The following is a 576716-nucleotide window of genomic DNA, read 5'->3' as shown; positions in this document are numbered from 1 at the left end:
AGTTTGTGACAGGGTACAAGGAAGAGGCTATTCTCTAAGAGCCTATATGTAATCAGCCATCTATCTTGTGGTCAGCCAAGTTCCTGGTATCCAGGGTACACAGACACGCTAACTTGAACTCCCAGCTCAAATCCTATTCAATCTATCTTGTCTTGTGGATAGCTAGTTTCCTAGGACCCAGAGCACAGAACAAGCGATCTGCACTCTTGACCCCATCTGTGGAAGGTTTAAAAAATTTTAACTCTTTCAATCTCTGCTTGTGGCCCCACTGGGTTAACCCAGCAGCAGTGAGGATGAGTTTCCTTCTGTACCTCCTGCATTCCATTTCCAGGCCTCCATGCAACCGTGGGGGACTGCTAGTACCTGATCTAACAAGCTCTAAATGCAGTCCCAGTGGCATCCTGCCATCAGTTATTACCAGTTATGCCTTCAGTCTCAGAGGCCTGTTGCCATCAGACGGCAAGACATGCCAACACAAAGAAAAGTGAAATGACTAAAGGCCAGTTTAAGAACACAATCAACAAAAACCAGGGAAATATGGGACTACAGAAACAGAGATGTGCTACTACAGTAAGCCTGGAATATACTAACACCCCTTAAGTTCCAGAAAATGACCTTAAATCTAATCTTATAAAGATAATAGAGGCCTTTAAAGAAAAACAACTAAATCCCTTAAAGAAATACAGGAAATACAATTAAAGACAAAGAGGACTTTAAAAATAAAATAAATAACTATAAAGAAATAAAGGAAAAATGCATTCAAATAGGTAAAGAAATGGAATAAAACTATTCAGGACCTGAAAATTGAGACACAACAATTAAAGAAAAGACAAACTAAGGCAATTCTCAAGACAGAAAAGATAGGAAAGAAAACAGGAACTACAGACACAAACATCATGAATAGAATGTAAGAGATAGAAGACAGAATCCCAGACATAGAAAATGTAATAGAAATACATTGGTCAAAGAAAATACTAAGTCTAAAAGGTTTCTGACACAAAACATTCAGGAAATCTGGGATACTATGAAAAGATCTAGCTGAAAAATTATAGGAATAGAAGAAGTGAAGAGTCCCAGCTGCAAGGATCAGAAAATATCTTCAACAAAGTGTTAGAAGAAAATCTCTAACTTTTTGTTAAGAAAGTGATGCTTATAAATGTAAAAGAACCTTACAAAACGCTAAATAGTTCAGATCACAAAAACCCTCCTGAAACATACTAATCAAAACACTAAATGTTCAGAACAAAGAATACATATTAAAGGCTGGAAGGGAAAAATACAAAGTCAGACCTGTCATAATTACATCTAACTTCTCAACAGAGACTCTAAAATGCAGAAGGGCTGGGGCAGAGGTCTTACGTATCCTTAAAATCCACAGATGTCAGCCTAGATTATTATACCCAGGAAAAGTCAATCACTTTAGATGGAGAAAACTGAATATTCCATGACAAAACCAAATTTAAACCACAACTTTAGCCTAACCCAGCCCTACTGAGGATACTAGAAAGAAAATGACAATTCTAGAAAGAAAGCACCGACACAAAGAGAGTTAATTATATGTGGGGGAAAAAGGCTTGGGGATCCCATGGTTCCTCCTGCCATGCTGTGGGTACTCAGCTGGGAATGCTCTGGGTTCCTCTAGCTGGAAGTTGGGCCCAGCTGCTCATTAACTAAAAGCCTCTCCCTCAATCCTCACGGTTCCTCATAGTGGCACAGCCCCAACACACGAGGAAGGCCTTGGTTTTCCAAAACTGGTTTATTCACATCGGATCGTGGATGGGTCTGGATGCATATCCCCTCAAACCCAGGATTGACCTGAGTTAAAAGGGGAGGGGAGAAGGGGGGAGGGGCTGGGGAGGAATGTTTAATCAGCTACACCTCTGGCCTTCAGGTATCTCATTAGTATGTAAATCTCTCTAGGACCTGTTCAAGCCTTCCACCTGTGTACATGACTGAAGGGTAGAGGTGGAATGGAGATTAGACCTCGTGTTAGGCCCAACATCCCACCCTTTTTTCTTTCATAAAAGGAGGGTCAACTCTTTGTTAATGAGAGATGTGGACCACGTGGAAGTGGGCCTAGGAACAGGGCTAAACATCCTACCGTCCCTAAAAGGGTCTCCGGGGTTTAAAGCTCATTCAACCAGGCTATGTTCAAACCATCTCTTCACGGCCCAACATCTCACTGTTTTTTTTTTTTTTTTGTGAAAATTTTGGATGAGGTGGTCAAAAGAAAACACTATGTAGGCCAGAGGGTGTAGCATAACTAAATCAAGGGTAATGGGAATTGAGGGTAGGGTTTGGAAGGCAGGTAATCATTGAAACAATTAAATACAGGTTGTACAGTTTGAGGGTAATGACATCTGATTAATCTAAATAGACATTATGTTTTCCTCACTAACATGTAACTTTAGCTATGTGACTTTGGCAAAAGAGTTCATTTGTAGATGGAAGGTCTGGATCTGTCTTCTGTAGTGAGCATCTCTGGGTTCTGGCATGCATCTCTGGAGCCTGATGTGGGTCTCTGGATCTCAGCATGTTCTGGGATCTTCAGTCAGATGAGATGACTGGAAGAAGGCAGCTTGGCAGGTTCCAGGAGGTGGCGCTGTCACTGGATCTCAGCGTGTCTCTGGAGTCTGTAGTCAGATGAGGTGACTGGGAAAAAGCAGCTTGGCATCTCAGGAAGGTTCCAGAGGATGGCTGGACTCTGTTGGATCTGTGGGTAAACCTGTAGGATAATCACAGCAGGGAAGCAGCAGGGAGATGTCTGTAGGCTGGATATGGAGCATTAAATTGCTTGGGAACAAGCACCTTATGGCCTGTCATTAAGATCCTGGAAAGGCAAAGGTGTTTGAGGAAAGTTTAGTCCTGGAAGGTATTTTTGATAGCTGAGGGAGAAAAACAATGTTAATTTGTATCTGGGATTGGCAGCAACAGTTTGCCTGTAAAAGAAATTAGTTGTTAATTAAGACTCAAGAAATGGTGATCAGCACGTTCACTTAAACTGTGGAAGGAAATTAGATGGCTTTTAAACCTTGAAGAAATTATAAAGGTTGAAAAAATAATGTTGGACATCTATCACGAGTATTAGAGAGAAAAGGCAGCATTAAAATAGAAAAAATAACAAAATTTTAGTTGAAAAAACACAAGCATTGTTGTTCTAGGTGTTCCTGTTAGGAAGAAAAGGAAATGTTTAAAATTTTTGGTTGAAAAACAGGAACGTTTGTTGCAGGTCCTCCTGTAAGGGAGAAGCAGTAATGGCGGGTTTGGAAGCAGTGGGGAGGGGTCTTGCTCTGCGATGTGGCATCTGGGTGTTCTGGCAGAGAGGACCTGTATTCCACCTTTCTTTTTATTAGAAATTTTAATTGTAGAGAAGGATCAAAAGGCTAACTTGAAGAAAGTTTATAGGGAGAGACACATAGGCTTGATAGGAGAGCCAAGAGTCAGAGAGTGAAGGGCTATACGAATCTCTCACCTAAGGAAGGAGTCTTAGGAGGGTCACAGCAGGCACTGTGACTTGAAAGACAGCTGTTTTCTGTGAAGGAGCCCTCTCTGTGGAGCTGCGGGATGGGCAAAGTGGAGGTTAGTGGGTCACCGCCATCTTGTCCTTGAGCTGGAAAGCACATGGAGAGGGAGAGACAGACAGAGAAAAAGAGGAGGAGTTAAAGTAGAGAAGTTGACCAGGAACACATGGAGAAAGAGTGGGGCCTAGTCTTTTGAACTAGGCAGGAGCTAGTGGTAGCTAAAAATTAGAAGAAGCTAACAAGGAACAGGTGGAGAAAGAGAGGGGGGAGACAGAAAGAAGCCTGCCTAGTCTTGTGAACTAGGCTGGGGATTACTCACTGTCTTGGAGTTTTGAGGAGAGGTTTTCTGTGGGCAATAACTGGGGGGAACACTCTTGGAGCTGGCTCTACCACCTGTAGCTGGCTCTACCACCTGTAGGGAATGATATGGGCGGGTCCCCTGTGGAACCTTGGCGGTAGGTTGGATTCCGATGGACCAGGAGTTGTGTTCCCTCGGGGACTCCATCTTTCATCTGTCTAATCTCTCCAGCATTATGGGGAGGTCCATGGCACCGGCCATATTGGTGACAATCAGTAGCATAGTGGCTCCCTTCTACTGGAACTCCATCTGGGCCAGTCACATTTGTTGCTTTAGGACCCCCTTTTCCTGCAACCACATCAAACTCTACAATTTCTCCCTCCCCCACACTGCGCAGATACTTGCGTGGATTATTCTTCTTGATGGCAGTCTGGTGTACAAACACATCTTCTTTGGTGTCATTTCGGTTTATAAATCCATATCCATTTCTGACATTGAACCATTTGACAGTGCCAAGGACTTTGGTGGAGAGAACTTTCTTCTCCGAGTCCTCAATGCCCATGGGAGCTGAAGAGGCCAGGGCAGGTCCAGGGGCTGCATCTCCACCGGGGCTCCCCGAGCTGAGGCCTGGGGCACGCCGCTGGCTCTTAGGCGCGGGGGTCTGCGGCCTGCAGGAGCGTGTTGCCGCTGGTGGTGGCCTAGCCCGCCTCGGTCATGCCGCCTCTCCGCTCTCTCCGGGCACCTCGGTGGCGGTTGGCAGCGGTTAGCGCAGTGGTGGTCGCCGCCGGGGCCAGGTCTCTCTCTCTCTCTCTCTCTCTCTCTCTCTCTCTCTCTCTCTCTCTCTCTCTCTCTCGGAGGCCAGTGCGAATCGCACAGTGGCGGGCGGCGGCTCGGGGGCAGGGGACACGTGAGCTCAAGGTCTCGCTGGGTCTCCCGGCCCCAAAGATGGCAGGTTGTAGGGCATTCATCCTTCCAATGTCTTGTCTCCCCACATTTGAGGCAGATTTTTTTCTGTTTTTATTGTTGCCACAAATGCCTGAGCTATGAATGTGACCTGATTTAATGGGGTTCCTATTTCTCTGATTGCTACAATCCACCTATTGTGATGCTCCTCCCAGAGACCCTGGCAAGCTAGCCTAGACTCAGAAGTCATGCCTTCCCAAACAATGGTTTTAAGAAGAAGGTCCCTAGCTGTGGGGTTGGAGATTTTTCTTTCTAAGCTCATTTTAGTTCTGAGGATAAAATCAGATAGGGGTTCTCCAGGCTTCTGATGAAGGGAGAGCAGGGAGTGGGCAGGGTCTTGTGACCCTGAAGGTGGAGTAAGCCTATTCCAGGCTTGAATGGCACAGAGGCGGACCTGGTCATAGTAGCCTGTTGGCTGACTTGCCTGTTGTGCCCCAGCAGAGAAATCTTCCTAGCCAAAGAGTTCTTTAAAACCCCATAGAGTGTCATCTTCCCTTCCCTGGTTTTGTCTGACTTGCTGAAGACACTCATCACGATAGTAGGCCTCCCATTCTAGAAACATTGGATCAGGAAGGGCAGAACGGCAAATATCTCTCCAATCTTGGGGGGTGTTTAAATTGACAATATGGCTCTGTAGGAGGGATTTTGTCCACGGTGCGTGAATGCCATCTTCCTTCACTGCCTGCCTGAGTTCTTTTAGGTCGGGGGCTTGGACTGGGTACCAGTTAAGTGGTTTAGCTCGAGTGGGGTGGATATTAACTGGGAATGTTCGAGCAGTTTTGGTTTTATCTACGGATTTTGAAGGACTGCTACTTTTGTGGCTAAGAGGAGGGGGAGGGGACTTATCTCTCTTTGGTTGGGAGGTAAGAGGGAAGGCAGGGGAAAGCTCTTTTGGTATTTTAATGAAGCCTTGCCTTTGGATGGGGGAGGGAGGGACAGGAGGAGCACATGGTTTCATTTCTTCCAAGGCATAAGGGGGGAGGGGTGGGTATATGGATTTTATCTCTCTTATTAGTTGGGTAAGGGCCTCAAGGTCTGAAACAAGGCAATTTTTGGGACCTTGGTCTTTGGGTTCATTTAACTGAGGGGCCACAGAAGCTGTGTTGTTCTCAGTCTGTCCTATTTTCGATGATCCTATACATTGCCGAATTGCAACTAAGATCAGCAAAAACTCACAAGGGGGTTTTTTATCTCTGTTTTTGATAAGGGAAGCTACTTTGCTCCATAAGTCTGGACTGTAAATATTATCCTCTGCCATGCATGGTTCTATCTGAAGGACTTCCTCCCAAAACAAGTAGGCTTGCTTTTTGCCTATTCTTATCCCGTGGGTCTTTAGCAGGGAGTATATTTGCCTAGCTTGAGGTGAATATTTATGTGAGGTGGAGTTTCCCATGATAGAAAAAGAGGAGAAATGCCTTGTCTAATGGGAACGTTCCCTTGGCCTATTGGCTTTGGGGGATTCCACAATGGTCCAAGAGCGCCAAGCCTTCCCGCAGATTTAAGAACTGGCAGCTGCCCTTGTGGCTTTTAAATGGCTGCTGCGTTACCAGATTTCTTTTTGTTTTAGAGAGAGTCTAGATAGAGTCTTTGCCAACGCCCGTTGCGGGCTGTTGGGATTTAAGCAGAGGCCAGGGAAGCTTTGAACCAGCACCAGAGAGTGGCCCTGGCCAGGAGGTAGCAAAAGCTCCCTTGGCTTACTTAAATCCACGTGATGGCTTCCGGCTGAAACACAGGAGGAAAAAACAGATTGCTTGTTTCAAGAGTTCAGGGCTTACCCTTCCCGCGGTATCAGTAGCTGCGTGGTTGTGTGGCTTCCAAGGCCCCACGTTGGGTGCCAGATGGGTGGAGGTGGAATGGAGATTAGGCCTCGTGTTAGGCCCAACAATTATACACACACACACACACCACAAAAATTAATCATTTCACACCAACAAATCTAAAAGAAGAGAAACACACCCCTAAACACTCATACACATAACCATAACCACCATCAAAATAACAGGAGTTAACAATGATTGATCATTAATTAACAACCCTGAGATTCAACTTCACACCAGTCAGAATGGCCAAGATTGAAAACTCAGGTGACAGCAGATGCTGGCAATGATGTTCGGAAAGAGGAACACTCCTCCATTGTTGGTGGGATTGTAAGCTGGTACAACCACTCTGGAAATCAGTCTGGCAGTTCCTCAGAAAATTGGACATAATATTACCTGAGGACCCAGTTATACCACTCCTGGGAATATACCCAAAAGATGCTCCAATATATAACAAGGACACATGCTCCACTATGTTTGTAGCAGCCTTATTTATAATAGCCATAAGCTGGAAAAACCCCAGATGTCCTTCAACAGAGGAATGGATACAAAAAATTGGTACATTTACACAATGGAGTATTACTTAGCTGTTAAAAACAATGAATTCATGAAGTTTTTGGCAAATAGATGGAACTAGAAAATATCCCAAGTGAGGTAACTCAATCACAAAAGATCACACATAGTATGCACTCACTGGTAAGTGGATATCAGCTCCAAAGCTCAGAATATCCAAGATACTACTTGTTGGGCCTTGGACGAGGTAACTCCATTTAACCTGCCACCTTCAGTCATGTAGAACACAGGTAGAGGGTGTGATTAACAAGTCTCCACCTCCAGAGATTAAAATATTAATGAGTTATCTAAAGGCCTGGGGCATAGCTAATTAAGTTATCCCTTCCCATTTTTCCCCTCCCTATAAAAAGTCAGGGGAGCCTGGCTTTTGAGGGGAAATGCACACACCATCTACATCCATTCACTACGCCATGAATAATAAAAACTTTGGAAAACTGGACTCCACGTGTTGCCTGATCTGCCGCTGCCAGGTTCTCAGCCTTTGGAACCTTGAACAGCAGCCGCCAGCCACGGTGGCTGTGTGAATGTGGGACCCTCCTCAGGCAGTGTGAGAAGCCCTCCAGGACCCCACCGCTGGACTCCCTCCCTATCCCTGTGGGTTTTTTTTTCCCACACTACTCACAGACCACATGAAGCTCAAGAAGAAAGCCAAAGTATGGGTGCTGTGGTCCTTTTTAGGAATAACAAAATACTCACTGGAGCAAATACAGAGACAAAATGTGGAGCAGAGACTGGAGAAGATGCCGTCTGAAAATTGCCTTACCTGGGGATTCATTCCATGTGCAGTCAACAAACACAGACACTGTTGTGGATGCCAGGAAGTGCATGCTAACAGGAGCCTGATATACCTGTCTCCTGAGAGGCTCTGCCAGAATCTGACATATACAGATGTGGATGCTCACAGCTAACCATTGAATTGATCATGGGGTCTCCAATGTAGGAAGTAGAGAGAAGACTAAAGGAGCTGAGGGGGCTTGTGACCCCATGGGAAGAGCAACAATATCAACCAACCAGAGCTCTCAGGGTCTAAATGGCCAGCATGGGAACACACATGGAGGGACCCATGGCTCTAGCTGTATATGCAATAGAGGATGGCCTTGTTAGGCATTGGTGTAAATGGAGGTCCTTGGTCCTGTGAATGGGGATGTCCCAGTGTGGGGGAATTCAAGGGCTGAGTGAGTGGATGGGTGGGGGCATACCCTCATAGAAGCATTGGGAGGGGGAAAAGTTCCTGGGGGAGAATGATGGGGAAAGAAGATATAATCTGTAATGTAAATAAGTAGAATATCCAACAAAGAAATTAAGTTTACAAAACTTCTCTTGCAGTCATGAGCATCCTGTGTAATTCTCAAACTCTCATGCAGTCATGAGAATCCTGTGTAATCCTCCCTTTATTTATACTGCAATGCTTACTTGGACCTTTGCATATTGCTCCCCAGGGAGGACCCACCCTTGCTTGTCTCAGATAAAAGGTCAGTAGTTATCTTGTGACTGATCAGTCTCCTCAGGCTGCCTTCTTAAAATGAAGTTGCCTGCTCATCTCTTGCTGCATCTGTTGTTCTGGATTCCTGGTAAGGACAGAGGAAATTAAGAAAGAAGAATGGGCAGGGAGTTTGAGTCCTGGGTGACACTACTGATCACATGTGTTCTGCCCATATATGAGAAGACAGACTGGTCTTCTCAAAGATAGGGCCTATGTGGTTGAGAACTGTGAGAGGGAGGGTCCAGATGTGAGAAAACATGTGTTATAAAAACAAATTTTGACTCAGATGGATTTGGGTGATATAAATTATGTCTAGAATTTCATTAGGGCTTACAATTCACATATTTTAAGATAAAATTATAGTGTATAAAATATTGTATGTGAAAATACACATTTGTTGAATTAAATATCAAAAAAGCAAAATAGCAGAGTGTTCATGCGTTTGTTCATAACTCTGTACTTCTCTTTCATTATTTCAGCTTCCAGAGGTGATGTTGTAATGACACAAACTCCAGTCTCCCTGCCTGTCAGCCTTGGAGATCAAGCCTCTATCTCTTGTATGTCTAGTCAGAGCCTTGTACATAGTAATGGGAACACCTATTTGTCTTGGTACCTGCAGAAGCCGGACCAGGCTCCACAGCTCCTGATCTACATGGTTTCCAACCGATTGTCTGGGGTCCCAGACAGGTTCATTGGTAGTGGTTCAGGAACAGATTTCACACTCAAGATCAGCAGAATAGAACCTGATGATTTGGGAATTTATTACTGCTTCCAAGGTAATTCTCCTCCCACAGTGATTTATACCCCAACAAAAACATCCTTCCTTAGAGTCGCCCAGCTGCTAAATATGTTACTCATCTTTATGAAACAGATGCAATAGAACTCCAGATTATTGGTTGCAGCTGTGAGCCTTGAGCATGACAACCTTCATCACACCTCAAGAGTTATGCATTTCTGATCTCTTCAGATGCAATAACAATGGTATTATATCTTCCCCTGGAGAATGATAAACAATTGCCATCTCATCAACCAGCAATGATGAAGATTAAGCTGAGTGAAACCCATTCTGTTCCAACACCCCTTGTCTGTGGTTTCTCATTTAACATTAGCCAGTAAAACAGACTGGAGACTGAGATGTATTCTTTTGTTAAACTGTCTACTTTACTTCAATTGATACATTTTATGGCTTTGCCTTCAATTCCATTTTATTACTACAATTTTTTTATATTTTACTCCTATTTAGCTATTTTAATGAAGTATATTTACTAACTTTCTAGTTTTCACACACTGTATTGACTCATGAAATGTTTCTTTTTTGATAAACCATTTTTTCACCATCCAGTTTTACTACCTATTTGACTAGAGATTTTATTCCAATTGTATATGCAGTTATCAGTGAGAAAGAATGTATTTGTGCTAGTATTTTCTGCTTGTTTTAAGTGTTTTACTTCCTATGTCTATACTTGTTTGTGGTTTTGTGTTTTTAAGTTATGATAAAATTTCTTTTTCTTCTTCACTTTTAAGAATTTTTAAGAACTTGATATAAATATCTTTTCATATTAAATTACCTTTGGTTTTTTTTCTAGAGAAGGCTTATTGTTCCTTTATTTCTGAAATTTTCAGGTAATTGTATTTTTTGTTTCCAACAATTCCCTCCATCTGCAATTCCTTTTCCTTATTCTTTTTATCCATTCTTTTCCTTTGCTTTCTTTTTAACTTTTTAATTTGCCTTTGCTTGCATGATTATGAGTTGTACAGTATTTCCTGGAACATAGCAGCTTATCAATGTCTAAAAGATTATATAGAATGACATATTATTTCACAGCAACCATTTCCTGCTAATCCCTTGTCAGTGAGTAATAGGGACTCAGTCACCCTTCCCCAATGCATAAAGAAATACTGACATATCTAATTGTATACAGATCTTGCACAGATAGCCACAGTACTGTGATGATATATAGAATTCACTATTTCACAGAATACTTTGCTATCCTCTGGTTCTTTATTCTGAATCCTGTAGTAAGAAAATTCTTGGGCATGATAGAAGATAATAACCTCAATATGCAATTGCGGATAAGTATGAGTATTTTGGAGTTATTCTTAGCACTTTGAATTATGTGAGTCTTTACATTAAGTACCACCCACTTCAAAATGGAGATTCTTTTATTAAGACTGATATTATCACTAAACTGTAGATCCAAACATAACTATATAGAAGTAAATTTGACATCATGATTGAGGAAATCATAATTTATAAGTTTCCACATAGGACATATGAATTCCTAAGCCATGTACACTTGACTGTATTTATAATACCATTCACTAGTTCTATGGCAGAAAGTGGGTCTCAGATATAACCAGAAAACTCAGGGTAAGTCCTACAATAGGTATATTGTGCCAGCAAGCAACCTGTTCAAGCAGATGGCCATCATTGTAGGTTATGAAGTCCAGTACATGATTAAGCAAAACTTGATAATTCATTTGATCTACCAGAATTTTTCTAAGAACCATCCAGAATTGTGAGAGGTAGCCAGCCAGAAGACTCTTAGTTAAATTAGACAATCATTTTTCCATATTCTGCAGCCAAAATGTATGGCTTCTTTAACAGTACTGATTTAGTTCTGTTGACGATGCAAGAAAACTGACAATAGTCTGTATTGATTTGTAGCTTTGGGTCCTTCCTTACAAGAAGGATTTTATACACGGTGCTCGGTTCTTTGTTTAGTAATCTGTGGTTTTCAAGCAAACAGTATTCCCCAAGAAGTGTGCTTTATTGAGTCTGCCTTTATGTATAGATCCTATATATTCTGCAGAGTGGTTAATCTTGTCAATTTGACTCCATTTGGAATCACAGAAAAGACATACTTCTAGGTGCATTTTTGTTAGAATTTTTAAAGACTCACAAAGAACAAGTATCTCATCATTCTATGTGACAACATACAGGTTTAAATCAAATCAGAGAAAGGGAAAACATGAATCAAATAACAATAATTATCTCTCTGTTTTTCATTACACTCTTGTTGTCATACTTGCTCACTTATGATGGATTGTGTTGCTTCAAATCCTGAACCACAAAAAACTCTTTCTCCATTAAAATAAATAAAATAGAGTTAGAAAATACCGTGTTTCCATAAGAGTTTTGTCATACAGATTTACCTTGGATTATTCCTCAAAATTCTCTCCTCTTCCCTATTACTTGCCCTTTTCCTATTGAAAGTCTTTGGTCCCTATTATCCTTATTGTCTATCTTCAGATCACACAAATTTTAATGTCTTCTACCCTTTTTAAAAGCTCTTCTTAATCCTACTCTCATCAGACATTTCTACCTTCCAACCTTACAGACTCCAGGTTAGCCATTCAAAAATAACAGTTTAAAGATAAAATTCACTTATAAAAGTGAACATGTGACATTGTTTTTGTCCCTCAGTATACATTTTCCATTTCTAGACATTTTTTATATATAAGTTACACACTTCCAGTTTTCTTTGTTGGTGAGAAAACTACATTTATAAGTATATATGTATGTATTTTTTTGTATATTATTGGCTATATATGTTTTTAAAAGCATATGTGTATCTATAAAGTTTAGCCTTATGTATATACAACTGCATACATATGCAAAGTACAATGCCAAGCTTTACAGTGCTTTTATATATTCCCTACACTGAGAAATTGAGGAGGATATTTTTGAAACCAACATGGGATTTCTAGGAAGCTTTAGAGAACCCTAAGATAGAGATTAAAGTCTATATCTTAAAAAAAAAACCTGAGCCAAACCAAAAACATCTATTTTGTAAATCCTCTATGTTTTTTGTGTAGAAAAAATCATTTCACTCAGACAGACAAGAAGCCATTAAGATTTTGAGCCCACAATTAGTGCTACAAGAGCAAGTGTGCAACAGAAAACTAAAAGTCTGTTGCTATCCATCTCCCTTATTTTATTTACTCCTGAAACTATAAGTTGTATCTCATGTTCAGATTCCTGCTCTCATGTGAAATCCTGGTATTCTAATTATTTTTCTATTGCTGTGATGAGCAGAAGTTATAAAGTCTTTAATTAGGCTCATGATTTCAGATGTAGTGTGCTTGACATCTGAAAAATTATAACAACAGGAATATCTGAGAGTGTATATCTTAATCCATAAGCAAGAGGCAGAAAGAGCACAGAAAACAGCAGCAAGTTATATTTTTTCTTTTCATCTCAAATCTCATTGCATGATATACCTCTGCCAAAAAGCTAGACCTCTTAATCATTTCTAAACGATTTCACCAAAAAGGGTCAAACAGTCCAACATGTGAGTTTATGGGTGCCATCTCATTCAAACTACCACACCTAGATACCAGGAAAATATAGGTGATAAAGAATATCCTCAAGGTCTTTTTATTTCTAAAAGGCATATTCAAACTTCAGCATTGCAGATTGCAGCCTTTAGAATTCCCCAGTACATAAACCTGTAATAAGGAGGAGATATTCTGCACTTACTGCTTAAATTCTGGAAGTGGGTTGAGTCTGAGGGACATAAACAATGTAATATATTTCTTTGTGACAACAGAGTGTAATCTGAAGCAAAAAGAGGAAAATTCATTTCTGATGGGTGGCCTCATTTGAACCAGTGGGGACTACATCATTACTATCTAATTTCTCCAGGAAGCACAGACTGACAATGAATAAGAATAGGCATTAGTGACAGAAATAAATGTGAGAAAAATCATGCTTGACACTTGTGTATTTGGCTATATAGGAATGTCTTAGAAAGAGTGTTAAAAAATAGATGATGCAGCTAGAAGTTCAAAACTAGTATGGGAGGTAACTGGATTTGTTAAATCCATGCTTCAAATGTTTTATGTGATATGGGAGGGGTTCTTGAAGATCTAAATAATGAACCCTGGCATGAAAGCTGCAAAAGCAGCACCTTCTAGTGTTTGTCATATTCAGGAATTTGTCTACATAGGTTATTGAGTAGGGAGGAGCATGGGGCCATTGCCCTTTGCCCCAGGGACTGTACAAACAACACATGTCAAATCACCAAGCCTTGCAGTGCACTATGAGGGAAATGTATGCTGATATTAAAACAGCAGTGAAGAATAAAGAGTCTGGATGACTTAGGGGAAAAATCCTTAATAATATAGGCTATATAGTGGTCTGTCAGCTATCTATCCTCCATATACCAAAATTAATCTTTTTATTTCCTTCAATAAATTATTTTATTTAAAAAGTTATTGTAAACTAGTTTTCCCTCACAGGCACAGAGCAGCCAATGAGTCGCAGAATATATGAAACCACATACCAGAATTTTCCGATTATGTCTCTGATATAATCAGCAGAAAGTCATAGTTTTCATGACCTTTGACCTTAACATTGATGTTGAGGTCCTCTGTATATAGTATAATTGTTCAAAATAAAGTGATTTTAGAAAAAAATTACATTACTGCTATTAAGATTTTGTAGTTTCATTTTATAGAAGTTACTGGTTCTTTATTTTCAAATTAGTACATAAATTGTCAATGATAATACTGTAACAAGAAAAAATAATGTATATTATATAGAATTTTAGTATATAGAAGGCACTTTCACTAAAATGATAACCTTCCAATTTGACTGTGTATGCATGTGTTTGTGTTTGTTTATTTTTATGTATATATATGTATGTGTATGAGAGAGAAAGAGAGAGAAAGGGAGAGAGAGAGAGAGAGAGAGAGAGAGAGAGAGAGAGAGAGAGAGACTAGTGCCAAAGACAACATCACGTGTATGATAGACAAGCACCTACCACATAGCTAAGTATCTTGCCCTTTGCACTATTAAACTGAGAAAATAAAACAGCTTCAATTGTTTTTGGCAACAAATGTACGGCCCATAACCTTCACACTCAAAACTTCATGTATTAATTAACTATGTGTGTACATATGATACAGATTCTAGGGATGCTTCTCTCATGTCTCTATGAAAGTCATTGATGCTTTATTTTGCATTTCTTCTTATTTGTTTATATTTGATATATTAAATTTATAATTTCTGTCTTTCCCGTTCTCACTTCAAATCCTCAGATATAACTATCTTCTCCTTCAAATTCATGGCATTTATTCACCAATTGCTTTTATAAGAATACTTATATATTTGAATATATGTATATGAATATATATATATATATATATATATATATATATATATATTTCTAGATATAACATGTTGGGTCTATATAATGTTTCATATTTGTATATTTTTATGGCTGATCTTTTGTCATTAGACAACTAATCATTTTGTTCTACTCTTGGGAGGACCACCCCTTCTATTAATTGAATTATTCTGTTGCCTGCAGTTCTTTATGTAGTGTTGAGTCTCTTGGGATTCTGACATGCATTTTGTCATGTTCATTAATGTGCACTTCCTTTACATCTCATTTTGCCAGTCATGTTAGTGAGACTTTATGGTTAAAGTTACTAGGAAATACAATCTCAAAGCAAATTGTCTATCCTCTGGCTCTTACAATTATTCTGGCCTGCTTCAACAATGTTTCCTTTAGTGGTTACTTTTTACTATTCTTTATTTTTTTTTACAGTCCAGTAATTACTCCCCCTCCCAGTCTGCCCTTCAACAGTTCTTCATCCCATTCCTCCTTCCCCATCTCTAAGAAGATGTTCTACTACCCCCATCCCACCAGAACTCCCCTTTCCTTGGGGCCTCAAGTCTCTGGAGGATTAGGTGCTGCTTCTCTCACTGAGGCCAGACCAGACAGTCCTATGCTATATATGTGTTGGTGGCCTCATATCAGCTAGTGTACACTGCCTAGTTGATTGCTATGTCGGAGAGATGTCAGAGGTCCAGGTTAGGTGAGACTGCTGATCTTTCTATGTGGTAACCTTTCTCAGCTTCTTCCAGCCTTTTCCATATTCAGCCATAGTGGTCACCATCTTCTGTCCATTGGTTTGGTTTAAGTATCTGCTTCTTACTTGTTGATCTGCTTGTTGGGTCTCTCAGAGGGCACCCACACTAGGCTCCTGTCTCTAAGCACACCATACCATCTGTAATAATATCAGGCCTTGGAGCCTCCTCTTGAGCTAGATACCAATTTGAGCCTGACCTCCTTTCCCTCAGTTTCTTCTCCATTTTTGTCCCTGCAGTTGTTTTAGACAGGACAGTACTGGTTCAGAGTTTTTCACTCTGGGATGGCAATCCCTTGATGCCCTGTCTTTCTACTGGAGGTGGACTCTACAAGTTCACTCTCCTCACTGTTAGTAATTTCATCTAAGGTCCCTCCCTCTGAGTTCTGAATTTCTCTCACCTCCTAGGTCTCTGGTGCATTCTAGATAGTCCGCCCACCTTCTCACTCCCAGGGTTGCCTGTTGTCATTGTTTCTGCTTGTCCTCAGGGATTTACTCCTGTTCCTCCCAATACCTTATAAGATCCCCCTTTCACCTCCCTGTTTTCCTCCCACCCAGATCCCTCTATTCCTCTGGCCCCTGTGATTGCTTTCTTCTCCCTCCCAAGTGGTATTAAGACATTCTAACTTGGACCCTTCAGGTTGTTAACCTTCTTGAGTTTTGTGAATTCTATCTTAGGTTTTCTGTATTTTTGACTAATATCCACTTATTACTAGTACATACCATGCATGTTCTTTGGGGTCTGAGTTACTGCTTTCAGGATCATACTTTCTAGTTCCACATGCCTGCAAAACTTATTGTTGACAGATGAATACTATTCCATTATGTAAATAAACCATAGTTTTTGTATTTATTCTTCCATGTGGGACAACTGGGTTGCTTGCAGCTTCTGGGTATTAGAAATAAGGCTGCTATGAACATAATGGAACCTGTGTCCCATGGCATGGTGGATCATCTTTTGAGTATATGCCCAAGAGTGTTATAGCTGGGTCTTCAGGTAGATCTATTTCCAATTGTCTCAGGTACCTCCTGATTGATTTTCAGAGTGGTTGTACAAGTTTGCAATTCCACCAGCAATGGAGGAGTGTTGCTTTCACCATATTCTTGCAAACATGTGCTGTCACCTAAAGTTTTGATGTTACCCATTCTGATTAATATAAGAGAGTATCTCATTTCCCTGATCACTTAGGACTTTGAACATTTCTTTAAGTGCTTCTCAGCCACTCTTGATTCCTCTTTTGTGAATTCTCTAATTCTATACCCCATTTTTTGATTGGGTTATTTGGTTTATTGGAGATAAGCTTCTTGAGTTCTTTATATATTTTGCATATAAGCCCTCTATTGGATGTGGTGCTAGTGAAGATATTTTCTCAATCTGTAGGTTGCCAACTTGTCCTATTGATTATGTTCTTTATCTTGAAGAAGCTTTTCAGTTTCACGAGGTCCAATTTATCAATTCTTGATCTTAGTGTGTGAGCCACTGGAGTTCTGTTTAGAAAATTCCCCCTGGTGCCAATAAGTTCGAGGCTTTTTTCCACTTTTTCTTCTATTAGATTCAGTGTATCTTGATTTATGTTGAGGTCCTTGATCTGCTTGTACTTGAGTTTTGTGCTGAGTAACGTATATGGATCCATTTTCATTTTTCTACATTCAAACTGCCAGTTAGACCAGCACCATTTATTTTAAATACTTTCTCTTTTCCATTGTATATTTTTGGATTTCTTGTCAAAGATCAAGTGTCCATATGTAGAAGGAGCTAAGGTGGGAATAGTAAGGAGAAGATGAGGAGGAGTAAAGAGAGGAGGAGGAGAAGGAAGAGGAGGAGATAAGAGATAGAGATGAGATGAGAAGGAGGGCACAGAGGCTGATGTTCTCTTGTCTATAGTAGTCAAAGGTAGTTGGTATATCTAGATATCTAGGTTGGGTATTGGGTTACACCTCTGATTGTAAGGGTATCTTGTTATTAATCCTTACTAAATATATAAGCCTTTGGATAATCTAAGCATTAGAGTCTCATCTGTACCAAGCCCATGTAGTTGGCAAGATGGTCCAGGAACTGCCCAGCCTTGCAGAGACAGTGTGGAAGATTGGCAGAGCCATCTCCCATACTGGCGTCTTGTGGGTGGCAGGGCTGGTGTCTCTGGCTGGTCATTTCTATCTGTGGTGCCCATGTGGCCTCTGGCCACATAACATGGCGGCTGAGCCAGGGAGAGATGCTGCAGCTTAGATAGTCAGCTTTGTGAAAGGCCATTTTTAAAATAATTACTACAACATCCATAAGTGTGTGGTTTTATTTCTGCATCTTTAGTTCTATTCCATTGATCAACCTGTCTGACTCTGTACCAACATCATGAAATTTTTATCACTACTGCTCTGTAGTATAGCTTGAGATCAGGGATGTCAATTTCCCCAGAAGTTTTTTATTGTTAGAATAGCTTTTGCTATCCTGGGGGTGATAGAATATATATATATATATATATATATATATATATATATATATATATATATATATATAATGTTGGCAAGTTTTCTAGATGTATCCCTTGGCACTGTTCTCCAAAATTCTGCATTTTCATTGGTTATGTTTTTTTTTTTTTTTAGTAGTTTCTTTTTGTAGAAAAGACGTTTCCTTAGAGAAAGAAAATTTTGTGCATAAGTAAGAATACTTTTCTATTTGTGTTAATGATTATGATCATTTAGTGCTTGTAGTCTCTTCTACAGTAACCATAATTTCACAAGGACTGATTAGATAGAGAGGTTTCTAATACTAGGTATGGCATTCTTCTTATTGAGAAGGACATATGTCCCGTTAGAAAGTTAGTTTATACTGCAAAGGAATGTGTACCACTGCAGCACCCATAGGGTTGCTCTATTCTGTTTTTGCTTGATGTAGTTCATAGGTCTCATATCTGGGTAGGACTGTTATCTCCCTCCTTTTGAAGCTTACATAGAACCTACTAATACCAAAAATATCCTAAGTGAGGTAACTCAGACACAAAAGGACATACATCATGTGTATTCACTGATCAGTGAATATTAGCCCAAAAGCTTAGAATACCCACAATTCAACTCAGACCATATGAAACTTAACAAGAAGTAAGGCCGTAGTGTGGGTACTTCAATTCCCTGTTAGAAGGGGGAACAAAATAATCATAAGAGACAGAGGGAGAGAGGAAATTGGATTAGAGAGAAGGGGATTAAGAAAGTGGGGGGGGGACTTTTAGGAAGTCCATGGGAAGACATGGGAAAGAAGTCTAGATGGCCACAAGAACAAATAAAAATAAGAAGCAGTGGGGGGAGGTGAACAAAAAGAACTGCTAGAAAGTCTCAGATACCAGAGATGCGAGAGTCTCCCAGAACCCAATGGGAATGACATTAGCCAAAATACCCAAAAGTGGTGAGAAAGAGCCTGAGGAGTCCACTTCTAGTAGTTAGACATGCCACCCCAGTGGAGAATGGGGCCACCCACCCATCTCAAAACTTTTACAATTGTCTCTTTCTAAAGGAAATACAGGGGAAAAAAGGAGCAGAGGCTGAAGGAAAAGACATCCAGATACCTGTGACCCCCACCTTGGTGTCTATGTCATCCGCAGAAACAAAACCCCCAAACTATTGCTGTTGTTAACAAGTGCTTGCAGATAAGAGCCTGCCTGGAATGGCTGTCCTCAGAGTTTCTCCCAGTACCTGACTAAGATAGATGCACATACTCACAGCCAACCATTGGTCTGAGTCTGGGGACCCCAGTAGAAAAGTTAGGGTAAAGACTGAAGGAGATGAAGAGGAATGTAACCCTATAGGAAGTACACTATCAAGTAACTGGACCACCCAGAGTTTGCAGAGAATAAACCACCAACCAAAGAGTATAAATGGGTGGATCAGTGGCTCCATATATGTATATAGCAAAGGACTGTCTTATCTGACATCAATAGGAGGGGAGGTGCTTGGTCCTGTGGAGGCTTGTTTCCCCACCAAATGGGGATGCTAGAGGGGTGTGCCAGGTGTGAGTGAGTGGGTAGAAGAGCACCTTCTTAGAGGCAAAGGGAACAGGAGGATGTGGATGGGGCTCTTGAAGAGGGGAGACCCGGAATGGGGACAACACTTGAAATGTAAATAAATAAAATAATTAATTAAAAAAATCCATGCCGTTGGTTGTCTGAAGCACTTCACATTGGATTCTTCTGGCTTCTAGGGTCACTGATATGATTAAAAGAATCAAACAATATTAATCCACTCTCATATGACTTTCAATAATCCCACTGCATGAAGTAAAATAGAGGTTTGTCTATAATAAATCATAATGAGTAAAGTGTTGTCTTAAAGATACGTCCTTGGCCGGGCAGTGGTGGTGCACGCCTTTAATCCCAGCACTTGGGAGGCAGAGCCAGGCAGATTTCTGAGTTCGAGGCCAGCCTGGTCTACAGAGTGAGTTCCAGGACAGCCAGAAACCCTGTCTTGAAAAAAAAAAAAAAAACAAACAAAAACAAAACAAAACAAAACAAAACAAAACAAAAGATATGTCCTAAAGTATGGTAGTAGTGTAATGGTTCAGAATTATTTGATTCTCTCTCTCTCTCTCTCTCTCTCTCTCTCTCTCTCTCTCTCTCTCTCTCTCTCTCTCTCTCTCTCTCTCTCTCTCCCTCCCTGTATGTGTATGTGTATGTGTGTGTGTGTGTGTGTATATGTGTCTTAGAAATCTATTCTATTATACATGGATAAGTTCTATTTTATGTTTCTTCGTGATTTCCCATGCATCTACTTGTTTATTTGTGTACCTGTTTTTCACATACACTTAATTTGCATAGTTTTATACAAAAGTGAACAATCAAATTGGATGACCAATTTCTAAGATTTTCTTATTCTACTCATTTTCCTAAATTCTAGAATATGTTCATCAGCTATAGAAATTCCTTCAGGAATATTGATTATATTACATTGAGATCATGTGCCAATTTGAATATATATAATGGGTCATTGAATCGGAGTGAATGTCTCCTGATTAAGAGCAACTGTTGTACTTGTAGAAGACTTGAGTTTGATTTTCAGCACCCACATGATGACTTACCACAGCTTTCTATAACTTCAGTTCCAGAGGATCCAGAACCCTTCCCTGCCTTCTGAGAGCACCAGTCATACTCACTGTGTTCTACATATGAACAGGCATATTTATGTTGACAGATATTCATATATTGATCCATCCCTGGGAGCCTGGGATGAGGCTTTCTTGATTATGATGGGTGATATTTATAGTGTGTTCTGGATTTAGTTTGCAAGTATTTTATTTGCTATTTTTCTATGAATGTTCATGAGGGAAATTGGTCTCTAATTCTCTTTTTGTGAATCCCTGATTTGGGAATCAGAGGAGAAATAATTGGGGAGAATTAATATTAGGTCTTCACTGAAAGTCTGATAAAATTCTATGCTAAAATTGACTGATCCTGGGGCTTTTCTTAGTTGGGAGACTTTTATGACTGCTTCCATTTTATTAGGAATTATAAGTCAATTTATATTGTTTCCTGATCTTAATTTAAATTTGATGAGAGACATCTATCAAAAAAAACCTGTACATTTGTTTTAGATTCAAAAATTTTGCCATATAAAGTTTTTTGAAGTTTGATCTAATTATTGTTGTTATGTTCCTCTTATTGTTTCTGATTTTGTAATTTGAATATCCTCTGTCTGTTTAGTAGTTTGGCTAAAGGTTTGTCTGTCATCTTGATTTTCTCAAAGAACCAGCTCTTGGTTTTGATGCTTCTTTATAATCTTCTCTTTGTTACTATTTTATTGGTTTTAGCCCTGAGTTTGATGACTATTTGCATTCTACTCCTCCTGTGTGTATCTGTGTGTGCTTCTTTTATTTCTTGATCTTTCAGATGTACTCTTAAGTTACTAGTATGAAAATACCTCTGCTTTCACTGTGTCCCAGTAAGCTTTGTTTGTTGTGTACACATTTTCACTGAATTCTTGAAAGTCATTAAGCTTTTTAATTTTTTTGACTTTGTTGTTGATGGTAGTGGTGTTAGTACAATGTGTGTGTGTGTGTGTGTGTGTGTTTTGTGTGTGTGCATGCGTGCACACATGCACAAGTGTGCATCTGGTTCTCTTCTTTGGGTGCTGCTGATATGAGATTATTTTTAATGTTTTCACATTAACAAGGTCTTGTTAAACTTTTAGGGTTTGATTTTTTTCTATTCTTTCTGTATAGCTTGGTTTGTAGATACATATTGTTTAAACTTAACTTCATCATGAAATATCTCATTTCACCATCTATGGTGATTGGAAATTTTGCTGGGTATATTAATCTAAGCTTTATTGTCTTGGCTGTAGTTTATTTATTCTTTGATGAATTAATTGTCCTTTAAAAGTGTGCAAGATATTTTTAGTCACTTCTGGCATTGAGAGTCTTTCTCGAAATATCAGTTGTTATTCTAATAGGTTTATATGTTACTTGGACTTTTTTCCATTGGAGCTTTATTTATTTTGCATGTTTTGTGTTTTGATTATTATGTAATTAGGGAACTTTCTTTTCTGGTCCAATCTATTTGGATTTCTATAAGCTTCCTATACCTTTATAGGCATTTTCCAATTTGGGTGAGAAATTTTTGTTTTTGTTTTTCTGGAATTTTGCTAAATATATGTTTTTCTGTTTTGGGGGGCTGGTATTCTTCTCGTTTTCCTTTTATATTTAGGTTTGATCCTTTCATAGAACCCAACATTTCCTGGATATTCTCTGTTTGGAATTTTTAAGATGTAACAGTTTTTATTTTGATATATTAAAGTATTTCTTCTGTCTTTAAAACCTGATATTCTTTTTTTTCCATGTCTTATATTCTGTTCGTGGTTCACCATTCTGTAGTTCTTGTTTTTTTATCTCGAATTTTCACTTTGATGATTCCTTCTGTTTGTGTTTTTTTTTTTAATATTTCTATTTCAATTATCAGGTCTTGAACAGTGCCCTTCATCTCTTTGAATTTTCATGCCTTCCTTGGCATGGTTAAGAGTTTATTGATTTTCTCCACTTTTGGGGGTTTTTTTTGTAATTTTTTGAAAATTTTTAATTTCTCCTTTAAATACCTATATTGATTTTAATGTGATTTTCTTGTTTTTCAGCTGCATTGAAATATTAACATCCTCCTCTCTTAGGAAAGTTGTGTTTGGTGTTCCTATATTTTTCTGGCTGTGGTTTATTTTATTCTTATACTGGCGTAGAGTATCTGGGTTAGGGGTGATTATAATTTTCGGTCCTGGTTTTTGTTTTTGCCCTTGTGAGATGGGTGTTTTGTTTCTTGTTCTTTGTTTCTTTTTTGGTCATCTGGACTTTGTAACCTAGACTTCTGGTGACTGAGTGACATAGCCTGTGATTCAGAAGAGACTGTCTGATGAGGTTGGGGGCTGACCTTTTTGTGAATAGCATGGTCTTTGATGCAGCAGGGTGTCTGTGGTCTTCTGACTGGTATAACTTGGACTTGTTCTTCTTATTGCTGTGGCCTGTACCTGACCATCAGGAGTCTCCTGGAATTGGGGACAGGATCCCTACTGTAGAGTTGAAAGTGAAGGTGGAAATGGATAGGGGATGGCAGAATGTGTCCTGGTTATCTGAGTCGAGAAAATGCACAATTTCATGGACACTCACATCATTCACCTGTTTTTATGTGTCATGAACTGCATCTCTACATTCATTTTGTAAAATGACTTCATTCATCCTGTTCTTGTCTTTAGTGTCACAATTTTATTTTATTTTTAAATTTGTGTTTCTCTTTTTATTTTTATTAGTCATTTTATTTGTATACATTTTAAATGTTATTCCCTTTCCAGGTTACCCTTCCACAATCCTCCCATCTCATTCCACTACTCCACCTTCTTCTTGGACTTTATGAGGGTACTCCTATACCCACTCACTCACTGCCACCTCATCAGTGGTTCTAGAATCCCCCAAAGCTGGAGCATCAAGCCTCCAAAGGAGAAAGGGCTTCCCCTTCCATTAATGTCAGTTAAGGCCATCCTCTGCTACATATGTATCTAGAGCCATGGAAATCTCCATGTATACTCTTTTGTTGGTGGTTTAGTCTCTGGGAGCTCTGGTGGAACTATTAGTTGGTATTGTTTTTCTTATGGGGTTGGAATCCCCTTCAACTCCTTCATTCCTTCCCATTGGGGTCCTCAGGCTCAGTACAATGGTTGGCTGTGAGAATCTGCAAGTGTATTGGTCAGGTGCTGGTAGAACCTCTCAGGAAACAACCATACCAAGCTTCTGTTTCTTGGCACTTCTTGGCATCAGAAATAGTGTGGGGATTTGGTGTCTGCAGACAAGATGGATCTCTATGTGGGGCAGTCTCTGGATGGCCTCTCCTTCAGTCTTTGTTCAATTATTTTGTTCCTGTCTTTCCTTTGACCAGGAACATTTCTGAGTTAACAATTTTGAGATGGGTAGGTGGCCCCATCCCTAAACTGGGGGCCCTGCTTATTTACTGGAGGTGGTCTCTACAGTTTGTATTTCTCTTTTGTTGCCTATTTTAGCTAAAGTCATTCTTTTTGGGTCGTGGGAGCCTTTCACTTACCTAACATCTGTGACTTTCTAGTCGCTACCCCCAGTTCCCTATTCTCATATGCTATACATTTCTATTCATTTTCCTGACCTTCTGTACTTCTCCCCTGTCCCTTCCAATACCTGATCCTGCTTCCCTTTTTCCTTCCCCCTCCCCTCTCCATCCCATGTTTCTCTTTCCCTCTACTTCCTGTGAATATTTAGTTCTTGCTTCTATGTAGGATTAAAGCATCCATACCTTTGTCTTTCTTCTTTTTAATCTCCATATGAATTTTGGGTTGCACTGTGGATATTCTGAGCTTTTAGCTTAATGTCCACCTATCAGTAAGTACATACCATGTGTGTTCTTTTGTGACTGGGTTACCTCACTCAGGATGGTATTTTCTATTACCATCAATTTGCTAAGAATTTCATGATGTCATTGTTTTTAATAAGTCATTCTCCATTGTGTAAATGTACCACATTTTCTGTATTCATTCTTTTATTGAGGGACATCTGTGTTGTTTCCATCTTCTGGCTATTATAAATAAGGTTGCTGTTAACATAGTGGAACATGTGACCTTGTTATATGTTGGATCATCTTTTGGGTATATGCCCAGGAGTGGTATAGCTGGGCCTTCAGGTAGAAATATTTCCAGTTTTCTGAGGAACAACCAAACTGATTTACCAAGTATTTTTCAGCTTGCAGTCTCACAATGAAAGACTGTTCCTCTTTTTCCATATCCTCGCCAGCATCTGCTGTCACATGCATTTTTGATCTTAGCCATTCCGATTAGTGTGAGTGCATTTCCCAGATCACTAAAGATGTTGAACATTTTTTAAAGTGTTTCCCAGCCATTCGAGATTCCTCAGTTGAGAATATTTTTGTTTAGCTATGTATAGTGCTACATATTATAGAGGTTTAATATCTAGGTTTTAAATTTTTTATTGGATATTTTATTTACATTTCAGATGCCATCCCCTTTCCCCATCCCCCCCTAAAAACCCCTATTCCATGCCCCCTTCTCCTTTTTGCTTTTATACACTTTTTAAAAGTGTTAATCAAAGGTTTTATAAGTTTGGTAATGCTCAATCAGAAGTGTAAACCAATAACTAACCTAGATATATCTATCAACTGTCTTTGACTGGTGGAGACACGTGAACATCTGCCTTGATATGCCCCCCCTCTTTCTCTCTCTTTCTCTCTTTCATCACCTGGTTCTCCTTGCCTTCTTCTTCAACTCTTCTCACTCCTTCCCTTCCTCTCAGTACTCCTCCCACCTTAGCTCCTCCTACATATCACCCTTCCTGTTAAAATAAAATTTTTCTCTCAAAATACAATTAGAGCATAATTATGCCAATTTGTACCAGTGAGGTACAAGATAGTCCTAATACCCAGTCCATCATTTTGTTGACTAACCAGAACTTCTGTCATCTCTCCTAACTAAAACACTTAGTTCTGAACCTGGCTTTTTCCTTGGCTTTAGAATGAATGTCAGCTGAAAACCATCCACTCAAATCTTTTCTCTCAAGGTAAGTAGCTATGAGACTATAATTTTTCAACCCCATCAGAATTCCAGAATGGCTGAGTTAACTAAAATTATGGGAAGCACAAAGCATAGCTTCTAAAACTTAGCCAATTTATAGAGACCACTGAACACCTGGACACTCCCTATACTACAAAATGTTGGAGCATCTGATTTTCAGCATTCTGGCCCAGGATCATCTGACAGACCTTAATGATGCAGAATTATTAAGGGCTGATTACTCTGTCTAGGCAGATATAATCAGTCGACTATTCTGCAAGTGTGTTCTTTTCTGGACAGTAATTTGTCTGTAGAAGGAAAGAGGCAATTCTTGTCTAGTGGGTGTCTCACCACAACTGGAGTAACTCCAAAGATGCTCAATGTCTTCTTAGAATACAATACAGGAAGCTGTCAGGAGCAGACAGGTCTCTAATCAAAATGAACATTACTACATAAATGTTTGTCACATCAATTCTGTGGACTTCTGATGTTTTGAAAACCAACTATCCATGTAAGGTAATCTGGACTGTTGTCTGTTAACTCCACTCAACTATTTCTAAATAAAACATAGAAAACACCCTAACAATAAACTCCAAGCCATGAATTTGCTATAGTCACTTAACTCATAGGCTAACCATCCCAAATCTGTTAAAAAAGTTAAAGAAGGACTGGGTGTAAGCCTTGTATTCCTAAATGTGTTATATAGGTACAATGCCTATGAGAGTATCAATATTTAACATCTAAAATATACAAAGAATTCACAAAGTTAGACAATATTTTTACAGATTATGGCCATAAAAATGGCTTTTCATTTAAAAATAGGCATTATAGGACAGGCTTCACACTGCAGGTGGGCTGAGGATACCCAGAGGCCACCTACAGTAGGTGTTCAAGTATGTGGTGGATAGATGGGATAGAAACAGGAGTGGATGAGTTTGAAGTGCTACTGTAGATGGGTGGAGAGCAATGGTTTGTTCTGAGTAGCCAGATCTACAACTTGAGACCATGTTGAAGTCCCAGCCCCTGGAGTTGCTAGGTGACACACTTATGTCTATGGTCATGATGCAACATGCCCTTGGCTCACATTACTACTAATGTCTAGGCAGTCATCCCTCTTCTGGAATGCTTCCTGTGACCATGTAGATGCCCAAGGGCTGTACAGTGTTGCAGCCACATTTCACTGGGTTTAGCACTCTGAAGAACTGGATTCATCTCTCAGCAGCTCCAGCCCAAGAGATAGCAAGCCCTGTAATTCGCCTGTGAAGCACAGCTAAAATGGCCCTAATATTGAAGGTATTGGTAGGCCAGCCTCAAGAATGTGAGAACTGGAGAGCTGACTCTGGTCTCTGTGGTCTATAGCTGTGTGTAAGCTAGCTGGGGCAGTTATAGAGAGCTTGCTCTTATGGTTTGGGTGCAGAAGAGTTTGTGCTCTGCCCAACTCAGCTCCCATGCAGGCCCAGATCTAGCGTTCTGAATTGGCATACCTAAAAACTACCACTTGTATAAACTGCTAAAGGTTGTAAAAGGTCCAGTCCTGCAGCTCAAAAGTTGTAGGATCTCCACAGCCTAGAGCAACAAAAGGATAAGCTACAGGAGTCCTGGTGGGGATTCAATATTAGTAGTATAGCAAAAGCCAAAGACCATGAACCAGACAAAATATTCATTAAATAAATATTTGGAAGTAAAGGTATGTGGACTAAAGTGTATACTAGGGACTAGACTGTGACATACTATTGCTTCCTCAGCAGGGTATTTTATTTTGTTTAATTTTTGTTTTCACTTTAATTTTATTTTTAGATGAGTTTGCAAGGTCAGCGGGTAGAAAGATGAGTGGGACTGGAGTGTATGATATGAAACTCACATTGAATCACTAAAAAAAGGTTTTCAAAGGTGAGGACTCTATCTTCTCACTACTCTTTACATTGAAAGACTACTATCTTGAAACTAAATCAAGTCACTGAATAAGTTTTCACCAGATCATTATAGCCTAGAAAGTGACAAGAAGACATTAAAAAGGTGAATAAAAGAAAATAAAAGTTCTATGATAAGTTATATTTGATTTCCAAGCTTTAAGCAAAATGAGACAATTGCCATGAACTTAATTGAGAAGCAGTTATCATATATACACATTCCTTAAGAAACTCAAGAGAGAGTCTTTTGGCATTAAGTTATTGCTATAAACAATTACCAAAAACACAGATTTTAAACAAAAAAGCAAGCATGCAAACAAACAAACAAATCCTAGAAGATTGAAAATTTGTTTAGGAAAAGAAAACAGCAAAAACTGAAAAACAACCTATCATTTTATAAATTATAGGATATCCCAGTGAAAGAAATTTTACTCCTTTAGGCAGGTATACAAAAGTATATCTCTGAGGTAGGTTATAGGACCAGTAATATCCAGAGAGACAAGCATTTGGAAAGCTGTAACTCTGAGGTCAACTTAAATGAGATTGAGTTTCCAGGACTAGACTATAGATTAAAACCCTGTTTGAAGAAACAAGGAAAAAGTAAAACAGAAAATTAACTAATAATAGCAGACCTTTTGAAGTATGCAAGAATTTCAAACATAAAATATAATTTACCATGAAAATAGAATAATTGAGGGGATAAATGAACCAAACACTAGCTGGCGAAAGTATGAGAAGTAGTGATTGGTAGAACTAAGCACAGAAATATACAGGAATATACAAGTTTTAGAATTGATTTAATGGGCATTCCCAGAGCAGATCAGTAATAAAATATGAAAGCATTTCTTATTTATCATTGGAGGTCATTTTAGACCTAACAGAATTTTATAAAATACTATCATGAGAGATCAGAGTATGACTATTCTTCATGAGCATGTGGGACTTTGTCCAGACAAAAACCATAGAAAATTACAAAAGACAGCAAGCATTTATGTCATCTTAATTCATGTAGAATGCATGAACATACACTCTCACATATGGTGGGCAGAGGTTCATCTTAACTGGTAGTACTCACAGTCTACACAAATTTGGTTTTCCTTATTTAGTTATTTTGAGGCAAGTTCTCCCTATGGGCTATAGTATACTGAATAGGTTAGGTTGGCTAGGGAAACTACAGAATTCCACTACTTTCTGTCTTTCCATTACCGAGACAATAATCATCATTACTTTGTTGTTATTTTTAACACAAGTTTTGGAGACTAAATTCAGATATTAATGTGTGCACTGTGGTTAGTTTGGAATTCAAACCCTACTCTATCTTCTGTAATGAGACTGGAATTAAAAATCAATGGAATAAAGAGACATGAAAAGTGCAAAATATGAAGGGAAAAATGCAAAGATTTCTATTAAATTATATCAAGGAAAAAATCAAATGGTGCGTTATAAAATTATCCTAAGAAAAATAAAAATGCAAACACACCATTAATTCTATGAGATGGAGCCAAACTGTGGCAGTAGAAGACATGCTCCTGTGCAGTTTATATTGACACAATGTGGAGACCTTTCTATTAGGAATGTAATCCCCAGCTCAGTAAGAGCTGAGACTTTTTCTTGCTGCAATATTCTATCACCTGAAGAACCAGTATAATAGGCTAAAGTCATTGGCAGAATCAACCTATGGAGGTCTAATCAGGAACCTGAAAACCTGGTATGAAGTTTTATCAAATTCCCATCAGCTGAAACAGCACATCCTCACAATCAATTGACAGTGGATATATATGTGATGGAGCCTAAGGATCCCTGCAATTATAACTATTGCTGGCCACACTGTGCTACAATGCCTGGCTGTCCTGATTATTAGAGTTAAATGATGTAGCATTTCATAGTAAATATTAGCTACATCTGAGTGTATGAATTTGAACTGATATTAAATTATGAGTTAAGAACATCTGTTGCTAAATGACCATATATGACTTCGGTTTAGTGCTTGGAATATTATACACCTCTGATACAGAAATCATTCTTGAAGTAGATCTTATCAGGCAGTACCTGTTTATAAGCTTATGATTATCACTCACAGTTCAAAACATAAATCTGTCTGCTATTTGACTACTTAACTAAATGACATCAACTGTATCCCTACATAGAGAAGTTACTGTGCTTCTCAATGTTGTCTAATTAAAACATGTCTGGGATGGTACTTTTCATATGTGCAGTCTATTCATATAAGGCATATTATGATGACATAGTCTTGATCTACAATCACAACATTTTATATTGTGAGAAGTGATTACAGAATTTTACAAGTCCAGACCTAGTCAAAAAATTATCCTCATTTAACAAGTGTGTTAATGTCCTAAGTGAAATGTAACATACTATGTTCATAGTGTCTACTCAGAATTTTACGTAATCCTCAGTGACATAATAAACATGATTTTATATATATATATATATATATATATATATATATATATATATGCATATATATGTGTGTGTGTGTGAGTGAGTGTGTGTGGTATATGTATAGATAATTTATACATTATATAATTTATACATATATAATTTATATAGCACATATATGAATCTGGAAGTAGGTGAGACATTATTACATCCAGACCTCTAAAATTCTGCCTCAATGCAATAAACTCATGCTTTTTACATTTGTCTACCACCCTCTAGAGGATGTAAGTGTAAGGCATCTGAATCCGTATGCTCTTTAATTCATCATATTAAATTATATTATCTAATAGCCACATTATGTGTTAGGATGCCTACAGAATGCTCACATAATGAAAGAATTACCTGCACATATTTTGAGAAACAGGATGAAATTCCACAAACCCTGGCACTAAGAAAATAATATAATGTGCTGTGCTTTCAGACAACTATAACTTTATAAAAGATTACATTAGGCTATTCACATTGCTCTATCCTATATATGAGGGAGGAATCATGCAAAGATGTCCATTAACCATTGACATTGCATCAGATGCCCAGATAATGGAGACAAAGTAAACTCAAGGAAGGGATCATGCAGGTAGTTTTTTGAAACTCTCAGTATTTAAAACAAATGAGCCCTAGATTATATCATAAGTATTCTGTATTTTTGTGGCTAGTATTCAGTTATAATGAATATATACCATGCACGATGTTTTGGGTCTGAGATACCTCACTCAAGATGACATTTTCTAGTCCCATCCATCTGCCTGCACAACTCATGGTGTCCTCTTTCTTAATATCTGAATAGTATTCCATGGCATAATCAACCATATTCTCTGTATTCATTCACCATTTTGGGGCAACTGGGTTGTTTCTAGCTTCTGGCTATCACAGACAACGCTACTAAGAACATAGTGGAGAACATGACACATGTTATAGTGAGACATCTTTTGGGTATATGCCCAAGAGTAGTATAGCTGGGTCTACAGGCAGATCTATTTCAATTTTTGGAAGAGCATCCAAATTGATTCCCAGAGTGGTTTTACCAGATTGCAATTCCCTCAGTAATAGAGGAGTGTTCCTCTTTCTCCACATCCTCTCCAACATGTGCTGTCACCTGAGTTTTTGATCTTAGCCATTCTGATTTGTATAAGCTAGAAGCTCAGGGTTGTTTTGATTTCCATTTCCCTGCTCAATAAGGACTTTGAACACTACTTCTCTGTTTACCTCTATATCTCATTTTCTTTAATTGGGTGGTTTGGTTTTTTGGAGGGTAGATTTCTTAGTTCTTTATATATTTTGGATATTAGCCCTTTATCATATGTGGGATTAGTGAAGATTTTTCCCAATCTTCAATTTGTCCTATTGACTATACCATTTGCTTTAGAGAAGCTTCTTAGTTTCATGAAGTCCCATTTATCAATTCTTCATCTTAGAGCCTGAGACGTTTGAGTACTGGTTAGGAAATTTCCCCTGGTGCAATGAGTTCTACACTCTTTTCCACTTTCTCTTCTATTAGATCCAGTGTGTTTGGTTTTATGTTGAGGTCCTTGACCCACTTGGACTTCAGCTTTGTGCAAGGTAAAAATATGGATCTATTTTTATTTTTTACATATAGAATGCCAGTTAGAACAGACCCATTTATTAAAGATGTTTTCATTTTTCCATTGTATATTTTTCACTTTTTTTGTCAAAGATCAGAACTTAAAAAGGTTAACAAGCAGAAGGGCCCAATAAGGTTGCTTCAATCCATTTGAAATGGAGAAGAAAACAAACATAGGATGAAGAGGGAGGGAGGAAACTGAGAAAGATAAGGAAGGGTGACAAGAAAGGGGGAATATAATTGGTTATTGGTATCAATGGGGGAAGAGACAGGAGGGAAGCCCTGAGGGGCAGCAGATTGATTGAAAATAAACAATCTGGGGGTGTGGGATTTGAGGACCCTCTAAAAAGTACCAGAAAACTGGGAATTGAGAGACTCCCTTAGACTTCATCTAAGGGAGTGACCTTAGATGAAATGCCATATCTACAGTGAGGAGAGGTATTTTTAGAGTCCACCTCCAGTAGAAAGACTAGACATAAAGTATATCATGGGGTTGCCATCCAACATTAGAAAATGCTGTCCAAGAATAGTTCCAGTCTAAAAGAACTGCAGGGGCAAAATGGAGAATAAACTGAGAGAAAAGAAGTCCAGTGACTGGCCCAAGTTGGGACCCATCTCAAGAGGATGTTCCAATGCAAGACACTATTACTGATGCTATGGTGAGTTTACAGACAAGAGCCTAACATGGCTTTCTTCTGAGAGGCCCAACAAGCAGTTGACTGAGACAGATCCAGATACTTACACCCAATCATTGGACTGAAGTTGGAGAACACTGACTTGGCAGAATTGAATTAGGGAAAGGCTGGAAGAAGCTGAGGAGGAGGGTTACTGCTTAGGAAGAGACCAGCAGTCTCAACTATCCTGGACCCCTGAGATCTCTCAGACACTAAGACACCAACCAGGCAACATATTTGAGCTGGTCTGAAATCCCCTACACCTCTACAAGCAGAGGACTGTCTGATGTGGTATCAGTGGGAGGAGTGCCTAAACATGGAGACTTGAGGCTATAGGGGGTGGGGCTACCTGGCAGCAGTGGACATCCTCTTTGAGACAGAGGGGAAGATAAATAAGATGAGAAATTGTGGGAGAGAAGACTGGCAGGGTGGCAATGACTGGACTGTAAAAATTAAAATTAATAAAAATTGCCAAAATAAAAGAAAAAATGAACTCAGGAACATTGACATTAAGGGCTAATGGCACGGAAAAACTTGTAGATGGGAGAATAAACCAGAATATGCAAAGTTTCTCTTTCAGTTATAGAAAATATTTTATGTATATGAATATGTTCTACATCATAATTATATGTCCAGTTTAAATATTTGGATGTATTTTAATTGCTCTCATATATATATATATATATATATATATATATATATATATATATATATATGTGTGTGTGTGTGTGTGTGTGTGTGTGTGTGTGTGTGTGTAGAAATTATACTTTGACCCATTTTGAAAGGACTGAACCTTTTCCTAGTCTCTCAGTTAATGATCAATTCTTTCCTATTTTATTTTAAAACTTTTAGGAGTTGAGTCCGAATTTTTTAATAAATATTTCTCTTTTCCTGAAAACATAATACATTATAATACTTTCCTTCCTATTTGGGATATATACTTTAGAATTTTACCATATATTGCACCATATATCTCAGTATGACATTTTATAATTTTTATTGAATTAACAATGTAAATAATAAATTAACATATCCAAATATGATTTTACTTTGAAAAATTCATTATTTTTCAGAATTTCCATGAATATTTATTAAAATGCAATGCAATACCTGTAAATCAAACACTGTTATTAGAAGCACACTATTACATAGAAGTACATCATAATATTAGTGTATTATTCATTAGAAGTACATCATAATATAAGTGTATTATTCATTAATTAATAATGAAAATTTACAAAGAATATGAAATTAGTAGGTATCATCATGAGCCAAGGTGAGCAAGGACCACTAATGAAATTCTTCAAATATAAAAAGAAACCATTTCTATTAATTGGTAAGATTTATGATGTGGTAAGAGAGAATGAGTTCAATAAATTGCAATAATGGCTACCTAGTGTTTCATGTTTATGACATGATGACTTCCAATAGAATAATTTGTTGAGCATGAGATATTCCCACCACCAAACAAGATCTATCTGTCCATGACTTAAAGTTCATCACTAAAATTCAGTTTAGTTGTACTATCAGTTTTACTTATCAATTTCATGTCCTTGTGGTAAACAATATAAGACATTCTTTCCTAGCAATGTGTTTACTTTGTGCTACTTTGGAGACCAATTCATTCAGCTGTAACAACAGACAGCCCTGTATCAGCATTTGGCATGATTAATCTCCAGCTCTTGGTGAAGTTAACAATAATAGAAAAGAAGATTTTCAGCTCACAGAGAATGACATTTGTTTAAATCATCACTACTTCATGTGTATCAACAATGTAGTGCTTATTAAAATGATAAAGCCACTTGCAGTTTCTCCTCCTCCTCCTCTTCCTCCTCCTCCTCCTCTTCCTCCTCCTCCTCCTCCTCCTCCTCCTCCTCCTCCTCCTCCTCCTCCTCCTCCTCCTCCTCTTCTTCTTCTTCTTCTTCTTCTTCTTCTTCTTCTTCTTCTTCTTCTTCTTCTTCTTCTTCTTCTTTTCTTCCTCTTTTTGTTATTCTTCACTTCCTCCTCCATCTCCTCCTCTTCCTCCTTCTACTTCTTTGGGAAATTTGACTTAATTTTATTTTATTTTTAATCATTTATTTATTTATTTATTTATTTATTTACACTTTAGATTTTATTCCCCCCATCCACCCTCTGACTGTTCCACATCTCATATTGCCTCACCAAACCCCTCTCTCCACAAGGATGTCCCTACCCACTACCAGCCCCCATCAAACCAGATTGCTAAACTCCAAGGAGCATTCAGTCTCTTGAGGGTTAGGGGCATCTCTGACCGAACCCAGAACTGGCAGTCCTCTGTTGTATATGTGTTCAGGGCCTTATATCAGCTGGTGTATGCTTCCTGGTTGGTGGTCCAGTGTTTGAGAGATCTCAAGGGTCCAAGTTAACTGAGACTGCTGGTCCTCCAACAGGGTTGTTCTCCTCCTCAGCTTCTTCCAACCTTTCCCTAATTCAACCACAGGCATCAGAAGCTTCTGTCCAGTGGTTGGGTGCAAATATCTGCATCTGACTCTTTCAGGTGCTTGTTGGATCTTCCAGAGGGAAGTCATGACATGTCTCTTTATGAGTGCTCCATAGCCTCAGTAATATTTTCATGCATTAGAACCTCTCCTTGAGCTGGATCCCACTTTGGGCCTGTCACTGGACCTTCTTTTCCTCAGTCTTCTCTCCATTTTCATCCCTGCAGTTCTTCCAGACAGGAACAATTATGGACCAGAGTTTTGACTGTTGGATGGCAACCCACTCACTCACTTGAAGCCCAGTAATCCTGCTGGAGGTGAGTTCTATAAGTTTCCTCTCACTACTGTCAGTCATTTTATCTAAGGTCCCTCCCTTTGAGTCCTGAGAGTCTCTTATCTACCAGACCTCTAGTGTATTCTGGAGTGTCCCCCAATGTCCTACCTCCCTACATTGCCTGTTTACATTCTTTCTGCTGGTCCTCAGGACTTCAGTCTTTTTACCTCACCCAATAACAGATCAGGTTCCCCTCTCCCCCCTGCCCCTGTCCACTTTTGAGAGAGGGAGAAAGCAACTCAGTTCCTTTTCTTCTTTTTTTTTCAGCATACTCTAGTCTTTATTTAAGAGTTTAATATATCGTCTATCAAAGAGTCTTTCACTTAATCTTATAAAGAACACTTCCCCAGGTCAGGCATAATATCACACACATTTAATTCTGGTACCTAGGACATGAAGGCTGGCAGATCTCTGTGAATCCGTGGCCAACATTATGTATGCAGCATATTCCAGGCCAGCCAGAGTTATATAGTGAGACCCTGTCTTTAAAAGAAAAAATTTTATTGTATATTATATTTACATTTCAGATGTTATCCCCTTAATCCATTTCCCACCCACCCAGGAACCTACTATCCTAGGCCCCCTCCTCCTGCTTCTATGAGGATGTGCCATCCCAGGGACCCCCCACTCCAACCTCCCCACCCTCAAATTCCCCCACACTGTGCATTCAGCCTTCATGGGACCAAGGATGTCCTCTCTCACTTATGCCTGACAAGGTCAACCTCCCCTACCTATACAGCTGGGACCATAGGTCCTTCCCTATGTGCTCTGAGGCTGGTAGTTTAGACTCTGGGAGCTCTGGTTGGTTGATATTATTGCTTTCCCCATGGGGCTACAAACCCTTTCAGCTCCTTCAGTCTTCTCTTTAACTCTTCCATTGGTAACCCCATGATCAGTTCAATGGTTAGCTGTGAGCATCTGCCTCTGAATATGTCAGACTCTGGCAGACCTCTAAAGAGACAGTTATATCAGGCTCTTGTCGGCATGTACTTCCTGACATCCACATCAGTGTCTACCTTTGGTGACTGCACATGGAATGGATACCCAGGTGGAACAGTCTCTAGAAGGCCACTCCTTCAGTTTCTATCCCACACTTTGTCCCCGTATTTTTTCCCTTGAGTATTTTCTTACTCCTTCTAAGTAGGACCAAAGCACCCACAATTGGGTCTTCCTTCTTCAAGAGCTTCATGTGGTCTGTGAGTTGACTCTGGGATATTTTAAGTTTTGGGGCTAATAATATCCACTTATCAGTGAGTACATACCATGTGTGTTCTTTTGTGATTGGGTTACCCCACTCAGGATATTTTCTAGTTCCATCCATGTGCCTAAGAATTTCATGAATTCATTGTTTATAATAGCTGAGTAATATTCCATTGTGTAAATGTACCACATTTTTTTATCCATTCCTCTGTTGAGGGATATCTGGGTTCTTTCGAGCTTATATTCAGCTTCAGGGGCTGGTAATAATCTGTATTCCTGACAATTGTGTTCTGTTGATGTGTGTGTGTGGTGTGTGTGTGTGTGTGTGTGTGTGTGTGTGTGTTTGAGTGTATGAGTGTGGGTGGCTTCTTGTTTTGTGTTTGAGAGAGATAGCCAAAAAGAAACAAAGACAGGCAAATTCAGCCTAATCTAACATGGCTCATTTTCTCAATGTTATTCAGCATCGCAGCAAAGTAATTAAAAGATGTGTTCTGGCTAAATCTTCTCTTTTACTGTAAAGTATTGGCCTTATTGGTCTCTTTTTCAGTTTTCAATTGCATGTAAGCAAATGTAAATGTTTATATGTATCTCTCTTTTATTTTTTATTTATGCAAAATACATTTTTATTGCAGAAAAACATTCATATTGTTTTCCCTTTTAATTCATTCTTGGGCTGTAGACCCAACCTGAAGGCTGAAAACTCTGTGAAGTCTTGGAACACACAGATCAAAATTTTGTAATTATTTAATCTAAAATTTTCACTTGAAAATTTTTAAATTTTAATATTTGTTTCACCTTCTGAATTGTTTCAACATTACCAGATAATGATTTTCTCCAACATTCTATTTGTAATTCCAGCTAATATATATGTACAAAACTATTTGAAATGGGAAAATTTATTTAAACAATTTAGAGTAAAATGATAGTATTCCTTAGTTACTAAACATAAACTCTCTGTTGATGTTGACTATAAGAACAGGGAATCTTACCCAACAGAGGTAAAGTAATTGTTTATGTATCTCAGTGACCACAATACAAGAAAATAAATTAAAAGATTTATTCATTCCAAGACACATATTCCTTTATTATGCTTGTACTTTAAACTAATGAGGCTGAAAACTCACTGATAAAATCAGAGTACTAGAGCATAGAATCTGTCTAATTTGGAGGTCTTTAAATGTAGAAGAAATACATTCTACTCTTCAAAACTAAGTATGCAGTAAATTCCATCCAGTTACTAGGAGGTCATTAGCTCCAATTTTTACTGTGGGGTATATTCGCATAGAAGAGTTCAGAGTGCATTCGGTGTATGAGCATGTCACAAAGTAGAGTTCTAGGTCAATAAGCTAATCCTTCTGTTTGCATATGAAAAGTTACTACATAGTAGAAGCAGACATACCCTGGAGAGACTGAAAATGTGATGGGGGGAGGATGTGTAACAACTCAAAAAAGGGTTGCTGGCATAGAGAGGAATTGTGTGGTACCTCATGCATTGTGCTGTTTTTCTTGGAGCAGAATGAAAAGAACAGCTCTTTTCTTTGCAGGAGGCTACCAGCAAGGTCCTTTACAGCTCTTTTCAACTCTGCTAATTTTAAAATGGGTTGTTGGAGGTTTGCTTTGAATCTTAAAAGTATTATAAAACATAAGAGCAATTGAATGTCCTTGTGAATACTTATGCTCAGTGTATTGACATTGTAGCTGTCTCCTTAGAGGTATGCCAGATTCTGACATATTCAGAGGCAGATGCCCACAGCTAGCCACTGATCTGATCAAGAACTTCCCGATGGAGAAGTTAGAGAGAAGACTGAAGGAGCTGAAAGGGTTTGTGTCCCCATGAGGAGAGCAACAACACCAACCAATCAGAGCTCCCCAGGGTCTAAACCACCAGTCTGGGAGCATATAGGGAGGGACGCATGACTTCATCTGTACATGTAGGGGAGGATGGCCTTGTCAGGCTTAGGTGGGAGAGGAGATCCTTGGTCCTATGAGTGCTCAGCACTGAGTGGGGGGTGTAATTTGAGGATGGGGAGGTGGGAGTGAGTGGGTAGGTGGGGGCACATCCTTATGGAAGCAGGAGGAGGGGGGATGGAATAGGAGGTACCTGGGTGGGGGGGGAATCGGGTAAGGGGATAAAATCTGAAATGTAAATATAATATTTAATAAAAAAAACTTCATTGTAACTTCCTGTTGTCTATTGTTATATAATAGCATTCCAACTTTATATTACAATATTTAATTCCACTTGACTGACATTTTTTCTGACAGAATTTCTACTCCAATAGTTCTGTTTGTCTATGTTTTGTAATTAATCCTTTTATTTCTTTTGTTATGATTGTTCTTACAAAATTTAGTGTCCTAATTCTCATGAGACTATACTTATACTTGTGTTAATCCTTGATGTGGATAAATAAAATCTTGAACATTAATATTAGTAGAGAAGAAGTTAAGTTCTACTCTACATAGCTTGGAGGAAGCCAATCAGGCTGCCCATTCTTCTACAAAACTCAGAGGATAGTACATACATGCAGGCTACTTAGGTCTGCATTTCTACCTCAGAATAGCATGGTCTTGTAGATAATATATATATTCAGGAAAATCCAGCCTTTTCCATTTGAGTCCATCTATGTATGTTTCTACTATAGGAACCACAGACTGTATCTGCTTAATACCAACAGGAAGCACTTTATGTCACGTCACCTTTAAGAGAAGTCACATGGGACTCTCTACACACAGCTGTACTAACCACAGAATTTGCATATTGTTCCCTAGGGTGCTTCTCTCCTTGCAAGTCCAAGATAAAAGATACCTCCTCTTTCTAAAATTGACTACTCACCACTCTTCATACCAAGTTCTTAGAATGAGGTGCCTTGCTCAGTTCCTTGGGATGCTTGTGCTCTGGATCCCTGGTAAGGAGAGGAATGAATATGAAAAAGGAGGATGTGGAGAGATGGGAATTTCTGAGGTACTGTTGATGCAGATGCATGTTCTGACCATTTATGCCCAAGAATGTGCATGTGAGGGTTACAGTGTGAGGGGAGGTGATTCAGTATTTTTTTGGCATCTCTGACAAGTACTGAAGTGGACAAGAATTTTCATGTCCTCTCTACATTGATATTTCATGTGCATCATTTAGAGAAATAGAGAAAAAAGAAAAAGGCAATTTAAATTATCATTATGTTCATTCATAATCTTTCATTTGTTTTATTTCAGGAGCCCTTGGGGATATTGTGATGACCCAGGCTGCACACTCCATACCTGTCACTCCTGGAGAGTCAGTTTCCCTCTCCTGCAAGTCTAGTAAGAGTCTCCTGTATAGTGATGGCAAGACATATTTGAATTGGTACCTGCAGAGGCCAGGCCAGTCTCCTCAGCTTCTAATCTATCTCACATCTACTCATGCCTCTGGAGTCCCAGATAGACTCAGTGGCAGTGGGTCAACAACAGACTTCACACTGAGTTTCAGTAGAGTGAAAGCTAAGGATATGGGTATTTATTTTTGTCAGCAAGGTCTAGAATTTCCTCTCACGGTGATACATTCATGAACACAAACCTCTCTGCTTAGGCATCCCAGCTGCATCATGTCTTTCTTGGTAGATCATTATTGTAAATTCTCAAAGTTTGTATGAAGCAAAAAGCTGAAGAATGAGGACTAATTTAGAGCTAAGGTTTACAATTGGGTGAGTATGTGTGCTTTGCTTTACTTAAGGTATCAACTGTACTGACTGTTTTTACAAATTAAGTAACTGGAAAAGGAACAGATTCCTATCAAAATAGAAATAAAGGGAGGACTGTACTGTAAAATGAATGGTTGTAATCATGAATTATAACCACATAACATGGTTTGAGATTGACCTGTGCTAACTAAAGTTATTTTTTTTTTAATTCAGTAATTTTTTCTTGCTTTGTAGCTGGTATATTTGAGTATGCATACAGCACAAAAATATTTTATATTATCAAGATTGCTCTGTCTCTCACCCTTTCTTATTTTACTTATCACTGAACCTTCTCCACCATAAAAAGAAATACACAGGAGTGTCCTAGAGACAGTATTTATTTATTTTTTATGTTTCAGATAAGTTCTTGGTCCACTTACAACAAAAATACTTACCATATCTCAGAGGACTCTCAAAATTTCAGTCATGATGAAGATTGGGCATCTGCAGAATTTGAAAGATGAGTATTTGAAATAAAACAGAATTTTAGGATTGTGAGATAATAAAGGTCTTGATTAATAGAATATGAATGAATAAAATAAAAAACAATAACAAATGTTCACAATTCCTTGAGATGATCATCTCAGAGTGAGGATGAGAATAGGAGATAATGTAGAAAGAGACCAAATGTCCTGGTTTCCTCCCTGTGGCTTAAGAACAACACTGATTCCCTTTTAATTTGACTCTGGCTAGATTTATATTAAATTGATACAAGATAGTTGTCTGAAATGGAGAAATCTCAATTGAGAAAATACCTTAATAACATCGATATATAAAGCATTGAAATCAAGGTTTTCAAATTATTGATTGATGGGGAGGATCAAACCCATTGTGGGTGATACCTTCCCTTGCCTGTTCCTGGGTTCTATATGAAAATCAGTTAAAAATGCCATGAGAAGCAAGCCAGTAACAGCACACCTTTGCATCAGCACCTGCCACAAGGTTTCTGCCCTGTTAATCTTCCTTTGATGATGAACAGTGATATTGAGGTGTAAGACAAATAAACATTTTTTTCTCCAAGTTGATTTGGTTATGGGGTTTCATTGAAGCAGTAGTAACTGAAACTAAGACAAATGGCATCAAACTCCATTCAAGATTGTGTGTGTGTGTGTGTGTGTGTGTGTGTGTGTGTGTGTGAACAACATCTTGAGCTGGACAGAAAAGAGAGGAAAGAGTCAAGGTATCAGAAAAAAAAGTTAAATAGAACAACTGGAGTTGCAGTAGGCTAATGGAAAGTCGACATAGTTCCAAAATTAAAGGAAGAGACAGTGAGGTTAGAAGCTGTGAAATAGAAGTCTGAGTAACAATGGAAACTTGAATTGAGAAGTAATCTCCAGCAAGAACTTTGAAATTAAACAAACAAACAAACCAGAATTAACAGTTATTTTAATTTCCTTTAATTAATTTATTTTTTTACTTATTCACTTCATGTCCTGCTTACTGCCACTTCCAATCACTCCCTCCCACAATGCTTTATGAAAAACTAACAAAGTCATCTCTTGTTTTTAACAAAATCCTCATCATTTGATTTTATCAATTAAAACTCAGTAGCTACTGGCTGGATTGAAAGCCTGCTAACTTAGAGGCAGAGAAAGCACCCAGCTGGCCTTTCTACTCAAACCAAATATTAAAGCAGAAAACATACCTCTCTTCCACACAGTCTCAAAAAAATCTCCTTCAAACTCAGTGACTCAACCTTTTACTTCTTGTGTACCTCTTTATTAGTCCCCCTAACACCATTTTATGCTGTTTTTTTTTCTTAAAATTTTAAATTTACTTCATGTCACAGAATGCTTGCTTTGTCTCTTTTCCCATGGTTGACTTTATTTAATACTGTTTATAATATTCAAGCAGGAAACCCTTTGATTAAACATTAAACAACTAAAAACATATTTTTCCAGTATGTAACACAATCTTTAGGTTTACACTGTGATCAGATATCCTGGAACATGGGTTTCTGCTTGCCATGAGTCATTACTTTTTTATCTGCATCCCATATTCTACTACCTCAGGCAAAAAGGCTCAACAACAACCAACAGATCAAACAATATAATAACTTATAGGAATATCCAGGCTAATCTGGCCTGTATTCCACAAAGAGCTACTACCTTTTCACAATAAAAATGTCAAGGTTATTCTCTGAGGAAGGTTGTGTCCTATAAATATACTTTTCCTTATGTCCTGTAGAGTGATGTCATGAGCCTTGCTGATATTTACTTATGTCTTCCCAATGGCCACATTGGGGAAACAGACAAACAAAACACATTGTTTCTTCATTTTCTATTATTAAAAATCTTTCTTTATTTCTATATCTTTTAATATTGTTTTAAATGTATATATATTCTCTCATAATTATATTCTAAATACAGGTCCTCTTGAACTCCACTCCTCCAAGTTCTTCCTCCCCTCCCCTCTCTTCCTTAGATCCATTCCTTCTCTATTTTCTTTCAGAAAAAAAGAGGCCTCCTAGAGATATCAACCAAACATAGCTAAACAAATTACAATAAAGCTAGGCACATACTCTCATATTAAGGCTGAATGAGGAAATCTAGTATAAAAAAAAAGGGGGGGTTCCCAAAGCAGGAAAACAAGTCAGAGTCAACTCCCACTCACACTGTTAGGAGTCCCACAAGAACACCAAGCAACACAGCCATAAAATATATGTACATGAGCTGGCTCACTCTCATACAAGATTACTGTCCTGTCCCTTTAGTTCTAGGTCACCCTCTATAAGCCATGATTAGTAGATTCTGTGGGCCATTCTTATGGTGTCCTTGACCCCTCTGATTACCACCAATAATAAGGTGTCCTTATTCCCTCTCTAACTGGGGATCCAAAACTCTTCCTAATGTTCAGCTGTGTGTGTCTCCATCTGATCCCATTAGTTGTTAGACAAAGGCTCTCTGATGACAGTAATACTAGGCTTTATTCTATGAGTATACCATATTAGCATCAGGAAATATTTTATTGAATGTTATTTCTCTTATATTTTTAGACTGTTATTCTTGGTCTCTTGGCTATCCAGCCTCTAGTTCTTGGCCATTCAGGCAGTTTCAGGAATAGTTTCTAAGTGGCATGATTTAGCCACTCATTGGTTGAAACTCTTACAAGAACTGGGACAAAATTATCCCATTACTATGAATTTTCATTAGAGTCACACACATAATGTAATTTCCATTGTACTAGGTTTTCCCAACATACTCAAAATACCCTCAATTCTAACAATCTCTTGCTCCTTTTCTCCCTACTTTCAACCCTCCTGTTTCTATTTTCACCTTATTACATTTTATCTATGAAAATTACTCTCTTTCTCTTTCCTAGGAAGCTCCATGAATCCCTTCCAGAGCCATCCTGATTACTTAATGTCTTTGAATCTGTGGATGTAGCACGATTTCTTGCAAATGTGGATTAGCATTGTTTATTTAAATCTAATATCTATTTTTAAACCAGATACACTGAACATATTAAATAAAAATGAGAAATAGCTTTGAATGTATTGCCACAGGAGACAATATCCTGAACAGAACATCAGTAGAACAAGCACTAAGATTTTCAATTAACCCAATAACAAAAAGGCACACATGGTATGTTCTCACTGATAAGTGTATATTAGGCCCAAAGCTCAGAATACTCATGATTCAATTCACAGACCTTATGAAGCTCAAGAAGAAGTAAGACCAAAGTGAGGATGTTCCAATTCTACCTAGAAGAAGGAATAAAATAATTATGGGAGGTAGGAAGGAGGTAAGAACCTGAGAAAGGGGAGAGAAAAGGAAGGTAGAAAGGTGGCAGAATCCAGTGTGAGAGGAGACGGGGTTGTATAGAGGGGCAGGAAGTTGAATGGAGGTGAGTAACAGTGAGGGGTGGGGAACTAGTGATAGCCACTGGAAAGTCCCAGGAGCCAAGGAAATAAGAGATTCCTCGGACTTCACATGGATGATATTAGCAAAAGTACTCAACAAAGGTAAGATAAATTCTGTAGAGACCATATTCAGTGGATAGGCACAGCCCCACTCTCTGAGGGATGGCACCACCCACCCATATTAAAAATTTTAACCAGAATTGTTTCTGTCTAAAAGAAATGCAGTGGAGCAGAGTCTGAAGGTAAGGCCATAAATCGAGTGCTCCACCTAGGGATCTATCCCATCTGTAGACACCCAAACCCAGATTCCATTGCAGATGCCAAGAAGTACTTGCTGACAGGAGCCTTATATAGCTGGCTCCTGAAAGGCTCTGCCTCAATGTAATGAATAGAGATGCAGATGCTTTCAGCTAACCTGAGCACAGGAACTCAAATGGAAGAGTTAGGGGAAGGACTGAAGGAGCTGAAGGTGATTGCAACAACATAGGAAATACAACAAATTTAACTAACCAGAGACCCACCCACAAAGCTCCCAGAGACTAAATCACCAACCAAACACATGGAGGGCCTCATGGTATCAGCTGCATAGGATGGCCTTAACTTACATTAATGGAGGGAAGGTTCTTGATCCTGTGGATGCTTGATGCTCCACATAAGGGGATGCTAGGGCAGTGAGTCAGGAGTTGGTAGATAGGGGACCACCCTCATAGAAGCAGGAGGAGAAAGAGTGGGGCATGTCCATTTTACCTGTTCATTTTGATAACTCCCCTGTGTCCATCATCTTTTCTACAAATTTTCATAGGGGTATTCCTTGTCATAAATCAACTCTGTCTCATATTCTTTCACGTTTTGAAATATCCTCTTGCACCTTCTCATGGACAAGTCCATATTAATCTCATCACAGCTCTACTAACATGCATAAACACACTGTCATCTTAACTATCTGTCCCTCAAACTTACAAAGTTCCTATATTCCCTTCCTAACACATTTCTCTTTTCAACAACCTAATTCCAACTGCCATAAATCAGCTGTCAAGAACTATGTCCTTTTGAGTTTGGGAGAGTTTTGGTGCTGGTAATGTGTGAAGCTTTATGATACATAATAGATTTGAATATATTTAATGGGCCATATTTAGAGAGAAACATTTCTAAATCTCTACTACCTAAAGAAAATTGTGTATGTTAGGAAGAAACAGAAAGAAGGAACAATAATTGGAGACATAATAGGAATGTTAATCAATATGTATATAATACATACATTATATTCTCTGTATGATAGAGTGTTAATATGGCACAGATGGAAAAGCAGAATATTAAGACTGGGGAGTCCACTTAGCCGTTCAGAATACTTGCTTTTCTTGCAAAGGATCTGGTTTAGGTTCCCAGTAAACACATGCAGATCTCAATCATCTGTAACTTTAACATCTTTTTCCAGTCTCCCTAGCAATAAACACACATATAACATGCACATATACATAAAGAGGCAAGCCCCTATGCACATAAAATGAAAGCATTTGCTGTAGTTTTTCTGCTGTTTTTTGAGAAGAAAATCAGACAGAAGTTCCTCTTTGGTAGTCAAAGAATCCTAAATAGATTAAGATAAAGTTGACAGTGAAGAGAATGGAGTGGTGATGCATGATCTTGTCAATCATTAGAAAAGAAGCCTCTCAGTATTTGTCTATTCTACTTTTGATAAATACAGAAATAATTAGGAATAATCATAAACAAGAATGTATTTTGATGTCAGTAATATCTATTGATAACCATTAAAAGACATTGTTGAATTTTCTGTGAACATATAAAACCTAAAACTCCCTAGCATATACAAAAAATAGTAATAGACTGATGTAATTAACATGGGAGAAATGTTTAAAAAACATGAAATTAATGTTTTTAAAGACTATTCTTTGGGCCTCCAAAGTTGAGCACCTTCATTGGAGAAAAACCTTTCCTGTGGTAGTCTGATATAATGTACCAGTGGTCAGTATGCTTTGGTTGAGTTACTAAAATAAGCCTATTCTGCAGCTGTGCTCAGTCCTGTCCAGATGTGGCTGATTTGCATGTACTGAGATCATATCCTATTGCCTAGAGATTTAATAATTCAATGATACACAGTTAGACAGTTGTTCTTGGTCAGGAGACAGCATAGAAATGAGGCTTTCCATTCAGTTCCTGGGGCTCCTATTGTTCTGTCTTCATGGTAAGGAACATTGAATATTTGCTAAAAAACAGTATGTGATTAGGGTTCTGGTCCTTCAGAAAATCCTCTTTAAACATCGTTAATTTCATAGGGATTTATATATTTTTTTTTTAATTTTAGGTGCTCAGTGTGACATCCAGATGACACAATCTCCATCTTTACTATCTGCATCTCTGGGAGAAAGAGTCACCATCACTTGCCGGGCAAGTCAAGACATTGACAAGTATATAGCTTGGTATCAACAAAAGCCTGGGAAAGCTCCTAGGCTGCTCATACGTCACACATCTCAACTAGAGTCAGGCATCCCATCGAGGTTCAGTGGCAGTGGCTCTGGGAGAGATTATTCCTTCAGCATCAGCAATGTGGAGTCTGAAGATATTTCAACTTATTATTGTCTACAGCATTACAATCTTCCCACAGTGATACAAGTCATAACATAAACTACCCAGGGAAGCAGAAGTGAGAGTCTATGTTGCCCCAAATTCTCACACTATGTCTTACCCATTTTGCTAAAAGATTTTTTGTTTGCCAAGTTGCAAATCCATTGAAATCATTTAGTAAAAAGAGGACAGAAAAAAATGAAAAATTAAAATATTTAAACATTTATCCTTTAAAAAGCCCTGGATCATAAAAACATGGCCATGCTTCTAATGATCAAAAAATATGAAATCCTTTTTCTTAAGTAGTTTAAGAATTGCATCAATTGAGGGTCATATGATTATAGATAATCTGTGTGGGAACATGCGTAAACAGAGAGAGCAAGAGAGAAAGAGACAGAGAGAGTGAGAGAGCTCTAACTACTGTAGTACACTAAACTATATGAGTAAAGCAAAATAAATTTAGAAATAAAATCATACACTAAAAAGTAAGATGAATTGTTATGAAATGTGTAAAACAGAAATATCAATTGACTGGTTTGGATATACTGATACATGCCTGGGTTTTGCAAAGGAAGGTGGGCTGTAAATATAAAATTCAAGGTACTGAACTTCATGATTTTTGGTGTCTGTTTATAATTTTAATAACTCATAATGCATGCAAGCACACCAAATGAAAACAAAGTATATAATATGATATTTAAAAGAGAAGTTTTGGGTTAAATATAGAATAAAGCATATGTGTTCAAATTGAAGTAAGAAATAAAAGTGAGCAGAAGGAAACATCAGAGGAAGAAAATATTCTTCACAAATTGCCTGGGAAGAAGGACTTTGCCCAAAATAGGTGGAAAGAGTGGGTTCACACTGTAATAAAGACCACAGTAACAATATGACAGTTCTTCAACCTGAAGTTGCTGTGGAAAAGAATCATGTCTGTTTCATACTGGACCCCAGATGGAAGAAAGCATGCCCAGAAGGTGATAGTGATTGAAGAGGTTTCCTATTTTTGGCTTGTGCTAAATCAAGTGATTATTTCTGATTAGAGCTTCATGAGACATTCTCACTGAACTTATGGTGACCAACTCTCTTTCAGACACAGTCACTAGACTCAACATGACACCTTCACAACGACCTTTAATTAGAAGTAGATGCTATTAACATAATGCATTAATCATATTTAAAAATCTGAAATGAAGATTTTTCTAATTTATTTGATGTGGTACTGTTTTGTGTCAGTTTTCATTCTTTGTATTAAAACTGTATTGTCTTATACAAAATATTATTCTTTTATACTTGTAATCTAAGTCCAAAAAATATCACCACAGGAATTGGGTTGTTACATATTTATATCAAAGTTTCTCACCTGTAGATTATCTTAAGACCACCTCCTAGGAAAAATAAATAAAGAAGCTTTGAGCAGTCATCTTGGATGTGAGAATTCTATGCTGAGTATAACAGTATGGAAGGAAAAGGCTTCTTCATCCCTACTCACTTTCCCCCTATTTTAGCTCCAGAAGAATAAACAAAGCAAAGACTCTCTGGAATTAGAATTTAGACCATTACATATGACTATATGACATAATTGGAAGTCATACTCCTATTTAAGAAAAATGGGGACAGTTTAATCTGTCTTTATTAGAATTGTTTTAAATGGCTTAATGTAGTTAATTGATTTGTTAACTACCATTATTATCTTTGATACATGTTAGGAATGATGATAGTAATGTTGATAAAATGTTGACAGAAAATGGAGCTCATTGGTACATATACAGTTCATTGGCTACTTCTAACATGTTGGTCAACTTCTCTGTCCTTTTGATGTCTCCTTATATAAACTATTCAACATAGTTTTAACTAACACTGTCTGTAGTAGTTACAGTGCTTTCTGTATTTCCATATGAACTGAACCTAAAGATATAAACTAATCTACTAACATTTGTACATAATGAAATGACAATGTTGGTCAGAACCAAAAATCAGCTTTTTCAAGAACTCTATGTGAGATTTTTGACTTTTATTCTTGCACACAAAAAAATGCATTCAGCTTGGGAGTCTTTCATTCTGGCCTAATTTTGGTGATATTCTCACAACTATTCATTCTGGTATGCTATCTATGTTATCTAAGCAAATGCACTTAAAACTTTCTGTTTACTTCCTTGAATTTTGTTCCTGACCTAAACTGAAAAGGAGTGTCAATAATTCTGCTCTGTGAAGAAATCATTTGTTTTTTTAAATTAAAATTGTGTAAAACACATCTAATGACCAAAGAGAGTCACCATTTGTCAGCTTACATTTAAAGCATGTGACTATTCTCTCTAAAATCTTATATTCTTGTGTTTGGACATAGTTACCATATCTGCTCACTCAGAGAGTTTTAGGCAATCTTGCAGCTGAATTAGTCATTCTATTGTGTAAATGTGAAGTGCTTACACAGAGCAAAACAGATGTGACAAATAATTCTCATGAATCTAAAATAATTGCTTTTCCAAGGGTTTTGTTTGCCTGGCTTTTGTAAAGAACATTTATTTGTAGGACCATCTGCCTCCATGGGCTGACTATGGCATCAAATGTGGGAAACTCAAGGAAGTGTTCAAAGATTCCACAAAATGTTTAGATAAAAAGCATAAAAACTTATGACTACAACTCAAATATTACAGGAAAATATGCAAAACAACACTGTAGGAACTATTAATAATAAACAGTTAACAAAAAAGAAATAGAACAATGATGACAATGTTAGGTTAAAAGCCAAAAATCACAGAAGAATGAAAATTGTACTAAGAGGGGAAATGAGAAAGACAAGGGACAGAGAGGTTTCTGTAACAGATAAAGTATGGACTAATTAGAAAAGATACAAAGGAAACAAAAAATATAGAAAGGAGGAGAAAGTGTTTATTAAATATTAAAGGTTGGTATGTTAGTTTAGTTTTATTTTGCATCATTTTTTTTGTTTTGTTTTGTAGCTGTAAATCCTGAAAAATGGTAAGTGGGCAAGACTGCTAATGTAAGGTAAGGTTGGACCTGAATTTAAAGCTTGTTTTAAAATAGTTTTCTTTAGTTTGTCTTTCAAACATGTGTACAGCAAAATATTTTTATATCTACCCCATTCTTTCCATATTCCTGTAATACAACTACCCTCTCAACTCTCTTCTCACCTCTCTTTATATAACCCACTATGTACATGTAATGCTGTCTATATGTACATCGATGTGGGGCCATCTACTGGCTCTGGATCCTACCAATGGCCATATCCTCTAACAAGAAGAGCTCTGTATCTTCAGCAACCAAGAAAATAAATGTTCAGAATGGTGTATGTCCTGCAGATTATCTTCCCCATCTATTCCAGGATTTTGATTGCCATGATATTGTATAGGTCTTGTGTGGCTAACCACTAGTACCATTAGTTAAGTATTGCAATGGCCTTGTCATGTCGAAAGAGCATTTCACAAAATACTTCCTCAGTTTCTGACTTTTGCATTTACTCTGCTCCTCTTCCCTGAGAGTTCCTGATCACTAGGGGTGGACATTAAATCAGATGTCCCATTTGGACCTAAGTACTCAGTTTCTTACTCATCATTCTGATTTGTAATATATATTTTTCATTGACCTCTGTCCAACATAGGAAACAACTTCACTAAACAAATTTTATGAGATGTAGAAAATTCAGATAATTTTAGAGGTAAGTGTGTGTGTATGTGTGTGTGTGTGTGTGTGTGTGGTTGTGTGTTTGTGTAATTTGTATTGTATATAGAATTTGCTCTTATCATAGAAATCTTCCAATTAAATAAAATAGAATCACACTGTAGAAAATGTGTGTTCTCTAGCTGCAATCTGCCATTAGAATCTATTTGGTAGATTTCCACTTGATTTCTTCATTTTCTTTGTCCAAAGTATGTGTTGTCTTCATCAGTAAATCTTTCCATGAAATTTTTTTTCAGTGGGAATCCAAGATCAGTGTCAATATCCTGTATTGTTTTGGAGGTCTCCATGCTTATATCATTTTACTGGAAGAAAGATTCTGGCAAGCACATATAGAACAGTGTAAGAATCTCTGGCACCTCTCTAGAATCTTCCATGAGAGTAAAATTCAGGAAATCATTTTCCTTAATATTACACTTCTTTATGGTAAGGAACAACTGAAATAAAAGAGCTTGGAATATGATTCTGTGTTGATCATTTATTATTAGTAATCATTGGGGTTTCTACTCTGAGTATGACTATTTCTCCTTCTCTGAGCATTTCTAAGTTACCCACAGTTATTATTATTATTGTATTTATTTACATACATAATGTTATCTCTCCCAGCCCCCTCTCCCAGAGTTCCCCAATGCATCCTCCATCCCCTTCAACTCTAAGTGGGTGCCTCCTAGTCGTTCCCTTTCTGTAGATTATCAAATACCTTTGGAGTGCACTCTCCCACTGGGGCAAGACAAGACAGGCAGTCGTCTTGTACATGTGTTCTCCGGGGGAACTCAGACCAGTCTGTTATGCTCTTTGGTTGTTGGCTTAGTCTCTTAGAACACCCAGAGATTGATGTTAGCTGGCATTGTTGGTTTTTCTATGGAATTACCACACCCTTCACTTTCTTCAATCATTACCATAACTCTTCCATGGGGGTTCTGACCTCAGTCCAATGTTTGGGTCTAAGTATCTGCACTTGTCTCAGTCAGCTGCTGGTACACCCTCTCAGAGGACAGCCATGCTAGGCTCTAGTCTGCAAACACATCATAGCATCAGTAATAGTGCCAATGCTTGGTATACACCTATGAGTTGGATCCCAAGTTGTACCAGTCACTGGTCAGCCATTCCTTCACTATTTGCTCCATTTTTGTCTCTGTATTTCTTTTAGAAAGGAGCTATTCTGAGTCAAAATTTTGAAGATGGATTGGTGTCCCTATCTGTCTATTTGGAGCCCTGTCTAAGTACTGGAGGTGGACTGTTCAGGTTCCATCTCCCCACTCTTGGGCATTTTGAAAAGGTCACCCACATTGAGTCCAGGGAGGCTCTTACACCACAGTTCTATATTTATGACTGAATCCTGTTGTGGCCCGAGCTGCTCCATGTTGGGCATCAAAAATGTTGAGAGCCAATGTGCCCTACTCTTTGGGGGCCAAAATGTTGCAGACCACTCTGTCAGATGTTGGAATCCGCACTGCCAAAAGCCTTGGGGGCTAAACTGTTAGAGCCCGCACTGCCCCAGGCTGCTCCAGTACATGGGTCGGGATTCAGCAAGAGAGAGAGTGAGGATGTATTCCAGGAATGGAGACCAGATAGAGTGCGATTCAATCCTGTTTATTCTTCAGTCTCTCTTCCTAGTCCAATTCCCAAGTCTTGAGTTCCTAGTCTCTAGTTCCTAGTCCCTAATACCTCCAAGTTCCAAGTTCCAAGTTAAAGTCTCGAGTCTCATCCAAGTACAAGTGTCTAATTCTAGTTCCTGTCTTGAGTCTCAACTGCCTACTCCAAGTGCCTAATACTTAATAATAATTTCTTCTGTCTGCCTCTCACCTTTTTATGTCTCACTTCTAAGCCACACCTTTAAGTCATGCCCTTAGGTCTTGTCTCTAAATCTGATATCTAAGTCATGCCCTTAAGTCACACACCTTTAAGTCTCACACACCAAGGGAAAATCCTGAGTATCTAAAATGAGTGTGCTCAGCTGTTGTAGGCTATTGTAATCAAGTCTCTTGTCAGGGTATATGGCTCAAGATGGCTGCAAGAATGATAGCTGTCTTCTGTTGGCTCCCCACAGAATCCCCTTTAGTGTTCTAACTTTCATGTTACCCTGTCTATTGGTGTTCTTCTTTATGAGGTTTTGTTAGTCAGCCATATTGATGAGATCTCTATGATTTTTCTAGGAGACACAATCTCACAGAAAACTTACTGTTCCTCTCACACTTATTTTTACATCTGAAATACTGCAAGGATTCATGAGCTATAGGTCCAAAAATTGTGTTATAGATATATCAGTTGGTACTGGTTACCACATGATCTTCTGGTTCCTATATTTTGGTTAGTTGTGGTTTTCTAAGATGGTCTCTGTTTCAGTGAGACATTTTTATTATGTAGGGAACAGCACAGCACATGAATTGAACATGTTTAAGTATTTTGGAATATAACAATTAACAAAAGAGTCCATAAATCTCAGAAAAAACAAGGATGATAAAATAGAGTGTTTAGAGTGAGGGAAAGAAAGTATGAAACTGACATGATTACAATTTTAAAATTTAAGAAGAATAAAAACACAACCTAATTCTTATATTTTTGATCAAAGGGATGACATTTTACCAATGATATAATAAAAGCACTCCTGACTTCAACATGGAAAAAAATCCATGTTGCTTATAGACACATAATCATCTCTTCGCAATTTGTGTCTCCACTGATATACTAAAACTATAAACTCTTAGAATAGGAAATCTCAGGAATGATTGTCCAGACAGAATTTGGTTAGAGTTGAAATGATACAGACATTCTGCACAAACCTTTTGTTTCATGTTTCTTCAGGTGACAATATAATGTCCTGAAGGCTGTGAAAGCAAACAGTAAAGCTTATAAAATGAACATTTTCCTCATCTCTTCTGAGATACTTAGAACAAAAGCCACCAGGGTGTCATCTGTATTATACAGGTGATCCACAGCGATGCACATTTTAGAGAGACTATTCACTCATCTATTCATCTATCATTAAATATCTTATAATTTAGATGGTATGCAAGCTACTACAGTTCAAAAGTACTTTTCAATAAAAGTCATAAATATTAATCCCACAAAAAAGGTCTTTTTTATTTTTGTGGGGTTTTATAGCCCTCAACTTGTTATAATTGTACATTCAGTGGTTCAGCTGAGTAATATTTTGGCATTGTAAGTAACAAAATATGTTCTATTTTCAATGAAAACTTGACTTCATAATTCAAGTACTTATATTTTACTGTGCTGTCCTTCAGGGTAGCAGTACCACAAAGGTACATGAAGCAGATTAGCAAAGGCAATCTATGTCTCACAAGCAGCATTGTGATCACAAGAGAAATAACAACATGTTAAGTTTGCCCTTCCTTTAAAATTGCATAAGATATTAAACACTTTGTCATATTACAGCTTTATACTTTGGTACTTCTGTTACCATAAATAACTTGTTTATTTTCATAGTCAGTTGTAACCTCACTTTGACTATGTCATATCGCTGAATTTAAACTTAACATTCTCATAAGAATGCATACACTTTAGACACTTTTGCAACAGTATTTAACACTTTTTTCATTGATGATTTTTTAAAATTCATGATGTACTTGTGTGTGTGTCTGACTGTAGACATTACTCTTTCTTATGGCTCAGACCACTGGAAGCAAAGAAGAACTCCAGTCTGGAGTTTTCAACAGAAACAATTTTTTTCTGTGCATACTAGTATTTAACACTGATCACTGTGAGTGTAGCTTTTCCTCTAGATTTCAAAAATGACAATACCCAGCCCTGTGTTTATTTGGGTCATTTTGCCAGAAGAGGACACTGCTAACACATACCTATTGAACCAATATTTCTAACCTTAGAGCTACAATTATTTAACACTAGAGAATGGGTATTCCCCATCTTTTGATACACTTTTCTAAGAAGGTTTTCAAATTTCTGCTCATATCCCTGCAAGTTGACTTGGCATTGAACACATTCACAGTTATTTCATTTTATATTATGAATCAAAAGTTCACTGTTTTCAGAAGAGAAGAACAAGCTTCTCCTAGAACTCTGGCATCTAGAAAGTTTTCTCTGGTTCAGTGGAATTCATTTCCACTAGTAGTTTGTTGAAGTTGTAGTACCAGGTAGAGAGAGAGAGAGAGAGAGAGAGAGAGAGAGAGAGAGAGAGAGAGAGAGAGAGAGAGAGAGAGAGAGCGTGAGAGGGAGAGAGAGAAACAGAGACAGAGAGACAGAGACAGAGAGACAGAGAGAGAAAGAGAAAGAGGGAGAGGCAGAGAGGGAGGGGAAATGGAGAGGGAGAACAAAAAAAAAAAAAAAAACAAAGAAAAAGACCCTTAATTATTATGAAAGTTGAGGCTTAATGTCCCAGTAGAAGGAAAGATGGTTTAGCAGATGAAAGCCCTTCTTGCTCTCGTAGAAGATCAGGGTTTGATTCCCAGGACCCACATGGTATTTCACACATATATGTAACTTGATCTCCACAGAATCTGAACATGTCTTCTGACTTTCTCAAGAATTAAACATGCGTGTGTACTTCTACTATATGCATACAAATGCTTGTAACATAGAACATGTTTATATATGTAACATAGAATATATAAATATGCATAAACAATCACAAAGATATGATGGGATTCTCCTCATATTCAATAAGGCCAAGACAATTATAATCCTGCTTTCAGAGGTCTCAGACATTCTGTATTTACCCACAATACAGCTTATTAACCAATGCACTAATTTGTTTGTTTCTGGTTTAATACCACACCTGATTTATTGTCCTTATTGGTAAAGATTAAAATCTATAGTTACAATAATAAGGGAAGTTCTTTCATTCTGAAGGAACAGAGGAAGATTAGCAAGTAACTACTAAACATAAACAATGGAAGAAGAGACCACAGGTCATACTGAAGGAAGAGAAGCCATTTATTTAGAAATAAGTTTTCAGAAATCATACTTTAAGTTAACTTGGATTCAACAATTCCTAAGTCAGTATCTCTTAGTGTGTGTCTTTGATACACAAGAGAAGTATTTTATGAAAAGAGGAATGAGGCAGCTCTTCTTTGTCAACTTCTCCTTCTCCTTCCCCTTCCCCTTCCCCTTCCCCTTCCCCTTCCCCTTCCCCTTCCCCTTCCCCTTCCCCTTCCCCTTCCCCTTCCACTCCCCCTTCCCCTTCCCCTTCCCCTTCCACTCCCCCTTCCCCTCCCCCTCCCCATCCTCCTCCCCCTCCCCCTCCTCCTCCTCCTTCTTCTTCTCCTCTCCCCTTCCCCTCCTCTTTCTCCTCCTCTTTCTTCTCTTCCTCCTCCTCCTGCTCCTTCTAGATTTATTTATGATGTATACAGGGCTCTGCCTGCATGTATACTTTCAGGCCAGAAGAGGGCACCAGGACTTAACATGAGCCAACATGTATTTTCTGGGAATTGAACTCAGGATCTCTGGAAGAGCAGCAAGTGCTCTTAACCTAAGAGCCATCTCTCCAGCCCAAGGAAGTTATTCTTAAGAAAAATCAATCAAGATTTTATTGATTCCTCATGAGCTGTTTAGCTTTTCAACCTTTAAAGGAATGAAATTGAAGTTTGCTGTAAAAGAGAGTAAAAATTTAATAACACTTACATATTAATATACAAATTCAGTAACTATCACTCTTTAATAATTGAAGCATACTTTATTTGAAGAGTATGCTATGAAAGTCCCAAATAATAATATGACATAAACTAAAGAGCAACAGAGCTTGTTTCAGATTGAGAATGATGGTAACCCAGATGAGTGCATCTTTATGAACCTCCAAGCCCTGGGCTTTTTTTTAACACCAGCTTGTGGTAGAGTACTGGACAAATAAGAGTTGCAAAAAAAGTCAGTATCTGTGTTTTTATATATTTCAGTAGAATATCAGGAAGCAAATGGGGCTTTTTAAACATTCTTTGAGTCTGTTATAAAATAATCCTCAAAATAGTTTTATCATAATAGAAATATGACTCTAACTCTTTAATATAACTTGCCTTGAAAACAAGAGCAAATTAAGCCAGGCTTTTCAGAATACATTGGCAAATCTCTGGTCAAAACTATGCACCACAAAGGAGGTAAAGCAAAAACAAAAAATCCCTTCCTTATTAGCACAGTATCTATAAATATGTAGACACTGTCTTGGCTTGACAGGGTACACACTAAATAAAAGACCACATGAGTTGATAAGTAAAGAACTGCCTAGTTTGTCTGCATTTTGCAGAATTCATCTTTGGAAACCACAAATGGCTCAAAGTTGCTTTAAAAAAATGTATTTATGAGAATAATGAGTAAGTAACCTGAGATCAAGATTAGAAAACACAATGGATTTTTAAGTACAGATTTTCATCTTCCTGCTTATCAGTGTCTCAGGTAAGTTGGGGAGGAGAAATTGGTTCAGAATCCACAATCCTTTTCCCATGGTAAGTCTAAGATAAACTATTTTTTCATTCTGTTTCTTCTCAATAATGGGTGATGTCAAGTTATTTTTATATCTCTGTGTTTACTGTAGTAGTAACAAGTTAAATGCTTAAATTGATTCAGGCAGTGATGATGTTCCTCACTACCCATCCCAATGTTCTGGGTTTCTGCATGAAAGACAGATACACAGCCTTTTTATTTTGATATGCCTAAAATAACTCAATGGCTGTACCACTTCCTAACCTTCATGTGGCTAATACACCTCCCTCCAATATTCCCAAATTATTACTTACTAAATTTGTATTCCATCTTTGTTGCCTTGGATCCAGTCAGGGTGTCCTCTTGGGCTACAATCTCCCAGTTTTATATTGTGGCTCTGCTCTCTGTCCATCACCTTCTGAAGCATGGCATCTTTCCTCTCTTTGTATCTACATGACAGATCTTCTTCTTTCTCTATTCTCTTGTTCCTAGATCAGAACACCTGAAAGTCTCGCCTATGTCTGCCCTGTCAGCCATTGGCTGACAGCAACTTTATTTACCAATCAAAGCCAACTGTGGGCAGGGTCCCTCAGTGTCTTACATTTGAATGTGCAGATTCTTGTAGAAAGAATTTTAGGGATCCCAATTAACATAATACAAGCAGCCACAGTTTAAAGCTTTCTCTTTAAGCACATTCCAAAACATTGAAAACCAAATAACCAAAGGTCATAAAAAGGGAACTAATGATTTATTATAGGTTTAAGGACAGAAAATAACATATTGACTGGGTATATCTATAGAAAACCTCAATAATACCTTAGTCACAAAAAATTATGGCTTTAACTTTTAATGAGGCCGGGCAGTGGTGGCGCACGCCTTTAATCCCAGCACTTGGGAGGCAGAGGCAGGCGGATTTCTGAGCTCGAGGCCAGCCTGGTCTACAGAGTGAGTTCCAGGACAGTCAGGGCTAAACAGAGAAACCCTGTCTTGAAAAAAAAAGAAAGAAAGAAAAGAAAAAACTTTTAATGAACCTGTTGGGCTTGTGACAAATAGTGAATGTTTAGCCAGATAATTACTTTTAATAGATATGCATGTAAACATTCTTTGTTGTAAACTTCTTATTCAATTGATGATTTGAATTTATGTGCAAACTTGTGAGCTCTTTATCATGTGATCATGTATCCTGATAAATGTATAAATACTAAGGAGAGAGAGAGAGAGAGAAAGAGAGAGAGAGAGAGAGAGAGAGAGAGAGAGGAATATTTTTTAAACAGATCTCAAAAAGAACATTTCAGAGAGAAGAACCTTTTAGCGAGAAACTTTCTTAGAGAACATTTAGAGAACACTTTTTAGAGAGACCTTTTTAGAGAGAGTATAGAAATAAAGATTAAAATTACTTTCTAATGTGCCCTTTTTTCCCCTCTGACTTCAGCTAGTAAAATGTGAGGTAGAGCAATCAGTTCCTGCTGAAATAAAACAAAGGCAACTTTACTTAATCCCCCATTGTTGTATTATGAGTTGCTAAAAATACAGTTTTTGTCCCAAGAGGAACTCTGGAAGGTCAGATACTACCTACTGGAAAATGACATAAATTTAAGATAAGTAAATGTTTTATTATTATACAGTAACACTAAATATCTCACAAGATATTTATGCCCCTGGTTGTGCTCTTTCCCGTAGAGAAAACCAGAAGAAAGAACAGCAGGGGCTAGCCTCTGAGAATTGATAATCTCCCCTTTATAGGACTCCTGACCATCTATAAGTCTAATCTAACAATTAGAGTGTGCCTACCTGCACAGTACTGGCATTCTTGTTATATAACCAAATCCTTTCAATTGGATATGAAAATCGCTCCAGAGCAGGGAATCCATATGTAGTACTTTCAACAAGGATGAAAAACAACTGTAATGTAAATAAATCACATGTTCTAAGTGATAATAAGATTTTGCTATTAAGGTGGACTTGTTATGGGAATCTTTATGAAATAAGCCCTTTGACACCAATGACAGCAAATGAAGGGATATCACCTATGGATGAAAGCTGGAAAGGCTCCTTAAAGGTTTTGAGTCTCTGTCTAATTTGTATTTTCATGTTATATGCAAAACTACAAGGTGGATTGGACAAATAAGATTTTACAAAAACATAATAACTACAGTATCTCTAATTAGTGAGAAAGAGCCTTTATTCCAGTAAGTTGTTTGGAATAAAGCAGTCAGCTTCTGTTCTTTGTGCTCTTGAATTTAGGAATCTCCTCCTACTGGCCTATATCTGGAGAATATCTTGGGAATCAATTACAATTTAATTCCCATCCAAGGAAACCAGCTTCCTTAAGGACAACATCCACTCTAGGCTTGGTCATAAATGAAACCCAATGTGAATTTATTCTCACCCTCTTCAATATTGGCTTAGAAAGACTAAGTAGATAGACATACAACAAGTCTGCAGAATGTATGGTCCTATAATGTATGCTCTCAACTTCACTTTCAGTAACCTTTCTGTGATGACATAGATATCCAATCTATGTGTCCAAGTCATGTTAATTACAGCAGTTTGACACTTTGATATTCCTTACATAAATAGCACCTGAAAACACAGAGACATTGTAGTGTAGCTCACCTATCTAAATAGAGTACATGTTCACTCCTCTTGACATTGGTCAACATTAAGAACACATCATAGTAACTATTCTATTTCCAAACTTGAGACAAACTTGATTTATTCTCATAATTCTTTGTGAAATCTTATACTGTCCAGTATAATGTGAATACATGTAAATTGCAGTTTATTGTCTTGGCCACAGCACAGACTGTTATGACAAGAGCAAAAGAGAATTTTTCAGAATACTGACAAAGTGTTTTCTGTATAAAAAGATAAAGATGTCTCATTGGTTAGGAGCACTGGCTACTACTCTTCCAGAGGTCCTGAGTTCAATTCCCAACAAACACAGAGTGGTACGTTACAGATGGTAACAATCATCTCTAATGTGGTGTGATACCATCTTCTTACATGCTATTTATTGTACATGCATATAGAATACTCCTATATATAAAATAAATAAATCATCAAAATCTGTATATAATTATTTTAAAAAATTATTATTATTAACCATAGTAATTTTTAAAACACTGCAAATATATTTACATATTTCAGGGAAAAAGAATCAGAAACTTTCATAAATTGTATTAGAATTGGACACAAAATTGGTATTTTAAGTTTATACAAACATTATTAATGATTCTCATTTTACTGGTATAAAATATTAACTGAATGTTTAGTTAAAAATATTTTGCACAAATAGTTTGTCAGAATAAATATCCTATAAACATAATTATGAATATTATTGCTAATTTGTTTGGAATACAGATCTTTATGATGCCTTTAAGTATGTGAGATCCATAAGTTTCTCACAAGAAGTACCATTAGCTCCATGGTCAAACACTTCTGGAATAAGGCCCTCCACACTGTTATTACTTATTATTCTTGCTTTTAACACCTATTTTAATCAAGACAGAAAATACAAATCTTGGGCAAAAAGTATAGAGGTACATTAAAACAATAGACTGTTTTCTTGCTATTTAAATGCAAAGAAAACACTGTGAAATTGTGCTCACAAATTTCATCTCCTTCACAAACAAACCAAGTAAGCAAATGCAGGTCTACAAAGAGAAAGTTAAAGCCAACAATCGTCAGAGAACTCAACATCTTCTAAGGAGAAAAAAATAGACTTAGCTAATGCTCTCAAAATTACCCCCAAAAAACAATGTAGATGAATTATTTTTTTCTAGTGTATTAAATACCATTGTTCCTAGGCTATTCTTTAAAGAATATTTATGTGTGTGTGTGTGTGTGTGTGTGTGTGTGTGTGTATGCATGCACATGCATGCATTTGTGCATATGTGTACATGCCTGGCATGGTGCTCAAGTGCTCACAGGACAAATTAGGTTAGTTTATTTTATGTTTTCTGTGGTTTAAACTTTCGTAGTCAAGTTTGGTGGTAGATGCATTAGCCATCTGAACCATCATCATCATCATCATCAATTTTTTCAGTGCAGTCATTACCCAGTCCTGGTCTGCCCTCCCACAGTTCATCATCCCATCTCTTCTGCACCCATTTTTCAAGAGAATATCCCACACCTGTCACTGCACTCCCTACCAGGCCTTAACACTCTCTGGGGCCTCAAGACTCTCAAGGGTTAGATGTGTCTTCTCTTACTGAGGTCAGCCCAGGCACTTCTCTGCTGTATATGTGTTGGGGGCCTCAGACTGGCTAGTGTATGAGCCTGGTGGCTCAGTGTCTGAGAGATCTCAAGGGTCCAGGTTAGTTGAAACTGCTGGTCTTCCTATGGGGTCAACCTCCTCCTCAGCTTCTTCCAGCCTTTCCTTAATTCAATCACAGTTGTCCCCAAGTTCAGTTTATTGGTTGGTTATAAATATCTACCTATGTTTCACTCAGCTGTTTCTTGGACCGCTTGGAGAACAGTCATGCTAGGCTCCTGTCTGTAAGCAAACCATAGCATCAGTGTCAGGCCTTGGAGCATTCTCTTTAGATGGATCCCAAGTTGGGCCAGTAACTAGAACTCCTTTCACTCTATCTTGTTTCCATTTTTGTCCATGCAATTCTTTTAGACAGAACAATTCTGGATCATAGTTTTTGATTGTGGGATGGCAACCCCATCTTTCCACTTGATGCCTTGTCTTTCTGCTGGAGGTGAAAAGCTCTACAAGTTTCCTCTCTCTGCTGTTGGGCATTTCATTTAAGGTCACTCACTTTGAGTCCTGAGAGTCTCTCACATACCATGTCTCTGTTCTTTTTTTCTAGTTGGTCCCCCCATTCCCCACTCCCACTCCTCATTTCCACTCATTCTGCTGGCCCTCAGGGCTTCTCTCCTGCAACCCTCCAATATGTAATCATGTTCCCCTTTTCCCCTCTCTTACCCAGATCCCTACCTGCCTCTGCCTAATATATTTCTTCTCTCTCCCAAGTGTGATTAAAAAATCCTCACTTAGGTCCTTCTGCTTTAGAGGAGCCTTGAAAGGATAAGCAGGCTGCCCATTCTCCTCTCAAGAACTGACCAGATCATATAGCAACAGAAACCTAAAGTTTATGGTGCTATCTTGAGCCTTGCAGAGTATATATGTGTCTGTTCACTCATTTCTAACCTTTTACAACATAGTCCATCTTCCCCCTGTTATAGGCAAAGCAGACATCTTTTTTTATACAGACATAAGAGACACTTCATGTTGCTTCACTCTAAAGATCAGGCTTTTCTATCCCCTTGCTACTTTTCATACACCTGTATGAACTATCCAGTTGATTTGTTTATAGACCCCTAAGTAGGGCATCTACAGGTCCAAGATAAAACCTAGGCCCTCTTTCTGCTTTGAGTACTCAGGACTCTGCATATCAAGTTCTCAGAGTGACTTGCCTTTCTCAGGTACTGGGGATGCTTGTGCTCTGGAGACTTGGTAAGAAAAAGAAAAAACAAGAATGAAGATGGATGTGGAAGGATAGAGATTTCTGGCAAGCTATTGATGCAAATGCATGTTCTCTTTATTTGTGAGACTGTCATTCTTGCTTTCCAAGAATGGGTCTATAAGGTTTAGAGGGTGAATGGAGGAGAATCTGTGCACTTGTGGTAACTCTGACAAGTAACAAAGTAAACAGTCCTGATAATTTCTGAAGAGCACCCATGTTCTCTTTATATAGGTGTTCTATGTGGAACATTTTTGGAATACGAATGAAAGTCATGAAAAAATAAGTTGGAGATAAAGGAAGGAAAATCACCTGAAAATATCATTATGTTTTGTACAACAAAACCCTTCAATTTTGTTATGTCTGGAGACACTGGTGATGATCCATACTGTATTGTTTATACTTGTCACTTCTACAGTGTCAGCTTCTATCTCCTGCAGGTCTTATAAGGCTCTGCTACACAGTGATGACAATAGTTACTTGCAAAGGTCCTTTCAACACTAGGACAGTCTCAAGAACTCCTGATGTATTGAGTGCAGGTACAGGATATTTTGTGTTTGAACTTGATACAAACTAGAGTCATCATACATAAAGGATCATCAATGAGAAAATGGCCCCATGAGGTCCAGGTATAAGGCACTTTATCAGTTAGTAGTCAATGGGTGGGCATGGGAAGGTAGCCAATTGTGGGTAGTGCTATTCCTGTGCTGGTGGACATATGTTTCATTAAAATACTAGATGAACAAACAAGTATGAAGCAAGCTAATAAGTAACACTCACTAATGCACTCTGTCTTAGGTCCTGGGTCCATGTCCCTGCCCTGCTTGAATTTCTTTTCTGGTTTACTTTTGGTGATGAAAAGCAATTTAGAAGTACAAGCTAAATAAATCTTTCCTTACCCAAGATTCTCTTTGCCATGGTGGGTATTTTTTTCACAAACAGAATTTCTGAGACAGTGTCTAAATGATTTTCATGTGTCCCAGACAGGCTCAGTGGCAGTGGGGTCAGAAAGAGACTTCACACTGAAAATCCAAAGAATAGAGGCTGAGGATATGGGTGTTTATTACTGTCAACAAGATATAGGATATCTGTCCACTGTGATACAGTAACAAACAAAACCCACCTGCATGAAGTGACAAAACTGCCTTATATGTTCCTTGAGTGTAACATGATATACCTTTTATGGCAAAAATGAAGATAAGTCCAGAGGCAGACTGAGAGTCTTAGAGCAGCAGTGGTCAGTTGTCTGCCCTGCAATGGTGGTGCTGTTTCTGTAGTTGTAGAGGCAGGGTATAGCTACACCCTGGAGGAATTAACTATATAAATCTGTGGGTTTAGTACTATAAATGATCAAAATTAACATTATGTTAATTTGGAAATGGAAAAGACTTCTATTCACACAATGTCTTTTTTCTATCTGATAGACTGAAAGTAAATAATAAGCTATAGCTACTGTCTCTTAAAGGCCTTAAGAATCTCAAAATAATGGTATGCTTATTCAGCAGAGTAATATAAGAAAGTTTTCCTAAATAGAAAATAATTTATATAACCAGATATGGAAAGTAACAACTAAAAGAAACATTTACCTGGACCAAGTAAGTTCATCACAAGACTTCCTTTCATGAGGCTCTTATAAATAAAAGACACCAATCCTAGAAGCTGCAATGGGAGAGTCCCAACTCACCTGAATGTATATTTATCACCAAATATTATAAGCTATGAAAGAGAGATATAATATTTATTAAAGAAAAACTGCAGTAAACTTCTGGTACTGTATCTGAAAGCTTGAGATGAAAGAGAAAGAGCAATATTTGCAAACACTCCCTCAAATATGAGAAAGCACTTGTGCAACACATTTGTTTTTCAAGTAATGCTGACATCACAGTAACCCAAAGGCTTGTTGTCCTCAGGTCTTACAGATCACAAGAGGACAACACAAATATTGTGCCCCTGGAAGTTTTCTGCATGGAACTCATGTTATTAGAGAAAATGTTGTTCAGAATGTTTTCAGAATTTGGAGCACATCCTCATTTTATTGGGAAATATAACTTAATATTCCTGGGAACTACAATATACTATTAGAGAGTTGGCTTTTAGGATTTTACCTTATGTTTATATGATTGTGTTTAGAAACAGTATTCACTTTAACTGCAGATGAGAAGTTTCAAACTGTTTAGATTTTTGAGTAAAATACTTTGTCAGTGCACCATAAATTAAAATTAATCATGTTTATTAGCTATATTAATTAATATAATCAAAATTAATGTGAATTAGATTTGACATGGACATTGTATAAGACAACTTAATACAAAGCCCCACATAAGAAAGTACACTAATACAGCAAAACAAAATTGCTTTTTAGAAAGCAAGAGTAGTTATTATGTGTTTATATACTAGAGATTTCCTAACTATAAATTTCATGATACATAAAATTGTCATGGGGATGATCACTGCCAAGAGATTGTTTGGTGGTAACAATAGAAGAAGTCAGGCCCTGAGGATAAACAGTTAACACAAATTCTCATTATTTAAGAGGCAGTTCTGTCTACAGCAATAATGGAACCATGCATGGTCAGTATATGTAAATACAGCACAGCTGTTCAGACATGGATACAAATAGGAGACTTTTTAAGTACAGAAGGTTACAAGATGCTAAGGTTCAGGCTGTACTGCTTGATTGCTATTGAGCTATACAAGAAGGACCCTCTGTCTTGCACCATGCTGTAACATGTGTGAAAATGGAATAGGATACTACCTGTCAGGAAGTCCAAAAACTTAAGTCCTCAATACTAAGGCGTGTTAAACTAGGCCAGATTCTACAGCTATTGTGAGAATCTGAGAAATGAGTATCTCAAGGGTGTGTCTGGTGTTGTTGTGCCTGTTCTCTTCAGGGCCTTGGTTCTCACTGATTCTCAAGATACAAATCCAGAGAAAAATGATACAATGCCAAAAGGAAAACTATTTTTCATGAAAAGGATTCATTCCCTGGTGTATATGGATAAACCAGGGTGCTCATCGTAGCTGAGGAGTTTGCAAAAAGCTGTGTATTGCATTGAAACTGTCACCAAAGCTTCCTCCCAAATGTCTTCCCCTGCAAGGAATATATCCAGATTTTCTCTAGTTCTTTACTCTATCCTGAAAGGCTCCACTTGTATCAGGCTACATAAACAATAGAAACAACTTATAAACCTTAGAAATCCCATGATTATATCAAAGATTTATTCAAATATGTCAAGGAACAAACTCTGAAGCCAAAGAAGATAGGTTGACCTATCTGTTTTCTGTGTATGTACAAGAATGCTGCATCTCCTTTAGGTGAACTTTTAGAAAGAATCTCCTATTTATCATATTACAAACATTTTGGTACACAACTATTTAATATCAGGAGCCTTGTCAAAAGGGTCACGCACTATAACTTAATCTCTAAATTAAAACAGTGAAGCACACAATCAATAGCAATTCAACTCCTTTTTTTCCTTGAGCTTCATAAAAGAAAGCTTGAAACAATAGCTGAGTTTTTTAGTCCTATGCCTCAAACATTAAACTCTGACATTATTTACATTACTTCTATGTGATATGTACTATCATTCAAGTTTCCCTGTTTCTTTACAAATCAAGTCAGTATGAGCTTATATCAGACTCTTAAAATCCTGCAAACACTTAACCAGACATTGTTCTCCAATAACAAAATGTCTGTTGATCCTTTCAGCTGACTTGTGTAAACATTCCTCTTCTGTTAAGAGTATCCTGAAGAATGATCATTCCAGCTTATGTGGACTGTCATATGAGCAGGCAGAACCATGTTCTAAACTGAATAGATTTCAGAAAAGCATAGAAATGATGGAAGTATGTCACCAGCAATACAGGTAAAAGGGGAGACTGAGATATCGCAACACACATCTAATCCAGCTCAAATAATGTGTGTACCATTCTCAATCTATTCATGTGAGGAAGACAGACTGTTTGTTGGCAAATCATTGAATAAATGGATCCTAAAAATCCAGTCTCATAAAGTCCAGGCTACTGCACCACTCCTTAGCTTCCAGTTGACAAAAGATAGAAGACTGCCACAATTTCCAGGCCTTAAGACAAATGTTTAAAAGACCTGCCTGATTCAAATTCCTTTGATGATTAATGTGGCTGTCAAATGCAAGTCAAAGACATTTTATATGAAATATTTCATGACCACACATTTTTTCAAATATTATAAGCTTCCAATTTCCTTAAGAATATACACGCTGTCTGATATGGGGCAGAAACGTTTTTCTGGATTCGCAGTGAAAATGTTGGAATTGTCAGAATATGCTGTCAATCACAGAATTAAAAATAAAATGCTACGTTCATAGTGTAAAAGATGGTCATGTAATAAGAAACAGTACTGATAGTTAAACTAATTAGGTCTGGCAGCACTCAGTGACAATTCATGCTCTTATATTGTGGTAAATAGTAGCTCAAGTCTTTTAACAAACTAAATATATGGGATCCCAACATAGGGAATGATATAGCTCATATAGTCTCTGGTTATGAAAGGGATATTGTCAAATGACAGTGAAACTGTGAATGATATATTTTGAAAATTCATGTTATTACCTATGTTCCAGCAGGAGTGTTTTTCAATTTCTAGAAACACAGTTCTAGAGCTATGAAAACAGACTTATGAATTTGTTAAAATGGTTCAGATGAACTGGATTTTTGTTTTAGAAAAATAAATTATCTTAAATTCAGAAACACATTGCACTTAGAACACAAAGGTTTTTATTCTAATCCAATTTGTGGAAGCATGAGTAAAAGATTTTAGTAGCCCCATGGTCTTCTGTATTTTCATTGAATATGGTAGTCCTTATTACTTCCTCTTGTTAACAACTAAATAGTGTATTGACCAGTGTTATGTCTCCTATAAATTTAGTAATTAGTCTCAAAAATGCCCTTAGTGCAGGATCATTATAGAAAAAAAAATGCTAATCTGCAGACAAATATGTGTTTTCTTGGTCTGGTCTGGTATCTTGGATCACAGGTTTGTGATGAGTTACTAAGAAAAGTGATACTGCAGTTGTACCTAGAGCTATCTATTTTTGGCTGATTGACATCTGACCAAAACAAAATCCACTGTCCAAGGACTTATTAATTGGCTGGTCACACAGTGGGTAATAGTTGTCTTAGGCAGGACATTGGGTGATCATGAGGGCTTCCTATCAACAAATAAAGGTTACAATGAGAATATAACCGTGACACCGTGATCAGAGTTGCCTGGTACACTGAAGATGCCCTTGTTCACTGTACTTAATTTTTAATTGAGATTTATTATGTATCTAATCTCAGAAACCAAATATAACCTCCAGAGTACCCAGTAGCAGTGTTTTCTGTTATAGTGTCCAAGTCTAGCTTCACTAGTCATACCTGCATGCTGAAGAATTGTGGTAAACAATAGCAAATACTAGAAAGGTGTTTAAGTGGAGGTTATCAAACTAGCAAAAGGTGCATTGCATTTATCCCATGAGAATAAAATAACCTGTATTTTTATAGGAACTAAAATTTCCTAGTGAAACAGTTTGTTGGGATCAGGTCTTATATGTGCACGTTTTGTGCATTTACTCATTTACACTGTATTAAGCATGGCTAATTCTGTTAAATCTTACTTTTTAATTCACCAAATGAGTTCTGACACATTATAAGTTTAATTCAAAGAAATGACCACTCAAAACACACAAATAATTCACAATGATAATAAATAGTATTGTAAACAATTTGAATTATTAATCTAACTAATAATCTCTTCTTTGATGAATATTCCTAGAAAGTAAGATATTCTTCTATATTACATTCAATTTATTCTTGAGGCATAGAATTAAAATTAGAGATCATGTATAGTAGAAATTTTCAAATAACCTTCAAAATGATATCTGTAATTTTAAAACCTTAAAAGTGAAATGAAATCTCCAGAGACATATGTGTGGTCTGACATCGGGTGTCTGAGGCTACTATGTTTGTGCTAAGTGCTGAGATGAGTGAGCCTTGCAGCTGTGCTCAGCCTAACTGGCTCCCAATGATTTGCATGTACTCACTTCCTATCTATGGGGACTTCTTCATATAGCAGTCACATCCTTAGCCATTGTCATTGCAGTCAACTCATCATGGACATGAGGGCCACTGCTCAGTTCTTTGGGCTCCTGTTGCTTTTGTTTCAAGGTAAAAATGGACTAAAATGGAAATTTCACTGTTGCACAGGGACTCCTGTGGGCTGGCATTTGGGAGGGGTCCTCTCTTTTCATGCTTAACTCTTTGGGTATTTATTATGTCTCCACTCCTAGGTATCAGATATGACATCCAAATGACCCAGTCTTCATCCTCCCTATCTGCCTCTCTGGGAGACAGAGTCTCTATCAGTTGCAGGGCAAGTGAGGGCATTAACAATTATTTAAACTGGTATCAGCAGAAACCAGATGGAACTGTTAAACTCTTGATCTACGCCACATCAAACTTACTCTCAGGAATCCCATCAAGGTTCAGTGGCAGTGGGTCTGGGACAGATTATACTCTCACAATCAGCAGCCTGGAGTCTGATGATATTGCCACTTATTATTGTGAACAGTATAAACAGCATCCTCCCACAATGATACCAGTCATAACAAAAACCTCTGTGGAAATAGAAGTGTGTGGCTTGGCTGCCCCAGATGTTCCTCATGGTAAGTCACCCATTAACACTGTACTTCAAATGTCATAGAAGTTTTAGCTAAGCTCATAACGAGTCATTTGTTTTGTTAGGAGAGGCTAAACAGTCTTCTCTGTACCTATCTTCCTTCCGCTTCATGTTCAGCAATACAGAGAACCAATGTTTTTTCTGCATTAACAGAGGACACAGTTGCTTCCTTTGAGGAGTCTAAGTTGTATCATCAGTCAAGACTCATAGAGAAGAATGGATGCTACTGTGCACATTTCAGCACACATTATTTAAATGTAGAAAATTAGCTTCAATACACAAATATTTAAAAGGCAGAGAATTAATACTGAGAAAAAGACACTAGATAGCATTCTTGGTTTTCAATCACACTAATATGACTTGTAATCCCACTGTGTGATGTAGAATACAAATTTGTCTATATGTAATCCTAGAAAATAAATAGTTGCTTTTAAAATGCTTCCAGAAGAGGTGTTAATAAAAAATGATATTGCTCTTGGCCCAGATCCCGGTGGCTGGAGCAGTCACACAGCTGATCTGCTCTCCTGTGGAAACTGCATCTGGAGGTATCCTAGAGAGAGTCGCAAACCACAGAGCTACAGGTAGGAGCACCCGCACACAGCCCTAGGCCCCAGAAGCACAACTTGCAATAGAGAGCTCCCAGAATGCACCTGGCATCCAGAACCCGCCCCTGCAGAAAACCACTCCCTTTGCACCTCTCGGCCCAAATCCCAGTGGCTGGAGTAGTCACACAGCCAATCTGTTCTCCTGTGAAAACTGCATCCTGAGGCATCCTAGAGAGGTCACAGAATGCAGAGCAGCAAGTAGAAGCACCCACACACTACCCTAGGCCCCAGAAGCACAACTTGCATTATGGAGCCCCCAAGTGCAGCTGGCATCCAGATAACGCCCCTGCAGAAAACCACTCCTCTGCCGCCTCTTGGCCCAGAGGCTAGAGCAGTCACACAGCTGATCCTCTCTCCTGTGGAAACTGCATCTGGAGGCATCCTAGAGAGGTCACAGAATGCAGAACTGCAGGCATTTTAGAGAGGTGAGAGAACACAGAGCTGCAGGCATCCTAGAGAGGTCATAAACTGCAAAGCTATAGATCAGGAGACACCATATTCTGAAGCATCCTAGAGGAGCAACTACACTCAGAGCAGCAAACAACTAGCTGGTCTACTACCATGGAGACACCATGTCCTGAGATATCCTAGAAAAGCCACTATATCCAGAACAGCTGGAGCTCAGGATCATAAAGACATCTGGACCCCAAGGAGCTCTGACACAACCAAGGTAACTGGAAAGACAGACTCCAGTCAGAACCAGTGAGTGCGAGTTGCACTACAGCTAACCAAATGTTGAAAGGCAAGCATAAGAATGTAAACAACAGAAACCAAAGTTACTTGGCATCACCAGAACCAAGTTCCCCCACCATAGCAAGTCCTGAACACCACATCACACTGGAAAAGCAGGATTCAGAATTAAAATCACTTCTCAAGATGATGATAGAGGACTTTAAAAAGAACATAAACAAATTTTAGTATCAAGATAGTAATGATCAGCCTTGGTGTATCTACTCAACAAGCAAGCTGGGCAGACCTGCTCAAACCTCTGAGGTCCGTGAATTCCATCTGGAGGCAGCGAAGACACAGCATCAGAGGATTGTCAACTTGCTCTCCCCCCCAACTCCTCTTCTAATATCTCAACGCCCATAATCAGCTTGAAGAAGCTAATGATGAGTCAGCGCCCCTATTCCCTGGGCATGGGGACTAAGGTGGTAAATGTTGGGCTGTCTCCCTAGGGAAAAGTAGTGGTTTTGTCGGAATAGAGAGGATTAGCTAGGGTTTATTGCATAGCCATAACCTATTAGTAGAAATCTGTATAATTAATATCAAGATGAAGATATAAATTCTTAAATGGCACCAATTTACTTTGTTTACAAATTTTAAGGTTTTCATTGGCATGAGCTTCTTAGTGATATAAGAGTGAGATGAATATTGTTACTCTCATAGGCATTGTACCAGTATAACACACTTAGGAATACAAAGCTTAGACCCAGTCCTTCTTTAACTTTTTTAACCGATTTGAGATGGTCAGCCTGTGAGTTAAGGGACTATAGCAAATTCATGACTTGGAGTTTATTATAAGGGTGTTCTCTATGTTTTATTTAGAAATAGCTGAGTGGAGTTAACAGGCAACAGTCCAGATTACCTTACATGGATAGCTGGTTTTCAAAACATCAGAAATCCTTAGAATTGACATGACAAACATTTCAGTATTAATGTTCATTTTCATTATGATGTAATGTCTGCTCCGGACAGCTTCCTATGTTAAATTCTAAGAAGAAATTGAGCATCCTTGGAGTTACTCCAGTTGTGGTGAGACAGCCACTAGGCAAGAATTGCCACTTTCCTTCTACAGACAAATTACTGTCCAGAAAAGGACACACTTGCAGAATAGTCGACTGATTATATCTGCCTAGACAGAGTAATCAGCCCTTAATAATTCTGCAGCACTAAGGTCTGTCAGATGATCCTGGGCCAGAAGGCAGAAGAACAGATGCTTCAACGTTTTGAAGTAGAGCGAGTGTCCAGGTGTTCAGAGGTCTCTATAAATTGGCTAAGTTTTAGAAGCTATGCTTTGTGCTTCCCACAATTATAGTCAACTCAGTCATTCTGGATTTCTGACGGGGTTGAAAACTTATAGCTATTTACTTTGAGAGAAAAGATCTGAGTGTATAGTCATCAGCTGACATTCATCCTAAAGCCAAGGAAAAAGCCAGGTTCAGAACTAAGTGTTTTAGTTAGGATAGATGACAGAGGTGCTGGTTAGTCAACAAAAGGATGGACTGGGTATTAGGACTATCTTGTACCTCACTGTTACAAATAGGCATAATTATGCTCTAATTGTATTTTGAGAGAAAAGTTTCCTTTTAACAGGAAGGGTGATGTGTAGGAGGAGCTAAGGTGGGAGGAGTACTGAGAGGAAGAAAAGGAGTAAGAAGAGGAGAAGAAGAAGGAGAGGAGAAGCTAGGTGATGAAAGAGAGATAGAGGGGGGAGACAGGGAAGCAGATGTTCATGTATCTCCACCAGTCAAAGTTAGTTGATATATCTAGGTTGGGTAGTGGGTTACACCTCTGATTGAACAATACCAAACTTATAAAGCCTATGATTAACATTTCTTAAAAAATGTACAAATGCAAAAAGGAAAAGGGGGCATGGGATAGGGGTTTTCTAAGGGGAGGGAATGGGGAAACGGGATGGTATCTGAAGTGTAAATGAAAGATCTAATAAAAAAAAAAGAAAGAAAAAAAAAAGAACATAAACAACACTCTCAAAGAATTTGAGAACTCAGTAAACAGGTAGAAGTCCTTAAAGAAATGCAAGAAAACACAACCAAACAGGTGAAGGAATTACACAAAACTGTCCAGGATCTAAAAATGGAAGTAGAAAGAATAAAGAAATCTCAAAGGGAGACTACACTGGAGATAGAAAACCTAGGAAAAAGATCAGGAGTCATAGATGCAAGCATCACCAACAGAATGCAAGAGATAGGAGAGAGAATCCCATGCACAAACGATACCATGGAAAACATAGACACAACAGTCAAAGAAAATGCGAAATGCAAAAAGCTCCTAACACAAAACATTCAGGAAATCCAAGATACAATGAGAAGACCAAACCTAAGGATAATAGGTATAGATGAGGGTGAAGACTCCCAACTTAAAGGGCCAATAAATATCTTCAACAATATTATAGAGGAAAACATCCCTAACCTAAAGAAAGAGATGTCCTTAAATATACAAGAAGCCTACAGAACCCCAAATAGACTAGACCAAAAATGAAATACCTCCTGTCACATAATAATCAAAGCATTAAATATACAAAACAAAGAGAAGATACTAAAAGCAGTAAAGAAAAAGGTAAAGTAACATATAAAGGCAGACCTATAAGAATTACACCAGATTTCTCACCAGAGACAATAAAAGACAGAAGATCCTGGACTGATATTATACAGACCTTAAGAGATCACAAATGCCAGCCCAGACTACTATAGGCAGCAAAACTTTCAATCACTATTGATGGAGAAACCAACATAGCCCATGACAAAACCAAATTTACACAATATCTTGCCACAAATCCAGCATTTCAAAAATAATGGATGGAAAACTCCAAAACAAGGAGGGAAACAACAACCAAGAAAGAGCAAGAAGTAGTCTTCCAACAACTCCAAAAGAAGATATCTACACAAACATAATTCCACCTCTAATAACAAAAATAACAGGAAGCAACGATCATTTTCCTTAATATCTCTTAATATCAATGGACTCAATTCACCAATAAAAAGACACAGACTATCAGACTGGACACATAAACAGGACCCAACATTCTGCTGCATACAGGAAACACACCTCTGTGACAAACACAGACACTACCTCAGAGTAAAAGGTTGGAAAACAATCTTCCAAGCAAATGGTCACAAGAAACAAACTGGAGTAGTGATTCTAATATCAAATAAAATCATTTTTCAACCAAAAGTAATCAAAAAAGATAAAGAAGGACACTTCATATTCATCAAAGGAAAAATGTACCAAGAGGAACTCGCAATTCTGAACATCTATGTCCCAAATGCAATGGCACCCACATACATAAAAGACACTTTACTAAAACTTAAAGCATACATTGCACCTCACACAATAATAGTGGGTGATTTCAACACCCCACTCTCAGCTATGGACAGATCGTGGAAACAGAAACTAAACAGAGACACAATGAAACTAACAAAAGTTATGAACCAATTGGACTTAACCTACATTTATAGAACATTTCATCCTACAACAAAAGAATATACCTTTTTCTCAGTACCTCATGGTACCTTCTCCCAAATAGACCATATAATAGGTCACAAAACAGGCCTCAACAGATAAAAAAAATTGAAATAATCCCTTGTATGCTATCAGACCACTATTGACTAAGACTTGTCTTTGATATAGACAGAAACAATGGAAAACCCACATACATGTGAAAACTGAACAATGCTCTGCTCAATGACAACTTGGTCAAGGAAGAAATAAAGAAAGAAATTAAAGGCTTTTTAGAATTTAATGAAAATGAGGACAAAGCATATCAAAACCTGTGGGACACCATCAAAGCAGTACTAAGATGAAAATTCATATCTCTGAGTGCCCACAAAAAGAAAATGGAAAGAGCACACATTAACAACTTGACAGCACACCTGAAAGCATTAGAACAAAAAGAAGCTAATATATCCAAGAGGAGTAGATAGCCAGAAATAATAAAACTCAGGGCTGAAATCAACCAAGTTGAAACAGAAAGAACTATACAAAATATCAACAAAACTAGGAGCTGGTTCTTTGAGAAAATCAACAAGATAGAAAAACCCTTAGCCAGACTAACCAAAGGGCTCAGAGGCAGTACTCAAATTAATAAAATCAGAACTAAAAAGGGAGACATAACAACAGAAACAGAGGAAATTTAAAAAAAATTCTCAGATCTTACTACGAAGGCCTATACTCAACAAAATTAGAAAATCTGGATGAAATGGACAATTTTCTAGATAGATACCAGGTACCAAAGTTAAATGAGGAGCAGATAAATCATCTAAACAGTCGCATAACCCCTAAAGAAATAGAAGCAGTCCTTAAAAATCTCCCCACCAAAAAAAGTCTGGGGCCAGATGGTTTCAGGGCAAAATTATATCAGACCTTCCAGGAAGACCTAATAACAATTCTTTTCAAACTATTCCATAGAATAGAAACAAAAGAAACACTAGCCAATTTGATCTATGAAGTTACAATTAAGCTCATACGTGAACTGCAGAAAGACACAACAAACAAACAGAACTGTAGACCAATCTCTCTTATGAATATTGATGCAAAAATACTCAATAAAATTCTTGCAAACTGAATCCAACAACACATCAAAACAATTATCCATCATGATCAAGTAGGCTTTATCCCAGGAATGCAGGGATGGTTCAATATTCAGAAATCCATCAATGTAATCCACTACATAAACGAACTCAAAGAGAAAAACCACATGGTCATCTCACTAGATGTTGAGAAAGCATTTCACAAAATTCAACATCCCTTCACATTGAAAGTCTTGGAAAGATCAGTAATTCAAGGTCCATACCTGAACATAGTAAAAGCAATATACAGCAAGCCAGTAGCCAACATCAAACTAAATGGAGAGAAACTTGAAGCAATTCCATTAAGATCAGGGACTAGACAAGGCTGCCCACTCTCACCCTACATATTCAATATAGTACTGGAAGTCCTAGCTAGAGCGATTAGACACAAAAGGAAGTCAAAGGGATACAAATAGAAAAGGAAGAAGTCAAAATTTTACTATTTGCAGATAGTTTACTTAAGTGACCCTAAAATTTCAACCAGAGAACTCCTAAACCTGATAAACAACTTCAGTAAAGTGGCTGGATATAAAATCAACTCAAACAAATCAGTAGCCTTCCTATACTCAAAAGATAAACAGGCTGAGAAAGAAATTAGGGAAATGACAGCTTTCACAATAGTTACAAGCAATGTAAAATATCTAGGAGTGAATCTAACCAAGCAAATGAAAGATCTGTATGACAAGAACTTCAAGTCTCTGAAGAAATAAATCAAAGAAGATCTCAGAAGATGGAAAGTTCTCCCATGCTACTGGATTGGCAGGATTAATTTAGTAAAAATGGCCATCTTGCCAAAAGCAATCTATAGATTCAATGCAATCCCGATCAAAATCCCAAATAAATTCTTCATAGATATAAAAAAGCAATTTACAAATTTATTTGGAATAAAAAAAAAAAAACAGGATAGTCAGAACTATTCTCACCAATAAAAGAACTTCTAGGGAATCACCTTCCCTGACCTCAAACTGAACTACAGGGCAATAATAATAAAAACTGCATGGTATTGGTACAGAGACAGGCAAAAAGATGAATGGAATAGAATTGAAGATCCAGAAATGAGCCCACAAACCTATGATCACTTGATCTTTGAAAAAGGTGCTACAACTATCCAGTGGGAAAAGGACAGCATTTTCAGCAAATGGTGCTGGTTCAACTTGAGGCCAACATGTAGAAGGATGCAAATCGACCCATTATTATCTCCTTGTACAAAGCTCAAATCCAACTGGATAAAAGACCTTCACTTAAAACCAGATACACTGAAATTTATAGAAGAGAAGGTAGGAAAAACCCTCAAAAACCTAGGCACAGGAGAAAAGTTCCTGAACAAAACACCAATGGCTTAAGATCAAGAATTGACAAATGGGACCTCATTAAATTGCAAAGATTCTGTAAGGCAAAGGACACCATCAATAAGACAAATCGGCAACCAACAGATTGTGAAAAGATTATTACCAATCCTACATCTGATAGAGGGCTAATATCCAAGATATACAAAGAACTCAAGAAATTATACTCCAGACAAAAAAAAAAAACCCTATTCAAAATGGGGTATAGAGCTAAATAAAGAATTCTCAATAGAGGAAACTTGAATGCCTGAGAAGCACCTTAAGAAATGCTCAACATCCTTAGTCATCAGGGAAATGCAAATCAAAACAGCCCTGAGATACCACCTCAAACCAGTCAGAATGGCTAAGATCAAAAACACAGGTGATAGTAGATGCTGGTGAGGATGTGGAGAAAGAGGAACACTCCTCCATTGCTGGTGGGATTGCAAGCTGGTACAACCACTCTGGAAATCAGTCTGGTGGTTCCTCAAAAAAACTGTACATAGCATTACCTGAGAATCCAGCTATACCACTCCTGGGCATATACTCAGAAGATTCTACAACACATAACAAGGACATATGCTCCACTATGTTCATAGCAGCCTTATTTATAATAGCCAGAAGCTGGAAAGAATCAAGATGGCCTGCAACAGAGGAATGGATACAAAAATTCTGGTACATTTACACAATGGAGTATTACTCAACTATTAAAAATAATGAATTATAGAAATTTTTAGGTAAATGGATGGATCTAGAAATTATCATCCTGAGTGACTTAACCCAAACACAAAAGAACACAACACACATGGTATTTACTCATTGTTAAGCAGATGTTAGCCCAAAAGCTTGGAATAGGGAAGACTCAACCCACAGACCACATGAAGCTCATGAAGAATGAGGACCAAGAGGGGATACCTCAGTTCTACTTAGAATGAGTAACCAAAATACTCAAGGGAGCAAATATGGAAACAAAACATAGGACAGAAACTGAAGGAGGGGTCATCTGGAGACCATTCCACCTGGGTATCCATCCAATGTACTAAGCTAGACACTGATGTCAATGGCTGGAAGTGCATGCTGTCAAGAACACGATATAGCTGTCTCCTTAGAGCTCTGCCAGAGACTGACACATTCAGAGGAGGATGCTCACAGCTAACCACTGATATGATCAAGGGTTTCCCAATGGAGAAATTAGAGAGAGGACTGAAGGAGCAGAAAGGGTTTGTAACCCCAGGAGGAAAGCAACAATGCCAAACAACCAGAGTCCTCCCCTCAGGGTCTAAACTACCAGCCTGGGAGCACATAGGGAGGGACCCATGACTCCAGCATTATAAGTAGGAGAGGATGGCCTTGTCGGGCAGAGGTGTGAGAAAAGATACTTGGTCCCATGAAAAATGAACACAGAATGTGGGGCGGAATGTGATGGTGGGAAGGGGGTAGTGGGTTGGGGGTAGGTAGGGGCACTGCCTCATAGAAGCATGAGGAGGGGGATGGGATAGGATGTTTCTGGGTGGTGGGAGGAAATGGGGTAAGAGGATAAAATCTGAAATATTAATATAATCACCAATTTTTTAAAAAGACAAAAAAAGAGAAGAAAAAGAAAGAAAAAGAAAAGAAAGAAAGGAGATTTAATAACACAAATGGAAGGATTTAGAAATTTAGGAGGCAGTTTATGTTAATGGTAACAGCATCAGAAACAGGAAAATCACACCCCCATAGAAGCACAAGGAGGGGGGATGGTATAAAGAGTTCCTGGGTGGTAGGGGGAATGGGATAAGGGGATAAAATTTGAAATGTAAATATTATAACCAATTTTTAAATAAGGGGGAAAAAAGAAAACTTGTTAGAACCAACATCTTTAATAAAATATCAGCCCTCTTAAAAAATTATCTTGATACTAAAACTTGTTTTGAGAATTGCATACTGCAGAAACACAGCCTTGGTGTATGTACTCATCAAGCAAACTGAACAGACCTGCTCAAACATCTGAGGTCCTGGAATTCCATCTGGATGCAGTGAAGACACAGTGTCAGAAGCTCATCAATTTACTCTTTCCCCCACCTCTCTTCTAATATCTCAAAGCCTGTAATCAGCTTGAAGAAGTCAATGGAGTCAGTGCCTCTATTCCCTGGGCTTGGGGATTAAAGTGGTTAATATTGGGCTGTTTTTCTGGGTAAAAGTAGTGGGTTTTTCTGGAACAGGGAGGATTAGCTAGGATTTATTGCATAGCCATAACCTATTGGTAGAAATCTGTATAATTCATATCAAGATGTAGTTGTAACTTCTTAAACAGTATGAAATTTACTTTGATTTCAAAGTTAAGGTTTTCATTGGTACAAGCTTCTTACTGATATAAAAGTGAGACAAATATTGATACTCTCATGGGCATTGTGCCTGTATAACACATTTAGGAATACAAGGCTTAGACCCAGTCCTTCTTTAACTTTTTTAACTGATTTGAGATGGTTAGCCTGTGTGTTAAGGGAATATAGAAAATTCATGGCTCTGAGTTTATTGTTAGGGTGTTTTCTATATTTTATTTAGAAATAGCTGAGAGGAGTTAACAGACAACAGTCCAGATTACCTTACATGGAGAGTTGGCTTTCAAAACGTCACAAATCCATAGAATTGTCATTACAAACATTTTTATATTAATGTTCATTTTGATTAGAGGCCTGTCTGCTCCTGACAGCTTCCAGTCTTGGATTTTAAGAAGAAAATGAGCATCTTTGGAGTTACTCCAGTTGTGGAGAGACAGCCACTAGGCAAGAATTGCCTCTTTCCATCTACAGACAAATTATTGTCCAGAAAAGGACACATTTGCAGAATAGTCGACTAATTTTATCTGCATAGACAGAGTAATCAGCCCTAAATTATCCTGCATCACTAAGGTCTGTCAGATGATTCTGGGTCAGAAGGCTGAAGATTTGATGCTCCAACGTTCTGTAGTATAGGGACTGTCCAGGTGTTCAGCGGTCTCTATAAATTGGCTAAGTTTTAGAAGCTATGCTTAGTGCTTCCCATAATTTCAGTTAACTCAGTCATTCTGGATTTCTGACGGGGTTGAAAACCTATAGTCTCATAGTAAATCCTGACTATTTACTTTGAGAGAAAAGATCTGAGTGGATGGTCTTCAGCTGACATTCACTCTAAAGCCAAGAAAAAAAAGCCAGGTTCAAAACTAAGTGTTTTAGTTAGGAGAGATGACAGAGGTTCTGGTTAGTCAACAAAATGATGGACACGGTATTAGGACTATCTTGTACCTCACTGTTATAAATAGGCATAATTATGCTCTAATTGTATTTTGAAAGAAAAGTTTTATTTTAACAGGAATGGTGACATGTAGGAGGAGCTAGGGGGGAATGAGTACCAAGAAGAACAGAAGGAGTAAGGAGAGGAGAAGAAAAAGGAGAGGAGAAGCTAGGTGATGATAGAAAAAACGAGAGGATGGGGCATGGAGGCAGATGTTAATGTGTCTCCACCAGTCAAAGATAGTTGATGTATTTAGGTTCGGTATTGGGTTACACTTCTGATTGAGCATTACCAAACTTATAAAACCTTTGACTAACATTAAAAAAAAATTGTATAAAAGCAAAAAGGAAAAGGGGGCATGTGATAGGTGTTTTCTAGGGAGGGGAAATGGGGAAATGGGATTGTACCTGAAATGTAAATAAAATATCCAATAAAAAATGATATTTAAGAACATAATTTTAGAAACAAACAAAATATCCACAGAACAAATGTGATCTATACTGTATTCTCAGTCTCTCTCCTCTTCTCTTGCTCTGTCTCTGTCTCTCTCTCTCTGTCTCTCTGTCTCTCTCTCTCTCTCTCATACATTCTGTCTTAGAAATCTAGTCCATTATGTATGGATAGATTTATTTTTTTCTTCACGATGTCCCATTCACCTATCTGTTTATTTGTATACCTACAATTCATATGGACTTAATTATAATATATATTTAAAATTGGTTCATTGAGCTGGAGAGAATGACCCCTGGTTAAGAGCTATTGCTGAACTTGAAGAGGACCTGAGTTTGACTCTCAGCACCCAAATGATGAACCACATATAACTTTAACTTCGTTTCCAAAGTATCCAGAACCCTTCTGTGGCTTCTGAGAGTACCTGTCATGGACACTGTGTATTACATGCAAGTAGTCAAGACATATGCATTTAAAAAATTGTTATAGTGATTTACATAGTGAACACAAATATACTTTCTGTTCATGTGTATGTTTTAATGAATAAGACCTATTTGAATATCCTCAGTATATGTAAAAATATTTTCTTTCTTATTCTTTTCTCATACAATAAATCCCACCTGCTTCTTCCTCGCCTTCCACTCTGCCAACTCCCACAGCCCAAAACCTACGTCTCCTGAACAAAACCTCTCAGCTTAGGCAGACCCAGATTCATCATGTGATTCATCTCTGGAGAATATCATAGCAAATTCTATAAGTTTATATGAAAAAATATGTAGAATAATTTACAGCTGAGACTTAACAGTAGGGTAGGTATAAATACTTTGTTTCACGTCATGTACCAACTGACTGAACTGACAAAGTTAATATAAATAAGTAATTTGAGAAGGAACAAAATTTTTTCTAATAAAATTAAAGGGAGGACTGTATGGTAAAATGAATGATTCACATCACAAATTCTAGCTACATAATAGAATTTGAAACTAACTTGTCCTACAGAAAGTTTTCTTCAGTTTTTTGCTTTGTGGTTGGTACCTTTCAGTATACATACAGCATGAAAATATTTGATATTGTTAAGATAGATTTTCTTTTGCTTCCTTTCTACCATCTCTTAACTAAGAACCTTCTCCACTTTGGAGGGTGATATGTAGGAGGAGCTAAGGTGGGAGGAGTACTGAGACAAAGAGAAGGAGTAAGGAGAGGAGGAGAAGAAGGAGAGGAGAAGCTAGGTGATGAGAGAGAGGAAGAGGGGGGAGACAGGGAGGCAGATGCTCATGTATCTCCACCAGTCAAAGATAGTTGATATATCTAGGTTGGGTAGTGGGTCAAACCTCTGATTGAGCATTACCAAACTTATAAAGCCTTTGATTAACATTTTTTTAAAAATGTATAAGTGCAAAAAAGAAAAGGGGGGATGAGATAGGGGTTTTATAAGGGGGGGTGGGGAAAGGGGATGGCATCTGAAGTGTAAATAAAATATCCAAAAAAATGGAAAAAAAACTGATATTGGTGCTGAAAATTGTCCTAAATAGCACATGGCATCAGCACAAACAGAAGTCTCATTGCCAAAACAGAATGATTACAGAAACCTAAACAGTATTCCTCAAAAAACTGGTAAAGTGTTTGTTTGTTTGTTTGTTTGTTTGTTTTGTCAATCTTTTGATTTTACCAATAAAGATTCAGGAGCCAGATGATGAGGTGAACGAACGCTAACTCAGAGAAGCAGAGAAAGAACCTAGGTGACCTTCCTCTTCAGTAGTTGATATCCAGAAGAAATGCTCCTCTCTCACAGTCTCAGTCTCCTTTATACTCCATGTCCCTTCCTTCTGTTTCCTGTTCCTACATTTATAAGTCCTCCTGACTCCATTTTACTCTTTGTGGGGTTTTTGTTTTTTAATTCTATGTTCACTTTTTGTCAACTACTTCCTTGTTCTGCCTCCTGAGCCATGATTTAAGCCTGTCTATAATATGCAAGCAGAAAACTCTTGGATTAAAAGTTTGTGCTATTGCTAAGACACATCACACCTTAAGTGGAGTTTTTCCAGTTTAAACACACTCTCACCCCCCCCACACACACACACACATACACACAAACACAATCTTACAGTTCACAGTGTGGTCAGATACCCTGCAACATTGGTTTCCGTTTGTCATGAAAGTCATTTTTTCTTATCTGTTTCCAATATTCTATTACCACAGACAAAGCAAATTTAGTTTTTGATTAGGCCAAACAGTCAACAATACATCAAATCTCCCATGGTAGTACCCAGGCTATTCTGGTATGCACCCCCACAAAGAGCTACTAACTATCATAAATAAAAATGTCAAGTTTATTCTCAGAGGCAGTTTGTGTCTTACAAATTTCTTTTCTTCTATGCCCATAGAATGATCTATTTTGCATTTATTTATTTATTTATTTATTTATTTATTTTTCTCCATGAGCTACACTGGGGAAACCAACAGAAAACAAAACACCTTTCTTAGTTTTGTACTTTTACCAATCTCTCTCTATTTTTAAGTATTTTAAGACTTTCAAAACTTTTTTTCTCATATATTATCTTCTTTCCCTCCCCTCTCAAACTCAGATTCACTCCTCCTCTTTTTCCTTCATAAAAGAACAGGTCTCCCAGGGATATCAACCAAACACAGCATGAAAAATTACAATAAGAATAGGAAGATACCCAAATGTAAAAATTGAATAAGGCAACAGAGCAGAAATGAAATAATCCCAAAAGCAGGCAAATGAGTCCTAACTCAAAACATTCAGAAAATACAGAAATTGTTTTTTTCCAGCAAGTTTATATATGAGCTATCCAGAGAATTTTTAAAGTTTTGTAATATGTTTTCTGACTTTGGTTCAGAAAATCCAAAAGCTATGTCAAGCAGAGAGGACTATCTCAATAAGAGAGCTACTCAAGCTGTCTGATGCATTCTGAGGAGACTACAGAGACAGGAGCTATCTACAAAGCTCTCCAGCTAACTATCTTGAGCAGACTACAGAGCTCTCAACTTGCACCCCATCATTGACTTTGCGTCATTTCTTCTGATGCTATCCTTAGGCACCACACTCTTTTCAAGCTGGTGTATAGTTGTGCTTGCATCCCTGGAGGCAAGCTGAAACCCAGGACCACAAGGCGAGATCCCCACATCCCAATCCCTTTCCTGTTGGGTTCCTGGTAAGATTGGCAGCTCTAAATTGTGTCATGTACCCTCTAAACTCAATCTTTTTAGACAAAAGCTCTGCCTGAAATCCCAAATGCCTACAGCCATCAAAGAACAAGAGATGAGATGCTCACCCCGATTCTTGGCTTGCCTCTGAACACTCCAGGCAAACTCTGAAGCAATGAAGATGAGTTTAGTCTTTTCCCTTCTGCACTCAATTCCCAGGGCACAACTGTTCTTAAAATCCCAGAGCACTACTTCCACTTGGAACTACCAGAGGTCTGAAGCTATCAGAGACTACCAGCTCTGGCTGCATCTCTGGAGGCCTGCTGCCATCTGGTATAACTAGTTTTACCTGCAGTCCCAGAGGCTTGATGCCATCAGAAACTATCAGGTCTGCCTGCAGTCACAGAGACCTGCTGCCATCAGAGACTACCAGGACTGCCAACACCAGGGACAACCATAAAGGCCAGCTTAAGTGTACAATCTCCAAAATCATAGTAATATGGCACCACCAGAACCCATCTATTTTACTACAGCAAGCCTGGGATATTCTAAGACACCTGAAGTCCAAGAAAATGACCTTAAATCTGACTATATAAGGGTGATAGAGACCTTTAAAGAACAATAAATAAATCTTTTAAGGAAATACAGGAAAGTACAATTAAACAGGTAGGTAACTAATGAATAATTATAAATAAATATAGGAAAATACACCCAATAGGTGAAGAAATTAATTAAAACTATTTCTGACTTGAAAATGGAAATTGAACCAATAAAAACAAACAAAACAACAAACAAAACAACAACAAAAACACAAATTGAGGCAATTCTTGAGATGTAACATCTAGGAGATAGAACAAGAACTATAGATACAAGTATTGCCAACAGCATATAAGAGATGGAAACAGAATTTCAGACATAAAAATATATAATAAAATAAATTGACACATGGGTGAAAGAAAATGCAATATCTAAAAGTTATCTAACATAAACTATCAAGGATATCTGGGTTACCATAAAAAAAACTAAACACAAAAATAATAGGAATATAAGAGGTCAAGAATCCTACCTCCGAGTCTTAGAAAATATCTTAAACAAAATTTTCGAAGAAAATTTCTTTAACTTAAAGAAAGAGATGCCTATAAATGTCAAAGAAGTTTACAGACCAAATATATTGGACCAGAAAAAGAAATCCTCCTGCAACATAATAATCAAAACACTAAATGCACAAAACAAAGAAAGAATATTAAAAGCCATAAGGGAAAAATACCAAGTGACATATAAAGGCAGACCTATCAAAATTACACCTACCAGAATTCTCAACTGAGACTCTAAAAGCCAGAGAGCCTGTGCAGAAGTCTTGAAGTTAGGAAAAGACCACAGATGTCAGCCCAGACTAATATACCTAGGAAATTTTTCAGTCATCATAAATGGAGAGAACAAGATATTCCAAGACAAAACCAAATTTAAATAATACCTTTCAACTAAACCATCCTTACAGTAGATACTAGAAGGAAAATTCCAACACAAAGAGAGTTAACTATACCAAGAAAACACAAGAAATAAATAATTTCTCAACAGCAAATCTAAAAAAAGAAATATAACCCCCCAAATACACTCACTCATAAACACTACCAACATCAAAATAACAGGAATTAGAAATGATTGTCCATTAATATCTCAAAACATCATTGGAATCAATTAGTCAGTAAAAAGGTACAGGCTAACAGAGTACATATATAAACAGGATCAATAATTTTGCTGCATACAAGAAATATACCTCAGTAACAACTAAAGTGCTGTAAAAACTGTTTTCTAAATATATGGACCAAAAAAAGAGTTGGAATAGCTATTATAATATCTAATAAAATATACTCTCAAACAAAAGTAATCAAAAGAGATGGGGAAGGGTACACTCATCAAAGAAAAAATCCACCAAGATGACATCTCAATTCTGAAGTCTAGACCCAAATACCAGGGCACCTACATTTGTAAAAGAAATGTTATTAGAGCTTAATTCACATATGGAATCCAACATAATGGGAGACTTTAACACCCCATGCTCTCCAATAGACACATCATTAAATCAGAAAGTAAATCAAGAAATATTGTAGCTAAAAGATGTTATGGAACAAATGGACTTAACAGATATCTACAGAATATTTCACCCAAACACAAATCCCAAAAAATAAATCCAAAAACAAATTCTCATTCTTTAAGAAAATCAATATGAGAGATAGTCTTAGCCAAACTAACTATAAAAACAGAGAGACAATATCCAAATTAACAAAATCAGAAATGAAAAGTGATGGAATAGCAAGAAACACTGTTGAAATCCAAAGATTATTAGGTTTCACTTCAAAGGCCTGTACTCCAGAAAGTTGGAAATATAAATGAAATGGATGAGTTCTCTGGATAGATTTCCTTTATCATAGTTAAATCAAGATCAGGTAAACAATCTAAATAGTCCTTTAACCTCTGAGGAAATAGAAGCAGTCACTTAAAGTCTCCAAACCCATAAAAGTCTAGTGCCAGATGGTTATAGCACAGAATTCTAACAAACTTTGAAAAAAGAGTTATTACCAGGACTCCTTAAATATTCCATAATATAAAAACAGAATAAACATTTCAAAATTCATTCTATGAGGACACAGTCACCCTGAAACCTATAGCATACAAAGCCTCAGCAAAGAATTAAAATATCAGACCAATATCTGTTACAAAGATTGATGCAAAAATACTCTATAGAATATTTACAAATGAAATCCAAGAAGATATTAATAACATCCACTATGATCAAGGAGGTTTCATCCCAGGGATAAAGGTATGGTTCATTATGTGAAAGTCCATCAATGTAATTCAACATACAATAAACTTGCAAAAAAGAATAAGACATGATCATCTCATTAGATGCTGAAAAATCCTTTGACAGAGGCCACCAAACCTTCATATTGAAAGTCTTGGAGAGATCAGGGATATAAGGCGCAATAAAAGCAATATATGGCAAGCTGATAACTAATTTCAATTTAAATGTAAAAAAACTTAAAACAATTCCACTAAAATCAGGGACACGATGACACTATCCAGTCTCTCTTATCTCTTCAATACAGTTCTTGAACTTTTAGATAGAACAATTAGATAATTAAAGGAAATCAAGGAGACAAAAAGTAGAAAAAAAGTAGCCAAAGTATTGCTACTTGCAGATGATAAGATAGTATACATATGTTACCCAAAATTTTCCACCACAGAATTCATACACCTGATAAATACCTTCAGAAAATGGTCTGGATACAAAATTAATTTAAAAAAATCAGTAGCCCCATTTATATATGGATGAACAAGAAGTCAGGGAAACAATACCCTTCCCAATAACAACAATATATATTCCATATCTTGGTGTAACTCTAACCCAGCAAATGAAAGTCCTGTATGAGAAGTACTTCAAGTCTCTGAAGAAATAAATTAAAAAAATAAAGATTTCAAAAGATGGTAAGATCTCACGATCTAACGGATCTCATTAGTGTACAGATCTACCTTGGACCCATGAGAATGGCTCCCATCAAGAATGGATGAGATAGTTCCTGCTAGAAAGGGTGAAGAACAAAGGGAATACTCCTCCATTTGTGGTGCAAATTTGTACAACCACTGTGCAAAAGAATTTGGTGTTTTCTCAGAAAATTGGAAATAGTTCTACATAGTCCTGCCTCAAGAGCAAGCTATAGCACTTCTGGGCATATACCCCAAAGATGCTTTATCAAACTACAAGGACACTTGCTCAAGTATGTTCACAGCAGCTTTAGCTGTAATAGAACAAAATAGGGAACAATCAAGGATGGATAAATAAAACGTGACTCATTTATACAATGTTAACAGCTACCAAGCTATTAAAATCAAATACTTCAGGAAATATGCAGGCAAATGAATGGAACTACATCATTCTGAATGAGTTAACCCAGACCCAAAAGGATATGCATGGTTTATACTCACTTATAAGTGGAAATTAGCCACAAAATACAGGGCTGCCACTCTACAATCCACAGAGTCTAAGAACAAAAATAATAAGGGCTCAAGGAAGGATGCTTGAAACTCACACAGAAGGGGAAACAAAATAGATATCAAAGTTGGATGTAGTAATGAAACTTTGTGAGTGAAAGGACAAGGAGCGGAAGAGATGGGATCAGATGTACAGAGATCCAGAGAAAGATGGCCTAGAGAGTGAATGGAAGTCGACATCTTGCCAGGAATGTGGGGGCATTTCTAGGATGCACCAGAGATCTGCCATTGGAGAGGTTTGAGAGAGTCTATGAGGGTCACTCCTAGATTTGACTACTGGAAGTGAGGGGAAATGGATTCTGTAGTGGCCACCTTTTGTAACCTGGCAGGGCTTCCAGTAAAGGGATAAGACATAAACCTACAACATCTTCAACCCAAAATTTGTCCTGCCTACATGAAATGCAAGGAAGCAGATGGAGCACAGATAGAGGGAATGGCCAACCAATGAGTGATCCAACTTGAGACCCATCCCATGGGCAAGAAAAATTCTTAATACTATTAATTATACTCAATTGTGCTTGCAGACAGGAGCCTGGTATAACTATTGTCTGATAGGCTCCATCAAGCAGCTGACTTAAACAGATGCAGAGACCCATAGCCAAACATTAGATATAGCTCAGAGAGTCATGTGGAAGAGATGGGGTAAGGATTCAGGGACCCAAAGGGTAGAAACTCCACAGGAAGACCAACAGAGTAAACTAATGTGGACCCTTGGTGGACTGAACCACCAACCGAAGAGAAAGCATGAACTTGACCTATACCCTTCTCACATATGTAGCAGATATGCAGCTTGGTCTTTATGGAGGTCCCCCAACAACTGGAGCAGGGGTTGTCCCTGACTAGTTGCCTGTCTGTGAATCCTGTTCCCTTATCAGGGCTGCCTTGTCTGGCCTCAGTGGGAGAGGATGTATCTACTCCTGATGTGACTTGTTGAGCAGGGTGGGTTGGAATCCAGGGAGGCCTCCTCCTTATCAGCAGCAAAGGGGAGGGAACATGGGGAGATAGGCTATGTGAGGAGGGGGTAGAAGAAAGGTAAAACTGCAATTGGGATGTAAATTAAATAAATTATTTAATTCAAAAAGTTATCTATCTTCCTAGTGTTTATATTTAATTTTGTGCTCCCATGGAGAATAATTCAACAAATCATAGGAAAGGCAGCTCCCAAATTTATTTATTAATATTTTTAAAATAACACATTTTTCTGTGAAACTGATGACAAATAAAAAAAAGCATAGTTATTCAACACATAGAGAAGAGCTGCATATATATGCTTTTATTTTTCTTCCTCCCAGTGTTTCTGTAAGATAGTATTTATAGTCTATGATGTTCAGATTGACAGTTCCTATCATGTTTGTTCTCATCATGTATTCCTGTTTTTGGTAGGTTTTTTTTTTTTTTCTATCATCACTCCAGAGATGGGTGGTATTTTAATTTTTCCAGTCATGAGAATCCTATTTTTTTATTGGATATTTTCTTTATTTATATTTCAAATGTTGTGGGGCTGTAGCTCACATATGGGCATGGGTCCTGTTGGGCTGAGTTCTGGATCCTGTGTGTCTGCTGCCCCAGGCAGCTGGAGTAGCAGCTTAGGGGGGCAGAAGCATGGGAATTTGACTGAGTTCACTCTGTGGCACTGGGCAGATGCTGGGCAGACACTGGTCTAGGGAAAGCCACAGAGCTCTACTCTGGGCATGGGGAGATCCCAGTTTGAGGTCCAGTGGGGGTGGATCTCTTGGGTTGAAGACCCCTGGGCAAGAAGGCAGATGGGGCTAGGCTGGTCTCAAGCCTTGGGGCTCTAAGGTGCCTCTGGGAGGCCACAGAAGGACCAAGATGGGGGAGGGGGCATACTGGCTGGACCAACCAGCAGCCAATAGGGGCAAGGGGGAGAAACTCCAGTGGTGCACTTCGGGGTAGAGACTCTTGTTCATGGTGATACACTTGGCTAAGTCATGGCTGGTTCAGCTAGCTTGCTTGAGTTAGTGGGCTCCGTGGCTGGAACACAGAGAGGTTCTCTACAGGAGATTAGATGGTGGCTCAGGGGTTGAAGACCTTCTCCACGGGTCCCTACAGTGGGCCCCAAAGACAAGAGGAAGTGCATGATCTTAAAACGTTTATTGTCATGGCGGAAAGTGGATGAAAGTATAGCCTGTGTTCTCAGGGTGGGCCTGAGGTTAAATATCTTTTGCAAGTGGGAGGCAGGCCTGGGAAGGAATGCTTAATTGGCTATGCCCTCTGGCCTTTAGGTATCTCATTAATACGCCGTTTACCTGTGCTACATGACTGAAGGCCACGAACCTTTCTTTGGGAAGGGCTGTGGATGGCTGAACATAAGTGAAAGGAACCAGGGCCCAGGAGCAAGGCCAAATTCCTACTGTCCCTTTAGGGTCTCTGGGGTTTGAAGCAGATTCAACTGGGTACCCCACTGCATCTCACAGCCCACTGCCCCACAAAATGTTATTCCCTTTTCTCAGTTTCTCCCTGGAAACCTCTTATCCCACCCCCTCTCCCCTGCTTTTATGAGGGTGCTCCCCCACGCAACCACCGACTCCCACATCCCTGCTCTCAAATCCCCCTACACTGGTGTGAGCCTTCACAGGACCAAAGAACTCTCCTCCCATTGATGTCCATCAAGGACAAGGCCATCCTCCTTAATTATTCCCTTTATTTATAACATTTAATCTGGCCTTTGCATATTGCTCCCTAGAGAGGAACCACCTTTGCTAGTCTTAGATAAAAGTTCAATAGTGAGTTGTCTTGTGACTGATTAGACACCTCAGGCTGCCTCCTCAAAATGAAGTTTCATATTCATCTCTTGGTGTTGCTGCTATTCTGGGTTCCTGATGAGGACAGAGGGAAGTCAGAAAGGAGAATGGGTAGGGAGGATGAGCCATGGGTCACACTGCTGATCACACATGTTCTGCCTATGTGGGAGAAGACAGATAGGTCATATCCAAGAAATTGTGAATTATGTATTTGATAATTGTGAGAGGGTGGTTCCACATGTGAGAGAATGTATGTGCTATAAAAATATATGATGCAGATAGATGGACTGGGATGCTCTAAATTGAGTTTAGAAGCTCCTTCCAGTTTTCAATTCATTTATTTTTGTTATTAAAAGTGCTGTATGTAAAAATAAACATCTGTTGAACTAAATATCAAAAAATGATAGATTGTTCACTAGTTTGTTCATAACTTTGTACTTCTCTTTCATTATTTCAGCTTCCTGGGGTGATGCTCTGATGACCCAATGCCACTCTCTCTGTCTTGGTAATCAAGCCTCTGTCTCTTGTAGGTCTAGTCAAAGCCTTGCAGGTAGTGATGAAAATACCTATTTGTATTGGTCCCTGCAGAAGCCAGGCCAGTCTCCACAGCTGATCCACAAGGCTCCCACCCAAATTTTTGGGGTCCTGGACATGTTAAATGGCAGTAGGTCAGGCACAGTTTTCAGACTCAAGATCAGCAGAGTAGAGCCTTAGAATTTGGTTGTTTATTAATTCTCCCAAGTTTCAATTCTTCCACAGTGATGTAGACCCTAACAAAAATGCTGTTGCATGGAGTGGTCCAGCTGCTAACTATGTTATTCATCTTTGTGAAAGAAATGTTGAGGGACACCAGATTATTGGTTGCACCTGTGTGCCTTGAGCATGACTGCCTTGATCACACCTCGAGGGTTATGCATTTCTGACCTCCTCAGCTGCAATAACAATACTGTATCTTCCTCAGGAAAATATTTAATATATTTTTTTTCAGCAACCAGGAATGAAGAAGACCAAGCTTAATGTAAACCCACTTTGGTTCAATAGCCATTATCTACAGTTTCTTTTTTAACATTATCCAGTAAAACAGACAGAAAGCTGAGATGTATTCCACTGTTAAACTGTCTACCTTATTATGTATACTTACTTCATATGCTACATTTTATGCTTTGGACTTAAATTTTATTTTATTAATGTAAATATGTCATAACCTACTCCTTATTTGCTACATTCATGAAGTATGTTTACTGACTCCCCAGTTTTCAGACTGTGTCTTGTCTCCTGAAGTGTTTCTTTTCAGACAATCCAGTGGTTCTCTCCTATTTTTTCCAGCCACCCTTGCTACCTATTTTGATTCCAAGTTGTATCCTGATTGTGTGCACAATTATCAGTGGGTAATACATTTGCATGTTTCATGGATTTAATGTCCTATGTCTCTAATTGTGGGTGTTTCTGTTTGCTTTGAAATAACAATAAATTTGCTCTTTTTTCCTCCTTCACTTTTGTGAATTTTAAAGAATTTAATATATAAACCTTCTCAGATTAAATTACCTTTTTAGTTTGTTTCAAGAGAGCAGTTTTTTCCTTATTTCCTTATTTCTAAGTTTTATGGTAATTGTATTTTTTTGTTCCAGCAATGCCCATCCAGCTGTAATTGCTTTTCTCTTTATTTTTCTTTTTTCTTCCTTTCTTTTTTAAATTCAGTAAGTTAATTTATATTTGCTTGTCTTAACAAGAGCTGTAGATATTTTTCCTGAAACATAGCAGATTATCAATGTCTACAAGACTGTAGAGAATGAAAATTTATTTCCCAGCAACTACTAACTGCTTAGCCTGAGGGCCATAGGTACTCAGTAGACACCCCTATGGGCATAAAGAAATACTGGTATATCTAACCATATACAGATCTTTTGCAGATAGATGCAGCAATGAGTTTATGTGTACAATGATCCTGCCTAGAATTCACTATTTCACAGAATTCTTTGCTATCCTCTTGTTCTCACCTTCTTTCTAAAAATTATTATTATTTTATTGATTTACATTCTAGTCATTGCCCTCCAGGTTGCTTCTCCCACAGTTCCTCATCCCACTTTTCCTGTTGCTTAAAGGTGCTCCATTCTATCAGGCCTCCCCCTTCCTTGGGTTTTCAAGTCTCTCAAGGATTAAGCACATTTCCTCTCACTGTGGACTGATCAGGCAGACCACTACTATATTTGTGTCTCAGAACATCTTAGTCTTTGCGCTTCCTTAGGTCTGAGTAAGATGAGACTGCTGGTCTTCCTATGAGGTCACTCTCCCTTTCATCTTCTTCAATCCTTCACCTAATTCAACCATAGTGGGTCCTGACTTTGGTTTAATGGTTGTGTGTATCTGCTTCTGTCTCAGTCAACTGCTTGTAGGGCCTCTCAGGGGATAGCCATTTCAGCCTTATGTCTGTAAGTACATCATAGTATCAATAATAGTGTCAAGCCTTGGTGCCCTCCCATGAGATGAATCTCAAGTTGGGCAGGTCATTGGACCATCTTTCCTCCAGTCTTCTCTTCATTTGCAGTTCTTAATTTTCTTTAATGTGGGTTAGTAACCCTGTCCCTCCATTTGAGTCCCTGTCTATATACTCGGTGAGTTCCCTCTCTCCAATGTTGAGCATTTTTGTTAAGGTCACCCCCATTTAGTACTTAGAGTCTCTCACCTCCTGGGTCTCTGATAATTTCTAGAGGGCCCTCCAACCTCACATCCCCTGATGCTGCTTATCTAAATTTATTCTGATCTTCTCTCATGTCCTTCCCACCCCATACCATTTTTCCCTCCCCATTTCCTCTCTTACCAAGGTTCCTCCTTCCCTCTGCTTCTTGTGATTATTTTCTTCCCCCTTCTAAGTGGAACTAAAGCATCCCTGCTTGAGCCTTTCTGCTTGTTACAATTTTATGGGTCTATGGATTGTATCCTAGGTAGTCTGTTTTTTTTTTTTTTTTTTTTTTTTTTTTTTGGCTAATATCCACTAATCAGTGAGTACACACCATGAATGTTCTTTAGTGTCTGAGTAACCTCACTTGGGATAATGTTTTCTAGTTCCATCCATTTGTCTGCACAATTCATGATGTCCTCATTATTAATAGCTGAATAGTATTCCATTCTGTTAATTAACACATTTTCTGTATCCATTCTATGCTTGAAGGACATCTGGGTTGTTTCCAACTTCTGTTTATTACAAATAAGGCTGCTATGAACATGGTGGAGAATGTGTACTTGTGGTATGGTGGGGCATCTTTTGGTACAAGCCTAAGAGTGTTATAGCTGGGTCTTCAGGTATGTCTGTTTCCAATTTTCTGAGGAACCCCAAGATTGATTTTCAGAGTAGTTATACCAGTTTGCAATCCCACCAGCAATCTAGGATTAGCCCAGAAACATGAAGTAAGTCAGTAGTATGGGAGCTGGATTCAAGGAAACTCATTTGGCAAAACATAGATAAAAACATATGGTATATTAAATTATAATCTAATAGGGGAAGAGCCAAAGCTCATGGCCTTGGGGTTTGTATAAAAAATAATGAAAAGAAATGTGCTGTTTTTCCTTGGACTTATGAGGCATCCTAACCTGCACATAATTATGTCAATAAATCACACATTTTGCAATTTTTATCTAGATCTATTGTTTGTTCATTATCTGATATTTTAAGTATTAAGCTATTAGAAATCACAGATGAACAAAGGTAAGTGTTGGGGGCCGACTTTTTTCAGAAAGCAGCTATCAGCTTTGCAACCATCTTGAGCCTTATACCCTGACATGAGACTTGGATTACAATAGCCTACAACAGCTGAGCACACTCCGATAATCTTGGTTTAGATACCTTGGGTTTGTGAGATTAAAGGTGTGTGAGATTAAAGGTGTGTAACTTAAGAATGTGACTTAGAAGTGTAGAGATCAGATTTAGAGACAAGACCTAAGGACATGATTAAAGGTGTGACCAAGAGGCATGGCTTAGAAGTGAGACATATAAAGGCAAGAGGCAGACAGAAGAGGGAGAATCAGACATATGAGAGAGAGAACCAGACACAGATCAGTATGAATTAGGCATTAGGTAGCAGGCACTTGGAAGAGAACTTGGAAGAAGTAACTTGGAACTTGGAGGCACTAGGGACTAGGAACTAGGGACTGGGAACTTAGGACTTGGGACTTCGACTAAGAAGAGAGACTGAAGAATAAATGGGATTGAATCACACTCTGTCTGGTCTCCATTCTTCGAGTCCGTCCTCACTCTCTCGCTTGCTGAACCTCGACACACAGACTGGAGCAGCAGCTTGGGCCATGATACAGTGGCCGCCCCAAATGTGAGGCAGCCCGGGCCTCAACATTTTGCTCGGGCCGCGGCATTTTTTGGAGCCTGAAGGTGGGACAAGAACAAGAGATCCAGTGAGGGACATTACAGGAAGAAGGATCTGTTGATTGTCACAGGAGTCTGCCTTGTCGAGAAAGGTAAGGAAATGAAACAAAAAATTACTCAACCTAAATCCAACTCTCTGTTTTGGTTTGCTTCGAGAAATGTAATGAAAATGAGATAAGAAATTAGTCAGCCTGAATTCAACTCTCTGTTTTGGCTTTGTTTGCTGCTCACATGTGTTAATTTTCTGCTTTTGTTCTTGAATGCTGTCTTTTTTGTTCAAAATAAAAGGAAGTGTAAGTTAGAATCCAAAATACAACCAAAGGTTGATGACAATTTGTCAGAGCCAGATTGTGCTGACCAAGAGGAAGAGGAAGTCGAAAAGGAGTTACAGGACAAAATTTCTACCCTTAAACAACTGATAGAGTTTGAAAAAGAGTATCAGGACTTAAGTAATCAGTTACAGAAATTAAGGACAGGGAAGAGGTCTCAAGAGGCTAACTGTGAAAATCCCCTGGATTTTCATGTTCCTCAACCAGGAGTCCAAAGAAAGTCTCTATCACCTAGCTTAAGATTAGCCACAGATCATCCAGAGAAGGGTGACACTGAGGCTTTCCCTGTATCAGAGACCAGAGACAATCAAAGGGTTGCTTGGAGACATCACACAGGATTTAATTTTCAAATTATTAAAGAATTAAAAATGCAGTATCTCAATACAGTCCCACTGCTCCTTTAATTCTTGCAATTTTAGAGTCTATGGCAGAGGAGTGGCTGACTCCTAGTGATTGGAATACATTAGTGAGAGCAGTTCTTAGTGGTGGAGACTATCTTATTTGGAAATCAGAGTATCATGAGATGTGTAAAGAGACAGCTAGGAGAAACATTCAGGCAGGCAATGGTTGGTCCTTTGATGCCTTAGTAGGAGAAGGGCAATTTGCTTCTAGTGATAACCAGATGCAATATGACCCAGGTTTATATGCTTAAATTCAAGATGCAGCCATGAAGGCTTGGTGTAAACTTCTGGTAAAGGGAGACCCTGGTGCATCTTTAACAACAGTCAGGCAAGGGCCTGATGAGCGATTTTCTGACTTTGTTCATCGATTAATGACAACAGCAGGGAGAATTTTTGGTAATGCAGAGGCAGGTGTAGATTATATGAAACAACTTGCATATGAAAATGCTAATCCTGCCTGCCAAGCGGCCATTAGACCTTATAGAAAAAAGACAGACCTTACGGGGTATATCAGACTCTGTTCTGACATAGGTCACTCCTACCAACAGGGCTTAGCTATGGCAGCTGCCATGCAAGGACAATCAGTAAGAGATTTTTTTGGCAAGTAAAGACAGAAAGGCATGTTTTAAATGTGGCAAGCCTGGACACTTTGCAAGAGATTGTGAGGCAGAAAATGAGTTAAGCCAGAGACAGCCCAGAAAACAGCCTGCGCTCTGCCCACGTTGCAAACATGGAAGGCATTGGGCTAGTGATTGTAGGTATAAATAAGATGCACAAGGTAATACCCTTTCCAATAATCAGGGAAACGGGGCCAGATCCAGGCCCCGAACTGCTCCATAAGCCTGTTTTAGCTTCTGTCAGTTCGGGGCCTGGATCCCTTTCTGAACTTAGTCGAGCAACACCAGGAAGCGCAGGACTAGACCTCAGTTCTGCCACCCACATAGTATTAACCCCAGAAATGGGACCTCAGGTCTTACCCACTGGAGTGTTTGGACCACTCTATCCAAATGTGTTTGGCCTGATAGTGGGAAGAAGCAGTACTACTATGCAGGGACTACAAATTTTTCCTGGAGTTATAGATAATGATTATCAGGGTGAGATTAAGGTAATGCCACAGGCAATTCAGAATATAGTCACCATTCCTACAGGAAAGAGGATAGCTCAACTATTGTTACTTCCATTGTACCCTACTAATCACAAATATAAGAATCCTAAAAGAGGGGATCAAGGTTTTGGTTCCTCTGATGCATACTGAGTACAGCCTATAGTTAAACAAAAACCTATGATGACAATTTGGCTAGATGGAAAGGCATTTCAAGGCTTGGTTGACACAGGAGCTAATGTGACTATCCTAAAACAAACTGATTGGCCTGATACCTGGCCTCTTACCCCAACCTTAACCAATTTAAGGGGTATTGGCCAAAGTCAAAACCCACTACAAAGCTCTAAGGTGCTGATGTGGAAAAATAAAGAAGGAAATACAGGAAATATACAACCCTATGTCATCTCAGGCCTTCCCATTAATCTCTGGGGCAGAGATCTGTTATCCCAGTTGGGATTGATTATGTGCAGCCCTAATGCAGTAATCATGACTCATATGGTAAACTCTGAGCTTTCTCCAGGCAAAGGATTAGGAAAAGGTGAAGATGAAATTATTCATCCTACTGAAGTTTATGGTAACAATGAAAGAAAAGGCTTGGGATATTTTTGATGGGGGCTACTGATTCAGCTGTACCCCTAGGGTGTTGTTCGGATCCCACCACCTGGAAAGGGGACCAGCCCATCTGTGTGGATCAGTGGTCCCTAACCACTGAAAAATTACAAGCTGCCCAGTTGCTAGTGCAGGAGCAATTACAGGCAGGACATTTAGAAGAGAGTAACTCTTTCTGGAACAAACCAACATTTGTCATTAGGAAAAAGTCAGGAAAGTGGAGATTGTTAGAAGACTTGAGGGCTTTTAATGCAACCATGATTAAAATGGGAGCCTTACAACCTGGGCTGCCCACACCAGTGGCCATACCTTTAGGTTATTATAAAATAGTTATAGATTTAAAAGACTGTTTTTTTTTTAATATCCCCTTGCATCCTAATGATAGAAAACGTTTTGCTTTCAGTGTTCCCTCTATAAACTTTAGGGAACCCATGAAAAGATATCAATGGAAGGTCTTGCCTCAGGGTATGGCTAACAGTCCTATCTTGGGCCAAAAGTTTGTGGCTTCTGCCATAGAGGGTGTTAGAACTATGTGGAAGCAAATTTACATGATTCATTTCATGGATGATATTTTGATAGCTGGAAAAGATGGAAAACAGGTACTCCAGTGCTTTGATGATCTTAGAACAGCTTTACAGACTGCAGGGTTACAAATAGCACCAGAAAAGGTACAATTACAAGATCCATATACTTATTTAGGATTTCAGATTAATGGTCCAAGTATTATTAATAGTAAAGCCACACTGAGGACTGATTCCCTTAAGACACTTAATGATTTTCAAAAACTACTGGGAGACATTAATTGGCTAAGACCATATTTGAAACTCACAACCAGAGAATTGAAGCCTCTGTTTGATATTCTCAAGGGAGATCCTGACCCTAAGTCTGACAGGGCTCTAACAGAGGAGGGTAGAAAAGCCTTACAGAAGGTAGAGAGTGCTATTTCATCCCAATTTGTAACTCATATTAATTATTCTAAGCCTTTATATTTTCTTATTTTTAACACTAAACTGACTCCTACTGCAGTTTTTTGGCAAACTGCACTCATATTATGGGTTCATCTTCCATCATCCCCCAAGAAGGTTCTTAATTCATACTATGCAGCTGTAGCAGATATGATTATGTTAGGCAGAGATAACAGTCAAAAATATTTTGGAAAAGATCCTGATGTCATAGTACAACCTTATAAAAGGTATCAGGTTGATTGGCTTATGCAGAATTCTGAAGTCTGGCATATTGCATGTGCCTCATTTGCTGGTCAGATAGATAATCATTATCCACCAGATAAATTGGTTCAGTTTTGTAATCATCATGAATATGTTTTTCCATCTTGTACTGCACATGAACCTATCAAGGAAGCATTGCTAGTTTTCACTGATGGTTTCTCATCAGGAAAGGCTGCTTATGCCTTTAAGGATCAAGTAATCTTTTTTGCTACATCATCTGTATCAGCTCAATTGGTTGAATTACATGCTGTTATTGCGGTGTTTCAAGCATTTCCAAATCAAACTATTAATATTTATACAGATAGCTCATATATAGCTCAGTCTATCCCTCTGCTAGAAACTGCTGCACAAATAAAGCATTCCTCAGAAGCAGCTGATTTGTTTTTACAGTGCCAACAATTAATTTTGAGGAGAAAGTGTAAATTCTTTATAGGACACCTGAGAGCCCACACTGGGCTACCAGGTCCTCTCTCTGAAGGAAATACCAAGGCAGACCTAGCTACTCGGATAGCTTCAGTGACTTTATCAGATCAAAAATCTAATTTGGATCAGGCCATAAAGGCTCATGAGTTACATCACCTTAATTCTAAAACCTTAAGAGTTATGTTTAAAATTACGAGAGAACAAGCTAGACAAATTGTCAAACAATGTCAATCATGTGTTAAACTTTTACCAGTTCCTCATTTGGGTGTAAATCCAAAGGGACTGATACCAAGCAGTATCTGGCAAATGGATGTTACTCATTATACTGAATTTGGCAAGCAAAAATATATACATGTATGTGTAGACACATACAGTGGTTTCATTTATGCAACATTACATACTGGAGAAGCAAGCAAGCAAGCATGTGATCGCTCATATGCTTGCTACAATCTCTGTATTGGGTGTGCCTAAACAGATAAAAACTAACAATGGCCCAGGTTATACAAGTTCCAGTTTCCACCAATTTTGTGAGAAATTGGGAATACTACATAAAACGGGTATTCCATATAATCCACAGGGCCAAGGTATGGTAGAAAGGGCACATCAAACCATTAAATGTCAATTTGAAAAAATTAAAAAAGGGGAATGGTATCCTACCAAGGGATCCCCCAGAAATATACTTCATCATGCACTCTTTATTTTAAATTTTTAAACTTTGGATTCTGAAGGAAAATCTGCTGCAGATAGATTCTGGCATCCTGATACCAAAAAGAATTTTGCAAAAGTCCTCTGGAAAGACCCATTCACTGGAACCTGGACTGGGCCAGATCCAGTGCTTATCTGGGGAAGAGGTTCTGTTTGCATATATTCCCAAACTGCAGATGCTGCACGTTGGCTGCCAGAGAGACTGATTAAACAAATAGACAACAATAACAAATCCAGGGAGGTGAAACCCCCTGAGAAGCGTATTTTTTCTTTGCAGGAAATATGAAGGAAACATGAAGATGCTTCACAATTGGCTTCAAACTGGAACAGATCAATGAGTAAACCTGACTTGGGAAGTTCTCAGTGCTGAAAGAGACATCACCACCTGCATCTTCAGGGTGGCTCTATTGGACTCTTGATTCCCTGACTTATGATTTAGTGGAGTATATTGTTTAAACCCACTACCACAGTTATTATAGTTGTTTTGGGGTTTGATATTGATTGAGCAGGGACAGGGATTTCCTTACTTGTTTTATTAAGATCAAAGCTATGACTTGCTTTTAAGAGAATAAACTTAGAAAATACACATTTGTAGTCAGAGATAGATATCAAACAACAAGATAGGGTAGCTTGTGCAAGCTGTCAATTTGCTGCTGTTAAGTGTTGTGGGTGACAAAGAGGGGATGCTCCATGCTCACACCTAGCATCCCGTTCTTCAAAGATATACATTGAACCTGGCTTCTGTACTATCAGCTCTTCTCAGTGGCAGTGAATTGGACCTCATATGCTTTCATAGTCAGTAACATGGAGGCTGAAGATGTTTTTTACTATTGTCAGCAGAAGGACAGAATTGGACTCATATAGCTTAACAAAACCACCGTTGAGCTTCTTAGGACTCAGCTGCTTCTCCTTTATGAGGTGTGAGATAGTCAAGAAATTATCTCCCAATATTTTTGCAATGAAAGCAGGGCTGAATTTTACTCGAGGCCTTAAGGAGCCTACTTCTGCAAAAAAAAAAAAAAAAAAAAAAAAAAGGAAAGAGAGATAATTTTTGTAGATGGAAAGAATAGAATAAGACGAATAGATGCTCTGTCTTTGTGGCATCCTATACACAGGAATACTTGAGAGCTGTGACTTTGATTTCCTGACCCAGGCATTTGTTGCACATGCCTCTCGTGTCCCCTTCGCCCGCGAAAAAGGACATGGAGGCAGTGATCAGGTAGTTATTACACACGAGGCTTTACTCCTTGTAACAGCAGAAGCGGAAAATGCGGAAGGGGCAAAGACAGGAAGAGGCACAGCTTAAATACACCCTAGAGTGACGTGTTCACTTCTGATTGGCTGTTCACTCATCACCCAATATTACGCCTCGGGATTGGCCAGTGACTTTGGTGCGCTTTCTGCCTTTGCAGCTGCGCAGTTAATTGTTTACTAGTGGAGAGGACACGATGTCCGCGCCATCTTGGAATGGCGAATGTATAACCGCTGACCACGGCTTCCTACATCTCTCCCTGTTTAAATTATTAATATGAAACAGCCTTTTGCCTATTAAGCACAGCCCCAATCAAGATTCAAACTCAAGCCCAATCAAGCAAACTCCATCTTGGGGGAATAAGCGATCAAGAGCTTACAGCCCGAAGATTCTCCCTTACCCTACCAGGTGCAATGGAAACAAGTCCTCTGGGTGCAAGGGCTGTTGTGCACGCCTCTCGAGTCCCTTTTCACCCACGAATAAGGACACGTGAGGCAATAATCGGGTATTACTACAAATGAGACTTTACTCTGTATCAGCAAAAGCGGAAAGACGTGGAAGGGGTGAAGACAGGAAGAGGCCCCGCTTAAATACACCCTAGAGTGATGTATTCACTTCTGATTGGCTGTTTGCTCACCACCCAATATTACGCCTCGGGATTAGCCAGTGACTTTGGCGGGCTTTCTGCCTTTGCAGCTGCGCAGTTACTTGTTTACTACTGGGAAGACACGATGTCAGCGCCATCTTGGAAAGGTGAATGTATAACCACTGACCACGGCTTCCTACAAAGGGCTAAGGGGATGTAAAGAGGAAGTGACACCCGTCCCTGTGCAATGGAGTATAGCTCCCAGGAGTGCAAGGGCTGTCAACCTACTATTCAAGTACCACAGCTATTTAGGCAAGGGCTGGCTGGACTTAGACCTCTCATCGACCCAGTGCAATGGGCTGAACCCTTGGGGTGCATCGACTGAGGGTCTCAGTCATCAGCTACTTTCTTAGCCTAGATAGCCAAATTTCAGGGGGAGATCCTTGCTCCAAGACTGCGAATGCTTGGGCGCTAGCGAACTTGTCCCATTTTATTGGTCTCTGAGCTTACAGACCAACCATCATGAACACCAATCCAAAACATAGGGCTGCATCAAACAGGCCTATCCCCACCCTTTAAGAAAGAAGGAAAAGGCAGAAGAAATTCAAGAAGTAAAATCACCAAGGGAAACAGGGTCCATCTGCACTCCATCAAGGCTCAAGATCCGGATCTGCAATTGTCGGTGCACCTGGTCCAACTACCCAGTCCAACTCCCTTTTAAATAAGTAGAAAGATTATGGCTTTGAATAAATGTATCATTCACAAATCTCAGAGGTGTAATACCTGGATGTGGGGTTGCTGACACGCAGCTTATTTGAACCACATCCTTGAGCTGCTCCACATGGGCTTGGAGCAAATCAACTCTCTGATTGACCAACAGGATGTCTGATATGCATCCACTTTCTGTGGAAGGGTCAAAGCCTTAGAGGTCTTTTCTGAAATTTGATTAACAACAGTAGCTGCTGTAACTTGATTAACCATGGCTAGGTCTATTGATCCATTCCAGCATTGTGCTAAAAAGCACGTAACATTCTTACAATCCAAGATATCAGAATTATTCTGAAAGTTAGATAACATAAAGAAAAATGGAGGGTCCACACACACCAACACCGGTTGTGTAGATGCATTCCTAAATACCTTATTAATTTAATTTTAATGTTATCCAAATAGCTAGAGATATTAGATCATGTAGCTGAAACATTTTGTATTTCATGAAATACATCATTTAACAAGACAAAGGCAGATACACCTTTTTTAACATTCTAAACAGTGGCTACAACACATAATTTAATTGTGTTGAAGCAGGATAAACTCAAGAAGATACACATATGATTTAATTTAGGACTTGCATCCCTTTGAAAACAGCAAACAGAGGTTTAAATCCTCCTATCCAGCCTTTAACGGCTGAGCCATCTCTCTAGCCCCAACTGATTAGGATATAACTGAGGTCTCAAATATTGAAAGACACTGTCTTTGAATCCTTTTCTGGAGTAACAAGTACTCTAAAAATTTTTAAAGTTCGTTATATTGGAGCAATGGCTTGCAGAAAAAACTTCTTTAGAGAAATCCACTAATAAAGTATCACACAATGAATAATACACACCAAAAGATTTAACCTCTTAATTTTTTGTATTAAAGCAACAACAATATTTATATATATAAAATGTAATACAACTAACCATTTTCTGAAGCAATTATTTTTAACAAATATCACTTCATGGGCTCTTAAAAATTATGAATAAATTTACTAACTGTAAACCTTTCACCTTTACCAGAAATGTAAAGGGATGGTATAAAACATCTTTTATATAAGCATTTACTGAAATGGCAGCTGGAGTAGGCAAGTTAGGCTGTACAAATCTTAAATTTGAACTTTATTTTGGATTAATTTAATAACCAATCTTTTTTAGTCCCATGAGAATATCGGATAAAAACCAACCTTATTCTCTAATAATTGTTACATACATTAGAGGAATCTAAAGCATCTCATTTTTAACAACTTTGAATATAAAGGAATTAGAACAATTTGAACCATATTTTATCAGCAGGTACAGTTTACTGCCTCCAGCATAATCATAACTTGTAGCCCACAGACTGTTGTAAAGTCTTTGGGTCTTAGGTTTATCCTTCCTCTCACAAGAAACAATGAAGACAAGAGACGAATTATCTATATAGTTTTCTCCATCAACTCAAATGTGGTTTAAATGTGTTTGTTGGATGTAATAAATACTTTATACCATTAACATTTTTAACTATGTTTAATATATTGTTTTCAATATTTCCTAACTGGTTTTAAAACAGGGGGCTATTTTTTTCCTGAAAAACTATGGACTTCATGTAGTTCTTGCTGGTTACAAACTTGTAGTGGAAGATGATTTTGAATTTCTGACACCACTCCCAAGAGCTGGGACTACAGATTTTCCCAAAATACCTAGGTCATGCAATTCTTGTGGGCATAATCCAGGGATTTGTAGTCATGGTAGGAAACAAGTCCATACTTGAGCTGCACCCCAACACAGTATTTTATTGCTTCTTAGTAGTTAGAATTGAATTGCACATATGTGTGTTTATTGACATGATTATCTGTGATAGCCTATGCAGAATTTTTGTCAATGCTGCTGATCATTTTCAAGAAGAAACAGTATCGATCGTGACCCATTAGTTTTTGTTGAGCATGTTACCACTTGCTATTAATCACTGTCCACTTTTTTCTGAAGTCCATCTGAACAAAGATCCAACCCTACCTTCATTTTAATAATTTTTTCCAGCTGGTGGAGCCAATAATACTTGTCTATCATTTGACATTCGACTGCCAATCACTGTAACACTAAGGACTAGCTACAAGAGAAAATTCTAGAATCTGATTCACTTGGCATCTAATTCTTCTAGTCCCTTTAGGATGGGTCTGAAACTGGTTTGCTTTTCTATCCACCCATTGTTCTCCAGTTCAAAGCTGTTACGGTGCTGGATTGTATAACCTTACTGATATCCAAATTCTCCAGCCTGATCTCAAAGGATCAGTATATGCAGTGAAATAATCAGCAAAGTGTAACATTTCATTGGCTATTGAGAAGTCTCTTTTGCCCAGTTATTTTTTATCCTAAATATTGGTAATAGTATAAATTTATGCAAATGAACTATTAAGACACTATACCACATAACCTCTATATTCAAGACCATAAAAATTGGCTATGAAGCAAATTGAATCTGAATTTTATATATACTGTGACTCTGTTCTCCTTTGTGGGAATGATATGAAGACTTGTACTGTTTTCACACTAAATGAATACTGCCCTTTATCCTTCATGAGTAAATACATCTACCACAACCCACAATCAAAGCTCCTGTATTAGAATTAAACAAATCCTCTTATTGACAGTATATTTTTCTTTTGAGAAATCTCATCACTTCACACACTTATATATATTAGAGATGGAATGGAGGTTTAACCAGAAGTCCAATAATCAGATTGTAGATGGAATGTAGTGTTATTTGACTTAAGACAATGGAGAGTGCTGGAAGATGGGCTTCCACAATAGTTTAAAAGGGCCTGATTTAGGATGCCCAAAGACTGACACATTTCTCTCCATTGTATCATGTCTTGTGTCCAATAATAACTATAGAATGTTTTGAGAATAAAACTTCATAAAGGAGGTGAGGGGAGAGGTAACCAGTTGAAAAAAAAAACAGATACTGTCAATCTAAAAATGAAATACATAAGCAGCAAGGAAAGTCTTACTTACCAGAGATTAAGAAATAAGAAAAGATTCTCTGCTGACTCTTTCAGGTGTGGAGCAGGTTCACTGCACACAATCACTATCTTCCACCAGATACATTCCTGACCCTGAGACTTGGGTAACAATAAATTAATGTCTTCAGGTCTAGAGAGAATAAATACACTTCATACAATTGCTGTGCAAGTGAATGTTCTGTGCCATGCTTTTATAAAACACATTAGAGTAGGTGAAATCAGTATGTGGTTGGTGTGAGTTGTAAGAACATCTAATGGAAAGGTCAGAAATTTTAAATATAATTGTACATTTGTAAAAGGTCCACAACCTACATAAAAATATAATTTTCAGAGGCTGATTTTAGGATGTCTTAGAAATTAAGAGGACTTATTATTCTTGGAGAGGACCTAGGTTCATTACCAATATCCACATGGTGGCTTGAAACCACTCTAGTGTTCTAGGGGATCCAAATGATCAGCCCTGAAATGTACATGTGAGTAACAGTATATGGACTTATTAACATTTTATATTTTGGAATATTTATGTATGTGGAAATCCATATTTGATTTAAGTAAAAATGTAATGAAAAATAAAAATCCTGAATTTAAAAGAGAGTAAATAGGAAAATTTCTGAAGACCTGGTGGGAAAAATAAAGAAGAAAATATCATAATTAAAATACCACCTCACAAATAAAAAGGAGAAAAAACAGTAGCTGCATCATCTCAATAGCATCTACAGATACCTATGAAAGGAATATGCGATAATTTATTTACTTCCCAGAATTACTCCATATCTGAGAGCCTAGGCCATGTAGGGAAATACAATAAAGAAATTCTACATTTAACAAGGCAGAAATCAAAATAAGTGCAACTCATAGACTGGTGTTATTCTTTTTAAAATGAACAAATTCTCTACAAATATACCTATATTGTTTCTCTGATCTCAGCCATCAGAGTCTCACAGGCTCTTAAGTAGTCGCTGACCTGACTTAAGCTATTTCTAGTTTTGCTTATTTGTATGTCCAAAGAGCACAGCCCACTTATGTGAGGACTTCTTTATAGCTAGGTCAGACCCTGTGCTGTAGTCAGCTTCACACATGTCACATACAGACATGAGTGCTCCTATTCAGATCCTGGGGTTGCTGCTTCTCTGGCTTACAAGCAAGGAAGACTGAATAAATTGGAAAGTTATACTGATAGGTGTTTTTAGTGATCTATGGTCTCTATAAAAGCAGTCTACTCCTCTTGGGTATATTAGCTTCTTTTTGTTCCAATGCTTTCAAGTGTGCTGTCAATATATTAATGTATGTTCTTTCCATTTTCTTTTTGTGGGCACTTAGAGCTATGATTTTTCCTCTTAGTACTGCTTTCATGGAGTCCCACAAAATTTGATATGATGTGTCCTCTTTTTCATTTAAATCTAAAAAGTCTTTAATTTCTTTCTTTATTTCTTCCTTGACCAAGTTATCATTGAGTAGAGCATTGTTCAGTTTCCAGGTGTATGTGGGCTTTCTGTTGTTTTTGTCCATGTCAAAGACAAGTCTTAATCCATGGTGGTCTGATAGGGTACAAGGGATAATTTCAAACTTTTTGTATCTGTTGAGGCCTGTTTTGTGACCAATTATATGGTCTATTTTGGAGAAGGTACCATGAAGTGCTGAGACAAAGGTAGATTCTTTTGTTTTAGGATGGAATGTTCTATAAATGTAGGTTAAGTCCAATTGGTTCATAATTTTTGTTAGTTTCATTGTGTCTCAGTTTAGTTTCTGTTTCCATGATATGTCCATAGCTGAGAGTGGGGTGTTGAAATCTCCCACTATTATTGTGTGAGGTGCAATGTATGCTTTAAGCTTTAGTAAAGTTTCTTTTATGTATGTGGATGCCCCTGCATTTGGAGCATAGATGTTGAGAATTGCAAGTTCATCTTGGTACATTTTTCCTTTGATGAATATGAAGTGTCCTTTTTTATCTCTTTTGATTACTTTTGGTTGAAAAATTATTTTATTTGATATTAGAATGGCTACTCCAGCTTGTTTCTTAGGGCAATTTGCTTGGAAGATTGTTTTCCAACCTTTTACTCTGAGGTAGTGTCTCTCTTTTTCACAAAGGTGTTTCCTGTATGCAGCAAAATGTTGGGTTTTGTTTATTTATCCAGTCTGATAGTCTGCATCTTTTTATTGGTGAATTGAGTCCATTGATATTAAGAGATATTAAGGAAAAAAATGAATGTTGTTTCCTGTTATTTTTGTTATTGGCAGTGGAGTTATGTTTGTATAGCTACCTTCTTTTAGGGTTGTTGGAAGATTGCTTTCTTATTTTTTCTAGTTTGTAGTTTCCCTCCTTGTGTTGGAGTTTTTCACCAATTATCCTTTGAAGTGCTGGATTTGTGGCAAGATATTGTGTAAATTTGGATTTGTCATAGAATAATTTGTTTTCTCCATCAACATTGATTGAGAATTTTGCTGGTTATAGTAGGCTGGGCTGACATTTGTGTTCTCTTAGGGCCTGTATATCAGTCCAGGAACTTCTGGCTTTTATAGTCTCTGGTGAGAAATCTGGTGTAATTCTTATAGGTCTGCCTTTATATGTTACTTTGCCTTTTTCCCTTACTGCTTTTAGTATCTTCTCTTTGTTTTGTATATTTGGTGTTTTGATTATCATGTGACGGGGTGTATTTGCTTTTTGGTCTAGTCTATTTGGGGTTCTGTAGGCTTCTTGTATATTTAAGGTCATCTCTTTCTTTAGGTTAGGGAAGTTTTCCTCTATAATTTTGTTGAAGATATTTACTGGCCCTTTAATTTGGGAATATTCACCTTCATCTATACCTATTATCCTTAGGTTTGGTCTTCTCATTGTGTCCTGGATTTCCTAGATGTTTTGTCTTAGGATATTTTTTTACATTTCACATTTTCTGTGACCATTGTGTCTATGTTTTCCATGGTATCTTCTGCGCATGAGATTCTCTCTTCTATCTCTTGTATTCTGTTGGTCATGCTTGTGTCTATGACTCCTGATCTTTTTCCTAGGTTTTCTATGTCCAGGGTAGTCTCCCTTTGAGATTTCTTTATTGTTTCTACTTCCATTTTTAGATCCTGGATGGTTTTTTTGTAATTCCTTCACTTGTTTGACTGTATTTTCTTGCATTTCTTTAAGGGCTTCTACCTGTTTACCTGCATTCTCCTCAAATTCTTTGAGAGTATTGTTTTTGTCCTTTTTAAAGTCCTCCATCATCATCATGAGAAGTGATTTTAATTCTGAGTCCTGCTTTTCTGGTGTGATGTGGTGTTCAGGACTTGCTATGGTGGGGGAACTGGGTTCTGGTAATGCCAAGTAACTTTGATTTCTGTTGTTTACATTCCTGTGCTTGCCTTTTGCCATTTGGTTAACTGTAGTTCTACTCAAATTCACTGGTTCTGACTAGAGTCTGCCTTTCTAGTTATCTTGGTTGTGTCAGAACTCCTCAGGGTATGGATGACTATGATCCTGAGCTCCAGCTGCTCTGGGTTCAGTGGCTCCTCTAGGATATTTCAGAATATAGTGTCTCCACAGTAGTAGACCAGCTAGGTGTTTTCTGTTCTGAATGTAGTTGCTCCTCTAGGATGCTTCAGGATATGGTGTCCCCTGTTCTGCAGCTCTGTGGGTCGTGCTCTCTCTAGGATGCCTGCAGCTCTAAGGTCCTTGACCTCTCTTGGGTACCTGTGCAGCTCTGCAGTCTATGCCCTCCCTAGGGTGTGTCCAGACTCAGTTTCCAGAGGGGAGCAGATCAGCTAGGAGACTGATCCAGCCAACAGATCCAGGCTAGAGGAGGAAGGGGAGTGTTTCTCTGAAGGAGCAAGGTCTGGCTGCCATGTGCCCTCTGGGGGGGGCTCCCCACTGACAATTGTGCTTCTAATTGTGTGTGGTTCTCCTAACTTCTGCTCTGCAATTCCTGCCCTCCCTAGGGTGCCTCTGGACTCAGTTTCCAGAGGGAAGCAGATCTGCTAGGAGACTGCTTGAGCCACTGCTATCCGGGCCAGAGCCTTTCAAGAATATCTTAATGACTCTCAATATGCAGAAAGAGGATTTTTTGTTTTGTTTATTGTTTTTTTTTTTCAAATAAATCTTAACTGAGATGCTTAACAGTGAGAACATAGAACTTGAAGAGGCCACTTCCTGTTGTCAGGCAGGTACCCCAGTGGAGGGATAAGAACACTAAACCAGCCACAAAACTTTTGACCCAAAACTTATGCTTAACAATGGGGACATGAAACTTGAAAAGGCCACTTCCTGTAGTCAGGCAGGAGCAGCAGTGGAAGGATAAGGACACTAGATCAGTCACAAAACTTTTGACCCAAAACTTATTTTGTTAATAGAAAGGGAAGAATGGAGCAGAGACCAAAGAAAAGGACTATCAATAACCCACCCTACTGGAAACCCACCCTACGGATGAACACAAATCCCTGACACTGTTCGTGATACTCTGTTAAGCTTGCAGATAGGAGCTGAGCATAACTGTTCTTTGATAAGCTCTATCCAGCAGCAGACTGAAACAGATGCAGATACACATAGCCATATATTAGATGGAGGTTGGGACACTTAGGAAGAGATAGGGAAAGGATTGAAGGCCCCAAAGTAGAAGGGAGTGCTACAGGAAGACCAAAAGACAAATCTCAACCCTTGGGAGCTGTCAGAGTCTGAGCTACCAACCGAAAAGCATACGTGGGCTGGAATAAGGCCCTGGTAATATATGTAGCATACAGGCAGCTCAGTTTTCATGGTTGTTTTGTCTGACCTCAGTGGGACTTGATGTACAAGGATAAGGAGATACTGACAGGGATGGGGGTCCACCCTCTCAGAGGGGGAAGAGGATGTGGATGTGGATGTGGATGTGGATAGGGGAGAATCTGTTGTGAGGGTCTAACTGGAAGAAAGTGTGCTAGAAGCCTGAGAAGGTCATTAAAATAATTTTGCTATTATTATGTTAATAGCAAAAGTTTAGAGCAAGTATTCCTTATCACTTGGCAACAAACCAAGAAAAGCATATGGATAATTTTACTTGTTCTATGTATAGCCAAACTCACTTGCCTGCAGGAAGTAATCCTAAAAAGTATTCGAAGAAGTGAAATTTGACAAATGGCTGTTTCATTTTACATGACTTAATAAACTGAAATATGTGCACCATGTTATAGACACATATTCAGAATTTCAATGGGCAACTGCTTTGAGCTCTGAATGGGCTGATTCTATTATTATCCATTTATTAGACATTATAACAATTATGGTTATACCTAACAAATTAAGACTGACAATGTTCTAACATTTGTCTCTAATAAAATAAAAATATATGTATTATAATATAAGCATATTAGTTATGCCACACATTCCTATAGGACAAGCAGTCACTGATATAATAACCTCTGTATGGAGAGAATAAAATGTGTTATGCTGGGAAAAGGGCTTTGTATATGCTCATACAAAAGAAGAAAAATTATGGATTTCATTCAAAACTGATAAAAATAAGGTTTGATAGAGAAAGACTCAGAAGGGAAGAAAGAAATCAATAAGACCAAACAGGACAGGTAGCATGATTTCCTGGTCTCTCTACATTGGAACAGCCTTGAACCTGGCTTAGACATAAAATGTCTATAGCCAGAACTTCAGCTATACATAGCCAATAGATCTTGGTTGCAGAGTCCTCGCAATTTATCATGCCAACCTTTCATATGGCATGGATGAAGATATATATTACAGTTTGGTTATATGATAAAACTAACTCATAAAGACAGCTGTCTTTCACCTGTTCAAAGAACAAACAAAAATCCATTTTAAATGATATTTGCATATTGTATACTTCATACATTATGTTAATGTAGAAGCAGATATTACATCTTAAGCTGTATAATCACAGAAAAACAACCTAGAATGTAGCCTTAGCAAGATTCACCTTTGTTGATGCTGAGATTCTGAAACTTGCTGTTCTAGCTCCCTACCTTGATCCTACTTCTGCCCAAAGTTTTTTGCTAAAGACTTGCTTCCAGGACAACTTCAAAACAGCTAGGTTATTTGGTCTAGCCTTTCAGACTGTTCCAGACAAGACTTCATCTAAGCCAGCACTTTTACAGAATACAGAAACTGGGCAACAAATGCTATAGCTATAATTGAACAGAAGATAGAAATCCTTTATTTACATACATATTTAATTAAAAATAGTGGGTTACACTTATAACATCCATGGTACTTTTTTTATCAGGAAGCATGTTTTGCTTTGTCTTATAATATTAGAGAAATACTGGCCATTTGAAAAGCACTTCCTGTACTATAAATTTTATTTGGATAGAAATATCAGCTGTGGTCCCATCTGAATTCTTTATATGATTCAACAAAAATGTCTTTACAAATATAGAATTACCATTGAGTTTTCATGTACAACCAAGAATGGAAAAAATAATCTGTCTGATAAGGGCCATAAGGATCTCCTGGACAATTAATCAAAGCATGGTAACACCTACACTTAGTAATGGGATTTTCATTCAAAAATGTTTTAACAAATTTTCTCATTCTTGAGAAACTTAGAGCTGTTACTACCTCATTTTTCTAAAGACCTTGAGACTCTCTGAAATTAATGAGTAAGATTAGGCAGAGTCAATATTAAATCCTGAAAGGGAAAATGAAGAGTGATACCTTGGGGCACACTGGCGAGCTGGTGGTTAGAGAACATGCTTCCCAGAAACACTACTTTGGCCAGGCAGGCATTATGTACACCAGCTAAAGTGAATGAGACAATGCTTTCACTCCCCAAGCTGTCTTAGAGCACCCCTAATACTCTTACTAGCCGTACAAAGAATAATGGCTCTGATTCCTGGATAATAAAGAATGCCACTGGAGAGAGCATCTAAACCACAGGCAAAAAGGTAGTGTATGAGTGATCCCCACAAATATTTTATTTATTTATTTACACTCCAGATTTTATTTTCCTCCTGGTCCACGCTATACCTCCTCCCCTACCCCTGACTCCATAACAATGTACCCATCCTCCAGTTCTCACCCCTGACCCCCTACCCCACTAGACTTCTAAACTCCCTGGAGCCTCCAGTATCTTGAGCGTTGGGTGCATCTTCTCTGACTGAATCCAGACTCAGCAGTCCTCTGCTGTATATGTGTTAGGGGCCTCATATCAGCTGGTGTATACTGCCTGGTTGGTGGTCTAGTATGTGAGAAATCTCGGGGGTCCAGGTTAATTGAGACTGCTGGTCCTCCTACAGGATCACCCTTCTCAGCTTCTTCCAGCTTTTCCCCAGTTCAACCACAGGGGTCAGCAGCTTCTGTCCATTGGTTGAATGCAAATATTTGCATTTTACTCTTTCAGATTCTTGCTGACTCTTTCAGAGGGCAGTCCTGATAAGTCCCTTTTTCTGAGAGCTCCATAGCCTCAGTAATAGTGTCAGGCCTTGGAACATCCCCTTGGGCTGGATCCCACTTTGGGCCTGTCGCTGGACCTTGTTTTCCTCAGACTCCTCTTCACTTCCATTCTTTCAGTACTTTCAGGTAGGAACAGTTATGGGTCAGAGTTTTGACTGTGGGATGGTAATCCTCCTTCACTTGATGGCCTTTCTTTCTGCTGGAGGTGAGCTCTATAAGTTTCCTTTCTTTACTGTTCAGCACTTCGTCTAAGGTCTCTCCCTTTGTGTCCTGAGAGTGTCTCACCTCCAAGGTCTCTGGTACATTCTAGGGGGGTTCCCAAACCTCCTACCTCCTGAGGTTGTCTGTTTCCATTCATTCTGCTAGCCCTTATGTCTTCAGTCCTTTTCTCTCACCCAATACCAAATCAGATTCCTCTTTTCCCATCACCCCATCTATTTTCCCTCTCTCCACCCTTGTGTTTGCTTTCTTTTTATTCCCAAGTGGGATCTGCACTTGGGCCTTTCAGATTGAACATTCTGAGTTCTGTGGACCATAAATTGGGTATTCTGTAGTTTTTTTGGCTAATATCCACTTGTACTGTCTGGTTTTGTGTGGCAATTTGACACAAGCTGGAGTTATCACAGATAAAAGAGCTTCAATTGAAGAAATGCCTCCATGAGATCCAGCTGTAAGGTATTTATTCAATTAGTGATCAAGGGTGGGAGGGCCCTGTGTGGGTGGGATTATCCTGGGCTTGTAGTCTTGGGTTTCATAAGTGAACAAGCTAAGCAAGCCAAGGGAAGTAAGCCAGTAAGTAACATCCCTTTATGGCCTCTGCATCAGCTCCTGCTTCCTGACCTGCTTGAGTTCCAGTCCTGACTTTTTTTGGTGATGAATGGCAATGAAGAAGTGTAAGCTGAATAAACCCTTTCCTCCCAAACTTACATCTTGGTCATATTTGTGCAGAAATAGAAAGACTGACTAAGATACCGCTTATTAGTGAGTACATAACATGAATGTCCTTTTGGGTCTATGTTGCCTCACTCAAGATGGTATTTTCTAGTTCTGTCCATCTGCCTGAAAAACTCAGGATGTCCTCATTCTTAATAGCTGACTTGTATTCCATTGTGTAAATGAACTACATTTTCTGTATCCACTCTTCTGTCATGGGATATCTGGATTGTTTCCAGCTTCGTCACTTGATATTTTTAATCTTAGCCATTCTGTTTGATGTAAGGCAGAATGTCAGGGTCATTTTGATTGGCATTTCCATGATGACTAAGGATGTTGAACATTTATTTAAGAGTTTCTAGGACACTGGAGATTCCACTGTTGAAAATTCTCAGTTTAGTTTTATACTCCATTGGTGTATTTCATGTTGGGGGCCGACTTTTAGCAGAAAGCTGCTATCAGCTTTGCAGCCATCTTGAGCCATATACCCTGACATGAGACTTGGATTACAATAGCCTACAACAGCTGAGCACACTTTGATAATCTTGATTTAGTTACCTTGGGTGTAACTTAAGAATGTGACTTAGAAGTGTAGAGATCAGATTTAGAGACAAGACCTGAGGACATGATTAAAGGTGTGACCAAGAGGCATGGCTTAGAAGTGAGACATATAAAGGCGAGAGGCAGACAGAAGACAGAGATCTGAGAAACAGAGAGGAGAGAGAGAATCAGACAGGAATTAGGCATTAGGTAGCAGGCACTTGGAAGAGAACTTGGGAGAAGTAACTTGGAACTTGGATGCACTAGGGACTAGGAACTAGGGACTAGGAACTTGGGACTTGGACAAAGAAGACAGACTGAAGAATAAACGGGATTGAATCAGTCTGTCTGGTCTCCATTCTTCAAGTCCATCCTCACTCTCTCTCTTGCTGAGCCCTGACCGGCAGACTGGAGTGGCAGCTTGGTCTAGGATACAGTGGCCGCCCAAATGCAGGGCAACCCGGGCTTCAACATTTTGCTCAGGCCACGACAATTTCATTTTTTGGAGTCTAACTTTTTCAGTTCTTTATATATTTTGGATATTAGCTCTCTGTTGTATGAAGGGTTAGCAAAGATCACTTCCCAATCTGTAGGCTGCTGTTTTGTCCTATAAACAATTACCTTTGCCTTACAGAAGTTTATCTGTTTCATGAGGTCCCACTTACTAAGTTCTTGACCTTAGTGCCTGGTCACTAGAGTTCTCTTCAGTCAATTTTCCCCTTTGCCAGTGCATTTAAGGTTGTTTCCCACTTTCTGTTTTTTAGATTCAGTGTGTCTTATTTTATGTTCTGGTCTTTGATCCACTTTGGATTTGCATTTTGTTGGATTTGAACTCCAACAATCTCAATACTGAGCAATTCATTGATTGTGTTTATATGGTTTTGATTAAAAAGTTAAACAGAGAAACATCTCCTGCAAGGAAACTCTGGTGGCTAAGGCAAGCATCCCATAAGATGAAGCTTTGTTTCTCCTTCCTCACTAGAGTCAGAGAAAAAGAGAAAAGGAACAATGCTGCTCTTATACCCAAGATAGGCCTCTAAGTGCTGATCTGAACAGTGATGATACACTGACCTTAGATGGTACACTGGTCTTTACAAAGCAATACAGAGAACATAGAAGCAGAAATGACAGGAATTCATTTTCTTACTGTTTTGGAGGAAGCAAAGTCCAGGATCAAATACCAGCAATTATTCATTAAACACTCTGTTTATAATTTTCTAGCTGGCCACTTCCATGTCTGGATCACACACAACTTTTTTTGACATTTGTGATCAGTGACACAGAGCCTGCCATTGCCTCTTCTACTCAGGACACTAATATTATGGGTTTAGCTGACCCATGTAGCATCCAGAATAAACTTCTCTCATTGTTAAACTTATTATCCAAACATATTCACATTGAGGCCTAGAATTTACTTTAAAAATCAAGGGGCTTAGTTTTGTTGTTACAATATATGTTTAGGAATCCAGAGAAAACAGACAAAAAAATAGATTTGAAAATCAAGTCAAAGGTTACAACAGTAGAGAATAAATTATAGAATTTTTTTCTGACAATTAAGCATCCTAAATATCTTCAATATGGCTCTGGTAAGACTACATATCCTGTTCAATCTTGAAAGACTAACTGATGGCAATTTGACAAAGCCAGTTTAACTCTATCATGAATACTGTGCTCATTGTTGAGTTTTTGTGCCATCTGCAGGTCTTTCACTGGTATTGTCATAATATAATTACCTTATTTGCCCTTTGTCTTTCCTCCCTCTAAATCCTCTGATACAATCAATTTTCTTTTTAAAATTAATGTCCACTTTTTGTGATCATTATTTTCTTTTTTCAATTTATTTATTCATTGATTCATTTTACATCCTGATCACAAGCTCTCATCCTCCCAGTTCCCTGCAAACAAATAGCCCCTGCCTGCATTTCCACTCACCTTCTCAGAGAGCAGGGCCCCATCCCCTGGGTTTCAACCTACCTTAGCATGTCACATCACTGCAGAACTAGGCACATATTCTCCAACTGAGGCCAGATAAGTCTGGCCAGTTAGTAGAAACAAGATTCACAGGCAGGCAAAAGAGTAAGAGACAGAGCCAGCTTCACTTGTTAGAGGACCTGCCTAATCACCAAGCTGCACTTTTGACTCATATATACCTGAGTAATAGGTTCTGCCAATGCATGCTCTTTGGTTGCTGGTTCAATCTCTAGTAGCCACCAAATGTTAATGGTAGTTGACACTGTTGCTCTTCTTGTGGAGTCTCTATCCCCTCTGGGTCGCTTATTTCTTTCCCTAACTCTTCAACAAAAACTCCTAGAACTCTGCCTAATTTTGAATGTGGGTATCTGCAGCAGTTTTTGTCAGATGTTGGGTAGATCCTCTCAGAAAATAGTTATACTAAGGCTCCTATCTGCAAGCATAGCAGAGTATCATAAATAGTGTCAGGAATTGGTGCTTGAATATGGTATGGGTCTCAAGTAGGACCAGTTATATGTTGACCATTCTTTCAGTCTCTTCTTTATCCTGGTCCATGCATTTCTTTCAGAAAGAACAAATTTTTTATTTAAAGTTTTGCGGGTGGATTGGTGTGTTTATCCATCCATTGGGGGTCCTGCTTGGCTACAGGGAGGGTATCTTCATGTTCCATGTCATTACTTTTAGGCATATCAGCTAATGTCACCTATATTGACTATTGGGAGCCTCATGCATTCTAGGTCTCTGAAACTTCCTAGAAATTCCTCTCATGCACCTACCCTAGGCAGCTGCAGATTTGCATTCATTCTATTGGACTGCTGGGCATCACTTCTCGCTATCTCCATTTCTGATTCTGCCCCTCATTCTCTTCCACCTCTTCTCTTCCAACCAGGTCCTTCCTTTTCTCAACCTCTCATGACTATTTTGTTCCCTAATTAAAGGTGAGAACCAAGGTTTTTGCTTGAAACATTTTGTTTCACTTTATGGGGTCTGTCGGATATATTATGGCTATTCTGTACTTTATAGCTTATATCTACTTAACATTACATGCCATGCATGTCCTTTGGGGACTGGATTACTTCACTGAGGATAATATTGTTTAGTTCTATCTACTTACATGCAAAATTTATGGTGTCATTGTTTTTAACTGCTGAATAATATTTAATTGTGTAAATGAACCACATTTTTCTGTATCCATTCATTGGTTGAAGATCATCTAGGTTGTTTCCAGGATCTGACTATTATGACTAAAGCTGCTATTAACATAGTGGAGCATGCATCCTTGTTGTAGGATGGAACATCTTTTGGGTCTAGGCCCAGGAGTGGAATAAGTAGAACATAAGTTAGAACTATTTCCAATTTTCTGAGAAACCACCAAATTATTTTGTGAGTGGTTATACAAAGTTTGCAATCCCATCAGCAAAGGAGGAGTGTACTCTTTTCGCTCCATCCTACCCAGCATGTACAGCCACTTGAGTTTTTGAACTTAGCCATGATAATTGGTATAAGGTAGAATATGAGTAATTTTGATTTATATTTCCCTGATGACTAAGGATGTTGACCATTTTTAAGTGCTTCTCAGATATTTGAGATTCCTGTATTGAAAATTCTCTGTTTAGTCTGTACCACATATTAAAAATTGGGTTGTTTGGCTTGTTAGAGTCTAACTTCTTGAGCTCTTTACATATTTTGGATATTTACCCTCTGTCAGATGTTACATTAGTGAAGCTCATTTCTCAATCTGTAGACTGTCATTTTGTCCTATTAACAGTGTCATTTGTCTCACAGAAGACTTTCAGTTTTATTAGATCTCATATATCAAATGTTGATCTTAGACCCTGAGACATTGGTATTCTGTTCATGAAATTGTCTCCTGTACCAATGCATTCAAGGCTTTTCAAAGATTCTCTTCTATTATATTTAGTATATCTTGTTTTATGCTGAAGTCTTTGATCCACTTGGACAACATTTATTTGCAGGGTGATAAATGTGGATCTATGTGCATTTTTCAACATACAGACATATAGTTAGATAAGCACAATTTGTTTAAGGTCCTTTCTTTTTTCAGTTTATGTTTTTTGCTTCTTTGCCAAAATTCAAGTGTTTATAGGTATGTTAGTTTATTTCTGGATTTTTTTATTCTATTTTATTGATCAACTTGTCTGTTTCTATACCAAACTTCTGTATGCAACTTTGTCACTATTGCTCTGTAGTGTGTCTTGATGTGAGGTAATAGTGATTCCTCCACAAGTTCTTTTATTTTTCAGTTTTGTTTTGGCTAGCCTGCAGGTTTTTGTTTTTCCATATGCATTTGAGAATTGCTCTTTCAATTCTTGTGGTAATATGAACAATCTAAGCTTATTTTGAGACTAGGTTACAAGTAAAGGAGACTCAGACTATGTGTACTGGCTGATTTTGTATTTCAACTTTACACAAGCTGGAGTTATAACAGAAAGGAGCCACCCTTGAGAAAATGCTTCCATGAGATCAAGCTGTAAGACAATTTCTCCAAATTAGTGATCAAGGATGGGAGGGCCCATTGTGGGCCTATAGTCCTAGGTTTTATAAGAAAGTAAGCTGAGCAAACCAAGAGAAGCAATCCAGTAATCATCACCCACTCTATGGCCTCTGCTTCAGCTCCTGCCTCAAAGTGCCTGCCCTGTGTGAGTACCTGTTCTGACTTTCTTTAGCGATGAATAGCAATGTGGAAGTATAAGCTACATAAACCCTTTCCTCCCCAACTTGCTTCTTGGTCATGATGTTTTGTGCAAGAATACAAACCCTGACTAAGACACGATGGTTATTTTATTTGGCTTAAATAATTACCAAGAGTTAGTATCTAGAATATCTTCAATATAGAAGCCAAATTTCAGGAACAAACACCACTTATAATCAATTACATAGGACAATCTGTTCACAGAGTTTCAAAACTACACCTTTGTACTTTCATTGTACTTTCAAGAAGGTCAGCAGATGGTAGAGGTAGTAAAAGTTGAGCATAGAAAGTTCCAAGTTCTACGATCACCTGTTATAAAAGTATTTCAGTTTCTGAAGAAAACAGCTCTTATTAAAAGGGGATAGAGATTTTTGACTGTCTTAAGCTCATGATGAGGGTTGTGGACAAGTCTAGCTGTTATGGTTTTATAAGTGCAACCTCAACATATTGTCCAGAAGAAATCATTTCACAGTACTTCTTCCCATTATTACTTTAAATGATTTTTTACATACTATTCTGTGTTATATCCTGATCCTTCTGGAGAATTGGGTGAGGAAAGTCTTTCATATGGCTCCATGCAGAGAAAAGGAACTATTGCAGTTGTTGACTATTAGTGAAGTGACTCATTCTTAGAACTCTAGACACTCGTGGGTTGCATGCCTTCCACATATCACTAACTGTACATTGAAATCTATAAGTATTATAAAGAAAGACAATGTTATATAGAGGCCTGGGAAGAAGTCTTATTAGTTAAAATCACACACTATGCTTACAGAGGACTGATGCTTGATTCTAAGCACCCACACTTGGCAGCTCATATTTGACTGGGACATTAGCTTTCAGTGACATGGTTACTGGGACTCTTTTAGGTACCTCTACTTATAACCACACACAAACATACAAAAACTTGTAAATATTTTGGTTTATAAATTTTCTTGGCTATAAGATTTTATCACAGCAATAGAAGAGTATTTAAGAAACTTGCCTTCATAGTAAGGAGAGAATAGAATAGCTAATTGAGAAAAACCTCCTCACATTTACAAATATGATATAAGAGCTGACATCCTAGGTAAAAACCATGTCATCAAAAAGACTTACTTTCTGAAAACAATTGAATTCTAAGTTCTGAGAATAATCTATTTTTCCTTTCAGTTTGTCAAAATACTAGTACCTTAAGTTAGTCAAATATTTAAGATTTACTTACTTTTAATATACGCATATTAGTGGTCTGTCGCAGAATTTTCCCTATCCAATCTATTTTCAGTGGGAGGCCTATGATTGGATATGGAAAAGGGAGGCAGAGCTAAGAGGGCAGAGACAGGAACAGAGGGAGACAAGCAGGGGAAAGAGAGAGGGAAGCAGAAAATGGAATCTGATATTTACCATCATGGCTTTAACCAGCCGTAGGCAGAGAAGATATGAAAAGGTTAGAGTATTCAAGATATACTGTCTAATCTGTGTTGGCATCTTACCATTATCCATTGGCTTGGAAATTATTGTGTAGGCATGCTGATTGTGTACACATCGAGTATTTGATGATATATGAATCCGTTTGGTTAACTACAAGCATCTAGAGTTTTGATTTACCGAGTTAATAAGTATTGTGATATCTAACCTTGAGGATGACAGCAATTGCATGGAGCTACCCTGGCACTGAGGAGGTGGGTGGAGGATTCAGCCACACTAATGTTTCAGGAGCCCCAGACAGCACCACTGAGATTTCAGCCCACTCTTGCCTGCATTAGTGAGGGAACATGGAAGCTAAACTTGGAGCCAACAAGACAAATTACTTTCTAATATCTCCCTAAACTGTTTTGTCTATATATATGTTTGTGGTCCATATGAGTGCACGATCCTCAGCAACGAAAAGAGGATCACATATACACTGAAATGGAGTTATGGACAGTCATTAGCCATCATTTGTGTGCTGGAAATCAAACACAGGCCCTCTAGAAGAGTAAACAGTGCTCTTAACTACTAAGTCATCTCCTCAGCTAGATTACTTAAGATGTTAATGATACAACTCTCTCTCTCTCTCTCTCTCTCTCTCTCTCTCTCTCTCTCTCTCTCTCTCTCTCTCTCTCTCTCTCTCCCACTCGTGTGTGTGTGTGTGTGTGTGTGTGTGTGTGTGTGTGTGTGTGTGTGTGTGTGTAAAGTTATTTTTCCTTGGGAGCCATGAGAAGCATTCCCTGTTTTAATGCTGGTTTTGGGGAAAAGATTTAGGATAGAAAAATTACTCTGATCCTCATGCAAAAGCCACATTGACCTTTAAATTTGGCCTAAGCAAAACAGTTTCAGGAGCTAGAGACACCAGAGGGAGCCTATGTATCAGACTGGGCTCTCACTTCTGCTTCCCTGGGTGGTTTATGTCATGGCTTGAATCACTGTGAGAGTAGCACTATAATATTGTAGACAGTAATAACTTGCAACATCTTCAGCCTGTAGGCTACTGATCTTAAGAAAAAACTTTGTGCCAGATCCACTGCCACTGAACCTTGATGGTACCCCATTTGCCAAGCTGGTTGCAGCATAGATCAGGCACTGAGGAGATTTCCCTGGTTTCTGCTGATACCATGCCAACCAGTTACCAATGTTTGAACTTGCCAGGCATGTGATGGTGACACTTTCTTCCAGAGATGCAGACAGGGAGGCAGGAGACTGGGTCATCTGGATGTCACATTTACCACCTGAGACTGAAAATTTAAAGAGAATTCCCACACAATTTACCTTTTTGTAAGACAACATTTATGAAAACCATGGAGCTCTACCACACTCATCTGTATAAATTTTCACTTTATTCAGTCTTCCTTACCTGTAAGCCAGAACAGCAGCAACTTAAGGAGCTGAGTGGACATGTTCATGTCTCTGTGTAACATGTGTGACGCTGACTCCAGCACAAGGTGTGACCTGGCTATGAAGAAGCCATCTGAGCAGTGGGCTGTGCTCTGGGCATATGCAAATCAGCAAAGGTCCTCTTATGTTTTAGATCAGAGAGCCAGTACAGGTTTATTTGGGTTTATTTGTAGAGAATGTGCTTTTGATATCTGTCATATTCAGTATTGGATTTTCTGTTTTTTTTTATAGCAGGGAATGGGATATATGATACAGTTGCAAACAATATATAAATGGTTATAGGGCAATTTCATAATTATCTGTGAAGGTTATTGAAGTGGTGCAGCTTCATCTGTTTTTTTTTTCTGTTTATATGTGAGATTGAATTTTAATAATAAATTTTCTTTCTTATATTTCTTCTATCTAAAACCTCCCAATACCCCTTCTTCCTCTATTTCACCTCTTTTTTCATTAATTATTACTGCATAAGTACATGTACTAATACAGACACAAACACAGACAAACATGCATACATGTACATATTCTTATCTATTAACTGTTGGGTTAGTATAATGTTACACACACACAGATATATATATATATATTCAGATTGATTATTATTATACAGGCAACCAATTGGTTGTGCTCTATCCAGAGAGGAAGACATCTCCTGCTCTTAGTTTATTCAGTTCTGTGTACTTCTTTTTGTAGAACTGAGACCACATGCAGTTTATCTGATCTAGTGTGACAACTTCACTGGTGTCCTCCCTTTTCAGCTTAGATCTGGGCAGTCATTTAGGTGAGAATATTACAGGTATATCTTCTGATATCAGTAGGAGATACTATTTTAGAGCAAACTCCTAAACTTTTGGTTCTTACAGTGTTTCAACTTCAATTTCCCAACTGCTCCCTGAGACTTGTATATGGAAAAGGTTTGTACATGTATCCCTGTGATTGAGCTATATAACTCCCCATGGAACTCAGCAAAAATCATTTTTGATAACAATAATTCCCAAAAGAATAATAGAATAATACTGGAAGACATGGTTTGTAAAGAGGGGCAGGATCTCTCATATCTAATTTATTTTTTTTCAGGTAAACAATCATATTTCACTCTATTTTTGACAGAGAAGCTACCCAAAAACTACTTCCATCGAGACCAGAGAAGTTCTCCTTCTATTTCTGCATATGAGCTCTTTACCAAGATTAGGCTGAAATTATATATGTGTCCAATATTTCTGTGAGAGTTCACATTATTGCACCTGAATTGTCTCATCTTAGCACAATTTATTGTCTTTAAAGAATATGAGTTTTTTATCAGTAATATCATTCATATTTTTGAATGTACAATGGTTCCACTTGCATATGCTATGCATATTATGCCTTCTTCAGAAACTAAGATAAGATGAAATTTAGTTTAAATTCACAACAAAGGCATACAAGCTGATTGTTTATGGAAGCATGTAAGGAAGTGAAGATAGAAGCTAAACATGGGGAGTTAACATAATGGGGTACAAGGCAGATCCTAATTGTGAGTAATGATATGGTGGACTTAGTGTGATTTTTCAAAATCTGTTGAATGGAAAGAGTTTGCATGTGAATGTAACCATTATGTAGGATGTGAAAATCTTCCAGGGTGATAATGATACCCATGAGGTGCCTGAAAATGATACTGCAGACAGGATTATTGTCGAGGAAAATTGATAGAATATATTTTTAAAATAATTGACCTGAAAAATGATGAAAAGAGTGACTGAAGAATCTTTTTATAGAGCTTGCTGAACGGGATACATCAATGAGTCTTCAGTAGAGACAAAAATTATGACTCAGGCCCTGATTCTTCCCATTATTATGTATCTATTCTTGTCCTGATAACACACATGTAAGTTTTCATTAAGCAATTGCATCATGCTCACAAATATATAGAATTCATCAAAATGGTAACTTATTTCACTGTTGATAGTAAATGATTTGAAAAAAAAGTGGAGGGAAAGAGATCATTTCCATAGATTAATACCATTAGCTATAATCGAGACAGAAAAACCAATGGTCAAAAGAGACTTCTCAATAGCCTTGGCTGTTTTTTCACATCCTATAATGATCCTTTGTGGTCAGAGTGAAGGTCAAACTCCATGTCTATGGTTTAGGTAAAAAAAAAAATTTGTCATATTTGTTGATGTAATTTCATTCTATGGCCTTTATATTTTTAACATTGAAAATTATTTAAAATGTCAACAAGGAATCTCTCTCCTTGTTATAAGGATAAACAATTCAGCATCTTCAACAACTCTGTATTGCATTATGATAGATAAATGGAAAATTGAAGACTTGTGATGCTTACCCTTATTCATGGTCATTGTCCTAGGACAGGCTTTTTTACATCTACAATACAAACAATTGCCAGGATCTACTGTCTCCAGTGACTAAATGTAGGTATGTAATGTGCCCAAACCATTCTCACAGAAATGAGTAAAGACTAGGAGAAAATGCTGGATGACAAGTAAACAAGAAACTAAAAGCTTCTCTTGCTCCTAGTGTTACAGTGATTGGTACTAAATAATAGCCCACAGTCTGGAGATCTTTATTCAATAGACATGTACTATTTCTTCCCCCTGCTGGAGAGATTGTAAAAATGAAGACACAGTTGAGTGATTGTCTAGATGGGGACCAGAAAAAAACTGAACAATGGTTAATGGCAATAGTAATGTGCTCAGGAAACAATAATGAATTGACTATGTGTCTGTTTCTTCCTGTGAATGTAAAACACCATTATAAAGAACAATGTGTATGATATCACATACACACAAACACACACACACACACACACACACATATATGTATGTGTATGTATATGATATATATGTATAATATAACACACACACATATATGCAGTTCAATTCTTGCTACTGAGGTAGAAGAAAATATTGTACTAGAATTTGTCTTAATTGATGGACTTTTTGCCTAGTATTTAAAGAATAGTTAAAAACAACCAGTTTGGGGCCACATTTTGGCCCTGGTTTGAGCCTTGTGGACGAATGTGAGCCTGGCTCAAATTTCTGTGGCCTTATTTCTCACAGTGGGTATACATCAAGAGAATTACTGTAAGTCAAAGGTTCATTTGACACAAGTATTAGGATACTGAATCAAACAACTTACACTGAAATGTTCTCATTTTAGCACTTTATTTGGGATTGTTTCAAAATACTCTAGATCAAGTGTCAATGTCTACATTATCACAAGCTAACAGGAACAGTGAGCACAACAGCTTCTTGTATAACAACATATTTGAGTAATGGTGGGAGTGAAGAGAGAAATCTTTCAGTAGATACAGTAAGAAAAGTTTTTACTATTAAAATTTAGAGAGAGATGGCAAAAATTCTCCAGATGTACAGTGTCATAGAAACTCAAGAAATTAATTCACAATAAAAATAAGGATATTCCAAACTACACACACATAAGTGTGTGTGTGTATTTGTGTGTGCATGTGTGTATAAAAAGCAAAGATGCAAAAATAATAAAGGGGAAAATTTGACTTACTATATACAATAGCAGGGTCATTGTTCAACTTTTTTTCAGTTTAAAGTCAATGCTAGCTCGAAGTCCGTGGAATTACGTATTTAAAATTGAAAGAAAAATTAAGTCAGTAAAGGGTTCTGATTCTATAGTGATTGACAAATTTTTAAAGAATAAAAGTAATATTACAAGTAAGGAGAGTATCTCTGGAAGTAATTAATGAAACAATATTTCAAGCATAGTGATGAATACCATTAGTCCTAGCACAAAGACAGAGAAAGGTAGATTTCTGAGAGTTTAACTCTACCATGGTCTGTATAGCAAGTTCCACTTTAGATAGAGCTACATAGTCAAACTCTATGTCAAAAATCAAATAGAGAACCAAAAATAAATAAATAAATAAATAAATAAATAAATAGAAACATTTCAGAATCAAAGACAATGGTGAAGAAACAGAAAAACACAATACTTCAATTCATATAAAGTTCAAGATAATTCACACAATTGTAAAAGATTGTGGATTAACAGGCAAGTGGTTGATGACTGAGAGTTGGGTAGGGGACCATCAGTAGAGTCAGGTACATGCTGTTGTTCCACCTGTAATATGAACACATGAAAATGTACTTACATGCACACAGAGGGCTTTTGCCCCTTCTTATATGTGTTATGTCATTATTTAAAAGATGGCAAAAAAGTCCTCTAAAGAATTTTTAAAAACTGAACATTGAAATATTTACTGAATAATTTTGAAACTCAAGAGGTGTAAGTGCTAAGTAAGTACAACATTGCTGTTTTTAAAAATTGGTAAGAACTTACTTCTCTTAATGAGGTAGAATAAATTTTGCATCTAAAATTTATTCATTGTATTTTTTATTTCATACAGATAAATTATATCATTCCAAAGTCTTTTCTTTAAAGGAGAGAAATTCTTCACTACTCACACCAGCAGCACAAAACTGAGAATTTGTATATTTTTCTCTAGAGAGAATCTTTTTTGTAAGTTTAAGATCAAAGTTCAACTCCAGAATGGCTTGGCTAATAAGGACTCCATAGGTCAAATGCAAAAAAAAAAAAAAAAAAAAAAAAAAAAGAAAAGAAAAAAAGGATGTCTGTCTCAGCCCATAAGGATGATAATGCTCTGGATCCTAAGTAATAATGTGGATGAGGAAGTGCCACGGGTTTCTAGATCTTGTTGCTGATTCATTGGCCAGATCTCCAGTATCTGTTCAGTCTATGATGTGATATGACCACCTCTGGTTGTCTTTACTTATGTGACTTTTTATGTACTTTCCTGTATTGAGATGGAGCCACTCAATTCTCCTGATTTAGACATGTGCCCTCGAGATCCAGATCCAGACACTTTGGCTCTATCAGATCCCTCAAAGAAACAATACACATCACTTACTTCACCTGTGAGCTCTTGATTGTTTTATCCCTTAATTCCTGCTTATGATCACGAGTTGGTGCTGGTTCCTTTGTGGAGTAGGGAGGTGCTAACCCTCTTTTTTTCTTTTCTTTCTTTCTTTCTTTTTTCTTTTTTTTTTTTTTTTTTGGTTTTTCCCAACAAGGTTTCTCTGTGTCCTGGCTGTCCTGGAACTCACTCTGTAGACCAGGCTGGCCTCGAACTCAGAAAACTGCCTGTCTATGCCTCCCAAGTGCGCCATCACCGCCCGGCCTGTGCTAACCCTCTTATTCAGTGCTCTCTGAGTCTATACAGAATATCTTTGTTTGCTCTAAGCAGCCTCAGGGAGGAAAAAAAGAGAAAGATTTATTCTTTCTTCTTTGATAGTTTATGCTCACTTCTGAGCCAAGAATCTGTAAGATTATAAATTCCAAACCTACTTTTCTCTGAAAAACACTGAGCTGAGGAAACAGATTTCTGCTAGCCCATGTAGCCTGGATAGAATAGATTTTCCCTTCTGTCTTTTACTAATTAAGGCGATCATAATCAATTTTTGATAGGTTCTTTTTAAAAGGATTAAAGATATGTGATAAAAAAGTGTCCTTTTTTACCTAGTTAGTCTTAGACATTAAAAGATATTAAAGCTAGAATAATTTAAAATTATAAGTAGATCCTACTTTCTGGAGGTAGATTAAAAGGTATATAATAATAGAGATTGCAATGAGACCTTTCTCACAAATTGAAAACTACTATCAACTTCTCTGGTGTGAGATACACATATAGATACCAAAGAACTGTTTGATGTTTCACCCTCTGTCAGAAGAATATCTACATAGATGTACATTCTTTGCCAATCAAATGATGTAATTGCAATATCTCTCAGATTGACAACAAAGATTCCTGTGTGCAGAAACCACCCCCTCCCAGGACTGAGCTAACAACAAGCTCCTATAATTAATGAATATTAATAAATAAATTATAATAGGGCAACTGAGAGATGCTACATATGTTACAGACCTGGGACTGTTGAATGTCAGCAAACAAAGTCCAAGTTGATACAGCAAAGGCTACCTATTTTGATTACCAGGTAAGGGAAAGAATTGATGCCATACCAACTCCAGACATAAGAGAAATGTTTGAGAGTTTTATGTGCAGCTAGGTCTTTCTCACCTTGGCTGTTAGAATTTGGGGAAACAGAAAAGCCTCTCTATACACTAGCACAAAACCATCACAGAACTTGTAATCTGGAGTGATACTTTAAAAATGCATTTGAAACATTAAAAATAACTATCACTTGTGCTCTAGATGTCTCAGAACTTTTTATTCATCATTAATGAAACAAAATACATTAGAAAAAGTGTTCCAACACAAATATTAGGTCTATAGAAATGCTCCATGATGTATTTATCAAAATCATTCAACTCTGTAGTTATAGGATGGCTCACATTTATAAAAACTGTGTTGGCTACTAAAAGTCTTTGAAAACAAAACAGAATGAAAACAAAAACAAGCCAAACAAACAAGCCAGAAAGTTACTTTGAGTCAGGATCTTTTAATTTGCAGCATATCATGCCATTGTGATGCTCTCTTGATGAACATCAGAATGTTGGCAGTCAAAGTCTTGAGTGAGCTACCAGGTCCTTTATCTTTATCACCCATGTGTCCACTTTGAGAAAGCCACCACTATCATTTCTGCTCCCATGTTCCCTGTTGATCACTGTAAGTACATACTCATGACTGGCACAGGCTGAAAGATGAAACCACAGCTGAAGTAATTATATTATCTGAAATGACTTGGACCCAAACTACATACTTTGTTGCAGAAAGAAGAACAGAGGGATCTGACACAGGCTCTCAAATGGGGAAAATAAATTCTAACACCTTATACAAGCACAATAACTAGGGCTTTACTACCATGGATTTCCATAGTGTTATATATAAGGAAAAAAAATTCTCACCATTGGGTAAAGGAACAAAGAAAAAAAACAACAAAACAAATCAAAAAAAAGGAACAAAGAAAAAAAATGGTCCTTCTGGGGGCTACTGTCTTCTCCTATGAGTTATTGTTCTCCATTGCTGACCCAATGACTAAGCTGCCCCTCAGAATGGCTGTAAAATCAGTGGTACCTATTGGTATTCTGATGATGTTCTCTAATATATTGCTGCCTCATATTCAATGGTAGAGAAAAAAATGAACAAACACCTCAAACCCACAAGTTGATGGAAGACACCAGAGAAAGATGAATCTGTTAAAAACAACTGACAGGATCCTGATAACCTAGCTACTCATCTGTGGTACACAAAACTTTGAGTTTCTTGGACCAAGGTAGATTATATTTATACTGTACAGTTTGTAGTGGAATGCCTTAGCCTGTTGTCAGGTTTGTGTTCAAGTAAATCCAAAACAAAAAGCCATTTACCCTTGAAGAGGTCCCAATAAGAAACTAACTCTGGGAAATGTGAGAGAAAGAGGAACACTCCTTCACTGTTGTTGAGATAGCAAGCTGGTACAACCACTCTGGAAATTAGTCTGGTGGTTCCTCAGAAAATTGGACATAGCATTACCTGAGGACCCAGCTATACCACTCTTGGGCATATACCCAGAAGATATTCCAACATATAACAAGGACACATGCTACATTATGTTCATAGAAGCCTTATTTATAATAGCCAGAAGCAGAAAAAAAAAAACCCAGATGTCCTTCAACAGAGGAATGGATACAAAAAATGTCGTACATTTACACAATGGAATAATACTCAGCTATTAGAAACAATGAATTCATGAAATTCTTAGGCAAATGGATGGAACTAAAAAATAACGTCCTGAGTGAGGTAACTCAATCACAAAAGAACACACATGGTATTCACTCACTGATAATTGGATATTAGCCCAAAAGCTTGCAATACCCAAGATACAACTCACAGACCACATGAGGCTCATGAACAAGGAAGACCAAAGTGTAGGTGCTTTGACCCTTCTTAGAAGGAGTAAAAAAATACTCACAGGAGCAAATATGGAGACAAAGCATGGGACAGAAACTGAATGGGAGGCCATCTGGAGACTGTTCCACCTGAGTGTGCATCTCTTGTGCAGTCACCAAAGGTAGATGCTGATAGGAACCAGATATAGTTTTCTCCTTAGAGGTTTGCCAGAGCCTGAAATATACAGAGGCTGATGCTCACAGCTAACCATTGAACTGATCATGGGGTTCCCAATGGAGGAGTGGGAGAGAAGACTGAAGGAGCTGAAAGGGTTTGCGGCCCCATGAGGAGAGCAACAATACCAACCAACCAGAGCTCCCAGGGTCTAATCCACCAGCCTGGAAGCACAGAGGGAGGGACCCATGGCTCCAGCTGTATATGTAGGGAAGGATGACAGTGCCAAATATAGGTGAGTGAGGAAGTCCTTGATCCAGTGAAGGCTGGACACCCCAGTGCAGGGAAATCGTGGGTGGGGAGGTGGGAGTGGGAGGGTGGGTGGGGGCACATCCTCATAGAATCAGGAGGAAGGAGGACGGGGTAGGGGGTTCCTGGGTGGGGGGAAATGGAGAAGGGGATTACATCTGAAATGTAAATAAAATATCCATTTTTTAAAAAAAATAATTGCTTTCAATATTTGTAAATAATTTTACACTATTGTTTCCATATTAGGATCAATAGGCATATTGTTATGATCTAAATTCTTATCTCCCTATCCATCTCCCTTCAAGGTCAATTCCACATCTCCTGCAGATCAAGACACAGCACTTTACACAGTTATATAAACCATATGTGTATTGATTTCTAATAAGCCAGCCAACTCTCCAAATCACCTACTCATTATTTCCAACAATGACGCTGAAATCATAGACAGGTTCAATGATAATACATTAAAATCACTTTTCATTTGGATTAACTTTTCAGATGAGTTGTTTTTGTGTACTGAGAATCAGGAGAGTAGAAGTTACAGATGTTGGAGTTTATTATTGGTGCTCAAAGCACAAAACTTCCTCCCATGGTGACATAGTTCAGGCACAAATATCCCTGACAGGAATAGCCTAACTTCCCTGTATGTTTATTTTCTTGGTACTTGTACAGCCCCAAATCTATGTGCTTGTAGAAAAGGATAGAAATCTCAGAGAAAGCAACTCAGTTAAGATATCTTTCTTAGGGTGTATGAGCTAAAGCTGAGAAAATATTTGTATAAGCTACAGCAGTCTTGGCATATCAAATCAAACAAGAGAACACTGATCTTCATGTGAACTCTTAAGAAAGAAACTATAAAAAGTTCCTGTGCACCAAATTTATCCTATTTCTACCTACCTTGATTACAGTCTGCACTTGTTTGTTTCAACAGGTATGAATCTTAGGAGAATTAAGGTAGTATGTGTGGAGTAAGTGTTGGTATTCAGCAGGTTTGTTTGTTTGCTTTGGGTATCCTTCAAAATTACTATTCAATGAACTGAAATTGCTCTCTGCTTATTTGCCAATTAAAAAAATAAAAAACCCTATTCTATTATCCTGTAATATGCTGGGAAAGCTGACCACAGAGTTCACTGAGTACATGTTTAAACAGAGGTCTTTGGTTTCTATCATCTGTAGAGTTCTCCATTGCTTTAAAAAAAATCCTAAACAATTTATTTATCAAATGAAGACTCAGGATCCAGACACTGTGGTGAAAGCCTGCTTGCTCAGAGACATAAAGACAGCACCCAGCTAACCTTCCTACTCCTTCCTACTCTGCCAAATTCTAAGAAGTAAAAATGTCCTTCTCCTTCACCAAGCTGTCTTCAATACACTTCAACTAAATGATTCCTCTTTCTATTTCCTGTGTTTTCTCATGTTCACTCCCTTTCAACTGGTTGCCTGTTTCACATATTAATTTATGGTTGATTTTATTTAATTCTGTTTACAGAAAGCTCTTGGGCTAAATGTGTGTATGAGGGCTGAGCCATACCACATCAAGAAACGTTTTTTCAAGCTGTGGATTCACAGTGTGATCAAATATATTGCAACAGGTCTCTGTGAATACAATGATCAGCAGAGTAACAATTGGGGGCCAGAAGTCATTTTTATTCAACAGAACTATGTGCCAGTATTGGTTCACACGCAGGAGTCTGACTCCAAGTGGTTTATTTTAGGTATATTTAAGAAAAGCACAATTTGATGAAACCTATTATGGCCTATGTAAAATGTTAAGATTCCCTTTCTAGCCAGCCATTTTGTGCTCTTAATAATGTCATAAGGAACTTTTTCATCTCTTGTTACTAGTAAAATTTCTCAAACTCTAGTTGATTACATATTGTTATGTTCTGTGCTTTGATGATTTAGAAACCAATCACTATAGAGGTCAGTTAGAACTGCTTTGTATAGTTAGCCATAATAAACTTAGACCCAAACCAGCCATCAGGCAGCACTCCCTGCAGCTGTGTATAGGCTTTTAAAGTATTTGCCTTTATAAGCTGCCCCTGGAATGAATCCCAGCATACGAGAGACACCTGTACCAATATGGGATGTTCTTTGAAATAAGACCTCTATTTTGAATAGGGGTAGAGTAAAATTTAAGTTGCCAAGACCTGCCTGGGAACTGACATCCTGCTTGGCAGAAAGTATATTGGTAACTGACATCCCAGTTGGTATGTTAAGACATAATTATTAGGCAAGGCAAGTCCCCTGCCATAGTTGAATAACCTCCCCTCCCCCAATAGAAGCATGATAAGTATACAATAAAGACATGTTTTTAAGGAAACCTCATATCCCAATTCCCTTGAATGATGGAATAACTTGGCACAGATGTTTGTAGATTTCAGGCTTAAAAGCCCTATACGATCTGGACTCAAGGCTGCAACTAATCCCAAATCTGGTCTGTGACCCTGACAAATATTTTTTATATTGTTATCTTTTATGTACTACAATAAACTATCCTTGATTGAACTGAGACAGGTTTATGAATGTTTTGTGTGGTGATTCCCAGACTCCCCCTCCAAAAAATTTTGGGTGATAGTTAACATAATCTTATGTGCACAGTAAGACACAAAATAAGTTAAATAAAAATCAAATGTGATTACATCAAACATCTTTGTAAACTACATGTGATATCTTTCATAAAGATAGGTTGTACAGTTTTAGAGTAAAACAAGCTCACTATAAGGGTCTGGGAGAGAGGATCTTGTGTGGTCTTGGACACACAGATACTGCAAAACTTACCAAGATGTTAAACACAAATGCTCCAAGTCCACTGGGTAGAGAAAACTTTATGCTTCCAATTCTTTTAGGAAAAACTTTTATGTGTTTAAGATATCATTTTCCCTAGTGCTTGTCTGTGAGCACAATGAGTACAATGTCTCCCACTAACATCTAAACAGACTCTTTGTATATCCCTATAACATAAAAATGCCTTACAAAAATATTTGCTGTCATTTATATTTGGATAGGAAGAATGATCTGATTAAATTTTAAGAGTTGAATTTGAAAAAAAAAAGCAGTATCGATAAAATACAGTATACACATTTTACCACTTACCACTGAATGAATGCAGATTGTTGGGTGATATATTTTTTTTCAAGAAAGATATACTGTGGCCAGGGTATAAGACTGAAGACATGAAGATGATATAGGATATAGCAATAAAAACTATTATTTAGCCAGGCAGTGGTGGCACATGTGTTTAATTCCATCACTTGGGAGGCACAGGTAGGTGGATTTCTGAGTTCAAGTCCAGCTTGGTCTACTGAGTGAGTTCCAGGACAGGGCTACATAGAGAAACTCTGTCTTGAAAAAAACAAAAAACAAAACAAAACAAAACAAAAAACCCTATTATTTAGACTAACAATGGGGTTAAAGATAATTAAAATAATTTTTATTTGATCATATGAACTTAGAAATAAGCCATACATGGGTTTAGTGCAGAACTGAGGCTTCCGTCTAGGTAACATTCTATTATACTACATTTTTCACTTAAGGGTAGCACCTTAAGTAAAGATTTTGCTTCTGTTAAACTTCCAGTGACCTTTCTGAACCAGGAGAAATCAAATTGAATCTTTTGTTTTCCATGTACTTAGTACACTTTCAGGATTAGAGGGTTTTTGTTGTTGTTGTTTTGTTTATTTTTAATTTTCTACCACAAGGGGAAACATGACTTCCTGTGTCTGGTTTACTTTACTGATAATCATATCTTACTATCATTCATTTTTATCTCCTTGCCAGAGTTTCATTCTGTTTTATAGATTAAGTATATTTGATTATTTATTAGATTTGTTTCTGTTTAGTCCATTCCACTTTTTAAACGCCATCAAGTGACTCCTCTTCTTAACTATTGTGAAGAGTCACAATAAATGCATGCAACTGGATGTCACTGAGCCATCCCACTTTCTCTTTCTATAGATGTGTATCAGAAGATTTTGACTAAACTATATAAAAGGTCCATTTTCAGGTGTCCTTTATGAATATCCCTACTGCATTTTCTGTACTTCTCTGGGAACATTTATAATGCTGTGAAATATAACTGATTTTTTTTATCTTTACTGACCTATAAGTTTCCTCTTGGCTGGGTACCTTTCATCCTGCAGGAAGGTACAACACAACTGCAGAAAAATAAGTCATTGATGATCTTTCTCAGCTATAGACTCAATAATTACATTTATGATATCCTGGCAATACAAAATCACTAATGCAAAATAATGCTATGCCTGTTATGTGAATAACAAAATGATTTCTGGTTGGATTTGGGGCATATTTCACTCAATAGAACTCATGACTTTTATTGTAAACCTGATCAAGAGTCCATACCTGGGAAGGTCAAAGGCCCCAGTAAAGAACCCATTTTTTTATTAGTACTCATAGATTCACTGTAGCTACTGTTACCTGCATAAAATTTAACAAGGTTGGAACTGTAATCACAGAAGAGAATGAGACCCTAAGATTCACTTAAGGACTGTGTGCAGAAATTGGTGAGGGGGAAGGAAATCAATATTTTAGTCATGGGGTTATTGATAAGGTCCAGAACATAATCTCTCTCTCCCTTTCTTTCTCTCTCTCCCTCCCTCCCTCCCACCTCTCTCTTTCTCATGTTCATGCTAGAAACCTCAAACTCTGTTGGTAAGGAACAAAACAAGGGTTTTGTTGGCATAGAGAAAGGTTTGTGCAGTTGAGAGGAATCAGTGAAGTGTATGAATCCACAATTCACTATGTAAAAATATGAAAAGGTCAAAAATTTTTGAATAAAAAGTAAATATTGAAGTTATAAATGTATAGGGATAGCTAAATTTTCTTAGTTATCTGAAAAATTAAATATATAATAAGTATACACAGTCTTGACTATCCTCTCTCTCATATATATATATATATATATATATATATATATATACTTATCTTTACTGACCTATAAGTTTCCTATAAGATATGTATAACCTTCATCCTATTCCATTCAATTCTGTGGTAGCAAAACTAAATCTAAATGCGAGTATATTCTATATGATTCCACTGTAAAGGCAACTTCAATTGGCTGTGATTTTAAATTCATGATAATAGAAACATAATTCCAGGGGACCAATAGAACTTCAGTTGGCAGATATTCTTTGGTTATCTACATTTTTACTTTCATTTTTTATTAATTAAGAGTCTAACCACTTGAGAATTTTGTAATTTTACCAAGTTGAACTGACAGATCATAAAAACCCATGAACATGAAAAATGGTTTATATCAAAGAGTTTTTCACATACTCTAAAAACATATGTAGGGTAATTTGCAACTGAGACATGAAGCTGTGAATCTCAGCTTTTGTTCCTGTGGGAACAAAATTCTATTATGTGCTATAGTTTTAAACAATGCCTCATCTGGTCTTCCAACATTTACATAAGCCTGGTGTCAATCATTCTGTCAGTAGATCATGGCTGAGCTTTTCTTTGTGTTGTAGTACAATTTTTTTCCAGTGTACTGAAATGCAGTTACAGACATTTAGAGACAAGTGTCTTCCAGCCTTCTTTTTATTCCATATATTTCTGTAAACTTCAAGCCATCTGCATCTGTAAAACATGATAAAGAAGGTGGAGGCACTACTAGAAGAAGCAGATGTCACACAGTCTCACACTTCTGCTTTTCTGGTGGTTTTAGCTATGATCTCCATCACAGGCAGAAGAGAGCTGGTACTTTACTGACTGTAATAACTCCCAACATCTGCATTTCTAGACTGTTAATCATGAGGGTGAACATGTCTTTGACTCACTGTGAACATTACATTAAGTTCATAAACTTAACGTTAATGACCATTAAGAGGATACCAGAAACAGACTGAAGCATAATTGATAAAAGACTTGCTGTATTTTTTGTGTTTTGCTAATACCAAAGTAAGCTTGTACTAATATTCTGGCAGGCCCTACCTGTGATGGTAACTCTATATCTTAAAATTACAGACAGAATGGCTGGAGACTGGGTTAATACAAGGTCATCTCTTAAAGCTGTAACATCATAAGAAATATTAGTAGAATATGGATGCACAGAAAAAAGATAATTCTAATCCATTTTAGAACAAATAAAAGATACGTAACAGGAAGTTAAATTATATGATGTTTTGGCTTCCAAATGAAGCAAGAAAATTCCATATTTAAATAAAATCCCCAATATCTAAACAGTCATAACTGAAACCCAGAAAGGCAGATGCCAAATGAGCTGAGATAAGCACACCATCTTCCTGCTTTTCCAGAACTTATGTGAATCATGTCATAGCCTTTTATGTTCTAAGAGTGAGGGACATTAGAAGGAAGAAGTTCTTATGCAAATGATACTGACTTTATATTCTTTTCTGCCTAGGTCTAGCTTGGCATCTAGGTAGCAAGAAAGGCAGCAAGGGTGGTTTCACTGAAAACTAAAAGCTGATAGTGCCTGACAATTAACAAGAGATGATTTTAGCAGGTGACTAAGAAAAGAAACTCGGTTACTTGGACTCCTTTTTATTTTGACTTAGGGACTTCTAGCTGGCCAGGTGAGAATTTCAGAGTATATTAATTCTTCTTGAGCCAGAGAAAAATTAAAAAGAAAGGAAAGAAAAGAAAGAAAGAAAGAAAGAAACAAAGAAAGAAAGAAAGAAAGAAAGAAAGAGAAGGAACACATGCACACACATGCACACACACACACACACACACACACAGAGAGAGAGAGAGAGAGAGAGAGAGAGAGAGAGAGAGAGAGAGAGAGAGAATAAAACAGCAAGAGCTACAACATCACTTTATTGATATCCTTCGCTTTTATACCTCCTCGGTATAATTGGTCATGTTTTTATTTTATTTTATTTTTTCATATTTTTTCATAGTTTTTTTTAAATGAATTTGAGAAGTTCTTAGGTAAATGGATGGAACTAGAAAATATCATCCTGAGTGAGGTAATTCAATCACAAAAGAACACACATGGTATTTACTCACTGATAAGCGGATATTAGCCGAAAAGCTTGAAACAACCAAGATTCAACTAACAGACCACATGAAGCTCATGAAGAAGGAAGAACAAGTGTGGATGCCTAGGTCTTACTGTGAAGGAGTAACAAAATACCCAAGGGAGCAAATATGGAGACAAAGTGGGGGACAGAAACTGAAGGAGGGGTTGTCTGGAGACCATTCCACCTGGGTATTCATCCCATGTGCAGTCACCAAAGATAGACCCTGATATGGATGTCAAGAAGTGTATGCTGACAGGAGCCTGACATGGCTGTCTCCTTAGAGGTCTCCCAGAGTCTGACATATCCAGAGGCAGATGCTCACAGCTAACCATTGATCTTATCAAGGGTTCCCATTGGAGAAGATAGAGGGAAGACTGAAGGAGCTGAAAGGTTTGGTGGCCCCTTGAGGAGAGCAACAATACCAAACAACCAGAGCTCTCCAGGGTCTAAACCACCAGCCTAGGAGCACATATGACTCCAGCTGTATATGTAGGGGAGGATGGCCTTGTTGGGCATAGGTGGGAGAGGAGATCTTTGGTCCCATGAAGGCTGAACAATGAGTGGGGGGGGTTCGAGGGTGGGGAGGTAGGAGTGGGGGGTAGTTGGGGGCACACCCTCATAGAAGCAGGAGGAGGGGGATGGGATAAGGGGTTCCTGGATGGTGGGGGGAATAGGGTAAAGGGATATAATTTGAAATGTAAATATAATATCCAATAAAAAATGGAAAAAAGAAAACAAGTTGGAGTAGAATAATCCATATTTATATTCATAAAATAGAAATTAATTCAAATGCATAAACTGCTGCAAATGAAGTAATTATATAGTAAAAGACACAGTTTAGTGAAGGACTACATCTTGGTTTCCAACATGTCTGAAAATGTTGAGTGACAAAAGTAGACAAAGCCAGTTGGATGAGAATAGGATTTCTCTAAAATTTTCCCTCCTTATTCCTTATTGCTGGGATAGTACCTGTTTACCCATCTGAGGCAGATGCAATAGCACTGTTGCATCTGATGATGACAGAAATGAATGACCAGCGAGGTGCAGCCAAAGTACTCTTGCTTAGTGGCCCTCAGCTGCAATCAGTAATCTGGAGTTCCTCAGCTCTTCTCTCTCACAGATGAGCAACATATTATGCAGCTGGGCATTAAGAAAGGACATTTTTGCTAGAATCTGTGTCAATGTGTGAGAAAGATGGTTATGTTGGATGCAATAATACAATCCCAAATCCTCAGCCTCCACTCTGCTAATCTGTCCCTGACCCACTGATACTGAACCTGTCTGGAACTCCAGAAAATCAATTGGAAACCAAATATATTAGGAGTTGGGGAGACTGGCCTGGCTTCTGCAGGTACCACTCCAAATAAGTGTATCCATTACTATTCAAAAGGCTCTGAGTAGACCTGCAAGAGATAGAGGCTTGATCTCCAATATTGACAGGCAGAGACAGTGGAGTTTGGGTCAGAACAACATCACTGTTTGATGCTGAAAAAATGACAAAGAAGTACAAAGTTATGGACAATCTTCATCAATAATATTTGTGATTTCTGCTTTTGTAATAATTATTTCAACTGAGATTTTTATTTTATATAAAATTCTTTACACACTAAAATTTACCTTTTAACAAAACAAGTGAGTTGAAAGCCATCCCAAGCTTCTAGCCATAACTTATATCATCTAAGTCTATCTGTGTCTTAATCATTACTACAGCACATGTTCTCTTCCATAAAGAACTTCCCTCTCACAGATGTAAACTCCTCAGGCCCCATTATTTAGGATAAGATCTATATTATAAATAGATAGAAGAAATGTGATTATCACTTGGAATCAGTGCTCATCTGGCCTTCTTATTCTCCTTTCTCAGTTTCCCCTGTCCTTATCTGGAATCCTGAAGAATAATAGCACCACCAGCAGAACACGCAAATTCATTTTTTGATGAGGCACAATGAGCAGACTGATCAGGCAGTACAACATGGCAACTGAGCATTTATCTCAGACTAGCTAAGTTAAGTTCTCCCTAGGAAACAATATGCAAAGGATCAGTGGGTTATAGCTACAATATAAAAAAATAAAAGAGTCATTCAGGCTTCTTATGATTGCAAAAACTATATGAAATGGGTTTTTTGTTTATTTGTTTTAGGGCTGACAACAGAAAAAAAAGTGATGCTTGATGGAGAAATAATGTGCTAAACCTGTCAATAAGGACAAAACCAGACACTTAATAAGTGCTGTATTATAGAAACAGTGGAATACACAAGTGAAATGATGACATGTTCAATCATTCTCTACTAGCTAAATAACTAGGCTTTTATTCCACTTTCATTAATTTTACAGAAAAATATCTCTCAACAAGCTCTCTTTCCTGTGACGTTTTCTCTAATGGAGTACACAAATATTTAAATGATTAGGAACATATATCGTAAGTGTTTATCAGGAAAATGTAAAATGATGGCTATTAACAATGTTCTTTATAGGAAATATTGTTGGAAAAACTTTGCAAGTGAAGGACAAGTTTCTGGTATTTGAAACTAAAGATATTTTTGAAGTTCATTTAAGTTTATTACTTTCATATGCATTAAGTATGCACAACATTCCATGCAGAAATTATGCCCGAGTGAAGTGTTTTTTTTTTACACTTTACACTTACTTATTTGCTATTTATTTAGATTAGTGTGTTTGCATGTTCATTCCATGGCACACACATTGAAGGCAGAGAACAACTCTTAGGTGTCAGTTCTTCCTACAATGTTTATCCAAGAAAAGTGTTAAGTTACTTGGCTTGGTTGCAAGCATTTTTATTTGTTGAGACATCTCATCAGTTCACTCAGTTAAATGATTTTAAAACCATATTTAGAAAAATCTCCCAGGTGTGCAATAAGTGCCTCAACCATTAAGAGTGTTTGCTGTTCTTCCTGATAACCTGTGTTTAGTAACTAGCACATATGTTGGGCTGTTCTCTAGTGTTTATAATTCTAGCAACAGGGGACCTTATACGTATTTTCATTCTATGTGGTTACTCATATGTGTGCTTATAGACTTATAGAGACTGCAACACATATAATAAAAAGAATAATATCAGCTTCTTTCTCACATAGAAATCTAATAGCTATGAGCAAACACAAAAAAAGACAATATGTTATGCCTCACAAATAGTATAAGAAATTCAAGATAATCTGTTATTAAAATCTAATGAAAGCCCTTATTTTTGTGGTTGATTTGTAAACTGGATACATGCTAGGAGCATCTTGAAAGGGGAAATTCTAACATGAAATTGTCCATATGATTGATCCCTAGGCTTTCATGTCTGTGGATTACTGTTTTCATTGGTGATAGAGGAACCCTAAACTATGTGGATGTCAATAATTTGATCTCAAATACAAATTAATTGTGGAAAAGGGAGATAGTTAATGCATTTTAAACATCACAAGCGTGCTATCTACACATTTATCTTTAAAACCTTGATTTATAATTTTTAATGTAAATAGTGGGTATGTTTAGGATTCAGATAAAATGGTTAAACTTACTTTTATTTTTTATTTTATTTATTTACATTTCAAATATGGCCCCCCTTTCAGGACTCCCCTCTGCAACCTTCCTATCCCATTTACCCTTCCCTTTGCCTCTATGGCAGGGCTCGCCTATCCACCACTCCCATTCCTGCCTCACCACTCTAGCATAAAGCCTCCACAGAACTAACAGCCTCTCCTCTCATTAATGCCAGATAAGGCAATCTTCGGCTACATATATAGCCATGGGTCCCTCCATGTATACTCTTTGGTTGGTGGTTTAGCTTCTGGGAGCTCTGGGTGGTCAGGTTATTTGATATTGTTTGTCTTCCTATGGGGTTGCAATACCCTTCAGCTAATTTAGTCCTTCCACTAATTCTTCCACTGGGGTTCTTGGGCTCAGTTCAACGATTGGCTGTAAGTATCTGCATCTATCTTGGTTAGGTACTGGCAGAGCCTTTCAGTGGACAGCTATAGAAGTCTCCTCTCAGCAAGTACTTCTTAGCATCAGCAATAGTGTCAGAATTTGGTGTCTGCAGGTGGAATGGATCCCTAGGTTGGACAGTCTCTAGAAGGCCTTTTTTCTGTCTTTGCTCTATTTTATGTCCCTGCATTTCCTTTAGACAAGAAAATTCTGGGTTAAAATTTCTAAGATGGATGAGTGGCCCCATTCCTCAACTGAGGGCTGTGCCTATTGATTGGAGATAGTCTCTACAGGTTATACCTTACCTTTATTCGGTACTTTGGCCAATGTCATTTCCATTGGATCCTAGGAACCTCTTGCATACATGGTATCTGGGATTTTCTAATGTTTACCCTCAGTTCTACTACATGCTGACTGACACTTGAACCAACACCATTTGTTGAATATGCTGACTTTTTTTCCACTGAATGATTTTGCCCTCTTTGTCAAAGATCAGGTGACCATGTGTGTGGGTTTATTTCTGGGTCTTCAATTCTACTCCATTGATCTACCTGTCTATATCTGTGCCAATACCACCAAGTTTTTATCACTATTGCTCTGTAGTACAGCTTAATATTGGAGATGGTGATTCCCTCAGAAGTTCTCTTATTATTGAGAATTGGTTTGATATCCTGAAATTTTTCTTCTCCATATGAATTTGAAATTTGCTCTTTCTATCTCTGTGAAGAATTGTATTGGAATTTTCATGGGGATTGAATTGAATCTGTAGATTGCTTTTGGTTAGATGGCCATTTTTACTATGTTTTTCATTGCTGATCTATAAGCATGGGAGATCTTTCCATCTTCTGAGTTCTTCTTTGATTTCTTTCTTCAAAGACTTGAAGTTCTTTTCATACAAATCTTTCACTTGCTTGGTTATAGTTACACCAATATATACTACATTATTTATACTAGTGTGAAGGGCACTGTTTTCTCAGCCCATTTATCCTTTGAGTAGAGGAAGGCTACTGATTTTTTGAGTTAATTTTATATTATATCCAGCCATTTGCTGAAGTTGTTTTTTTAGATGTAGGTGTTTTCTGATAGAATTTTTGAAGTCACTTATATATACTGTCATATCAAATAACATGATAGTATACATAAGGTCCATCATAACCAAGCTTGCAGATGAGATATGCCACCCCCATGTAATCCAATATCTAGCCTAACTGGGATTCCCACCAGGTATTGCAGAGGGAAAAGCTATACACACTGCTGGAGACACTTCACTTTTCTGGTCCACATCTCTGCCTGAGGGAAGATCAGGTGCTCCAGTAACCACCCTCATGATTACTTCCACAGATCAACTGATATCCAAGTGGTCCATCACAACCAAGCCTTCAGATCAAGAGCTCCAGACACCCTCCCACACCCAGAGATAGCCTGACTCGAGGAGGTCCATCATAACCATGTGCACAGGAGGGACAGGGTCCAGTCAGAAACAACAAGGCCATTTAAGACCAGAGATAACCAGATCAGGTGCTCCAGCAACCACTCCCATGCCTATACCAGAGTCAGCTTTACCACAAAGAGTTCTACCATAAACAGCTTTGCAGGTGAGACACACCCCTAATACCTGGAGTAACTGGGACCCTCATGGGCACCAGCAGTGGCAGGACCTATCTGCCCAGCCAGAGAAACACTTTCTTTCTGGCCCACAACTCTGCCTGTGAACAAGCCAGGGCTTTTTACATAATCCAACAACCAGATACAGCTTGACTCCCAGAAGTTCTGTCATAACCACCCTTGAAAGTGAGAACAATCCAACCCTAATACCTGGTCTAACTGGAACCCCCATGGGGCCTATCAGAGACAGAACTTATCTGCGCTGCCAGAGACATTTCATCCTTCAGGTCCATATCTGCACCTTGGGAGCAAATCAGGTGCTCCTATAACTACCCCAACAGCCATCCCCACCACCCGACTGAATCCCAAGAGGTCCATCATAACCAGGCCTGAACATTTAGACCTCTATACCCCTTCCCACACCTATAGACAGCCTGACTCAAGGATGTCCATCATAACCAGGTACACAGAAGGGACTGTCTCCAGTTAGAGACAGCAATGCCAGTTAACACTAAAGATAATCAGATAGTGAGAGATAAGTGCAAGAAGAAAAGCAACAGAAATGAATGCCACTTGGCAACATCAAAACCCGTTTCTCTGACCACAGCAAGCACTAAAATACCTGAAAAACAAGATTCTAACCTAAAATCCTATCTCATGAAAATTATAGGTAACCATAAGGAGAACATAAATACCTCCTCAAAGAATTACAGGAAAACAGGTATAAGGTCTTAAAGAGGAAATATATAAATCCCTTAAAGAAATACAGGAAAACAACAATCAAATAGGTGAAAGAATTGAACAAAACTGTCCATGTCTAAAAAGGAAAATAGAGTCAATAAAGAAATCACAAAGGAAGGCAAACCTAGAGATGGATAACCTAGGAAAGACATCAGGAGTTACTTGTGCAAGCATCACCAACAGTATACAAGACATAGAAGAGGGAGTCTCCAGCATAGAAGATACCATATGAGAAATTGACACGAGTCAAACAAAATAAAAAGTGAACAAAGCTCCTAACCAAAACATCCAGTGAATTTGGGACACAATGAAAAGACCAAACCTAAGAATAAAAGAATAGAATAGAATGAAACTTCCCTATTCAACAGGTCATAAAACATCTGCAACGAAATCATAGAACACTTCCCCAATCTAAAGAAAGAGTTGGCCATAAATGTTCAAGAAGCCTACAGAAGACCAGACATTGGATAAGAAAAGAAATTCCTCCTGTCATATGATAATCAAAAAAACCTAAAAACACAGAACAAAGAAAGCATATTAAAAGTGGTTAGGGAAAAATGTCAAGCAACATAAAAAAGCAGACCTACCAGAACTATACCAGATTTATCAACAGAGACTCTAAAATCCAGAAGATCTTGGGTAGATGTCATACAGACACTAAGAGAACACAAATGACGTCCCAGGATAATATACCCAGCAATACTCTCAGCTGGTTTGTTAAACAGAGTAGCTCATTGTGACAAGAACTTAGGAAACTAGAAAGTCAAGGCAATGTTGCTGCTGAACTTTTATCTCTGACTACTTCCCCCTCCTCCCTCCATCATGGAAGAAACTTCATGTTTGCTGTGTACCTAGCTGGAATGGAAGAAGGGAAGCTTATCCAGTCTCAGGTGAAAGCAGTGCAGTATCTCAGTATGAGGTGGGTGATCTGCTAATCAGCAGTCTGGAATACTTTCAGAGAAGTGATTTGATTTACTGGGGGAAGGGGTATTTGTGGCCCTGGTGAAGTGGTCAGGGTCTCCAGGGCAAACTGTGTGGCCATGTAACATTGAAAATAGCAGGAGTGTTTGACAATGCTTCATCTACATACTCAGGGACTGCAGGGGGGGGGGCGAACCTCATGAGATCATACAGGGACTGAGGCCTTATAACTGTCAGGGTTTTAAATTCTTGCTGGGTGATGTAAACCTAGCTTTGTGATGCTAGTGTGGGAAGAGGAAGATGACCAACTTCTGCTGGACTCATGTTGAGATATCAGGGTTGAAGCTTTCTTAATGCTTTTTCCATTTCCCTAGGCCATATCCAGTCCTGCAATTTCCCTGTTTGTTTTGTAAATGAGCAGTATCATCATAGTCATCAGCCTCTGTTTTAGGAATGGTTTGGTATTGGACCACAACCTGAATAACAATGATTTCTGAAATCATAATTGTCTGCCATTTTAAAAATTGGATAAGACAGGAAACTAGGTATAGGAAGGTACTAAGGGCTAATGCAGGACCAAGGAAGTGGAGGACTGAAGACACTGGGGATTTTAGTACCATAGGTTAGGGTCACTGAGTACATAGTGTGACTAGCGATCTTTGAGCATTCATGTGTTTCATTTCACTAGTCCAGATTCATTGATACAGAAACAACTCTCAACTCCACCCACCACAAACACAATGCAAGTTCTGTCAGTAAGTCCAGAACTCTATGGCTTTGTAAAACAACTCCCTCTAAGGAGGTGATCTGTTATTGTAAGGGACTCAATAATGTTGTAGAATTCATGGCCTGGTCAATCTTATCCTAGAAGGTGCCAGGGAGATGGTGTGTTGGGATGATAGCTGCTACAAAGGGTCCTGTGGCATCCAGTGAAATAGTGATTTGGGTATTTATCAAAGAAACAGGAAAAGTAACAAAGATAAAAAAAGAGAGTAGGGTAAATAACTAGAAAGAGGTGTCTTTGATGCTTTTTATACTGAAGATGCTCCTTTCCTTGTGCCTCTATGAAGGAGAATCATGTCTTCATTTTGAATTTCCGGATGACCCATCTTAAACATTCAATATTATAATGCTTGTGTGGGCACATCTTAGTGATTCTGCTCTGGATGCAGCTTTCATTGTATACATCTTTCATGTTCATTCCTGTGTACTTAGCCCTTCTACTTCCTTGGTCTCCACAGACATAAATACAACCTTTGAAAATTATATTCTCCTCAGATCTGAGGCAGATTTGGAGGTAGTAGAAAATGACATAGAACATAGAACTCGAGGGTCAATTAAACAGTTCTTAGAAAGTGAATCTCCAGTTTGTAAAATGATGTATTATGTGACGAGAGGTCACAAAGATATCAATAGTATCTTGAAGCTTCTAGAAAATATTATGAAATACTTACAGTACACAGTTAGCAATAAAGGGAAATCAGAAAACACAGAAGATTCCTGATACTGTAATGTTTTGATTGAAGTACTTTTGTAGATCACAGATAAATGAAGGAACAAGATTATCTAGGTGAAGTAGAGAGACATCCATCCATATACACCAGACTCAACAATGATTTTAAGTGTTCTTCACAGTCACTTCAAGAGCATTTAAGGAACAGAGGAAGAATAAGTATTTTTATCATAAATATTATCAAAAGTCAAAAATTACATGAGTGTAATAAAGACAACTCATAAATGGAATATAAAGCTAATTGTTTTGTAACACAATAATGGACTTTTTGCACTTGGTAAAGGATATGTACACAAAATACATTTGGAATTATAAAATCTAATACAAAGATCTGTTTACTGTCTTTGTATCTGTATAGAAGTACATTAAGTTCTATAGATTTTGATTTTGGATAGCTTTGGTGTGTAATGTTATTTTTAAGATACAGTTTAGAATTTCCTTCTTCAAATATATATGAATGAATAATCCTTTAAGTTTCTGGAATTTTTTAAGAAGGCCAGTCACCATTCTTAACAGGGATATACTCCAGAAAGAGAACTAAAAAAAATAGGGAATGATAAAAAAATACCATAGCATTTTTATAATTTCACTGAATCTGTTCTCTGACCCATAAAAAGTAACATGTTTCTGAGGGCTGATGGTTCTGCTCTTCTCTCTCTTGGATACCTGACTGCTCTATGGCTTATGCTGAGTCCATTTGATGATCCAAAATAATACTGTACATGGCTCCAGCCTTGCATACCACTACTGATTTGCATGTAGCCAAAGCACAGCCCACATCTGTGAGGATTTCATGAGAGGATGTTTACACCATGTGCAGAAGTCATTCTCAGTGAGGATACAGCATGAACATGAGAGTCCTTCCTGAACTCCTAGCACTTCTGCTGCTGTGGATTTCAGGTAAGTGACACAGAAGTGCAGCACAATGTGGTGAATGTTGCCTGGCTTTTTAGGGAAATTATCTTACTATATGGTTAACACTGTATGTTTGTTGTGCCTATTCAACTTCAGGCATGAGATGTGATACCCAGATGAACCAGTCTCCATCCACTGTATCAGCATCTATTGGAGAACGAGTAATTATCAATTGTCATGCCAGTGAGAACATTAATAGTTGGTTATCCTGACACCAGCAGAAGCCAGGGAATGCTCCTCAACTACTGATTTATAAGTCATCCAACTTGCGCACAGGAGTCCCATCAAGGTTCAGTGGCAGTGGATCTGGGACAGATTTCAAACTCACCATCAGCAGCTTGCAGCCTGAAGACATTGCCACTTACTACTGTGTACAGGCTAACAGTCTTCCTCTCACAGTGATACAAATCATAGCAAAAACCTCGTGGTGTTTCAGCAGAGTAAGTTTGAGCTGTCTCAGCTGTTTCATGAAGTGCTTGCACATGTTAATATTTATAATACCATCCTGGGCTTTGAAAACCATTGTAGAGATTCTGGGAAACTGTCACTGTGGCCTGTATGCTTTTAAGTCTTCTTCTTTCAAGCCCAAGAACACAGGGATGACAAAATATCTCATAATTTACTTAAGAGCCCTTTATTTTGTATTTGGGTAACCCTATCTTTGCTGTTTTTGCAATTCATACAGTAAAAAAAAACTTCTAATTAGGTCAAGATGAACTATTTTTAATTCAGGAAACTGACATCTACATAACAGCATCTTCATGGTCTGTGGATTTGTATTTGATTCTGTGATATCTCTTGAAACTTGCATTTTATATATTTGACATTAACTTGGAATATTATTATGGAAGATTTAAGAAATCTCAGCTGTGTGTGTGTTTAAGGTGCAGGAGGTAGTTCAATGGGATCAGACCTTGGGTATATGCTATCTTTGGCTATTTCAAACCTAACTATTTCTTTCAAAACCACCATGGTGTAAATGGGGTTACTCAAAATACCTTCCTTCTCTATAAGGCCTTAAAACTGAAAAGATTGGCCAAATTAAATCTGTGCTTCTTATTTCTGTCAAGTATTTTCATCATGGCAATGCAAAGGTCTCTAATACTAGGTAATTAAGGTAATTATTATTTCTTATTATTTAAAGAAAGTTAGCTGGGCGGTGGTGGTGCATGCCTTTAATACCAGCCCTTGGGAGGCAGAGGCAGAGGCAGAGGCAGAGGCAGAGGCAGAGGCAGAGGCAGAGGCAGAGGCAGAGGCAGAGGCAGAGGCAGAGGCAGAGGCAGAGGCAGAGGCAGAGGCAGAGGCAGAGGCAGAGGCAGAGGCAGAGGCAGAGGCAGAGGCAGAGGCAGAGGCAGAGGCAGAGGCAGAGGCAGAGGCAGAGGCAGAGGCAGAGGCAGAGGCAGAGGCAGAGGCAGAGGCAGAGGCAGAGGCAGAGGCAGAGGCAGAGGCAGGCAGATTTCTGAGTTCGAGGCCAGCCTGGTCTACAGAGTGAGTTCCAGGACAGCCAGGGCTACACAGAGAAACCCTGTCTCGAAAAAACCAAAAAAAAAAAAATAAATAAAAATAAAAAATAAAAAAAAGAAAGTTAATATTATAAGTTTGGTACTCTTAGTGCTCATTCACAGTATATTTTTCCAAACCAAGCTTTCTGTCTAAAAATAAGTGGATGATTGAGTCTTAATACTCTTTGTTCGATAAACCACTACACTATGACTTTCCAACTCATAAATTACCACCCTATGGAACATTATACTAATGATTAAGGTTTCCATTACCTATAGCAGGGCTGAAAATGAGAATGTTATACAAAAACACAACGTGGAAAATACAATATTGAAAGTACTCGTGGTCAGAGAGTTGACAGTAGATAATCTTGTTATAAGTAAACATGTTTTCTGAATAGCACAGTGAGTAGAAAAGAAATAATGACATTGATTTCAAAGCAGTCCTACTCATATTTTTATTTCTTAATATTTAAATAAGTTGATACTGAATCAAGAAGATAGAGTACTAATTCTATTTCTAATTGCTGCGTGAATATAGAGATTAAAATCTGTTGATCTATTGACTATTTTAACCAAAATGTGTTTTCAAATATAATTTCTCATGGTATTGTTTAATCTGGGGCTTTTGATTGAGATTTGGGAATCAAATGAGGAGAGAATAGTATCAATCTGCAACTATCAGCAGATGTATGAATGAATGTAAAGAGTATAGAACCGCCGGGTAGTGGTGGCACACACCTTTAATCCCAGCACTTGGGAGGTAGAGTCAAGTGAATTTCTGAGTTCAAGGCCAGACTGGTCTATGAAGTGAGTTCCAGGACAGCCAGTGCTACACAGAGAAACTCTGTCTCAGTAAACACACAAACAAAAAAATATAGAATCCACTTTGTAATCATATTGCTCTAAGGGAACTAGTTACTGGAGCACATGCTCAGCTATTTTGTGTTTTATTGCCCAATGAGCCCTGGTCTCTAGAGAATATACACAATCTACCTTACACATAGCAGCAATTTTTATGACCATAAGATACCACCTTGTTAAAGCCCGTTAATGGAAATAATTCACTCTACATTTCTGTGTTAGAGTGTCTATTTATGTGTAAATTACTTTAATTTTTCTGTATAGACCAAGATGATGGTGCAATGCAGATGCCTAGTAAACAATGACGTATGTGCTGATGAGCACAATGTGAGTTTCTGTGCTATGGAAGCAGAAGAGAATGAAACTGTTAAGATGCTGCTTCTATTGAAAACTAATAGTACTGTAAAAACCTTATCTTGAGACCTGCCAAGTAGCTTACTTCGAATGACTCTGGTTCATGCTTTCCATGCTACTATTTCATTAGGACATAGTCAACTACAGCAGCACAGTCTCAAAAGTGCAAGGATGCTCATGGGTTCTTTTCATTGTTGAATAATTATCTTCTTTGATCCATTCCCTGTAATACAGAGAATTATTACAAGTACAATAAAAACAACCACAACCACAATAGAAATTTTTTTCCATATCAGTGAAAAATGGTCTGAGGTTTCTATATTTTCTTGTTCACTACTTTGCCTCCTTGTGATATACACACAGTCCTGCTATCACATCCTCTGATATAGATAACCTTTTTCCTTCTAATGTTCTTCTGCCCTATTTAGACAAAATGAAATGATGGATACTGTGCTTGCCTGGCATGGCTCAAATGTATATCCACCTGTTGATTCCTAACATCAGTTTTCTAGTCCCTCTGTTCACTGCCTCATATTAGTAATTATCCATTTTGTCCTTTTTGAAACATAACAAAAGAATCCAGTCTTGAGAATGAATATGCTGAGTCTTGGGAGGAGAATTCCAGGATCACACAAAGTATGTGTTCCTAGTGTGCCCTCAATCTGCATATGGTCTTCTGCCTTGTTTTCATGCTTTCCTAAGATATAATCTATACTACATGCCAGAGAATTGTTTTTAAATTAACTTACCCTGAACAAGTTTTCATAGACCTGCTATGTTAACATTTAGTATTTGCTCACAGACATTTATTCATGGATTTTCTGATCTTGAGTTTTTTAATCATGATTTTCTGAACTCAAACAGCCTGCTTTGGATCACTCCCTTCTTTATTTAATTTGTGCATAAAATGTATACAGAGACTAAAGTAAAGCTGTATACAGCGTTGTAGTTAGCTGATCTAATGCTACTTATATTTTAAATGTTACTTATATTTTAAATGTAAACTGAACCCTGAAGTGGTTTCCCCAATGAGGAAAGAGTTTGCAGGAAGACTCTAAGTGACCATGTCCCTAAATTATTTCTGATTGTTAAATAAAGATGTCAACAATTAGTACCTGGACAGAAGAGATGTAAGTGGGGTTGAAGTGTTCTGGGCTGGAGGTTGGAGTGTGGTACCAGGAGGAGGAGGAAGGAAGAGCTGCCATGGCTGAGGGATAAAGAGGATGTGGCCCTGTGAGCCCACAGGGGAGTGGAGCTAGTTGGAAGTAAGAGCAGCCCATAGGAAACTGGCTGGCTAGTTAGCCACTTGGAGCTAAGAGAAGCCCATAAGAAACACAGTAATAGCTCAGGTTTATCAAAAGGAAAGTAGATCAGTGGTGGTGCATGCCTTTAATTCCAGCACTTGGGAAGCACAGGCAGGCAGATTTTTGAGTTCGAGGCCAGCCTGGTGAGTTTGAGAGAAACCTTGTCTTAAAAAACAAAAAAACCAAAAACAAACAAAAGAGAGGCAAACAGTGGAACAACCAAGCCAGAAACTGTTTGCACATTCCTAAGCTTCCCAGATAATGCATACAATTAACAAATGGATTCTATGCAAAGATTAAATACAGAACATTCCCAGATGATAATTCTAATTATAAATATAATTATATTTATGATGATAATTCAAGAATGTGATTGTAAAGTCCTTTGTTTGGACCCCAGAAGCCCCCAAAGAGATGCCAAGAGAATGGTTCATTTACATGCTAGCCCTTTTGTGTTTAGGAAGGTCCTTCCTTTGTAAGCACAAGCCTCATCCTTCTGTGAACTTGATTACAGGGATCTGCTATACATTCACCCAAATAAACAGCTCTTCTAAGAGGCCTAAGGTGGCACACCCTTAATCCCAGCACTCAGAGGAAGGGGTCTCACACTGAGACACAGTCTAATAAAAACAAAATACTTTTAAAAAAGAAAAGTAGATTCTAAGAAGAGAGTGGGTAGGCAGCTAGGATGTTGTACTGTTCAAGCCTTATTGTAAATATAAAAGCTGTGTATACTTTTATTTCATAACAAAGGTTCAGAAGCTGGGTTGAAACCCCAGGTTGGGATTTAATAATTTCTATAATACAGCATTAGGCTGTGTTCTACCTCATTTCTTTTGGTTCCTTTCATTTCTAGCTCATCTCCTGCTTTTACAGGAAAAAATTTACAAGTGGAATATGAGAAGAGCCCTGAAGACCCTCAGATGAATGATTATAGAGACCCCTGCAGAAAGAGGTAAGCAGGAATAATGAGGCAATAATTAGATAAGACAATACTGTATGCTGAATAGTGCATCATTTTGAAAATAACATAGAACTCATGCATTTAAAGCACCACTGCTAAATTGTGGCAATACTGTCGGTGACTATAATCCTTGGTTTTCTGATGAGAGAACATTAAGTGTTGGTGTTTGGGAGATGATGAACCAGAATATCCAAACTCATCAGAAGCATGAAAAAAAATTCTAGTATAATTTGGGTCCCATGGGCATGGTATCAGTTATTATCAATATGATAGAGGGTGAGTGAGAAAGCCAGACCTCTGAGGACTAGAAGACAGCTTCTTTACATGAGTATGAATTAGACAATGAAACATTAAAACAAATAAAATTAGTAGAAAAATAGGGTTTGTAGAGTATGGAAAATATGTAAAATAGAAGCTGAAGTTCCATACATGGAGCCTAAGGTTCCTTCTCTTCCACAAAATTCAAGGTCTTATTCTTTTACAGTTGACAAAGATTGCAAAGATTTTGATCAGAAATTTAAAGATAATATTTCTGAACCTCATGGTGGTTTAATCTCCTGTTTAGATGAGAAAAACACACACTCGTGTGTGTGTGTGTGTGTGTGTGTGTGTGTGTGTGTGTGTGTTAAAAGCCTTTAAAGGCAAGAAATCATCTTTCTGTTGAAAACCCCAAACATTAATTGTTTTATTTATTTATTTATTTATTTATTTATTTATTTATTTATTTATTCACTTTACATCCAGATCACTGTACCGTGTCCTGGTCACTCATACACATAGCCCCCCTCTCATTCTCCTCTGAGAGGGCAAATTCTACCCCTTCCCCAACTTATCACCCTATGCTCTTACATTAAATATCTGCAGCAATAGGCATACCCTCTCCCACCGAGACCATACAAGGCAGCACAATTATGGAAATGGGATCCACAAGCAGGGGACCTAGGCTTCCCCCATGCAAGCTCTTTGCTTAGTGGTTCAGTCTCTGAGAGCCCCCAAGCATCCAGGTTATTTTACTGTGTTTGTCTTCTTGTGGAGTTCCTATGACTTCCATGCAAGTCACTCAATCCTTCCCCCAACTCTTCCAAAAGATTCCCTGTGCTCTGTCAAATGTTTGGCTGAGTGTCTCTGCATCTATTTTTATCTGCACTTAATGGAGCCTCTCAAAGGGCAGTTATGCTAGGTTCCTGTCATATGTCCTTTTGAGCCTAGTTTACCTCACTCAGGAAAATAGTTTCTGGTTCTACTCATTTGCCTCCCTAATTCATGATGTCCTTGTTTTTAATAGCTGATTAGTATTCCACTGTATAACTGAACCACAGTTTCTGTATCCATTCTTTGGTTGAGGGACATCTTGATTGTTTCCTGCTTCTGGCTATTACAAATAAAGCTGCTATGAACATCATGCAGCACGTGTCTCTGTAGTAATGTAGAGCATATATTGGATACATAACCAGGAATGATATAGCTAGAACTTCAAGAAGAACTATTCCCAATTTTCTGAGAAGAACCCATATTAGTTACCAGAGTGGTTGAACAAGTTTGCTAAAATGAAAACTCATTCAATTGAAAAACTTCTGTAAAGCAAAAGACACTGTCAACAGAACAAAACAGCAACCTACAGATTGGGAAAGGATCTTCACCAACCTGACATCCAACAGAATGATGATATCCAAAAAATATAAAGAATACAATAAGTTTGACACCAACAAACAATTCAATTTAAAAATGGAGTACAGAGCTAAACAGAGAATTCTCAACAAAGGAATCCTGAATAGCTAAGAATCACTTAAAATGTCCTTAGTCATCAGAGAAATGCTAATGAAAGATACCTTGATATTTCATCTTATACTCACCAGAGTGGCTAAGATAAAACACTTAAGGGACAGCTCATGCTGGTTGTGATATGAAGCAAGAGGAGTACTCCTCTAGTACATGTGTTTACTAAAAGCCTTAATCAAAGAATCACTGTTAAATAAAAAATTCTACAGTTAAAATTATTTCACTAAACACATAAATATTTCTGATAGAGCTACCCAAATGGAAGGGCAATTATTAATTTAAAATATGGAAACAATCTTATGACATAGAATACAAATAATGTTGTCAAATCCAATAGATCCTACAGGTAGGTGCAGCAATAGAGTAAAATTTACATAAAGCCAAGAATACATAAAGGCCACTGAGAGCATCAGTGAGCTTTGGAAACAGGCCTCAAGACCACAGACTTAGATGTCAAATCTTTGATTTGCAATTTGATTTGCAATTACGCAATTATGATCTCAAAATGAACACCAAAGTACAATGCTTCAGCATTGCATACTACTACTTTGCACCTACCAAAGCCATCCAGTAGCTCTTCTGTACTCCAAGTTTGTCTTTTAAGACCAGACAGTGTTTGGATATCTATAGTGACATTTGTTTTGCTATATGAAAATCCCAACTGAGAATGTCACTTAGATTCCACAAGTACAATGACCTCAATAGTTTAAAAATCTAGAGAGAATAAATCATGTCTGTAGTGCTGATACATGCATGGTACACAGCAATCCCATGGGCCACTGATGCCCAAACATTTCAAAGTTCTTCAAAGCCTGGCTGCATCTGATATATTACATCAGCAATAGGAGGAACCAAAAGAACAACTGTGAAAACCCAGCCTCACACATGTGAATATCTGGATGGTTTGTGTTATGACTTGAATCACTGTAAGACCAGCTGTAATACTGCTGGCAGAAATATGTGGCAACATCTTTAGGCTGAAGGCTGCTGATGGTGAGTGTGAAATTTTTGCCAGATCTACTGCCACTGAAACTTGATGGGATGCCTGACTGCAAACTGTTTGTATTATGTATGAGAAATTTGAGAGCTTCTCCAGGCTTTTGCTGATACAAGGCTAAGGAATTGCTAATACTCTGACTTGCTCTGCAGCCAACAGTGACTCTGTCTCCCACAGATGCAGACAGGGGTGAAGGAGACTGGTTCATCTGGATGTCGCATCTCATGCCTGATATTGGAAATACACAAGAAATATATATTGTTGACAATATTGAAAACATAACATTTCAAAGTACCAGACACCTTTGTGAATGTATTTTTTAGGTTGTCCATCTTATCTGGGAGACAGAGCATCAGCATTCCTAAGAGTTGAACCTGAGCCATCATGACTGTCCTGTGTCCTATCTGGGACTGAATACCAAAATGCATAGACTGTCTAATAAGAAGGCATACTTCCATGGGCTGTGTCCTTCAGTCATGCAAGTCATCTGGAGTTTGACACAGCAATGTGGATGATTAGGCTTACTAATTTAATAAGGACCTGATGTCTCTGCCAGTCTCAGGATGGACAGAATATTGGGATGTAGAGATTTTTGACAGGAAATGTATTTTTTCTCCTGAAGAACAGAAGAACAGTGTCAGGTCAGTCTCCTGTAAATAGAGTAAATGAAATATTATTTCATTATAATTTTCTGCCATGCTTTTCTCAAGAGATCTCCCACTAACACAGGAACTGTTCACTGTGACAGACACGTAGAACCTGAAAAGACCTGGAAAACAGTGTATAGGCCCCTTTTATAGTTGACTGGCAGTACTGTTGGAAACTGTCTTCCTTTTTGTTCCCTTTCCCTGATCCAATTAATAAAAACTAGAAGACATATAGGAAAAGCCAAAACAAAATACTTAATGAAAAAATACATCACAAAATTTGACTCTTAACTAGCAGGACCTGCATTTCCTAAATTTTCTTCTACATAAAAGTGATCTGACTGACTGCATTCATGACTGTTCTGAAGTTATGTATTCCTGCTTCCTATCTTGTGGCTGATCTTTCACTGATGTTGTCAAGGACACTCAAATTATTACTTCTGTTCTCTCTCCTACTTTTTGACCCTAAGTATTATCCACAAGCAGAAAACATTTCTCTACTATGTGGTCATTCATACCATTAAATATTTCATGATTCAAAAAAAAAAAAAAACCTTAAACATTCTTTTATTTCCTTCTTTTTTCATATCTTTAGTAAAAAAAAAACTTTTATTTCATTCATATCAATATAGTTTTCATAACACATAGGATGTAAAAGTGATTAGAAATAAGTTTTTTTAGAAAATTGGTATAATTTCTTGTTAGACAAATTATTCACCCTAACCCCTCCATATTTTTTAAGTGAGACAGTGAAGCAAATGTGATTTATCCAGTAACTGATGACGAATAATGCCTCAAAGGAGTAATAGATACCAAATGTCTAGAAAAGAGATGTATAGTAGTTGTTTCTTCAATACCCATACATTTGAATTTGTGTACCAACATATTGTATTCTAATTCCAAGCATAGTATGTAGTTATTTGTGAATCTTTCAAATGTGAAAGGATAAAGTAAGAGCTCTCCCCATACCAGCCCATATTTCCATGTGTGTTTCTGTAGACTTCATTTTGCTTGAGAATCCATGACCATAGAAGAAATGATAGAAGGATTGTTTTTAGCTTGAAAATCATAAAGATGATGAAAGCCCATATGTCCTATCCTATCCATTCCACACATAGATGAAGAGAAACAGATCCCCAAAAATATAAGTTTAGTGATCAAGAGAATACATTGACATGAAGGCTAGACTAATCCTCAGAGTATGCTTTCTTCACTATAAGTCACAGAAAAGCACATTCTTATTTCTGCATAAGCAAAGAAGCTGAACCACACAAGTACCTCCATAGAGAATGTGGCAACAAGCAACCAGAACACTGATCTTCTCATCTTGTTAATATTTCCATTTTCAATATGTAAAAATTAGATAATCATGGAGACAGAGTACTGATTCTATTTCCAATTATCTGCCGGTTTACATATATATGAAAGACTGTTGACTTAATGACTATTTTGGTCAGTAATTTGTTTTCTAGTATGATTTCTCAGAGTATTGTTTAATTAGAAAATTTAAAATGAGATTTGAAAGTCAAAATAGGAGAGAACAGTATTAACCAGCAACTACAAGCAGATGTGTAAATAGATGTAAAGAATGTTTAACCACAGTGATCATCATATTTGGCTATTGGAACAAGTTTTTGAACCATATGTTCAGATATTTCATGTTTTTATTGCCCAGTGAACCCTGGTTTCTAGAGAATATACAGTCTACCATACATACAGAAGCAAATTTAGTGATGCTCAGATACCACCTTAGAAAACCAGTTAATATATATAATACTGATTCCAAATTTCTGTGCTATATATAATGTCTAAAATACCTTCATGTTGCTTTATAGTCACAACTGATGATGCAGATGCTCAGTATGCAATGACCTATGTGCTGATGAGCAAATTATTTGTTTCTGTGCTACGGAAGCACAAGAGAATGACACAGAGTTAGGCTACTGCTTCTACTAAAACATGAGCATGTCCTGTTAAGCCAGGTTTCTTTTTGTTGTTGTTTTTTGTTTGTTTTATAAATTTAATGTGTATAACATGTGATTGGGGGAGGGGCATGCTCACACATGTGTGCACTATGAGTGAATATAAGTATTTTTTGTTTTTTATTAAATGTTAATCAAAGGCTTTATAAGTTTGGTAATGCTCAATCAGAAGTGTAACCCAATACCCAATCTAGATATATTAATTATCTTTGACTGATGGAGACACATGAACCTCTGCCTCCATGCCCCCCCCTCTTTCTCTCTCTTTCACTCTCTAATCACCTAGCTTCTCCTCTCATTCATCTTCTCCTCTCATTACTCCATCTCTTCCTCTCGGTACTCCTTCCCCCTTGGCTCCTCCTACATATCACCCTTCCTATTAAAATAAAATTATTCTATCAAAATTCAATTAGAGCATAATTATTCCTAATTTTAACAGTGAGGTACAAGATAGTCTTAATACCCAGTCCATCATTTTGTTGACTAACAAGAACCTCTGTCATCTCTCCTAACTAAAACACTTAGTTCTGAACCTGGCTTTTTTCTTGGCTTTAGAATGAATGTCAGCTGAAAAACATCCACTCAGTTCTTTTCTCTCAAAGTAAATAGCCAGGATTAGCTATGAGACTATAGGTCTTCAACCCCATCAGAAATCCAGAACGACTGAGTTAACTGAAATTATGGGAAGCACTAAGCATAGCTTCTAAAACTTAGCCAGTTTATAGAGACCGCTGAACACCTGGACAGTTCCTATACTACAAAACATTGGAGCATCAAATCTTCAGCCTTCTGGCCCAGAATCATCTGACAGACCTTAGTGATGCAGAATTATTAAGCGATGATTACTCTGTCTAGGCAGATATAGTCAGTTGACTATTCTGCAAGTGTGTCCTTTTCTGGACAGTAATATGTCTGTAGATGGAAAGAGGCAATTCTTGCCTAGTGGCTGTCATCGCACAACTGGAGTAACTCCAAAGATGCTCAATTTTTTCTTAGAATCCACGACAGGAAGCTGTCAGGTTAGACAGGACTCTAATCAAAATGAACATTAATACAGAAATGTTTGTAACATCAATTTTGTGGACTTCTGATGTTTTGAAAACCTAATATCCATGTAAGGTAATCTGGACTGTTGTCTGTTAACTCCTCTCAGCTATTTCTAAATAAAATATGGAAAACACCCTAACAATAAACTTAAAGCCATGAATTTGCTATAGTCCCTTAACTCACAGGCTCACTATCTCAAATCAGTTAAAAAAGTTAAAGAAGGACTGGGTCTAAGCCTTGTATTCCTAAATGTGTTATACTGGTACAATGCTTATGAAAGTAACAATATTTATCTCACTTTTGTATCAATAAGAAGCTCATACCAATGAAAATCCTAAATTTGAAATCAAAGTAAATTTTGTACCATTTAAGAAATTATAACTTCATCTTGATATTAATTATACAGATTTCTACCAATAGGTTATGGCTATGCAATAAGTCCAAGCTAATCCTCCATGTTCCAACAAAACCACTACTTTTCCCTAGAAAGACAGCCCAATACTAACAACCTTAGTCCCCAAGCGCTGGGAATAGGGGCGCTGACTCTTCATTAACTTCTTCAAGCTGATTACAAGCATTGAGATATTAGAAGAGGAGTGGGGGTAAGAGTAAATTGATAAGCCTCTGACACTGTGTCTTCAGTGTATCCAGATGGAATTCCAGGAAATCAGAGGTTTGAGCAGGTCTGGTCAGCTTGCTTGATGAGTAGATACACCAAGGCTGTGTATGCAATATACAATTCTCAGAACAAATTTTAGTATCATGAATTTTATTTTCCTAGAGGGCTGACTTTTTTTTTAAAAGATGGTGGTTTTTTAACAACTTTTCTTTCCTTTTTTCCTTTTTTATATTGGTTATAATATTTACATTTCAAATTTTATCCTATTTTCCCATTCCCCCTACAACCCACGACCCCCTTATCCCACTCCCCCCCCCCGTGTGCTTCTATGAGGGTGTGATTTTCTAGTTTCTTTGATGTTGTTTCCATTAACATAAACTGCCTCCTAAATTTCTAAATCTTTCCATTTGTGTTATTAAGTCTCCTATTTTTCTTTCTTTTTATTTTTTTCTCTTTTTTCTCCTTTTTTTCCCTTTTTTTCATCTCTTTTTTTTTTAATTGGGTATTATATTTACCTTTCAGATTTTATCCTCTTACCCCCGGCCCAGATACCAGTGGCTGGAGCAGTCTCCCAGCCGATCTGCTCCCCTCTGGAAACTGAGTCTGGAGGCACCCTAGGAGGTCACAGAACACAGAGCAGCAGGTAGGAGAACCTGCACATCACCCTAGGCCTTAGAAGCACAACTGGCAGTAGGGAGCCCCCAGAGCACACCTGGCATCCAGACCCTGCTCCTGTGGAGAACCACTCCCCTTCTGCCCCTGGCCCGGATACCAGTAGCTGGAGCTGTCTCTAAGCCAGGTTTCATCTGAAGATATTCTCAGGAAATATAGGGAACAGTTCAGGCTTAGTGATAGCCATTCATCTGCACACTCCTAATACTCTGAAATTATGTTCTAATCTTCCCTACTGTGGAAGAGATACTCCAATAGTGACAACAGAACTAAGGTGAAACACTTCCAGCCCCCTGGCTCCTTATGACGAATATGACATCTGTCCGCTGCATTTGAAGTTCAATGAGACTGAATCTTCCATATTGGATGCACTGTAGTTAAAGAATTTCATAAATTTTCCTGATGTATTGATGTCTGATGATACTATACTGACTAGTAAGCCAAGGTACCTTTCCCCCCATAGATGTAGATAAGAAAGATGGAGTCTAGAATATCTGGATGTGACATCTGAAAAACAGCCAATAAAGATACAAATCAATACACCCCTGTATAAGTTAAATTACCAGACACCTATTACAGTAATAGATAAGCAAATTAAAATTGTTGTTGTCATTCTTTAATAGATACAAAACAGCAGGAACTCAAGAAACTGAGTGTGGACCTCAAGTACATTCTGTGCTCTGACTACAACTGATGGCTCTCAGGGTGTTACCCATCTGTGAAGTCCACATGGCTTAGGACTTGCCTAGGACACATAGAAATCAGGAGCACTTTGTCAAGTCTTAGAACAGGTACACATTGGCTAACCTCAATAACTCAGTATGACCTAGCTTCTGCAGGTGTCCCAGAATAGACAGCTGATGCATAATTCATATAAAAGGGAAACGTTAATCTTGTGCCCTGCAAATAACCTGGTATTTTGAATAACTCCAGGTTCAGTGCATCCTTTCCACGCTATTGTTACATTACAACCAAGTCATCTACTACAGCATATTCTCAGAAGTAAAAATATTTTCACTGGCTCTTTTCTTTGTTGACTAACTCTCATATTTGCTCCATTTCCTGTAATACTTAGTATGGAGTTGAATTGCATTAAAAATAACCACAACCATGAGAGAATTTTTCTCCAGAGCAGTAAACACCCCCCCATACACACACACACAAATCAGGCAGAGGTCAGAGGTTTCTTAATTTTTATACCCCTGTTTTGCATTCCTTTGATTTAGACACTGTCCTCTGAGCATGCTGCCCAGTATAGATAACCTTCCCTCTGCTAGTGTTTTTTTTTTCTCCCCACTCGCCCAGAAGGAATGGCAGGATACTGGGCTTGCTAGGCTTGGATCAACAGTATATCTACCTACTCCTTTCTAGAATCAGTTTGCTATTTTTTCCATTTACTGTCTCATATTAGTTATTATTTCTTTTCTCCTTTGTTGGAACATAAGTAAAGAATCCAGTCTTGTGAAAGGATATGCTGAATCTTGGGGAGAAAATTTCCAAGAGAACAGAAAGTATCTCTCCTGAGTGTACCCTTAATCTGCATATGGCCTTCTGCCTTTTTGCATGTTTCCATAAGATATAATTTATAGTATGTGCCAGACAACCATCTTTATATTAATTGCCCTGAGTAAGTTTTCCTGGGGGACTGTTAATATTTAGTTTTTGCTCATAGATATATATTTACCTGTTTTCTGATCATTGGTTTATTATCATGTTTTTTTGAACTCAAACAGCCTGCCTTGAATCACCTTTTTCTTTATTGAATTGATATATACAATGTATATGGAAACTAAAGTAAAGCTGTCTGTAGCATTGTACTTAGTTGGCATGATGCTACTTATATTTTCATGCAATATTTGGGCCCCTAATCTGGTTGTCTCAGTGACCAAAAGTCTGCATGTAGATGATAAGTGACCTTGTCCCCAATTCATTTTTGATTGGTAAACAAAGATGAAAACACCCAATACCTAGGTAGAGGAGACATTGGTTGTGTTGAGGTTTCTAACACTGGCTAATTAGGTAAGAGCACCCGATATGAAAAATAGTAATAACTCTGAGTTGTTAATAGGAAAGTAGAGTCTAACAACATAGAGAGTAGGCAGCATCCCAGCTTTTGTACTGTTTAAGCCTTGTTGTAATGATAAAAGCTGGTGTGTGTGTGTGTGTGTGTGTGTGTGTGTGTGTGTGTGTTATTCCAGAACAAAGTGAATAAAGAAGAGTAGAAACCCAGATTGTGATTTAATAATTTTTATAATACAACATTAGTCTGTAGTCTACCTCACTCCTTTGGCTCCTTTCATTCCCACATCATCTCCTGCTTTCACAGGAGAAAATGCACAAGTGACACATGAAAAGAGCTCTAAAGACCCTTGGCTGAAACTTTTATAGAGCCCTGCAGAAAGAGGTAAGCAAGAACAATGAGGCAAAAATTAGGTAAGACAATACTGTACGCTGACTCGTACACCATTTTTAAAACAAAGCAGAATTCTGGTATCTAAAGCACAACTGCTAAATTGTTGTAATACTGTCTGTGACTATAACCCTTGATTTCCTGATGAACTGGTATTAATTGTTGGTGTTTGGGAGAAGATAAAACAGAATATCCAAGAAAATATGTGAAATTATCTTTCTTTAAAAAACAGTGCAAACATTTTCCATTAATCTATTTATGTATTCACTTTACATCCAGATCCCTGCCCCATGCTTCAGTCCCTCTGTTATACAGTACACTTTCTTTCTCTCCTTAAAAGGTGAATTTCACGCCTTCCTCAGGGATCTCCCTACCCTGGTTTATCAAATCTCTGTAGGCACAGGAACATCCTTTCCTGCTGAGAACAGACAAAACAGCACAGTTAGGGAAAAGGGTATCACAGGCAGGTAACCATTTAGGGATATGCCCTGCTCTAGTTGTTAGGGGACATTCATGAAGACCAAGTTGAACATCTGCTGCATCTAAGTAGGGATCTAGTTCTCACCTATGCATGCCTTTTGGTTAGTGGTTCAGATTCTGAGAGCCCCTACTGGTCTAGGTTAGTTTTGCGTTCATCTTTTTGGGGAGTTTCTATCACCTGTGGGTCACTCAGAGCCCTCAAATCCTTTAAAAGACTCCTTGTACCCTGTCCAATGTTTGGTTAAGTCTCTACATTTGTTTTAGTCTGCTGCTGGTTGAAGCCTTTCAGAGGGCAAATATACTTGGCTCCTGTCATATATGTGTTATTGAGCCTGGGTTACCTCACTCAGGATGCTATTTTTTATTTCCATTCATTTACATTCAATGTTTGTGATATACTTGTTTTTAATAACTGAGCCATATTCCACTGTCTAAATAAATCACATTTTCTGTATCTGTTCTTCAGTTGAGGGACATCTCAGTTGTTTCCAGTTTCTGGCTATTACAAATTAAGGTGTTATGAACATAGTGCAGCACATGTCCCTGTAGTATGCTGGAGCATATATTCGGTACATTCCCAGGAATGATATAGCTGGATTGTCAGATAGACATATTCCCAATTTTCTGGGAAATAGCTATATTGATTACCAGAGTAGTTGATCAAGTTTGTAATAAATGGAAATTCATTCAATTAAAAAACTTCTGTAAACCGAAGGACACTGTCAATAGGACAAAACAGCAGCCTACAGATTGGAAAAGGATCTTTAACAACATGACATCCAACAGTAGGTTGGTATCCAAAAAATATAAAAACTCAAGAATTTAGATATGAACAAACCAAATAACCCTATTAAAAATAAAATATATCTGGCTCCTGTCAGCAAACACTTCTTGGCATCTACAATACTGTCTGGGTTTGGGGGTCTGTATATGGGATGATCCCTAGGTGGCAGTCTTTGGATGACCTATCTCTGTTCCACACTTTGTCTGCATATTTCCTTTAGATGGGACCAATTCTGGGTTAAAAATTTGGAGATGAGTGGGTGGCCCTATCTCCCAACCCCAGGTCATTGCCTAACCTCTGCATATGGTCTCTACAGTTTCTCCCTCCCCTTTGTTGGGCATTTCCGATAATCACATCCCTATTGGATCCTGAAAGCCACTTGCTTTCTTGGCATCTGCAACTTGCTGGTGACTACATGTTGGGAGCCGACTTTAGCAGAAAGCGGCTAGATCAACTTTGCAGCCATCTGGAACCATATACCCTGACGAAAGATTTGGTTTTCAATAGCCTACAACAGCTGAAGCACACTCTGATATCCCACATATTTTGTGTTGCTGTTTACTGCCCCCAGCTTCAAGGTGCACGTGGTGGCCACGCCTGCAAGGCATGCAGTTCATGTGCTGTCCATGTGCTATCTACGCCATACATGCTTATAAGGCGCATGTGCTATCCACGCCTGCAAGGCATTGCGGTGCACGTGCTGTCCACGCTATAGACGCCTGTAAGGCTTATGTAATACCAACACCTGCAAGGCACGTGCTATCCACACGCCTACAAGGCACATGGCAAAAGCCTATAAATAGCTCAGGATTCCCTTCAATAAACGAGACTTGATCAGAATCTCTGTCTTGTCTCCATTCTTTGCGTCTCTTCCCCTTTATCCCCACTCTCTCTCTCGATAGACCCTGACCCTCGGACCAGAACGGCAGCTTGGGCCAAGACACAGTGGCCTCCAAGCGTGGAGCAGAGCAGGCCAAAACATTTTGGCCCACAAAGCCGGGCAGTACGGGCTGGGACAACTACCCTCAGTTGCCCATCCCCCATTGCTACATTCTTCTGTTCAAATTTGGGAAACTGTATATCATCCCAATCTCTTCTCAAATGCTCTGCCAGAGCCTGACAAATACAGAGGCAGATGCCTCTGTATTTGAAAATATTCCAGAGCCAACCATTGGATTGAGCCTGCAGTCCCTAATGGAGGAGTTAGAGAAAGGACTGAAGGAGCTGAAGGGGTTTGCAACATCATAGAAAGAACTACAATATCGACCAACCAGACCCCCCAGAGCTCCCCGAGGTTTAACCCCCAACTAAAGAGTACACATGGAGGGACCCATGACACCAGCTGCATATGTAGCAGAGGATAGCTTTGGGCATCAGTGGGAGGAGAGGCCCTCAGTCCTGTGCAAGCTCGATGTGCCAGTGTAGGAGAATGCCAGGGCTAGGAGGCTAGAGTGGGTGGGTTGGTGAGTGGGGAAGCATCCTCAAAGAAGCAAGGGTATAGGGGTAGAAGAGGAGATTTTCAGAAGGGAACATGAAAAAAACATTACATATGAAATGTAAATAAAAATATTCAAAAGTATGTTTTTTAAAAGGGGGTATAGAGCTGAACAGAGAATTCTTAACAAAGAAAATTTGAACATCTAAAAAGTACTTAAAGAAATGTTTAATGACCTTAATCATCTGAAAAATGCAAATGAAAAAAACAGAAGATTTCATAATACATCAAAGTGAATATTACTAAAATAAAATCCTCAAGTGAAAACTCCTGCAGGCAAGGATGTGAAACAAGGCAAGTATTCCTCTACTATGTGAGTCTATTAAAAGATCTAAATAAAGAATCAGCGTTAAAATAAAAAAATCTACATTTAAAAATTGTTTTCCAAATATATAAAAATGTCTATTGTTCTGCACAAATGGAAAAGCAATTATAAATAGTAAAATATGCAACCAGGTTTATAAGATAGTTATAAATAAGGTTGTAAAATCTACTAGCATCTACAGGAACATGCATGGATAAAGTCTACATAAATACAAGAATACATATAGGACAAGGAGACCATCAAAACTGTAAAACTGAGCTTTAAAAACAGGTCATGATATCACATGCTTAGAAAGCATGTCTTTGATGTTCAACTGAGTTCTGATCTTATAATTAACACCAGAGTACTCTCTATATTAAGCTTCAACATTGCACACCACAACTTTACACTTTCCCAACTCATTCAATATCTTTTCTGTAGACTCCAATTACCTTTTAAAGACAAAAGAGAGTTTGGATCATCTACAATGACATTTGATTTGTTATATGAAAATTCTTATTGAGAATATCTGTAATGGCTATTCTTGGTTGTCTACTTGACTGTATCTGGAAGTACAATCCAAAATTAGAAGGCTCACCTGTGATCCAGATCTTGAGGTTAGGAGATACAAGTTTCTGACCTGGATCTTTGCATGGAGATTTTGAGGCATAGTGGCTATGAATCACAGTAGACTAAGGCACGGGGGGATCTCTAAGTTCAAAGGTCATCTGGGACAAAGCAAGTACAAGATCCAGGCATGTTGATACACACCTTTAATCTGGGCCACACCTTCTGCTAGAGACTTACATAGGGACATTGGAAGAAGGAAGATTCACTCTTCTTCACCTGCTTGCTTTGTGGAAGGAGCAACTACTGGATCCTTTGATTTCCATTCACAGCTGAGCATTGTTGGAGAGTTGGACTACAGGCTGTAAGTCAACATAACAAATTCTCTTACTATATAGAGACCACCCATAAATTCTGTGACTCTAGAGAACATTGACTAATACAATGTCACTTACATTCTTCAAGTACAAAGATTTGTATAGTTCTTGAAATCTAAAGGAATTCAGACATGTCTGTACTGATACACTGATATATAGTGTATACACTGATACACTGATATACAGTGTATATAGCAGCCTCATGTGCCTCTGAAATATTTTAAATTTATGTAAAGCCTGGCTAAAACTGAGCTATTATGTCAGCAATAGGAGGAACCATGGAGAACAGCTGTGAAAACTCGCTTTTGCATCTCTGGGTGGTTTATGTTATGACTTATATCACAGTGGTACCCGCTGTAACCCTGCTGGCAAAAATAAGTGGCGACATCTTCAGACTGAAAACTGTTGATGGTGAGTGTGAAATCAGTGCCAGATCCACTTCCACTGAACCTTGATGGGATGCCCGATTGCAAACTGTTTGCCTTATATATCAGGAGTTTGGGAGCTTCTCCCATTTTTTGCTGGTACCAGTGTAAGTAATTGCTAACACCCTGACTTGCCCTGCAGTTGATGGCAACTCTGGTTCCCACAGATGCAGACAGTGTGGATGGAGACTGGGTCATCTGGATGTCACATCTCATGCCTGATATTGGAAATAGACATCAAATATATACTGTAAACCATATTAAGAATATAACTGTTTGAGGTGCCATGCACACTTTTAAATCTGTTTTTGATGATGTTCACCTTACCTGTGAACCAGAGCAACAGCAGCCCTAGGAGTTGAACTGTAGCCATCATGACTGTGCAGTGTCTTGTCTCAGACTGAATACCATAGTGTGTAGATGGTCTAATAAGAAGATATGGTTCAATGAGCTGTGTGCCTCAAACATGCAAATCATCTGAGGTCTGGCACAGCTGTGTGGTTGATTTAATAAGGACCTGATGTCTCTGCCAGTCTCAGGGCTAAGGTGGGATGCATAGATTTTCTGGCAGGCAATGTGTTTGTTTCTCTTAAAAAAACGGAACTATGTCAAGGTGGTTTCCTGTGAATAATGAATTAAATTGACTGCATTTTTGCCAAGCTTTCCAAAATACAGCTCCAACTAATACAGGAACTTTTCTCTATGACACAGCTCTGGACCTGAAAGACCTGAAAAAACTGTTCATAGGCTCATTTTATAAGTGCCTGGCAATACTTTTGGAAACATAGTGGGTTTCTTTTTGTTTTCTTTCTCTGAGCCTCTTAGTATGAAGTAGAAGACATACAGGAAAAGTAAAAACAAAATACATAATGAATAATGTAACACATAAACGTGACTCTTTAATTCTAGGACCTGCATTCACTAAATTGTCATTTATATAAAGCTGAAGTGACTTACTGCATTCACGACTGTTCAGAAGTTATGCATTTGTGCTCCTCATCATGTGCTTGATCTTTGCCAGATGTTTTCAAGGTCACTCAGATCATTACTCCTATTTTCTTTTGACCCTAAGCATTGTCCACAAAAGAGGCCCTTTCTCTACTATGTGGTTATTCACACATGTAAATGTTTCATGATCTTTAAAACATTTACACATTTTTAATTCCTTCTGTTTTTATATTTTTATTAAATCAAACTTTATTTTATTCATATCAATCTAGTTTACATCTTGAATATGATATAATAGTGATTAGAGATAGTTTTAAACAAGCAAAAAATTAGGACTGTTCCAGGTTAGAGATATTATCTACCCACTCCACATCCAACATGTTTTCTGAGAGAGTCAGTAAAACAAATTTGATGTATCCAGTGACTAATAATGTTTAATGTCTCAAATGAGTATTAGATATTGAATGTTTATGGAAAGTATGTATAGTTCTTGTTACTTCAATACACATTTGAATTCATATACACAAAAAATTGCATTCCAATTCCATGTCTAGCATACAGTTATTTGTGAATCTTTCAAATGTTAAAAGAGAAAGTAACAACTCTCCTCATACCAACCCATATTGCCTGTGTGTTTCTATAGACTGTATTTTGCTTCAGACTCCACAACCACAGAACAAATGACAGAGGGAAGACCTAGTGACTTGAAGATCGAAGCATTGCTGACAATTCCATGTCTTCTATCATATACAATCCACATACAGGGGAGAGGAAGCAGCTCCCTGTAAATATAAGTCTCTCAGAATTGTACTCATTATATACAACCCACTTAATGATAGTTTAGTTCCACATATCTAGGTTTGACATGTCTCATTTAAAATGCAAATACATCAAGCATGGAAGATGGCTCGGTGATTTAATGCATTTGACAGTCTAGCATATCAAGTGGCCTGAGATTATCATTTTGACCCATGGAACCCACTGAAAAATCTAGATACAACAGTGCTCATCTGGGTATTTCTAAGGTGAAATAGAAAACAGATAGAGAAGAATCACTAGAAAAAATTCAGAACAACTAAGTTAGAGTAAGAGTATCCAGCAAAGCAGTAAAAGTAATGGGCTTCTTGCCTTAACACAAAATAGAAAGTTGATATCTGAACTTTATGCATGCTTTGTGGTATGCACACGGTCACCTTCATAAAGATAGATTCCCCCAACCCATCATCTCTTTATCTCTCACTCAAACAGACACACACACACACACACACACACAAGCATTAATCATATACTCATCCATTAATATCCATTATTTCCTATTTTTCCTGTCCTCTCGGTGATACAACCTATTCTTTTTCAGATACTTCTCCTTATTATCATGATTTTTTATTTATTCAGAATCTAGTATCTTTAATTAAGATTGCATACAAAACATGTTAGTGTCATTTTTACTTAAGCAAAAGTACTTTACCAGCAGTAACACCAGAGAACTGTGAACTTTGTAACACTAAGCAATCAATAACCACCTATTGATTCTCAAAAGGGTGTAAATTTTTATGATCTCCTCCTCACTGTTAATTTAATATTGTTGGTAGATATAATCTGATGCATAAAATGAAGAATGGCACCTGTAAGTTAGGGGTTCACATATCTTTGCTATCTGAATTCGGAGTATAGACTTGTAACCTGTTCTGGCAAACGCATTCAGATGTGACTTTCTGGACCTGATAAAATTTATTCTTCTTTAAAAATTTTATTTTTGTGAACACGTGTGTGTGTGTGTGTGTGTGTGTGTGTGTGTGTGTGTGTGTACTACATATATGGCTAATGTATTCAGATTTGAGAAAAGGGCATATATTAGTGCAGCATCATAGAGTGTGCGGGCCTCTACATGAGTGCTAAAATTGAATGTATGTCCTTGCAAAAAAACAAAAAAACAAAAAAACAAAACAAAAAAAAAAATCAAAGAAGGGCAAGAGTCTTAGCTCCTGAGCTATTTTTTCTGCCTTTGAAATGGATTTTTGGACTGTGAACCAGAATAAACGTTTATCTTTCTTTGGTGAGGTTATTTTATCATAGCAAACAGGAAAAGTAAATAAGCTAAGGAGATAGTAGGATAAATAATTAGAAAGAGGGGTTTTAGATGTATCTTACACTAACGATGCTCCTTTCCTTGATTTTTATAAAAGAGAATGATGTTGTCATGTCGAATTTCTTGGTCACCCATATTGAATATCCAATATTATAATGACTGTGTGGGCATTATAATAAATTAAAATCTTAGTGATTTTATTCTGGCTGCAGATTCCATATGTGCATTTTTCATGTTCATTGATGTGTTCTTGTCATTTCTACTTACTTGATCTTCACTGATCTAAATACAACCATGGAAAATTGCATTGTCCTTGGAGCTGAGGGAGACTTGGTGATGGAAGTATAAAAATAGAACATAAAACTTGAGAGTCAATTTAGAATTTCATAGGGAATGAATCTCTAGTTTTGAAATTGATATGTTATGTGATGAGAAGGTATAAAGATAAGAATAGTATCTTGAAGCATTGAAAGAATATCATGAAATATGTACAATGTACTGTGAGAAACATAAGTAGCTCAGGGATTTCAGAAGATTCCTGATATTGGATTGCTTTGATGAAAGGAACTTGGTAGAACAAAGATATTTGACAGAAAATAAGATTACAAGAGAAAAAGATTAGATGAAAATCAAAGACTCATTCTTCCAGAAACTCATGACATAAAAATGAATTTAAGTGTTCTTCATGTTGACTTCAAGAATATAACAGGATCAGAGAAAGAGAAAGTATTCTGTGATGAAAGATATAAAAAGTCAAAATGAGATGAACATAATAGAGACAACCAATAAAAGAGGACATGAAGCTAGTCATTTTTGTAACACAGTAATCGACTTTTGGATTTGGGTGATATATAGGTAAACAGAATCCATTTAAAAGAATAAAATCCATTTCTTTTCATTCTATCTATATAGAACTTAATTGAGTTCTATAAACTTTGATTCTAGATAATTTGGCTGTGTAAAATTATCCACAATTTTTTATTACACTTAGAGTTTCCTTTTTCAAATATACATGAATACATATTTTTTCTTTAAAATTCTAGGATTCTTTAAAAAAGATCAGTCACCATTTGTAATAGGAATGTACTCCAGAGAGTACTAAAGGAAGTAGGGGGTGGTTAAAAACAACATTGCATTTTTATATTCACATTGAATCAGTTCTTTGACTTATAAAAAGTAACATGTTGTCTGAAGACTGATATGTTCTGTTCTTCTCTGTCTTGGATACCTAATAATGTACATGACTTCAGCATTGTGTTTCCCTTTTGATTTGCATGTGGCTAGAGCACAGTCCACCTCTTGGAAGGTTTCTTCAGTAGATGTTTATACCATGTTCAGAAGTCAGTCTCAGTGAGTATACAGGATCAACTTGAGTGTCCTTGCTGAACTCCTTGGGCTGCTGGTGGTTTTCAGGTGAGACAAAAGTGGTAAACGCTCCCTGGCTTTGTATGGAAATTATCTTACTGTATGGTTGACACTGTATGTCTGTTGTACCTATTCAACCTCAGGTATGAAATGTGATACCCAGATGAACCAGTCTCTAACCACTCTGTCTGGATCTCTTGATGACTGACTAATTATCAATTGCCATGCCAGTGAGAATATTAATACTTGGTTATTCTGGCACCAGCACAAACCAGGGAATACTCCTCTACTATTGATCTATAAGCCATTCAAGTTGCATACTTGAGTCCAATTGAGGTTCAGTAACAGTGGATCTGGGACAGATTATTCTCTCATACTCAGCAGCATTGATCATAAAGACATTGCCACTTACAACTGTAGCCAGGCTAACAGTCTTCCTCTCACAATGACACAAGTCATACACAAACCTCTCAGCAGTTCAGCCAAGTAAGTCTGAGCTGCCTCATCTACTCTGTGAAGTGCCTTCACTTGCTAAAATTTGTTGTATGTTCTTGGGCTTTGAAAACCATTGAGTATTGAATCAAACTAGCAGTGTGGACTGTCTCCTATACTATATGCTGACTAGTGCATCATTTTTAAACAAAGCAGAACTCTGGAATCTAAAGCACAACTGCTAAATAGTTGCTAGACTGTCAGTGACTATAATCCTTGGTTTTCTGATGAATGGACATTAAGTGTTGGTGTTTGGGAGATGATGAAACAGAATATCAAAATGTATAAGCAGAGGGAAAATATTCTACCATAATTTGGGTCACATGGGCATGCTACCATTGTTATCAGTATGATATAGGGTGAGTGTGAGATCCAGAACTCAAGACTAGAAGACAGTTTCTTTACATGAGTATTAACAAGACAATGAAACATTAAAACAGGTAAAAGTAGCAGAAAAGGTGATTTTTTTTTTTTTTAATATGAACAAAACCCAAAGTAGAAGCTGAATTTTCAGATATAGGTAAGATTGAGGTTCCTGGGATAGAACCTTTTTTTTCCTACTCTTCCATAGATTTCAGGGTCATATTATTCTCCACAGTTGACACAGACTGGGGAGACTTCAATCAGGAATTTAAAGATGAATTCCCTGTATATCCCCCCCCCAGAGGATTAATCTTAATTAAAGATATTTGGAAAACCTACAAATGCAAGTAATTATGTGGAATTATCTTTTTGTTGCAAAATCAGTACATGACATTTTTCCATTAATGTATTTATTTATTAAGTTTACATCCAGATCACTGGCCTTTGTTTCTGTGCCTCTGACACAGAGTCCCCCTCTCCTTCTCTTCTGAGGTGACTTCCACCCCTTCCTGCCAGGTATCCATTTACACTGGTATATCAAATCTCTCAAGTGCTAGGCACATCCTCTCCCACTGAGACCTGACAAGGCAGTGGTTAAGAGAGTGGGATCCACAGGCAACAATATATTAGTGATAGCCTCGGCTCTATTTATTGGGGGAACTTGCATGAAAACCAAACTGAACATCTGATTCATATGAGCAGGGGGCCTAGGTCCCACCCACGTGTAATCTTTAGTTAGTGTCTCAATCTCTATAAGCCCCCAAGTGTCCAAATCAGTTTACTGTGTTGGTTTTCTTGTTAAGTTCCTATCCCCTGTGGGTCATTCATTCTTCCCCCAAAGTCATTTAAGAGATTCCCTGTGCTCTGTTCAATCTTTGGCTATGAGTCTGCATTTTTGTTAATCTGCTGCTGAATGGAGGCTCCCAGATGGCAGTTATGCTGGGCTTCATTCATAAATGTGCTTTTGAGCCTGGGTTACACTTAGGATATTTTCCAGTTCCATTCATGTGCCTTTAAATATCATGATGTACTTTTAAAATAGCTAAGTAGCTTTCTATTGTATACATAAACCACACTTTCTGTATACATTCCTTGTTGAGGGGCATGTCAATTGTTTCAAGTTTCTAACTATTATAAATGAAGCTGCTATGGACATAGTCTAGCATGTGTCCTTTTGATATGGTGGAGCATCTTTTGGGCTTATACCCAGAACTGGCATATTTAATTTGTATCTTCAAAAAGAAATATTCCCAATTTTCTGGAAAATAGCCATATTGAATTCTATAGTGGTTGTCCAAACTTGCTCTAAATAAAAAGTCATGCAATTGAAAAAAAATCTGTAAAGCAAAGGACATCATCAATAGGACACAATGGCAGCCTATACATTTGAAAAGGATCTTTACCAAAACAATATACAAGAAATGAACATTTCTATTGGTTCTCAAATAGAAGGGCAATTATTAATTTTAAAATATGAAACCGGGCTTCCGACATAGAAGATAAATAAAATTGTAAAATCTTCTAGCTCCTAGAAACAGGCTTATGACTAGAATAATGTCTACATAAATGGAAGAATCCATAAAGGTCACCAGAATCAAAGACTGAGTTACTGAAACAGGTCTTTAAAACACATACTTAGAGAACAAATCTTTGATGTGCAACTAAGATATAGTTTCAAGATGAACTCCAGAGTACTCTCTATCTTAAGCTTCAACATTGCATACCACCACTTTTTACCTCCCAAAAGCCAGTCTATAGCTCTTCTGTGGACACTAGTTATCTTTTTAAGACCAATCAGTGTTTTCATCACTTTTAATGACATTTGTTTAGATGTATAAAAATCGCAACAGAGAATGTCACTTATATTTCTCAAGTACAGTAACCTCTATAGTTCATGAAATCTAGGGGACTTTGTTGTGTCTGTGCTGATGAGGGATATGCTGTACAGAACAGACTCATGGGATTTTTCTGCTAAGACCTTTCAAAGTTCTTCCAAGCCTGGCTGCATCTGATATATTACATCAGCAATAGGAGGAACCAAAAGAACAACTGTGAAAACCAGCCTAACACATGTGCATCTCTGGGTGGTTTATGTTATGACTTGAATCACTATGGATCCCACTGTAATACTGCTGGCAGAAATATGTGGCACCATCTTCAGACTGCAGATTGCTGATGGTGATTCTGAAATCTTTGTCAGATCCACTGCCTCTGAACCTTGATGGGATGCCTGACTGCAAACTCTTTGCATTATATATCAGGAGTTTTGGAGCTTCCCCAAATTTTTTCTGGTACCAAGCTAAGTAAGGGCTAATACTCTGACTTGCCTTGCAGCTGATGGTGACTCTATCTCCCACTGTTGCAGACAGGGTGGATGGAGACTGGGTCACCTGAATGTCACATCTCATTCCTGATATTGGAAATAGACATCAAATATACTATTAATCATATTAAAAATATAACCTTTTTTTTAGTACTAGGCACATTTCTGAATCTTTTTCTGTTGCAGTTCATCTTACCTTGGAGCCAGAGCATCAGAATCCCTAAGAGTTGAACTAGAGTCATCATGACTGTATCGTATCCTGACTAGGACCAAATACCGTAGTGTGTACACAGTCTAATAAGAAGGCACAGTTCAGTGGGCTGTGCTCCTCAAACATGCAAATCATCTAGGGTCTAGCACAGTTGCATGTCTGATTTTAATAAGACCCAATATCTCTGACAGTCTCAGGGCTAAGGTAGGATACATAGATTTTTCTGTCTGGCAATGTGTTTGTTTCTTATGAGAAACAGAAGAACTGTGTCAAGACAGTTTCCTATGAATGGTGTATTAAATTGACTAGCATTTTTCTGCCATGGTTTCTTCAATATAGCTCCAACTAATACAGGTACTGTTCACTATTACACAGACCTAGACTTGGGAAACAGTATACAGGTTCTTCTATAGGTGCCTGGCAATACTGTTGAAAATATAATGTCTTCCTTTTTGTTTCCTTTCCCTGATTCTCTTAATATAAAGTAGAAGACATATCACAAATCAATAACACAATACACAGTGAATAATAATATACACAAAGGTGACTCTTAAACAGCAGGACATACATTCACTAGATTGTCATCTACATAATGTTGATGTGACTTACTACTTTTATGACAGTTCTAAAGTTATGCATTCCTGCCTTCCATCTTTAGATAATCTTTGCTTGATGTTTGCATGGTCTCTCAGATTATTACTTCTATTCTCTCTTATACATTTTGGCCCTATGCATTATCACAAGCAGAGGCCCTTTCTATACTCTGTGGTCATTCATACCCTTAAATGTTTCATGATCTTTAGAAATTTTAAACATCTCCATTCTTGTTACTTCCTTCTGTTTTTATCTTTATTAAGACAATTATTTATTCATATAAAATAGTTTGTATATTTCATATATATAATAACAATTATAAATAATTTTAAAAAGAAAAAAATAGGAAAATTCCAGGTTGGAGATATTATACAGTAACTCCTTCCAGCCCCTCTTCCCCCCAAAAACTGAGTCAGTATAACAAATGTAATATATTTAGTGATTAATGAGATCTAATGTCTAATTAACAGGAGCAATCAACATACATACATTAGAATTCATTTCCCCCAGGACATTAAAATTCCAAGCATAATATATAATTATTTGTGGATCATTCAAATGAGAAAAGATAAAGTAACAGCTCTCCTCATACAAAACTATGTTGCCCTGTGTGTTTCTATACACTTCATTTTGCTTTAGATTATATGACCATAGAACAAATGACAGAGGGAAGACTCAATGGCTTGAAGATCAATTTGTGAAGTTCTCATGTTTTCTATCATATGCAGTCCACATACAGATGAGGTGAAACAGCTTGCTGAAAACATAAAAATAAAGGTCTGTGATAAAGTATGTTAACATAGAGGTTAGAGTAGGTTCCAGGAGTGTGCTTTCTTCACTGCAAGCCAAAGGAAGGCAAATTCATAGCTCTTGATAGGTGAGAAAGCTGGACCACACAAGTTCCTTCACTGAAGACAGGTAGAGAATGTGGCTATGAGTAAATAGAACTCTGATCTTGAAGTAGCACTTGAAGAATTTGTTCTTTCTCTGACCTGAAGGTGAAGATTGTTTCTCTTTTTTTCCCTTGCTGTGCTCAGTGACTTAGCTTCTATTATAGGTTTAATAGTAGCAAAACTGGCTAAGAAGAATCTGAAGTATCATTTTTTTTTTATCATCAGATATATGGTAAATACAAATAGTTTGTGCCTTACATATTTAAAATTAAAGTATATCTTTATGGAATGTGAAGAATAAACCATATAAACTTGTTGACTAGTAAAAACGTTTGGCAAAAGAGACGGCTTAGTGAGTAAAGGCACTTGTTGCTCTGGAGAGGACCTGCTTTTGTTTTCCAGTGCCCAAATGTGGTTAACAAACATTTTTAATTCTAGCTCCAGAGAATTTGATGCCCTTTTCTGACTAGCACTAGCACTGGAGATGTACTTTTTATACCAGGATAAATACATTCAAAACACTCATACATTTAAACTGAAAATAAAGTAAAGCAAACAATGGTAGATTACCAAAGGTAAGAGAGATAGGTCAGCCCCTCGCCCTGATCACAATGGCCAGACCAGACACCCAGCTGGTCTGTTCTGCCTGTGGAAAAAAATGCCTACCAAGACATCCTAGACAGGCCACTCCACTCAGAACTGCAGGTAAGATCAGTAGACCACCGCCCTATGCCCTAGAGGCACAACTGGCAGCAGGAAGCCCCCAGGGCACACCTGGCACCAAAGCCCTGCCCCTTCGGAAAACCACTCCCATTCTGCTCCTCACCCTGATCAAAATGGCCGGACCAGACACCCAGCTGGTCTGCTGTGCCTGTGGACTAATGCATCCTGAGACGTCCTAGACAGGCCACTCCCCTCAGAGTTGCAGCCTAGAGGAACCACTGAACTCAGAGCAGCAGACACCATATCCTGAGACATCCTATAGGAGCGACTACACTCAGAGCAGCAAGCACCTAGCTGGCCTACTACCATGGAGACACCATATCCTGAGATATCCTAAAGGAGCCATTGTACCCAGAACATCTGGAGCTAAGGATTACAGACACATCTGAACCCCAAGGAGTTCTGACACAACCAAGATAACTGGAAAGGCAGACTCCAGTCAGAACCAGTGAGTGCAGGTAGCAGTAGAGCTTACCAAATGGTGAAAGGCAAGCATAAGAATGTAAACAACAGAAACCAAAGTTAATTGGCATCACTAGAACCTAGTTCTCCCACCATAGAAAGTCCTGAACACCACATCACACTGGAAAAGTAGGATTCAGGATTAAAATCACTTCTCATGATGATAGAGGACTTTAAAAAGGAAATAAACAAAACTCTCAAAGAATTTGAGGAGAACACATATAAACAGGTAGAAGCCCTTAAAGAAATGCAAGAAAACACAACCAAACAGGTGAAAGAATTAATTAAAACCATCCAGGATCTAAAAATTGAAGTAGAAACGATAAAGAAATATCAAAGGGAGCCGACCCTGGAGGTAGAAAACCTAGGAAAAAGATCAGAAGTTATAGACACAAGAATCACCAACAGAATACAAGAGATAGAAGAGAAAATCTCATGCACAGAATATACCATAGAAAACATTGACACAACTGTCAAAGAAAATGTGAAATGCACAAAGCTCATAACACAAAACATCCAGAAAATCCAGGATACAATGAGAAGACCAAACCTAAGGATGATGGGTATAGATGAGGGTAAAGACTCCTAACTTAAAGGGCCAGTAAATTTCTTCAACAAAATTATAGAGGAAAACTTCCCTAACCTAAAGAAAGAGATGTCCTTAAATATACAAGAAGCCTACAAAACCCCAAATAGACTAGACCAAAAGAGAAATACCTCCCATCACATAATAATCAAAACATCAAATATACAAAACAAAGAAAGATACTAAAAGCAATAAGGGAAAAAAGGCAAAGTAACATATAAAGGCAGACCTATAAGAATTACACCAGACTTCTCACCAGAGACTATAAAAGCCTGAAGATCCTGGACTGATATTATATACACCCTAAGAGATCACAAATGCCAGCACAGACTACTATACCCAGCAAAACTCTCAATCACTACCAATGGAGAAACCAAGATATTCCATGACAAAACCAAATTTACACAATATCTTCCCACAAATCCAGCACTTCAAAAAATAATGGACGGGAAACTACAACACAAGGAGGGAAACTACAACCAAGAAAAAGCAACAAAGTAGTCTTCCAACAACTCCAAAAGAAGACACTTTCATGAACATAATTCCACCTCTAATAACAAAAATAACAGGAAGCAACATTCATTTCTCCTTAATATCTCTTAATATCAATGGACTCAATTCTCCAATAAAAAGACGTAGACTATCAGACTGGATACATAAACAGGACCCAGAATTTTGCTGCATACAGGAAATGCACCTCTGTGACAAAGACAGAGACTACCTAAGAGTAAAAGGATGGAAAACAATCTTCCAAGCAAATGGTCCCAAGAAACAATCAGGAGTAGCAAATCTAATATCAAATAAAATTGATTTTCAACCAGAAGTAATCAAAAAAGATAAAGAAGGCAACTACATCCTCATAAAAGGAAAAATGTATCAAGAAGAACTCTCAATTCTGAACATCTATGCCCCAAATGCAAGGGCACCCACATACATAAAAGAAACTTTACTAAAGCTCAAAGCATACATTGCACCTCAGACAATAATGGGGGGGGACTTTAACACCCCACTGTCAGCAATGGACAGATCATGGAAACAAAAACTAAACCAAGACACAATGAAACTAACAGAAATTAGGAACCAAAGGGATTTAACTGATATCTTTAGAACATTTCATCCTAAAACGAAAGAATATACCTTTGCCTTAGCACCTCATGGTACCTTCTCCAAAATAGACCATATAATTGGTCAAAAAACAGGACTCAACAGATACATAAGGATTGAAATAATCCTTTGCACCCTATCAGACCACCATGGACTGAGACTGGTCTTTAATAATGACAAAAACAACAGAAAGCCCACATACATGTGGAAACTGAACAACACTCTACTCAATGATGACTTGGTCAAAAAGAAGTAAAGAAAGAAATTAAAGACTTTTTAGAATTTAATAAAAAGGAGGACACATCATACCAAAACTTGTGGGACTCCATGAAGGCAGTACTAAGAAGAAAACTCATAGATCTAAGTGATTACAAAAAACTGGAGAGAGCATACACTAGCAACTTGACAGCACACCTGAATGCATTAGAATAAAAAGAAGCAAATATACCCAAGAGGAGAACACTGCAGGAAATAATCAAACTCAGAGCTGAAATCAACCAAGTAGAAATAGAAAGAACTATACAAATTATCAACAAAATCAAGGGCTGGTTCACTGAGAAAATCAACAAGATAGATAAACCCTTAGCCAGATTAATCAAAGGGCACAGAGACAGTATCCAAATTAATAAAATCAGAACTGAAAAGGGAGACATAACAACAGAAACGGAAGAAATTTTAAAAAATCATCAGAGCCTACTACAAAGACCTATACTCAACAAAATTAAATAATCTGGATGAGATAGACAATTTTCTAGACAGATACCAGGTACCAAAGTTAAATGAGGAGCAGATAAACCATCTAAACAGCCCTATAACCCCTAAAGAAGTAGAAGCAGTCATTAAAAGTCTCCCCACCAAAAAAAGTCTGGGACCAGATGGTTTTAGTGCAGAATTCTATCAGACCTTCAAGGAAGACCTAATACCCATTCTCTTCAAACTATACTACAGAATAGAAACAGAAGGAACACTAACCAATTCGTTTTATGAAGATACAATTATGCTCATACCTAAACATCACAAAGGCCTAACAAAGAAAGAGAACTACAGACCAATCTCACTTATGAATATTGATGCAAAAATACTCAATAAAAGTCTCACAAAGAGAATCTAAGAACACATCAAAAAAATCATCAATCATGATCAAGTAGCCTTTATCCCAGGAATGCAGGGATGGTTCAATATTCGGAAATGCATTGATGTAATCCACTACATAAATAAACTCAAAGAAAAAAAACACATGATCATCTCACTAGATGCTGAGAAAGCACTTGACAGAATTCAACATCCTTTCATGTTAAAAGACTTGGAAAGATTAGGAATTCAAGGCCCATACATAAACTTAGTAAAAGCAATATACAGCAAGCCAGTAGCCAACACCAAACTAAATGGAGAGAAACTTGAAGCAATCCCACTAAGATCAGGGACTAGACAAGGCTGCCAACTCTCACCCTACCTATTCAATATAGTACTGGAAGTTTTAGCTAGAGCAATTAGACAACAAAAGGAAGTCAAAGGGATACAGATAGGAAAGGAAGAAGTTAAAATTTCACTATTTGCAGATGATATGATAGTATACTTAAGTGAACCTAAAACTTCCACCAGAGAACTCCTAAACCTGATAAACAACTTTAGCAATGTGGCTGGATATAAAATCAACTCAAACAAATCAGTAGCCTTACTCTATTCAAAGGATAAACAGGCAGAGAAAGAAATTAGGGAAATGACACCCTTCACAATAGCCACAAATAAAATAAATTATCTTGGAGTGAATCTAACCAAGCAAGTGAAAGATCTGTATGACAACAACTTCAAGTCTCTGAAGAAAGAAATCGAAGATCACAGAAAATAGAAAGATCTCCCATGCTCCTGGATTGGCAGGATTAACTTAGTAAAAATGGTCATCTTGCCAAAAGCAATCTACAGGTTAAATGCAATTCCCATCAAAATTCCAAATCAATTCTTCATAGAGATAGAAAGAGCAATTTCCAAATTCATTTGGAATAACAAAAAAAAAAAAAAAAAACAGTATAGTAAGAACCATTCTCATTAATAAAAAACTTCTGGGGGAATCACTATCCCTGACCTCAAACTGTACTACAGAGCAGTAGTGATAACAACTGCATGGTATTGGTACAGAGACAGGCAGGAAGATCAATGGAATAGAATTGAAGATCCAGAAATGAATCCACACACTTTTGGTTACTTGATCTTTGACAAAGGAGCTAAAACCATCCAGTGGAAAGAGGATAGCATTTTCAACAAATGGTGCTGGATCAACTGGAGATCAGCATGTAGAAGAATGCAAATCAATCCATTCTTATCCCCTTGTAGAAAGCTCAAGTCCAAGTGGATAAAGGACCTTCACATAAAACCAGATACACTGAAACTAACAGAAGAGAAGGTAGGGAAGACCCTCGAATACTTAGGCACAGGGAAAAAGTTCCTGAACAGACCACCAATGACTTATGCTCTAAGATCAGGAATTGACAAATGGGACCTCATAAAATTGCAAAGCTCTGTAAGGCAAAAGACACTGTCAATAAGACAAAACAGCAACCAACAGATTGGGAAAAGATCATTACCAATCCTGAGATTTGATAGAGGGCTTATATCCAATATATACAAAGAACTCAAGAAATTAGACTCCAGACAACCAACTAACCCTATTAAAAATGGGGTACACGGGTAAACAAAGAATTCTCAACTGAGGAAACTCACATGGTAGAGAAGCACCTTAAGAAATGCTCAACATTTTTAGTCATCAGGGAAATGCAAATCAAAACAACCCTGAGATACCACCTCACATCAGTCAGAATGGCTAAGATAAAAAATTCAAGTGATGGTAGATGCTGGCGAGGATGAGGAGAACAAGGAACACTCCTCCATTGTTGGTGGGGTTGCAAGCTGGTACAACCACTCTGAAATAGGTCTGGCAATTCCTCAGAAAATTGGACAAGATACTACCTGAGGACCCAGCTATACCACTCCTCGGCATATACCCAGAAGATGCTCCAACATATAACAAGGACATATGCTCCACTATGTTCATAGCAGCCTTTTTTATAATAGCCAGAACATGGAAAGAACCCAGATGTCCTTCAACAGAAGAATGGATACATAAAATGTGGTACATTTGCACAATGGAGTACTACTCAGCTATTAAAAATAATGAATTCGAGAAATTCTTAGGTAAATTGATGGAACTAGAAAATATCTTCCTGAGTGAGGTAACACAATCACAAAAGAACACACATGGTATTTACTTACTGATATGCAGATATTAGCCCAAATGATTGAAGTAGCCAAGATTCAACTAACAGACCACATGAAGCTCATGGAGAAGAAAGACCTAGTGTGGATGCCTTGGTCCTACCTGGAAGGAGTGACAGAATGCTCAAAGGAGCTAATATGGTGACAAAGTGTGGGACAGAAAGTCAAAGAGGGGCCTTATGAAGACGACTCTACCTTGGTACCCGTCCCATGTGCAGTCACCAAAGTTAGAAGCGAATATGGATGTCAGGAAGTGCATGCAGACAGCAGCCTGATGTAGCTGTCTCCACGGAGGTTTGCCAGAGCCTGACATATCCAGAGGAGGATGCTTGCAGCTACCCATTGATCTGATCAAGGAGCACAATGGAGAAGTTAGAGGACTGAAGGAGCTGAAAGGGTTGGTGGCTCCAAGAGGAGAACAACAGTGCCAACCAAACAGAGCTCCCCAGGGTCTAAGCCACCAGCCTGGGAGCTCAAACGGAAGCACCCATGTCTTCAGCTGTATACTTAGAGGAAGATGTCCTTATCAGGCATGGGTGGGAGAGGAGATCCTTGATCCCATGAAGGCTGAACACAAAGTGGGGAGGAATTCGAGGGTGGGGAGGGGAGGGGGAAGTGGGGTGTAGGTAGGTGCACACCCTTGTGGAGGCAGGAGGGGGGATAAAATAGGGGGTTCCTGGGTGGTGGGGGGAATGGGGTGAGGGGATAAAATCTGAAATGTAAACATAATAACCAATTTTTTAAAAAGGGAAAAAAGAAAAGTTGTCAGAACCAACATCTTTAATAAAATGTCAGCCCTCTTAAGAAATTATCTTAATACTTAAACTTGTTTTGAGAATTGTACATTGCAGAATACACAGCCTTGCTGTATTTACTCATCAAGCATAACTGCTCAAACCTCTGATTTCCTGGAATTCCATCTGGATACACTGAAGACACAGTGTCAGAGGCTTATCAATTTACTCTTACCCCCACTCCTCTTCTAATATCTCAATGCTTGTAATCAGCTTGAAGAAGTTAATGAAGAGTCAGTGCCCCTATTCCCAGCGCTTGGGGACTAAGGTTGTTAGTATTGGGCTGTCTTTCTAGGGAAAAGTAGTGGTTTTGTTGGAACAGGGAGGATTAGATAGGATTTATTGCATAGCCATAACCTATTGGTAGAAATCTGTATAATTAATATCAAGATGAAGTTATAATTTCTTAAATGGTATAAAATTTACTTTGATTTCAAATTTAAGGTTTTCATTGGTACGAACTTCTTATTGATACAAAAGTGAGATAAATATTGTTACTTTCATAGGCATTGTACCAGTATAACACATTTAGGAATAAGGACTGGCTTAGACCCAGTCCTTCTTTAACTTTTTTAACTGATTTGGGATGGTTAGCCTATGAGTTAAGGGACTATAGCAAATTCATGGCTTTAAGTTTATTGTTAGGGTGTTTTCCATATTTTATTTAGAAATAGCTGAGAGGAGTTAACAGACAACAGTCCAGATTACCTTACATGGATATTTGGTTTTCAAAACTTCAGAAGTCCACAAAATTGATGTTACAAACATTTCTGTATTAATGTTCATTTTGATTAGAGTCCTGTCTAACCTGACAGCTTCCTGTCTTGGATTCTAAGAAGAAATTGAGCATCTTTGGAGTTACTCCAGTTGTGGTGAGACAGCCACTAGGCAAGAATTGCCTCTCTCTATCTACAGACAAATTATTGTCCAGAAAAGGACACACTTGCAGAATAGTCAACTGACTATATCTGCCTAGACAGAGTAATCAGCCCTTAATAATTCTGCATCACTAAGGTCTGTCAGATAATCCTGGCCCAGAAGGCAAAAGATTTGATGCTCCAACATTCTGTATATAGGGACTGACCGGGTGTTCAGAGGTCTCTATAAATTGGCTAAGTTTTAGAAGCTATGCCTTGTGCTTCCTATAATTTCAGTTAGCTCAGTCATTCTGGATTTCTAATGGGGTTGATAACTTATAGTCTCATAGTCAATTCTGGCTATTTACTTTGAGAGAAAAGATCTGAGTAGATGGTTTTCTACTGACATTCATTCTAAAGCCAAGAAAAAAGCCAGGTTCAGAACTACATGTTTCAGTTAGGAGAGATGACAGAGGTTCTTGTTAGTCAACAAAATGATGGACTGGGTATTAGGACTATCTTGTACCTCATTGGTACAAATAGACATAATTATGCTCTAATTGTATTTTGAGAGAAAAGTTTTATTTTAACAGGAAGGGTGAAATGTAGGAGGAGCTAAGGTGGGAGGAGTACAGAGAGGAAGAGACAGAGTAAGGAGAGGAGAAGAAGAAGGAGAGGAGAAGCTAGGTGATGAAAGAGAGAAAGAGAGAGAAGGGGGGGACATGGAGGCAGATGTTCACATGTCTCCACCAGTCAAAGATAGTTGATGTATCTAGGTTGGGTATTGGGTTACACTTCTGATTGAGCATCACCAAACGTATAAATCCTTTGATTAACACTTAAAAACTGTATAAAAACAGAAAAAAGGAAAAGGGGCATGGGATAGGGGTTTTTTAGGGAGGGGAAATGTGGAAAGGGGATAGCATCTGAAATGTAAATAAAATATCCAATAAAAGTTATGATTAAAGAAAAGAGAGATAGGTCAGAAGGAGGTATAGTGAGATCCCTTCTGTTTGGTGGCTATTACTTGTTAGAGAGCAGCTTTCTTTCACCAAAATTGTCTTTTACTATTAGAATCAAGGAGAGATTAAGTGAGAAATATTATGGACATAGACAAAAAGAACTATCAAAACAGCATTAACAAGAAAGACAACAATAAATTATCAGAGAAACTAATTCTCACCAGAGGACTAAAAAAATCAATTGTTGCAGTGAAGAATGAGAAAATAGCCCATTATATAATCAAGTTAGGGTTGCCTAAATATAGTCCCCCTATCTTCTCTATTTTGTATTTTTACTTATTATTGTTCTTTCAATAAAATTCAGTATTGTGGGTTTTAGAATCATGAATACCATGAGCAATATAGGTATAACTCTAATAAAGACTGATTTTAAGTTCTCCCAAAATTGAGGTGAGTGATCTGGATTTTAATTTTTGATGTATTCCTTTGCTGTCTGAAGTACTAATCAGCATAAGGCAAATGAATCCAAATGTTGTGTGTTAATATTTAAAACTGTACATGTTGTAAAAAATGTGTCCCATACTTGGTCAAATCACAACAAATATTATGGGCATGTGTTCAGTAGGAATGTGGTCACAGGAAACATGAGGATTAAATTATGAGTATGGAATTTAAACTTAAAAATGAGATTGACTATGGTAAATTAGGCATAGTAATCAGGAGTGTCTGGGAGAAAAGGCAAATAGTGTCGTGGGTTGCTCCTCTGCACATTTCCTATGTGGGCAGAAGTAGACTGTAAAAACAGTGTTTGGCCAGTGAAGAGTGGAAAATTAGAAAGAACATGAAAGTCCCAAGTGAAAACACAGAAAGCCAGAGTAGGAGATGGTGACCAGCAGAGAAAGTTTGGACAGTAGATGGGTTCGACAGAAAATTTGGGATCTATTGGAGAAGAGCTGGAAAGTAAAAGTCTGAGTAATGGATCTGGCACCTGTCAGAGTAATAAATACATAAGGTCAAGGTAAATTAACACAAAGAGAAGAGGCAGCTAACCTTCTTAGGAGAACAAAAGAGCCACAACCTCACCTGCTTCTCTGTAATATCTATTTGCTCAATACTGTACTATCAAAAACTCACTGATGCAAAGTCCTGTACAAGGTAAAGCAGGACCCACAACAGTGGGCCACCTACTCAATTTTACAATTATGCAGGATGATGAACTTCACAGAACTAAAGCAGAACATGGTTGAGCAGAAGGAAGCAGTTGCTAAGGCAAAGACCCCCTGACCCATCACATGAGAAATAGTATTTTTCTCCAATGGAGAGCACCTTCCAGTAGTTAGGAGGTGTGCTGTGTAATAATGCTGACAGTAGTAATTTGACAACTCCTAAGGCTTTTAACTGTGACAATAAAAGTCTATTCCATATTCACTACCTCTGAAGTAGTCATAGACCCAAGATATCAGGAGTATGCTTAGTATGTAAAAGGCTTAGAAATTAACCCTTGCTTCTGCTGTCACCAAGACAGGAAATTTTTCTCATTGGATCTCTATGAAACCTTTTTGCTCAACTGATGGGCCTCTCTATTCTCCAGACCCCATCAGAAAGCATAAAGACTAGTCAACATGAGAGCTCCACAGACACCATCAATTTGATGTGGACAAGGTTTACACACTGCAATATTCATTAAAAAATCTAAAATATACATTTTCAAATTCATTCAATGTGGCACTGATTGATGTGGCTTTATATTACATGTGTTAAAATTATGCCTTTAATAAAGATATTAATATTTAACCAGAAAATCTGCAATGTAGGTGTCAAATTTGAGAAAAAAAACACATAAAACAATTTGTTCACAAGGCTTCAAATATGGAACCTTCATTGGGATGGCATATTTCAGACGTAGTAAAAGCTGAGAATAGAGCAAAAAATGTTGTGTTGCAATGTTATTAAAGAACTTATATTTCCAAAGGCAATAGATTATATTAATATGAGTACAGATTTTTGAGTGTCTTGAGCTTGTGAGGAGGGGTAGGTTTAATTACAGCTGTTATACTTTCTTAAGTGCAACATTCATGTATTGTCCAGAAAAAAATTCACAGTATTTATTCCCACTGTAAATCAAATTTCTTTCTGCCAACTATTCTGGGATATATCTTGGCCCACATGAAAAGTTAAATGATAGAAGACTTTCATAGGGCCCCACTAATAGAAAATCAACTATTGCAGTGGATGGCTGTTAGGCAAATAATAGTCATTCATCTTTTGAGGTATAGACACTTGGGGGTTGAATATTCTCATATAGATCACAAACTGGACATTGTGGGCATTTCATATAAAATAGCAGGACACTTTATATGAGGGCCTGAGAAACTGTCTCATTAGATACAAGCACACACTGCTCTCCCAGAGGACTATGATTCTAAGAACCCACACTGGACCTCTCATAATTCCTTGAAACATTAGCTCTGGGGAAACTGTTTTCTCTTGTAGGGATCTCCATTTATATCTACATGCAAGCATGCTGACACTTCTACACATATACTTAATTATTATCAATGAAGGAAAAAACAGAAAGACATAAAATTGTGAAGGAGGATGTGGTTTGTGGCCTTCATTGTAAGGCGTTCAATAGAGAAAGAGGGTATATAAGATCGTAATATGCTGTATACATGTATAAAATTCCCAAAGAATGAACATGATTATCTTTTTAAAATAGGGACAGAGAGCACAAGTTGCAGACATATAAGGATCAAAAGGAATGGATATGTACTTTTGTAGAAATGCCAAGGAGATCTTATCCAATTCTGAAAGTAGTTAAAATTTCTTTGACTTCTGATTAGTTAATTGGGCAAAACATTGATGAATACAGAAATAAAGACAACTAATCTGGGGGTGATAAACCTGCTCCAACCATATAAATACATACTATCCTACTGTATTATGTATCCAATTCACTCTAGCCAAACCTGGAAAAAAAACAGCAAGTATTTATTTATTCAATATTATCTATGGGCAGCAACAGCTAAAAAATAAGTTACCTTCACATTCCACAAAATTATTTCATAAGAAGAGATATTTCATTTAAATATAGCAACAAGAAAGCACCTACAGAAACAGGGGATTATAAAAATATCACTGGCCACTGGATCCTATGCTGATGTTCATTGGCCACATACAGGAACATGTTCCCTGCAGGCAAACCTTTGCAAAACTGTTTTTTTCTTGGATGCATGGGCATCCATGGAGCAAGGACTGAATTGCAAAGACAAAGTCAGACAATTTTGGAGCCATGTCAAACCACGTAAAACACCACTACTTTATATATTTGAATATGTGCAGGGCACAACCTACTGTCACAAGCACTTCTAACTTCTTTACAGGTTCATCAAATTCTTTGCAGTAGTCAGTTCAAGTCAGGACACAGCATGGGTATGAGTGTCTCTGATCATCTGTAGCTGCCTGCAGCTATGGGAAACCAGGTTCTCCTGAGCAGAAGCCTGGGAATTAATGGGAATGGAGGGTGAGAGAAATGTGGGGCCAAGACAAAGTATTCTGATCAAGGCCAGAAGTTTAATAATTTGCTTTCACATATAAAGGGGAAGCCCCACCCCCCAGAGTCTCTTCTCCTTTCAGCCCAGGGGCTGGGCAAGGAGATAGCAGTCAAGGTATCAAGGCTAGCTCAGCAGACAGTCCATTCTTCTTAGCTCATGTAGCAGACTCCAAGGTGCCAAGGCTGGTAATGCAATGCATCTCAGGTCCTACTATTGCTTGGTCTATTGTGGCAAATGACTTTGCAGGCCTGCTCAGGCCTGGGGGAAGGGCATAATCATCCACTGGATATGTTTCTGTGACTCTAGTTTTCATGAAGCTGAAGTCCCTGCATTTACTTAGCTCATCCTGATCAAAGATGACATCTGAATGTATTTTTGAAAGAGCCATTTTGCAATAAGATTGTATAATGTTTATTTGTTGTAGGTTTCCAGTCTAATGTTAAGTGACTGTAGAGTTCTGTTAGAGCTCATGGCCACTGCTATAATTTTAAACTATATTATTTATGAAAAATAAATTTGGGGGATTCATATAATATTTATTGGTTATTTTATTTACAATTTTAATGTTATCCCCTTTCCAGATTTTTCCTCTGCAAATGTTATATCCCATTCTCCCTCCCCCTGCTTCTTTGAGGGTGATTGCCCACTCACTCACTCACTCACCCTAGCATTCCCTTACACTGGGGCACTGGCCTTCACAGGACGAAGGGCTTCCCATTCTACTTATGCTATATAAGGTCATCCTCTGCTACATATGCTGCAAACTGATTGGTTGATATTGTTGTACTTTGTGTAGGGTTGTAAATCCCTTCAGCTCCTTTAGTTTTTTCTCTAAGTACTCCATTGGATTCCCCATGCTCAATTCTATGGTTGGCTGTTAAAAGAAAATTTTATGGGTCCCATGAAAAACATATATAAAAGGGCCTTATAGATTCTTTCTCCCTAGCCTGAGTAGCTAAAGTCGCCCCTCTGGTTTGCCAACCAGAGGCCAGTTAATCTGTAAACATAGAATGCAGAGTTACAGGACAATGGGCTACTGAGTCATCCCAGGAATGAAGATAAGAGATAACATCCTCCTGCAGGAACTGCTCCCTGCCCCCATGGACCGGTTTGGCCAGATGTTCAAAAATTGGAAAACAACCAATCGTGTGCACCCGCGCAAAAGTTTCTCCTTTTCCCCACCCTGAGCTTATATTAACCCTAAAGCCCAGAGCCACGAGGTCGATGCCCCTGTCTCCTACATTGAGACATGTGTTGGCCCGGAGCGTTCCGCCATTAAACTACCTCGTGTTCTTGCAGCAAGTTGGTCTTTCGTGTATCTTTTGGGTGCGCGCCATCCTGTGACTCGAGTGGGGTCCCCTTTGGGGGCTTCCTGAGCCTTACACTGTGAGCATCTCTATCCGTATTTGTCAGGCTCTGGCAGAGCCTCCTAGGAGAGTATGGCTCTTTGAAACTAAAACAATCAGTCAGAAAAAAAAATCCCTGACAAACACATACTCTATTTTTACTGTCATCATTCACCTTTCAAATGCCTTACCTGAAATGCATTCTAGAAAATCTGTATAGGAAAAAAAAAAACAGAAAAGCACACTGTTTACTGTGAGGTAAAGGATCATTTGGAGTAGATCCCAAGGACTCTCCATGGAATATAACATCGGAAGCCTGTAAAATCCCTCAACAAGTAAAGCTGCCTGGTGTTGAAGCCTGATGGTTTTGAGTTTGATGCCCAGCCACACTGTACAGGTAGAGAGAAAGACTACTGAAAATAGCAGAGACTAGGGACATGTTCTTGCTGAACTTCGCTATCTGTAATAACAAAAGGTTTTTTTGTTTGTTTGTTTGACTAGTGCACTGATAGAATCAGGAGGTCTCTCTATCCTGGGACCTATTACCCATCTATATCTATTTGAACTAGCAAAGAAATGCAAAAAATAATTGGAGGAACAAAGTGCCATGTGACCTTTGACACAGAGTGCTTGTGCAGAGGTGGGAAACCTGTGTGTATGTTGAAAGGCAGTGGTTTTTATATCCTTCTCTATAGCAAGTGCTTGCCAAATAGAGATTCCTCATCCAGCAGTCAAAATGTATTCTCAGTTCTCTCTCAGTTCTCTAAAAAACAATCACCTTTAACTCTTGCTTCCTTCACCTACCTTCTCTTACTGTTCCTTGACTATTCTAAGATACTTTTGCTGGCACTAAATTCTTTATTTATAATGGCTTGGATGTGGAATCAAATAGTTGGTAGTCCTGAAAAAAGTTTTCTGCCCCACAGGTCATTGAAGATGCTGTGACTGTCACCTAGGTTCCCCAGTATCTCTCTGCTGGTGCCTGTTCTACCATTGACTGTGCAGTTGTACTCTGGGTACCATGCCTGTGCTTCTTTTTATTTCACTGAACAAGGTTGCTGTTTGGGATACAGCTCTTGGTATTCAGAGTTGCTAAGCTTGTTTGGTGATTTGACTCAGTTTTTCTTCAGTGGGACTCTGAATAAATAAATATAGAACATAATGGGTAGGAAATAGAAAATTGGGTCTTTAAATTTTGATTTTGATTCTGTTTTTTGACTGTTTCTTATGGTCTCAAAGCTGCAGTGTCAAAAATAATATACTTATTGCTTCCTCCATGGGTGCTCCAGCATTTCACAGGGACTTCTGCCTTTTCAGGTAGTTGTTTGTCTGCTTCAGTCAATTCCATGGCCTCCCTAGGGATGAGTTTCAGTTCTCACCATTTCTCATTCTTTCTGACTGTAGTCAATCCAGATGGCATAGATCTTCAGGACAATGCATTTGTACAATGAAGATACTTTGCCCAAGTCACTCCCAGACATGATACCTCAATTCCACATGCAGCACCTGAGACTTCCTCTCTTGCTGTGCAACTTCTTGTACCCTGGACATTTCCCTAGAATTGTGTGGTCACGAAGAGGGTCCAGTAGATAGTTGCTCTTGAGTGAGCTGACTGTGGATCTTTTAGGGAAAAAAACTAAATATAGCAGTTAGATAACATGGCAAGCATAACTCCTAAGAGCTAGGCAAAAAAAAAAACCCTCTGGGGAGACAACTCTGTGCCCTATGACATCTAGTACACCTGTCTAGATGTTTACCCTAGCTTCAGGAATGGGACAGCCATTTAAAACTGAGAAAATATTGAACAGAGAGCTAATTGAGTGGTCAGAGTACAGGAGAGTTTTCTAGAGAATGTGGTTTCAATTCAAAGCATTCAAATGTTGGATCATAATCCTCTGAAATTCCAGTTCTAAGGGCCCAAGGCCTTCTTCTGACCTTCCACGATAAGTAATGTACGCAAATGACTAATGTTCAGGCACAACAGACATATATGCACATAAATACTCAAACACATAGAATATAATAAAAAATAAACAAACAAATAAAAACAAGAGAAAAGTGTCAACATTTTGGGTGGGAGAAGCTTTGGCTATAATGGAGCAAATATTTTAAATACATGCCATCACAGTTTAAAAGAAAAATCATTTTTGTAATAATATACATCAAAGTGAACTTTTGGCTAAATTACAGAATACCCTTTGATATCTTTAGAACTTATTTTCATGGAAGAGAAAATAAACCATCAGAACATTAATGTGGAAGGCCAATGAATCATCCTAATGCTTAAACTTGAGTTCAGTTTTGTCTGATTTTAAATATGTTCCTTTTGTCACAGAGATGACTCATAGCACATAAAACCAAAAGAAGAAAAAAATTAGAATGATAGTATTACATTCACACATTCCTTCTGCTTCATTTTAATCAGTCCAACATATACAAGCTCTAATTGACCTCACTTGAGACAAGAGTCAGAGGAAAATATGCATTGCTACAAACACACCAATTTTTATTTTATTCGGGCTCATTACTCTGTCTTCCTCCTTTATTGACCAGTATGATACTATAAATTCAATATGTCTTTCTGAAATGGAAATCAATAAAAAATTGCTTTTCTACCACCCAGCTTCTATGTGAGCTGACCCAAGACACTCACTACACAGATTACAAGTTTTATTCAACAAACCTCTAAAGTCTCTAAAATCTCTGGTGCTAGCTACCCTTATAAAATGTTGCATGTGTCCTTAAAAACTTTATATATGATAATATTTAAGAGATGTGATTACAGACCTTCAAGAGACAGAATGCCTCCCCTCCCTGCCTTTGCATCAGGTTCTTATTCCTGCTCTATCAATTTAAGTGGTTCTTTTCCATCCAAACATACAGCTCTGGATGTCAACATTCTCACTAAAATGACATTGGGCCTCTTCAACTTATTCAGGTTGACAGAGATAATCCAAATCCATGACTTTCTAACTTCAGAAAGTGATAAAAATCTTGAGCTGATGTGTATATTCCAAGCAAACAGCAAGGCATTTGTGCAGTGGCTACATTATGGTGGCCTAGCTATTTTGTTTCTTGCCTCTATTTCAGTGCCTAGGTTTCAGTGATTTATTTCTATGATTGTTTCTAATGATTATCAACTTGATAGGATATACAGTATTTACAGAGATGGTAAATTTTTGAGCATGGTTGTGAAGGATTCTTTTGATTAGATTAACTGAAGTGGGAAGACTCACATTATATCTTTGAGGCACCCTTTTCTTTTTTTTAAATACAAAAAAAGTAAAATGACGTCTGCATGAAAAACTTTGCTTGATTATCTACTTGCTCTTGACCCTTTCTCCTGAGTTCATCATCTATCATATGCTCTTTATTCTTCATTTAAATTAATCTTCTACACTATTAGTAGCCTTCTGTTAAGTTTATTATCTATTTTGTCCTCATCGTGGTGTTGAGTCTATTATTTACCATATTTTTGTCTTGATGCTGAACTCAGGTTCATCTACATTGTTGATGTCTCTGCCATTGATACTGATACAATCTTTCCTCTCAAATGTCAGAATTCAGATTCTTTAGATTTCCAAAGTGAACTAAAGACTGGTTTTTCTCTAAGAAGCCTTAAAGTCTGCAATGTCAGATGGTGACTAATAAGACATACAACACAAAGAATTAGTTATATACTGTATTCTCTTGTTCCTTGCTATGAATATATCATAACCACTGATGAACTATGAGCCCACATTTTATACCACATGGAAGACATAGCTCTTTTCATTCAGGTAGAAAGGGCTCTTCTAGGAACCAATAGTGTAGATGTAGGAGACTCTGTTTGCTTGTCTCCGCACAGATTCTTGCTGGTATAATTATAAAGATCCAGTGTCTTGCCTATTTTTTTAACATACAGAAACACCTGCTACCAGGACTTGGCTACCTAAAAGGCTATAGTCCTTTAGCCAAGGAATTCACAGAAATAGATGTCCCTTCTGTGAAGACTTTGGATCAGGTCTTACTTGTTTATATTCTGCTTCTTATACATCTGTGTGTTTTGTGAATGTTGTGTACCTACTTCATAGTATATACGGGTGAATTTTGAGAGGTTCTTTTCTTCTCTCACTGTAATCTGTACATCAAAATCAGCTCATAAGTTTTGTGGGTGCTAAGCACTTTATACACTGAGCAATCTCATTGGAATTAAATCTCCAATCCATAAATTCTCATTCTTCAATTCTGTTTAATGAAAATACAAACTCATCTAAGTCAATTTAATAGAGGGCTAAGGAATTTTTCAATATGTAGAAAAAGTAGATATAGTCAGTGACTTAGGAAATTTTGATCTTTGAACTACTGTTTTTTTTCTTTTCTTCCTTTTTTTTGTTTTTGTTTTGTTTTGTTTTGTTTTGTTTTGTTTTTTGTCGGAGGCAAGGTCCATTGTAAGGACCTCCTTTAGGCTTTTACAGAGTTTAAATATCAGAATTCTATCTGAAAACAACTGACATATTACATTAAGGAAAATATGAGTTCTGGGTTTCTAAGAGGCTCTCAGAATTGTGCTCATTATGTACACAACATTCTCAATGGTAATTTATTACTAAATATCTAGAATTGCCAGGGCTCAGTAAAAATACATATATGCCAAGCCTGGAGGTTTGTCATACAATCAAACCTGTCAAGTGAAGTGAGATTGATTAATTGTATCTACAAAACCCACTTAAGCTGAATACAGCAATGCTCATCTGGGTATCTCTAAGGAGAAATAGGAAGGAAAGAGCAAAGAATCACTGGAAACTTTCAGAACAACTAATGTAGAATAACAATACCCAGCACAATGTTAGGAATTATGGTGTTCTTAACCTAATACAAGACAGAAAGTTTATTTCTATCACACACACACACACACACACACACACACACACAAACAAACATGCACATGCATGTGCACGCACACCACACACATACACACACACACACATACACACACACACACACACACACACGGAAAGCGAGAACTTTGATTGTATTCTCCTCCATTATTTTCTATTATTTTCCCCTTGCTCTTTGGAGTGACAATCTGTTTGTCTTCCAGACATTGTTCCCATATTTTTCCCATTTATATTTCTCATTTATTTCTCACTTCTTTACTTAGAAACCAGAACCTTTAGGTAGGGTTTCCTGTAAGCACATGTCAGAAACCTATTTACCTAAGCATGAGCACTTTACCAACAACAATAACACAAAAGATTGTGACTTCTGCCACACTTAGTAATCATTGTCTGCCTATAGATTCTCATGAAGGGGTAGGGCTTTATGATTCCCCTTCTCACTAGAGATTTATTTATGTATATGGATATTTCTTAGGCAGAGTTTTAAACAATGGAGCAAGGCAGCTAAGAGTTGTGTTTCCTCATTGCTTTGCTCTCTGTATCTTGAGTATAGAGAAGTTTCTGCAAGTTCCTATAAATGTGGCTTCCTTGCAATGATAAAATTTTCTTTTACAAATTGTGTGTACAGGTGTTTTCCCTGTATATACCACATATGTGGTTGATGCATTCAAGGTTGAGAATAGGACATCAGATTGATTACTCCTGAATTACACAGTGTGCGAGCCCCCATGTAAGAGCAGAGAATTAAATATAGGTCTTGTAGAATTCAGTCTTTGAACTGCAATCTTGGACTGTGAGCAAGAATAAACTTTTATGTTGCTTTTGTCACAGAAACAGGAAAGGTAAGTAAGCTAAGAAAATAGCTTGGTGAATACATACAAAGACAGGGGCTTTGACTGCTTATGACTCTGAAGAAGCTCCTTTTCTAGAACCCTGTACGAAAGAGAATCATGTCCTCATGCCAAATCTCTTGGAAACTCGTCTTGAACATTCACTTATATGGGTACACCTTAGTGACTCTACTCTGTCTGAAATGCCCAAGTGCGTATCTTTCACATCTTTTCCACTGACTTAAACTCATCCATGAAAAAAAAAAAAGCATATGGCAGTCAACATAAAACATTTGAGACTAAAATGAATATTTTTAGGGAGTGAATCTCTTGTTTTGAAAATGATAAATTATTTGAAAAGAAGACAGAAAGATAAGAATAGTATCCTGGAACATCCACAGAATATCATGAAATATGTACAATGAACACTGACCAAAGAAGAGAATTCAGGGATCTGTACAGATTCCTGATATTCAATGGCTTTGATTAATGTAACTTTGTAGAACACAGATAAATGAAGGAGCTCAAATTACTTAGGTGAAATAAAAGATTCACCCTTTCATAGAGTCATAACTCAACAATGATTTTAAGTGTTCTTCATGTTCACTTCAAAAGCATTATGTTATTAGAGCAAAGAGTATATTTTTAAAATATATATATATATTAACAGTCAAAAATAAAACAAATGAAATGGACATAATTGGTAAATTAGGGTGAAAAGCTAATTGTTTTAATAATTCTATACTGGACTTTTTCATTTAGGTAATAAATATGTATAAAATCTAATACAAAGCTCTGCTACCTTTCATTCTAACTCTATAGAAGTTCACTGAGTTCTGTAAACTTCAGCTCTGGTTAATTTTGGTGTGCAATGTTATTTAACTTCAAATTTTTGTGGTAAAGTTTAGAATTTTTTTTAAGGTACATGAATGTATAAGGCTTTTAGAGTTTCTGGCATTATTTCAGGAGATCACTTGTTATCCTTAATAGGACTGTACTCTCAGAAAAAACATAAAGAATAACACGGAGTGATAAAAACAACACAGAACTTTTATTTTCCCAATGAATCTGTTCTTTGACCTCTCCCCCCACCCGCCAAAAAAAAAATGTTATCTGAAAGCAGGCATGCTCTGCTCCTCCCTGCATTGGATTTGGATTTTTTAATGTTCTTGTGCTTATGTTGAGTCCATATGATGAGCCCAGATAATACTGCAGGTGGCTCAAGTCATGCATACTGCTTCTGATTTGCATGTGGCCAGAGCACAGCCTACATCTAAGATTTCTTCAGCAGGTGTTGATGATAATGGCAGAAGTCACTCTAGTGAGATACAGCATCAACATGAATGTCCTTGCTGAGCTCCTGGGGCTGCTGCTGCTCTGTTTTTCAGGCAAGTGAGGCAGTAGTGGAAAACAATATGTTAAATGCTGTCTGGACTTTTGTGAAAGTTATCTTATACTGTGTATTTGTTGTATGTTTCCAATTTTAGGTGTAAGTTGTGACATCCAGCTAAACCAGTCTCCATCCAGTCTGCCTGCATCTCTTGGAGACAGAGTTACCATCACTTGCCATGCCAGTCAGAACATTAATATTTGGTTAGGCTGGTACCAGCAGAAACCAGGGAATCTTCCTAAACTATTGATTTATAAGGCATCAACCTTGCACACAGGCGTCCCATCAAGGTTCAGTGGCAGTGGATCTGGAACAGATTTCACATTCACCATCAGCAACTTGCAGCCTGAAGACATTGCCACTTACTACTGTCAACAGGCTCAAAGTTATCCTCTCACAGTGATATGACTCATAACACAAACCTCCCAGTGGTTCAGCAGCATAATTCTGAGCTGCCACAGCTGTTCCTGCTCCTACTTATATTTTGTTATAATACTCTCATGGGCTTTGAAGATAATTGGGAGGATTGCAGAAAACTGTCAATGTGGCCTGTCTGATTTTAACTTGTGACAAAAATGTTTCATAATTTACTTAAGATATGTTGATCTTTTGTTTGGGTAATCCTAGCTGTGTTATCCTTGCAATGCATGCAGTAAAAAATCCCTTTAAATATACTTCCAGAACGACTGATTCATGCAACTGGTATCTGGATAATAGTACCTTAATGGTTTGTGGTGTGCTATATGACTGTGTAGCATCTCCTAAAACTTGTCTTTCATATAGTTTCTTTCTGCTTTGGATAGCATTACAATAGGTTTTCCAAACTTTAGTTGTGTGTATCCAAGCTGGAAGATGTCATTCTATGCAAACATACCCTTTGGTAAATATTTTTTCTGGCTATTGCAAACTTAACTTTTGTTTTCAGATCCACCAATGTGTACATAAAGTGATTCCAAATGCCTTCCCTCTCATTATTGCCTGAAAACTTTGCAAACCTGGGCCAAAATAAATCTGTGCCTTTTATGTTTTTGTCCCCAATTATTTCATTATGGCAATGCAGAGTGAACTAATGCTAGAAGTCCACTAGTCTACTATTTCAAGGAAGTTGATAACAGAAGTAGGGGGTTCTTAGTGCTCATTCACAGTACATCTGTCTACCCCATGCTCTTTATAAATATGTCCAAGAAACCCAAGGCTTGAGTCTTGAGAAACAAAAAACTTGTGACATTCTATCTTCTACCCTATCAGCCCATGGAGATTTATACAAATGATTAATAGTTCCATGTAATGTAGCAGGGGTGTAATTGAGAACATTAGAAAACAGGATGTGGGGAGATCTAATATCAGAAGTACTAGTAGTGAGAGAATTAACAGGATTTTTTTTTATTACCAAGTCAAGGATTCTTATTAAGTCATATAGTGAGAAGAAAAGAATGACATTGATTACATGGCAGTCTTCTAAATTTCAATATCTTTAATAGGAAAATGAGTTGCTACTCAAATAATATAGAAGATGGAGTGCTAATTTTGTTTCTAATTCACCACGTGGTTATATAGATTCAAAACTGTTGGTTTATAGACTATTTTGGTCAATAATTTCTTTTTGTTTCCTTATGGTATTGCTTAATACCATTTAATGTGGTATTTATAATAAAGCACCTTTTAATGAGATTTGAGAATCAAAGTAGGTGAATGCAGTATAATAAGTAACTACAAACAGATACATGGATAGATGTCAGGCCTATAGAACCACCTTTTAAAGTTCTACTGTGCTATGGGAACAAGTTACAAGAGAACATGTTCATCCCATTTGTGTTTTTATTGCCATATGAGCTTTGATGTCTAGGTTATGAAAAGAATCTGTCTTATATATAGCTTCAACTTTGCTGACCATTAGATACCATCTTATATAAGCCAATCAATAAGTATAATGCAGGAGGTTTAGTCTCTGAAAGTTCTGGGGGTCTGTTTTGTTGATGTTGTTCTTTCTATGGAGTTGTATACCTCTTCATCTTATTCAGTCCTTCCCCTAATACCATCATTGGAGTCTCTGTGCTTAGTCCGATGGTTGGCTACAAGCAACCACAATTGTATTGGTCAGACTCTGGCAGAGCTTCTCAGGAAAGTCCCAGATGCCAGAAAAGCAAGAGGCACCCAGGACCTAAAAGGGATGACATTACCTGAAATACCCAACAGAGGGCTAAGAGAACCTGTAGAGACCATATCCAGAGGTTAGGCATAGATCCTGGTTGAGGGATGGGCCTACGCACCCTTCTCAAAAATTTTAACCAAGAATGAAAATTTCTCTTGTCTAAAGAAAATACATGGACAAAGAGTGGAGCAGAGACTGAAGGAAAGACCATCCAGAGGCTATCCCACCTGGGGATTCATGCCATATGCAGCCACCAAACCCAGTCACTATTGCTGATGCCAAGAAGTGCTTGCTGACAGGAGCCTGATAGTTTCCTGAGAGGCTCTGCCACAGCCTTACTGATATAGATGTGGAAGCTTGCATCCAACCATCGGACTGAGAATGGGAACCTCAATGGAGGAGTTAGAAAGACTGAAGGAGCTGAAGAGGTTTGCAACACCATAGGAAGAACTACAATATCAACTAATGAGACCCAAAGAGCTCCCAGGGACTAAACCACTAACCAAAGAGTACACATGAAGGGATCCATGGCTCCAGCTGCATATGTAGCAGAAGATGGTCTTATCTGGCATAAATGAGAGGAGAGGTCTTTGGTCCAGTGAAGGCTAGATGTCCCAGCATAAGGGACTGTTAGAGCAGTGAGGCGGGAGTGGGAGGGAACACCCTCATAGAAGGAGTGGAGAGGGGATGGGCATAGGGGGATTGTGGAGGGGAAACCAGAAAGTCAGATAACATTTGAAATGTAAATAAACAAAATAATCTATACAAATTTAAAAAATGACTGAGGGAAGCATTTATCAATGTATATAATTTAAATATTTAGAATGAACATTTTCATTTGGAAGTAGATTAGTAGTAATGCAGAGAAGACTTTCTCTGACATTCAAGCCTACTTCTTCAGGATTTCAGTGCATATTGAAGATAAATGAAGCCACCAAGCCTTATGGAGTGAACAACTACTGAGTTTGGGGGACTTTCTGTGGGTAGACTTCAATAGTTGTACTAAATATACTGGGGCCTATTGGCCACTATAATTAATCCATACATGTGTATATGTGAATATATATGCATATGTAAATACTATATATATATATATATATATATATATATATATATATATATATGAGAGAGTCATTGTCTCTTCTGTTTCTCCAGAGAACTCTGATTAATACAAAAGAGTAAGGTATAGAAAAGCATACTTAATGGAGTGATATATAAATCTAAAATTTTATATTTACCAGTAGGTTCAGTGTAAGAGTACACTGTTCAAAATATATTATAGTCAAATGATCAAAACAAGAAATAAATTTATTTAAGAGAAAACTGTTGTCACATGTAATCTGGCTGAGACAAAATTTCTTAGGAGGACCTGTCCTGTCCAAAAGGATGAGCCAATATCTTCAAATTTCTATTGTGAGAAGAATGGAAATAAAAATTTAATTCATGGGGAAAATGCTTGTCAGAAGTAACAGAAAGTATTTTTCTTATTAAACAAATTTATAAGCAAAAACTTACTGAATTCTCTGTAACAAGATAAGCCTGTTTCTAGATGCTCTAGGGATCTTTTACTTGGTAATAATAGGAAACTTTTTTCATTCTAATATAAGATTGCATATTATTTACTAGAAACTTGTGAAAAGAAGATAAATTATCAGAAATGTGTAAAGACACCAGTTTCAAAGAGAAAAACCAAAGGAGGAAGAAAGAAACAAAAGATGTAATATGAAAGCATGCAAAATAATAAGGGTTATGAGTATAGGTTCAGATGGTGACTAGTTTAATGTTTTTCTGTTAGAATTCTTGAGTAAAAACAAACAGTGTTCTTATAAAAGGAAATAATTGGAATATATGTATATAAATACATATTAACAGTTGGATAGCAATATATTTTTACATAAATAACAAGACTGTAAGATGCAGTACTTAAGAGTATCTGAAATGGAATTAATGTCAAATATAAAAGGGCATGAAATCATTACATAAAAAATAAAAGAAACAGTTTAATAACAGGATATTTCTCAGTTAACTAGTTGCTAAACTAATTGTAAATGGTAGATGAGAACTGTTAAAAAACAGTTAAAAACAGTAGATTTTTACTCAGTTTTACTCAATTATTCTTTCCTGTTTAACAGGAAGTGGCACATCATTCTACTGAGGCAGATAAAATATCAAGGCTGATGAGGCTAAAGAGGCCAGGAACAGGTGGCACTGGAAGTCCAGGGTCCTGACCTATAACTAGTACTCAATCTCTCTCTCTTTCTCTCCCTCCCTCCCTCCCTCCCTCTCCCTCCCTCTTGCTCTCTCTTCCTCTCTGTCTCTCTCTTTCTGTGTGTGTCTGTGTGTCTGTGTGTTTATTAGACAGACACAGACAAACATACAGACAGAGGGGGGAAGAGGGTGTGTCAAGATTTTAGGTGAGAAGCATATTTGCTAGCTGGACCATCCAGATCAAAGTGGTTTTGTTAGTGTGTATGTCTCTGTGGGAGGAACATGGGTAGCTTGAGAACAGTTATAGTTTCCAAGATCCTCAGCTGATTTTCAGTATGATATCTGTCCCTGATGAACTGCAACTGCAAATGTTGGATACTGCATATTCGTGGTCATATACTGCATAGATGAAGAGCTGTGCAGACTACCCAGGAAAACAGCTCAAGTAGGCATCCCCTTCAATATCTAGGAGACTCTGACTAGACATGCAAGAGATAAAGCCTTCACCTCCAAAATAGAATCAAACCTAGGTCATCACAATATTATCACTGGAAACTTAAATACCAATAGAAAACAAAAAGTCATATGGAGTCTTCATAAACAATCTTTTATTTTTTATTTTATCTATTAGATGTGAGAATTTTATATTTTGTGGACAGTTTTTATTCATACATGAAATCAAATTTTAGAAAGAAAGTGATTATAAGGACCTAAAGGGACACTAAGAAGAATGTACAAACCCCCTCCCATCAACTTCATAATCATCCAATGAGGATTATGTCTAGAATTTTTCTGTCATAAACCTAAACTTCACACACATATCTTGAAACCTGAGAGCTGCCATCTCACACGTAGTCAGAAAATCCTTGGACAGCAGTGTGTCACAAAACATACCCTCCTACTCCATTTTCTTTTGACATTTCCCCATCTACTTATCAGGAACCTAGAGCATTAGCAGTCATAAAGGCTAAACAGGTAACCTCATAATAAGAAGATAAACTACAGCATGTATGTGTATTCAGTCAAGACAGCATTAAAGCGAGCTTTTATAACTCAGGCATCAAGAAAAATTCTACTATAAAGAGCAATATGCAAATAGCATGGTGTGTGTGTGTGTGTGTGTGTGTGTGTGTGTGTGTGTCTCCAGGGGAGAGGGCAGCAATATAGATACAGGAAAATGTTATGTGGGCCTCTTAAATTTGTAAAATACAACAAAAATTATATTTTACATTACTGGTGAAACTGGTAACATAAAATGTGTTTTTTAATAAACAGCAAAAATTTTAATATAGGAGTCACAGAGTCTGTGTTCCTGGCACTAATAATAAGTGCTGAAATAACAAGTACATAAGAGGAAATGAGGATGAAGACAAATGTACCCAGGTCATCCTCTGGGAGTTTAACAGCAATGTGGCTTGCTCTAAGCAATCTCACAGAGAAAGAGCTGACATTTATTCTAGTGCTGATCCAGGAGTCAGAGTAGACACCAGGTAGTTCAGGTGAGTTTGGATCTCAACACAGTACCAGGTTAATATTTTTAAAATATTAAACATAATTATTCAGAAATGCCTTTCTCCAAAGACAATGGAATTAGACAATATGAGCATAAAAGTGAACAAAAATGAGGAAGATGTGTTATTCATCACAACATCATAAAAATGAAAAAGAAATTTTAGATAATAGTAATACTAAATAGATTGGAAGAAATCAAGAAAATGATAGAAAAGTCTCTTTTGCAGGCAATTAATGATGTTATGTGTTTGTATCAAGCATGTGGTTTTGTATATATTATGCATGGCTAGTTTTTATGTGGCAATCACAGTTCCATAAAATAATTTTAATGCAAGACTTATATAGAGGGTAGAAAAATCTCTCCTTCATATTAATGAAGTAAATTCCTCTGTTTCCATATAAAAATGAAAAGATTTTATGGCTCAGGTGAGAGTACTACCTAATCAGTTTGGAAATTTGGAAAACACGCCCCAATAATTACCACAGGACAAATGTGTCTAATTAGTATGAAAGATCTCTTAAGGGAAAAAGTCCCTTAGCATCTTGGGAAATAATAAGTATGAACATCACAATGTTTCTTGCTTTTCTTATTAGCTTTTAGGGAAACTATTCCCATGGAGTCATTCATTAACATTGCAAACATAGAAATTGGCATCTGATTAATTTCACATTAGTTAAGAATGTGAATATTGAACCCCATCAGAAATCCAGAATGACTGAGTTAACTGAAGTTATGGGAAGCACAGGGCATCACCTCTAAATCTTAGCCAATTTATAGAGACCGCTGAACACCTGGACAGTCCCTATGCTACAGAACGTTGGAGCATCAAATCTTCAGCCTTCTGGCCCAGGATCATCTGACAGATCTTAGTGACACAGAATTATTAAGAGCTGATTACTCTGTCTAGGCAGATATAATCAGTCGACTATTCTGCAAGTGTGTTCTTTTCTGGACAGTAATTTGTCTGTAGATGGAAAGAGGCAATTCTTGCCTAGTGGCTGTCTCCCCACAACTGGAGTAACTCCAAAGTGCTCAATTTCTTCTTAGAATCCAAGACAGGAAACTGTCAGGAGCAGACAGGTCTCTAATCAAAATGAACATTAATACAGAAATGTTTGTAACGTCAATTCTGTGGACTTCTGACGTTTTGAAAACCAACTATCCATGTAAGGTAATCTGGAATGTTGTCTGTTAACTCCTCTCAGCTATTTCTAAATAAAATATAGAAAACACCTTAACAATAAACTCAGAGCCATGAATTTGCTATAGTCCCTTAACTCACAGGCTAACCATCTCAAATCAGTTAAAAAAGTTAAAGAAGGACTGGGTCTAAGCCTTGTTTTCCTAAATGTGTTATGAAAACTTATAGTCTCATAGCCAATCCTGGCTATTTACTTTGAGAGAAAAGATCTGATACAAACTATTTTCTTACAAATGAAATGAACATTCAGTAGCCATCCATATTTTTTCTGGGCCATCTTTCCTTGCTGTTGCACAAATAATGGCATTTTACTGTACATTGCATCTTAAATTACACTTAATTATAGATTTAAATACTGGGCACTAATTTTCTAAACATAAACATGCATGAAAACATGAATTTGGATCCACAGGACCACTAGAAGGTAGGTGCACTGAGACACACCTGTAACTCTGGCATTTAGGGGCACAGACAGGAAGCTCCAGGGGACTTACTAATCAGTCTTGCCTAGCCAAAACAGGTTCTCTCAGGTTCACTGAGAGATCATATGAGGAGCCTTGTGAAGCCCATTAAAGTCAACCCCTGGTCTCTAAATGGAATGTGTACATATACCTCCCTCATACCCCCACCCACCGACATACACTCTCACATTCTAACTAAAACCCAAGGTCTTGGAAACAAAGTTCACGGTAAGTGCAAGAATTTTTTTTCAGCTGAATACTGCATATTTACTGGGGAAAAAAGAAAACCACTTATTTAAAGGTAAGTCCCCGTTTCTATGCCATAGAGAAAGATCAATGTAAGTAAATGCATATTTTACTCACAGAGTTGTTCACTTACTTAAATAAAGTTAAAAGATGAATGTAAACACATTGGTATTTTAAACTTTATTCATATCTTATGTGCACATGTACTGACTACATGTTGATTTTATATATATATATATATATATATATATATATATATATATTAATTATATGTCTCTACATTAAAGCATGTACTTCTGTACTGTAAATAAATAAAATATCCAATTAAAAAAAGACTGAAATTGAATCAGAGAGAATGCTCAGTGGTAAATATGTACTTCTCTTGCAGACGACCCAGGTTTGATTCCCAGAACTCACAAACTACTTGTAACTTTGGTTCCAGGGATTGCAACATCCTTTGACCTCTAAACATAGGGATTATTAATTTCACCTATACCATTTATACTTTAAGATGAAAAAAACTGGTGAAAAAATGTAAATCTAGGTAGGACAGTACTCACTGCTTTAAAACTGTTAACTTTCTGTGCCTTTTTAGAAGCAGAAATATTCTTGTAAGCTTGCCCAAAACAACATCTCTGTTAAGCCTAGTCTTTATTTCAGTCAGCACCAAGCTCTTCCAAGGGCAAGTCAGACTTCATGGAGTACTCACTAAGCCCCAGGTGCAGGCAAGGGATGCAGCAGGGAGATGTGATGTGGGTCCTTGAAGCTTACTCTCCAGAGGGATAAACACACGCAGTAGTAGCATATTTCACAGAGGCTGTATGTGCTTGGGGAGAATTAGATACAGAGGTCTACCAAGAGAAGACTGAGCCCAGATGTGGCACATCAGAGGAGGATTTCTGAACCTGTGAATCAAGTCTGACATAGGCCACCAGCTGCAAGGTGAAGCCTTAGCAAAGGCACTGGGTCTCGGGGTTTGAAAGTACAATCTGCCCCACAGAAGGAGACAGACAGCTGCAGGAGTGCAGGGCCACCTTCACTCTTAGGTAGAGAACAAGATCTCTGGGTTAGCTTCCCCAGGGTCAATCATCAGGACCATTAGGAGGTTCCAGTCAGGGGGTCTGGGCCAGGACCAGACAATCTGTGTGCATGATCCTAGATCTTTATGAGCTGGATAGCTGGATAGCATGGTAGGAGGGCACAGGAAAACCCTAAGCAGCAGTCTGCTTGGTTCTGCTTCCTATTTTAGGTGGCAGAGCACATGGCAATAGCTCTGGACTCCTGTTTCCCCATGTGTCCACCATCTATGCTTCATACAAAGATAGGCCCTTTTCTCAGAAGACTTCAGGCCACATGAAAGGATGAGCTAAAAGCAAGCCCCTCATTTGTTCTTTCTGCTAGATGGTTTGAAAAGGATGCTTTTGAAGCTATATGGAACAAGTATGGTTGCCTCAAACTCAACATACTCATCCCCCAGGAAGCCAGACCTTTGCATTAGGCTTCCTTAGGCTTCCTTGGTTCCCCTGTTACTTAATGACTTGCCCATAAATCCATTTTGTACAAGTAAATTGGTCTTGACACCATAATTTTTTCCACCACTTGGCTCAAGTAATTTTAAGTTTTCATCTTTTAAATTGGATAAGGCAGAAGGAATAGTTCTGACAATTTCTGAAGGAAGAGATAAGACTCTTGAACCATAAACACAAGAAAAAAGACTTCCTTCTGCCAGGATCACCTTGGTAAAAGTTCTTCCTTTAAAATTAGATACATTCATGTCTACGACTGCAGTGGCACCCTCTCCTGCTTCCTATTCAGCCTAAGTGACCTATGTTCATGAGTGGACAGTCACAGCACCCTATTTCCTGTTGGAAGCCACCAAGGGGTCTAGTATGAGAGCATGTGCTCTACAGTAATCTTTTTCAAAAACAATGAGGTAAAGAAGGAAGGTGCGGTATGTGTGTCAAACTGTATTCACCCACTGAAACATTGGCCATCTTAGACCCAGTCTCCTACAGAGATTTTAAACTTTAAAGGGACAAGAAAAATCTTCCTTCTCTAGCAGTCCTGCTACCCGAACAGACTGTGTGGAAGAGGCCTTCAAAGATGGTGTCAAACAAAAGTCCAATCCCTTTCTCACCCATCTGCAAACGACAGGCATAGCTACTAAAGCATCATGTATGTACTTCAACAGCTACAAATCTGCTATTCCTTTATTAACAACCATAAAATAATACAAAAGAAAAAAGAAAACAGAAGCACTTGATGTTTAGACACCCAAGCCTAGGAAGATGCCTGTTCAAATGCAGTTCTGAAGCTTACTCAGTTTTTGTTTTGTACTGCATTTTCCCCATTTGTTTCATGTAGTGGAGCAGGGGCAAAAGCACTGGCTACAGCATGCACATGATGTCAGAGATCACTTTTGGAGTCAGTGAGTCCAGTAATTAGACTCAGGTTTCCAGGTTTGGCCGTAAGTGCCCTGATAATCAGGTTACTTAGGTTGACTCCTAAAAGCAAGCTGTTCTCATCCAGAGGTGATTTTTGTGCCCCACCCTAGGGACATTTGAAAATGTGTGTAGATACTCTGTATTGTCACAAGAGTAGAGTGGTAACTAAGACCTACTTTACAGAGGCCAGGGATGTCTCTCAATACTCTACAATGTAGAACAGTGCTTCTCAACCTTCCTAATGTGTGACCCTTTATTACAGTTCCTCATGATGTGGTGACTCCAACCATAAAGTTATTCTCATAGCTATTTCATAGCTATAATTTTACTACTGTTATGACTTGTAATGTAAATATCTGATATGCACGTCCAATTCCTGAGAGTTGTTAAATACCCCCAGGAACTGCTGGTGTAGAGGACAATATTGTACAACAAAGGAGTGTGTGGTTCAACCTGTCAGCTGACAGAAACACTGCCAGAGAGCCTAACCGCTACCTGGTTCCCTCCTCCTTATACTGTTTGCTGGCTAAGCAGCACAGGATTTTAGAAAACTCAAGACTTGCATGAGAACCAGATGGCACATATATAAACCAGTTACCTCTCTGTATCTGTGTGTTTTCATTTATGGGTTCAGCTGGTAAAATCAGCTCAGCAGGTAAAATGAAGCTGTAATTACATGTGCAATGGGTCTCTCTCTGCTACAGAGACACATAGACCTATGATGCAGAATTGTTTTCTGAGGCATAAAATGGGTTCCTCCTTTTTTAAGTGCCTTTGATTGATATCCCAGACAGAGAACAACTGGGTGAGATTTGGTAAAAAACAGAAACATCTTTCTGTCCATCTGCAAAATTCTAGTTGCTGTCAAGACCAAACAATTACAGACATTGATACAACAGCATTTTAGACTCTTGAAATATAAATATAAAATTAGCAACATGAGTATAGTCACATTTAAATCAAAGAAGAAACATGCTATGCCCTGACAAATAAACTGCTTTATAAGTGAAGTTTGGGGCTGAGGATTTAGCTCAGTTGATGGCATGTCTAGCGTACACGAACATCTCTGGCACAGCCGTGGCAGGCATAGTGACGCACACCTGTAGTCCAAGCACCCAGGCATGAGTGCAGGGAGATCAGAAATTCAAAATTATCCTCAGCTGCAAAATGAGTTTGAAACCAGCCTGGGCTATTTGAGACCTTGTCAAAAGGAAAAAAAATTGTAGTACATACTGCATTTCTCACCGACTGTAATTCTGTGTATTATATGTAGACTCAGATTCGTAGGTAGAGATGAATATATACATAGCTGCTTTCACTTTACCACAGAGCAGTAATGCAGCTACAGAGTAGCTGGTGAGCAGGCAGTGAGAAGAGTTTTGGGGGTCTGTTTCATCTACAGAACAGTTGCTACTGTCTTTGAGTCTAAAGTCCCAAGGCAACAAATGGTTGGGCCAACAAACTTATAACTCTGGTTATTCCAAGACCCCCCTCAGCAGCTTAGAACTGGCCTTTACCAAAATACTACACAGCTTTCCACATTCAGTGTGTGCACTTGCTAGCATCTCTTACTGTATTTACAAGAAAAACATATGCAATACTTCTTCCAGGTTCCTTTTCAAAAGCCAGTCTTCAAAATCCTGCACATAACGCTAATTTATTTGTTTATTTATTCATTTATTTGTTTGTTTTTTTCAAGACAGGGTTTCTCTCTGTAGCCCTGGCTTTGAACTCAGAAATCCGCCTGCCTTTGCCTCCCAAGTGCTGGGATTAAAGGCATGTGCCACCACTGCCCGGCCTTTTTGTGTGTGTGTGTGTGTAACGCTAATTTATTAGGGAGAATTTTTCACATCATAAAAATAATTCAGAAAAGCTCAGCTCAGTTTACTTAGCTCCGTGCTAGAATTCATACGCCTGTGTTATCATACAGAGGTTATGGTTGACATTAGAATGTACCCCCTGATATACACTGCATAAATTTTATGTGCATAATACATGTATCCACATTTATAGCATTATAGAGATACTCATTTATAACATTATAGGGATCACCCTCTGGGCTTTGGCTGTTTTGTCTCTGCCTTCCCTTCAGCCATGCCAGTCACACATTACTTTCCTTTCATGGTGACTCTGTCCTTTGTAGAGTGTCACAGACTTGTCACCCTGTACACAGCCTTTTCAGATTGGCTTGGATCCCTCCATGCCTTCATAACTCATGTCCTTTAAGTGCTGAGTAGTGATATTCCACATGGATCCAGCACAGTCGTTTTCATTTACTCACTAAGACTCGACCTTGTCGTGTTCATTTGGCAATCACCAATAAACATCCCCATGTCAGTGTTTGTGTGGAATCAAGTTTTGATTTTTTGAACTTTTTTATTTTTAATTTTTAAGAAAATGTTTTACTTTATGTGAATAACTGCTTTCCCTGCATGTATGTATATGTACTAGCTATGTGCCTGGTGCCTGTTCATGCCAGAAGAGGGAATCAGATCCCCTGCAACTGCAATTGCTGATGACTGTGAGCAACCATGTGGGTGCTAGGAGCTGAGTTCAGAACTCTGCATGAGCAACAGTGCTCTTAACTGCTGGACTACTTCTTCAGCCTCTGAATTTATTTTATTATTTTTTTAAATCATGTGTCTCTACAGGTCATCCATGGACACCTGCATGTGGGTGGCTATGCTAGAAGAAAGTGATGGGTCCCCTCAAGCTGGAGGTGTAGGTGATTGGGGGTGCCAGGAACAGACTTCTGGTTTTCTGGAAGAGCCATAAGCCTTGTGATTAAGTTTTAAGCCATTTGGGCAAACATCAAGGAACTGGTCCTAGGTTGTCGGGGACCACACTAGTCCCATGTTCTGGTGCCAAAAAATGTCGCCACCCGAGCAAAATGTTGAAGCCCGGGCTGCCCAATGTTTGGGCAGCCACTGTATCCCGGCCCAAGCTGCCGCTCAGTTCCGCGGGTCGGGGTTCAGCAAGACAGAGAGTGAGGAAGAACTCGAAGAATGGAGACCAGACAGAGTGCGATTCAATCCTGTTTATTCTTCAGTCTCTCTTCCTGTTCTAAGTCCCAAGTCTTGAGTTCCTAGTTCCTAGTTCCTAGTCCCTAGTCCCTAGTCCCTAGTGCCTCCAAGTTCCAAGTTACTTCTTCCAAGTTCTCTTCCAAGTGCCTGCTACCTAATGCCTAATTCCTACTCCAAGTTGTACTCCAAGTTGTACTCTCTGAAGTCTCTGATTCTCTCTCTGCGGTGTCTCCCTAATGTCTCTTCTCTCTGTCTGCCTCTGCCTTTTATATGTCTCAGTTCAAAGCCATGCCTTTTGGTCACACCTTTAATCATGCCCTTAGGTCTTGTCTCTAAATCTGATCTCTACAATTCTAAGTAACACTCTTAAGTTACACACCTTTAATCTCACACACCTTTAATCTCACAAACCCAAGGTATCTAAACCAAGATTATCGGAGTGTGCTCAGCTGTTGTAGGCTATTGTAATACAAGTCTCATGTCAGGATATATGGCCAGAATTTTCAGGCATACCAGACAATTCGGGCTTACCAATTCCTGGCATACCAGACAAACCAGACATTCCTGGAATACCAGGCATACCAGACATACAAGACATACCAGGCATGCCAGACATTACTGGAAATCCAGACTTTCCAGGCATACCATACAATCCATGCTTACCAGACATTCCTGGCATACCAGACAGTCTTGGCATACCAGGCATACCAGACATTCGTGACATACCAGACATTCCTGGAATACCAGAGATACCAGACATTCTTGGCATACCAGACATTCCAGACATTCCAGGCATACTAGGCATTCCTGGAATACCAGACATTTCTGGAATACCAGAGATACCAGACATTCCTGGCACACCAGGCATACTAGACATTCCAGGCATAGCAGGCATTACTGGCGTAGCAGACATTTCTGCCATTCCTGGCATCCTTGGCATGTCAGACATTCCTGACATACCAGAATTTTCCAGCATACCAGATAATCCAGGCTTACCAGACACTCCTGGCATACCAGACAAACCAGACATTCCTGGAATACCAGGGATACCAGACATAAAAGACACACCAGGCATACCAGACATTCCTGGCATACCAGACTTTCCAGGCATACCAGACAATCCATGCTTACCAGACATTCCTGGCATACCAGACATTCTTGGCATAGCAGACATACCAGACATTCTTGACATACCAGACATTCCTGGAATACCAGAGATACCAGACATTCCTGGCATACCAGACATTCCAGGCATACAAGACATTCCTGGAATACCAGACATTCCTGGAATACCAGAGATACCAGACATTCCTGGCATACCAGAGATACCAGACATTCCTGACATACCAGACATTCTTGGCATACCAGGCATTCCTGGCATACCAAGCATTCCTAAAATACCAGATATACCAGACACTCTTGGCATACCAGACATTCCTGGCACACCAGGCCTAGCAGATATTCCAGGCATAGCAGACATTACTGGCATACCAAAATTTTCAGGCATACCAGACAATCCAGGCTTACCAGACATTTCTGGCATACCAGAAAAACCAGACATTCCTGGAATAACAGGCATACCAGACATACAAGACACACCAGGCATACCAGACATTCCTGGCATACCAGACTTTCCAGGCATACCAGACAATCAATGCTTACCAGACGTTCCTGGCATACCAGACATCCTTGGCATAGCAGGCATACCAGACATTCTTGACATACCAGACATTCCTGGACTACCAGACATACCAGACATTCCTGGCATACGAGACATTCTTGGCATACCAGATGTTCCTGACACACTAGGCATACCAGATATTCCTTGCATGTCAGGCATACCAGACATTCCTGGCATAACAAACATACCAGGCATACCAGGCATACCAGGAATACCAGAGATACCTGGCATAAGAGACTTTCCAGGCATATCAGACATTCTTGGCATACCAGACATTCTTGGCATACCAGACTTTCCAGGCATACAAGACATTCCTGGCTCACAAGGCATACTAGACATTCCAGGCATAGCAGACATTCCTGGCATACCAGACATTTCTGGCATTCCTGGCATGCCAGACATTCATTGCATAGCAGGATTTCCAGGCATATCAGAAAATTTAGGCTTACCAGACATTCTTGACATTCCAGACATTCCAGACATTCCTGGAATACCAGACACTCCTGGAATACCAGAGATACCAGACATTCCTGGCATACCAGGCATACCAGACATTCTTGGAATACCAGACATTCCTGGAATACCAGAGATACCAGACATTCCTGACATGCCAGGCATTCCAGACATTCCAGGCATACCAGACATTCCTGGCATACCAGACATACCTGGAATACCAGACATTCCTGGCATACCAAGCATTCCTAAAATGCCAGATATACCAGACACTCTTGGCATACCAGACATTTCTGGCATACCAAACATTCCTGGAATACCAGAGATACCAGACAGTCTTGGCATACCAGACTTTCCTGGCACACCAGGCATAGAGACATCCCAGGCATAGCAGACATTACTGGCATACCAGACATTTCTGGCATTCCTGGCATTTCTGGCATGCCAGACATTCCTGACATACCAGAATTTTCAGGCATACCAGACAATCCAGGCTTACCAGACATTCCTGGCATACCAGACAAACCAGACATTCCTGGAATAACAGGCATACCAGACATACAAGACATACCAGACATTCCTGGCATACCAGGCATACCAGACATTCCTGACATACCTGACATTCCTGACATACCAGACATTCTTGGCATACCAGACATTCCAGACATTACAGGCATACCAGACATTCCTGACATGCCAGACATTCCCGACATACCAGACATTCTTGGCATACCAGACATTCCAGACATTCCTGACATACCAGACATTCCTGACATACCAGACATTCTTGGCATACCAGACATTCTTGGTATACCAGACATTCCAAACATTCCAGGCATACCAGACATTCCTGACATACCAGACATTCCTGGTATACCAGGCATACCAGACATTCCTGACATACCAGACATTCCTGACCTACCAGACATTCCTGGCATACCAAACATTCCTGGAATACCAGAGATACCAGACCCTCTTGGCATACCAGACTTTCCTGGCACATCAGGCATACCAGACATTCCAGGCATAGCAGACATTACAGGCATACCAGACATTTCTGGCATTCCTGGCATTTCTGGCATGCCAGACATTCCTGACATACCAGAATTTTCAGGCATACCAGACAATCCAGGCTTACCAGACATTCCTGGCATACCAGACAAACCAGACATTCCTGGAATAACAAGCATACCAGACATACAAGACATACCAGGCATACCAGACATTCCTGGCAAACCAGACTTTCCAGGCATACCATACAATCCATGCTTACCAGACAATACCAGACATTTCTGGCATTCCTGGCATTCCTGGCATGCCAGACATTCCTGACATACCAGAATTTTCAGGCATAGCAGATAATCCAGGCTTACCAGACATTCCTGGAATAACAGGCATAACAGACATACAAGACATACCAGGCATACCAGACATTCCTGGCAAACCTGAGTTTCCAGGCATACCATACAATTCATGCTTACCAGATATTCCTGGCATACCAGACAGTCTTGGCATACCAGGCATACCAGACATTCTTGACATACCAGACATTCCTGGCATACCAGACATTCCTGGCATACCAGGCATACCAGACATTCCTGAAATACCAAACATTCTTGGATTACCAGCTATACCCGAAATTCCTGACATGCCAGACATTCCTGGCATGCCAAACATTCCTGGAATACCAGAGATTCCAGACATTCCTGGCATACCAGGCATACCAGACATTCCTGTCATGTCAGGCATACCAGACATTCCTGGCATGTCAGGCATACCAGGCATTCCTGGCATAACAAGCATACCAGGCATACCAGACATACTAGGAATACCAGAGATTACTGGCACACCAGACATTCCAGGCATACCAGAGATACCAGGTATACCAGACATTCCTGACATACCAGACCTTCCAGGCATACCAGACAATCCATGCTTACCAGACATACCAGACATGTCTGGCATACCAAACATTCCTGGAATACCAAAGATACCAGACATTCTTGGCATACCAGACGTTACAGGCATACAAGACATTCCTGGCACACAGGCATACCAGACATTCCAGGCATACCAGGCATACTAGACATTCCAGGCATAGCAGACATTACTGGCATACCAGACATTCCTGGCATTCTTGGCATGCCAGACATTCCTTGCATATCAGAATTTCCAGGCACACCAGAAAATCCAGGCTTACCAGACATTGCTGGAATACCAGACATTCTTGGCCTTCCAGACATCCCAGACATTCCAGGAATACCAGACATTCCTGGAATACCAGAGATACCAGACATTCCTGGCATACCAGGCATTCCAGACATTCCAGGCATACCAGACATTCCTGGCGTACCAGACATTCCTGGCATACCAGGCCTAGCAGATATTCCAGGCATAGCAGACATTACTGGCATACCAGACATTTCTGGCATTCCTGGCATTCCTGGCATGCCAGACATTCCTGACATACCAGACACTCCTGACACATCAGACATTATTGCATATCAGAGATACCAGACATTCGTGGCATACCAGGCATACCAGACATTCTTGGAATACCAGACATTCCTGGAATACCAGAGATACCAAACATTCCTGGCATACAAGGTATTCCAGACATTCCCGGCATACCAGACAATCCTGGCATACCAGACATTCCTGGCATACGAGAGATACCAGACATTCCTGGCATACCTGACATACCAGACATTCCAGACATTCCTGGAATACCAGAGATACCAGACATTCCTGACATACCAGGCACACCAGACATTCTTGGAATACCAGACATTCCTGGAATACCAGAGATACCAGACATTCCTGGCATACCAGGCATTCCAGACATTCCAGGCATACCAGACATTCCTGGCATACCAGGCCTAGCAGATATTCCAGGCATAGCAGACATTACTGGCATACCAGGCATTTCTGGCTTTCCTGGCATTTTTGGCATGCCAGACATTCCTGACATACCAGAATTTTCAGGCATACCAGACAATCCAGGCTTACCAGACATTCCTGGCATACCAGACAAACCAGACATTCCTGGAATAACAGGCATACCAGACATACAAGACATACCAGGCATACCAGACATTCCTGGCAAACCAAAGTTTCCAGGCATACCATATAATCCATGCTTACCAGACATTCCTGGCATACCAGACAGTCTTGGCATACCAGGCATACCAGACGTTCTTGACATACCAGACATACCTGGAATACCAGAGATACCAGACATTCTTGGCATACCAGACATTCCTGGAATACCAGACATTCCTGGAATTCCAGACATTCCTGGAATACCAAACATTCTTGGCATACCAGACATACCTGGAATACCAGAGATACCAGACATTCTTGGCATACCAGACATTCCTGGAATACCAGACATTCCTGGAATACCAAACATTCTTGGCATACCAGAGATACCAGACATCCCTGACATACCAGACATTCCTTGCATGCCAGGCATTCCTGGAATAACAGGCATACCAGACATACAAGACATACCAGGCATACCAGATATATCTAGTTGATATATCTAGGTTGGGTAGTGGGTTACACCTCTGATTGAACAATACCACACTTATAAAGCCTATGATTAACATTTAAAAAATGTATAAATGCAAAAAGGAAAAGGGGGCATGAGATAGGAATTTTCTAAGGGGGGGAATGGGGAAAGGGGATGGCTTTGGAAGTATAAATAAAATATCTAATAAAAAATGGGAAAAAAAAGACTCTTAGGAATTAGATGCTAATAAAATAAACAAATACGTTTTTTAAATTTTTCAGGTAGTTTTCTAATAAGACTTTCCCTCACCTGGAAGACAGTTTTGTCTTTTTCAATATATTATTTTCTTATACTTTTAACCTATTTACCTGTTGCTCCAAGGGTATAGCATACATCAATACTTTACAAAAAATTAATCTTTTGGTCTTGTTTATATAACAGTTGCTTTATAACTCATGAATCTATAGACCATAGTAACATGGAGAGGAATATGTTCTTTTATTGTGATAGGCTAAAGCAAACTATTAGAAACACATTTTGTTCATGAACATTATATTTTAAATATGAAAATATATGAAAAAGTAAAAAAAAAAAAAAAAAAAAAGAATGTGAACATTGGCCAAGGACAAGACAATAGGCTTCAGGCAGGTATTGGAAATTAGGCTATAACAAAGAAGTAACTTCAGGTAGGAATGTAAACCTTAAGCTAGAACAAAGAAGTAATTTCGGACAGGAATTTAAATTTTAGGCTAGAACAAGGAAGTAGGCTTCAGACATGAAAAAGACTTTGGGCTATGACAGGGAAGTGGGCTCAGATACTTTGGTCATCCAGATAAGCCCTTAGAAACAGTGATCACAGGAATGTTCATGGAATTGTGTTTTATGCCTTACTTGTTCTTTGACTATTTGTGTTTATTGTCTTGCTTGTTTCTTGACTATTTGCATCTATTGTATTGCTAGTCCCAACCTAGAACTGACCTTAATACATGCATGTAATTAACATGGCATAAAAGCAAAAAGGAGAAGGGGGATAAGATAGGAGGTTTTAGGGAGGGGAGATGGGGGAAGGGGAATGACATCTGTATTTTAAATAAATAAATTATCCAAAAAAAGGAGTGTGAACTTAAGCCCTCAAAGACTACATGTGGTTCATCCACATCAAACGCCCTGAATTCCAAGGAGACTATGTGTGAGAAGAACTGATTTAATTTTTAATTTTTCTTTTATAATTTTCCAGGGTTAGTGTGTCTCTGACATTATACTAGGTATTTATTTAGAGCAGATCACTAAGGTCAAAAAGGATCAGAATGCATAGTATGCCACTTTGATATTGCTAAATATGGAGAAAATTAATAACTCATCCATGGTTAAACAGATGCAGTTTATGTGTTTCCTAAGCACTGTGCTCAGAGAGTGACTAGAAGGTAACTTAACTGATTTAACACTACTGTGCTTTGAGTATTCTTGATTGTATAGATGTCATGTACCTAAACTGCCCCAAATCAGTTCTCAAGGAAATTAGATAGAGAAATATGTTACCACCATATGGATCCACTGAGTGTTATCTTTGAAAATAGAAACTTTTTTAGTTTGTTTGTTTAATTAGAAAATCAGAAAGATAAGGCAGCAGCAGAAATCTCTGGAACTAATATCTGGATCCCAACATTGTCTGTAGTGATGCTTTCATGAAGAGGTACATTGGATGGGAACAGTTCCCTGAAGCCTGATTCTGTCATCAGTGGAAAGCACCAGATTTCCCTCTCTTAGAATTTATCAGTAGCAAACACTTCAGAAATAAGTGCTACATTACTAGATATCCACTTCTCTATCCATCATTTGTTGTTGTCAAGTAAATTCTTGTGCAGACTCAGTCAGTACACACATTCCCAGCTGCAGAGAGATTGGTGTTGTGAGAGTTGGGAACAATTTCCCCCATACTTTCCCCTCACAGGTTCCCCCATACTGCCCCAATTTCCATTTTGCCCTCTCCGTCTACTTAAAAAAGAGGAGGCCTCCCATGCAATCAGCCTTGCCATATCAAATTTCTGTAGGACTATGTGGGAGACCAGCTCCAGATACAAGGTTTATGTCCTAAGACAGGGAAGGGGCATTGAGGAAAGTCAAAGCACTGGCCACCTGTTGACTTTCAAGCCAGTGGCCTTGAATGGAGCCATCTTTATTTTATCAAAATAAACCATAACATCAACATTTAAATAGCTACGTTGTTACAAACAGCCCCCAAAGTTTCCCTTTGTCCTTCCCTGCTCTTGCTTGGTCAATCACCCTAAACTCATTTTGCACTAAAAGGCACAATTTCAGCAAGCCAAAAATAAATGTCTAGTCAGGCATATCCTATAGACATGAGCACACTTCCAGCTGGTAGCAAATGCGGTTATGTAGTTATCTAAGGTGCCAGAGAAGTTAAACATTTGTAGGTATAAATCTACTTATCACATAGCACCCCTCTGTCATACTTTTTAAGCTGCATACAGAGACATGTTCATTGAATGAAGCATTTTTTTCTGATGTATATACACCTGTTACCATCTCTGCATGAACCATTTCTAAATCTCTACTGATTAGACATAGCTTCCCTATTTTAAGTCACCATTGATTACACATAGCTTCCTCATTTTACATTTCTGTTGGTCAGATATAGCTTACTCAGAATAGTTATGCAAGCCGGACCCACCACTCTCCACAACTGCCACAGGCTTACTCAGTGTGACTGTAGCTATTTTTTAGGGATATAATTACATGTCCCAAAATACCTGGATTAATGGTCATATCTAGAGGCTCAAGAGAAGCAAATGGAGAAGAGGGTTTTACTTCTCAAATGAGTATTAACAAAAATAAAAATGATCCATGGGGCTTTAATGATCCTGGCTTTGTGCATAGCCAACAAAATGAACTTAAATTTGGCTAGCAGTGTAGACAGCATACTGAAAGCAAGGAGAGCGTGTAGCACACATGATCGAGGTAATTAGCATAGAGGCTACCACATTTACCACAGAATCTTGGCAAGTGGGAAGGGGCTTCCATGGCCCTGGCACAGAATCCCAAGAGTCTCCATGGGCTTGCACAGTATAGTCCCATATGATGCAAATGTGAATCACTCATATGTTGTTCTCTGCTGATGCTGCATGGCCATCTTCAGGACTAGGCTTATCTGTTGAGGCTAGACAAGACAGTCCATCACCTGCTAAATGGTGAAGCCTCTTGATGGCCTTTCCTTCTGTCTCTGCTCCACTCTGTCCCTGCATTTCCTTTAGACAAGAGCAATTATGGAATAATATTTTTGAGATGGGGGGTGGCCCCATCCTTCAACAGGGGGCCAGGCCTAAGCTCTAGACATGTTCTCTACAGCTTCTAACTCCTTTTATTGTGTATTTCAGCTGATGTCATCCCTGTTGGGTCCAAAGCTCACAGGAACTAAACCACCAACCAAAGTGTATACATGGAGGGACCTATAGCTCCAAGCTGCATTTGTAACAGAGGATTGACTTATTTGGCATCAATGGGAGGGGAGCCCCTTTGGCCTGTGGAGGCTCTGTGATGGAGCAGAGGGGATTGCTAGGGCTTGAGGCAGAAGTTGGAGGAGCACACTTATAGAGAAAGGGAAAGAGGATGGGGTTTGTGGTGGGAATACTGGGAAGGGGATAATATTTGAAATGTAAATAATTAAAATAACCAATATAAATAAATAAATAAATAAATACTGGTACTTAAAAGCTAATTTTCTGTATTTAGTTAAATATAGTTCTAGGAATGTGATAGTTGCTTTCCCTGTTCTGTATGCATCTCAACTAGTGTCACAACTCAGACTCCTCACAGGGAATGACTGTGTCCTCTGTTAAGGAAAAAAATATATCAGTACTCTGTATTTCTTGAAATAAAGCAGAAGGAAGATAAGGGACAGAGAGGACCACTTAGTCTTTTCTACAAAAACAAATGACTCTCTATGGGCTTTGAAACAATTCCCATGACATCTGAAAAACGGGTTCAGACTCATGAGAAGTAACAGCTGGAGCAGCTCAGCCTTTCACTCTGCTGCCATGGGGTTTATGTTATGACTTGTATCATTGTGGGAAGGTTATATCCTTGCTGACAATAGTATGTTGCAACATCTTCAGGCTCCACACCATTGATGGTAAATGAATAATCTGTCCTAGACCCACTGCCACTGAACCTTGATGGGACCCCAGATTGTAAACGGGATGTGTAGTAAATTAGGGGTTTAACAGTTCCATCTGGTTTCTCCTGATACCAGGCCAAATAATTGTTAATGTTCTCACTTGCTCTGCAACTGATGGTAACTTTGTCTCCCAGAAAGACAGACACGGAGGATGGAGACTGGGTCATCTGGATGTTACATCTGGAACCTAGGAATGGAGACATAGTTAATATCGACATAGTTAAGCATGGTAAGAGAGGATATCCTTCAAATATCAGTCAACAGTAGTCACAGTGTAACAGTGAAATTCTCATTTTAGTTCTTTCTTTTTTTTTTTACCTGGAAGCCAGAGAAGCAAGAACCCAAGGAACTGAATAGGGACGCTCATGTCCATGTTGAGGCCTGACTGCAATGATAATTTCATAGGGTGTAACCGGTATATGAAGAAGGCTTCAGAGCTGTGCAGTGAATGCATGCAAATCACTGAGAACCAGTTATTTTAATGCTGGGCCCAGGTGCAAGGCTTATTTATCTCAGCACCTAGCACAAACCCAGTGTCCCTAGATGCCCAATGTCAGGTGAGATCACACATATATCTTTAGAGGATGCATTTCTGTTTAATGTTTTAAAATTATAGAAGGCATTTTGGAGTTTTTTTGGAAATTTCTAAAATATATATGTGTATATATATATATATATATATATATATATATATATATATATCAATATATAACATAGTCATATTACATGCTCTGTTTTGAATAATATATTTAAAAATATAGGGAAGTAATGTAAAAGAATATCCTGCTGTCAGGAAAAATATAGAATATAAAAGAAAATATTGAACTTTTAACTCACTGAAATAACTCTTATGAGTTAATAAAACACTGTTTTCCTTGTGAAGTGCTTCTATGTTTAGAATAGTCATTTTTTAATTAGAAGGAAAAATTGATCAGGACTAATTTTAATAAATTGAAAAGTATGATTTAACAGGATTCATTCTGTTTACTAGAATACAAATATAGCTGTTGATCTCCATATTTGGCAATTTTTCTGCCATTTGCTTCTGTTTCCTAAATTTCATCATCATGATGGGTGATTATTGAAGATAGATTTGAACACAATAACAGAAAATACTACTATACAATATGCATATTTGTTGGCTATTGCAAACCATATTTTCACTGTTAATCTTTGAATAGTAACTGGAGACACTATCCTGATTCAGGAGACAGGCTTAGCATCTGCTTGCATGATTCAATCTCCTCACTATGATCTGTATTATAGTAGATCAGGAGTTTTACTATCTAACTTAGTTTGTGCTGATACCAGTTCTGATCATTGCTATTATTCTAACTTGCCTAGGAAGTGAAGGTAGCTGTATGTCAGAAATGAATATAAAGAGGAAGGAACTGGATTCTCTGTATGTTACATCTGTTGCCTGGCATTGAATACAAAATGAATTTCAACAAAGTTAAGCACAGTAAACAAGGACTTCCAAAGTGCAACATGCATCACTGATGACAGATTCACATTTAAATTCTTATTGTACTCTTTGAGAGTAAGAAGGAGACCTCATGACTATGCTTAGTCCTGCTTGGGGCAGATTCTTGCCCACTGTGTGACCAATTAGTAAGTCCTTGGGGCAATCACTTGTGCTTTGGAAACTTACCAATTAGCAGAAAATAAGCAGATCTAGTACAGACGAAGTATTGCTTATCTTAGTAGCTTACTACAGGCTTGTCTCAGGTATCCCAGGCCACAAAACAAAATACACACTTGTCTACAGAGGAGCATTTCTTCTCTAAAGATAAAATTGATTTGCATTTCCCTGATGACTAAGGATGTTGAATGTTTCTTTAAGTGCTCCTCAGCCATTTGAAATTCCTCAGTTGAGAATTCTCTATTCAGCTCTTTAACCCATTTTTATTAGGTTATTTGGTTCTCTGGAGTCTAACTTCTTGAGTTCTTTGTATATATTGGATATTAACCTTCTATTGGAAGTAGAGTTGGTAAAGATCTTTTCCCAATCTGTCAGTTGCCATTTTGCCCTATTGATAGCAGTGTCCTTCACCTTAAAGAAACTTTTCAATTTTATGAAGTCCCATTTGTCAATTCTTGATTTTACAGGATAAGCCATTGGTGTTCTGTTCAGGAAATTTTCTCCTGTGCCAATGTGTTTGCCATTGCTAGTGAGATTGCAAGCTGGTACAACCATTCTGAAAATTAGTCTGGAAATTCATCAAAACATTGGAAATTATTCTAATATTGGATCTGAAAGTCTCAACTCCAGGATATGCAGTGCACAGAGACACAGAGACTGAGATTGATGCAAAGAGCAAGAAGAATTCTTATTCTGATATGTCAGGGTCATTTCACTCTTGCAGGAGGAAGGACCCCAAATTTCTGAAGCACACTCCTTTTATACTTTAGCATATGTAGACTTTAGCAACAGCAAAACTTGTTTAGACCTAATTGGACACTTTGCCTAGCCTTTAAACTTATTGGCCACAATCATTCAGGTAATTATTTCTGGTAGACTATGTTTATCCAGGGCTGTGAAGGACACAGCTGGTTACTAATCAGTACATTCTGTGTTTTTTCTCTGAACTGTTTTTTGACTCTCTCCATGCTATCAGGAACAACCTGGCCAGTGGGGTGGTTGTGTCTCTAAATGCCCTTTCTGTTCCCTTGGTTGTTATGGCAAATTTGTCAGGGTGGTCTCACTTTCCCCTGTGGGACCGTGAAAGGATAGCATGGTTTCTTGTGAGCACTGGCTAGAGATGGCCATAGACCCTGCAATGGATGACATACATTCCTCTAACGTGCACCCCCCCCCCAGCCCTTTACCATCCGTGGGAGATAAAACACGAGACGCAGAGATCGGGTAGTTACTGCAGAACGAGGACTTTTACTCAGTATCACACACGTGGAAAATGCAGAAGGGCTGAGCTGTGAAAGGGGCCTGGCTTAAATACAGTCTAGAGTGACGTATTCACTTCTGATTGGCTGTTCACTCACCACCCAACATTCAGTGACTTTGGCGGGCTCTCTGCCTAGCATCTGCACAGATAATTGTTTACTTCTGGGAAAACACGAGGCTAGCGCCAACTTGGGGTGGCAGATTATATTGCGGCTCCTAACACATTCCCAGACTCCAGGCTCCTGACATGCCGCCAAAGACCTCCATTGATCCGTGACTTTCAGTCACGTAGGGCAATGCCCCTACAGCCTCTCCTGAAGAGAGGTTTGTGTCACCTAGCACAGGTAGAGGGCATGACTACAGGCCTCAGGGTCTGTAGAGATCTCCATATTAATGAGATACCTAAAGGCCAGAGGGCATAGCCAATTAAGCATTCCTTCCCAGACATTCCTCCCTCCTCCCTCCCTATTTAACTCAGGCCCTGAGAAAGGGGGTCATACCACCACATCCACTTTTTGCCATGACAATAAAACTTTTAAAACCATAGATATACATATATATTTGGTAGAGGATGCTATGAAGCCATGGATTGGACACACTTTACTGTTTTGTTTGGAGAGTGGTATAAATGCAGATGTATGAAGTTGCATTTCCCATTACATTTTTTCCTCTCTCTGCTTATTCTTACTGATAAACATAAAATTGCAATTAAAGACAGTGCCATATCTGCCTCTCTGCTGTCATGCTTCCCAACATGTTTCACTTCTACAAACCCTTTAAAACCATGAAACCTCAAATTAAATGCTTATTTTATATACTGCCTTGGTCATGATGTGTTGTTAAAGTAATAGAGAAACTACTAGAAGGTATTCACCTTCTCAGTAAGAAAACAAATAAAAAAACAAACAAAAGCAGTGGAGGAAAGTCTTTTCCTCTTCATAAATATGGTTTGATAGAGGAAAACGTATCTGAAGACTCCATGTTCAGGAATACTTACTATCAGCAGAAAACGGACTCTAGATTCTGAGAAAAATCTGTCCCCAGTATCAGTTTGTCTACTAGTCCCTTAGGATTTTCAAATATTGAAGACTAACTTTTTAAATTTTGTGTGTACTAGTGTTTACCAGCACATATGTTTGTGTACTATTTAAGTACAATGACCTCAGAAGCCAGAGAGTAGATCAAATGCCTTTGGATTGGAGTTACAGAAAGTTGTTACCAGTCACATGGGTACTGGGAATAAAATCCAAATACTCTAGCAAAACAGTCACTCTACATGATCACTAAGCCATTCTACCAGCCTGGCTCCTCAGGATATTAACACTGTAATTATATAATAAGTTTCTTCCTAAAATAACTCCAGGTTGGTATATATGTGGTATGTATGTGTATGTATGTGTGTTTGTGTGTGTGTGTGTGTGTGTGTGTGTGTGTGTGAAAACAAATTCCTATAAAATTAATTATGTTACAAGACAATTTTAAGGAGACCATGAAGCACTGACCAAACTCAGCTGTATAAATTTCCAATTCTGCCTTTCTTATCTATAAGGCAGAGCAGCAGCAACCACAGATCTGAGTGAATGCACTTGTGTCTTTGTTGTGACCTGTGTAGGGCTGATTCCAGGAAAGGGTATGACCTGAATGTTGAATACATACAGTATTACGTGCATACGTGTTTTCATGGCTGACCACTTGGCACTGAACACCAATTATGTGCTCTACCCTGGGGAGGAACATGTCCTCTCTTCCTAGTTCTACTCAGTTGTCTGTAATTTTTTGTATAAACTTAGATCTTATGGGCTTTTCTCCATCTAGTTTATTCTGCTCATTGGTGTCCTCCTTGTTCAGTTCACATCTGGATGATGATGTAGGTGAGATTTTAGAGGTGTTACTAAGGAACACAGTCTCTTAACAAACTCACTGATCTAATGGTTGTTGCCCCCTCTCTTTTGAAAACATTTTCAAAGCATAAGGTATGGGAGTGTTCATAGATGTAGTCATTGGAACTGAGTTCACAATTTGCTATAGGACTTCTTGCTCTCAATGATTTCAGAATATTCACATAACAATACTAAAGGTCATGATTTATAAAGAATGACAGGATCTTATGTAACTAGCACAGATTTTCTGGTAAACAATATTGTTTTACTTTATTTATGACAACTCAACTACTCAAGCATTACTTCCATCAGGGCCAAACACAGTAGTGGGTTTTATCTCCTTATCCTAACTCTGCATATGAGCTCATTTCCTAGATACAGCTGGAATTATATCTATGTTCAAAGTTCCTGTGAGGTTCAGATTATTGTATCTGATTTTTATCTCTTCTTAACACAAGTTATTGTTTTTAAGAACTTCTATTTAAGTGTCCATGGCCTCCATAGAAGTATGTGACATGATGCGATTACTCAGAGGAAAAACACAACACCAATAAAAAGGATTATCTAATTCTAGTACAGTTGAGCTAGTACTTTGAGTGTGGTCTATGTATTGACTACTGAAAGTCATTGGGAAACCACATATTAAGATACTACTCATCTAGTGCAGAGAAAGTCCAAGCCCACAGATCCTTATGGCACCAGTGCAAAGAATCTCTGAAGATATGAAGTTCACACTCATATTGGCTCACAGGCACATTTGTCATGACCACAAATATATAATTCTAAGAAACTATTTACACTCTCCCAAACAGAAATGGGATACTCACAAGGAAAAAATTCATTTACATAGATTTATACCATTAGCAGTATTCAAGATAAGAATGTGGAGAAAAGAGACTTCTCAATAACCAATGAATTGGCATGTCTTTCTATAATAATCCTTTAGAATCAGGCTATAGATATTGCATGTCAGCTGTATTATATCACATTTTCTTTTATACTTATTGATGTTGTTTCTTCCTATGGACTTTATGTTCTCAAGTTGGGAAATACTTTTGAAGACTAACCACTGTCCATCCAGGTTAAATAATATGCAATTTATGATGCTGCAACTACATCAGCTCTGTACTGCAATACAATGAGTTAAAGAAAAACAAACAACAAAAACCACAGAAATTATATGTGCTTCTTTTTTCTAATCAAGGGTGATCTTCTAACCTGTAAGATCATTGTTCAGTGCCATAGTCCTAGAACTGGCTTTTCTCAACCATTAAGACAAGGAATTGTCAAGAACTCCAGTTTTCACAGGATAAATGTTGCAACTAAATGTATCCAAACCATGTATGCAATTTTAAAAGTCACTCTTCCACATTCTTAGGAGCTCTTCCCAGGCACCTAACTAGGAGATCAGCCACCTCTGGTGTCACTCAGCCCTGCCAGCCTAAGCTCCCAACTTAGCTCCAACAACAGCTTGCTGGCTTTTTTTCCCAGGAGCAGAAATCACTCCTCAAACTTCACAGCTCACTTTACCAAGCCAAAGTGAGCTGGTACCTCAAGAATGCTAGAAATTGCTGTTCATGTTCTACCAGCTGCCTAGTTTCTCCTCCTGCCTACCTAGCACCTCAGAAGGAAAACACTAGACAGTTTCAGTATTTTAAAACTAGTCAGATGACTCAAAAACTTGGAGTGGAATTTTGAGTGCTTTTAAAAAATTTTTCCTAATCTTATCAACTAGCTATTCCAGCCATCCACCAGTGGCAGAGGCCACTGTGTTCAGTCTCCTCAATATCTTACATGACAGTTGTGTACTCCCATTCCAATGCCTGCTTCAAATGCCTCTTTCTCTCTCATCTCCTTCTCTTACTTCTGGGACCCAGAAGTCCTTTCTTTTTCCCTTTGCCCAAAAATTGGCTTCTTTCTCTCTTATTGACACAATCAAGAATCAATTAGGGAATCAACACCTCCTTCTACAAGACAACTCTCATGAGTAATTGGAGACTAGGAGAAAATACAGGATTTCAAGTGAATCAGACACTAGAAATATCTTCTTTTGTTCCTAGTGTTACAGTGGTTTGCAATAAAAAGGCTTGTGATCTTGATTGGCTAGACATATATTATGGCTCCCTACCCTGTAGAAATTGTTAAAATGAAGACTGGAATGGGTCTTTGTCCAAGCTCATCCCTGAAATATAAACTGAGAAATGACTGATGGCAAATTGTAATTTACTCATCAGAACACGATGAAACAAACATAAGCCTATTTCTTCCTGTGAATGTCAGCATAATTAGGAAAACTCCTGTGTATACTATCATACATAAATATGAATCAAAGCACATACATACATAAAAGCCAGATGGGTCAAAATACCAGAACACAGTGCATAAAATCAACTATGCAGTGTTCATAGAGGCCCAAAGAAACTTAATCAGCACTCATGGAACCTGCATGGGTTTTCTCTGTGGCATTTACATAAATGCTTTTGTTGTTTAGCTTGAGTGGTTTATTTATTTATTTATTTATTTATTTATTTATTTTACTTTAGGGCTCCCAACAAATTTCTCACTCTTGCCTACACTGGAACTATTTTTTCTTATGCAGGATTGACTTGTGAAGCCTTAAGGTTGGGACAAGCTAGGCTGACTTCATGATAGGTTTAAAATTAACAGTTCAGGTGATTAGGCCCAATCCTCTATTTCCAAGAACTGGATTAGTCTAGACAAACTCTAACAAATCTGGGTTACTAAAATAAATCCAGGCTCTGGCAGCTTTCATAAACTGCCCATCAGAGGCTGCCAAGCCACCTGGCCTGAGGCAAGGGCAATGGGTCAAGAACAGCTTCAAGACTTTGCCAGCAACAGTTATCAGCCCCACACACTCCAGCAATGGTTCTTAAATGCCCCTAGATATGGAGCCAACAGATTAAGATAACAGTCTCCTACCAGGAATTCTCTTCATGTGCTTTAAATCAGGCCTGTAAGCTCATTTGGTCATCTCCATCTTGGAATGAGACACTTGAATGCTGAACTTCTGCAGAATAAAACACTCTTGGTTTTTGCATACTATTTGAGTCTGGGGTATTATTCTTCAGTGAACCATGGACCTTTAGAATGTGAGGTGTTATGCCTAGTCTTCTAGAAAGTTTAGCATTGGATATGAAGGAGAGATTAGGAGGGAGGGAAAAAAAGAGCAGAAGCTTTGTTTAGGATGTATTGTTTGAGAAAAGAATGCTTTTTAATTTTTTGAGTTGTATAAATTTTATGCCACTTATACAAATGATATAAATTTTCTCTTTAATTTTATTCTTTTATTTATTTTTTATTTAATTGTTTATTCTATCTATTTGATTTACATACCACTCACTGTTCCTCTCCTGGTCACTCCTCTCACAATACTTCACCAATCACCCCAGTCCTTCTTCTCTGAGCAGGTGATGCTGAGAGCTCTTCCAGTTTTACACCCTCCTTATAGCTTCTCCTTCCAGGTCAAGGCTAGACCAAGTTCTATTCTCCATCCACAGGAATATCTTTAAGTAAAAAATTCTCAGAATGTACTGACTCATAGTCACCTGACCCTCTGAAATGTCCCAGGTAGAGTTCAAAGGCATGTCATGGTTGATAACCAATAGATTTAAAAATCAATATGCTTAGCCTATAAGTTTGAACTTTAACCTTGCTGATGTAACCTGTGCCCCTAAAAAGCATACAAACTGCTTATAATAGACATCCAGGGTCACCTTCTAGTCACGCATCTTGAGATACTAATTGAAGATTGACCCTGATGTGCCAGAAAATAAACTTCTTGCTTTTTCATTGATCTTCCTCTTGGTGTCTCATTCAGGGATGTCTCAAAGTAAGTACCACTGACTAAGGGTTGGCGGGGGTCTTACATGGCTATCCCTGGGTATGCCCCCACCCTGACACTTGATATCTCTTTGAGGCTAGAAGCATCCTCTCCCACTGATGTCAGACAATGCAGCCCAGCTAGAAGAATGTATCTCAGGAATAAGTGGGAGCTTTGGGATAGACTCTGCTCAAGTTTAGAAACACATGAAAAGAATGACTTGAAGTCAACCTATGGATCCAAGTTGATGACATGTGTTTTGCTTGATATTCTGTCTGTCTGTCTGTCTGTCTGTCTGTCTGTCTGTCTGTCAATTCTCCAACCAAGTCTTTCTTTTTAATCCTAAATTTTTCTCTGGATAACTCATCTCCTACAGAACATAGGTCCAGTCATTTACTTTACATATAAATTCAGTCCATTACTCCAAGTTTCCTTTTGATTATCTTATGAATCATTATCCTGTAAGTTCAGCCCTTTGATTCTTAAAAGAGAGCAAGCATGCATTTTTTTTCTTAATACTTCAAAAAAAATCAGAGATTCATCTGCCTTTAAGCACAGAAAATAAGATATTTGGGTGGGACCCTGCACTGAAATTCTCATTTCTACCATGCCTGGGCCTAAACTAGTTCTGAACCAGGATGAACTTGAACTCAGGAATCTGCATGCCTTTGTTTCTTTGTGACAAACTGGCTCATAGTGTACCTGCCTTTATTTCTTTAGATTCATGATGCATATTGGATCTTATATTTTTCATAGTTAAGAAATTATGTTTTTGAACCCAAGTATTTAGAGGACTTTCCTGTAGCCTTAAGTGCTGTCCATTTAAGCATTAAATATTAAGGGTCCTAATATTTATCATTTTTCTGAAATATTAGTCAAATGCACAACTCCTGATCTCCTGCTGTGCAGGAGTTTTATAGAGTCATTAACATTAACACAGAGTATATTCCTGGGAGGAATGTGAAAATATGTACATTATTTGCCCACAGCAGCCATCTAAACTCAAGGAGCTCACATCAGGGTCCTGTTCCATGTCACTCCATTCTCACCAGGGCCAAATTGTGCTTAGTGAAACCCTACCCCTAGCGATACAACTATTACCCCAAGATGAAAGCTACTCCAAAATGATTATATTTCTTAAACTTTCCCAAGAAGTGCCAATCTCTGATGACTAAACATTAAACATATGAGCCTCTGGCAGGGGTGGGAGCATTCTTATTCATAACACCACATATAGCTACATCTCTTTCCTATTCCCTTTCCTACTTCAACTTCTTCTATGACATACTTCCTTCTTCAATCTCAAATTGATAACCTCTGTTCTTCAGCTTATTACTGATATATATATATATATATATATATATATATATATATATATATATGCACAAATATAAGTTTCTAAATAAATTACTACAAAGGAAGGCAGAATCACACAATAAACAATTACAAAAACTATTCTGAAGTTAAGAAAGGGTTAAAACTTGCCTAAGATGTGTTGAATTTGAGAATATACAGTAAAAGGAGCAATAGAAATAAATTTCTTCTCCTGAATCAACAAGTCTGAACTCTCCTAACCAATGCTATTTTATAGTCACCAACAGCCACAAACGAACTGGTTTTACATGAAAGGAGAGGTGGAAATTAAAAAGAGATGGAGGGGCGAAAGAAGCATGGAACCAAGACAAAGTTCTCTGATCAAGGCTCAATGTTTAATTTTCAGCACTTGTATATATAGGCAAAGCCCATAGAACCTGTCCTTTGTTTGAACCGGATTATGTCTCAAGGCAAGTTCAGCAGGCAGTCTATTTTTCTAAGTTCCAGTAGAAAGTTGCACAAGTAGCCAGGGTGGATGACTGAGCAATGCTCTAATCAATGAAGACTTGGTCAAGGAAGAAATAAAGAAAGATATTAAAGACATTTTAGAATTTAATGAAAATGAGGACACATCATATCAAAACTTGTGGGACTCCATGAAAGCAGTACTAAGAGGAAAACTCATAGCTCTAAGTGCCTACAAAAAGGAACTGGAAAGACAATACACTAACAACTTGAGAGCACACCTGAAAGTGTTAGAACCAAAAGAAGCTAATATACCCAAGAGGAGTAGACAGCAGGAAATAATCAAACTCAGAGCTGAAATCAACCAAGTAGAGACAAAAAGAACTATACAAAATGTAAACAAAAACAGGAGCTGGTTCTTTGAGAAAATCAACAAGATAGACAAACCCTTAGCCAGACTAACCAAAGGGCACAGAGACAGTATTCAAATTAAAAAACATCAGAAACAAAAAGGGAGACATAACAACAGAAACTGAGGAAATTTTAAAATCATCAGATCCTACTACAAATGCCTATACTCAACAAATTTGGAAAATCTGGATGAAATGAACAATTTCCTAGACAGATACCAAGTATCAAAATTAAATCAGGAGCAGATAAACCATCTAAATAGTCCTATAACCCCTAAAGAAATAGAAGCATTCATTAAAACTCTCCCCCAACAAAAAAATTCCGGGACCAGATGGTTTTAGTGCAGAATTCTATCAGCACTTCCAAGAAGACCTAATACCCATTCTCTTCAAACTATTCCACAGAAATTAAACAGAAGGAACAATACCTAATTTGTTCTATGAAACTATAATTATGCTCATACCTAAACCCCAAAAAGACCCAAAAAAAGAAAGAGAACTACAGATCAATCTTTGTTATGAATATTGATGCAAAAATACTCAACGAAATTCCTGCAACGTGAATCCAAGAACACATCAAAACAATCATCCATCATAATCAAGTAGGCTTTAACCCAGGAATGCAGGGATGGTGCAATATTCAGACATCCATCAATATAATCCACTACATAAATAAACTCAAAGAAAAAAGCCACATGATCATCTCACTAGATGCTGAGAAAGCATTTGACAAAATTCAACATCCCTTCATGTTAAAAGTCTTGGAAAGATCAGGAATTCAAGGTCCATACCTAAACATAGTAAAAGCAATATACAGCAAGCCAGTAGCCAACATCAAACTAAATGGAGAGAAACTTGAAGCAATCCCACTAAGATCAGGGATTAGACAAAAATGCCCACTCTCACCCTACCTATTTAATATAGTACTGGAAGTCCTAGCCAGAGCAATTAGACAACAAAAGGAAATCAAAGGGATACAAATAGGAAAGGAAGAAGTCAAAATTTCACTGTTTGCAGATGACATGATAGTATACTTAAGTGACCCTAAAACTTCCATCAGAAAACACCTAAACCTGATAAACAACTTCAGTAAAGTGGCTGAATACAAAATAAACTCAAACAAATCAGTAGCCTTCCTCTACTCAAAAGATAAACAGGTTGAGTACGAAATTAGGGAAATGACACCCTTCACAATAGTCACAAATAATATAAAGTATCTTGGAGTGAATCTAACTAAGCAAGTGAAAGATCTGTATGACAAGAACTTCAAGTCTCCGAAGAAAGAAATTGAAGAAGATCTCAGAAAATGGAAAATGTTCCATGCTCTTGGATTGGCAGAATTAACTTAGTAAAAATGGCCATCTTGCCAAATGCAATCTACAGATTCAATGCAATCCCCATCAAAATTCCAAATCAATTCTTCATAGAGATAGAAAGAGCAATTTGCAAATTCATTTGGAATAACAAAAAACCCAGGATAGCGAGAACCATTCTCAACACTAAAAGAACTTCTGGGGGAATCACCATCCCGACCTCAAACTGTAGTACAAAGTAGTAGTGATAAAAAACTGCATGTTATTGGTATAGAGACAGGGAGAATGATCAATGGAATAGAATTGAAAATCCAGAAATGAATCTATGGTCACTTGATCTTTGACAAAGGAACTAAAACCATCCAGTGGTAAAAAGACAGCATTTTCAACAAATGGTGCTGGCTCAATTGGAGGCCAGCATGTAGAAGAATGCAAATTAATCCATTCTTATTTCTTTGTATAAAACTCAAGACCAAGTGAATAAAGAACCTTCACATAAAACCAGATACACTGAAATTAATAGAAGAGAAGGTGGGGAAGACCCTCGAACACCTAGGCAAAGGGGAAAAGTTCCTGAACAGAACACTAATGGCTTTGGCTCTAAGATCAAGAATTGACAAATGGGACCTCATAAAACTGCAAAGCTTCTATAAGGCAAAGGACATTGTCAATAATAATAACAAAATGGGAATCAACCATTTGGGAAAAGATCTTTACCAATCCTACATCCGATAGAGGGTTAATATCCAATATATACAAAGAACTCAAGAAATTAGACTCCAGACAGCCAAATAACCCTATTAAAAATGGGGTACATAGCTAAAGAAAGAATTATCAATGGAAGAAACTTGATTGGCCAAGAAAAACCTTAAGAAATGCTCAACATCCTTAGTCATCAGGGAAATGCAAATCAAAACAACCTCATACCAGTCAGAATGGCTAAGATCAAAAACTCAGGTGATAGTAGATGCTGGTGAGGATATGGAGAAAGAGGAACACTCCTCCATTGATGATTGCAAGCTGCTACAACCACTCTGGAAATCAGTCTGGCGGTTCCTCAGAAAATTGGACATAGCATTACCTGAGGATCCAGGTATACCACTCTTGGGCATATACCCAGAAGATGCTCCAGCATATAACAAGGACATATGTTCCACTATGTTCATAACAGCCTTATTTATAATAGCCAGAAGCTGAAAAGAACCCAGATGTACTTCAACAGAGGAATGGATACAAAAATTGTGGTACATTTACACAATGGAGTATTACTCAGCTATTAAAAATAATGAATTCGAGAAATTTTTATGTAAATGTATTGAACTAGAAATTATCATCCTGAGTGAGTTAACCCAATCCCAAAAGAACACACATGGTATTTACTCATTGATAATCAGATGTTAACTCAAAAGCTTGGAATAGCCAAGAATCAACATACAGACCACATGAAGCTTATGAAGAAGAAAGATCAAGTGTGGATGCCTCAGTCCTACTTAGAAGGAGTAAAAGAATACTCAAGGGAGCAAATATGGAAACAAAGTGTAGTACAGAAACTGAAGAAGAAGCCATCTGGAGACCATTCCACCAGGGTCTCCATTCCAGGTACAGTCACCAAAGGTAGACGCTGATGTGGATTGCAGGGAATGCATGCCTACAAGAGCCTGATATAGTTGTTTCCTTAGAGGTATGCCAAAGGCTGACACATTCAGAGGCCCATGCTCACAGCTAACCACTGATATGTTCAAGGGTTTCTCAATGGAGAAGTTAGAGAAAATACTGAAGGAACAGAAAGGGTTTGTGGCCCCGTGAGGAAAAAAACAATACCAACCAACCAGAGCTCCCCAAGGTCTAAACCACCAGCCTGGGAGCATATAGGGAGGGACCCATGACTCCATCTGTACATGAAGGGGATGATGGCCTTGTCTGGTATAGGTGGGAGAGGAGATTCTTGGACCCATGAAGGATGAACACCGAGTGTGGGGGGAAATTCAACAATGGGGAGCTCGGAGTGGGGGTTAGGTGGGGGCACATCCTCATAGAAGCATGAGGAGGGAGGATGGGATATGAAGTGGGGTTAAGGGGGGTTAGGGGATAACATCTGAAATGTTAATATAATATCCAATAAAATAAACAGAAACCTCCCTAAAACTATGAACATAGGAAGGAAATATTGAAAATGAACAGAAAATACTAAAATACATATAATTTTCTCATTGATAATTGTACATATAATTGGAATAAAACCTATAGTCAAAATAGGTAGCACAGTATTTTGGGGAAAAAAAGAACCATTTTTTCTTAGTAAAGAAACTAAAGACATCATCTGAAAATTAGGGAGTTAATGAATACACTGTACACAGATAGAAAACAAAAAGGAAGGGAGTTAATGAATACACTGTACACAGATAGAAAACAAAAAGGAAGTAGAATATGCAATACATATAAACTTATAAAATGGAATTTAAGTCAAAGGCATAAATTATGACAAATGAAGTAAGTATATAATAAAAGAAATAGTTTAACAAAAGAATATGTCTCACATTTCTAATTACTTTATTCAATAATTAAGGAAGCCAAAGGCTGTCCTATTAATGTGGAAATGTTTTCACTAAGCCTTATCCCCTTCAGTCTTGGTTGTGTAATAGGTACCTGGTAACCATTCTCCTGAGGCAGATGCAGTGTTATAGTTATTGCAGCTGTGAGGCTAGAAATGCATGGCCAGTGAGGTGTAGCCAAGGGACTAATGCTCCAAGGCCTTCAGCTGCAACCAATAATCTGAAGTTCCTTAGCATTTCTATGTGTCTCACACAGAGATGGAACTCATTTGACAGCTGGACCACCCCAAACACAATGTTTTTGATAAAGTCTGCATTACTGTGACAGGATGATATGAATGGTGGAAGCAGTAATAAACTCCTATATCCTCAGGATCCACTCAGTTAATCTTCAATGTGAAGTCTGTTACTGAACCACTGCCACTGAACCTGTCTGGGACCCCAGAAAATCTCTTGGGGACCAAGTAGATCAGGAACTGTGGAGACTGGCCTGGCTTCTTCACGTACCATTCCAAATAGGTATTTCCATTACTGTGTACAATGCTCTGACTAGACCTACAAGAGATTGAGGCTTGATCTCCAAGACTGACAGACAGGGAGAGTGGAGTTTGGGTCAGAACAGCATCACCACTGGAAGCTGTAATAACAATAGAGAAATTCAAAGATGTAGACAAACTTCATTAATAATATTTGTGATTTTGTTTTTGATATAGACTTCAACTGAGAGGTCTCTTTTTTATAAAATTCTTTACCCACTAAAATTACATTTAAATCAAAACAAGAGCAATGAAAGTCATCAAAGGTTTCTAGACATAACTTGTACCATCCTGTCCATCTCTGTCGTAATCATTATTACTGCAAATTTTCTCTCCCATTTGGACCCTCCCTTTTATAGAAGCAAAGATCTCAGGCCCCATGATATAGGATATGCTCCATCTTCTCATGACAAGATATAACAATTGTGATTGTCACTGGAACCAGCACTCATCTTCCCTTCCCATTTTCTTTTCTTGCTTCCTTCTGTTTTTGCCTGGAATCCTGAACAGCAACAGCACCAACAACCTAAGAGGCGTCTTCATTTTAAGGAGGAAGCCTGAGGAGGTTGATCAGTCACTGTAAGGTGACAACTGAGCTTTTATCCTAGACTAGTAAGGGTGTGTCCTCCCTAGGGAGCAGTATGCAAATACTTGAGTTAGTTCTGGAGTATAGATAGAGGAAAGAAATATGCAATTATCTCATAGAAAATTGGATAAAATATTTTCTATTTTCTGGATGACAATAATAAAACAAAATTTGGAGCTTAGAGGAAAAAAGTGCTAAACATTGTCCATCAGGATAACACCAGACATATATCAACAATTCTCAGTGAATTCCTTTTTCATTAATTTTACAGAAAAAAAGGTGTCATTTTAGCAATGTTAAATATAGAAATAAGAAGCTAACTTTCCAGTGGTCTATTGACTAGTTCTCCATGATAGTGTACAAATAAATAAAAAATACTAGGAATAGATATCTTTAGTGTTTTCCATGAGACCAAAAATGTCAAAATGATGACTAAAATCAACTGTCATAGAAAATATGGTTTCAGGAATCTTTGGAAGTGAGTGATAGATCTCTCATGTTTGCAGCTAATAATATTTCAAAGGGGAATTTCAAACCTGTATTTTTATGACTTAAATGTATATAACTTTGTATATATCAATTATACCTTGTTGGGCCTTGGACGAGGTAACTCCATTTAACCTGTTACCTTCAGTCACGTAGGACAGGTAGAGGGTGTGACTAACAAGTCTCTACCTCCAGAGATTTAAATATTAATGAATTATCAAAAGGCCAGGGGCGCAGCTAATTAAGTTATTCCCTCCCCTTTCTCCCTTCCCTATAAGACTGGTCTCCCCTGGCTTTTGGAGGGGGAAGCGCGGACCAGTGGCGCCCATTCACCATGTCATGAACAATAAAAGCTTTGGAAAACTGGACTCCACGTGTCCATGGTCTCTCCGCCTGATTCTCAGCTTTTGGAACCCTGGAACCTTGCCGATGCAGCCGCCGGCCCGCCCACTGACAGCTGCGTGAATGTGGGATCCTCCACTGGCGGCATGGGAAGCCCTGGTGCCGGACCGCCCTGAGACTCTGTTGCCGGACTCCCTTCCCCCCGCCCACGAGATTTCCTCCCCACAATACCTTACTGAAATAATATAGTTACATTAGTCCTTGTGTACCATGGTGGTCTTTGAATAACCTTAATTTTTTAGGCTTGGTGCCAGTGCTATTTGAAGCTCAGAAGAAGCTTCATTTGAACCTGTTCACAGGACAGTTGTTCAGTTTTTGGTATCTTATTCCCATTTGACCTTACAGTTTGATTTACTTCACTGCATCCACCAGAAGATTTGCATATTCTTCCCTCTGGAGGACCATTCAGGCAAATCTAAGATAAATGTCAAGCTGAAAAATTGCCTGGCCTGACCAGGACTCCTCAGTTTAATTCAGAATGAGGTATTCTGTTCTACTCTTATATTTTGGTTGTGAGCCTAGCCTTTAACTGCTGAGCCATCTCTCCAGCCCAGTTCTACTCTTAAGACTTGGGAATTTACCAATACATTCAGCTTACACACTTTCCCACAATTCTGAATGTAAACCATTTTACTTGTGGTAGCCCAACAGCCAAATGTGCTGTACATCTAAGGAAGAAGAAAAGAGAGTCCCTCTGTCAAAAAAAGTTCAAAGTACAGTAGCAAAATTATCTATTTGTCCTCTAATAACTATGAGTTTTTTTATGATTTGGATATAAACATTATTGCATATACATCTCTTAGTTTACCTTAATTTATGTTTCATTTTAATTTGTTTTTTACTTATTTTTATTGGATATTTTATTTATTACATTTCAAATGTTATCCCCCTTTTCAGGTCTCACTCAGGAAACCCCTTCTCCCATCCCACTGCCCCTGTTTCTATGAGGCTGCTCACACACACACACCCCATTCACATCTCCCTGCCCAGGCATTCCCATACACTGGGGTGGCAAGCCTTCCTAGAACCAAAGGCCTCTTCTCCCATTGATGCCCAATAAGGCCATCCTCTGCTATGTATGTGAATGGCACCATGGGTTGCTCCATGTGTACCCTTTGGTTAGTGGTTTAGTCCCTGGGAGCTCTGGGGGTCTGGTTGGTTGATGTTGTACCTATGGAGTTGCAAACCACTTCAGCTCTTTCAGTCCTTTCACTTATTCCCCATTTGGGGTCCCCATGCTCAGTCCTATGGTTGGCTATAAGCATCCTAATCTGTATTTGTCAGGCTCTGGCAGAGCCACTCAGGAGACATCTATATAAAGCTCCTTTCCTTTCGGTAAGCACATCTTGAAATCCACAGTAGTGTCTGGGTTTGATGACTGTATATGGAAGTCATCCAGAGATGGAGCAGTCTCTGGATGGCCTTTCCTTCAAATTTGCTTCACACTTTGTCTCTGTACTTGCGCCTGTGAGTATTATGTTTACCCTTCTAAGAAGAACTAAAGAAGGTCTTTTTTCTTCTTGAGCTACATGTGTCTGTGAGTTATATCTTGGGTATTCTGAGCTTTTGGGCTAATAATCCACTTATCAGTGAGTGCATACCATATGTGTTCTTTTGTGATTAGGTTATCGAACTCAGGATGCTATTTTTTAGTTCCATCCATTTGCCTAAGAATTTCATGAAGTCATTGTTTTTAATAGCTGAGTAGTATTCCATTGTGTAAATGTACCACATTTTTTGTATCTATTCCTCTGTTGAAGCACATCTGGGATCTTTCCTGCTTCTAGCTATTATAAATAAGGCTGCTATGAACATAGCAAAGCATGTGTCCTTTTTATATTATGGAGCATCTTTTGGGTCTATGCCAAGGAGTGGTATAGCTGGGTACTCAGGTAGTATTATGACAAATTTTCTCAGGAACAGCCAGATTTATTTCCAGAGTAGATGTACCAGTTTGCAATCCCACCAACAATAGAGGAATGCTCCTCTTTCTCCACATCCTTTCCAGCATCTTCAGTCACCTGAGTTTTTGATCTTAGTCATTCTGGCTAGACTGAGATGGAATCTCAGGGTTGTTTTGATTTGGATTTACCTAATGAACAAAGATTTTGAACATTTCTTTAGGTGCTTCTCCAGCATTCAAGTTTCCTCAGTTGAGAATTCTCTGTTTTGATCTGTTCCACATTTTAATAGGGTTATTTGGTTCTCTGGAGTCTAACTTCTTGAGTTCTTTGTATATGTTGGATATTAGCCCTCTGTAGGATGTGGGACTGGGAAAAATATTTTCCCAATCTGTTCATGGCCATTTTGGCCTATTGCCAGTATCCTTTTGCTTACAGAGGCTTTGCAATGTTATGAGGCACCATTTGTGTATTGTTGATCTCAGCTCTAGCATAAGCCATTGGTGTCCTGTTCATGAAGTTTTCCCCTGTGACAATGTTTTTGAGGTTCTTTGACACTTTGTCTTCTATTAGTTTCAGTGTATCTGGTGTAATGTGGATGTCTTTGATCTACTTGGACTTGAGCTGTGTACAAGGAGATAAGAATAGATCAATTTGCATTTTTCTATATATGCTGACTGGCAGTTGAACCAGCACCATCTGTTGAAAATGCTGTCTTTTTTCACTGGATGTTTAGCTCCTTTGTCAAAAATCAAGTCACCATAGGTGTGTTAGTTCATTTCTGGGCCTTCAGATCTATTCTGTTGATCAACCTGTCTGTCTCTGTACCAATATGATGCAATTTTTTTTTTATCAGTATTGCTTTGTAATACAGCTTGAGGTCATGAATGATGATTCCCTCCAGAAATTGTTGTTTTTGAGAATAAATTTTTCATCTTGTTTTTTTTTTTGTTATTCCAAATGTATTTGCAAATTGCTCTCTGTAACATAATAAATAATTGAGTTTGAATTTTGATGGGGATTGCATTGAATCTATAGATTGCTTTGTGCAAGATGGCCATTTTTACTGTATTAATTCTGCATGGGAGATCTTTCCATTTTCTGTTATCTTCTTTGATTTCTTTCTTCAGAGACTTGAAGTTCTGGTCATACCAATATTTCACCTGTTTGGATAGAGTCACATCACAGTATTTTATATTATTTGTGACTATTGTGAAGAGTGTCATTTTCCTAATTTATTTCTCAGACTGTTTATCATTTACATAAAGAAAGGCTACTGATTTGTTTGAGTTAATTTTACATTGAGCTACTTTGTTGAAGTAGTTTATCAGGTTTAGGGATTCTCGATTGGAATTTAAATGCAGTATCATACCATCTGCCAACCGTGATATTTTGACTTCTTCCTTTCCAATTTGTATCCCTTTGATCTCATTTTCTTATCTAATTGCCCTGGATAGATCTTCGAGTACTATACTGAATAGGTAGGGAGAGAGTAGGAAGCCTTGTTTAGTTCCTGGTTTTAGTGGGATTGCTCCAAATTTCACTCCATTTAGTATGACATTGGCTATTTGTTTTCTTTATATTGTTTTAACAATGTTTAAGTTTGGGCCTTGAATTTCTGATCTTTATAAGATGTTTACCATGAAGGAGTACTGAATTTTGTCAAATGCTTTCTGAGCATCTAATGAGATGATCATAGTTTTTTTTTGAGTTTGTTTATATAGTGGATTACATTGATGAATTTCTATATATTGAACTATCCCTTTCACACTTGAATGAAGCCTACTTGATCATGATGGATGATTGTTTTGATGTGTTCTTGGATTTGGTTTGTGAGAATTTTATTGATTAGTTTTACATCTATATTCATAAGGGAAATTGGTCCGTTGTTCTCTTTCTTTGGGTCTTTGTGTGGTTTAGGTATAAGAATAATTGTGGTTTCATAGAATGAATTGGGTAGTGTTATTTCTGTTTCTCTTGTGGAATAATTTAAAGAGTATTGCTGTTAGGTCTTCTTTGAAGGTCTGATAGAATTCTGCACTAAACCAATCTGGTCCTAGGATTTTTTGTTGGAAGACTTTTAATGACTGCTTCTATTTCTTAGGGGTTATAAGACTGTTTAAATGGTTTATCTGATCCTGATTTAACTTTGGTACCTGGTATCCATCTAGTAAATTGTCCATTTCATCCAGATTTTTCAGTTTTTTGAGTATAGGCTTTTACAGTAGGATCTGGTGGTTTTTTTTTTAATTTCCTGTTTCTCTGGCTATGTCTTCCTTTTCATTTCTGATTTTTCTGTGTGTCCTCTGGTTAGTCTGGCTAAGGGCTTATCTATCTTGTTGAATTTCTCAAAGAAAAGCAGCTCCTGGTTTTGTTGATTCTTTTTATAGTTCTTTTTCTTTCTACTTGGTTGATTTCAGCTCTGAGTTTGATTATTTCTTGCCCACTATTCCTCTTGGTAATGTTTGCTTCTTTTCTTCTAGAGCTTTTAGGTGTGCTTTCAAGCTGCTAGTGTATGCTCTTTCCAATTTCTTTATGGAGGCACTCAGAGCTATGAGTTTTCCTCTTAGTACTGCTTTCATTATGTCTCATAATTTTGGTATGTTTTACCTTTATTTTAAAAACAGCCTTATCCTATCTTGATCTGTTAGGATGCATAGGATTATTTCAATTTTGGAGAAGGTATGATGATCTGCTTATAATATGGGTACTTTTTTGTTTTATGGTGAAATGTTATATAGATATCTGTTAAATCCATTTGGTTCATAACTTCTGTTAGCTTCACTGAGTCTCTGTTTTGTTTCTGTTTCCATTGATGAGAATGGGGTACTGAAGTCTCCCACTATTGTTTTGTGAGGTGCAATGTGTGCTTTGAGCTTTATTAAAGTATCTTTGATCAGTGTAGTTACCCTTGCTTTTGGAGCATAGATATTCAGATGTAAGAGTTCATTTTGGTATATGTTTCTTCTGATGAGTGTGAAATATCCTTCTTTGTCTTTTTTATAACTTTCCTTTGAAAGTTGATTTTACTCAGTATTAGAATGGCGACTCCAGCTTGTTTCTTCGGAACATTTTTTTTGAAAAAAAAATTCCAGCCATTTACTCTGAGGTACTGTCTGTCTTTGTCACTGAAGTGTGTTTTCTGCATGTAGCAAAATGCTGGGTCCTGTTTACAAATCCAGTCTATGTCTTTTTATTAAGGAATTGAGTTCATTGATGTTGAGAGCTATTAAGGAAAAGTGATTGCTGTTTCCTGTTATTTTTGTTGTTAGAGGAGAAATTGTGTTTGTGTGGGTGTCTTCTTTAGGTTTTGTTGAAAGAATATTACATTCTTGCTTTTTCTAGGGTATAGTTTCCTTCCTTGTGTTGCTGTTTTCCATCTATTATCTTCTGTAGGGCTTGATTTGTAGAAAGATATTGTATAAATTTGGTTTTGTCATAGAATACCTTGGTTTCTCCATCTATCATAATTGAGAGTTTTGCTGGGTATTGTAGCCTGGGTTGGCATTTGTGTTCTCTTAGAGTCTGTATTACACCTGCCCAAGATCTTCTGGCTTTTAAAGTTTCTGGTGAGAAGTCTAGTGTAATTCTTATAGGCCTGCCTTAATATGTTACCTGACCTTTTTTGCCTTACTGCTTTTAATATTCTTTCATTGTTTTGTGAATTTGGCATTTTGGTTATTATGTGTCAGGAGGAATTTATTTTCTGGTCTAGTCTATTTGAAGTTCTGCAGGCTTCTTGTATGTACATGGGCATCTCTTTTTTTAGGTTAGGGGAGGTTTTTTTTTTCTATAATTTTGTTGAATATATCTACTTGCCCCACTAAGTTGGGGATCTTTGCTCTCTTCTATACCTATTGTCCTTAGGTTTAGTCTTCTCATTGGGTCCTGGATTTCCTGGATGTTTTAGATTAGGAGTTTTTGCATTTTGCATTTTCTTTGACTGTTGTGTCAATGTTTTCTAGCATATCTTTTGCACCTGAGATTCTCTTTTCTATCTCTTGTATTCTCTTTGTGTTGTTTACATCTATGACACCTGATCTCTTTCCTAGGTTTTCTATCTCCAGGGTTGTCTTCCTTTGTGATTTCATTTTTGTTTGTATTTCCATTTCTAGATGCTGGAGGTTTTGTTCAGTTCCTTTACCTGTTTGATTGGGTTTTCCCATAATTCTCTAAGGGATTTTTGCATTTCTTCTTTTATTTACCTGTGTTCTCCTGTATTTCTTTAAGGGATTTATTTATGTTCTTTTTAAAATCCTTTATCATCATCATGAGATGTGATTTTAAATCTGAATTTTGTTTTTCTAGTGTAATAGAGTATCCAGGATTTGCTGTAGTGGGAGAACTGGGTTATGATGATGCCAAGAACCTTTGGTTTCTGTTGCTTATGTTCTTGTGCTTGCCTCTTGTCCTCTTGATATCTCTATTGCTACCTGATCTTGCTCTCTCTGACTGGAGCCTGTCCCCACTGTGATCCTCATTGTGTCAGAACTCCTCAGAGTTCAAATGTCTCTATGATCCTGTGATTCTGGGATCCTGTGATTTTGATATCTTGGATGTGTTAGAGCTCCTGGGAGTCAAGTTGCTTCTGAAATCATGAAATCCTGGTGTGACCTAGCTCCTGAGATCCTATTATATCAGAGCTAATAGGAGTCAAGCTTTCTTGTGGGATAGCAGGTTTCAGTGAGGAGCCAGATCCCTGGGTTTGCTCCAGACAGGTGGAAACTAAAAGGAAATGGTGCCTCTGGCTGAGAGGGAGTGTGTTTCCCTAATTCCTGTGGGGGTCCCGGTTACACTGGGTGTTGGGAAAGATGGGTGCTCAATTGTGATCTTAAGTGTATCAGATATCCAGTGCTCCTGGGTGTGTCTGATCTCCTGGGAGTTGAGCTTCCCCTGGGATTCTGGGATTCTGTTATCCTGGATGTTTTGGAGCACCTGGGAGTTGGGCTTCCTCTGGGTGTTGTAAGAGTGGGTGCAGAGCCAACACCACAGGTCTGCTCCAGGTGCAGGTTCAGACTAGAAGGAACCAGTGCCACTGGCTGAGTGGAAGTTTCTGCCTCCCTGGATTCTGTGGAGTCCCATTTACTCTGGGTGTTGGTACAAATGTTGTGGCCTCTTCATCTGTGATTCTGGTAGTGTTAGAATACCTGGGAATCAAGCTTCCTCTGGGTGTTGTGGGACTGTGTGCAGAGCCAGCACCCAAAGTCTCGTTACGTTTTTATATATTTGTTTTCAATGCTCACACGCCATTGCTTATCTTCAGAATTACCTTGTTTATTAAATCATTTATTCACTAAAATTTTAATTAAAAGCTGGCTGAATTTTACTGTTTTCTTCTAATATTCAGACAAAAAAAATTACTCTTTGATACAGTTTGGATGTTGTACATCCTCCAAAGACCTATTTGTTAAAGAGCTACTCTCCAAGGTAATTAGTTTAGAAAAACTGGGATTTTTTAGAACAAATGATACTGAAGTTTATCTCAAAAAGAGACCATTTATGCATATTACATGCCTTTTAACTTGTGATTCAAATGACTCATGCAAATATGTTGCTCTGTCTATGATTTCAGGAACAGGTTTGACTATACAACTACTGTAGCCTGATTAAGTTTATCATATCCTAGGATTTTATTTGTTATCTCCACACTTCTCTTCATGAGGGCAAATATTTCCTGGAAAAGTGCCACTGAAATGTTTGAAAATTTGTTCCCTGTCACATAATAATTAAATCATTAAATGTACAGAACAAAGAAAGAATACTAAAAATGTAAGGGGAAAAGGCCAAGTAAAATATAAAGACAGCTTTATCAAAAATACACCTGACTCCTCAACAGAAGCTGTAAATACCAGAAGATCCTGCACAATTATTTTGCTGACTATGAAAGACCATAGATGCCTGCCCAGACTAATATACACAGCAGAACTCTCAATCGCCATAGATGGAAAATCCAAGGTATTGCATGACAAACCAAATTTAAACAATAGCTTTCTGACCATTCAGTCTTACAGAGAATACTAGAATGAACATTCCAACAAAAGAAGAGTAACTACACCCAAGAAAACACAAGAAATTAATCATCCCACAACAAATCCAAAAGAAGAGAATCACATACACATACTGCAACAACAAAATAACAGTAACTAACAGTCATTGGCCATTATTATCTCTCAACATCAGTAGACTCAGTTTCTCAGTAAAAATATCACAGGTTCACACAGATATGTAACCAAGATCTATAATTTTGCTGCATATAAAAAACACATTAGCAACAAAGATAGATACTACTTCAGAGTATAGAACTAGAAAAAAAAATTTCAAGCAAATGTCCCCCCCTCCCCCCCCAAAATGCTGGAATAACCATTCTAATATCCAAGAAAATAGACGTTCAACCAAAAGTAATCAAAAGAGATGGGGAAGGACACTTTATTTTCATTAAAGAAAAAAATTCACCAAGATGAAGTCTCAATTCAATGAAAATGAAGGATGGTGTCCTTGACCATACTTGCTCCTACATCCTTTATCCTCATATTCCATGCTTTTCCTTAAGTTCAGCCTAGTGCTTGGCTCTAATATCTGCATAAGTTCCCATAAGTTGCTTCCTCTGTACTAGTTCCTAATGTGTGAGTATAGCAGAATATCATTAAGATTCATTTCATTGATTTTGTTCATTTTTAATCCACCCATGTTTACTTTTCTATAGGTCTGTTATATCCTACCTCACAGGACAATAGGTTACTCACATGAAAACTATTTCTGGCAGAAGGCTATTACCCAAATCCTATATTCCCATTACAGGGCTGGAAGAATGTCTCAGCACTTAGGAAAAAGTACAGCTCTTGCAAAGAAAAAAAAAATCCATTCTCAAAACAAATGCCAAATATTCAAACATATGAGCCTACAGAATACATTTTCATTTAAACAAACACACCTTAAAAACAGAGAAATTTGTAGAAGACAGAGACATGGACAGAGCAACTGGCTAGCCCAACATCTGTTTTCTGCTTCCCTTGTGGTTTTTGTTATGACTTGTATCACTGTGGTATGGGAGTTCATTATGCTGTTGACAGTAATACGTTGCAAAATCGTCAGGCTCCAGGCTCCTGATGGTGAGAGTGAAATCTGTACCAGATCCACTGCCACTAAATCTTGATGGGATTCCAGATTGCAAAGTGGATCCAGAGTAGATAAGAAGCTTATTAGCTTTCCCGGGTTTCTGTTGATACCAGGCTAAATATTTGTTAATGCTCTTACTTGCCCTGCAAGTAATGGAAACACTTTCTCCAGGAGATGCAGCAAGATAAGATGGAGACTGGGTTATCTGGACATCACACTGGGCACCTGGAATTGTACAATTGAAAATTAATACAAACTGTTAATATTATTGTAACCTTCTTACCCTGAAAGATCTGGTGTTAGTAAACAACCTCTGCCAGGTAAATTCCCAATACTATCTTTTTTTTTTTTTTTTTTTTTTTTTTTTTTACCTACTATACAGAGCAAAAGGAGCCCCAGGACCTGAACCTGGACCCTCATATCTAAACTAGTTCTTGCAGAGACTGATCTCTGCACTGAATATGATCAGCCTATTAAATATTCCTCAGAGTGATGCAATGTATTTTGGGCACATGCAAATCAGCAGGATATGGGCAGAGATATGCATATCTACAGGGTTACTTCAGCCAAGTCATCCAGACTGGCATATTTCCCTAAGTAGAAAAGCTCTATCTGATGACAACTCATTCCTTTCTGGCAACAAAAATATATTTGTACAATATTGATGAATTCATGTAGTTTTGATTCCTCTCCTCTTTGATACATACTATTTTCTTACAAATGAAATGAACGTTTGGTAGTCATCCATACTTTTTCTGGGCCATCTTTCCTTGCCCTTGCACAAATAATGGCATTTTACTGTACATTCCATCTTAAAATACACTTAATTATAGATTTACATACTGGATACTAATTTTCTAAACATAAACATGCATGAAAAAAATATACATAAAAAAGAAGTAGTATTAAAAATGTCTAGGCCATTCAAATGCTAACCTTTAAGTATTCCTTTAATTTTAGAACTTAAATTTTTTGACAATTTCATATGCTACATTTCTATAATAAACTCTAATTATTTGTTTCCCAAATCTTCCATCCCCATAGTTATCCAAACACTCCCTGGAATGCACATTCATTCACCTTCCTTTCTAAGAATCAGGATGTCGTAGGATCTGATGATGTTTTTTATTTCCTCTGTTTCTGTTGTTATGTCTCCCTTTCCAGTTCTGATTTTATTAATTTGAGTACTGTCTCTGTGCCCTTTGGTTAGTCTGGCTAAGGGTTTGTCTATCTTGTTGATTTTCTCAAAGAACCAGCTCCTGGTTTGGTTGATATTTTGTATAGTTCTTTCTATTTCAACTTGGTTGATTTCAGCCCTGAGTTTGATTATTTCCTGCTGTCTACTCCTCTTGGGTACATTAGCTTCTTTTTTCTAGAGCTTTCAATTGTGCTGTCAAGTTGTTAATGTATGCTCTTTCCATTTTCTTTTTGTGGCACTTAGAGCTATGATTTTTTCCTCTTAGTACTGCTTTCAGTGAGTCCCACAAGTTTTGATATGATGTGTCCTCATTTTCATTTAATTCTAAAAAGTCTTTAATTTCTTTCTTTATTTCTTCCTTGACCAAGTTATCATTGAGTAGAGCATTGTTCAGTTTCCAAGTGTATGTGGGCTTTCCATTGTTTTTGTCCATATCAAAGACGAGTCTTAGTCCATGGTGGTCTGATAGGGTACAAGGGATTATTTCAATCTTTTTTATTTGTTGAGGCCTGTTTTGTGACCAATTATATGGTCTATTTTGGAGAAGGTACCATGAGGAGCTAAAAAAAAAGTTATATTCTTTTGTTTTAGGATGAAATGTTCTATAGATATCAGTTAAGTCCAATTGGTTCATAACTTCTATTAGTTTCATTGTGTCTCAGTTTAGTTTCTGTTTCCATGATCTGTCCATAGCTGAGAGTGGGGTGTTGAAATCTCCCACTATTATTGTGTGAGGTGCAATGTATGCTTTAAGCTTTAGTAAAGTTTCTTTTATGTATGTGGGTGCCCTTGCATTTGGAGCATAGATGTTCAGAATTGAGAGTTCATCTTGGTACATTTTTCCTTTGATGAATATGAAGTGTCCTTCTTTATCTTTTTTGATTACTTTTGGTTGAAAAACGATTTTATTTGATACTAGAATTGCTACTCCAGCTTGTTTCTTGGGGCCATTTGCTTGGAAGATTGTTTTTCAACCTTTTACTCTGAGGTAGTGTCTGTCTTTTTCACAAAGGTGTGTTTTTTGTATGCAGCAAAATGTTGGGACCTGCTTATGTATCCAGACTGATAGTCTATGTCTTTTTATTGGATAATTGAGTCCATTGATATTAAGAGATATTAAGGAAAAATGAATGTTGTTTCCTGTTATTTTTGTTATTGGCAGTGGTATTATGTTTGTATAGCTACCTTCTTTTAGGGTTGTTAGAGGATTACTTTCTTGCTTTTTCTAGGTTGTAGTTTCCCTCCTTGTGTTGGAGTTTTCCACCAATTATCCTTTGAAGGGCTGGATTTGTGGTAAGATATTGTGTAAATTTGGATTTGTCATGGAATATTTTGGTTTCTCCATCAATATTGATTGAGAGTTTTGCTGGGTAAAGTAGTCTGGGCTGGCATTTGTGTTCTCTTGGGGCCTGTATGATATCAGTCCAGGATATTCTGGCTTTTATGGTCTCTGGAGAGAAATCTGGTGTAATTCTTATAGGTCTGCCTTTATATGCCTTTTTCTCTTACTGATTTTAGTATCCTTTCTTTGTTTTGTATATTTGATGTTTTGATTATTATGTGACAGGAGGTGTTTCTTTTTTGGTCTAGTCTATTTGGGGTTCTGTAGGCTTCTTGTATATTTAAGGACATCTCTTTCCTTAGGTTAGGGAAGTTTTCCTCTATAATTTTGTTGAAGATATTTACTGGTCCTTTAAGTTGGGAATCTTCACCCTCATCTATACCTATTATCCTTAGGTTTGGTCTTCTCATTGTGTCCTGGATTTCCTGGATGTTTTGTGTTAGGAGCTCTTTACATTTCACAGTTTCTTTGACCGTTGTGTCTATGTTTTTCATGGTATCTTCTGCACATGATATTCTCTCATCTATCTCTTGTATTCTGTTGGTGATGCTTGTGTCTATGACTTCTGATCTTTTTCCTAGGTTTTCAATCTCCAGGGTAGTCTCTCTTTGAGATTTCTTTATTGTTTCTACTTCCATTTTTAGATCCTGGACTGCATTGTGTAATCCTTCACCTGTTTGGTTGTGTTTTCTTGCATTTCTTTAAGGGCTTCTACCTGTTTACCTGCGTTCTCCTCAAATTCTTTGAGAGTGTTGCTTATGTCCTTTTTAAAGTCCTCCATCACCATCATGAGAAGTGATTTTAATTCTGAGTCCTGCTTTTCTGGTGTGATGTGGTGTTCAGGACTTGCTATGGTGCGGGGATTGGGTTCTGGTGATGACAAGTAACTTTGGTTTCTGTTTACGTTCCTGTGCTTCCCTTTCACCATTTGGTTAGCTGTAGTGCTACTTTCACTCACTGGTTCTGACTGAGTCTGCCTTTCCAGTTATCTTTGTTGTGTCAGAACTCTTCGGGGTCCGGATGACTCTATGATCCTGAGCTCCAGCTGTTCTGTGTACAGTGGCTACTCTAGGATATTTCAGAATGTTGTATCTCCATGGTAGTAGACCAGCTAGGTGTTTGCTGCTCTGAATGTAGTTGTTCCTCTAAGATGCTTCAGGATATGGTGTCCCCTGCTCTACAGCACTGGGGACCGTGTCCTATCTAAGATGCGTGCAGCTCTGCAGTCCTTGACCCCTCTTGGGTACCTCTGCAGCTCTGTGGTCTGTGACTTCCCTAGGGTGCCTCCAGACTCAGTTTCCAGAGGGAAGCAGATCAGCTGGGAGACTGCTCCAGCCACCAGTATTTGGACCAGGGGCAGAAGGGGAGTGGTTCTACGCAGGGGCAGGGTCTGGATGCTAGGTGTGCTCTGGGGGCTCCCTACTGCCAGTTGTGCTTCTGAGGCCTAGGGCCGTGTGTGGGTTCTCCTACCTGCTGCTCTGTGGTCTGTGACCTCCCTAAGGTGCCTCCAGACTCAGTTTCCAGAGGGGAGCAAATTGGCTAGGAGACTGCTTCAGCCACCGGTATCCTGGCCAGCCTGTAGTACTGAATTTTAAGTACATCATTTCTCCCTTAAAGTTCCTCCATTCAAAGCCTCACAAATACCACTTCATGCTCTCTTTCAAATTGCGTCCATTCAAATTTATTTGTGTATTTATTCAAAATATTTCAGAGTTGACTGGCTTCTGTCCCCTCTTTTCTTTTTCTTTTCTTTCTTTCTTTCTTTTTCTTTTTTCTTTTTCTTTTTTTTTTTTTTTTTGGATATTTTCATCTACATTTCATCTACATTTCAGATGTTATTCCCATACCCCATGTTCCCCACCTTAGCTCAGGAACACCCTATCCCATCTGCACTCCTCTCACTTCTATGAGGATGTGCCCCCACCCACACTGGGGTGTTCAGCCTTCATGGGACAAAGGATCTCCTCTCCCACTTACACCCAACAAGGCCATCCTCTCCTACATAAACATGTGGTGCCATGAGTCCCTCCCTATGTGCTTACAGGTTGGTGGTTTAGACCCTGGAAGCTCTGGTTGTTTGGTATTGCTGCTCTCCACTCAGTCTTCTCTCTAATTCCTCCATGGAGAGCCCCATGATCAGTTCAATGGTTAGTTGTGAGCATCTATGTATATGTCAGGCTCTGGCAGATATCTAAGGAGACAGCTATATCAGGCTCCTGTCAACATGCACTTCCTGGCATCCACATCAGCATCTATATGGGATGGATACACAAGTGGAACAGTCTCCAGATGGGCCCTCCTTCAGTTTCTGTCCCACAATTTTTCTCCATATTTGCTCTCATGAGTATTTTGTTACTCCTTCTAAGAAGGAACAGAGCACCCATACTTTCGTATTCCTTCTTCGTGAGCTTCATGTAGTCAGTGAGTTGTGTCTTGGGATTGCAAACTTTTAGGCTAATATCCAATAATCAATGAGTGCATACCATGTGTGGTATTTTGTGACAGAGTTACCTCACTCGGGATGATATTTTCTAGTTTCAATTAATTGTTTTTCATAGGTGTGTAATACTCCATTGTGTAAATGTACCACTTTCTGTATCTATTCCTCTGTTGAAGAACATCTTGGTTCTTTCCAGTTTCTGGTTATTACAAACAAGGCTGCTATGAACACAGTGGAGCATATGTCCTTGATATATGTTGAAGCATCTTCTGGGTATATGCCCAGGACTGGTACAGCTGGGTCCTCAGGTAATGCTATGTCCAATTTTTCATCAGTCTTCTCTCAAACTCCTCCACTGTGAACCCCATGATCATTTCAATGGTTAGCTGTGAACATCTGTCTCCGTATATGTCAGACTCTGGCAGAGGAACTGCCAGATTGATTTCCAGAGTGGTTATACCAGCTTACAATTCCACCAATAATGGAGAAGTGTTCATCTTGCTCCACATCCTTGTCAGCATCAACTATCACCTGAGATTTTGATATAAGTCATGCTGACTAGTGTGAGGTGGAATCTCAGTGTTGCCTTGATTTGCATTTCCCTGATAACTAATGATGTTGAACATTTCTTTAGGTGTATCTCTGACACCTACAGGTGTATCTCTGACACTTAAGAGTTTTCTCAGTTGAGAATTCTATGCTTAGCTCTGTACCCCATTTTTAATAAGGTTATTTGGTTGTCTGGAGTCTAATTTCTTGAGTTCTTTGTATATATTTAATATTAGAACTCTATCAGAGGTAGGATTGGTAAAGGTCTTTTCCCAATCTGTTGGTTGCTGTTTTGTCCTATTGACAGTGTCCTTTGCCTTACATAAGCTTTGAAGGTTTATGAAGTCTTGTCAATTTTTGATGTTAGAGCATAAGCCATTAGTGTTCTGTTAATGAAATTTTCCCCTGTGCCAAAGTATTTGAGGTTCTTTCCCACCATCTTTTCTATTAATTTCAGTGTATGTGGTTTTGTGAAGGTCCTTATCCACTTTGACTTTAACTTTGTACAAAGAGATAAGAATGGATTGATTTGAATTCTTCTACATGCTGACCTCCAGTTGAACCATCACCATTTGCTGAAAATGTAGTCCTTTTCCAATGGGCAGTTTTAGTTCCTTTGTCAAAGATCAAGTGATCATAGGTCTGTGGGTTTATTTCTGGATCTTCAATTCTATTCCACTCATTTTCCTTCATGACTCTGTACCAATATCATGTAGTTTTTTTTTTGTTTGTTTGTTTGTTTGTTTTTTTTATCACTATTGCCCTGCAGTACAGCTTGAGGTTAGGGATGGTGATTCTCTCAGAAGTTCTTTTATTGTTGAGAATAATTCTCACTATCCTCAGTTTTTTGTTATTCTAAATGAATTTGAGAATTTTGTTTCTAAGTCTGTGAAGAACTGAGTTGGAAATTTAATGGGAATTGCATTGACATTTGGCAAGATGGCCATTTTTACTATATTAATCCTGCCAATCCATGAGCATGGGAGATGTTTCCATCTTCTGAGATCTTTAATTTTTTTCTTAAGAGACTTGAAGTTCTTGTCATACAAATCTTTCTCTTTCTTGTTTAGATTCACACCAATGTATTTTATATTATTTGTGACTATTGTGAAGGATGTCATTTTTCCAAATTTCTTTCTCAGAAATCCACCTGCCTCTGCCTCCCAAGTGCTGGGATTAAAGGCGTGTGCCACCACCGCCCGGCTTTTGTTTGCTTGTTAAGGGCTTCTACCTGCTTGCCTGTGTTCTTCTGTATTTCTTTAAAGGAGTTCTTTATGTCCTACTTAAAGACTTCTATCATCATCATAAGAAGTGATTTTAAATCTGAATCCTGCTTCTCCAGTGTGATGGGGTGTCCAGAACTTGCTATGATGGAAGAACTGTGTTCTGATGATGCCAGGTAACTTTGGTTTCTGTTGCTTATGTTCTTACACTAGCCTTTTGCCATCTGGTTATCTCTAGTGCTACCTGCACTCACTGTCTCTGACTGGAGATTGTCTTTCCAGTTATCTTGCTTGTGTCAGAAGTACTCAGAGTCCTGCTGTCTGTCATCTTGTGATCCTGAGCTCCTTGTTGGAAGAGTTCCTGGGAGTCAGGTTACCTCTGGGATCCTGAAATCCTGCTGCTCTGACTGCAGTGGTTTCTCTAGGATGGTTCAGGATATGATGTCTTCATGAAAGCAGAAAGAACCATAAATATAAATTTTGTATTATCAATCACAAATTAACATTGTACCTCATGCTTATATTTGGGGGGCCTTGGGCTTCTGATCCTCCTGAGCCAGAGTAGTTATAAATAGGAGTATCTGGGAGAAGCCTGTCTTCTCTCTCTGAAGATAGCAAATTTTCTGAGTCATCTGCTTTCAAAGTTTGTGTCAATGAAATGTGCTTAGGGCAGTCTCATAGGAGTAGCCAAATGCTTGAAAACATTTGTGGAGGCTAGGAAGATCAAAAGGTTGGGATTTATAGTGGTTGTCAGCACTAAGCATGAGTACCTTAACTGTGTGATCATACTACCCCCTGCTGGACAGATGGGTAATGTTTTACAGATACTATATTATAATGAGGATATATCAAGTAAAATACTGTAGTACAACAAAATTATAAGCCAAAAGTTCATTGGAAAAAATATCATACCAAACAAGCTAAACTGAAATGTTCTCAAAACTTACATTGAGATAAAGTGAGACAGGATCACCTAATATAAAGGTATTTAATAACATACTGTTGAACATCCCTTGAAGTTCATTATATTATATTATATTACAAATTACTATTGCATTGCAGTGTAGATTACTGCTGCTTCTCAGTAGCCAGGATGTATTTACAATTATAAAAAAAAATTCTATTGAGCATGCAAGAAATATATATATGTAATATTATCAGAAAATAATAAAGACAAATTCAGTTGAACCAATTTAAATCATATAATAGAAAATTGAGAACTGAGTATAAATGTTCGCAAACAGTTGTGGCTCCACAAAACACTAAATCAGAAAGGTTAAAATATTTTCCTATTTTATTCTATAAGAAATAGGATTAGTTTTGTATAAATGTATAGTTCTTAGAAAAATCATTATAAATAAATAATTCTTTTAATTCCTATATTTATTGGAAATGTCAGGTATTAGCTTCTTGACAAACTTCATTAAAAGGTAAAAATCAATGAACACAGGGAAAATATAACATTCAAGTAAAAAATTAAGACATAAGTTAATTAGCAGAAAATAAAACGACTTTATAAGTCTTTCTATAGACAGTTAGCAGGCTTCTGCAGACTCATTTTTTAACAATCCTGATCAGAAACAGGAAAGAACAATAAATGTACAGATTAAAGTTAATTAATCACCAAAAAGCAAAACAAACTCTTGGGCCTTTAACATCTCTATAGGGAATCAAGCATGAAAGGACTTTGAGCGATGTGCTACACACAGCTGATCTGTGCTTCATACCCATCACCCCACACAGTCCTGGCAGTCCAGGGCACGGCCTTAGAGCTTTACAGAGCAGTTATTCCTAATCACTTGTCCCAATGTGTCACACATGACAGACACCCTTACAGCCACCAGCACCTCAGCTCAGTTAATGATCACTTATTCTATGCTGACAACATGTTCCAACGCCAGAAGAAGGCATAACATTCCCATTTTACTGATGGGAACAGAATAGAAACATTAAATAACTTGTAGCAAATTGCGGTGAAGCAAAAATATGATAAAATATTTAAGTTAAATTCAACATCCAAACCAACATAATACAAAGCAGGCCCACTCATCAACAACTGACATCTAAACATTTCCCTGAAAAGTCCTAATTGAAACCTAAAAAGTGAATATAGACTATAGACATACAAGTATTTCTAAGTTCTTTACATGTATGGATTCCCTTAAACTTCACTCCAATGAGGCAGTTACTGGTGTGTGCAAAAATGAGTGTGGCAGCCAGAGGCTGATGTGGAACCTTCCTCAGTCTCTGTCCACCCAATTGTTTTGAGACAGGTTTTCTCACTGAACCTAAAGCTTACTGGTTTGGTTAGACTGGCTAGCCAAGAAGGCACTCCAGCCCTCATCTGTCTGTCTCTGATCTCCAGTGCTAGAATTACTGGGGCTCTATGATGGTTTGAATAGACTCACATGTGTGAATGCTTGGTCATAGGAAGTGGCATTATTAGGAGGTATGGCCTTGTTAGAGGAAGTGTGTCACTGTGGGGGAGGGCTTTGAGGTCTTAAATGCTTAAGCTCCACCCAGTGTGAAACATATCCAGTATTCTCCTGGCTATCTGCAGATCAAGATGAACTCTCTTCTCCAGCACCTTATCTGCCTTAATGCTGCCATGCTTCCTGCCATGATGATAATGGACTGAACCTCCAAGACTGTAAACCAGTTCCAATTAAATGTTTTCTTTTATAAGAGTCGCCTTGGTCATGGTGTCCCTTCATAGTGATGAAACCCTAATTAAGACAGGCATGATGTCACAGCAGGCTTTTTCCAAGGGTGCAAGGGATCTGAGGTCTTTGTGCTTGTTCAGCAAATCTTTTCCTGACAGCCACCTCCCTAGCCCTAGGAAGTACTGTTTTTATCCTCATTTTACAGGTTGCTAAACACCCACTCAAAGCCAGACAGTTAGGTTAGATTTTAAATTGTTCAGTTACAGTTATGGCAGGAGTGCTAAGAAACAAGGGGAAGTCTTGAGAATTCATGTCTAGGAGTCTGAAGCACAGAACAGCCTGCAGACCAAAATTTACTGACCAGGCATATCAAAGCTGGCTATCATCTTTCAAATTTTATCTTGTTGTGCAATAGCTACCTCTTAAAAATATAAATAAATAAATAAATAAATAGTCACTTAAGCAAAACTTAGAGAGACTAGAAACTGGTTTTTGTTTCAGTGAAGTCCAGCAACAACTCTCATGTAATGTCATGTATCATAGACTTAAAAGTTGGTATAAATATATATTTTAAAGACTTATCCTTCCCCTAATTCTACATTTTAGTTTTCAATAAAATTACACATTCTTCTATAATAGTATTGCTGATTTCACTCCAAGTATATCCACCCAACCCACTCAATGCTGTGAAGATGCTCTCCAGGTCCATGCATGCAGGGTTAGCCACTTGGTGAAGCTGGAATGCCACGTGGCAGATTTTTCATCAGCTCAATAGAAGTATAAATATATATACTTGTGCAAGGCAATTTAAAGATATATGCTAGAGTTTTACCTTAGGAACTTAGAATCCAGAAGTTAAACACTGTGTTAAGAGGCATGAATCAATCAAAGGGACAATAATCTAAGGAAACCAATTCTCTTTACCCAGGAGGCCAAGTACTCAGGTTACACTTGACCACACCCAGTTGCCACCCTCAAAGTCTCACCGATTAAAATAAGAAATTCATCAACTGATTATTTTGCTCAGCAAACTTCAATGTTTCCACTGAGCTGCCAGTTCATTTCTTAACTCCACACCTTAACTAACAGCTAAAATTACAACTGCTGTTATCCAAGATTCTGGCCACACAACCATTTTATATATATTGTTTTGAGCTTAAATAAAAAATTAGTAAATACTGTAACAGACTCAGTACTTTTTCATGAGTTTAGTAAAAACAAATCTTCCCACTCATCTACAAGCCACACACTTGTACTGTGCACACAGGCTGTTCTATAGCTAAACACTGCTAGAGACACTATTAACTTTGAAGGCCCAGACTCCTCTCTTGAGTCTTGGGGTCGCTTCCAACCAGAGGCTAAATCCCACAACTCCAGTTCCTTCATGTACAATCTGAAATATGAAAAGCATCTATTTTGCATTAAAATCAAACCCCAAAACAAAACCTAGAGTAAAAAGCTGACTCGGTGGGCAAAAGGCTTGCTCTTCAAGCATGAGGACCTGAATTTGGATCCACAGGACCACTAGAAGGTAGGTGCACTGAGACACACCTGTAACTCTGGCACTAGGGGCACAGACAGGAACCTCCAGGGGACTTGCTAACCAGTCTCGCCTAGCTAAAACAGTGAGTTCCAGGTTCACTGAGAGATCATGTGAGAGCCTTGTGAAGCCCATTAAAGTCAACCCCTGGTCTCCAAATGGAATGTGTACATACACTCCCTCATACCCCCACTCCCCGACACACTCTCACATTCTAACTAAGATCCAAGGTCTTGGAAACAAAGTTCACAGTAAGTGCAAGGATTTTTTTTTAGCTTAATACTGCATATTTACTGGGGAAAAAAGGAAACCACTTATTTAAAGGTAAGTCCCCGTTTCTATGCCATAGAGAAAGATCAATGTAAGTAGATGCATATTTTACTTACAGTTGTTCACTTACTTAAAAAGATGAATGTAAACACATTGGTATTTTGAACTATATTCATATCTTATGTACACACGTACTGACTACATGTGGATTAATTATATATTTCTCTACATTAAAGTATGCAAATTCTGTATTGTAAATAAATAAAATATCCAAAAAAAAAAGTCTGCAATTGAATATGAGAGAATGCTAAGTGGTAAATAATATGTACTTCTTTTGCAGAGGACCCAGGTTTGATTCCCAGAACTTACAAACTACTTGTAAATTTGGTTCCAGGGATTGCAACATCCTTTGACCGCTAAATATAGGGACTATTAATTTCACCTATACCATTTATACTTTAGGATGAAAAAACTGGTGAAAAAAATGTAAATCTAGGTATGACAGTACTCACTGCTTTAAAACTGTTAACTTTCTGTGCCTTTTTAGAAGCAGAAATATTCTTGTAAGCTTGCCCAAAACAACATCTCTGTTAAGCCTAGTCTTTACTTCAGTCAGCATCAAGCTCTTCCAAGGGCAAGTCAGACTTCATGGAGTACTCACTAAGCAGGCAAGGGACGCAGCAGGGAAATGTGGTGTGTGTCCTTGAAGCTTACTCTCCAGAGGGATAAACACACACAGTAGTAGCATATTTCACAGAGGCTGTATGTGCTTTGGGAGAATTAGATACAGAGGTCTACCAAGAGAAGACTGAGCCCAGACGTGGCACATCAGAGGAGGATTTCTGAACCTGTGAGTCAAGTCTGACATAGGCCACCAGCTGCAAGGTGAAGCCTTAGCAAAGGCACTGGGTCTCGGGGTTTGAAAGTACAATCTGCCCCACAGAAGGAGACAGACAGCTGCAGGAGTGCAAGGCCACCTTCACTCTTAGGTGAGAGAACAAGATCTCTGGGTTAGTTTCCTCAGGGTCAATCATCAGGACCATTAGGAGATTCCAGTCAGGGGGTCTGGGCCAAGACCAGACAATCTGTGTGTATGATCCTAGACCTTTATAAGCTGGCTAGCTGGCTAGCATGGTAGGAGGGCACAGGAAAACCCTAAGCAGCAATCTGCTTGGTTCTGCTTCCTATTTTAGGTGGCAGAGCACATGGCAATAGCTCTGGACTCCTGTTTCCCCATGGGTCTACCATCTATGCTTCATACAAAGATAGGCCCTTTTCTCAGAAGACTTCAGGCCACATGAAAGGATGAGCTAAAAGCAAGCCCCTCATTTGTTCTTTCTGCTAGATGGTTTGAAAAGGATGCTTTTGAAGCTATATGGAACAAGTATGGTTGCCTCAAACTCAATGTACTCATCCCCCAGGAAGCCAGACCTTTGCATTAGGCTTCCTTAGGCTTAATTGGTTCCCCTGTTACTTAATGACTTGCCCATAAATCCACTTTGTACAAGTAAGTTGGTCTTGACACCACAATTTTTTCCATCATTTGGCTCAAGTAATTTTAAGTTTCCATCTTTTAAATTGGATAAGGCAGAAGGACAATTTCTGAAGCAAGAGATAAGACTCTTGAACCATAAACACAAGAAAAAAAGACTTCCTTCTGCCAGGATCACCTTGGTAAAAGTGCTTCCTTTAAAATTAGATACATTCATGTCTACGACTGCAGTGGCACCCTCTCCTGCTTCTTATTCAGCCTAAGTGACCTATGTTCATGAGTGGACGGTCATGGCACCCTATTTCCTGTCGGAAGCCACCACGGGGTCTAGTATGAGAGCATGTGCTCTACAGCAACCTTTTTGAAAAACAATGAGGTAAAGAAGGGGAGGTGCGGTATGTGTGTCAAACTGTATTCACCCACTGAAACATTGGCCATCTTAGACCCAGTCTCCTACAGAGATTTTAAACTTTAAAGGGACAAGAAAAATCTTCCTTCTCTAGTAGTCCTGCCACCCGGACAGACTGTGTGGAAGAGGCCTTCAAAGATGGTGTCAAACAGAAGTCCAATCCCTTCCTCACCCATCTGCAAACGACAGGCATAGCTACTAAAGCATCATGTATGTACTTCAACAGCTACAAATCTGCTATTCCTTTATTAACAACCATAAAATAATACAAAAAAAAAAGAAAAAAAGAAAAAAAGAAAAAAAGAAAACAGAAGCACTTGCTGTTTAGACACCCAAGCCTAGGAAGATGCCTGTTCAAATGAAGTTCTGAAGCTTACTCAGTTTTTGTTTTTTACTGCATTTTTCTCGTCTGTTTCATGTAGTGGAGCGGGGGCAAAAGCACTGACTACAGCATGCACATGATGTCAGAGGTCAGTTTTGGAGTCAGTGAGTCCAGGAATTAAACTAAGGTTTCCAGGTTTGGAGGTTTAACTCCTAAAAGCAAGCTGTTCTCAAGCAGAGGTGACTTTTGTGCCTCACCCTAGGGACACTTGAAAATGTCTACAGATACTCTGTATTGTCATGACAGTAGAGTGCTAACTAGGATCTACTTTACAGAGCCCAGGGATGTCTCTCAACACTCTACAATGTAGAACAGTGCTTCTCAACCTTCCTAATGTGTGACCCTTTATTACAGTTCCTCGTGATGTGGTGACTCCAACCATAAAGTTATTCTCATTGCTACTCCGTAGCTATAATTTTACTACAGTTATGACTTGTAATGTAAATATCTGATATGCACATCCAATTCCTGAGGGTTGTTAAACTCCCCCAGGAACTGTTGGTGTACAGGACAGTATTCTACAACAAAGGAGTGTGTGGTTCAACACGTCAGCTGACAGAAACACCACCAGAGAGCCTAACCGCTACCTGGTTCCCTCCTCCTTACACTGTTGGCTGGCTAAGCAGCACAGGATTTTAGAAAACTCAACACTTGCATGTGAACCAGATGACACATATATAAACCAGTTACCTCTCTGTATCTGTGGGTTTGTATTTATGGGTTCAGCTGATAAAATCAGCTCAGCTGGTAAAATGAAGTTGTAGTTACATATGCAATGGGTCTCTCTGCTATAGAGACACACAGACTTCTACCTTCCCATTCACTCCCTAAACAATATTCTACTGCAACCATTTACATCGAATGGAACATTGTGAGTAATCTAGAGATGATGTGAAGAACACAGGATGACTGCACAGGTTATATGCAAACAGATGAAACTTGAACTTTTTCATACTGGAAGGGATAACTGTAGTACTTATCAGATGTATTTAATCCCAGCCTGGGGAAGCTGGAAGCAATCATCAAAATCTTGAAGGGGTTGACATTCCCAAAAAATAAATTTCTAGTGCTGGACACAAAACAGGACTTTTCTATTTTCCAGTTCTTCAATCCAAAAGGAAAAAACAAGTGAGGCGGGGGGGGGGGGGGGGGGGGGCGGGGGACGGGACGGGACGGGACGGGACTTTCTTTAAAGAAATTCTATTATCTGGTAGGCCACCCTTCTTCAGTGAGAGAAGAGCTGGTGCTGTAGTTAATACTCACTTGGGAGGCAGGAAACCTGAGTCCTAATCTCCTCTGCTACTTAATTAGCTGTGCAGTTTGGGTAACTCATCACCATCTCACCTGCCATGGCCCCAGGCTCATCTGCAAAATAAGGGTTAGGCTAGATGGTTACTGGCTGTCTCTCCTGTTCTAGCATTTGATTAACGTGTGCAGTAACACACACACACACACACACACACACACACACACACACACACACATGCAGATTGAGCCACATGCTGCAACTTGTAACTCCCAATAGTAATTCCAAAGTGAGGCTGACTGTGCTACTTTAGAAACACAGTAGGCACTTTGGCAGTTTTGAAGAGCTTACGTCATGCACGAACCAGATAAATTACTAACACTTTAACTCACACCCAAAGGTCAGTCAGGGAAACAGCTAAGTAATTTATGAGATCCACACAATAAAACGGGGCTCAAACAAGATCAATGAACTTTAAAAATCAAACTCGTGTCATTTTAATGTAAGCATAAAATTAAGTACTGGCAACTGGCTAAAAAAAAACTGGTGGTCTTAGCTGAAACAGAAACAGGGCCACACAAGAGAAAGGGAGATGGTGAGCGAAGCGGTCAGCAAGGACCATTTCCTCTGCTCGTCCGTATTTACGACTTCCTGTCGCGCAGAGTTCGCGGGTGGAGGAGGGCGCCTAAGTCTCGTGCCACCATAAGCCTGGGCGCCCACCCCAACCGGCGAGAAGCGCGGGCACCACGGGAGCGCGCCGGGCACCGCGAGGCCGCGTGGCCTGGACGAGCGAGCGTCTCCTCTAATTTATTTGTTTATTTATTCATTTATTTGTTTGTTTTTTTTTCGAGACAGGGTTTCTCTGTGTAGCCCTGGCCTCGAACTCAGAAATCTGCCTGCCTTTGCCTCCCAAGTGCTGGGATTAAAGGCATGTGCCACCACTGCCCGGCCTTCCTTTCTTTCTTTCTTTCTTTCTTTCTTTCTTTCTTTCTTTCTTTCTTTCTTTCTTTCTTTCTTTCTTTCTTTCTTCCTTCCTTCCTTCCTTCCTTCCTTCCTTCCTTCCTTCCTTTCTTTCTTTCTTTCTTTCTTTTGTGTGTGTGTGTGTGTGTGTGTGTGTGTAACGCTAATTTATTAGGGAGAATTTTTCACATCATAAAAATAATTCAGAAAAGCTCAGCTCAGTTTACTTAGCTCAGTGCTAGAATTCATACGCCTGTGTTATCATACAGAGGTTATGTTGACATTAGAATGTAACCCCTGATATACACTGCATAAATTTTATGTGTGTAATACATGTATCCACATTTATAGCATTATAGAGATACTCATTTATAACATTATAGGGATCACCCTCTGGGCTTTGGCTGTTTTGTCTCTGCCTTCCCTTCAGCCATGCCAGTCACACATTACTTTCCTTTCATGGTGACTCTGTCCTTTGTAGAGTGTCACAGACTTGTCACCCTGTACACAGCCTTTTCAGATTGGCTTGGATCCCTCCATGCCTTCATAACTCATGCCCTTTAAGTGCTGAGTAGTGATATTCCACGTGGATCCAGCACAGTCACTTTCATTCACTCACTAAGACTCGGCCTTGTCGTGTCCACTTGGCAATCACCAATAAAGGTGTTATAAACATCCCCATGTCAGTGTTTGTGTGGAATCAAGTTTTGACTTTTTGAACTTTTTTATTTTTAATTTTTAAGAAAATGTGGGGAAGAAATCTCACGGGCCAGGAGGGAGGGAGTCCGGTGGCGGGTCTCAGCGGTCCACCCGGAACCCACATTCACATGGCTGTCGGCGGGCGGGCCGGCAGCTGTATTGGCAAGGTTCCAGGGTTCCAAAAGCTGGGAATCAGGCGGAGAGACCATGCGACACGTGACACATGTCCAGTTTTCCAAAGCTTTTATTGTTCATGGCATGGTGAATGGACGAAAGTGGTACACGCTTCCCCCGCCAAAAGCCAGGGGAGACCAATCATATAGGGAAGGAAGAAAGGGGAGGGAATAACTTAATTATCTACGCCCCTGGCCTTTTGATAATTCATTAATATTTAAATCTCTGGAGGTGGAGACTTGTTAGTCACACCCTCTACCTGTCCTACGTGACTGAAGGTAACAGGTTAAATGGAGTTACCTCGTCCAAGGCCCAACAAGAAAATGTTTTACTTTATGTGAATAACTGCTTTCCCTGCATGTATGTATATGTACTAGCTATGTGCCTGGTGCCTGTTCATGCCAGAAGAGGGCATCAGATCCCCTGCAACTGCAGTTGCTGATGACTGTGAGCAACCATGTGGGTGCTAGGAGCTGAGTTCAGAACTCTGCATGAGCAACAGTGCTCTTAACTGCTGGACTACTTCTTCAGCCCCTGAATTTATTTTATTTTATTTTAAATCATGTGTCTCTATAGGTCATCCATGTACACCTGCATGTGGGTGGCTATGCTAGAAGAAAGTATTGGGTCCCCTCAAGCTGGAGGTGTAGGTGATTGGGGGTGCCAGGAACAGACTTCTGGTTTACTGGAAGAGCCATAAGCCTTGTGATTAAGTTTTAAGCCATTTGGACAACCATCAAGGAACTGGTCCTGGGTTGTCGGGGACCACACTAGTCCCATGTTCTGGTGCCAAAAAATGTCGCCACCCAAGCAAAATGTTGAGGCCCGGGCTGCCCCACGTTTGGGCAGCCACTGTATCCTGGCCCAAGCTGCCACTTCGGTCCACAGGTCAGGGTTCAGCAAGACAGAGAGTGAGGACGAACTCGAAGAATGGAGACCAGACAGAGTACGATTCAATCCTGTTTATTCTTCAGTCTCTCTTCCTGGTCTAAGTCCCAAGTCTTGAGTTCCTAGTTCCTAGTTCCTAGTTCCTAGTCCCTAGTGCCTCCAAGTTCCAAGTTACTTCTTCCAAGTTCTCTTCCAAGTGCCTGCTACCTAATGCCTAATTCCTACTCCAAGTTGTACTCCAAGTTGTACTCTCTGAAGTGTCTGATTCTCTCTCTGCGGTGTCTCCCTAATGTCTCTTCTCTCTGTCTGCCTCTGCCTTTTATATGTCTCACTTCTAAGCCATGCCTCTAAGTTACACCTTTAATCATGCCCTTAGGTCTTGTCTCTAACTCTGATCTCTATACTTCTAAGTTATACTCTTAAATTACACACCTTTAATCTCACGCACCTTTAATCTCAAAGTATCTAAACCAAGATTATCCGAGTGTGCTCAGCTGTTGTAGGCTATTGTAATCCAAGTCTCATGTCAGGGTATATGGCTCAAGATGGCTGCAAAGCTGATAGCCGCTTTCTGCTAAAAGTCAGCCCCCAACACTGGGTCATACAGTAAGTGTTTAGTTCCATAAGGACTGCTGCGATGTCTTGAATGTGTGTCTCCTTTTCACATGGTCTCCTCCAGCATGGAGCTGTGGCTTCTGCTTCTCCTCATCCTTACTAGCACATCACATCTCCAGTACTATAGATTTGGCCCACTCTGAGAAGCACAGTATAGAATCTTATTTTCATCCTAGTTTACAGTTTCATACTGACCTGTGATGGGGGAGCATGTTTTTTTATGTGTGGTTTCCATCTGTATGCCCTCTCTACTCACACATCTCCTTGGGTCTTTGGTCTAGTTTTTGAATTGTGGTCAAGTTATAGGTGCACATGTGCCAGAGGCCAATGTTGAGGGTCATTTCTTGGGATACACAAAGATTTATTTATTCTGTGTATGTGAGTACATTGTGGACCTCTTTAGACACACCAGAAAATGGCATAGGATCTTCTTATAGAGCCACCATGTGGTTGCTGGGAATTGAACTCAGGGCCTCTAGAAGAGCAGTCAGTGCTCTTAACCACTGAGCCATGTCTCTATTTTGAGACAGGGTCTCTCATTGTGATCTAGGGCTTGCTTACTCGGTTAAGATGGCTTACCCACAAGTCTATGAATCTACCTGCCACTGCCTCTCCAGAACTGGGATTACAAACATACCCCATCATGCCTAGCTTTTTACATGGGTCCTGAGGATAAAACTCAGGTCCTGTGTTTGCCCAGCAAGCACTTTACTGACTGAACCATCTCCTCAGTCTCAAAGCAATTCTTTGTAGCCTTTGAAAAGCTATGTTCTTCAGTGTCATGTTTTTAGAAGAGAAGGTCTCATGCCTGGCTTATCTCATAAAGCCCTATGAGTATACAACTGACTGGATGATAAAAACAGACATTAAATTGAATTGGCCAACATTTTCCAAAGCATATCTGAATATTGAACATCAGCATTACACTTCCAAGAACTTTGACTGATCTTGTTTGAACCCTGCATTAGCCAGTATGACACATTGGCAGGAACCCAGACCTTTCCTTGACCTTCAGTCTGGATAATAGAAGCATCTCAGCCACGAGACTCTAGGCCCACTCTTCTGCTATTTTCAAGGGATGTGAAAACTATTTGTTAAATGAGAAGACATTCTTGATTTGACTCCAGAGTTGAGTATCTTCTGGTTGATAGGCAAATGACTATGGAAAGGGGCATTAAGTAACTTTTAGTGCTGTGATAAAACATGATCAACAGCGGCTTATAGAAGAAAGAATTTAGTGACTTGATAGGCATGGCAGTAGGTGAGAGATCACATCTTTATCCATATGCATGAAGCTGAGGGGGGTAGACCATGGGAGAGGGGTACAGGGTGAGGAGAGAGGGGCAGGGAGAGAGGGGCTGGTGGAAAAGAGGAAGAGACCAAGACCCTCAAAATCCCAGACATAGAGACACACAGACACAGACAAGACACAGTCACAGTCACAGTCAGGCAGTCAGGCAGTCAGGCAGTCAGGCAGCCAGGCAGCCAGGCAGCCAGGCAGGCATACCTGGCACACCTGGCACACCTGGCGCCCAAGGAATACCAGGCTAACCACACATACCAGGCATACCAGGCATACCAGACATACTAGACATTCCTGGAATACCAGGCATTCCTGGCATACCAGGCATTCTTGGCATACCAGGCATTCCTGGTATAATAGGCATACCAGGCATTCCTGGCATTCCTGGCATTCCTGGCATACCAGGCATTCCTGGCATACTGGGTATTTCTGGCATTCTGTTTCTGTTATGGATGTGAGTACCCTTGCATTTGGAGCATAGATGTTCAAAATTGAGAGTACATCTCCATAGATTTTTACTTTGACAAGTATGAAGTGTCCTTCCTTATCTTTTTTTATAACTTTCGGTTGAAAGTTGGTTTTATTGAATATTAGAATGGCAACTCCAGGTTGTTTCTTGGGACCATTTGCTTGAAAATTGTTTTCCAGCCTTTTACTCTGAGGTAGTGTTTGTCTTTGTCACTGGTGTGTTTCCTTTTTGCAGAAAATTCTGGGACCTGTTTACATATCCAGTCTGTTTATCTATATCTTTTTATTGGGTTATTGAATCCATTAATGTTAAGAGATATTAAGAAAAAGTGATTGTTGCTTCCTGTTATTTTTGTTATTAGAGTGGAATTATGTTTATTCAGCTATCTTCTTTTGGATTTATTGGAAGATGACTTTCTTGCTTTTTCTAGGTTGTAGTTTTTCTTCCCATGTTGCAGTTTTCCATCTATTGTCCTTCGTAGGGCTGGATTTGTGGAAAGATAATATGTAAATATGGATTTGTCATGGAATATCTTAGTTTCCCCACCTATGGTAATTGAGAATTTTGCTGTGTGTAGTAGCCTGGACTAGCATTTGTGTTCCCTTTTGGTCTGCATAACATCTGTCCAGGATCTTCTGGCATTTAAAGTCTATGCTGAGGAGTCTGGTGAAATTCTTATAGGTCTGCCTTTATATGTTATTTGACCCTTTAAACTTACTGCTTTTAGTATTTGTTTTGTGCATTTAATGTTTTGATTATTATGTGATGGGAGGAATTTCTTTTCTGGTCTAGTCTATTTGGAATTCTGTAGGCTTCTTGTATGTTCATGGGCATCTCTTTCGTTAGGTTAGGAAAGTTTTCCTCTATAATTTTGGTGAAGATGTTTACTGGCCCTTTAAGTTGTGAATCCTTACTCTCATCTATACCTATTATCTTTAGGTTTTGTCTTTTCATTATATGCTGGATATCCTGATAGGTTTTGGTTTGGAGCTTTTTGCATTTTGCATTTTCTTTGACAGTTGTGACAATGTTTTCCATGGTATCTTCTGCACATGAGATTCTCTCTTCTATCTCTTGTAGCCTGTTGGTGATGCTTGCATCTATGACTCCTGATTTCTTTTCTAGGTTTTCTATCTCCAGGGTAGACTCCCTTTGCGATTTCTTTATTGTTTCTACTTCTATTTTTAGATCCTGGATGGTTTTCTTTAATTTCTTCACCTGTTTGGCTGTGTTTTCTTGCAATTCTTTAGGGGATTTTTTGTTTTCTTTTTAAGGGCTTCTACCTGCTTACCTGTGTTCTTCTGTATTTCTTTAAAGGAGTTCTTTGTGTCCTACTTAACGTCTTCTATCCTCATCATGAGAAGTTATTTTAAATCTGAATCCTGCCTTTCCAGTATGATGGGGTGTCCAGGACTTGCTATGATGGAAGAACTGTGTTCTGATCATGCCAGGTAACATTGGTTTCTGTTGCTTATGTTCTTACACTAGCCTTTTGCCATCTGGTTATCTCTAGTGCTACCTGCACTCACTGTCTCTGACTGGAGATTGTCTTTCCAGATATCTTGCTTGTGTCAGAACTACTCAGAGTCCTGCTGTCTGTCATCTTGTGATCCTGAGCTCCTTGTTGGAAGAGTTCCTGGGAGTCAGGCTACCTCTGGGACCCTGAAATCCTGCTGCTTTGAGTGCCGTGGTTCCTCTGTTGCTGTGACTGCAGTGGTTTCTCTAGGATTTTTCAGGATATGATGTCTTCATGAGAGCAGCCCAGATAGAAGTCTGTTCTCGATAAAAGAACCAAGCTCTCTGTCCCCTCTTAAAAATGTTTTTGAGTTTTATTAATATGAGTTTCTTCTGGAAATGGGTATTTATTTTCTTCAATGTACAATGGTTCCTAAGCTTTTATATATTATGGGCACCATATGCAGATATTAATAGACCATGTGTTTTAGTTTACATTTAGTGGATAGGGGCACAAATTTTGTAGTGAGTGAAATACATGAATATGAATGTAGCAGCAATGCATGGGGAGTTATTGCCATAGTGGTGTGCAAAGTATGTCCTCACTAGGAGTGAAGATATGATGAGCTTAGTGTGAGTTTCCATGAAGAATTGAATTGTGAAGAATTTTACATGTATAGGCAACCATTTGAAGAAGATAGAGATTAGGCAGGGTGAGAATGACATGGCGTCTAGGTTTTAAAATGATGATGGACATGGGAGAGTTGACAGAAAGAATTGGTAGTTAGATATGTAAAGAAATTGATTGATCTGAAAATCAATCAAAATAGTGACTTGGAAGTGTGTGGTCATAGTGGTCACATTTGGAAATATAACAATATTTCTACAATATAGTTAAATAAATATATATACTGCTGCAATTCTTTCCATTAATATTAATGTATATCATGTAATGACACCATATATGTAGGTTTTGATTAAGCAATAAAACCATGCTCAAAAATATATAGTCTATAACATGGTAATTTATTCCACAGCTGACAGCAACATTTACAAAAAATACTGTTAAAGGTATTTCAAATGTTTTGCATTTAGATAATATCATGAATGTTACTGAAAATATACAATTAAGTTTTTAATGCCTTGTTTATGTATATGAATGCTTTACCTGAATGTGCAAAACATGGGTGCCTCTAATATGCACAGAATTCAGAAGAGGTTGTAGGGTCTACTGGAACTGTCGTGGCTTCAATCCATCATATAAGTTTTATATTGAGTTGACTTACTCTGCCAGAACAAGAAGAAATGCTCTTCACTGCTATGGCATTTTTCTAAACATCCCATGACAATTGAAATTTCAGCTGGATTATGGATTATGATTATGTAAACATCTAATCACATCTATTATTTTTTTTTCTTTTTTTACCCATCCTTACAACTAACTCACTCTAACTAGATACTAACTTTTACATATAAAGAGGATAAATTTCATGGCACGGAAAATAACACACACACAATCACACACACACACATACACAACACAGAGAGAGAGAGACAGAGACAGAAAGAGACAGATAGAGAGGGGGAGAGAGAGAGAGTAATTTATGGAGTGTAATTATTCTCTACAAATAAAAAAAGAAGCAAAAAAGAAGAGAAGAGGGTTCATTTTTCCTTCGTCCTAGGTCAGGAAGTCAGCTGGTGGATGTTAGGAACCATCTGAAATAGACAAATACTAATAGGTGTCCTTCCTGGGGGTGCCCCACCTTTTTTGTATAGTCTGCCATGGTTGAGCTCTATGAGGCAAGGTTCAAGAAGACTTCATCTCAGGATTGCTTCTTGCAGCTGATATGCCTTTACTGTCATTATTATATTAATATAAAAATCTCTGGGCATTACCCTACCCTATCAATTAGATTTCCTACAGATTAACATAAAGATGAACTTTCATGAATTAATGCTGTTCAGATGAATTAATGATTTTATAGAATTCATGATTTGATTCAAATAATTTTGAGAAAAAGTTATAAGAGGTAGCCTTGGTTGCTTTGCTAGAAAGATGTAATAAAGTTAGACTAAAAAATAGAATGGGCTCACTCCTCAAAATATTAAGCAAGAGCTGCATTAACATACATGAGCTTTCATAATCACATTAAAAAAGAGAAATGGGATTGAGAATAATTTGTGTTCAAGGAAATTTAGGTACAAAAATAAACCACAGGTGTGTAAGGTGGATAAGGCAAGGCCATGCAAAAATTGTTTGAATTTATAATGAATATGTGAAAAGGGAACATTGCTTTGAACTTCATATCAATAACCTCTGTAATTCCCATTTTATGTAACATTTTATTTCTTATGTAACTTTCTAATGAACTTTTGTCTAATAAGGTATAAAAAGGCCAGAGGAAAAAAGTTATTGGATGGTTTGTCTTGGAGGAATCTGTCCCATCTATCTGTCTATCCATCTGTCTATCCATTTATCCACCTATCCATCGAAATGTATATGTCTGTTTGTCTATATGTATGTGTGTAGGTATACACACATATGTAAGAGTGCGTGCATGAATACTTGTGGAGTTTATAAGATAGATGATTTGGCTCAACAAAAATGTGAATGTATTAATGTATAAATGAGAATGTGAATGAAAACAGAAATGTATTTATGAGTGTTTATGTATCTGCACATATTTGCCTGTATAAAGTATCATAATTCTTTTTCTTTCCTTTCTCTCTGTTTCACAAAGAGTTAACCATCCCTAACCAAACAGGCTTCTGGCAGCCTGGCCAGAGAAGGTAGCAGTAGTAATAAATCCTTTACCCAATTTCCCTATTGTTAGCAACAAGTGTCAATAGGTCTGCAGCTTCTGACCTCAGAGTAACTTAAATTCATTATTATAGAAAACAACCCTAATTCTCACAAGACCAAGTCTCTTCCCCCTTGGCTGCTTCAGAAAGGGCCCCGCCTGGATCTAGGCTCATAGCATGTGGCATAAAATCTCTCTGAGCTACACCTACCATAGACCTGAGATAATCTATAGACGTCTATCATCTGTGTTAGTAACTGTGAAGTAAAACATTTGTAACACACCTGTTTTATACTCCGAATATCACAGATTCTGTGTTCTTTCATCTGACAGTCTATCCATTTACATCCCTCATGAAGTTTCAGTCTCATCACATTCTACAATTGTTTTCAGATGCAAAATATGATACAACAGACAGAATTGGCTCCGTCTCTGTCCATGCTAAATTGGAAGCCCGTTTTCTAGCACATTTCAATGTCTCAGAACAAATAGCCCTACATTCCATCTACTATCCAATTGTTGAACTGATGTTTAAACATCCAAGACATGCATATTGTACTATCCAGAGAAGTGTGTAAAATGATGGGATTATTCAGAGGGAAACATATTATCAATAAGAAGGCTTGTCTAATTCTAATGTACTGGCCTAGATCTCTGAAATGTGGTCTATGCATTCACTATTGAAGAAAGCTGGAAAATCACACATTAAGATTATACTTGTTTAGTGTGAATACAGTACAAGCCTCCAGAACTTTTACATAACAGTGACAAGAACCATGGAGATAAGAAGTTCTCAATGACATTGGTCCACAAGTAGTTTATTTATAGTCCCAAATATAGAAGTGATGTGTACTGGTGTCTCAACTTGAAACTGTAAAGACTCACATAAAGGGGTGAAAGATACAGGAACATATTTGTGCATGCATGCACACACAAAAAATTTATTTTTACAAATGTCATTAGCAATATTCTAGTTTGAAAAGATGGACAAAAGAACCTTCTAAATAACATTTAGAATGCATACGAGGCATTCCTGGCATAGTAGACATACCAGACATTCCTGGCACACCAGACATACCAGACATTCGTAACATACCAGGTAACCAGACATTCTGGCATTCCTGGCATAGTAGACATATCATACATTGTGGCTTACCAGCCATTCCTGGCATGCCAGGCATACCAGACATACCAGGCATACCAGACATTCCTGGCATACCAGGCATACCAGACATTCCTCGCATACCAGGCATACCAGACATTCCTGACATACTAGACATACCTGGCATACCAGACATACCAGGAATAACAGACATTCCTGGCATACCAGACTTTTCAGGCATACCAGACAATCCATGCTTACCAGACATTCCTGACATACCAGACATTTTTGGCATATCAGGTATTCCTAGCATACCAGGCATACCAGATATTCCAGGCATACCAGACATACCAGACATTCCTGGCATACTAGACATACCAGGTATACCAGACATTCCTGGCATACCAGACATTCCTGGCATACCAGACATTCTTGGCATACCAGACATTCCTGTCACACCAGGCATACCAGACATTCCAGGCATACCAGGCATACCAGACATTATTGGCATACCAGACATTCCTGGCATTCCTGGCATGACAGACACTCCTGGCATACCATAATTTCCAGGCTTACCAGACATTCTGGCATACCAGACATTCTTGGCATTCCAGACATTCCAGGCATACCAGACATTCCTGGCATACCAGGCATACCAGACATTCCTGAAATACCAAACATTCCTGGAGTACCAGGCATACCAGAAATTCCTGACATACCAGATATTCCCGGCATACCAAATATTCCTGGCATACAAGGCATACCAGACATTCCTGGCATACCAGATATTCCTGAGACACCAGCCATACCAGACATTCTTGGCATACCAGATATTCCTGGCATACCAGGCATACCAGACAATACTGGAATACCAAATATTCCTGGCATACCAGACATTCTTGACATACCATACATACCAGACATATCAGGCATACCGGACATCCCTGGCATACCAGGCATACCAGACATTCCTCGCATACCAGGCACACCAGACATTCCAGGCATACCAGGCATACCACACATACCTGACATACCAGGCATACCAGACATTCCAGGCATGCCAGACATTCCAGGCATACCAGACATTTATGGCATACCAGACATTTCTGGCATACCAGGCATACCAGACATTCCAGACATACCAGACATTCCTGGCATACCAGGCATACCACACATACCAGACATTCCAGGCATACCAGACATTACTGGCATACCAAACATTCCTGGCATTCCTGGCATTCCTGGCATGACAGACATTCCTGTCATACCAGAATTTCCAGGCTTACCAGACATTCTGGCATACCAGACATTCTTGGCATTCCAGATATTCCAGGCATACCAGACATTCCTGGAATACCAGAGATACCAGACATTCCTGGCATACCAGACACACCAGACATTCCTGAAATACCAAACATTCCTGGAGTACCAGGTGTACCAGAAATTCCTGACATACCAGACATTCCTGGCATACCAAACATTCCTGGCATCCCAGGCATTCCAGACATTCCAGGCATATCAGATATTCCTGGACACGAAGCATAAGAAACATTCCAGGCATACGAGACATTCCAGGTGTACCAGGCATACGACACATTCCTGGCATACCAGGCATACCAGACATTCCAGGCATACCAGAAATTCCAGGCATACCAGACATTTCAGGCATACCAGACATGCCAGGCATACCAGACATTCCTGGCACACCAGATATTCCAGGCATACCAGACATTCCAGGCATACCAGACATTCCTGGCACACCAGACATACCAGACATTCCTAGCATGCCATGCATACCAGACATTCCTGGCATACAAGGCATACCAGACATTCCTGGCATACCAGACTTTCCAGGCACACCAGACAATACAGGCTTACCTGACATTCCTGGCATACCAGACATTCTTGTTATACCAGGCATTCCAGGCATACAAGACATTCTTGGCATACCAGGCAAACCAGACATTCCAGGTATATCAGACATTCCTGGCATACCAGACATTCCTGGAATATCAGAGATACCAGACATTCCTGGCATACCAGGCATACCAGACATTCCTGGCATACCAGGCATACCAGACATTCCAGGCATACCAGACATTCCAGGCTTACCAGACATTCCAGGCTTACCAGACATTCCTGGCATAAAAGACATTCTTGTCATACCAGGCATTCCAGGCATACAAGACATTCTTGGCACACCAGGCAAACCAGACATTCCAGGTATATCAGACATTCCTGGCATACCAGACATTCCTGGAATACCAGAGATACCAGACATTCCTGGCATACCAGACATTCCTGTCACACCAGGCATACCAGACATTCCAGGCATACCAGGCATACCAGACATTCCTGGCATACCTGATATTCCTGGGACACCAGACATACCAGACATTCTTTGCATTCCAGATATTCCTGGCATACCAGGCATACCAGACAATACTGAAATACCAGATATTCCTGGCATACTAGACATTCTTGACATACCATACATACCAGACATTCCTGACATACCGGACATTCCTGGGACACCAGGCATAACAGACATTCCAGGCATACCAGGTATACCAGACATTCCAGGCATACCAAGCATACCACACATACCTGGCCTACCAGGCATACCAGACTTTCCAGGTATACCAGACATACCAGACATTCCTGGCATACCAGGCATACCAGACATTCCAGGCATACCAGACATTCCAGGCATACCAGATATTCCTGGCATACCAGGCATACCTGATATTCTTGACATACCAGACATTCCTGTCACACCAGGCATACCAGACATTCCAGGCATACCAGACATTCCTGGCATACCAGGCATACCACACATTCCTGGCATGCCATGCATACTGGATATTCCTCTCCTAACAGACATTCCTGGCACACCAGATGTTCCTAGCATACCAGGCATACCAGACATTCCTGGCATGCCAGCAATACCAGATGTTCCTGGCACACCAGGCATACCAGACATAACAGACATTCCAGGCATACCAGACATAACAGACATTCCTGGCATACCAGACATTCCTGGCATACCAGACATTCTTGGCATACCAGACATTCTTGGCATACCAGGCATACCAGACATTCCTGAAATACCAGACATTCCTGTCACACCAGGCATACCAGACATTCCAGGCATACCAGACATTATTGGCATACCAGACATTCCTGGCATTCCTGGCTTGACAGACATTCCTGACATACCAGAATTTCCAGGCTTACCAGGCATTCTGGCATACCAGACATTCTTGGCATTCCAGACATTCCATACATTCCAGGCATACCAGACATTCCTGGAATACCAGAAATACCAGACACTCCTGGCATACCAGGCATACCAGACATTTCAGACATCCCAGGCCTACCAGACATTCCGGACATGCCAGGCATACCAGACATTCCTGGCATACCAGACAAACAGACATTCCTGGCATACTAGACATACCAGGCATACCAGACATATCAGGTATACCAGACATTCCAGGCATACCAGGCAATCCAGGCTTACCAGACATTCCTGGCATATAAGACATTCTTGTCATACCAGGCATTCCAGGCATACAAGACATTCTTGGCATACCAGGCAAACCAGACATTCCAGGTATATCAGACATTCCTGGCATACCAGACATTCCTAAAATACCAGAGATACCAGACATTCCTCGCATACCAGGCATTCCAGACATTCCAGACATTCCAGGCATACCAGACATTCCTGGCATGCCAGGCATACCAGACATTCCTGGCATATCAGACTTTCCAGGCATACCAGACAATCCATGCTTACCAGACATTCCTGGCATACCAGACATTCCTAGCATACCAAGCATACCAGACTTTCCTGCCATACCAGATATTCCTGGGACACCAGACATACCAGACATTCTTGGCATACCAGATATTCCTGGCATTTCAGGCATATGAGACATTTCTGGCATACCAGGCATACCAGACATTCCTGGCATACTAGACACACCAGGCATACCAGACATACCAGGCATAACAGACATTCCTGGCATACCAGACTTTCCAGGCATACCAGACAATCTAGGCTTACCAGACATTCCTGGCATACCAGACATTCTTGTCATACCAGGCATTCCAGGCATACAAGACATTATTGGCATACCAGGCAAACCAGACATTCCAGGTATATCAGACATTCCTGGCATACCTGACATTCCTGGAATACCAGGGATACCAGAAATTCCTGGCATACCGGGCATACCAGACATTCCTGGCATACCTGATATTTTGACATACCAGGCATACCAGACATTCCTGGCATACCAGACTTTCCAGGCATACCAGACAATCCCTGCTTACCAGACATTCTTGGCATACCAGACATTCCTAGCATACCAGGCATGCCAGATATTCTTGACATGCCAGACATTCCTGGAATACCAGAGATACCAGAAATTCTTGGAATACCAGGCACACCTGGCCTTCCAGGAATACCAGGCATACCAGGCATACCAGACATACAAGACATACCAGGCATACCAGACATACCAGGCATTCCTGGCATGCTTGGCATACCTGGCATACCAGATATACCAGAAATACCAGGCATACCAGAAATACCAGACATACCAGGCATGCCAGACATACCAGGTGTATCAGCCATACCAGACATACCAGGCATTCCTGGCATACTTAGCATACCTGGCATACCAGACATGCCAGGCATTCCTGGCATACCAGACATACCAGACATACCAGGCATTCCTGGCATACCAGACATACCATACATACCAGGCATGCCAAGCATACCAGACATACCAGGCGTGCCAGACATACCAGGCATTCGTGACATACTTGGCATACCTGGCATACCTGGCATACCAGACATGCCAGACATACCAGTCATACCAGCCATACCAGGCATACCAGGCATATCAGACAAACCAGCCATGCTAGGCATACCAGTCATACCAGACATAGCAGACATACCAGGCATTCCTGGCATACTTTGCATACCTGGCATACCAGACATGCCAGACATACTGGGACTTAAAATTCACAAAGAAAGTAATTCTTTTGAAAATAATAAAGTGAAGTCTCCGAAGAAAATACTTTCTGTGTTAAAAACACAATTACAGAGAACATTTGAATCCCATATTATTTTGTTTCAATTATCAGCATAAAAATGATTATATTTTTTGGAAATCATTGAAATCTTATATATCCTTTTTAAGGGGATGTGAATAAAGCAGACTTAGATAAGACAAGAGCTGAAAAGAACTATGCTAAGGTACAAACAATAGAACAAAAATTAGACATTACTTTAAATCATAAACAATTTTCAATTCTATCTAATGCCTATCCTGCCACCTAGTGATGAGACTGCAAAATGGCAGTTTAAATAAAAAAACAAAAGCAAAAAACCCCAAAAAACAAACAAACTAACTAACTAACTAAGTAAAATGTTTTTTCCAACTATATTAAGGGATTTGGTCCCAGATGAAGAATATCTAAAACTTATCAAAAATTTGCATGGAGTCCCACAGAGGCACTAGACTTAATGAGATATAAAGAAGCAGCAACAATCTATGGGTTACATTCACCCTATGTGGAGCAAATACCTAATTACTGGAGAGCAAAAAACCACACAAAATTATATAATTCTGAAAGATTGGGATATTTGATGACAACCAACTTAGAACCTGGCCTTCAACTATGATGGCTAAATGGTAGACAGATGAGCAATGAAAAAGGACTACCAGCATTGATATTGTCAAGAATCCTTACTAGGTGAAGGTCAGTATTCTAAATTAAGAGAACAGATTATATACTAGAAGCTTTGCCGTGGGCTGGGTCCTCCTGGAAAGGCAGCCAATTGGTGAATGGAGTTTTGGTAGAGGCAAGTCTTGGTCTTTCAAGAGTATAGGTTACATATTACTAAATAATATCTATTCTCTTTGATTCTTCTTTATTTTGGTTTCATAAGTTAATGTCTCCAGAAGATTAACACCCTATTATTAAACAGCATGGGAGTAAGTAAAGAAGGTTCCCTATGGGTCCTTGGTGCCTCAGACCTGCTGGGAGCTGGGGATTTCACTAACAACTCCTTGTCAGGTGTTAAATTTACTCTTGCAGAATGAAGCACTTTTACACAAGCAAATGAGCACAAAAATGCACATACATTAATATGTATATCCCTATATTCTTGCCGGGCACAACTACTTTTCTCAAACTTACATACTTACTAATATATACCTTAAATATGCATATAGAGTGAAAGCCCAAACACCAACACCATTTTTGACTCTTGTTATCATTCATCACAAAATACTTACTTTCTTTCTGGTAATGTTCTTGAAGTGAACATGAAGAACACTTAAATTCATGATTGAGTCGAGTCTTTGGAAGGAAGAGTCTTTCATCTTTACTAGGTAATCTTTTTTTCTGTCATTTATCTTTGTTTTTACTAAGTTCCTTTTATCAAAGCTACCCAATATCAGGCATCTTTTGTAATTCCTATGCTCCTTTTATTACTCACAGTGTATTGTACATATTTTATTATATTCTTTCAGTATTTCAAGATGTTATTCTTATCTTTGTGCCCTCTAATCACATGAAACATCATCCTCTAAACTGGAGGTTCACTTCCTGTGAAATGCTTAATTGACTCTCAAGTTCTATATTCTCTGCCACCAAGTCTACCTCAGCTTCAAGAGCAACACAATTTTCCACAGTTGTATTTAGGTCAGTGGAGATCAAGTAAGTAGAAAGGACAAAAGCACAGCACTGAGCATGAAAGATATACATATCGGAGCTCCAGCCAGAGTAGAACCACTAAGATGTGCTTACACAGGCATTATAATATTTAATATTCAATATGAGTGACTAAAATTCAAAAAAATTCAACATGAGGACAGGATTATCCTTTACAAAGGTCCAAGGAAAGGAGCATCTTTAATGTAAAACACAACAAAATGCCCTCTTTTTGGATATTTTCCCTACTATCGGCTGTGATAAAATACCCTTACCAAAGTAACATAAAAGCTTATTCTTGCTCACAGTCCAAAAATCCAGTTCAAAGGCAGAAGAAATAGCTCATAAGATGAGAGCTCTGACTTCTTTTTTCGAGGCCATTCATTCAATTTTGAGCACTCATACTGAGGCCTGCACACTTTCTAATACTGCACTAATGTATCTGGTGACATTTTTTCAACTCTGAATACATCAGCAATACCTGTAGTACACAAACATGCACACATGCACACGTATGTGTGTAAAACACATCTGTACACATAAATAATTTTTTAAATGAACAAATTTTATCATAACTAGAAAGCCACATCTATATGTTTTTTCCAGAACTGGTTACAAGTCTATATTCAGGAGTCAGATAGCAAAGAAATGAGAAACCACAACTTACAGCTGTCCTTCTCTATTTTATAAAACAGAAACTATCCACCCACACTATAAAATTACTATGGAGAAGATAATCAAAAAGAAATCATCCCTTGCTGAGAATCTAAAGGCAGTTAATGATTTCTTAGGGTAAGAAAATTTATAGTCCTCTATGGTGTTGCTGCTGATAAAATAGCCTTGCCTAAGTAAAATTGACACTGACATGACTTATAGGCAAACTTATTTAAAAATACTGGACTAAAAATAAATAGAAACCATGGAAACAGGGAGAAGAGTTTGAACAAGAATAGGCAATATTCCTGAGAGGAGGAAAAATAGAGAATAATGAATATTAATGTGCAAATGTATGATTAACACCTGTATGTGTTTGTATGTGTGCACTTGTTCATGTGCTTGTGTGTATGCATGTGTTTGTGTGTGTGTTTGAGAGAAAAGAGAGATAGAGGGAGAGAAGAGAGGAGGAACAAGAGAGGGAGAGAGAGAGAGAGAAAGAAAGAGAGAGAGAGAGAGAGAGAGAGAGAGAGAGAGAGAGAGAGAGGAGGGGGGAATCAATCTTCATGAACGTGGGCATGTGAAAACCTGCCTACAAATTCAGCTATAATCTTTCATGGTGACCAAACCAGAACTTCCTCTCTTGGTGCCAGCAGATGCATGGATTAGTCTGTAAGTCTTTTACCTACTTAGCATGCTCCCTGATATCTTGGGTTCTTGACTACTTCAAAGGTAGAGAATATAGGATAAATTTTTATTTTCACATTTAATAGTCTAAAGAGTTGTCAAACTATTACTGTCAGTACTATTATTTAGCACATTTCCCAACCTGTGCATGGTGCTTTCCATTGAATGAAAAAGCTCTTTTTATTGTGATGGCTCAGGGAGTCTTTGCCTCAGGAACTCTTTCTGGCCAACCATGGTTCTCCCTTAGTTGTGTGAAGTTTATGGTCATGCACAATTTAAAATTGTGTAAGGGTGAGTTTCACAATTAAATAGAAGAGCTTGTCCTAAGAATCCTGTACAAAGGAATCATGGCCAGGAGGTGGCATTCTTTTGTGTGTCTGGCCTTACCTTTTACAGGACTTTATGCATCACTGAAAGAGTTTTTGATAACAATGGTTGCACATTATTGGGTATATAGATGTATCAGTGAAGCAGGTGAGGGTGTGGCTCTTGTGTTCTCCTGAAGAGTTTAACAGTCTCTTCCCTATGCGTTGATTTACCTTGCTCCTATATATCTATGACTTTGGCAGGAGTCAGGTTCATTACTCAGACACTTACTTTCCAGCTTTTCTCCATTAGATTCTGAAATGTTTCTCTGTTCAAAGGGTCTAAACTTCTTCAGTAAGGCAACAGTGTACTACTCAGGCTTTCTGCATATTCACTGTTACACTTTCTTTTAAAGATATATTATTTCCCATTTATATTCTTTACCTGCCAGACACTGTCTTACATTCTTCTTCTTCCCACATAGGCAATGTGTGGAGTATCAACCCATGGCACTATTTGCCTCTTCCTTCAGCCACTACTGTTTACTATGCCTACTCTCTTTCATGATAATTGTAAAGGATAATTTTGGTGAAGGAACAACCTGCTTCCCAACCAGTAATAATCTGAAAATAGCAGTGATCTTACCATGCCACATTCTGACCTATATCTCTCTGACTTCTGGTAATCTACCATGATTTGCTTTACTTTATTTTCAGTTTATGTGTATGAGTGTTCTGGATGCATGCATCCTGGTGCACTAAGTGCATGTCTAGTGCTATTGGTAGGCAGAAGAGTGGAACAAATCCTTTGAAACTAGAATTATAATTGGGTGTTAACCCCATTGGGCACTGGAAAACAAATGCAGATCCTCTCCAGAGCAACAAGTGCCTTTATTCACTGAACCATTTCTTTTGACACAAAGTTTTGCTATTCAACAATTTTATATAGTTTATTCTTTACATTACATAAAGATGTATTTAATTTTACATATGTAAAGCACAAAGAAGTTGTATTTACCACAGATCTGATGATAATAAAATTTATCAGATCCTTCCTATCTAGTCTTGCTACTTTTAAGCTTGTAATAGAGACTCAGTCTCTGAGAGCAACAGAAGAAAAAAGATCAAGGATCTTCACCTTCATGTCAGAGAAAGAACAAATTCTACAAGTTCTATTGAACACTTCAAATAGATGTTTCCAGATGTGCGGATCAGTGTTCTGTTTTCCTGCATCCACATTCTCTATTAAGGTACTTGTGTGGTCCAGCTTCCCTATTTATATAGTAATACAGATGTAACTTCTTGTGAATTACAGTTAAGAAAGCATACTCTGGGGATTAGTCTAGCCTCTATGTGAACATATTCTCTTGATCACTCAATGATCTCTTTTTTATATTTTCAGGGAGCTGTTTCCCCAAATCTGTGTGTGGAATGGATATCATAGAAGGCTTAAATCAACTCTTTGATGATTGAGCCACTAAGTCTTCCTTTTATCATTTGTTCTATGGTCATGGAGTCTGAGTCAAAAGAAAGTCTGTAGAAACACAAAGAACAGTATGGATTAGTATAAGGACAGCTGTTACTTTATCTTTTCACATTCAAAAGATTTACAAATAACTATATTCTATGATTGGAATTGAAATACTATATATTGGTATATAAATTCAAATGTGTGGGTATTAAAGTAACAACTATCATGCATGCTTTTATAACCATTTGGTATCTATTATTTCTTTGAAGCATTAGACATCATCAGTCACTGGATAAATCACATTTGTTTCACTGACTCACTGTGGAAACATGGAAGGGTTGTTAGGGTGGATAGTATCTCTAACCAGAAATTCTACCTTATTTTTTGTTTAAAACTATTGCTAATTACTATTGTATTCTAAGTAGTATATAAAATATGTTGATGTGAATAAAATAAAGTTTTGTCTTAATAAAGATATAAAAACAGAAGGAAGTAAAGGGAATGTTTATGTTTCTTAAGAATCATGAAATAGTTCAGGGTATGAATGACCATATAGTAGAGAAAGGGCCTCTGCTTGTGGATAATGTGTAGGGTCAAAACCTATGGGAGAGAATAGGAGTAATAATCTGAGTGACCTTGACAACATCAGACAAAGATCTGAAACAAGATAGGAAGAAAGAATTTGTAACTTCAGAACAGTCATGAATGCAGTCAGTGGTATCAGTTTTATATAGATAATAATTTAGTTAATGCAGGTCCTTCTACTTAAGAGTCAAGTTTGTATATTGTATTGTTCATTGTGTATTTTGCTTTTGCTTTTCCTGAATTTCTTCTACTTCAATAAGAAGATCAAGGAAAGGTAACAAAAAGGAAGACACTAAAAGAGGCTTATGATTGGTCTTTTAGGTCCTTTCAGGTCTAGTTCTGTATTATAGTGAACATTTTCTGGATTTGTGGAGCTATTGGAAAGTATGGAAGATAATTATAGTGAATATGCTACACTATTTACAGGAAACTGGCCTGACACTGTTCTGTTTATCACGAGAAACTAATACATTGCCTGTCAGAAAATCTATGCATCCTAACATTAGCCCTGAGAATGTCAGAGATTTCAAGTTCTTATAAAATTACTGAGCCAAATCAGCCATGCAGCTGTGTCAGACCTCAGATGATTTGCATGTGTGAGGAACACAGCCCACTGAACTATGCCTTCTTATTAGACAGTCTACACACTATGGTATTCAGTCCAAGTTAGGACATGATGGCTCCAGTTCAACTCTTAGGACTGCTCCTGCTCTGGCTCCCAGGTAAGATAAACAATATCAAAGACACTCAGAAGTATGTCTAGTAGCTTGAAAATTATGTTTTTAATGTTTTAACAATATATATTTGATGTGTATTTCCAATATAAGGCATGAGATGTGATATCCAGATGACCCAGTCTCCATCTCTGTCGACATCTGTGGGAGATAGAGTCAGCATCAGCTGCAAGGCAAGTCAGAGTATTGGCAGTAACTTAGCCTGGTACCAGCAAAAACTTGGAGAAGCTCCCAAACTCCTGATATATAATGCAAACAGTTTGCAGTCAGGCATCCCATCAAGGTTCAGTGGCAGTGGATCTGGTACAGATTTCACACTCAGCATCAGCAGCCTGCAGCCTGAAGATGTTGCCACATATTTCTGCCAGCAATATAACAGCTGGTCCCACGGTGATACAAGTCATAACATAAACCACTCAGAGTTGCACATGTGTGAGGCTGGGTTTTCACAGGTGTTCTTTTGATTCCTCCTATTGCTGATGTAACATATCAGAGTCAGGCTTTTTGAAGAACTTTGAATTGTTTGGGCATCAGAGGCTCATGAAACTGCTCTGTACTGTGTATACCTCAGCAGTACAAACGTGTTTTACTCTCTCTAGATTTTATAAACTAAGGATGTCATTGTACCTGTGAAATATAAGTGAGAGTCTCAGTTGGGATTTTCATATAGCAAAACAAATGTCACTGTAGATGATCCAAACACTAATTGGTGTTAAGAAACACAATTGGAGTTTACAGAAGAGCTGTTGAATGGCTTTTGGGAGATGCAAAGTAGTGGAATGCAATGCTGAAGCTTAAGATAAAGAGTAATCTGGTGTTCATTTTGAAATCAGATCTAAGTTGCACATCAAAGAATTGATGTCTAAGTATGTGATCTAAAGACCTGTTTTTAAAGCTGAATATAATGGTACTGATGCTCTCAGTGGCCTTCATGTATTCTTGCCTTTATGTAAATTTTATTCTTATTGTAGGCTCTAGCACAAACCTTATTTGTACTCAATGTTATAAGACTGGTTCCATTTTTTACAGTTAATAATTGCCCTTCAATTGGGTAGATTCGTTAGAAATATTTATGTATTTGATTAAATAATTTTAACTGTAGAGTTTTTTTTATTTAACGCTAATTCTTTGTTTAAGGCTTTCAATTAACATATGTACAAGAGGAGTAGTCCTCTTGCTTCATATCCCAACCAACATGTGCTGTCACTTATGTTTTTCATCTTAGCCACTCTAGTGAGTGTAAGATGAAATATCAGGGTTGTTTGCATTTTTAATTCCCTGATGACTAAGGACACTGATCATTTCTTTAAGTACTTCTCAGCTATTCAGGATTCTTCTGTTGAGAATTCTCTGTTTAGCTCTGTATCCCATTTTTAAGTTGGGTTATTTGGTTTGTTGGTGTCAAACTTCTTGAGTTCTTTATATGTATTGGATATCAGCCCTCTGTTGGATGTCAGCTTGGTGAAGATCCTTTCTCAATCTGTAGGATGCTCTTTCATCCTATTGACAGTGTCCTCTGCTTTACAGAAGCTTTTCAATTGAATAAGTTTTCATTTAGTTCAAACTTGTTCAACCACTTGGTAATCAATATGGGTATTTCCCAGAAAATTGGGAGCAGTTCTACCTGAAATTCCATCTATACCATTGCTGGGCATGTACCCAATATATGCTCTACCATACAACAAGGACATGGAATGCACCATGTTCATACCAGCTTTATTTGTAACAGCCAGAAGCTGGAAACAATCAAGATGCCCAACAACCCAAGAATGGATACAGAAACTGCGGTTCATTTATACAATGGAATACTAATCAGCTATTAAAACAAGGACCTCATGTATTGTGAAGGCAAATGAATGGAAGTAGAAAATATTTTCCTGAGGGAGGTAGACCAGGCTCAAAAGAACATACATGACAGGAGCTTAGCATAACTGCTCTTTGAGAGGCTCCACCCAGCCACAGGTAAAAAAAGATGCAGAGACTCTCAGCCAAATATTGGACAGAGCACAGGGAGTCTTTTAGAAGAGTTGGGGGAAGGGTTGAGTTGACCTGCAGGGAAGTCATAGGAACTCCATAAGAAGACAGAGTAAAATCACCTGGATGCTTGGGGGTTCTCAGAGACTGAACCACCAAGCAAAGAACCTAGTGGTGGAACATAGGCCCCCTCCTCAAATGCAGTAGATTTTCAGGCTGATTTTCATGTAGTTCCCCCAACTACTGGATCAGGGGCTATCCCTAAACTGCTTTCTGCTCTTGAATGATAATTGGGGTAAGGGGTTCAAGTTGCCCTCTCAGAAGAGAATGAGAGGGGGACTGTGTCTCTGAGTGACCAGGACAGGGGACAGTGATCTAGAGGGAAAGTGAGTAAATAAATAAATAAATAACACAAATTAATTTATGGATTTTTCAACAGAAAAAAATTTCTTACCTTTAAAAGTTTTTAACACAAACACACACATACACACATGAATGTGTGTTATTCTCATATAAACAGTAGATTAAACCTCCATGGTGTTCAGGAAATTCATCTTTAAATTTCTGATCAAAATCTTCACAATGTGTGTCAACTGTGAGAGAATAAGACCCTCAATCCTGTGGAAGAGGAGGAGCCTTAGGCACCATGTGTGAAACTTCAGTTTCTATTTTACATCTTGTCCATACTCTACAAATCCCAGTTTTATGCTATTTTATTTGTTTTAAAGTTTCATTGTCTAATTCATACTCATGTAAAGAAGCTGTCTTTTAGACCTCAGAGTTCTGGATCTTGCACTTGGAGAGAGTTTTCAAGTACACTCAAAAGTGACCCTGTCCCCAAATTATTTTTGATTGTTAAATAAAGATGCCAACAGTCCATAGCTGGGCAGAAGAGATATGGGTGAGGTCAAGGTGTTCAGGTTGGGTTCCTGCTGTTTTTCCTCAATTAAAGAATAACAACAATGTGAATTTGCTTATTCATTACTCTAAGGGATGTGTGGTAGTTTAAGTAACTTCTCATTTAACATGATTTATATGGGGATTATTAGATTTGTATTTTAATTTTTTTCAGATGTGACACCCAGATATGCCAGACTCCATCAATTCATCTAAACTTTTGGGAGAACAAAGCATATGATTGCTTGCTGGTCAGCAAAGAACCAATAGACATCAGGAAAATCTCCAAAATTCCTGATCTATGGTTCATCTAACTTGGAAGATTCAGTCTCATTGAGATTCAGAGGCAGTGGACAGATTAACCCTTCTTCATCAGGAGCCTGGAGTCTGGAGATGATTCTCATTACTTTTGTTGCCACTATTGGATTATCCATCCCATAGTGAGGCAAATCAGAACACAAAGCAATTAGATTCAACAGGAGTGTAAAGTTGTCATTGTGTCTGAACTACTGTAGCCCATAATGCCTACAAATATTTTCAGATGGATACTGGCTTAACACAGCACTGTTAGTTTTCAATAGAAGCAACATCCTAACTCTGTTTCATTCTTTTCTGCTTCCATAGCACAGAAACTCACATTGTTCTCATCAGCACATAGGGCATTGTATATTAGACATCTGCATTGCACTATCAACTTGGTCTATACAGCAAAATGAAGGTGCTTCACACATAAAAATGCACTTTAACACAGAAATGTAGAATGCATTATTTCCATTAACAGGCTTTAATAAGGTGGTATCTTATGGTCATAAAAATTGCTGCTATGTGTAAGCTAGATTGTGTATATTCTCTAAAAGCTAGGGCTCACTGGGCAATAAAAACATAAAATAGCTCAACATGTGCTCCAGAAACTTGTTCCCTTAGCAGAATAGAATGACCAAGTATGTTGTATACTCTTGATATGTATTCACACATCTGCTGATAGTTGCAGATTGATTCTGTTCTCTCCTAATTTGATTTTCAAATCTCATTAAAAAGCCCCAAATTAAACAATACCATTGGAAGTTATATTAGAAAAACACATTTTTAAATAAAATATACAATAGATCAACAGATTTTAATCTCTATAATCAGGCAGCTCATTAGAAATAGAATTAGCACTCTCTCTTCTTGATTCAGTATCAGATTATTTGAATATTAAGAAAAAAAAATATGAGTAGAACTGCTATGTAGTAAATGTTATTATTCCCTTTCTTCTCACTGTGCTGCTCAGTAAGGATGCTTACCTATAACAAGATTATCTACTGTCAACTCTCTGACTTTGAGTACTTCCAATATTATATTTCCCACATTGTGTTTTTGTATAATGTTCTCATTTTCATCCCTGCTATAGGTAATGGAAAACTTAATCATTTATATAAAACTCCATAGGATGATATTTTATGAGTTGGAAAATCACAGTGTACTGGTTTATGGAACAAAGAGTATTAACATTCAATCATCAACTTATTTGTAGACAGAAACTTTTGTTTGGAAAGATTTGTGAATGAGCACTTAGTGACCTTTGCATTGCCATGAGGAAAATACTTCACAGAAATGACTTAAGAAGCACAGATTTAATTTGGCCAATCTTTTCAGTTTTGAAGCCTTATTGAGAGGGAAGGTATTTTGAGTAACCCCATTTACACTATGGTGGTTCTGAAAGCAATAGTTACGTTTGAAATAGCCAAAAATAACAAGTATCCAAGGTCTGATCCCATTGAACTACCTCCTGCACCTTACCCCCCCACACACATACACACACACAACTGATATTTCTTAAATTTACCATAATAATATTCCAAGCTAATGTAAAGTATATAAAATTCAAGTTTCAAAAGATATCCCAGAATCCAATACAAATCCACAGACCATGAAGGTGCTGTTATGTAGCTATCAGTTCCCTGTATTAAAAATATCTATCTTGACCTACTTAGATGTAGGGCCTTGGATGAGGTAACTCCATTTAACCTGCACCATCAGTCACGTAACACACAGGTAGAGGGCATGATTAGCAGATCTCCACCTCCAGAGATTAAAATATTAATGAGTTATCTAAAGGCTGGGGGCATAGCTAATTAAGTCATTCCCTTCCTTCTTCCCCATCCCTATAAAAGCCAGGGGAGCCTGGCTTTTGGGGGAGAGCCAGCACCATCTATACCCACTCACCATGCCATGAACAATAAAAGCCCCGCCTGACTCCCTCCTCCCCCGTGAGGGTTTATTTTTTCCCCCACAGCTCTTCCCCCTCCCTATAAAAGTCAAGCTCCCCTGGCTTTTGGCGGGGAGCGCACACCATCTACACCCACTCACCACACCATGAACAATAAAAGCTTTGGAAAACCAGACTCCACATGTCACCTGGGCCTTCCTGTGCCTGCCGCCAGATTCCCAGCCTTTGGAACCCTGAACCTTGCCAATGCAGCCGCTGGCCCACCTACAATGGCTGTGTGAATGTGGGACCCTCAGCGGGAAGTGTGAAGCAAGGCTGGACCCCACCACCAGCCCTTGTGGCTTTGTCCCTGCCAGACTCCCCCCCCCACGAGATTTTTTCCACACTTAGAAAGTCTTTTTTTACTGTATGAATTGCAAAAACAGCAAAGCTAAAAATACCCAAACATAATATAAAGTGCTCTTGAGTAAATTGTGAGATATTTTGTCATCCCTGTGCTCTTGGGCTTGAAAGGAGAAGAGTTAAAAGCAGACAGGCCACAGTGACAGTTTCCCACAATCCTCACAATGGTTTTCTAAGCCCAGGAGGGTATTATAAATATTAACATGTGCAAGCACTTCATGAAACAGCTGAGACAGCTCAGACTTACTCTGCTGAAACACTATGAGGTTTTTGCTATGATTTGTATCACTGTGAGAGGAAGACTGTTCACCTGTTCACAGGAGTAAGTGGTAATGTCTTCAGGCTGCAAGCTGCTGATGGTGAGCATGAAATTTGTCACAGATCCACTGCCACTGAACCTTGATGGGACTCCTGTGAGTAAGTTGGATGACTTACAGATCAGCAGCTGAGGAGCATTCCCTGGTTTCTGCTGGTGCCAGGATAACCAACTATTAATGTTCTCACTGGCACAAAAATTGATAATTACTCATTCTCCAATAGATGCAGGTGCTGTTATGTAGGTATCAGTTTCCTGTATTAAACATTGATTAAAAGTACATGGAGACTGGTTTATCTGTGTATCACATCTCATGCCTGAGGTTGAATAGGCACAACAAACATACAGTGTTAACCATATAGTAAGATAATTTCCATAAAAAGCCAGGCAGCATTCACCACATTATGCTGCACTCTGTCTCACTTACCTGAAATCCACAGCAGCAAAAGTGCTAGGAGATCAGGAAGGACACTCATGTTAATACTCTACCCTCACTGGGAATGACTTCTGCACATGGTGTAAACATTATCTTAAGAAATCCTCATAGATGTGGGCTATGCTTTGGCCACATGCAAATCAGTAGTGGTATGCAAGGCTGGAGCCACCTAGAGTATTATTTTGGCTCATCAAATGGACTCAGCATAAACCATAGTGAACTCATGTAACCAAGACAGAGAAGAGCAGAACATGTCAACCTTCAGAAACATGTTAGTCTTTATGGGTCAAAGAACTGATTCAGTGGGATTATAAAAATGTTATGTTGTTTTTATAATTCCCTATTTTCTTTAGTTCTCTTTCTGGAGTACATCCCTGTTAAGAATGGTGACTGTCTTTCTTTTAAAAATCCAAAAAAAAAATAAAGTATTATTCATTCATATATACTTGAAAAAGGAAATTCTAAACTGTATCATAAAAATTTGCAGATAAATAACATTACACACAAAAACTATCCAGAATCAAAATCTGTAGAACTCAATAAACTTCTATACAGATACAAAGACAGTAAACAGATCTTTGTATTAAATTTTATACTTCCAAATGCAAAAATTCCATTACTGTGTTACAAAATAATTAGCTTTATATCCCCTTTATGGGTTTTCTCTATTACACTCATTTAATTTTTGGCTTTTGATATTATTTATGACAAAAATATTTACTTTCTCTGATCATGAAATGCTCTTGAAGTGAACATGAAAAACATTTAAAATCATTGTTGAGTGAGGAGTCTCTGGAAGGATGTCTCTCATCTTTACCAGGTAATCCTTTTCTTTCATTTATCTGTGCTCTACAAAAGTACTTTAATCAAAGCCTAACAGTATCAGGAAACTTCTGAATTTTCTGATTTACCTTCATTCATTACTGTGTATTGTAAGTAGATCATAATATACTTTGGATGCTTCAAGGTATTATTGATATCTTTGTGACCTCTCATCACATAATATATCATCTTACAAACTGGAGATTCACTTTCTAAGAACTGCCTAATTGACCCTCGAGTTCTATGTTCTATGCCATATTCTACTACCTCAAAATCTGCTTCAGCTCTGAGGAGAATATAATTTTCAAAGGTTGTGTTTAGGTCTGTGGAGACCAAGGAAGTAGCATGGCCAAGTACACAGGAATGAACATGAAAGATGTATATAATGGGAGCTGCATCCATAGCAGAATCACTAAGATATGCCCACACATGCATTATAATATTGAATGTTTAAGATGGGTGATCAAGAAATTCAAAATGAAGACATGATTCTCTTTCATAGGGGCACAAGGAAAGGAGCATCTTCAGTGTAAAAAGCAGCAAAACCCCTCTTTCTACTTATTTACCCTACTATCTCCTTAGCTTAGTTACTTTTCCTCTTTCTTTGATAAAATACACTCACCAAATCACTGTTTCACTGGAAGCAACAGGAGCCTTTTTAGCAGCTATCATACCAACATACCATCTGGCTGGCACCTTCTTGAATAAGATTGACCAGACTATGGATTCTACAACAGTCTTGAATCTCTCCCAATAACAGATCACTTCCTTAGAGGGAGTTTTTCTACAAAGCCAGATAATTGTGGACATACTGACAGAACTTGTATTGTGTTTGTGGGGGGTGGGGGTAAGAGTTGCTTTTATATCAATGAATCTGGACTAGTGGAATGAAACATACAAATAATCAAAGTTCTCCAGCAAAATCACTAGTCACACAATGTGCTCAGTGACCCTAACCCATTGTACTAAAATCCCCAGTGTCTTCAGTCCTCCACTTCCTTGGTTCTGCATTAGCCCTTAGGACCTTTCTATTCCTAGTTTCCTGTCCTATCCAATTATTAAAATGGCAGACAATTATGATTGCAAAAATTATTGTGAATCAGGTTGTGGTCCAATACTAAACAATTCCTAACATAGAGGCTGATTACTATGATGATACTGCTCATTTACAAAACAAACAGGGAAATTGCAGGACTGTGTATGGCCTAGGGAAATGGAGAAAACATTAAGGGAGGTTCAACCCCAATATCTCAACATGAGCCCAGCAGAAGTTGGTCATCTTCCTCTTCCCACACTGGCATCACAAAGTTAGGTTAATAACATCACCCCAGCAAGAATTTATAACTCTGACAGTTATAAGACCTCAGTCCCTGTATGATCTCATAATTTTTTTCCCCCTTGACTCTTCAGACCTTGAGTATGTAGATAAAGCATATTCAAAGACTGGTACCTCATTAGTATTTAAATCTCTCTAGGGCCTGGGGGCTGTTCATCATGCCCTCCACCTGTGTATGTGACTGAAGGGTGAAGGTGGAATGGAGATTTGACCTTGTGACAAGAGCCTGGGTTCTGGGGGCACTGCTAAACCCACAACCCAAGAACCAGGACACCCTTCCATGGCCCAACAGATTTTTATGGAAATAACTTCCAGTCTCTGAAGAAAGAAATCAGACAAAATCTCAGAAGATGGAAAGATCTCCCATGCTTGTGCATCATCAGGAAAAAATAAAAATGACCATTTAACTAAAAACAATCTACAGATTTAATGCAATCTCCATCAAAATGCCAACTCAATTCTTCACAGAGATAGAAAGAGCAATTTTCAAATTCTTCTAGAATAAGAAAAATCCCAGGTTATCAAAACAATTCTCAACAATAAGAAAACTTCTGAGAGAATCACCTTCTCTGATCTCAAGCTGTTCTACAGAGCAATAGTGATAAAAACTTGATGGTATTGGTACAGATACAGATAGATAAATCAATGAAGTAGAATTGAAGACCCAGAAATAAAACCACATGTGGGGCTGTTAGCTCATGTGCATGGGCGTGGATCCTGTTGGGCTGTTGTGGGTCCTGTGTGTCTGCAGCCCCAGGTGGCTGTGGGGAGCAGAAGCACAGGAATGTGAGGAGCCGACAGTAGGCGGCTATCATCCTTATAGCCATCTTGAGCCATATACTCTGAAAAGAGACTTGATTACAATAGCCTACAACACCTAAGCACACTCTGATAAAATCTTGTTTTAGATACCCAGGATCTTCCCTTGGGTGTGTGAGACTTAAAGGTGTGATTTAGAGCTGAGACTTAAGGGTGTGACTTAGAGATCAGATTTAGAGATAAGATCTAAAGATGTGACTTATAAGTGAGACATATAAAAGGCGAGAGGCAGACAGAAGAGTTGAGTACAACTTGGAGTTAGTTATTAGGTACTTGGAAGATCATTAGACATTAGGCACTTAGCACTTGGAAGAAGTAACTTGGAACTTGGAGGCACTAGGGACTAGAAACTCAAGACTTGGGACTTAGACTAAGAAGAGAGAGACTGAAGAATAAACGGGATTGAATCACACTCTGTCTGGTCTCCATCCTCACTCTCTTGCTGAACCCTGACCCGCAGACTGGAGTTGCTTGGGGCAGTGCAGCCTAACAAGTTAGTCTCCAAGGCTTTTGGAAGTGTGGGTTCCAACATTGATAGAGAGGTCTGCGACATTTTGTCCTCCTAACGTGGGGTAGCTCAGACTTCAACATTTTTGGCCCCCAAAACATGGGGTAGAGAGGTCTTGAACATTTTTGGCATCCAACGTAGGGTATCAATTCCCTGTATTAAAAATAGTCTACCTTGACCTACTTACATGTTGGGCCTTGGACGAGATAACTCCATTTAACCTGCACCATCAATTACATAGGACACAGGTAGAGGGAGTGATTAACAGGTCTCCACCTCCAGTGATTAAAATATTAATGAATTATCTAAAGGCCGGGAGGCATAGCTAATTAAGTTATTCCCTCCCCTCTTCCCCCTCCCTATAAAAGCAAGGCTCTGCTGGCTTTTGGGGGGGGGGGAGGAGTGCAAACCATCTACACCCATTTACCATGCCATGAACAATAAAAGCTTTGGAAAACTGGACTCCACCTGTCTCCTGGGCCTGCAGCCAGGTTCCCAGCCTTTGAAACCCTGAACCTTCCCAATGCAGCCACTGGCCTGTGAATGTAGGACCCTCCGCTGATGGTGTGGAAAGCCTGCCCAGAACCCTGCTGCCATACTTCCCCACGAGGTTTTCCCACAGAGAACAGAAACTATCAAGGAATAATTTGAACTATCATCTTTGGTAGTTGTAAAAATAGTCACAAAGCCTCACAGATACATAACTGACATGAAAAACTGGTAATTTCAGCCATGAACAGAAGCTTCATCTATATCTGCATCTGCATCAGCATCAGCAAGGCCCCAGAAATCCCCAACCCTCACATTCTCCTTCTTTGTCTTTGTTTCTTTACTTACCAGGGATCCAGAGCACATGCATCACCAAGAGCTGAACAGAACACTTCATTTTGAAAACTTGATATGAAAAGACCTGAATATTCAAGGCAGAAAGAGGGGGTAGCTTTTGTCTTGGACTTTCAAGGAGAGGCCACCCCTAAGAAATATTATTCAAATGCATTGGTTAGTACAGCTGTTGCTACCAAAAGTACCAAAGGTAAGTAAAAGCCTATTCTTATGTGTGGAGTAAAATAAAGTGTCTCCCTCGTTATGAAAGAAATAGATTCAATTTTTACTGCCTATATGGTAGATAGACACCCCTGAAAATGACTGCATATACATAAACTTCAGTCATAAACCATCTATAATGCCAAGGCATGATGAGGTGATCCAGACTGATGTTTCATTTAGGAATGTGTCTTGAAGTGATTATTTGAATGAGAAGGTATCATAGGATATTAATTATATCCTATGACAAAAAAACAAAAGAAAAAAGAAATAAAATTAATGGCCTTCTATAAGAAAAGGTGAGAGTGGAAGAAAAAAATTTTATAATAGTATAAATATGAAAATTCCCTGTAACAACTCACACAATCTATTACTAATAATATCTGCTTGTATATCTTCAATGTAAGTGTATGCTGCATAAGTCAAAGTATTCAGAATTTCTTATGATACAACAAATGAGTTGTCCTAAGTGGCTGAGGTATTTGCCTTCTGAGTTTGATACCCAGAACTCACAAGAACTGTACCTTTGTTTGTGTTCTCCTGTAGTTCTTACCCAATCCTATTCATGTGCTTCTTGTCTAACATAACAGAGGTCCAATGAGGGTATGGGTTACATCTCTGAATCATTAGTTGTAAGAAAGCCTGTCTGTAAAGGAACTGAAAAGTAGGACAGACCAAAAGGGCCTTGCTAGAGTAACCTGCAGGTTATCTGTGTAAAAGTCTCATAGTCAATAAGCTAGCAAGATGTCCATGGCAGAGACTCATGCATGAGGTCCATGAAAAAGGCCCATGACAATTAGCCCGACAGAAGATACTCTCAAAAGAGTTTTACTCAGTCCATACAAGCTATTACTGAGAGTGATAAGAGCCATTCTACAAAATAGCCGAGATTCTGAAATATATTTGCTACTGCAGCACAGCTTCCTCTCCTATCAAATACAATAGTTATTAAGAACTGAACACAAAGGTTTGAAGAGGTTGCTCCAGAAAAAGATGTTACCATGTACAAACAACCCAAACATAGGATACACAAAAAACAAATGAGAGAAACCCAAGCTTCTCTTCCTGAGTCATTCAGAGTTATTGTTCTATAGCTTTCAACCTGTGGCTATAAGCCACCACTCTTTTTGTATATTATTAATCCTAATGCTCCCTTGGGTCCATGTGACTTATTTCAGACATCTTAATCAAATATCAAAGATAAAATGTCAAATTCTGCTGAACTGTGTTGCCTAGGTAAGGTGCAGGGATTTCTTTTTCACTCTCAGGCCCCCAGGAATGGCTCAGTTGCAATCCTGCAGCCAGGGCCAACTCTACTTTTGCCCAAGGAAGGAGAAGGGTCTGCTTTCTCAGAGTGTTGCAGCCTGTGAGGGACAAGGCCCACTTTCTGACTTTCATGTCCCCAGGGACAGCTCTCTTATCTTTCATAGGTGGCAAAGGATGTGGTTGAGGGTCAGTTTTCCCTTGTCAAAGCCACTTACAGGAGACAATTTGTATGGACAGTTATCCCATACTTCTACCCAAGGACCTGCTCACCAGTTCCAAGCCATCAAAGTCAGCTGTGCTGTATTGTCCAGTAGGTTCAGGTTTAGAGACCTCTCTTCCGAGTGCTGCAGCCAGTGTCAATAGGTGACAAGGGGCAAGAGTGGGAGAAGTCTGGCTGTTATTGTGTTAGCTTACATGAGTGACCCTTGAGGTCATGAGAGTGGGAGACTTAGTTCTGCTGGTTGCTGGCTTCAGCACTGCATGGGCTAATCAGGGCATGGCTAGAGATCTCACCAAGGTGATGTGAGTTTGGGAAAGCTTGAAGGCTGATCAGCTCAGATATATTGCAGGTCAAGGTTTGAGTTTGCCCATCCCACCATCTTCCCCATCTATGAACTTCTGTTTTATACAAAGTGTCTGATCTTAGAGATTCAAAACCATAAAATATTCATTACACAGGGGAACAGCAGAATATCTTAGAAGAGTCTCAGTGATTTTCCAGTATGGGTACTGATGCAAATGCCACAGAATAGAAACAGAAGGAACACTACCCAATTTGTTCTATGATGCTACAATTATGCTCATACCTAAACCTCACAAAGACCCAACAAAGAAAGAGAACTACAGACCAATCTCTCTAATAAATATTGATGCAAAAATACTCAATAAAATTCTCACGAACTGAATCCAAGAACACATCAAAATAATCATCCATCATGATCAAGTAGGCTTTATCCCAGGAATGCAGTGATGGTTCAATGTAATCCACTACATAAATAAACTCAAAGAAAAAAAACTTCACATGATCATCTCACTAGATGCTGAGAAAACATTTCAAAAAATTCAGCATCCTTCCATGTTAAAAGTCTTAGAAAGATCAGGAATTCAAGGCTCATACTTAAATGCTCAATATCCTTAGTCATCAGGGAAATGCAAATCAAAAGAACCCTGAGATACCACCTGACACCAGTCAGAATGGCTAAAATCAAAAACTCAGATGATAGTAGATGCTGGCTAGGATGTGGAGAAAGAGGAACACTCCTCCATTGTTGGTGGGATTGCAAGCTGGAACAACCACTCTGGAAATCAGTCTGGTGGTTCCTCAGAAAATTGGACATACCATTACCTGAGGATCCAGCTATACCACTCCTAAGTATATACCCAGAAGATGCTCCAACATATAAGAAGGACATATGTTCCACTATGTTCATAGCAGCCTTATTTATAATAGCCAGAGGCTGGAAAGAACACAGATGTCCTTCAACACAGGAATGGATACAAAAAATGTGGTACATTTACACAATGGAGTATCACTCAGCTATTAAAAATAATGAATTCAAGAAATTCTTAGGTAAATGGATGGAACTAGAAACTATCATCCTGAGTGAGGTAACCCAATCACAAAAGAACACACATGGTATTTACTCACTGATAAGCAGATGTTAACCCAAAAGCTTGGAATAGCCAAGACTCAACTCACAGACGATATGAAGCTCATGAAGAAGGAAGACCAAGTGTGGATGCCTCGGTCCTACTTCAAAGGAGTAACAAAAATATTCAAGGGAGCAAATATGGAAACAAAGTGTGGAAACCATTCCATCTGGGTATCCATCTCAGGTACAGTCACGAAGGTAGACACTGATGTGCATGGCAGGAAGTACATGCTGACAAGAGCCTGATATAGCTGTCTCCTTAGAGGTATGCTAAAGGCTGACACATTCAGAGGCCGATGCTCACAGCTAACCACTGATCTGATCAAGGGTTCCCCAATAGAGAAGTTAGAGAGAAGACTGAAGGAGCAGAAGGGGTTTGTGGCCCCATGAAGAAAGCCACAATACTAACCAACCAGAGCTCCCCAAGGTCTAAACCACCAGACTGGGAGCACATAGGAAAGGACCCATGACTTCATCTGTACATGAAGGGGAGGATGGCCTTGTTGGGTATAGGTGGGAGACGAGATTCTTGGTCCCATGAAGGATGAACACCAAGTGGGGGGAAATTTGAGGGTATGGAGGTGGGAGTAGGGTGGTAGGTGGGAGCACATCCTCATAGAAGCATGAGGAGGGGGGATGGGATAGGAGGTTCCTGGGTGGTGGGGGAAAGGAGGGTTAGGGGGTAAAATCTAAAATGTAAATATTATATCCAATAAAAATAAATTTAAAAAAGAAAAAATGTTTCAATTTAAATTTCCATAGATACCAATCTGGAGAAACCACAGGCTGGCAGGCATACTTGTAGTGGGCACTAATCTCAGCCTGAGTTCCCTGTCAATGACACATATAGATGATGGGCAATTACTGTGAAGTCCTTTTAGGGTCTGAGAAATTGAGTATAATTCACCATGAAAACAAAGTTTGAGCCAGCAGAAGTATCTTTATTGAGAAATTGATATATCAAGGTGATGGCTAGGTTTAGGATCCAAATGATAATAGCACAATATGAGCCGGATAGAACAACATCTTACAATGAATAGATAAAAATAGCAACAACCAAAAACTAAAACAACACACACACACACACACACACACACACACACACACACACACACACACTAACACTCACAACACACTCACACACACACTCACACTCACAACACACTCACACACACACTCACACTCACAACACACTCACAGAGAGAGAGAAAAAGAGAGAGAGCAAGAGATATAGAGACAGACAGACAGAGAGAGACAGAGAGAGACAAAGAGAGAGAATTAGGTGACTATAGGTAGGTACAGCCAATCATGTACACTCATGTTGTATATTTTCAACTGTTTTTCACACCTGCAATCATAAGTGGGTTATTACCTGTCAATTATCTCAAATGGCATTCCAGATAAATGGCTGACTGGAAGCTAGCCAATAAGAGCCTCTATTGCAACTACTGGGTTTCAATCCTTCTGGGTGCTAACAAAGCATCGGTAGAAACATTGTTCTGTAAGTTTACAACTGAGGTACTCAGGGCCAGAAGCTATTTCTGGAAATACAGTCATTTCTTAGAATTTATCCCAGTACAAGATGCAGACTATATATAACATGGGATCTCTGAGGCTAAAGTGGCCTCTAACAGTATAAAGTTGGAAAAGATTTCCTTAATGGGTATGACATATGTAAGTTCACAATTCTAAATAGGAACATATTTAAAGGTAGTCTCTCTTTCTACAAGAAACTAATTGAACACATTTGTAGCTGTGCCACAGCAGCCCGAAGTCTCCCTGAATTGTTAGCTGGTGAATAGGCCAATGACAGTTTTGACCAACTTGTGGGTTGCAAGTGACAAAGTTCAGCATTGGTGGTAGAATCCTCCACAGAAGGATGTCCTGCTCTATAAGGTCTGCCTTATTACCTTTAAACATTATCTTTTACCGTATATGGACCTGGGCTGGTACTCTGGAATTTCCACCAGTCTTTTCCCTCTCCCACAGCACCAGAGTTATATGTATTCACAGATTGTTTGTTATTATTATTATTATTATTATTATTATTATTATTATTATTATTATTATATTTTTTACAGCCTAGTCATTGCCCATCTTTTGGTCCACCATTCCACAATTCTTCATCCCACTTCTCCTATCCTGTCTCCAAGAGGATGTCTGCTCCTCCTATTCCCCAAACCAGGCCTCCTACTCCCTGGGTCCTCAAGCCTCTCAAGACTTAGGCTCTTCTCTCACTGATGCCAGACTAGGCAGTCCTCCAAAGCATATGTGTTGGGGCCCCGTGCCAGCACATGTATGCTGCCTAGTTGCTGGTTCAGTGTCTGAGTGATTTCAGTGGTCCAGGTTAGTTGAGACAGTTGGTCTTGCAATGGGGTCACCTTCCTCCTCAGCTTCTTCCAGCCTTTCCCTAATACACTCAGAGGTTTCCCAAACTTCAGTCCAATGGGTAGGTTTAAATATTTGCATCTGTCTCAGTCAACTGCTTGTTGGGTCTCTCAGAGAACACCCATGCTAGGCTCCTGTCTGTAAATACATCATAGCATCAGTAATAGTGTTAGGACCTGGAGCCTACCCATGGGGGTCTCAAGTTGGGGTGGTCACTGGACCTCATTTCTCTTAGTCTTTTCTTCATTTTTGTTCCTGCACTTCTTTTAGACAGGAACAATTCTGGGTTAATTTTTTTTTTTTTTACTGTGTGTTGGGAACTCCATCCCTCCACTTGATGGCTTGTCTTTCTACTGGAGGTAGACTCTATGAGTTCCCTTTCCCCACTGTTGGGCATTTCAGCTTTGAGCCCTGAGAGTCTTTCATACCTAGGTCTCTGGTACTTTCTACAGGGTCCCCCTTCTAAGCCCCTAAGGTTTGATTTTTCTATTCATTCTGCTGGCCCTCAGGGCTTCTATCCTGTCTCCCTCTCATACTTGATCATGTTCCCCTTGCCTCACCATCCCACTCAGGTTTCTTCCTCTCTCTGCTTTTGTGATTGTTTTCTTCACCCTCCCAAGTGGAATTTTAGCCTCCTCAGTTGGACTCTAATGCTTCTTAACCTTTTTGAATTCGGTGGATTGTATCCTCAGTATTCTGTACTTTTCTGGCTAATATCTATTTATTACTACCACTTATTACTGAGACTACATACCATGAATGTCCTTTTGAGTCTGAGTTGCCTTACTCAAAATAATATTTTTAGTTCCATCAATTTGCCTGCAAAAAATCATGATATCCTCATTTTTAGTAGCTGAATAGTATTCCATTATATCAATGAACCACATTATCTATATCCATTCTTCCACTGGGGGACATCTAGGTTGTTTCTAGCTTCTGAGTATCACAAATAAGTCCACTATGAACATAGTTGAACATGAGCTCCTATGGTGTTATGGGGCATCTTTTGGGTATATGCCCAAGTGTAGTACAGCAGGCTCATCAGGTAGATTTATTGCCAAATTGCTGAGGAATCTCTAGATTGATTTCCAGAGTGCTTGTACCATTTTGCAATCTCACGGAGAATGGAGAAAAGTTCCTCTTTCTACACATTCTCACCAACATGTGCTGTCACCCGAGGTTTTGATCTTAGCCATTCTGATTTGTGTAAGGTGGAAACTCAGGGTCATTTTGATTGGCATTTTTCTGATCACTAAGTGTGGGTAGTTGGCTGGAGATGCTGAGCTTTCCTCCACAGGGAAGTTAGATACCACGGTTGTGGCTCATTAAAGGCTTCCTCCACAGTTCATCATGTGTATTTTCCCAATGACACAAAAAAGTCCATGGGTTTTTACAGGCTTTAATGTCATGGCAGATGATGGATGGATCTGGATGCAACCCCCATAAAACCCAGGGCAGACCTGAGTTAAATAGGGAGGGAAAGATGAGAGAGGGGCTGGGGAAGAATGCTTAATTGGCTCCGCCCTCTGGCTTTCAGGTACCTCATTAGTATGTAAATCTCTCTAGGGCCTGAGGCCTGCTCCTGGTGACTAATGGCCATAAACCTCTCTGTGAGAGGGGCTGTGGAGAGCTGAAGCTAAATGAAAAGTACCAGGACCCAAGCTGTCCAATAATGTTCCTGGTCCAGGGTTCCAAGCTCATGCTCGACCAAGCACCCAGCTGCTTCTCACAGCCCACTGCCCACAACTAAGGACTTTGATCATTTCTATTGGTGTTTCTTAAGCATTCGATATTTCTCTGTTGTGAATTTTCTGTTTAGCTCTATCACCATTTTTGATTGGGTTGTTTGGTTTTTGGTGGTTAGCTGCTTGAGTTCATTATATATTTTGGATATTAGCTCTCCATTGGATATAGGGTTTGTGAAGATTTTTTCCCAATCTGTAGGTTGGCTATGTTCTTTGCTATACAGAAGCTTTCCAATTTTGCAAGGCCCCATTTATCAATTCTTGATTTTAGAGCAGGAACCTTGTACTTTTGTTTAGGAAATTTCCTCCTGTGCCATTAGGTTCAAGGCTCTTTTCCACTTTCTCTTCTATTAGATTCAAAGTATTTGGTTTTATGTTGAGGTTCTTGATCCACTTGGATTTGAGCTTTGGGCAAGGGAACAAATATGGTTCTATTTTTATGTTTCTACATACAGACAACCAGTTAGACCAGCACCATTTATTTAAGATACTTTTTTTTGGGTATTTTATTTACATTTCAGATGCTATCTCCTTTCCCCATTTCCCCTCCCTAGAAAATCCCTATCCCATGTCCCCTTTTCCTTTTTGCTTTTATATAATTTAAAAAAATGTTAATCAAAGGCTTTATAAGTTTGGTATTGCTCAATCAGAAGTGTAACCCAATACCCAGCCTAGATATATCAACTATCTTTGACTGGTGGAGACACGTGGACATCTGTCTCCATGCTCCCCTTTCTCTCTCTTTCTCTCTTTCATAACCTAGCTTCTCCTCCTCTTCTTCTTCTCCTCTCCATGATGATGAGTTCCCCAGAAGTTCTTTTATTGTTACAAATTGGTTTCACTATTCTAGATTTTTTGCCTTTCCAGACAAATTTGAGAATTGCCCTTTCCATGTCTTTGAAGAGTTGTGCTGGGATTTTAATGGGATTGCACTGAATCTGTAGATTGCCTTTGGGAGCAGGGTCATTTTTACTATTTTTACTATTTTAATTCTGCCAATCCATGAGCATTGGAGATCTCTCCATTTTCTGAGGTTTTCAATTTCTTTCTTGAGAGACTTGATGTTATTGTTATACAGATCTTTCACATGTTTGGTTAGTTACCCAAGATAGTTTATATTATTTGTGGCTATTGTGAAAGAAGTTGTTTCCCTAATTTTTTTTTCAGCTTGTTTATCATTCGTATAAAGAAAAACTACTGATTTATTTGAGTTAATTTTATATCTGGTCACTTTCTGAAGTTTTTTTCCTCAGCTGGAGAAATTCTCTGGTATAATTTTTTGGGGTCGCTTATGTATACTATCATATCATCTGCAATTAGTGATACCTTTATTTCTTCTATATCAATTTGTATCCCCTTGATCTCCTTTTTGTTGTCCTACTATTCTAGCTAGCACTTCAAGTACTATATTGAATACATATGGGGAAAGTGGACATTCTTGCCTTGTCCTGGATTTTAGTGGGATTACTTCAGGTATTTCTCCATTTAATTTGATATTGGGTGTTGGTTTGCAGTAAATTGCTTTTATTATGTTTAGGTATGGGTCTTGATTTCCTGTTATCTTTAGTACTTTTAACATGAAGGGTGTTGTATTTTGTCAACTGCTTATTTTACATCTAAGGAGATAATCATGTGAATTTTTTCTTTAAGTTTATTTATATAGTGAATTACATTCATGGATTTTTCTATACCAAACCAACCTTGCATCCCTGGGATGAAGCCTACTTCATTGTGTTGAATGAAGGTTTTGATGTGTTCTTGGATTTGGTTCCCTAAAATTTTATTGAGTATTTTTGCATTGATATTTATAAGTGAAACTGGTCTGAAGTTCTTTTCCTTTGTTGAGTTTTTGTGTGTTTTAATTTTCAGAGTAATTGTGGCTTCATAAAATGAATTAAGTAGTGTTCTTTGTTTTTCTGTTTTATGAATGGTTTTGAACAGTGTTGGTGTGATCTCTTCTTTGATGGTCTTCTAGAGTTCTGCACAAAACCCATTGGCCCAAAGATTTTTATTTTCTGGTTGGGAGGTCTTTAATGACTCCTCTATTTCCTTAAGAGATATGGGAATGTTTTGATAGTTTACCTGCTCTTGATTTAACTTGTATGTGTTATTTATATAGAAAGTCATTCATTTCATCTAGATTTTCTAGTTTTCTTGAATACACATTTTTATAGTAGGATCTCATGTTTTTTTATATTTCCTCAATTTCTGTGGTTATGTCTCCCTTTTCATTTCTAATTTTCTTAATTTGGATACTATCTCTGTGAACTTTAGTTAGTTTGGCTAATGGTTATCTATCTTGTTGATTTTCTCAAAGAATCAGCTTTTGGTTTTGGTGTTTCTTTGAATTTTTTTCTTCTTTTCTACTTTGTTGATTTTATCCTTGAGTTTAACTATTTACTTCCTTCTACTTCTGGGTGGATTTATTTCCTTTACTTCTAGGTCTTTCAGGTGTAATGTTAACTTGTTAGTGTAGGATTCCTCAATTATAAAGTCATTTAATGTTAAGAAATTTGTTCTTAGAACTATTTTTATTGTGTCCCATAAGTTTGGGTATCCTGTGTTATCATTTTCATTGGATTACAGGGAGTCTTTAATTCTTCTTTTCTTCCCTGAACAAGTTATCATTGAGTAAAGAGTTGTTCAATTTCCATGGGTATGTGGATTTTCTGTTGTTGTTGTTGTTGTTGTTGTTATGGAAGCTTTATTCTTATTCTTTATTCTTATTTAGCCTTATTCTATGGTGATCATATAGGATTCATGAGATTGTTTCAATCTTCTTGTGTCTGTTGAGGCTTGTTTTATGACTGATTATATGGTCAATTTTGGAAAAGGTACCATGAGATGCTGAGAAGAAGGCATATTCTTTCTTTAGCATGAAATTTTCTATAGATACCTGTTAAATCCATTTGATTCATAACATTTATTAGTTTCATTATGTCTCTGTTTAGTTCCCTTGTAATGACCTGTCTCTTGGTGAAAGTAGGCTTTTGAGGTTTCTCACTATTATTGTGTGGGGTTCAATGTGTGCTTTGAGCTTTAGTAAAATTTCTTTTATAAATGTGGGTGCCTTTACACTTGGGGCATAGATGTTCAGAATTGAGACAATCTTGTGGTGGATTTTTCCTTTGATGAATATAAAGTGTCCTTTTCAATCTCACTTGATAACTTTTCATTGAACGTCTATTTTACTGGATATTAAATGGCAATTCCAGCTTGTTTCTTGGGACCATTTGCTTGGAAGACTTTTTTTCAGACTTTTACTCTAAGGTAATGTTTGTCTTTGTCATTTAGTTTTATTTCTTGTATGCACCAAAATGCTGAATCCTGCTTGCTGTTAGCTTATGTCTTTTTACTAGGGGAATTGAGCCTGTTGATATTGAGAGGTATTAAAGACAGATAATTGTGATTTCCTAATATGTTTATTGCTATAGGTGACATTATGCATATGCAATTCTCTCCATTTTGTTTTCTTGTGTGATGAAAAATATCTTATCTTTCTTTGGTCAAGGTATCCTCCTTGTATTAGAGTTTTCCTTCTAGAATTTTCCTCTCTTGGGCTGGATTGATGGATAGTTATTGTTTAAATTGTTTTTTTCCTGAAATATTTTGGTTTCTTCCTCTGTGATGATTGACAGTTTTACCGGGTATATGTTGTCTTAGGGTCTATATGACCTCTGTCAAGGCTTTTCTGGCTTTTAGGGTCTCTGTTGAAAAGTATGGTGTAATTCTGATAAGTCTGCCTTTATATGTTACTTAGCCTTTTTTCCTTACTTCTTTTAATATTCTTTGTTCTGTGTATTATTGTTTTGATTATTATCTAACAAGATGATTTTATTTTCTGGTCCAATCCATTTGGTGTTCTATGGGATTCTTGTACATTTATGGCCATCTCTTTTATTAGGTTAAGGAAGATTTCTTCTATGATTTTATTGAAGACGTTTTCTGGTCCCTTGAGGTGTGAAGCTTCACTCTCTTCTATTCCTATTATTCGTAGTTTTTGTCTTCTCATTGTATCCTTGATTTCATTGACAATTTGGGTTAGGACTTTTTATGTTTTATATTTTATTGACCTTTGTGTCAATATTCTCTGTTCAATCTTCACCTAAGTTTCTCACTTCTATTTCTGGTATTCTGTTGTGGATGTGTGCATATGTAGCTCCTGACCTTTATCTTAGGTTTATATTCCCAGGTTTGCCTCCATTTGTAATTCCTTTGTTGTTACTATTTCCATTTTTTAGGTCTTATATTGCTTTGTTCAATTCTTTCACCTGTTTGCCTCTGTTTTCCTGTATTTCTTTTAGTGGGTTGTTTATATCCTCTTTATTGAATTTTATTATCTTTATGAGATAGGGTTTTAGGTCACCATCATGGTTTCCAGGTGTTTTGTAGTATCCAGGGCTTTTTGTGTTAGGAGAACTGGATTCTGATGGTGCCAAAGTATATTGGCTTCTGTTCCTTATGATTGTATGCTTACCTCTTACCATGTGGTTATCTCTCTGGTGTTAACTGGCCTGGGTGTCTCTGTATGGAGAATGACTCCTGTGTTCCTGAGTTGCTGCAGGTCTCCTGGTAGACCAGTGGCCCTGACAATAGTAGATCTCCTGAGAGGCCTTCAGACTGTGTGGAACTTCAGAGAGGCAGAAACACTGATTATCTGCCCTGTGAAAGGTGAAGGCCAGAAAAGAGGTAGAGTTTGAGCTGTGGGGATGGATCCTGAGTCTTTTGTGCTTCTCAGGGGTGCAAGCTGCAGTGGTTATATGTGATGTTCCCTTACCTGTTGTCCTGAGTACAGCAGATCTCCTGGAGAGGCCTTCATCAGACTGTTAAGTCTTCAGAGGGGATGACATGCTGATAATTTACCCTGGAGGAAGGCACAGGCCCTAAGAACAATAGTTTGGGATTTTATGTTAGTGCTTTGGTTTTGAAATCAGAATTATATATGTACATCACACATTCTTACCCATTAAGCTATCTCTAAAACTGCATGGAATTTTAAACCAAACAAACATGACTTGTTACCTATTAATGTTTTCAGCAATATAAAAGATAGACTAAGTTAGCATGAGCAGAATAAAGTTTGGCTCATTGCTTTGGAGCTGGAAATGTCAAGATCTTGCTATATCATCTCATATCAACCAAACAATGTGGGCAATATAAAATGAACCAAACTGAACTAACTTCCTTTTCTAATCTCCTTTATTCAGTGACTAACATAGAACCTGAAAGTTCCCAGTAGTTTTGGGTGTACATTTACCAAGCATTACCTTAAGACATAAAAACAAAGATAAGTAATGACCCTAGGGCATTTCCTGGAGAGTGGGAGTATCCCTATCAATTCATTTCTTATATTGGAAAATGACCTGCATTATGAGAGGTTGGAAAGTGTAGGAGACAGAAATATCTAAATTATATCAAACATTTTCATAATGCTTGTGTCTGACAACTTAAGGGCCAAAATACAAACAATAATAATTGCAAATAAAAAAGAACTTTAAAATGTCTTTGGGTGACATAGGACAACATCAAATTCTACTATGTGAACATCATTTGTGATGAGAATCATCTATTCATGTTTACAAGGTCCAGAAAGTGAAAATGGTTTTACCATTCTGTATTCCATTTTTATTTCATTTTATCTTCCCTTCCTTTACCTGTTACTTACACTATGCCAAAAAAAGTGGCACAGTATACAGGTGGTATTTGCCATGGAGAACCTCACCTCAACTACTACTCCTCTATGGTCTCAACTATAAATAATTCTGAGTCCTTCAGTTCTTTTTCTCTCTCTCCTCCTTTTCCTGATCTTTCATCATCCCTTCTCTTCCTCATCCTCCTTTTCCTCATCCTCTTCCTCCTCATCTTCTTCTTTCTCTTTCTCCTAATCCTCTTCCTCATTCTTCTCCTCCTCCTTCTTTCTAACTGTAAAAATTTGTTTTGATGTTCTTCAAACAAGTAACACATGTGACATCTGGGCATTGCCATCTGAGTGGTTTTTGTTCAGGGCTGTATCACTGTGGAGGATACTCTAGAACTTGTTGACAATAATACACACCTATATCCCCAGCCTCTACTCTACTGATATGCAGTGTGAAATCTGTTTCTGACCCACTGCCACTAAACCTGTCTGAGACTCCTGATGCACGGGTGGACATCCAATAGATCAGGAGCTGAGGAGACTGGCCTGGCCTCTGCAGGTACCAATTCAAGTATGTCTTGCCATTGCTGTGTAGAAGACTCTTATTAGACCTGCAGGAGATGAAAACTGATTCTTCAGAAGTGACAGGATTGGAGAGTTCATCCTGGGTCATCACAATATCCCCACTGGCTCCTGAAATGAGAGAAATGAAAGGTATGCATAAACATAATGGTACTTTCAAATAATTTTTCTTTCCTTTATTTTCAACTTATTGTGTTCATTAAATGAACTTCCATTCATATTTCACAAATGCTCAACATAAAATATCTATGTAAAGAGAGCATAGAAACTATCTAGGAATCATCCGAACCATCAGCTTTGGTAGTTGTAAGGGTAGCTACAAAAGGTGACACATGGCTGGCAAACAAAACTAGTGATTTCAGGTATGAACAACACCTGCATCTACATCTGTATCAGGAGGGCACAGAAATCCCCAACCCTACATTCTACGTTTTTATCTAATTCTTTACTAACCAGGGATCCAGAGCACAAGCAGCCCCAGGAACTGGAGAGAGCACCTCATTCTGAAAACTTGATATGAAGAGTTCTGAATATTCAAGGCAGAAAGAGGGGCTAGCTTTTGTCTTAGACTTGCAAGGAGAAGTGAACCCTAGGGAGCATTATGCAAATTCATTGGTTAGCACGGCTGTATGAAAAGTACCAAGGGTAAGTAAAAGTCCAGTTTTCTGTGTGGAGTACTATAAATTGTCTCCTTTTTTTTTAAAAAAACAGATACAATTCCTATTGCCTAGAACATAGGATAGGTGGACACCCTTGAAAATGACTGGTGTGTTTGAAGTGATTATTTGAATAAGAAGCCTATAATGACAAGCAAAACAAAAAGAACAAAAGAAATAAAATTAACATCCTTCTTGAAGGAAAGGTGAGAGAGTGGGAGAAAAATTTTCTACAAAAATATAAATATAAAAATTCTCTGCAACAACTCACACAATCTATTACTAATAATATCTTCTTGTACATCATCAAGTAAATATATGCCATGTAAGTCAAAGTCTTCAGAATTTCTTATGATGAGAGAGGTAAGTTGTCTCAAGTGGCTAAGGAACTTGCCTCCAACCCTTGCCTCCTGAATTTGATACCCAGAACTCACAAGGTCAATTACTTCAATTTGTCCTTTGATCACCTTTCTACCACATCAGGCATGTACACATATACATAGACACAATACAAAAAGAAGTATTGATTTAAAGATTGTCCTATGGGTAATGAGATGCAATATACTATAAATATTTCTTCTAATTTTTTTGAGTATTGTTCTGAGTACTGTACTAAAATCTATTTTTTTCTCTTCATAAAAAAATCTATTTCTTTCACAGGTGTTATCATTAACTCCTTTGTGGTACTTCAGTTGCTTACTTGGCAGAAATTTGGAGCAGAAACAAATAATGCTGAAAAGTGTTTTCTGTGTACTACAATAACAAGACTGCAATTCATTGTATTTAACACATCATTGCAGTCTTTGCTCATGATATTTATTTTATATATAATGATTAAAGTATGTGCTAAAGGCAAGAAATAATATGTCAGATCTGTGCCAGGAGGCTAATTTCAGATCTATATTGGTTTGATCATGATACTGCAATCTGAGCAATCCAAGAATCTCACAGCCCTAATAAGCACCATAAAAACTTGATTGTAAGAAAGTAGCACGGATCTTCCTAATTGTTTTTCTTTCTGACATTATCTGTAAAATAATATTTTTCACAACATTCTCTGAAATTGCTAAATATAAAGATCATCATTTTTTAATAAGATGGGAATACCCAATAACCTTTGTATGATGTTAAAATAACTTCTTTTAAGTGTCTAACTCTAATTTAACTCATGAAAGTTTCTAATTGTCTTTCTACAATATATAATATTGTGAAGTATATAAAAATTTATAAAGTATCAAAATTACTTTTAGTAAAAATAATTATTTTTGATTGTCTTGTGTTCTTTTTAAACTAAAAACTATTTAGTAATTATTCTAAAATTTTCTGTATTATTTATACTGTAAAAATAATAATCTGACCTGGACCCACAAGTATTCACAGTGCCTTGAACAGTAGGGTTTCATTATTTGATATTTTTCTCACTGAGATTTATACACAATTAATATTCCTATGTTACATTAAAAAATATTATTGTGCTGTGTAGGAAGCCATGGTCAGCGGTGATATATCCGCCATTCCAAGATGGCGCGGGCATCGTGTCCTCCACAAGTAAACAACTGACTGCGCAGGTGCAAAAGGCAGAAAGTGCGCCAAAGTCACTCCCCATCCTGGGACGTAATATGGGGTGATGAGTGAACAGCCAATCAGAAGTGAATAAGTCACTCTAGGGTGTATTTAAGCTGTGCCTCTTCCTGTCTTTTCGTCTTTCCACTTCTGCTGTGACAAGTAAAGCCTCGTCTGTGGTAATACCCGAATATTGCCTCATGTGTCTCTCTTTCGCGGGTGAAGGGGACACGAGAGGCGCGCGGAACATCTGGAGTCGAAAACCCGGGAATTTCAAGGTGCCACGGAAGGCCCCCCGAGACTCGGGGTGGGTTAAAAGACTACAGGATCGAGGTACACCTCTGGAAGGTATGCCTGGGGTAGAAGTCTTCATTGAGAGCGGATATGCACCCATTGCCTCTGCTGCAGTAGTTGGCCTCTTGCTTGTGTTTTTGCTGTTAGCTTATTTGTGTTGTGAGGATTCAGCCGACAGCACAGCTATTAGGGCAAGTCAAGAGGTTTCAAGAGAGGTCCGCTCCAGGCTATCAGAACCAGAGCGTGTTAGCCAGCATCAGGCCAAAGGGCCTGGGGATCAGACCAAAGGGCCTGGGGATAAGGCCATAGAGCCTGAAGAAACAGATAAGGCCAAAGAGCCTGGTCATAGGAAACAGTACTCAAAAGGAACAAGGGCTACTGCAGAGCTCATTAAGCTTAAGGACCCTTCACCGGCTGGTGGAGCAAGAGTGGAGGACAAAAGGACCCTCCTTTATGGCAGAATCTTTGGGGAACCAGAGCAAACTATGCCAGTGATAGAACAGATGGTCTTTGAAAATGCCACAGCTGAATGTGGTTTGGGAGATACCCTTACTAACGCAGGACTAGCGGCAACTAATTTACAGAGGGCTGCGTTCCTTCTTCAAGGTCAGGGATGAGATAGGCCCGAGCCATGGCCAGGAAGGGGGGCGGTTTGTGCTTATTCCACAGGTGAAAACAATTCAATTTGTGTCCCTACGCAGCTGGTACAGATTGTGAAGAAGGAAGCCAGATTGCAAGATGACGACCCTGATTCTCCTGACACTGGTGTTCGATTTGGCGATAAGTATACCACTATGGGCCATAGTTAGATCTTGGCCTGTTCCCTTGCCAGTACATTCAAATGCTGAAGTGCTGCCTTTGTTTACAGCTATTGAGTGTTACTTGGTTGCCCTGTCCTCAGGTGCACCCTCCAGCAGCCTGGGTCATAAATGCTACAAGTTTTCCATTAAATTTTACACTTTGTTTTGTGGCAGCAAAACTTTACAACATAAAGGTAATCTACTTGGTGTTGATTTTAGAAAAAATAGATTGCTTACATCGTTAAAGATTGGTTTTTTGATTTGCCTATGTTTATAGAGAAAAGATACAACACGTATCTTTTAAGGTTTACAGTTTAAATTTAAGGTTCAAAGTTAAAGGTAAAGCCAAAATGCACAATTCGGCCTAGCCAAGCCTCAGAGAACAGGCCGGAGGGAGGTTACATTTACATTTGAATTAAGACAATGCAGACTGAGCTACAGAAGCCCAGGTGCTAAAAGCTCCTTTTGTTCTGGGTCTTCAGACCAGGCCCTAGAAATGTGCTTACCAGAATTCGTCTCTTGTCTTCATTGTTTCTTGTGAGAAGAGGGATAAATCTAAGACCCAAAGACTTTACAATAGTCTGTGGGCTAAAAGTTATAATTATGCTACAGAAATTAAAATTATGCCTACTTCCCTACATGAGTATAACTGTACCTGCTGATAAAATATGGTTCAAATTATTTTAATTCCTTTATATTCAAAGTTGTAAAAAATGAGATGCTTTGGATTCCTCTAATGTATGTAACAATTATTAGAGAATAAGGTTGGCTTTTATCCGATATTCTCATTGGACTAAAAAAGATTGGTTATTAAATTAATCCAAAATAAAGTTCAAATTTAATATTTATACAGCCTAACTTGGCTACTCCAGCTGCCATTTCAGTAAATGCTTATAAAATTATTATAGATATAAAAGATGTTTTTATACCATCCCTTTACATTTCTGATAAAGGTGAGAGGTTTACAGTCAGTAAATCTATTCATAATTTTTAAGAGCCCATGAAGCGATATTTGTTAGAAATAATTGCTTCAGAAAATGGTTAATTGTTTTACATTTTATATATATAAATATTGTTGTTGCTTTAATACAAAAAATTAAGAGGTTAAATCTTTTAGTGTATATTATTCATTGTGTGATACTTTATTAGTGGATTTCTCTAAAAAGGTTTTCTACAAGCCATTGCTCCAATATAACGAGCTTTAAAATTTTTTTGGACTACTTGTTGCTCCAGAAAGGATTCAAAGACAGTGTCTTTTAATATTTGAGACAAGTTGGGCTAGAGAGAAGGCTAGATTTACAATTTAAAATATAAAGGCTGAATTCCCAGCAACCACATGGTGGATCACAACCATTTGTGGTGGGGATCTAATGCCATCTTCTGACTTTTAATCTTGATTTGCTCTTAGTGATTTTTAAAAGTTGTTAAGAGATATTATTTGGCTAAAACCTCATCTGAAGTTTACCATAGGAGGATTTAAACCTCTGTTTGATGTTTTCAAAGGGATGCAAGTCCTAAATTAAATCATATGTGTATTTTCTTGAGTTTATCCTGCTTCAACACAATTAAATTATGTGTTGTAGCCACTGTTTAGAATGTTAAAAAGGGTGTATCTGCCTTTGTCTTGTTGAATGGTATATTTCATGAAGTACAAAATGTTTCAGCTACATGATTTAATATCTCTAGCCATTTGAATAACATTAAAATTAATAGGGTGTTTAGGAATGCATCTGCACAACCGATGTCGGTGTGTGTGGACCCCCCCATTTTTCTTTATGTCATCCAACTTTCAGAATAATTCTGATATCTTGGATTGTACGAATGTTACATGCTTTTTAGCACAATGCTGGAATGGATCACTAGACCTAGCCATGGTTAATAAAGTTACAGCAGCTACTGTTGTTAATCAAATTTCAGAAAAGACCTCTAAGGCTTTGACCATTTTACAAAAAGTGGATGCATATCAGGCATCCTGTTGGTCAATCAGAGAGTTGATTTGCTCCAAGTCCATGTGGAGCATCTCACGGATGTGGTTCAAATGAGCTGCGTGTCAGCAACCCCACATCCAGGTATTACACCTCTGAGATTTGTGAATGATACATTTATTCAAAGCCATAATCTTTCTGCTTATTTAAAAGAGAATTGGACTAGGAAGCTGGACCAGGTGCAGCAGCAATTGCAGATCCGGATCTTGAGCCTTGATGGAGTGCGGATGGACCCCGTTACCCCTGGCGATCTTACTTCTTGGCTTACCTCTTCCTTCTTTCTTTCTTTCTTTCTTTCTTTCTTTCTTTCTTTCTTTCTTTTTCTTTCTTTCTTTCTTAAAGGGTGGGGATAGGCCTGCTTGGTGCAGCCCTATGTTGTGGATTAGTGTTCATGATGGTTGGTCTGTAAGCTCAGAGCCCAACAAAAACGTGACAAGGCTGCTATTGCCCAATCACTCGCAGCCTTGGAGCAAGGATCTCCCCCTGAAATTTGGCTATCTAGGGTAAGAAAGTAGCTGATGACTGAGACCCTCAGTCGATGCACCCCAAGGGTTCAGCCCATTGCACTGGGTTGATGAGAGGTCTAAGTCCAGCCAGCCCTTGCCTGAATAACTGGTACCTGAATATTTAGAGGTGTTTGCAAGTGGATACTCGACAGGGAATGTTCCACGAGTGTGGATAGATTTCCTGAAAGTATGCCTGATTGCACAAAGGTTTGATGCCAAGAAACCTCCCCTGGTGGCGCCCCAGGCTGGAGTCTCCCTTTCCCCATCAAAAGGCATCGAGATGGGTATGGGAAGTAAACCCATTACAATATCTCATTTTCACAGGGGATCAGGCCTCTGCTTTCCCTCACTGCGTTGGTGCCGCGCTTGATAGGCAATAGGCTGTTCCATCTTAAATATATAGATAGGGGGAGATGTAGGAAGCCGTGGTCAGTGGTGATACATCCGCCATTCCAAGATGGCAAGGGCATCGTGTCCTCCACAAGTAAACAACTGACTGCGCAAGTGCAAAAGGCAGAAAGTGCGCCAAAGTCACTGCCCATCCCGGGGCGTAATATGAGGTGATGAGTGAACAGCCAATCAGAAGTGAATAAGTCACTCTAGGGTGTATTTAAACTGTGCCTCTTCCTGTCTTTTCGTCTTTCCACTTCTGCTGTTACAAGTAAAGCCTCGTCTGTGGTAATACCCGAATACTGCCTCATGTGTCTCTCTTTCGCGGGCGAAGGGGACACGAGAGGCGCGCGGAACAGTGCTGCTATGTTATCTTGTTGTGTTTACAATTGTTTATGCATCAAATATATTTTTACTTAAAAAGTATATTGAATACCCTAATGGGGCTCTAAATAATACCAGGTCACCTATAATACACATGACATCATGTCAGCTAAACTATTGATCATGATTAATAGATAAGGATACTGTTATATATCTAAGAAAAAAACAATGTTTAAAACTGCTAAAATATTTCTCTCAAATAAGAAGAAAAGTAATGAATTATGTCATTTAGAGAAAACTGTATATCCATCAATTTGGACTAATAGTAAATTAGGCAGGAGTTTTCATTAGTTGAGGCACCAGTACAAAATTGCATCCTCCAAATCTGGGACAGAGGACATATAATATCATTACTAATCAATGATTTTATTTACTTCTTTACTTTACTTTTTGTAAACTCGTTTTATGGCACATAATGATTAATCTATAAGAAAATAATTAAAATGCACTAAGCTAGCTAAATTACATATATACATATATATATATGTGTGTGTGTGTGTGTGTGTGTGTGTGTGTGTGTGTGTGTGTATCTAGCCATTATATGCATTAGGAACTCCAAGAATAAATACTGTGAATTTTTTTGCTAAGAGATATGGCTGAGGTTTCTTTAATATATAAAGAAAACTGTCCCTAAATAATTAATGGTCAAATTAGGAGACATTTTAAAACTATATTTAGACTGGTATGTTTCGAATTTTAAATTGTAGCTAAGAAATAAACCCGTTCAAGGCAAATTCACTCAGGCATATTTGACTGGTTTATATAGCATAACTCTGAACTTGGTCATGTGAAATCTGGGAAATCAAACTACCTCAAACACCATGGTTTGAATTGAATAAATATATAAATGCATCATTCAAACTTATGAAATAAATTAATTTTATTAAATTGCAAGAAGAGTTTTTGTTTGTTTTGGAGAAGGAATAAATAAAGGATCAACAGAGTAAATACGATTACAAGAAACCTTCGGGAATTAAGATCTGGATTCCAGCATTGACTGTAGGGATGGCATCATAAACATGTACACTGATGTCAACCCTCATCACCTTGTTCACATGCCCCTTTTGTCAACTACATTTTAGTTAAATAGCTTCCAGAGGAAAACAAAGAATCTCAAGGAACAAAGAGAGATATAATAATTGTTGTTTCCTACAGTACATTCTTGGTTCTAAGCACCTTTTTTTAGATACTGGTGGCCTATTCTAAAACTGTAAATAACATTTTTCTATCATGGTGAAATTTTCACATAGGAGGAGAGAAAAATGGCTCCATGGTTAAGAGAAGTGCATTCTCATTTAGAGAACCATTCCAGGAGATCTGACACCTTCTTCTAACCTCCAGAGGCACTAAGTACTCATGTGGTGTAAAAGCAGGTTGAACACCTATACAGATAAAATAATAATTTGTTCTTAATTTGCACTTAGCATTTACTTTTCTGTGTATCAAGGGTTATGGTTCTGTCATTTTATATAACTTATTGAACATTGGTTTAATTTGTTCTAATCAAAACTCTACAGAAGTTATATTATGCTTAAAGAAAAAAATTTAAAAATTTCTCTAACAGAAAGATATTTTATATTTTTTTCTTAAAGAAAAAAATATAAAAATTTCTCTAACAGAAAGAGAGATGGAGTCATTTAAGGAGACCTTCTCTAGTATCTGAGATTGTAAAGAAAACGTAAAACTCACTGATGTAATCTAGATCACAGCTTTGTCCTGCAAACTAGCCTGGTTGATTTACAGTGAGGTTTAGTTGCTGTGCTTGCAGAACCAACTTGAAATCATGAGGGACTCAACATTGAGTTTACATAGACTTGCAGGATGTCTAAATTTCCTCTCATCTATGAGTGAAAGTAAGTGTAGATAGAATAGTTAAGCTAGAATTTCCACAATCTAATCCTAGTTACAACAGAGACAGATCAGGATGTTCATATGGGTTCCAGATAATTGTGGGGACTGGAAATACCATTCAAATCAGGGGTAACAACCCCTTCACTTGAACTAAAATTACGCAGAAACCTGTCTTCTGAAGACAAGCCTTCGATAACACAGGGTGGAATATATTGTTGCCATGAAAACTAATCAATGGTTCTTCCCAACTCAGACACCAACAAGGACCAGATTGACAGGGAAATTAATTCACATGTTTCCATATCCCTACATTTAATATAATACATCTAGATACTTTCCTTAGCACTTAGTAAGAACAAGTTGACATAAGAATTGATCACAAATTTACATATTTGTCCTAGCATTTTTAACAATTGGTGATCATTTATCATGCTTCATATATATATATATATACAAAATCCTATACCATCTAGATTGCACACATGAAAGAAAATTAATGGCATATCTCTTTTTGACCCTCCCTGACTTTGCCTAACATGATAATTTCCAGTTGATATATATATATATATATATATATATATATATATATATATGACATTTTATTTATTTAGCATATTTAACCTATTCATAGAGGTTAGACAGAGTAGCTCATTTCCTCATGAGGATATTTTGAAGCAGGATAAAATAACTATATGTTGGCAGTATCTCACCTAAATATTGATTAAGGTATATTCATATTTTGTGAATGACCAGGCATGTCTAGCTCTATTATTTGGGGGATTGTGTTTTTATTTTCCAGAACAACTTGTTTATTGTTTTCTGCCAACATAATACTCTCAACAACATTGTATACAGGTTTCATTTCTTTCTGCATCCTCATCGGATATTATTTTGTTTACTTTTTTATTGTGACCACAACTACTCCTGGTAGTTTTTAGCTTCTCCTTACTTGGTAGATCATTTCACAGATTCTGGACATGGTAACTGTACTCATGAAATCACTGCTGTGGTTGCCTGCACAAGATTGAACATTTTATCATAGATGGAGGAGGGCCTGATTAGTTCCCACTCCTTAGTAACAGACTATTAGAAGATAATGGCTGTTGGGAAAGGCTGTGGCAATCTCCTTATTGGTATAGCTGTTGAGAAGCTGTTATGTACCAGTCCATAAGACCCAACTTATATACATGCAAGTAAGGAAAATTTAGTCATTGATTCAAATAAAAGGAATTGTACTTGGAGGTGTTGAGAATAAGAGTTTTAGTATTAAAGGAAAGAGGAGAGTTAGGAGTGTAAATACAAATATTAAATATTACTTATGTTTTAAATAACATACTTTCCAAAGTATATTATGAGTGAAAATGAAGAGTAATAAAGCAGAGTGAACAATACAGAGAGAGGTAATGACACTGAATGAATAAAAACTATATTGTGGATTTCCTAGTAAGAGGAAAAAAAGGTCAACACACTGATATCATATTTAATGACATATTATCTAAACATCCTTGTCCTGGAAGCTCAAAGCCTTGTAAATAAATTCAATGCAAAAGACCTGTCCCAAAGTTCTACTACCAGAGAAAAATAAAGACCTAAGACATAAAAAAAGAGAGACATAGAGGAGGGCCTAAGTTACTTTTAGAGGAATCTTATTAGACAAACACTAATTTTATAATGATATTCTAATGGTGAGGAAATAATTGTGTGATATAGACAAAGTTCTAGCAAAATATAGAAGCAAAATAATTCCCTTCTAACCCTAAACTACAATTACTAGAAACACTCACACATAAAAGAAAAATAAATACTCTCTGGAAACAAAAGAATCATAATTTAACCTGAAAATAGGTTTAAATTCATTAAATTTACATCACTTTAGAAGAAAAAATAAATTCTAACAATGCATAAAAACAGCAAACTGCAGACAAATTGAAAGGAGATAATCAAAACAACCAGAAATACTGGTATGAATATATTTGTTCTGATCTTTAACTATGTATATAATTTGAAATAAAACATGGAATCAAAATAATTTCTAAAGTTGAATGGAGACGAAAAGCTATTCATCAGAAATAAAATACTTTTTGACTAAAATAGATTCTGCAGGCTAGGGAGTCAATCTACATACTTTACAGATAGTGAACAAAGCAGAAAGGTTATCTGTAAACAAAGCAGAAAGGTATTTAAGTGAAAAGCATTAATATGACAAAAGAAGTAAATATATAGTAAAAGAGACAGTTTAACAAAGGAATACATCTCAGTATCCTCTTGGCTTTACTGGAAAATATTTAGTGACAAAGGCCTGTAGAAACTGAAAGGATTTTCACTCAGCTTCAACTCCATCATTCCTGGTTGTTGAGAGGGTACCTGTTCACCATTCTCCTGAGGTAGGTGTAATATCACTGATATTGTAGTCTATGAAGCATATGAATGACAGACCAATGAGCTGTACCCAAGGTGCATATGTCTTCATTTGCAACCTATAATCTGAAGTTCTTCAGCACTTCCCTGTCTCCCAAATGAATTATATAGCTGCCAGTTGGGCCATGCCAGGCAAAGACATTTTTATTGTGCCATCACTGTGGGAGAAATATGTGAATCTTGGAAGCGGTAATAAGCTTCCAAATCCTCAGGCTCTATTCTGATGATCTTGAGAATAAACTCTCTGCCTGATCCACTGTTACTGAACCTGTCTAGGAGTCCAGAAAATCATTTGCAAATCTTGCCAACTAGGAACTATAGAGACTGGCCTGACTTCTGCAGGTACCAATTAAACATATGTGTTTCAACTACTTTATATGAGGCTCTAACTAGACCTGCAAAACATAGAAGCTTGATCCCCAAGGCTAGTAGGCAGGGATATCACATCATTCTTGGACTTGAAGTTAATGACAGATTAGTTCACATTATGAACAATATTTGTGATTTCTTTTTTGATAGTTATTTCAAATGAGATGTTTATTTTAGACATTATTATACACCCAATTTATCCTTTCTCACACACAAAAGTGTGAAATGAAAGCCCTAAGAGCCTTCTAGGCATAACTAAAACATCTCATTGACTCTATCTGTTCTATAATCATTAAAATACAGGTGATCTCCCATTTGTATCCTCCTTCCCAAAGATATGACAACAGTCCTTATCTTATAGGACTCTCATATATAAACAATCTTCTCATATATAAAGAGAACACATGTAAGAACACTCTATTCTCACTATGAATCTCAAAACACAACCTAACAGGCAATTTCATTTTGAGGATGCAGCCTGAGGAGACTGGTCAGTCACTACAAGGTGACAACTGAACCTTTATATCAGACTACCAAATAAAGGAGGTAGTCCTCTCTAGGGAGCAATATGCAAAAGCCTTAGTTATTGCTACAATATACATGGATGAAAAAGTCATGCAGGTTTCTCATGATTGAAAAACATCACATAAAATATCTTCTATTTCAGGGGTGACAGTAGTAAAACAATATGTGGTAGTCAATGGGAAGATAATATGCTTAAAACTGTCTATCTGGACAACACATGATACTTAAGTGCTTTATGGCAAAAATTTCTGGAGTCCTTATCTGACTAGTTCCATAATCCAGAATGAAAGGATATGTGGAGTTATGAAAAAGGACTCTGACCACTTGTTGTTCAAGCAAGTTGCCCCAAATAGCTCAAGCTGAGTTTCAGAATGTTTAAAAACATACAGTTTCTGATTTTCTTAAACATTTTCCAAGAATCTCATAAGTACTTATTAAAATTTATTTTCACTTTTTATTTCCTTGTATTCAGTGGTTAACCTTGTCCCATAACTAAGCAATATAGTATTACAATCTAAATGATTATGTCATAGTTAAGCATACCTGAATATTGCAAGCCAAAACAATTTAAGTATTGTATATCAATCCAAATGATTATGTCTATCCAGGAATATCTAACTTGTACACAAGCAGGCAGCAGACATGCATTTTCAAAGTAAAAGACAATTAGAATCCAAACAAAGTTTTAACAGGAAAATATATTACCTTTGTATTTTATCAACTATTAATTTAGTATGCTCACAATGTATAATAAGTAGTCTTTTTTTCTAACCATAATCTGTCTTAGTTTTACAGATTGGTCTGCCTATACAGCTTTTCTATAAAAAGCAGAAACTAACAATTAGTACTTTTCCATTCACTCATACTGTTTCTTTCTTTTGTATAAGCCCTTATCTAAGGTAAAGATGAATCTATGCAATTAATACTTTTTAAGAGCATGACAATGAACTCTTTACTGTTGACATTTATGCCCTATCTCTTTAGGCCCTATCTTCTTTAAATAAGTTTTGAACTTTCCCTCTCTTCAATACATTGGCATGCTTAGTCCTCAGAAGAAGTAGTTGACATTTACAAGCCCCTTTCTTTTTCCTCATATACCCCTATCAACTTTGAGACCATCCAATAAGGTCTTAGTTGATTATATATTTACTTAACCTTTAAAATAAGAAAGAATCACAACTCCATCTCCAGAGGGCTCCATCTCCAGAGGGCTCCATCTCCAGAGGATTGACCCAGTTGTTCTGGTTATCATTCCCACTGGTCCTTGCCAAGTGGGAGATACACTCCAAGGGTCCTTTACTCAAGAATGCCATTCACAGGACATTCATGCACCTTTTGCAGAAGAGGTAAGATGGCTCCTGCCTAAAAAAATCCCAGGAAGGAGTGAAAAGGAAGACATCTGTTCAATCATTCTCTGTAAGTTGAATAACTAAGCTTTTGCTCTTGTTTCATCAATTTACTGAGAAATACCTATGTTTTTGAATGTTAATGTAAACATTGGGTGCTGTCACTCTTATGGTTTATGGAATTTGTCTCCATGGGAGCACAAAAATAAATAAAAATGCTTGGAATGTATTTCTTACATATTTATCGTGAAAATGAGTATAATGGATATTAAATGAATTATTGCTTTCAGCTCACACCTCTACCTACATTCCCAGAGGTCTGTAGCCATCAGAGACCAACAGATGAGACTGCTACCCAAATTCCCTGCTTGATGGCTCACATGACAAACTCAGCAGCTATAAGGTCTGCTCTAACCCCTCTGTGCTCCATCTTACAGTCCACACCTCTACCTATAATCCCAGAGATCTTCAACTATCAGGGACCTGTTTAACAGCTCTGCCTGCATCCCTGAAGGCCAGCCTCCACCAGGAATAACCATCAGCCTGAAACATTTAGGGATTTCCAAGTCTGACTTCATGTATGGAAACTTGCTAAAATCAGGTACAAGAGTTCTACATGAAGCCTCAGAGACTTGCTCCATTCAGGGACAACCAGATGGTTAAAGGAAAGCATAAGAACAAAATCAAAACCCAGGGCAATATGGCACTACCAGAGTCCAACTATCTTAATACAGCAAGCATTGGATATCCTAACACAACTGAATCAAAAGAAAATGACCTTAAATTTAATCTTAATGATAATGATAGATGCCGTTAAGAGAAAACAAACTCCTTAATGAGGTACAGGCAAACACAGGTGAGTTCTAGTCAATCAAAAGTCTGCTCTGTGTCATCCATGACCTGATCCTCCTGCTGACACTACTTCTCAGCATCTCCCCATCTAATCTTCTTACTGTCCAGGAGCATATCTGTGGAGGTTGCTTCTGGTTCCCTGATTTGTTTTGTTTTGTTGTTTTTAGTTGTACAAACTATCAGTCTCTGACATATAGAGTAATAGAATAAGCTTCTCCTTAAGTGCCAGCCACTTAGTAAGAAGAATAATTAAGTGCTATCAGTGGTGTTAAGGATTGTAAGTACAGTGGGGATTTCTGTGGGAAGGAATGACAAAACTGTCTGGTTTAGCCTGTTGTGCTCCCATCACTGAGTCCCACCAATAGAGCTCTTGCTTGACTCACAGGTTCTTTTCCCATCTTCTACTCTGTTTTCTTTCAGTTTCTCATTCTGCTTCTGCTTTTTTTTAAGTAATCTTTTATGGGTAAGAAGTGTGTGTGTGTGTGTGTGTGTGTGTGTTTGTGTGTCTGTGTGTCTGTGTGTGTATGCACTTCTGCACCAAGGAAAGTCAAGATAGGAGAACTCATCAGATTCCATAGAACAGGATTTATAAATAGCTGTGAACCATCAGGTTCATGCTAAGAACAGAACCTAAGTCCTTTACAAGATCAGCCAGTGTTCCTTTCTGTGGAGACATTTCTCTGGCCTTTCTTATCACTCCATCTATGATTTCAAATGTTCTCTGTACTTTTTGTTTTAAATTTAAGTACCCTTGCTTTTTTATGGTGCCACACATCAGAAAGCCCTAAATATATAACTTTCCTAGAAGTCCCCTTAATTGCCTCTTGCCCTAGTTTCTCCATTTATGAACTTGTGAATAGTTAAGACTATAGTCCACTCCTACATTGCAGGTGTTGTTGCTGTGTCACATATGTGTCAGTAGGTGGCAGAAAGAGAGATACTATGTGTATGAATACCTGACTGATTAATAACCTAACATTTTCAGAGAGAGAGAGAGAGAGAGAGAGAGAGAGAGAGAGAGAGAGAGAGAGAGAGAGAAAGAGAGAGCCTGAGAAGACAGGGCAAGTATTAGTCAGACCCAGACTGTCTCCCAGGATGGGGAATTGAAAACTAGAAGAACCCCACATAAGTTCAGGAGACCTCAACAGGAATGACAGACATCCATTGCAAGGTTCTACTCAGGCAGGGAAGGCAAGTAGTAAGCCCAAAATGAACAGCAGACAATCATCATGGGGCCCAGACAGGTAGCTAGCATGGACTAACCACTACCCCAGGATCAGCCAGGCCCAAAGGACAGATCATGCCCACAATGATCCCTGCCTGGAGACATAATAAACAAGCAGGGCATAGCACACCTGAGACTACTTTTGAGATGATTTTCAAAGAATCAGAGACCACAAGATCTTCTAAGAGGAGCAAGTGAATGCTAGATAAATGAAAGAGAAGAAATAGAAGAATGTGAAAGAGAAGAAATAGAAGAATGTGGTTACAAAGAAGAAAGGCAGAACTGGAGACTAGAGGGGTATGAGGAACAGTCTGATGTGAGTAGCTGCTGATGACTACTAGGACCATGACAAAATACTGTTCTATGCTGCCACCAGGGGGCCATGACTGGGTCCACAGCCCTGCAGTTGTCTGTTACCACCAAAGTCCAGTAAACATCCATGGTCTGAACTGGGACCAGGAGACATGTTGATTTATGAAGACTGGGCAGTACTGGCTCAGACCCTCATCTGGGAATGGTAGGAGAGAAAGTCCTGAAGGCACAAGAGTAGGAGAATTGATGCTTGCCCTAGCCACCTGCAATACTCAGAAGAGCCTGGGCCAACACATTGCAGGAGATGTGGGTGTGTTGGCGCAGAGGAGAGGATACAAGCAGAATGTGAGAACTTACACTAGCACTTGTCACCATATACAGGACATTCCCTTTACCTCTCTCCACCCATTGCAGGCAGGAGAATGACACTGGAATCATAAGAGCAGGAGAGCTGGCCCTGACCCTCACCAGCTACATCACTCAGGACAGAGGGCCCTGCATATTGCCTGAGAAGTACAGTAGAACTGACCCTAATGGCAGGGGGTAGACAAGCTGAACTTAAGGACCTTATTGTGAGAAAGCTGGCCCTGCCATTTCATTGCCATATGGTGACATGGGCAAAAGAAAGATGGCCCTCCATCTCTTGCCACATATAGCAAGAGAATTTCTGGCCCCAAGGTCATCAGAGTGGAAGATCTTGCTCTACCCCTCACCTGCTTCAGTACTCAAAAGTGCAGCCCCTGAATCTTACCTGGGCAGCACAGTAGAGCTGACCCTGAATATGAGGCTTACAATTGAGACAGCCCTTAGTATGTTAGTATGGGAGAGCTGACCCTGTCTCTTTCTGTTGTGCAGTGGGGTCAGTGAGGGAGAGATTTCCTCCTCTCCCATTTGCTCTTGCCACTGGCAGAGGGCAGAAGAGTTGGTCTCAGTAAGGTAATGAGAGCAGGAGAACTGTTCCTGATGGTCACCTGCTGTGGCCAGAGACAACAGGCCCTGCATCTCACAGCACAGTAGAGCTGTCTCTAGATATGGGGCTTGCAAGTGAGCTAAACCCGATTGCATGAACAAATCAGAGCTGGGCCAGCATCACATCTGCTGGTCAATGGCTCAGACAATGGTTTAAACTGCTCCCTGCCTCATCCTTTACCATATATGGCAGAGAGAACAGCTGGCCCTATGGTCATGAGAGTGGGAAAACTGGCCTTGTTCATCACCAACTGCATCACTGAGGAGAGTAGACACAAGGTTTAGCTGGCCTTGGTTGTGATGGTTGCTGTTGAACTGATATCAAGGCCTAGAGTGTAGGAGAGCTGGAGGGGTGAGTAGCTCAGATACCTCTCAGACATTATTCCAGGGTTTTGAATCAGCCTACTACCACATGGCTATTACCATGACTTTCCTTATCAGTATCATGCTGGAGTACATGAAGAAGCCAGTCCAACAAATCTAAAACTATAGGATCTTCATGACACCAGGCAACAAAAGCATATCCAGTAGGAACCCCAATGATGTTGCTGTATTAATAGAGTAGCAGAAGCCAGGGGCCTTGTACCAGGCCAATAAGGTAATCCAAGGAAAATTTTTGAGAAAAGAAGTGTGGACAAATGTGGCTGCTGTCTCATACACTGTGATATACTATAGCTTCCATGATATTTTTTTTCTGTTAGGGGCTTAGTTTATACTGGGTGGAGTGTCAGTATGAATGGAGGGGGGAAATGAATGTGATTGGATTATATGATGTGAAATTCACAAAAAACAATAAAAATGTTAAAAATAAAGAAAACTTAGCTTAACAAGAGAGAGAGAGAGAGAGAGAGAGAAAGAGAGAGAGAGAGAGAGACTTGGTGATGAACATACAAGCAAGAAGATGAATGGGATATTATTATGAGAAAATAGATCTTAACTATTCATGATTTGAAAATCATAAATCGAGTGTAGATCTCTATTGTTGGGTTGGTGTTTTGTTTTATTTCTAAAACTATGCTGTGGGATATAAATTTTGCATTGATAACACTTCTGTAAACATCTTTGACAGTTCTTTATTCTCTGTTTTCATCTGCTCCATATCCATTCCCACTGAACTTGGATGGGATTCCATCTTCCAAATTGGCTGAAGGACATATTGGGCTCTTTGGAGCTTTCCCTGTTTTCTGCTTATAACCAATTTAAATTATAATCAATGCCCTGACTTGCAAAGCAAGTGATGGTACCTCTGTCTCCCAGAGATGCAGACATGGAGGGTGCAGATTGGTCATCTGTTTGTCACATCTAGCACCTAGAGGTGAAAATATAATAGATATCTACATAATGAAGCATGATAAGAAAGGACATGCCTGAAATTTCATTTAACACTGATCATAGTGTTAAAATGAGACTAAAAGTCTCATTTTACTAAGGTTTTACTTGGAAACCAGAGCAACAGGAGCCAAAAAAACTTAGCAGGGTCCCTCATGTGCATGCTGAGTCTTGACTGCAATGGCAATGACACAGGATGCAACTGGTTAAAGAAGTCCACAAGACAGTGCAGTGAGGGAATGCAAATCATTGGGAACCAGTTAAGGCTGGGCACAGCTGCTCATCTCTGCACTTAAGAAAATCTTAGTGACTCCAGATTCCCAAGGTCAGACCACACATATGACTCCAAAAAATGCATTTCTATTCAATAATTTAAAATTGTAGATGACATTACTAATGTATGTGAGCTCCATTTTGAATGATATATAATAGTTTCTGTGTTGTATACTCTCTGACAGCAGGATATTTGTCTATATTACCCAAAGATATACTTGGGTAATATAGATGAATATCCTGCAGTCAGAGAGTGTACAACATAGAAAATATTATATCTTTAACTCATTCAAATAATTCTGATTGATTAAAAATTAATATGTATTCTTCTTGTAAAGTATTTGTTAGTTTGGAATAGACATTTTGTCAAATTAAAATGATAATTTATTGGTGTCATTTTTACTGAAGTATGAATTATATTTTACAGCTTTAACGTTGCTAACTTCAGTTCGAAAAGAGAAAAAAACACAGTAAGTACACATATAACACTCTGATCCCAAAAATTTGTGTCACTTGAAACTCTGACTCTATATGAAAATGGAGGGTCTTTCATGCTGATGGACTAAATGGGTGCACTGTTGTTCAGTTTGGAATCCTCCATATTTTTCCCTTTTCTACTATTTGCTACTGTTTTCTACAATTCCTCAGCATAAATATTTGACTAGTGATGAAACTTAAAAACTGTAACAGAATACACTGCTACTCAATAAATGAGTAGCTGTATTGATAATTTCACCTATCTTTATTGAACAGTAACTGTAGAAATAATCTTGAGTCAGGCAGCAGTCTTACTATCATCATGTGGGTCCAAGTCTCCGAAGAAGTTGTGATCCAGAAATGATTGTACATCCTTATAACACAAATATTTAAATACAAAGGATCACACATCTCTATCTTAAACCTGACTATCCAGGCTTATTCATCATTAGGAGAAACATAATCTATTCAGTCTCTAGTACTTTTGTCCTAAAGTCATAGAATGCTTGGGTTTTTTTTAAACATAAAATTTAAAGGCCAAATAGTGTTGCAGCAAGAACCTGAAGCTGTTGGTTTTCCAGGGCTTTGGACATGAGTGATGGATGAGAACAAACACCTAGTACAATGCAATTTCTTCAATATACAGAGCATGTGCCCCATGAGAAGTACCACAAGAAGCTTTCCAATAGATTAATAGTAATGCTACCTTCTCTGTTTTTTCCCTGAACTCTCGTTCTGCTAATATCTACCAGGTATGTCTGTGTCACTCTTTTATTTTTAAGGCTTGGCAAATATTTCTGAATTTTCACATGATAGTCCCTAGATCTGAGGAAGATTCGCTCAATACCCTGAGTAGATAGTAGCATGAAGATAGTTCCTCTCAATCTAAAACAACAAATGAAATATTACTTTGCAGGGCATCTGGGGTTTGATTTTTTCAACATGCCCTTTGATGATGTATGCCAATATAAAGGACCTTCCAATTTTTTTCAGCCTTCAAAATGATTCATATTAAGGAGCTAATAGTTGGGAATTAAAAAAACTCATTCAACTTTCCCATAAATATCCTAATCTAAGCTTTAGAACTTTGTTTTTAATTATATTTTTTCCTTATTCACTTTACATTCCACTCACTGCCCCTCCCTGTCACCCCACAATCCTCCCCCCATTCTCCATTCCATTTTCAAAGCAAGTGCCCTCCTCCCTATGTGTCTCTCCAACCTGACATTTCAATTCTCTGTGAGACTAGGTGCTTTCTCTTCCACTGAGGCCAGAGGAGGCAGCCCAGCTAGTAGCACATATCGCATGTATAGGCAGCAGCATTTGGGATAGCCACATTCAAGTTATTTGGGACATACATGGAGGTCAAGCTGCATATCTGATACATATGAACAAGGAGATAGGCCCAGCCCATGTATGTTATTAGGTTGGTGGTTCAGACTCTGAGATCCTCAAGCATGTAGGTTAGTTGACTGTCTTCCTGTGGAGTTCCTATTCCCTTTGAGCCTGCAATCCTTCCTTCTATTCTTCCATAAGAGTCTCCATCCACATTTTGGCTGTGGGTGTCAGTATCTGTCTGAGTCAGCTACTGGGTGGAACTTCTCAGAGGACAACATATTCTCCTGTCTGCAAAAATAACTGAATATCATTAATAGTGTTAGGGATCGGTGCTTGGCCATGGAATGTGTCTCAAGATGGGCTGGTTATTGCTTGGACATTCTCTCAGTCTCTACTTCTTTTCCAGTGCCTGCCTTACTTTTAGACAGGATAAATGTTGAAATGTTTTGTGGGTGGGTTGGTATCTCTATAGCTCCACTGGAGTTTCTGCCTGCCTACAGGAGATGGCCTCTTTAGATTTCATATCCCCAATCAAGTGAGCCACAGCTAAGTTAACCCCCATAAATTCTTGGGAGCCTCCCTTATGCTAGGTCTCTGTCTCATCTTGAACATGTTGCATACCTCCTCACCATAGTCAGCTGCAATTTTCCATTCATTTTCATGCCATCTCGCCATTTTTCTATCATTCCCCATATCTGTCCTGAATACCCCATTCTCCCCTCCACCCTCCATCCAAGTTCCTTCCCCTGATGTGCTTCTTTTCATTGTTATTCTTCTTTTTGTGTGTGATTCAAGCTGTTTCGCTTGGTCATTCCTTCTTGTTTAGTTTCTTTGCATCTGTGGAGTATAACATAGTATCTGTATTTTTGGCTAATATCTACTTTGAAATGAGTAAATGACATACATGTTGTTTTTGGATTAAGTTACTTTACTTAGGATGATATTCTCCAGACCCATCCATTTGCCTGAAAAATTCATGATGCCTTGGTTTTCAATAGCTGAATTGTGTAGATGTACCACATTCTATTATCTAGTCTTCAAATGGGAGACATCTAGGTTGTTTCCAGCTTTTCCTATCATTAATAAAGCTGCTAAGAATATAATTTAGCTAGTGTTTTGGGGGGATGTGAGAGCATCAATTACTTATATGCCCAGGAGTTGTATAGCTTGGTCTTGAGGCAGAGCTGCTTCATTTTTCTGAAAAAACACCAAATTGTTTTCAAAGTAGTTGAACAAGTTTTCACTCCCACCAGCACTGAAAGAGTATTCCCCTTGCTCCACATGATCATCATGCTTACTCTTGAGTTTTATTTTTAATCTTAGTCATTCTGATGAGTGTGAGATGGAATCTCAACAGGACTAGCTTTTTGACAAAAATGTCAAACCCAAACAATGGAAAAAAGAAAGTACTATCAACAAATGGTGTTGGTTTAACTGGATGTCAGCATGTAGAAGAATGTAAATAGATACATATGTGTCACCATGCACAAAACTCAAATCCAAGGGGATCAAAGACCTCAACATAAAGCTGGACACACTAAATCTAACAGAACAGAAATCGGGGGATAACAAATCCTCTTCTAGTTTCAGTGGGCACTAGTGTTCACAGATAAGCACTGGAGAAACTAGGAATTTAATCACATAGAGCTTTCTCCTCAGTAGATGAAATATATACTTGGTTTTTACTTATAATACTGGGAATGAATGTTGTTAGTAACCTGGAGAACTTTTCTATCTATAAGGCCTCATTCACATTCCCCAGAATTTTCCTTTATAGGCCTTCATCATTAGTTTTATTTTTCTCATTCAATTGAATCCTCCCTTAGTGGAGAAGTCACATGTACTTTGCAAATGAATTTTACTGTAGTTGTATCTTAGGTTTACTGTGCACACTGCTCACTACATGTGTTGTACCATGCATTATCCTCCAGGATGGATCCTGTTGGATACATATCTCAATGAAATTGAGATAAAAGGTATTTTTTATTTTCAATTTTTATATTGTACTTAAATATGTCTAAAATGTACTACTCTTATGTCAGACTTCAGACATCTGAAATACCATCACATAACTACTTCATTCTTATGACAATTTCTTTCTTGCCACACATAGTTGATTTTTCTACCACCCATGGTACTTCCAGTGACATCCACAGCTGGTACCAAACATGAGGAATACAACCCTTAGAGAAGATAACAAAATTTTCTTTAACTACAAATTAAAGATTCAGAAAAATTAGGTCTCATGCCCAAAGGATTGTTACTGAGAGACAGCAGAAGTAATATGTGTTCTTATTAGTCCATTGAGACAAAGCATTTTGTACAATTGTTAGCATAGTTGTTTAGAATAAGAGGGAACTGATAATGTAAAGAGTGTTCCAGAAAGTATAATCTCTCTCAATTATTTATTTTAAAAGAGAGGGGAAATTTTCTATTGTACAGATCCTCTAAGATTTTGGCGAGACAGGCAGATTTGACTCTGGGGCTGCTCATGCTTCTTGTTTCACAGGCATATTCAGAAGTCAGAGCTCACTCCTGACATACATGCCTTGAATGTAGAAAGACACAAGAAAAAGCAAGTGGTGGCAGCTTAAATACCATTCCCAGCTTGTCTCTGACAACTCAACAATGAACTACTCCCTGATTGTCCACAGGGAAAGAAATTGTGCCCATGTAATAAATAAAGCTAATGCTCTGAAAGTGTGATGATGTCACAATGGTTGGATATAAATCTTCATGTATTAGTTCTTTGTCAGAATTAATAGCTATATGTTATACAAACAGGAAATATTTTAACAATACTTTAATAATTTCCTATGTACAAATGGTATAACTTTCATTTCTATTTGTTTCACAACTGTCATCTTCTCTAAATGGACCATACTTAAACTGACACCTTATTCTCCTCTGGTATCATACTGGCCCTCTTTGGCTGTGTAAACAGCCATAAAATAATTTATTATTTGATAATTTTCATATATATATTGACATTACTAGTATAACATTGTTTAAATAGACTTAGACTGCATAGGGCATAATAGTCAAGACAAAAGCTTTAGGTAGCCAAATAAAAAGCCCTGTGACAGGATTGTATTCTCTTCCTTCATGATGTTGATCAGAAATATACTAAGGATCCCCAAAATGGTACACGTGATTATCATTTTTTCTCAATTGCCATGGTGGTTTGGATGAGAATACACTTCCGAAATTTAATTATTGGAAAACTTGGTGTCTTAGAGTTTTACTGCTGTGAACAGACACCTTGACCAATGCAAGTCTTATGAAGAACAACGTTTAATTGAAAATGGCTTACAAGTTCAGAGGTTCAGTCTATTATCATCAGGGAGCATGGCAGCATATAGGAAGACATGGTATAGGCAGAGATAAGAGCTATACATTTTCATCTGAAAGCTGATAGTGGAAAACTTCTAGGAAGCAAGGATAAAAGTCACAATCCCAGGTCCGCAGTGATGCACCTAGTCCAATAAGGCCACACCTCCTGATAGTGACACTTTGTGGGCCAAGCATATTCAGACCATCACATTCCACTCTCTGGCCTCCATAGGCTTGTTCAAACACAGGAGTCTATGTGGCCATATCCGGCCATAGCATAATAAAAAGCACCTTTAATGCAACTTCCAAACTCTGCATACTCTATAGCAATTTCAACAATGTTAAAAGTCCAAAGTTCAAAGTCTCTTCTGAGAGCCATTCAACTTAACTGTAGTCCTCAAATCAAGACAAGAAATCATCTGGGAAATCTCCAGTCTCTGTATCTTGACATCTGATGTCAAAGCAATCTTCAGATCTTCAACTTCTTTTTTAACCTGGTTGACTGCAACAGACTTCTTTTACTGGGCTGGTTCCAATCTCCTGTTAGCAGCTTTCCTCAGCAGATATACTATGGCTCTGGCACCTCAAAAATCTTTGGGTCTCCAAGGCAACTTCAATGTTATAGCCCCTTGATTCTATGTCTGGAATCCACACATGGTCTTCTGGGCTTCTCCAAAGGGCTGGTGTCACTTCTCCAGCTCTGCCCTCTGTAGCACTCTAAGCTCAGGTTGATCCACTTCAATGCCACTGCTGTCCTTGGTAGTCATCCCATGGTCCTAAAAACTGCAATACACTGGGGTCTTCTGCTGCAACTAGGCTTCATCTATAGCCTCTCATAGGCTGTCTTCCTGGTATGAAGCCTCAATTACTTTGCTCGACCTCTTCATTCCTGGGTAGTCAACAACAACTGAGGCTTCACCTTCACCAGTGACCTTTCATTGCTTCTCACGGTGCCAATCCTCTGCTGCTGTTCATGAGACTTTCATGCCTTAAAATGCATACCACCTGGCTGACCGTTACATATTACCAAGTAAAGCTGAGGCAAAAGGTACAACCATGGACACCTCTGGAACATAGCTTTCTCTCTCTCTCTCTCTCTCTCTCTCTCTCTCTCTCTCTCTCTCTCTCTCTCAAAAAACACTTTCCAGAAGATCTGGTCTCTTCTTAATCACTACTATTTTATTAGTTCCAGCTAACCAGCATCAATTGTCCCAGTAGTCCTTTCTATTTTCCCTCTAAACCCAGAGCCACATTGCCAAATTTACCAAGTTCTGTTGCTTGCAGGAGCTGGAACATGCCCCCTTGCTCTATTCCCTTATCACTAAGGAGTTTTACAAGTCCTTCACTGACTAAGCTTGGCTGTCCTTGATCTTGCTCTGAAGATTGACCTTAAACTCAGATATTTGCATGCCTGTCTCCTATGATTAAGCATATGTACCACCATGCCTGGATCTACAGTTTGCAGAGTAGGATCTTGCCCTAAAGTCCTTGCCTCCTAGAACAGAGGATTCAGTTCAATTTCACTTCCTCCTGCCCCTTTAATACTTGAACTATATATTTTAGAATGTTCCTTTCTAAGCTTGTTAGGCTAGTTCAAAATGAACTTCATGAGACTTAACCAGAGAACAGAGTCTCTGCTGCACTTTTTTGAAATGTCCTTTTTCTATACAATTAATATAAATCCCTTTAACTTAGCCTCAAGTAGAAGCTTCAGACAAGGGTGAAAAGCAGCGGCTTTCTTCACCAAAACACCAAAATCACAGTCTCTGTGACACATGCTGAAATTCACATGAAATCACCAACTGCTTCCCAAGCCTTGCATGGCAATATGTTATCAATAAGCCATCTTGAAAGTAAAAGTCAGAAAAAATTATTCAATCTGGACACATTGGGAAGTGGGACAATACATCCAGAGAACTGGGACTTGTATAGTCCTGAAATGAGATTGAAGATAAAATATAAAATCAAAGAAAAGAACATTTAAGTGGTCCTGGTTAAAGTGTGGTCCTACCTACCACTGACTACGAAGTGAAATTTAGTGCACTTTCCTCATCCAGTAAAGCATTTTATGAAATATAATCCCTCAGAGAAGTTGCTGTCTCTCTTCTCAGAATGAACTCTAATAAAATGTTCCATTTCCTAGGGCTTCATTTTTCATTAGCTAAAATTCAGAGGAAAACATGTATCTCCTAAGAATATAATTTGTTATGCTGGATACAACAAGTTTCACTCAAAACAAGGATATTTCCAAGCAGCTTTGTTTCCTGAAGCAGAATCTTTTTGTTCAGGGTTGTAACACTGTGGGAGAAAATTCTAGCAGTTGCAAACAGTAATAAACACCCGTATCCTCAGCCTTCATTTTACTGATTCTCAGTGTGAAATCTGTTCCTGATCCACTGCCACTGAACCTGTCTGGCACTCCTGAGGCAAGGTTGGATATCCAGTATATGAGTTGCTGAGGAGATTGGCCTGGCCTTTGCCGGTAGCAATACAAATAAGTGATGCCATCACTATGTAGGAGACTCTTACTAGAACTGCAGGAGATGGAAAATGACTCTCCAAGAGTGACAGGATTGGGGACGGCAGTCTGGGTCATCACCATTTCCCCAGTGGCTTCTTCAATAAGAGAAATAAATGGTTATGTACAAATAAATGATACAATAAAGTCACTTTTCCTCCTTTATTTTGACTACTCCTTGTGTTCATGACTTTCCTCCATACTCTAAAAGTGCTCCATATAAAATAGGTATGTAGAGGGAACAAAGAGGGCCTCTAAAATCACCTGGCCTTTTGGCTTTGGAACTTGCCAGAATTGCAACAGAAACATGGGATTTTGTCTCTCTACCCTTTAATTCTCACAAGCCCATTCCTGAAAAGCTGAACTGTATATCTTACACATGTACAGAAACTGCATATTTATTATCAGGTTCCCAGAAAACCCATCCCTCCACATTATCCTTCATCTTTGTCTCCTTACCAGAGATTCAAAGTACAAGCAGCCCCAGAAGCTGAGTAGGACACCTCGCTCTGGGAACTTGATATGAAGTATAAAGAGTAGTCAAGACAGACAGAGAAGTTAGCTTTTACCCTGGACTTGAAAGAAGAAGAACTCCCTAGGGTGCAATATGCAAATCTCTTGTTTGGTACAGCTGTGTGAAAAGTACCTAGAGAGTGCAAAATCCCACTCTCAAGAGTCACTTGACAAAGTGTCTGCCATATTTGTAGAAAAATAAATTTGGTCTTCACTGCCAATATTGCAGGCAACTGAACTTCACTGTGAAAATTGTAATCTGTGTTAATGGAGACATATAGGATCTAAAGACAAAGCAACACAATGTAGTCGCACAGAACCAATGTAATCTTTTCAATAATTTTTGATTTGTTCATAATTTTCAGCAGAGCATCTTCCTATATAAACCTATCTAGTTTTGTTAGTTAGTTTGTTCTAGTTTTGTCAAAGTTCGGAGCCTAGTAAAGAAAACTGAAGAGGCATGACAAATAACTCTCTTACTAGACTTTCTAATGGCCATTTGCCACAAGAATGTTACACATTAAAGACTGAAAAAGAAGAATGAAGTTACAAAAAGACATGCATCATTCTGACTAGACAATTGTTACTTAGTCTAATACTTAGATTAATAGAATTTCTATCACTTAGTTATAGGACTGATATAGGCAGACATAATAAGCTATGAGCTTATTATTCAGAGTGGGAAGATTTAAATACTATTTGTTCAATATTTAAAGTCAAGTAATAGGAAAAAAAAGTTTCTGAGACTCAAATCCTGAAGTCTTCACTGAAAAATATAAAAACACGTATTCACAACTAAATAGCATTTTCAACTAGAAATCTGTCTAATTGTAAATTTTTTGTGTTATTTATAAAAGCAATGGTGTCTGTCTCTAGAAAGCCAAAGAAAACATGACTTATCATAAAGTGGGAACATTGGGTAGCAGAAAAGTAACACATCACAAATGAGTCTGTAAACTTTTTCTTGATATTTTTAGTCTGGTCTTGAAGTATTTTTTAAAACATTTTGTTGATTCTTTGGAAAGTTCACATCACAATCCCTCTCCCCATAATTTTTTATCTACCATCTGCCATTGCAACTCTTCCTTGAAAAAAAATTAAAAAAAAAAAACAAATTAAAAGTAAACTGTAGTAGAAGCAACAGTGTGTTATAGTGTGTCAAACAGTATAGCCCTATGTCCATATATTCTTACTTGCAAATGTTCATTGCATTGGGTCATTAGTCTAGTTGGAGTCCTCTGACTTCTGCTATACTCTCAATACTGGACCCTCACGAGGTCTTCACTCAGATATTCGGTTGTTATCCTGTATCATAGAGATCCTGCAGCTTTGGATAAGTAGGAATATTCCCTTCATACATTCCAGCAATTCTGAGATGGAGTAGATATTGGGGTGGGCCAACTCTCTGGTAGTTTTCTTGCAACATAGGGCCAGGGTGAGCTTCCCAGCACTGGTTAGCTCATCTAGTGCCTCAGAATATAAAGACTGGGCATATCTGTCTTTCTTTCATGCCCAAAGGGCCATCTTATATTAATTGCCCATTTTAAAAATAAATTTATGTTTTCTTGCTGTTGACTTGTTTGTAGTTTGTGTATACTCTGAAGTTGAAGATTAGCTCCATTCTAATATTTATGTGCAAATATTTTCCCAATATGTGAGTTATTGCTAAACTGTATCAGCCAAATTGCCTGAGTATACATCATTCCAGAAATTCAGTAGGATGTACTACTATTGGAGTATTCAATGGTAATTAATAACTCATCCCAAAGCAGATTAGCCAGAATCAAGGACTCATGAACAGTGTCTTAACACAGACATATTCTAGAGTATGGAACTATTTGCACATCTGCATTTGATAAACAGTTTAAGTGCCCACAGTAGACTTGAGGAAATAATAACATGCTTGCAAAAGACAAGATAAGAAACAAATGCTGTTATTTTGGCTGTTGCTAAAACAACATTAAGTACCATCTGCTGAAGAAGTGGAAGGAAAGTTATGTCAAAGAATTTATAGAAATTCCTTTCAGAAATTTTCAGACCTTTGTATTCTCTCTTTGGCATTGGAAAGTAGTACCTTTGGCAGCACTGAGCTGGAGGGATTCTTGGTATATGGCTTCTTATCTTCTCTATTATCAACTGACACATGATTGTTTAATGTTGTAACCTTTAGAGCCTAGTACTCAGTCTCCTGTCAGCACTTTACACAATTATGTATTTATGCATTAATTTTTGTGTGTTGTAAAAGGAACCTCTATGCTCCAATACACAGAATGCCTTGTATAATAAAACATGTTACTGAACATGGACTTAAAGTTGCAAACTTTTTCAGTCTACTTCAAGCCAAGATGTCTTGGGTATTTGCTTGCATGTGGTCTCCCTCATTAGACATGATAGAGAATCGATCATACTGAAAATTCTAGTCTCCACTGAAGATGATGTCCTAGGCCACTGACCCCTCCCTGCACTGGTACAAAAACCCTGGAAGGTTGATTTTGGGTTCATGAATGATCACTGCATAGCTCATGATGTCATCTCTTTCCCCCCTACCCCCATCCAGCAGAACAGCTATGAAAAGATAGCTAGCAGTCTGTGCTATAGCTATGGCAAACTCTAATTTTTCCTGGATAATTTCATACATATGAACAGTAAAACATGTTCATATACGTTCTCCAATTTCCCTTCATGTGTTTTACCAACACCTTGCCCTCCAGATAATTCACTGGAAATTTGTACCTAATTATGTGCCCTATACTTGAGAAGCATGATTGCAATGAGAAAGTAGAAGCAGGGATTGTAGAGTGTAAAAGGTGCAATAAATGTGGGAAATACGTGGCCTCTTCTTGATCCAAAGTCTTGTTAATAAAATAATTAAAACTCAGACTTGAATTGTAATTTAATATAATTAATAATTTAAGAGTCTCTCTTTTATGCCAGACCACCATTATAGGTCACTCAGAATCCTGGTAATAGCCTATTCAATTAGGTACTGCCCAATTACCTTAGTATCCCCACCTGGCTGAAATTCACATCTGAAGAGGTGACAAAGCAGATTTACAAGCTATCCAAGAAAGGCAAGATTATCTCCCAAATTTGTGTAATCCTGAAGGACTCATATGGTGTGGCACAGGTTTGTTATGTGACTGTTAATAAAATCTTGAGAATTCTTAAACCCGAAATCCTAACCCTGGATGTCCCTGAGGATGTTTACCATGTGGTAAAGAAAGAAGTCTTTGTCTACAAGCATCTTGAGAAGAACAAGAAAGGTAAAGGTTGCTAAATTCTGCTTGACTCATTTTTATAAATGTATGGAGGCCATCCTATCCTATTGGAAATGGGAGCTATACACAGCCTCTCTTTTGGTAGCATAAATTGTCTTGTAAACAAAATCAATAAAATCATGTTACAATTTTTAAAAATAATTTAAGAGTCAAACAACATTATAAGCAAACTATGTATATCAGATGCTGGCAAAAGATCTGGGGGGAAAAAGGAAGAAAGAAACTATGACCTGTCATTGTACCTTAGAGGTTAGTACTTCATCAAAAAATGAGAAAAAACCCACAAAGGGTAATGGAAGCCTGCTAAATAGAGAGAAAGAAAGAGTGTAAAGGTACCATTTTCTCAGCAGCCTTGAAAGATCTGAAAGTAGGCTCTCAATTGAGGGTTCTTCAGAAGACTAAACAGAGGGCAATGTGGGAAGAAAAGCTACATTGTCCCATTAACAAATTGTCTCTCCTTCTTTATTCCCCTTGCTCGTTTTTGTTGTTCTTATCATTGGTTCAGAATATTAGAAGTCCTAGGAACAAGGCAGAGTGCAAGAACTATAATATTTTAACAGAGGGACCACTGGAAAGCAAGGCAAGACTACAGCTGACCTTTGATCTCAGGCTAGAATAGATGGATCTCTCTAGGGGAAATATGCATTATAGACATTTTCAGCTGTTTGAGACTGTGAACAAAATGATGGGAAATATATTCTTGATTTCAGCCCTGGACAAAGAGAACATCACTGTGTAATTATGAATTAGTTATAAGGATACTGGGTGCACAAGTCCACAGCTTTCTTAGAAAGTGTTAGAAATTCATGTATTAGAGAACCTGGAAATCCTATGGAATATATGCTAGGATTTTGTCTTAATTTACAGAATTATAAAACACACATGCCTTCTCACATCAATGTTTAGAAGAGCTTATTCACTAAAGCAATGAACTCAACCCTAAGAATGTTCTGATAGTTGTTGTCAACAAGACAACAATTTTGTGATATGCTCAAGTAATAATATAAACAAATCATTCTATAAACAAATAAATTCTAATTTTGTAAGAATATTTGAGTCTAAAGAATGGGAGGTACTATAAAATTTGACAATAACAGATATTAAATAGCACTAAAAACTGTTTTGGTAATTTTCTACACATGCATATATTGTCCTAGAGTTCATTGTATCCTTTATGTTATGTTCTCAATACTTCCCTTTCTCCCTTTTCTGATTAGTCTCTCTATATCTTCCTCTCATTCTCTCTCTCTCTCTTTCTCTCTCTCTCTCTATCTCTGTCTGTCTCTCTGTCTCTGATTTTTAGTTTTTAAGACAAGGAATCTTTGTGTATCCTGGATGTTCTGGAACTCACTCTGCCAACAAGGCTGGCCTGGAACTCAGAGATCTGCCCCTGCCCCTGCCCCCATCCTTGCCCCCACCCTACCCTCACCTTCACCCCCACCCCTGCCCCTGCCCCTGCTTCTGCCCCAGCTCCTGTTCCTTTTCCCAGAGTGCTAGGACTAAAGGCATGTGCCACCACTGCCCCATCCCCTTACCTCCTTTCCCCCCAAAATATGTTAAAATTTAACAAAAGCTTTACAATAGCTCTCCTAGTCTTGTGTATACTGAGAAGTGCTACAGGGATGTTGAAAATGGAGCTCTCCCACTCATAGATACTCACAAATACCTTATTAAGACATTCAAGATATATAATCTCTCACCAGGGAAATGAGATAACATAAAAGGGTGCTGGAGTTAAAATCTTGACAGCAGGCCTCTAGTACCCATTCTTTTCATTGCCTGGGAATAAGAGAACTTATCTGTAGTCTCTTACTATAAAGATCCACAGATCTTTAAAATGTATTCGCGCTGATCTCACTTCTCTCATGTGTGCTCTGGTCCCTTGAGAGATTCCCCACCATGCTGTCTGTCTCTGGTACTAGGTTCTAAACTTTCACTACAGTACCCCACCATGAGATTTTCCTTAATATTTCTGTCCACATCATTAATACTCTTTATAATAAATACATTGGTCCCCAGTTATTTGGCTCTATACCTTCTAAAACAATGACAACACATCCAAATCCTAAAAGTTTGTTCCTCTAGAAAGTTTCATTTCTAATTCATGTTATATAGATACATAATTATGTTTTTATATATAATTAATAAACACAAATGAGAGAAACCATGTTTTGGTTGATTTCTAAATCTAGTACATACTTAAATCAACTAATATAATTGTATTCAGTTGTATCTAATTTCCTGTAAACACTATAACTTTCATTTCTTTGTTTTTTTAAATCATTTATTGGATAGAAAATGAAATTATAAAATTTCCAGGAATATAGGAATAGCTGCAACAAGAATATTAAAGGTAACATTAGTTTTCTGTGCTTAATTTGAAGTGGTTGTGGAATCCAGGAAACTACATGGGACATTTATTTTTTGCTAAATGATTAACAAAATTAGCTTTATTTCTTTTTGTCTCACAACAATTGCAGAAACACTGATGCTAGTAATTAATGTAATTAAAGCTATTATACCAGCAATAATCAAGCCCACTACCCTCTTGCTTCTGCTTAAAGCCTAACTCACTTCTTCCAGTACTTGCAAGCTTTATTTATTTATTTATTTATTTATTTATTTATTTTTGGAATTCTAAGGTTCTGTGATACTCTTGTCAATAAAACAAAAGCTGATTGATAGACTTCTGTTAACAGATATGCTGGGTTTCAACACACTAACACAATTAGAAAGTGTACAATCAATGCAACTTACATTAAATACTGTAGAAGGAACAAAAATATTTTTAACTTGACAATTAAAATAGATTTACCACATGTACTAACACTTGTTTGAAATCCAGATCCTGTCCCAAATTTATCTCTTGCTAACAACACCCTAGAGAACTGCAGCTAACTTCCAAATAGGTCTTTGAAAATGTCCAAAACCAGCCTTCAAAATGAAGACTGTTATTTCCAATATTGGATTGATTTCTAGACCAGTCCATGATTGAGTCCAAAAATTGGTCACCTTTAAGAAAAATACACTAGTCATTATAACTTCTCTTTTTAATTCTCTGTTCCACAAGGTCTAAAATGTTGATGCATGGCAGCTTATCCCATCAGGGGTATGGGTAAGCAGTAGTGAGTCAGGAACTTATGTCCAATACAGCTTCCCAGTCACCATTGTCAGGGCACTCACTCAGCAAGCTCACAGGGCAGCATCATTCTTTGTCCTGACATCAGCATGTCTCACTGATCACTCTCTTAGCCACCATGCTCCTTCAGCATCTTGCAGAAAAAAAACCAACACAAGTATGCTCTCTTCCCATATTAAATACCTGATAGGGATCATGTCATATGCCTGTAAGTGGATTTTTACATTTAACCTATGCATAAGTATGCCTAGTTATAGAGGGCCAGAGACACTCAGCAGAAAGTTCCTTGGCATCCAAATTTTATCTATGTTTATTACATGAATCATATTTTACCTTTATTTTTCTCCCTGAAACTGGGTTTCTCTGTGTAAAAGAGCCCTGGCTTTCCTGGAATACACTTTGTTGAATGTACAAGATTAGAACTCAGAGAATCCCACATCCCTCTGCTGCCTGAGTGATGGCATTGATGGCACATGCCACCAATCCAGGAATGAATGACTTTTAAAAAGCAATACTTTTGTATATATGACTGTTTGACTTGCATGTTTGTAAGTATATTGTGTACATTTCTAGGTCTCTCAAGATCAGAATAGAGTGCTTGATGCCCTGGAACTAAAGTTAAAAATAGCTAAGGGTGACTACCTAGGTGCTGAAAATCAAACCAAGATCCACTTCAAGAAAAGCAGTGGTCTTAACTACTGGTTATTCTCTCTACCACCAAAAGCCACTTTTAAATGTATATCATTTCCTATTTGCAGATAAACTCAATAAAATTCAACTAATACTTCTTAAATAGTTTCTGAAGTTGAAAAAGTTCAATCTAGAATTTATAAGAAAATCCAAGGACAGCAAAACTAAGAAAATCTGAAGCCAAGGGAAGTGGGATTTTATCTTCTTACCTGATTATTCTCTTTTGTATACAATTACAGTAATTAAGTTTGCATATAACATGAGTCCACAGACAGACAGGTTGATGAATGGAACATCATAAAGAGATAAGAAATATATCATCAAAGAGAAGAAAGTACAGATCCCTATTGTTGTGCTAGTGTTTTGTTTTGTTTCTAAAACTATGCTCCGGAATATCAATTCTTCATTAATACCACTTCTAGAAGACAACTCTTTCCTCTCTCTATTTTCACAGAGAAAACAATCAGTATTCCACTTAACACAATTGGATTAGAATGTATTGTATGTGTTGTTCAATACAGTCTTATACTTTTAAGCAGACCAGTAAATACTGGAGCCTGATGAATCCTTTGTGAAATGCTGCCAACAGTCAAGAACATCAACACCCACTGCTGGATCTTCATGATACAGTAGAAGACCATGGTTAGGCAGATGTTTCTTTCTCTGACATATGTTCTCTAGCTGTAGACATAATTCTCTACTGTCACATAATCCTCAGTGATATTTTCCTACTTTTTGCATTCTAATGTTTTGAAGCTAATTTTCTTATTTAAATAGTATGTGCTGGAATGTGCATTTCTCTTTATGATGTTTGCCAGGGATAGAATTCAGTCTTCTCCCACAAACTATCTTCTCTGTTAAGGCAAGGACATTGATATTCTCTTTTGCTGGAAATAGAAATGGGAAAAAAAGATAGAGTACAGAAAAGGACTGATTAGCATCTTCAACCAAAACAAATGTCTCTCCACAAGCTTTGCTTAAAATCTTATAACATCTGAGAAATAGTTTCAGTGACTGACTCATAAGAAGGACCAGCTGGGGAAGCCTGGTCTCTTAGTTCTGCTTCAATTTGGGTTTATGTTATGACTTGCATCAATGTGGGAGGAGACATACGAGTATACTGACAGTAATAGGTTGCACTATCTTCAGGTTCCAGGCTGCTGATTGAGAGAGAATATTTTGTCCAAGACCCACTGCCACTAAATCTTGTTGGGACCCCATCTTCTAAGTTGGTGGCACCATAGATAAGGAGCTTAGGAGCTTTTCCTATTTTCTGCTGATACCAGCCTAAAAGCCCATAAATATTCTCACTGGCATCACAAGTGATATTCACTCTTTCTCCCAGAGATGCAGACAGGGAGGATGGAGACTGGGTGACCTGAATGGCAGAACAAGCACCTAGATATGGAGACAAAATAAGTATCTACTTAGTTAAGCATGGTAAGATAAGATTACCCAATGCCAGTCAAGATTAATTACAGTTGTTAACAGAGAAATCTGAATTTTAACCCTTTTTTTATACCTGAAAGCCAGAGCAACAGGAGCACAAGCAATTGAGCAGGGGCCCTCATATTCATGCTAAGTTCTTACTGCAATGACAACTGTATTGGGTGTGACTGGGATATGAGGAAGTCCCCAAGACTGTGCAGAGAGAGCATGCAAATCATTTGGAAACAGTTAGGGTTGGGCACAGCTGCAAGGATCACTCATTTAAGCGCTGAGTACCAGCCTAGGATCCCTAGATGCAGGAGGACACAGAACATGTATGTCTCTAGAAAGCATGTTTTATTTTTTAAAATTTAAAATTATAAATGATATTTCTAATCTATAAAATCTGTTATTTGAATAATATATTTCAAAGATATATTGGGGGTACATAAAAGAACAACTGTTGTGAAGGAATATAAAACAAAAAAGGGAGTATTGTATCTTTAACTCATTCACATAATTCTAACAAGCTAAAAACATATTATTCATCTTCCTTGTGAAAGTTTTGTGAATTTTCAGTCGCCATCTTTTTTAATTAACACTTTAATTTACAAGACAAAATTTGATAAGTCAAAAATGATATTTAAAGCTTTAACTATTTTTACTACAGTACAAAGAAAGGAAATGTACAGTATGCAAAGTTAAGATACCTTGATCACAACAAGTCATGTTACTTGAAGTTCAAACTCCATATAAAATTGGGGTAATTTCATACTAACTGATAAGAAAGCTTCAAAATAATGAGATATTAATATTCTGCTTAGAAGGAGACTGCAGTGTTGGGGGCCGACTTTTAGCAGAAAGCGGCTATCAGCTTTGCAGCCATCTTGAGCCATATACCCTGACATGAGACTTGGATTACAATAGCCTACAACAACTGAGAACACTCCGATAATCTTGGTTTAGATATTTTGAGATTAAAGGTGCATGAGATTAAAGGTGTGTGAGATTAAAGGTGTGTGACTTAAGAGTATGACTTAGAAGTATAGAGATCAGAGTTAGAGACAAGACCTAAGGGCATGATTAAAGGTTTAACTTAGAGGCGTGGCTTAGAATCAGACTCTAGAAGAGAGAACCAGACATCAGACTATAGAGAGAGAATCAGACACATCAGACATTAGGTAGACTCTGCCCTTACCCTCGCTCTTGCTGAACCCCAACTCGCAGACCGGAGCTGCAGCTTGGGCGGGGATACAGTGGCCACCCAAATGTGGGTTGGCCCAGGCCTCAACATTTTGCCTGGGCTGGGACATTTTTGGCCGCCCCAACGTGGGGCTAGTGTGGACCCCAACATTACTTTGGCCGCCCCAACGTGGGGCTAGTGTGGACCCCAACATTACTTTGGCCGCCCCAACGTGGGGCTAGTGTGGACCCCAACATTACTTTGGCCGCCCCAACGTGGGGCTAGTGCAGTTCCCAACAATGCAGTATCTGTTTTAGCTTACACAGGGTAACTGGAACATGTTGCTACAAATGTTATTATGTGCCAGTTGACCCAATTCAGAATGAATTTAAAGGCTAATGAAAAATATGCTCCTGATCAAGTGTTACTCACATATTTGTTTGTAGTGATGTCAGAGAAGGTCATTTGCAAGAAACATATAGCAAAGCCTGAAAATATGGCAACAATATCCTCACTTTATTCTCAGATGAGTCCAATTGATATAGTAACTTTGTGATGTCACTTAAAAGGTAATAATCAATCAGTTTCAAAAGTGCATTTAAAATTATTTTTAACATTTGTAAATGGTCTAGAACATTATTTTTATGACCTTCTTTGCTTTGTGCCTGTGTGATTATGTGATGGACCTAAGCTTTCTACTGTAGTTGCATTAAGAGTTGGGTGAATGTTTAAATAGGGAATTATACTGTAATGGGGATAGAATATTAGCACATCACCCTAAGAAGGTGTTACCGTGACTCTTCTGTGAGCACAAGAAGAGAAAACACAGAATCATCTCTGTGTATCTCATTATATCCCTTCCTCCTATAGATGTATAGAAATTTCTTTCTGTTGTTGTAGTTCAGTAACTGGGGCTAATTACATTTTAAGAAAGAGATTAACTTAAATAACAGAGATAGGGGCTAAGTTTACATTTTTTATTTTTCTCATCTATCAGCCACTGCTGTCAAAACTTTGAAAATGTAACATCACAGTGGATTACACAATGTTTGAGAGTCTTCTCACAATAAAAATATTATGTGACATCAGGAGAGACTGACATCCCAAGGAAGATCAATTTCTAATGGGCCCCAGAAAGTCAAAGGAAGTATAAAATTTTATCTGTGGATAATACCTGTACAATATGAAAAAAGAATGAGATAAATAAGCCACCCATCTTTGGATTTGTCCCATGAGTGATGTGGTCGTAAGTGCTTTCTTTACCATGACCACTTCTTTCCCCAAGAATGAAAATGAATCCAGTTATAGGCCTAAACTTCCAGAATGATAATATTCCAAAAGCGTCTAAATCATTGAGAAGTGTGTGCACTAAGGAGCCCAAACAGATTGTATGAGTATAAAAAAAATGATAAGAAGCATAGAATATACAATAATGAAATGGCTACTACAGAGATTCTCTATTCTTGAAAACAAAGGCTATGCCAAGAGGGTACAGAGAGTAGGAGCAGTAGTCTGAGGCATTTAAGTAACACCAGGGTTAGGTGGGTGTAATTGCAAACTTATGTTATTTTGATAGAAAAAGCAAAGTTCCTCTTCTCATAGTTTGCTAATGCTGTGTTCTGACTAGAACTGAGTCCCGCATACACTGTGACTAAGCTATTAGTAAGTCTTCGGGGCACTGTGCTATGTCCTGGACACATGAAAATCAGCAGAGACTGCTGTGGGCACAGTTGTGGAATTGCCTATGATCATCTCAATGGTTTCGCATAGGCCTGAAGTCCTACATGGCCCAATTAAAACAAAAGCAATACAGGTCTGTCTGCAGAGAAAACATTTTAGTGGCCCAAAGAATGGTAGTACAGGATCCATCAAGTAGGGTGGTGTAGAATTTCCAATACTTCCTGTTCCCATGTATGCTTTGGGTTATATTTCCATTAAAGATTTTGACTGTGTCCTTTGGATCAAACTAACAGGGCAGAACCTTGGTAAATTCAGAGTCACACATTGCTCAATAACAGAACTATCCCTTTCTGATTATTGATATTTCCTCACTTTTTAATCAAATTTTGATGATCATACAAATCATAGCACTGAGTAAGTCCTGCCAGTATGGAATTTTGTGATAAAAAATAATCCATGTCCATCAATAAAAGAAGTAAGTTTTCATTGGATTTTAAAAAATCATCTAAAAAAGAGTTAGTGAGGTTTGAATTAGCTAGAGGAAATGAGCCTCTATGGCTGTGCTTAACCCAGATCTTTGGTTTCCTGCTTCTGACATTATGCATTTTTTCTGGGAAAGAAAATAACCCAAAGGCCTGTTCCCATCAGAGAATTCAAGGTCTGCCAATGTTAGGACAACCAGATGGCTAAAGGTTGGCATAAGAATACAATCAGGAAAGAAAAACAGTACTCATATGGTGTGTCGTAGTGAATCTAGAATGTTAACATCCCTGAACACAGAACAGCACTGCTATGGATCAGCACAGGCTAAGAAGTTCATTGGACAAAGGCTATTGTTCTCTACTCTTATCTGTAGATGATAGTATTTTGTCTTTCCCCTAGCAAATGATACCCTGACCTCTTTTTCATCCATGACTTGATCCTCCTGCTGACACTATTTCTTAGTATCTCCACATCTAGCCGTCTTACTGTCCATGATTATATCTATGGAGGTTGCTTCTGACCCAGATTTGGTTTTGTTTCTTATTTCTAAGTCTACAGACTAGCCTCGTATCTGATACACAAAGTGATAGAATAGGCTTCTTCTCAAGTGACAGCCTGTCAAGCAAGAAGAATTACTGAAATATCAAATATCATCATCAGTGTTAAGAAATATATGTGCTGTGGGTTTTTGCTGTGGGTAGCAATGACAGAGCTGTCTGTTTTAGCCTGTGGTGCTCCCATCACTGAGTCTCACCAATAGAGCTCTTGCTTGAGTCACAGGTTGTTTCCCAGTTTCTACTCTGCTTTCAGTTTCAATTTCTCCTTCTGATTCTGCTTTCTTTGTTTTAAGGGATCTTTTATGGTAAGACTGATTGTGTGTGTGTGTGTGTGTGTGTGTGTGTGTGTGTGTGTATTTTCCTGCCTGCCTGGCTGCCTGGCTGCCTGTATGCACATCTGTGCCAGGGAAACTCAGAATAGAAAAACCCATTGGATTCCCTAGAAAAGTATTTATATATGGTTGTGAACCACCAGGTGCATTCTAAGAACTGAATTCAGGTCCTCTACAATGTCAGCCAGTCCTCCCTTCTGTGGAGCCATTTCTCTGTTCCTTTTTAATCACTTCATCTATGATTTCACCTGTTCTGTCTCTTTTCTAAAAAAATATTTAACTGCCCTTGGTTATTCTTGGTTATTCACACATCAGAAAGCTCTAAATACATAACTTCCCTTAGAAGTCTCCTTAATCTCCTCTTGCCCTAGTTTCTTCATCTATGAAATTGTGAATAATTAAGACAGTTGTCCATTACTGCCTTATAGAAGCCTTGCAGGTGTTGTTGCTGTGTCACATGTGTGTCAGTAGGTGGCAGAAATGAGAGACACTATGTCTGCTCAGTATTTTGATGTGTGAACATCTGACTGATTAGTAGCCTATCATTTTCTGAAATAGAGATTCTGAGAAGGCAAGACTAGTACTAGGCAGTCTCAGACTGTCTCCCAGGATGGGGAACTGGAATATTAAAGAACCTCACAGGGCTGGCCCTGTTTATGGTGGTTGCTAGTGAGCTGATGACCTCATGGGCATGAGAGTGGGAGAGCTGGAGGGCTTTCCAGCTCAGATACCTCTCAGACCCCATTCCAGGGTTTTGAATTGACCTACTACAACATGGCTAATGCAGTGACTAGCCCTATCAATGACATGCTAGAGTACATGAAAGGTCCAGATCTACAAATCTGAAACTACAGAATCTTCATGACACAGTGCAACAAAAAGATACTCAGTAGGAGGCCCAGTGATGTTGCTGTATTAATAAAGTAGCAGAAGCCAGAGGCCTTATTCCAGGCCAATGTGTCAATCCAATGAAAATTTGTAAGCACAGAAGTGTGCAGAAAAGTGTCTGCTCTCTGATACACTGTGATACACTACAGCTTCCATGACAAGATATTTTTCTCTGTTGGCATCTCAGTTTAAGCTGGGTGGACTTTCAATATGAACAGAGGGGAAGATGAATGTAATTGGTATATAATAATATTTTTTGTGAAATCCACAAAAATGTTAAAAAATAAATGAAACTGTATTTAACAAAGAAAAGAGACTGGGTATATTGGAGATGAACAGACAGTTTTGTGGATGAATGGAACACTATGAAGAAATAGGAAATGGATCTTACCTATACATGATTTCTAAAAACATAAGGGAATAGAGTATAGGTCTTTGTTGTTGGGTTGGTGTTTTGTTTCTAAAACTATGCTCTGGGATATCAATTTTGCATTGATAACACTCTGGAAATATCTTTAACAGCTCTATATTCTCTAGGTTTTTATTTGCTCCAGATCCACTGCCACTGAACCTTGATCGGATCCTATCTTCCAAATTCACTGCATGATATATCAGGCTCTTTGGAGCTTCCCCTTGTTTCTGATTGAACCAGTTTAAATCATAATTAATGCTCTGACTTGCCCTGCAAGTGATGGTGACTGTTTCCCAGAGAAAAAAGACAGGGAGGGTAAAGACTGGGTCATCTTTTGTCACATCTGTCACTTAGAGGTGAAAATGTAATAGATGTCTACACAGTTAAGCATAATAAGAAATAACATGCCTGAAATTCCAGTCAACACTAATCACAGTGTAGCAGTAAAATTCTCATTTTAGTTAGGTTTTACCTGGAAAAAACAGCAACAGTAGCCTGAGGAACTGACCAGGGGCCCTCATGTCCATGTGGAGTGCTGACTGTAATGACAATGAAACAGAATATAACTTGTATATAAAGAAGTCCCCATGGTAGTGCAGTGAGGGCATGCAAAACACGGAGAAGAAGTTAAAGCTGGGCACAAGTACTCATGTGAGAATTTGACAAAATTCTAGTGACTCCAGATGCCCAAGTTCAGACCACACATATGCCTCCAGAGAATGTATTTCCATTCAATGATTTAAAATTGTAGATGACATTACTAATATATGTGAGCTCTGTTTTGAATGATATATTTCAAAGATACACTGGGGTAATATAGAAAATATGCTGCTGTCAGGGACTATACAACAAAGAAACTAATATATCTTTAACTCATTCAAATAATTCTGATTGATTAAAAATATGTGTTCTGCTTGTAAAGTGTTTTTTAGAGTAGTCATTTTGTTAAATTAAAATGGTAAATTGTTGGTATAATTTTACTCATGTAATAATTATATTTTTTAGCTTGATCATTGCTAACTTTAGTTCAAAAAGAGAAAAAGCACAGTAAGTGCATATATAACACCCTGATCCCCAAAACCTGTGTCACTTCAAATTCTGTTCCATATGAAGATGGAGTTTTTTTTATAATAATGGACACTGTGGTTCAATTTGGAATCCTCCATATTTTGCCTTTTTTCTACCATTTGCTACTGTTTTCTAAAATTCCTCAGCATAAAGATGTGACTAGTGATGACACTTAAAACTATAACAAAAAACACTGCTACTCAATACATGGCTTTGCTGTATTGATAGTTTTACCTACCATTATTGAGCATTAACTTTAGAAATGATCCTGACTCAGGCAACAGTCTTACTATTGTCATGTAGGTCCAAGTCTCCAAACAAGTTATGGTTTAGAAATGATTGTATATCCTTATAGCACAAATATTTGAATACAAAGATCCCACATCTTTGTCTTTAACCTGACAATCCAGCCTTATTCATCATCAGGAGAAAAAAATCTATTCTGTCTTTAGTATTTTTGTCCTGGAGTCATGCAATGCTTTATGTCTTTTAAAACATAAACTTGAAAGGCCAAACCGTGTTGCAGAATGAGCCTGAACCTGTTGATTTTCCAGGGCTCTTGGCATTAGTGATGGGTGAGAAGAAAACTCCTAGTAAAAAGCAGTTTCTTCAATATACAGAGCACATTCCCCTTCAGAAGTGCCAAAAGCAGTTTTCTAGTAGATTCATAGTAATGCTGCCTTCTCTGTCTTTTCCCTGTACTCTCTTTCTGTTAATATCTACCAGCTATATGTGTGTCTCTCTTTGATCTTTGAGGCTTGATAAATATTTTGGCATTTTCACATGATGATAGCCCCAGGATCTGAGGAAGATTCACTCAATATCCTGAGTATATAATAGCAGAAGGATGACAGTTCCTCTCAATGTAAAAGAAAAAAATGAATTATTAGTCTGGGATCTAAATTTCTATCATATGTCCTTTGATGATATATGCCAATATCAAAGGCTTTCTGGTTTTTCTTCAGCCTTCAAAATGATCCACATTAAAGAGCTAATAATTGAGAATTGTTAGAACTCATTCAACTTTCCCATAAATATACTAGTCTAAGATTAAAAACTTTGTTTTTAATTAATGTTTTATTCACTTTATATATCACTTACTGACCTTTTCTGTCCCCAAGTAAACCTTCCCCCATACCACCTTCTGTTCTCCTTAGAGAAGGTTCCCTCCTCCCTATGTATCCCACCAACCTGAAACTTCAGTTCTCTATGAGGCTAGGTGCTAACTCTTCCAGTGAGGCCAGAGAGGCAGCCTAGCTAGTAGAACATGTCACATGTATAGGCAGCAGCTTTTGGGATAGCCCTATCCAGTTACTTGGGTCACACATGGAGGTCAAGTGTCTAGTCTGCTACATATGAATGAGGAGATGTAGGTCTGGCCCATATATGTTCTTTGGTTGGTGGTTCAGACTCTGAGAGGCCCAAGCATCCAGGTTAGTTGACTATTGGTCTTTCTGTGAAGTTCCTATCCCCTTCGGGTCTGAAATCCTTCCTCCTATTCTTCTATAAGAATCTCCATCCACACTTTGGCTATTGGTGTCCATATCTCTCTAAGTCGGCTGCTGGGTGAAATGTCTCAGAGGACAACATGTTCTTGTCTGGAAAAATAACTGAGTATCATTAATAGTGTTAGGGATTGATGCTTGGCCATGGGAGGTGTCTCAAGTTGAGCTGGTTATTGCTTGGCAATTCTCTCAGTCTCTACTTCTTTCCCAGTGCCTGCACAACTTTTAGACAGGATACATTTAAGGTTAAAAGTATTTGTGTGTGTGTGTGGGTATCTCTATAGCTCCACTAGTGTTTCTGTCTGGCTACCGGAGATGGCCTCTTCAGATTTCATATCCCCAGTGAAGTGATCCCAAGTGAGCTTAGGTCAACCCCAATGATTCTTGAGAGCCTCCCTTATACTAGGTCTCTGTCTTATCCTAACCATGCCTGACACCTCCTCACTACAGTCATTGCAGATTTCCATTCATTTTCCTTCCACTCCCCTCTCCAACCCAGTTCCCTCCCTTGGTCTGGCTCATATGACTATTTTATCCCTCTTCTAAGTTTTATTCAAGCTTCCTCTCTTGGTTCTTCTTTCTTCTTTAGTTTTTTTTTGGGGGGGAGGTTCTATAGAGCATAAAAGGTTTTCTGTATTTTTTTTGGTGAGTCTCCACTTTCAAGTGAGTATATGATGTGCATGTTGTTTTTGGATTAAGTTACCTCACTCAGGAAGATATTCTCAAGTTCCATTTATTTGCCTGCAAAATTCATGATGTCTTGGTTTTTAATAGCTGGATAATATTCCATTGTGTAGATTTATCACATTCTCTTTATCTATTATTCTTTTGAGAGACACCTAGGTTGTGTCCAGTTTCTGGCTATTATGAATAAAGCTCTTATGAACATAGTTTATCAAGTGTTTTGTGGGATGTTGGAGCATAATTTAGGTATATGTCCAGTAGTAGTGTAGCTGGATCTTGAGGTAGAGCTGCTTTACTTTTTCTGAAAAAAACACAAAATTGGTTTTCAAAGTGGTTGAAAAAGTTTTATCTCCTACCAGCAATGAAAGAGTGTTCCCCTTGCTCCATATCCTCAACAGAACGTGCTGACTCATGAGTTTTAGTTTTAATCTTGGGCATTCTGATGGGTATAAGATGGAATCTCAACAGGACTTGCTTTTTGACAAAAATATCAAACTGAAACAATGGGAAAAAAGTACTGTCATCAAATGGTGCTGGTTTAACTGGATGTTAGCAGATAGAAATGTAAATATATATATATATATATATATATATATATATATATATATATATATATATACCATGCATAAAATTCAAATCCAAGAGGATCAATGACCTCAAAATAAAGCTTGATACAGTAAATCTAACAGAACAGAAAGTAGGAAAAAATGGGTATCGAAGATAACTTCCAAAAAAGAACACAAATGGCTCAAGCTATAGATCATCAATTGATAAATGGGAGCCTTTTGAATTGAAAGGCTTCTGTAATGCAAATATACTGTAAAAAGGAAAAAAAATAAAAGAATGGGAAAAGATCTTCACCAACCCTGGGTCTGACGGTGGGCTAATATCCAAGATGTATAAAGACCTTAAAAAGTCAGATACCAACAAACCAAATAACCCAATTTAAAAAATCTGATGCACAGCTAAACAGAATTCTCAACAGTGTAATGACTAATGCCTGAGAAGTACTTTTAAGAAGTTCAATGCCATTAGTCATATGGGAAATGTAAATCAAAATGTCTCTGAGATTATACCTTACACCCATCATAATGACTAGGATCAAAAACTCAAGTGAGATTGAACCACTCTGGAAATAAATCTGGAGGTACCTCAGAAAATTGGATATAGATCTACCTAAAGACCTAGTTAAACCACTCTTGGAAATATACCCTAAAGATGCCCCACAATCTCACAGGGGCAAGGGTGCTATTATGTTCATAGAGGGCTTATTTGTGATAATCAGAAACTGGAAACAAACCAGATGTTCCACAATGGAAAAATAGATACTGAAAATTTGGTTCATTTACAAAATGGAATACATCTCAGCTATTAAGAAGAGGGCATCATGAGTTTTTCAGACAAATAGAATGGAACTAGAAAATATCATCCTGAGTGAGGTAACTCAGAATCAAAAAGACATGCATGGTATATACTCACTAATAAGCGGCTATTTGCCAAAAAAGTACAGTATACCCATGTAGGAAGCCGTGGTCAGTGGCTCCATTTCAAGATGGTGCTGGCCTCATGTCTTCCCACTGGTAAACAATTAACTGCGCAGCTGTAAAGGCAGAAAGCCCGCCAAGTCACTGGCCAATCCCGAGGCGTAATATTGGGTGATGAGTGAACAGTCAATCAGAAGTGAACACGTCACTCTAGGGCGTATTTAAGCGGTGCCACTTCCGGCCTTTTCCGTCTTTCTGCTTTTCTGTTACAAGAAGTAATGCAGTAATACCCGATTATTGCCTCTCGTGTCCTTATTCGCGGGCGAAAAGGGGCTTGGGAGGGGCTTGGGAGGTGCGCGGAACATCTGGCACCGAAAACTCGGGAATTTCAAGGCGCTGCGGAAGACCACCCAAGTTTTGGGGCGGGTTAACAGACTACAGGAGTCTAGGTACATCTCTGAAAGGTATGCTTGGGGTGGAAACCTTCGTTGTGACCGAATTTTCATTCACTGCTGCTGCTGCAGCAGCTGGCCTCTTGCTCGTGTGGTTTTTGCTTTTAGTCTACTTGTGTTGTGAGGATCCAGCACGAAGCACAGCTAGTAGGGCAAGTCAAGAGGTTTCAAAAAAGGTCTGCTCCAAGCTATCAGAACCAGGGTGTGGTAGCCGACATCAAGCCATAGAGCTTGGAAAGGAGAAACAGGCAAGGAAGTCTGTACAACAGAGGCAAGCCAAAGAGCTTGGTTATAGGAAAGAGTATTCAGGAGGAATAGGGGCCACTGTAGGGCCTATTAAAGTTAAGAAACCTTCACTGGCTGGTGAAGAGAAACGGGAGTTTGGGGGGAGCCCCCCCCCCGCACCCAATTAAGGAGCCTGCTTCCATAAACCTTAGCAGCTCCAAGGAAGACCTAACGCAAGGAGAGGAAGAGAGCCTGGGGCAGGAACCAGCTGCCTATACAAAGGGTAGCAGTTCTGAGATAAGACTAAGAAAGAATTTGAATTCCTCAGCCCCACCCTTGCCTCCAGCCTATGCCTCGGGCAGCGCCCCTAATTCATTTCTCAGCCCAGGAGATCGGAGACAGCTACAGCTCACATTTCCGGTCTTTGAAGCGGCAGAAGGCACCGCGTTCATGTCCCCGTAGACTATAGACAGGTCAAAGAATTAGCTGGAGCAGTGCATGAATATGAAATTGGAGCTAATTTTACTATAGCCCAAGTGGAGAGGTTAAGTACAGCTGCTATGACGCCAGGAGACTGGCAGGACACAGTGAAGGCGGTACTTAACAGTATGAGCCAATACCTAGAGTGGAAGGCCTTGTGGCATGAGGCATTGCAAGCACAAGCTAGGATTAATACAAATACTGAAGGACAACAATTATAGACTTTTGACATGCTGGCAGGAGTTGGCGTACACGCGAATGACCAGACCGCTCATCCTTGGCAGGTCTATGCACAGATAGCATCAGCTGCAGTAAAGGCATAGAAGTCCCTCCCTAGGAAGGAAGGCAGTAACCTTTATTTGTCCAAGATTATTCAGACAGCTAATGAGTCTTTCTCTGACTTTGTGGCTTGAATGACTGAGGCAGCTGGTAGAATCTTTGGGGAACCAGAGCAGGCGATGCCATTGATAAAACAGATGATCTTTGAAAATGCCACAGCTGAATGCCGTGCAGCCATTGCTCCTCGGAGAGCCAAGGGGCTACAAGATTGGTTAAGAGTCTGCCGTGGCTTGGGAGGTCCCCTTACTAATGCCGGACTCACAGCGGCTAATTTAGAAATGGCAGCAGTTCTGCTTAAGGATCAGAATCGTGGAAAATTCCCTTCAAAACACATGGCCCGATGCTATGCCTGTGGGAAGGCAGGACATATGAAGAAAGAGTGCCCAAATAACCAAATACCATCAAAGCTGTGCACTAGGTGCGGAAAGGGCTATCATCTGGCTCGGGATTGCCGCTCTGTTAGGGATATAAGAGGTCAGATCCTCCCTCCAAATCCCTCAGCCATTAAGGAAGAAAATTTTTCAAAAAGTGGATATGCGGGCCCAAGATCCCAGGGCCCCAAAAGATATGGGACACTGCCAAACACTCAGGGGACTCTTTTCGCTGCAGAGCCACAAGGGGTTCCGCAGGAGTGGACCTCCGCTCCACCTCCTGAGTCTTACTAATGCCAATTCCAGTTGATTATAGAGGCCCCCTGCCAGAGAGAAGTGTCGGCCTTATTTTAGGCTGCTCCTCTCTTACCTTAAAAGGGCTCGTGGTACACCCCGGTGTAATAGATCAGGAATATACCAGAGAACTTCAAGTTCTCTGTTCTAGCCCACAAGGTGTATTCTCCATCTCCCCTGGGGACAAGATTGCTCAATTGGTTGTTCTTCCAAGCTTACATGATTGTTTTCCATCCACTGAGAAGCTTAGAGGTACTCAAGGGCTTGGTTCCTCAGGAACTGACTTCGCTCATCTGGTGGTTGATTTTAAAACTAGACCCACCTTACAGTTAACAATAGAGGAGAAGAAATTAACTAGAATTCTAGATTCAGGAGCGGATAAAAGTATTATTTCTTCTAATTGGTGGCCTAAGGCATGGCCTATAAAGAGATTGTCCCACTCCCTACAAGGATTGGGATATGAGGCCAGTCCCACAGTCAGTTCTTGCTCGTTGACTTGGCAGGCACCAGAGGGTCAAACAGGAAGTTTTATACCTTATGTGCTTCCTCTCCCTGTCAATCTCTGGGGAAGAGATATTTTACAAGGCCTAGGGCTAGTTCTGACTAGTGAATACTCCCCACAAGCTATAAACATTATGAAGAGCATGGGATTTAAAGAAGGGAAGGGTCTTGGCAGGAACGAACAAGGAAGGTTAGATCCTTTCTCACAAGAATCAAACACAGGAAGACAAGGCCTGGGTTTTTCCTAGTTGCCACTGAGGGTTCTATGCCCATACCCTGGCTCACAGAGGAGGCTGTGTGGGTTCCTCAGTGGCCCCTATCCTCTGAAAAATTGGAAGCTGCTACAAAACTAATTAAAGAACAAGTGCAGCTCGGTCATTTAGAACCTTCTACCTCTCCCTGGAATACACCCATATTTGTCATTAAAAAGAAATCCTGAAAGTGGAGGCTTTTATATGATTTAAGAGCCGTCAATGCACAGATGCGACTATTTGGCTCTGTGCAATGAGACTTGCCTTTACTCTCTGCCTTGCCTATACAGTGGAGAATTATAATTATAGATATTAAAGATTGTTTTTTCTCTATTCCTCTGTGTCCACAAGATAAACCAAGATTTGCATTTACACTACCTACTATTAATCGTTTTGAACCTGATAAGAGATATCAGTGGAAAGTTCTGCCTCAGGGCATGGCCAACAGCCCCACTATATGTCAGCTGTATGTGCAAATGGCCCTCGAGCCAATTAAGAAACAATTTCCTTCGCTGTTGCTGGCCCATTACACAGATGACATTATTATGTGTCATAAGGATTTAAGTACTTTACAGACCTCGTACCCCTTATTATTAAAAACGTTGGAACAGTGGGGTCTACATGTTGCTACTGAGAAAGTTCAATTTTCAGAAATTGGTTCCTTTTTAGGGACAGTTATCTATCCAGAAAAGATAATTCCTCAGAAATTGGAGATTCGTAGAGACCTTTTACATATTTTGAATGATTTTCGGGAATTATTAGGTGATATAAATTGGTTAAGACCATTTTTAAAAATTCCCTCGGCCGAGCTGAAATCTTTATTTGATATTTTAGAAGGAGATGCTCATATCTCCTCACCGAGGGCCTTAACACCAGCTGCGAGCCCTGCTCTGCAAGTGGTAGAAAACGCTTTACAAGATGCCCAGTTGAAACATATAGATGAAACCAAAACCTTTGATTTATGTGTTTTTAAAACTAGACACTTACCAACTGCTGTGTTATGGCAGGAGGGGCCCTTGTTATGGGTTCATCCCAATGCTTCTCCCGCGAAGATCATTGAAAGGTATCCAGATGCAGTTGCTCAACTTGCCCTTCATGGACTAAAAGCAGCCATTACTCATTTTGGGAGGGAGCCTAAGGTTTTGATAGTGCTTTATACTGCCCATCAAGTCCAAATATTAACGGCGACCTCTGATGTTTGGGCAGTGCTAGTTACTTCCTTCAATGGTCAAATAGATAATCATTATTCTAAGCATCCCATCTTACAATTTGCCTTAACTCAAGCTATCATATTTCCACATATTGTGTCTCAGGAGCCACTCCCAGATGGAATGGTAGTTTATACAGATGGGTCAAAAACAGGAGTGGGTGCCTATGTGGTTAATGATAAGGTTACATCCAAACAATATCATGAAACCTCACCTCAAATTGTGGAATGCTTAGTGGTGTCAGAGGTTCTGGAAATCTTTCCAGGTCCCTTAAATATTGTTTCAGATTCCTTCTATGTGGTTAATGCAGTAAAAGCATTAGAAGTTGCTGAGTTAATTAAGACATCTAGCAGACTTGTAGATGTTTTTCAAAAGATTCAGCTTACCCTGGCTAAGTGAAGATTCCCTGTCTTTATAACTCATATTAGGGCTCACTCAGGCTTACCGAGACCTATGTCCCGTGGAAATGACCTGGCAGATCGAGCCACAAGGTTGATTACAATTGCCCTTTCGTCAAAATTGGATTTGGCTAAAGCCTTTCACAAAAGGTTTCATGTGACAACTGAGACATTAAGATGTCGATTTAACATCTCTAGAAGGGAGGCCAGAGATATCGTGAGTCAATGCCAAAACTGCTGTCAATTCCTACCTGTTCCCCATACCGGAATTAACCCTCGGGGAATTAGGCCATTACAAATCTGACAAATGGATGTTACTCACATCCCATCCTTTGGTAAATTACAATATTTGCATGTCTCTATTGATACCTGTTCTGGAGTTATGTTCGTCTCTCCATTGACCGGAGAAAAGGTGGCCCATGTTATTCAACATTGCATCGAGGCTTGGAGTGCCTGGGGAAAACCTAAAATCCTTAAAACTGACAATGGACCAGCCTACACTTCTCAAAAATTTCAACAATTTTGTCGCCATATGGAGGTGACACACCTGACGGGTCTTCCTTACAACCCTCAGGGACAGGACATCATTGAGCATGCTCATCGTACCCTTAAAACTTATTTGATAAAACAAAAAGGAGAAGTTGAGGAAGCTCTGCCCACGGTGGCACGAGCTACTGTTTCTCTGGCACTTTTTACCCTCAACTTTCTGAATTTGGACACTCAGGGCAATACAGCTGCTGATCGCCATTGCCTGGAACCAACTAGGCCAAAAGAAATGATAAAATGGAAAGATGTTTTGACTGGTCAATGGAAAGGCCCGGATCCTATTTTAATAAGATCCCGGGGAGCAGTTTGTGTTTTTCCACAGTAAGAAGACAATCCATTTTGGCTGCCAGAGCGACTGACATGGTGACTCGCGGTTCCTGAAAATGACCCCCAAAGGATTCATCTGCAGACGCTCTCAGTTCCCATTTGGACTCTCCTAAATCGGGTTCCTAGTATATATAGTGAATTTAGATGGCTATCCTATCTGCTTCTCCAAAACCTATCCCCTTGCCTTCTCAAAAGGCGTTGCTTCTGCTAACTTGTACCAATGTAACTTGCTCTATGTCCCAGTGCTGGTCTGCTTTTTTCTATAAGCAGGCCTAATAGCCAGTATACCACTCTGATCCCTAGCCCCGTTCAGACATCTGGGACCTTGATTTTATTCCGACAGAAGAGAGATTTTGATATAACTGCAGCCCTTATTGCTGCTATTATCATCCCTACAACTACAGCTGTGACAGCTGACACAGACATGGTTAATCAAGTTACAACAGCTACTGTTGTTAATCAAATTTCAGAAAAGACCTCTGAGGCTTTGACCCTCCCACAGAAAGTGGATGCATTGCAGGCATCCTGTTGGTCAATCAGAGAGTTGATTTGCTCCAAGCCCATGTGGAGCAGCTTACGGATGTGGTTCAAATAAGCTGTGTGTCAGCAACCCCACATCCAGATATTACGCCTCTGAGATTTGTGAATAATACATTTATTTAAAGCCATAATCTTTCTGCTTATTTAAAAGGAAAGTGGACTGGGGAGCTGGACCAGGTGCAACAACAATTACAAATCCTGATTTTGAGCCTTGATGGAGCACAGATGGACCCTGTTTCCCTTGGCGATTTTACTTCTTGAATTTCTTCTGCCTTTTCTTTCTTTCTTAAATGGGTAGGAATAAGCCTGCTTGGTGCTGCCCTATGTTGTGGATTAGTGTTCATGATGGTTGGTCTATAAGCTCAGAGCCCAACAAAAACGTGACAAGGCCGCTTTAGGCCAAGCACTCGCAGCCTTGGAGCAAGCATCTTTCCCTGAAATTTGACTATCTAGGCTGAGAAAGTAGCTGATGACTGAGACCCTCAGTTGATGCACCCCAAAGGTTCAGCCCATTGCACTGGGTCGATGAGAGGTCTAAGTCCAGCCAGCCCTTGCCTGAATAACCGGTACCTGAACATTTAGAGGTGTTTGCGAGTGGGTACTCGACAGGGAATGTTCCACGAGTGTGGATAGATTTCCCGAAAGTATGCCTGATTACACAAAGGTTTGATGCCAGGAAACCTCCCCTGGTGGCGCCCCAGGGTAGAGGCTCCCTTTCCCCGTCAAAAGGCATCGAGATTGGGTATGGGAATTAAACCTATTACAATATCTCATTTTGCACAGGGGATCAGGCCTCTGCTTTCCCTCACTGAGTTGGTGCTGCGCTTAATGGACAAAAGGCTGTTTCATATTAATAATTTAAACAGAGAGAGATGTAGGAAGCTGTGGTCAGTGGCTCCATTCCAAGATGGCGCTGGCCTCGTGTCTTCCCACTGGTAAACAATTGACTGCGCAGCTGTAAAGGCAGAAAGCCTGCCAAGTCACTGGCCAATCCCAAGGCGTAATATTGGGTGATGAGTGAACAGTCAATCAGAAGTGAACACGTCACTCTAGGACGTATTTAAGCGGTGCCGCTTCCGGCCTTTTCTGTCTTTCTGCTTTACTGTTACAAGAAGTAAATCCTCGTTTGCAGTAATACCCGATTATTGCCTCTCCTGTCCTTATTCGCTGGCAAAAAGGGGCTTGGGCGGTGCGCGGAACATACCCAGGATACAGTCCACAGAATTCAAGAAGGTTAATAAGCCATTGAGCCCAAGTATGGATGCCTTAATCCCACTTGAGATGGGAAAGAAAGCAATCATAGTGGTTGGGCAGAGGGAAGAAGTAACCTGAGTGAAAGAGGGAAGGGGGAGAGGAAAAGGAGAAAATGAGAAGGTATTGGGGTTAATGGGAGTGAAGAGCTGAAGGCCAGAAGAAAGAATGGAAACAGGTAACCTTGGGAGGTAGGATGTAGGGGGATCCACTAGGATATACTGGAGGCCTGGGAGGTGAGAGAATCTCAAGACTCAAAGGGAGTGACCTTTGATTAAATTCCCTACAGTGGGGAGAGAAAACTGGTAGAGTTCATCTCCAGTAGAAAGACAGCAAGCATCAAGTGGAGAGATGGGGTTGCCATCTAACAGTCAAAAACTCTGATCCAAAATTGTTACTTTATAAAAAAAAAAATTGCACAGACAAAAATGGATAACCAACTAAGAGAAATGGAATTCAGTGACCAGCCCAAAATGGGATCCAACACAAGGAAAAGCTCAATACCTGACACTATTACTGATGGTATAGTGTTCTTACAGTCAGGAGCCTAGCATTGTTGCCCTCTGAGAGGCCAAACAAGCAGCAGAAAAAGTCAGATGCAGATACTTAAACCCAACCAATGGACAGAAGGTGGGAACTTCTGGGATTGAATTAGAGAGGAGTTGGAAGAAGCTGAGGAGGAGGGTGACCCCATAGTAAAATCAGCAGTCTCAACTAACCTGGAGGCCTGATATCTCTCAGATAATGAGGTAGCATACGTGAGCTGGTCTCAGGCCCCTCACACATACAACAGAGCACTTCCTGGTCTGGCCTCAGTGAGAGAAAGATGTGCCTAACCCTTGAGAGATTTGAGGCCAGGAAAGTGGGGAGGTCTTTTGGGATGAAGGTAAGTGTGTGGGGACATCCTCTTGGAGGTGGAGGAGAAGAAATGGAATGAGAAATAGTTAGAGGGTAGAATAGGAGGGAGATAAAGACTGGACTGTGAAAAAGGATGAAACAATATTAATTATAAAAAGAAATATAAGAAAGTAAAGTATTAGAGATTATTAAATCTACTTTTAAAACAAGAAACACTATAGCTATAATCCTACATTGGTAGAGCACTTTATATTTTGATATAGAATCGGGGTTACATTGTGTTATGTTGTTAGAGAATTTTGGATATTGATACAGATTGAAAGTTTTTATTGGTACAAATCTTTGTATATTGATACAAATTTTGATTAATATTATATATATACAAAATTAATATAAATATATTTTATATATGTACAATATAATTATATATATATATATATATATATATATATATATATATATATACATATATATATATATAATTTCAACTCTTAGGTATTGTGCCTATCCAACTAATTTTTTTTTTTGGTTTTTCGAGGCAGGGTTTTACTGTGTAGCTCTGGCTTTCCTGGAACTCACTTTGTAGATCAGGCTAGCCTTGAACTCAGAAATCAGCCTGCCTCTGACTCCCAGATGCTGGGATTAAAGGCGTGCGCCACCACCACCTGGCCCAACTAATGTAATAATAAAAGTTTTAGTACCAGTCCTCTTAATAGCTGCTAGTGGTAGTTAGTCTCAAAGTTTATTCAGTTACAGTTAGAGTAATTCTTAATTTGTAATCAATATCATCAAATCCTGCAAGTTTCCAAGTGGCCTAAGTTTTGACCTCTGGTGTCCTTTCTATGTCCATGGATATAGATCTTCTCAGACTGATATGATATCTGTTTTTCTGTGAAAGGCAGTTTTGGGACAGTACCTCAAAATTCATGGCTGTATCAGGTTTCTTTGCTGTTTCTAAGTCTGTAAGGGATCTATATTCATCTGTGTCTATGGGTGAGCATGGGATTCCTTGTGGAATGATGCTTTGGTAAAAAAAGCAGAATATAGCTTAGGTGCCATCTGTGAAGAAATAGAAGAGTGAGAACTGTGAACAAGCAACAAAGACTTCTGAGGTATATACAGGGACTGAAATGGACCTCACTTGTATACTATTACAGCTACAGAACCTATATTTGCATGCCACATTTTCTCATATAGACAATCAGGTAGTAGGCACAGAGTACATCATATTCTTCTTAGAAAGTCATTAGGGGTTATTTACTTAAATGTGCCCATAAACTTGAAGCCTGGTTACATCTGAGAAATGCTCCAAACCAACTATATATGTCACCAAAGGCAGCTGGGCAGCTGAACTTCACATTTCTGCTTTCCTGTTTGTTTTTTATAATATTATCTGTATTACCATAAGTGGGAAATCATAACTCTGTTGACAATAATCAATCCCAACAACTTCTGATTCCAGGATGTTTATGGTGAGGGGAAAACCTGTCTCTGACTTAATAGCACTGAAAGTTGAGGGGATTCTAGAGATGGGGTAAGTAGCATTCTTGATGGATTTAAGTTCAGCTTATGTTGGTACCACTGTATATGGCACTATCTTCACTGGAATAGCAGTTGATGATGACACCCTCCCCTGACATTACAGACAGGACATCTGAATGTTCAGTACTTGTTTAGTACAACATGACTTCTGAAGGCTAAAACTAGACATAATACATGACTGTGTGCAAGAAAAACATCTCTAAGCCACTTAAAATAATAGAAAGAATATTGCTATTTTCTTAATTATACATTTAATCCATAACAATTCAATATAATGCAGACTTCCAAAATAAATAAGGGTATTAGATATTTAAGTAACATCTCTTCATTTCTAGTAGTCTAACTTTAAGTCCATAGGGGCTTAAGTCCAATACCCTGTGGTGGTGACAACAATTACCTACATCCTCTTTGTATATGTTCATCATTTGAACGAACAAAGACACATAATATTATAATGTCCTAAGCATCAGGGAGACTAGTTGAAAGAGGTGCTTGTGAAAATGATGGAAATATCAAATAGTTTTAAATATTGATACAGTATATCAGGCTCCTTGGTCTCTATTCTGAACATATTATATCCCCCTTGCTTGTCTTGTAATATGATAAAGTCTGTGGATGTGTTTCCAGATACAGGGTTGAATAGTAAGAATAATCTAATACAGTCATTTTCATTGCTGCATTTATGCAGAAATAACAAAATCTCATACATTTGTTCTCAACTCACAGCTATATTGACTGTCTTAGTAAATAATTTCTGAAATGTTTTTAATTGGTTGAACATGAAACATCAGTCCTTTTAACACTACAAAAATATCACTACTAAGACATATTAATTGGATATATGATATCAGAAACTCCAACAATTTGCATCTATGATATTGCATTCTCCAGAGTGTACAATTAAAGTGTTGTAACCATTTATCTGTTTCTCCACTTAAGAAGACATTTTAGAGAACTAAATATCAAAATGCTTATCACCTTTAAGATGAAAACCAAGGTTTGTGTTTGCATGTCTTGTCACTGAGAACAAAGCAGATGATAGGTACAAATTTCTGAAGTGTTTAAACAATACATGCTATCCTTCATCCATGTTATCAAATGATCTGTTATGAAGAACAATGCCATTAGTCAGCCTGAATCAGAAGAGGACGTATCATTGTGGTAGTGATTCAAAAGCGTTAATCCTGCCCCTTGTGCCATAAGACATGCTAAAACATATTTCTAAATTAGAAAAATATCAGAACATGGTGAAAACTCTTTAATATAGAGTCACATCACTGTAGGAGGTGCTAAGGTGGGAGGAGTAAAGAGAGGAAGAGGATGAGGAAGGAGAGGAAGAGAAGAAAGAGGAGGAGCTAGGAGGGAAGAGAAAGAGAGGCAAAAATGGAGGCAGATGTTCATGAGTCTCTGCCAGTCAAAGGTAGTTGGTATATCTAGGTTGGGTATTGGGTTACACCTCTGATTGTAAGGGCATCTTGTTATTGATCATTACCAAATATATAAGCTTTTGATAAATTTTTAAGCATTAGATTCTCATTTTTCTACCAGGCCTGCATGGATGGTGGGATGGTCTGGGCAATGACCAGCCTTGCAGAGACAGTGTGGAAGACTGGCAGAGCTACCTCCCACACTGGCATCTCATGGGTGGCAGGGCTCGTGTCTTTGGTTGGCTGTTTCTAGCTGCAGTGTGCACATCACTGGCCACCTGGTTGAGCTAGGCAGAGACACTGCAACCTACACAGTCAGATTAAGTTGTGACAACTTTTTAAAATAATTACTACAACACATCACAGGACATTAATATTCTAAAAAATATGTATATCATCATCTGCAACTACAAATAAAGAGTTCTTCACAACTCAAATATGGTTCCCAGTTCATGATGTCTTGCTAGACATATGTGTGACGCCTTACCAATATGTGTCTAATTTCCCAAACTAGCAATGCAGATTGGCCAGGATTTATGGTTCACTGGGCACAACAGTTTTAAACAGTAGTTATAGCATTGACCACAGCCGACAAACGTCTTCAAAGATCTGTCGACTAAAGTGAAGATAATTTACACTTTTACCAGGCTTATATTTTGTTGTAGAATTCAAACATAAATCAATGTCTCAATTATTCATCTTAAGTTTAATGCCAAAAAATTATGTCAAGAATTAAAATACATAAATAATCCAAGTGTCTTTCCACAGAGGAATACAAAAAGAATATATTATTATAAGATAAACTATTTTTCAGCATTAATTGGAAAGTGAATTGTGACACTTGAAAATGAAAGAAGCCATTACATTAATTAAAATAAAATTGTCATGCACAAATATACATACTTAAATATGTATACATGCACACACACACATACATGGAAAAAATCCAAGTGCTGTATACACAGTTGTTTCTAGAAAAAATTATTTTATAACAGACTTCCTTGTTGGTCATTTATAATTTTTCTTCCTCCTCTTTTGTAACGTTCTCTGAATCATAGATAAAGAAGTTGTAGTGTAGATTTGTCCACTGAGAAGAATGCTCTCTCTCTCTCTCTCTATATATATATATATATATATATATATATATATATATATATATATATATGTGTGTGTGTGTGTGTGTGTGTGTGTGTGTGTGTGTGTGTGTGTGTGTGTGCATGTCTGTGTATGTATACAATGCATATTTACATATAATAATAATAAACAGTTGCAATGAGGAAGATGAAGAAAGGACTATCAACTCAAGAGGGGGGCCATGAAAGGTGTTCATGACAAAAAAGGTATTAGCAAATGTGGTATAATATACAGCATTTCTCCTGTGAAAAACTTGGTGATGTTTTTTGTGGTCTCACCATGAAGTAGAGCAAAGGGCAATGAACCATGCCTTCTTAGCCATAACTAGAGCAAGATATTTATATATTTCTATAAAACAAGTATTTTAATCAGGTATGCATGCTTATAACAGCATATATAGTCAACAATATACCTACCATATGAATAAATATATATGTATCTATAAATGTATATTCACAAAAACTAGGAAATGCAATCAGCCTAGACATCCATCAAATGAAGCATGGCTGGGGACTCTGAGAACCCATGCCCTGCCTTTTCACCCTGATCCCTGCAGGTGTGCCCTCGCCAGGGTCCTGATGCTGCAGAAGTGCATCTTCCAAGTTCCCAGTGCCTTGCAGGGTCCATTCGCTCTAACCTAGAAGTTGAAGTTTGGTGGCTTGGTTGTTCTTGGTTGTTCGCTGCCTCAGGAAAGAAAGACTTACTGCCTTTATCTCAAAGAAAGTATTGTTAGGGCATGCTGCTTAGTTGGTGTGTCAAGCAAACTATTGTCCATGTGTGCATGAAGAAGACTAGCTTATTCTATTTGGTTATTTACTTGTTTTTGATGAAGGCCAGTAGAGATAAGTGGGCCTTTTCTTTTTTAAATATTTCCACCACCTCTGTAAATTCTGCCCTAGGATAGTTCCTAAACCTGTCTGTGTGGGAGATTCACAGGAGAATTTTGAATCTCACATGATACACATCCAAGTGGAATTTTATTTAGTTTCAAAAAAAGCTGAAATGAGAAAATTTGCAAGAAAATGTGTGGAACTATCAGAAAATTTATACTGAGTGACAAAGAGCGAGCAATGTCATGTGTTCACTCTCATAAGTGGAACATAATGGTTAAATTTGAATGATTTTTCTGGAGTCTATAAATTATGGAAGTTAGAAAAATATGGTGAGAAATTGAGAATAGACCTAAGGGAGAGGACAAGATAGTGGTATAGGGGTCAAATGAGGCTTAAAATAGTGCCACTTAGTTTTCAGACTTCCTTTTGATCATAAAGTGAAATTAAATTCAAATTTGTAGGCCCTAGATCCTGAGGCCCTAGAGTAGCCAGGAACTATCTAATGTAGCTGATCAACTTCCTCCTTATTTATTTACTTTTGTTTGTTTTCCAAAACATAATGACTATTCCTAACCACAAAAGAAAAATGATAATGAATGATGAAAAATTTTAGCAAAATCTTGACACGGATGCTTTTGGGGTTTTGTTGTTGTTTAAATAATTGCTAAGAGGAATGCTTGGGGACACAGTCAGCTCCTGAGTCTATGCTCCTGTCCTGCCCTGACAGATCAGGTTTTGCTGCCTAATTCAAGTAAATATCATAGTTTGTGTGGACTCTTCTCCTGCTTTGGTTGTTGTTTTGGATTTTCAAACCCTAACTGTAGAATGTGTGTGATGTGAAAGTACACAGTGACCATGCTAGTGGCTAATAGGTTTACACATGGATATGGCAGGAAATAAGAAAGGAAAGAGTGTTGAAGAGTAAATAAAACTAAGAGTGTTTACCAAGACACTACAGAAAACTAATTTTATAATTTTATATAATTATTTTATAATTTTAGGGTGAATAGATGTAACAAGTTTCTAGTGTCATGTGTAGAAATCCTCTTTATAACAGAGTCCCCTAAACCACAAAAGAATAAGGCAATACAATGAATAAATACAATACAGACAAAACAACACAATATCATTTTTTATTCACTGACAGAAGGAGGTCACAAATCTCTATTGCTAAAGACACCATGCATTTTAGTGAAAGAGCATAGAGAAACAATCATGAAATTAAACTGAAAGTCTACTGCTGGATTGCTAAATTTCACTGTTCAAGAACATGCCCTTCAAACTCCCAGTGGATTAAGAAGGTTATCATATATTTTGTTTAGCTGTGGACTTTATATCTGGCAATAATGACCATCTGTTTAGTGGGATTCTAATTTCATCTGTGACTCCAATAATAAAGATAACCTAAAAGATTATAATTAGGTCTCTAATACACTGAGAAAAATATGTCAAAAAAGAAACATTTTACAGGTAAAAGCATTTGATGAAAAACACAGAGTCAGTGGACATACTTCACACAAATGGAAAACAAACAGAATATAACAAACATACAACAGACTTTAAATCAAATGCTTAAAATGTGGCAAATGAAGCAATTATTAGTAAGTGAGAAAATTTAACAAAGGAATACTTCCTGTCTACTTTACTGGATAATGTTGAGTAATAAAAAAGGTAAGAAGTCAAGGTCTATAGGAAAAAAATGAGTTTACACTCTGCTTTACAACCATCATGGCTTGTTGCTGCGAGGCCACCTGTTCACTATTCTACTGAGGCAGAAGCAATATCATTGTTATTGTAGCCAATGAAGGCAAAAAGAATGACTGGTGAGCTGTAGCCAAGATGGACATGCAGCCAGCTGCATCAAATAATCTGCAGTTTCTCAACACTTCTCTCTCTCACAGATAAGTAACACATTTGACAGCTGTGATACCCCAAGCAAGGGCATTTTTGTTAAGGTCTGCATCACTGTGGGAGGTAAATGTGTAGCTTGAAAGCAGTAATAAATTCCCAAATCCTCAGGCTCCACTCTGCTGATCTTGAGTGTGAAATCCGTCCTTGATCCACTGCCACTGAACCTGTCTGGGACCCCAGAATATCTATTGTAAACCTCATAGATCAGGAGCTGTGGAGACTGGCCTGGCTTCTGCAGGTACCAATACAAATAGGTGTCTCCATTACTGTTTACAATGCTCTGACTAGACCTGCAGGAGATAGAGGCTTGATCTCCAAGACTGACAGACAGGGAGAGTGGAGTTTGGGTCATCACAACATCACTGCTGGAAGCTGAAAAAATAAGAGAGAAGTACAGAGTCATGCACAAACTTTATGAAAAATCTTATGATTTTTTATACATTTCAACTTAGATGTGTTTGTACATACAATTTTTTATATATTAAAATTTACGTCCTAACAAAACAAGTTAAAGAGATTCCCCAAGGTGCTTATATACTTAATGTAGACTAACCCATCTATCTATGTAATAATATTCATTGTAACACAGGTTCTCTCACATCTGGTGCCTCCTTCTCAGAGATATATACCCAACAGGCCCCATACTGAAGGATAATACCTGTCTATTCATACATGGCACAACACATGTAGTGAGCAGTATGACCCAGTTCTTGTGCTCCCTCCACCACCACCTGGCTTCCCTCCCCATTTTCAATTCCTCCTGTTCTCACCAGGAATCCAGAACAACAGCACCAACAGCCTACCAGGCAACTTCATTTTGAGGAGGAAGCCTGAGAAGACTGTTAGGTCACAGAAAGAAGACAACTGTCCCTTTTATCCAAAACTGGCATGGGTGGTTCCTCCCCAGGGAACACTATGCAAAGGCCTGGGTTAGTGTTGCAATACAGATAGAGGGAAGTACCTTTACTGCTTCTTATGAATGCAAAAATAATACATTGTCTTCTAGTTTCAGTGGGCACTAGTGCTCACAGGTAAGCACTAGGGAAACTAGGAATGTTAATCACAGAGGGCTGTCTCCTCAATGCAAGAAATATATACTCGTTTTTCACTTAGAATACTGAGGATGAATGTTGTTAGTAAACTGATGACATTTTCTATATATAATTGCTCACCCAAATTCCCCAGAATCTTCCATCATAGGCCTTCATTCTTAATTAAATCCACACCTATTGGAGAAGTCACATGTACACTGCAAAGAGTTTCAATGTTTTAGGTCTTCTGTGCAAATAAAATTGAGATAAAAATTTTTGTTTTCAAATGTTATACTGTACTTAAATGTCTAAAATATACTGTGCTGATGTCAGACATTAGATCTGTATAATGCTGTCACCTAACTACTTAATTCTTACCCAAGTTTCCTCTTGCCACACATATTTAGCTTCTCTGCCATCCATGGTACTTGCAATGACCTTCACAGCTGGTACCAAACATGAGGGACACAACCATCATAGAAGATAACAAAATTATCTTTAAATAGAAATTAAAGTCTCAAGAAAATTAGGCCTCTTACCCAAAGGATTGATACTGAGAGACAGTAGAAGTAATACGAGTTCTTGTTAATCCATTGAGACAACATATTTTGTACAATTGTTAGCATAGTTGTTTAGAATAAGAGGGAACTAATAATGTAAAGAGTGTTCCAGAAAGAGTAATTTCTCCCAATTATTTATTTTAAAAGAGAGGGGAAATTTTTCTATTGCACAGATCCTCTAAGATTTTGGTGAGATAGGCAGATTTGACTCTGGGGCTGCTCATACTTCCTGTTTCAAAGGCGTGTTCAGAAGTCAGAGCTCACTCCTGACATACATGCCTTGAATGTAGAAAGACACAGGAAAAAGCAACTTGTGGCAGCTTAAATACCATTCCCAGCTTGTCTCTGACACCTCAGCAATGAACTACTCCCTGATTGTCCACAGGGAAAGAGATTGTGCCCATGTAATAAAGCTAATGTTCTGAAAGTGTGATGATGTCACAATAGGTGGATATAAATCTTCATGTACTCCTTGTCAGAATAATAATTATATGTTATACAAGCAGGAAATATTTTAACAATACTTTAATAATTTCCTATGTACAAATGGTATAACTTTCATTTCTATTTGTTTCACAACTGTCATCTTCCCTAAATGGACCATACTTAGACTGACACCTTATTCTTCTCTGGTATCATGCTGGCCTTCTTTGGCTGTGAACCTTCAGTAAGAAACAAGCTCAGTAGAGCAGGCACTGCAGCCCCTGGCATAACTCTGACACACTGGTCTCTCAGATTCTCACAATACCTATATAGTACCTGACCTAGTTCAACAGTCCTTATTATTAAGGACTTTAGTTTCTGTAACCCCTGACTAGAAGTACACTACTCCTATTTTTATCCAGTCCTTAGTAGCATGGCACAGGAGAGAAAATTCTTCCTCATCTCAATAGTGATCCAAACCTTAGCCTTTTAAACCTCCCATTCTAAAAGTTCCCCATTTATACCCATGAAATAATGTCTGTGCTGGATTTAAGTGCACAGCATTATGATCCCACCAACACTGTAGGCAGAATTGCCAGGCACATGATGAACAACATGAATTCCAGATAAAAGCATGTCAGATTATATGTGTTGCCCTCTTGTGAACACCTTCAGACTTCAAACTTAGGGATTACCAAGAATCCTGAATTCCTTGGAAAAACAGGTATGTTGTACATATCCATTCTCATATTTGGGGTTGGGGTGGGGTACGACTGAGAATAATGCTTTCTCTTTCATCTCTAAAGTAGCTTATTTAATTAATTAATTAATTTATTTATTTATTTAATGTATGAGTGCTCTATCTGCATGTACACCTATAGGCCAGAAGAGGGTATCAGATCATACTATAGATGATCATGAGTTACCATGAGGTTGCTGAGGATTGAACTCAGGACCTCTGGAAGAGAAGACAGTACTCTTATCTGCTAAGCCATCCCTCTTGTCCATAAAGTATCTGATTTGAAAACACTGGAATGAAATAACAGGCAAATGACATAAACTCCCAAAAGAAAATCTTTTACAGATGACCTGAAGTTCTCTTTTCTTCATCTATGTTGCAGTTGGAGGAACTTAAGTGTGAACATAGATTCTGGCTTGGCTCAGGCAGATGAAACCTACTGGGGAAAGCCTCTGGCTGAGTTTTCAGAATAGCATGAACATCCTGCAATGAGTGGACAAATTTCAAGCCTTCAGACCCTTTCCAAGTGTTTTTTTATCGCCCATTTTATTGCCCATCTCTTCCAAGGTTCTTAAGCTTACACGGAATATTATGATGCTCAACTTTTATTAAGTATGTGGCCATTTTTGAATGACTATTTCCTCTTAAGTAACACTAAAGTATGTTATGGAAACATAATTAACCTCTGGTGCTATTGTAGAATTTTCTGGGTAAATTACAATGTGTGATTTTAAATGAGTAATTTATAATGGGTGTAAGACTACCCACAGTGTAGTCTTACACTATTTCCCATAACCATTAGGTCACACTATTTTTCTGGAATCTGACTAAAAGCATCTCTTCGAACTCTGTATCCTCATTTATATCAGGTCATATGATGTTCAAATCCAAGCATCAATTTTATGATTCTTTACCAAAAATAAACATCAGTTTCCATAGTGTTTCATAAGGTAATCCCAGCTCCACTCACATTCACACCAACTTCAGTATTGATCCCCATTCAGAACTAAATGATGTCAGAATTTGTGTCTACCATGGCTCACTTAACAAAAGCTATCCATATATCTCATTCACATTTTCCTAGAAACAAATTCACATTTTTTCCATTTTCCACTAAATATTTGCTGTGTAAGTCTGATTCTCACAATAAACTTAGACTTGACATTCATTTTACAATTCCATCTTTGAAATTAGAGATCTTTTGCCCTTTTAGATTAACATACTGTGGCAAAAGATGCTCAGTAATTTTACCATAACATTTTGCACATTTTAAAAACATCTGCTTGTTCATATCTGCTGTTCTTATTGGCCAACCAGAATAGTTACAGTCCAAAGAACAGGGGTGGAAGCTTCTATTTTATTATCTGAACTGAGGGGCCATTGGTAGTCATTCGAGACTATAACAGAGCTTTGATCTCAGACTAATATGGATGAATATTTCTGTCAAAAATGTGCAATTACAGACATATGTAAATGTTTGAGAAGAGCCTAGTATAGGTAAGGATTATCTTTGTGAGGAAAAAAATATGTAAAAATGTCTTCTTTTTAGCACTGAGGAAAAAGACATCAATGTAAAATTCTGGATTAGTGACTCAGTATTGGGTACACAGGCCATAGCTTTCAAAGACATTGTCAGATACCTATTGAACAGTTGGAAACACTATCTGAAATTGACCTAGATCTCTCATTAAGCTACAAAAACACAAACCACACACCATCTCATCTTTGTATTTTAATGATTTTATTCAGTAAAATCATGATCTCAAATTTAAGAAGGGTTCTTATATCTTTGCTCCCAAGATTTATGGATATGGTCAATAAATCTCAGAAAAAGTCATTCTCTAAGATGTATAAAATCAAATTGTGTAAGAATATTTAAAAAATAGGACATAGTATAAAATTTGACAATAGCAGTGACAAAACTATTTAAATATATTTGCTAAGTTTTCTAGCATGCCTATATCATCAATATTTTGTCCTATGTGTCCTACATAGTCCCTTTTCTTTCTTATCTAGTTAGTCTCTTTTGTGTAAAAATTTGATGTTTGAATATAGTAGCAGGTTTACAACATCTCTACTCCTCTGGTGGCAACTGACAGGTGACCTGCAGAAACACTGAAGATAGAAGCTTTCATCTGGTAAATGAACTAGCATACAAAGGTGCTGTTCTTAAGGTACTGGTTCAAAGAACTTCCTGGTCCTCACTCTTTTGATTTGCATTGCAATCAGAGAGCTTGGATGAAGGCTCTTGCTGTAAAACCCCCAGTCTTTAGAAACAGGTCCTAATTCTCTCCTCTGAACTCTGATTTTCTGCAGAGACCCTAGTGTGCTGTCTGTCTCTGGTTCTAGGGACTAAACTCTCCCTTCAGTACCTTCCCATGCAATTTCCTTTGGTTTTTATGTCCTCAGCATTAAGAATTCTTATAATAAATCTCTTGAACATCTGGGTTCATCTCAGGGTCCTCTGAAACCATGATGCCACACCCAAACATGTAAAAGTTTGTTCTTTTAAAATGTTTCAATTCTAATTCATGTCAGAAAAACACGTATGTGATTATATGTAACTATATAGAATGCAAATGAAAATAACCATGTGATAGCTGTCATTCTGTTATCACTTAATTCAAATAATTTAAGATATAAAGTAAGATTTAAATGAAAGTGAAATTATAAAATTTTCAAGTAAATGGATATAGCTAGAAGGAGATTGTATTGGGTAGGGTAGCCATTAGAGTTGTGTGCTTAATTGGAGTAGTTTGTTAATTCCAAGAAATTAGAAAGGAGCACTGGAGTTGAAAGGGGAACTAAAGATCATAATAGAGGAGATAGCACACAAGTTGTGATGGTTTGTATATGCTTGGCCTAGGAAGTAGCACTATTAAGAGGAATGGCCTTATTGGAGTAGGTGTGTCACTGTGGTTGTGGGCTTAAGACCCTCATCCTAGTTGCCTGGAAGTCAGTCTTCCACTAGCAGCCTTAAAATGAAGATATAGAACTCTCAGCTTTGCCTGCACCATGCCTGCCTAGATGCTTCACTTATCCCACCTTGATGATGATGGACTGAACCTCTGAACCTGTAAGCCAACCCAATTAAATGTTGTTTAATTAAAGGTAATGTTATCTGTTCACAACAGTAAAACCCTAACAAAGACACAGGTGGTATGAATACGCAAAGAGTCTGATAAATAGGGAGACTTAAGTGTGAAGGTATGGGTTGTGGAGCACAAGGACCATGCCAATGGAGAAACTGGCCTGGACATGAGGTCAAGCATGTTCAAACTTCAGAAATCTCAAAACTTGAGACCTGCAGGAGGGGAACTAACTCTGTCCCTGTTTCCTGGACTGGTTCTGAGCATGTAACCCAAAGACTCTCAATCAGATGGTCACAGATTGTCAATCAAATAGCACAGCACCTAGAATTTTTCTCTATGCAAATAGAGCAGTGTGGGGTAAGAGAATGCATTTAGCCCCCAGATCTCATTCCACTCCCAAAGGTTCTTAGAGTCCCAGTCCACATGTAATAAAGCACAAAAGTTGTTTCCCCAAGGGTCATTAGATACTGGTGGTTTTACTTTGCAGTAATATTTAGGAATGATAACCCCCTGAACCCCTAATCATTGGACTTTTGGAATCACTTGCCATGGGACCAGGAAACCAGACCATCATCTGCTGCTGGAACCTCTCTATTTCCTTTTTATAAGAGTTGTAACACTTTTGAGCCTTCCCAACTGGACTGGAGTAACAGGACACCTATTCATCCTGGACTCTGTTTCACCCCTTCCAAGCCTGGTGAGCAGCAGAATCTGATGCCCTAGAAGGAAGAGGTAGATAGCAGACGTTTTCTTGTCATCTTCAAGCCATTGTACTGGAGACATCTGGGCACCCTGTGAGAAGAAGTGAAGCTGGAACCACAAAAGATGATATTCACTTAATTTAAGCAAAATGAATATCTGCATTAGCCTGTAGTTTCCTATAAATAATATAATTTTATTTTATTTAATTTTTGAACTACATTTCTTTATTCAGATATAAAGAAAAAGGAAATTATAAAATTTTCAGGTAAATGGATGTAGCTGGAAAAGATTGTATTGCTTAAGGCAACCTATAATGTTGTATGCTTAATTTGGAATAGTTGTTTAATTTGAGAAATTAGAAAGGACTCTTTGAGTGAGGAAGAGAAGAAAAGATCCTAATTAGGGTTGAGGAGACAGTTGTGGAAGAGAAAACTAACATTAAGGATGTTGTAAACAGGGGGAGAAGGTAACAAAATACAGAGGGAAAAACAGAGGCCAAATGTCCAGCAAAGACTGAAGGAAAGGCCATTCAGAGACTGCTCCACCTGGGGATCCATTCCATATGCTGTCACTAAACACAGACACAATTGTGAATGCCAAGAAGTGCTTGCTGACAGGAGCCTAATATAGCTGCCTTCTGAGAGACTCTACCAGAGCCTGACAAATACAGAGGCAGATGCACACAGCATTGGACTGAGCATGATGTCACCAATGTAAGAGTTAGAGAAAGGACTGAAGGAGCTGCAAGGGTTTGGAACCCCACAGGAAGAACAACAATATCAACAAATCATATCCCTCAGAGCTCCTAAGGAATAAACCACCAATAAAAGAATATATGTGGAGCAACACATGGCTCCAATTACATATGTAGCAGAGGATGGCTTTGTAAGCCATCAATGGGAGGAGAGGCTCTTGATCCTGTGATGGCTGGATGCCCCAGTGTAGGGGAATGCCAGAGTGGGGAGGTGGGAGTGGGTGAGTAGGTGTGGAAGCACCCTCATAGAAGGAGAATGAGGGGGGATGGGAGAGGGAGGTTACAGAGGGAAAACCAGAAAAGGGGATAACATTCAAAATGTAAATAAAGAAAATATTCAATAAAAGAAAAGACAAAAAGATGTTGTAAAGAGCCATAAAGTAATTTATTATTTGATAATTTTCATATATATTGATATTACTAGTATAACATTGTTTAAATAGACTTAGACTGTATAGGACATAATAGTCAAGACAAAAGCTTTAGGTAGCCAAATAAAACCCCTGTGCCAGGATTGTATACTCTTCCTTCAAGATGTTGATCAGAAGTATCCTAAGGATCACCAAAATGGTACACATGATTATTATTGTTTTTAATTGCCATGACGGTTTGTAAGAGAATACACTCCAGAAATTTAATTATTGGAAAACTTGGTGTCTTAGAGTTTTACTGCTGTGAACAGACACCTTGACCAATGCAAGTCTTATAAAGAACAACGTTTAATTGAAAATGGCTTACAAGTTCAGAGGTTCAGTCTATTATCATCAGGGAGCATGGCAGCATCTAGGAAGACATGGTATAGGCAGAGATAAGAGCTATACATTTTCATCTGAAAGCTGATAGTGGAAAACTTGCAGGAAGTAAGGATAAAAGTCACAATCCCAGGTCTGCAGTGATGCACCTATTCCAACAAGGCCACACCTCCTGATAGTGACACTTTGTGGGCCAAGCATATTCAGACCATCACATTCCACTCTCTGGCCTCCATAGGCTTGTTCAAACACATGAGTCTATGTGGCCATATCCTGCCATAGCATAATAAAAAGCACCTTTAATGCAACTTCCAAACTCTGCATACTCTATAGCAATTTCAACAATGTTAAAAGTCCAAAGTTCAAAGTCTTTTCTGAGAGCCATTCAACTTAACTGTAGTCCTCAAATCAAGACAAGAAATCATCTGGGAAATCTCCAGTCTCTGTATCTTGACATCTGATGTCAAAGCAGTCTTCAGATCTTCAACTTCTTTTTTAACCTGGTTGACTGCAACAGACTTCTTTTACTGGGCTGGTTCCAATCTCCTGTAAGCAGCTTTCCTCAGCAGATATACTATGGCTCTGGCATCTCAAAAGTCTTTGGGTCTCCAAGGCAACTTCAATGTTATAGCTCCTTGATTCTATGTCTGGAATCCACACATGGTCTTCTGGGCTTCTCCAAAGGGCTGGTGTCACTTCTCCATCTCCGCCCTTTATACCACTTTGTCCTCTGTAGCACTCTAAGCTCAGGTTGATCCACTTCACTGCCACTGCTGTCCTTGGTGGTCATCCCATGGTCCTGATATCTGTAATACACTAGGGTCTTCTGCTGCAAATAGGCTTCATCAATAGCCTCTCATAGGCTCTCTTTCTGGTATGAAGCCTCAATTCCTTTGCTTGACCTCTTCATTCCTGGGCAGTCAACGACAACTGAGGCTTCACCTTCACCAGTGACCTTTCATTCCCTCTCACAGTGCCAATCCTCTGCTGCTGTTCATGACCCTTTCATGCCTTAAAATGCATACCAACTGGCTGACCCTTACATATTACCAAGTAAAGCTGCAGCACAAGGTACAACCATTGACATCTCTGGAACATAGCTTTTTTTTCTCTGTCAAAAAACACTTTCCAGAAGATTTCACCTCAGTGAGGCTGGTCTCTTCTTAATCACTATTAATTTATTAGTTCCAGCTAACCAGCATCATTGTCCCAGTAGTCCCTGCTATTTCCCCTCTAAACCCAGAGCCACATTGCCAAAGTTGCCAAGTTCTGTTGCTTGCAGGAGCTGGAGCAAGCCCCTGTGCTCTATTCCCTCATCACTAAGGAGTTTTCCAAGCCCTTCACTGCCTAAGGTTGGCTGTCCTTGATCTTGCTCTGAAGATTGACCTTAAACTCAGATATTTTCATGTTTGTCTCCTATGATTAAGCATATGTACCACCATGCTTGGATCTAAACTTTGCCGAGTAGGATCTTGCTCCAAAGTCCTTGTCTCCTAGAACAGAGGATTCAGTTCCATTTCACTTCCTGGTGCCCCTTTAATACTTGAACTATATATTTTAGAATGTTCCTTTCTAAGCTTGCTAGGCTAGTTCAAAATGTACTTCATGAGACTTAACCAGAGAACTAAGTCTCTGCCTGGCTTTTTTGAAACTTCCTTTGTCTATACAATTAATATAAATCCCTTTAACTTAGCCTCAGGTAGACTCTTCAGACAAGGGTAAAAAGCAGTGGCATTCTTCACCAAAACAGCAAAATTATAGTCTCTGTGCCACATGCAGAAATTCACATGAAATCTCCAACTGCTTCCCAAGCCTTGCATGACAATAGGTTATCAATAAGCCATCTTGAAAGTAAAAGTCAGAAACAATTATTCATTCTGGACACATTGGGAAGTGGGACAATACATCCAGAGAACTGGGACTTGTATAGTCCTGAAATTAGATTGAAGATAAAATATAAAATCAAAGAAAAGAACACTGAAGTGGTCCTGGTTAAAGTGTGGTCCTACCTACCACTGACTACGAAGTGAAATTTAGTGCACTTTCCTCATCCAGTAAAGCATTTTATGAAATATCATCCCTCAGAGAAGTTGTTGCCTCACCTCTCAGGATGAACTCTCATGGAATGTTTCATTTCCTAGAGTTAATTTTTCATTAGATGAAATTCAGAGGAAAACATGTATCTCCTAAGAATATACTTTGTCATGCTGGATACATGATGTTTCACCCTAAACAAGGATATTTCTAGGCAGCTTTGTTTCCTGAAGCAGGGTATTTTTCTTCAGTTTGGGAGGAAATTCTAGCAGTTGTGAACAGTAATAAACACCCATATCCTCAGCCTCCATTTTACTGATTCTCAATGTGAAATCTGTTCCTGATCCACTGCCACTGAACCTATCTGGCACTCCCGAGGCAAAGTTGGATATCCAATATATGAGTTGCTGAGGAGATTGGCCTGGCCTCTGCAGGTACCAATACAAATAAGTGATGCCATCACTATGTAGGAGACTCTCACTAGAACTTTAAGAGATGGAAAATGACTTTCCCTGAGTGACAAGATTGGAGACTGCAGTCTGGGTCATCACAATTTCCCCAGTAGCTCTTGCAATAGGAGAAATAAATGGTTATGTAAAAACAAACGATACAATGAAATGACTTTCCTTCCTTTATTTTGTCTACTCATTGTATTCATGACTTTCCTTCATACTCTAAAAGTGTTCCACATATGTATGCAGAGGGAACAAAGAGGTTCTCTAAAATCGCCTAGCCTTTTGGTTTTGGAACTTGTCAGAATTGCAATAGAAACATGGGATTTTGTCCCTTCACCCTTTAATTCTCCCAAGCCCATTACTAGAAAACTGAACTGTATATCTCATGAACATGTACAGAACCTGCATATTCATTATCAGGTCCCCAGAAAACCCCATCTCTCAACACTCTCCTTCATCTTTGTCTCCTTAGCAGGGATCCAAAGCACAAACAGCCCCAGAAGCTGAGCAGGGCACCTCATTCTGGGAACTTGATATGAAGAGTCAAGTGTAGTCAACACAGACAGAGGTGTTAGCTTTTATGCTGGACTTGAAAGAAGAGGAACTCCCTAGGGAGCAATATGCAAATCTCTTGGTTGGTACTGTTGTGTGAAAAGTACCCAGAGAGTGCAAAATCCCAATCTCAAGAGTCACTTGGCAAAGTGTCTGCCATATTTGTAGAAAAAATAAATTTGGTCCTCACTGCCAATATTGCAGGCAACTGAATTGCACTGTGAAGACTGGAATTCGTGTTAATAGAGACATACAGGATCTAAAGACAAAGGAACACAATGTAGTTCCACAGAATCAAGGTAATCTTTTCAATAATCTTTGTATTTGTTCATAATATTCAGCATAGCATCTTCCTATATAATCCTATCTAGTTTTGTTAGTTTGTTTTAGTTTTGTCAAAGTTGGGAGCCTAGTAAAGAAAACTGAAGAGATACGACAAATAACTCTTTTACTAGACTTGCTAATGGCCATTTACCACAAGAATGTTACACATTAAAGACCAAAAAAAGAAGAATAAAGCTACAAAAAGACATGCATCATGCTGACTAGACAATTGTTACTTAGTCTAATACTTAGATTAATAGAATTTCTATCACTTAGTTATAGAACTGTATAGGCAGACATAATAAGCTATGAGATGATTCAGAGTGGGAATATTTAAATACTATTTCTTCCATATTCAAACTCAAGTAATTGGAAAAAAGTTTCTGAGACTCAAATACTGAAGTCTTCACTGAAAAATATAAAAATATGTATTCACAACTAAATAGTGTCTGTCTCTAGAAAGCAAAAGAAAATATGACTTATTATAAACTGGGAACACTGGGTAACAGAAAAGGGACACATCACAAATGAATCTGTAAATTTTACTTGATATTTTCAGTCTGGTTTTGAAGTATTTTTTAAAAAAAACATTTTGTTGATTCCTTGGAAATTTCACATTATGCATCACAATCCCTCTCCCCATATTTTTGTATCTACTATCTGCCATTGCAACTATTCCTTGAAAAAAAAGAAACAAATTAAAAATAAATTTTAGTGGAAGCAGCAGTGTGTTATAGTGTGTCACACAGTATAGACTTATGTCCATATATTCTTATTTGCAAATGTTCATTGCATTGGGTCATTAGTTCTAGTTGGAGTCCTCTGACTTCTACACTCTAAATACTGGATGCTCACTAGGTCTTCACTCAGATATTCTGTTGTTACCTTGTATTATAGAGGTCTTGCAGCTTTGAATAAGTAGGACTAGTCCCTTCATGCACTCCAGTAATTCTGAGATGGAGTAGATATTGGGGTGGGCCAACTCTCTGGCAGTTTTCTTGCAACATAGGACCAGAGTGAGCTTCCCAGCACGGGTTAGCTCATCCAGTGACTCAGAAGATAAAGACTGGGCCCACCTGTCTTGTTTTCATGCCCAAAGGGCCATCTCAGCTATGCTAATGCTACCAGGTCCAGATCCCAGATGACTTGGGAGGACCTAATTCATGAGTACTTAAGCTCGTGAGGGATGGAATCAGCTCTCTGACTCTCACGAACTTGGTGCCAGCTGTTCTACCTGCTAATGGTGAGAATAGGCAAAAGGAAAAGAGTAGATATCTCTACAGCCAAGCCACCTTATGCAAGATGAGGGACAAGGACAGCTCTTCCTTGACCATGCCCTCAGGATGTTTTTCCCATGTCCCTGTCCCTGTCTCAGAGCCAGCTCTATATTGCTTCCAGGACCAGGTGCAGCCCTTAGACATAAGTAGTCAGAGGTGGCTGCCCATAACAAGATGTCTACATGGGTTTTAATGATAATATGGGTCATGGACATTGACACAAGCCCCTTATATAGCATGGCCACAAACGCAAACATGCCCCTCAGAGCCAAAAAGACATCAACATGTCCTTGGGGCATAATACTCACATCAGGTTGTTCCTCTCCATGCTTAAATCTCCAGTTCTACCTTTCTTCATAGTACTAAAACTGATCTAATTCTCTTTTTTTCCCTCTCTATACCATACCTTTGCACATTGTAGAAGCTCCCTCTGGTGGCAGGGCATGAGGCAGGAAGACCTCGGGGTGTATTCTGCCTGCTAATGGTGCATAGCAGAGGGCAGGTTCTTATAGAATATTGGTTTTAAAACAGTGATCACTATATAACACAAACTAACCTGGAACTCACAGAGATCCACATGTTTCTGCATAATGAGTTTTGAGACTAAATGTGTGTACTGCTACACTGTCATTTTAATATTTCTTATTTTTAATATTAATTTTATGTATGTGGTGTGTGTGTGTGTGTGTGTGTGTGTGTGTGTGTGTGTGTGTGTATTTGTATGACTAAAGAGCACTTGCATGCCTTGTACCCTGCAGAGGCTAGACGAGTATGTCTCATTCCCTGGAATTGAAGGTGAGCTGTGTAGGTGATTGTGAGTTACTATGTAGGTCCTGGGAGTTTAAATCAGATCATCTGGAAGGTCATCCAGTGTTCTTAACTACTAAGTTGCCATCTCAATCCCTTAGTAAGGTTTTAAATGAACACTGTTCCCCAATAAAAATAATTTTGTTGCTGCTTGCTGACCCTCAATCCATTTTTCTCCTACATCACTTCACTAACTCTAACCTCCTTTTACCTCTGTGTTGCATTCTGAAAGTCACCTTCAGTTCTTTAAGAGGCAGCTGGCCACTTGTACTCTTTTTAAAAATGTTCCTTCATGTTAATTGCCCATTTAAAAAATAAATTTATGTTTTCTTGGTGTTGACTATTTTGTAGTTTGTTTATACTCTGAAGTTGAAGATTAGCCCTGTCTTAATATTTATGTGCAAATATTTTCCCAATATGTGAGTTATTGCTAAAATATATTAGCCAAATTGCCTGAGTATACATCATTCCAGAAATTCAGCAGGATGTAATACTATCTGCAATATTCCATGGTAATTACAAACTCATACCAAAGCAGATTACCTAGGATCAAGACCTCATGAACAGTGTCTTAACAGACGTATTCTAGAATATGGAACTATTTGCACATCTGTCTTAACAGACGTATTCTAGAATATGGAACTATTTGCACATCTGCATATGATAAACAGTTTAAGTGCTCACAGTAGACTTGAAGGGATAATAACATGCATGCAAAAGACAAGACAAGATAATGCTGTTAGTTTGGCTGTTGCTAAAACAACATTGAGTAGCATCTGCTGAAGAAATGGAAGGAAAGTTATGTCAAATAATTTATAGCAATTCCTTTCATAAATTTTCAGATCTTTGTATGCTTTCTTTGGCATGGAAAAGTAGCACTGTTGGCAGCACTGAGCTGGAGGGATTTTGGTATATGGCTTCTTGTCCTCTCTATTATCAACTGACACATGATTGTTTAATGTTGTAACATTTAGAGCCTAGCACTCAGTCTCTTGTTGTCAGCACTTTACACAATTATGTATTTCTGCATTAATTTTTGTGTGTTGTAAAAGGAGCCTCTATGCTCCAATACACAGAATGCCTTGTATAATAAAACATGTTACTGAACATGGACCTAAAGTTGAAAACTTTTTCAGTCTACTTCAAGCCAAGATGTCTTGGGTATTTGCTTGCATGTGGTCCCCCTCATTAGACATGATAGAGAATCGATCATACTGAAAATTCTAGTCTCCATTGTAGATGATGTCCTAGGCCTCTGACCCCTCCCTGCACTGGTACAGAAACACTAGAAGGTTGATTCTGGGTTCATGGATGATCACTGCATAGCTCATGATGTTATCTCTTTCTTCCCCCACCCCCAGCCAGCAGAACAGCTATGTGAAGATAGCTAGCAATCTGTGCTATATCTATGTCAACCTCTAATATTTTTCTGGATAATTTAATACATATGAACAGTAAAACATGTTCATATACATTCTCCACTTTTCCTTCATATGTTTTACCAACACATTGCCCTCCAGATAATTCACTGGACAGTTGTACCTAGTTATGTGCCCTATAATGGAGAAGCATGCTTGCAATGAGAAATTAGAAGCAGAGAATATAGAGTGTAGGAGGTGCAATAAATGTGAGAAATATGTGGTCTTTTCTTGATTCAAAGTCTTGTTAATAAAAAAGTTAAAAATCAGACTTGAATTGTAATTTAATTTAATTAATAATCTAGGAGTCTCCCTTTTATGCCAGACCACCATCCTAGGTCACTCACAGGATACTGGTAATAGCCTATCCAAGTAGGTACTGCCCTATAACCTTAGTATTCACACCTCACTGAAATTCACATCTGAATAGGTGAAGAAACAGATTTACAAACTATCCAAGAAAGGCAAGATTATCTCCAAATGAAGGACTCATGTGGTGTGGCACAGGTTTGTTATATGACTGTTAATAAAATCTTGAGAATTCTTAAATCCAAAATTCTAACCCCTGATATCCCTGAGGAGCTTTACCATATGGTTAAGAAAGAAGTCTTTGTCTACAAGAATCTTGAGAGGAACAAGGAAGGCAAAAGTTGCTAAATTCTGCTTGACCCATTTTCATAACCCTATGGAGGACATCCTATCCAATTGGAAATGGGAGCTATACACAGCCTCTTTTCTAGTAGCATAAATTTTATTGTGAACACAATCAATAAAAATTATGCTAAAATTTTAAACATAATTTAAGAGTCAAACAACATTATAAGTGAACTGTGTATATCAGATGCTGGCAAAAGAGCTGGAGAAAAAGGAAGAAAGAAACCATGACCTGTCATTGAGCCATAGAGGTTAGTACTTGATCAAAAAATGAGAAAAAAAAAACCATGACCGGTAATGGAAGCCTGCTAAATAGAGAGAAAGAAAGAGTGTAATGGTGCCATTTTCTCAGCAGCCTTGAAAAATCTGAAAGTAGGCTTTCAGTTGAGGGTTCTACAAAAGACTAAACAGAGGGCAGTGTGGGAAGAAAAGAAACATTATCTCATTAAGGAATTGTCCCTACTTCTTTATTCCCCTTGCTCATTTTTCTGTCCTTATCAGCAGTTCAGAATATCAAACGTTCCAGCAACAAGTCAGGGTGCATCAACTGTAATATTTAAAGAGGGACCACTGGAAATCAAGGCACGACTACAGCTGACCTTTGATCTCAGGCTAGAATAGATGAATCTCCCTAGGGGATAGATGCATTACAGACATGAAAATGTTTCATGTTTTAGAAGACCCAGGCATATTAAGGATAACCACTGTGAACAAAATGATGGAAAATATATTCATGATTTCAGCCCTGGACAAAGAGAACATCACTGTGTAATTATGGATTAGTTATAAGGGTACTGGGTGCACAAGTCCACAGCTTTCTAAGAAAGTGTCAGAGATTCATCTATTAGAGAACCTGGAAATCCCATGGAATATATGCTAGGATTTTGTCTTAGTTTATAGAATTACAAAACACACATGCCTTCTTATATCAATGTTTAAAAGAGGTTATTCACTAAAGCAATGAACTCAACCCTAAGAATGTTCTGAAGTTGTTGACAAGACAACCATTTTGTGATATGCTCAAGTAATAATACTATAAACAAGTCATTTTATAAACAAATAAATTCTAACTTTGTAAGAACATTTGAGTCTAAAGAATGGGAGGTACTATAAAATTTGACAATAACAGATACTAAATAGCACAAAAAGGTGTTTTGGTAATTTTCTACACATGCATATATTGTCTTTGAGCTCATTGTGTCCCTTATGTTATATTTTCAATACTTCATTTTCTCCCTTTTCTGATTAATCTCTCTATATCTCCCCCATTCTCTCTCTCTGTGTCTGTCTCTCTCTGTCTCTGTCTCTGTCTCTGTCTCTCTATCTCTCTCTGAATTTTATTTTGTAAGATGAGGATTTTTTGTGTATCTTGACTTTTCTGGAACATACTCTGCCAATAAGGATGGCCTGGAACTCAGAGATCTGCTACTGCCTCTGCCCCTGCCCCTGCCCCTACCCCTGCCCCTGCCCCTGCCCCTGCCCCTGCCCCTGCCCCTGCCCCTGCCCCTGCCCCTGCCCCTGCCCCTGCCCCTGCCCCTGCCCCTGCCCCTGCCCCTGCCCCTGCCCCTGCCCCTGCCCCTGCCCCTGCCCCTGCCCCTGCCCCAGCTTTTGCTTCTGCCTCCAGAATGCTAGGACGAAAGTCATGTACCACCACTGCCCTTTCCCCTTACTTCCTTTCCCCCCAAAATATGTTAGAATCTAACAACAGCTTTACAATATCTCTCCTACTCTTGTGTATTCTGAGATGTGCTACAGGGATGTTGAAAATGGAGCACTCCCACTCATAGATACTGACAAATACCTTATTAGGACATTCAAGATATATAATCTCTCACCAGAGAAATGAGATAACATAAAAAAGTGCTGGAGTTAAAGTCTTGACAGCAGGCCTCTGATACCCATTCTCTTCATTACCTGGGAATAAGAGACCTTATCTGTAGTCTCTTACTATAAAGATCCACAGATCTTTAAAATGTATGCACACTGATCTGACTTCTCTCATGTGTACTCTGATCCCTTAAGAGATTCCCCACCATGCTGTCTGTCTCTTGTACTAGGTTCTAAACTTTCATTACAGTGCCCCATCATGAGATTTCCCTTGATATTTCTGCCCACATCATTAATACTCTTCATAATAAATACATTGGTCCTCAGTTATTTGGCTCTATGCCTTCTAAAACAATGACAACATATCCAAAGCCTAAAAGTGTGTCCTTCTAGAAAGTTTCACTTCTAATTCATGTTATATAAATACATGATTATGTTTTTATAAATAATTAGTAAATAAAAATGAGAGAGCTTGTTTTGGTTGATTTCTAAATCTAGCACAATCAACAAATATAATTATATTCAGTTGTATCTACTTTCCTGTAAACACTATAACTTTCATTTCTTTGTTCTTTAAATGATTTATTGGAAAAAAATAAAATTATAAAATTTCCAGGAATATAGGAATAGTTGCAAAGAGTATATTAAAGGTAACCTTAGTTTCCTTGCTTAATTTGAAGTGGCTGTGGAATCCAGGAAACTACATGGGACATTGGGTGATGATGGAAAGAAAGATCCTGTAAAGCACAGGTGATATGAAAGGGAAAAAGAGTAATAGATATTGAGAATAAAGTGTGAATATGGATGGGAGGTAGAGGCTGAGGATGGAATTGCGAGAAGGAAAATTAACATTGAGCATGTTGTAAGAAGTCATAAAAATAACCTACTATTTGATAAAATTTATATATTTATATATTTTATATATTCTTCCTAATACAAAAGAGTTTAAGTGGAGTTTCCCTATATACTTAAAGGTGTAGGTTGCAAAATAAAAAACCTTCTACAAAGTTTGTAATAACTCCAATCAAGATGCTGATCAGAGATGTATACTGGAGATCATTAAAAAAAACATGAATCTACTATCACCTGAGTTTTTGATCTTAGCCATTCTGACTGGTGTGAGGTGGTATCTCAGTGTTGTTTTGATTTGCATTTCCCTGATGACTAAGGATGTTGAGCATTTCTTAATGTGCTTCTCGGCCATTCGAGTTTCCTCAGTTGAGAATTCTTTGTTTAGCTCTGTACCCCATTTTTTAATAGGGTTATTTTGTTGTTTGGCGTCTAATTTCTTGAGTTCTTTGTAAATATTCGATATTAGCCCCCTATCGGATGTAGGATTGGTAATGATCTTTTCCCAATCTGTTGGTTGCCGTTTTGTCTTGTTGACAGTGTCCTTTGCCTTACAGAAGCTTTGCAATTTGATGAGGTCCCATTTGTCGATTCTTGATCTTAGAGCATAAGCCATTGGTGTTCTGTTCAGGAACTTTTCCCCTGTGCCTAGGTATTCGAGGGTCTTCCCCAACTTCTCTTCTAATAGTTTCAGTGTACCTGGCTTTATGTGAAGGTCCTTTATCCACTTGGAGTTGAGCTTTGTGCAAGGGGATAAGAATGGATTAATTTGCATTCTTCTACATGTTGACCTCCAGTTGAGCCAGCACCACTTGTTGAAAATGCTGTCCTTTTTCCACTGGATGAATTTAGCTCCCTTGTCAAATATCAAGTGACCATAGGTATGCGGGTTCATTTCTGGGTCTTCAATTCTGTTCCATTGATCATCCTGTCTGTCTCTGTACCAATACCAAGCAGTTTTTATCACTACTGCTCTGTAGTACAGTTTGAGGTCCGGAATGGTGATTCCCCCAGAGGTTCTTTTATTGTTGAGAATAGTTCTCGCTATCCTAGGTTTTTTGTTATTCCAAATGAATTTGTAAATTGCTCTTTCTATCTCTATGAAAAATTGATTTGGAATTTTGATGAGTATTGCATTGAATCTGTAGATTGCTTTTGGCAGGATAGCCATTTTTACTAAATTAATCCTGCCAATCCAGGAGCATGGGAGATCTTTCCATCTTCTGAGATCTTCTTCAATTTCTTTCTTGAGAGACTTGAAGTTCTTGTCATACAGATCTTTCACTTGCTTTGTTAGATTCACTCCAAGATAATTTATTTTATTCGTGGCTATTGTGAAGGGTGTCATTTCCCTGATTTCTTTCTCTGCCTGTTTATCCTTTGAATAGAGGAAGGCTACTGATTTGTTTGAGTTGATTTTACATCCAGCCACATTGCTAAAGTTGTTTATCAGGTTTAGGAGTTCTCTGGTGGAAGTTTTAGGTTCACTTAAGTATACTATCATATCATCTGCAAATAGTGAAATTTTGACTTCTTCCTTTCCTATCTGTATCCCTTTGACTTCCTTTTGTTGTCTAATTGCTCTAGCTAAGACTTCCAGTACTATATTGAATAGGTAAGGTGAGAGTGGGCAGCCTTGCCTAGTCCCTGATCTTAGTGGGATTGCTTCAAGTTTCTCTCCATTTAGTTTGATGTGGCAAGGAAGAAAAGGAGTAAGAAGAGGAGAAGAAGAAGGAGAGGAGAAGCTAGGTGATGAAAGAGAGATAGAGGGGGGAGACAGGGAGGCAGATATTCATGTATCTCCACCAGTCAAAGATAGTTGATATATCTAGGTTGGGTAGTGGGTTACACCTCTGATTGAACAATACCAAACTTATAAAGCCTATGATTAACATTTTTTAAAAAAAAATTATAAATGCAAAAAGGAAAAGGGGGCATGGGATAGGGGTTTTCTAAGGGGGGGGAATGGGGAAAGGGGATGGCATCTGAAGTGTAAATGAAAGATCTAATAAATAAAAAAAAGGAAAAAAATAGCCTCAAACAACAACAAAAAACATGGATGATTGACATTATTCCTAGTTGCTCTACTGATTTGAGTAAGAAATATCCCACAAGTTCAAGTGTTAAATTGACATGTAAGGTAAAGGGATCTAAAGAAAAAATACATTTTATTTTATTTTCCTCATTTTCTTTCCCTTCCTTTACTTCCCCCATCTGATCCTCCACATTCACTACCTTGTTTCCCTTCTGAGTTGTATCCTGAACTAGTTGAATGTATTTCATAAGATAAAGGCCAGTTTAACATCATTTGCTGTGTCTATATCTATCTAAAAGTTTAGAAGAATGGAATAATTACCTCTATAACATCTTAGAAATTATTTCTATGAGAGTCAATAATTATTCATGATGAATCACTATAAAAGAAAGCTTAGAGAAAAAAATATCTTACTATCATGTGCTGTCTATAAATCTCAGACAAATGTATTATCAATTGTTAAAATGTTGGGTACTTTATGTTTAGATTACACAGAAGAAGAGAATGTTCACTCTAGCTTTTTCTATCTAAAACAAGAGTACAGATACATCAAATGTAGTTAGAATTGAGTACTGAACGACATTAAACAAAATGTTTGCTTATGAGCTGGAGAAATGGCTCAGTGCTTAAGAGCACCAACTGCTTTTCCTGAGGTCCTGAGTTAAATTCCCAGCAACCATATGGTGGTTCACCAACATCTGTAATAGGATCTGATGACCTCTACTGGAGTATCTGACAGCTACAATGTACTCATTTAAAATAAAATAAATACAATTTCATAAAGAAGGGAATGTCAACCTAAATATTTAGAAGTAATTATAAATCTCTACATAAGCTGAGGATATCAGAATAGTCCTTGAACATTAAAGAATAAAAAGATGAATAGAGAACGTATCTGTGTTTATTTTTATTGGATATTTTATTTATTTACATTTCAGATGCCATTCCCCATTTCCCCCCTCTTTATTTTTCTTTTATGCCATTTTAATTACATGTAATTATTAAGGTCAGTTCTAGGTTGAGGAACTGGCAATACAATAGATGCAGATAGTCAAGGAAAAAGCAAGACAGTAAACACAAATATTCAAAGAACAATCAAGGCAATAAATAAAGTCCCATGAACACTCATTTGATCACTGTTTCTAAGGGTTTCTAAGTATAACCAAAATATCTGAGCCTACTCCCCTGCTCTAGCCCAAAGTCATTTTTATGTCTGAAGCATACTTCCTTGTTCTAGCCTAAGATTTAGATTCCTGCCTAAAATTAATTTTTGTCCTAGTCTAATATTTAGATTCTTGCCTGAAATTCTTTGTTCTAGCCTAATGTCAGATTCTTTCCTGAAGCCCACTTTCTTGTCTTTGGTCAATGTCATATTCCTGAGAAGCACCCCATTTCCTTGCCCTTGGGCCATTACAGATTCTTGCCAAGAAGCCTCAAAGAGTCTCTGCTTCTCCCCATTTTTTATTTTATTAAAAGACTTAGCCTGTCTTAAGTTGTTCTGACAAGGATGCTTGATTACCCATCATGGAACATGCATTATCAAAGTAAATGCACTTATGTCTTAGGTTGGTAAAGCTCTGTGCAGAATCTTATCCATGTTTTGTTTGCTAGCCTGTTAATTTAATAACTCTGTCTGAGGGTTCATTTTGAGTTTCAGGCCATGTACTTTCACTGCCAACATTTTGATGTTGTTAAAGACAAGCTTTAACAAAAGGCCAAGAATAAATGTACTCCCAGGACAAAAAGGTCTAGCATGATCTTGCTATATATGCCATTGTTGATGCTTGACCAAAATAGAAATAGTGACCTCAGGCAATGGGTAATTTTATTAGCTGTATCTGCCACACCAACACTCAGCAGAGCAGCATTCATTAAATTCATAAGCTCACTGGCTCAATATGCAAAATTAAAACATCCAGAGAGGTGTTAGAATTATGCTAAAACAAAAATACTGCAACTGTCTTTAAACTTTTTTTTAATTATAATGACTACCACTGTAAATTTCAGAACTAACATGAATCCAATGGTACTTAGTATAACACTCAAGATGGCTACTTATTCTTAAACTCTGAACATCCTTCCATTACTTTGAATAGGATAAAGAACATCAACTCATTCTTCCAAATGCCTATCTAAATCCTCTTTTATATTCGACACATTAGTAACATTTTTTTTTACTAAATGGTTAACAAAATTAATTTTATTATTTTTTTGTGTCAAATCAATTGCAGAAGCAGTGGTGTTAGCAATTAATGTAATTAAAGCAATTATACCAGCAATAATCAAGCCCACTACCTTCTTGCTTCTGCTTAAAGCCTAGCTCACTTCTTCCAGTACTTGCAAGATTTGTTTGGAATTCTAAGGTTCTGTGATACTCTTGGCAATAAAACAAAAGCTGCCTGATAGACCTCTGTTAACAGATATGCTGGGTTTCAACACACTGGCACAACTAGAAAGTGTACAATCAATGCATCATAACTTCTCTTTTTAATTCTCTGGTCCACAAGGTCTAAAAAGTTGATGCATGGCAGCTTGTCCCATCAGGGATATAGGTAAGCAATGGTGAGTGGGGAACTTATGTCCAATACATCTTCCCAGTCACCATTGTCAGGGCACTCAGCAAGCTCACAGGGCAGCATCATTCTTTGTCCTGACATCAGAATGTCTCACTGATCACTCTGGTAGCTACCATGCTCCTTCAGCATCCTGCAGAAAAAAAAAACACAAATATGCCCTCTTCCCCATATTAAATACCTGATAGAAATAATGCCATATGCCTGTAAGTAGATTTTTCCCTTTCACCTATGCATAAGTAAGCCTAGTTATAGAGGGCCAGAGACACACAGCAGAAAGTTCCTTGGCATCCAAATTTTATCTGTGTTTATAACCTGAATCACATTTTACTTTTTTTTCTCCCTGAAACTGGGTTTCTCTGTCTAAAAGAGCCATGGATCTCCTGGAATGCACTTTGTTGAATGTGCAAGATTAGAACTCAGCGAATCCCACATCCCTCTGCTGCCTGAGTGATGGGATTGATGGCACATGCCACCAATCCAGGAATGAATGACTTTTAAAAAACAACACTTTTATATATGACTGTTTGACTGGCATGTTTGTAAGTATATTGTGTACATTTCTAGGTCTCTCAAGATCAGAATAGAGTGCTTGATGCCTTGGAACTAAAGTTAAAAATCGCTTAGGGTGACTACCTGGATGCTGAAAAATCAAACCAAGATCCGCTTGAAGAAAAGCAGTGGTCTTAACTACTGATTATTTTCTCTACCACCAAAAGGCATGTTTAAATGTATATCATCTCCTATTTGCAGATAAACTCAATAAAATTCAATTAATACTTCTGAAATAATTCCTGAAGTTGAAAAAGTTCAATCTAGAATTTATAAGAAAATCCAAGGACAGCAAAACTAAGAAAATCTGAAGCCAAGGAAAGTGGGATTTTATCTTCTTATCTGATTATTCTCTTTTGTATACAATTACTGTAATTAAGTTTGGATATAACATGGGTCCACAGACAGACAGGTTGATGAATGGAACATCATAAAGAGATAAGAAATATATCATCAAAAAGAATGAAGTACTGATCCCAATTGTTGCTCTGGTGATTTGTTTTGTTTCAAAAACTATGCTCTGGAATATTAATTCTTCATTAATACCACTTCTAGAAGACAACTCTTTACTCTCTATATTTCACAAAGAAAACAACCTGTATTCCACTTCACACAGTAGGATTATAATGTATTGTAAGTGTTTTCAATACACTCTGATACTTTTAAGCAGACCAGTGAATACTAGAGTCTGATGAATCCTTTGTGAAATGCTGCAAACACCCAAGAACATCAACACCCACTGCTGGAACTTCATGAAAGAGTAGAAGATCATGTTTAGGCAGATGTTTCGTTCTCTGACATATGTTCTCTTGCTTTTGAAAGAAAATCAAGAATCCTTTTTACTGTCACATATCCCTCAGTGATATTTCCCTACTTTTTATATTCTGACGCTTTGAAGCTAATTTTCTGTATTTAAATAGTATGTGTTGGAATGTGTATTTTTCTTTATGATGTTTGCCAGGGATAAAATTCAGTCTTCTCCCGCAAACTGTCTTCTCTGTTAGGCAGTACATTGGTACTATCTTTCACTGGAGATAGAAAGGGAAAAAGATAGAGTACAGAAAAGGACTGATTGGCATCTTCAACCAAAACATATGTCTCCACACGCTTTGCTTAAAGCCTGTGATATCTGAGAAATAGTTCCAGTGGATGACTCTTGAGAAGAACCAGCTGGTACAGCCATACCTCTTAGTTCTGCTTCAATTTGGGTTTATGTTATGACTTGCATCACTGTGGGAGGAGACATACAAGTATACTAACAGTAATAGTTTGCACTATCTTCAGTTTCCAGGCTGTTGATTGTGAGAGAATATTTTGTCCAAGACCCACTGCCACTAAACCTTGTTGGGACTCCATCTTCCAAGTTGGTGGCACCATAGATAAAGAGCTTAGGAGCTTTTCCTAATTTCTTCTGATACCAGCCTAAAAGCCCATAAATATTCTCACTGGCCTCACAAGTGATAGTCACACTTTCTCCCAGAGATGCAGACAGGGAGGATGGAGACTGGGCGACCTGAACGGCAGAACAAGCACCTAGCTATGGAGACAAAATAAGTAACTACTTAGCTAAGCATGGTAAGATAAGATTACCCAATGCCAGTCAAGATTAATTACAGTTGTTAACAGAGAAATCTGAATTTTAACCCTTTTTTTATACCTGAAAGCCAAAGCAACAGGAGCAGAAGCAATTGAGCAGGGTCCCTCATATTCATACTGAGTTCTTACTGAAATGACAACTGTATTGGGTGTGACTGGGATATGAAGAAGTCCCCAAGACTGTGCAGAGAGATCATGCAAATCATTTGGAAACAGTTAGGGTTGGGCACAGCTGCAAGGATCACTCATTTAAGCACTGAGTACCAGCCTAGGATCCCTAGATGCAGGAGGACACAGAACATGTATGTCTCTAGAAAGCATGTTTTATTTTTAAAATTTAAAATTATAAATGATATTTCTAATCTATAAAATCTATTATTTGAATAATATATTTCAAAGATATATTAGGGGTACATAAAAGAACAACTGTTGTGAAGGAATATAAAACAAAGAAGGGAGTATCAAATCTTTAACTTATTCACATAATTCTGACAAGCTAAAAATGTATTGAGTCTTTCTTGTGAATTTTTTTGAGTTTTCAGTTGCCATCATTCTTAATTAACACTTTAATTTATAAGAGAAAATTTGATAAGTAAAAACATAATATTTAAAGTTTAACTATTTTTACTACATTACAAAGAAAGGACATGCACAGTAGGCAAAATTAAGATACCTTGATTCCAACAAGTTATATTACTTGAAGTTCAAACTCCATATAAAAAATTGGGGTAATTTCATACTATCTGGTAAGAAAGCTTCAAAATAATGAGATATTAATATTCTGCTTAGAAGGAGACTGCAGGATCTGTTTTAGATCACATAAGGTAACTGGAACATATGCTACAAATGTTATTATGTGCCAGTTGACCCAATTCAGAATGAATTTAAAGGCTAATGAAAAATATGCTCCTGATCAAGTGTTACTCACGTATTTGTTTGTAGTGATGCCAGAGAAGGTCATTTGCAAGAAACATATAGTAAAGCCTGAAAATATGGCCACAATATTCTCACTTTATTATCAGATGAGTCCAATTGATATAGTAACTTTGTGATGTCACTTAAAAGGTAATAATCATTTTCAAAAATGCATTTAAAATTATGCTTAACATTTGTAGATGGTCTAGAACATTATTTTTATGACCTTCTCTGTTTTGTGCCTGTGTGATTATACAATGAACATAAGGTTTCCACTGTAGTTGCATTAAGAGTTGAGTGAATGTTTAAATAGGGAATTATACTGTAATGTGGATGGAATATTAGCTCATCACCCTAAGAAGGTGTTACCTTGACTCTTCTGTGAGTGCAAGAAGAAAAAACACAGAATCATCTCTGTGTATCTCATTATATCCCTTCCTCCTATAGATGTATAGAAATTTCTTTCTGTTGTTGTAGTACAATAACTGGGGCTAATTACATTTTAAGAAAGAAATTTTCTTAAATCTCGGAGATAGAGGCTAAGTTTACATTTTTTATTTTGCTCATCTATCAGTCTCTGTTGTCAAAACTTTGAAAATGTAACATCACAGTGGATTACACAATGTTTGAGAGTCTTATCAAAATAAAACTATTATGCAATATCAGGAGAGACTGACATCCCAAGGAAGATCAATTTCTAATGGGCCCGAGAAAGAAAAAGGAAGTACAAAATTTTATCTGTGCATAATCTCTGTACAATATGGATTTGAAAAAGAATGTGATAAATAAGCCACCCATCTTTGAATTTGTCCCATGAGTGATGTGGTTGTAAGTGAGTTCTTTTTCATGATCACTTCTTTCCCTAAGAATAAAAATGAACCCAGTTCTAGGCCTATACTTCCAGAATGATAATATACCAAAAGCATCTAAATCATTGAGAAGTGTGTGCACTTAGGAGCTCAAACAGATAGTATGAGAATAAAATGTGATAAGAAAGAGAAAATATACAATAATTAAATGGCTACTACAGAGATTCTCTATGCTTGAAAACAAAAGCTATACCAAAAGGGTACAGAGAGCAGGAGCAGTAGCTTGAGGCATCTAATAAGACCAGGGTTAGATGGTTGTAATTGCAAACTTATGTTATTTTGATAGAAAAAGCAAAGATTTTCTTCTCATGTTTTGGCCTGAGCTACCCCACGTTTGGGGGCCACAATGTCACAGACCACTCTGTCAATGTTGGAACCTACACTGCCAAAAACCTTGGGGGCTAAATTTTTCAGGCTCGTACTGCCCCAAGCTGTTCCAGTCCACAGGTCGAAGTTCAGCAAGAGACAGAGTGAGGACAGACTCAAAGAATGGAGACCAGACAGTGTGATTCAATCACATTTATTCTTCAGTCTCTCTTCTTCTCTCCAAGTCTCAAGTCTTGAGTTCCTAGTACCTAGTTCCTATTCCCTAGTGCCTCCAAGTTCTAGTCAAAGTGTCTAATGTCTAATTCCTAGTTGCCTTTCCAAGTGCCTTTTCCAAGTTCTTCCTCCAAGTGTTGAGTGAGTGCCTAATAATAATTTCTTCTGTCTGCCCTCACCTTTTATATGGCTGACTTCTAAGCCACACCTTTAAGTCATGCCCTTAGGTCTTATCTCTAAATCTCACCTTTAAGTCACGCCCTTAAGTCTCGCTCTAAATCACACCTTTAAGTCTCTCACAACCAAGGGAAAATCCTGAGTATATAAAACAGAGTGTGCTCAGCTGTTGTAGGTTGTTGTAATCAAGTCTTGTGTCAGGGTATATGGCTCAAGATGGCTGCATGAATGATAGCTGCCTCCTGTCGACATTCTCATGGTTTGCGCATGCTGTGTTCTGACTAGAACTGAGTCCTGCATACACTGTGACTAAGCTATTTGTAAGTCTTCGGGGTACTGAGCTATGTCCTGGATACATGCAAATCAGCAGAGACTGCTGTGGGCACAGTTGTAGAATTGCCTATGATCATCTCAATGGTTCAACAAAAGACTGAAGTCCTGCATGGCCCATTTAAAACAAAAGCAATACAAGTCTGCAGAGAAAACATTTTAGTGGCCCAAAGAATGATAGTATAGGATCCATCAAGAAGAGTAGTGTAGAATTTCCAATACTTCCTGTTTGCATGCATGCTTTGGATTATAGTTTCATTAAAGATTTTGACTGTGTCCTTTGGATCAAACTAACGGGGAAGAACCTTGGTAAATTCAGAGTCAAACGTAGCTCAATAACAGAACTATACCTCTCTGATTATTGATATTTCCTCATGTTTTAATCAAATTTTGATGATCATACAAATCATAGCACTGAGTAAGTCCTGCCAGTATGGAACTTTGTGATAAAAAATAATCCATGTCCATGAATAATAGAAGTAAGTTTTCATTGGATTTTTTAAAACTCATATCTAAAAAAGTGTTAGTGAGGTTTGAATTAGCTAGAGGAAATGAGCCTCTATGGCTGTGCTTAATCCCGATCTTTGGTTTCCTGCTTCTGACATTATGCCTTTTCTCTGGGAAATAAAGTAATTTCATTTCTAACAATCTATCTGTGAGATATGCTGCTGATAATTTCTATAATGATAGTGACCAAATGTTACTTGCCCTATGAAGTGTAAGGCTTGGAAAAAGAGTATACTAGCAGTCAGTTCTTGTAGATAGATGCAGGGTTATATGAAAGAACTGTGAAACCACTAGTATCATTTTTTAGATGGGCATCAACACTCTACCTTGGACAAATAAGGCATGCCTCAGCATGGATTATAAGTACCTCACACATTCATTGGCTGGGGAATTCTCCCTGTTAGACTGCCCCACCTAAGGATCCATCCCATCAGCCCCACCTAGAAATCTATCCCACACCAAACTCAGACATTATTGCTGATGCAAGAAGGATTTGCTGATAAGAGCCTTGTATAGCTGTTTTCTGAGAGGCTCTGCCAGTGCCTGACCAAACCAGATACAGATGTTCACAACCAACCATTTCACTGAGCATGGAGATTCTAATGGAAGAGTTAAGGGAAGAACTGAAGGGGTTGAAGGGGATTGCAACCCCATAAGAAGAACAACAATATCAACCAACCTGACTGTTGTGCGCACCTCCCAAGTCCCTTTTCGCCCGCGAATAAGGACGCAAGAGGCAATAATCGGGTATTACTGCAAACGAGGATTTTACTTCTTGTAACAGTAAAGCGGAAAGACGGAAAAGGCCGGAAGCGACACCGCTTAAATACGCCCTAGGGTGACGTGTTCACTTCTGATTGACTGTTCACTCATCACCCAATATTACACCTCGGGATTGGCCAGTGACTTTGGTGGGCTCTCTGCCTTTGCAGCTGCGCAGTTAATTGTTTACCAGTGGGAAGACACGAGGCCAGCGCCATCTTGGAATGGAACCACTGACCCTGGCTTCCTATACCTGACCACCCAGAGCTCCCAGGGACTAAGACACCAATGAAAAAGGTACCCATGCATGTCTCTAACTGTAGCAGAGAATTGCCTTATCTAGCATCAGTGGGAGAGGAGGCCCTTGGTCCTGTGAAGTGTTGATGCCCCAACATAGGGGTGAGGGAAGTGGGTGTGGAATGGTGGGTAGGGGAGCATCCTCATTGAGGCAGGGAGAAAAGGATAAGGAGTTTTCAGATTAGAAACATTAAGGGAGATAACATTTAAAATGTAAATAAATTAAGTAACCAATAAAAAATAGGAAAAAGGAAAACAAAAGTATACTCCAATGCTATTATGCACCTTTGTCACCACTTTTTCTCTCTTGTCAGTGTAGTATAGTGTAGTGTAATTTATTCCTGTAGTGTAATGTAATTTTTCAAAGTAAAAATTCCTGGCATCTTCAGTTTTGACACATGGATCTTAAGTTCTGATACAACTCTTGTGTTTCAGGTGCACATAAGTTATCTAAGAATAGGCATAATTATGTTTACTGTTAATACTAAGCATGATTAGGTTGCAAAGAACCTTCTTGTTTATTATTACAAAATAACTGAGAAACCATTGAAACTAAAAGGCATGTAATAAATGCTTTAAATTGTTAGAAGCACCCCAAAGGGCAGCTGGCATAGCATTATATTTGATTTCCTTAGGGATTATGTTATGCCTTGTGTCACTGCTGGAGGATATTCATTATACAGTAATACATTGTAATATTGTCAGAGTCTGGGTTACAGATAGTGTGAGAATAATTTACACCAGAGCCACTGACAATGAATTTTACCAGAACTCCAGTCAGAAAATTGAGTCTATAATTGATCAGAATCCTAGGAGCCTTCTCTGGCATCTGTTAAAATCAAGCTGAGCACTCATTTCATTATATTGTTACTGGCCTTGTAGTTGAGGGTCTCCTGGAGATGTTGAAAGGAATGATGCAGACAGATTGGGTCATTTAGATGTCACAACTCAAACCTGAGATCAAAAACAGAGATATTGTGTTATGTTCTGTATATTACATGAAAAACATTCAAAGAACCAAGGAGCACTCATCATAGTATTCTAAGTAAGTCATCAACATTGTTCTTTCTTTCTTGTGATCTAGAACAGTATTGGATTTAGAAGATATAAATTTCGTCCTGTCCCCTCTGTGCTTCATCTTCAAGTCCACACCTTTACCAGAGGTCTAAAAGACTACCAGCTCTTCCTGAATCCCTGGAGGCCAGCCTCCATCAGGAACAACCAGAGGCCTGAAGCCACCAGGCACTTTCAACTTTGCCTGCATGCCTGGAAGCCTGTTGACTTCAGGGACTACCATGTTTACCTGCAACCCAAAAGCCTGTTCCCATCAGGGAATTCAAGTTCTGTCAACATTAGGTACAACTAGATGGCTAAAGGTTGGCATAAAATACAATAAGGAAAAAAAAAACAGTACACATAGGGTGTGTCATAGTCAATCTAGAATGTTAACATCCCTGAACACAGCACAGCACTGCTATGGATCAGTACAGGCTAAGAAGTTCATTAGACAAAGGCTATTGTTCTCTACTCTTATCTGTAGATGATAGTATTTTGTCTTTCCCCTAGCAAATGATGCCCTGACCTCTTTTTCATCCATGACTTGATCCTCCTGCTGACACTATTTCTCAGTATCTCCACATCTAACCTTCTTACTTTCCATGATTATATCTATGGAGGTTGCTTCTGACCCAGATTTGGTTTTGTTTCTTATTTCTAAGTCTACAGACTAGCCTAGTATCTGATACACAAAGTCATAGAATAGGCTTCTTCTCAAGTGACAGCCTGTCAAGCAAGAAGAATTACTGAAACATCAAATGTCATCATCAGTGGTGGTAAGAAATATACATGCTGTGGGTTTTTGCTGTGGATAGCAATGACAGAGCTGTCTGTTTTAGCCTGTGGTACTCCTATCATGGAGTCTCACCAATAGAGCTCTTGCTTAGGTCACAGGTTGTTTTCCACTTTCTACTCTGCTTTCAGTTTCAATTTCTCCTTCTGATTCTGCTTTCTTTGTTTTAAGGAATCTTTATGGGTAAGAATGATTGTGTGTGTCTGTCTCTCTGTCTCTGTCTCTGTCTCTGTCTCTCTCTCTCTCTCTCTCTCTCTGTGTGTGTGTGTGTGTGTGTGTGTGTGTGTGTGTATCTTCCTGCCTGGTTGTCTGGCTGCCTATATGCACATCTGTGCCCGGGAAAGTCAGAATAGAAGAACCCATCGAATTCCCTAGAAAAGTATTTATAAATGGTTGTGAACCATCAGGTGCATGCTAAGAACTGAACACAGGTCTTCTAGAATATCAGCAAGTCCTCCCTTCTATGGAGCCATTTCTCTGTTCGTTTTTAATCACTTCATCTATAATTTCACCTGTTCTGTCCCTTTTCTAAAATATATTTAATTGCCCTTGGTTATTCATGGTTATTCACACATCAGAAAGCTCTAAATACATAACTTCCCTTAGAAGTCACCTTAATCTCCTCTTGCCCTAGTTTCTTCATCTATGAAATTGTGAATAATTAAGACACTTGTCCATTATTGCCTTATAGAAGCCTTGCAGGTGTTGTTGCTGTGTCACATGTGTGTCAGTAGGTGGCACAAATGAGAGACACTATGTCTGCTCAGTATTTTGATGTGTGAACATCTGACTGATTAGTAGCCTATCATTTTCTGAAATAAAGATTCTGAGAAGGCAAGACTAGTACTAGGCAGTCTCAGACTGTCTCCCAGGATGGGGAACTGGAATATTAAAGAACCTCACAGGGCTGGCCCTGTTTATGGTGGTTTCTAGTGAGCTGATGACCTCATGGGCATGAGAGTGGGAGAGCTGGAGGGCTTACCAGCTCAGATACCTCTCAGACCTCATTCCAGGGTTTTGAATTGACCTACTACAACATGGTTAATGCAGTGACTAACCCTATCAATGACATGCTAGAGTACATGAAAGGTCCAGATCTACAAATCTAAAACTACAGGATCTTCATGACACAGTGCAACAAAAAGATATTCAGTGGAAAGCACAGTGATGTTGCTATATTAATAAAGTAACAGAAGTCAGAAGCCTTATGCCAGGCCAATGTGTCAGTCCAATGAAAATTTGTAAGTAAAGAAGTGTGCAGAAAAGTGTCTGCTCTCTGATACACTGTGATACACTACAGCTTCCATGACAAGATAGTTTTCTCTGTTGGGGCTTGCTTAGTTTAAACTGGGTGGAGTGTCAGTATGAACAGAGGGGGAGATGAACGTAATTAGTATATAATAATATTTTTGTGAAATCCACAAATCTGGTAGATTCATACTATGCTGCCTTCTCTGTTTTTTTCCCTGTAGTCTCTTTCTGCTAATATCTACCAGCTATATCTGAGTGTCTCTTTGATCTTTGAGGCTTGATAAGCATTCCTGAATTTTCACATGATAGCCCCAGGGTCTGAGGAAGATTCACTCAATACCTTGAGTATATAATAGCAGGAGGATGACAGTTCCTCTCAGTCTAAAAGAAAAAAAAAAATGAATTAGTCTGTGATCTAAATTTCTACCACATGTCCTTTGATGATATATGCCAATGTCAAAGACTTTCTGATTTTTCTTCAGCCTTCATAACAACCCATATTCAGGAGCTAATAATTGGGGATTGTTAGAACTCATTCAACTTTTCCATAAATATACTAGTCTAAGATTCAGAACTTTGTTTTAATTAATTTTTATTCACTTTATATCTCACTCACTGCCCCTTTCTGTCCCCCAGTAAACCTTCCCCCATACCACCTTCTGTTCTTCTTACAGCAGGTTCCCTCTTCCCTATGCATCCTGCCAACCTGAAATTTCAATTTCTGTGAGTCTAGGTGCTTCCTCTTCCAGTGAAGCCAGAGAGTCAGCCCAGCTAGTAGAACATATCATATGTATAGGCAGCAGATTTTGGGATAGCCCCATTCCAGTTACTTGGGTCATGCATGGAGGTCAAGTGTCTAGTCTGCTACATATGAGTGAGGAGATGTAGGTCCAGCCCATATATGTTCTTTGGTTAGTGGTTCAGACTCTGAGAGGCCCAAGTAACCAAGTTAGTTGACTATTGGTATTTCTGTGATGTTCCTATCCCCTTTGGGTCTGAAATCCTTCCTCCTATTTTTCCATGAGAATCTCATTCCACACTTTGGCTATGGGTGTTCATATCTCTCAAGTCAGCTGCTGGGTAAAATGTCTCAAAGGACAACATGTTCTTGTCTGGAAAAATAACTGAGTATCATTAATAGTGTTAGGGATTGATGCTTGGCCATGGGAGGTGTCTCAAGTTGAGCTGGATATTGCTTGGCAATTCTCTCAGTCTCTACTTCTTTCTCAGTGCCTGTACTAGTTTTAGACAGAATACATTTAAGATTAAAAGTATTTGTGGGTGGGTTTGTATCTCTATAGCTCCACTAGGGGTCCTTTCTGGCTACTGGAAATGGCCTCTTCAGATTTCATATCCCCAGTGAAGTGAGCCCAAGTGAACTAAGGTCAACCCCAATGATTCTTTAGAGCCTCCATTATACTAGGTCTCTGTCTCATCCTAAACATGTCTGACACCTCCTCACCATAGTCATTGCAGATTTCCATTCATTTTCATGGCCATCTAGCCATCTCTTCTGGTATTCCCCACACCTAATCCTAAAAAACTCATTTTCCTTCCCCTTCCCTCTCCAACCCAGTTCCCTTCCTTGGTCTGTCTCTTATGACTATTTTACTCCTCTTCTGAGTTTTATTCAAGCTTCCTCCCTTGGTCCATCTTTCTTCTTTAGTATTTTTTGGGGGGTCTGTAGGATGTAACAGGTTTTATGTATTTTATTTTTTGGTGAATCTCCACTTTCAAGTGAGTACATGACATGCATGTTGTTTTTGAACCAAGTTACCTCACTCAGGAAGATATTCTCAAGTTCCATCCATTTGCCTGCAAAATTCATGATGTCTTAGTTTTTAATAGCTAGTTAATATTCCATTGTGTAGATGTACCACATTTTCTTTATCTATTATTCTATTGAGAGACACCTAGGTTGTGTCCAGTTTCTGGCTATTATGAATAAAGTTCCTATGAACATAGTTTACCAAGTGTTTTATGGGATTTTGGAGCATAATTTAAGTATATGTCCAGTAGTAGTGTAGCTGGATCTTGAGGTAGAGCTGCTTTACTTTTTCTGACAAAACACAAAATTGGTTTTCAAAGTGGTTGAAAAAGTTTTATCTCCTACCAGCAATGAAAGAATGTTTCCCTTGCTCCATATCCTCAACAGAATGTGCTGACTCCTGAGTTTTATTTTTAATCTTAGGCATTCTGATGGGTATAAGATGAAATCTCAACAGGACTTGCTTTTTGACAAAAATGTCAAACTGAAACAATGGAAAAAAGAAAGTACTGTCATCAAATGGTGCTGGTTTAACTGGATGTTAGTATGTAGAACAATGTAAATTTATACATATCTGTTACCATGCATAAAACTCAAATCCAAGGGGAACAAAGACCTCAAAATAAAGCTGGATACACTTAATCTAACAGAACACTAAGTGGGAAAAATGGGTATAGAAGACACCTTCCTGAAAAGAACACAAATGGCTCAAGCTATAGATCATCAATTAATAAATAGAACCCTTTGAAATCGAAAGGCTTCTGAAAGGCAAATATACTCAAAATAGGAAAAAAACAATTAAAGAATGAAAAAAGATCTTCACCAACCCTGCATCTGACAGTGGGCTAATATCCAAGATGTATAAAGAACTTGAGAAGTCAGATGCCAACAAACCAAATAACCCAATTTAAAAAAAAAATGTGATACAGAACTAAACAGAATTCTCAACAGTACAATCGCTAAGGCCTGAGAAGTACTTTTTAAGAAGTTCAGTGTCCTTAGTCATATGGGAAATGTAAATCAAAATGTTTCTGAGATTCCACCTTACACCCATCATAATGGCTAGGATCTAAAACTCAAGTGAAATTGAACCACTCTGGAAATCAGTCTGGAGTTACCTCAGAAAATTGGACTACCTAAAGACCTAGTTATACCACTCTTGGAAATATACCCAAAAGATGGCCCATAATCTCAGAGGGGCAAGTGTTCCACTATGTTCAAAGCAGCCTTATTTTTGATAATCAGATACTGAAAACAAACCAGATGTCCCACAATGGAAAAATAGATACTGAAAATTTGGTTCATTTACAAAATGGAATACAACTCAGCTATTAAGAAAGAGGGCATCATGAGTTTTTCAGGAAAATAAGATGGAACTAGAAAATATCATCCTGAGTGAGTTAACTCAGAATTTAAAAGACATTCATGGTATATACTCGCAAATAAATGGCTATTTATCAAAGAAGTACAGTATACCCAGGATACAATCCACAGAATTCAAGAAGGTTAACAAGCCATTGAGCCCAAGTGAGGATGCCTTAATCCCACTTGAGATGGAGAAGAAAGCAATCATAGAGTTTGGGCAGAGGGAAGAAGTAACCTGGGTGAAAGAGGGTAGGGAAAGAGAAAAAGGAGAACATGAACAGGTATTGGGGGTAATAGGAGTGAAGATCTGAGGGCCAGAAGAAAGAATGGAAACAGGTAACCTTGGAAGGTAGGATGTAGGGGGACTCACTAGGATATACTGGAGACCTGGGAGGTGAGAGAATCTCAAGACTCAAAGGGAGTGACCTTTGATTAAATTCCCTACAGTGGGGAGAGAAAACTGGTAGAGTTCATCTCCAGTAGAAAGACAGCATCAAGTGGAAAGGTAGGGTTGCCATCCAACAATCAAAAACTCTGATCCAGAATTGTTCCTTTATAAAAGAACTGCACAGAGAAAAATTGAGAAGAGACTAAGGGAAAGGGGATTCAGTGACCAGCCCAAAATGGGATCCAACACAAGTAAAGGCTCAATACCTGACACTATTACTAATGCTATGATGTTCTTACAGTCAGGAGCCTAGCATGGTTGCCCTCTGAGAGGCCAAACAAGCAGCAGAAAAAGTCAGATGCAGATACTTACACCCAACCAATGGACAGAAGGTGGAAACTTCTGAGATTGAATTAAGGAGGAGCTGGAAGAAGCTGAGGAGAAGGGTGATCCCATAGTAAGATCAGCAGTCTCAACTAACCTGGAGGGCTGATGTCTCTCAGATGAGGTAGCATGCGTGAGCTGGTCTCAGGCCCCTCACACATACAAGAGAGCACTTCCTGGTCTGGACTCATTGAGAGAAAGGTGCACCTAACCCTTGAGAAATTTGAGGCCCCAGAAAATGGGGAAGTCTTTTGGGGTGAAAGTAAGTGTGTGGGGACATCCTCTTGGAGGTAGAGGAGCAGAAATGGAATGAGAAATAGTTAGAGGGTAGAGGATGAAACAATATTAATTATAAAAAGAAATATAAGAAAGTAAAGTATTAGGGGTAGGTTATTAAATCTACTTTTAAAACAAGAAACACTATAGCCATAATCCTAAATTGTTAGAGCTCTTTAAATTTTGATACAGAATTGGGGTTACATAGTTTTATGTTGGTAGAGAATTTTTTATTTTGATAGAGATTGAAGGTTTTTATTGGTACAAATCTTTGTATATTGATACAAATTTTAAGATTAATTTTGTTAATATATATTATATTATATTTATTATATATATGAAATATAGATCTATATATGAAATATATATGAATATATTATGATTATTTCATATATATATGTGTGTATATATATATATATATATATATATATATATATATATATCTCAACCCTTAGATATTGTGCCTAGCCAACTAATTTAATAATAAAAGTTTTAATATCAATTCTCTTAATAGCTGCTAGTGATAGTCTCAATGTGTATTCAGTTACAGTTAGTGTAATTCTTAATTTGTAATCAATATCATCAAGTCCTGCAAGTTTCCAAGTGACCTAAGTTATGACCTCTGGTGTCCTGTCTATGTACATGAATATGGATCTTCTCACACTGATGTGCTATCTGTTTTCCTGTGAAAGGTAGTTTTGGGGCAGTATCTCAAAATTCGTGGCCTTAGCAGGTTTCTTTGCTGTTTCTAAGTTGGTAAGGGATGTATATTCATCTGTGTCTTTGGGTGAGCATGGGATTTCTTGTGGAATGATGCTTTGGTGAAAGAAAGCAGAATATAGCTTAGGTGCCATCTGTGAAGAAGTAGAAGAGTGATAACTGTGCAGCAGGTCCCTATAGCACCAGCAACAAAGACTTCTGAGGTATATACAGGGAAATATACAGACTGAAATAGGCCTCACTTGTATCCTATTACAGCTACAGAACCTATATTTGCATGCCACATTTTCTCATATAGACAATCAGGTAGTAGGTACAGAGTACATTAAATTCTTCTTAGAAGGCCATTAGAGGTTATTTACTTAAATGCACCCATAAACATGAAGCCTGGTTACATCTGAGAAATGCTCCAAACCAGCTATATATGTCACCAAAGGCAGCTGGGCAGCTGAACTTCACTTTTCTGCTTTCCTGTTGGGTTATATAATATTTTCCATATTAATGTAAGTGTGAAATCATAACTCTGTTTATAATAACCAATTCCAACATATTCTGATTCCAGGTTGTATATGGTGAGAGGAAAACCTGTCTCTGGCCTAATAGCACTGAAAGTTGAGGGGATTCCAGAGATGGGGTAAGTAGCATTCTTGATGAAGTTAAGTTCAGCTTATGTTGGTACCATTGTATATGGCACTATCTTCACTCGAATAGCAGTTGATGGTAACTCTTTTCCCTGGCATTACAGACAGGACATCTGAACACTTGTTCAGTACAACATGACCAATGAAGGCTAAAACTAGACATAATACATGATGGAGTATAAGAAAAACATCTCTAAGCCACTTAAAATAATTGAAAGAATATTGCTATTTTCTCAACTTTACATTTAAACAGTAACAATTAAATATAATGCAGACTTCCAAAATAAATAAGGGTATTAGATATTTAAGTAACATCTCTTCATTTTTAGTAGTCTAACTTTAAGTCCATAGGGGCTTAAGTCCAACACCCTGTGGTGGTGACAGCATTTACCTATATTCTCTTTGTATATGTTCATTATTTGAAAGAACAAAGATAGATAATATTATAATGTCCTAAGCATCAGGGAGACTAGTTGAAAGAGGTGGCTTGTGAAAATGATGTAAATTTCAAATAGTTTAAAATATTGATACAGCATATCAGGCTCCTTGGTCTCTATTCTGAACATATTATATCCCTCTTGCTTGTCTTGTAATATGATAAAGTCTGTGGATGTGTTTCCAGATACAGGGTTGAATAGTAAGAATAATCTAATACAGTCATTTGCATTGCTGCACTTATGTGGAAATAACAAAATCTCATATGTTTGTTCTCAACTCACAGCTATATTGATTGTCTTATTAAGTAATTCCTGAAACATTTTTAATTGGTTAAACATGAAGCATCAGTCCTTTTAAAACTACAGAAATATCCCTACTAAGATACATTAATCAGATATATGAAATCAGAAATTCCAATAATTTGCATCTATGATATTGCATTCTCCAGAGTGTAAAATGAAAGTGTTATAACCATTTATCTGTCTCTCCACTTGAGAAGATTTTTAGAGAACTGAATATCAAAATGCTTATCACCTTTAAAATGAAAACCAAGGTTTGAGTTTGCATGTCTTGTCACTGAGAATAAAGCTGATGATGGGTAAGAGTTTTTGAAGTGTTTAAACAATACATGCTATCCTTCATCCATGTTATCAATTGATCTGTCATGAAAAGCAATGCTATTAGTCAGTCTGAATCAAAAGAGGAAATATCATTATGATAGTGATTCAAAAGCATTAAGCCTGCTCCTTGTGCCATAAGGCACACTAAAACATATTTCTTAAATAAGGAAAATATCAGAACATTGTAAAAAATCTTTAATATAGAGTCACATCACTGTAGGAGGTACTAATGTGGGAGGAGTAAAGAGAGGAAGAGGATAAGGAATGAGAGGAAGAGAAGAAAGAGGAGGAGCTAGGAGGGAAGAGAGAGAGAGGCAAAAATGAAGGCAGATGTTTACATGTGACCTCCAGTCAAAGGACATTGGTATATCTAGGTTGGGTATTGGGTTACACCTCTGATTGTAAGGGCATCTTGTTATTGATCATTACAAAATGATCAATATATATATATATATATATATATATATATATATATTGCCTTTGATTAATATATATATACACATATATATGTGTGTGTGTATTTATATATGTATATATATATGTATACATATATAAATACACACACACACACACACACACACACACACACATATATATATATATATATATATATATATATATATATATATATATATATCGTCTCTGGCCACGTGGTTGAGCTAGGCAGAGACAACCCAGCCTAGACAGTCAGATTAAAATGGTGGCCACTTTTTAAAATAATTACCACAACACATCATAGTACATTAATATTCTAGAAAACATGTATGTCATCATCTGCAACTACAAATAAAGAGTTCTTCACAACTCAAATATGGTTCCCAGTTCATGATGTCTTGCTAGACATATGTTTGACACCTTATCAATATGTGTCTAATTTCCCAAACTAGAAATGCAGATTGGCCAAGCTTTACAGTTCACTGGGGCACAACAGTTTTATACAGTAGTTATTGTATTGACCACAGCCGACAAACATCTTCTAAGATCTGTCGACTGAAGTGAAGAGAATTTACACTTTTACCAGGCTTATATTTTGTTGTAGAATTCAAACATAAATCAATGTCTCAATTATTCATCTTAAGTTTAATGCCAAAAAATTATGTCAAGAATTAAAATACATAAATAATCCAAGTGTCCTTCCACAGAGGAATACAAAAAGAATATATTATTTGAATATAAGATAAACTACTTTTCAGCATTAATTGGAAAGTGAATTGTGACACTTGAAAATGAAAGAAGCCATTACATTAATTGAAATAAAATTGTCATGCACAAATATACATACATATATATGTATACACACACAAAAAAATAATCTAAGTGCTGTTTATGCAGTTGTTTCTAGAAAAAAATATTTTATAACAGACTTCCTTATTTGTCATTTATAAATTTCTTCCTCCTCTTTTGTAATGTTCTCTGAATCATAGATAAAGCAGATGTAGTGTAGATTTTTCCACTGAGAAGTATGCTCTTATTCTCTCTCTCTCTCTCTCTCTCTCTCTCTCTCTCTCTTTCTCTCTCTCTTTCTCTCTCTCTCTCTCTCACACACACACTTTATATGTGTGTGTGCATATCTGTGTGTGTATACAATACATATATGCATATAATAATAATAAACAATTGCAATGAGGAAGATGAAGAGAGGACTATCAACTCCAGAGGGGGGCCATGGAATGTGTTCATGACAAAACAGGGATTAGCAAATGTGGTATAATATACAGCATTTCTCCTGTGAAAAACTTAGTGTTGATTTTTGTGGCCTCACCATGAAGTAGAGCAAAAGGCAATGGATCATGCCTTCTTAGCCACCACTAGAGCAAGATATTTATATATTTCTATAAAACATATATTTTAATCAGGTACATATGTTTACAACACATGTATAGTCAACTATATACCTACCAAATGAATAAATATATATGTATCTATAAATGTATATTCACAAAAACTAGAAAATGCAATCAGCCTAGGCATCCATCAAATGAAGCATGGCTGGGGATTCTGAGGACCCATGCCCTGCCTTTTCACCCTGATCCCTGCAGGTGTGCCCTCGCCAGGATGCTACGCTGCAAAAGTGCATCTTCCAAGTTCCCAGTGCCTTGCAGGGTCCATTCGCTCTAACCTAGAAGTTGAAGTTTGGTGGCTTGGTTGTTCTTGGTTGTTCGCTGCCTCAGGAAAGAAAGACTTACTGTCTTTATCTCAAAGAAAGTATTGTTAGGGTGTGCTGCTTAGTTGGTGTGTCAAGCAAACTATTGTCCATGTGCACATGCAGACTAGCTCATTCTATTTGGTTATTTACATATTTTTGAAGAAGGCCAGTAGAGATAAGTGGGCCTTTTCTTTTTGAAGTATTTCCACCACCTCTGTAAATCCTGCCCTAGGATAGTTCCTAAACTTGTCTGTGTGGGAGATTCACAGGAGAGTTTTGATTCTCACATGATACACATCCAAGTGGAATTTTATTTAGTTTCAAAAATGTCTGAAATGAAGAAATTTGCAATAAAAATGTGTGGAACTATCAGAAAATTTATACTGAATGACAAAGAGCAATGTCATGTGTTCACTCTCATAAGTGGAACATAATGGATAAATTTGAATAATTTTTCTGGAATCTACAAAGTTTGGAAGTTAGAAAAACATGATTGAGAGAGGAATTGAGAATAGACTTTAAGGAGAGGAGGAGCTAGTAGTATAGGGGTCAAATGAAGCTTAAAATAGTGCCACTTAGTTTTCAGACTCCATTTTGATCATAAAGTGAAATTAAATTCAAATTTGTAGGCCCTAGGGCCCGAGGCCCCAGAGTACCCAGGAACTATTTAAGGTGGCTGACCAATTTCTGCCTTATTTATTTATTTTTGTTTGTTTGCGAAAACAGAATGACTATTCCTAACCACAAATAAAAATGATTATGAATGATGAAAAATTTGAGCAAAATCTTGACATAGATGTTTTCGGAGTTTTGTTGTTGTTTAAATAATTGCTAAGAGGAATGCTTGAGGACACAGTCAGCTCCTGAGTCTCTGCTCCTGTCCTGTCCTGACAGATCAGGTTTTGCTGCCTAATTCAAGTAAATATCATAATTTGTGTGGACTCTTCTCCTGCTTTGGTTGTTGTTTTTTTTATTTTCAAATCCTAACTGTAGAATGTGTGTGATGTGAAAGTACACAGTGACCATGCTAGTGGCTGATATGTTTACACATGGATATGGCAGGGAATAAGAAAGGAAAGGGTGTTGAAGAGTAAATAAACTAAGAGTGTTTACCAAGACACTACAGAAAACTTATTTTATAATTTTAGGTTGAATAATGCTCCTCTAGAGGTAACAAGTTCCTAATGTCATATATAGGAATCCTCCTTATAACAGAGTCCCCCAAACCATAAAACAACACAGGCAATACAATGAATAAATACAATACAGTTAAAACAACACAACGTCATTTTTTTAATCACTGCCAGAAGGAGGTCACAAATCTCTATGTCTAAAGACACCATGCATTTAAGTGGAAGAAAGTAGAGAAATAATCATGAAATTAAACTGATAGTCTACTGCTGGATTGCTAAATTTCACTGTTCAAAAACATGCCCTTCAAACTCTCAGTGGATTAAGAAGGTTATCATATATTATGTTCAGCTGTGGACTTCATATCTGGTAATAATAACCATCTGTTTAGCAGGATGCTAATTTCATCTGTGATTCCAATAATAGAGTTAACCTAAAAAATATAATTAGATCTCTAATGCACTGAGAAAAATATGTCAAAAAAGAAACACTTTACAGGTAAAAGCATTTGATGAAAAATACAGTCAGTGGACATACTTCACACAAATGGAAAACAAACAGAATATAACAAACATACAACAGACTTTAAATCAAATGCTTAAAATGTGGCAAATGAAGCAATTATTAGTAATTGAGAGAATTTAACAAAAGAATACTTCCTGTCTACTTTACTGGATAATGTTGAGTAATAAAAAAGGTAAGAAGTCAAGGTCTATAGGAAAAAAATGAGTTTACACTCTGCTTTACAACCATCATGGCTTGTTGTTGCGAGGCCACCTGTTCATTATTCTACTGAGGCAGAAGCAATGTCATTGTTATTGTAGCCAATGAAGGCAAAAAGAACGACTGGTGAGCTGTAGCCAAAATGCACATGTTGCCAGCTGCACCAAATAATCTGCAGTTTCTCAACACTTCTCGCTCACACAGATAAGTAACACATTTGACAGCTGTGATACCCCAAGCAAGGGCATTTTTGTTAGGGTCTGCATCACTGTGGGAGGTAAATGTGTAGCTTGTAAGCAGTAATAAATTCCCAAATCCTCAGGCTCCACTCTGCTGATCTTGAGTGTGAAATCTGTCCCTGACCCACTGCCACTGAACCTTTCTGAGACCCCAGAATATCTACTGGAAACCCTGTAGATCAGGAGCTTTGGAGATTGGCCTGGCTTCTGCAGGTACCATTCCAAATAGGTGTTTCCATTACTGTCTACAATGCTCTGACTAGACCTGCAGGAGATAAAAGCTTGATCTCCAAGGCTGACAGGCAGGGAGAGTGGAGTTTGGGTCATCACAACATCACTACTGGAAGCTGAAAAAATAAAAGAGAAGTACAAAATCATGCACAACCTTCATGAAAAATCTTATGATTTTTTTTATACATTTCAACTTAGATGAGTTTGCACATACAAGTTTTTATATATTAAAATTCATGTCCTAAAAAACCAAGTTAAAGAGAATCCCCAAAGTGCTTCTATACTTAATGTAGACTATCCCATTTTTCTATGTCATAATATTCATTGTAACACAGGTTCTCTCCCATCTGGAGCCTCCTTCTCACAGATATATAGCCAACAGGCCCCATACTGAAGGATAATACCTGTCTACTCATACATGGCACAACACATGTAGTGAGCAGTATGACCCAGTTCTTGTGCTCCCTCCCCATTTTCAATTCCTTCTGTTCTCACCAGGAATCCAAAACAATAGCACCAACAGTCTACCAGGCAACTTCATTTTGAGGAGGAAGCCTGTGAAGACTTTTAAGCCACAGAAAGAAGACAACTGACCCTTTTATCCAAAACTAACATGGGTGGCTCCTCCCCCGGGAACACTATGCAAAGGCCTGGGTTGGTGTTGCAATACAGATAGAGGGAAGTACCCTTACAGCTTCTTATGATTGCAAAAATAACACATCCTCTTCTAGTTTCAGTGAGCACTAGTGCTCACAGATAAGCACTGGAGAAACTAGGAATGTTAATCACATAGGGCTGTCTCCTCAATGCAAGAAATATATACTTGCTTTTCACTTAGAATATTGAGGATGGATGTTGTTAGTAAACTGATGACGTTTTCTATCTATAATTGCTCACCCAAGTTCTCCAGAATCTTTCATCCATCATAGGCCTTCATTCTCAATTGAATCCACACCTATGGGAGAAGTCACATGTACAATGCAAAAGAGTTTCAATGTAGTCATGTCTTAGGTTTACTGTGCAAATAAAATTGAGATAAAAGATTTTGTTTTCAAATGTTATACTGTACTTAATATGTCTAAAATATACTGCGCTGATGTCAGACTTTAGACCCGCAAAATGCTGTCACCTAACTACTTAATTCTTACCCAGGTTTCCTTCTTGCCACACATGTTTGACTTCTCTGCCAGCCATGGTACTTGCAATGAATGTCACAGCTGCTACAAAACATGAGGGACACAACCCTTATGGAAGAGAACAAAATTCTCTTTAAATAGAAATTAAAGTCTCAAAAAAATTAGGCCTCTTACCCAAAGGATTGATACTGAGACACAGTAGAAGCATTATGTGTTCTAATCAGTCCATTGAGACAAAGCATTTTGTACAATTGTTAGGACAGTTGTTAAGAATGAGAGGGATCTAATTATGTAAAGAGTATTTCAGAAAGACAAATCTCTGTCAACTATTATTTTAAAAGGGAGGGGGACATTTTCTGCTACACAGATATTGTAAGGAATGGCAACTTTTATATACCATTTCCATCTTGTCTCTGACAGCTCATGAACAACTCCCTGACTGTTCACAGGGGCAAGGAATTGTGTCCATGTAATAAAGCTAATGTTCTGTGGAAGCGTTTGAGATGATGTCACAATGGTTGGATATTAATATTCATGTACATTTTGTCAGAATTAGTAATAATATGTTATTCAAATGGGGAAATAGTTTAACAATACTTTAATAATTACCTCTATACAAAGGGCATAGTTTTCATTTCTATTTGCTTGACAACTGCCACCTTCCCTAAATGGACCACACTTGGACAGAGACATTTTTCTGCTATAGTATCATTTGCTGATCCTCTTTAGCTGTGGACCTTCAGTAACAGTAAGAACCAAGCTCAGTAGAGCAGGCACTGCAGCCGCTGGCATACCTCTGACACACTGGTCTCTCAAATTTTCACAATACCTATATAGTACCTGAGTTAGTTCAACACTCCTTAATATTAAGGACTTAAGTTTTTGGATCTCCTGACTAGAAGTACACTACTCTTTTTTTTTTTAATCTGGTCCTCAGCAGCATGGCACAGAAGAGAAGATTCTTCCTCATTATCTCAATAGTGATCCAATGTCATCAACTGAACCTTAGCTTTTTAAACCTCCCATTCTAAAAGTTCCCCATTTATACCCATGAAATAATGTCTGTGCTGGATTTAAGTGTACAGTTTATGATTCCATCAACACTGTAGGCAGAATTACCAGGCATATGATGAACAACATGAATTACAGATAGAAGCATGTCACATAGTATGTATTGCAGATATATATGTAGGCAGATTTGCCATGCATATAATGAGAATTTAGTTAACTGTTCATCCTCAAAGACTTGCTTTTTTCAGTGTCAACAAACTAAGATGCCATTGGCAGTGATCTACCATAAGCCATTTTAATTTATCATGAAAGTGCGCAACTCACAGACTATATGAAACCCAAGAAGATGGAAGACCACACCAATATGTGGAAAATACAGTTCTACTCAGAAGGAGGAAGAAAATAATCTCAGGAATTTAAGGAAAAAAGGGATCTTGGAGAATGAGAAGAGAGGAAGGACAAGGGGGACGAATTCACATACAGGAGGAGATCTTGAAGAAGTAGGGAGCATCAGGAATTTTGATGGAGGTGTGTAGGTAGCCGTGGGGAAAGGGGAACTGGTTATACCCACTAGAAAGTCCCAGATGGCAAGGACAAAAGAGGTTTCCAGAACCCAACAGTGAGGAGATTAGCTGAAATACCCAACAAAGAAAAAAAGAGAACCTGAAAAGTATGTGGGAGGGATCTAAGGATGGGGGGAGGGGAGTGGGCTTAGGTGGGTGCACACCCTCATAGAAGCAGGAGGAGGGGGATGGGATAAGGGGTTCTTAGGTTGCAGGGGAAATGGGGTAAGGGGATAAAATTTGAAATGTAAATATTATATCCAATAAAAGATGGAAAAAAAATAAACGCTGGTAGAACCAACATTTTTAATAAAATGTCAGCCTTCTTAAAAATCATCTTGATACTAAAATTTGTTTTGATAATGGTATATTGCAGAATAATCAGCCTTGGTGTATCTACACGTCAAGCAACCTGGGCAGACCTGTTCAAACCTCTGAAGTCCGGGAATTCCATCTGGATGCAGTGAAGACACAGCATCAGAGGCGTCTCAATTTACTCTTCCCCTCACTCCTCTTCTAATATCTCAATGCCCATAATCAGCTTGAAGAAGTTAATGAAGAATCAGCACCACTATTCACTGGGCTTGGGGACTAAGGTGGTCAATTTTGGGCTGTCTTTCTAGGAAAAAGTAGTGGTTTTGTGGGAATAGAGAGGATTAGCTAGGATTTATTACATAGCCATAACGTATTGGTAGAAATGTGTACAATTATTATGAAGATGAAGATATAATTTCTTAAATGGCACTACTTTACTTTGATTACAAACTTTAAGGTTTTCATTGGTATGAGTTTCTTATTTATATAAAAGTGAGATGAATATTGATACTCTCATAGGCATTGTACCAGTATAACACATTTAGGAATACAAGGCTTAGACCCAGTCCTTCTTTAACTTTTTTTTAAACAGACTTGAGATGGTTAGCCTGTGACTTAAGGAACTATAGGAAATTCATGGCTTGGAGTTTATAGTTAGGGTGCTTTCTATGTTTTATTTAGAAATAGCTGAGTGGAGTTAACAGACAACAGTCCAGATTACCTTACATGAATAGCTGGTTTTCAAAACATCAAAAGTCCACAGAATTGACATTACAAACATTTCTGTATTAATGTTCATTTTGATTAGAGACCTGTCTGCTCCTGACAGCTTCCTGTATTGAATTCTAAGAAGAAATTGAGCATCCTTGGTGTTACTCCAGTTGTGGTGAGACAGCCACTAGACAAGAATTGCCTCTTTCCATCTACAGACATATTAATGTCCAGAAAAGGACACACTTGCAGAATAGTTGACTGATTATATTTGCCTAGTCAGAGTAATCAGCCCTTAATAATTCTGCATCACTAAGGTCTGTCAGATGATCCTGGGCCAGAAGGCAGAAGAACAGATGCTCCAATGTTTTGTAGTATAGGGCGTGTCCAGGTGTTCAGAGGTCTCTATAAATTGTCTAATGTTTAGAATATATGCTTTGTGCTTCCAACAATTATAGTTAACTCAGTCATTCTGAATTTCTGGCGGGGTTGAAACTTATAGTCTCATAGCCAATCCTGGCTATTTACCTTGAGAGAAAAGATTTGAGTGGATGGTTTTCAGCTGACATTCATTCTGAAGCCAAGGAAAAAGCTAGGTTCAGAACTCAGTGCTTTAGTTAGGATAGATGACAGAGGTTCTCGATAGTCAACAAAATGATGGACTGGGTATTAGGACTATCTTGTACCTCACTGGTACAAATTGGCATAATTATGCTCTAATTGTATTTTGAGAGAAATGTTTTATTTTAACAGGAAGGGTGATGTGTAGGAGGAGCTATGGTGGGAGGAGTACTGAGAGGAAGAGAAGGGATAAGGAGAGGAGGATAAGGAGAAGAGAAGCTGGTGATAAGAGAGAGAAAGAGGGGGGAGACAGGGAGGCAGATGTTCAAGTGTCTCCACCAGTCAATGATTGTTGATATATCTAGGTTATGTAGTGGGTTACACCTCTGATTGAGCATTACCAAACTTATAAAGCCTTTGAATAACATTTATAAAAAGTGTATACATGCAAAAAGTAAAAGGGGGCATGGGATAGGGTTTTCTAAGGGGGGAGGAAATGGGGAAAGGGATGGCATCTGAAGTGTAAATAAAATATTCAATAAAAAAATAATTCACCCATCAAAAAATAAATTAAAAATATCATTGCCCTATTGTTAAAAAAAGAAATGAAAATAAATAAAATAACCAAAAAAAACCACACCATGATTGAATTTTTAACAAAGGAAAAAAAAAGGAAAAGAAAGAAAATACCTTTTTCCCCTAGTTGTTTTCCTTAGAGAATCAATCGGTCAATCCAAGCCAGTTATAGCTTTTCACTATAATCCTAGAATTCTAAAAACAGAGGCTGAAGGCTTTCTGTGAGTCTCAGATCAGCTTAGTTTATGTCCTGAGTTCCAGGCTAGCCTGAGATACAAAATAAGATACTTTGTCAATGTTCTATCTCCAAAAACATACTTTCCAATATACTTTTATTTGAAATAAATATACTTTTGATTCATTTTGTTTGTTTTTAATGATTATTTTCTTATTAATATATACTGACTCTAATTTACCCTTTGTATATCCTAATGTTTACTTCTAAATCTATTATTCTTAACTTTAGTATCTTTTTCTTAAATTCAAAACAAATAATGTATAATCTACATCACTAATGGAATATCTGATGCAAAATATTCACAAGTAAATGAAGGTGCATTTTCCCATTTAAGAAAATACCTTAGCCTCTATATTGAAATCTATTAGTAGACTTCTTTGTGCTTCACCTAATTCAGAAATCTACCACCAGTGTTTCTAAAACATGTAAAATACCCATTTGTAATGATTATTCCTGTTTGTCAACTTGACTATATTTGGAATGAACTACAATTCAGAATTGGAAGGGACACCTGTGATCCAGACCTTGAGGTTGGAAGACACAAGTTTCTGACCTGGTTCTTGGCATGGAGGTCTTGAGACATTTTAACCATAGAAAACATAGACCCAGGCAAGATAGTCTATAATCCCAAGAGACTGAGACAAGACCACTGAGTTAAAGTTTAGCCTGGGACAAAACAAGCCCCAGATCCAGGAGTGGTGGAACATACCTTTAATCTGAAGGACACCTTCTGCTGGATTTTTACTTGAGGACATTGAAAGGAGGAAGATTCACTCCTCTCCAACTGCTTGCACTTACTTGCTAGCACATCTGTTGGAATCTGCTTCTACAGAAAACCAGCTGAAACACTGAGTCTTCTGGGACTAAGCAACTGCTAGATTCTTTATCTTCACTTCAACAGCTGCTCATTGTTGAGTTAGTTGGATTACAAACTGTAAGCCATCAGGATATATTCCCTCAAAACAAAGACACATTTCACAAGTTCTGTGACTCTAGAGAACCTTGACAATTTCACAATCCAAAGAGATGAACTTTATCTATGAAGCTCTCACAGGAAATGTGGGGTCTTTTGTAAGAAACTTGACTATTCCACCAATCAACAAAGAAAGTCTAAGTAGCTAGGATTCTTGATGCCACATATGAATTCAGAGTTACTTGATTTTGAATGCATTCAATTCATTCCCTCTGTCAGCCAAACAGGAGACACATCTTTACAACGACAGGGTTATCACTCATTTAGGTACCACAAATGAAGAAATGTACAAGGTAAAAGCTTTGAAACATACATATAACAATCAAGATAAGAAACAGTTCTTGAAAAGAGTTTCAGAGTAACAGATATTAGGCATAAAAGCTCCAAGAGCCTTCCATGAAGAGAACTCAACGTACAGCAAGGAAACAACAGAAAAAAATCAACTAGGCAGATGTACCACTTTTATCTTGAGATAGAAATGAACTAAAGGGTGCACATATATGAGATTCAGACATACCCACATCCAACAAACCAATACTCATAAAAATTTAAAAAAAAGAATCAAGAGAGAAAAAAGAAAAAAAAGGGAAGGAAAGAAAAAAGGAAGAAAAGAAAAAGAGGAAAAAAGGAAGGAGAGAGAGAAAGAGAGAGAAAAACAAAGAAACTAGAGGTATGTAGCTACATGAGTAGATGAGACTATCAGAAGTCAGAGATGATTAAAACAATGGAAGGTGGGGAGAACAAATATATCCACTTGTATTTGAAAATGTAATAATAGAACAGTCTCAAATCAGAATCAGAGTGCTTCATTACTCTGATAAGTTCTGATAAGGAAAACAATTGTAACTCTTAGCAGGAATATGAAACATTATCCCAATATTCTACATCACAAATGTAGAGTCTTGCAAACATACACTTTTAACTACTGAGACACCGTTCAGGGTCCTGGAAGTGTCTAGTCTTTTGAAAAATTCAATCTTTGGGCTTTGATGAATAATTTACCTTTCTGTGGCCATTTGCACTGTGTATCTCTCACCTAAGAAGAGACATGTTTTATGTGTAATATTGTTTTTTTAAAAAATACTTATTTACATATTAAATAACAATCTATATATTATTTATTCAAAAATAATATGTAATAACTATATACTTCATTCACATATTATTTTATATTATATTGTAGTAGAATATCTTTCCACTATATTTATATAAAATTCAGTTATTGGGCTCTATGAGAAGTAGGCAGAGTGAGAAGTCAGGAGGAGAAGGAAGGGAAGAGGAGGAAGAAAAGGAAGGGGAGGAGCTATCGAAGAGTAGGAAGAGATGTAGGAGCCATGGAGAACTACACATGAGTCTGTGACAGTTTTGGAATACAATTTCTACTTAAGGTTAGATATTGGTAAACACCTGTAATATGTGGGCATCTTAAAATTGAGCATTACTGAATATATAAAGCTATTGGATGATCTTTAAGTATTAGAATCTCATTTCTACCAGGTACTGTGTGAATGGCAGAATGGTCTGGGCTCAGCCAAGCATTGTGGAGACAGTGCGGTAGATTGACAGAGCCATCTTCCACACTGGTGTCTCATGGGTGCCAGGGCCAGTGCTCCTTGATGGTCTGAGCCTAGGCAGCAGTGAGAGCACACCACTCATGGCCTCAGGCCTTGCCTCATCAAGAACATGGTGGCACCATAAGAACAAACAAGATTCGGTGCCACTGTTTTAAATATTAACCTCAACATCATATGCTGTCCCAACTTTTTTATTTACTTTCTCTCCTATGTATTTTTTTTCACTTTTTAAAGCTCAATTTAATGAAACTATACAGGATGTGTTCTTCAGAGTCTTAATTTTCTCAGTATAGTTGATCTAGTCATAACATTTATTCTATAATACATATAATTTAATTTTTTAGCTTGAGACATTTACAAGGTACTATTAATATTTTTGTATTATATTATACATAGACATATATTTCCAGTTATCTTTAGCAGATACATAGAGAAATATTTGGGAGCTTTAATGTTAGATATGAAAATGAAACCTACTATAGTTTATATTTTATTGGATATTTTATTTGTTTACATTTCAGATGTCATAACCTTTCCCCATTTTCCTTCCCTAGAACCCCCTATCCCATACCCTCTCCTCCCTTTTGCTTTGATACCATTTGAATTACATGCAAATATTCAGGTCAGTTCTAGTTTGAGGAACTAACTGTTGGGAGCCGCAGTGAGCGTGTCAACATTTGCCATTACAAGATGGTGTGGGCATCCTGTCCTCCCACTAGTAAACAACTGACTGTGCAGGTGCAAAAGGCAAAAAGTGCGCCAAAGTCACTGCCCATCCCGGGGCATAATATGGGGTGATGAGGGAAGAGCCAATCAGAAGTGAACACGCCACTCTAGGGTCCATATAGCAGTGCCTTTCCTGGGCTTTGGGTCTTTCTGCTTCTGCTTATACAAGAAGTAAAGCCTCGTTGTAGTAACCACCCGAACCCTGCCTCACGTGTCCTTTTTCGCAGGCGAAGGGGACATGGAGGGGCTCGGAACAACTAACAATACAATAGATGCAAATAGTCAAAGAACAAACAAGACAAAAGACTAAAATTGTCAAAGAACAAGCAAAGAAATAAACAAAATTCCATGATCAATGTTTCTAAGGGCTTATCAGGATGTCCAAAATATCTTAGCCGACTTCCATGTCCTAGCCCAAAGGTATTTCATGTCTAAAGCCTACTTACTTGTTCTAGCCTAAAATTCAGAAATTACGTCTTTGTTCTGGCCTAATGTCAGACTCCTGCCTGGAGCCTACTTCCTTCCCCTTGGCCAATGTTATATTTCTGCCAAGTAGCCTATTTCCTTGTCCTTGGCCTATGTCAGATTCTTGCCAAGCAGCCCCAAAGTTTCTCCACCTCTCCCCCTTTTTTATTTCATTAACAAGACTGAGCATATCTTAGGTCATTCTGACAAGAATACCTTCCTTACCCATCACGGAATATGCATTATAAGAAACAATGCACTTCTGTCTTAGGTTAGTAAGGCTCTGTGCAGTATGTTAGCCACCCTTGGCTTCCCAGCCTGTTAATTAATAACTCTGTCTTGGGGGTCCATTTTCAGGTTCAAGCCATCTATTTTGGCTGCCAACATGTTGATGTTGTTGAAGACAAGCTTTAACACTTTGGGCAGGAATAAAAGTATTCCCAGGACAAAAAGGGCTAACTATATATGCCATTCTTAAAGCTTGACCAAAATAGAAACACTGACCTCAGGCCATGAGCATTTTTATCAGCTGTATCTATGGTATCAATCCTCAGCAGAGCAGCATTCTTGAAATTTATAACCTCACCATGTAAAGTTAGAAGATGCAGAGGCGTGTTAGAATTATGCCAAATACACTGCATGGGTCTTTAAACTTCCTAATTTATTGACTACCGCTGTAAATTTTGGAACTAACATTAATCTAATAATATATGGCATGATACTCAAGATGGCTCCTTACCCTTAAATTCTGAACCCTCTTCCATTTTTTTCAATAAGATAAAGAGCATCAATCTGTTCTTCCAAATGCCTATCTAAATCCTCTTGGATATTCAACACAATAGTAACATTTTTTGCTAAATAATCAACAATTTCTTAATTTCTTGTGTCAAAGCAATTGCAGAAGCAGTGGTGCTAGAAATTAATGTAATTAAAGATGTTATACCAGAAATAATGAAGCCCACTACCCTCTTGTTTATGCTTAAAGCCTGACTCATTAATTTCAGTATGTGCATGGTATTTTTAGAATACCAAGGTTCTATGACACTCTGGGCACTAAAATAAAAGCTGGTTGACAGACCTACATACCTGACATGCTGGATTTCAAAACACAAATAAAATTAAAAGGTGTACAATCAATGCAACTTACATTAAATATTGTAGAACAAAAGTATTTTAACTGGAAAATTAAAAGAGCTACCAACTGTTTGAAATCCATATCCTGCCACAACTTTATCTCTTGCTAACTACATCATAGAGAACTGCAGATAACTTCCATATATGTCTCTGAAATTGTCCAGAATGAAACTTCCAAATGAAGACTGTTATTTTCAATATCAGATTGATTTCTAGACCAGTCCACGATTGACTCTGAATAACTGGTCACATTTAAGAACAATATAAGAGTCATTACAACTTCTCTTTTTGAGTCTCTGTTGCACAAAGTCTAAAAACTTGAGGCAAGGCAGCTTGTCCCATAAGGGGTATAGGTAAGCAAAGGTGGGTTAAAAATATATGTCCAATACAGCTTCCAGTCTCCATTGTCAAGGCACTCAGCAAGCTCACAGATCAGCGTTATTCTTTGTCCTGGGATCAGCATGTCTCACCCATTGCTCTGGTGGCCACCTAGCTTCTTCAGCATCCTATACTCCTGGGCATGTTAGAGCTCCCAGGAGTCCAGCCTCCTCTGGGTTTAGGGTGATTGTATGCAGAGTTGACACCTTATGGCTACTCCAGGCACAGGCAAAGACCAGAAGTCCTACTATATTTTATTAAGAGTAGATTTCTTTGTGTAGCAATGTCAATGTTTTGTAATGTACATTCTTCTTTAAGTCATTGGATTTTTATTTATATTTTGTTTTCCTTTCTGGTATGAGAGAGATGCTATACCTCAAAGTATGTATGTAAAAGCATTGCTTAATTTATGCTTTCTTTTGTTTTTTTGATTTTTTTATTGGCTATTTTATTCATGGAGGCAGTGAATGGGATGAAAGTTGAATAAGGAAAACATAATAATAATGAAAAATTAGAAGAAAATAAAGAGTTTTGGTGTGCGAAAGGGAACAGGATAATTGGTAATCATTTTTTTTTTGTTTGTTTTTTGAGACAGGGTTTCTCTGTATAGCCTTGGCTGTCCTGGAACTCACTCTGTAGACCAGGCTGGCCTCAAACTCAGAAATCCACCTGCCTCTGCCTCCCAAGTGCGGGGATTAAAGGTGTGTGCCACAGCTGCCTGGCCAGTAATCATTTTTCTTAAAGTCATTATTTTCTTTATGAAATAACAATTAAATAAAATTGAAATTAATGAACACTCTAGACAGTATGTGAATCAATATTAAATGAAAGAAGAAAAATGTGAACATACAGGAAACATAGCCAATGAAGTACTATCTCATCATTCAGTCCCAGCAAGTACAGAGAATCTCAAATAAGTTCTATACAAAACACCTGTCCAAAAGATTAAATCCTAGAAAAAATATATAATTTTAACTACAAATACAAAACAAAGCCACAAACAAATATTAACAAAGGAAATAAATATATTCAAAAGAAATAGAAGATACTACCATAAATATATTCTTAGCCATCTGTAACTGTGCATGTAATTGAAATTAAAGATGTAAGGCAATACAGTTAGAACAGCTGCATGAAATACCAAGAACCATTTATATGTCAGAAAAAAAACCAGTTCATCAGTAAAATCATATTATGAAAGTCACAGAGTCACTGGATAAACTTTACATAAAAACAAATGGAAGTAGGATATATATATATGTATGTATATATATATATATACACATACATACATACATACATATATATCCGTATATACATACATATATATATATACATATATATGAATTTGATAGGATATATATGAATTTAAGTAAAAAACATAAAATATATCGAATGAAGTAATTATACATTAAAGAAGACAGTTTAATGAAGGAATATATCTTAGACTGCCATCTGCTTTACTAGGTAACACTGAGTTCAAAAATCACGGAAGGCCTATTGAATCCAAATGGGTTTTCACAGAGCTTTTTTCTCATTCTTATCTGGCTTCTGGGATGGCAACTGTTTACTATTCTCTGAGGCAGGTGCAAAATCATTGTTATTGTGCCAATGAAGCCAAAAATGAATGACCAGTGAGCTGTAGCCAGGCTGAACTTGCCCTCAGCTGGAACCAATAATCCAGAGTTCCTCAGCACATCCCTCTCACACATAAATAACATTTGGTAGCTAGGACACCCCAAACATGACTGTTTTTGTTAGGGTCTGTATCACTGTGGGAGGAAGATGTGTATCTTGTAAGCAGTAATAAACTCCCAAATCCTCAGGCTCCACTCTGCTGATCTTGAGTGTGAAATCTGTCCTTGACCCACTGCCACTGAACCTTTCTGGGACCCCAGAATATCTGTTTGAAACCTTGTAGATCAGGAGCTGTGGAGACTGGCCTGGCTTCTGCAGGTACCAAGACAAATAGGTGTTTCCATCACTGTGCACAATGCTCTGACTAGACCTGCAGGAGATAGAGGCTTGATCTCCAAGGCTGACAGGCAGGTAAACTGGAGTTTGTGTCATCACAACATCACTGCTGGAAGCTGAAATAATAAAAGAGAAGTTCAGAATTATGCACAAACTTCATGAACAACCTTGCAATTTTTTTAAGTTTCAACTCTCATGTTTATTTTCACATACAATTTTTTTTATATTCTAAAATTTTCTCCTTACCAAAAAATTAAAAGGCAAACCTCAAGGTCACTTTAGGCATAACTTAGACCATCCTATCCACGTATGCCATAAGCTTCATTACATAGCACATGTTCCCTTCTGGAACTTTACTCTAACAAATATACACCCCAGAGGCTTCATGCTGGATGATAAGACCCATATTCTCACACATAAGATATGTAATGAGCAATGGGATTCAGGGCTCATGCTCCCTCCCCATTCTCCTTTCTCACTTCCCTCTGTCCTCACCAGGAATCCAGAACAATAGCACCAACAGCCTAACTGGCAGCATCATTTTGAGGAGGCAGCCTGAGGAGACTGAGCAGTCACTGCAACATGACAACAGAGCTTTTATCTCAGATTAGGAAGGTTGGGCCTTCCCTGGAGAGAAATATGCAAAGGCCCCTGTCAGTGTTGCAGTATAGAAGAAAGAGTTATACAGGCTTCTTATGGTAGTAAAAATGAAAAAAAAAAAAAACCTCTTCTATGTTGTAGAGGGTATGAGTGCTCACAGATGAGCAGCAGAGAAACCAGGCATGTTACTCACACAGAGCTTTCTCCTCAATAGAAGAAATGTATTTCACCAGAAGGCTGTGAGTGGAAGTTGTTAATAACTCGGTAACCTTTGCTATCAGTAGGTTAAGGGCTCACCCATATTTTCCAGAATGTTTACCCTACAGTCTTCCTCTGTATACCATTATCCCTATTTTCCTTTCTCAGTTAATTGAACCTTAGGGGAGATGTCACATGTTCTTTACAAAAGTCTTAAAACATACTCATGCTTTAGGCTTTATTGTGCAAATGGAATTGAGATAATTATTACCATGTATTTTTTATAGAAATTGTACTGTATTAACATGTCTAAAATAAACTTCTTCAGTCTCAAATGCTGTACATTTGACCAGGTGTCAGACTTTACACATTTAAAAACAAACTAGAAAAATTGTACATTCATTATTATTATTATTTATTATTATTATTATTATTATTATTATTATTATTATTATTATTAGGAAAAACACTTTGATTGTCCTTTATCCAATACTTCCTCCTCCATCTCCAAGAGGATGTCTCTATTCCCCCACCCCTATCCCGCCAAACTTCCCTACCCCTGTTCCTTCATGTCTTTTAAGGGTTAGGTGCTTCTTCTCTCACTGAGGCCAGACCAGAAAGTGTTCTGTGTCAGGGTCCTCATTTCAACTAGTGTATGCTGCATAGTTGGTGGCTCAGTGCCAAGAGATCTTGGTGGTCCAGGTTAGTTGAGAGTGCTTGTCTTCTTATGGGGTCAACCTCCTCCTCAGCTTCTTACAACCTTTCCCTAATTCAACCACAGAGGTCACCAGCTTCATGTCCATTGGCTGGGTGTAAATATCTGCATCTGCCTCTTTCAGCTGCTTGTTGGTCCTCTGAGATGGCAGCCATGCTAGGCTCCTATCTGTAAGCATACCATAGCATCAGTAATAGTGTCAAGCCTTGTATCCTCCCATTGAGCTGAATCCCAATTTGAGCCTGTTTCTACAACTCCTTTCCCTCAAACTCTTCTCCACTTTTGTCCCTGCAGTTCTTTCAGACCAGAATAATTCTGGGTCAGAGTTTTTGACTTTAGAATGGCAACTCTATCCCAACACTCGATGGCCTGTCTATCTACTGGAGGCAGACTGTACAATTTTCCTCTACCCACTGTTGGGCATATCAATATCATCTAAAGTATCTCCTTTTGATTCCTGATGGTATCTCACCTTCCTCATCTCTGGTGCATTCTAGAGGGTCCCCCAACCTCATAACTCCCAAGATTGCCTGTTTCCATTGTTTTTGCTGCCTTTAAGGGCTTCACACCTGTGCATTCCCCAATACCTGGTCATGTTCCCCTTTTCCCATCCCTGTGTACTCTCCAACTCAAATCCCCCCCTCCCTCTGTCTGTCCACATGTGATTTCTTTCTCCTCCCTCTCAAGTGGGATTGAGGCATTCTTTCTTGCCCTTTCTGCTTGTTATCCTTCTTGAGTTCTGTGAATTGTATCCTGGATATTCTGTACATTTTACCTGATATCCACTTATTAGTGAATACATACCATGCATGTCCTTTTTTGAATCTGAGTTAACTCACTCAGGACATTTTCTAGTTCTATTAATTTGCCTACAAAACTCATGGTGTCCTTCTTAATAGCTGTCTAGTTCTCCATTGTGTGCCACATTCTTCCATAGTGGGACTTCTGGGTTGTTTACAGTCTCTGGCTATCACAAATAAGACTACCATGAACACAGAGGAACACATGCCTCTACTGTATTGTGGGGCATCTTTTGCCTATATAACCAAGAGTGGTATAATTGGGTCTTCAGGCAGACTTATTTCCAAATCTGAGAAACCTCCAGATTTCCAGAGTGGTTATACCCGTTTGCAATCCTACCAACAATGTAGGAGCGCTACTTTTTGTCAGCATTCTCAACCACAAGTGCTGTAACTTGAGTTTTTATTTTAGCCATTCTGATTGTTGTGAGGTGGAATCTCAGGGATGTTTTGATTTGCAATTACCTGATCACTAAGGACTTTGTTCATTTCTTGTAGTGCTTCTTATTCATTCAAGATTCCTTTGTTGTAAATTCTTTGTTTAAATTCATACCCTATTTTTTATTGGGTTGTTTTGTTATTTGGAGGTGAACTTCTTGAGTTCTGGGACACAATGAAAGCAGTGCTAAGAGGAAAATTTATAGCACTAAGTGCCCTGGTAAAGAAACTGTGGAGACCCTACACTTTTAAGTGCATATCATCTGAGAGTTCTAGAACAAAAAGAAGCAAACACATCCAAGAGGAGTAGACAGCAGAAAATAATCAAACTCATGGTGGAAATAAAGCAAATGGAAACAAAGAGAACAATACAATACTGGGAGCTGGTTCTTTGAGAAAAAAAAACCCTACAATATAGACAAAACTCTAGCCAAGTAGTAGGGGGAAAGGGGTTAGGGTATAAAATCTGAAATGTAAATATAATATCCAATAAAAATAAATTTAAAAAAACTCAAGACAAACTATCTAATGCTCAGAAACATTATTCAAATTAAGAAAATTAGAAATCAAAAGGGAGATATAACAACAGAAACTGAGAAAATTTAAAAGATTATCAGATCTTTCCACAAAAGCCTATACTAAACAAAACTAGGATATATGGATAGAATGGACAGTTTTCTAGACAGATACAATATAAAAAAGTGAAATTAACAGCAGTTAAACTATCTAAACAGGCTAATATTGCCTAAGAAAATAGAAGACATTCAAAACCTACTAACAGAAAAAAAAAAGAAAGAAAGAAAGAAAAAGAAAGAAAGAAAAAGAAAGAAAGAAAGAAAAAAGGCCAGGGCCAGGTGGCTTTAGTGAAAAATTCTACCAGAACTTCAAAGAAGAGCTAATACCAACACTCCTCAAAATATTTCATAAAATAGAACCAGAAGAAACACTAATTTATATTATGAAGTCAGAATTACTCTGACCTAAACCACATAAGTGTATAACAAAAAAGAGTACCTCAGACAAATTATGTTTATTAATATCAATTCAACAATACTTAATAAAATTCTTGCAAATTGAGGCCAAGAGCACATCAAAAAAATTATTCACCATGAGCAAATTGGCTTCATCCAAGGGATGCAGAGTTGGTTCAATATATAAAAATCCATTAAAATAATCCACTATAAAATCAAAGTAAATGAAAAAAAATCACATGATTATCTCCTTAGATAGAGAAAAATGATTTGATTGAATACTAAACCCTTTAATGTTAAAAGTATTGAAGGGATCATGAATTCAAGACCCATACCTAAGCATAATAGAAGCAATATACAGGAAACCAACAGTCAATATCAATTTAAATAAAGACATACTTGAAGCAAAACCCCTAAAATCAGGGACAAGACAAGGATGCCCACTCTTCCTGTATCTATTCAATATAATAATCAAAATTCTAGCTTGGAGAATAAGACAACAAAAAGATAAAGTGGATACAAATTGGCAAAGAAGAACTTAAGGTATCACTATTTGCCAATGATATGATAGTAAACATAAGACACACCAAAAATTTTACCAGAGAACTTCTACACCTGATAAACAACTTCAGCAAAGTGTCTGGATATAAAATTGACTCAAATAAATCAGTAGCCTTCCTTTATACATATGATAAATGAGCTGAGAAAGAAATTAGGGAAATAACACCTTTTACAATAGTCACAAATACATAAAATATCCTGGGGTAACTCTAACCAAATAATTGAATTATCTCTATGACAAGAACTTCAAGTCTTTCATGAAAAAAATCAAAGACCTCAAAAAATGGAGAGATCTCCAATGCTCATGGATTGGAGAATTAACATAGTAAAAATTGATAACCTACTAAAAGCAATCTACAGATTCAATGTACTTCCTATCAAAATTCAAACACAATTCTTTAAGTACATGGAAAGAGCAATTCACAATTTCATGACAAAAAACCCAGAACTCAGGATAGGCTAACAATTCTTAAGAATAAAATAACTTCTTGTGGAAACATCAACCCAGACCTCAAGCTGTATCACTCAGAGCAATAGTGATAAACACTGCATGGTACTGGTACAGAGATAGACAGTTCAATCAGTGAAATGGAATTGAGATCCAGAAATAAAACCACACACTTATGGACACATGATCTTTGACACAGAAGCCAAAAATATACAATGGCAAACAGTGGATCTTCAATAAATGGTGGTGCTCTAACTGGCTATCAGTATGTACGAAAATGAAAATAGATTCATACTTGTCACCTTGGACAAAGCTCAAGTCCAAGTGGATCAAGAACCTCAACATGAAACAAGATACACTGAATCTAAGAGAAGAGAAAGTAGGAAAGAACCTCTAACTGAATGTCACAAGAAAAATTTCTTAAACAGAACTCCAATGGCTCAGAATCTAAGAACAAGATTTGATAAATGTGACCTCAGGAAACAAAGTGTCAGTAAGACAAAGGACATAGTCAATAGGACAAATCAGTAACCTACACATTGGGAAAACATCTTCACGAACCCCACATCTGATAGAGGACTAACTTCTTCATTCATAAACAAGATCCATCTTGGCTCACATTGTTAGATTCTCTGTCATACATGATGCTTACAAGGACTCCCACAGCTGGTGCCAAACATGAGGGACATGACCTTCAGAGAAATTAAGAAAATTCTTCTTTCAACAGAAATTTAGAGGTAAAAGAAATTTAGACCTCTTGCCTCTAGGATTGTAATTTTAAGAAAATAGAATTAATATGGCCTCTATTTGGTAAGGCCTTTGATAGACAAAGCATTCTGTAAAATTATTAGGATATTTGATAAGATAGAGAAAAAGAAAATAATGAGAGCATTAGCTCTGAAAATTTATACACATAAGACTAATAATATAAAGAGAGCCATGAAAAAGAAAGACAAAAATAATTTTAAATTCTTTATTTTAAAGAAGAGAGAGGGTAGATGGAGAGAGGGAGAGGGAAAGAAAAGAGGAAAGGGAGCAGGAGAGACTAAAAGACAGAAGGAGAGGGAGAGAGAGAGAGAGAGAGAGAGAGAGAGAGAGAGAGAGAGAGAGAGAGAGAGAATTTTCTTCAGGATACCTCTCTGTAGGTCTTGGCAAGGCAGACAGAATGGATTTTGAAGCACCTATTTTTTCCTCGTTGCCTATCCAGGTATTTTCAGGGCTCATGGTGCAGGGCTCCCTGCTCATATAGGTGCCTTGAAGAGGAAAAGGAATAATAGAAGGCAAAGGGTGGCTGCTTTGTGCCATTTTTCATCTTGTCTCTGCCTCCTCAGCAATGAACAACTCCCTCGGCTCTATTTTTGGGCAAGGAAATATGTACCATTTATAAAGTATATACCTGTGGTAGGATATGTGGTGATGTCACAATGGTGGGATTTTAATCTTCATGCATACTTTGGCAGAAACAATAATGATATGTTAAACAACTGATAAAACATTTTAACATGTTAATTTAATATTTACCTATATACAATGAACATAATTTTAATTTCTATTTGTTCTATAATTGCCATTCTCTCTAACTGAATTACATATGGTTTGAAAACTTGTCCTGGTGTGGTATTATTTGCAGAACTTCTTTGGCTTTGGACCTTCAGAAACAGTGAGTACTAAGCTGAGGAGGGTAAGCACTGCAGCACCAGGAAGATCTCTGATGCACTAGTCTCTCAGATCCTCAAAATATCTGTATGATTGGACCTAGTTTGGCATTCCTTTTATTGAGTAGTTAATTTCTTGTAACTATTAACCAAAAATAACCTATCTTCATTTTCACCTAGTTTTTAGGAACACAGCTAAGAAAAAGAATTTCTTTCTATATACCTCAGTGATAATTCACCTATATAGGATGAACATTAGCCTTTTATACCCCTATCTCCACCATTTATACTCATGCCAGAATGTTTGTATTAGATTTACATGCTCATGTCATAATCACATTGTAGGCAGAATTTCCCCATAAACAATGAAAATCTGAGTTAACTGTTTATTCTCAGACCCTGGCTTTTTTCAGTGTCAACTGACTAAAATGCCCTAGGCATTGATCCTTCACCTGCCACTTTCAGATATTATAAAATTAAATGTTTAGGAGATCTCTAATATCTAACCACATAAAAATCAGTTGTTCGTCTTTTTTACTAACACCATTTCTTTTATGTTCTCTAATCATGTGTTTCTTATGGGGGGGTTGGGAATTAAATTACTTTATACAGTGACTACAGGAAAAGTGAATCCATAACATTTTAATATAATAATTAATATAATTGATTAGCATGTTTAGTTCTGAATATATAAGGTATCTGACAAAGTGTTTTACTTAAAAGTATTTAACTTATTATGTTAAACATTTTGAAATTTACCATCTGTTGTAAAGTGAATATGTTTGCCAAACTCAGTCATCTGAAGTTTATTAAAATTTGAATAATCTACATTCTAGTAGTTTATTGTGATTTCCCTTTCTACAGCCACATTAATTTACATGTCTCAATAAGACTAGGATATGTCCACCTAGAATATATATCTCTTTCAGATTCTAGAAGTATTATAAAAACCATCTAGTATAACATGTATTTCAGTTACAATCATGTTAGGTCCAGGAGTATATGTGTTGCCCTCTTATAAACTGAGACACCTAGGGACAGCAAACCTATGGGTTACTAGAATTCCAGATTTCCTTGAAAAAGAGGTACATTGTAAATATCCTTCTCACATTTGTGAGGGTCGAGATAGGATTGAGAATAATGTTATTCCTCTTTAAATTATCAGTTTTTGATGCGCTCATTGACCACAATCTATAGTGAACCATCTCAGAAAATTTTCCTGCTAGTCTTTGCCTCTCCTAGATGGTTTCTGAAAAATAAAACCTATGGGTGTTTCTGATTCATTTTTTTCTGCTGGTACTAGTGAAAGCACGTGTGCCTTGACTGACCTGAAGATGATGTTAACTGTATGGCCTGGAGGCTGAGAGAGTAGGACTGTATCTACCCAATTGCATTACTACAGTTGAAACTAAATATGAATCATGAGCAAAATAGAACCGTGCTGGAGGTTGCTATTGCCAACCTATGATGAGAGAAAAGCTTCCCTTTCATTCTAATAGCTTGAAAGATTGATATTCAATATATAAGAAATTCAATGTTAATACCATTATAAAAATTATGTCATAATAATTACTAAGATGATAATGAAAAAATTGCAAACATTGTAGCTATAGATCAATCATAAATCATTGCATTGTTACTAAGTGGAGAAATGGTGTGGAATTCATGGAAAATGAAGAGCATAGAGCTTTACTGGTCATTTGGTTACCCAGTTTCATTTCAGGAGAATGGAAGCCTGAATGCAGTGTGAAAGTTTGAACACTTTTGTTCACATAAGTATTGTTCAGATTTGACAAGGAGAGGAAAATAAATTCTGGAATAAACCACAGAATGAAGTATTAAATATCAGTATACACTCATAGCTTGATTAATAATAGCAATTAATTTGGTCTAATGCATCATGAAACCAATTTATCATTGAGAAAATATCACAGAGGAAATGTATATAAGCCTAGATTATAAAGCATTCTATTCAGCGAGGGATTTACTGTATGCCATTGTTCCTTAGCAAGCACCTATAAACAAGATGAATATATTGGCTGTCATACTCATTAGTAACACAGTGGTGAGTCATAATAGATTTAAGCATGTATAAGCAATAAATAGAGTAAAATTTCAGTATGAAAGGTAAAATATGGTACACACATATAGTGTATATGCTGTAAACAGAGATGGTAGGTTAACAGTTCATCTAAGAAAATCAGTGATACAGGAGTTCAAAAGTGAACGTTACATCCATAACAGTCATTACAGAACCTTAGGTTCATGTGATATTTCACCTGTTATTAGCAGTTAGTGATGACCCTGCTCAGCAACCCAGTGTGATGCATAGACTAAGTATATGGACAATTGACTCCCACATGTGCATTTCATGTTCTCTTCACTGCCTTCAGCCAGTCTTCAAACTGTATTTTCCTTGAGTCTGATCCAATTTCATATTACCTTTTGTTTATTCAAATTTGGTTGAATAAGATTCATGTTTCTGTGTTTTCCAAATTTGACATACTTGCTGTTTGCTTTCTTTCAACTCAAAATTTGGAATTCACACAACAGCCATTTTATTTCAGCACGCTGTATCTAATACTGTCATAAAATTTTGACAGAAGGATTTTGCTTTTGAAAAATTTTACTGAAGTTTATAGTAAAATCTAAAAACCAAGACAGGACAGAATTTTTCTTTTTTGATGTGCTGGAGACAGGATAATCTTGTGGTGTACCTCCTTCATACTGGAGAACGTAGAAAGAAAAATTATGGAAGTGACAAGAATGGAGTAGAGCTGAAGTTATAAATGTTTTATTTTTAAAGAACTCTTTATAAAATAAACATAGGTAAGTATGGGAAATGGTCAATATTCATAAAATATTATTTAAAGGTAATGGTAAAAGTAATAACTATTCGTGGACACATGGCATTTTTCTTTCTTTTTTCAAGTTAGAAGGGGCAGCTTTGTTAATTTCAAATAAGAAGGCAATTTTTAAAATGTATTAGACATATACAGAAACACTTTGATGTATATGTCAATAACCAGAGGTTTTTAAGATTATATATGTTACTTAAAATTGACATGACAATTTCAGTATCTGCAGAATAAGTCAAAATATTACTGAGTTTTGGCAATAAGCTCATGCATTACTTGTGGCACATTTCATGACAATAATTAGTCAAATGAAAACTTCAGAATCAGCTATACAAGTCTAGATAAAAGAAGTACACTCAGAAGTAATTTTATGAATTAAGTCTATGCCAGACCTGTCTTTTACACTTGAAATGAAAATGCTTTTCTATGGCAAAGTACTGAAACATATCACTACATACAGACTTGCCTGGAACTCCTGAGAGTCCTGTTTTTGTATCCCAGACCTCAGGATTACAAACACCCAAACATCTATTTTAAATTCTTAATGAAACACTATTATTTTTACATTTATTGTTTTATAATTATTTATTGATTTATTTTATATCCTGATCTCAGATCCACCTCTTTCCAGTCGCTCCACCATCAAAAGGCCTCTCCCCACATTATCCCTTTCTTTTAACTCTAACTCTAAAAATGGGGAGGTCCCTCCTTGGGTACCAATCCACCCTGACACCTAAAGTCACTGCAAGACTAGGCACATCCTCTCCCACAAAAACCAGACAAGGCACCCAGTTAAGGGGAGCAGGATCCACAGATGGGCAACAGAGTCAGTGTAAGCCCTGCTCCAGTTGTTAAGAGACCCGCATGAATACCAAGCTATACCTTTTCTTTATTTTTTACTTTTTTTATTCACATTACAGCTTGAGGACAGTCCTTTCTTCTCTGTTAAGTGCCCCTCTAACTTTCTCCCTCTAACTTTAATCCCTCCCTCTAACTTTCTCCACTGAGAAGAGACAGAGTTCCCCTGCCCCGGGTACCAACCCACACTGGGACATCAAGTCACTTTAGGACTAAGCACATCTTTGCCTACTAAGGTCATACATGGCAGCCCAGTTAGAAGGAAAATTATTCACAGCCAGGCAAGAAAGTCATGGACAGCCCCCCTATAGTTGTTCCCCCAATGAAGACCAAGCTACACATATTCTAAATATCTTGTGGTGTCCCTAGAACTTCCAGTACCCTCTGCCCTTCCCCTAACTCTTCCAGAAGACTCTGTGAGCTCTGCTTATGTTTCTCTGTGATTCTCTGCATTGGTTTCTTTCAACTGCTTGATGGATCCTCTCAGTGGACAGGTATGTTTGGTTCCTGTCTACAAGCATAATAGAGTATCATTAATAGTCTCAGGGGTTAATTCTTACCCATGGGAAAGATCTCAAGTTAAGCCCCAGATTGGTTGATCATTCCCTCAAACTGTGTTCTGTCTTTGTCCCTGTATTTTTGTAGGCAGGACAAATTTGTGATAGAAGGTTTTGTAGGTGAGTTGGGGTACTTATCCATCCACAGGGAGTCTCACATGGCTAGAGAGGGTAGCAACTTCAAGCTCCATATCCCTTACTGCTAGGAGTCTCATCTATAGTCAACCTGATAGACTCCCTGGAATCTGCCCCATCCTAGGTATCTGATCTATCATAGAGATTGCCTCTACCTGCCTGCTGCTGATTTCCATTCACTCTATTGTCCCTTTACCCCAGGCACTCCCTACACATGAGAGCCCCATATAATGACACCCCACCCACAATGCACTCGCCATTACCTCTTCCACCAACTTCCCTCCCTCCATCCAACTCTCATGAGTTTTTGTTTCCCCTTCAGAGTGAGATTCTAACATTGTCCCTTGGGCCATCCTGGTTAGTTAGCTTATTTGGGTCTGTGGATTACAGTGTGAGTATCCTGGACTTTCTGGCTAATATCCACTCATAAGTGAGCACATAAAATGCATGCCCTGGTGGATCTGGTTACCACACTCGAGATGATAATCTCTAGTTTCATCTATTTTTCTGCAAATTTCATGATGTGTTGGGGGCCGACTTTTAACAGAAAGCGGCTATCAGCTTTGCAGCCATCTTGAGCCATATACCTTGACATGTGACTTGAATTACAATAGCCTACAACAGCTGAGCACACTCCGATAATCTTGGTTTAGATACCTTGAGATTAAAGGTGCGTGAGATTAAAGGTGTGTGAGACTAAAGGTGTGTGACTTAAGAGTATGGCTTAGAAGTGTAGAGATCAGATTTAGAGACAAGACCTAAGGGCATGATTAAAGGTGTAACTTAGAGGCGTGGCTTAGAAGTAAGACATATAAAAGGCAGAGGCAGACAGTAAACACATCAGACATTAGGGAGACACAGAAGATCAGACAGAACCAGACACACCAGAGATTAAGGAGACATAGAAGAGAGAATCAGACACTTCAGAGTGTACAACTTGGAGTACAACTTGGAGTAGGAATTAGGCATTAGGTAGCAGGCACTTGGGAGAGAACTCAGAAGAACAAGGTAGTAGGCATTAGGCACTTAGCACTTGGAACTTGGAGGCACTAGGCACTAGGAACTCAAGACTTAGGACTTAGAATAAGAAGAGACTGAAGAATAAATGGGATTAATTTACACTCTGTCTGGTCTGCATTCTTCGAGTCTGTCCTCACTCTCGCTCTTGCTGAACCCCGACCCGTGGACCTGAGTGGCAGCTTGGGTCACGACATTTTAGGCTGCCCAAAATGGGGCAGCCTAGGCCCCAACAATGATGTACCTGTTTTTAAGAGCTGAGTAGTATTATATTGTGTAAGTGTACCACATTTTCTTTAGCCATTATTCAATTGAGAAACATCTGGATTGTTTCTAGAGTGAAGGACATCTGGGTGGTTTTAAGTTTCTGGTTATTGCAAATAAAACTACCATGAACATAGTTGAGTAAAGGACTTTGCAGTATAGTCGCACATCATTTGGGAATATACCCAGGAGTGATATATATATATATATATATATATATATATATATATATATATATAGTCTTGAGTTTGAACTATTCCCTATTTTCTGAGAAATCAACAAATTGAGTTTTAAAGTGGTTGTACAAGTTTAAACTCCCACCAGCAATGGAGGAGTGTTCCCTTTGCTCCATATCTTTACCAGCATATATTATCCTTTGATCTTTTTAGTCTCACAAATTATGATGGTGTAAGGTGGAATCAAAGAGTCACTTTGATTTTCATTTTCCTGATGACTAAGGATGTTGAACATTTCTTTAAATGTTTCTCAGCCATTAAATATTTCTCTGTTAAGAAATTTTTGTTGCCTCCTGCAGTCTGAGGCCTACCGGTAAGTGCACCCAGGAGCCCCCCAGACACATTCTGGCGGATCCATAGACCCATAGCCAGCGCTAGCACGCCCCTTCTGCCACTCGCCCCTCCTGCAGTCTGAGGCCTGCCGGTAAGTGCACCCAGGAGCCCCCCAGACACATTCTGAGGGATCCATAGAACCCATAGCCAGCGCTAGCACGACCCTTCTACCGCTCGCCCCTCCTGCAGTCTGAGGCCTGCGAGCGAGTGCACCTAGGAGCCCCCCAGACACATTCTGGGGGATCCATAGAACCCATAGCCAGCGCTAGCACGCCCCTTCCGCCACTCGCCCCGCCTGCAGTCTGAGGCCTGCGGGTAAGTGCACCCAGGAGCCCCCAAGACACATTCTGGGGGTTCCATAGACCCATAGCCAGCGCTAGCACGCCCCTTCCGCCACTTGCCCCTCCTGCAGTCTGAAGCCTGCGGGTAAGTGCACCCAGGAGCCCCCCAGACACATTCTGGGGGATCCATAGAACCCATAGCCAGCGCTAGCACGACCCTTCCGCCACTTGCCCCTCCTGCAGTCTGAGGCCTGCAGGTAAGTGCACCCAGGAGCCCCCCAGACACATTCTGGGGGATCCATAGAACCCATAGCCAGCGCTAGCACGACCCTTCTGCTGCTTGCCCCCCCTCCGGACTGAGGCCTGCAGGGTCTGAGTCCCAGACCAGACCTCTACCAGGTCTGCAGTTGTGTGGACCCCAGATTCCACCTGAGACATACTGGAAGGTCCGCTCAACCCAGAGCCACAGAGGAACAACTGAACTCAGAGTGTCAGACAACATACCCTGAGATATCCAAGAGGAGACACTGCACCCAGAACAGCAGACATCTAGCTGGACTGCTACCTTGGAGGCACCATATCCTGAGGCATCCTAGAGATACCACTGTAATCAGGGCAGCTGGTAAAAAATCACAAAGACATCTGGACTCCTAGAAGACCAAACAAAAGCGAGACAACTGGAAAGACAGGCTTCAATCAGAGACAGAAGTACAGGTAGCACTAGAATTAACCAGATGGCAAAAGGCAGGCGCAAGAACGTAAGCAACAGAAACCAAAGTTACATGGCATCATCAGAACCCAGTTCCCCCATCATAGCAAGCCCTGAACACCCCATCACACCAGAAAGGCAGGAATCAGAATTAAAATCACTTCTCATGATGATGATAGAGGGCTTTAAGAAAGACATAAATAACACTCTCAAAGAACAGATAGAAACCCTTAGAGAGGAAACACAAAAATCCCTTAAGGAATTACAAGAAAATGCAACCAAACGGGAGAAGGAATTAAACAAAACCATGCAGGATCTAAAAACGGAAGTAGAAACAATAAAGAAATCACAAAGCGAGAACACCCTGGAGATAGAAAACTTAAAAAAAACGATCAGGAGTCATAGATACAAGTATTACCAACAGAATACAAGAGATGGAAGAGAGAATCTCATGTGCAGAAGATACCATGGAAAACATTGACACAACTGTCAAAGAAAATGCAAAATACAAAAAGCTACTAACCCAAAATATACAAGAAATCCAAGACACAATGAGAAGGCCAAACCTAAGGATAATAGGAATAGATGAGGGGGAAGACTCCCAACTTAAAGGACCAGTAAATATCCTCAACAAAATTATAGAGGAAAACTTCCCTAACCTAAAGAAAGAGATGTCCATAAATATACAAGAAGCCTACAGAACTCCAAATAGTTTACACCAGAAAAGAAATACTTCCCGCCACATAATAGTCAAAACATCAAATGTACAAAACAAAGAAAAAATACTAAAAGCAGTAAGGGAAAAAGGCAAAGTAACATATAAAGGCAGACCTATAAGAATTACACCAGACTTCTCACCAGAGACCATAAAAGCCAGAAGATCCTGGACTGATATCATACAGACCCTAAAAGAACATAAATGTCAGCCCAGACTACTATACCCAGCAAAACTGTCAATCATTATTGATGGAGAAACCAAAATATTCCATGACAAATCCAAATTTACACAGTATCTCAACACAAACCCAGCACTTCAAAGGATAATTGGTGGAAAACTCCATCACAAGGAGGGAAACTACAACCTGGAAAAAGCAGGAAAGTAATCCTCCAAAAACCGTAAAAGAAGGTAGCTACACAAACATATCTCCACTGCCAATAACAAAAATAACAGGAAACAACACTCATTTTTCCTTAATATCTCTTAATATCAATGGACTCAATTCTCCAGTAAAAAGACATAGACTATCAGGCTGGATACGTAAACAGGACCCAACATTTTGCTGCATTCAGGAAACGCACCTCTGTGGAAAGGACAGACACTACCTCAGAGTAAAAGGTTGGAAAACAATCTACCAAGCAAATGGTCCCAAGAAACAAGCTGGAGTAGCGATTCTAATATCAAATAAAATCAGTTTTCAACCAGAAGTAATCAAAAAAGATAAAGAAGGACACTTCATATTCATGAAAGGAAAAATGTACCAAGAGGAACTTGCAATTCTCAACATCTATGCCCCAAATGTAAGGGCACCCACATACATAAAAGACACATTACTAAAACTTAAAGCATACATTGCACCCTACACAATAATAGTGGGAGATTTCAACACCCCACTCTCAGCTATGGACAGATCATGGAAACAGAAACTAAATTGAGACACAATGAAACTAACAGAAGTTATGAACCAATTGGACTTAACTGACATCTATAGAACATTTCATCCTAAAACAAAAGAATACACCTTCTTCTCAGCACCTCATGGTACCTTCTCGAAAATAGACCATATAATTGGTCACAAAACAGGCCTCAACAGATACAAAAAGATTGAAATAATCCCCAGCACCTTATCAGACCACCATGGATTAAGACTTGTCTTTGACATGGACAAAAACATCAGAAAACCGACATACACTTGGCAACTGAACAATGCTCTACTCAATGATAACTTGGTCAAGGAAGAAATTAAGAAAGAAATTAAAGACTTTTTAGATTTAAATGAAAATGAGGACACATCATATCAAAACATGTGGGACTCATTGAAAGCAGTACTAAGAGGAAAAATCATAGCTCTAAGTGCTCACAAAAAGAAAGTGGAAAGAGCATACATCAACAACTTGACAGCAAACCTGAAAGCATTAGAACAAAAAGAAGCTAGTATACCCAAGAGGAGTAGACGGCAGGAAATAATCAAACTCAGGGCTGAAATCAACCAAGTCGAAACAAAAAGAACTATACAAAATATCAACAAAACCAGGAGCTGGTTCTTTGAGAAAATCAACAAGATAGACAAACCCTTAGCCAGACTAACCAAAGGGCGCAGAGACAGCATTCAAATTAATAAAATCAGAACTGAAAAGGGAGACATAACAACAGAAACAGAGGAAATTACAAAAATTATCAGATCCTACTACAAAGGCCTATACTCAACAAAATTGGAAAATCTGGAGGAAATGGACAATTTTCTAGATAGATACCAGGTACCAAAGTTAAACGAGGAGCAGATAAACCACCTAAACAGTCCCATAACGCCTAAAGAAATAGACACAGTCATTAAAAATCTTCCCACCAAAAAATGTCCGGGGCCAGATGGTTTCAGTGCAGAATTCTTTCAGACCTTCAAGGAAGACCTAATACCAATCCTCTTCAAGTTATTCCATCGAATAGAAACAGAAGGAACACTACCCAATTCATTCTATGAAGCTACCATTACACTCATACCTAAACCACAGAAAGACCCAACAAAGAAAGAGAACTACAGACCAATCTCTCTTATGAATATTGATGCAAAAATACTCAATAAAATTCTCGCAAACCGAATCCAACAACACATCAAAACAATTATCCATCAAGATCAAGTAGGCTTTATCCCAGGAATGCAGGGATGGTTCAATATTCGGAAATCCATCAATGTAATCCACTACATAAATAAACTCAAAGAGAAAAACCACATGGTCATATCACTAGATGATGAGAAAGCATTTGACAAAATTCAACATCCCTTCATGTTAAAAGTCTTGGAAAGATCAGGAATTCAAGGCCCATATCTAAACATAGTAAAAGCAATATACAGCAAGCCAGTAGCCAACATCAAACTAAATGGAGAGAAACTTGAAGCAATCCCACTAAGATCAGGGACTAGGCAAGGCTGCCCACTCTCACCTTACCTATTCAATATAGTACTGGAAGTCTTAGCTAGAGCAATTAGACAACAAAAGGAAGTCAAAGGTATACAGATAGGAAAGGAAGAAGTCAAAATTTCACTATTTGCAGATGATATGATAGTATACTTAAGTGAACCTAAAACTTCCACCAGAGAACTCCTAAACCTGATAAACAACTTTAGCAATATGGCTGGATATAAAATCAACTCAAACAAATCAGTAGCCTTCCTCTACTCAAAGGATAAACAGGCAGAGAAAGAAATCAGGGAAATGACACCCTTCACAATAGCCACGAATAAAATAAATTATCTTGGAGTGAATCTAACAAAGCAAGTCAAAGATCTGTATGACAAGAACTTCAAGTCTCTCAAGAAAGAAATTGAAGAACATCTCAGAAGACGGAAAGATCTCCCATGCTCCTGGATTGGCAGGATTAATTTAGTAAAAATGGCTATCCTGCCAAAAGCAATCTACAGATTCAATGCAATACCCATCAAAATTCCAAATCAATTCTTCATAGAGATAGAAAGAGCAATTTACAAATTCATTTGGAATAACAAAAAACCTAGGATAGCGAGAACTATTCTCAACAATAAAAGAACCTCTGGGGGAATCACCATTCCAGACCTCAAACTGTACTACAGATCAGTAGTTATAAAAACTGCTTGGTATTGGTACAGAGACAGAAAGGACGATCAATGGAACAGAATTGAAGACCCAGAAATGAACCCGCATACCTATGGTCACTTGATATTTGACAAGGGAGCTAAATTCATCCAGTGGAAAAAGGACAGCATTTTCAACAAGTGGTGCTGGCTCAACTGGAGGTCAACATGTAGAAGAATGCAAATTAATCCATTCTTATCTCCTTGCACAAAGCTCAACTCCAAGTGGATAAAGGACCTTCACATAAAGCCAGGTACACTGAAAATATTAGAAGAGAAGTTGGGGAAGACCCTCGAATACCTAGGCACAGGGGAAAAGTTCCTGAACAGAACACCAATGGCTTATGCTCTAAGATCAAGAATCGACAAATGGGACCTCATCAAATTGCAAAGCTTCTGTAAGGCAAAGGACACTGTCAACAAGACAAAACGGCAACCAACAGATTGGGAAAAGATCATTACCAATCCTACATCTGATAGGGGGGCTAATATCTAATATTTACAAAGAACTCAAGAAATTAGATGCCAAACAACAAAATAACCCCATTAAAAAATGGGGTACAGAGCTAAACAAAGAATTCTCAACTGAGGAAACTCGAATGGCCGAGAAGCACCTTAAGAAATGCTCAACATCCTTAGTCATCAGGGAAATGCAAATCAAAACAACACTGAGATACCACCTGACACCAGTCAGAATGGCTAAGATCAAAAACTCAGGTGATAGTAGATGTTGGCGAGGATGTGAAGAAAGAGGAACACTCCTGCATTGTTGGTGGGGTTGCAAGCTGGTACAACCACTTTGGAAGTCAGTCTGGCGGTTCCTCAGAAAATTGGACATAGCACTACCTGAGGACCCAGCTATACCACTCCTGGGTATATACCCAGAAAATGCCTCAACAAATAACAAAGACATATGCTCCACTATGTTCATAGCAGCCCTATTTATAATAGCCAGAAGCTGGAAAGAACCCAGATGCCCTTCAACAGAGGAATGGATACAAAAAATGTGGTACATTTATACAATAGAATATTACTCAGCTATTAAAAATAATGAATTCGAGAAATTCTTAGGTAAATGGATGGATCTAGAAAATATCATCCTGAGTGCGGTAACCCAATCACAAAAGAACACACATGGTATTTACTCACTGATAAGCGGAGATTAGCCCAAAAGTGTGAAACAACAAAGATTCAACTACCAGACGACATGAAGCTCATGAAGAAGAAAGACCAAGTGAGGATGCCTAGGTCTTTCTTAGAAGGAGTAACTAAATAACCAAGGGAGCAAATATGGAGACAAAGTGTGGGTCAGAATCTGAAGGGGGGGTTGTAGGGAGACCATTGTGTCTGGGTATTCATTCCATAGGCAGTCACCAAAAATAGACGCTGATAGGGATGTCAGGATGGGAAAGCTGACAGCAGCCTGATAAGGCTGTCTCCTTAGAGGTCTCTCAGAGTCGGACATACCCAGAGACAGGTACCCACAGCTATCCATTAATATGATCAAAGTTCCCAATGGAGGAGTTAGAGAGTAAATTGAAGGAACTGTGAACCATAAGGGCTGGTGGCCCGGTGAGGAGAGCAAGAATACCAACCAGCCAGAGCTCCCCAGGGTCTAAACCACCAGCCCAGGAGCACATAGGGAGAGACACATGACTCCAGCTGTATATGTAGGGGAGGATGGCCCTGTTGGGCATAGGTGGGAGACAAGATCATTGGTACCCTGAAGGCTGAGCACTGAGGAGGGGGAATCTGAGGGTGGGGAGGGAGGCGGGGGGTAGGTGGGTAAACACCTTCATAGAGGCAGGAGGAGGGAGGATGGGATAAGGGGTTCCTGGGTGGTGGGGGAAATATGGTAAGGGGATAAAATTTGAAATGTAAATATTATATCCAATAAAAGGGGAAAAATAGAAAAGCGGTTAGAACCAACATTCTTAATAAAATGTCAGCCCTCTTTAAAAAAAAAAAAAACTATCTTGATACTAAAATTTGTTTTGAGAATTGTATATTGCAGAATGATCAACCTTGGTGTATCTACTCAACAAGCAAGCTGGGCAGACCTGCTCAAACCTCTGAGGTCCGTGAATTCCATCTGGAGGCAGCGAAGACACAGCATCAGAGGATTGTCAACTTGCTCTCCCCCCCACTCCTCTTCTAATATCTCAACGCCCATAATCAGCTTGAAGAAGCTAATGATGAGTCAGCGCCCCCATTCCCTGGGCATGAGGACTAAGGTGGTAAATGTTGGGCTGTCTCCCTAGGGAAAAGTAGTGGTTTTGTCGGAATAGAGAGGATTAGCTAGGGTTTATTGCATAGCCATAACCTATTAGTAGAAATCTGTATAATTAATATCAAGATGAAGATATAAATTCTTAAATGGCACCAATTTACTTTGTTTACAAATTTTAAGTTTTTCATTGGCATGAGCTTTTTAGTGACATAAGAGTGAGATGAATATTGTTACTCTCATAGGCATTGTACCAGTATAACACACTTAGGAATACAAAGCTTAGACCCAGTCCTTCTTTAACTTTTTTAACTGATTTGAGATGGTCAGCCTGTGAGTTAAGGGACTATAGCAAATTCATGACTTGGAGTTTATTATAAGGGTGTTCTCTATGTTTTATTTAGAAATAGCTGAGTGGAGTTAACAGGCAACAGTCCAGATTACCTTACATGGATAGCTGGTTTTCAAAACATCAGAAATCCTTAGAATTGACATGACAAACATTTCAGTATTAATGTTCATTTTCATTAGAGACCTGTCTGCTCCGGACAGCTTCCTATGTTAAACTCTAAGAAGAAATTGAGCATCCTTGGAGTTACTCCAGTTGTGGTGAGACAGCCACTAGGCAAGAATTGCCACTTTCCTTCTACAGACAAATTACTGTCCAGAAAAGGACACACTTGCAGAATAGTCGACTGATTATATCTGCCTAGACAGAGTAATCAGCCCTTAATAATTCTGCAGCACTAAGGTCTGTCAGATGATCCTGGGCCAGAAGGCAGAAGAACAGATGCTCCAACGTTTTGAAGTAGAGCGAGTGTCCAGGTGTTCAGAGGTCTCTATAAATTGGCTAAGTCTTAGAAGCTATGCTTTGTGCTTCCCACAATTATAGTCAACTCAGTCATTCTGGATTTCTGATGGGGTTGAAAATTTATAGCTATTTACTTTGAGAGAAAAGATCTGAGTGTATGGTCATCAGCTGACATTCATCCTAAAGCCAAGGAAAAAGCCAGGTTCAGAACTAAGTGTTTTAATTAGGATAGATGACAGAGGTGCTGGTTAGTCAACAAAAGGATGGACTGGGTATTAGGACTATCTTGTACCTCACTGGTACAAATAGGCATAATTATGCTCTAATTGTATTTTGAGAGAGAAGTTTCCTTTTAACAGGAAGAGTGATGTGTAGGAGGAGCTAAGGTGGGAGGAGTACTGAGAGGAAGAAAAGGAGTAAGAAGAGGAGAAGAAGAAGGAGAGGAGAAGCTAGGTGATGAAAGAGAGATAGAGGGGGGAGACAGGGAAGCAGATGTTCATGTATCTCCACCAGTCAAAGATAGTTGATATATCTAGGTTGGGTAGTGGGTTACACCTCTGATTGAACAATACCAAACTTATAAAGCCTATGATTAACATTTCTTAAAAAAATGTATAAATGCAAAAAGGGGGCATGGGATAGGGGTTTTCTAAGGGGGGGGGGAAATGGGGAAACGGGATGGTATCTGAAGTGTAAATGAAAGATCTAATAAAAAAAAAAGAAAAAAAAAAAGAAAAAAAAAAGAAATTTTTGTTTAACTCTGTACCCCAATTTTAATTGGGTTATTTGGATTTTTTTTTTTTTTTTGTATCTAACATCTTGGGTTTTTTATATTTTGAATATATGAATTTTAGCATTCCATTAGAGTTATATTACACTATGTTGGAGAAAATTGATTTGCTATTTTGCAATAGGTTTCACTACAAATAATTTTTTTGTTAGGGGTGAAACTTTGTGTTCCCCTCCCCTTCTCCATGTAAGAATTTTGTCTGGTGTGATTTGAACAAGTTTGCATGAGCTATCACAAACTTTGTGAGGTTGTATGTGTATGAGCCATGTTGTGACTGGATGGTGCTAATTTTTTTTGTAAAAACCTCCCACTACCTCTGGCACTCACAATATTTCTGCATCAAGAGGGAAGTTAAACAACTAAGCTTTCCAGCTGTATGTATACAAAATACTAATCAGACTACTAAACCTCTAATACATAATAATGTACTACAATTAATAAAATCCTTATAAAGATGACATATGATTTTGACAGCTGGCATGAAGACTTCATGAGTATTCATCACTCCCCAAGTCTCACAACCTGAATTTGATCCCTGGAATTGGTACAAAGCCTTGAGTTCGATTGACAACTACAGATTTTAAGAAATTTTGAGGTGTCTTCCTCCCATATCTTAGGATGGGTCAGCTTGAACAAAGACAGGGAAATTGATACGCCCACAAATTTGGGGAAAGTATGTCTTTGTCCAGTCTTGAACTTGAAAGAGAGTAGAGAATCTTGATGGGAGAACAATAAAAGCCTGCCACGTATTTAGGTCTATGTCTCCAGTCAAATCAGACATGGAACATGCTAGAAGTTTGCGATCTTTATTATCTAGACATTATAGTCTTCATTCTCCATTTGTGGCACTTTACTTTATTTATTGGATATTTTATTTATTTACATTTCAGATGTTATCCCCTTTCCCCATTTCCCCTCCCTAGAACCCCCTTTTCCATCCCTCCTCTTCCTTTTTGCTTTTATATCATTTTAATTAAATGCAAGTATTCAGGTCAGCTTTAGGTTGAGGGACTAGCAATACAGTAGATGAAAATAGTGAAGGAACAAGAGAGACAATAAATTAAAATAGCCAAAGAACAAGCAAGGCAATAAACAAAATTCCATGAACACTCCTATGATCACTGTTTCTAAGGGGTTAATCAACCCAATGTCTGGGTCTGATCAAGTTTTCTGAAGAAAATGTGCTTTTCTCTAAGGCTCAAAAGACTGACTGTCTCTACTGTCCTGAGAGTTGTTTTTTTTTTTTAATTGTTTGTTTGTTTCTTTGCTTTATAGATGGTTTGTATCATATATATATATGTATTGGTTTTTTTTTGGTTTTTCGAGACAGGGTTTCTCTGTATAGCCTTTGGCTGTCTTGGAACTCACTTGGTAGACTGGGCTGGCCTCAAACTCAGAAATCTGCCTGCCTCTGCCTCCCAAGTGCTGGGATTAAAGGCGTGCGCCACCACCGCCCGGCCAGTAATATATATTTCTTGACAGCTTTACATAGTTTTTCATCTTTCATAAATGTCATTCAAAAAATGGGAAGATGCTTTAAAAGTCACCTTCATGATCTCATGTAGATATTTATGAAGACAGAAAGATTTATTTGGCCTATTTCCCAGAATTTGGTGCTATGGTTACTCTTATATGCCAGTAAACAATGGTGTGAAATATACAAGAATAATAATCATAGATAGGGTTAGTTATTGATAGGACAACAATATACATTTGAGTTTTGAATGAGACAAAACTATGTAAATAAGTAATTTATGTTCTACAAAAGTACATAACACTCTGGGTACACCCATTATAGTATCTAATGAAAAGTGTTATTAATACTTGGTGAGGGTATGTGACATCATAAGAGTTCACAAAGATAAAACACAAGGACATAAAGAAAAGGTAATTCTGAATGAGAGAAGACATGTGTGAATGTGCTATTGACATGAATGGCCATGTCAACTACTCAAAAGTATTAGATTTATAACATTGGCAAGGCAAATTCCTGATATGGTCCAATTTCAATAGAAAAGATATTCTTGGGAGTCCTGTATGAGAATTTATAAACAATTGATCAGTGTGTGAAAAGACTTTATGTCATCTTTGTCATGTAGTGGGCTGTGAGAAGCAGCTGGGTACTTGGTCTAGCATGAGCTTGGAACCCTGGAAACTGATTGTATGACAGGAGTTCAGCTTTGCTCCCAGGCCCTGGTTCTTTTCATTTAGCTTCACCCCGCCAACAACCACTCCCACAGAGAGGTCTATGGCCAACAGTCAGGAGGAACAGGCCTCAGGCCCTAGAGAGATTTACATACTAATGAGGTACCTGAATTCCTGAGGGCTAAGCCAATTAAGCATTCTTCCCAGCCCCTTGCCCCCTCTCCCTATTTAACTCAGGTCTGCCCTGGGTTTTTTTTTGGGGGGGGTGGAGCGGGTGCATCCAGATCCATCCACCATCCACCATGACATTAAATCCTTTAAAAACCCATGGATTTCTCATGTCATTGGGGCCGGGCTATAAGGAACTGTGGAGCAGCAGCCATGCCAAATTTCACCCTGGAGGAACTCTGTGTTTCCAGCCATTTTACCTACATGTCTTTGTAGACTTCATGTGGAGAACAGCTAACTCCTCCAATATTGAACCTAATAAGCATGCTAAGGTTCTGGTTTCCAGGGTAAATGGGTAGAAAAAATGCACCTAACCGCAGCATCACTGTCTGTCTGTCATCAGTCTGTCTGTCTGTCTGTCTGTCTGTCTGATGTTTGCCCATTATTCATTTCCTCTCTGCTCCTATTCAGGATTCCAGGACACAAGCTGTATTAGTAGAGCATATTAAGACAGAGTATTGGGAAGAAAGTTCTAGGGGAGACATCTTCAGTATTTGGTGCACAGAAAAAATGACCATAGAATGTGACGTAGTGAAAGAATGAGGACAGTATTCCTACAGGGCAGAAAACCTTGTTAAGATGTCATCCCCTAAGAATCAGTATCTCCTAAGAGCACTTGATCCTGAACTCATTTACTGCATGACTGGACAGCAACTTGAAATTTGACGTAATGACCTGGAACATTACAAGTACTCAAATCCTCAAGTGCTGTCCTCAAACATTGGATGACTTATATACACAGCACAGAGTTGGGAAGCCTGACTAACCTGCCTTAATTTTTAAATTCTGCCTTATGTGTCAGTGATGAAACAAATGTCATTTCTTATGTAAAAATGTCTAATTGGGTGTCCTATTAATTTTTGTGTTTTAAATGAATTAGTGATAGCTCCATTTAAAAGCAAAACATTTTCTATTTAGGAAGTACCATATCACTCATTAAAAAGAATATACACTGAAATGCTTATGAAAAATGAAACATCATACAATGTCAGCCGAATGGAGCATTTTTATTGCCATTTTTTATGATTTTTATCAAAAAAGACTTGTATGTATGCTCAAAGTCATTTCTGTACTCACTGCATATCAATTCATGTTTATGTGAGTGTTGTGGCAGAGGCAACCATTTTCAATTAAAGGCCAGAGTAAAGGGACTTAGTTATTTCAAATGTCAAATTTTTCAGTGCATATTGTAGGAAAAATCATATTCACACATGATTATATACAATTTTGTACTATGTTTTAAGTAATACTGTAGACATAGAATAGATCAACTTTAGTTCATCATTCTTTCATGGTCATTTTTGTTCATGCTGTAAGATAAAAAGTAAAATGGGGATGTTTCTAGACTTGTGACAAAAATATTTGCATTTAAATCAATAAACATTCAATAAATGTTCACTGACAATCAGTACAAACATCAACTTACATTTCATTAGATAGATTACTGAAACAAAAGGGAGAATAACTTCAATCAAAGCAGCTGTTTGACTTGCCATGATTCAGATTTCCCTCATCGGTATACTCTGTCCTTGTTTGTTCTCACTCTGCCAAGAACCATCAGCCCTGATAAGCAAAGATCCAGAAGTCACATACCCCTTCTCCCCATCAGTGTTCAGTACTCATGTCCTATCAGAAGAATATTTTTGATGTGTTCTGATAAACTTTGTTTCCAAAAGCAAGTGTTTGACTAAATTTGACCTTTGGAATGCAATTAACCAATTATATTATCTTACTTGGTCCACACCATAAACATTTCCTTGGTTATAGGATATACTTTATTTTATTCCTAAATATACCATCACAAATCTAGATGATACAAAATAATGGACTCAGTATTGGTAAAGTCACTCCCTGATATCAAACAAGCCTGATATCATAACCTTGATCCACAAATCTACCAAGTGGATGGAGAAGATAAATTTCTCAGGGATTCAATGGCACTCTGTGCTCCATGGTTACAAATACCTTAGTAGATATATTAGGATTTTAAAAATCAAAAGAGGAGCACCTTTGAAGGTCCAGTGGATCTCTGTTTGGACCCAAAGTCCTTGGAACTTCTTTGTAAGCCTCAAGATACTACAGTCTCACAAGATGCAAATTCTGAGACCATCTTATTGCTTTTGGTTTCTACCTATGACCAGCCACCAACTCTCTGAGGATCAACCATGACCTTCCAGATTAAATCAAAATTACTCCACTAATGTGGAAGCTGCAGTGAACTACTTGGTTAACTTGCATCTGTGGGTCCAGAACAATCCAGGTAGGACGTAGGCCATTTTTTTTTTCCATAAGAGAGAAGGAATTTTTCTAAAAGTCCAAGGAAAAGAGGGAGGGCAACTTGAGCATCTCTTCAAGCTGCAGAACAAATAGGGGCCATGTACTATTCCAGGATGTGCAGAAACCATCTCAAGATGAGTGTGGTAAAACACTGGAGTCCTTGGGATTTGCCTTGACCTGGGAGAACCTGAACCAGGACCACTTGGATCTTCATTCCTGAGTTCTGCCCACACAGACCTGCATCTCTCTGATTTCTTGGAAAACCAATTCCTGGATGAGGAGGTTATGCTTATAAAGATGATGGATAACCACCCCAGGTTGGCAGGGCCAAAGCAAGCACAGTCAGGCATGCCCCAGCCTTCTCTGGGTTAGTATCTCTTTGAGTGGCTGACTCTCAAACATGACTAGGAGGACTCCTCATCTTCCAAGATCCTCTTTCTTCTGCTCTGCCTCAGCTAGTCTCAGGACTTCCACAACAGTGAACCTTTCAATCTACTAAGCAGCTGTGTAAGCACTCTGGAGACCCTCCCAAGCCATGGACCAAGTGAAAATAAAGCTTCTTGAGGTAGAAAAAAAAATTTACAGAATATAAAGGCAGTTTATATTATAATCACAAATATGCACAGTTGTTTTTTTTTTATAATAAAGTATCAACAATCATCAATAGAAATAATTTTAGTGTTCTGAATATAAAAGATCACAGCTAAATGCAGAGAGTCACTAAGCTTTTTTGGCATGATTCATATGAGATTATCCCAATTATACATTCTTCTTTGAATATTTCAATCACTATTTCGATTGTGATTATGTGTTCAAGTTTAATATTAAGTGAGAATTTTACCTATGTGTGCTGCCTGACTGAACCAGACATATTAGTAGAAACACCACCTCAAAGCAGGAATCTGTCTTCCTATTGCCTCTAAGCATGGGATGGGTATTCACATATATAGTTAAATGTCTTCTATATTTTAAATCATTTCCTTGCATACAAGGATAAAAATAGAATTGAAATCATCATCTTAGAGGAAAAACAGTAGTAAACTAATCAAACGAATAACAACTTTATTTTAGTGAAGGAAAATGTCTGGAATTCTCCTGCATCATTTAAGATGATCATCATTTGAGTCTCAATGCCACTGAATTCGTTCATGTGTAATATATATATTCTGTATTATTTGGATTTGACAGCTGTTATATCTGAACTAGATTCAGCTCCAAAAAATTTTTGATGCTCAGGACAAGACGTTGATGATTATTTTGGAGTCAGGTAAAACAATGAAGTTCAGGATCAGCAGCTTCCACAGGATGAGAATGAAGCATGTCTAAATGACTTTCAGAGAACTGGCCAGAAAACCTAAGAATGTTCTTGGATGCCGTGTAGATCAATAACCTTAGAACATGGTTCCCTTCTAGCACTATAGTGATGACAAACCTTTTTGTTAGAAAAAAAAATCCCTTGACTGGAAAAATGTGGTTACATGGTGCCCTCTTCTGGAGACACTGTCAAAAGACTGACAGAATCAGCTCATCCAAGTCCCATAATATGTGTTTCTGATTCTAGTTATTTGTGTTTTATTTTCATTCAGTGCCCATAACACCTTTATAGAATTCCTCTTAAATCTGCTAACAATTGGTTCTCTAGCCTCCTTTATATTTTTCTAAAGTTTGCAGCATTGTGTATAAAATGGTCTGTAGAAGCCTAAGAGGAGTGGGTAAGCAGGAACATAAAAAAAAAAAAAAGACCTATTTATTAGATCTTCCATCTATTCACACATTTAAGCATACTCAATTGCTCAAATGTGTTGATGGCTTTTCTCAGATTGGTACAAACATAGATATATCTGAGAAGAGAGAACATTAGTTATGGAAATTCCTCGATTAGATTGGCCTATGATTAAGTGATTAGGGGGACATTTTCCTGATTAATGATTGGTCTGATTGAACTCAGGCCACTGTGGCAGTGCCACTCCTGGACAGCTGGACTTAGGTTGTTGTCAATTGTCTTTTCTTAAGTTTCAGCTTCTAGGTTCCTGCATTGAGTTCCTGCCAAGACTTAACTGCTCAATAATGACCTATAAACTATAAGCTGAATAAAACCTATTCTCTCCAAGTTAATTATCTAGCTTTGTGATCCTCATGAAATGGCAAAGATATGCTTTTGGGAAAATAAAGGAGGACATGAGGAACTTATGGGTGTGGTGATGGAGAAGAGGGGAAGCTGAGTATCCCTTGTATAGTCAATCCAGCCTCCTCTTTCTCATCCCAGAAATTTTCCCAGAGCTGACTCTGCCTGCCAAAGACCAGCTTTGGCACCAGAGGGCAAACTGAGGCACTCAGCCAATGAGGGATCAGTGTTAAGAGCAGCTTGTGGGGTAGATACAGATAGTATACAGATAGTTATATGGGCTGCAGGGATTAAAGAAGAGAAAGGAGGAAAATGAACACACACACACACACACACACACACACACACACACACACACAGAGGTTGTAGCAAGGACAAACTCCAGGGATTTATTTTTTCTCTTTGTAACCCTAGAGACAAAGTTTCTTTTTCTATTTGGGAGAAAATTACCTCGTTGCCACAAGATACACATTTTCCAGAGATAATCACAAGAAAAAATATTCCTTATAAACAGGTTAAAATCATAACACAAAAGAAAATATCACCAGGGTGTCGATTGTATATTTCTTATATGAAACTTAAATCCAATTAAATAATTCTTATCGATCTTTCCTTCCAAAAGCTCACAGTAACCTCAAACCAGTAATGATAATTCATTGAGTGACAAAGTTTAAACAAGCCACGCCCATAATAGCAAGTTTTTCTCTATGCTTGGTTGACAGCAACCTATACTGACTAAGGAGCAAGTCATATTACTTATGTCTTACTTTTCACATTCTGATTGGCTAGGCTAGCTAATCATCGGTTTTATGTTTTTATACTCATAATGGAATTATTTGCTGTTTATTATAACATTATTTCTTGGTACATACCAAAAATCTGTTTTTTTCATCACTAGAACACAAGATCAAAAAAGTCACGCCCAATCTAGAATATATGCTTACTTTGACAATTTGCTTATGCCAAGCCTATTCTTGCCTCCACAATTATGTGCTTATAATGCATGAATTCATTAAACTGGTATCAGCAAAAAACAGGAAACTCTCCAAAGCTTCTGATCTATGTTGCATCCAGTTTGTATACTGGGATCCCTTCAAGGTTTAGGGAAAGTGGGTCTGAAAGAGATTTTACCCTCACCATCAGCAATTTGGAGCCAGAAGAAATTGGAACTTATTACTGTCTATGGTACAACAGTTACTCACCTACTATGAAACAAGTCATAACATAAATTATTTAGCAAAACAGACATATGTGCCTGTCTTGGCTTAGCTGCTCCTGCTTGTGCCTCTGCTACCAAAATTATTATTCCTATTATGTTGGATTTGAATTCAACTGATGGCATCCCAATAAGTGGCAAGGAAGATTCCTACTCTTTCTCAGTCCCAGGAGTAAAGGCAGGACAGAGTCACTCATGATTTAGTAAAGATACAGATCATTACTTGAGAGACATCTGGATTGTGACATCTATTTGGTTTCATGCAACAAAAAAAAATTGAAAGAAGATTTTTTAAAAGAAGAGAAAAAAGACAAAGATGAAGGAGTGGAAGAAGATGATGAGGAAGAGGAAGAGGGGGACAAGCAACAATAGAAAAACAGACAGAAATAAAGAAACAAAAAAAGACAGAAAAGGAATGAGAGTCTATGTGAAGTCTCCTAAAAGACCTTTTATTGGGGCATACAATATTTGTATATAAGTACACGACTAAGAGTTAGACCAATCACTAATAGCAGAAAGAGAGAAAGAGGGCCACAAATTTATAATAAAAATGAGAAATATCCAGATAATAATGATGGTAAACTTCTAGCCCCTTTCTCATATGTCTGATCTGGCATGTGGCAAAGTTCAAAACAGGCTTTTTTTTTCTGTCAGTAGGTGACCTGACTACCATCCAAGGTCAAGTCTGGATCAAGATACATTGATCCCAAAGTTGTGAACCTATTAGCTTACTTCTTTCAGTGAAAGCTGACCAGCCATAAATTAGGGGAGAAAGAACCCTCAAAATTTCTTAAAATCTACAGCCCTCCAAGGACAGCAGGATTCTTAATCCCACATCTGCTCTGCAGTGGTTCTTTGTCTCTTTTTTTATTGTATTCAGTTGTGTTTTTATTGTTTGGTTGCTACAAATTTGAAACAGAGCACTTTATTGTACATAATCCTCAAGTGCTATTCTGTGGTGCAGGCACCACCTTTCCAGGGAGGAATGTCTAAGAGGAAGTCATAGCAAGTGCAGGCCGAGGTCACGTATGTCTTAGTAGCACAAAAAGGAGCTGCACTGGCCTCAGGCAAAGGGACCCCAAGTCAAGTCTCTGTCTAGTGATAAAGAAGTCTGGTGGCTTTGCTTTTTAAAAGAGTTTTTATTAAAGGGAAAGACTGTCTTTTAAAACCAACTAATGTTTTCGAATTTATGTAGACCATAACACAACTGTCTATGCCAGGCCTTTGATTCCAGTTGGCAACAGTTTTGTTGAAACTTCCTCATGGTTTGCCAAATCTAACTCCTATTTATTGTGGCTATGGAGGCTGGGATATGCCAGAGAAAGCCTGGATAAAAACACAGGGCTGCTGACTTAAACAACATTTAATGGCATCCTTACTTTTTAGCAAAGAAAGAGTACTAACTCATTATGATCTATTCTTTTATAGAAATGCTCACTCCATAATAACAAAGGAGCCACCATGGGATGTGATTTATGGTCCTGTACCAAGAAATACCACTTACTCTGTGCCAAGGAGGACCACGCAATTCTACAAGTTGATGGAGATCATGGAACTTATAAGTAATCTAATAGCTTTAAAACTCCATGGTGGAGAGGTGGGGATGATTAAGGAATGGCTATCCTGTGACATACTTCTCAGGCTTAATTTATGCAAATGACTTTCACATGAGAACAGGATTATGGGACACCACCAGGAACTCAGTTTCACATATCTGCACATGACAGGAAAAAGAACTACTCAAGGGTTTGTTTGACTTTCTAAATCTCTTCTGTACTCTCTTCTTCCTGGGAGAGGCTCATCCGCAATGGCAGCATGCATGTCCTGCAAGAGACAGGAGTCAGTTCAGGCCTGTTCTTCTCTTTAGCAGGAAGACATCTTCCTTCATTCACTCACTCATCCACAGTTCATTCACTCACACATCCACAGTCTTCCCACCTTGTGGGAATGAGCTCTCTGCTTCCAGTGTTGGACCCAGGCGGGGAACTGAGGATGTCAGAGCTTTTGACAAGCACCTTCACCTGAGGAGTCATCTTGACAGTTCCCAGTTTGTTATTGTTCATAAATGTTCATTCAGTTTTTTTTATATTCTACCTCTTTTTTATTTTATATTTTATTTACAATTCAGATGCCATTCCCTTTCCCCATTTCCCCTCCCTAGAAAACCCCTATCCCCTGCCCCCTTTTCCTTTTTGCTTTTATACAATTTTTTAAAATGTTAGTCAAAGGCTTTATAAGTTAGGTAATGCTCAATCAGAAGTGTAACCCAAGACCCAACCTAGATATATCAACTATCTTTGACTGGTGGAGACACATGAACATCTGCCTCCATGCCCCCCTCTCTTTCTCTCACTCATCACCTTGCTTCTCCTCTCCTTCATCTTCTCTTCTCCTTACTCCATCTCTTCCTCTCGGTACTCCTTCCCCCTTAGCTCCTCCTACATATCACACTTTCTGTTAAAATAACACTTTTCTCTCAACATACAATTAGAGCATAATTATTCCTATTTGTACCAGTGAGGTACAAGATAGTCCTAATACCCAGTCCAGCATTTTGTTGAATAACCAGAACCTCTGTCATCTCTCCTAACTAAAACACTTGGTTTTGAACCTGGCTTTTTTTCTTGGCTTTAGAATGAATGTCAGCTGAAAACCATTTACTCAGATCTTTTCTCTCAAAGTAAATAGCCAGGATTGGCTATGAGACTACAGGTCTTCAACCCCATCAGAAATCCAGAATGACTGAGTTAACTGAAATTATGGGAAGCACTAAGCATAGCTTCTAAAACTTAGCCAATTTATAGAGACCATTGAACACCTGGACAGTCCCTTTACTACCGAACTTTGGAGCATCAAATCTTCAGCCTTCTGGCCCAGAATCATCTGATAGACCTTAGTGATGCAGAGTTATTAAGGGCTGATTACTCTGTCTATGCAGAAATAATCAGTCGACTATTCTGCAAGTGTGTCCTTTTCTGGACAGAAATTTGTCTATAGATGTAAAGAGGCAATTCTTGCCTTGTGGCTGTCTCTGCACAACTAGAGGAACACCAAGTTTGCTCAATTTCTTCTTAGAATCCAAGACAGGAAGCTGTGAGGAGCAGACATGTCTCTAATCAAAATGAACATCAATATACAAATGTTTGTCGTGTCAGTTCTGTGGACTTCCGATGTTTTGAAAACCAACTAAATATGTAAGGTAACCTGACCTGTTGTCTGTTAACTCCACTCAGTTATTTCTAAATAAAACATAGAGAATACCCTAAGAATAAACTCCTAGCCATGAATTTGCTATAGTCCCTTAACTCACAGACTCATCTCAAATCAGTTTAAAAACGTTAAAGAAGGACTGGGTCTAATTAAGCCTTGTATTCCTAATTCCACAATGATCAAGGGAATATCAATATTCATCTCATTTTTATATCAATAAAAAGCTTCTACCAATGAAAACCTTAAATTTGAAATCAAAGTAAATTTTGTACCATTTAAGAAATTATAACTTCATCTTGATACTAATTATTCAGATTTCTATCAATAGGTTATGGCTATGCAGTAAATCCTAACTAATCCTCCCTGTTCCAACAAAACCACTACTTTTCACTAGAAAGACAGCCCAATATTAACCACCTTAGTCTTCTCAACACTTCTCTCTCACACAGATTAGTAACACATTTGACAGCTGTGATACCCCAAGCAAGGGCATTTTTGTTAGGGTTTTCATCACTGTGGGAGGTAAATGTGTAGCTTGTAAGCAGTAATAAACTCCCAAATACTCAGGCTCCACTCTGCTGATCTTGAGTGTGAAATCTGTCCTTGACCCACTGCCACTGAACCTTTCTGGGACCCCAGAATATCTATTGGAAACCTCATAGATCAGGAGCTGTGGAGACTGGCCTGGCTTCTGCAGGTACCAATACAAATAGGTGTTTCCATCACTGTGCACAATGCTCTGACTAGACCTGCAGGAGATAGCGGCTTGATCTCCAAGGCTGACAGGCAGGGAAACTGGAGTTTGGGTCAGAACAACATCACTGCTGGAAGCTGAAAAAATAAGAGAGAAGTACAGAATCATGCACAAACTTCATGAAAAATCTTATTATTTTTTATACATTTCAACTTAGATGTGTTTGTACATACAATTTTTTATATATTAAAATTTACGTCCTAACAAAACAAGTTAAAGAGAATCCACAATGTGCTTATATACTTAATGTAGACTAACCCATCTATCTATGTAATAATATTCGTTGTAACACAGGTTCTCTCCCATCTGGAGCCTCCTTCTCACAGATATATATCCAACAGGACCCATACTGAAAAATAATACCTGTCTACTCATACTTGGCACAACACATGTAGTGAGCAGTATGACCCACTTCTTGTGCTCCCTCCCCATTTTCAATTCCTCCTGTTCTCACCAGGAATCCAGAACAACAGCACCAACAGTCTACCAGGCAACTTCATTTTGAGGAGGAAGCCTATGAAGACTTTTAAGTCACAGAAAGAAGACAACTGACCCTTTTATCCAAAACTGGCATGGTTGGTTCCTCCCCAGGGAACACTATGCAAAGACCTGGGTTAGTGTTGCAATACAGATAGAGGGAAGTACCCTTACTGCTTCTTATGATTGCAAAAATAACACATACATTTCTAGTTTCAGTGGGCACTAGTGCTCACAGATAAGCCCTGGAGAAACTAGGAATGTTAATCACATAGGGATGTCTCCTCAATGGAAGAAATATATACTTGCTTTTCACTTAGAATACTGACGATGGATGTTGTTAGTAAACTGAGAACATTTTCTACATATAATTGCTCACCCAAATTCCCCAGAATCTTCCATCATAAGCCTTCATTCTCAATTGAATCGACACCTATGGGAGAAGTCACATGTACAATGCAAAAGAGTTACTATGTAGTCATGTCTTAGGTTTACTGTGCAAATAAAATTGAGATAAAAATTTTTGTTTTCAAATGTTTTACTGTACTTAAATGTGTCTAAAATATACAGCCCTGATGTCAGACTTTAGACCTGTAAAATGCTGTCAACTAACTATTTAATTCTTACCCAAGTTTCCTTCTTGCCACACATGTTTGGCTTCTCTGCCAGCTATGGTACTTGCAATGACCTTCACAGCTGGTACAAAACATAAGGGACACCACCCTTATAGAAGATAACAAAATTATCTTTAAATAGAAATTAAAGTCTCAAGAAAATTAGGGCTCCTACCCAAAGGATTGGTACTGAGAGACAGTAGAAGCATTATGTGTTCTAATCAGTCCATAGAGACAAAGCATTTTGTACAATTGTCAGGACAGTTGTTAAGAATGAGAGGGAACTAGTGATGTAAAGTGGATTTCAGAAAGACAAATCTATGTCAACTATTTATTTTAAAAGGGAGGGAGATATTTTCTGCTACACAGATATTGTAAGGAGTGGCAGCTTGCATATACCATTTCCAGCTTGTCTCTGAGAGCTCATGAATGACCAACTCCCTGATTATTCACAGGGGCAAGATATTGTGCCCATATAATAAAGCTAATGTTCTGTGGGAGTGTTTGAGATGATGTCACCATGGTTGGATATTAATTTTCATGTACATTTTTTTCAGAATTAGTAATAACATGTTATACAAATGGGGAAATAATTTAACAATAATATAATAATTACCTCTAGACAGAGGACATAATTTTCATTTCTATTTGCTTGACAACTGCCACCTTCTTTAAATGGACTACACTTGGACAGAGACATTATTCTGCTATAGTATTATTTGCTGATCCTCTTTGGCTGTGAACCTTCAGTACCACTAAGAAACAAGCTCAGTAGAGCAGGCACTGAAGCCCCTGGCAGACCTCTGACACACTGATCTCTCAGATTTTCACAATAACTGCATATTACCTGAGCTAGTTCAACACTCCTTAGTATTAAGGACTTAAGTTTTTGGATCCCCTGACTAGAAGTACACTACTCCTATTTTTACTCAGTTCTCAGCAGCATGGCACAGGAGAGAAGATTTTTCCTCATTATCTCAATAGGGATCCAATGTCATCAACTGAACCTTAGCGTTTTAAACCTCTCATTCTAAAAGTTTCCCATTTATACCCATGAAATAATGTTTGTGCTGGATTTAAGTGCACAGGTTATGATCCCATCAACACTGTAGGCAGAATTGCAGGGCACATGATGAATAACAAGAATTCCAGATAGAAGCATGTCAGATTATATGTGTTGCAGAAATATATGTAGGCAGATTTGCTATGTACAGAATGAGAATTTAGTTAACTGTTCATCCTCAGAGACTGGCTTTTTTTCAGTGTCAACAAACTAAGATGCCATTGGCAGTGATCTACCACCAACCATTTTGATTTATTATGAAATTGAAAGTGCACAATTCACAGACCATATGAAACCCAAGAAGAAGGAAGACCACATCAAAGTGTGGATAATACAGTTCTAACCAGAATGAGAAAGAAAATAATCTCAGGAAGTTGAGGAAAAGAGGGATCTTGGAGGATGAGAAGAGAGGAAGGAAAAGAGGAAATAATTCACATACAGGAGAAGATCTTGAAGAACTGGGGAGCTTCCGGAATTTTGATTAAAGTGTGTAGTGGTCAGAGAAGAGGAACTGGTCAGACATGCTAGAAAGTCCCAAATGCCAAAGACAAAAGAGGTTTCTAGGACCCAACAACAAGGAGATTAGCTGAAATACTCAACAAAGAAAAAAAAAAAAAAAGAGAACCTGTAAGGCCTTATCCAGTTGTCATGGTTTGAATATGCTTTGCCCAGGGAATGGAACTTTTGGAGGTGTGGCCTTGTTGGAATGGATGTGTCACTGTGTGTATGGGCATTAATGCATGCACCTAGCTGCCTGGAAGTCAGTCTTCCACTATCAGCCTTCAGATGAAAGTGTAGAATTCTCAGCTACTCTTGCACCATAGTTGCCTGGATGCTGCTTTGTTCCTACTATGATAAAAATGGACTGAACATCTCAACCTGTAAGCCAGCCTCAATTAAATGTTCTTTTTTTATATAAGATTTGCCTTGGTCATAGTGTCTGTTCACAGCAGTAAAACACTAATACACCAGTGCATAGGCATATGCACTGGTTGCAGAGTGAGGACACCCAACTACCTCAAAAAAGGTTAATCCAGAATTCCTCCTATCAGAAGGAAATGCAGGGATGAATAGTTTTGCAGAGTCTGAAGGAAAGATTATCCAGGGACTGCTCCACCTAGGGATCCATCCCATCTACAAACACCAAACCCTGACATTATTGCTGATATCAAGAATTGCTTGCTGACAGGAGCCTGGTACAGCTATCTTCGAGAAGCTCTGCCAGAGCCTAAACAATACAGAAAAGGATGTATGAAGCCAAACTTTAGACTGAGTGCTGGAACCTCAATAGAGGATTTCAGGCAAGGACTAAAGGAGCTGAAAAGTTTTGCAACCCCATAGGGTAAAAAAAAAAAAAAAAAAAAAAAAAAAAAAAAATCAACCAACTAGAAACTCCAAAGCTCCCAGGGACTAAACCACCAACCAAGGAGTACACATAGGGGCACCCTTGGTTCCAGCTGGGTATGTAAAAGAGGGTTGCCTTAATTGGCATCAATGGGAGGGGAGCCCCTTGGTTCTGTGGTGGCTGATGACCCAGTGTAGGGAAATGCTGAGGCACTGAGGTGGAAGTGAGTGGGCAGGTGAGGAAGCTTTTTCTTATATGCAGGAGGAAGGAGAAAAGTTTGTGAAGGGGAAACTTATTAGGGAGATAACATTTGAAATAACCAAGTTTTATAAAAAAGAAAATGAAAGTGTAGGAAAATTTTAATATCTAACTATGTAAGATTCCTCCTCTCATTTACTAAAGCAATCTCTGATCTATTCTATAATCAAGTGATTTTTGTGTGGGAATTTGTATTAAATTACTGTGATAAAAGCTAATTCACAGCATTTTCGCATATTAATATAATTAACTAACATAATTAATTCTGAGTATATGCAAAATCTGAAAAAGCAGTTTACTTAAAATTTTAAACTGCATGAATCTTCCCATGTCTTGTGAGCTGAATACTTATACCAAACTCAATCATCTAAGACTAAGTTAAAATCCAAACAATATACTCCTAGTAGTTTAATGTGAGTTCCCTTTCAGCAGGAGTATAATTTTACATTTATCAGAAAACTATGATAAATCCCATCTAAAACATAAGTCTCTTTTAAGTTCTATAAATATTTTGAAAAATATCTACTAGAACAACATGAATCCAGATAGAAGCATATCAGATATGTGTTGCTTTCTTGTGAACTGGAACACCTGAGTGATCCAAACCTATAGACTGCTAGAATTTCAGCCATCCTTGAAAAACAGGAATTTTGTGCATATCCTTTTGCACATCCATTTGCAAGGTGTGTGGTGGGACTGAGAATAATTTTGTCTCTTTCATCTCTAAAGTATCATACTTTTAATTAATTGATTGATTGATTGATTGATTGATTTAATGCATATGAGTATCTGCATGTACACCTAAATGCCAGAAGAGGGCATCAGATCACACTGTAGATGGCTATGAGTCACCATGACCTTGCTGAGGATTGAACTCAGGACCTCTGGAGAACAAAGTATTCTTATCCACTAAGCCATCTCTCCAGCCCCTAAAGTATCAGATTTGGATGACACTAGAGAGATATGAATTAAATAAAATGTAAATGACATAAACTACCAAAGAGTAGTTATCTTTTACAGATTAACTGAAGTTCTACCTTCTTCATTTATGCTATAGTTAGAGGGGTTTAATTGTGCACATAGATTCTTGCTTGTTCCAGGCAGAGGGAACCTACTGGAGGAATCCTCTGGGTGACTTTTCAAAGTAGCATGAGCATGCTTCACTGAGTGGACAGATGCCAATCCCCCGACACTTAATGAGTGCATTTTTTGTGAATGCCCATTTGGTGGGAGCCGCGTGAGCATCCGCCATTCCAAGATGGTGCAGGCATCCTGTCCTCCCACTAGTAAACAACTGACTGCGCAGGTGCAAAAGGCAAAAAGCGTTCCAAAATCACTGCCCATCCCGGGGCGTATTATGGGTAATGAGTGAATAGCCAATCAGAAGTGAACACGTCACTCTAGGGTGTATTTAAGCAGTGCCTCTTCTGGGTTTTTTGTCTTTCCGCTTCTGCTTATACAATAAGTAAAGCCTCGCTGTAGTAACCACTCGAACACTGCCTCACGTGTCTTCTTCGCGGGTGAAGGGGACACAAAGGGGCTCGGAACATCTGCTGCCGAATCCTGGGAATTTCAGGGCGCCACGGAGAGACCCCCCAAGTTTTGGGGCGGGTTAAAAGACTACAGGAATGAGGTATGTCTCTGGAAGATATGCCTGGGGTGAAAGCTTTCATTGCGAGCGGACTTTCACTCACCACTGCCTCTCCACTAGCTAGCCTCTTGCTTGCATTGTTTTTGCTTTCAGCTAGTAGTGCAAGTCAAGAGGTTTCAGGAGAGGGCCACCCTAACATACCAGAACCAGAGCGTGTTAGCTGACATCAGGCCAAGGAGCCTGGAGATCAGTCCAAAGAGCCTGGAGATCAGGCCAAAGAGCCTGGAGATCAGGCCAAAGAGCCTGGAGAAACAGATAAGGCCAAAGAGCCTGGAGAAAGAAGAGAGTACTCAAAAGAGACAGGGGCTACTGCAGAGCCTGGTAAGGTTAAGGACCCTCCACCGGTTGGTGGAGAGAGAGTGGAGGACAAAAGACCCTCCTTTATGACAGAATCTTTGGGGAACCAGAGCAAACAATGCCAGTGATAGAACAGATGATCTTTGAAAATGCCACAGCTGAATGCCATGCAGCCATTGTCCCTCATAGGAACAAGGGGCTACAAGACTGGCTGAGAGCCTGTCGCGGCCTGGGATGCCTCCTCATTAAGGCAGGACGTACAGCAGCAAACTTAGAAATGGCTGCGGCCCTTCTCCAAGGTCAGGGACACGATCGGCTCCTGCCATGGCCGGGGAGGGGAGCTGTTTGTGCTTATTCCATAGGTGAAGACAATCCAATTTGGGTCCCTACACGGCTGGTGCAGATTGTGAAGAATGAAGCTAGATTGCAAGATGACGGCTCTGAGTCTCCTGATACTGATGTTCGATTTGAGGATAAGTATACCACTATGGGCCATAGTTAGATCTTGGCCTGTTCTCATGCCAGTACATTCAAATTCTGCAGTGTTGCCGTTCTTTACAGCTATTGAGTGTTACTTGGTTGCCCCGTCTTCACTGCGGACCCGACAGCAGTCTGAGTTATATAATGCTACAAGTTTTCCATTAAATTTTACACTTTGTTTTGTAACAGCAAAACTTTATAGCATATAGGTAATCTACTTGGTGTTGATTTTAGAGAAAATAGATTGCTTACATCATTAAAGATTGGTTTTGTTTCTCAAAAATATGGTTATACTCTAATATTACAAAAGAGGCTTAAAAACATAGTTAAACTGCCAATATTCCATTGGCTACAGTTGGTAGTTCAACCGAGAGTTTGAAAGTTTTTGATTTGCCTATGTTTATAGAAAAAAGATACAACACATGTATTTTAAAGTTTACAGTTTAAATTTAAGGTTTAAAGTTAAAGTTAAAGTCAAAATTGCACAATTCAGGCCTAGCCAAGCCTCAGAGAACAGGCTGGAGGTTAGGCGCATTTACATTTGAATTAAGACAATGCAGACTGAGCTGCAGAAGCCCATGTGCTAAGCATCCCTTTTGTTCTGGGTCTTCACCGACCTGGTCCTAGAAATATGCTTACTGGAATTTGTCTTTTGTCTTCATTGTTTCTTGTGAGAAGAGGGATAAATCTAAGTCCCAAAGACTTTACAACAGTCTGTGGGCTGAGAGTTATAATTATGCTACAGAAATTAATATTATGCCTACCTTCCTCCATGAGTATAACTGTACCTGCTGATAAAATATGGTTCAAATTGTTTTAATTCCTTTATATTCAAAGTTGTTAAAAATGAGATGCTTTGGATTCCTCTAATATATATAACAATTATTAGAGAATAAGATTGGCTTTAATCCGATATTCTCATTGGACTAAAAAAGATTGGTTATTAAATTAATGCAAAATAAAGTTCAAATTTAAGATTTATACAGCCTAACTTGACTACTCCAGCTGCCATTTCAGTAAATGCTTATAAAATTATTATAGATATAAAAGATGTTTTTATACCATCCCTTTACATTTCTGATAAAGGTGAGAGGTTTACAGTCAGTAAATCTATTCATAATTTTTAAGAGCCCATGAAGTGATATTTGTTAGAAATAATTGCTTCAGAAAATATTTAATTGTTTTACATTATATATATATAAATATTGTTGTTGTTATAATACAAAAAATTAAGAAGTTAAATCTTTTAGTGTATATTATTCATTGTGTGACACTTTATTAGTGGATTTCTCTAAAGAAGTTTTTTCCGCAAGCCTTTGCTCCAATATAACCAGCTTTAAAAATTTTTTTAGATTACTTGTTACTCCAGAAAGGATTCAAAGACAGTGCCTTTTCAATATTTGAGACAAGTTGGGGCTAGAGAGATGGCTCAGCTGTTAAAGGCTAGATTTACAATTTAAAATATAAAAGCTGAATTCCCAGCAACCACATGGTGGCTCACAACCATTTGTGGTGGGGATCTAATGCCACCTTCTGGCTTGTGAGTGTACATTCAAAAAGAAAATGGTTTACTTTTAATCTTGATTTGCTCTTAGTGATTTTAAAAAGTTGTTTAGAGATATTAATTGGCTAAAACTTCATCTTAAGCTTACCATAGGAGGATTTAAACCTCTGTTTGATATTTTCAAAGGAATGCAAGTCCTAATTCCCCTTGACAATTAACTAATAAAAGATAGATATCTTTGCTGAAAATAAAATAAGCTGTTAGTTATCAACAGATAAATTATATAGACTATGATAAATTGTGGGCTGTTTGTGTTATTACTACCCATATGTCCATAACAGCCCTTTGACAAAAAAAACCCATTAATATGGATTTGTCTTTCTTCATTTACAAATAAAAGTTTATATGATAAAATCCTAAAAACATTTTAGATATAAGGTTTATTCTTTATTCCACATAAGAATTAAATTATTAAATTATTAAATTTGGCCTATTACATGACAAACATTTTAGACAAATTTGATAATCATATGTTACAGTTTTTATCTGTACATGCTTTTATATTTCCTAAAATTTACTATGCATACAGACCATAAAAAAGATGTTTGCTATATTTACTATATTTACAGATGCCTCAGCTATTGAGAAGACAGTATATGTAATTAAATCATATGTGTATTTTCTCGAGTTTACCCTGCTTCAACACAATTAAATTATGTGTTGTAGCCACTGTTTAGAATGTTAAAAAAGGTGTATCTGCCTTTGTCTTGTTGAATGGTATATTTCATAAAGTACAAAATGTTTCAGCTACACGATCTAATATCTCTAGCCATTTAGATAACATTAAAATTAATAAGGTGTTTAGGAGTACATCTACAGAACCGGTGTCGGTGTGTGTGGACCCCCCATTTTTCTTTATGTTATCCAACTTTCAAAATAATTCTGATATCTTGGATTGTGAGAATGTTACATGCTTTTTGACACAATGTTGGAATGGATCACTAGACCTAGCCTTGGTTGTACACGTGCCTAGCTTTGTGCCCATCCCAGTAGAAACTGATCCTGAAACTTTCCCTACTACATTATTATTGAGACATAAAAGAGACTTTGGTCAATCAGAGAGTTGATTTGCTCCAAGCCCATGTGGAGCAGCTCACAGATGTGATTCAAATGAGCTGCATGTCAGCAACCCCACATCCAGGTATTACACCTCTGAGATTTGTGAATGATACATTTATTCAAAGCCATAATCTTTCTGCTTATTTAAAAGGGAATTGGAGTGGGGAGTTGGACCAGGTGCAACAACAATTACAGATCCGGATCTTGAGCCTTGATGGAACACGAGTAGACCCTGTTACCCCTGGCGATTTTACTTCTTGAATTTCTTCTGTCTTTTCTTTCTTTCTTAAAGGGTGGGGATAGGTCTGTTTGATGCAGCCCTATGTTGTGGGTTAGTGTTCATAATGGTTGGTCTATAAACTCAGAGCCCAACAAAAACGTGACAAGGCCGCTATCACTCAAGCACTTGTAGCCTTAAACAAACATCTCCCCATGAAATTTGGCTATCTAGGCTAAGAAAGTAGCCGATGACTAATACCCTCATTCAATGCACCCCAAGGGTTCAGCCCATTATACTGGGTCGATGAGAGGTGTAAGTCTAGCCAGCCCTTGCCTGAATAACTGTGATACCTGAATATCTAGAGGTGTTGCGAGTGGGTACTCGACTGGGAATTTTCCACGAGTGTGGATAGATTTTCCCGAAAGTATGCCTGATTGCACAAAGGTTTGATGTGAAGAAACCTCCCCTGGTGGCGCCCCAGGGTGGAGGCCCCCTTTCCCCGTCAAAAGGCATTGAGATGGGTATGAGAAGTAAACCCATTACAATATCTCATTTTACACAGGGGATCAGGCCTCTACTTTCCCTCACTGGGTTGGTGCTGCGCTTGATAGGCAATAGGCTGTTCCATCTTATATATATAGATAGGGGGAGATGTTGGGAGCCGCGTGAACATCTGCCATTCCAAGATGGCACGGGCATCCTGTCCTCCCACTAATAAACATCTGACTGTGCAGGTGCAAAAGACAAAAAGTGCACCAAAATCACTGCCCATCCCAGGGTGTATTATGGGTAATGAGTGAACAGCCAATCAGAAGTGAACACGTCACTCTAGGGTGTATTTAAACAGTGCCTCTTCCGGTTTTCCGTCTTTCTGCTTCTGCTTATACAAGAAGTAAAGGCTCGCTGTAGTAACCACCCAAACACTGCCTCATGTGTCTTCTTCAAGGGCAAAGGGGACACGGAGGGGCTCGGAACACCCATTGTATATAACTCTCTTCCAAGGTTCTTGAGCATACATTGCATAGTCTGATGCTCACCTTTCTTAAGTACATGGCCATTTTTGAATGACTGTTTCTTCTTAATTAACACTCAAGTTTGTTATGGAAACATAATTAACCTCAGGTGCTCATGTACACTCTCCGGGGTAATTTAGAATGTGTGATTGATTGGTCCACACTGTATTGTGACACTATTTCCCATAACCATCTGATCATACTATTTATCTGGAATCTGACTAAGACATGTCATCTAACTCTGTATCTTTATTTATATCAGATCACATAATGTTCAAATTCAGGCACTCAATTTTATGATTGTTTGCCAGAAATATATACCAATTTCCATAGTGTTTCATAATGTAATCCCAACTTTACTCACATTCTCACTAACTTCAGTGCTGGGCCCCCATTCAGTACTAAATAATGCTAGAATATCTGTCTACCCTGATCGTACTAAACAAAACCTATTCAGGTATCTCCTTCACTTTTTCCTAGAAACAAATTCACATTTTTTTTTTAAATTTTCCACTAAAGATTTGGTGTGTAAGTCTGACTCTCACCCTAAATTTAGACTTGATTTTCATTTTATAATTCCATCTTTTAAATTTGAGATTTTTTGCCCTTTTAGATTAACATGTTGTGGTAAAGATATTCAGTTCTTTTGCCATAAACCTTTGCAACTTTTGAAAACTATAAATTCAAAAAACAATTAGGATTTTGATAACTTAGGATTTTGATTTCACAGGATATTTGGACCTAGTGATGATAGAGCCACAAACTGTAAAATATGTGTGCTATGAGAAAATAATCAAAGCCATGATTGTAGAGTGTACAAAGAAAAAATAAGTAGGGAAGTTTCTGCTTTCTTCTCTGTTTTAAAAGTCTTGTTCATAAAATAATTTCAAAACAGTCTTGAGAGAAAGCTCATTAGAATTAGAGAGTAAGATCATACAGTTAGAAAACTATATGAAATTTTTTGGGGAAATAGAAATGTATTCTCCCATTAAACTTGCCCCCCCCCCTTTTTTTTCTACTTGTTCATCCATGCTGCTCTTATCAGCCATCCAGAATAGTTACAGGCCCAGAAACATGGCTGCAGGCTTTTATGTCATTATTTGAACTGAGGAGCCATTGATGACTATTCATTCTATTTATAACAAAGCTTTGATCTCAGACTTGCATGGATGAAACTTTCTGTCAAAAAATGTTCAATTTACATATATATGAAGATGCTTGAGAAGAGCCAAGCATATGTAACAATTACTTTTCTGTAAAAATATGTAAAATGCCTTCTACTTTTCAGCACTAGTGGAAAAGGACAGCACTGTAAAATTCTGGATTAGAAACTAGGCATTGGGTGCACAGGCCATAGGTTTCTAAGACATTGTCAGAGATCAATATATTGAACAATAGTTGGAAAGGCTATCAAAAAATGAGTTGGATTCCTCCTGAAGCTTAAAAATCACAAAATAGACCCACACTTATATTGGTATTTTAATAATTTTATTCAGTAAAATCATGAACTCAAGTTTTAAAAGGTTTCTTATATCTTTGCCTCCCAAACTTATGGATATGATCAACAAATCTCAGGAAAAATCAATCTATGATACGTATAAAATTGAATTGTGTAAAAATAATTTAAAATAGAACATAGAATAAAATTTGACAATAGCAGAGACCAAATAATATTTAAAAATATTTGTGAAATTTTCTAGCATGGCTTTATCATCCATGAGGCTATTTTGTCCTATGTGTCCTACATAGTCCCTTTTATTTCTTTTCTCATTAGTCTCTTTTGTATAAAAATGTGATGATTGAATTTGTTAGCAGATTTACAGAATCTCTACTACTCTTGTGGCAACTGACAGGTGGCCTACATAAACATTGAAGATGAGAGCTCTGACCTTGTAAATGAAATTTCTCACATTCAACAACTACTCCAAATTAAGCACACAATTTTATAGGTTACCTTAAGCAATACAATCCTTTCCAACTACATTTGTTTACCTGGAAATTAAACAGGTAAACAAATGTAGTTGGAAAGATTTGTATTGGTTCCCAGTCTTTTCTTACCATTGCAATCAGAGAGCTTGGCTGAAGGCTATTTCTGTAAACTTCCAAGTCCCAAATATCTCCTATGAACTCTAATTTTCTCAGAGACCCTTGCATGCTGTCTGTTTCTAATTCTAAGAACTAAACTTTCCTTTCAGTGTCTTAAAATGCAATTTACTCTGGTTTTTATGTCCACAGCATTAAGCATTTGTATAATAAATCCCTTGGTTGTCTTCTATTCATCTAAGTGTCCTATGAAACCATGACACCAAACCCAAACATGTAAAATTCCGTTCTTTTAAAAAAATTCATTCCTAATTCATGTCAGAGAAACATACATGTGATTATATATAACTATATAGACTCTAACAAACACAAATGAGAATAACAATGTGGTAGCTGTCATTCTGATATAACTTAATTCAAGTAATTTAAGATATAAAGTAAAAAAAGATATAAAGTAAAGAGAAATTATAAAATTATCACTTAAATGGAGGTAACTAGGGGGAGATTTATTGGATAGGGTAACATTGAGTTGTGTGTTTAATTTGAGTAGTTTGTTGAATCAAAAAAAAATACTGGAGTTTAGAAAGAAGTACTGGAGTTTAGAAGGGAAAGAAAGATCATAAGTGTGGAGATAGCACAGAGGTTGTGATAGTTTGTGTATGGTTGGCCCAGGTGGTGGCACTATTAGAAGGAATGGCCTTATGGGAGTAGGTATGTCACTGTGTGTGAAGGCTGAAGACCCTTATTCTAGCTGTCTGGAAGTCAGTCTAATCCTAATTCTAACCCTAACCCTAACCCTAACCCTTTGAAGACAGGCTTCAGCCTTCAGAGATTTCCATATTAATCAGTTACCTAAAAGCCAGAGGACATAGCTATTTAAGTGACCCTCCTCCCCCTCTTCCTCTAAGTTAGGCCTCCTCTGACCAAAGCGGGGATTACACATACAGATTCAACTACCATCTGCCATGTCAATAAAGATCTTGAAAACCTGGACTTTCTCGTGTTATTGGGGCCATCATGTTTTCATCGTGGACGACTACCCTGTGTTCCAGCCACCAGGACCCACAGGACATCATACAATTGAAAAGCTTCTCTAACATAAGGAACACTATTATTAGGACAAAATGGCAAACAATAGGTTGGGAAAATATCTTTAACATTTTCACATCCAATAGAGGGCTAACAAAGAATTCAAGAAGGCAGACTCCAGAGAACCAAATAATCCTATTAAAAAATGGAGTACAAAGCTAAATAAAGAATTCTCAACTGAGGAATCTCATATGGCTGAGAAACACTTAAAGAAATGTTCAGGATTCTTAGTCAACAAGGAAATGCAAATCAAAATGACCCTGAGATTTTACCTCATACCAGTCAGAATGGCTAAAGATAAAAAATGCAGGTGATACCAAATGTTGGCAAGGATGCGGAGAAAGGAAAACTTCTCCATTGTTAGGGTTGCAAGCTGGTACAGTCACTCTGGAACTCAATCTGGTGGTTCATCAAAAACTTAGACTATTATCTGAGGACTCAGCTATACCACTGATGGGCATATACTCAAAAGATGCTCCAAGATATAACAAGGACACATGTTTCACTATGTTCATAACAGCCTTATTTATAATAGCCAGAAGCTGAAAACATCCCAGATATCCCTCAACAAAAGAATAGATACAGAAAATGTGGTACCTGTTCACAATGGAGTACTATGAAGTGATGAAAAACAATGACTTCAAGAAATTCTCAGGCAAATGTATGGAATGAGAAAATGTCATCCTGAGTGAGGTAACCCAGACACAAAAGAAATCACATGGTATGTACTCACTAATACTTGGATACTAACCCAAAAGATCACAATGCATACGATACAACCTACAGATCATATGGAGCATAGAAGGAAGAAAGATCATGAGGTGGAAGCTTCAGGCCTGCACTGAGTGGGGAACAGGATGATTGTGGGAGATGGAAAGAGAGGGGGACAAGGGAGGTAGAAAGTAGGAGGAGGGAATACGGGTGGCAGAATCAGAATCTGGAAGACAGTTGAGGCAGGTACAGTGGGTCAGAAAATCAAATAAAATAGGTAACAGGGTTAATGAGAAACAGGGGGTTGCCACTGGTGGGTCACAGATACAAGATAAACAGGAGGCTCCCATAACTCAATGGGATTGAGTTTAGCTGTAATGTACAGAGAAGGGAGGAGATAGAACCTGTGGAAACCACCTGCAGTAGATAGGCACAGCCCCTGGTCAAGCAATGTAGCCACTCACCCATCTCAAAGTTCTTTTAAACCAGAAATGTTTCTGTCCAAAGGAAGAACAGGGACAAAAATGGAAACAAGACTGAATTAAGGGCCAACTGGGGAATGGCTCCACCTGAGGATATATCATGTCTGCAGAAACCAAACCCAACACTGTTGCCAGGGTCAAAAGGCACACGTAGACAGGAACTGAGTGTGGCAGTTCCTGGGGAGATCAAAGCCAGCAACTGACCAAATGCAGAGGCAGATGCTTGGAGCCAACCATCAGGCTTAACTCAGGAAACCTGGAAAGGGAGGGAGATGGCAGAAGGACTGGAGGAGAAGAGCAGAATTGCAACCCCATTGAAAGAACAACATAAGTTGGCCTGACCATCCAGTTCTCACAGAGACTAGACCTACAACCAAGGCGTGTACTGAAGGGATTTTTGGCTCCAGATTCATATGTAGCAGAGGATGACCTTGACCAAAAGCAATGAGGGGAGAGGATCTTGGTTCCAGAGAGGTTTGATGCCCCAGATTATGAACTCACTTGTTAAATATCTTATTAATTTGGTTTATGTTTTATTCTGTGTTTATTTTAGGTAATAAATCCTTATTGAGTGTATAGGTACTATTTGTTCTAAGGACTCAGATACTCACTGTGGAGAAGTTGACATCTCTCCTCATGGAATGCTACATTTTTAGGGATTCGTATTTCATTAGCTAAAATTCAGAGAAAAACAACTATCTCTTAAGAATTTATTTACTTTTTCATGATGGATACATCCTATTACACCCAAAACAAGGATCTTACCATTCAGCTTTGTTTCTTGAAGCAATGGTGTTTTTGTTCAGAGCTGTAACACTGAAGGAGAACATTTTAGCAGTCGCAAAAATTAATAAACTCCCACATCTTCAGCCTCCATTCTACTGATTCTCAGAGTGAAATCTATTCCTGACCTACTGCCACTGAACCTGAGACTCCTGAGGCAAGGTTGGACATCTAATATATGAGTTGCTAAGGAGACTGACGTGGCCTCTGCAGGAACCAATACAAATAAATGATGCCATCACTATGTAGGAGACTTTTACTAGATGTGCAGGAGATGGAAGCTGACCCTCCAAGAGTGACAGGACTGGAGACTACAGCCTGGGTCATCAGAATGTCCACAGTGGCTCCTGCAATAAGAGAAATAAATGGTTATATACAACCAAATGATACAATGAAGTTATTTTCCTTCCTTTATTTTTTTTTTTACTTATTGAATTCATGACTTGTACTCTCCCCCCCATGAGCAGGACTGAGAGACCTTGGTTGCCACAGAAGGTCAAGTGACGGGATCTAGGTGGAGTTACCCACCTTGGCTGCCTGGAACACAAGCAAAACTGCCCCTGGGCTTGCCTTGAGACATCTCCGGCCGTGACCTGGAACTGACTATGGATTATCCCACCCATCTGAAACCAGGAGGGGCTGTGGGTTGGGTCTTCCCCTTTAAATTGAGAGCTGAACATTAAAGCTTTGGGCCTTGATCAGAGAACTTTGTCTTGGCCTCATCTCTTCTTGCCCTCCTTCCCCTTTCATTCCCAGCCCCCCTTTCAGGTAAATCCAGTTGACTTGTGGCTGCGGGCAGCTACAATGACTTTCCTTCATACTCTAAAAGTGCTCCACATAAAGTATATATATAGAGGGAGCACAAGGAGTCTCTAGAGTCTCCTGGATTCTTGGCTTTGGACTAGTCAGAGTTGCAACAGAAACATTGGTTTTTGTCTCTTCACCTTTTCTACCTCACAAGCCCATTACTGGAGAACAGAACTGTATATGTCACACATGGAAAAAACATGCATATTCATCATCAGGTCCACAGAAATATCCATCACTCTACATTTTTCCTTCTTCATCTTTGTCTCCTTACTAGAAATCCAGAGTAAAAGGAGCCCCAGAAGCTGAGCAGGACACCTCATTCTGGGAACTTGATATGAAGAGCCAAGAGTAGTCAAGACAAAAAGAGGAGCTAGGTTTTATCCTGAACTTGCAAGAAGATGTCCTCCCTAGGGAGCAATATGCAAATTTCCTGGTTGGTACAGCTGTGTGAAAAGTACCTAGAGTGTAAAAATTCCCACTCTCAAGAGTCACTTGACAAACTTTCTGCCATGTTTGAAGAAAAATAAATTCAGTGCTCACTGCCAATATTACAGGCATATGAATTGCACTGTGAAAATACAAATCTGTGTGAAAGAAGATATACAGGCTCCAAAGACAAAGCGTCCCAATATAGTTCCACAGAACCAAGGAAGTCTTTTCAATAATCCTTGTGTTTGTTCATATTTTTCAGCATAGCATCTTCCTACATAAACCTATATAATTTTGTTAGTTTGTGTTTTTAGTTTTATCAAAGTTGGAAGCCTAGTAAAGAAAACTGAAGCCACATGACAAATAACTCTCTTACTAGACTTTCTAAGGGCCATTTACCACAAGAATGTTGGCACATTAAAAACTGAAAAACAGGAATGGAGTTACAAAAAGACATGCATCATTCTGACTAGACAATTCTTACTTAGTGTAATATTTGGTTAGATTAATAGAAATTCTCCACATAAATGATCAGGGTGAGTTTCCAGCATTGGTTAGCTCATCCAATGCCTCAGAAGGCAAAGACTGGGACCAACTGTTTTGGTTTCACATCCAAAGAACCAGCTCAGCTATGCTCACACCACCAGGTCCACACCACTTAACTATGGGACTCAAATAGACAGACATTATAAGCTATGAGTTGCTTCAGAGTTGGAAGATTTAAATACTATTTGTTTGATATTCAAACTCAAGTAATGATAAAAATGTTTCTGGGACTCAAATCCTGAAGTCTTCAGTAAAAAATATATGTTCACCACTAAATAGCCTTTTTGTCTAGAAATCTGTCCAATTGTATTTTTTGTTTATTATTTTAAAAAGCAACAGTGTCTGTCTCTAGATTGCAAAAGAAAACATGATTCATCATAGGTTGGGAACATTGGGGAACAGAGAAAGAACACATCACAAATGAGTCTGTAAACTTTTACTTGATATTTTCAGTCTGGTCTTAAAGTATGTTTTTTAATATTTTATTTATTCTTTGGAAATTTCAGATCATGCATCACAATCCTTCTCCTCATAATTTTGTATGTACCCCTCACTATTGCATTCCTCCCTTGAAAAAATAAAAAGTAAAAAGTAAAAATCTTGTTGTGGAAGCAGGTGTGTGTTATTGTGTGTCACACAGTATACTCTTTTGTCCATATATCTTTACTTGTTCATTCCATTGAGTCATTAGTCTTGTTTAAGGCCCCTGGCTTCTGCTACACTCTCAATACTGGATTCTCACTATTACTCCACTCAGATATTCTGTTGTTACTCTGTATCATAGAGATCTTGCAGCTTTAGATCGGTATAACCAATCCCTTCAGGCACTCCAGCAGTTCTGAGATGGAGTAGATGTTGACGTGGGTCAACTCAAAGCCCTGGTTCTAGACCCGATTGGTAGCTGAACTGCTGTCAGTTTTTATGCAACCATAGGATCAGGGTGAACTTTCTAGTACTGGTTAACTCATCCAATACCGCAGAAGGCATACACTGTGGCCAACTATCTTTCTTTCATGCCCAAAAGGGCAGCTCAGCTATGCTCACACCATCAGGTCTAGCTTCCAGGTGAACTGGGAAGATTTACTTTGTGAGTGCTGAAGATGGTGAGGAATGGGATCAGCTCTCTGGCTCTCAGGACCTTGGAGCAAGCTCTCCTACCTGCTAAAGGTGGCAATGGGCAAGAGGAAAAGAATACATCTCTCTTATGGTTAAGCCACCTAATGGCAGATGAGGGACAGGGACAGCTCTCCCTCAGGAAGAGGTGTATCTCCCTCATGCCCTCAGGAAGGCTTTCCCTTGTCCTCATCATCAGAGCCAGCTCTACCATGGCCAGAGGCACCCCATAGACATAAGTAGTCAGAGGTTGACAGCCCATAACAAGATGCCTACAAGGGTTTTGCTGATAATATAGGTCATGGATATTGACACATGCCCCTTATGCTGCATGGCCACAGAATCAAACATGCCTCTCAGAGCCAGTATAAGTCAAGATATCAACAGGGTCACAGGTTCCAGTGCAGGATACTCACATCAGGTTGTTCCCCTCGTGCTCGAATCACCAGTTCTACCTTTCTTCATAATACTAAAACTGATTTAATTGTCCTTCTCTCCCACTCTCTACCACATCTTTTCATACTGTAGTGGCTCTCTCTCAGGGCAGAGAATGAGGCAGGCTCTGGGTATCATCTGCCTGCTAGTGGTACATAGTAATGTGTAGGCCTTTATAGAATATTGTTTTATACAGGGTCTCACTATATACCACTCACTAACCTGAAGCTCACAGAGATCCACTTGTTTCTGCAACATGAGTTTTGAGACAAAATGTGTGCACTGTAACACTGGTATTTTAAAAGTTCTTATTTTTAATATTAATTTTAAGTATAGGTGTGTTTTATGTGTGTGGATAACTAAAGCATCACTTGCATGCTGTGTACCCGGCAAAGGCTAGGAAAGTGTGTCTCATCCCTGGAATTTAAGGTGAGCTGTGAAGATGATTGTGAGCTACTATGTAGGTCCTGGGAGTTTAATACAGGTCATTTGGAAGATAATCCAGTGTTCTTACCTACTGAGTCACCATCTCATTCCCTTAGTAAGGTTTTAAAGGAACACTGTTTTCCAATGAAAAATAGTTTTGTTGCTGTTCACTGACACTCACCCCATTTTCTCCTACATTACTGCACTAACTCTATCCTCCTTTTACCTATCTGTTGCATTCTGGAAGTCATTATATGTTTTTTTAAGAAGGAGCTGGCCATTTGTCCTCTTTTGGTAAATGTCCCTTCATGTTAATTGCTCACTTAAAAAATAAACATATTTTTTGCTCTTGACTTGTTTTCACTTTGTGTATTCTCTCAAGTTGAAGATTAGCCCTGTCTTAATATTTATGTACAAATATTTCCCAATATGTGAGTTATTCCTAAACAGTATTAGCCAAATTGCTTGAGTTTATATCAATCTAGGAATTCAGTAGGATATACTACTATATGTAATATTCAGTGGTAATTACCATCTCATCCCAAGGCAGATTAGCCAGGATCAAGACCTCATCCACTATATGAAGTGCTGAAAACACCCAAGAATATCAACACCCACTGCTGGAACTTCATGATACAGTAGAAGGTCAAGGTTAGACAGGCTTTACTTACTCTGACATATGCTCTCTAGCTTTTGAAAAAAATCAAGAATCTTTTCTTCTTTCAGGTATCTCTCTGTGATATTTCGATACCTTTTAAATACTGATGCTTTGAAGCTAATTTTCAGTATTTAAATTATGTGAGCTGGAATGTGCACAGTAGCATCCATTCTTCTCTAGGAGTTTCACCAGGGATACAATTGAGACCTCTCACAGGAACTATCTTCTTTCTTAAAGCAGAAATGTCATCGCTATTCTCTATTGCTAGAGCTGGAGAGGGTAAAAGATAGAATACAGAAAGGACTGGTCAGCATCTTCAACCAAAACAAATGACTCTCCATAACCTTTGCTTAAAATCCTGTGACATCTGAGAAATAGTTTTCAGTGGGTGTTTAATGAGAAGCAACAGCTGAGGCCGCCAGGCCTCTTACTTCTGCTTCCATGTGGGTTTATATTATTACTTGCATGACTGTGGGAGGAGACATATGAGTATACTGACAGTAATAGGTTGCAACATCTTCATGATTTAGGCTGCTGATTATTAGAGAATATTTGTCCAAGATCCACTGCCACTGAACCTTGTTGGGACCCCATTTTCCAAGTTGGTTGCACCATAGATAAAGAGTTTAGGAGCTTTTCCTAGTTTCTGCTCATACCAGCCTAAATGCCCATAAATATTCTCACTGGCCTTGCAAGTGATAGTCACTCTGTTTCCCAGAGATGCAGACAGGGATGATAGAGACTGGGTCACCTGAATGACAGACTCAGTATCTAGATATGGAGACAAAATAACCACTTAGTTAAGTGTGGGTCATAAAGGGTGTCTTGGTTTTTGGGTGTGGCATATGCCTTGAACCCCAACCCCAATGGGGCAATGGCAGGTATTCAGCCATGCCCCCAGAACTCAGGGTTCTGACACATGGTCTAAGACCTCCATTTGATCCATGCCATTCAGTCACGTAAGACGTCACCCTCCACAAGAAGAGGGCTTGACTACTGACTTCATCCTCAAGAAATTTCCATATTTATGAGTTTCCTAAATGGAAGAGTGTGTAGCCAATTATGTATTCTATTTCCCAGACACTCCTTCCTTCTCCCTCCCTATTTAAGACAGGCCCACCATGGCTTAAGTGTGTGTGTGTGGGGGGGGTACATCTAGAACATCGTTCATCCTCCATGCCAATAAAACTGTTGGAACCCCAGACTTTCACCTGTTTTTTGAAGGGCCACTGTGGAGAACTTACCTGCACTCCAGCCACCAATCCCCACTGCTGGCACCCAACTTGGGGCTTGAACAGTGACATGACTGTGGGAACTGCCTGCCTCTTCAAGCAAGCTAACCTGGGTCGCTGAGTCTGCTAACCTAATACAGCAAGGGAGCACTTCCCACGGGTGCTGTGTCAGAGCTCTCTGCTCTCCCCTTGTCTCTCCCAATGTGGCATCCATGCTTTCTTCATCTCCGTTCTGCTGTGCCCCTCCTGTGGAGTGTAGGGGCCCCAAATGGAGATAGCAGACTCCAGGCCACCTTGAGAGCTCCCCCCGCCCCCGGTGGAATCAAGCTGAGTTCATTTCCCACCTGGAGGCACCTCAGCAGCCTCTCACAGCCCAGTGCCCACCAGGTGTCACATGCGGAAACAACTCAGTCAAAGCTTCTTCCAAGCTTCTGCCATGCAGAGCCATGACAGACACGCAGACCCACAGCACAGCAGAGACTCATGACCAGGCAAACACAGGTGGACCCTTTAGCTTTCCCCCCCATGTGGTGGAGGATGAGGAGGCCCTCTAATGCCAGTCAAGATTAATCACAATTGCAACAGTGAAATTCTCATTTTAGCTCATTTTTATACCTGAAAACCAGGGCAATAGGGGTAGAAAAAACTGATCAGGGGCCCTCATATTCATGCTGAGTACTGACTGCAATGACAACTGTATAGGGTGTGGCTGGCATATGAAGAAGTCCCTAAAACTGTGCAGCTAGAGCATGCAAATCATTTGGGTTGGATACAGCTGCAAATATCACTCATCTAAGCACTTAGTACAAGCCCAAAATCCCTAGATACAGAAGGTCAGAAAATATATATGTCTCTAAAAAACATATTTTTAAAAAAATATTTAAAATTATAGATGACGTTTCTAATCTATAAAATCTCTTAGTTAAATAATATATTTCAAAGTTATATTGGGGTACATAAAAGAAGATCTGTTGTAAAGGAATATAAAACACAGAAGGGTTTAACAAATCTTTAATTCACTCAAATAATTCTGATGAGCTAAAAAAAAATCTATTATGTGTCCTTTTTGTGAAAGTTTTGTGAGTTTTCAGGCACCATTTTTCTTAATTAACAGTTTAATTTACAAGACAATTTGATAAGTTAAAAAATGAGATTTTTTTATAGCTTTAACCATGGTTACCACAGTACAAATAAAGTGCACAGTGGGTACACCTAAGATACACTGATCCCAACAACCTATATCACTTCATGTTCAAACTCCATATGAAAATTTGGGTACTTTCATGCCAACTGGTAGGAAAGCTGCAATATAATGAGATATTAATATTCTCTTTAGAAGGAGACTGTACAATCTGTTTTAGGTCACATAAGGAAGCTGGAACATTTGGCAATAAAAATTATTATGTGCCAGTTGACCCAATTCAGAATGAATTTTAAAACTAATAAAAATATGCTGCTCATCAAGTGTTACTTGCATGCTGATGTGGAATGATGACAGAGAAGGTCATTGGCATGAAAAACATAGTAAAGCCTGAAAATATGGCCAAAATATCTTCACTTTATTCACAGAAAATTCCAATTTCAAACTCATGTTATTTTGATAGAAAGAGCAAAGTTCCTCTTCTCATGGCTTGCCCATACTGTGTTCTGACTAGGAATGAGTCTTGCACACAGTGTGACTAAGCTATTAGTAAGTCTTCAGGGTACTGTGCTATGTCTTGAACACATTCAAATTAGCAGAGACAGCTGTGGGCACAGCTATGGGATTGCCTATTATCATGTCAATGGTTCAGCACAGGCCTGAAGTTCTACATGGCCCAAGAAATACAAAAGCAATACAAATTTGACTGTAGAGATAAAAAACCCTTTCTGTGGCCCAAAGAAAGTTAGTATAGGATCCATCACGTAGTGTAGTGTATAATTTCTAATACTTTCGTTTCCCATGCATTCTTTGGGTTATATTTCCATTATATTTCCATGTCCTTTGGCTAGAACTAACAGGGCAAAGCCTTGATAAATTCAGTCAGGCATAGCTCAATGACAGAACTGTATCTTACTGGTTATTGATATTTCCTCACTTTTTAATTAAATTTTGATGATCATATAAATAATAGCACTGAGTAAGACCTGACAGTAGGGAATTCTGTGATAAAAAATAATCTAGGTCCACAAATAAAAGAAATAAGATTTCATTAGCTTGTTCTAACCATATGTGAAAAACTATGGCTGTGCTTAATCCCAGGCCTGTCTTCAGTTTTCAATTCCTGAAATTATACCTCTTCTCTGTGAAGTGAAATAATTTGAATGTCCATCAATCTATCTGTGACATATGTTGCTGAATATATTTGCAATGATAATGAGCAAAAACTACTTGCTCTGTGAAGTGTAAGTCAGGAAAAAGCATAATATCAATCAGCACTTGCAGATAGATTCACAGATATATGAAAGAACTGTGAAACCACTAGTACCATTTTTTAGATAGGCATCATCACTCCACCTTAGACAAATGGGTCATGTCTCAGCATGTATCATACCGATCTCACATTTCCATTTTCAGGATTAATCTGCCTGTTAGACTATCCCACCTAGGAATCCATCCTATCTCTAGACACCAAACAAAGACACAATTGCTGATGCAAGAATTGCTTGCTGATAAGAGCCTGGTATAGTTGTCCCCTGAGAGGCTCTGCCAGTGCCTGATCAATACAGATGCAGATGTTCACAGACAACCATCACACTGAGCATAGGAACCCTACTGAAAGAGTTAAGCAAAGGAATGAAGGAGCTAAAAGGAATTGCAATATCATAAGAAGAACAACAATATCAACTACCCTGACCACTCAGAACTCCCAGGGACTAAACCACTAACCAATGAGTACCAGTGGCTCTAGCTTCATATGTAGCAGAGGATTGCCTTATCTAAAATAGATAAGAGGGGAGGCCCTTGGTCCTGTTGAGGCTTGATGCCCTAACATAGAGGGTTGCTATGGTGCTGAGGTGGGAATGGAAGGGTGTGAGGGAGATTCTTCATAGAATCAGGGGAATGGGATAGGGTGTTTGCAGATGGGAAACCAGTAAGGGTAATAAGATTTGAAATGTAAATAAATACAATAACCAATAAAAAATAGGAGAGAAAGGAAAACAAAAGACTACACTACAATGCTGTTACGAACCTCTGAGAACACTTGTTCTCTCTTTAATACAGACAGTGTAGTGTACTTTATTCATGTACTGTAGTGTAAATTTCCAAACTATAAAATCCTGCTTGCATACTCTGTAGCATCTTCAGTTTTGACACATGGATCTCAAGTTATGATATAACTCAGGTGTTTCAGGTGCCATCACCTCTGCACTTAAGATATATAAGAGGCATGATTATGTTTACTGTTGATGCTAAGCATGATTAGGCTGCAAAGAACGTTCTTGTTTATTTTTACAAAATCATTGGAAACCTTTGAAACGTAAGGACATCTAATAAATGCTCTAAGCTGATAAAGACACACAGAAAGGCAGTTGGCATAGCCTCGTATTTTGTGTTTCCTTGGGGTTTATGTTATGCCTGTGGCACTGTTGGAGGTTGTTCATTATACAGTAATACACTGCAATATTGTCAGAGTCTGGGTTGCAGATAGTTTGAAAATATTCTAGAACAGAGCCACTGCCAATGAATTTTGCTAGAACTTCAGTCAGGAAATTGAGTCTATAATTGATCAGAATCCTAGGAGCCTTCTTTGGTATCTGTTAAAATCAAGCTGAGCACTCATTTCACTATGTTGTTACTGGTCTTGCTATTGAGGGTCTCCTGGAGATGTCAATAAGAATGATGCAGACAGATTGGGTCATTTGTATGTCTCAACTCACACCAGAGTTCAGAAACACAGCAATTGTTTTATATTCTGTATATTACAGGAAAAACACTCAAACAGCGAATGAGCATTCATCACAGTGTTCTAAGTCCTTCATATTGTTCTTTCTTACTTGTGATCTAGATCAGTGTCAGATTCAGAAGCTGAGCAGAGGTCTTTATGTCCATGATGTTTCCTGATTACAATTGACTATTACATATGAACCTATACATAATTATTCATGGTAGTGGACGAGGCTCTGGCACATGCAGTTATGCAGGAACTGAGCAGAGATGGGCATATCTGCAAGACTGACTCAACTCAATAACTTTGCAAGGGCCCAAGGGCTACTAGTGCCTCCATCAAAGGGAATAATTAATTTTTTCTACAAAGAGCATATTGCTTGTCTGGTTGTCATGTGATAATGTCTATTGTGTGTTCTGTAAATAGCATCTTATTTTGATTAATTTGAGAAGTAGTAGTTTCTTTCTTTCTAGTGTTTCATCTAGGATAGGCACTCATCATTAATGAGCAATGTCAGAATGTGAGCAATTTCACACAATTTCTTTATGTGCTCCTGTCAAGCTCTTTTATCACTCATGCTCTTTTTAGCCCCATCTCCCTAATATGCTTGACATAAAGTATTGTTATAGTAACCAGAGTGAGAAAGATGATGTAACTGGGCAGAACTCATCAGCATCACCTGATGTATGCAACTAAGCAATTTGACTTACTCCAGCTGTGATTGTTCCATCCCACTGATTATGTAGTGGCAAAGTTGAGAGTTTTCTCCTTCTCATCTTGGTTTCTCTACATCTATCCTTGATGTTTCTTAGATACCTCAGACTATTGCTTCTGCTCTCATCACAGTCTTAACAACCCAAAACTTGATCTCTTGGGGTAGAGCTCTTCAAACTGATGTCTTCTAGATACCAATATATTTTGCCCCTGTATTTGTGTCTTCTTTATACTCCTTGAATATGTGCACAGTACAGAGGACAAAGAGTATGCATTCATGCCCTTCCATACATTCTGGTCCCTAAACTTGCATCTCTGTCACCATCAAATTTCTTCTACCTCTAAGTGAAATCAATTACCAATGTCAGTAACTAGAATATAGGGACTTAAAAGGGTAATCAGAAAACAATGTAGCATGAAAGTGTGTGCATTCCATGAAGTAGTTCAGCTGAAGTAGAGTCTAGAGTATTTCCACAAATGGAAAAATAGGTACTTGATGAGTCTTCTGACAAGGAAGAATGAACAGAGAAGTGTATTGACTTGTGTAGGGGTCCGCTGTATAGTACACAGGCTCAAGGATTATAAAAAAAGACACCAACAGAGGAGCATTGGTAATATATTGGTATCTAGGAAGGATGTCTAATGGTTCATCATTGTGGTTATATATGGTTGTATATGTTTACAGGTGAGATATAAGAGACACTGACAACTGAAACTTAATTTTGATGGTGGATTGATAAAAGTAGAAACTGATGAATCATAATAAGAGCTGTAAGTTTCTGTTAGGAAAAAAGATTGCTTATGTGAAAGAAGAAGACCTAAACAAATGATTTCATTTGGGAATAAAATTGGAGATAACAATTAGAACTCATGCCCTCTGTAGTAGAAATATAATATCCATCTCTGTATGGATAAAAATATAAGCGTATAATTTCTATGGTTTTACAAGGATTCTTCATACCCCAATAGAACACATAGTTTTTAAATAAAAACTATTGAAAAAATATTTAATTTACAGAAAATGTTTATTTTTGACTTATATAAAAATAAGTTTAGACTTGTCTTCAAAATTTAACTTAAATGCTATCAGTAGTTACAAAGACAATGAGACATTTCTATATATATCTCTATACTGTATATTTCTACTCAGTAAGAACTCTTGAATTCTTGATGACTGTTGGTTTCTTAACCTGGTAAAACGGCTCTTTAAAAATAAAAACTAGCCAATGAGTAGATAGTTTCACTGTTAGTGAATTATTTACTACCTAGGTTCATTTAATAACTTCATATGGTTTTCCATTTTTTATTTGAGGTAGTAACTGGATATCTTTAGGGATAAAAATCAATAGTAATAAATTTGAGTATGGTTCCTCCCATAAAAAGACAATGCATTATATCATGTATTATAATGGCATTTAAGGATTCATGTTTCACGCATTATCCATGAAGTATTGGGATTTTGGAATTTTAAGAGCTTTGTTTAATATGATGCTGTGGTGTCTATACCACAGTGAGCAGTAATAAATACCATTTTGGCAACTTCACTAATATTAAGCGCTAATACTACCTTGGAATAACTGTTTGCATTATGTTGAGTAAATTTCCTTGACATTTACTTTATGTTGGGATCAGACCAACAGCCAATGATTAGAAATAAAAAATTGCAAACTATTGATACTCTGAGGAGACAACAATAGTAACTGCAAGAAGTTTAGAAATCTGAGGGGGTTCTATGCAAAGCAGATTCAGTTGAGGGTGAAAGTATAGGGCAATTTAGAAGACACCTTATATTTTTCTTGTTTATCAGCTAAAACATATGTGATGAAATGCATTTTCCTTATAACTCAAGATGACAAAGTTCATAATGGGCCATGAACTAATCCAGAAAAGATTGTTTTATGGCTGCACTCTAAATCACCCTAACTGCATACAATAAAATAAATTAATGAAAGCCAGAGTCATCTTAGAGGAAAAATATAGAAACCGAAATACACAGCAGTGAAAAACTTGCATAAGGAAGACTAAGGAATAGAAGACACAGACATACTATGACTCATTTTGAATAAATGAAGTAGAGAACAGGATACAATTTTGTGTATTGCAATCTTAATTGAGATTATACATACACAGCCTTGATTTGAGTCCTGTAATTAGCAAAGTTAGTACATAGAAGAGTTATATTATATAAAGTTTACAATGCTTCCTTTAGAAAACTCCCTTTTCAACTGGATCATGCCTACCTACTGGAGGTGGTCTGTACAGGTTCTATGTCACTTTTGTTGGGTATTTCAAGTAATGTCATCCCTGTTGGTTCCTGGGAACCTCTCAAAATGTTTAACCCAGAATTGTTCCTGTCTATAGAAAACACAGGGACAAAAAATGTAGCAGAAACTGAAGAAAGGCCATCCAGAGACTGCCTCACCTAGGGGTCCATCCCACCTCCAGATACCAGACCCAGACAGTATTGCTGATGCCAAGAAGCACTTGCTGATAATAGCTTGGTATAGCTGTCCTCTGAGAGGCTCTGCCAGTGTCTGACCAATACAGATGTGTAAGACCACAGCCAATAATAGGACTGAATAACAGACCTGAATGGAAGAATTAGAGAAAATAGTAAAACAAATGAAGGGGTTTGCAACTCCATAGGAAGAACAACATATCATCTAACCTTAGCCCTCAGAGCTCCCAAAATTTAAACAACCAACGAAAGTGTATACATGGAGGGATCCATGGCTCCAACTACATATGTAGCAGAGGCTGGCCTTATCTGGCCTCAATAAGAGAGGAGGCCCTTGGTCCTGTGGAGGGTTGCTGCCACAGCATAGAAGGGTGGTAGGTGTGAGGTGAGATTGGGTGAGAGGATGGACAAGCACCCTCATAGAGGCAAAAAGGAGTGAAGATGGTATAGGGGAAACTGGAGGAAAACTGGGAAGGGGGATATTTGAAAGGAAAATAAGCTCTCCTGGATCTGAGGCCTGGAGCAGATCTCTGCCTGGTCTGCTCTTGTGTGGACCCAGGATTCCGCAAGAGACATCCTGGAGGCTCCACGGATTCTACAACCATAGGTAGGAAGATCCACACACTGCCCTAAGCCCATAGCTGGATGATGGGAGCACTCAGATTCTAGCGAATACCCAACCCCCCACCCACTGCCCCTGTGGAATAGCACTCCCCTTTGACCCCTCTCCCAGATCTGAGGCCTGGAGCAGACATCTGCCCGTTCTGCTCTTGTGTGGACCCCAGATTACGTCCAAGACATTCTGGAAGGTCCACTCAACCCACAGCCACAGAGGAACAACTGAACTCAGAGCATCAGACAACATATCCTGAGATATCCAAGAGGAGCCACTGCACTCAGATCAGTGGACACCTTATCCTGAGACATCCTAGAGGAGACACTGCAGCCAGTACAGCAGATACCTAGCTTGACTGCTACCTTGGAGGCACCATATCCTAAGGCATCCTAGAGGTACCACTGTGCTCAGTGTAGCTGGAGAAGATCACAGAGACATCTGGACCCCAAGGAGATCAGACACAAGCAAGATAACTGGAAAGGCAGGCTTCAGTCAGAGACAGCAAGTACAGGCAGCAATAGAGTTAACCAGATGGCGAAAGGCAAGCACAAGAACATAAGAAACAGAATCCAAAGTTACATGGCATCATCAGAACCCAGTTCCCCATCATAGCAAACCCTGAACACCCCACCACACCAGAAAAGCAGGATTCAGAATTAAAATCACTTCTCATGACAATGATAGAGGACTTAAAGAAAGACATAGATAACACTCTCAAAGAACTTTAGGAGAACCCTTGTAGACACATAGAAACTCTTAAAGAGGAAACATAAAAATCCCTTAAGGAATTGCAAGAAAACACAACCAAACAGGTGAAGGAATTAAATAAAACCATCCAAGATCTAAAAATGGAAGTAGAAACAATAAAGAAGTCACAAAGGGAGACTACCCTGGAGATAGAAAACCAAAAAAAAAAAAAAAAAAAAAAAAAAAAAAAAAAAAAAAAAAAAAAAAAAAAAAAAGACCAGGAGTCATAGACACAAGTATCACCAACAGAATACAAGATACAAGAGATAGAATAGAGAAAAGAGAGAATCTCATGTGCAGAAGATACCACAGAAAATATTGACACAACTGTCAAAGAAAATGCAAAATACTAAAAGCTACTAACCCAAAATATACAGGAAATCGAAGACCCAATGAAAAGACCAAACCTAAGGATGATAGGTATAGATGAGGGGGAGGACTCCCAACTTAAAGGACCAGTAAATATCCTCAACAAAATTATAGAGGAAAACTTCCCTAACCTAAAGAAAGAGATGTCCATAAATATACAAGAAACCTACAGAACTCCAAATAGTTTAGACCAGAAAAGAAATACTTTCTACCACATAGTAATCAAAACATCAAATGTACAAAACAAAGAAAAAATACTAAAAGCAGTAAGGGAAAAAGGTAAAATAACATATAAAGGCAGACATATAAGAATTACACCAGACTTCTCACCAGAGACCATAAAAGCCAGAGGATCCTGGACCTATATCATACAGACCATAAGAGAACACAAATGTCAGCCAAGACTACTATACCCAGCAAAACTCTCAATAAATATTGATGGAGAAACCAAATTATTCCATGACAAATCCAAATTTATACAATATCTCACTGAAAATCCAGCACTTCAAAGGATAATTGGTGGAAAACTCCAACATAGGGAGGGAAACTACAACCTAGAAAAAGCAAGAAAGTAATCTTCCAAAAACCCTAAAAGAAGGTAGCTATACAAACATAACTCTACTGCCAATAACAAAAATAACAGGAAACAACATTCATTTATCCTTAATATCCCTTAATATTAATGGAGTCAATTCTCCAATAAAAAGACATAGATTACCAGACTGGATACATAATCAGGACCAAACATTTTGCTGCATACAGGAAAAGCATCTTTGTGAAAAAGACAGACACTACCTCAGGGTAAAAGGATTGGAAAACAATCTTCCAAGCAAATGGCTCCAAGAAACAAGTGGGAATAGTGATTCTAATATCAAATAAAATTGGTTTTCAACCAAAAGTAATCAAAAAAGATAAAGAAGGACACTTCATATTCATCAAAGGAAAAATGTACCAAGAAGAACTCTCAATTCTGAACATCTATGCCCCAAATGCAAGGGCACCCACATACATAAAAGAAATGTTATTAAAGCTTAAAGCATACATTGCACCCTACAAAATAATAGTGGGAGATTTCAACACCCCCCTCTCAGCTATGGACAGATCATGGAAACAGAAACTAAACCGACACAGAATGAAACTAAGAGAAGTTATGAACCAATTGGACTTAACTGACATCAATGGAACATTTCATCCTAAAACAAAAGAATATAACTTTTTCTCAGCACCTCATGGTACCTTCTCCAAAATAGACCATTTAATTGGTCACAAAACAGGCCTCAACAGATACAAAAAGATTGAAATAATCTCTTGTACCCTATCAGATCACCATCGACTCATCTTTGACATGGACAAAAACAACAGAAATCCCACATACATGAGGAAACTGAACAATGGCTCTACTCAATGATAACATGGTCAAGGAAGAAATAAAGAAATTAAAGACTTTTTAGATTTAAATGAAAATGAGGACACATAGCAAGACTTGTGGAACTCCCTGAGAGCAGTACTAAGAGGAAAAATCACAGTTCTAAGTACCCACAAAAAGAAAATGGAAAGAGCATACATTAACAACTTGACAGCACACCTGAAAGCATTAAAACAAAAAGAAGCTAATATACCCAAGAGGAGTAGAGGCAGGAAATAATCAAACTCAGGGCTGAAAATAACCAAGTTGAAACTACACAAAATATCAACAAAACCAGGACCTGGTTCTTTGAGAAAATAAACAAGATAAACACACACATAGCCAGACTAACCAAAGGGCACAGAGACAGTACTCAAATTAATAAAATCAGAACTGAAAAGGGAGACATAAGAACAGAAACAGAAGAAATTAAAACACCGTCAGATCCTACTACAAAGGTCTATACTCAACCAAATTGGAAAATCTGAATGAAATGGACAATTTTCTAGATAGATACCAGGTACCAAAGTTAAACAAGGAGCAGATAAACCATCTAAACAGCCACATAAATCCTAACGAAATAGAAGCATTCATTAAAAATCTCCCCACCAAAAGATGTCCAGGGCCAGATGGTTTCAGTGCAGAATTCTATCAGACCTTCAAGGAAGACCTAATACCAATCCTCTTCAAGCTATTCTATCAAATAGTAACAGAAGCAACACTACCCAATTCATTCTATGAAGCTACCATTACGCTCAAACCTAAACCACAGAAAGACCCAACAAAGAAAGAGAACCACAGACCAATCCCTCTTATGAATATTGATGCAAAAATACTCAATAAAATTTTTGCAAACCGAATCCAAGAACACATCAAAGCAATCATCCATCATGATCAAGTAGGCTTTATCCCAGGAATGCAGGGATGGTTCAATATTCTGAAATCCATCAATGTAGTCCACTACATAAATAAACTCAAAGAAAAAAAACCATATGGTCATCTCACTAGATGCTGAGAAAGCATTTGAAAAATTAAACATCCCTTCATGTTAAAAGTCTTGGAAAGTTCAGGAATTCAAGGCCCATACCTAAACATAGTAAAAGCAATATGCAGCAAGCCAGTAGCCAACATCAAACTATATGGAGAGAAACTTGAAGCAATCCCACTAAGATCGGGGACTAGACAAGAATGCCCACTCCCACCCTACCTATTCAGTATAGTACTGGAAGTCCTAGCTAGAGTAATTAGACAAAAATAGGAAGTCAAATGGATACAAATAGGAAAGGAAGAAGTCAAAATTTCACTATTTGCAGATGATATGATACTATACTTAAGTGACCCTAAAACTACCACCAGAGAACTCCTAAACCTGATAAACAACTTCAGCAAAGTGGCTGGATATAAAATCAACTCAAACAAATCAATAGCCTTCCTCTACTCAAAGTATAAACAGGCTGATAAAGAAATTAGTGAAATGACACCCTTCACAATAGCCACAAATAAAATAAAATATTTTGGAGTGAATCTAACCAAGCAAGTGAAAGATCTGTATGACATGAACTTCATGTCTCTGAAGAAAGAAATCAAAGAAGATCTCAGAAGATGGAAAAATCTCCCATGCTCCTGGATTGGCAGGATTAACTTAGTAAAAATGGCCATCTTGCCAAAAGCAATCTATTCAATGCAATACCCATCAAAATTCTAAATCAATTCTTCAAAGAGATAGAAAGAGCAATTTGCAAATTCATTTGGAATAACAAAAACTCTAGGATAGAGATAACTATTCTAAACAATAAAAGAACTTCTGGGGGAATCACCATCCCTGACCTCAAAGTGTACTACAGAGCAGTAGTGACAAAAACTGCATGGTATTGGTACAGAGACAAGCGGGAAGATCAATGGAATAGACTTGAAGACCCAGAAATGAACGTGCACACCTATGGTCACTTGATCTTTGACAAGGGAGCTAAAACCATCCAGTGAAAAAAGGTCACCATTTTCAACAAGTTGTGCTGGCTAAACTGGAGGTCAGCATGTAGAAGAATGTAAATTAATCTGTTCTTATCCCCTTGTACAAAACTCAACTCTAAGTGGATAAAGGCCCTTCACTTAAAACCAGATACACTGAAACTAACAGAAGAGAAGTTGGGGAAGACCCTCGAATACCTAGGCACAAGGGAAAAGTTCCTGAACAGAACACCAATGGCTTATGCTCTAAGATCAAGAATCAACAAATGGGACCTCATCAAATTGCAAAGCTTCTGTAAGTCAAAGTACACTGTCAATGGGGTCAATAAGACAAAACAGTGACCAACATATTGGGAAAAGATCATTACCAATCCTACATACGATAGAGGCCTAATATCGAATATATACAAAGAACTCAAGAAACTAGACACCAAACAACAACATAACCCCATTAAAAAGGGGTACAGAGCTAAACAAAAAATTCTCAACCGAGGAAAGAGGAATGGCTGAAAAGCACTTTAAGACATGCTCAACATCCTTAGTCATCAGGGAAATGCAAATCAAAATAACCCTGAGATACCACCTCACACCAGTCAGAATGGCTAAGATAAAAAATTCAGGTGATAGTAGATGCTGGCCAGGATGTGGAGAAAAAGGAATACTCCTTCATTGTTGGTGGGGTTGCAAGCTGTTACAACCACTCTGGAAGTCAGTCCTGCAGTTCCTCAGAAAATTGGGCATAGCACTACCTGAGGTCCCAGCTATACCACTCCTGGGAATACACCCAGAATATACTCCAACATATAACAAAGACATATGCTTCACTATGTTCATAGCAGCCTTATTTATAATAGCCAGAAGCTGGAAAGAACCCATATGCCCTTCAACAGAGGAATGGATACAAAAATAATGTGGTACCTTTACACAATGGAATATTACTCAGCTATTAAAAATAATGAATTTGAGAAATTCTTAGGTAAATGGATGGAACTAGAAAATATCATCCTCAGTGAGGTAACCCGATCACAAAAGAACACATATGGTATTTACTCACTGATAAGTGGGTATTAATCCAAAAGTTTGAAACAACAAAGATTCAACTACCAGACCACATGAAGCTCATGAAGAAGGAAGAACAAGTGTGGATGCCTATGTCTTTCTTATAAGGAGTAACTAAACACCCAAGGGAGCAAATATTTAGACAAAGTGTGGGACAGAATCTGAAGGAGAGGTTGTATGGAGACCATTCCACCTGGGTATTCATCCCATGTGCAGTCACCAAAAATAGATGCTAATATGGATGACAGGAAGGGAATGCTGACAGCAGCCTGATAAGGCTGTCTCCTTAGAGGTCCCTCAGAGTCTGACATACCCAGAGGCAGTTACCCACAGCTAACCATTAATCTGATCAAATGTTCCCAATGGAGAAGTTAGAGACTATACTGGTGGAGTCAAAAGGGTTTGTGGCCCCATGAGGAGAGCAATAATACCAACCATCCAGAGCTCCCCAGGATCTAAACCACCAGCCTAGGAGCACATATGGTGGGACACATGACTCCAGCTATATATGTAATGGAAGTTGGCTTTGTTAGGCATAGGTGGAAGAGGAGATATTTGGTCCCATGAAGGCTGAACACTGAGTGTGTGTGTGGGGAAATCTAAGGATGAGGGGAGGGGAGTGGGGTTAGGTGGGTGCACAGCCTCATAGAAGCAGGAGGAGGGGGATGGAATAAGGGGTTCCTGGGTGGCAGGGGAAATGGGGTAAGGGGATAAAATTTGAAATGTAAATATTATATCCAATAAAAGATGGAAAAAAATAAACGCTGGTAGAACCAACATCTTTAATAAAATGTCAGCCTTCTTAAAAATCATCTTCATACTAAAATTTTTTTGATAATTGTATATTGCAGAATAATCAGCCTTGGTGTATCTACACATCAAGCAACCTGGGCAGACCTGTTCAAACCTCTGAAGTCCGGGAATTCCATCTGGATGCAGTGAAGACACAGCATCAGAGGCTTATCAATTTACTCTTCCCCTCACTCCTCTTCTAATATCTCAATGCCCATAATCAGCTTGAAGAAGTTAATGAAGAATCAGCACCGCTATTCGCTGGGCTTGGGAACTAAGGTGGTAAATTTTGGGCTGTCTTTCTAGGAAAAAGTAGTGGTTTTGTGGGAATAGAGAGGATTAACTAGGATTTATTACATAGCCATAACGTATTGGTAGAAATCTGTACAATTATTATGAAGATGAAGATATAATTTCTTAAATGGCCCCACTTTACTTTGATTACAAACTTTAAGGTTTTCATTGGTACGAGCTTCTTATTGATATAAAAGTAAGATGAATATTGATACTCTCATAGCCATTGTACCAGTATAACACATTTAGGAATACAAGTCTTAGACCCAGTCCTTCTTTAACTTTTTTTTTTAACAGACTTGAGATGGTTAGCCTGTGAGTTAAGGAACTATAGGAAATTCATGGCTTGGAGTTTATAGTTAGGGTGCTTTCTATGTTTTATTTAGAAATAGCTGAGTGGAGTTAACAGACAACAGTCCAGATTACCTTACATGGATAGTTGGTTTTCAAAACATCAAAAGTCCACAGAATTGACATTACAAACATTTCTGTATTAATGTTTATTTTGATTAGAGACCTGTTTGCTCCTGACAGCTTCCTGTATTGAATTCTAAGAAGAAATTGAGCATCCTTGGTGTTACCCCAGTTGTGGTGAGACAGCCACTAGACAAGAATTGCCTCTTTCCATCTACAGACATATTACTGTCCAGAAAAGGACACACTTGCAGAATAGTTGACTGATTATATCTGCCTAGACAGAGTAATCAGCCCTTAATAATTCTGCATCACTAAGGTCTGTCAGATGATCCTGGGCCATAAGGCAGAAGAACAGATGCTCCAATGTTTTGTAGTATAGGGAGTGTCCAGGTGTTCAGAGGTCTCTATAAATTGGCTAATGTTTAGAATATATGCTTTGTGCTTCCCACAATTACAGTTTACTCTGTCATTCCTGATTTCTGGCGGGGTTGAAACTTATAGTCTCATAGCCAATCCTGGCTATTTACCTTGAGAGAAAAGATTTGAGTGGATGGTTTTCAGCTGACATTCATTCTAAAGCCAAGGAAAAAGCTAGGTTCAGAACTAAGTGTTTTAGTTATGATAGATGACAGAGGTTCTGGTTAGTCAACAAAATGATGGACTGGGTATTAGGACTATCTTGTACCTCACTGGTACAAATTGGCATAATTATGCTCTATTTGTATTTTGAGAGAAATATTTATTTTAACAGGAAGGGTGATGTGTAGGAGGAGCTACTGTGGGAGGAGTACTGAGAGGAAGAGAAGGAATAAAGAGAGGAGGAGAAGAAGGAGAGGAGAAGCTAGGTGATAAGAGAGAGAAAGAGGGGGGAGACAGGGAGGCAGATGTTCAAGTGTCTCCACCAGTTAATGATCATTGATATATCTAGGTTGGGTAGTGGGTTACACCTCTGATTGAGCATTACCAAACGTATAAAACCTTTGATTAACATTTATAAAAAGTGTATAAATGCAAAAAGTAAAAGGGGGCATGGGATAGGGTTTTCTAAGGGGGGAGGAAATGGGGAACGGGGATGGCATCTGAAGTGTAAATAAAATATTCAATAAAAAAATAATTCAACCATCAAAAAATAAATTAAAATTATCATTGCCCTATTGTTAAAAAAAGAAATGAAAATAAATAAAATAACCAAAAAAAGACATCATGATTCAATTTTTTAACAAAGGAAAAAAAAAAAGGAAAAGAAAGAAAATACTTTTTTCCCCTAGTTGTTTTCCTTAGAGAATCAATCGGTCAATCCAAGCCAGTTATAGCTTTTCACTATAATCCTAGAATTCTAAAAACAGAGGCTGAAGGCTTTCTGTGAGTCTCAGATCAGCTTAGTTTACGTCCTGAGTTCCAGGCTAGCCTGATATACAAAATAAGATACTTTGTCAATGTTGTATCTCCAAAAACATACCTTCCAATATACTTTTATTTGAAATAAATATACTTTTGATTCATTTTGTTTGTTTTTAATGATTATTTTCTTATTAATATATACTGACTCTAATTTACCCTTTGTATATCCTAATGTTACTTCTAAATCTATTATTCTTAACTTTAGTATCTTTTTCTTAAATTCAAAACAAATAATGTATAATCTACATCACTAATGGAATATCTGATGCAAAATATTCACAAGTAAATGAAGGTGCATTTTCCCATTTAAAAAAATACCTTAGCCTCTATATTGAAATATGTTAGTAGACTTCTTTGTGCTTCACCTAATTCAGAAATCTACTACCAGTGTTTCTAAAACATGTAAAATACCCATTTGTAATGATTATTCCTGGTTGTCAACTTGACTATATTTGGAATGAACTACAATTCAGAATTAGAAGGCACACTTGTGATCCAGATCTTGAGGCTAGAAGAAACAAGTTTCTGACCTGTTTCTTGTCATGGAGGTCTGGAGAAATTTTAGCCATAGAAAACATAGACCCAGGCAAGATAGTCTATAATCCCAAGAGACTGAGACAAGATCACTGAGTTCAAGTTTAACCTGGGACAAAACAAGCCCCAGATCCAGGAGTGGTGGAACATACCTTTAATCTGAAGGACACCTTCTGCTGGATTTTTACTTGAGGACATTGAAAGGAGGAAGATTCACTCTTCTCCAACTGCTTGCACTTACTTGCCAGCACATCTGTTGGAACCTACTTCTACAGAAAACCAGCTGAAACACTGAGTCTTCTGGGACTAAGCAACTGCTAGATTCTTTATCTTCACTTGAACAGCTGCTCATTGTTGAGTTAGTTGGATTAGAAATTGTAAGCCATCAGGATATATTCCCTCAAAACAAAGACACATTTCACAAGTTCTGTGACTCTAGAGAACCTTGACAAATTCACAATCCAAAGAGATAAACTTTATCTATGAAGCTCTCACAGGAAATGTGGGGTCTTTTGTAAGAAATTTGATTATTCCACCAATGAACAAAGAAAGTCTAAGTAGCTAGGATTCTTGATGCCACATATGAATTCAGAGTTACTTGATTTTGAATGCATTCATTTCATACCCTCTGTCAGCCAAACAGGAGACACATCTTTACAACAACAGGGTTATCACTCATTTAGGTACCTCAAATGAAGAAATGTACAAGGTAAAAGCTTTGAAACATACATATAACAATCAAGATAAGAAACAGTTCTTGAAAAGAGTTTCAGAGTAACAGATATTAGGCATAAAAGCTCCAAGAGCCTTCCATGAAGAGAACTCAATGGACAGCAAGTAAACAACAGAAAAAAATCAACTAGGCAGATGTACCACTTTTATCTTGAGATAGAAATGAACTAAAGGGTGCACATATATGAGATTCAGATATACCCACATCCAACAAACCAATACTCATAAAAATTTAAAAAAAAAAAAAAGAATCAAGAGAGAAAAAAGAAAAAAAAGGGAAGGAAAGAAAAAAGGAAGAAAAGGAAAAGAAGAAAAAAGGAAGGAGAGAGAGAAAGAGAGACACACACACAGAGAGAGAGAGAGATAGAGAGAGAGAGAGAGAGATAGAGAGAGAGAGAGAGAGAAACAAAGAAACTAGAGGCATGTAGCTACATGAGTAGATGAGACTATCAGAAGTCAGAGATGATTAAAACAATGGAAGGTGGGGAGAACAAATATATCCACTTGTATTTGAAAATGTAATAATAGAACAGTCTCAAATCAGAATCAGAGTGCTTCACTACTCTGATAAGGTCTGATAAGGAAAAAAAATTGTAACTCTTAGCAGAAATATGAAACATTATCCCAATATTCTACATCACAAATGTAGAGTCTTGCAAACATACACTTTTAACTACTGAGACACCGTTCAGGCTCCTGGAAGTGTCTAGTCTTTTGGAAAATTCAATCTTTGGGCTTTGATGAATAATTTACCTTTCTGTGGCGATTTGCACTGTGTATCTCTCACCTAAGAAGAGACATTATTTATGTGTAATATTGTTTTTTTTAAAAAAATACTTATTTACATATTAAATAACAATTTATATATTATTTATTCAAAAATAATATGTAATAACTATATACTTCATTCACATATTATTTTATATTATATTGTAGTGGAATATCTTTCCATTATATTTATATAAAATTCAGTTATTGGGCTCTATGAGAAGTAGGCAGAGTGAGAAGTCAGGAGGAGAAGGAAGGGAAGAGGAGGAAGAGAAGGAAGAGGAGGAGCTAGAGAAGAGTAGGAAGAGATGTAGGAGCCATGGAGAACTACACATGAGTCTGTGACAGTTTTGGGAAACAATTATACTTAAGGTTAGATATTGGTAAACACCTCTAATATGTGGGCATCTTGTTAATTGAGCATTACCAAATATATAATGCTATTAGATGATCTTTAAGCATTAGAATCTCATTTCTACCAGGTACTGCATGAATGGCAGCATGGTCTGGGCTCAGCCAAGCATTGTGGAGACAGTGCGGTAGATTGAAAGAGCCATCTTCCACACTGGTGTCTCATGCGTTCCAGGGCCAGTGCTCCTTGATAGTCTGAGCCTAGGCAGCAGTGAGAGCACACCGCTCATGGCCTCAGGCCTTGCCTCATCAACAACATGGTGGCACCATAAGAACAAACAAGATTCGGTGCCACTGTTTTAAATATTAACCTCAACATCATGTGCTGTCCCAACTTTTTTATTTACTTTCTCTCCTATGTATTTTTTTTTCACTTTTTAAAGCTCAATTTAATGAAACTATACAGGATGTGTTCTTCAGTGTCTTAATTTTCTCAGTATAGTTGATCTTCTAGTCATAACATTTATTCTATAATACATATAATTTAATTTTTTAACTTGAGACATTTACAAGGTACTATTAATATTTTTGTATTATATTATACATAGACATATACTTCCAGTTATCTTTAGCAGATACATAGAGAAATATTTGGGAGCTTTAATATTAGATATAAAAATGAAACCTACTATAGTTTATTTTTTACTGGATATTTTATTTATTTACATTTCAGATGTCATAACCTTTCCCATCTTCCTTCCCTAAAACCCCCTATCCCATACCCCCTCCTCCCTTTTGCTTTGATCCCATTTGAATTACATGCAAATATTCAGGTCAGTTCTAGTTTGAAGAACTAACAATACAATAGATGCAAATAGTCAAAGAACAAACAAGACAAAAGACTAAAATAGTCAAAGAACGCGCAAAGCAATAAACAAAATTCCATGATCAATGTTTCTAAGGGCTTATCAGGATGTCCAAAATATCTTAGCCAACTTCCATGTCCTAGCCCAAAGGTATTTCATGTATAAAGCCTACTTACTTGTTCTAGCCTAAAATTTAGATTCCTGCCTGAAATTACTTCTTTGTTCTGACCTAATGTCAGACTCCTGCCTGGAGCCTACTTCCTTCTCCTTGGCCAATGTTATATTTCTGCCAAGTAGCCTATTTCCTTGTCCTTGGCCTATGTCAGATTATTGCCAAGCAGCCCCAAAGTTTCTCCACCTCTCCCTCTTTTTTATTTCATTAACAAGACTGAGCATATCTTAGGTCATTCTGACAAGAATACCTTCCTTACCCATCATGGAATATGCATTATAAGAAACAATGCACTTCTGCCTTAGGTTAGTAAGACTCTGTGCAGTATGTTAGCCACCCTTGGATTCCCAGCCTGTTAATTAATAACTCTGTCTTGGGGGTCCATTTTCAGGTTCAATCCATCTACTTTGGCTGCCAACATGTTGATGTTGTTGAAGACAAGCTTTAACATGTTGGGCAGGAATAAAAGTATTCCCAGGACAAAAAGGGCTAGCTATATATGTCATTCTTGAAGCTTGACCAAAATAGAAACACTGACCTCAGGCCATGAGCATTTTTATCAGCTGTATCTATGGTATTAAGACTCAGCAGAGCAGCATTTTTAAAATTTATAACCTCACCATGTAAAGTTAGAAGATGCAGAGGGGTATTAGAATTATGCCAAATACACTGCATGGGTCTTTAAACTTCCAAATTATATTGACTACCACTGTAAATTTTGGAACTAACATTAATCCAATGGTATATGGCATGATACGCAAGATGGCTCCTTACCCTTAAATTCTGAACCCTCTTCCAGTTTTTCAATAAGATCAAGAGCATCAATCTGTTCTTCCAAATGCCTATCTAAATCCTCTTGTATATTCAACACAATAGTAACATTTTTTTGCTAAATGATTAACAAAATAGCTGTCTTAATTTCTTGTGTCAAAGCAATTGCAGAAGCAGTGGTGCTAGAAATTAATGTAATTAAAGCTGTTAAACCAGAAATAATGAAGCCCACTACCCTCTTGTTTCTGCTTAAAGCCTGACTCATTAATTTCAGTACTTGCAGGGTATTTTTGAATACCAAGGTTCTTTGATACTCTGGGCACTAAAATAAAAGCTGGTTGACAGACCTACATAACTGACATGCTGTATTTCAAAACACAAATAAAATTAAAAGGTGTACAATCAATGCAACTTACATTAAATATTGTAGAACAAAAGCATTTTAACTGGACAATTAAAAGAGCCTGAACACATATGCTACCAACTGTTTGAAATCCATATCCTGCCACAACTTTATCTCTTGCTATCTACATCATAGAGAACTGCAGATAACTTCCATATATGTCTCAGAAATTGTCCAGAATGGGACTTCAAAATGAAGACTGTTATTTCCAATATCGGATTAATTTCTAGACCAGTCCATGATTGACTCTGAATAACTGGTCACATTTAAGAACAATATAAGAGTCATTACAACTTCTCTTTTTGAGTCTCTGTTGCACAAAGTCTAAAAACTTGAGGCAAGGCAGCTTGTCCCATCAGGTGTATAGGTAAGAAATGGTGGATTAAAAATATATGTCCAATACAGCTTCCAATCTCCATTGTCTTGCACTCAGCAAGCTCACAGATCAGCGTTATTCTTTGTGCTGGGATCAGCATGTCTCACCCATTGCTCTGGTGGCCACCTTGCTTCTTCAGCATCCTATACTCCTGGGCATGTTAGAGCTCCCAGGAGTCCAGCCTCCTCTGGGTTTGGGGTGATTGTATGCAGAGTTGACACCTTATGGCTACTCCAGGCACAGGCACGGACCAGAAGTCCTACTATAGTTTATTAAGAGTAGATTTCTTTGTGTAGCAATGTCAATGTTTTGTAATGTACATTCTTCTTTAAGTCATTAGATTTTTATTTATATTTTGTTTTCCTTTCTGGTATGAGAGAGAGGCTATACCTCAAAGTATGTATGTAAAAGCATTGCTTAAGTTATGTTTTCTTTTGTTTTTTGATTTTTTTATTGGCTATTTTATTCATGGAGGCAGTGAATGGGATGTAAGGTGAATAAGGAAAACATAATAATAATAAAAAATTAGAAAAAAATAAAGAGTTTTGGTGTGTGAAAGGGAACAGGATAATTGGTAATCATTTTTTTTTTGTTTTGTTTTTTTTGAGACAGGGTTTCTTTGTTTAGCCTTGGCTGTCCTGAAACTCACTCTGTAGACCAGGCTTGCCTCGAACTCAGAAATCTGGCTGCCTCTACCTCCCAAGTGCTGGGATTAAAGGCGTGTGCCACCACTGCCTGGCCAGTAATCATTTCTCTTAAAGTCATTATTTTCTTTATGAAATAACAATTAAATAAAATTGAAATTAATGAACACCCTAGACAGTATGTGAGTCAATATTAAATGAAAGAAGAAAAAATGTGAACATACAGGAAACATAGCCAATGAAGTACTATCTCATCATTCAGTCCCTGCAAGTACAGAGAATCTCAAATAAGTTCTATACAAAACACCTGTCCAAAAGATTAAATACCAGAAAAATATATAATTTTAACTACAAATACAAAACAAAGCCACAAATAAATATTAACAAAGGAAATAAATATTTTCAAAACAAACAGAAGATACTACCATAAATATATTCTTAGCCATCTGTAACTGTGCATGTAATTGAAATTAAAGATGGAAGGCAATACAGTTATAACAGTTGCATGAAATACCAAGAACCATTTATATGTCAGAAAAAAACACTTCATCAGTGAAATCATATTATGAAAGTCACAGAGTCACTGGATAAACTTTACATAAAAAGCAAATGGAAGTAGGATATATATATATATATATATATATATATATATATATATACATATATACATATATATGTATATATACACATATATACATATATACATACATATATACATATATATACATATATACACATATATATGAATTTGATAGGATATATATGAATTTAAGTAAAAAACATAAAATATGTTGAATGAAGTAATTATACATTAAAGAAGACAGTTTAATGAAGGAATATATCTTAGATTGCCATCTGCTTTACTAGGTAACACTGAGTTCAAAAATCACGCAAGGCCTATTGAATCCAAATGGGTTTTCACAGAGCTTTTTTCTCATTCTTATCTGGCTTCTGGGATGGCAACTGTTTACTATACTCTGAGGCAGGTGCAAAATCATTGTTATTGTGCCAATGAAGCCAAAAATGAATGACCAGTGAGCTGTAGCCAGGCTGAACTTCCCCTCAGCTGGAACCAATAATCCAGAGTTCCTCAGCACATCTCTCTCACACATAAATAACATTTGGTAGCTAGGACACCCAAAACATGACTGTTTTTGTTAGGGTCTGTATCACTGTGGGAGGAAGATGTGTACCTTGGAAGCAGTAATAAACTCCCAAATCCTCAGGCTCCACTCTGCTGATCTTGAGTGTGAAATCTGTCCTTGACCCACTGCCACTGAACCTTTCTGGGACCCCAGAATATCTGTTTGAAACCTTGTAGATCAGGGGCTGTGGAGACTGGCCTGGCTTCTGCAGGTACCATTCTAAATAGGTGTTTCCATTACTGTGCACAATGCTCTGACTAGACCTGCAGGAGATAGAGGCTTGATCTCCAAGACTGACAGGCAGGGAGAGTGGAGTTTGTGTCATCACAACATCACTGCTGGAAGCTGAAATAATAAAAGAGAAGTTCAGAATTATGCACAAACTTCATGAAAAACCTTGCAATTTTTTAAAGTTTCAACTCTCATGTTTATTTTTACATACAATTTTTTTTATATTCTAAAAGTTTCCCCATACCAAAAAAGTTAAAGGCAAACCTCAAGGTCACTCTAGGCATAACTTAGACCATCCTATCCACGTATGCCATAAGCTTCATTATATAGCACATGTTCCCTTCTGGAACTTTCCTCTAACAAATATATACCCCAGAAGCTTCATGCTGGATGATAAGACTCATATTCTCACACATAAGATATGTAATGAGCAATGGGATTCAGGGCTCATGCTCCCTCCCCATTCTCCTTTCTCACTTCCCTCTGTCCTCACCAGGAATCCAGAACAATAGCACCAACAGCCTAACTGGCAGCATCATTTTGAGGAGGCAGCCTGAGGAGACTGAGCAGTCACTGCAACATGACAACAGAGCTTTTATCTCAGATTAGGAAGGTTGGGCCTTCCCTGGAGAGAAATATGCAAAGGCCCCTGTCAGTGTTGCAGTATAGAAGAAAGAGTTATACAGGCTTCTTATGGTAGCAAAAATGAAAAAAAAAAAAAAAAAAAAAAACCTCTTCTATGTTGTAGAGGGTATGAGTGCTCACAGATGAGCAGCAGAGAAACCAGGCATGTTACTCACACAGAGCTTTCTCCTCAATAGAAGAAATGTATTTCACCCAGAAGGCTGTGAGTGGAAGTTGTTAATAACTCGGTAACCTTTGCTATCAGTAGGTTAAGGCCTCACCAATATTTTCCAGAATGTTTACCCTAGAGTCTTTCTCTGTATACCATTATCTCTATTTTCTTTCTCAGTTAATTGAACCTTAGGGGAGATGTCACATGTTCTTTACAAAAGTCTTAAAACATACTCATGTTTTAGGCTTTATTGTGCAAATGGAATTGAGATAATTATTACCATGTATTTTTTATAGAAATTGTACTGTTTTAACATGTCTAAAATAAACTTCTTCAGTCTCAAATGCTGTACATTTGACCAGGTGTCAGACTTTACACATTTGAAAACAAACTAGAAAAAATGCACATTCTTTTCATTATTATTATTATTATTATTATTATTATTATTATTATTACTAGGAAAAGCACTTTGATTGCCCTTTATCCAATACTTCCTCCTCCATCTCCAAGAGGATGTCTCTATTCCCCCACCCCTACCCTGCCAGACTTCCCTACCCCTGTTCCTTCATGTCTTTTAAGGGTTAGGTGCTTCTTCTCTCACTGAGGCCAGACCAGAAAGTGTTCTGTGTCAGGGTCCTCATTTCAACTAGTGTATGCTGCATAGTTGGTGGCTCAGTGCCAAGAGATCTTGGTGGTCCAGGTTAGTTGAGACTGCTTGTCTTCTTATGGGGTCAACCTCCTCCTGAGCTTCTTACAACCTTTCCCTAATTCAACCACAGGGGTCACCAGCTTCATGTCCATTGGCTGGGTGTAAATATCTGCATCTGACTCTTTCAGCTGCTTGTTGGTCCTCTGAGATGGCAGCCATGCTAGGCTCCTATCTGTAAGCATACCATAGCATCAGTAATAGTGTCAAGCCTTGTATCCTCCCACTGAGCTGAATCCCAATTTGAGCCTGTTACTACAACTCCTTTCCCTAAATCTCTTCTCCACTTTTGTCCCTGCAGTTCTTTCAGACCAGAATAATTCTGGGTCAGAGTTACTGTATGCCATTGTTCCTTAGCAAGCACCTATAAACAAGATGAATATATTGGCTGTCATACTCATTAGTAACACAGTGGTGAGTCATAATAGATTTAAGCATGTATAAGCAATAAATAGAGTAAAATTTCAGTATGAAAGGTAAAATATGGTACACACATAGAGTGTATATGCTGTAAACAGAGAAGGTAGGTTAACAGTTCATCTAAGAAAATCAGTGATACAGGAGTTCAAAAGTGAACGTTACATCCATAACAGTCATTACAGAACCTTAGGTTCATGTGATATTTCACCTGTTATTAGCAGTGAGTGATGACCTTGCTCAGCAACCCAGTGTGATGCATAGACTAAGTATATGGACAATTGACTCCCACATGTGCATTTCATGTTCTCTTCACTGCCTTCAGCCATTCTTCAAACTGTATTTTCCTTGAGTCTGATCCAATTTCATATTACCTTTTGTTTATTCAAATTCAGTTGAATAAGATTCATGTTTCTGTGTTTTCCAAATTTGACATACTTGCGGTTTGCTTTCTTTCAACTCAAAATTTGGAATTCACACAACAGCCATTTTATTTCAGCATGCTGTATCTAATACTGTCATAAAATTTTGACAGAAGGATTTTGCTTTTGAAAAATTTTACTGAAGTTTATAGTAAAATCTAAAAACCAAGACAGGATAGAATTTTTCTTTTTTGATGTGCTGGAGACAGGATAATCTTGTGGTGTACCTCCTTCATACTGGAGAACGTAGAAAGAAAAATTATGGAAGTGACAAGAATGGAGTAGAGCTGAAGTTATAAATGTTTTATTTTTAAAGACCTCTTTATAAAATAAACATAGCTAAGTATTGTAAATGGTCAATATTTATAAAATATTATTTAAAGGTAATGGTAAAAGTAATAACTATTCATGGACACATGGCATTTTTCTTTCTTTTTTCAAGTTAGAAGGGACAGCTTTGTTAATTTCAAATAAGAAGGCAATTTTTAAAATGTATTAGACATATACAGAAACACTTTGATATATATGTCAATAACCAGAGGTTTTTAAGATTATATATGTTACTTAAAATTGACATGACAATTTCAGTATCTGCAGAATAAGTCAAAATATTACTGAGTTTTGGCAATAAGCTCATGCATTTCTTGTGGCACATTTCATGACAATAATTAGTCAAATGAAAACTTCAGAATCAGCTATACAAGTCTAGATAAAAGAAGTACACTCAGAAGTAATTTTATGAATTAAGTCTATGCCAGACCTGTCTTTTACACTTGAAATGAAAATGTTTTTCTATGGCAAAGTACTGAAACATATCACTACATACAGACTTGCCTGTAACTCCTGAGCCTCCTGTTTTTATATCCCAGACCTCAGGATTACAAACACCCAAACATCTATTTTAAATTCTTAATGAATCACTATTATTTTTACATTTATTGTTTTATAATTATTTATTGATTTATTTTATATCCTGATCTCAGATCCACCTCTTTCCAGTAGCTCCACCATGAAAAGGCCTCTCCCCACATTATCCCTTTCTTTTAACTCTAACTCTAAAAATGGGGAGGTCCCTTCTTGGGTACCAATCCACCCTGACACCTAAAGTCACTGCAAGACTAGGCACATCCTCTCCCACAAAAACCAGGCAAGGCACCCAGTTAAGGGGAGCAGGATCCACAGATGGGCAACAGAGTCAGTGTAAGCCCTGCTCCAGTTGTTAAGAGACCCGCATGAATACCAAGCTATAACTTTTCTTTATTTTTTACATTTTATTCACATTACAGCTTTAAGACAGTCCTTTCCACTCTGTTAAGTGCCCCTCTAACTTTCTCCCTCTAACTTTAATCCCTCCCTCTAACTTTCTCCACTGAGAAGAGACAGAGTTCCCCTGCCCCTGGTACCAACCCACACTGGGACATCAAGTCACTTCAGGACTAAGCACATCTTTGCCTACTAAGGTCATACATGGCAGCCCAGTTAGAAGGAAAATTATTCACAGCCAGGCAAGAGAGTCATGGACAGCCCCCCTATAGTTGTTCCCCCAATGAAGACCAAGCTACACATATTCTAAATATCTTGTGGAGTCCCTAGAACTTCCAGTACCCTCTGCCCTTCCCCTAACTCTTCCAGAAGACTCTGTGAGCTCTGCTTATGTTTCTCTGTGATTCTCTGCATTGGTTTCTTTCAACTGCTTGATGGATCCTCTCAGAGGACAGGTATGTTAGGTTCCTGTCTACAAGCATAATAGAGTATCATTAATAGTCTCAGGGGTTAATTCTTCCCCATGGGAAAGATCTCAAGTTAAGCCCCAGATTGGTTGATCATTCCCTCAAACTGTGTTCTGTCTTTGTCCCTGTATTTTTGTAGGCAGGACAAATTTGTGATAGAAGGTTTTGTAGGTGAGTTGGGGTACGTATCCATCCACAGGGAGTCTCACATGGCTAGAGAGGGTAGCAACTTCAAGCTCCATATCCCTTACTGCTAGGAGTCTCATCTATAGTCAACCTGATAGACTCCCTGGAATCTCCCCCATCCTAGGTATCTGATCTATCATAGAGATTGCCTCCACCTGCCTGCTGCTGATTTCCATTCACTCTATTGTCCCTCTACCCCAGGCACTCCCTACACCTGAGAGCCCCATATAATGACACCCCACCCACAATGCCCTCGCCATTACCTCTTCCACCAACTTCCCTCCCTCCCTCCAACTCTCATGAGTTTTTGTTTCCCCTTCAGAGTGAGACTCTAACATTGTCCCTTGGGCCATCCTGGTTAGTTAGCTTATTTGGGTCTGTGGATTACAGTGTGGGTATCCTGGACTTTCTGGCTAATATCCACTCATAAGTGAACACATAAAATGCATGCCCTGGTGGATCTGGTTACCACACTCGAGATGATAATCTCTAGTTTCATCTATTTTTCTGCAAATTTCATGATGTGTTGGGGGCCGACTTTTAGCAGAAAGTGGCTATCAGCTTTGCAGCCATCTTGAGTCATATACCCTGACATGTGACTTGGATTACAATAGCCTACAACAGCTGAGCACACTCCGATAATCTTGGTTTAGTTACCTTGAGATTAAAGGTACGTGAGATTAAAGGTGTGTGAGATTAAAGGTGTGTGACTTAAGAGTATGACTTAGAAGTGTAGAGATCAGATTTAGAGACAAGACCTAAGGGCATGATTAAAGGTGTAACTTAGAGGCGTGGCTTAGAAGTAAGACATATAAAAGGCAGAGGCAGACAGTAGACACATCAGACATTAGAAAGACACAGAAGATCAGACAGAACCAGACACACCAGACATTAGGGAGACATAGAAGAGAGAATCAGACACTTCAGAGAGTACAACTTGGAGTACAACTTGGAGTAGGAATTAGGCATTAGGTAGCAGGCACTTGGGAGAGAACTCAGAAGAACAAGGTAATAGGCATTAGGCACTTAGCACTTGGAACTTGGAGGCACTAGGCACTAGGAACTCAAGACTTAGGACTTAGACTAAGAAGAGACTGAAGAATAAAAGGGATTGAATTACACTCTGTCTGGTCTGCATTCTTCAAGTCTGTCCTCACTCTAGCTCTTGCTGAACTCCGACCCGTGGACCTGAGTGGCAGCTTGGGCCACGACATTTTAGGCCGCCCAAAATGGGGCAGCCTAGGCCCCAACAATGATGTACCTGTTTTTAAGAGCTGAGTAGTATTATATTGTGTAAGTGTACCACATTTTCTTTAGCCATTATTCAATTGAGAAACATCTGGTTTGTTTCTAGAGTGAAGGACATCTGGGTAGTTGTAAGTTTCTGGTTATTGTAAATAAAACTACCATGAACATAGTTGAGTAAAGGACTTTGCAGTATAGTTGCACATCATTTGGGCATATACCCAGGAGTGGTATATATATATATATATATATATATATATATATATATATATATATATATATATATATTGGGTCTTGAGTTAGAACTATTCCCTATTTTCTGAGAAACCAGCAAATTGATTTTCAAAGTGGTTGTACAAGTTTAAACTCCCACTTATCATGTCATTGGGGCTGGACTATAAGGAACTGTAGAGCAGCAGCCATGCCAAACTTCACCCTGGAGGAACTCTGTGTTTCCAGCCATTTTACCTACATGTCATTGTAGACTTCATGTGGAGAACAGCTAACTCCTCCAATAGTGAACCTAATAAGCATGCTAAGGTTCTGGTTTCCAGGGGAAATGGGTAGAAAAAATGCACCTAACCGAAGTATCACTGTCTGTCTGTCATCAGTCTGTCTGTCTGTCTGTCTGTCTGTCTGATGTTTGCCCATTTTTCATTTCCTCTCTGCTCCTATTCAGGATTCCAGGACACAAGCTGTATTAGTAGAGCATATTAAGACAGAGTATTGGGAAGAAAGTTCTAGGGAAGACATCTTCAGTATTTGGCGCACGGAAAAAATGACCATAGAATGTGATGTAGTGAAAGAATGAGGACAGTATTCCTACAGGGCAGAAAACCTTGTTAAGATGTCATCCCCTAAGAATCAGTATCTCCTAAGAGCACTTGATCCTGAACTCATTTACTGCATGACTGGACAGCAACTTGAAATTTGACGTAAAGACCTGGAACATTACAAGTACTCAAATCCTCAAGTGCTGTCCTCAAACATTGGATGACTTATATACACAGCACAGAGTTGGGAAGCCTGACTAACCCGCCTTAATTTTTAAATTCTGCCTTAAGTGTCAGTGATGAAACAAATGTCATTTCTTATGTAAAAATGTCTAATTGGGTGTCCTATTAATTTCTGTGTTTTAAATGAATTAGTAATAGCTCCATTTAAAAGCAAAACATTTTCTATTTAGGAAGTACCATATCACTCAATAAAAAGAATATACACTGAAATGCTTATGAAAAATAAAACATCATACAATGTCTGATGAATGGAGCATTTTATTGCCATTTTTAATGATTTTTATCAAAAACAGACTTGTATGTATGCTCAAAGTCATTTCTGTACTCACTGCATATCAATTCATGTTTATGTGAGTGTTGTGGTAGAGGCAACCATTTTCAATTAAAGGCCAGAGTAAAGGGACTTAGTTATTTCAAATGTCAAATTTTTCAGTGCATATTGTAGGAAAAATCGTATTCACACATGATTATATACAATTTTGTACTATGTTTTAAGTAATACCGTAGACAAAGAATAGATCAACTTTAGTCCATGATTCTTTCATGGTCATTTTTGTTCATGCTGTAAGATAAAAAGTGAAACGGAGATGTTTCTAGACTTGTGACAAAAATATTTTCATTTAAATCAATAAACATTCAATAAATGTTCACTGACAATCAGTACAAACATCAACTTACATGTCATTAGCTAGATTACTGAAACAAAAGGGAGAATAACTTCAATCAAAGCAGCTGTTTGACTTGCCATAATTCGGTTTTTCCCTATGGGTATACTCTGTCCTTGTTTGTTCTCACTCTGCCAAGAACCATCAGCCCTAATAAGCAAAGATCCAGAAGTCACATACCCCTTCTGCCCATCAGTGTTCAGTACTCATGTCCTATCAGAAGAATATTTTTGATGTGTTCTGATAAACTTTGTTTCCAAAAGCAAGTGTTTGACTAAATTTGACCTTTGGAATGCAATTAACCAATTATATTATCTTACTTGGTCCACACCATAAACATTTCCTGGCTTATAGGATATATTTTATTTTATTCCTAAATATACCATCACAAATCTAGAAGATACAAAATAATGGACTCAGTATTGGTAAAGTCACTTCCTGATATCAAACAAGCCTGATATCATAACCTTGATCCACAAATCTACCAAGTGGATAGAGAAGATAAATTTCTCAGGGATTCAATGGCACTCTGTGCTCCATGGTTACAAATAACTTAGTAGATATATTAGGATTTTAAAAATCTAAAGAGGAGCACCTTTGAAGGTCCAGTGGATCTCTATTTGGACCCAAAGTCCTTGGAACTTCTTTGTAAGCCTCAAGATACTACAGTCTCACAAGATGCAAATTCTGAGACCATCTTATTGCTTTTCGTTTCTACCTATGATCAGCCACCAACTCTCTGAGGATCAACCATGAACTCCCAGATTAAATCAAAATTACTCCACTAATGTGGAAGCTGCAGTGAACTACTTGGTTAACTTGCATCTGTGGGTCCAGAACAATCCAGGTAGGACGTAGGCCATTTTTTTCCACAGAAGAGAAGGAATTTTTCTAAAAGTCCAAGGAAAAGAGGGAGGGCAACTTGAGCATCTCTTCATGCTGCAGAACAAATAGGGGCCATGTACTATTCCAGGATGTGCAGAAACCATCTCAAGATGAGTGTGGAAAAACACTGGAGTCCTTGGGATTTGCCTTGACCTGGGTGAACCTGAACCAGGACCACTTGGATCTTCATTCCTGAGTTCTGCCCACACAGACCTGCATCTCTCTGATTTCTTGGAAAACCAATTCCTGGATGAGGAGGTTATGCTTATAAAGATGATGGATAACCACCCTAGGTTGGCAGGGCCAAAGCAAGTGCAGTCAGGCATGTCCCAGGCTTCTCTGGGTGGGTATCTCGTTGAGTGGCTGACTCTCAAACATGACTAGGAGGACTCCTCATTTTCCAAGATCCTCTTTCTTCTGCTCTGCCTCAGCTAGTCTCAGGACTTCCACAACAGTGAACCTTTCAATCTACTAAGCAGCTGTGTAAGCACTCTGGAGACCCTCCCAAGCCTTGGACCAAGTGAAAATAAAGCTTCTTGAGGTAGAAAAAAAATTTACAGAATATAAAAGCAGTTTATATTATAATCACAAATATGCACAGTTGTTTTTCCTATAATAAAGTATCAACAATCATCAATAGAAATAATTTTAGTGTTCTGAATATAAAAGATCACAGCTAAATGCAGAGAGTCACTAAGCTTTTTTGGCATGATTCATATGAGATTATCCCAATTATACATTCTTCTTTGAATATTTCAATTACTATTTCAATTGTGATTATGTGTTCAAGTTTAATATTAAGTGAGAATTTTACCTATGTGTGCTGCCTGACTGAATCAGACATATTAGTAGAAACACTACCTCAAAGCAGGAATCTGTCTTCCTATTGCCTCTAAGCATGGGATGGGTATTCACATATACAGTTAAATGTCTTCTATATTTTAGATTAGTTCCTTGCATATAAGGATAAAAATAGAATTGAAATGATCATTTTAGAGGAAAAACAGTAGTACACTAATCAAAAGAATAACAACTTTATTTTAGTGAAAGAAAATGTCTGGAATTCTCCTGCATCATTTAAGATGATCATCATTTGAGTCTCAACGCCACTGAATTCTTTCATGTGTAATATATATATATATATATATATATATATATATATATATATATATATATATATATAACCAAATAGTCCATATTGTCCATATTCAGTGGACTATTTGGATTTGACAGCTGTTATATCTGAACTAGATTCAGCTATAAAATACTTTTGATGCTCAGGACAAGACGTTGATGATTATTTTGGGGTCAGGTAAAACAATGAAGTTCAGGATCAGCAGCTTCCACAGGATGAGAATGAAGCATGTCTAAATGACTTTCAGAGAACTGGCCAGAAAACCTAAGAATGTTCTTGGATGCTGTGTAGATCAATAACCTTAGAACATGGTTCCCTTCTAGCACTGCAGTGATGACAAACCTTTCTGTTAGAAAAAAAAAAAATCCCTTGACTGGAAAAATGTGATTACATGGTGCCCTCTGCTGGAGACACTGTCAAAAGGCTGACAGAATCAGCTCATCCAAGTCCCATAATATGTGTTCCTGATTCTAGTTATTTGTGTTTTATTTTCATTCAGTGCCCATAGCACCTTTATACAATTCCTCTTATATCTGCTAACAATTGGTTCTCTAGCCTTCTTTATATTTTTCTAAAGTTTGCAGCATTGTGTATAAAATGGTCTGTAGAAGCCTAAGAGGGGTGGATAAGCAGGAACATAAAACAAAACAAAACAAAAAAACAAAACAAAACAAAAAAAACTATTTATTAGATCTTCCATCTATTCACACATTTAAGCATACTCAATTGCTAAAATGTGGTGATGGCTTTTCTCAGATTGGTACAAACATAGATATATCTGAGAAGAGAGAACATTAGTTATGGAAATTCCTCGATTAGATTGGCTTATGGTTAAGTGATTAGGGGGACATTTTCCTGACTAATGATTGGTCTGATTGAACGCAGGCCACTATGGGCAGTGCCACTCCTGGACAGCTGGACTTAGGTTGCTGTCAATTTTCTTTTCTTAAGTTTCAGCTTCTAGGTTCCTGTATTGAGTTCCTGCCAAGACTTTACTGCTCAATAATGACCTATAAACTATAAGCTGAATAAAAAAGATTCCCTCCAAGTTAATTATCTAGCTTTGTGATCCTCATGAAATGGCAAAGATATGCTTTTGGGAAAATAAAGGAGGACATGAGAAACTTATGGGTGTGGTGATGGAGAAGAGGGGAAGCTGAGTATCCCTTGTATAGTCAATCCAGCCTCATCTTTCTCATCCCAGAAATTTTTCCAGAGCTGACTCTGCCTGCCAAAACCAGCTTTGGCACCAGAGGGCAAACTGAGGCACTCAGCCAATGAGGGATCAGTGTTAAGAACAGCTTGTGGGGTAGTTACAGATAGTATACAGATAGTTACATGGGCTGCAGGGATTAAAGAAGAGAAAGGAGGAAAATGAATGCACACACACACACACACACACACACACACACACACTCACACAGGTTGTAGCAAGGATAAACTCCAGGGATTTACTTTTTCTCTTTGTAACCCTAGAGACAAAGTTTCTTTTTCTATTTGTGAGAAAATTACCTCGTTGCCACAAGATACACATTTTCCAGAGATAATCACAAGAAAAAATATTCCTTATAAACAGGTTAAAATCATAACATAAAAGAAAATATCACCAGGGTGTTGATTATGTATTTCTTATATGAAACTTAAATCCAATTAAATAATTCTTATCTATCTTTCCTTCCAAAAGCTCACAGTAACCTCAAACCAGTAATGATTATTCATTGAGTGACAAAGTTTAAACAAGCCAAGCCCATAGTAGCAAGTTTTTCTCTATGCTTGGTTGACAGCAACCTATACTTACTAAGGAGCAAGTCATATTACTTATGTCTTACTATTCACATTCTGATTGGCTAGGCTAGCTAATCATCGGTTTTATGTTTTTATACTCATAATGGAATTATTTGCTGTTTATTATAACATTATTTCTTGGTACATACCAAAAATCTGTTTTTTTCATCACTAGAACACAAGATCAAAAAAGTCACGCCCAATCTAGAATATATGCTTACTTTGACAATTTGCTTATGCCAAGCCTATTCTTGCCTCCACAATTATGTGCTTATAATGCATGAATTCATTAAACTGGTATCAGCAAAAGAGAAGAAACTCTCCAAAACTTCTGATCTATGTTGCATCCAGTTTGTATACTGGGATCCCTTCAAGGTTTAGGGAAAGTGGGTCTGAAAGAGATTTTACCCTCACCATCAGCAATTTGGAGCCAGAAGAAATTGGAACTTATTACTGTCTACGGTACAACAGTTACTCACCTACAATGAAACAAGTCATAACATAAATTATTCAGCAAAACAGACATATGTGCTTGTCTTGGCTTAGCTGCTCCTGCTTGTGCCTCTGCTACCAAAATCATTATTCCTATGATGTTGGCTTTGAATTAAACTAATGGCATCCCAATAAGTGGCAAGGAAGATTCCTACTCTTTCTCATTCCCAGGAGTAAAGGCAGGACAGAGTCACTCATGATTTAGTAAAGATACAGATCATTACTTGAGAGACATCTGGATTGTGACATCTATTTGGTTTCATGCAACAAAAAAAATAATTGAAAGAAGATTTTTTGAAGAAGACAAAAAAGACAAAGATGAAGGAGTGGAAGAAGATGAGGAGGAAGAGGAAGAGGGGGACAAGCAACAGTAGAAAAACAGAAATAAAGAAACAAAAAAAAGACAGAAAAGGAATGAGAGTCTATGTGAAGTCTCCTAAAAGACCTTTTATTGGGGCATACAATTTTTGTATATAAGTACATGACTGACTAAGAGTTACACCAATCACTAATAGCAGAAAGAGAGAAATAGGGCCACAAATTTATAATAAAAGTGAGAAATATCCAGATAATAATGATGGTAAACTTCTAGCCCCTTTCTCATATGTCTGATCTGGCATGTGGCAAAGTTCAAAACAGGCTTTTTTTTTCTGTCAGTAGGTGACCTGACTACCATCCAAGGTCAAGTCTGGATCAAGATACATTGATCCCAAAGTTGTGAACCTATTAGCTTACTTCTTTTAGTGAAAGTTGACCAGCCATAAATTAGGGGAGGAAGAACCCTCAAAATTTCTTAAAATCTACCAGCCCTCCAAGGACAACAGGATTCTTAATCCCACATCTGCTCTGCAGTGGTTCTTTGTCTCATTTTTTTATTGTATTCAGTTGTGTTTTTATTGTTTGGTTGCTACAAATTTGAAACAGTGCACTTTATTGTACATAATCCTCAAGTGCTATTCTGTGGTGCAGGCACCACCTTTCCAGGGAGGAATGTCTAGGAGGAAGTCATAGCAAGTGCAGGCCGAGGTCACGTATGTCTTAGTAGCACAAAAAGGAGCTGCACTGGCCTCAGGCAAAGGGACCCCAAGTCAAGTCTCTGTCTAGTGATAAAGAAGTCTGGTGGCTTTGCTTTTTAAAAGAGTTTTTATTAAAGGGAAGGACTGTCTTTTAAAACCAACTAATGTTTTCGAATTTATGTAGACCATAACACAACTGTCTATGCCAGGCCTTTGATTCCAGTTGGCAGCAGTTTTGCTGAAATTTCCTCATGGTTTGCCAAATCTAACTCTATTTAGTGTGGCTATGGAGGCTGGGATATGCCAGAGAAAGCCTGGATAAAAACACAGGGCTGCTGACTTGAACAACACTTAATGGCATCCTTACTTTTTAGCAAAGAAAGAGTACTAACTCATTATGATCTATTCTTTTATAGAAGTGCTCACTCCGTAATAACAAAGGAGCCACCATGGGATGTGATTTACGGTCCTGTACCAAGAAATACCACTTACTCTGTGCCAAGGAGGCCCACGCAGTTCACGCAGTTCTACAAGTTGATGGAGATCAAGGAACTTATAAGGAATCTAATAGCTTTAAAACTCCATGTTGGAGAGTGGGGATGATTAAGGAATGGCTAGCCTGTGACATACTTCTCAGGCTTAATTTATGCAAATGAGTTTCACGTGAGAACAGGATTATGGGACACCACCAGAAACTCAGTTTCACATATCTGCACATGACATGAAAAAGAACTACTCAAGGGTTTGTTTGACTTTCTAAATCTCCTCTGTACTCTCTTCTTCCTGGGAGAGGCTCATCCGCAATGGCAGCATGCATGTCCTGCAAGAGACAGGAGTCAGTTCAGGCCTGTTCTTCTCTTTAGCAGGAAGACATCTTCCTTCATTCACTCATTCATCCACAGTTCATTCACTCACTCATCCACAGTCTTCCCACCTTGTGGGAATGAGCTCTCTGCTTCCAGTGTTGGACCCAGGCATGGAACTGAGGATGTCAGAGCTTTTGACAAGCACCTTCACCTGACGAGTCATCTTGACAGTTCCCAGTTTGTTACTGTTCATAAAAGTTCATTCAGTTTTTTTTATATTCTACCTCTTTTTATTTTATATTTTATTTACATTTCAGATGCCATCCCCTTTCCCCATTTCCCCTCCCTAGAAAACCCCTATCCCATGCCCCCTTTTCCTTTTTGCTTTTATACAATTTTTTAAAATGTTAGTCAAAGGCTTTATAAGTTAGGTAATGCTCAATCAGAAGTGTAACCCAAGACCCAACCTAGATATATCAACTATCTTTGACTAGTGGAGACACATGAACATCTGCCTCCATGCCCCCCTCTCTTTCTCTCTCTTTCTCTCACTCATCACCTTACTTCTCCTCTCCTTCATCTTCTCTTCTCCTTACTCCATCTCTTCCTCTCGGTACTCCTTCCCCCTTAGCTCCTCCTACATATCACACTTTTTGTTAAAATAACACTTTTCTCTCAACATACAATTAGAGCAGAATTATTTGTACCAGTGAGGTACAAGATAGTCCTAATACCCAGTCCATCATTTTGTTGAATAACCAGCACCTCTGTCATCTCTCCTAACTAAAACACTTGGTTTTGAACCTAGCTTTTTTTCTTGGCTTTAGAATGAATGTCAGCTGAAAACCATTTACTCAGATCTTTTCTCTCAAAGTAAATAGCCAGGATTGGCTATGAGACTACAGGTCTTCAACCCCATCAGAAATCCAGAATGACTGGGTTAACTGAAATTATGGGAAGCACTAAGCATAGCTTCTAAAACTTAGCCAATTTATAGAGACCATTGAACACCCGGACAGTCTCTATACGACCAAACATTGGAGCATCAAATCTTCAGCCTTCTGGCCCAGAATCATCTGATAGACCTTAGTGATGCAGAGTTATTAAGGGCTGATTACTCTGTCTAGGCAGATATAATCAGTCGACTATTCTGCAAGTGTGTCCTTTTCTGGACAGAAATTTGTCTATAGATGTAAAGAGGCAATTCTTGCCTTGTGGATGTCTCTGCACAACTGGAGTAACACCAAGGATGCTCAATTTCTTCTTAGAATCCAAGACAGGAAGCTGTGAGGAGCAGACATGTCTCTAATCAAAATGAACATCAATATACAAATGTTTGTCATGTCAGTTCTGTGGACTTCTGATGTTTTGAAAACCAACTAAATATGTAAGGTAACCTGAAATGTTGTCTGTTAACTCCACTCAGTTATTTCTAAATAAAACATAGAGAACACCCTAAGAATAAACTCCAAGCCATGAATTTGCTATAGTCCCTTAACTCACAGGCTAACCATCTCAAATCAGTTTAAAAACGTTAAAGAAGAACTGGGTCTAATTAAGCCTTGTATTCCTAATTCCACAATGATCATGAGAATATCAATATTCATCTCATTTTTATATCAATAAAAAGCTTCTACCAATGAAAACCTTAAATTTGAAATCAAAGTAAATTTTGTACCATTTAAGAAATTATAACTTCATCTTGATACTAATTATACAGATTTCTATCAATAGATTATGGCTATGCAATAAATCCTCCCTGTTCCAACAAAACCACTACTTTTCCCTAGAAAGACAGCCCAATATTAACCACCTTAGTCTTCTCAACACTTCTCTCTCACACAGATTAGTAACACATTTGACAGCTGTGATACCCCAAGCCAGGGCATTTTTGTTAGGGTTTTCATCACTGTGGGAGGTAAATGTGTAGCTTGTAAGCAGTAATAAACTCCCAAATCCTCAGGCTCCACTCTGCTGATCTTGAGTGTGAAATCCATCCTTGACCCACTGCCACTGAACCTTTCTGGGACCCCAGAATATCTATTGGAAACCTCATAGATCAGGAGCTGTGGAGACTGGCCTGGCTTCTGCAGGTACCAATACAAATAGGTGTTTCCATCACTGTGCACAATGCTCTGACTAGACCTGCAGGAGATAGAGGCTTGATCTCCAAGGCTGACAGGCAGGGAAACTGGAGTTTGGGTCAGAACAACATCACTGCTGGAAGCTGAAAAAATAAGAGTATATGCATGTACACCTAAATGCCAGAAGAGGGCATCAGATCACACTGTAGATGGCTATGAGTCACCATGACCTTGCTGAGGATTGAACTCAGGACCTCTGGAGAACAAAATATTCTTATCCACTAAGCCACCTCTCCAGCCCCTAAAGTATCAGATTTGGATGACACTAGAGAGATATGAATTAAATAAAATGTAAATGACATAAACTACCAAAGTGTAGTCATCTTTTACAGATTAACTGAAGTTCTGCCTTCTTCATTTATGCTATAGTTAGAGGGGTTTAATTGTGCACATAGATTCTTGCTTGTTCCAGGCAGAGGGAACCTAGTGGAGGAATCTGTGGTGGATAGCCCTAGCCTCTTGTTGTCATGGTAACTCCACTCCTGGGAGGGGTTGCGAAGGAGGAGTGAATCTTGTAAACCTTCTGTCCAATCAAATTTGTTAAATAAAGGCTACAGCCAATGATTGGGCAGTAGAAGAGGAGTGGGAGGAGCCAGAGGCAGGAAAAGGTGGGGAAGACGAGGAGAGCAGGGAGAGAGGGAAGCGGCAGAGTTCGCAGTTGGTCGAGTGGAGGGAGAGAAGACGAAGAAGGCCTTGACCTAGGAAACCACAAGTTGCTAAGAGCTCTCATAGCCGGGGAAATAGTGTAGTTTAGTTGTAAATCTGCCCAATCTAGGCATGCAGCATTCATTTGATACTTATTGACTTGTGTTTTATTCTATGGACTCCCTATGGGCAAGAGATTTACCGCAACAAATTGCCTCACGTGTCTTCTTCGCGGGCAACGGGGATACGGAGGGGCTTGGAACATCTGGTGCCGAATCCCGAGAATTTCAGGGTGCCACAGAGAGACCTCCCAAGTTTTGGGGCGGGTTAAAAGACTACAGGAACGAGGTGAGTCTCTGGAAGATATGCCTGGGGTAAAAGATTTCGTTGCGAGTGGACTTTCACTCACAGCTGCCACTCCACTAGCTAGCCTCTTGCTTGCGTTGTTTTTGCTTTCAGCTATTAGTGCAAGTCAAGAGGTTTCAGGAGAGGGCCACCCTAACATACCAGAACCAGAGTGTGTTAGCCGACATCAGGCCAAGGAGCCTGGAGATCAGGCCAAAGAGCCTGGAGAAACAGATAAGGCCAAAGAGCCTGGAGAAAGAAGAGAGTACTCAAAAGAGACAGCGGCTACTACAGAGCCTGTTAAGGTTAAGGACCCTCCACCGGCTGGTGGAGAGAGAGAGGAGGACAAAAGGACCCTCCTTTATGACAGAATCTTTGGGGAACCAGAGCAAACAATGCCAGTGATAGAACAGATGATCTTTGAAAATGCCACAGCTGAATGCCATGCAGCCATTGTCCCTCGTAGGAACAAGGGGCTACAAGACTGGCTGAGAGCCTGTCGCAGCCTGGGAGGCCTCCTCACTAAGGCAGGAAGTACAGCAGCAAACTTAGAAATGGCTGCGACCCTTCTCCAAGGTCAAGGACTCGATCGGCTCCCGCCATGGCTGGGGAGGGGAGCTGTTTGTGCTTATTCCACAGGTGAAGACAATCCAATTTGGGTCCCTACATGGCTGGTGCAGATTGTGAAGAATGAAGCTAGATTGCAAGATGAAGGCTCTGAGTTTCCTGATACTGATGTTCGATTTGGGGATAAGTATATCACTATGGGCCATACTTAGATCTTGGCCTGTTCCCATGCCAGTTCATTCAAATTCTACAGTGCTGCCGTTCTTTACAGCTATTGAGTGTTACTTGGTTGCCCCGTCTTCACGGCACACCCGCCAGCAGCCTGAGTTATATAATGCTACAAGTTTTCCATTAAATTTTACACTTTGTTTTGTGACAGCAAAACTTTATAGCATATAGGTAATCTACTTGGTGTTGATTTTAGAGAAAATAGATTGCTTACATCATTAAAGATTGGTTTTGTTTCTCAAAAATATGGTTTTACTCTAATATTACAAAAGAGGCTTAAAAACATAGTTAAACTGCCAATATTCCATTGGCTACAGTTGGTAGTTCAACTGAGAGTTTGAAAGTTTTTGATTTGCCTATGTTTACAGAGAAAAGATACAACATGTGTCTTTTAAAGTTTACAGTTTAAATTTAAGGTTTAAAGTTAAAGTCAAAATTGCACAATTCAGGCCTAGCCAAGCCTCAGAGAACAGGCTGGAGGTTAGGCGCATTTACATTTGAATTAAGACAATGCAGACTGAGCTGCAGAAGCCCAGGTGCTAAGCATCCCTTTTGTTCTGGGTCTTCACCAACCTGGTCCTAGAAATGTGCTTACCAGAATTTGTCTTTTGTCTTCATTGTTTCTTGTGAGAAGAGGGATAAATCTAAGACCCAAAGACTTTACAACAGTCTGTGGGCTGAGAGTTATAATTATGCTACAGAAATTAATATTATGCCTACCTTCCTCCATGAGTATAACTGTACCTGCTGATAAAATATGGTTCAAATTGTTTTAATTCCTTTATATTCAAAGTTGTTAAAAATGAGATGCTTTGGATTCCTCTAATATATATAACAATTATTAGAGAATAAGGTTGGCTTTTATCCAATATTCTCATTGGACTAAAAAAGATTGGTTATTAAATTAATCCAAAATAAAGTTCAAATTTAAGATTTATATAGCCTAACTTGTCTACTCCAGCTGCCATTTCAGTAAATGCTTATAAAATTATTATAGATATAAAAGATGTTTTTATACCATCCCTTTACATTTCTGATAAAGGTGAGAGGTTTACAGTCAATAAATCTATTCATAATTTTTAAGAGCCCATGAAGCGATATTTGTTAGAAATAATTGCTTCAGAAAATGGTTAATTGTTTTACATTTTATATATATAAATGTTGTTGCTTTAATACAAAAAATTAAGAGGTTAAATCTTTTAGTGTATATTATTCATTGTGTGATACTTTATTAGTGGATTTCTCTAAAGAAGTTTTTTCCGCAAGCCTTTGCTCCAATATAAGGAGCTTTAAAAATTTTTTTAGACTACTTGTTACTCCAGAAAGGATTCAAAGACAGTGTCTTTTCAATATTTGAGACAAGTTGGGGCTAGAGAGATGGCTCAGCTGTTAAAGGCTAGATTTACAATTTAAAATATAAAAGCTGAATTCCCAGCAACCACATGGTGGCTCACAACCATTTGTGGTGGGGATCTAACGCCATCTTCTGGCTTGTGAGTGTACATTCAAGAAGAAAATGGTTTACTTTTAAACTTGATTTGCTCTTAGTGATTTTAAAAAGTTGTTTAGAGTTATTAATTGGCTAAAACCTCATCTTAAGCTTACCATAGGAGGATTTAAACCTCTGTTTGATATTTTCAAAGGAATGCAAGTCCTAATTCTCCTTGACAATTAACTAATAAAATATAGATAGCTTTGCTGAAAATAAAATAAGCTGTTAGTTATCAACAGATAAATTATATAGACTATGATAAATTGTTGACTCTTTGTGTTATTACTACCCATATGTCCACAACAGCCCTTTGACAAAAGAAACCATTAATATGGATTTGTCTTTCTTCATTTACAAATAAAAGTTTATATGATAAAATCCTAAAAACATTTTAGATAAAAGGTTTATTCTTTATTCCACATAACAATTAAATTGGTTATTAAATTATTAAATTTGGCCTATTACATGACAAACATTTTAGACAAATTTGATAATCATATGTTACAGTTTTTATCTGTACATGCTTTTATATTTCCTAAAATTTACTATGCATACAGACCATAAAAAAGATGTTTGCTATATTTACTATATTTACAGATGCCTCAGCTATTGAGAAGACAGTATATGTAATTAAATCATATGTGTATTTTCTTGAGTTTACCCTGCTTCAACACAATTAAATTATGTGTTGTAGCCACTGTTTAGAATGTTAAAAAAGGTGTATCTGCCTTTGTCTTGTTGAATGGTATATTTCATGAAGTACAAAATGTTTCAGCTACACGATCTAATATCTCTTTTAATGTGCGCCCCTCTCGTGTCGCCCCACGCCAGTGGAAGAGAAACACGAGAGACGCAGTTCGGGTAGTTACTGCAAACGAGGACTTTTTACTCTGTAACCCACACGTGGAAAACGAGGAAGGACACGCAAGGGCAGAAGGAGCACAAGGACTGAGATCTGGAAGGGGCCTAGCTTAAATACAGCCTAGAGTGACATATTCACTTCTGATTGGCTGTTCGCTCACCACCCAATATTATGTCTCGGGATTGGCAGTGACTTTGGCGTACTTCCTGCCTTAGCAGCTGCGCAAATAATTGTTTATATATGGAGAAGACACGAGGCCAGCGCCATCTTGAAATGGAAGATTATATCACCATTAATATCGGCTTCCTACAATCTCTAGCCATTTAGATAACATTAAAATTAATAAGGTGTTTAGGAGTACATCTACAGAACCGGGGTCGGTGTGTGTGGACCCCCCATTTTTCTTTATGTTATCCAAGTTTCAAAATAATTCTGATATCTTGAATTGTGAGAATGTTACATGCTTTTTGACACAATGCTGGAATGGATCACCAGACCTAGCCTTGGTTTTACACGTGCCTCCCTTTGTGCCCATCCCAGTAGAAACTGATCCTGAAACTTTCCCTACTACATTATTATTGAGACATAAAAGAGACTTTGGTCAATCAGAGAGTTGATTTGCTCCAAGCCCATGTGGAGCAGCTCACGGATATGGTTCAAATGAGCTGCGTGTCAGCAACCCCACATCCAGGTATTACACCTCTGAGATTTGTGAGTGATACATTTATTCAAAGCCATAATCTTTCTGCTTATTTAAAAGGGAATTGGAGTGGGGAGTTGGACCAGGTGCAACAATAATTACAGATCCGGATCTTGAGCCTTGATGGAACACGAGTGGACCCTGTTACTCCTGGCGATTTTACTTCTTGAATTTCTTCTGCCTTTTCTTTCTTTCTTAAAGGGTAGGGATAGGCCTGTTTGATGCAGCCCTATGTTGTGGGTTAGTGTTCATAATGGTTGGTCTATAAACTCAGAGCCCAACAAAAACGTGACAAGGCCGCTATCGCCCAAGCACTTGTAGCCTTGAACAAACATCTCCCCATGAAATTTGGCTATCTAGGCTAAGAAAGTAGCCAATGACTGAGACCCTGAGTCAATGCACCCCAAGGGTTCAGCCCATTACACTGGGTCGATGAGAGGTCTAAGTCTAGCCAGCCCTTGCCTGAATAACTGTGATACTTGAATATCTAGAGGTGTTGCTAGTGGGTACTCGACAGGGAATGTTCCATGAGTGTGGATAGATTTTCCCAAAAGTATGCCTGATTGCACAAAGGTTTGATGCCAAGAAACCTCCCCTGGTGGCGCCCCAGGGTGGAGGCCCCCTTTCCCCATCAAAAGGCATCGAGATGGGTATGAGAAGTAAACCCATTACAATATCTCATTTTACACAGGGGATCAGGCCTCTGCTTTCCCTCACTGAGTTGGTGCTGCACTTGATAGGCAATAGGCTGTTCCATCTTATATATATAGATAGGGAGAGATGTTGGGAGCCGCGTGAACATCCGCCATTCCAAGATGGCGCGGGCATCCTGTCCTCCCACTAATAAACAACTGACTGTGCAGGTGCAAAAGACAAAAAGTGCACCAAAAATCACTGCCCATCCCAGGGTGTATTATGGGTAATGAGTGAACAGCCAGTCAGAAGTGAACACGTCACTCAAGGGTATATTTAAACAGTGCCTCTTCCGGGTTTTCCGTCTTTCCGCTTCTGCTTATACAAGAAGTAAAGCCTCGCTGTAGTAACCACCCGAACACTGCCTCACGTGTCTTCTTAGCAGGCGAAGGGGACACGGAGGGGCTCAGAACACCCATTGTATATAACTCTCTTCCCAGGTTCTTAAGCATACATTTCATAGTCTGATGCTCACCTTTCTTAAGTACATGGCCATTTTTGAATGACTATTTCTTCTTAATTAACACTCAAGTTTATTATGGAAACATAATTAACCTCAGGTGCTCATGTACACTCTCCTGGGTAATTTAGAATGTGTGATTGATTGGTCCACACTGTATTGTGACACTATTTCCCATAACCATCTGATCATACTATTTATCTGGAATCTGACTAAGACATCTCATCTAACTCTGTATCTTCATTTATATCAGATCACATAATGTTCAAATTCAGGCACTCAATTTTATGATTCTTTGCCAGAAATATCTACCAATTTCCATAGTGTTTCATAATGTAATCCCAACTTTACTCACATTCTCACTAACTTCAGTGCTGGGCCCCCATTCAGTACTAAATAATGCTAGAATATCTGTCTACCCTGATCTTATTAAACAAAACCTATTCAGGTATCTCATTCCCTTTTTCCTAGAAACAAATTCACATTTTTTTTAAATTTTCCACTAAAGATTTGGTGTGTAAGTCTGACTCTCACCCTAAATTTAGACTTGATTTTCATTTTATAATTCCATCTTTGAAATTTGAGATTTTTTGCCCTTTTAGATTAACATGTTGTGGTAAAGATATTCAGTTCTTTTGCCATAAACCTTTGCAACTTTTGAAAACTATAAATTCAAAAAACACTTAGGATTTTGATAACTTAGGATTTTAATATCACAGGATATTTCTACCTAGTGATGATAGAGCCACAAACTGTAAAATATGTGTGCTATGAGAAAATAATCAAAGCCGGGATTGTAGAGTGTAGAAAGAGAAAATAAGTAGGCAAGTTTCTGCTTTCTTCTCTGTTTTAAAAGTCTTGTTCATAAAATAATTTCAAAACAGGCTTGAGAGAAAGCTCAGTAGAATTAGAGAGTAAGATCATACAGTTAGAAAACTATATGAAATTTTAGGGGGAAATAGAAATGCATTCTCCCATTAAACTTGCCCCCCCTTTTTTTTGTTCTACTTGTTCATCCATGCTGTTCTTATCAGCCATCCAGAATAGTTACAGGCCCAGAAACATGGCTGTAGGCTTTTATGTCATTATTTGAACTGAGGAGCCATTGATGACTATTCATTCAATTTATAACAAAGCTTTGATCTCAGACTTGCATGGATGAAACTTTCTGTCAAAAAATGTTCAATTTACATATATATGAAGATGCTTGAGAAGAGCCAAGCATATGTAACAATTACTTTTCTGTAAAAATATGTAAAATGCCTTCTACTTTTCAGCACTAGTGGAAAAGGACAGCACTGTAAAATTCTGGATTAGAAACTAGGCATTGGGTGCACAGGCCATAGGTTTCTTAGACATTGTCAGAGATCAATATATTGAACAATAGTTGGAAAGGCTATCAAAAAATGAGTTGGATTCCTCCTGAAGCTTAAAAATCACAAAATAGACCCACACTAATATTGGTATTTTAATAATTTTATTCAGTAAAACCATGAACTCAAGTTTTAAAAGGTTTCTTATATCTTTGCCCCCCAAACTTACGGATATGATCAACAAATCTCAGGAAAATCATTCTATGATACATATAAAATTGAATTGTGTAAGAATAATTTAAAAATAGAACATAGTATAAAATTTGACAATAGCAGAGACCAAATAATATTTAAAAATATTTGTGAAATTTTCTAGCATGGCTGTATCATCCATGAGGCTATTTTGTCCTATGTGTCCTACATAGTCCCTTTTATTTCTTTTCTCATTAGTCTCTTTTGTATAAATGTGATGATTGAATTTGTTAGCAGATTTACAGAATCTCTACTACTCTTGTGGCAACTGACAGGTGGCCTACAGAAACACTGAAGATGAGAGCTCTGACCTTGTAAATGAAATTTCTCACATTCAACAACTACTCCAAATTAAGCACACAACTTTATAGGTTACCTTAAGCAATACAATCTTTTCCAACTACATTTGTTTACCTGGAAATTAAACAGGTAAACAAATGTAGTTGGAAAGATTTGTATTGGTTCCCAGTCTTTTCTTTCCATTGCATTCAGAGAGCTTGGCTGAAGGCTATTTCTGTAAACTTCCAAGTCTTTAGCAACAGGTCCCAAATATCTCCTGTGAACTCTAATTTTCTCAGAGACCCTTGCATGCTGTCTGTTTCTAATTCTAGGGACTAAATTTTCCTTTCAGTGCCTTAAAATTCAATTTACTCTGGTTTTTATGTCCACAGCATTAAGCATTTGTATAATAAATCCCTTGGTTGTCTGCTATTCATCTCAGTGTCCTATGAAACCATGACACCAAACCCAAACATGTAAAATTCCGTTCCTTTAAAAAATTTCATTCCTAATTCATGTCAGAGAAACATACATGTGATTTTATATAACTATATAGACTCTAACGAACACAAATGAGAATAACAATGTAGTAGCTGTCATTCTGATATAACTTAATTCAAGTAATTTAAGATATAAAGTAAAAAAGATATAAAGTAAAGAGAAATTATAAAATTATCATTTAAATGGATGTAACTAGGGGGAGATTTATTGGATAGGGTAACATTAAGAGTTGTGTGTTTAATTTGAGTAGTTTGTTGAATCAAAAAAAATACTGGAGTTTAGAAAGAAGTACTGGAGTTTAGAAGGGAAAGAAAGATCATTAAGTGTGGAGATAGCACAGAGGTTGTGATAGTTTGTGTATGGTTGGCCCAGGTGGTGGCACTATTAGAAGGAATGGCCTTATGGGAGTAGGTATGTCACTGTGTGTGAAGGCTGAAGACCCTCATTCTAGCTGTCTGGAAGTCAGTCTTCCACTATCAGCCTTCAAATGAAGATGTAGACCTTTCAGCTCTGCCTGCACCATGTGTGACTAGATGCTGCCCTGCTCCCACCTTGATGATGATGGATTGAACCTCTGAACCTGTGAGCCAGCCCAATTAAATGTTGTCTTTATAAGACTTGCCTTGGTTATGGTGTCTGTTCACAGCAGTAAAACCCTAACAAAGACAAAGGTGATAAGAATAGGCAAAGAGACTGATAAATAGAATTAAGTGTGAAGGTGTGTATTGTGGGGCACATGGACCATGCCAAGAGAGAAAAGACATTGAACTGGTGAGGTCAAACATGATCAAACTCCAGAAATGCCCAAATTTGAGACCTGCAGGTGGAGAACTAACTTTCTCCTTGTTTCCTATTCTGCTTTTGAGCATGTAACCCAAAAATGCCGCAACCAGGTGGTCACAGATTGTCAGTCAAACAGCATAGCACCTAAAATTCTTCTCCATGCAAACAGAGCAATCTGTGGAAATAGAGTGTATTTATCCCTCAAATCTTATTCCACTTTCCAAGGTTCTTAGAGTCCTAGTCCACATGTAATAAAACACACAAGTTGTTTTCCCAAGGATCATCAGGGACTAGTTGGTTTTACTTAGCTGTAATACTTAGGGAAGAGCTCCACACACCCTTGAACCACTAATCATTGGACTTTTGGAACAATTGCCTGGTGAGATTCCTGTCTCTTGCAGAGACTTTCATATAGGTTAGAACCCCAAAATCAACACTGCCACCATAGCCACCATGGGACCAAAAATCCAGCCCAGTGCCTACTGCCTAAATTCCTTTTGTAAGTGCTGTAACATGGTTCAGCATTCCTAGCTGGACTAAAGTGATGTGTGCCTATTCATCCTGGACTCCACTTCACCCCCTCCAGGCCTTATGGGCAACAATACCTGATGCCCTCAGAGAAAGAGGTAGATTGTTGGCCCAACCCATTCCAGACATTTTCCTGCCGTATTCAAGCCAATGAACTGTAGGCATCCAGGCACCCTGGAGTAAAGGCTGAAACTGGAACCACAAAAATGATATTCTATTAATTTAAGCAATATGACTATCTGCAATTGCTTCCAGTTTCCTGTCATTAATTTAATTTAATTTTCAAACTGCATTTCTTAATTCAGATATAAAAAAAGGTTATTTTAAAATTTCCAGGAAACAAATGTAGTTGGAAAGGATTGTATTACTTAAGGTAATCTATAAATTTGTGAGCTTAATTTGGAGTAGTTGTTGAATGTGAGAAATTCAACTGTTGGAGTGAGGAAGAAAATTCTAAGTGGGGTACAGGAGGGGGTTGTAGAAGAGAAAAGTATCATTAAGAATGTTGTAAATTTTTGGGCAGTGGTGGCACATGCCTTTAATCCCAGCACTTGGGAGGCAGAGGTAGGCAGTTTTCTGAGTTTGAGACCAGCCTGGTCTACAGAGTGAGTTCCAGGACAGCCAGGGCTACACAAAGAAACCCTGTCTCGAAAAACCAAAAAAAAAAAAAAAAAAAAAAAAAAAAAAGAATGTTGTAAATGGGGGGAACAAAATACTCACAGGAGGAAAAACTGAGACAAAGTGTAGGAGAGCAGAGACTAAAGGAAAGACCATCCAGAGACTGCTCTACCTGGGGATCCAGTCCATATAAAGTTAAAAAAAAAAAAACACAGACACTATTGTGGATGCCAAGAAGTGCTTGACAGGAGCTTGATACAGCTGTCTCCTGAGAGGCTCTGCCACAGCCTAACAAATATAGAGGTGGATGCTTGCAGCCAACCACTGGACTGAGAACAGGATCCCAAATTGAGGATTTAGAGCAAGGACTGAAGGAGCTAAATGTGTTTGCAACCACATAGGAAGAAAAACAATATCAACCAACCAGACCTCTCAGAGACTAATCCACCAATCAAAGGGTACACATGGAGTGATTCATGGTTCCAGTCACATGTAGCTGAGGATGGCCTTGTCAGGTATCAATGAGAGAAGAGTGCATTGGTCATGTGTAGGGGAATGCCAGGGGAGGGGGGGTGGAAGTCGTGGGTAGGTGGGAGATCATCCTCATAGAAACAGGGGGAGGGGAAACCTGGAAAGGAACATTTGAAATGTAAATAAAGAAAATATCCAATAAGAAAAAAGAAAAAAAAGGATGTTGTAAACAGCCATAAAATAATCTATTATTTGATTATTTTCATATATATATATATATATATATATATATATATATATATATATATATATATTGATATTACTAGTATAAAAGAGTTTAAATAGATTTAGACTACACAGGGCATAATACTCAAGTCAAAAGTTTTAGGTAACCAACTACAAATCACTGTGCCAATATTGCATTCTTTTTCTTCAAGAAGTTGTTCAGAAGTATACTGAAGATCCCTAAAACAATAAATGTGATTATCATTGTTCTTGATTGCCATGATGGTTTGGATGAGACTACACTCCAGAAATGCAATTATTTAAAAACTTGGTGTCTTAAAGCTTTAATACTGTAAACAGACATCATGACAAAGACAAGTCTTATGAAGGACAACATTTAATTAGAAATGACTTGTAGGTTCAGACGTTCAGCCCATTATCATCAAGGTGGGAGCATGGCAGTATATAAGCAGGCAAGGTAAAGGCAACACTGAAAGTACTATATCTTCATCTGAAGGCAGGTAGGAAGAGGGTCTAAAGCCCACACCACAATGAGATACCTACTCCAACAAGGCCTTACCTCCTATAGTGCCACTTTGTAGGAAAAGCATATACAAACCATCATACTTGCTCTCCAGTTGCTGTCACTGTATCAGTTGAAGGTGTGGCCTTCCATACCTATTTTCTTACACAAAGTTCAAGTCCAAGTGGGTCAAGGACCTCTACATAAAATCAAATACACTGAGTGTAATAGAAGAAAAAGTGCAGAAGAGTCTTGAATACTTGGGCACAGGGGAAAACTTCTTGTACAGAAGACCAATGGCTTATGCTTTAAGAGCAACAGTCAACAAATGAGACTTTGTGAGCCCATGAAGGGTATCTTGGATTTTGGGTATGACATAGGCCTCAAATCCTGACCCCAGTGGGGCAATGGCAGGTGTTTGACCACACCCCTAAAACCAGGGTCCTACCATGTGGTCTAATATTTCCATTAATATGCGCCTTGCAGTCACACAGGGCAACCACTTTCCACAGGTAGAGGGCATAACCCTAACCCTAATCCTAATCCTACCCTTAACCCCTAATCCCTAACCTTAACCCTAAACCTAACCCTTACCCTAACCCTAACCCTAACCCTAACCCTAACACTAACCCTAACCCTAACCCTAACCCTTTGAAGACAGGCTTCAGCCTTCAGAGATTTCCATATTAATCAGTTACCTAAAAGTCAGAGGACATAGCTATTTAAGTGACCCTCCTCCCCCTCTTCCCTCCTATTTAAGTCAGGCCTTCTCTGGCCAAAGCGGGGGTTACACATTCAGATTCAACTACCATGACATCTGCCATGTCAATAAAGATCTTGAAAACCTGGACTTTCTCGTGTTATTGGGGCCATCATGTTTTCATCATGGAGGACTACCCTGTGTTCCAGCCACCAGGACCCACAGGACATCATATGTTGGGCCTTGGACGAGGTAACTCCATTTAACCTGTTACTTTCAGTCATGTAGGACAGGTAGAAGGCGTGATTAACAAGTCTCTACCTCCAGAGATTTAAATATTAATGAATTATCAAAAGGCCAGGGGCGTAGCTAATTAAGTTATTCCCTCCCCTTTCTCCCTTCCCTATAAGACTGGTCTCCCCTGGCCTTTGGCGGGGGAAGCGCACAACACCTGCATCCATTCACCATGCCATGAACAATAAAAGCTTTGGAAAACCGGACTCCACATGTCCATGGTCTCTCTGCCTGATTCCCAGCTTTTGGAACCCTGGAACCTTGCCGAAGCAGCTGCCGGCCAGCCCACCGACAGCTGCGTGAATGTGGGATCCTCCGCTGGCGGCAGGGGAAGCTCTGGTGCCGGACCGCCCTGAGACTCTGTCGCAGGACTCCCTCCCTTCCCCCCGCCCGCGAGATTTCTTCCCCACAATCATACAATTGAAAAGCTTCTCTAACATAAGGAACACTATCATTAGGACAAAATGGCAAACAATAGGTTGGGAAAATATCTTTAACAATTTCACATCCAATAGAGGGCTAACAAAGAATTCAAGAAGGTAGACTCCAGAGAACCAAATAACCCTATTAAAAAACAGAGTACAAAGCTAAATAGAGAATTCTCAACTGAGGAATCTCGTATGGCTGAGAAACACTTAAAGAAATGTTCAGGATTCTTAGTCAACAAGGAAATGCAAATCAAAATGACCCTGAGATTTTTACCTCATACCAGTCAGAATGGCTAAAGATAAAAAATGCAGGTGATACCAGATGTTGGCAAGGATGTGGAGAAAGGAAAACTTCTCCATTGTTAGGGTTGCAAGCTGGTACAGTCACTCTGGAACTCAATCTGGTGGTTCATCAAAAACATGAACTATTATCTAAGGACTCAGCTATACCAATGATGGGCATATACTCAAAAGATGCTCCAAGATATAACAAGGACACATGTTTCACTATGTTCATAACAGCCTTATTTATAATAGCCAGAAGTGGAAAACATCCCAGATATCCCTCAACAAAAGAATGGATACAGAAAATATGGTACATGTTCACAATGGAGTACTATGAAGTGATGAAAAACAATGACTTCAAGAAATTCTCAGGCAAATGGATGGAATTAGAAAATGTCATCCTGAGTGAGGTAACCCAGACACAAAAGAAATCACATTGTATGTACTCACTAATAGTTGGATACTAACCCAAAAGATCACAATGCATACGATACAACCTACAGATCATATGGAGCATAGAAGGAAGAAAGATCATGAGGTGGAAGCTTCAGGCCTGCACTGAACGGGGAGCAGGATGATTGTGGGAGATGGAAAGAGAGGGGGACAAGGGAGGTAGAAAGTAGGAGGAGGGAATACGTGTGGCAGAATCAGAATCTGGAAGACAGTTGAGACAGGTACAGTGGGTCAGAAAATCAAATAAAAATAGGTAACAGGGTTAATGAGAAACAGGGGATTGCCACTGGTGGGTCCCAGATACAAGATAAACAGGAGGCTCCCATAACCCAATGGGATTGAGTTTAGCTGTAATGTGCAGAGAAGGGAGGAGATAGAACCTGTGGAAACCACCTGCAGTAGATAGGCACAGCCCCTGGTCAAGCAATGTAGCAACCACTCACCCATCTCAAAGTTCTTTTAAACCAGAAATGTTTCTGTCCAAAGGAAGAACAGGGACAAAAAATGGAAACAAGACTGAATTAAGGGCCAACTGGGGAATGGCTCCCTGTTATATCCTGAGGATATATCATGTCTGCAGAAACCAAACCCAACACTGCTGCCAGGGTCAAGAGGCACATGTAGACAGGAACTGAGTGTGGCAGTTCCTGGAGAGATCCAGCCAGCAACTGACCAAATGCAGAGGCAGATGCTTGGAGCCAACCATCAGGCTGAACTCAGGAAACCTGGACGGGGAGGGAGATGGAAGAAGGACTGGAGGAGAAGAGCAGAATTTCAACATCATTGAAAGAACAACATAAGTTGGCCTGACCATCCAGTTCTCACAGAGACTAGACCTACAACCAAGGAGTGTACTGAAAGGGAATTTTGGCTCCAGATTCATATGTAGCAGAGGATGACCTAGTCCAAATGCAATGAGAGGAGAGGATCTTGGTTCCAGAGAGGTTTGATGCCCCAGATTATGAACTCACTTGTTAAATATCTTATTAATTTGGTTTATGTTTTATTCTGTGTTTATTTTAGGTAATAAATCCTTATTGAGTGTATAGGTACTATTTGTTCTAAGGACTCAGATACTCACTGTGGAGAAGTTGACATTTCTCCTCCAAGCGTAAACTCTCATGGAATGCTACATTTTTAAGGGTTCGTATATTATTAGCTAAAATTCAGAGAAAAACAACTATCTCTTAAGAATTTATTACTTTTTCATGATGGATACATCATATTACACCCAAAACAAGGATCTTACCATTCAGCTTTGTTTCTTGAAGCAATGGTGTTTTTGTTCAGATCTGTAACACTGAAGGAGAACATTTTAGCAGTTGCAAACAGTAATAAATACCCACATCTTCAGCCTCCATTCTACTGATTCTCAGAGTGAAATCTGTTCCTGACCTACTGCCACTGAACCTGAGACTACTGAGGTAAGGTTGGACATCCAATATATGAGTTGCTAAGGAGACTGCCGTGGCCTCTGCAGGAACCAATACAAATAAATGATGCCATCACTATGTAGGAGACTTTTACTAGATGTGCAGGAGATGGAAGCTGACTCTCCAAGAGTGACAGGACTGGAGACTACAGCCTGGGTCATCAGAATGTCCACAGTGGCTCCTGCAATAAGAGAAATAAATGGTTATATACAACCAAATGATACAATGAAGTTATTTTCCTTCCTTTTTTTTTTTTTTTAACTTATTGAATTCATGACTTTCCTTCATACTCTAAAAGTGCTCCACATAAAGTATATATATAGAGGGAGCACAAGGAGTCTCTAGAGTCTCCTGGATTCTTGGCTTTGGACTTGTCAGAGTTGCAACAGAAACATTGGTTTTTGTCTCTTCACCTTTTCTACCTCACAAGCCCATTACTGGAGAACAGAACTGTATATGTCACACATGGAAAAAACATGCATATTCATCATCAGGTCCACAGACATATCCATCACTCTACATTTTCCCTTCTTCACCTTTGTCTCCTTACTAGAAATCCAGAGTAAAAGGAGCCCCAGAAGCTGAGCAGGACACCTCATTCTGGGAACTTGATATGAAGAGCCAAGAGTAGTCAAGACAAAAAGAGGAGCTAGGTTTTATCCTGAACTTGCAAGAAGATGTCCTCCCTAGGGAGCAATATGCAAATTCCTGGTTGGTACAGCTGTGTGAAAAGTACCTAGAGTGTAAAAATTCCCACTCTCAAGAGTCACTTGACAAACTTTCTGCCATGTTTAAAGAAAAATAAATTCAGTGCTCACTGACAATATTACAGGCATATGAATTGCACTGTGAAAATACGAATCTGTGTGAACGAAGATATACAGGCTCCAAAGACAAAGCATCACAATATAGTTCCACAGAACCAAGGAAGTCTTTTCAATAATCCTTGTGTTTGTTCATATTTTTCAGCATAGCATCTTCCTACATAAACCTATATAATTTTGTTAGTTTGTGTTTTTAGTTTTATCAAAGTTGGAAGCCTAGTAAAGAAAACTGAAGCCACATGACAAATAACTCTCTTACTAGAATTTCTAAGGGCCATTTACCACAAGAATGTTGACACATTAAAAACTGAAAAACAGGAATGGAGTTACAAAAAGACATGCATCATTCTGACTAGACAATTCTTACTTAGTGTAATACTTGGTTAGATTAATAGAAATTCTCCACATAAATGATCAGGGTGAGTTTCCACCACTTGTTAGCTCATCCAATGCCTCAGAAGGCAAAGACTGGGACCAACTGTTTTGGCTTCACGTCCAAAGAACCAGCTCAGCTATGCTCACACTACCAGGTCCACACCACTTAACTATGGGACTCAAATAGACAGACATTATAAGCTATGAGTTGCTTCAGAGTTAGAAGATTTAAAGACTATTTGTTTGATATTCAAATTCAAGAAATGATAAAAATGTTTCTGGGACTCAAATCCTGAAGTCTTCAGTGAAAAATATATGTTCACGACTAAATAGCATTTTTGTCTAGAAATCTGTCCAATTGTAATTTTTGTTTATTATTCTAAAAAGCACCAGTGTCTGTCTCTAGATTGCAAAAGAAAACATGATTCATCATAGGTTGGGAACATTGGGGAACAGAGAAAGAACACATCACAAATGAGTCTGTAAACTTTTACTTGATATTTTCAGTCTGGTCTTAAACTATGTTTTTTAATATTTTATTTATTCTTTGGAAATTTCACATCATGCATCACAATCCTTCTCCTCATAATTTTGTATGTCCCCCTCGCTACTGCATTCCTCCCTTGAAAAAATAAAAATTAAAAAGTAAAATTAAAAATCTTGTTGTGGAAGCAGGTGTGTGTTATTGTGTGTCACACAGTATACTCTTTTGTCCATATATCTTTACTTGTTCATTCCATTGAGTCATTAGTCTTGTTTAAGGCCCCTGGCTTCTGCTACACTCTCAATACTGGATCCTCACTATTACTCCACTCAGATATTCTGTTGTTACTCTGTATCATAGAGATCTTGCAGCTTTGGATTGGTATAACCAATCCCTTCAGGCACTCCAGCAGTTCTGAGATGGAGTAGATGTTGACATGGGGCAACTCAAAGCCCTGGTTCTAGACCTGATTGGTAGCTGATCTGCTCTGTCAGTTTTTATGCTACCATAGGATCAGGGTGAACTTTCTAGTACTGGTTAACTCATCCAATACTGCAGAAGGCATAGACTGGGGCCAACTATCTTTCTTTCATGCCCAAAAGGGCAGCTCAGCTATGCTCACACCATCAGGTCTAGCTTCCAGGTGAACTGGGAAGACCTACTTTGTGAGTACTGAAGCTGGTGAGGAATGGGATCAGCTCTCTGGCTCTCAGGACCTTGGAGCAAGCTCTCCCACCTGCTAAAGGTGGCAATGGGCAAGAGGAAAAGAATACATCTCTTTTATGGTCAACCTACATAATGGCAGATGAGGGAACAGGAACAGTTCTACCTTGATCATGCCCTCAGGAAGGCTTTCCCTTGTCCTCATCACCAGAGCCAGCTCTACAGTGCTTCCAGGACCAGGGGCACCCCATAGACATAAGTAATCAGAGGTTGACAGCCCATAACAAGATGTCTACATAGGATTTGTGTATAATATAGTTCATGGATATTGACACATGCCCCTTATGCTGCATGGCCACAGAATAAACATGACTCTCAGAGCCAGTAAAAGTCAAGACATCAACAGGGTCTCAGGTGCACAGGATACTCACATCAGGTTGTTTCTTTCCATGCTCGAATCGCCAGTTCTACCTTTCTTCATAATAATAAAACTGATTTAATTTTCTTTCTCTCCCACTCTCTCCCACATCTTTTGACATTGTAGTGACTCCTTCTCAGGGCAGGACATGAGGCAGGCTCTGGGTATCATCTGCCTGCTACTGATGCATAGTAATGTGTAGGTCTTTATAAAATATTGTTTTTAAACAGGGTCTCACTATATAACACTCACTAACCTGGAATTCACAGATGTCCACTGGTTTTTACATCATGATTTTTGAGACAAAATGTGTGCACTATAACACTGGTATTTTAATAGTTCTTATTTTTAATATTAATTTTAAGTATAGGTTTGTTTTGTGTGTGTGTATAACTAAAGGAGTATTTGCATTCTGTGTACCTGGCAAAGGCTAGGAAAGTGTATTTCATTCCCTGGAATTTAAGGTGAGCTGTGAAGATGATTGTGAGCTACTTGTAGGTCTTACGAGTTTAATTCAGGTCATTTGGAAGATCATCCAGTGTTCTTACCTACTGAGTCACCATCTCATTCCCTTAGTAAGGTTTTAAAGGAGCACTGTTTTCCAATAAAAAATAGTTTTGTTGCTGTTCACTGACCCTCACCCCATTTTCTCCTACATTACTGCACTAACTCTATCCTCCTTTTACCTATCTGTTGCATTCTGGAAGTCATTATATGTTTTTTTTAGAAGGAGCTGGCCATTTGTCCTCTTTTGGTAAATGTCCATTCATGTTACTTGCTCACTTAAAAAATAAACTTAAATTTTCTTGCTCTTGACTTGTTTTCACTCTTTGTATTCTCTCAAGTTGAAGATTAGCCCTGTCTTAATATTTATGTACAAATATTTCCCAATATGTGAGTTATTCCTAAACAGTATTAGCCAAATTGCTTGAGTTTATATCAATCTAGGAATTCAGTAGGATATACTACTATATGTAATATTCAGTGGTAATTACCATCTCATCCCAAGGCAGATTAGCCAGGATCAAGACCTCATCCACTATATGAAGTGCTGAAAACACCCAAGAATATCAACACCCACTGCTGGAACTCCCTGATACAGTAGAAGATCAAGGTTAGACAGGCTTTACTTACTCTGACATATTCTCTCTAGCTTTTGAAAAAAATCAAGAATCTTTTCTTCTTTCAGGTATCTCTCTGTGATATTTTGCTACCTTTTAAATACTGATGCTTTGAAGCTAATTTTCTGTATTTAAATTATGTGAGCTGGAATGTGCACAGTAGCATCCATTCTTCTCTAGGAGTTTCACCAGGGATACAATGGAGACCTCTCACAGGAACTATCTTCTTTCTTAAAGCAGAAATGTCATCGCTATTCTCTATTGCTGGAGCTGGAGAGGGTAAAAGATAGAATACAGAAAGGACTGGTCAGCATCTTCAACCAAAACAAATGACTCTCCATAACCTTTGCTTAAAATCCTGTGACATCTGAGAAATAGTTTTCAGTGGGTGTTTAATGAGAAGCAGCAGCTGAGGCCGCCAGGCCTCTTACTTCTGCTTCCATGTGGGTTTATATTATTACTTGCATGACTGTGGGAGGAGACATATGAGTATACTGACAGTAATAGGTTGCAATATCTTCACGATTTAGGCTGCTGATTATTAGAGAATATTTATCCAAGATCCACTGCCACTGAACCTTGTTGGGACCCCATTTTCCAAGTTGATTGCACCATAGATAAAGAGTTTAGGAGCTTTTCCTAGTTTCTGCTGATACCAGCCTAAATGCCCATAAAAATTCTCACTGGCCTTGCAAGTGATAGTCACTCTGTTTCCCAGAGATGCAGACAGGGATGATAGAGACTGGGTCACCTGAATGACAGACTCAGTATCTAGATATGGAGACAAAATAACCACTTAGTTAAGTGTGGGTCATAAAGGGTGTCTTGGATTTGGGGTGTGGCATATGCCTTGAACCCCAACCCCAGTGGAGCAATGGCACTTATTCAGCCATGCCCCCAGAACTCAGGGTTCTGACACATGGTCTAAGAACTCCATTTGATCCATGCCATTCAGTCACATAAGACGTCACCCTCCACAAGAAGAGGGCTTGACTACTGACTTCATCCTCAAGAAATTTCCATATTTATGAGTTAGCTAAATGGCAGAGTGTGTAGCCAATTATGTATTCCATTTCCCAGACACTCCTTCCTACTCCCTCCCTACTTAAGACAGGCCCACCATGGCTTAAGTGGGAGGGGGTACATCTAGACCATCTTTCATCCTCCATGTCAATAAAACTGTTGGAACCCCAGACTTTCACCTGTTTTTTGAAGGGCCACTGTGGAGAACTTACCTGCATTTCAGCCACCGATCCCCACGGCTGGCACCCAACTTGGGGCTTGAACAGTGACATGACTGTGGGAACTGCCTGCCTCTTCAAGCAAGCTAACCTGGGTCGCTGAGTCTGCTAACCTAATACAGCAAGGGAGCACTTCCCACGGGTGCTGTGTCAGAGCTCTCTGCTCTCCCCTTGTCTCTCCCAATGTGGCACCCATGCTTTCTTCATCTCTGTTCTGCTGTGCCCCTCCCATGGAGTCTGGGGGCCCCAAATGGAGATACCAGCCTCCAGGCCCACTTGAGAGCTCTGCACCCCTGTGGAATCAAGCTGAGTTCATTTCCCACCTAGAGGCACCCTGGCAGCCTCTCACAGCCCAGTGCCCACCAGGTGTCACACGTGGAACCAACTCAGTCAAAGATTCTGCCAAGCTTCTGCCATGCAGAGCCATGACAGACATGCAGACCCACAACACAGCAGAGACTCATGACCAGGCAAACACAGCTTCACCCCCCCCCCCATGTGGTGGAGGATGAGGAGACCCTCTAATGCCAGTCAAGATTAATCACAATTGCAACAGTGAAATTCTCATTTTAGCTCATTTTTATACTTGAAAACCAGAGCAATAGGGGTAGAAAAAACTGATCAGGGGCCCTCATATTCATGCTGAGTACTGACTGCAATGACAACTGTATAGCGTGTGGCTGGCATATGAAGAAGTCCCTAAAACTCTGCAGCTAGGGCATGCAAATCATTTGGGTTGGGCACAGCTATAAATATCACTCGTCCAAGCACTTAGTACAAGCCCAGAATCCCTAGATGCAGAATGTCAGAAAACCTATATGTCTCTAAAAAACATAGTTTTTTAAAAAAAATTTAAAATCATAGATGATGTTTCTAATCTATAGAATCTCTTAGTTAAATAATATATTTCAAAGTTATATTAGGGTACATAAAAGAAGATCTGTTGTAAAGGAATATAAAACACAGAAGGGTGTAACAAATCTTTAATTCACTCAAATAATTCTGATGAGCTAAAAAAAATGTATTATGTGTCCTTTTTGTGAAAGTTTTGTGAGTTTTCAGGCACCATTTTTCTTAATTAACAGTTTAATTTCCAAGACAATTTGATAACTTAAAAAATGAGATTTTTTTTTATAGCTTTAACCATGGTTACCAGAGTACAAATAAAGTGCACAGTGGGTACACTTAAGATACATTAATCCCTACAACCTATAATACTTCATGTTCAAACTCCATATGAAAATTTGGGTACTTTCATGCCAACTGGTAGGAAAGCTGCAAAATAATGAGATATTAATATTCTCTTTAGAAGGAGACTGTACAATCTGTTTTAGGTCACATAAGGAAGCTGGAACATTTTGCAATAAAATTAATTTTGTGACAGTTGACCCAATTAAGAATGAATTTTAAAACTAATAAAAATATGCTGCTCATCAAGTGTTACTTGTATGCTGATGTGGAATGATGACAGAGAAGGTCATTGGCATGAAAAACATAGTGAAGCCTGAAAATATGGCCAAAATATCTTCACTTTATTCACAGAAGATTCCAATTTCAAACTCATGTTATTTTGATAGAAAGAGCAAAGTTCCTCTTCTCATGGCTTGCCCATACTGTGTTCTGACTAGGACTGAGTCTTGCACGCAGTGTGACTAAGCTATTCGTAAGGCTTCAGAGTACTGTGCTATGTCTTGAACAAACTCAAATTAGCAGAGACAGCTGTGGACACAGCTATGGGATTGCCTATTATCATGTCAATGGTTCAGCATAGGCCTGAAGTCTTACATGGCCCAAGAAATACAAAAGCAATACAAATTTGACTGTAGAGAAAAAAAATCCTTTCTGTGGCCCAAAAAAAGTTAATATAGGATCCTTCACGTAGTGTAGTGTATAATTTCTAATACTTCCATTTCCCATGCATTCTTTCGGTTATATTTCCATTATATGTCCATGTCTTTTGGCTAGAACTAACAGGGCAAAGCCTTGATAAATTCAGTCAGGCATAGCTCAATGACAGACCTGTAACTTCCTGGTTATTGATATTTCCTCACTTTTTAATTAAATTTTGATGTTAATATAAATAATAGCACTGAGTAAGACCTGACAGCAGGGAATTCTGTGATAAAAAATAATCTAGGTCAACCAATAAAAGAAATAAGATTTCATTAGATTGTTCTAACCATATATGAAAAACTATGGCTGTGCTTAATCCCAGGCCTGTCTTCAGTTTTCAATTCCTGACATCATGCCTCTTCTCTGTGAAGTGAAATAATTTGCATGTCCATCAATCTATCTGTGACATATGTTGCTGAATATATTTGTAATGATAATGAGCAAAAACTACTTGCTCTGTGAAGTATAAGTCAGGAAAAAGAGCATAATATCAATCAGCACTTGCAGATAGATGCACAGATATATGAAAGAACTGTGAAACCACTAGTACCATTTTTTAAATAGGCATCATCACTACACCTTAGACAAATGGGTCATGTCTCAGCATGTATCATACCGAGCTCACATTTCCATTTGCAGGATTAATCTGCCTGTTAGACTACCCCACCTAGGAATCCATCCTATCTCTAGACACCAAACAAAGACACAATTGCTGATGCAAGAATTGCTTGCTGATAAGAGCCTGGTATAGTTGTCCCCTGAGAGGCTCTGCCAGTGCCTGACCAATACAGATGCAGATGTTCACAGACAACCATCACACTGAGCATAGGAACCCTACTGAAAGAGTTAAACAAAGGAATGAAGGAGCTAAAAGGAATTGCAATATCATAAGAAGGACAACAATATCAACTACCCTGACCACTCAGAAATCCCAGGGACTAAACCACTAACCAATGAGTACCAGTGGCTCTAGCTTCATATGTAGCAGAGGATTGCCTTATCTAAAATAGATAAGAGGGGAGGCCCTTGGTCCCGTGGAGGCTTGATGCCCTAGCTTAGAGGGTTGCTATGGTGCTGAGGTGGGAATGGAAGGGTATGAGGGAGAATCTTCATAGAATCAGGGGAATGGGATAGGGTGTTTGCAGATGGGAAACCAGTAAGGGTAATAAGATTTGAAATGTAAATAAATACAATAACCAATAAAAAATAGGAGAGAAAGGAAAACAAAAGACTACACTACAATGCTGTTACGAACCTCTGAGAACACTTGTTCTCTCTTTAATACAGACAGTGTAGTGTAATTTATTCCTGTACTGTAGTGTAAATTTCCAAACTATAAAATCTTGCTTGCATACTCTGTAGCATCTTCAGTTTTGACACATGGATCTCAAGTTATGATATAACTCAGGTGTTTCAGGTGCCATCACCTCTGCACTTAAGATATATAAGAGGCATAATTATGTTTACTGTTGATGCTAAGCATGATTAGGCTGCAAAGAACCTTCTTGTTTATTTTTACAAAATCATTGGAAACCTTTGAAACGTAAGGACATCTAATAAATGCTCTAAGCTGATAAAGACACACAGAAAGGCAGTTGGCATAGCCTCGTATTTTGTGTTTCCTTGGGGTTTATGTTATGCCTGTGTCACTGTTGGAGGTTGTTCATTATACAGTAATACATTGCAATATTGTCAGAGTCTGGGTTGCAGATAGATTGAAAATATTCTAGAACAGAGCCACTGCCAATGAATTTTGCTAGAACTTCAGTCAGGAAATTGAGTCTATAATTGATCAGAATACTAGGAGCATTCTTTGGTATCTGTTAAAATCAAGCTGAGCACTCATTTCACTATATTGTTACTGGTCTTGCCATTGAGGGTCTTCTGGAGATGTCAATAAGAATGATGCAGACAGATTGGGTCATTTGTATGTCTCAACTCACACCAGAGTTCAAAAACACAGCAATTGTTTTATGTTCTGTATATTACAGGAAAACACTCAAAGAGCGAATGAGCACTCATCACAATGCTCTAAGTCCTTCATATTGTTCTTTCTTACTTGTGATCTAGATCAGTGTCAGATTCAGAAGCTGAGCAGAGTTCTTTATGTCCATGATGTTTCCTGATTACAATTGACTATTACATAGGAACCTATACATAATTATTCATGATAGTGGGCGAGGCTCTGGCACATGCAGTTATGCAGGAACTGAGCAGAGATGGGCACATCTGCAAGACTGACTCAACTCAATAACTTTGCAAGGCCCAAGGACTACTAGTGCCTCCATCAAAGGGAATAATTAATTTTTTCTACAAAGAGCATATTGCTTGTCTGGCTGCCATGTGATAATGTCTATTGTGTGTTCTGTAAATAGCATCTTATTTTGATTAATTTGAGAAGTAGTAGTTTCTTTCTTTCTAGTGTTTCATCTAGGATAGGCACTCATCATTAATGAGCAATGTCAGAATGTGAGCAATTTCCCACAATTTCTTTATGTGCTCCTGTCAAGCTCTTTTATCACTCATGCTCTTTTTAGCCCCATCTCCCTAATATGCTTGACATAAAGTATAGTTATAGTAACCAGAGTGAGAAAGATGATGTAACTGGGCAGAACTCATCAGCATCACCTGATGTATGCAACTAAGCAATTTGACTTACTCCAGTTGTGATTGTTCCATCCCACTGATTATGTAGTGGCAAAGTTGAGAGTTTTCTCCTTCTCATTTTGGTTTCTATACATCTATCCTTGATGTTTCTTAGATACTTCAGACTATTGTTTCTGCTCTCTTCACAGTCTTAACTACTCAAAACTTTATCTCTTGTGGTAGAGCTCTTCAAACTGAGGTCTTCTAAATACCAATATATTTTGCCCCTGTATTTGTGTCTTCTTTATACTCCTTGAATATGTGCACAGTACAGAGGAAAAAGAGTATGCATTCATGCCCTTCCATGCACTCTGGTCTATAAACTTGCATCTCTGTCACCATCAAATTTCTTCTACCTCTAAGTGAAATCAATTACCAATGTCAGTAACTAGAATATAGGGACTTAAAAGGGTAATCAGAAAACAATGTAGCATGAAAGTAGGTGCATTCCATGAAGTAGTTCAGCTGAAGTAGTGTCTAAAGTATTTCCACAAATGGAAAAATAAGTACTTGATGAGTCTTCTGACAAGGAAGAATGAACAGAGAAGTGTATTGACTTGTGTAGGGGTCCGCTGTATAGTACACATGCTCAAGGATTATAAAAAAGACACCAACAGAGGAGCATTGGTAATATATTGGTATCCAGGAAAGATGTCTAATGGTTCATCTTCGTGGTTATATATGGTTGTATATGTTTACAGGTGAGATATAAGAGACACTGACAACTGAAACTTAATTTTGATGGTGGATTGATAAAAGTAGAAACTGATGAATCATAATAAGAGCTGTAAGTTTCTGTTAGGAAAAAAGATTGCTTATGTGAAAGGAGAAGACCTAAACAAATGATTTGATTTGGGAATAAAATTGGAGATAACAATTAGAACTCATGCCCTCTGTAGTAGAAATATAATATCCATCTCTGTATGGATAAAAATATAAGTGTATAATTTCTATGGTTTTACAAGGATTCTTCATACCCCAATAGAACACATAGTTTTTAAATAAAAACTATTGAAAAAATATTTAATTTACAGAAAATGTTTATTTTTGACTTATATAAAAATAAGTTTAGACTTGTCTTTAAAATTTAACTTAAAGTCTATCAGTAGTTACAAACACAATGAGACATTTCTATATATATATCTATACTGTATATTTCTACTCAGTAAGAACTTTTGAATTCTTGATGATTGTTGGTTTCTTGACCTGGTAAAGTGTCTCTTTAAAAATAAAAACTGGCCAATGAGTAGATAGTTTCACTGTTAGTGAATTATTTACTACCTAGGTTCATTTAATAACTTCATATGGTTTTCCATTTTTTATTTGAGGTAGTAACTGGATATCTTTAGGGATAAAAATCAATAGTAATAAATTTGAGTGTGGTTCCTCCCATAAAAAGACAATGCATTATATCATGTATTATAATGGCATTTAAGGATCCATGTTTCACGCATTATCCATGAAGTATTGGGATTTTGGAATTTTAAGAGCTTTGTTTAATATGATGCTGTGGTGTCTATACCACAGTGAGCAGTAATAAATACCATTTTGGCAACTTCACTAATATTAAGCGCTAATACTACCTTGGAATAACTGTTTGCATTATGTTGAGTAAATTTCCTTGACATTTACTTTATGTTGGGATCAGACCAACAGCCAATGATTAGAAATAAAAAATTGCAAACTATTGATACTCTGAGGAGACAACAATAGTAACTGCAAGAAGTTTAGAAATCTGAGGGGGTTCTATGCAAAGCAGATTCAGTTGAGGGTGAAAGTATAGGGCAATTTAGAAGACACCTTATATTTTTCTTGTTTATCAGCTAAAACATATGTGATGAAATGCATTTTCCTTATAACTCAAGATGACAAAGTTCATAATGGGCCATGAACTAATCCAGAAAAGATTGTTTTATAGCTGAACTCTAGATCACCCTAACTGCATACAATAAAATAAATTAATGAAAGCCAGAGTCATCTTAGAGGAAAAATATAGAGACCGAAATACACAGCAATGAAAAACTTGCATAAGGAAGACTAAGGAATAGAAGGCACAGACATACTATGACTCATTTTGAATAAATGAAGTAGAGAACCGGATACAATTTTGTATATTGCAATCTTAAATAAGATTATACATACACAGCCTTGATTTGAGTCCTGTAATTAGCAAAGTTAGTACATAGAAGAGTTATATAAAGTTTACAATGCTTCCTTTAGAAAACATTCTTTTCAACTGGGTCATGCCTATCTACTGGAGGTGGTCTGTACAGGTTCTATCTCACTTTTGTAGGGTATGTCAAGTAATGTCATCCCTGTTGGTTCCTGGGAACCTCTCAAAATTTTTAACCCAGAATTGTTCTTGTCTATAGAAAACACAGGGGCAAAAAATGTAGCAGAAACTGAAGAAAGACCATCCAGAGACTGCCTCACCTAGGGATCAATCACATCTCCAGACCCAGACAGTATTGCTGATGCCAAGAAGCACTTGCTGATAATAGCTTGGTATAGCTGTCCTCTGAGAGGCTCTGCCAGTGCCTGACCAATACAGATGTGTAAGACCACAGCCAACAATAGGACTGGATAACAGACCCGAATGGAAGAACTAGAGAAATTAGTAAAAGAAATGAAGGGGTTTGCAACTCCATAGGAAGAACAACATATCATCTAACCTTAGCCCTCAGAGCTCCCAAAAACTAAACAACCAACGAAAGTGTATACATGGAGGGATCCATGGCTCCAACTACATATGTAGCAGAGGCTGGCCTTATCTGGCCTCAATAAGAGAGGAGGCCCTTGGTCCTGTGGAGGGTTGCTGCCCCAGCATAAAGGGTGATAGGGTATGAGGTGGGATTGGGTGAGAGGATGGAGGAGCACCCTCATAGAGGCAAAAAGGAGTGGAGATGGTATAGGGGAAAGTGGAGGAAAACTGGGAAGGGGGACATTTGAAATGAAAATAAATAAAATAACCGAAAAAAAAACCCATCATGATTGAATTTTTTAACAAAAGGAAAAAAAAGGAAAAGAAACAAAATACCTTTTTCCCCAAGTTGTTTTCCTTAGAGAATCTATGGGTCAATCCAAGCCAGTTATAGCTTTTCACTATAATCCTAGCATTATAAAGCAGAGGCTGAAGGCTTTCTGAGTCTCAGATCAGCTTAGTTTATGTACTGAGTTCCAGACTAGCCTGAGATACAAAATAAAATACTTTGTCAATATTCTATCTCCTAAAACATACCTTCCAATATACTTTTATTTGAAATAAATATACTTTTGATTCATTTTGTTTGTTTTTAATGATTATTTTCTTATTAATATATACTGACTCTAATTTATCCTTTGTCTATCCTAGTGTTTACTTCTAAATCTATTTTTCTTAACTTTAGTATCTTTTTCTTAAATTCAAAACAAATAATGTATAATCTACATCACTAATGGGATATCTGATGCAAAATATTCACAAGTAAATGAAGGTGCATATTGCCATTTAAAAAAACCTTAGCCTCTGTATTGTAATCTGTTAGTAGACTTCTTTGTGCTTCACTTAATTCATAAATCTACCACCAGTGTTTCTAAAACATGTAAAATACCCGTTTGTAATGATCATTCCTGGTTGTCAACTTGACTATATTTGGAATGAACTACAATTCAGAATTGGAAGGCACACCTGTGATCCAGATCTTGAGGCTGGAAGACCCAAGTTTCTGACCTGGTTCTTGGCATGGAGGTCTGGAGAAATTTTAGCCATAGAAAACATAGGTCCAGGCAAGATAGTCTATAATCCCAAGAGACGGAGACAAGATCTCTGAATTCAAGTATAGCCTGGGACAAAACAAGCCCCAGATACAGGAGTGGTGGTACACACCTTTAATCTGAAGGACACATTCTGCTGGATGTTTACTTGAGAACATTGAAAGTAGGAAGAGTCACTCTTCTCCAACTGCTTGCACTTACTTGCCAGCACATCTGTTGGAACTTGCTTCTACAGAAAACCAGCTGAAACACTGAGTTTTCTGGGACTGAGCAACTGCTAGATTCTTTATCTTCACTTCAACAGCTGCTCATTGTTGAGTTAGTTGGATTACAAACTGTAAGCCTTCAGGATATATTCCCTCAAAACCAAGACACATTTCACAAGATCTGTGACTCTAGAGAACCTTGACAAATTCACAATCCAAAGAGATGAACTTTATCTATAAAGCTCTCACAGGAAATGTAGGGTCTTTTGGAAGTAACTTGATTATTCCACCAATGAACAAAGAAATTCTAAGTAGCTAGGATTCTTGATGCCACATATGAATTCAGAGTTACTGGATTTTGAATGAATTCAATTCATACCCTCTGTCAGCCAAACAGGAGACACATCTTTACACCAACACACTTATCACTCATTTATGTACCACAAATGAAGAAATGTACAAGGTAAAACCTTTGAAACATACATATAACAATCAAGATAAAAGACAGTTCTTGAAAAGACTTTCAGAGTAACAGATATTAGGCATAAAATCTTCAAGAGTATTCCATGAAGAGAACTCAAAGGACAGCAAGGAAACAACAGAAAACAATCAACTAGGCAGATGTACCGCTTATATCCTGAGATAAAAATGAACTAAAGGGTGCACATATATGAGATTCAAATATACCCATATCCAACAAACCAATACTCATAAAAATTTGAAAAAAAAGAATCAAGAGAGAAAAAATAAAAAAGGGAAGGAAAAAAGGAAAAGAAATAGAGGAAGGAAGGAGAGAGAAAGAGAGAGAGAGAGAGAGAGAGAGAGAGAGAGAGAGAGAGAGAGAGAGAGAGAAGGAAACTAGAGGTATGTAGCTACATGAGTAAATGAGATTATCAGAAGTCAGAGCCTAATAAAACAATGGAAGGTGGGGAGAAGAAATATATCCACATGTATCTGATAATGTAACAATAGAACAGTCTCAAATCAGAATCAGAGTGCTTCATTACTCTGATAAGGTCTGATAAGGAAAAAAACTGTAACTCTTAGCAGGAGTAAATATGAACCATTATCCCAATATTCTACATCACAAATGTAGAGTCTTGCAAACATACACTCTAAGGACTTTTAACTACTGAGACATCTTTCAGACTCCTGGAAGAGTCTAGTCTTTTGGAAAATTCAATCTTTGGGCTTTGATGAGTAATTTACCATTCTGTGGCCATTTGCACTGTGTAACTCTCACCTAAGAAGAGACATGTTTTATGTGTAATATTGTTTTTTTAAAAATACTTATTTACATATCAAATAACAATTCATATATTATTTATTCAAAAATAATATGTAACAACTATATACTTCATTCACATATTATTTTATATTATATTGTAGTAGAATATCTTTTCACTATATTTATATAAAGTTCACTTATTGGGCTCTATGAGAAGTAGGCAGAGTGAGGAGTCAGAAGGAGAAGGAAGAAAAAAAGAGAAAGAGAAGGAAGAGGAGGAGCTAGAGAGGAGTAGGAAGAGACGTAGGAGCCATGGAGAACCACGCATGAGTCTGTGACGGTTTTGGGTAACAATTTATACTTAAGGTTAGATATTGGTAAACACCTCTAATTGTGTGGACATCTTGTTAATTGACCATTACTAAATATATAAAGTTATTGGGTGATCTTTAAGCATTAGAATCTCATTTCAACCAGTTACTGCGTGAATGGCAACGTGGTTTGAGCTCAGCCAAGCATTGTGGAGACAGTGCGGTAGATTGACAGAGCCATCTTCCACACTGGTGTCTCATAGGTGCCAGGGCCAGTGCTTCTTGCTGGTCTGAGCCTAGGCAGCAGAGAGAACACACTGCTCATGGCTTCAGGCCTTGCCTCATCAAGAACATGGTGGCACCATAAGAACAAACAAGATTCGGTGCCACCGATTTAAATATTAACCTCAACATCATATGCTGTCCCAACTTTTTTATTTACTTTCTCTCCTATGTATTTTTTTCACTTTTTAAAGCTCAATTTAATAAAACTATACAGGATGTTTTCTTCAGTGCCTTAATTTTCTCAGTATAGTTGATATTCTAGTCATAACACTTATTCTAAATACATATATTTTAATTTTTTAGCTTGAGAATTTTACAAGGTACTATTAATATTTTTGTATCATATTATACATAGACATATATTTCCAATTATCTTTAGCTGATACATAGAGAAATATTTGGGAGCTTTAATGTTAGATATAAAAATGAAACCTACTATAGTTTATTTTTATTGGATATTTTATTTATTTACATTTCTGATGTCATAACCTTTCCCCATTTTTCTTCCCTAGAACCCCCTATCTCATACCCCCTCCTCCCTTTTGCTTTCATACCATTTGAATTACATGCAAATATTCAGGTTAGTTCTAGTTTGAGGGATAAACAATACAATAGATGCAAATAGTCAAAGAACAAACAAGACAAAAGACTCAAATAGTCAAAGAACAAGCAAAGAAATAAACAAAATTCCATGATCAATGTTTCTAAGGGCTTATCAGGATGTCCAAAATATCTTAGCCAACTTCCATGTCCTATCCCAAAGGTATTTCATGTCGAAAGCTTTCTTGTTCTAGCCTAAAATTTAGATTCCTGCCTGAAATTACTTCTTTGTTCTGGCCTAATGTCAGAGTCCTGCCTGGAGCCTGCTTCCTTGTCCTTGGCCAATGTTATATTTCTGCCAAGTAGCCTATTTCCTTGTCCTTGGCCTATGTCAGATTCTTGCCAAGTAGCCCCAAAGGCTCTCCACCTCTCCCTGTTTTTTATTTCATTAACAAGATTAAACATATCTTAGATCAGTCTGACAAAAATACTTTCCTTACGCATCATGGGATATACATTATCAGAAACAATGCACTTCTGTCTTAGGTTAGTAAGGCTCTGTGCAGTATATTAGCCACCCTTGGCTTGCCAGCTTGTTAATTAATAACTCTGTCTTGGGGGTCCATTTTCAGGTTCAAGCCATCTACTTTGGCTGCCAACATGTTGATGTTGTTGAAGACAAGCTTTAACACTTAGGGAAGGAATGAAAGTATTCCCAGGACAAAAAGGGCTAGCTATATGTGCCATTCTTGAATCTTGACCAAAATAGAAACACTGACCTCAGGCCAAGAGCATTTTTTATCAGCTGTATCTATGGTATCAAGACTCAGCAGAGCAGCATACTTGAAATTTATAACCTCACCATGTAAAGTTAGAAGATCCAGAGGGGTGTTAGAATTATGCCACATACACTGCATATGCCTTTAAACTTCTTCCTAATTATAGTGACTACCACTGTAAATTTTGGAACTAACATTAATTCAATGGTATATGGCATTACACTCAAGATGGCTCCTTACCCTTAAATTCTGAACCCTCTTCCAATTTTTTCAATAGGATAAAAAGCATCAATCTGTTCTTCCAAATGCCTATCTAAATCCTCTTGTATATTCAACACAATAGTAACATTTTTTGCTAAATGATTAACAAAATATCTGTCTTAATTTCTTGTGTCAAAGCAATTGCAGAAGCAGTGGTGCTAGCAAATTAATGTAATTAAAGCTGTTATGCCAGCAATAATCAAGCCCACTACCCTCTTGTTTCTGCTTAAAGCCAGACTCATTAATTCCAGTACTTGCAGGGTATTTTTAGAATACCAAGGTTCTGTGATACTCTGGGCTCTAAAATAAAAGCTGGTTGACAGACCTTCATAACTGACATGCTGGATTTCAAAACACAAACAAAATTTAAAGGTGTACAATCAATGCAATTTACATTAAATATTGTAGAACAAAAGTATTTTTAACTGGACAATTAAAAGAGCCTTAAAACATGTGCTAACAACTGTTTGAAATCCAAATCCTGCCCCAACTTTATCTCTTACTAACTACATCATAGAGAACTGCAAATAACTTCCATATATGTCTCTGAAAATGTCCATAATGAGACTTCCAAATGAAGACTGTTATTTCCAAAATCGGATTGTTTTCTAGACCAGTCCATGATTGACTCTGAATAACTGGTCACATTTAAGAACAATATAAGATTCATTAAAACTTCTCTTTTTGAGTCTATGTTGCACAAGGTCTAAAAACTTGAGGCAAGGAAGCTTGTCCCATCAGGGGTATAGGTAATCAAAGGTGGGTTAAAAATATATGTCCAATACAGCTTCCAATCTCCATTGTCAGGGCACTCAGCGAGCTCACAGATCAGCATCATTCTTTGTCCTGGGATCAGCATGTCTCACCCATTGCTCTGGTGGCCACCTTGCTTCTTCAGCATCCTATACTCCTGTGCATGTTAGAGCTCCCAGGAGTCCAGCCTCCTCTGGGTTTGGGATGATTGTATACAGAGCTGACACCTTATAGCTACTCCAGGCACAGGCACAGACCAGAAGTCTTACTATAGTTTATTAAGAGTAGGTTTCTTTGTGTAGCAATGTAAATGTAGAATGTTTTGTAATGTACATTCTTCTTTAAGTAATTGGATTTTTATTTATATTTTGTTTTCCTTTCTGGTATAAGGGAGAGACTATACCTCAAAGTATGTATGTAGAAGCATTGCTTAATTTATGCTTTCTTTTGTTTTTTGATTTTTTTATTGGCTATTTTATTTATGGAGGCAGTGAATGGGATGTAAGGTGAATAAGGAATACATAACAATAATGAAAAATGAGAAGAAAAGAAAGAGTTTTGGTATGTGAAAGGGAACAGGATAATTGGTAATCTTTTTTTAAAGTCATTATTTTCTTTATGAAATAACAGTTAAATAAAATTGAAATTAATGAACAGCATAGACATTATGTGAGTCAATATTAAATGAAAGAAGAAAAAAATGTGAACATACAGGAAACATACCCAATGAAGTACTATCTCATCATTCAGTCCCTGCAAGTACAGAAAACCTCAAGTAAGTTCTATACAAAACACCTGGCCAAAAGTTTAAATACCAGAAAAATACATAATTTTATCAACAAATACAAAGCAAAGCCACAAATGAATATTAACAGAGGAAATAAATATATTCAAAACAAACAGATGATACTACCATAAATATATTCTTAGCCATCTGTAACTGTGCATGTAATTGAAATTAAAGATGGAAGGCTTTTTAAAATTGGTTGTAATATTTACTTTTCAAATTTTATCCCCTTATCCCATTCCCCCCACCACCCAGGAACCCCTTTATCCCATCCCCCCTCCTTATGCTTCTACGAGGGTGTGATTTTCCAGTTTCTATGATGCTGTTTCCATTACATAAACTGCCTCCTAAATTTCTAATTCCTTCCATTTGTGTTATTAAATCTCCTATTTTTCTTTTTTTCTCCTTTTTTTCTTTTTTTCATCTCTTTTTATTTAAAAATTGGGTATTATATTTACCTCTCATATTTTATCCCCTTACCACACATCCTCCCACCACCCAGAGACCTCCTATTCCATCCCACCTCCTCATGCTTCTATAAGGCAGTGCCTGCACCTACCACCCACTACCCCCTCCCCACCCTCACATTCCCCCCCCCACTCTGTGTTCATTTTTTATGGGACCAAGAAACTCCTCTCCCACCTATGCCCGACAAGGCCATCCTCCCCTACATATACCACAGGAGTCATGGGTCCCTCCCTATGTGCTCCCAGGTGTGGTTTTGACCCTGGGGGGCTCTGGTTGTTTGGTATTATTGATTTCCTCCTGGGGTCACAGACCCTTTCTGCTCTTTCAGTCTTCTCTCTAAGTTCTCCATTGGGAAACCCTTGATCATATCAGTGTATTGATACTCTCATGGGCATTGTGACTGTATAACACATTTAGGAATACAAGGCTTAGACCCAGTCCTACTTTAACTTTTTTTAACTGATTTGAGATGGTTAGCCTATGAGTTAAGGGACAATAGCAAATTCATGGCTTGGAGTTTATTGTCACGGTGTTTTCCATATTTTATTTAGAAATAGCTGAAAGGAGTTAACAGACAACAGTCCAGGTTACTTTACATGGATAGTTGGTTTTCAAAACGTCAGAAGTCCATAAAATTCACATTACAAATAATTTTATATTAATGTTCATTTTGATTAGAGACCTGTCTGCTCCTGACAGCTTCCTGTCTTGGATTCTAAGAAGAAATTGAGCATCCTTGGAGTTACTCTAGTTGTGCGGTGACAGCCACTAGGCAAGAATTGCCTCTTTCCATCTACAAATTACTGTCCATAAAAGGACACACTTGCAGAATAGTCGACTGATTATATCTACCTAGACAGAGTGATCAGCCCTTAATAATTCTCATCACTAATGTCTGTCAGATGATTCTGTGCCAGAAGGCTGAAGATTTGATATTCCAACATTTGGTAGTATAGGGGCTTTTCAGGTGTTCAGTGGTCTCTATAAATTGGCTAAATTTCAGAAGCTATGCTTAGTGCTTCCCATAATTTCAGTTAACTCAGTCATTCTGGATTTCTGATGGGGTTGAAGACCTACAGTCTCATAGCCAATCCTGGCTATTTACTTTGAGAGAAAAGATCTGAGTGGATGGTTTTCAGCTGACATTTATTCTAAAGAAAAAAAAGAGCCAGGTTCAAAAATAAGTGTTTTAGTTAGGAGAGATGACAGAGGTTCTGGTTAGTCAATAAAATGATGGACTGGGTATTAGGATTATCTTGTAGCTCACTGGTACAATTAGGAATAATTATGCTCTAATTGTATGTTGACAGAAAAGTTTCATTTTAACAGGAAGGGTGATATGTAGGAGGAGCTAAGGAGGAAGGAGTACCGAGATGAAGATATAGAGTAAGGAGAGGAGAAGATAAAGGAGAGAAGCTAGGCGATGAGAGAGAGAAAGAGAGAGAAAGAGAGGGGGGCATGGAGGCAGATGTTCACATGTCTCCACCAGTCAAAGATAATTTATATATCTAGGTTGGGTAGTGGGTTACACTTCTGATTGAGCATTACCAAACTTATAAAGTCTTTGATTAACATTTTAAAAATTGTATAAAAGCAAAAAGGAAAATGGGGCATGGGATAGGGGTTTTCTAGGAAGGGGAAATGGGGAAAGAGGATGGCATCTGAAATGTAAATAAAATATAAAATAAAAAAAGATGGAAGGCACTACAGTTAGAACAGCTGCATGAAATACCAAGAACCATTTATATGTCAGAAAAAAACACTTCATCAGTAAAAGCATATTATGAAAGTCACAGAGTCACTGGATAAACTTTACATAAAAAGAAAATGGAAGTAGGGTATGCATATACATATATGTGTGTATGTGTATGATATTTATATATGTATATATATATATATACATATGTACATACATACATATATATGTATATATACATATATACATACATATATGTATATATACATATATATGTATATATACATATATACATACATATATGTATATATACATATATACACATATATATAAATTTGATGGGATATGTATGAATTTAAGTCAAAAACATAAAATATGTTGAATGAAGTAATTATACATTAAAGAAGACAGTTTAATGAAGGAATATATCTTAGATTGCCATCTGCTTTACTAGGTAACACTGAGTAAAGAAGCATGCAAGGCCTATTGAATCCAAATGGGTTTTCACTGAGCTTTTTTCTCATTCTTTTCTGGCTTCTGGGACGGCAACTGTTTACTACACTATGAGGCAGATGCAAAATCATTGTTATTGTGCCAATGAAGCCAAAAATGAATGACCAGTGAGCTGTAGCCAGGCTGAACTTGCCCTCAGCTGGAACCAATAATCCAGAGTTCCTCAGCACATCCCTCTCACACATAAATAACATTTGGTAGCTAGGACACCCCAAACATGACTGTTTTTGTTAGGGTCTGTATCACTGTGGGAGGGTTATGTGTACCTTGGAAGCAGTAATAAACTCCCAAATCCTCAGGCTCCACTCTGCTGATCTTGAGTGTGAAATCTGTGCCTGACCCACTGCCACTGAACCTGTCTGGAACTCCAGAAAACCGTCTGGAAACCAAATATATTAGGAGTTGTGGAGACTGGCCTGGCTTCTGCAGGTACCATTCCAAATAGGTGTTTCCATCACTGTACACAATGCTCTGACTAGACCTGCAGGAGATAGAGGCTTGATCTCCAAGGCTGACAGGCAGGGAAACTGGAGTTTGTGTCATCACAACATCACTGCTAGAAGCTGAAATAATAAAAGAGAAGTTCAGAATTATGCACAAAGTTTATGAACAACCTTGCAAAATTTTAAGTTTCAACTCTGATGTTTATTTTCACATACAATTTTTTTTATATTCTAAAATTTTCTCCTTACCAAAAAAGTTAAAGGCAAACCTCAAGTTCACTCTAGGCATAACTTAGACCATCCTATCCACGTATGCCATAAGCTTCATTATATAGCACATGTTCCCTTCAGGAACTTTCCTCTAACAAATATATACCCCAGAAGCTTCATGCTGGATGATAAGACCCCCATTCTCACATATAAGATATGTAATGAGCAATGGGATTCAGGGCTCATGCTCCCTCCCCATTCTCCTTTCTCACTTCCCTCTGTCCTCACCAGGAATCCAGAACAATAGCACCAACAGCCTAACTGGCAGCATCATTTTGAGGAGGCAGCCTGAGGAGACTGAGCAGTCACTGCAACATGACAACAGAGGTTTTATCTCAGATTAGAAAGGGTGGGCCTTCCCTGGAGAGCAATATGCAAAGGCCCCTGTCAGTGTTGCAGTATAGAAGAAAGAGTTGTACAGGCTTCTTATGGTAGTTAAAATTAAAAAAAAAAAAAAAAAAAGCTTCTTCTATGTTGTAGAGGGTATGAGTGCTCACAGATGAGCAGCAGAGAAACCAGGCATGTTACTCACACAGAGCTTTCTCCTCAATAGAAGTAATGTATATCTGTTTTTCACCCAGAAGGCTGGGAGTGGAAGTTGTTAATAACTGGGTCACCTTTGTTATCAGTAGGTTAAGGGCTCACCCATATTTTCCAGAAGTTTACCCTAGAGTCTTCTTCTGTATACCTTTATCTCTATTTCCCCTTCTCAGTTAATTGAACCTTAGGGGAGATGTCACATGTTCTTTACAAAAGTGTTAAAACATACTCATGCTTTAGGCTTTATTGTGCAAATAGAATTGAGATAATTATTACCATGTATTTTTTATAGAAATTGTACTGTATTAACATGTCTAAAATAAACTTCTTCAGTCTCAAATGCTGTACATTTGACCAGGTGTCAGACTTTACACATTTGAAAACAAACTAGAAAAATTGTACATTCTTTATTATTATTATTATTATTATTATTATTATTATTATTATTATTATTACTAGGAAAAGCACTTTGATTGCCCTTTATCCAATACTTCCTTCTCCATCTCCAAGTGGAGGTCTCTGTTCCCCCAACCCTACCCTGCCAGACTTCCCTACCCCTGTTCCTTCATGTCTTTTTATGGTTAGTTGCTTCTTCTCTCACTGAGGTCAGACTAGAAAGTGTTCTGTGTCAGGGTCCTCATTTCAGCTAGTGTATGCTGCATGGTTGGTGGCTCAGTGCCAAGAGATCTTGGTGGTCCAGGTTAGTTGAGACTGCTTGTCTTCTTATGGGGTCAACCTCCTCCTCAGCTTCTTACAACCTTTCCCTAATTCAACCACAGGGTCACCAGCTTCTGTCCATTGGTTGGGTGTAAATATCTGCATCTGACTCTTTTAGCTGCTTGTTGGTCCTCTGAGATGGCAGCCATGCTAGGCTCCTATCTGTAAGCATACCATAGCATCAGTAATAGTGTCAAGCCTTGTATCCTCCCATTGAGCTGAATCCCAATTTGAACCTGTCACTACAACTCCTTTCCCTCAATCTCTTCTCCACTTTTGTCCCTGCAGTTCTTTCAGACCAGAATAATTCTGGGTCAGAGTTTTTGACTTTAGAATGGCAACTCTATCCCAACACTCGATGTCCTGTCTATCTACTGGAGGCAGACTGTACAATTTTCCTCTACCCACTGTTGGGCATATCAATATCATCTAAAGTTTCTCCTTTTGATTCCTGAGGATATCTCACCTTCCTGGTCTCTGGTGCATTCTAGAGGGTCCCCCAACCTCATACCTCCCAAGATTGCCTTTTTCCATTCTTTCTGCTGCCTTTAAGGGCTTCACCCCTGTTCATTCCCCAATACCTGGTCATGTTCCCCTTTTCCCATCCCTGTGTACTCTCCAACTCAAACCCCTCCCTCCCTCCCTCTGTCTGTCCACATGTGATTTCTTTCTCCTCCCTCTCAAGTGGGATTGAGGCATTCTCATTTGGCCTTTCTGCTTGTTATCCTTCTTGAGTTCTGTGAATTGTATCCTGGATATTCTGTACATTTTAGCTGATATCCACTTATTAGTGAATACATACCATGCATGTCCTTTTTTGAATCTGAGTTAACTCACTCAGGACATTTTCTAGGTCTATTAATTTTCCTACAAAACTCATGGTGTCCTTCTTAATAGCTGTCTAGTACTCCATTGTATACCACATAGTCTGTATCCATTCTTCCATAGTGGGACTTCTGGGTTGTTTACAGCCTCTGGCTATCACAAATAAGACTACCATGAACACAGAGGAACATATGCCTCTACTGTATTGTGGGGCATCTTTTGCCTATATAACCAAGAGTGGTATAATTGGGTCTTCAGGCAGACTTATTTCCAAATCTGAGAAACCTCCAGATTGATTTCCAGAGTGGTTGTACCCGTTTGCAATCCTACCAACAATGTAGGAACGGTACTCTTTGTCAGCATTCTCAACCACATGTGCTGTAACTTGAGTTTTTATTTTAGCCATTCTGATTGTTGTGAGGTGGAATCTCAGGGATATTTTGATTTGCAATTCCCTGATCACTAAGGACTTTGTGCATTTCTTGTAGTGCTTCTTATTCATTCAAGATTCCTTTGTTGTAAATTCTTCGTTTAAATTCATACCCTATTTTTTATTGGGTTGTTTTGTTATTTGGAGGTAAACTTCTTGAGTTCTGGGACACAATGTAACCAGTTATAAGAGGAAAATTTATAGCACTAAGTGCCCTGGTAAAGAAACTGTGGAGACCCTACACTTTTAAGTGCATACCTGAGAGCTCTAGAACAAAAAGAAGCAAACATATCCAAGAGGAGTAGACAGCAGAAAATAATCAAACTCAGGGTGGAAATCAGGTAAATAGAAACAAAGAGATCAATACAATACTAGGAGCTGGTTCTTTGAGGAAAAACCTACAAGATAGACAAAACTCTAGCCACGTAGTAGGGGGAAAGGGGGTTAGGGGATAAAATCTGAAATGTAAATATAATATCCAATAAAAATAAATTTAAAAACTCAAGACAAACTATCTAATGCTCAGAAACATTATTCAAATTAAGAAAATAAGAAATTAAAAGGGAGATATAACAACAGAAACTGAGAAAATTTAGAAGATCATCAGATCTTTCTACAGAAGCCTATACTAAACAAAACTAGGAAATATGGATAGAATGGACAGTTTTCTAGACAGATACAACATAAAAAGTGAAATTAACAGCAGTTAAACTATCTAAACAGGCTAATATCCCCTAAGAAAATAGAAGACATTCAAAACCTACTAACCAAAAAAAAAAAAAAAAAAAAAAAAAAAAAAAAAAAGAAAAAAGAAAAAGAAAGAAAGAAAAAAAAAAAGGCCAGGGCCAGGTGGCTTTAGTGAAAAATTCTACCAGAACTTCAAAGAAGAGCTAATACCAACACTCCTCAAAATATTTCATAAAATAGAACCAGAAGAAACACTAATTTATATTATGAAGTCAGAATTACTCTGATATCTAAACCACATAAGCACATAACAAAAAAGAGAACCTCAGACAAATTATGTTTATTAATATCAATTCAACAATACTTAATAAAATTCTTGCAAATTGAGGCCAAGAGCACATCAAAACAACTATTCACCATGAGCAAATAGGCTTCATCCAAAGGATGCAGAGTTGGTTCAATATATAAAAATCCATTAAAACAATCCACTATAAAATCAAAGTAAATGAAAAAAAATCACATGATTATCTCCTTAGATAGAGAAAAATGATTTGATTGAATACTAAACCCTTTAATGTTAAAAGTATTGGAGGGATCATGAATTCAAGACCCATACCTAAGCATAATAGAGGCAATATACAGGAAACCAACAGTCAATATCAAATTATATAAATACATACTTGAAGCAAAACCCCTAAAATCAGGGACAAGACAAGGATGTCCACTCTTCCTGTATCTATTCAATATAATATTCAAAATTCTAGCTTGGAGAATAAGACAACAAAAAGATAAAGTGGATACAAATTGGCAAAGAAGAACTTAAGGTATCACTATTTGCCAATGATATGATAGTAAACATAAGACACACCCAAAATTTTACCAGAGAACTTTTACACCTGATAAACAAATTCAGCAAAGTGTCTGGATATAAAATTGACTCAAATAAATCAGTAGCCTTCCTTTATACATATGATAAATGAGCTGAGAAAGAAATTAGGGAAATAACACCCTTTACACTAGTCACAAATACATAAAATATCCTGGGGTAACTCTAACCAAATAATTGAATTATCTCTATGACAAGAACTTCAAGTCTTTCATGAAAAAAATCAAAGACCTCAGAAAATGGAGAGATCTCCAATGCTCATGGATTGGAGAATTAACATAGTAAAAATTGATAACCTACTAAAAGCAATCTACAGATTCAATGTACTTCCTATCAAAATTCAAACACAATTCTTTAAGTACATGGAAAGAGCAATTCACAATTTCATAACAAAAAACCCAGAACTCAGGATAGGGTAACAATTCTTAAGAATAAAATAACTTCTTGTGGAAACATCAACCCAGACCTCAAGCTGTATCATTCAGAGCAATAGTGATAAACACTGCATGGTACTGGTACAGAGATAGACAGTTCAATCAGTGAAATGGAATTGAGATCCAGAAATAAAACCACCACTTATGGACACATAATCTTTGACACAGAAGCCAAAAATATACAATGGCAAAGAGTGGATCTTCAATAAATGGTGGTGCTCTAACTGGCTATCAGTATGTACAAAAATGAAAATAGATTCATACTTGTCACCTTGCACTAAGCTCAAGTCCAAGTGGATCAAGAACCTCAACATGAAACAAGATACACTGAATCTAAGAGCAGAGAAAGTGGGAAAGAACCTGTAACTGAATGTCACAAGAAAAATTTCTTAAACAGAACTCCAATGGCTCAGAATCTAAGAACAAGACTTGATAAATGTGACCTCAGAAAACAAAGTGTCTGTAAGGCAAAGGACATAGACAATAGGACAAATCAGTAACATACACATTGGGAAAACATCTTCACTAACCCCACATCTGATAGAGGCCTAACTTCTTCATTCATAACCAAGATCCATCTTGGCTCACATTGTTAGATTCTCTGTCATACATGATGCTTACAAGGACTACCACAGCTGGTGCCAAACATGAGGGACATGACCTTCAGAGAAATTAAGAAAATTCTTCTTTCAACAGAAATTTAGAGGTAAAAGAAATTTAGACCTCTTGCCTTTAGGATTGTAATTTTAAGAAAATAGAATTAATATGGCCTCTATTTAGTAAGGCCTTTGATAGACAAAGCATTCTGTAAAATTATTAGGATATTTGCTAAGATAGAGAAAAAGAAAATATTGAGAGCATTAGCTCTGAAAATTTATACACATAAGACTAATAATGTAAAGAGAGCCATGGAACAGAAAGACAAAAGTAATTTTCAATTCTTTATTTTAAAGAAGAGAGAGGGTAGATGGAGAGAGGGAGAGGGAAAGAAAAGAGGAGAGGGAGCAGAAGAGACTAAAAGACAGAGGGAGAGGGAGAAGGGGAGGGGCCGCGAGAGAGAGAGAGAGAGAGAGAGAGAGAGAGAGAGAGAGAGAGAGAGAGAGAATTTTCTTCAGGATACCTCTTTGTAGGTCTTGGCAAGGCAGACAGAATGGATTTTGAAGCACCTCATTTTTCCTCATTGCCTAGCCAGGTATTTTCAGGGCTCATGGTGCAGGGCTCCCTGCTCATATAGGTGCCTTGAAGAGGAAAAGGAATAATAGAAGGCAAGGGGTGGCTGCTTTTGTGCCATTTTTCATCTTGTCTCTGCCTCCTCAGCAATGAACAACTCTCTCGGCTCTACATTTGGGCAAGGAAAACATATACCTGTGGTAGAATATGTGGTGATGTCACAATGGTGGGATTTTAAACTTCATGCATACTTTGGCAGAAAAAATAATGATATGTTAAACAAATGATAAAACATTTTAACATGCTAATTTAATATTTACCTATATACAATGAACATGATTTTAATTTCTATTTGTTTTATAATTGCCATTCTCTCTAACTGAATTACATATGGTTTGAAAACTTATCCTGGTGTAGTATTATTTGCAGATCTTCCTTGGCTTTGGACCTTCAGAAACAGTGAGTACTAAGCTGAGGAGGGTAAGCACTGCAGCACCAGGAAGATCTCTGATGTGCTAGTCTCTCAGATCCTCAAAATATCTGTATGATTTGACCAAGTTTGGCATTCCTTTTATTGAGTAGTTAATTTCTTGTAACTATTAAACAAAAATAACCTATTTTCATTTTAAACTAGTTTTTAGGAACACAGCTAAGAAAAAGAATTTCTTTCTATATACCTCAGTAGTAATTCACCTATATAGGCTGAACATTAGCCTTTTATGCCCCTATCCTCATCATTTATACTCATGCCAGAATGTTTGTATTAGATTTACATGCTCAGGTCATAATCACATTGTAGGCAGAATTTCCCCATAAACAATGAAAATCTGAGTTAACTGTTTATTCTCAGACCCTGGCTCTTTTCAGTGTCAACAGACTAAGATGCCCTAGGCATTGATCCTTCACCTGCCACTTTCAGATATCATAAAATTAAATGTTTAGGAGATCTCTAATATCTACCCACATAAAAATCAGTTGTTCATCTTTTTTACTAACACCATTTCTTTTATGTTCTATAATCATGTGTTTCTTTTGGGAGGGTTGGGAATTAAATTACTTTATACAATGACTACAGGAAAAGTGAATCCATAACATTTTAATACAATAATTAATATAATTAATTAGCATGATTAATTCTGAATATATAAGGTATCTGACAAAATGTTTTACTTAAAAGTATTTAATGTATTATGTTAAACATTTTGAAATTTACCATCTGTTGTAAAGTGAATATGTTTGCCAAACTCAGTCATCTGAAGTTTATTAAAATTTGAATAATCTACATTCTAGTAGTTTATTGTGATTTCCCTTTCTACAGCCACATTAATTTACATGTCTCAATAAGACTAGGATATGTCCACCTAGAATATATATCTCTTTCAGATTCTAGAAGTATTATAAAAACCATCTAGTATAACATGTATTTCAATTACAATCATATTAAGTCCAGGAGTATATGTGTTGCCCTCTTATAAACTGAGACACCTAGGGACAGCAAACCTATGGGTTACTAGAATTCCAGCTTTCCTTGAAAAAGAGGTACATTGTAAATATCCTTCTCACATTTGTGAGGGTGGAGATAGGATTGAGAATAATGTTCTTCCTCTTTAAATTATCAGTTTTTGATGTGCTCATTGACTGCAATCTATAGTGAACCATCTCAGAAAATTTTCCTGCTAGTCTTTGCCTCTCCTAGATGGTTTCTGAAAAATAAAACCTATGGATGTTTCTGATTCATTTTTTTCTGCTGGTACTAGTGAAAGCACGTGTGCCTTGACTGGCCTGAAGATGATGTTAACTGTATGGCCTGGAGGCTGAGAGAGTAGGACTGTATCTACACAATTGCATTACTACAGTTGAAACTGTTGGGGGCCGACTTTTAGCAGAAAGCGGCTATCAGCTTTGCAGCCATCTTGAGCCATATACCCTGACATGAGATTTGAATTACAATAGCCTACAACAGCTGAGAACACTCTGATAATCTTGGTTTAGATACCTTGAGATTAAAGGTGTGTGAGAGTATAGAGATCAAAGTTAGAGACAAGACCTAAGGGCATGATTAAAGGTGTAACTTAGAGGCGTGGCTTAGAAGTCAGACTATAGAAGACAGAACCAGAGATCAGAGAATATATAGACGGAGATCAGAGACTATAGAGGGATCATCAGAGACGAATCTCAGACATTAGGTAGAATCTGCCGTCACCCTCGCTCTTGCTGAACCCCCCGACCTAAATACCGGAGCGGCAGCTTGGGCCGGGATACAGTGGCCGCCCAAACGTGTGTCGGCCCGGGCCTCAACATTTTGCTCAGGCCGAGACATTTTTTGGCCACCCCAACGTGGGACTAGTGCGGTCCTCAACAGAAACTAAATATGAATCATGAGCAAAATAGGTCTTCTGGAGGTTGCTATTGCTAACCTATGATGAGAGAAAAGCTTCCCTTTCATTCTAATAGCTTGAAAGATTGATATTCAATATATAAGAAATTCAATGTTAATACCATTATAAAAATTATGTCATAATAATTACTAAGATGATAATGAAAAAATTTCAAACATTGTAGCTATAGATCAATCATAAATCATTGCATTGTTACTAAGTGGAGAAATGGTGTGGAATTCATGGAAAATATTGAATCTTATGAAGAGCCTAGAGCTTTACTGGCCATTTGGTTACCCAGTTTCATTTCAGGAGAATGGAAGCCTGAATGCAGTGTGAAAGTTTGAACACTTTTGTTCACATAAGTATTGTTCAGGTTTGACAAGGAGAGGAAAATAAACTCTGGAATAAACCACAGAATGAAGTATTAAATATCAGTATACACTCATACCTTGATTAATAATAGCAATTAATTTGGTCTAATGCATCATGAAAGCAATTTGTCATTGAGAAAATATCACAGAGGAAATGTGTATAAGCCTAGATTATAAAGCCTTCTATTCAGCGAGGGATTTGCTGTATGCCATTGTTCCTTAGCAAGCACCTATAAACAACATGAATATATTGCCTGTCGTACTCATTAGTAACACAGTGGTGAGTCATAATAAATTTAAGCATGTATAAGCAATAAATAGAGTAAAATTTCAGTATGAAAGGTAAAATATGGTACACATGTAGAGTGTATATGCTGTAAACAGAGATGGAAGGTTAACAGTTCCTCTAAGAAAATCAGTGATACAGGAGTTCAAAAGTGAAGGTTACATCCATAACACTCATTACAGAACCTTAGGTTCATGTGATATTTCACCTGTTATTAGCAGTTAGTGATGACCCTGCTCAGCAACCCAGTGTGATGCATAGACTAAGTATATGGACAATTGACTCCCACATGTGCATTTCATGTTCTCTTCACTGCCTTCAGCCAGTCTTCAAACTGTATTTTCCTTGAGTATGATCCAATTTCATATTACCTTTTGTTTATTCAAATTCAGTTGAATAAGATTCATGTTTCTGTGTTTTCCAAATTTGACATACTTACTGTTTGCTTTCTTTCAACTCAAAATTTGGAATTCACACAACAGCCATTTTATTTCAGCATGCTGTATCTAATACTGTAATAAAATTTTAACAGAAGGATTTTGCTTTTGAAAAATTTTACTGAAGTTTATAGTAAAATCTAAAAACCAAGACAGGACAGAATTTTTCTCTTTTGATGTGCTAGGGACAGGATAATCTTGTGGCATACCTCCTTCATACTGGAGAGTGTAGAAAGAAAAATTATGGAAGTGACAAGAATGGAGTAGAGCTGAAGTTATAAATGTTTTATTTTTAAAGAACTCTTTATAAAATAAACATAGGTAAGTGTGGGAAATGGTCAATATTTATAAAATATTATTTAAAGGTAATGGTAAAAGTAATAACTATTCGTGGACACATGGCATTTTTCTTTCTTTTTTCAGGTTAGAAGGGGCAACTTTGTTAATTTCAAATAAGAAGGCAATTTTTAAAATGTATTATACATATACAGAAACACTTTGATATATTTGTCAATAACCAGAGGTTGTTAAGATTATATATGTTACTTAAAATTGACATGACAATTTCAGTATCTGCAGAATAAGTCAAAATATTACTGAGTTTTGGCAATAAGCTCATGCATTGCTTGTGGCACATTTCATGACAATAATTAGTCAAATGAAAACTTCAGAATCAGCTATACAAGTCTAGATAAAAGAAGTACATTCAGAAGTAATTTTATGAATAAAGTCTATGCCAGACCTGTCTTTTACACTTGAAATGAAAATGCTTTTCTATGGCAAAGTACTGAAACATATCACTACATAAAGACTTGCCTGGAACTCCTGGGCCTCCTGTTTTTATATCCCAGACCTCAGGATTACAAACACCCAAACATCTATTTTAAATTCTTAATGAAACACTATTATTTTTACATTTATTGTTTTATAATTATTTATTGATTTATTTTATATCCTGATCTCAGATCTACCTCTTTCCAGTCGCTCCACCATCAAAAGGCCTCTCCCCAAATTATCCCTTTCTTTTACCTCTAACTCTAAGAATGGGGAGGTCCCTCCCTGTGTACCAATCCACCCTGACACCTAAAGTCACTGCAAGACTAGGCACATCCTCTCCCACAGAAACCAGACAAGGCACCCAGTTAAGGGGAGCAGGATCCACAGATGGGCAACAGAGTCAGTGTAAGCCCTGCTCCAGTTGTTAAGAGACCTGCATGAATACCAAGCTATACCTTTTCTTTATTTTTTACTTTTTTTATTCACATTACAGCTTGACGACAGTCCTTCCTTCTCTGTTAAGTGCCCCTCTAACTTTCTCCCTCTAACTTTAATCCCTTCCCTCCCTCTAACTTTCTCCACTGAGAAGAGACAGAGTTCCCCTGCCCCTGGTACCAACCCACACTGGGACATCAAGTCACTTCAGGACTAAGCACATCTTCGCCTACTAAGGTCATACATGGCAGCCCAGTTAGAAGGAAAATTATTCACAGCCAGGCAACAGAGTCATGTTTCTTTGCTTTATAGATGGTTTGTAACATATATATATATATATATATATTTGGTTTTTCAAGACAGGGTTTCTCTGTATAGCCTTTGGCTGTCTTGGAACTCACTTGGTAGACCAGGCTGGCCTCGAACTCAGAAATCTGCCTGCCTCTGCCTCCCAAGTGCTGGGATTAAAGGCATGCACCACCACCGCCCGGCCAGTAACATATATTTCTTGACAGCTTTACATAGTTTTTCATCTTTCATAAATGTCATTCAGAAAATGGGAAGATGCTTTAAGAGTCACCTTCATGATCACATGTAGATATTTATGAAGACAGAAAGATTTATTTGGCCTATTTCCCAGAATTTGGTGCTATGGTTACTCTTGTATGCCAGTAAACAATGGTGTGAAATATACAAGAATAATAATCATAGATAGGCTTAGTTATTGATAAGACAACAATATACATTTGAGTTTTGAATGAGACAAAACTATGTAAATAAGTAATTTATGTTCTACAAAAGTACATAACACTCTGGGTACACCCATTATAGTATCTAATGAAAAGTGTTATTAATACTTGGTGAGGGTGTGTGACATCATAAGAGTTCACAAAGATAAAACACAAGGACATAAAGAAAAGGTAATTCTGAATGAGAGAAGACATGTGTGAATGTGCTATTGACATGAATGGCCATGTCAACTACTCAAAAGTATTAGATTTATAACATTGGCAAGGCAAATTCCTGGTATGGTCCAATTTCAATAGAAAAGATCTTCTTGGGAGTCCTGTATGAGAATTTATAAACAATTGATCAGTGTGTGAAAAGACTTTATGTCGTCTTTGTCATGTAGTGGGCTGTGAGAAGCAGCTGGGTTCTTGGTCGAACATGAGCTTGGAACCCTGGAAACTGATTGTATGACAGGAGTTCAGCTTTGCTCCCAGGCCCTGGTTCTTTTCATTTAGCTTCACCCCTCCAACAACCACTCCCACATAGAGGTCTATGGCCAACAGTCAGGAGGAACAGGCCTCAGGCCCTAGAGAGATTTACATACTAATGAGGTACCTGAATTCCTGAGGGTGAAGCCAATTAAGCATTCTTCCCCAGCCCCTCCCCCCCCTCTGTATTTAACTCAGGTCTGCCCTGGGTTTTTTTTTTTTTTTGGGGGGGGGGGTGTGCATCCAGATCCACCCACCATCCACCATGACATTAAATCCTGTAAAAACCCATGGACTTTCTCATGTCATTGGGGCTGGACTATAAGGAACTGTAGAGCAGCAGCCATGCCAAACTTCACCCTGGAGGAACTCTGTGTTTCCAGCCATTTTACCTACATGTCATTGTAGACTTCATGTGGAGAACAGCTAACTCCTCCAATACTGAACCTAATAAGCATGCTAAGGTTCTGGTTTCCAGGGGAAATGGGTAGAAAAAATGCACCTAACCGCAGTATCACTGTCTGTCTGTCATCAGTCTGTCTGTCTGTCTGTCTGATGTTTGCCCATTTTTCATTTCCTCTCTGCTCCTATTCAGGATTCCAGGACACAAGCTGTATTAGTAGAGCATATTAAGACAGAGTATTGGGAAGAAAGTTCTAGGGAAGACATATTCAGTATTTGGTGCACGGAAAAAATGACCATAGAATGTGACGTAGTGAAAGAATGAGGACAGTATTCCTACAGGGCAGAAAACCTTGTTAAGATGTCATCCCCTAAGAATCAGTATCTCCTAAGAGCACTTGATCCTGAACTCATTTACTGCATGACTGGACAGCAACTTGAAATTTGAAGTAAAGACCTGGAACATTACAAGTACTCAAATCCTCAAGTGCTGTCCTCAAACATTGGATGACTTATATACACAGCACAGAGTTGGGAAGCCTGACTAACCTGCCTTAATTTTTAAATTCTGCCTTAAGTGTCAGTGATGAAACAAATGTCATTTCTTATGTAAAAATGTCTAATTGGGTGTCCTATTAATTTCTGTGTTTTAAATGAATTAGTAATAGCTCCATTTAAAAGCAAAACATTTTCTATTTAGGAAGTACCATATCACTCAATAAAAAGAATGTACACTGAAATGCTTATGAAAAATGAAACATCATACAATGTCTGATGAATGGAGCATTTTATTGCCATTTTTAATGATTTTTTATCAAAAACAGACTTGTATGTATGCTCAAAGTCATTTCTGTACTCACTGCATATCAATTCATGTTTATGTGAGTGTTGTGGTAGAGGCAACCATTTTCAATTAAAGGCCAGAGTAAAGGGACTTAGTTATTTCAAATGTCAAATTTTTCAGTGCATATTGTAGGAAAAATCGTATTCACACATGATTATATACAATTTTGTACTATGTTTTAAGTAATACCGTAGACAAAGAATAGATCAACTTTAGTCCATGATTCTTTCATAGTCATTTTTGTTCATGCTGTAAGATAAAAAGTGAAACGGAGATGTTTCTAGACTTGTGACAAAAATATTTTCATTTAAATCAATAAACATTCAATAAATGTTCACTGACAATCAGTACAAACATCAACTTACATTTCATTAGCTAGATTACTGAAACAAAAGGGAGAATAACTTCAATCAAAGTAGCTGTTTGACTTGCCATAATTCAGTTTTTCCCTATGGGTATACTCTGTCCTTGTTTGTTCTCACTCTGCCAAGAACCATCAGCCCTAATAAGCAAAGATCCAGAAGTCACATACCCCTTCTGCCCATCAGTGTTCAGTACTCATGTCCTATCAGAAGAATATTTTTGATGTGTTCTGATAAACTTTGTTTCCAAAAGCAAGTGTTTGACTAAATTTGACCTTTGGAATGCAATTAACCAATTATATTATCTTACTTGGTCCACACCATAAACATTTCCTTGCTTATAGGATATATTTTATTTTATTCCTAAATATACCATCACAAATCTAGAAGATACAAAATAATGGACTCAGTATTGGTAAAGTCACTTCCTGATATCAAACAAGCCTGATATCATAACCTTGATCCACAAATCTACCAAGTGGATGGAGAAGATAAATTTCTCAGGGATTCAATGGCACTCTGTGCTCCATGGTTACAAATAACTTAGTAGATATATTAGGATTTTAAAAATCTAAAGAGGAGCACCTTTGAAGGTCCAGTGGATCTCTGTTTGGACCCAAAGACCGTGGAACTTCTTTGTAAGCCTCAAGATACTACAATCTCGCAAGATGCAAATTCTGAGACCATCTTATTGCTTTTGGTTTCTACCTATGACCAGCCACCAATTCTCTGAGGATCAACCATGACCTCCCAGATTAAACCAAAATTACTCCACTAATGTGGAAGCTGCAGTGAACCACTTGGTTAACTTGCATCTGTGGGTCCAGAACAATCCAGGTAGGATGTAGGCCATTTTTTTCCACAGAAGAGAGGGAATTTTTCTAAAAGTCCAAGGAAAAGAGGGAGGGCAACTTGAGCATCTCTTCAAGCTGCAGAACAAATAGGGGCCATGTACTAGTCCAGGATGTGCAGAAACCATCTCAAGATGAGTGTGGTAAAACACTGGAGTCCTTGGGATTTGCCTTGACCTGGGAGAACCTGAACCAGGACCACTTGGATCTTCATTCCTGAGTTCTGCCCACACAGACCTGCATCTCTCTGATTTCTTGGAAAACCAATTCCTGGATGAGGAGGTTATGCTTATAAAGATGATGGATAACCACCCTAGGTTGGCAGGGCCAAAGCAAGCACAGTCAGGCATGTCCCAGCCTTCTCTGGGTGGGTATCTCTTTTAGTGGCTGACTCTCAAACATGACTAGGAGGACTCCTCATTTTCCAAGATCCTCTTTCTTCTGCTCTGCCTCAGCTAGTCTCAGGACTTCCACAACAGTGAACCTTTCAATCTACTAAGCAGCTGTGGAAGCACTCTGGAGACCCTCCCAAGCCATGGACCAAGTGAAACTAAAGCTTCTTGAGGTAGAAAAAAAAATTACAGAATATAAAAGCAGTTTATATTATAATCACAAATATGCACAGTTGTTTTTCCTATAATAAAGTATCAACAATCATCAATAAAAATAATTTTAGTGTTCTGAATATAAAAGATCACAGCTAAATGCAGAGAGTCACTAAGCATTTTTGGCATGATTCATATGAGATTATCCCAATTATACATTCTTCTTTGAATATTTCAATTACTATTTCAATTGTGATTATGTGTTCAAGTTTAATATTAAGTGAGAATTTTACCTATGTGTGCTGCCTGACTGAATCAGACATATTAGTAGAAACACTACCTCAAAGCAGGAATCTGTCTTCCTATTGCCTCTAAGCATGGGATGGGTATTCACATATACAGTTAAATGTCTTCTATATTTTAAATTAGTTCCTTGCATATAAGGATAAAAATAGAATTGAAATGATCATTTTAGAGTAAAAACAGTAGTACACTAATCAAAAGAATAACAACTTTATTTTAGTGAAAGAAAATGTCTGGAATTCTCCTGCATCATTTAAGATGATCATCATTTGAGTCTCAATGCCACTGAATTCTTTCATGTGTAATATATATATATATATATATATATATATATATATATATATATATTTAAATAGTCCATATTGTCCATATTCAGTGGACTATTTGGATTTGACAGCTGTTATATCTGAACTAGATTCTGCTATAAAATACTTTTGATGCTCAGGACAAGACGTTGATGATTATTTTGGGGTCAGGTAATACAATGAAGTTCAGGATCAGCAGCTTAAACAGGATGAGAATGAAGCATGTCTAAATGATTTTCTGAGAACTGGCCAGAAAACCTAAGAATGTTCTTGCATGCCGTGTAGATCAATAACCTTAGAACATGGTTCCCTTCTAGCACTGCAGTGATGACAAACCTTTCTGTTAGAAAAAAAAAAATCCCTTGACTGGAAAAATGTGATTACATGGTGCCCTCTGCTGGAGACACTGTCAAAAGGCTGACAGAATCAGCTCATCCAAGTCCCATAATATGTGTTCCTGATTCTAGTTATTTGTGTTTTATTTTCATTCAGTGCCCATAACACCTTTATACAATTCCTCTTATATCTGCTAACAATTGGTTCTCTAGCCTTCTTTATATTTTTCTAAAGTTTGCAGCATTGTGTATAAAATGGTCTGTAGAAGCCTAAGAGGGGTGGATAAGCAGGAACATAAAAAAAAAAAAAAAAAAAAAAAAAAAAAACTATTTATTAGATCTTCCATCTATTCACACATTTAAGCATACTCAATTGCTCAAATGTGCTGATGGCTTTTCTCAGATTGGTACAAACATAGATATATCTGAGAAGAGAGAACATTAGTTATGGAAATTCCTCGATTAGATTGGTGTATGGTTAAGTGATTAGGGGGACATTTTCCTGACTAATGATTGGTCTGATTGAACTCAGGCCACTATGGGCAGTGCCACTCCTGGACAGCTGGACTTAGGTTGTTGTCAATTGTCTTTTCTTAAGTTTCAGTTTCTAGGTTCCTGTATTGAGTTCCTGCCAAGACTTAACTGCTCAATAATGACCTATAAACTATAAGCTGAATAAAAAAGATTCCCTCCAAGTTAATTATCTAGCTTTGTGATCCTCATGAAATGGCAAAGATATGCTTTTGGGAAAATAAAGGAGGACATGAGGAACTTATGGGTGTGGTGATGGTGAAGAGGGGAAGCTGAGTATCCCTTGTATAGTCAATCCAGCCTCCTCTTTCTCATCCCAGAAATTTTTCCAGAGCTGACTCTGCCTGCCAAAGACCAGCTTTGGCACCAGAGGGCAAACTGAGGCACTCAGCCAATGAGGGATCAGTGTTAAGAACAGCTTGTGGGGTAGTTACAGATAGTATTCAGATAGTTACATGGGCTGCAGGGATTAAAGAAGAGAAAGGAGGAAAATGAATGCACACACACACACACACATACACACACACACACACACACACACACACACACACACACACACAGGTTGTAGCAAGGATAAACTCCAGGGATTTACTTTTTCTCTTTGTAACCCTAGAGACAAAGTTTCTTTTTCTATTTGTGAGAAAATTACCTCGTTGCCACAAGATACACATTTTCCAGAGATAATCACAAGAAAAAATATTCCTTATAAACAGGTTAAAATCATAACATAAAAGAAAATATCACCAGGGTGTTGATTATGTATTTCTTATATGAAACTTAAATCCAATTAAATAATTCTTATCTATCTTTCCTTCCAAAAGCTCACAGTAACCTCAAACCAGTAATGATTATTCATTGAGTGACAAAGTTTAAACAAGCCAAGCCCATAGTAGCAAGTTTTTCTCTATGCTTGGTTGACAGCAACCTATATTTACTAAGGAGCAAGTCATATTACTTATGTCTTACTATTCACATTTTGATTGGCTAGGCTAGCTAATCATCGGTTTTATGTTTTTATACTCATAATGGAATTATTTGCTGTTTATTATAACATTATTTCTTGGTACATACCAAAAATCTGTTTTTTTCATCACTAGAACACAAGATCAAAAAAGTCACGCCCAATCTAGAATATATGCTTACTTTGACAATTTGCTTATGCCAAGCCTATTCTTGCCTCCACAATTATGTGCTTATAATGCATGAACTCATTAAACTGGTATCAGCAAAAGAGAGGAAACTCTCCAAAACTTCTGATCTATGTTGCATCCAGTTTGTATACTGGGATCCCTTCAAGGTTTAGGGAAAGTGGGTCTGAAAGAGATTTTACCCTCACCATCAGCAATTTGGAGCCAGAAGAAATTGGAACTTATTACTGTCTATGGTACAACAGTTACTCACCTACAATGAAACAAATCATAACATAAATTATTCAGCAAAACAGACATATGAGCCTGTCTTGGCTTAGCTGCTCCTGCTTGTGCCTCTGCTACCAAAATCATTATTCCTATGATGTTGGCTTTGAATTAAACTAATGGCATCCCAATAAGTGGCAAGGAAGATTCCTACTCTTTCTCAGTCCCAGGAGTAAAGGCAGGACAGAGTCACTCATGATTTAGTAAAGATACAGATCATTACTTGAGAGACATCTGGATTGTGACATCTATTTGGTTTCATGCAACAAAAAAAAAAATTGAAAGAAGATTTTTTGAAGAAAACAAAAAAGACAAAGATGAAGGAGTGGAAGAAGATGAGGAGGAAGAGGAAGATGGGGACAAGCAACAGTAGAAAAACAGAAATAAAGAAACAAAAAAAAAAAGACAGAAAAGGAATGAGAGTCTATGTGAAGTCTCCTAAAAGACCTTTTATTGGGGCATACAATTTTTGTATATAAGTACATGACTGACTAAGAGTTAGACCAATCAGTAATAGCAGAAAGAGAGAAATAGGGCCACAAATTTATAAGAAAAATGAGAAATATCCAGATAATAATGATGGTAAACTTCTAGCCCCTTTCTCATATGTCTGATCTGGCATGTGGCAAAGTTCAAAACAGGCTTTTTTTTTTCTGTCAGTAGGTGACCTGACTACCATCCAAGGTCAAGTCTGGATCAAGATACATTGATCCCAAAGTTGTGAACCTATTAGCTTACTTCTTTCAGTGAAAGCTGACCAGCCATAAATTAGGGGAGAAAGAACCCTCAAAATTTCTTAAAATCTACAGCCCTCCAAGGACAGCAGGATTCTTAATCCCACATCTGCTCTGCAGTGGTTCTTTGTCTCTTTTTTTATTGTATTCAGTTGTGTTTTTATTGTTTGGTTGCTACAAATTTGAAACAGAGCACTTTATTGTACATAATCCTCAAGTGCTATTCTGTGGAGCAGGCACCACCTTTCCAGGGAGGAATGTCTAAGAGGAAGTCATAGCAAGTGCAGGCTGAGGTCACAGTATGTCTTAGTAGCACAAAAAGGAGCTGCACTGGCCTCAGGCAAAGGGACCCCAAGTCAAGTCTCTGTCTAGTGATAAAGAAGTCTGGTGGCTTTGCTTTTTAAAAGAGTTTTTATTAAAGGGAAAGACTGTCTTTTAAAACCAACTAATGTTTTCGAATTTATGTAGACCATAACACAACTGTCTATGCCAGGCCTTTGATTCCAGTTGGCAACAGTTTTGCTGAAACTTCCTCATGGTTTGCCAAATCTAACTCCTATTTAGTGTGGCTATGGAGGCTGGGATATGCCAGAGAAAGCCTGGATACAAACACAGGGCTGCTGACTTAAACAACATTTAATGGCATCCTTACTTTTTAGCAAAGAAAGAGTACTAACTCATTATGATCTATTCTTTTGTAGAAATGCTCACTCCGTAATAACAAAGGAGCCACCATGGGATGTGATTTACGGTCCTGTACCAAGAAATACCACTTACTCTGTGTCAAGTGGGACCACGCAGTTCTACAAGTTGATGGAGATCAAGGAACTTATAAGTAATCTAATAGCTTTAAACCTCCATGGTGGAGGGTGGGGTGATTAAGGAATGGCTAGCCTGTGACATACTTCTCAGGCTTAATTTATGCAAATGAGTTTCACGTGAGAACAGGATTATGGGACACCACCAGGAACTCAGTTTCACATATCTGCACATGACAGGAAAAAGAACTACTCAAGGGTTTGTTTGACTTTCTAAATCTCCTCTGTACTCTCTTCTTCCTGGGAGAGGCTCATCCGCAATGGCAGCATGCATGTCCTGCAAGAGACAGGAGTCAGTTCAGGCCTGTTCTTCTCATTAGCAGGAAGACATCTTCCTTCATTCACTCACTCATCCACAGTTCATTCACTCACGCATCCACAGTCTTCCCACCTTGTGGGAATGAGCTCTCTGCTTCCAGTGTTGGACCCAGGCATGGAACTGAGGATGTCAGAGCTTTTGACAAGCACCTTCACCTGACGAGTCATCTTGACAGTTCCCAGTTTGTTACTGTTCATAAAAGTTCATTCAGTTTTTTTTATATTCTACCTCTTTTTATTTTATATTTTATTTACATTTCATATGCCATCCCCTTTCCCCATTTCCCCTCCCTAGAAAACCCCTATCCCATGCCCCCTTTTCCTTTTTGCTTTTATACAATTTTTTAAAATGTTAGTCAAAGGCTTTATAAGTTAGGTAATGCTCAATCAGAAGTGTAACCCAAGACCCAACCTAGATATATCAACTATCTTTGACTAGTGGAGACACATGAACATCTGCCTCCATGCCCCCCTCTCTTTCTCTCTCTTTCTCTCACTCATCACCTTGCTTCTCCTCTCCTTCATCTTCTCTTCTCCTTACTCCATCTCTTCCTCTCGGTACTCCTTCCCCCTTAGCTCCTCCTACATATCACACTTTTTGTTAAAATAACACTTTTCTCTCAACATACAATTAGAGCAAAATTATTTGTACCAGTGAGGTACAAGATAGTCCTAATACCCAGTCCAGCATTTTGTTGAATAACCAGAACCTCTGTCATCTCTCCTAACTAAAACACTTGGTTTTGAACCTGGCTTTTTTTCTTGGCTTTAGAATGAATGTCAGCTGAAAACCATTTACTCAGATCTTTTCTCTCAAAGTAAATAGCCAGGATTGGCTATGAGACTACAGGTCTTCAACCCCATCAGAAATCCAGAATGACTGATTTAACTGAAATTATGGGAAGCACTAAGCATAGCTTCTAAAACTTAGCCAATTTATAGAGACCATTGAACACCCGGACAGTCTCTATACGACCAAACGTTGGAGCATCAAATCTTCAGCCTTCTGGCCCAGAATCATCTGATAGACCTTAGTGATGCAGAGTTATTAAGGGCTGATTACTCTGTCTAGGCAGATATAATCAGTCGACTATTCTGCAAGTGTGTCCTTTTCTGGACAGAAATTTGTCTATAGATGTAAAGAGGCAATTCTTGCCTTGTGGATGTCTCTGCACAACTGGAGTAACACCAAGGATGCTCAATTTCTTCTTAGAATCCAAGACAGGAAGCTGTGAGGAGCAGACATGTCTCTAATAAAAATGAACATCAATATACAAATGATTGTCATGTCAGTTCTGTGGACTTCTGATGTTTTGAAAACCAACTAAATATGTAAGGTAACCTGAAATGTTGTCTGTTAACTCCACTCAGTTATTTCTAAATAAAACATAGAGAACACCCTAAGAATAAACTCCAAGCCATGAATTTGCTATAGTCCCTTAACTCACAGGCTAACCATCTCAAATCAGTTTAAAAATGTTAAAGAAGAACTGGGTCTAATTAAGCCTTGTATTCCTAATTCCACAATGATCATGAGAATATCAATATTCATCTCATTTTTATATCAATAAAAAGCTTCTACCAATGAAAACCTTAAATTTGAAATCAAAGTAAATTTTGTACCATTTAAGAAATTATAACTTCATCTTGATACTAATTATACAGATTTCTATCAATAGATTATGGCTATGCAATAAATCCTCCCTGTTCCAACAAAACCACTACTTTTCCCTAGAAAGACAGCCCAATATTAACCACCTTAGTCTTCTCAACACTTCTCTCTCACACAGATTAGTAACACATTTGACAGCTGTGATACCCCAAGCAAGGGCATTTTTGTTAGGGTTTTCATCACTGTGGGAGGTAAATGTGTAGCTTGTAAGCAGTAATAAACTCCCAAATCCTCAGGCTCCACTCTGCTGATCTTGAGTGTGAAATCCATCCCTGACCCACTGCCACTGAACCTTTCTGGGCACCCCAGAATATCTATTGGAAACCTCATAGATCAGGAGCTGTGGAGACTGGCCTGGCTTCTGCAGGTACCAATACAAATAGGTGTTTCCATCACTGTGCACAATGCTCTGACTAGACCTGCAGGAGATAGAGGCTTGATCTCCAAGGCTGACAGGCAGGGAAACTGGAGTTTGGGTCAGAACAACATCACTGCTGGAAGCTGAAAAAATAAGAGTATATGCATGTACACCTACATGCCAGAAGAGGGCATCAGATCACACTGTAGATGGCTATGAGTCACCATGACCTTGCTGAGGATTGAACTCAGGACCTCTGGAGAACAAAGTATTCTTATCCACTAAGCCACCTCTCCAGCCCCTAAAGTATCAGATTTGGATGACACTAGAGAGATATGAATTAAATAAAATGTAAATGACATAAACTACCAAAGATGTAGTCATCTTTTACAGATTAACTGAAGTTCTGCCTTCTTCATTTATGCTATAGTTAGAGGGGTTTAATTGTGCACATAGATTCTTGCTTGTTCCAGGCAGCAGGGAACCTAGTGGAGGAATCTGTGGTGGATAGCCCTAGCCTCTTGTTGTCATGGTAACTCCACTCCTGGGAGGGGTTGCGAAGGAGGAGTGAATCTTGTAAACCTTCTGTCCAATCAAATTTGTTAAATAAAGGCTACAGCCAATGATTGGGCAGTAGAAGAGGAGTGGGAGGAGCCAGAGGCAGGAAAAGGTGGGGAAGACGAGGAGAGCAGGGAGAGAGGGAAGCGGCAGAGTTCGCAGTTGGTCGAAGTGGAGGGAGAGAAGACGAAGAAGGCCTTGACCTAGGAAACCACAAGTTGCTAAGAGCTCTCATAGCCGGGGAAATAGTGTAGTTTAGTTGTAAATCTGCCCAATCTAGGCATGCAGCATTCATTTGATACTTATTGACTTGTGTCTTTATTCTATGGACTCCCTATGGGCAAGAGATTTACCGCAACAAATTGCCTCACGTGTCTTCTTCGCGGGCAACGGGGATACGGAGGGGCTTGGAACATCTGGTGCCGAATCCCGAGAATTTCAGGGTGCCACATGAGAGACCTCCCAAGTTTTGGGGCGGGTTAAAAGACTACAGGAACGAGGTGAGTCTCTGGAAGATATGCCTGGGGTAAAAGATTTCGTTGCGAGTGGACTTTCACTCACAGCTGCCACTCCACTAGCTAGCCTCTTGCTTGCGTTGTTTTTGCTTTCAGCTATTAGTGCAAGTCAAGAGGTTTCAGGAGAGGGCCACCCTAACATACCAGAACCAGAGTGTGTTAGCCGACATCAGGCCAAGGAGCCTGGAGATCAGGCCAAAGAGCCTGGAGAAACAGATAAGGCCAAAGAGCCTGGAGAAAGAAGAGAGTACTCAAAAGAGACAGCGGCTACTACAGAGCCTGTTAAGGTTAAGGACCCTCCACCGGCTGGTGGAGAGAGAGAGGAGGACAAAAGGACCCTCCTTTATGACAGAATCTTTGGGGAACCAGAGCAAACAATGCCAGTGATAGAACAGATGATCTTTGAAAATGCCACAGCTGAATGCCATGCAGCCATTGTCCCTCGTAGGAACAAGGGGCTACAAGACTGGCTGAGAGCCTGTCGCAGCCTGGGAGGCCTCCTCACTAAGGCAGGAAGTACAGCAGCAAACTTAGAAATGGCTGCAGGCCCTTCTCCAAGGTCAAGGACTCGATCGGCTCCCGCCATGGCTGGGGAGGGGAGCTGTTTGTGCTTATTCCACAGGTGAAGACAATCCAATTTGGGTCCCTACATGGCTGGTGCAGATTGTGAAGAATGAAGCTAGATTGCAAGATGAAGGCTCTGAGTTTCCTGATACTGATGTTCGATTTGGGGATAAGTATATCACTATGGGCCATACTTAGATCTTGGCCTGTTCCCATGCCAGTTCATTCAAATTCTACAGTGCTGCCGTTCTTTACAGCTATTGAGTGTTACTTGGTTGCCCCGTCTTCACGGCACACCCGCCAGCAGCCTGAGTTATATAATGCTACAAGTTTTCCATTAAATTTTACACTTTGTTTTGTGACAGCAAAACTTTATAGCATATAGGTAATCTACTTGGTGTTGATTTTAGAGAAAATAGATTGCTTACATCATTAAAGATTGGTTTTGTTTCTCAAAAATATGGTTTTACTCTAATATTACAAAAGAGGCTTAAAAACATAGTTAAACTGCCAATATTCCATTGGCTACAGTTGGTAGTTCAACTGAGAGTTTGAAAGTTTTTGATTTGCCTATGTTTACAGAGAAAAGATACAACATGTGTCTTTTAAAGTTTACAGTTTAAATTTAAGGTTTAAAGTTAAGTTAAAGTCAAAATTGCACAATTCAGGCCTAGCCAAGCCTCAGAGAACAGGCTGGAGGTTAGGCGCATTTACATTTGAATTAAGACAATGCAGACTGAGCTGCAGAAGCCCAGGTGCTAAGCATCCCTTTTGTTCTGGGTCTTCACCAACCTGGTCCTAGAAATGTGCTTACCAGAATTTGTCTTTTGTCTTCATTGTTTCTTGTGAGAAGAGGGATAAATCTAAGACCCAAAGACTTTACAACAGTCTGTGGGCTGAGAGTTATAATTATGCTACAGAAATTAATATTATGCCTACCTTCCTCCATGAGTATAACTGTACCTGCTGATAAAATATGGTTCAAATTGTTTTAATTCCTTTATATTCAAAGTTGTTAAAAATGAGATGCTTTGGATTCCTCTAATATATATAACAATTATTAGAGAATAAGGTTGGCTTTTATCCAATATTCTCATTGGACTAAAAAAGATTGGTTATTAAATTAATCCAAAATAAGGTTCAAATTTAAGATTTATATAGCCTAACTTGTCTACTCCAGCTGCCATTTCAGTAAATGCTTATAAAATTATTATAGATATAAAAGATGTTTTTATACCATCCCTTTACATTTCTGATAAAGGTGAGAGGTTTACAGTCAATAAATCTATTCATAATTTTTAAGAGCCCATGAAGCGATATTTGTTAGAAATAATTGCTTCAGAAAATGGTTAATTGTTTTACATTTTATATATATAAATGTTGTTGCTTTAATACAAAAAATTAAGAGGTTAAATCTTTTAGTGTATATTATTCATTGTGTGATACTTTATTAGTGGATTTCTCTAAAGAAGTTTTTTCCGCAAGCCTTTGCTCCAATATAAGGAGCTTTAAAAATTTTTTTAGACTACTTGTTACTCCAGAAAGGATTCAAAGACAGTGCCTTTTCAATATTTGAGACAAGTTGGGGCTAGAGAGATGGCTCAGCTGTTAAAGGCTAGATTTACAATTTAAAATATAAAAGCTGAATTCCCAGCAACCACATGGTGGCTCACAACCATTTGTGGTGGGGATCTAACGCCATCTTCTGGCTTGTGAGTGTACATTCAAGAAGAAAATGGTTTACTTTTAAACTTGATTTGCTCTTAGTGATTTTAAAAAGTTGTTTAGAGATATTAATTGGCTAAAACCTCATCTTAAGCTTACCATAGGAGGATTTAAACCTCTGTTTGATATTTTCAAAGGAATGCAAGTCCTAATTCTCCTTGACAATTAACTAATAAAATATAGATAGCTTTGCTGAAATAAAATAAGCTGTTAGTTATCAACAGATAAATTATATAGACTATGATAAATTGTTGACTCTTTGTGTTATTACTACCCATATGTCCACAACAGCCCTTTGACAAAAGAAACCATTAATATGAATTTGTCTTTCTTCATTTACAAATAAAAGTTTATATGATAAAATCCTAAAAACATTTTAGATAAAAGGTTTATTCTTTATTCCACATAACAATTAAATTGGTTATTAAATTATTAAATTTGGCCTATTACATGACAAACATTTTAGACAAATTTGATAATCATATGTTACAGTTTTTATCTGTACATGCTTTTATATTTCCTAAAATTTACTATGCATACAGACCATAAAAAAGATGTTTGCTATATTTACTATATTTACAGATGCCTCAGCTATTGAGAAGACAGTATATGTAATTAAATCATATGTGTATTTTCTTGAGTTTACCCTGCTTCAACACAATTAAATTATGTGTTGTAGCCACTGTTTAGAATGTTAAAAAAGGTGTATCTGCCTTTGTCTTGTTGAATGGTATATTTCATGAAGTACAAAATGTTTCAGCTACACGATCTAATATCTCTTTTAATGTGCGCCCCTCTCGTGTCGCCCCACGCCAGTGGAAGAGAAACACGAGAGACGCAGTTCGGGTAGTTACTGCAAACGAGGACTTTTTACTCTGTAACCCACACGTGGAAAACGAGGAAGGACGCGCAAGGGCGGAAGGAGCACAAGGACTGAGATCTGGAAGGGGCCTAGCTTAAATACAGCCTAGAGTGACATATTCACTTCTGATTGGCTGTTCGCTCACCACCCAATATTATGTCTCGGGATTGGCAGTGACTTTGGCGTACTTCCTGCCTTAGCAGCTGCGCAAATAATTGTTCATATCTGGAGAAGACACGAGGCCAGCGCCATCTTGAAATGGAAGATTATATCACCGTTAATATCGGCTTCCTACAATCTCTAGCCATTTAGATAACATTAAAATTAATAAGGTGTTTAGGAGTACATCTACAGAACCGGGGTCGGTGTGTGTGGACCCCCCATTTTTCTTTATGTTATCCAAGTTTCAAAATAATTCTGATATTTTGAATTGTGAGAATGTTACATGCTTTTTGACACAATGCTGGAATGGATCACCAGACCTAGCCTTGGTTTTACACGTGCCTCCCTTTGTGCCCATCCCAGTAGAAACTGATCCTGAAACTTTCCCTACTACATTATTATTGAGACATAAAAGAGACTTTGGTCAATCAGAGAGTTGATTTGCTCCAAGCCCATGTGGAGCAGCTCACGGATATGGTTCAAATGAGCTGCGTGTCAGCAACCCCACATCCAGGTATTACACCTCTGAGATTTGCAAATGATACATTTATTCAAAGCCATAATCTTTCTGCTTATTTAAAAGGGAATTGGAGTAGGGAGTTGGACCAGGTGCAACAATAATTACAGATCCGGATCTTGAGCCTTGATGGAACACGAGTGGACCCTGTTACCCCTGGCGATTTTACTTCTTGAATTTCTTCTGCATTTTCTTTCTTTCTTAAAGGGTAGGGATAGGCCTGTTTGATGCAGCCCTATGTTGTGGGTTAGTGTTCATAATGGTTGGTCTATAAACTCAGAGCCCAACAAAAACGTGACAAGGCCGCTATCGCCCAAGCACTTGTAGCCTTGAACAAACATCTCCCCCTGAAATTTGGCTATCTAGGCTAAGAAAGTAGCCAATGACTGAGACCCTGAGTCAATGCACCCCAAGGGTTCAGCCCATTACACTGGGTCAATGAGAGGTCTAAGTCTAGCCAGCCCTTGCCTGAATACCTGTGATACTTGAATATCTAGAGGTGTTGCTAGTGGGTACTCGACAGGGAATGTTCCA

General features: G+C 38.2%; 1 long non-coding RNA gene, 2 other non-coding genes and 1 pseudogene across 3 annotated transcripts; 3 read left to right on the top strand and 1 right to left on the bottom strand.

Moving 5' to 3' along the window:
- Positions 1 to 319248: 319248 nt before the first annotated feature.
- Positions 319249 to 319356, top strand: LOC117715880 (small nucleolar RNA SNORA17; annotated as a pseudogene).
- A 24493-nt stretch (positions 319357 to 343849) lies between these two features.
- LOC117715862 (small nucleolar RNA SNORA17) lies at positions 343850 to 343980 on the top strand. The gene has a single exon (XR_004607664.1). It is a non-coding gene; the product is annotated as a small nucleolar RNA SNORA17 (small nucleolar RNA).
- Positions 343981 to 364609: 20629 nt separating this feature from the next.
- On the bottom strand, positions 364610 to 365211 carry LOC117715000 (uncharacterized). Its single transcript, XR_013112746.1, has 2 exons — positions 365133 to 365211; positions 364610 to 364734 (listed from the first exon to the last, which is right to left on the bottom strand). It is a non-coding gene; the product is annotated as an uncharacterized LOC117715000 (long non-coding RNA).
- Positions 365212 to 396293: 31082 nt separating this feature from the next.
- LOC117715864 (small nucleolar RNA SNORA17) lies at positions 396294 to 396424 on the top strand. Its single transcript, XR_004607665.1, has one exon. It is a non-coding gene; the product is annotated as a small nucleolar RNA SNORA17 (small nucleolar RNA).
- The last annotated feature ends 180292 nt before the right edge of the window (positions 396425 to 576716 follow it).

Source organism: Arvicanthis niloticus, chromosome 9 (genome assembly GCF_011762505.2).
Source record: "Arvicanthis niloticus isolate mArvNil1 chromosome 9, mArvNil1.pat.X, whole genome shotgun sequence".
Taxonomy (NCBI): Eukaryota; Metazoa; Chordata; class Mammalia; order Rodentia; family Muridae; genus Arvicanthis; species Arvicanthis niloticus.
The sequence above is the reverse complement of the archived record's forward strand: the minus strand, read 5'-3'. Positions and strand labels throughout refer to the sequence as shown.